This window comes from Apteryx rowi, unplaced genomic scaffold (genome assembly GCF_003343035.1).
Source record: "Apteryx rowi isolate R43461 unplaced genomic scaffold, aptRow1 scaffold_44, whole genome shotgun sequence".
In the NCBI taxonomy this organism is placed as follows: domain Eukaryota; kingdom Metazoa; phylum Chordata; class Aves; order Apterygiformes; family Apterygidae; genus Apteryx; species Apteryx rowi.
Genome location: NW_020450694.1, coordinates 2,411,472 through 2,942,427, shown reverse-complemented (window position 1 = coordinate 2,942,427; position 530,956 = coordinate 2,411,472). Strand labels below are relative to the sequence as shown.

Sequence of the window (530,956 nt, the reverse complement as noted above, 5' to 3'; positions counted from 1 at the left end):
CCTGAGCCTTCTCTTCTGGAGGCTAAACAGTTCCAGCTCTGTTAAGTCTCTCAGTTATTGGGTCTAGGAAGGATCTAAAGAGTGAATGACATACGACGCCTAGAATGAGTTGGTGTATGTGGCCCATGAGAGGAGGAAGAGCAAGCTGCCCAGAGTGTTTGGGATTGAGAGGACTCCAGACTGGGATAAGAATTATATAGGCCATGGAAGTGGCTGGAGAGCAAATGCTGAAGCAAGGAGCTCTGCTGAAGTGTGGGGAGGTAGGAGTACCCGTGATACACTTTTGTTAGCGCAGGGCTGTAGATGCCAAGGGGCAAAATGCTGTGCACTGAAGGCCCCTTAGGGAGACGGGAAGATCTCGAAASGCTGGAAGTAGTTTGTGTATTGTGTGGGAAGTTGGGAAAGAACCAAAAAGCAAACGATTTTTCCTCCATGACTGTACACCTGTTATGGCAAATTCAGAATATATGGGCCCCATGTGAAATATGGACTGCACCTGTGACCTTTCAGATGTGATGGACACTCATTTTCCAAATATTTCAAGTAGGGTTATTAATGCTGCTTCTTGGTAACAAAATATGCGGGAACAGGGATTGCTGCTGTAACAACAAACCAGAGTGAAAACTGGAAGCAGCTAAATGGTCCCTTATTCTTGCAGTAAATGTTTATCTTCCTATTGGAAGAGTGACCAGGAATGTCATTAACACAGAATTAAGGTTCCTCTGTGTTGCTGGAGGCCTTTCAGAATGGAATTTCACTGCCTTTACCTTGGGAGAATGGGAACTGAAAAGTTAAGGTGTTTCAAACAGCAACTTGTGAAGATAAAGATATGCAGAGACATGTGCATGCTAATTCAAGTCAGGCTATTGCTCCTGTATTCCAGTTCATCTGTATTGCTTGTACCGCACATACTTGAGCCCTTTTTCTCTTCATGGTTTATAGTCCCTCAAAACTGGTCRTGGTTTATAGTCTCTCAGAACTGATCGCAAGATCATTGTTGCAGTGTCTCTTCTGACTTCATTACGAAGGCAGAACTGGAGCTGTTTTACCTGTTACAGGCGCAATGTTAAAACTGCTTCTCGGAATAGGCCCTGTAATGAAACTTTATGATGTCTTTATCCCCTTTCGCCTTTCCATCTAAATTGGGATTTTCATTTAACTGTTGTGAAATTCATAAACTCTCAGGTTTCTTCTTGTTATTGGCTGGTTCTTGATCTCTTTGCCTTACTGTTGACACAGGGCTGAAATGAGACACTCATATCTCCATAATGTATGTGTGCTTTTTCCTTTGGTCTAGGTTGACCAAACCTCTGATAGATGCAGGGCCCCTAATCATTTTAAACCACAAAGCACGCTCTGCTGAGCTGCTCCAATAGTTTGTCCCCAATCAGTACAATCACCTAATGCATTTAGTGCTGTTGTGCTCTTGCAGCTCGTTCCTGGTTATTATTGCCTTGTTCCTTAAATCTTTATTTTCTGTCTTGCAGAGGTGCTGCATGAACTAGGATTTTTTTTTTTTTTTTTGTCAAATTAGTGGTCAATACAGGAGTTGGCATGCCAGCAAACTAAATGTTGGTATCAGAGGATCAGTCGTGTTTGTTACATAAAAATATTGAGCCAATTACTGATAGCGTAAATCAAAGGCTATTTAAATACTGTAATGATAATCACAGTGGTCGTAATACTAAAGCTCTACTTTAGGAAGATAAGGAGTAAGATCTGCCCCCCCCCCAGACTGTTTTTTGTCTACCTCCTCCTCCCCCCAATATTATCCAGAATTTTTATTAGAATTTATATAAAGAAGTTAAAATTATGTTTTAAATAATCAAAATTTAAGCTCTGTCTCCTTTAAGGCGCTGTGTAAATAAACGTGAGTATTTTAGATCTGTGACATTACTAAGAGATTTGGATGTATTATCTTGGTAACCTTTATGAGCTGTAACTAGCAGCAGCACAGACTCCTGAAGCGTTATTTGCACAGTCTGGGGGGGTGGGGTGTATTTTTTGCTTTATGAGTGGTGGCAGTGCTAATCTGCTGCCTATTGTTTGCTTTTTCTTTTTCCTGTCTTGGCATCTAGAGGCAGTGGTGTAGGTACTAGGAAAGCAGTTGGCTCTCTGCCAGCTTTGACAGAGTAGATGATTGCGACCATTCTGATGAAGGAAAAGAATGGCAACCTTTTTAAGCAGTCTTGGAATAATATGATAAACAACTCCCTCTAAAATCATTTTTAAATGGTATTGAAATCCAAAGAGTCAGCAATCCGGTTTCTACTGCATAAAAACAATCATATTTCGTACCTGTAGAAAAGAAACATTGGAATTGCCACTTGTGTCTCAGTGCATTCTCTTCTTCATATTTTTCCAGGTATCATCTTAATTGTACATTAACCCATATGCTTCTGGAGCTAGGAATAGCAAAGTTAGCAGAGTCTAACTTTGGTAAAATAGGATTAAAGCTAGAAACGTTGCATTTGCCACAATGATTTATAGCCGTTGCGCATCGTTTTTAGTTTCTTATTTCTAGCTGTGTCCACTATTTGATTTTTCAGAGAAAGACAATGCTCCTTCTAACCAATAAGAAGGTGATGCTTTGGTAAAATAACAGCTCCTTAACCCTGTTTGATCTGCTTCCTCCAAGAGCAGATCTGAACATTATTCTGTACTTTCCTCTGTATATACTATGAAAAAAGATTTGACATTTGTAACTATTCTACTCTGTCAGTGTGTTAAATGCAACCAGTTATTTTGGCTGATGGATCCGCTTATCCTCTAGGAAGGTATAGCTAGCTCTTTGATGTCTAATGAAAGTACTTGCCACTTTCAGTAGTGTTCATCTTCAAAGCACTGTTTAAACAATTTAATACAAAACCCACTAGGGGATGGTAAATGAGTGAAATATGTACAAACTTGCACTTACAGGACTAAAAGGCCTTTCACAGAATTGAGGGAAAGTTAAGCATGCTTTACTAGGCATGTTGCTTATGCCAGCGTAGATTTGTCCCTTGTGGGTAATTTGCAGGTGCATCTTCCCTACTGTCTCCTTCCTTCTCCCTCTAGTCCTGGGCGTTACTTGCAGCCTCTCCTTTTATGCTTGATATATAATGCCAAACCTATTCCCACATCAAATAGGATATTCTGGGAAGGAAGCTTCTTAGCCTGTAAACTGCCAGCCAAACCAAGCAAAAGCCAGACCTCCAACTTCAGCATTTCAGTGCAGATCTCATATCTGACTTCAGTGTTCTGGGTGACTGTTGTCTTTTATGTGACAGAACCAAGGTTTCTGGCTCACGACGCTTATGTTTGCCGTCATGTTGAAGCAATCTAGTGAAAGGCCTTGGAAGGAGTCTGTGACTTAATTCCAGTGGTTCCCTAGTGCAGAGCGAATACTTTTTTCAGAGGGTCTTAGAAGCGCGTGCAAGTCCGGATGCTTGTAACAATGGAGAGGTTTGATTCAGTGAAATCAGTGAGGGCTACAGCCTGCCATTAGTGAATTAGGAAGAGCTGAGCCGGGCATCTCCTAATGCTCTCCACCCCAACATCAGTGTAGTAAACCACTGTGGCAGATAAGGCTTGCCACCTTACATTAGCTGAGGAAGTTAGAGATGAGACACGTGTAGTAATTTGTGTCTGCAGTTAATGCAGTTAATCATTATGTTTAGGGTAGTACCTTCTAGATCTGGCAGAGATGGTGTTGATCAACACTGTGAGCACAACACTGAACACAACATAGTTACTTCTCTTTTTGCTGGCTTCTCTGATTAAAGTCAGCTTTGTTAGCTTTCTCCTAACGCTGAGCCTGATCTACCCRCAAAAGTGTTTTTATTAAGCTTCCTAGATTGATTGTTGTCTGCCTTCTCTGAGAGCAGCATACAACTACTGCTCTAACCCAAAGGACATAGGGTTTTGGTTATAGCAGGCTTAGGTTTGGCATACTCCATGCTGTGCTAGTACTTAAACACAAGAGTAAGGCTCACTCGGCCAGCAGGGACCCTTGGGGAAGGTGTGTGTGTTTGTTTATAGTACTTCTGTGTTAATCATCACAGACTGAAATGGTGATTTCATCCTTTTTGCTAGTGCTCTCAGTCTGCTACAGTTACTGCCCCTGTGCTGGCAAATTGGAGGATGGTCATTTCTACCCACTAGCATGCTATGTAGAAAAGTGTTGAGCATTGTGGTGTTAGTGAATAAGTTACAAAGCTGAATAAAGCAGAGGCTGACAAATAAGCTCAGTGTGTTGCAAGTGAAACTGCTTAATTTCAGCCAGTTGTGGAGATTAGAAATGGTAAACCAATTTACCCAGAGTCATACCACTGACCACCTTCCAAAGAGTTTGTTTATCTTCACTAATCAAAGATGCTGAGAATGTTTATCCTCCAACATGCAGAATGTCTTTTTGTGCAGTGCTGTCTGCTGTGTTTTATAGCTAATGATTTTGAGGGCTTTTCTCTGCTGTAGCTTCTGGTAAATAGACATCTAGCGACATAATTAGAGATGGGATTCTGTCAAATGAAGTCATTCCTAGCAACCARCGTTTCAGCCTAGATTTCAGCGTAAGCTGACTGTCCAAGAAAGCACCCAGGGTCCTGAGTGAGTTCTGAAACCTCTATCAGTGCGTCTTCACAACTGTCAGTGCTCAAAGGCAGCATGCTCTGCCAACTGCCTTGCAAATTCAGCTCCTGATAACACAGATGTACCTTAAATCAATGAAAGAGGGTCAAAGTAGGCAACTTTGAGCCCACGCTTAATAGACATGATATGTGATAACATATACTTTCTTCTATGTGGCATTTGCCTATTAGTATGTGTTTCCATCCTCCTGAAGGTGTTTGGTCTGATGTGTCTGGTAACGAATAGTGTCTGTTAGTGTTTAGTGTCTGTTTCCTTGCTCCATACTACATACTTTGAATTCCTTATAGGTTTGTTAGTAAAAATTTAACACAAATTACCTTATTAATCTTTCTTTTGTAAATATCCCTGTAAAAGAAGCAAACTTCGTACTCACACATCCTTTCATTATTATGGTAATTAATTTCAATTTATAACTAATTATGCTGTTCTATATCTAACCTGCCCCTTATTAGCAGTAGCAAGTGGGAATCAGTGAGTGTATGATTTGCAGATGCTGGGCTGCATATTGACAGACAAGCTACCTGGCAGCAGCCGCTTTGTAAGGAGGGAGCAGATCTCCCAGTGAGCTGCCACTGAGACTGTCACGTTTCCTGCTTCCACAAACTATGGTGGATATGCTGAGCTTTGAATTGCTTTATGTGGGGATGTCTCACAGTAATTAAAAAAAAAAAAAAAAAAAAAAAGAAAAAGAAAATTAGCAGAGTGATCAGAAATATAAACTGGTCTCATGGAGTGAAGAGATGGGAGGAGGAAATACAGTAATGCTATGCACAGATGCTCTTTGATCTTGGCTATAATTCAGAGCAGCACAGTCCTGCTGCAGGTGGCATTAGATAAGAGGACGTATTCCCTGGATAGATTTTCCTGGCGCTATGAAGCAATTAGCTTTTGCTTGTTTGTAAAGTGAACATAACCAGGTGCTCCCTCCCTCCCCTTCCAAAAAAAGTGTGTTTGAGAGATTCCCATTTCCCAAATGGATTAATTATGGTTTCATCTCCCTCCTGGATCAATTACAGACTTACATGCTCCTGGGTTTGCTGAGGGGTTTTTTGTTCCCTTTCTTTCCTTTCTTACTGAAAGGTGTGCTTGAACTGAAATATCTTTTAATGGGTGTAAAGCAAAAGATTCAGAAGCTCTTTAACATTAAAATGAGACCCAGATATTACGATGGTTTTAGTATAAGGGCCAAAAAGTTCCTTCTAGGCATGCATTGGCATTTTGAAGGTGGGGGAGAAGTGGAGTGAGGTGCAAGAGAGAATACCTTAGGGAAGGAGAACTGTTCTGCAGAGAGCAGAGACACTGCACATGCTGCTTCAGTGATACATTATTATTTTCCAGACCATTTCTGTTGCAGAACAGGAATCTGGGTGCCTGCTTTCCTGGTTTGTCCTTGCTGGTGCTATACAACCCTTGTAAGAAGTAATCAATGCATTGGGAACAGCAGCTGGGCCAATGTTGTAGCAGTGGGAGTGGAAAGCTTCTCTGGCTTTTTCTTTGTAGACTGGGAGGCACGGGTATGACAGTACTCCAAAAGGTAAACCTGTAGCCCTACAAACCTAGACTAAAAACCTCACCTTAATAGGCATTTTCTTGCTTGCGGTCTGCAGATTCCTGACACTGAGCCTTGGAGGTAGATGAGACCTGCCAGGGAGAGGGAGGAGCAATTTGTTGCTGTGTCAGGAGATCAGCTCCTTCCTGCTGCACCTATAAAATGCACATTTTAAATAAATCTCCTTTCTCCTGTGAAGAAATTCACAGGTAAAAAGATGATGTCTCAAGCTGCTTTCTCGTCTAGTCATTATTTGTGTCTTATTCATCACAAAGAAGATCCAAAGATATGTTCAGTAGTGTCCCCCATGGAGTTCTTGATCACATTTTGAGCCGTTGCTTACCCAAGTTCTTACCTCCAGGAATTAGTCTAACAAATCAGCTTTCTCAAGACCCTCAGACATTTGCTGCCTTACAACATAATTGTGTGTGACTGTTTCTCATTAGACAGCAATATTTATCTCTGGGGAATGGGGCTTTTCAGCCTAAAATGAATTAAATGGAAACTTTGGCAAATGTCGTTGCTGTTGTCAGGACTGAAATAAATGAGCTGTCTTTGAGCACATGTAATTTCCAACACCCTGGGTATTGTGTCGCTGGATGCTCTATGCTATCTGAGCATGTATTAGAAGCTTTGACAAAGCTCTTATCCTTAAATCCCACCTTTTTTCCCAAGGAAGAGGAATACAGAGTTCAAGAACAATGTGGGAGTGTGTTATATTGAGTGCATTTGCTTTGCACTGGAGACTAGTAGGCAAGGAAGCCTGTTCCTACCAGTGCTGCTCAGCTTGTCAGATATTATCAGTTGTGTTTTAGGATATACACAACTGTGGTTCTCAGTTGGATCCAAACTAACTGTTAGCTCATTTATACATGAATGCAAGAGGTAAATTCCAGTTTTAAGCCTGAAGGACATAGTTCTCTGCTACCCTCATCTCTGCAGGGGGCAGGATGGAAATTGCCCCTTGTCTAGGGTTTTGGGGGAAAGAGAAAAAGTCTTGCTTTGCTTGCTGCATGGTGCATTATTTTTATTTTATTTTATTTTATTTTTGTTGCCTTCATAAAACTGTGCTCTAGACCCTAGATTCTTACCTCCGGAGTCCAAGCACAACAAGTTAATGAACCATTTGAACTCTGGTAACCACTGATCTCCAGAAGCTGAGTACTGGAGGCTGCAGCTGTCTGTATTCCTGTAATCAGTGCAGATGGGATAGTGATGGGGAAAGGTGACTGAAGGGAAAGGAGGAAAAGTTGAGTTTGTAGAAGCTAACTGGCTTGTTTTTTCAGGAAAGGGTTTCTGTAAATGTACGAGAATGGTACTTTTGGTGCAGCTCCTTGTTGTACATTGCTGCTTGTGGCAGTGATGCAGAGTGGCAGTAGCTGATTCTGGAGAAAAGAGGATATTTTTCTGCAGATGAAGGGGTAATATGAAGCATCTGTAGCTCTTGAGAAAACTTTTATTGTTTAGTGTTTTTTGTTTTCTTTTGTTGTTAGTAGAATCCTTTCTTTAGGGTTGCTATTTTTCATCAAAGTACCAAGAAATAAAAGCAGGTGGGCTATGCTTAGGGTCCTTGCCCCTTCAAAATGAATTTGCTTTTGCTGGGCTTTGAGTGTATTTGTAAGGAGATACAGAATAATCTTGGGGTGCCTGGTGACTGGCTTCAATTTTTTTTTTTTTTTTTTGGTGAAACTCTGGGCCTGTCCCCATGGACAGGTGAAGGATCTGAGTTCCCATTCTTCACACTTGAATACTCCCTGCTCCTTTGGCATGTGAACACTCCTGGAAATTTCTGGTGTTCACATCTTCTGCATTTACTGGTGTGGCAAACAGAATTCAATGCAATCTTACAGTGCAGTAACTTTTTTCAGAGATTACCCCAATTCTCATCTTATTCTCTACTGTTCACTTTTCACTTATTAAATAGTATTTAAATTTTGCCTCATGGACTGTAGATTTTTAAGCATAAAATACAGCAGACGGATATTTTCTTTAGGATATCAGGTTGTTCAGCCTGTGCCAGCAGTAGGGAAAGCACCTAGGTCCCCAATGATCATGGAAGGAAGTCAGATTCAAGAATGGTTAGAGCAAAATCAGTTTTCTTGTCCTGCTCCAAGATGTGTTGATCAGGTGCATGGCTGCTCAGTGGGGACCTTGAACAGCTCTGCTCATGTGATTTGCTTCCCTTAATACTCCTATKTTTCTCCTTTTTCCCCTTTTCTAAGTCTTCCCCTTTACTGCTCTCATCCCTTCCCAGTAAACAACTTGCCTGTTAATACCTTCGCCATTGGCCCTGGTTCTGTTGACTTTATACCCTATTTGTTATTTATGATGTTATTACTTTTYTAATTTCTGTGTTCTGCCAAGCTAAAACCCCCTTTTGTAATCTATAGTGTCCTGCAGTTTCTCAGGTTAGTGGCGTCACAGGTCAGGGTGGGCTGTCTGCATATACATAGTTGTTATCTGTAGCATCCTGCARTTCCTCATGTTGTTGTCTCAACAGAGGTGCCACCAATCAGGATTCACAGTCTCTGTGTATACCTTGACCATTTTTGATTCCTAATTTAGAAACAGTACCTTCTAAACTGTTCTTGCAAAGCAGCCAGGCTGCTGTTGATGGTCTTCCACAGTGTACTCTAGCACGTGCTGCTTCGTCAGTGCTCCTTTGAATGGAAGCTTAAGTGCGGTACAAAAAACTTCAGTTCAATGCAAGTACTTAATCTGGCATAGTTATGAGCTAAATCCATATGGGGACTAGGTCTTTTGTTTAAAAAACATACTGAAGCTAATGGACCTATATCTTTTTAGAACAGCTGAGAGAAGTGAGTCTGATCTTTGAAGAACGCACTAGCTGTTCAAAGAACTGAGCTGATACTTTGCAATGTCTTGGTCAAATTTCTGAGAATAGATAGGGGATATCATGCTTCTGATCTATGGAACGTGAAGAGTGAGGTTCATCTTACTTTTAGATGTCTCTGTTGCAGACAGCTGCATTTCGGGTGAGTTCCTCTCAGCTCTCTCTAGAGCCAGGGGCGATTGGTAGGTCATAAGTGGTTCTCGGATGTGATTCATCTCACCTAGATACATACATGAGGATGAGATGACATTCAGGATAAAAGTGCCAGTCTTTCTTCACAGACTACAGAGAAAGCATAGCTGAGTTGTTCTGATATAGGTGTCTACATAATAAACATTTAAGTTTTAGATGAATCCCACCTGACATGCTTTTTATTCCTCCCTGAAGTTGGTAGGATTTGAAAACATTTGGTTTGATGCAAGGGATGTTCAGGATTCACAAAATTGAGCTTGAAATGCCCACGCGAGATGTGAAAGCCCTTTCACGTTTGTCCTAAACTTCTGTTGACAGCAAATGCATTGTGTTCACCTGTCAGGTGGAAAAGTGATATGATAGTATGATAAACTATGAGAGTAAGAAGAAAAAACCCCCAAACTTTTGGTTTCCACAAGAAAATGTGGAGATTTCAAGTGAACTACTGTCCAGTGACATCTGAGCATAGCACAGCTTAAATGTTGAATATATCCAGATATCCAGACATTTTTTAAAGATCTTAATTTGTTATACTTATTTTGATTCTTTTCTAGGGCAAGATAGTTCATTCTTTTCCTCATGTTTCACGTGGAAAGCATCTGGTTTAAATACAAATTAGTCTGAAAACAATCCTCTTCTACTTTTTTTTTTTTTTTTGAAAGCTTGGATTTAGCTTTTAGGCTCATTAATATTCACAAACACTGCTCAGTTAAGCTTGCTTTAATTTCTCTGTGTGCTTTGTTAACAGGGATTATAGTGGTGTTTGCATTTGCATGCCAGACTTTTAGTATTGTGTAACTTTTGGTTATTGCTATGGAAAAAGGAAAAAAAAAATTATCTCACTCCATCCAGTACTTTCACTCTTGTACTTAACAGCTTTCTGAGAGTGTTTCTTTCCATATTTATTAGGTGGATTTTTCATCTCTGTTTGAAAGATGTTTGTGAGTCTTGGAACCCCAAAAGTGAAGGCAGTGCTCCAGGTATGCCTTTGGCATGCATTATCATCAAGGGAAGATACCCCCTGAAATTTGGAAAGTGAAGCCAGCCTTAGAAGAGTCCCGCAGTTGTTGAATCTTTCACTATTCTGTGACAGTTGTGGGCATTCATTACCAACCTCAGTTATACTGGCCAAATGAGCTGGAAAGCATAGCAGCATTTTCTAATGATGTTCCAGAGCCAAAGGTCTGCTCCCAGCAAAACACCTGTATTTGCAGCTAGTGGCTGGCTGGCTGCAGAGGCTRTTAAGTGTTACAGAAGGATAATCCATAGCTTTGTTTTTCTGTTGAATTCTAAACTTGTCTAGTGTTCTTGAAAAGTGATAGATTAATAACTCTGGAAACTTTAGCCTGCTGTCTATCCTGGGAGAACACATACGCCCCCGTGAACTCCACTGCGCTGGCCCTGTGCGTAACTCTGGTACCGTACTGCAGATCTGCCCTGCTGAAGAAGCTGGGATGAGAGCTCTTCAGTCTATGCATGTGGCTGTTAGTGAGCGCCCAGTCAGCAGGGCACTTGATTTCTACAACTCAGGTTGATGCCACAAGCTCATTTGAGATAGGCTGCGGAGTAACCATTGCTGCTCTTGAGTTCGCATGGTTGGGACAGCCTTTTGAAAGGTGAGAAGATTTGACTGCACTTTCATTTTYTTTCCTGAGTCACAGCGTAAAGGTAAATCCTTTGGTTTTGTTTTTTTGCCTTTGCTTGTTTGTTTGTTTAAGCATATCTCAGAACTTTTCCAAGTCAGATTCATGAATATTATTTCAGTGCTGTTTTAATGTCTAGCTTTTAGATTTGTTTCAGTTCCATAAGCCAAACCTTCCCTTTTGCCAGGTGCCTTTGGCAAGTTGATGCTTTACTGTTGGTGGGAAGGACAGTTCAAAACGGTGGTGGTTTCCAAGGAACTGGAYGGCAGATAACAGTTTGCAACAGAGGCAGAGGCTTTAATTTTCTTGTCTGCCCAGTATTTGTTACGCCTTTCCAGCCTGCTAGATGTGACAATTGAACTGAATGGGGAAAACTCCAGTTTTTCCTTGAAAAAAGAGTTTTTCCCTTGAAATTGGGTCTTTGAGAGTGCTGGAGATCAGTGAGATGGAAGGCGCGCTATGCCGAGGGTGTGGGGTAATGAGGAGGTATGATCTTCAAGGCATGAACTTGCATTTCTAAATCATTTATCTTACAGGGTTCTACTGTGGTGTTTCTTGCATTGCAGAGCAGTTTGTCATTTGCTTCCCCGTCCTATCAACTTGACTTACCTAAGTGCCTTATCGTGGCTTTCATAGTAACTTGCTACCTGTGTCTTGTAAAGAAACACTTTTTGGAACATTCTGCTGTGCCAATTTGGCAGCAGTTTGCCCATAGAGACCTCCACCCGATGTGTTAATGGCACGGAAACTTTCTTGGCCCTGGAGGACCTCGGGTTCTGTTTTTTGTCATACATCTGCCAGCATATTCCACTAGGTATGTGACTAACCCTAATGCAAGCTGCTTAGAGAGCCATAGAGGAAAACGAGTGCCTGACCAGAAGCTGTGTCAGTGTACCAAGGCAAAACTCAAGTTGAACGAATGTGCTCTGCTTTTCAGCTGGGCTTTTCATCTTGGGCTTGGTGCAGGTAACTTTTGGCAAGCACGGAACATGGGGAGAGAAAGAGAGACAGGTTAAGTGGCCGTGCCATCAAGGGAGAGGCAATCTCCCTTGTAGACTGAGTGAGCAGGGTCCGCACTGGTGCCCACGAACGCCCTGAATGAACAGCACAACACTTCAGTGTGTCTAATTCGGGATAACTCCGTGAGAAGAGCAGAGGTTTGCTGAGGTGTACTCTCTTTGAAAGCTACTGATGCTTGTCTGGACCCTAGAGTTGTACGCAGTTGTATGCTCAGAGTGAATATTCCCTTTTCTCTCCTCCTTTTCTCCCTCCCTAAAAATCCTAGAAAAACAAACAAGAAGTCAAATGAGAATTTGTACATTTAGGAACTTTTCATGCAAAGAGGTAGCTAGCTTCCTTTTCTCTGAATGCTTTGAATGCATGCATATTGCACCTTCCTTTTGGCATCTTTGACAACATGTCCCCTGTACTCTGTAATTTCATGCATCCCTGTAATTTATCACTCATACAGTTTTGGCTTATGAAACAGAGATATGCAGCAGAACCTATAAATCAGATAAAATATTATTATGCTTGCATAGTGAGAAGTACCTGTTTTTATCTGATATGTTTTCAAAAAATAGTTCTTGACTTTCTAGAAAAACAAGCACCAAGGTAATTGTCTGGCAGTCAAGTAGCACTTCCTTTTGCATTTGGACCTACCAGGAAATAATTCCAGTAATTCAATATATATTTCAGACCAGCTGTCTGCCTAGTCCAGTTTTCTTCTACTGAGAATGACTATTATGGGGTGTATCACACAAGCATGTAAGAAATGCAGGAGGAAAGTTGGTATTACTCCTGGGGGTGTTTTCTTTCCCTCACTGCAGCTAGAATTTGCTGTTTGTTCCAAAGTGCAGGAGGTTAATATGCTTTTGAACTTCAATAAATAAATCATCTCTGGTGAAATTATGGGTTTTCCATTATCCAGGTCAACATTTAATCTTTTTGTTGAATCAGTACTGGGATGCAGTCTTTGTTCTGATTTTTTTTTTTTTTTCAACTTAATAAACCATGGAAAATGATGGTAGAGGAGTGGTAGTAGTTTCTGTATCTTTCTGCATTAGGGAATGCTTCATCTGAAGTGTAGTTTAACCAGTAATCTGTCCTGCCTCAAAAGAGGTGAGAACCTTGAAGGTGGCCGTTGATGACGACTTCATTGTTTAAAGTCTGAGAGAGAAAGCAAATAATTCCTTTATTACATATATGTACCAGTAAGAACTTAAGTTGCATGATGGTTCCATATGTGGTTTCGGGCATCTTTCCCCATTCATAAAAGATACATAAGTTTTTCTTGCTTCTGTTTATTCAGCTGCTTTATGGAGTCAGTTTATAATGAATGTTATTCTAGAGTGTGGTGTAAGTTTGTGTAATATCCATACAAATGAAGATTGGAGGCTCAGGAAGAGTACTTTGAAAACAATGTTATCAGCTCTTCTCTCTGATAAATTTCTTTGTGAGGATTTACTTTCCTACTTTTATTTTTTATTCCATAAAATAATTGTCAGTTTTCTCACTGGAATTACGGTTGTACCATGCCCCCACACCATGCTGGTCCACAGACTCAGACCGCTGTGTCTCTGCAGAGCCTCGTTGCATGTGTTTGTGCCACACAGGCTTCACACGTGCAGTGGATTTTGGGGTTGGGGTTTGTGTATTAAACAAAATAAACACAGTAAGATGCACAAACTGATTCTTTTATTTTAGTTCAAACCATCAGGACTTGGGGACAATATTGCACTAAGAATCTTTGGTTTTTGGCTTTTGCGTTAGAATTTCTGACTTCCTGATATTGATTGATTTGGAGTTTTTTGTTTGGTTTTATTATTTGCACATGCTCCAACAGAGTGGTCCTTAAAGATCAATGCTGAAAGATGCAAAACACTTGATCCTGTCACACATGCATGCTTCGTGCRAGTCCTGCTGATTTCACATCAGAGCACTTTAGACAACTTAAAAGAATAACAGTATTATTTGAAAGATTTGGGATTAAAATAGTGAAGAATGTCCATATGTCATAATTTACAGACTCTTTAACTCCAAGATAAAGCAAAACTCCCAGAAAAAGAATACCAACGTTTTGAGACTTAGTCTTAAAGATCAGGAAAATAGAAAGACTTGGTAGATCTTCCACAGTTTGCTTTGATGCAGCAAGCATTGCCTTGAAGGCTCTTCAGGCTGCATAAAGACACCCCTCAGATGTGCTTCCTTCTCTCTCATCATGCATCTGTAAAACCTGTTGATATATCTTTGCTCAGTAGAGATTAATCATTAAATAATTGACACAGTAATTCTAGTTATCATTTTTCTAGGACCTTCTAACCTGATTTCATTGTGTAGTGTGTATGGGATGTATCAGTTTTATTGTGGTATTTCAGGGTAAGAGAAACACATGGTAGCGTATAGTCCCACTACTAAGGGATTAATTATTTGAAACTTTACCACTACAAATAATTTCTTTCTGTTGTAAGCATGTGAGTTGTGTCATAGCTTCAAGGTATTACTTGTGGCCATAAAATTTGAGCATGCGGATAACTGAGCCTGAGCGGTATGTTTGTGCTTCTCTGTGAAGCTTGATGTAACCCTGAGAGGCCTGAGAATTCCACTCTTGTATAATGATATGTTCATTTACTGTGGCGAAAGAAAAGAAGGAATATTTAAAAAAAAAAAAAAAAAAAAAGACTAATGATATTGTAAGAGCCTGAAAAACATTAAATTGCATAGATGTGTAAACTGCAAAGCTTAGCCCTGGTAAAGATGAGATTATTGTTTCTGTTTTCATGCTGAAAGCACGCTGAAATAAAGCACTGTTTGCTTCTGAGACAACAATAAGTCCCTTCATACCCTTTCTCATTTTAAGAGATGAAAACTGCTAAGCAACGGAATATTTTAACTGCGTGCTACCAAGATTTTTCTGATTATGTAGGAAGGTAATTACAACACCACTTTTTTGAAAGAACCAACACTAAAACATGCTTCCAAAGCAAAATAATCTTTTTTTTTTTTTTCTACTTTAAAAAATAGTTTCAAAGCATTTGTTGAAATCAACCTAGAATAGTTCTCTCTGGTCAAATCCTTTCATTCATGCTTTTTATATTTTACAATTTATAATTAATTAATTTTTGTATTTTTAAATTTTACACCCCTGAGAAAGGGGTCAGTGTTCCCAGACATATTCTTCTAAGCATTTTCTAACTCTGCTTATGAGTTAGTCTTAAGGAAGGTGGAAAAGCGGGCTGGGTTAGAAATACAAACCTTCAAGGCTGGGTGAATTGGAAACGAGAGTCTTGTCTGGAGGGTGGTGAAATCGGGAGCTGCAAGATTGAAATGGTTAATTTCTTTTCATTTTTTAGTTGAGTAAACTGCTGTATAGAAGACTGAACCGATTAACTAGTTTATTGAATCCTCTTTGCTTTCATGCTTAAGCCATAGCAGCCGCTATTATTTGAAACAAAGGGATGGTTCAAACTCAAGCCATGGTTTATCACACCATGGTAAGAAAATGCTTCTTAAGAACAGTAGTGTTGTGTGATCTAAAGTAAGGCTATTTTTTACATCCTGTGGCTCAGTAGCTTTAAATCTCAAGCTCTTGCCTTAAAAATTGTCTCATAAAATGCACAAGCTCAATAAAATGTATCTTGTTTCAGTTCTCTCAGAAGTGGACCTCCTTCTCTGGCCCACTGAAGGACATTACCATCCTAAGGAAAACCTTGTAAAGTATATTATGGAACATGTTATTTCAAACCTCTAAGCCCTAACATTTCTAAGGGATATCAGTCCCTTAGATAAGCCTATGCTGTTACTTTTTCACTTGTTCGTTTTGGAGAAAACACATTTGTACCTTTCCCTTCCCTGCTCCTTCCTTGGCCTTGGAAGTGCATACTCTTTGAGCTAGTGAGATTTTGCCACTAGTACCCACGTATGGATCTACTCTGAAATAGAAAATAACAACGGAGATGGAGATAACGGAGATAACAACTTTGGTGAGCATGAAAGGCTTTCCTGGATGCATATCTTTGTTAATTGACTGTATTGTTTTGATACTGTATTAACCTTCCAACCCCACCCTTCCAAAGTACCCTTAACTGCATTCCGCCCATAGACCAGCCCCAGAGAGAAGCCTTCAGTAACCCTGTTATTTTTTGTTTTGTTTTCGTTTCTGTTGATCCTTCTGGAAACTTTGAGGTAGCGTGTCCTTTTTGGCAGATTTAACCCTTCATTCAAGGATATAGCTCTTCTTTCCCCATCCGTTTGCATTATTGTTGCTGCTACTTCAGTGATACAATGGAAGGAGCAGAAACAACAGCACAGTAGGAGCAAAATTAATGGGTGTAGGGTGTTTTTTGTTTAGTCTTGCTCTAGAGATAAAGCCCAGCATGTTAACATCTGCAGAATATTAGCATGTTGTCCATATTAATTCCTGCAGTGGTAATAGTTATTTTCAATATTCAGGTTATTATGTTTTCATCAGTGTCTTCATTTTAATCATTTTTTTAAGCTTGATCATTAACTCCTTGGGGTTTGCCTTTTAAATATGTATTTCTTTAACTCAAAGGTTTTTTTCCCTCCCCCTTATACTCATCTTCCAAAGAATTATTAGTCTGTCTCTTGCTCTTTTCTTTTACTGCTTGCCTATTAATTCTGACTGAGCTTCTGTCTTGAATTTTAAAGCTCTTCATCTAACCAATAGACCTCAGTAAATATCTTACTGTATGAGGTTTCCTAACTTAGAGTGGGTACCTTGATTTTTATTGAAACAGTCTTTCCCAGGATGTTTGGCTTCTCTATTATTTTCAGCAAGACAGTGAATTTATTACTTTCATCCAGTCTGCTATTTTTAAACCACGAGGTTTTTTTGTATGATTAAAGGCAGAATCACACAAGGACTTTTGCTCAGCAGATTCTTCTTGTTCTCAAACTTCTGAGCTTTCTATGCCTTAACAGAAATTGTGTGCTCGAATAGCCACTAAAACTCATAGATTCACAGGGATTAGGGACAGGAGGGACCATCTCCTACCACCTCTTCTGTGTTCGGCTTACTCATTTTCACTTACTACCTTTCATTCAGATCCAAGAAACAAATTGTAATCATGATCAAAGCTTAACTGTGACTTGGCATAGGCCTGTCTTTCAGAAAGGCGTCTGTTCTTTAAAGCATCAAGATAGGGAGAACACAGCCCTTCCCTTCGCGTTTTGTCGTAGTGGTTAATCACCCTTACAGTTAAAAATGTGCGCCTTATTTCGAATTTGAAATTGTCTGAAATTCCATAGCACAGCAGCTGTGAATTTGACAGAGCAGTGTTTCATGATCTTTCCCTGAAGTGATCTAATAGTGTTTAGCATCTGTGGACTGCTCCGATTGCCAGGGTTTTTACAAGCCTGCAGTGAGAGAGTTTGCAAATAAAGGACATCCCGGTTTTGTACCATTGTCATATATGGTATTCAGATTTTTTTTTTTCCTGATGAGTTAATGTTTTGGTATCCAGGTTAAGTAAATAGTAGATGCTGTAGAATATCAGTGTTAATGTGTATTTACTGCATTCCTCATCTTTTATCCCTGTTTCCATTCTGACTCAACATTCTCTGTGCTCTCCTAGAAAAAAATATCTTGGATGGAAATAGYAACTAGATTAGGGCCAATGTTGGAAGCTCTTGTTCATTGTAGAACAGTGAAAATTCAAACCTGGAGCATGCATTGGTTAGTGCTGGAACCTCAATCAGGTAAAAATCGCTAGATCTTTTGTTGCTCCACAACAAACTTGTTCGCTTCAAGTATGCGTGTGCTGCTTTAGATTGCCTTTCGTAAAAGAGAGTTTTGGTGATGCTCAAAGAGATTGTTATTCTCTAAGAAACATCTTATTTGGAGGCAGAGTAGAGGATTTGTGCCTGAAGGTTACATATTCTCTCATCCTGGGGTTGTGAGATGCCCCAAAGCCTCTCCGAGGCAAGGCTGTGTGAAGCAGCAAAGCTTCTARAGGAGAGCAGTTCAGTAGCTGTGGGATCATTATCAAAGATGGGAACAGTGGCAGAAACTGTGAGGGGGGAAAATCTGAGTCCTAGAGGACTTCAGCTGCTTGGGGAAAAGTGGGGAAGAGTGAAGAAGGGTGCGAGGGAAAGCAGGTCAGGCAAAACTGAGCAGGCTGTTTGCAATACTTAGCTGTCTAATACTGTGCGTTAACCAATGTGGTGCTTAGTGCTACGTTCCTGAAGTATTAAATACCAAGTTATTTTTTGGTGACGGCACAGATTGCTTTAGAACGCCCTAAAAACTAAGGAAGGACAATGTTACGCTGCAGGGTTATTAGGGCAAGCACAGTGCTCCCTCTTGGCTTGTTTAAAGACTGTTTAAGGTACTGCAGGCGCTTGGGTCTATTTTAACAAGCGCAGTAATAGCCTGGGAAAAGGAAGTAAGAAAAAGGAAGGATCCCAGGCCTGGAATTGTACTGCTTCAGGAATATGGTATTCTTGCTCCTCTTACAGTTTCTACTTTCAAATTATTTTTCTGTTAAGGAAACCTGGCTTGAACATGTGCTGTACCACTTGTGCAGAGTTTTTTGATCAGTGGCACAAAAATTCTGAGCTGAAGCTGGTAGGATTTGCTAAGATACCCTGCCCAAAGCTGCCCCCTGGTGATCGTGTGTGAGACAATTTTTGAGAGAATCCTTGAGAGAATTTTTGCGTTCTTTTACCCTCCTTTGATGCAAGCTGCGTTATAGCYGATCTGCCATGGTTAAGTGTGCACACAAAGATGGTCACTCCAGCACAGCTGATGGATGCCGAGTTGTCGAGTCGTTCTGCTCTGAGCGTGTGTCTAAGCTAGAAGTCAGCACTTACCAGCTCTTGTCTTCTCCAGGCTTAGTGGGAGAAGAACAAAATGACCTGGTGGCAGGTAGACGGTAGCCTGGGGGTCTGGGTATCTCGATTCAGTTCTTTGATGTACCACAGGGCTTTGTGCAACTTGGGTGACGCTTTCAAAGGTGCTAAGGACTCCAGAAATGCACAGGAGCTTCCTGGCAGCTTCAGAAAGGTGTTAAGCAACTAGTTCCCACCGGGTTCAGTAGGAGTTGTGTGTCTGCTTCTTGAAACGTTGCTATTTAATTTCTTACAGCTTTAGGTACATTACTCCCTCTAAAAATGTTGTCCTGCGGTCTTTGTGCCACAGTTTCCCTCTCATGCAAAAGGGATAGCAACATTTCTTCATTTCACAATAATGAAAAGGGTCATAATAAAAAGTTCTTGCTTTTTGTTTGAAAGTTGAGTTTTGTATGAAAACCTAAAGGTTTGTCTGTCCTTATCCTGCCTGTGGACCAGCGCCCCCAGGCTATAAAACACGGAGGTAGAGGGCATTTCAGAGAAACACAACTGAGACAGAGACAATCTAGAGGGGAGGGAACACTTGAATTTATTTCAGCTTGTTCTGCATCACTAAAACCTCCCTGTGCTTGCCGGTGGCTTCAGAAGGGATAGGATTAGAGGAATAGTGATTAAGATTATCCTTTCCCTTTAATACTTGTATTATGTCTATATTGGAATAGTCAGTATGATTATCTGTATACTCTGAGATTGATTTCTTGTTGTCCTGCTAAGATGGAGCAAGAGTCTGGTTTCTATGCAAATATGGTAATGGTCAGACAAACTCAGTATTGGTTAAGAGCTGTGAGGATCTTTATGTCAGCATGCGTGTGAGTTGAAATCTTCCTGTATTTTGTGTTTGCGTGATAGATCTGCCTTTAGCCTGCAACAGAAGTATTTTGGCCATCCCTGCTCTCCATCTTCTGTAATACTTTCTGAAATTGAAGTAATTTTTTTAGACTTGGAAGTGCTGTTTTGGGGATACCAGCCCATAATGCATGTAGCTGGAAATCATGTTATATTAAAGTTGAGTTATCTGTTTTTATTTGAAGTTTTGTTTTCTCTGGTTTTATTTCTGTCAGTCAAACCAACATCCTTCATCTATTTGTCAAGCCATCGTTGTTCTTCTATGTGTTAATGGGAGGCAGAAAAAAGAATTGTTTGCGTAGGTGGCAGTGACTTGATTGGCACACACAGTATGAACAAATGGGAGCAAACAGGGCTTTTTTCTCTTTGTTTTTGTTTTTTTTCAAGTTCTAAGCTTTCCTGTATCGTCTTAAGTTCTCAAAATGATGCTGTTTCCTCTTGCGAAGATCACATCAAGATACAGGTTTTTTGTCAGCTCCCACAGAAAGCTGTTCCCTGGTGAAATCGTTTAGGACCAGTTGCTGCTCCAGGTGTCTGTCTTCCTTATCATCGTAGTTATAGAGACACAGTTGATTTCTTTGACAGCACCTGGATACAAGCTAAARAACCTTCTATGGAAAGGAAAAGATGAATGGGACCAATGGCTTAAATTTTACTGCTGCTTATAAGAAATACTAAGAGAACATCTTTGGTTTTTAAGATGATAAAGTTGTAGAATGTTATAATTGCTCTTTTTCATTCAGTTAAAGCCAAAATACCCCACTGAAACTGGGGTAAAATTGTAACGTAAGTGGTGAATGTCATAGCACATAGTGGAAATATTAGCTGGGGTTAAGATTTTCAAAAATAGGCTCAACGTTGCCCTAATTTGGCTTCCTTTTAGGGTCAATGGTGAAAGTCTGCCTGGTCTTATTTACAACACAAGCAAGCTAATGAAGAACATTTTGCCAATTCCACGCTGTAAAGGTTGGCCAGTTTAAAACTGCAGGCCCTGTTTAAAATCTGTCATCTCTAAAGAGCTTGCGTTCAACCAGCTCTAGAGTCACTTGGTCTTTAATTTTTAGTTTAACATTTTAATTTCTGATTTTAAATTGGCAAGCAGGATGTAGACTCACTTTGCTTTTCTATCTGGTTATTTTTCCAGGTAAAATTTGATTCACGATGAATGGACGATAAATCAGTATGCAGTAAAGTTTAGCACAGGATATATTCTTGAGTTTTTTAGAGCTAGGACTGTATTATAGATATATGCGTTTATTTAAGTAGGTTTATAGATTAATATATATTTATTCTGATTTTTGGTTTTCTATGTTTTTAATCAGTGAATGAATCATGTGAGTTGTTTTCATTAGATCCGATTGTTATTTTTGGTTTGTGTCTATGTATTTGGAAACTGGAATTCAAATTATGGGGGGAGAGAATGGTACTTCAGAAAAATTAACTGCATAAAACAGTCTTAAATATACTAGCTACAGAAGAAGAAAATAAGTTCATAAATGTTTTGCATTTAAAACTGATTTATTAAGCAAAGTATTAATACAAAATTAAATTAGACAAGTATTAAATTAGATGAGTATTTAATATGAGCCACACAGATGCCTTTAGTTTACTTGTCTTGAGTATGATTTAAAAGGAATGGGGGGGGGTTGCTTTTTTGGTTTTGCAGTTTGAATAGGGGCAAAAAGCCAAGGAATCCAGAAATGAACAGGCAGGAGACTCAGGATTCCTCGGCTTGGACCAGTCCTCTGGAACGGGGAAGGATCTTTACAGTGGACTCGGGAGCTTTATCATGCTCTAAGCCCAAGAGTTATTTTCCTTTCAAAATCTTTTTTGTGTTGGTAAGTTTTTCCTAGCAAACCGTAAAACCTTCCTAGTCTTCTTCAAAATGTTCTTTAGGATGAATCCACGCTTCAAATTTCTTAATTTCCACATTTTTACTTTTACTGCCCTCCTGATCATCACAAAACTGCTTTATCCTAGTGAGCTGTGAGTATGGAAAACTTTTTAAAAAATAATGCTCTGTATAAGCACAAGATAATTGTGTTTATCTATTTCATGCAAAACCAGCTTTAACACCACATTAAGTCTGAGAAGTCAAGCATTTAGATATTGCAGTATTAAAGCTGAACAGCAAATCTAAATCCCATTTTTAGTACCACTTCAGAAGTTGGCTCTTGCCAGCTGTCCCTTTACCTTTTCTTTTTTTTCTTTTTTCTTCCCATGGAGTGGGAAGATCAATGGGTGTCTTTGGTTTTTGCTAGCAGAAATCTCTTTCCACTGCTCTGCCTTTTCCCACGCTGCAGAGTAATTTTGTAGTGGAAAAGGCAATGATCTCTCCGTCTAGTTCCTGTCAACCAAGCGGAAACCAGCCGAGGGAAGAGTGCCGATTCTCCCAGCTAGCGGAGGTCCGTCTCCGTGAAGCTTCCTGCGTGGTCAGGGTGAAAACGGACAACTTTTCTTTGCTAGCACTACCCAAGCTAGTTTCTTTTACTTCCAYGTCTGGAAGGTTCAAAAGTGCCTCTTCACACTATATTGTTGATCCACCTGTTTTTAGGCTGAGAAATGGGTCTTGCTAGCACTTGCTAGCATTCCTGTCTTTCCAAATAGGTTTTTCTTTCTGTCTTAGTTGAAGTTTCAGCATTTCATTCATTTTGAATAAGTATGGAGCTTCAGTAGACTTTCAAATAAAACAGAATTCAGGTATTGGTGAGTTCAGCTATTGATCAGCAACAAATTTATTTACTTTTTTAAACACAAGCAGACTTGATGGCTGCCACCATCCCATAAATTTTAAGTGAGGCCGCTGAGGTGGATTATTGTGCACTCTGCAATGCTGCATAGAGTGCAAGTGCTTAATGAGATTGGACCAGCAGAGAAATCTGACAGCAGGTTTATAAAACTGCTTTGTATACTGATTAAAAAAATAATATGTAAAGGCAGACGAACGCAGTTCTCCTGAACCGCTATTGATTTGCAAATACAGGTGCCTTCAGGTTTGGAGATGAATGGCTGGCGCAGGTGTAGCTGTGTGTCAGAGAGCAGAGAATTCTTGCCCTGTCCTTGGCAAGTAGGTAGTTAACAACTTGGACTTGCTGCTATTCCAGAAATCAATCATAAGGCTTTTTACTCAGCTTTGTGGCAATTTTCCTATTCCTTAATAAATGAGACAGCTGTCCTCTAATGCCAGGATTATAAATATGGACGAGCATCCATCTGTAACAGAAGGTGAAGGTTGTTTTCCCCCTGCCCCCTATTGTGGTCATTCGTAGAAGTAAATGCTGCTAGGTGCAGTACAAACGCAGGAGTACAGAGGGTCCGTGGCCTGCAGTGTTTGCGGTGAATCGGGACTGCTTTTGGGTTAGCTTAGAGTGCAAGAGGGCAGAAGCTGGGTTGCCATCAATAGAGAAAGTTATTCTTACCGTCAAACATTGGAACGGCAAACGCAATTCTGTGATGAATTGCCTTCAGCAAATTATGCTGTGTGATGCTGTGCAAGAATTCTCTAAAAATGGTAATATTGCTATGGACTTGGCAAAACTACATGTTTTAGAATTTTTTTTTCCCTGCGATTGTTTTGTAAAGATGTCCTTTAACTGCAGGTGCTTGCTTCTTCAGGTTTACTGCCCTGTTTAAGGTTATAATGAAAATTTCAGTGCTGCTTGTCCGGCTTGAATGTGTCGAGTGCTTGCTGCGTGGGACATACATTTCCATTTGCTGTTGCAAACCTGTACCTTCCTGCTTAATGTATAGTAAAACTTCCGATTTTTACAGTAGCAGGAGGACAGAAAAACAACGCAAAAGGAATTTTTATATATCCAGTATCAAAAGAGCTCTTCCCTGGGGAGGACAGTTGGTCTGTAAATGCGCACTGCTATGTTCTTCGGCTTGCTGTGGCTGCATAAGTGAACTGTTAGTTCACTGGGTGAGTTTGTTGTTCACCTGTTGTCTAAAGAGGGGTATGCTGTGTTGGCTGCATCTAGTGTGATATCAGTTAGAGAGGACTAAAATGGCTTGGACAGAAAATTGTCTTGTCCATATGCTCCTCCTGCTCAGGTCCTCCCGAGAGCTGTTCTTTAACCAGTTTTGTTTTCTGTAAAGTTCAGGGTGCCTGGCTAACCAGCATGTTTGTATATCAAGAAAAGAATGAGTAACAATGCAGCAGTCAGTTACATATTTTTATTTTTTAAAATTTTTTAAAATTAACTGTATGTATGCTTTCTGTATCCCTCTAATAGTTTTTAGCTATACTGGCCAATATAAAGCATTTTAAATTAATCTTAAATTCAGTCAATATGAAAAAGCAGTGGAACTCTTGGAAATAACTGTCAGCACAATTGCTCTGCATTAGTAGCTGGGAGAAGAGAGAGACTGAAATTTGTGGTCAGCTCCAAAAGTGCAGTGTTAGGCRGTTTTGTGTTCTTTGACAGCAGCTGCCTGGCCTGGCAGTACGTACAGAGCTCCAGCCTGGCCCCTGTGCTGCTGTCTCTGCCTGGTACAGATGCCCCTGGGAACAGGACGAGAATTGGAGTTAGTCCAGCCCTTGGGAGCGGGATGGGCAACAAAGAATACAAATCCAGTGAAAAGCAGGTTTTGTGAGAGCCTCTGCATTGCAGCTTGGTTGGCACTGCCTTTGCACACCTTCTGCTCCAAAAGCAGCAATGCCTCAAGATTCACAGCGCTACAAAAGCATCTCTGACAAAGGTGTTTCAGGAACATGGCAGAACAACTTCTCCTGAAATAACCAGCCCAACTCTGAGCCCAGCACTATGAAAGAATGGCAGCTGCTGAAGCAGCCACCAGGGTTGTGCTGCAGGGCTGCACTCAGCTGTGTTTGCCCAGGTCACGTCAGCTGAGACTGTAGCTTTGCATTCTGCTCTGTGTCTCAAGGAGTGTTAAAGATGGTGAGGTATCGATTCTGTAGTGTTTGGGACTGCAGGCAGTAGGGAGGGAGAGGGGATGTCCAACTGGTGTATTGTTTTAGCAGGAAAAAAGCTTTCCTCCTGCTTGTAATGGGCATAGGAGGATTGGTGCTGACAGAACGCTCTGGAGCCAAATCCTGTGCTGAGATGCATTACAGATGCAGTACAGATGTAGAGTCACTGCTTAAAAAAATAAATAAATGAAGACATCTGGATTTGCACTGCTGTAGCAAAACAATGTTGTCTTTTGGGTATACTTTCTGTGTATTGAACACATAGCGGCTTAAACATTTTAAGTACTGAAATTTTATGATTTTTTTTTTCCAAGGCACTCATTTAGCATAAAGTAACCAGAAGCATGGAAGGTAGCAAGTACTTTTTTCATTTGCTTCCAAGGGAGAAAATCCATTCTCATGCAAGGAGAGTGCTTGACAGCTCACCTAGAGACTTAGCATACTACATTAGACGGTTCCTCATATCCCCACTCCCCCTGTGACTGCATTACACAGCTGTGAGAAGAGACTTTCTCTAACGTGGCTGCATTCTTGTCAGTCGTACTCTTTGAGGCCAAGTTCTAGGGACTAAGAGCTCTCTTATGTTGCTCTAGCCTGAAATATTGCCTAGCATTTTAGTTTGATCTGATGCACTTAGTTCTCTTCCCATCACGTTTCCTGTTTTCAGAGGTATACAGATAAGTAGAGCAGAGTTTGCGTAAGTGTTCTTTGTTCTGCTACCGTTTGATTTATTGGAATCCATAATCATAAATTGTGTACTAAAAATAACGATAAATGTTGACACAGCCTCTCCCTTTTAATTTCCTGCATTTTCCCGGCAACCTCAGCATCAAACCGGTGCCACACTAGACTTGAATTGAATTTTCCATGCAATGTTCTCTTGATTCTGCAAAGCCAGGATTTTCTAAATTTGTATTCTCTACGTACCCCACTTTCCAATGTCCTTTTCCTTTATTAGACCTCACTGTGTCCTGCCTCCTTGGATAGGCAGAATATTTGCCTCCCTGGGGCGTAATCAAGATTGCMGTGAGACTCATCTACCAGGAGGTGCCATCAAAGTGATTGTTTTACTTGTGCAGAATCAAGGTGGATATTTGTACAAGCTTTTAAAATCAGTTTAATTAGAAGTATCATCCTGCACTAAGTCAGTCGTCTTCCATTTAATTGCATGGCTCATTTCTTTGCCATTGGAGAATTGTCCTATTTGTCAGTGCACGCTTTCCAGGTCTACTCTGTGATACAACTCTCTTGGCCGTGTCGGAGTAATTTAGAAGTATGGTGCAGCACCTTTTGTCAGCTTTTCACAACTTTTATTTTTGTGGCGYTCCCCATGTGTTCTCCTATCATGAAGCCGTTCTGAGGATCAGCCTCTTCTAGGTCTTGTTTTATTTTGCGGGAAACAAAAAAGAGCAGGAAAACAAGGGAGAGACCAGTGGATAGTGGAACTATGATCATGAAATTCTTCCTCCCTGTGTCCTGGTCATCGGTCACAACTCTCTGCTTCCCAATGTAAAGTTAGTAAGAAGTAAATTAAGTAAATAGTTGATTTTAATGCTGTTTCAATTGCAAATCTGAGACTAGAGGAGACTTAAGTTTCATTCTTAAACTCGTCCTCGCTGTTGGCCACCTTTGGGCTCTCACGCAGTGTAATGCTGCAAGTCTGTTCTTCATGTGCTCTGTGCATCTCCTTTCAATTCCCCACTGTCCTTGCTTCCAAATGGCGTACTGTCTCATTAAGCAGGTCCTGTCATTTTAAATGGTTCCTTATCGGGATGCTAAGAACAAACTTCCATCTTCACTGGAATACTTCATTAAAAATGGTTTCATCAGGCACATCTTGTATCATGTGTCCTAGGCATGATAATCCGTTGGGTTTCTTCTTTGTCTCAGGCATGCAAGAGATTCTCTGCTATTTTCCAAAATCCTAGTATCCTCCTGGTGATGTGTTGTATGCTTGCTCTGATAGCTAAGTTTGTTTCTTCCATTTTTATTAAGGAAGTCGGGGTAGTCTTCACGTTCTTTGGTTTTCTCTGCCTTTCTTTCTTTTGGCTATATGTATCTTTAAAAGTGAAGGGCCAACATAACATGAACTGATTAACTTGTCATTTCTGTCCTGATTTGTCATCTGCAGCAAAGGTCTTTCACATTAGGAAATGCAGGAGCTCAATGCTTTGAGGAAAAACAAAATACCCTTGCATCTTACAGACTCTCCACAGTGCTGAGATGTCTGGTGGCTTTAAACTGGGATTTATACAGCCAATAAAAAAGAGCATCAGTATCCTAACTGCAAGCTACTGCTAATCTAGACATATGGACGACTGATTCATGAATGATGTCATCAGTTTAGCTTTCTGTGACTAGTTATTATGTGAACAGTGTAAACTCACTGGATATATTTTTCTTCCAGTAAGTGCAAGAGACTTTTTTTTTGTTTTTTTTTTTTTCCCCCTTTTGAAAATTTTGAACCTCTGCTCTGTATGAATCACCTTAATGTGTTACTTTGCCTCGGAATACAGCAGACTCTTTGGTAGCTACTGGGCCATATTTAAATGAATACTTATTGGCTTCAGTAACTTTATAAGGTTCCCCCCCCCCTTTACCCAACAGAAATACTGACTGACTTTTTCAGTCTATTTTGCCTAAAACAGAAAATCTATTAAGTGATTCAGTTTAGAAATAGAAGCTTGAATAATAATGTAACCATTTAGAATTGCTTTGATTAACCACATCACCTTTTTGCAGTTTTGGATAAAATAGAAAAAAGAAATTCTAGTCTCTATTTGTAATGGTAATTTTAATTATTTCTGTGTCTTTGGGGCAATAGTGAAATGGAGATTTTCCTGCTGTGTCACATTAGGGAGTTGGAGGAGTTTCTGAGGGGATGCCTTTCCCCTGCTTCTTCCTCCTTCACTTCTACCCCTAAACATTCAGCTGATCCCTCTTTTAAATGAGCTTTCCTAGAATGAAGTATTTGTTCTACTTCTGAATACCCTACAAAAACATGTACAACCAAAGGTGACATTTCCACACTAAATTGCAGGTACGTCTTTCTTGAGTATTGGCACTCACATGACAGAGTGAGGGAGGAAGAGTTAATTTTTGAACTTTGCAACAAAGTTTGGAACAGGATTTAAATTTTAAAAATGCAAAATATGATGATCAAGAATAAATGTGTTGGGAGCTCGATGTTGTGTACCACTATTTTGCAAAAGTAGATTTGCAGTTAAAAACGCATGAACGTCGTGTTGGGTTGCAGGTTGCTTGACTCCCTGATTTTAATGCATAGATGATATTAAAGGTGAAAATGAACTCATAGATATTCTTGAATGCTTTTTATCCAAAAGCAGGCTAAAATGAATGATTAAAGCTGTGCTTTGTGTTTTAAAGAGAATTTCTGTTATTCCTTTTGAAAGATTCGATATTAATTTGAACTAATCAAGGTGAAAATTCCAGCTGCAAAAAACTAAGGCATTTCGTATCTTGTTTGCAGGCACCAAGGCCTTTCCTCCCATGGTAGCTGGAGGTGCTAGCTGCTAAGACTGGAAAAGATTACAGTCACTAGGTGGATGCTTTCATACTTGTTGAAATGTGGCTAAGATGAGAGAAGTTCTTGCTATATGAATCAGGCTGGTTGCTATATTGTATATGTAGTTTGTGATGTCCAGAACTTGGGCTGCTTTGTTTCCTCTCTTGCGCTTCTCAGCCTGTGTTGGTATGTCTATAGGTAAATCTGGTTTGGTTAAGTTTGTTTGTCTTGTTGGTTATGTTTCAAATCTTGTGTAAGTTTGAAACATGGTTATGTTGGAAATGCTTTCGGTTACAGGCCGGAATCTTTGGCTTTAGCAAGAGCTACTCTTTCCAAAGCACAGCTGTTCAGAGAGGACCCATGTAGTCACAGGTGTATAGGATTTCTGTCTGCTGACATGGGGTTGGGATCAGGTAACAGGCTACATACATACAACAGATACATGCTAGAGGCAAAAAAGGTTGTATTATTAYCACTAACCAGAGAAGAGCTTTTTTTTGTTTGTTTGTTTTTTTGCTTTGAGCTTATTATCTTTGTCCTGCCTGGACCTTTTCTTGCCATCCTTCTATTCTAAACTATTTATATTAGAAATTCTGTATGTTTAAGAACTCGGAGGAGTCTTTATTTCATAGAGATATCCATACTGTATATAGTTTGTATTGCTCTTACGGTTCTTTTCCCTCACTCGAGTCATGGACATTAGTTACAGGCATAAACTACAGCAATAGACTGTCTTCTCCATCCTGAGCCAGTGTGGGGACTGTTTGTGGATTCTTCAGTGCTGAGTTTTAATTAACTTGAGCAATGGGGCTTCTAAAGTGTTTTTTAGATGGTTTCATGTGATATATACCTCATTCTCCTTCTTTAGCTCTCCAGCTCTTTCATGACGCTAGTATATAAACAAAACACTCTTCTGCACACAAAACTGTCTCCCCAAGGAGAAGATGAGAGACCAAAGCTCAACTGACAGATGTTAATCACAATACTTAATGCTCTGTTGGCCACCACAGTGATGAGGACTGGGTAAGAACCCACATACAAAGAAACTGCTGATTCTCCCCTTTGCAGGTAGGGATGAATATCATTGTAATGTACTTGATGTCAGTGGAATGCTTCTTGATTTACAGCATTGTAACTGAGTAGGAAAAAATCATGCCCTCGATTGCGTTAAGTCTGGCAAACTGAACTGAAAACTTTTCTCGCTGCTGATTGCAATTGCAGCATTAAAATAGAAYCATGAAGCTTTATTACCCCGTCCTTCTTACTTGCCCCTTCCTTTAGGGACCTGAGAGGGCCCCCTTCATCTGCTAATTGAGGTAAAGAGGGATTCTTTTTCTGCTGAATTCCTTGTTTTTGCTGGCTTAAAAGCTTCTCCTTCAGGCAAAAGTCTGTGCAACACTCCATTAACACCAAGTGGCAGGGTTTTTATCCCCCCCTTCGCTTGGGAGAAATCAGAGAAAAAGGAAAATTAGCTTCTTCTGTAAAACTCTGGAAGCAGATGATGACTTCTCACTATTCACCTAAGCATAGTAAGTATGTATGAATTTCAGAAGGGAAGTTGATGTTTCTTCCTTAAGTTACAGAGCATGTAATGTAGGAGAAAATACTTAGGAGAGACTAAGTTAAACCGATTCTTTAATCTTAGTGGATGTACTACTGAGTCCTCTTAAGTTCCTTTGGAAATCTTCCCTATAATCTTTGGGATTTACATAGCTTGGAAGGAATGCACAATGCGCTCAATAGTCTCTTCTAGATAAATTGGTTTCTTCTGAAATCTTTGCTGTTCTGTGAAAGGCTGCTGTATTTGCTGATGGGGTGTAAATACACTCTAATGTAGAACAACTCAATCTGTGTGTGAGATTCAACTAGATTTTTTTTGACTATAAAAAAACCTTTGTAAGGACAAATTCACAATATTAAAATGGAAGATGGGCTTTCTCCCCCTTGTCTTCCCCCCTCCCCCCCCCTTTTTTTTGATTGAAGTGGTAATTCAAGGAAACAGTGGAGACTAGGATCTGTTCTCCAAGGTGGTGATTGAAAGTGATGCCAATTTTGCTGATTTTTGAAAGGGTTGAACCATTATGGAACCCTCCATAAAATTTCCTGCTATAATTTATAGTAGTTTTTTAGCAGATAGCTTGAGCCAGCTTCAACCTTGAAACTCATCTGTCTCACCTGAAAGTAGTACAGTCCTGTTCAGTCAATGTCTGGGAAGACTTGGCTATATACAACTAGATACTATAAATATACCTAAACCTGTGTTTAGGAATTGATGCTAGATAATTTATTGGCTAAAATCTATATGTTTTTATAGAGATAAGCGTCTGGCCCATCTTGCACCTACCTAATGCCTGTGTTGATGTAACCCTGGACCATCAACAATTAGAAAAGAAAATTTTGCCCTTCCTACATGCTGTGTCTTCCAAAGCAAACCCTCCTGCTCCGCTCGGGCAAATGCATGATCGAGGATAAGCCTTGACGTGTGCTGTCAGTGCAACAGTGCTTAAGGAAAGTTAATTTTGGAGCTTGGGGCTTTTGCCAGGGAATATGTTGCCTTGTGCCCTCGCGTATACATCTGTTTCTCTAGGATGCCATGTCTCAGGGCATTAGCAGAGAAGCCCAGCAATTTTAGCTATCCCCAGGAGATATCTTTAGTTTTCTTTTTAGCAGACAAAATGCCTTTTTTTTTTTCCTTCCATAAAACCCTGGAGTATTGCAGGCTTTAATTTACAGAAATTAGTTTCTTAAATTAATTTAAAGCCATGAATTTTGGAGAACTTAAGACAACTATAGCTATTCGCGCGTATGCAAAGCAACAGTGTTGAGTTGAAAGGGGCTGCGCTCAGGACCAGAGAGCAGGTTTGCTGCAGAACTGTTTGGGGCTGGTCTTTCTCAGACAGAATAATTTTGCAGCACGATGCATTCATGTTCAAAGTGCCTTACGTGCTTTCCAAGCTGATCCTTGCCAACCCCCTTTGCAATACTTGAGGAAAGTGAGAACAAGTCTTCCAAATTTATAGGTGGGGGAATTGAGTTGCAAAGTGATTTCCTTAAAGCCACAAGGAGCATCTGTACCAGAGATGGGATTAGGATTTGAGAATTCCTTGGGCTTTGCTTGGATTTCCTGAAACCAAGTGCTAGCAGAAGAGGCTCCATATCCTGATTTGAAGTTTGTTGCAAATACTGTTGTTGATGTCAGTGGATTTTGGTTTGTGAAATACAATGCATTGTATTTACATTGCTTGTTTTGTTGTGTGTGTGTGTGTGTGKTTTTTTTTTTAACTTTTGTTTTTGAAGATGCATGAGTTATTTACATCTGTCTGTAAAGGAATTTTAATATGTAAGGTGGTCTTGGATGCTACTTCAGGTCTGGCTAGTCATATTAAGAAACAGCTTGGTTTTGCATTGCTAATTTTGAAAGCTGTCTGTGCATTTTCTAGCTATTTTAAATGCCTTAAACGTACCAACCCTATTTATAAAGGAAAGAAAGATGTAAGAGAAAAAATTTGTATGCCAAGCCTGGTAAAGTAGTAATGAAAAATGTATGTAGTTACAGCAAGTGTCACTGTTCCCCATTTTTGTGAAATAGCCTTGGCTTGTAAATGTGAATTAGTGACCTTTTCTAATTTATAGCCTTTAACTGTTTAATGAAAAGTAAAACAGTAAGTGCAGAGTATATAATGTGAACGCTCTGTTGTTTGCTGTTGCGGTGGCACGGGCTTCACTGCAACCTGCCCGTTCCCTTGCGCTCAAGGGAGCGAGGCCACGTCGCTGCCGATGCAAATGGGGCCGTGCTCTGCGGTATGGGGAGTTCTGGCTAGCCGTGAAGAGCTCTGCAGCAAGAAGGGGACTTCCCAGAGGACGCTACCTCTGTTCCCACTTCCCTTTGTTCCCTATTCCTCCTTTAAATTAAATGGATGTTCCGAGGGCTTTTTTTTTTTTTTTTTTTTTGAGTTCTAGTTTTCAGGAAAATCTCCCTTGATCTTTTGCAACTGGAAAGTACTGGTTAGTTCTTCACCACCTGGGGGTGTTCCTGTTAAAGCTACTCAAATCTCCTGCTAATTCTTTACGGTAACTTTGCGAAGCAGTTTCGTCAAGGAGGTGAACTCACCTTAAAAACAAGGGTCTGCCGTGCATCGATAGGACGCTTTCTCATTTTTTCTCCTGTGTGTCTAATAATATCTTTGGAAGATAAACATAGCGATGGGAGACTATCCCTGTGATGAGCATCCTTTTCTGTTTTCTGGTTACAGTAAAGCAAACTAAAGTAAACGTAATTAGAAAAGCAAACAGTGGGAGAGGTCACTGGATGAGGCCGGGGTCTGAGTGCCATGGAGATGTGCAYGGATCAGGCCTCAGACATTCAGCGTTTGTGGCTTGTTTACTGGTGGGTAGAATTAGGGAATAAGCCAGGATGGATACTTTTAATGGATATTATTGTGGCAGTAGGTGGTGTGTGTCCATGTCTTCCCCCTCCCCCCTGTCTCCTGAGTGATGGAAGATCTTGTCATTTTGGGTGTTTTCCTCTACTCTCGGTGGCGGTGGTGCCTTTTGCGTAATGCTGACTTCCGGTTGCGTTTGTCTCTCGGCTCTGCGTGCAGCCTGTTCCGATTGTTCCCACCAGTCTGATTTGGTTGATCTTCTGTGTAAGATCCTTCGTGGTTGCACTAATATCTTCATTATCAAACTGAAGATTTCCAGTTGTCTACCTCTGATTGATATGATTGTATGCATTTGTTCTGCTGCTCATCATCTTTGGATCCCACCCTCGGGGGGGACGGGATGGGACTTCTTCCTGATGTCTCCTTGTCCTACAAATCCTTTCATGAACCAGTAACTAAGTGTCCTCTTCTACCGCATTCAGTCCTCTTCAGTCTTCCTTCACACCAGCTTCCCTGCCCACATCCCCTTGCTTCTCTGGTTTACCAACATCCTCTCTAATCTAGCTCTTTTTTCAAACCAATTTCTTTTGTGCCTTTTTTTGCCCGCTGTGCAGTTACATTGATTAATCCAGAATAAAAATACAAATCAATGATGCTTATTTTTTGTTTTGCGTATCTTGCTTACAATGTGCAGCAGTCCTTCAGATGGAATGCAGCATCTGGGCAATATTTAGTTCTTCGTTAGCTGCTCTTCGCGGCTCTTGTAATGTAGGAGCAAAGGGGTATCCAAAAAAATGTGAAAGGTAGTGCATTTAAAACTGATAAAAAGAGCACACGTTTTACTTGTGCCATCATCTATCTTAAAGCATTTCAGGAAAATAACTTAGGCTTGAGAAAAGATGAGACCTTTGCTTGAAAATCCACAATTAAATTGTGTAGGATGAAGGTCTAGAAAAGAAAAAGCYTCCTGCTTCAGGCCATCAGCCAGCCTTTCGTTGCCTGGGGTTAGGAACTAGCTTTCTCCCTGTGAGCCTCGTTACTGCGTAAAGCTGTTTTGCTGGGTTGCTTATACCTTTCTCTGCAGCCGGCTCCTCCTGGAGACTGAGCATTGGACAAGCTGCTCCGTTGTTTTAATCCAATATGCTCCTCTTACTTTAGTTTACCTAAGTACACTAATTAATTGCTCATAAAGTTGTTCAGGCTTTTCATTAATAGGGAACATGAGTGATTTATAACCCATGGGAATTCTGTATCAGATGAACTGTGGAGTTTGGTCTAGCAGCTTTCTGAAAGACTCTCTGTATGGGAATGCCGCCTGCATAGTAAAGAGCTGCTCCGTAGCCGTTGGTATTCAAGGAGCACTGCCCAAAGGGAATTTTTAAAGATAATTATGACGTTTTATCCTTTTCTTCGCCTCTTTCCTCAGAGCTTTGCCTCCGTGTTGATTTTGATGGAGACATACGTGGCGCACGTCCTTCCTCCCCCCCTTCTCAATATACGGAGCCGTATTGCCGCTGTAGCGAAGGGAGGCTGTTGCTATGAAAGGGAAGAAGGTTCCTAGATCACAGCGCTCATAAATATCAGATGAAACCAGCAGGAAGGAATTTAAGTTGGGAGTAAATGACACCAAGCCCTGTGTTGGTTTTACACGTGTGGGGGGAAGCCTAAACAATCAATCTTTCCGTGCTGACAATCGAATATATATATATTTTTTCCATTTGCTTTACTATGGTATTCCTGTTTCTATGGAAACCAGGGTTTTTTGCAGGCTGGCAAAAACTGTTCCAAAGCAAATACAGGGAAATGGGTGTTAGCCATAGCTTTAGTTTTGCCTGGGATTCTCCCGCTGGGGGTATGCGGGGGGGGATTTGGCCCTGCTCCCTGAGCYGCCCCTTGCGAGCGAGGCCCCGCTGCTGCGTGGGCTGTGGCCAGCGTGGCAGGGCCGCGTGGCCCGCCGGTGCCAGTGGCTCGTCGTGCGCTGTCTAGCAAGGGTGCAGGTTGAAACTGGAACGAGCTAATTAGAACTTCAGGTTCAGGTATTAATTAAGCATATAGAAGGGATGCCTTATCTTTTGTGCACACAGTTTTGTGCTGTTGGTTATGATATTTTAAGAAGTTAGTATTTCTCTTTCCTAGTAACTGAGTCACTATGGGTGCAAACTTGGGTGCTGGTCATCTCGTTTCTTTATGTCCTCCAGACAGTTTCCTTGGTCCACATTGTTTCTGATAACCCGCAGTAATACCCAGTGCACACTAACTTTGTCTTTGGATGCTAAGCAGTATAAAAATTAGTTAGGCCTAATAATTTAGATCCATGTTTTGCTACTGGAATAAACACAGTCCACGTGAGTAAAGTGAGAACAGTGCTATTCTATTTTTTTATGTCCTCTGTTATGGAAGGAAGAGAACTGCGAGTTTTTCTTAATACCAGCCAGTGAGATGTATTGCTGACGATCTGTACGACTTTGTGAGCCTGTGGAGTGGATATAACAGTCCTCCCGGCAGATCTGGGCTGACGGCGCTGAGATGTGTTGTCAGGTTGTTTTTCTCTTTTGCATCTCCCCCTGGTGGTCTTAGCATCACGTCCGTGTCTTGACAGTTGCTTTTACTGGGAGACTGGACAAAAGGGAGCAATTCTTAGGCTATAAAGTCTGGCCTGTGAAATTGTATCACAAAATGAACTTGTGGCTTTGTTATTTATGCGTCGAGAAGGGCTTGCATATTGGTAAAGTACTGTATAGCAGCTATGAGGGTAAGAGGGGAAAAAATTTGTCTCGTTAAGTTTSTCTCTGTGTTTCATTGGTAGCAATGAACAAAGCATGGAATAGAATCATTAAAGAAAAAGTTCTTTTAAAATAAGACAATATGCCCTATTTTCTTGCTGAGAAGATGAGATAAAATAAAACAACCTAAGAGATTAAATTGAACTGTTTTTCTCCCTGCAGTACGTTCAATAATACGAAGACGCGAACTGTAATATATGAACTTCAGGAAGAGCTGGCTACTTGGCAATGGCACGGACTTGCCTCCTCCTGTATGTCGTCTAGTCTGGTGTGGTTTTGTGAGTGACAGGCAAAATTACGAAATCTCTATTCTTAGCTAAGCACTCAAATTTCTAAAGTGTACCCAAGTCTCTTCAAGGTTGGACTAGGAGTGTCACTGAATATCAGACTTCCAAACTGTGTCAGGATTGAAAATGTTCTGAACACCCTAATTGGTGAATTTGAACATRTCTGTTTCTGCTCCCAGCTAGATTCTGAAAGCCCAGAGCCCAACGCAGGAAAAATAATTGGAGCTTTAAGGTGCTTGGTAGCAGCTTAGATATGAGTGTTCTGCTCTGTTCAGATCTGATTCACAAAAAGATCATAATCTTAGAGGTCTCAGACTACCCAAATATGAATGTGCTTTCACAGACAAGCATGTATAACTTTTTTTTTTTTTTTTTTTGATTCAGTCCCTCTAGTGTCTCTGGTTGAATAGTTTGTACGTTCTGCAGGTTGCAGCCAGAAAAGTATCCATCTGCAAATAACTCCTTTAACTCGGTGCATCTGTCTATTCGCTGAATGCTGCTGAAGCAGTATTTATTTCTCCTAGACCTGGAGGGTGCCTTTGGGTGAAGTGGCAGAGTGGAAAACATGGTGTTGGGAACTCAGTTCTCTCGAGCAGTGATGATTTGATTATGATCCTTCTGTATGTTCTCACTCTGCCCGTGCCATTGAGACAAGGGTGAGAACTGATGGGCTGGACGTAGTACCTGTCTGAAACAAGCTTTCAGCTAAGTCCCCGTGCTGGTTGAACAAATCGGGAGGGCCTTCAACTTCTTCACACTGAGGAGAAAAGAGCTGGATTCAGGGACAGTGCCAGCTACTCACCCTCTTCTTCCGGTCACAGACGCAAAACGTCTTCTGCTGCTCCCTGTTCTCTTGCAGAGATTAAAGGCCCTGAGAATTAACCCAGTCTGTGTGTTCAGAGTTGCAGGCAGATTCAGTGCTCTTTTTTGCTGACAGTCTYGAACTAATCATGTAATCGCTTGTATACTGTAGCCATCTGTACAGGGGAGTTATTTATTGGCATTTATAAAACACTTCCAAGCGGTCAGAAAATTAAARCTTGAAAGTCAGCAGGGTATTTGGTCTGTCCCTCTCCCAGCACAGGATTAATTGTGTTTAATTTTCACAGGACCAGACAATTCTTAAGCATAAAGAAACTGCCCAGTGCTGGAGACCCTGCAACCTTTCCAGACAAACTGCTCCCATTGCTTAGCTGCTATCACTCCTAACTGGGGATTTGTAAACATCTCCTTCCCCTCTACTGGGGTACCGCTATCAGTTATGACAGTGGAAGCTCCCAACTTTGTGCTAGGCTGAATTTTATTTTAGTGTCTGATGCTGCATTAGTAATTTCTGATTTATTGTTAGAGAACTACTGTATTTAGGAAAAAAAATGGGCTTCTCTGAAGCAAACAAATTTCAGAAATAAGGTTTAGAAGTCTCTTCTATGAGACAGTGCCGAAAGCTCTGCTAGAGTCTAGATATCTAAATTCTGTTCCTCTTTTATCCTTTATCCACAAAGCCTGCTACAGTGCTAYAGAAAGAAATTAGATTGATTCTTGACAAATCTGTGTTGGCTGTTACTTCCTTATCTTCTAAATGCCTATAAGTGGTTTGTCTACCAATATGTTCTATCACTTTGAGGGGGAATTTAACTTAAGCCAACTGGTTTATAATTAGTTGGCGCTTTCTTTTTTTTCTTCTTCTTTTTTTTTTAAAGATAGGTACTATTTTTGCCTTTGTGCATCTTCTAGAATCTCATCCATCCTCTAAGTTCTTCAAAGAAAATCTTTAGTAAAACCTCTGGTTCTAAGAATTGCATCAGGCCCAGCCAAACTGTAAGCATTTGGGGTCTGTAGATATACTCAACCATATACGTATTTTCCCCTTCTTCTACCTCTTTTTTCATAGTACAGTATTTTCTTACTTGCTTCTATGGTGTTACCTCTTTATCATAGTATGCTGTTTTTTTTAATAGCTTTCTTATCCTGTGTTTAATGAGTTTTGTGCAGTGGCCTTTCTGATACTGATCTTCATATGCTCCTGCTGTATTTTTAAACTCACTCAAACAATATGGTCCAGTTTTCACTTTCTTTTTAGAGTGCTTCTTGCACTCACGATCACTGAAGAACTTGCTTTCAGTTTTTTTATTCATTTTTTTAGTTTCTTACCAACTGCTATCCATTCTCTGTGCTGCGATAGTCGTCTTTAAAGAACTGCGAGCTTTCCAGGACTGTTGCTACCTTCTGGCAGCTTCACATGGCACTTCACCAATCATTTGAACCTCTTCGTCTGCTTTTTAAAAAAAAACACTGATTTTTATGTTCTCTGTTTTCCCGTAAACTCTGCTGCTTCATGGTTTCCATTGTTCAAGTTGCTCTCAGTTTTCATATTCTCAACCACTTYCTTTGGTTGAGTTAAATCTAAAGATCCTCCTCCTTGTTGGCTGCTTTTTATTTATTTTTATTTTTTTAAGCAGTTGGGCACCACCTATGTTACTTTCCCAACAGACTGATGTTCTTGGCACCATTGCAGTTATCCAAGTGTTGATCACGATTCTGTCATCTAGGCTACCAATATTTCTGCAAGTTTGATCTCGGTCAACATCTAAGAACCTTTAAAAGACTAAGAGCAGCATGTGTGCGCAAGAAAGAGTCAGCAGAGCTGTAGCAGGCACCGTTTAATCAGGTTTGCCCTCTTCTTCCCTTCTTTCCACAGCTGTGGAAATGGTGGGTGTTTTCCCCCAAGCTGCAAAGCCTCTGAATGAAGGATATTGTCAAGTGCTGAACTTTGGGAAAACCTCCCTCCTGCAGCTAAAATCCAGCCCCCATTTACCCTGCAAAGAGCAAGTATCTGAGAAACAAACCTCAAACAGCACAAGCATGGAGGTGGTTGTACAGTATGCCGTACTCATGTACAGTTTAAAATAAGGCAGTTTAGCTCCAAGCAGCAATAAGTGAGGATTGAATGACGGATCAGCTTTGCTTGCTATTACCTGGGTCTGAGTTTCCAAAAGAGAAGAGAGAGTCTCAACTAAATATGAATGAGAGGGGGAAAATACTAGGGGCCAGGAAATATCTCATCTTTTCCAGCACCAGCACAGGTTTCATTAATAAATATTTCTCTTCTACAGTTTAATTGTTCCAATTGCAGATTAATTTTTTTGGGTTCCTTCCAAAAGGATCTTGTGCTTCTGTCTCTCTCCATCTCCTCCTCACAGGGGAGAGAGCACCTTATTCGATTCCATGTATCAACCTAGGAACAACCTCTGGTTTTGGCTGCTGCTTTGCAAAACCACAGTGTGAGAGGAGAGGGGGAGATGACGATAAGAACGGTGACATTACAACTTTGAAATGAAGAGAAGAACTGGGAACGTGTTAGCCTTTTCTAATTACTGCAGCATCACTTAGGATCTTAGGCGTTTCCAGGGGCACACGGTAGCCAGCTAGCTATAGTGAGTATTCAGGGCTTTGAGTTAAGGTTAAAGATGAGCATCTTATTCTCAAGAGCACAGCGTTAGCACAGTTGCACAGAAGGGATGGCTGCAGAAAATTTGGAGTTAGACGAAGAATACCCAAAATCTTGTGAAAGAGAGTGAAGTATTGACTGCTGTTTTCACCTTTTCTTTCACGCAATAGTCCTCGCGTGCTCTGCGATCCTCGGGCAGCCAGGAAGGCCACCCATTGCTGCCTGGTAGAAGTGACATGTTACTGGAATTGCAGGAACTCCGGTTCAGTTCTGGCCTGTCTGAGAAATAATGAACAGCGAGTTTGGGGAAAAGCTGACTAATAAGAGACCTTAAGCAGTGTGGGCAGGTTTTTAAAGCTGTGTTATGTACCTTTAATCTTTCTGAAGATTATAGGGTGACAGGATATTTTAGAAATGGGCTGGATTGTAAAAACAGTGTGTTGGAGATCAGCTGTGAAATGACTGCTTTTATCATAACCTCTCAAAGAGCCCTCTCTTTATGCTGTTGGGAGATAAGCGTAGGTTGTACCTGGGAAGTTATAATAAATGCTAATTGAGTTTAAGAATTACTTTAAAAACTGCTGCTTTTTCTATTTCTAGAGGGGAAAAAAGGGGGGGAGAGAGGAGATTTGTGACTCCTTTGAATGGCGATTGAACTAATTAACAAAACATGAGACTGTGAGTAAAAAAATATATATATTTTTTGTGCTTTGTAATAGATCCCTCTAGTTTACACAAAGATGCTTTGTTTAGAAACAGCTGTGACTGCATGGAAACTTGCTTCAGCCGTCTTCATGGCTGAAAAAACAAATATTTCAAGAATGAGGGAAAGATGTCACCATTCTTCAGCAGCTTTTATAATACCCACTGAGTGCGTGTATCCACTGAGTGCGTGTTCCCGCTGCCTGCAGCAGATAGCAAAAAGCAAACGAGTGTCCTGCTGTCACCCAGTATGCACCAGTAGTCCTGGTTACGTAGTGAGTGACACTGCTCTGGCCTTGGATTGAGAAGCGACAAGCCTGCAAGTTTGCCTCTCTCTAATGGTGGAAGTGCACAATTTTGCTGCTTTTTAATTTGGGCCACGGTTAACACCTGTGAGTGCTCTGGCAGCCCAGTTTGAGGTTGGCGCCTGTAGCTTTGTCCTCTTTGTATGTAGGATATGCAGACAGCCTTTTAAAAATGGCACTAGAAAGAACAAAAGGTTGGCTTACATAGTGGAGGCGATCAAGGATTAAAAAATGGCCTGTACACCAATCCGCCTGTCTAAAAGCCCACTAGACGGTAGCCTGGCAGACTAGCCAAGCTGAGCTGCTTTGTCTCAGCCTGATGTCTTGAACCAGACTTGCCAACGGAGTCCCTTTGCTCTCCAGAGAAACATTCACTGTTCCTTTCAGCTTAAATTCTTAGCTGTAAAATAAATCTTTACTTTGCCAGAGCTGTGGTAGGTTTGCCCTTCCTAACCAGCAACCGAGTCTGCTGTGACTTTGTGACCCTTAGGTATTTCATTGGAGGTGTCRTCTTTTCATTCTCGTTTCCTGTATGTTCTAATTAATTCTAATAAAAAGGAGATACTATTAGATGCCACAACAGGGCATTCAAAACATAGATAATGTTAAGGTATTGGAAAATTGGCCCTCATCCTCTGTGCTTTTCAGTTCTAGACAGGTGTCATTGCCAGGAACTCTGCAACATCTTCCCCTTGGATTTGGTGGCTGTCGCAGGAGCAGGTTCTATGTCTGCGGGCTCCTGTCCTGAAGCCTACTTTTTGATGCGAGGAGCAGTGCCCAAGATACTTAAATATTCCCTGTGGGCATTTACAGCTGTCAGGCTTAGGGTTAGTGTTTTTCCTTGTGTCAATTCTTTGCAGAGCATGTGTGTTATAAACAGCCACTCCTGCTTCCATCCCTGCCTTGTGCCACCACGCTGTCCTAAGAACTCAGCGAGGCTCAAGCTGTAGGAGTAATCAGGAGGCTGAGAGGCACGTGGCTGTGGGTTTCCCCGTAGGTGCAATGAGCCACAGCAGTAGTAAAGGAGAGAGCTGCCTATTGAGCTACTTGAGTATTTGATGGTTTATATGGACTTATATTGGAACTTATATTGGATCTTTTACTCCAGGTTGCCCTTAATTGACGCCTTTACTGCAACCATTGAGTAACTGCCCCTAACCTGTCTGCAGGTCTCTGTCTCTCTCCAGTAGCCTGCTCGGATCAGAGTTGGTGCCTGGCTTTGACCTACTTCTGAAACTTGTGTGTATAAATCCATCCCATAGTATTCATCCCCCTGGAGCAGACTTCAAGTAGAACGTCATTATGCATAAAACAGCTACTGGAGAAGGGAGAGAATACTGAATAGCTGATATTAATGCGTGATGCAAGGTGCCATGTGCCACAGACATTCAAGTATTGCGTGCGGCTGGGGGGGACTGAACTTTGCACCGCCAGGCATAGTGGCAGCGCAAGTTGGATGAGGGTGGATTAGTCTGTAGAAGATAAATTCAAACCTACACAGGTAGAGTAGTAACTAAGAAGCAAAAGCTGCTGGTATTAGCAAAGGTTACAGACTCCTGCTAGCGGGGGAAACTTGTATGGAGTTTCAGAAAGCCACAGCGCTTTTATGTCTTGTGGGAATGAAGAACGAACCTCTGAATCCAACGTCATTGAGCAAACAGACCAGCGTGGAAGAAGAGTAAAACTCCTGGTCACTTCTGAGGAAGAATGAACCTTACGATTTTAAGATGGCTTAAAACTGCACCTTTTGAATTTGTGTTAGGTAAAAGTGAGAAGGATATCTGAAATCCTGTGTCAGTAAATATGACCGTCATTGGTCTGTATACAGCGATGTTGTTTTGATGTGGTCTTTTTGCAGTTATACCTAGTGATCATTAGCAACATCAATAACTTATTAATATGATATCAAAAGTTTTTGCACTTTTAAAACCATGAAAACCTTAATTATTAAGCACTATATGTTGCAATTTGCAAGTTCTTTGGTGCAGGCAGGTTCCTTTTGGTGTTTCTTCTGACGGTTAAGAACTTAGTTAAGAACTCCCCAAAAACGACAGGAGAAAAGTTTCAATCATGTAGCATAATGAAACAGTTATGTTTTAACTGTTTTCCCAGTGCAAACTGCCATGAAAATTTTAGGTTGTTCATAAGGTATAATAAACCTCCTCTTGATTCACTAAGTTAGAGAGGTTCTTTTTATAGAACTTTTTATGTCATTATAGTGGAAATCCTGATCAGACATTTCTGTGACAGGAATCTACTCATTACAAGAAGGAAAGTGTGTGTGTGTGTATATACACACACACACACACACACACACACACACACACAGAGTATTTTCTTTCAGATGTTGAGGAAGAGATTTCTGTGGTTTGCAGGGAATCTGAAGACCAGGCAGTCTAGTGGAGAAGCAGTTAGGGAGATCTGGTATTCAAAACCTTCTATCTGGTCACTTAAAAACAATACTTCCCTATTTTCTTTTCTCCTTGTTCATCTGAAGATAACAGAGGAATATTCTCCAGATGCAGTTTTGCTATGAAATTCTAGGAGGATGCATGTGCTCCACTATTGACAGGACAATGGAAAAAAATGTTTACTATAAACCACAGAAAAGGAGCAGAATTATATGTGCTTTCAGGATTATAAACTTATAAGCTATACATAGAAATTATTTGCAATTTCATACTTTAAAATTCCACACATTTCAAATCGTAAGACAGTGAGAACCATGTCTATATTTTGTGCTTATAGCAAATGTGGGCAATCCAAGTGAGTCCACTCTAGGACAGGCAGAGAAACTAGGGACCTGTGTGATGCCCCAGTCATCTATGGTACGTGGTCAACTCCTGAACGAGTAGGAACAGGTTCTTTCTTACCTCCATGAGTAGTAGCATGTGGTCTGTACTCAGAGCTGTTGCTGGAACTTGGCTGATAGTAATAATATTTTAGCCTGAGGTCAAGCTAAAAAGGATTTTTAGCCTGAGACTTCTGAACTTCACTTCCATATGTAAGTCACCTTTGTTGCTGTTGCCCTGTCCCTTTTTCTTGATACTTTATGAAGCCATTTACCAGTTGCAGCCTATCTCAAGTAGGAATTAATCTTGGGTAAATATTTGAACACAGGGCACTATATAGGGAAGAGAAAAACTATCTGGAATTTGGCTTTTACCTGTTCTGTTCCAGCTAGCTCAGACTAGCTGGTCTCTACTCTGAGGGGATAGGGAGGTGCTGTGATAGAGTCACGCGAATAGACAGATAAGAGATGTAATAAGCGGATGAAGGAGCCAACACTGTAGAATACCTGTTTCTGCTGCATATCAAATCATGTTTTTGATGGTGGTTAGTTTCTGTTGTTGACCTGTTTTAAAGATGCTATGAATTCATTAGGACACTTAACTCCAGACTGCTTTATTACTTCTAACAGCCCGTTCACTTCAACACTTGGAGAAGCTATCTCCTGGTTCAACAGCTGCAGGTGTGTGGCGGTGCTGCGTGTTTACACATGAAGAAGCGGAAGGTATTTGCTCTGTTCTGGTTTGCGGTTTTACATGGCAAACGCTTCCTTGCCGACAAAAGGCTAAGTCTAGCTTTGAAACCATATTAGTGTTTCCCTTCAAAGTAGCTCTGTGTAAGTGCTAAGTTGCTCCACAGTAAAAATTCAAATGTTTGACTTGAACTGTGGAGAGGGTTTGAACAGATACTTATCCTCAGGAGGACTTTTACACAGCTGCTCCAAAAGGAGTTCATTTTGGTTAGAACACTTCAGGTTCAAGTTGGTGGTTGTGAGCGTGTGGAACTGATAATTTATAACTGAAGGGCTTTTGAAGCCTTCCCAAGGGTGAAGACCTCTAGCCTCTCTCTGGCTTGCTGACGAAGCGGTGCTTGTCTTGAGGTTTCATTCCTCATTTAAGGTCCTGATCCAGAACCCATCAAAGCTAATAGGATGGCTGAACCTTTCATGCCTGCTGTTTCTCTGAAGTCCGGTTGGCTCACCTGAGTATCTGGCCTGGAGAGGGAGGGAGAGAGTAAAAAARGACTGGTGACTTCTACAACCTGCTTTAGGTTGTGCTGTGCTTTTCAACTGAAGTTAAAGACAGCACTAGGGGTGTTGATACAAATTTTTGCACTAGCTTAGTTAAGCTGAGGATTGGATAGTAGAAACGGGGAATACGGCTGCAAAAGGATGGGGATTTTTTGCTTTTTCTGGTGAGAACAGAACAGGTTTTATCTGTTCTTCTTTGGATGTTTGTTCTTTTGTATCTCTCCCTGTTATATGCAGGACAGCTATTGCTGCTCTGTTTCTGAGCTATGGCTCAACAGGTCTCCTAGTTCTTTCTGTATAAGGCTCTACCATCATCATCTGGTTATTTAAAAAAATAAAATAATAATTCCCTCACCCCGCTGGAAACTGTTATCGGGGATTCTCACTGTGCCATGTTCTCCCTAGCCTTTCACCTGAGCATTTTTCAAGTGCTCGTGGCTGAAGCGACATTTAAATGAGAAGAGCAGAGCTCTGGCTTGACAGCCATATGCTCTGGAACAAATCTAGTTGATTAATTTTGCCTTTTTTTCTGGAGTTGTCTGCAGATGGATCACAATACTCAATATTTGTGCTTTGAGATATATTTTTCTGTTTAGCTAGAAATTGTTACTGTACATATATTTCAAAGTTTGCGCTTATTTGCAATCCCAGATTTGTGTGCAGTTCATTATTTCCATATTATTTCCCACCTGAATGAAAACCAGCTTAGGCAGTATTGTGGATTCCATTTTTATTGCAAGCATGTGTGCATCTGGAAATATATTTTCAGTGAATATTTGTATATTAGAGTTTAACATTTTCTTTTTGTGAGAGTGTGTGCCAGAAATGACTGTGTTCAACAGTTCTACACCTGRTATCAATGCAATTAGAAGCAATATTGCTTCCCAATTTCAGAAGGAGTTTTTGCTGTTTGCTAACTTGTTGCCATGGTGGCACTAGTTCTGTTTTTGTAAATTTAGACCTCGCTGCCTTAGTTGTTAAAGCCCTGCAAGTACAATATCAGCTGTTTGTACAGATTGCTTGAGTTCTCATTGTTTAAATAGGCAAATCTGGAGATGTTGTAAACAGAATAAGCAGATATGTGTTTAAATGGCTTGCCAGAAGATTGCTATAGCTGTATTCACAAAAGTCCAGAGTTTTCAGTTGTTGGCTCCAAGTTGCATTCTTTCCGACTAACTTTCTAGCTTGCTTTGAACACGTAAGGGTAGCAACGAACATGTAAGGTCTTGACATCCTCCGATACCAGACAGCTGGCTGCAAGCCCCCCTCTTACTCTGGGCAAGTGGTAGGCATTAAAGATGGTAGTATTTCCATCTCTTCTGTCCTCCTCATTTGAGGAGCTGGACCATTTGCCTGAAATAGGGAATCTGTTTCAGGGGCTAAATATTCTTCTCGAAGTGATGGGGCAAGTGAGAAATATTTGGGAGGACCTGGACAGCGTTGGAATCACAGTAGTATTAAGCAAACCTGCACGTATGCTACTTAGCCCTGTGATAACATGTTTAGGCAGTTGAATTTTTAACCATGTATGAAGAATGGAGGAGTTTGGTTTTCTGTAAATACTTAAAATGATGAGTGCTAATTTCAGCTTCATCTTAGACACGCGGTAACAGCAGCAGTGCGTTTGCTCTGTCCTGCTGCCAGGTGAGTCTGGAAACGAAGGGTTCTTTGGGTTCCCTGTATTTCCTGCAGCGTTGGAAAAAGGTTTCTTCTTCAAGCTACCTAATGGCTGTGCCTCAGGGACYGTTCAGGTCTACACAGCCTGAAGATTTGGGGTTTGGTTTGCTGTTTGCAAAACAGATTAGGAAAACAGCTGATGATTTCTATGTGTGGTTGTTGTACTGAATGAATAGAAAGCCTGATATTTTTAATGAGACCTCCTGTCCTGTGGAGGATATTCAAACAATGCAGTTCATGTGGAAAATAAACTAATTTCCCTCATTTGATTGAGGTTGTTTCTTTTTCTTCTGTTTGTCTAAATGCAGAATGTTAAACAGGGAAAAAGAGAGAAATCTGAAGCAACAATTTAAGATTTCCTGAGCTGCTGAGAGTGCTTGGCACTTGCAGTAAGTGGCACTTTCTGAAATTGTCAGAGCACTTTTCTAATACTAGTGCTTGCGACACCTGTTTTGTGGATGAGAGAGGAAGGCACAAAAATCTCAAATGACACAAGCGTGAGAAAGTTCTTTCTTTCCCGGAATTAATCCTGGCTAATAGCAAATACATGTGGTTTGCTTTGAGATTTAAGAGAAACTTTAGATCTCTCGTGTGATTTATCGTGTTTCCGTTGTCACGTTCGTTCAACTCCTGCACCCTCCGCATCTGAACCAGCCCATGCCGAGCAGTGGGGTGAGCCTGTGCTTCCCTTGTGCTTGGTTTGCTTTTACTTGCGGCTGCAGGAGATTTGAATGACAATTTTCTGAATATTGACAAATTCTGTAAGCCTTTTGGGGAGGGAAACAATAGATTTTGTGACTCTTGAGTTTGGCAAAGCTTTGCTGGCTTTAAGCCTTCATAACGATCACTTAGAATTGGGATTTATATCCATGCTTCAGTACGTGGCATTTGTAGGGTCGCATTTGTAAGTACAGGATTAGCAATGAAAGTTCAACGTGTAAAAACTCGGAGCGATCCACAGTGTTTRTTTACTGTTCACTGGTGGTTTCCCTCTTGCATCCTTGGTGCTTCACGTGTAAAACCTTGTCGCTGGCAATCCTAGTGAATGGAAAAGGAATTAAACCTGGAACGGGTTAAATTCTGACAGTGTTTGCCACCTGTGTGCTAAGGGGCTTTCAGGGCCTGGAGCTGCAGAGTGTCTCTGTGCTCCGGGCACTGGCTCTCCGCGCTGCCCCCTGCTACTTCTGGCTGCTTGCAGGCTGCGAAGGGTGTCTGCTGCCCCTAGGCCCTGGAGGGCCGCACCGTGCACATACCGGAGCCTGTTTCTTACCYGCGGGAGAGCGGAGAAATGCGTCTGCAGAACGCATGTTGTACCGCTTTGCTCTGAGAGACAATGACGCCTCCTTGCAATGTGTTGGGATGCAGATAGATAGCCTAAAGCAGAATTTACGTATCCTAAAAACTTAAGTGATTTGGCCAGGACCTTATGAGCCCGCAGAAGCAGGCTTGCTCTTTTAGGGATGGAACATAACATCATACTTCAAAATGCTGATGCTTTGATCTGTGGGAAGCGTGAGAAAAACAGAGAATTTCTCACTTTCCACATTATTTGGGGAATTTTTCTGTTAGGCCTGGGAGATGTTGACTGTAGCAGTCATCCTCTGTGATGTAAAGCAGCTCCTTTTCTTCACCTCTTGGGGGGACTGATACTGTTTAATTTGAAAGACAGTTAGTATAAAGTCACTTGTTTTCCTCTAGAACAACCAAATCCTCCTCCAAGGAGTTCTTGAATTACAAGATCAAGTCATTATTTGAGTGCGCTACGCAGGAGGATAGTTCTCGTGAAGCAACAGCTCCCCGTATTCCTGCACGGTGCGAGGGTGGAAGAAAGCTTGGCTTCCCTGCTTGCTGCTCAGATAACAGGGGAGAGCTGCTCTGCATTCCCGATTGCCACAGCTTTTCRTCGCTTGCGGTGGCAGGGAATAGTGCAGCAGGTGGGAACGGCTGTGGTTATTTCCCCCCATCGCTTGCTTTTCCAGATGATGCTGAAAGCTGCAGGTGGTGGTGGCATGCAGTAAGCTCCTCTGGAAGCTGCAGCAAACCGAATGAATGTTTTACTGTCACGCTGTTTCTTTTCCTCCCGGTACCACATGATGGTCTGTCTCCAGAGTGCTTCTTGCTAAYGCCAGCTGCTGGTTGAAATTTTTATCAGGCCTTTGGTAATTAAAACTCAAGAATCTTCAGATATTTGAGGTCTGTAAAAAATGAAGTGCCAGATGTTGAGTGTGGGGTGGGTTAGGGAGAAAAGCGCATAGGAATTGTAAGGGAGCTAATGTTGCATATGGAGCAGAGGGTGGCTCCATCTGAGACAGCAGTATGAGGCATCTTCAGGAAATTCATATTTCTGTATGTTGTGTTCTCATGTAGCCCTAAATCTCTCTCTGTCTCTAGTCAGCCACTCCTTAAATGCACAGAAAATAAGTCTTTATGGGATAACTGTGTTCCTAGCAGCTGCTTTGCACTTAAGTTGCTGCTGAGTAGGGTTAATGTAAGCTGTCGTGGACATATGCGCACGCAAAAGCTTTTTGAGTCCCTTCAGATTTTTGAACTAAAATCAAAAATTGCACCCATGTGAACAAATACTGTTGGTGCAACTGTATGTCAGAATCCCTAAGGTGGCAAAATGCCGAGAGATTGGGCAACACTGACAGAACAGACTCAAACCGAGGTTGGCGCCTCTGGGTTCTGTTTGATGTTGTTGGCAATGGTGTCTAAAATCTTACTCTCCCAGAAAGAAAAAAATTCTGGGAAGACCTTCATACTTCTTAACAATTCCTTTTTTAAAGCAATGTGTGAAGGGTATTAAGTGACATTAATCTTATTTCACAAACAGAAGAAGGCAGGGACTTACAGGAACCCTTGTGCAATGCCACAATAAATACTGGTTTCAAGGCCAACATCCTATCCACTCTACTGTATGACAGGAGTTGGAAGCAGGATTTTCTTACACAGTCAGGAAAAAAATCACTTTTTTTAAGGATTTTTATCATCCTTTGGGATTCAGGGTTTTGCTGGTCAGAATGGAAATATAAGGGAAGGATTTGCACAAAAAAGAGCAGAAATTCAGCTTTTAGTTCCATGCTCCATGCCTGTATAAACACTGGAATGAAACAGCAGTGTAGGTGGGAAGGAAGTTAATGCTGGTCAGAGCTCTGGGATGCTGTGATATGAGCACGTAGGAAGGGAGCAAGAAGGAAGCTCACACCTTAGTGTATATTTAGCTTTTTAATACCAATCCTCCTTTTCACAGCCCTGGAAGTTTTATCAAGTTCACTCCCCTCTTTCCCCACGCATAGTTTTAATGTTTCCACTTGTACTGGAGAAAAATGCAATTAAACTCTTGCTTTTATTAGGACATTTGCACAGGGAGAACATTTGTTTGTTTACAGTGGTGACGAAGCCACGGGCTTCTTTCTTCAGTCTAATTTTTCTTTATTCCTGTTTTTATAGTTGAGTTTTAAACTGAACCTTTCAGCTCTGTAAATTAAATTTATGGTTGTGATTTTCCAGCCTAGCAATGTCAGTGAAAAGGGAGAGGAAAAAAATAAAGCACAAATCCATTGCTGTCATCTCGCAACTTGAATTCTGTGCGACACAGTTAGTATCTGAAAAAACGTGAAAGAGGGTGGAAAGTGCTACAGAAGGTGAAACCTAATGCTGATGCTGCTGGAGACAGGTTGAAAGCAGGGGAGATCCAAGTTGTGGTCAGTCTGGTGTAGCAGAGAAGGAAAAGAGAGACACTACAGTTATTTCAGCAGTAGGTAATCCTTTCAACAGTATTAACTGAACTCAGAGTCCAATTAATAGAATAATAGAAAATCATATTAAAGTCATTCTTCTTCAGGAAATACACCATCAGAGTAAAATGCTAGCGGCCGGTTCTGCCACCTTTCCCTAAGGAGGTCTTCCTCGTCTTCCTTGGTTATTCCTTTCTTCTCCATGCAGCAGGTCCAGCTCCTGATCTCCTTGGCCATTTTTTTTCATTTCTTTCACTAACTTACTCTTCCTGGTATGTAGAGCTAGGGAGGTCTGCAAACAAGCACAAATTAAAAGTCTTATCAGTATTTAGCAATTTTTCAGAGTTAAGTGGAAAGCTTTAGCACTGTGTTTATTGCAGCATTATCCTTAATGTCAGATAATTCTATGAACAGGTATAAAAAGTAACACTTTAAAAGCCTTTTTTCACGTAATCTAAACTGATGACAAGTATTTACCAAAAACATTGACTTTTCCAGAAATACTGCTTTTCCCTTTGGAAGAAAAATACAGCTATTCTTCCCTTCAGGCTTCTTTTCTAGGACAGAATTTGAAGGAGAAGTGATTCTGCCACCTCTGAAGTGGGTAACCTTGYTAAATGATAGTTCTTCTTCTTGATTTTAATGTAGTTACCCAAGGACGTGTTTGAATTGTCTGTCGACATGTCTGTCCCGGGGTTCTACAGCATGAAAGCGTCTCCAACACCGTGCACCTTTTCAGGGATTTTTAACCTAAATTGTAAGCGAAAGCTTTATGATCACGAGTGCTAAAAGTTTGCTCACTCATAAAAGTGAACATGACATTAGGATATGCATATGAATACACTCTCATTTCAGAAAATAAAATGCCACATTTTGCAGTTATGCTTCAGTGCCTATTATGTGTGAGCAAAAAGTTGTATCTTCTGCAAAATGAAAGGCTTCTCGCCTGCCTTGCTGCTAAGCTGTCAAACAACAGGAGCATCAAGCAAGATTATTTGTTTGGTGCATTAATTGCTGGAGTGCTTTAGATGAGCTTGAAAAAACCCAGAAACGTACAAGTGAACCCCCTGCAGATGAAAATCTGTGCTTTCTTCTATAGTGCAGATGTCCTCAGAAAAAGTAGATGAATGATACGCGATCATAGCATTTAATTTATTTGAACACAGTGTTTTGTACCTCAAAAAGAAAAAACCCAGAAGCAATAACCTTTTCTTCAAAAGCAATATTTATCTTGAAAATGCCTGGTTGCTGTTGTATGGTGAACATTTTGGACCTCAAGGGATAGTGTATCCATTACTTTCTAGTTTTCCAGGAGTAGCAGCACTGAAAGTAGAACATCACTCTTGTAAGCTGTCTCTCTGAATCGGTGGGTAGATATGGATGGTGATACTGCGAGCTTTGGTGGCAGATGAGCTTGTTCTGAGCCTTCTACGTTCTTCACACCGAGCGAGTGCGTGTTTTACTTGAGTGAGAACAATTTCATGRCTGTTTTGAAGAGAAATTAAAAATACTTAATGACTTAAATTAGGTAAAATCTGTATAGATGTAGTGGCAAAAGGAGAGACACAAGTCTTAAGACTTGAAGGTTTTGTTTTGTTTTAATCTAGAGCTGTCAGTCAGTCTGCTTCCGCCTCAGCCATCTCATGGTACAAGGAGGTGAGCTGTAATCAGGGCAAACACTTGGAGCCTGGCATTTAAGAAACYGTAACAAATTCCTGGCGGAGATTGACTTGCTGGTGGGAGGTCAAAGATAAGGTTGGGTGTATCAATGCTGACAGCTTTTTCCTTGTCTAGGTAGCAGTAGGTACTAATTTGTTGGGTGCGTGTTCTAAAATGTGGAGTTAATGCATCAGCCAGGGACTTTGTTACAAGGATAGTGTGCGTTACTCATGAAAATGTATTTCACCAATTTAAATATTGCATGAATTTATTATCATAATACAGCAACTCTAGGGGGCCACTCTTGAGGATGTAATTGCAGAGAAGAGCTGCTCTAACATTTGCATGTAATGGCTCGCTGGTGATTAGAGGTCTCTGGCATCATGACGCCATGGTGCTGCCTGTAGCCCCGGCACAGGAATGTCAATATTGCTGTGGCTAGATTTTTTTTATTTTGTTTTTTTCCCTGTCTATCTTGTCCTGCATGTGCTTTTTAAATAATACAGCCTAATTATTATTAGAAACGTAAAGGCAGCTTCCCTTTTGAAAAGGGACAACTTTGAGTATACAGGGTATATACAATTCTGAAAGTGGAAGAGCAAATTTGTTTAGGGGATGGTGTTAGTTAAAGCAATGTTGCCGCAATTCTAAGAATTTCTCCGTTGTAAAACTTCTTTGAAGAGTATTCTATGTAAAGATGTTAGAAAAAGCGAGAAAGATCATGAAGACCAGTCTTGTACTAAATGGTCGTTAGATTAGGTCTTTAATGGATAAATTCAGTTGGCCATAAGGGAGATGACCATAACTGCACAAAAACTGCAGACAGTTCCTGGGAGATCTAGGTGGAAACTGTTCAGTCCCAGAAGTCTAGCAGAGAACATGTAACTGAAGAGGGAGGCAAAAGATAACGTCAAATGATTTGGGCACCATTTTTGGCTTGTGTAGCTTCCAAACCATGTTTTATACACCAATGGTGGGATGATCTGTAATCCTTCACCTTTCCTCTTCCAGGCAAGCCCTTCTCACTAGGGCTTCCTGTAGTGGCCTTCTGGTCCAGCCTATGGAAAACCCAAGTTCAGGCAGGTAAATCAGTGCCACGCTAGTAACAAATCTTAGACTAGTATTTAGACTCCTAGTATTAATCCTAAACTCTCAGCCTCGCAGTGCCTTGCCAATACAAAATTTTCATCCACCTAGGGAATCCATTACTGCTTCTCTGTGTGGACTTTATAGTGCACAGTGTATTGCAGATTCTAAAGAAATGAAAGGTTTTAGCACAATAACATGAATTTGTTCAGATCCTGGCCATCACGTAGGTCTCCTGGGTGCTATGATAATACAAGTACACGGAGAGTTGCATATTCAGCTGGGTATAGTTTTTATCTCTGGCAAAATGGAAAAGGATGAATATCCATTTCGAGAGAAGTTTTTTGAAAAAAACTGATTGATATCTTAGTCAAAAAGATTAAGACTTTTGGAAAACACATTATGCTCACCCAAAAATGCTGCTGATGAAAGGCAGCAATTTTAACAATTCAAAACATAATAAGATTATAAATAATATCTTTTTTAATGTGTTTTACATGCCTGTGTTCTGCAGTGTTTCAGGCAGATCATGCTTCTTCAGAAGTCACGCAGAAAAGAAACATGACCTAATACAAAAACCTTAATAATAAAAAAGGTAAAGAATGGGTAGTTCAGTAATCTGTTTTATGTATCTCTTGGCACCCTTTTTAACATATCACACATTTGACAGCGGTTAGTATGTATAAGAGTTTAAGAGTTCATGAAGGCCACAAAGCTCATTAAAATCAGGTGAAGTCTTTTTGGTCTAGAAAATGACATGCTGATAAGTAGAATTCAGTGACCTTTGCAAGAGCCTAGAAGTATGCTAAGCTAAATGAAAAATGATACGATATGCCAAACAAACTCCCCTGCCAGACATGCTTATTTTCCAGTATGCAAGTCTTTCTTTTTGAGAAAATTTTAAATTGCTAATGGTAAATTGTATGTTTATGGTAATTTAAAACCTTTCCCGCCTCCATCGGAGTCTAACAAATGTTTAGGAATTTACTATCCAGAGTTACAGCTCTGCCTCTCAAGTGTAAATGCAGTGTGGACCAAAAGATATGGGAAACGATAACAAATCRTGCTTTTACTTCTGATACATGACTGTTGAAGTAAAAGTAAGTATTTGAAGGTTTACTTGCACTAGTATAGCTGAATGATAGGAAGAAGCTTGCAGTGCTTTAATAATAACGAAGAAAAGATTGTACTTTGAGGCAGAAGACTTAATTTTCATAGCACGTTTCCCCGGTGATAAGTACCCTCCTTAGCCTTTCTGTTTCAAGAATTTAAGTATAACCAGTTTAGTTAACTTACGTGATCTATAATCAAGGTTTTGGGGGAGTGAAGGGTTAGAGAGGATGATGATAGGTGCAGTTTGTTGAGATTCAGTAACAGCCTTAAATAGGAGTTCAGTTGTTTTGCTGTGCTTTTTCCAGGTCCCTTAAAGCATATTTTAAAGATYCTGTAGTACCAAGTTATTGCCTTATAAAACAAGGTGTGTACCTAATGTTTTCAGCAAAAGCCTCTGGGACTTGCCTGCCTCCCAAGCAGGCCCTGAGCCTTCTCATCCTCTGTCTGCAGGAGGAGTGACCTGTTGTCCACCTTGCACAGAAAACGGATCTCCATAACCACTGTTTGCGTACGGGTCTCTTCCACCTGGGAAGGTGGCACAATAGTTGCTGCCAGTCCAAATTAATAATGCAAATCATGAGTAAGCTTCCTGAATTTTACACTTAGCAGAAATTTAAGGTACCAGAAGCATCAAAGAGGATACGATCACTTTCTTATATATACACACACACACATGTGAATCTATATACATACATATAAAAATGTTATATATACTTATAAATAAAAATACAAAAAAGTATGTGTGTGTGTGTGTATATATATATATATATATATACAGTCTTTTTTTTTTCAAGCCAGGATAAGAATCAGCAAGATTTATAAACATAATGCATATCAACAATATCGTGAAATTCTCCCAAGACTCAGTGAGAGGAAAAAGTAAGCTTGCACTAACTCATAAGTACTTTCACTATTAAGTATAATTTCTAAATCCTCTATGTTTTGTGTCAAAATGGTAATTTCAAATCTGAGAAAGTCAAATGGCAACTTGTTAAAGGAAGGGTTTTAAAGTCAATATACTCAATCATATCTTTCTCATTATCACTTTCCTGTCTATTAAATGCTGTATCAAATTGACAGTATTGGAAATCAGATTCTATTAAATGATTGTCCAATTTAAGCAGTTCTAGCATTATATTCCACTGACTTTAATGTATGAAATCAAATAGCCCTTTTAATATCATAAACTGTATGGAACTGGATGGATAAAGGATGAAATTTGTACCAAGCTGGTACAAATTCTTGCCTTCGCTACTGAATCTTGTTAATTGTTAAGGCTGCATAGAGGTTTAAATTAAAGTGTAGATGTTTTAAAACACACTCACATAGATCCTAAGAGATAGACTACGAAGAAATTAGCACATGGACATACTATTTAACAAGATATTACTAAAAATTATTTGAAGATTTTGAGATACAATACTAGGGATGGACTCTGCATGAAGAGGTAAGGTAGATCTAACTCAGGTTTCATAACATCCTACTACATGAGAAATCAGTCAAGTGGGTGAGTCTAGGGCTAATCTGGGYGTTATTAACTTTTAGTGTTACCTTTCCACTGCATCAGGTAGAAGGGAGGTCAACTAAAGTTCAAGGATAATTCTTGAGGTCCAACTTAATTTTTTCACTGATGCCCCAACATAAAGACTAGGCATGTGCTAATACAGGTATTCAATGGCACAGAGTCGGAGGTTAGAATAATCCGACCAGAATTAAGACTTTGAAGCATGGTAAAATAGAAATGAGGTGTAATTTAGTATTACGGAGTGCAAGGTCATGCGTCTAGGGGCTAATTATTTTTTTTGCTTTAAGATGGGAAATGAATTGCATGTGACAAGAAAGCTGTTGGAGCCTTAATAAGAGGCGATTGAGATCAGTTTGTGAGATCTGCTCATGAAGAAGGGAAACTGCTCCTGTAAGGAGAGATGGTGAAATAAGAATGCTATTATATAGACCAAAAATAATCTCATCTGGAATATTCTGTACAACTCAGGTAATCTTTTAGAGGAAGGATTAATTCAGCCCCTGACAGATGCAAAGAAGGGCTATGAGAATTATTGACAAAATTGAGAACTTTTTCTATGAGGAGACCRCGAGAGTGTGGCTTGTTTAATCTAGCGAAATGAACGTTAGGAGTTTGCGCCTTATGCATCTACCTAGAGAGGGAGAAAAGGAAAGCTCAGATGGCTCTAACCACACCAAATTTGAAAAACAGTGAATGAGCCAGCTACTAATCACCAAGTTATATCTTTACTCACTGGTCCAGAAATCTCCTCTTAGAACCTGCTGACCGGTGTTTCACCTCCGCAATACTCTGTCCACCCCATTGCCGTTCTTCCCGCCAGCATGAGAGTGCCGTGACAAGATGATCCCTGATGATAGTCCCAAGAAAACAGGATGTTACGTAGGGATCTCGCGTTGCTGGTCACAGCGCTATCAAGCATGCCTAGCTATTTTCTTTCTCATTCAGTGTAGGTGAAGCTAATCAGATAACATAGCTGGATTATCTGTTGATAAATGTTATAATTTTTATTTGTGGCATGCAGCTCAAACAAGAGCATCTTCTCATAGTCCTTCACAACCTGCTGTCATCTTTAGTACAGTGTTCCTAGTGGCTGCTGTCAGCTCCAAGGAAGGAGAAGGTCACTTTGTAATAGCTTGTATTTTCATTTTCTTGTTTTCAGAGTTGAGTGTAATCAAATTCTGTGTTCTTGGTATCTCTCACTCCGTTAAAGTGTTGTGGCAGTTAGCTCTATGTGCATGAGACATCTCACCGCAGAGACCGGACTGAGCCGCAAAGACTTGGAGAGGAGTGGGATCACTGAAGGGTAACAGTGTTTCAGAAGTTAGTGGTGTAACTAAAAGTCAGATCAAATATGTATAGTAAGTCAGTATTCACACTTGTCCCACATTTGAGTGCAGATGATTTGTGGATGCATAATATCTCCTTTTCTTAGAAAAACTGGAGTGGAAAGGGGAAAGATTTCAATAAAACAAAACCTGACCTATACAACTCTGTCTGGTATAAACATAATATTCAAAACCATCTCCCCACGCCTTGATTCTTTTTATTCTTTATGCTAATAAAGTCATAAGTGCTAGCTAAATATTGCTTTTCCTGAGACCACATTAATTGTAGTCACAGTTCTGGGAAATTATATTAGTTTTTATCACAGATGAGTGTTTTCAGATGCAGTTAAATTACATCCTTATTCCAGCTGGGGCGTCCTCCTCAGACTTTTATTCATTATCTAATCTTAAAATAATCTGAAATTGCTACGGTATAGTCATATATACCACAATTGTTTCCCTGTGAGACAGTGCCTTAGAAGGACAAAGTGCTGGAGGCTGATAGCCTGGTGAGAAGTGTGTCTTGCCCAAAGCGCAGAATGTCGTTTAAGGCACGTATGCCTCCTGGATACAGCCCGGCAAGCACTGCCCCTTACCTGGGAAAGCTGTATGCCATACTCCCCTTCTCATCGCAGGAGCGTCAGTTCTGCACAGGTAGCAGATCCCGTCTCTGTACCTATAGTGCCGTTGTCCCTTGCTTGTTTGGCCTTGTGCCTGGGCAGAAATACCCTCTGTGTTGCTAGCTGTCCCCAGGAGAGAAGTAGCCAGAAGCTGTCGGAGGGGCTGAGCTGCGGAAGTCGTCGTCTCAAGAGGTTACCGGTTCCAGAAGCATGTGTAGATGCGGGAAAAGGTTGGACAGCTTCGAAGCAAAGAGCGGTCAGTGCAGCAGAGGCACAGGGATACCACCTTGGGTAGCAGAGTGGGGACTGTTTGACGCTAGGAAGGTATTTCGGGAAAGATGCACTGTATGCTTGTCCTGTTCTTGCATCTTTTTTAGGCTCTATCTGCTACAGTAGCCTGACCTTTGATGTGACATGCCTCAGTCATCCATATATTTTCAAGCTGGCTGCGTGAAGCATCTCCGCAATCCCAGTGATGTGCTGGTCAGGTGTCAGCAGGGAGACCCTGGGAGAGGAAATGAGGGCTGATGCCATCATTCTTCTAATAGCCTACAAAGTGTGTGGATAGTAAGCGGGGGACACCTGATTAGTTTGTTTTATTTGTGCTATTAGTATCTTTTATGCAGTGTGCTAAAGCTTGTGCCTGAAGGTTTTGAAGGTTTTAGGTTCCCTCAGATTAAGAGAAGGACGATAGGGCAAACACTAAAGGAGAGTAATGCTTTCTTGGTCTTATATTTTTGGCTGTAATGCCAATGTGTGGTTGTTAACTGAAGTATCAATGTAATTGAAGCATGGCTGTAATTGGATAAGTATATTTAATGCTAATTCAGTTGATCAGAAACTGAATCTAATTTCTGAATTAATATGATCATGATCTTCTAAAGTATTTAATGAATCAGATTCTTGCATAGACATTTTAAAATTACAATGACCTGTGTAAAATTGTTATTAAAGAACACTGAGTTTATTAGAAATTTTATACTCAGCTTTAACTGAGTAGTTTATTAGAAATTTTATACTGAGCTTTAACAGAGTATAAAATTTCTAATGCCTTTCTCATGGCTGAAATGTTTAGGAGAACACTTTTTTTTACAATCTCTGCACCTGAGGATCTGCGCCTTCACCTACAGGCACTGGGCATGCATTACCAGCAACAGCATTTTACTGGTGAAGTTTCCTGTGCCATTAAATAGTGTGCACAGCTACACATAAATGTATTTACAGGTGCAGAAACTGAGTGGAGATGCATCTTGCAGGGCTTTATGAGGATGTGGGTAAAACAACCTCATGCACAAGGTCTAATCTACACAGAATGTGTCATTCAACTTCTTACTGTTAAGTGAAATCTTTTAAGCAAAGACAGTTATGTTGTAAATTGCTGTTGAGAGCTTATTCTCAGAAGCGGATTTCTAGCAAATGAGTTTTTTGTGCGTTTGAATTGCACCTATGAGCCCAGATCATTTCAGTTTTAGGAATAGCAATATGAAGTTTGTTGACAGAACTTCTAGAGAGTGTTTTATTTTGCAGTATTATATCAAAGGCGTTACAGTAGCTGTACAGGCTACTGTAAGGGCAGGTTAATATTGACATGTTGTCAATTAAAAACAGTTTCAAACCATTTTTCAAATGGAGGCTTTTAGAATTGGCCCTTTACTGGGCTGTCATGGCTGTTTGTCACGGGTTATACCTGTGTGTGCTTGGGCCAAAGAGCTCGGGGTCCCTGCTTTGGGCGTCTCAGGGAATCGAAGATCAAGTTATGACTGCGACTGTGGGTTTATATGACAGAGAAGGGTTTCTTATGGCAACTTCATCAGGCAGTGTTCTCTAAAGTGATTGCATTTAATTTTTTTAATTCCTTCACGTTGTGCCCTTCTAGTCTTAGAAATAAGGATCTTCCCAGCAAAATTCAAACCTGATACTATTTTGAAGGAATAAGAACCAGCAAGTTCAGTAAATCTGTTTTTAAATAATATTTTTTATTTGAAATGTAGTATTGTAAGTTTTAGTTTCAAAATGGACTAGAGATAGGAAAAAGGCCTTGGATGAGGGAGTTGGATGAGGAATTTTTTTTGCTATACTTTTGCTCCCAGTCAAATTGTGTAATGTGGATCATACAGTCTTAATCTGTTTCTAAATGAAGTGTGTAATGACCATAAAATATTGAAAATTAGAATTTTAGAATTGCTTCCTGTAAAATCAAGAACCTGAGCAGATAATGTGGAATAGTTTGCAACCTGTTAATTGCAGGTAATCATTTGCCCACATCGGGGGATGGAGGCAAGCTACTTGGGACTGGCTAAGCAGGACTGTCTCAGGGAAACACGGCCGATACGATGATCACGTTTAGGTTGCCCACGAGTTGTCACTGGCTGCAGCTGGCTGAGGATGCTCCAAAAGAATACACGGAGCAGAGAGATGTGCTGCAAGGGATGGAGTTCAGGAAGCTGCTTCTTTTTAATAGCGTTTGCTTTTAAAGACTAAGAAGTGTAAATGGGAGAACTGGAAGGAAAGAGAATAGCAGAAACATTTTTGGTTTGTTCTCAACTTTATCATGATTTAGCAGACAGGCCCGTGACAAATTATTATTATTGTTATTGTTGTCAAACTACTGGACAGGACCTCTTTTAAAAGGAAATCTGAACTCTCTTTAGAGATAACTGCATTTGTGTTAATGCTATCCTAAATTTTCTCTCCTTTCACCTGCTATCCTTATTTAATACAGAGTTTAGAACCCAGCAGTTTGGGCTCTCCTAAGTGCATGCTGTGGGTCACGTATTTTAAGTGGAAGATTCATAGCTGTAATTAGGCACTACTTCATGTATGCTTGCATACTGTAGAAGGAAGGCTGGTTAACCAGAAAAGGTGCTATACGTATTTTCAAGAACTCGTATGTGCTGTTAGGCAGAGATCTGTTTATTCTTGGCACACGTTTACTGTATGTTTCGCTCTTTGGGCAAAGAATTTACACCGAGGAGACTGGAGGCTAAAAGTAAGCAAATTTTCCCATCATTTCCGTGTTTACAGTGTGCTATAGAGGAGAGCAAGGCTTCCAGTGCTCTCTGTTTGCCCCACTTCCACTGTGATTCTGCAAAGCATCCTGGATATTGCAATGCAAATGGTATGCCTAGGAATATCAAGGGAGAAAATGCATATGAAAAATGCCTCAAAAGTAATGGATATCAGAATCTGACTGTAGCTGGTTGTTAGTGCCTCAGCCATCGTTCACCTGACCAAAGTTTACAAGGTCTTCTCAGAGCRTAGCCTTTGCCCTCCTGCCTGCAGTCTGACTCCAGGGCACCTGAAAACAAAACAGCTCATTAACCACTGCCATTTCAGGGATCGACTTGCTCTTTGCACATTGAGTGAAGATCATGGTTTAACTGAAAACAGTTTAAGATGCATGTTTCTAAGTATCCTAGACATGGTATCTTATATGTAATTTGAAACAGTAGGTGCCGGCAACAAGTAAGAGCATATTTTGTGAACCTCAATTGGAGAAATGCACAAACTTGGAGCCATTACACTTGTTAGACCTCAATAAAAGTTATTTATATGGCCACCAGCTGGAAATGGCTTCCAATAACCACACTATTAAATTTTACAAGATACGCCAATTGCAACACTCATTGCAAGTTATTACCATTGTATTAGCCAATTAGATTTTATTTACTGATTCTCAGTAATGGATATGTCTATCTTTTTAGATATATTTCTGATATTCAACCAGTATACAGTTGAGCTGTTGCATATTAAGTGTGCTACCTGAAATATCAAGGATTAGTCTTTGGAGAGCTGCACAATGCTGGAGCCTTAGTTGCCTGTATTCTTCTGAACCGATTTAAACAAAAATTGAGTATTACTCACTAAGGATCAAATTGCCACATTAAAGTCTCCCACAGGAAAGCATTTGAATTCCTGGAATTTCCTTTTGGAAGCAGAACAGGAACCACCTAGGTCGTGGGTGGATGGATGGAGTGTGTGTGTGTGGACTTCATTTGAGAAGAGAGTTGAGCTAATGGAACACTTTTGAAATTGCCAGCCTGCAAAGCACTTAATTTCTTCTCTGAAATAGATAAAAATATATTCTAGTTGCCTCCAATTCCAACCAAATAGTATTTAATTTCATGCCGTGTTCACTGGAGGTGCAATAAACCAAGTTTCCTACACTCATTTAAGCTACCATCTTCATGTTTTCTGACCAGGAAGTCTTCAGAGGAAACATCTCAAACACAGAGAGGTTCTCCTCCAAACCAATAGCCCCAGCAGTGCTGCAGGAACAGTTGTTCAAAAAAAGGGAAAAGATAAAAGCAGATTTTTAGATCGGCTTGGAATTCCTGAAATTGTACTTCTGAGATGCTATTTTATTCATCATCAAAGATAATATGAATCAGTCAATGACAGCTTCTTACTTAAAGTTCAAATACATTACTTTGAAGTTTGTATAAAAGCTTATTAAGAAAAAGATAGGCTTATTTATGGAATATATAATAAGTGATAACAGCTATCTCCAAACAATTTTTTTTCTTTTTTTTGCTGCCTTGGTGGATGTGAGAAGTTAAATATGTGATTTAAGTGACTGTACAATGCAAATAAGCTATTCCATGTGACGTGACAAAATGCTGAAATGAAGTCAATAGAGAGGAGTGACTGATCAAGATTCCAGTGCAGTAGATGATGTAGAATTTGGTCAAAATGCACTGTAAATACAATGTTTGATAATTCTGTCAAGGAATACTGAACAATTAGACCCAGGAGACTTCAGATGCTTGAAGGATGGAAAAAATAACGGTACTTTTTTGTCAGAACAATGATTGCCCACAAATGATTGTGATTTGATAAGTATGGCTAAACGCAACTTCAGCAAACATGGCAAATCTTTTAAGCTGGATTTTGGAATACAAACTAGCATTATTTTAAGGGAAAAAAAAAAGGTCTTGTAACTCAAGAAGCAGAAATTTAAGCAAAGTAAGGCATATCTTATGTTTAGACTATAAGAATAAAGGCAAGTGCGTGCTGTGAATTTGTATTTTAAAAACAGGGGGGTTCTCTTCATCATATTCTGAATATGGGAGGAGCCTGTTTCAGGACTGGAAAGGTATCCAGCTACTGTATTAAAAAGATTTGATTAGGTGGAAGTGTTAAAAAAAGCAAATGAGGAATGTCAGTTTAATAATATTCTATGTTTTCTAAAACCTCTGTTAATTTTACAAATTCCATTACATGGGGATAGGCAAGTAAGAAAATTCTTCGCATAAAGGAAATATGTTTCAGCAGCCTTAAACTAAACTTAATATGGAAAGTTAGTATTCTTTGGAAAGGTATGGTGTATAAACTGACTTGGTTCTATAGCTGGAAAAAATCCACTGAGATTACGGATTTGTATAGATACATACACTTTAATAGAGCAATAAAATGCTATTATTGAGCTACTGAAATAGTGACAGCTAAGCAGTCAGAAGAAAGAAGATATTCTTGGTATTAGATAAAGGACATGCGTTCTGGCAAATGGAGTTAGATGAGTCACCCTTGGTTTGGACATATGAATTTAAACAAATGACATTTAGTGTTAGTTGTACTCCTAGGATGCTTCAAAGTGATTTCACTGATCCTTGCTGGATTATGAGGTGCAGAATTAGTAGTGTATATATGTCAAAGTGAGATGCATCTGGGCAAGCTTTTGCAAAGAGAGAAACCTACAATAATGTATTTAAGAATTAAAACTTAGTTTAACCTGACAAATTGAGGAAATAGAGCTTAAATACCTCTCCGCTATATAACTGGAGTCTAAATATGATGCCTGTTCTGCAGCAAAGTGATTCCATGGAAATAGGAGGATAACTGATAAACTTTGGCAGACTCTATTCCACCTTTAGCACCAAAGCGTCTTCAGAGAAGTGCTGAAAGAAAACCCTGCTGGTGCTGGCAAGGCARAGTAGGTGTTTTGTAGACTGTGCTAGGTGCTATTCAATCTGCTGCTTTCATAGTATTAAACTAAGCTAAGTATGTTATTAATGAGGTTCATCATGAAAGAACCTAGATGGTCCCTTATGCAGTCCCAGCAATATTTTGAATATAGCAAGATTCCTATGCAAGGAACGTACAACCAGTGGTTATATCCATGCACATATGTACATATGTATGTGGAACTATGATCAAAAGCTACACACAGTTTGTGCGGAGGAAATGGATGTGTAATATTAAACTTGTAAAGACAGCAATGTCTTTGAAATATAAATTTGGAAAAGGCTTCCAAAAATGTATACCCTTAGTACAATAGTCTTCCTTAATAGGTTGATAGCACTTGAAAGCATCGTAATGCAAAATATCCAATGTCTAGTCTACTTTGGGGCCATTGCAGTTTGCAGTTGAAATGAGCTCTTCTGAGCTGCATTCAGTTTTTTCAAGGATTAAAAAATTAAAACAAAAAACAAAAACAAGCTAGCAGAGCGATACGTGATCCACATCTGTTTTGGAGCCTGGTATTTGTTAGCAATATCTCAGAGAACTAGCACCTTTCAGAGTAGATAAAACCTTGCCTCTAAATCTAATAATRCTGTTTAAAAGTAACATGGAAAGAAAAGCAAATGGAACCATCCTGTGGCAGATGCACCATCCCTGGACTGCGAGTTGAGTACTAATATTTGCAGCAGAGAACCAACAAAAGTCATCGTACTTGCAGCAGAACCAACATCCCAGGCAGGAATGTGTTGGAGGCACAGAGTCATCACTGATGCATTGATGCTGCCTTCTAAAACTCAGAACATGGGGATGCCTTGAGAGAAGCACTTCTGTGAGCACCAGAAGTAGGAACGCCTGATTTTTAGTGGATTTGTGTTTCATGGTTGAGTGACTTAGCTGAATTTGTTAGGTCTGAATTCAATTCTTAGAGAATTCACATAAGAAAAAGATGTTACGAATGCTTAAGTTGGAGTTTATACCTTATTATACACTAGAGAATCTATTCTTCAGTTTCTCCCCAGTGTAGATCCTCCGGTGACTAATGAGGCACAAAACCTGATCAAAGATGTTTCCTGCCGTTTGGACAGCTATAACATCTTTCTCTTCCTCGTGGAGTCTGAGTTTTAATATGCAGCAAGCACGTGTGGCGCTCTTTGTCTCAATAATGATCTTTCTTATGGCAGCCACCTTTTTCCTGGGAAATATGGGAATATAAAATAAATAGAGTAATAAAATGCTAAAGTATCGATTGAAGTTGGTCAATTATAACAGCAGATTGATAACACAGTGATGGCAGAAGGATGATTTCCTGAAAAATGAAATACCCAGTTACTGTTGGCCTTTCTGAAACTTCCCAACTTGTACTGTGCAGAGAGCAAAGGCTACGCAAAACATATTGCTGCTTAGATGTTGCACTTAAAACTAATGATATCCTAAGTGACAAGTGCCCTCTTCCAGTCCCTTCCTACTTGTCCATCTCTTCAGCATGATGTTGGAGACCTGAGTTTGTTGGACAGTAGTAATTAGAGCGTCATGTAAACGTGAGTGTCATTGTAAAAGAGGAGAATGAAGGCTCAGAAATGGTGGTGGTCTAACCACCTCCTGACCACGGTGGTCAGGAGTTTTTATAGTTCCTAAGCACAACCTCTTTACTATAGCATTTCTTTCTTCTTCTGCTCTCTTCATATTTTGTGAGGCTAAAAAGGTCTAAGCTAAAGGACTAAATCTCAGCTCTTGTGAGAGAATTTCAAAAGCGATGTTCCAGGAAAAAAAAAGTTGGAATTTGTACATGCTTTTATAATTTCCACTTAAAACCAAAACAAAACTCTGTGTGCGTGTGTGTAACTAAGTACTTGCTCTGTACAGAAGAAAGGCCTGGAGTGGGAGGAGTGAGATTGCTGAGGTTCTCGCTCTCTTCCCCTTCTTCCTCGCCTTGGGGGTGCTGGAGATGTTTCATCAAATTATGCCTGATGCTGTGTTGTTTTCTGTGGATACTAAAAAACACAGGATAAGGAATGAGCTTTCTCACATCAGTACGTTCCTTTATCTCTTTTTAGAAGTATTGTTTTTATGTAGCAAGATCCGCGAGAGTTTGACATTGGATGACTTTATAAAACATTCCCCTAATTGGATTTGTTAAAATAAATAAATCAGATGCTAATTGGAATGTGCCCTGCCATTATTTTTGCTCACTGAATTAGATATAATGGCGTGAAGTCCTTTTTATCATATTTGTGCACTTATTTAAACACCCCCCTGGCACACACTTCTGCAAATTCAATTATATATTCAAAGGAGGCATTCAATTTATGCAAGGCTGGTTTACATTTAATCCGGGGGCAAGACTCGGTAACTGATGATAGGTCTGCTCAAGATTAATTAGCATCACTCAGATGAGCGGTGGCATTGTTACGAGCCTGCAGTGTGAAACAAGGGACGTTTTATCCTTCCTGTGGGAGCTGTTATTTGCTTCAGGACGACCCTTTCGAGGCAGGGAAGGATTTCTTTCTTGTTTGGGTTTCATTTGGTGAAAAGGAAGGGTCAGCAGCACACGCATTATCTGACACCATCAAAGTCGTCGTCATTTCCTTCCCTTTTTGCCCCATTTTAGCAACTCCATTTTACCCTATGAGTTTTTAGCTGATTGATAGATTCCAAGATTCCCCTTTGCTTGCTAAGATCCCCCCCCCCCTTGTTAACAACTAATGAAGATACAGAATCCYGTTCAGGTTATTGTGTGAACGTTCTTTTTTTCTTCAAAGCTCCTTTGTGATCCTGTGGCTAAAACTGTAACATTCAAACTGGGTATCTCAGTTCATCGTATAGTATCTTTTTCTCTCAATTTGTGATTTTTTTTTTTCTGTTTGCTAATGAATAGCCCTGTTCTGCTGCCAAGCAGTTACATTTCAGTGGTGGATGATTATGCATTAAGAAGGACCTTACCCTTTTTTCCCTCTTTATTCCAGCATATTTAGATGTAGCTCACGTTTAGGTATCCATACAGGTGACATGTTGTCCTAAGAGACTATGAGTAGTAAGCTTGCACTGACAGTGAAAATAATACGTCTGCTGCTTTTAGCCGGCCTTCCCATTTTGGAGTTACTATTCCTACTTAAGTGGGCATTAAAATCTATTAATGCCTTTGCAGATTAACCTGAAATTCATTAGTGGGGACAAACTGAATTTCCGAGGATCTTGCCACTAGATAACTGCGTAGCATACAAGGTGGATCACGCAAGGTCGTGGCGTTAGCACCAAGAGTACCTGCGCAAGGAGAATCGCACTGCTCTTAACTGGGCATCAAATGTACCTTTATCCTGTGGTTCCTTATTGGCTTACTTATGCGCTTACTTTTCTGAACATCCACGTGAACTAAAGAGCACTTTATCTACTGGGACAACAAAATTCCCCAGAAAAGGCATTATGGTATGTTTGGTTTTTTTCCCTCAAATTCTTCCCCTTCATACCCCTAAGTTATCTTCCTTAAATCTAAGCTAGAGCTTTTAGAGTTTGGTCCTCTTCAGAGTGGTCCATCTGAGAAGGCTTTATCAGAGCTGCTCCCTGTGCACTTCCCGGCTGTGCCTGCCGGCGAGCTGCCACGCTGCAGGGCAGAGTGAGCTGACCTGTTTGGTTGGAGACAGTGCGGTGGCAGAGCTGTCACTGAGACGTGATCTGATCGCGGAGGTGTTGTAAGGGCGCAGCTGAGCATTGCTTAGCCTGCTGGATTTTTAGTTCAGGAAATAGTATGGGAAATAGGGTCTAACTTGACTCTGAGGCTGGGTTGCTGGTTAGGAATAGACATTTGCATTTTTGAAAAGCACAGTGGATGCTGAATTCCTGAGCTGAAGATGGCAGAGGATTTTTAAGGCTGGGTTTCTGAACGTGGCACAGTGACCTGCAATTGCAGCTGTAATGTCATGTCTGTCTCTCTTTGCAAAAAAGCTAGGACCTGAGACCACCCGCAGTATGTTTGTTCTGCGGATACAAAGAACGCTGTTAATGTTGCCCAAAACTCTGCGATATTCCTGATGATGTGATTCATTCCTTGTGCTTTCTGAAGTTTCTTTCCTGTTACCTAATGTAGTGTATGCTGTATTAGACAGTGCTGACAGAAGGGTTGCAGGCTTTTCAGCTCGCAATGAGTATGGCTTGCATCGGGAGCCTTTACTTTTAGTTTTGCTCGCTTTTGACCCACACGGTAGCAAGACATGGACAAAGGCTTTCTTCCTTTTGAGATCCCAGATCCAACCTTTCCGTGCTCCCTGTGCAGCCAGTATGCTTGCCCACGCCCTTAAATTTGGCTCGCGCTTTTTCTCCCCATCCTCGTTTCCTGCAAATTTGCCTCTCTAAATTCCTGTTCTGTTGCTTCTGGTAAATTAGTCCTAGTTTATTGCCTTGTCGCTCTGCGTTTGCAGGTTCCTCCAGTAACCTTTCTTTCTAGAAACACAGGCATCTTGCTGCTACTTTCAAGGCTCTTCGCAGTGTATCCTTACCTTTCTTAGCCAGTCCCAGTATCTTACTGCAGGGTCAGCCTTGACTTTCAGACATGGCACTTTTAAGCTTCCTCAGGTATCGCATCTTTTTGGGGAAAACTCCCTGATAATTTCCAGAAGTTCTCGCTGTATTCCCTTCTCAGCTTCTCCTCCTACTTCGTCTACTTCATCATGTATGAAATAACCTGCTACCTGATGATGGCAAGATAGCAGCAATTACTTTCTCTCTTAARTAAGGACTGCACCCCATATTTTGTTACCTTCTCCTAGTTGGTCTTCTGGGACTTCATAGCAGAACCTGTAATTTTCTCTACGTACATGAGGCTTTGTACATTTGCCTGGCTTGATCACAGTATTTGTTTACAGTTTCTCTTTCACCTAAATGGTATAAAAAATTAGGGAAACGGCTAATGTGTAATCCAGCTCATTTCAGCAGCCATGAAAGTTTAACAAGTACAGCAAATATAAAGGAAGATTATCAAAATTTGTAGAAGTAATGAAGCTTCATAAATACTTGGAGGGAACTCTGCTCAGACAGAGACAGCCAAGGTTGTAAGAGTCATAAAATCTGCTATAGTCAGATCTATAAAATATATACGATCTATCAAAATTATATATCAAAATTGAATTGCTATTAATATTTTAGAACAAGCTTCAACTTAAACTTTTCTTTAGCAACACCATATTTTTGGGTGTCAGGTGCTTTATCCTACAAATCCCTCTAGTAAATACTTGATTAAGTTTAAGAAATAAGTTATTTGTGTTAAGTTTTGTAGAATTTACTGGAAAACTAGTTGCAGTTAGAGTGCACATAAAGTCCTGTAATATAATAAGGATTTAATGAAGATAATGATTTGAAGTATACTTGGGTTTGTTATTTATTAAGCATTCCAGAGGAACTGAGACAAGTTTGGGCTAGAGAATAAGAAAATAGAAGTGAACACTGAAGAAGACCCTAAAAGTCCCCTGTGCGGGGTGACTCTCCTTGCAAAGGAGCCACAGATCACTTGCATTCCAGCTGTTTATTGTGGATGTTCAGACAACGCAGCCTGTGGGAAGGAGTGAAGCGTCAGGGACATCTCTGTGCATCTAATTCTCCAATTAGTGTCAAAAGCAATTGGCAGTTTGGCTGGCAGAACAAGTTAACGTAGCCCTGAGCGCTGCTGAGTCCTTTCAACTCCAGAAGCGTTAGATGTGTCCAGTTGACTGTGGAGGACTAATATCTACGCAGAAAAGTTATCCTTGCTTCTCTGAGAGAGAAAACCACAGCAGTGCAGAGCTCTCGTTGGCATGGGTAAGGTCTGGACTCAAGGACCTAGGCTGCCTTTTCTAAAGGACAGTCCGCCTTGGGCAGAGGTGAAGAGGAATGTGCCTGAGGCAGTGTAATGGGCACCAGCATGGGACTGATTGGTCTGCCAGAGACTAATCCCAACTAGCTTGATTTGTCTGCATGACACAAGGTTTTAAAATCTGTGCTGTAATACAAAATTTCGTTCCGTTGTTTGTGGGTTTCTCTTGGTTCACAAATGCTCGGACAGCTGCCGGATTATTTGTGATGTTTAAACACTTCCAAGTATAGCGGGAATTGCAGTAGGAAAGATCACTTAGTCAACAGCTTGGGCTGTGTGGAATTGCCATCCCCTTGTTATTCTCTCATTATAAACGGAAGGCTTCCACCCCAAAGTACTGTAGACCTTGAGGATAAGTCATTGCCACGTGAAGCTTCACGTTATGTGTGACAGATGATTGAAAGGAAAGTTGGACTTTACAGTAGTTATAACCCAACCTTGCGTAATTCCAAGGTTTAAAAGTGAAATGAAGTGAGGATTTTGCTGTGCAAACAGTGGAGCTGTGATTGTGTGTTCACCATGTGGGTTACTTCTCCCTCCTTTTTGAATATCTGACTTGAAGGTTTCTGTACTTAGGTACCAGTCACTGAGACCCAAACTGAAATATTCATGCAGACGCTCATTGTGCATAACTGTGCTGTAAAATTTTAAAGCAATAGGTTGAATTAAGCTAACTGGTTTAAGGAACAGCAGCATGGAGGGAAGAAAACAAAGGCTCCTAAAGGATTCRAACGGCAGAAGATTAAAAAAATATTTTTCAGATAGCTTCAAGGCAATTCTTCCCTGCTGCCTGAAATCTAATATGCTGGAAAATGATTTTTTTATTATTATTATTTTTTACTCTTGGAAACTTGGATACAAAACACTGATGTGAATGAACTAAGAGACAGAAATAATTAATAGAAGAATGTATTCATTTTTCTTGTCTTTAGGTGGATGTTCATTTGATGAGCACTACAGTAACTGTGGTTATAGTGTGGCTTTGGGGACCAATGGATTTACCTGGGAGCAGATCAATACCTGGGAAAAGCCAACAATGGATCCTGCCGTTCCAACTGGTAAGTAGGAAGCCTCAACAACAGGGCAGAATTTTTAACAATATTATCATTTGCGAGAATCAACTATTAGCTCATATGAGATAGTGTTTTATTCAGTGCTATGAAACTGATTTTTGTGTTCAAAATAATCTGTCAACAGAATTCATAAATGTGAGATGACTTTTTACAATATCTGTCGCTTAATGTCCTTACTAAATCATTTTATCCCTTATTCCTATTTTATTTCCACATTCAAGAGAGAGAAAATGATTGTTTTGGAGAATGCACTCCAAGGTTTGGCCAGCTTTTGCATGTTTCAGGATCAGGGTCACAGAGCTCTCTTACCTGGAGAGGCGAGTGTTCAGGAGGTCAGAAAAAGTAAAGCTTTGAGACCTCCAGGAACACTGGACCCTCCAGTTAGCATTCAGCTCTTAATTGACTGCTTTAAGTTCTAATTCTGACAAAGACAATTTAGTCACCGATGTCTTATTATACTGGGATTTCAGATTCTGAAGTTTTCCTATGCAAGAAAAATATTTCCCACAGAGGGAGTTACCAGAGTATCTAAGTTGCTAACATATTTTGAGAACATCCAGCAATATCATCGTCTTCCACGAGATACTTGAAATATTCTCTGGAGAGCTCCAAGTAATGATTTTTTTCTGGAAGTTTTGTTTCTCGTTGGAAATTAACATTATGTTGTGGTGTGTATGGAATAAATTCTCTATTCTTTCTAAAATGCTGTGGAATGCTCTGTTCACATTGGAAAAGAACTTGTTTTTTAGAAAGTACACTAAGATTTTCTAAAAATCATAGTTCACCTGCCATTTTTGCCACCTACAATAACAGAGCGAGCCCTGTTAAAGCCATTTGTATAATGGCAAGCAGAACAGACCAGGCGGTTAAGATTTTGATTTCGGTTCTAAGAAAGATGGATTTGTTTCCAGTTAGTGCCTTGCGCTCTGACAAGCGTGAGCTAAGTTGCAGAATCAACGTGTGTAGTGCTCAGGAGGTATTTTTACACCTGTAATTCCTGGGGTAAGAGAAATTGCTAAGTGCCTGTTAAGGACACCATGTCTATCTGATAGAACAACATCTCCCTGCTGTAGCCGTTGGTGGAGAGCCCAGTCTTCCCCCCTGTATTAAAGCTGTCGATAGAAAGCTAGCATGCAAGGTGCCAGGCTCACTGCAGTTTCTCCGTCACCGGTGGTCAGTTAAGCTTTTTTATTACAGCTTTGACTGGAAAGTGTTCAGAGCAAGATCTTTCGAATTGTGTAACACTTAGTATCAGTCGATTTGGCCCTGCTATCCTAAAGGAAGCTAATTATGAAAGTTAATAACTACCGTTTTCTGGTCTCAACTGTATTCGTTCCAGATGTGCTGCCTTCTTAATGAGGGCGTTTTTGTCTCTACAGTTCCTTAGCATCCTCCCTTCTGTGTCGCACTCCCTTTCACTAGTACACCTAGCTAGAGAGACAAGACAGATCTTTGAATTAACTGATCCCAGAATGATCTGAAGGAACAAGAACATGCACGACTTTGAGGCAAATTGGACTGGAGGAGTTTAATGTCAACTCTAAATGTTAATGTAAGCCTGTCTTCAGACACCTGGGGACCATATGAGAGTGTATTATTGTCCTAAGCTCGCTGGAACCATGGAAAAATAACACAGACAAACAACAGTCTAGCTAGAATGGCATGTTTAAAAAAAAAACACAGAAAAGAAAACCAAAAAACCCACAAACAGTACAATGTATTTTTTCACAAGACTTTCAGAATTATTCCTCCTAAAACTAAGAAAATAGTGAGTTATGTGGTCTTCCTCTTAGTACTTTCATTCCATTGTATCCTATAGCACTAAAAATTAAATGCATAGTGGTCTCAGAGCAGCTGTGAATTTAATAACATTGGACCTACAATAAGGAGTGCAGAAAGTTTTTTTGTGTACTTAGAAAGATGCAACAGGTGAAGCTGCCAACCACCTGGCATATGCTGATAAAGAAATATTACCTAAAGAGACTTTAAGGAGTATGAGGGGAAATGACTCAGTTCCTCACGTTAGCAGGACTGTTCAYGTAGAGCAAAAGACAAAATCGGTAGGTAGAAAAAGGAGAGAAGATTGACCGCAGCCAGTATGTACAGATGGCTCCAGTAGCAAACATGCTTTCAAGAGCTGTCCACATTGCACTAACCTTGAAGTAAATTATCGTGGTCAATTAGACTGCCTCAAGCTAGCAGAGACTCTAGAGCTATTATTGAGAATCTGTATTGCTGAACGGAATTTTAATGCGTTTTATTTGTATTGGTTACTCACTGAAAATCTGTTCCGTAAGGATAAAGACTGTTTACCTAAAACTCATCTAGTGGTAAAGCCAGCTGAATAAACTGATGAACAGCACATTCTGCTCCTACAAGCAGGGACATCTTTAAAACTAGAGTACTAGACCAATGGGTGATTGACTTTCCATTCCATTTAATTTCTCCGCAGCAGCTGAAAGCAGCAGGGTGTACATCCACGGAGCTGCAGGGTGTAAGAGGCGGTAACAAAGAGGTGCTGGTGAACTAACCATCTTCTGGTGGCCAGCCTTAGCCAAGAAAGCTCCTTAGCATGCTTAGCGTGGAGAGTAGTGACGAGAGTGCCAGGCTGCGTAGGGTTCTGAGGAGGTGAGCAGTAATGCAAATGTTCTTTATCAGAATGGTATTTCAGACAGTACCTTACTTTTCTAGGAGGGAATATAACGAAATAATATGTGGTGGAATCCTTAGTGTGGAAATGGTTTAAAAAAAAAAAAAAAAAAAGTAAGTGAGGGGGACCTTAGATTGGTTCAATGATACTAAATAAGTCTGTAGCGCAACCTGCTGGGAGCTGTTGGCAAAAAGCAGGGCCTCCCTCCGCCCTGGTCAGCCTACATTAACATTTCCGTCAGAGCTATTTTCTTCTGTAAATGTGTCGGCTTTCATAAGCACCAGCAGGCCCCTTTGAATTCAACCAARCCACAAAATTCTGTCCTCCTGAATACTAATGATAATATCTCACACTTCTTACAGTACTTTTCATCGTTAGATCTCAAAGTGCTCTTCAAAGGAGGTCAGTACCATGAATGAGAGCCTGAGTCTATAGTGCTGTGTAATTGTCTACAGACACACTGCTGTAAAGGTCTCTGCCCAGGGAMAACTTTKGTTCTTGATTTTTTTAAAWTTTTTTTTGAATTAAAATGCCCCCAAAAGAGCAATTAAAATGCTCCATTAGCAATGGCTAGTTTGTAGACAATTTGTTTTACACCATTGCTAGCAAACAAACTGTTTTCCATGAATTCTGTGATTTATTCCTCAGGGCTGGAAACAATGTTAATTGGGGGATTAATAACCAAAATGTTTGTTGTTTTGAATAAATACTTCAAAAAATCATAAGGAGATGAAAGGTGAGTAACCAGTCTCCTGACTTTGAGACTCTCATTCCATCTCTTTACATAGTAGCAGGAGACATTATAACAGAATATTCTTTAACAGATGGGTGTTTATTTGAGCCTGAATAGCCTCAGTGATGAGTATTCTGCAACTTCTCAGCTGCTTGTTCCAGTAACCATTTGAGTTATTAAAGTTTCTCAGCCTCCATTTTCCCTTTCATGACTTCATCTCATTTACTTTTTGCTCCATCTTTGACTAAGGAGAATAATCAATTGCTGCCCTCTTTATAATCTCTTCTACATAGCTGTAGATTGTTAGGTCTGTGAGGGTACTGTGAGGGTTACAGAGCACTGGAACAAGTTGCCCAGAGAGGTTGTGGAGTCTTCTTCCTTGGAGATATTCAGAAGCTGTCAGGACACAGTCCTGGGCAATGTGCTGTAGGTGACCCTGCTTGAGCAGGGGGGCTGGACTAGATGATCTGCAGAGGTTCCTCCCAACCTCAACCATTCTGTGATTCTGTGAAGTCTTAGTTTCTCAGGACTGAACGTGACCCAGTCCTTTATCCTTTCTTGACACACAATGTCCCATTTCCTTCTCTCTACCCCATGCCTTCAGTCGTCATTTTTACTTGTCATCTTTGGGTATTTGTCCAAACTGTATTAGCAAATAGGGATTCAACACTGCATGACAGTATTGACAGGGCAGAAGATTGTAATTCTGTTGTAGAAGTTTAAGCTACAGCAAACAGGTCTTCTCTTGCTCCTCTCTTATTTACAACTTGCAGCTTTCATTCCCTTTTTCTGAAAATATTCAATCTTTATGTGCCAGCATTAGATAATGTGAGATGGATGTGGTGCTTTACTTTGTATTGGATCACAGAAGGTATTTTCTTGGTGGCAAGTATAAAGGGCCTGAGCATTTCTTTTTTAGAGGCAAATACCTGGTTAGCACGACAAGCAAATGTGTTGAGTTAAAATGTTAAAGCCAGCCAGCCAGAAATACTGGCTGCTTCCCTCCCTGCCCCCCCCCCCCCCTTCTTCATGTTACAACATTGCAGCACTCCAAGCACTGTGGACCTGTCTGCCCTTGCAGCAGTTGTAAGAATAATGTTCATAATGAAAGTATTTAACATTTGCATGTTCAAAGCATTTTACCAGCATTTGCTAATTAACTCCAATGGAGACCTAACCAGGGCTGACTAGATTGGAGTAATTACTTTAATTGTATTAAATATGATTCCGCTCTGAATACCGAGCCGTTATGCCACGTGCCTTTTTGCAGCAGTGTTCCTCAGTGTTAGATTTACTGTTAACCTCATGAAAAATGTCACTAAGTAGTTTTACAGTTTTTGTGCATTTATTTCTATGACATTTTTCAGTAGCGGACAACTAATGTTGCACCACTGGCTCTGAAGTCTGCTGGCACACATAATGTGTTTGTGCTTCTTCTGGTTACAGTTGAGCTAAAGGATTTGAACTGTTTTATGTTGTTTCAGAAGACTATGGTAGGTTAGTACCAAATGGATACCAACTACACTATTACTGTGTGTGAAGTCCTCATGGCAGCTGCAGCACTGAGAGGTCAGGTTCATCCTTCAAAGAAGCAGTCAGCATTTGCTCCATAGTCTTCCCTYATGTGAACTTGGAGAAGGAATCTGTACTCAATCCTGTTAATGGTGGACATTTTGAGATAGTAGTTGGCAAGGTTAAGGCACAAATGGGTTACTTCTATGTCTGTACTACATGGTGCGGCGAAGTGAACACAGCTCAAGAGTTGGAGAGTGTGTGTAGCTCCTTGCTTTCCTTCAATACATTGCAGTACCTCCCTGAGAATTTACGGCAGAAGTTTTCTCCTCTGTTGTTGCAGAGGTGAGGGCGGGGGACTCTTCCCTTATCTAACTGGGTATGTTTGTTGGTTCTAGTGGCTGGAGGGCTCTCTGAACTTGCTGAAAGGAAGAACAGAAGGGTTATCATCATTAGTGTTGCTTCGTGAACTACCCATTTAGCAGGCGAATGTCATAGGCATGATGTATATATGAGAACCAGATGGCTAAATTCTACTTGGACTCCACTGAACTGAGTGAAGTTTTGTGTTAGTCTAATGGATCAAATGCTTTCCTGTGTCACCTTCCTCTCTATGGTAAGTGACAACTCCTTGAGGAAGGTGAGTGATAGCCTTCCATCCATGCCCGCAGGATTCTTTAACTTCATTCAGAAGGTCACTGATGTGAAATTAGTGTTAACTTTTACAAAGAACAGAGAACCTCTGTGCACAGATCAAATATTTGTTGTCTTTTTTCCTTCAGGCTGGAATAAATGCCAACAGGAGTTAGACGCAACATTTATAAATTTGAAAGGCAATGCAATAAAATTAACATTTTCTTCTGTCTGAGTGTATTAATTCTTGCTTACAAGAAAATACACCAACAAACTTGTTAAAGGACTAAATTAAAACCCAACTGTGTATATGATGAATCATGATTCAATTTTGTCTGAGATGGAGAAAGAAATTTGGCTCAGCTGTGTATAATACTTTTCCAAAAACAAGAAAAAAAAAACCCAAAACACACAAAAAAAACAGGGGAAATTACTAAGGATGTGGCAAATATGTTTCTCCCCAGTCTTTCACTTCCATACAAGTAAATAGATTAGTCTGCGGTTAGTCAGTGAACTAAAAGTCATTTCTCAGCTTTCAAGTTCTAAGCAGAATGGGATCTCTGGATACTTTCCAGTGCTCTTTGATTTTGGTCTTTACTGTGCAGCTTCATGTCTGTGTTTGGGGGTTGCTTTTTATAGTTGCAGTTGGAAATAATTTTTCCTGCTTTTCTGGAATTTTATCCCTGATTTACACTAACTTGAGTTTTGGGGGTTGATCTCTTACTTTCCCTGTTTCGTTTTAGTGGACGTGCATAGGAATGTTTTGACTATTGGGAAAGTGTACTGTTTTGGCCTATTTACGAATGTAGATTTGGGAGAGATGTATCTTTGCAAGCAACTAGAGAAGACTTTTCCTGCACTGTGGGGCCTTCAGTTGCTCTCACTTACTCTATCCAGTAAGATCCCTAAAAGCCATTATTACAACTGATTCTGTAATTGCTGCTAGAAACCCAGCATTTGGATTTAGTTGTCTTTCAGAAGACTGAATTGCTATCCATATTTTTTGACTATCTTTTATCAGATCCGGGTTATCTGTAACTAAATCATAGCTGTGTTAGAATGCAGTCAGCTTCCTCATGCTGGGAAGACCAGCAGCGAAAACCACTAACAGTTGTTACTTCTGTTGCACAGAACTGCTTTCAGAAAGGAAACTTAGTGGGATTAGTCTTAAGGGCTGTTCATATCAAACATTTGCTTATGGTCTCGTGTTCCTGTGTTATAACACAGAGTAGTGCATTTGCTCTGTGAGTAGGCCTGTTGATTTTAAATGGACTATATGAATAGTGATGTGCTATTTGACATAAGTGCATGTGAAGTAAGGAACCTGCAAATTGATAAAAGCGAGGCAGAACTCTTCTGTGATGTAAAATGCAAGATATTGACTGCTAATTGAGTGCATTTACCCCTGYAGAGGCTTTCTGCTGAAGGGAAATTCCATCTCAGTTTTTAATATTTTGTCATTCACATTTGAATGTAAAATAGAATTTCTTCTCGTGCACCAAGGAGAGAGGTCAGCAGAAGCATGTAGCCATGTAGATGATACTTTGGTACTGAAATCAAACTTACCAAGGATGCTTAGCCTTCTCTGAACATGCATGGTATAAAAAAAGTTACAAAAGGAGTCTGAAAGGATGACTTCTAGAAAGACCTTTAATGACCCTGAAGGGATTGCTGTCGGTAGGGAATACATGTAGTTACTGCACCTTGATGTGTTAAACGGTGCATTTGAACTGTTGTCAGTCTATTTCTGATCCTTTTCTGTGAAAGCTGTCAGAAACGGAGCTGTTTGTGAATGTCGGGACCTTTCCATTACTGCCATTAGTGAGACCATAACACTTCCAAAGTGCTGCTGTTACGTCAGCCAGTTTTGCAGTGGGAGGATGGACAAGAAAGCCGTCGACATAAGCCCTCTTCCTCTGTGGCCCCAGTACTGAAGCATGTGAATTTTTCTCAGCACCCGTTGACTCAAACGGAAAGTGAGGACACTCGGCATCTTAGGACATATTCTACTTTTTTCTTAATCTGTTAGTTTGAGTTCTATTAGGGCCCGTTGTCCAGATGCCAAAGGTATTAAAACTGGTTCTTGTTTGAGAGCCAAGTTACGGCATTATGTAGCCACGCTAACGGAAAAACATTTCTCCTTAAAAAGTTGAAAAGCTTCAAGATTTGGGGGATAGAAGAAAAAGAGGCTTCTTTTCATGTAAGGAACTTGATTCAAGTATCTTCTAAGTAGATGACTTTTTTTTTAATCATTAAACTAGTTTAAATTCTACAGAAGTAAATATGGTTGCATTGAAATAAGGCTACTGTATAGAACAAGCTTTGAGACTAAGATATTCTGTTTCAAATGCTTATTTTTGTGGAATTTCTTTCTATAATAAGGCGATGGTTGATAGTATAATACTCTTTCACTCGTATTAGAAAATTCACAATGGGAAAAGAAGYGTGTTGAAGGAAGAGCAGAAGTAAGCAAGATGCCTAGGTGTAGAACGAAGGATTGGGTGTGTGGGGGGTTGTCTTCCTGGTGAAGMTGACATCCTGAATACTCGTAGAGCTGAAGGAACAAAGGGAAAGTGATGACTAAGGTAGGAACAGGTGTTTTAGGAGAAGGGAGAGGTAGACTCCGATACAGAAGAAATCGATTGGAGTAGGGAATACTGCAGGTCTGGTCAGAGCTGAGGCGTTTCTCAGGACCCTTCAAGTCTGAATTTTAGCTCCGCAGAATTTAAAATTTTGTTTTTCAAACTGTAAGCTTCTCCGTTGATTTCCCCTCCGCCCTTCCCCTGGAAGGTTGGTTAGCAAGTTAGGGATGGGAAGCCTAACTGATAGGAAGACCAAGAGAGGAATGATCTGAGCAATCTGCATGGGGCAACAAGATGGTTATGAATGAGTAGGGAGACATTGAAAGATTTTTGAAAGGATTTACAAAAGGAAACACTGAGGAAGCAGTAGGCAAAATTAGTCCTCAGAAGTGGTCCGAGTGAAGAGTCTTAAATAAGCATTCAAAGCTGAGACTGGCAGAATACAGTAAAGGCAAAAAGTATCACAAAGCTTGCGACTCAGTCCCTCATGTACTTAGAGCCTCGCCAAGTGTGTTGGTATGAATTTTCAGCTTTTCCCAGGTCCTTAGCATTGAGTCAGTTATGCATTATTTACTCAATACTAATTCTTTACCATAGTGAATACACTTATTCAGTGTTCACTGAGATAACTGGAAATCTTTCCACCAGCTTCAAAATAAATGGATGGGGTTTTGTAACAGGCTGTGGGCACAGCCTAGATTTTCAAATACTTCAATATTTAATTAAAAAGATGCAGGTTGTCTGGATGGAATAGTATTAACAATCTCTGTTCACTGGTTCCACTGAGAATTGTGGCTACTTAGAATCCCTGGGAAAAAGCAGGTCATTTCTTATGCTTGGGAAATATTAGCATTTACTATTCCCAGTATCAGCTACTTAGTGCATGTAATTTGGCACATGAAAAATACTTGCTTTCAATATGTATATTTTCCAAAAGTTATTTGTATATATACAAAAAGAAGCTGATAGCAACAATACTCAGATATTCTCATGGGGAAAAATAATGTATGCATCTCCTGCATTAGGCAATCCAACCTCCTCCGTATCATCCACCTCTTTTCGAAGGCGGTGGAAACTGTTGTGGTTGTATTCCTTTAGGATAGAAGTTGTAATATTACAAATTATCGCTTGTTTTAAGTATTGACTGGGAAAATAAATGCAATTATGTTTATGAATGTTGAAAATTAAGCAAGATAAAGCAATTGAATGTGTTTGAGAATCTTTTCAAATGAAAAGCTGTATTCACTGAATTCTCATCGGCTCTTTTTCTCACTGTCGTGTTTCACGAYGTGAGCTCTGAATTGAATGAACAGCTGCAGTAAAATGGCACCGCCAAGTTGCAGGAAATCCACAGGGAACTGAGACGTTTCATGCTCTAACACAAGCCCTGTTGAACCCTCATTTACCTTGAGAAATGGTTGATTTATGGAGATTATGCTAATTAAAAAAATTACAGTTCACACAACAGAGGGGTGTCCGGCCCTTGATTGTGGTACTTGCACTGGGGTAGGACTTGTACAGACCGAACAAAGACTCTCTCTGCCACCAGAGGGTTTTCCATTTCTAGTCATGGAAAGGGACTTTTCTTCTAGTCTTCCACTTTAAATTTACTTACAGTGTGAGCCTGAGGGTAATATGAAGGGAATGGCAGTGTTGAGCTGCAGGATATCCCAAGGAAAGTTGGATAGGAAACCTTCAGCTTGTAACTAGGGCATCTAAGAGCCTCCCTGGTCCATCCAATTCGTCTAAAACAAGAATATTGTTGACTCTAAAGATCTGGCCAAATCCCTTTGATCTTTGAAAATACCACCTATTGCCTTGTTATGGATGTTGTCCGCGTCAGGCTGTAATCTCAACTGGTGTTTTATCCAGTTTTCCCGCTGTACCTCTGTTGTGGACACRGCAGCAGTGGGCAGAAACGAGCTAAAAGAACAAACTTAGAGGGAACGTAAGTGGTCTGCCTTCTTCAGGATCTTGAAATAGCAGGTCCATTTCTTTCAGTTCAGGAATCTTAATATGCTTTAGAACAAATGTTTTATGCACTGAAAGTTTATGCAGTACCTCTATTTTTTAATTTGCTTTTATACCACATTTGTCTCCGTARCACCTGAGTTACTAACTCCTTGAGCAGTGTGGTTAACATTTTCATAGGATAATTGTTAGTCACACCTCCTTATAAGCCAGTCTGCCTCATAAACTCACTTATCTATTTGCCATTCAGATTCTCTGAAACTCTAAACTTTTGAAAAGTTCCTTTTCACTCCATCCCTCTTTGTGCTTAACATGTATGAGAATTATTTTATTATTTTTTCCACTACCATCTTCATCTTCTAATCTGCCTTACTGAAGATCCGAATGTGAAGAATCTTGGCAGTAAAACCCAACTCACCTTCTCCCTCACTCCTAGCTAAACCACAGTATAGTCAAGTTGTTTTAAAAAATACTGTAAGTCAGATTAACTTCTTGCTAAACTTGATGCAGTCTAGGATGACTGAGTGAAGATGGACCAGAGATGACATTGTGCATTCTCGTGRCCAGTTTTACTTCTCCATCTGTCCACAGCAGACAAATGTCTTTCCCCCTTTCAGTTTTATAGGTTTAAGTTGTTTAGCAGTACAGTTATGGGAATATTCAAAAGAGGAATCACAACCAGAAAAAGTGTTTAGCTTAGTTCTCATTAGCTGTTCATCTAGAACAGATTGCATAGGATGATCTTCTGGAGTGTGTCTAATTGCTGCAGCATGGTAGTTTAATGGGGACACATTTTTATAAGCTTGTTTAAGTGCGTCTGTGCCAACTGACCTCACAGCTTGGTGTGCAGTGATTCAGCTCTAGAAACTAGAGTTTAAATATAGGATCTCGTTTGTATGGCCCCTTTTGAACTCAATTCACTGTTATACACTTGTTTGATTTTTATATGGCATCTGGCATCATTGTGATACTCGAGCTCTTCACCCTCCATCCCATTCACCACTCCCCAATATTTGTTGTTCTTCCATCTGACTTTCAAGCCTGGACAGTCTTTTCCTCTCCGTTTTCGCTTTTCTGTTTTCTTACACTGCAAGCTTTTCTTTTATTGAACATTTGTGTTCCTTATCTTATTTTGTTTAGGAACTAAGTTTTCCTCTTTTCCTTAGACATGTTTTTACCTATCAACAAACCAAGAGGCTATCACAACTCAGCACTTCAGCAGGTCCTACTGGAAACCACACCATTCTTGTACTTCTTTTCTCAAGACCTGGTGTCCATTTCTCCCTCATTTGCTCTGTGGCTTTATCCCTCGAGATTCCCTGTTGCTCACAGCCACAAGGCCAGTGGGACGTAGATCTGTAAAACTGCGTTTCCTTGAGATTTCTAAGAAAACAGGACATGCACACTGTGTTGCAACTCTATTAAATTGGTACAGAAAGCATCCCTCCACCTTGTACCCTTTAAGTGAGAAACAGGATTTCCAAAGCTAATCTGCTTGTTTTCATAGCATGATCTTAATTCTACAAGGGAGAGAGGATGAGCTCATCTAATTTAATTCTGCTCTTTGAGAAGAAGGGAGATCACTTGGCCAGCTGCTGCTCTGAGCAAACAAGGAGCACGCAGGCTACAAGATAAGCTTTGAACTTTATCAAGTCTCTTGGCAGTATATGCTAATGAGCGCGGTTGGGAGATTTCTGAAACTTTTGGCTCTGATTGTATTAGTGTGCTGCTCCAAACCAGCAAAGCAGACTGAGSTGTAACTCACTGTAAAATAACTGCTGTTACACACAGGGCTTCCTCTGTCCCCGATACTGTTGGGCAGGATGGACTGTAAGGATACGTATTTGACCTGATCTGTGAAATCACAGGACTTTTGTCTAATTGATTAGTTTTTAAAACTTTTAGCATGTTTTAGCACTTCAATCTTGTCTCTTCAAGCTGTCCATTTGTTAGAAGAGGGAAAAGCGTATGCTTCAGTTCTGCATTTGACAGGAAGCCTTTTTCTCCCCAGATATTTGAACTTCTAACACATAAGGTAAGAAGCATCTCAAAGCTTTGAGATGTCATACCAGATTTCTCTCTATAGTGCACTTGGTTTTCGAAGGGGCTTGTCACAGTCTAAATTAGTGCCTCAGGATTCTTAAGCTAATCTTCCTCCAAAGTGGATTCGCTGTGCTCTTAAACTAGGGGTTTTCAGGCAGAGTTAGATTGCCAGTACTGGCTCTTAAGACACAGTTGCATATCTGACATTTTTAAAGAGCCAGCCACCTCTTTCCTGTAGGCAATGCCTCAGAACCTCCAAACCTTCAATTATTAGAGTTTTTCATTTCTGCTTCCATCCCTACTCTGCAGCCCCAGTGTGAGAGCTGGCTTGTCATGAAATCTAGAGATCTTACAAGAAAATAAGGTGCACAGTGTTGGCCAAGACATTTTTTAGCCACGTATAGTTTAAAAAAATATAATTCATATTTGAAAAATTTGGGACTTTTTTAATGATTGCCCTGCTTTCTTCATTTTTTTTCTGAGATTCCCACGTTAAGCTAGCATCCTTGGAATAAGCAGTCYGCCCTTCCTTACTGCTTTTGCTTGATCATATTCAATGTGGTAGTGGTACAGACTGTTTGACAGACATGCCTGTCTTCTGAAAAATAAAACCAGCCAGGACTTTGGTTACAGGAATGCTGTTCTCCCGTGTTCTTAGATCCATGGCAGGAGTCCATGACCATACCAAGAGAAGAGTCAGTTGTTACAGTGCTTGGGAGGTTTCATTGCAGCCCTGTACTGCACCCTGAGTAGGGCATGGGGTGAGAATCAATAATCCATGATATAATACAGAGTGGAGGGCACGGTGTACAGTACGCTAAAGCTACTTACCGGATTGGGGGTTATGACTGTATCAATTTGAGAACTTCAGTTTATCTCACTCCCTGCATTCCAGACTCTCTTCTGTCTTCATACCCATCTTTGTAGATACTCTGTTAGGGGAAAAGCTTAACTGTTCTTTATTTCATCTTTAAGACACTTTTTTTTTGTATATACAAGCACGCATGGTCTAAATTAAATAACTGACTTCCTCATCATCTGTTGTAAGATCCTGGCAAGCATAGGTCCAGACTACAGCTTTGTATCTGTTCTGGCCTATTGCTAAACCTGACGTATCACACGCCTGTAGTTTAGGTTTTAGGTTACGTTTAGCCCTTCTCAGACATGTCCCTAAGCAAGGGGATCAAAATGTTTAGCTAAAATCCTGGTATTGGTATAATGGCAGGTCTGCACTGCTCAGAAATCATCTCATTTGGATCCAAACACTGATCCATGAGAGCTTTTCCAACATAGGTAATACACTGAGAATTATTTTGGCTTTCGTGTTCTATCTGCTACCTCTTCGGCTTTCCATTTCCTTTTGCATGAGAAAGATTTAAAAAACAGATGAATCGCCAACATCCTCCTTCTGAAATAGGGATCATAGCGTTCATAGCAAAAACAAAGTATTGCATCAAATCCTCTGAAGGACTCCACCTAATCTTCATTTATGGAAGAAAACAAGCTACTAATGTTTCTAAATGCTTCACCTGAAATTTGCTGTTTCTTCAAGTTGAAATCTGTTAAATGATTTTCCCCTACTACTTTAACTAAAGGAATGTGGCCAGCGCTAGGTTTTCTTAGTCACTGCAGAGCTCTGTGCTCACTCCCCCCCCCTTCAGATACCAAATCCAATCCTCCCATCTGCTTTTCCAGAATACTTTTTATTGCTCCAAAAGTAGAGGCAATAAGTAATATCTCACTCGATGATGAATATATATAAAACATTCTTAAACTCAATTCAGAAATGAAATCTGAGCGGGATGCCTCAGGGTCATAACCGTACAACGTAATAGCCCATGCAGAACTCAGCCGGCTATGGCAAATTGTTTCCCTGAGCACGAAAGCTATGCTGTGTCTTTATGTATGTACTCCCATACATCTGCTTGAAGTAGAGAAAGTGATAAAAACTTATCAACCTTAGAGTCGATTCAATACTTTATTTAATAGGTGTTCTTAGGACATTGATTAAGCCTTTCTAGCTTACCTACGTTTACTCCTGGMAATTCATTGACTGTGTAGGTGTCTCACTGCTTGAGTTAAGAAAAGTTGCTCTTTCCTTTTGTACCTCTGTTGGTTGTGAAACTTGGGCCACAGCTGAGCCTTCTTGTGCAGCTACGGTAGAAAAGTAATTYTGCAGTTGAATGGTTAGAGTTGTAGAATTTATACCCAAATTTGCAATTTTTTTTTCTGTCTTTATCTCATGCTTCAGCTTGAGATCCAAACATAAATGTACTATTTTCCTTGCTATTTACATGACCACAATGATAATGTTTTTACAAACCAATTATGTTTTCAAAAATAAATGCATAATCACTGTGGCCTTCAGGTTGCCATCTCTAATTGAAAGTTTGCTACAAAATCTCTGTTGCCCAGGACAGCGTAAGCATTTCTGTTGTAATTATTTGCTTTTAACCTAAATTGCTAAGGCAATACGACACTACTGTGTGGCCGTCGTTATACTGCTATGAAAGTAAAATCAAGAAGTCCCTATACACCTATAATAACCTATGCAATCGATTCRTGCCTATAAAACTGCTGCTGCACTGAGAGAGGGCAAGTGTTTAGGTACGCAAATGATAGAATATGTAATTTTATGCAGACATCTTTAGTGATCAGTTCAGCTCTGTAAGGGAGAGAATTCAACTAATTTTTGATCATCTGGACGTGCAGGGCTAACAGTGAATGAGTTCGGTGCAGAAGCAAAGAAAATGGTTCCAGCTTCAGTAAACACACAATAAACTAACTTTTGCATAATCATTTAAACTGCAACTTTACTTCAGAAAACTTAGCAGTTCAAAGTACTTAGCTCTAAAAATCCCTAGACGAACATTAAAAATTTTTTTTCAGGATGCTAGTGTAACCGCAGCACCAGTCAATCAACATAACAGTAATCTTATTGAATCTCTGCCAGGAATGTAAATGAGAAGCCGTTCTGTTTTAAAAGCTTCAGCTAATATAATTAATTGCATTCATTTTAGAGGTGATGTCTTGCTTGTTTGTGAAAATGTGCAATAGGGGATGGAAAAGAAACCACTGGAAATTTCATCAGTGATTACAAAAGAGATAGYGATTTACTAATTGCCTTTTGCTGTTTCCTGACAGTCTGCATCTCTTACCAGCAAAACAGTCTGCCTCAAGTCGCTGAAAACATTCGCGTGTTGAGAAATTAGGACAAATATCCTACAAGTAATTGCTTAGTTGTAAATTTGTCCTTTTTCTTTCCTGGGGACCCAGGTTTGTCTCCTGTGTTCTGTACTAAGCACAGCCATTCAGACAGCACAGCCGTAGGTTAGGACATGTACTTGAGACTTGGTGTGAGAGTCCYGTAAAACAGAATGTGGTTGAGAGAAAACCTGTGTTGCTGGCTGTGGTGGAATGGAGCCACGTCAGCCTCTCTGCTCTTAAGGTTTCAGCTCCCGGAAACGTTAAAAAGCGATGGTTAACATCAGTYGAACAAAGGGACTCCAGGCTGCTACAGATTGTGCGTGTGTTCCCCTATTGCTCTCTTACCAAAATGCAGCCCCCCACAAACTAAATGACCAGAATTTGACTTAACCCTTGCATCCAACTGCTTGATCTTTAGTAGGGCAGCAGCTCACCCGGTAGGATGACTTCTGGTTCCTTTATTTCTTTGCTGGCATGGGATTTTGTTGTGCAGTCGGCTGCCCTGCAGACAATATATGATCTGTTCACAGGTGTATAGGCTAAGACTGCATAGAAGCAGATGTTTCTTTTGAAATCAAGGATCCTAGAGTGTTGAGGGCAACACTCCTTTTATGAACTTGTATACAGTTGGGTTTTCCTCCCAACACACACACTTTTCAGCCCAAGTCTATGAACCTAGCTCAAGCTTTACAAGACATTTTAAAAAGCAAAAGCTTCTTCAGCATCAGAGAACCATGAAAACGCATGTGATAGGACATTCAAGGACCTTTTTAAAGCTATTTAGAACTTGGATGCAAAATACGTTTGTATTTTTGACAGTTATACTTATTACTCTTACATTTAAATGTTACGCMTTCCACATCCATAGGACTACCTGAGATACGGTTCAGTATGTCCTGCCTGCCACCCGCACAGCTAATGAACAAGAGTTAGTTTTTAATCCCAGCATCTACATTACAAAAGGCATTCCTTTGTGCACATACTTTGTACGATGTGATCCAGGATCTGGKTATCCCCCAATTCTACATCAAGACAAGACGGGGCACCCTCATCCATGTCTTCATTTCTAGAGGAAGGAAGCTTGAGACCAAGAGCAAGCCATGGCATCTCCAGCAGATCCTCCGCAGGGGAAGCAGAACTGGGAAGTCCTTGTCTAGAGGAGCAGAACTGCCCGGCGCACTCAGAGGCTTACCTGCCTGTCAGTAGAAGCAGAGCTGCTGGGACCAAATATTTAATAACAATACTACTAATTATCTGCCCCCTTATTCTGCAGTAGGAATTTAGAAAGTTTCTCAGATGGAAAAGTAACAAAAAGCTGCAACAAAACGCCTTCATCCAGGACACTCTCAGTAGCATCGCTTGGACTCTTAATTAGTGTCTTCAGTGTTGAGTGAGAATGAGAAGTTGTGTTGAAAGGCAGTTTTCCCAAGCTTTTTGCTTTTATTTTTTTGTCAGTTATTCTGAAAGCAAATTCATGTGAGCTAAAGAGAGAAGCAACTTTTGAGGGTTTTGGCATGGTAGGAGGACTTGCTAATGCTTCAGCCTTAATAATTAAGAGGGATAAACTTATTTACTAAAAATGTGTTTTCTCCTTTTTTTTTTTTCTTTCAAGTGCTCAGTTTTCAGTGAAGGCGACTAAGTTAGCTGTTGGAACGTAGGAGGGCAGAAATCCATTTTTAGATGTTAAGGGACTGGATTAGATTTGATTAATTAAAAGTTAGGTTTTTGGAAGAACTTTTATTTAAAGCTGTTCAATTATGGGTATAGGAAATGACTGTTGTAGTTGTTTTCCTGTATATCCCCTATGTCAAAAATTGTAAATATAGTTTTAAAAAATAAGAGAAGAAGCTTGCTGACCCTGGCTGATAGTGGCTGAGAGACGTTCTGCAGAGGATATTTAGCTATAGTTAAATTACTCTAATTTCTAGCAGGTAAGCGTTGTTATTGCAGTATGGCTTTTAAATGGTGACAGGAGGAAGTGGGTAAACAGAAAGATAAGGTTCTTGCTTTGGCCATGACTTCTGTGGTTTAGCAGAGTATTTTATTTTCCAAGACTGTTATTTCAACATCTCTCACTAGTTTATAAGAGACTATTAAAGACGTTGACTCTGAAGAAATACCAATTAGTTTTATGACCGCCTTTAATATGAGACCTTTTCCGTGTTATCAGTCATTGCTCCCCATCACAATCTTTTAATAGGCAAAAGGRTTTTTTGGTTTTGGAGAAGTGGCTTTTTTGTTCTCTTACAAATGAAACAAAGTTTACTCTGGAAGCAAAAGGGTAGTGTTTTGTTTTTTTTAACCTGGTGCTAGTTGCAAAGCACYGTAATTTCTCTCTGATGTTCAATAAATGCTGGACAAGGTGATCCCCTACCTGAAGACTTGGAAGCATTTATAGTGCTACTCACCAGCCAAGCTTAAGGTCATAAAAAGCCTTTATAAAAGTMTGACTTCATATAAAGCAATTTGTTATAGTTCTTTCTTTTTGGTAAAGTCCACATCTGACTTTATAAGATTGTCACAAATGCCTTTGGTCAGTAGGAGAAATTCTGAGACCTCAGTGTTTTCACCAGTTATTTGGGGTGTTTTTCTGGCCTTTTTCTGCAGTAGGCTTGATGCAAAGACTATTTGGAAAGCGTCACAGTTCATTGTCAATGGCGAATGCAAGGAGAATTGCACATGAGATASGAAGGTTGCTGCTTCGGAGTATAATGCGAAGCTACTGAGGTAATGGGGAACTCGCTCCCACCCCTGAACTCGGAGAGGTCCCCACATGGTGTCTGGCGAGGCGGGTGGGTGGAGGTCTTGGCCATCTCTCAGTGTCGGAGACATTGGACTCTGTGGACGTTCTGGATTATCCACTGTGGAAGCACGTGCAAGTCTGATCAGCGTTTAAACTTTGTAAAGGTTAAGATGTGGTAATAATACTTTGTTCTTCTTTGTTCTTTTTCCTTTGTAACCCATATGAGAGGATATCAGGGATTTACAAACAAACATAACTAGGGTAAAATAATTGTAGGTATATAGGCCTATATACATCAAAGCACTTGAGGTGCTGTGCAGTAAGGATAAGAAACTATTCCAGAGCACYGTATCTTCATCTAAAATAAGTCATAAACTGGCAAAATATTTAGCTGCTCTTTTAAGTACAGAAAGTTAACAGATGGGGAGTGACACGCAGAGGAAGAGCTATGGTAGTGGAGGGAATAAAAGGTTAGGAAGATGTCTTTAGTTTATCTGAAGAAGTTTTTGAGAGCCAGGAATCAGCTCCACACTTAAAAGCACATTGCTAATGTAGGCAAATTCAAAGCAAACAAGCAATTTACATTGTCGCTGTTGTGGCTGGTGACTGAAGTAAGAAATAGAATAATTTGCCTTTTGCAACTCTTTGGTGTCCCTGATGAGAATTGTGTGAGAATCAGGGGCAGAACCTACTTCTCTTACTGAAGCTTTACCACCAAATGCTTCTTCCTAACATCCTGAGAGCAAAAGCTAAAAAGCTGAAGCTTCTTTTTTTTCTTTTTTTTTAATTTTACAAGGATATTATTGACTTTCATAGGTTGTAAGCCTGGAGTATCAGTGTACCATCTGCAAGGCATAAGCAAGTATTAAAGAAAAAGGAAACAGTATATGTGACAAGAATCTAATCCACTGTATGTGCGTGCAACTGAAATCACAGTCTGTGTGATGATGGGCCTTTTGTCCCAGAGCCCTGCTTGTCCTGAGCTGGGAGCGGGGAGAGGAGGATATTCAGTTCTGCAGCCAYGTCACGTGAGCAGGAGCTGCTCCAGGGCTGTAGTCCCTGTAATTGTCCTTCTCCGCACTCTGGTATAGCCTTGCTCCAGCATRTGGACAACTTGTTGAATTGATCCATAGGATGAGAGCTGTTTAATTCTGTAGAAACGCATATGAAGTGTGGATCAAATCATAGAAGCGAAGGCTCAGACAAGTCTCTGACGTGTATGGGTTCCTTCAGGCTTTTCCAGGTTTTGCGCACAAATGGAGAAGGTTTGCGACCCGAGGGAATGGCAGCTTTGGAGCCACAAGCTGGTGGAGTCAGGGAGACGGAGACCCTGCTGATGCCAGCACTAACCCAATTCCAGGGTGCTTAAAAAAACACAACAGAAGCCTCTAAGAAACACCAGTAGATAAGCAGCAAGTCTCAGAAGCTGAATAGAAAATGATTGCACTGTGYGTGGAAGAAGATCACAAACTATATTTGCTGGTTAGGTGAGGCTTAAATCATTTTCCTGTAGCCAGTTCCATTTGGGAATAAGTAAATACTTTGTACTGCAGGACTGGTTGCTTTTCTAGTAGAAACATGTTCACAGTTTTCTTTCCTGAAACATATRTTTTTAATTAAAATCAATACAAAACATCAGACAAGCCTAGAAATGACTAGGTGTTAAATGAAGTTGCCCTGGATAAGTGTAACCTGTGTGTCAGGTTTCTGTGCTTTTGAAATTATCCCGCAATACTTTTCAATCTGCACAATAAAACATCGCTGAGCACTGTTAAACAGCAGGTCCACACAGCAACCATGTGACATGGTCAGATGTGATTAATTCTGTGAGGAAGCCTAAGTCTTTTAAGGAACAGCTTTTGGTAGATAGAAGAAAGTCTTTACGTGCAGCGTGTGGATGTTCTCATGCATGGAGCAGAGAGAGGGTCAGTACCTGGAAGGACGCTGGGAGCAGTGGTTGGATGCTGGCGTGTGGCTTGAACCTGCTCTGCCGATGGTGCTCACTAGGTTGCAGCCCCAAAATAGGGCTTCTCAGAAAAGTCAGGCTGTGCTGTCCCTGAACTAAAGGGATGTCTTAAGGGAAACATCCTCTGTTAGAAATTTGTTCATTGGTGCTTGGTTCCTCTGCTCCTCTTCTTGAGAGGAAAATGGAGGCATGAAGGAATAAAATGGAATTAGTACTCCTGGTTCTTGTTCCCGTCCTTTTCCCCTCCATTACAAGCTTGTGCATTACCCATGTCATGTTAAGTGGTGGCATTTGTGTAAGAAATCTAGAACCTCTTAGGATATCCACTGAACTCTGAATTCAGTACTTGTGGTGTTTTTTTTTTTTTTTTTTTTTTAAATCTAAGCAGTTGCTACTAGCATTTAAAGCCCCTGAGCACAGTTGAGTTAACGGTTGTGACTGTCACCCAGTTGTTTTTCTTTCTGGCCCAAGTGAGATGTCTCCCCTGAAAATAACAGGAGTCTCAGATGCAGGAAGCACAGCTTTCAAATGTTAAACCAGATGGCAATTATCCTGAATTAGTCTCTTGTTTGCAATACTTCTATTTTTTAGAGGTCGTTTTTTTTGTTTTTAAAGCACTCGTGATTACCGTGCTTTGGCATTTAAGGACTTGTTTGCTTTTGACTGGCTGCAGAAGTCATGTACTGTTTCTCCTCTGCTGGAAAGGCGGTAGAATCCTTACAGGGACGGCATTTGCGTGACAGGAGATTCGGTGGCATAGATACGCAGGAGGGACCGGGTTTGTTTCTCATCTGTATGCATCATTAGCCATCCAGTACATAACAGGAGAATACACGACCTGCTTTCCCATTCAAACAATGTACAGTATTTCTGTCTAAATGCCACATTTGTTATATACCRTACTACTTTGGGTTTGGAGCTTTTGTTTATTTTTAATTGCTTTTAGAGCTATAACATAGAACACAAGTCAGAAGGTGGGAGACTTCTTGCTGCTTAATTAATTTATTTGGACTGAAGATGGACTGTGGAGGCTGTAGGCTCTGGAAGTGTCTGTCAGAAGGCTTTGATCTCTCTCCTTCAGACAGGAGGTGCTATTACTSCTAGTAAATTTGAAGACTTGGAACAATCTTACTTTCATTTTATAGTGTTTTAAAACAAGAATCTCTTTTTGAGCAATGAGAACAACAATATGGATGTTTTTAAATGTGAACACTGATTTTTCAAAAACAGAAAAAAAATTTGAGGTACTCTTGTATATTTYCTCTGCAACAGAGGAAGGCAGCTCAACTGGACCAGGAAAGCAGGGAAGGAAGTTGCTGCCTCCACAGTATCGTTCTCCCTTTGCTGGTTGCTCTGTGATCACTCTTGGGTTTGGACTGCAAAGTGAAAAACAAGTGATGAGGATAGTTTCATCCCAACACCTTTAGCATTATTTCCCCAGTTTGTGAAACTCAAGCAGCTATTTCCACATAGATTCCTGTTTTATAAGCTCCTTTACTTTACTTTTCATGTCCTGGCACACGACCCCTGAGAAGGTGTTTGAAGCGTAGTGTGATATTGGATGATCTTGATTAGAAAGCAGTTTGAGAAAGTGAGGGTTCGACTGCACAGACCCGGGCTTGCTGTTCAGGTGAATCTGTGCCTTTGTATCTTCTTAAGAAAAGCTTCTATTATTTCCATATTGATTTCTRTAGGTAAACACGCTGAGTCTCTTGTTCTGTACAAGGAAATAAGCCCTGAAAATACTGGGCCCCATRTCTGCCGAGGAAACACTTAAAGTGAGCATTGGGTTTTATTATTCAAGAAGATCAGCAGTTCTCAGCTTCCTTTCAGTTTCTTGCTAAAAGAGAAAAGAAGAAAAAAGAGAAAAAAAAGAAAAAAATGTGGTTCCTGAAACAGGAGAACAGTCTGCATAGTTCACCTATTCTTGTTCCTTTTGAGGACTAGCAAAACGCTTATTGGCTGAAGTAACTGGAAGATCAAGCCATAATTTTTGTAACTACCACTCCAGAGAGAGCTTATTAGCTCTGGGATACGTGTGATCAATCAGGGTTATCAAATATATTTCTTCTTTGTCTAGCAAAGTCCACCCTATTGGCAAAATTTTATACATTTGAAAAAGAAATCTTGAATAAAAGACCCTGTTTCTACCTTCCACCCTTTATTATTTCTCTAAAAGATAGATTCAGAGTTTTCTTCTACTCATTGTGAGGAAGAGGAGGAAGGAAATAGGACTGAGTAAGTTCAGCTGATCTAGATACCCATCTCATATATCAGGATTTACTTTTTTTGAAAACCTGTGTAGTTTTGTTTAATGCTTTGATGCAGTTAGAATTTTTTTCATAGACTTAATCTCATAATAGAAATTTGAAGAAATTCTTGCAGCAAGTGCTCAAAAGGTTCAAGTACTTAAATCCCTTAATGAAGTATAACTTCGAGTATAAGTCCTCTTAGTGTACTTTTCTTTATCTCTTAGCTACTTTGGGGAATGTTACCTATGAAGTATTTATGTGTAGCCATAGACTGTTCTAAGTACACGCAGTAAGATACTGCGTGCTTCTAATATCAATTCTAATTGTATGGTAAGAGCCCAATGACAGGTTTCCGGTATCACAACCAATGAGTTGATATCAGGATCAAAATGTTCAAAGATAAAGGATCAAAGTATTAAAATAGGAAGGTGGAAGCTGTGAAAAGATTCTACTTTCTTCTTCCAAATTTGGTCCTTCCTCTCTGGATGTAAAGTGAGAAACTAAATGTCAGAGTAAACTAGCTGTTGAGTTTAGTCTTGAATGTAGCTGAGTTGATCAGGCAACACCAACAGAAAGTGGAACAGTTCTTGTGCAAGGGTGATGAGAAGAGGTAAAAGAGTAATGACCATTGTCTAAAGCAGGGAGAGGAGTTGCATTGTTGTCTGGAATGAGGAGTGGTATCTGTGTGCACTGAAGAAACTAATTAAAAATATTCATGAAAGAATCTACAGACAGTCTTAAATTGGCTGATCTGTCAAATAAACCTGTACCATAAAAAAATGGTTGCCAGGAGAGTTAAAGGATTGCCTTTGATAATTTAATCTGGCCTTATGTCTGTGTTATAGCACTTTGATATATAGGAAATTGTCACAGTGATAACTCCTAGGACTGGTCTGTAGAATTTTTTACTGGGATGTGAGTGAGAGAAATCTGTAAAAAGATCCTGAAAATACAAACCTAAGGCTTTATGAAAATGATGATTATAATCAAAGGAAGGGTGGGGCAGAACTTGTCCCAGCCATAAGGTGAAGGCAGTAAATGATTTGGGAGTTCCAGATATATGTAAGGTAACAAAGCYGTAAAAGCTGAAAAGGAAGGGAATATAAATAATTGTATAGTGAAAAAAAAACAGTAATAGAAAAAGGGTTATAGAAGATAAAACCGATGCCTTTAATGCATTGCTCAGCAGCATTAAAAGCACAATAAAAAGCAAACAATTTTGGTAATGAATAAGTAGAACTAGTGAAAGTTGTAGCTGTATCTGCAGGGCTGCTGGGGTCACCGTATTCCGTTGAGTTCACCCTATTATAGAAAGGCTGTTAGAGGAGAGAGAGCAAAGGTCAAACTGGGAATGATCAGGGGTTCTGAGGATCTAAATGCATTAAGGGAGGTTGGAAAAATATACTTCTAATAGCCTTTAGAAAGTAGAGGGGAAAAAAGCAATTAACAGGGGGCCTCATTGAAGTATAAAGATGTTCTGCAGGGAATAAAATGGACAGATGCTACRGGAACATCTGAGCTGGTGATGCATTTAAGAACAAGGCATTATGAACCAGAAGTGAGAGGGCTGCGCACGTTAATCAGAATTCAGTAGTGTAAAGAGAAATACATCAAACGGAGACTTTCAAGAAGAGGAGTGTAGGGTAAATACTCCAAGTACTTTTAAAACATTAGCTAAGCACTAACTTTCAGAGTGTGGGGAAGAAGAGAAAAGCAGCATTCACCACCATTTATTCCCCCATGAAATTTTTCTAGACTTCCTTCACAAAATAATTCTAAGAAAAAGCCGAGCATGTGATCTAAACTCCTTGGTTAAGGTTTCTGTGGCCACTGAAACTGTTAATGAATATCCAGGCTAAAGAGAGGAAGAAGAGAGAAGAAAGACTCTCAAGTTACACTAAAGCATGACCATCATGCCAGCCTTGCTGTTAGGCTGGACCTTCCATCCAAAGTCTCTGTGGTGTGGCTGTTTTAGAGGTGTAGCTTTCTTTACTTTTTCTCAGTAGAAGTTCTTCAGAAGACACAGGCATCCCACCCAAAAAAGTGCTTCTGCAAATATAACTTAGTAGATGCTACAGATAATGTTTGAGCTTTGCTCAAAATCTACAGTACCGAGTGCTGGGCTTTGGTAGCGACAGTACAGACTCCATCCAAAAGGCCATAGAAGGATTCATTCTCCAGTAGAGTAAAAATTTCTGGAGAACTGCATTCCTTTCAAGTTAAGATGAATGAGGTCAAAACTGAAATGTTATTATGTGAAATTAATTTATGGCTRTCCTGCTCATCTGTCTCAGCTCTTTAGTGATTATGGCCTCGCTCCCTTGCTACAGTGCTCCAGTATGTGCTTTAGTCCTGTTGTTTTACTCAGCCTTCCCCAGCTGCAGAACTTAATCTGGTTTGTTTTTGTGTGTCTTTATTAGGGAAGTACGATATGYAATGCTGTACTAGTGACCAAATAGTACACGGTAGGGCCAAAGGCAAAGGACCCAAGCTATACTTCCTCTTCTACACGTTTACTCGTTTCAGTATGTGTGTCATATACACATACAATTATTTTTTTTTCTCTTCTGTACTTGTTAATTGGTTTAATCGTACACTAAGCATCCATTTAGACTGCAGTCATAATCAAGCCCATGTGTTCAGTTCATTCTGTCTGTCCTTAAATATTATATATGGCCAGGCTGTATGTTCTCACTGAACAGTAATACAGGAGTCTTTCATGGATTTTTGTTGATAGTTAGACTAAGGATCTGCTCATTAGCTTGTTGAGATGCTTGTTGGTTACCTGTCAAATTTTTCAACACTTAACTCATACAGATCGCGTTTTCAAGGCTGTGAAGATATTGCTTTGTCCTGAAGTGATGATATTTGTCTTGGTCAGTAAGAATTAACGCGTGTATCCTGATAAATAGTAAATAGAACAAAGTCATAGGTATTGATTCTTGCATAAAAAAAACTTTTTTTTTTGCCATGCTTCCAAAGTATCTTATTTTGCAGTTAAAAATGAARCGTTTATATATAATTTTGTTCATGAAACTATCAGTTTTCCTAAAACGTGTGTTTCCGATTCATGAGCTGTTTTTTGACACCTGCTCCTGGGTTGCATCAAGAATGCAATTACTGCACCATAAAATTGTCTGGTAATACTTGGGAGCACAGAAAAGACAAGTACTTTCTATGACCTTGTTCTTTGTTGGACACTAGCGATGGGAACATTCCTTCTTTCATCTGGTTGTCCTTCCTCCCCTGTATGTCCGAGTTTTTTATCCAGTCCCTCTGAAACGATTAGAGTGGCAACTATTCCATCATTTCTCCTTGGTGACTCGTTCACTGATTAAATCGACCTTGCTCTGAGAAAACATTGTCTGATATCCAGCGTAATGTTTCTTTGTTTGCTTGTATCTCTTTGGAGGATTGATCCACTGTAGGAAAAAATTTTAAATTTCCTTCCAGGGGAATTTTTTGTAATAACTTGACAAATATGAGGGATGGGTAGCATTATCTAGAGCTGTGTGGTTATCATAAAGTAATTCCCCAATAAGTAGTTGTGCTGATGCTCCTCAGCCCTGACCGACGGACGCTGTGCTGTTCACCAGCACAGTAACAGCGATGCGCCGTATGTCTCTTCTGAAAGAGATGTTGGCTCACTGTGGTCCTGCCTACCATAAAATGAAAGTGCATGCTTTTTCCCAGTATTTTTATTTTTAAAAAGTTTTCTCAGTTTGATAGTGTCTTTCAGTGGATTTTCATCTTGCCTCCAAAAGTATATCCTGTATGTTTTTGTGAGGAATAATTTGCGGATTGGTTAACAGTGGTCCGTTTCCTCCTCCCATAGAAGTGCTGTTAGGAGAGGTGAAGGGGCTCATTCAGAAACTCTCAGGCAGCAGTGGTCTACTGACTTTGGGCTTTTGGTGAGACCCAGGGTGAAAGTGCGTCTTCAGAGTAATTTTTAGGGGACAAATGGGTTGTTCACTGCCACAGGGCAGTTCTTATCACAAAATTTGCTGCGTCTCCTTGCCATTAGAGGTCTAAAACCGAGGATGAGGTTTGAACTTTYGCCCTCAAGCAAAGGATATGCTTGGGAATTGCTGAAGATGCTTTRTGAGGGCCAGGGAATACGATCTTCGCAAATAACAAAGGCAGCATTGTATCCCTTTCTGCTTAACTAACAGGCCACATTTTCACATGAGGTTTTCAGTGTATCTCTGTTGGCTTCTTGGAGCCTGGCCAGTTTGCATCAGCTGAGGATTTAATCTTTCTTGAAGAGCATGCCTCTATCAGCTGCAGTTGTTTTCCCAAGAAAAGAGCAGTCATTCTTCCTCTTCTGCAACCTGCCTTCCAATTCATGTTGCTTTTCAAAGGTTGTAATGTCTTAGCACATTCTGAATGTCACAAAGGATTTGAATAACTACTACTTCAGCATRTGGTACCTATCATCAATGAACTCTGCTACAGCTACTGATAGCTGAAGCAAATGGTATGAAGGAGTCTAGGCAGAAAGTAAGATGGAAAATACTAAGAATGTGAAATTAGTGAAACGGTGAGATAAATTAATAAATCCATTTAAAATATTTATGGATACAATAAGTTGCTTGAAACGCCCAGGAGAAATTACTGGCTYGTGTTCAGTCTGTGTCCCACATTTACCACATTTATTTAATTTTGCATCTTCTGCCTGTTTGTAATGTGGCTTTTTCTAAATTTAATAACTGTGCATACTTGAGTTAATCTGAATAATGACAGAAATGGATACTTGTAATTTAAAAGTAATTGTTTTTCTTAGTTAACAGCCAGAAGACCAGCCAAGATAAATTTGCTTGTGGTCAGAGAAGGTCTGTAGAAAACCAGAGATGGAAGGAGCATTTCCTTTCGTGTCCCCAGGAAACCCTGTCTAAACATTATTTATCAAGAGCACGTAGGTCAAGAGAGTTACTTAGTCTGGCTAAGTGGTATTTTGTGGAATTTGTTGCTTTTCGTTGTGGTTATTTCCCGCAGTTGAAACGGTCTATTATGGGTGAGTGAACTTTGGCTATACGTAGAAGCCTTTTTCTGCAGAGGAGAAATGGAATGGCTAGGAATATATGGGGACTTCTGAACTTCTGCATAGGCTGTACTGAATCCTGGCTCTTTTGCCGGGATTTGCTGGCTCTTCCAGCATGGGAATGTCTCACTCTCCTTTCCTGACCTGTGCTGCTGGAATCGGAGTGCAGGAACCCACCGTGGCACACTTAGGGGTGCACTGGTGCTCCTCAGTCTGTCTCTCTGCAAATAGCTGAATGCCTTTTTATAGTTGGCAAGGAGATTGTTCTGAAAACTTGCCTGTATTTTGAAAAATGAAGAAATATCTCAGTTCTCTTGGAATGGCATTGAAACTACTTGTGGAGGTAAATGAGTAACCTGTAAGAGGCCAGTTCTTTTCTACTTGCAACCTATTCTGCATGCCTAGTTGAGAAATTAATGCTTTAATTTACTGTGCCGCCTGGTCTCTCTGCATGGATTCAGTGGAAAAATATTGCATTATTTGGGGCTTTGTTATCGCATTGTGTATTTTCTGGTGCATCAGCTCATGGAGCAAAGATAACGGTAGGGAGGTGTTGTACTGGATTTTTATATTCCAGTGAAAATGCTTTTCTTTAACTTGTGATTTTCTATCACTGCAGTCTGAGCAATGTTCACTTGTTCAGTTTTGCACAAAAGGTGGAAATGCAGCGTGTGGTTTCCCTTAATCACCTCAGTCATTGAATTCAGCCCATTCAAGCAGACCGTCGGCGGCTAAATTCCATTTGCAGCAGCAGAAATTAAGGCTCTTCAGAGGGTTACAATTTATCACATGCAAGTACAATATATCTTGCTTCACTCAAACTGGACTTTCATAGATTTAATTTAACTGCGTTGCCATTGGGGATTTTTGCTGCTGTTTGGTCTCACTTTATTGGGAATGCAAACTGTAGTTGTTAGAAAGCAAAATTAAAGCTGAGCGGAAAACAAAACTGCAGAAGAACAAAGTGTTACAGGAGGTAGATATCCCTATATGTTTTTCAGAAGTAGGACTTAAGTTGCCAGAGGTGTTGTTTGTGACTTTATAGATGAAGCTGAAGTCTGTAAACCATGTTTGAAGCTGAGAAATGACATGGTTTAATGCAAGATTTAAAGATGTAGACAAGCACAGAGCTGTTTGTCTTGTCCCTAAGCATCGAGAGAACCTGTGTTATTTTAGGAAGAAACAACCTTGGATGAATGACAAACATAATTCTAGTATACTAATCTTTTTACTGGTACTCAGCTGTGTTCTCTGCTGAGGTTCAGGCTACATCAGTCCTTAAGATTAAAAAATAAACATGTTTAGAAGGTTATTACAGTTTCTTAATACATTTTTAAATTATGTGTTTGAAACCAGCATCTGCCATACTGGGCAATGCTTGTTTTCAAACAACTGTCATGGAAAAATTCTATGTGTATTTCCACACTTTGTTGTTGTTTTGTGAGGTTTCTGTGCTGAGAACATAAAAGCTTTTCATGTCACTGAGATGGTGATGGTGGAGATACTTGCAACGTAACCATGCTGTTGTCCCAAATCCCCAAGGACCGGAGGACATAACTACTTGTGATTGTCCCYGTTAGAGCCGTCAGAAATGCAAATACCTGTTTTGGTGGCTTGTAAGTGTATTGGTGTAGGATCTGAGCTTATGTTACAGGGCATTAAGCAAGCTTTTTTTTCTTAGTTCTTCCAGCAGTGGCATCAGTGGACATCTTCATATCCAACAAGTGGCAAAAACATGTCTCCTGTGGGGGGGGGGGGGAGCAAAGGCCTTAGCACTTAGGACACTTGTGCGCCTTTGAATGATGACATGTGTTGCATTGGTGCAAAAGGGTCAAAAGAGAATGAAAAGGTAAAAGAGCAGTTGAGAGCAGCAGCATGCTGAGCAGCATGCTTGAGACCAGCAGCAAAAATGCTCCTTAAAATAAATTTGGCATCAGGCACTAAAGATTTGCTGTCAGTATTTCAGATCCGAATTCCTTGAAATGCAAATACTTTTAAGGTGAATGAGAATGTGTCTTCCAAATGTAAAAGACTAAAAAGCAAAATAAGCATTAATGTTATTAATATATTTTTTGATTAAAATTCTTCAAAGGCAAAGCAGTTTATATAGTATATTAGGAGTGTGGTTGCTCTATCTTTTCTCCCCATGGATCAGTGGTTATATACTTTCTCCAGATTGGCGCTCTCACTAAGATATGACTGATGTATCTTTCTGCAACTAAAGAAAAGGGTTGGTTCAGGAGCTGGAAATAAAGCTCTTTTCCCAAATACTGCTCCAGCTCCCAAACCTGCAGTACAGTCAAACTGTGCTTGCATGCTGTGTCTGGCACACAGGGGTCACAGCCTGTGTGCCCTGGGTTGATGATTCTCATATGTTTCTAGGGATGTTCATCTTATTTTCTTGATCATGGCCAAATTAAAGGTAAATTGGAAGTAAGAGAAATATTGGGAAGATATTCACAATGTGAGAGGGCTTGGTTTTTCTGGGTGTGGGAAGCCTAGAAATTTGGGGGAATGTCTGTTCTTGAGAATTCCAGTGCCTACCTGAAAGCATCTATGTGATATTTGCTCTTTGTTGCAGAAGCACTTGTTCCTTGCTCATAAGAGGGTCAGTGATCCAACCCATGGACAGAAGCGATGTTTTGTTGCTTAAAGACACATATTGTGAGGAGGCGAAATGAAGAGCAAATAACCCGTTGGTTGAAAAAATGCCACATATAGGATTCAGACTATTACAAACCCTAGAGAAATTCATAAGTGTCAAACTAGGTTGGTGAACAATTTGAAAATAAAAAAGGTCCATGTTACTAGGTAAAACACTCATATACAATAGGCTCTGCCCAGCCCCTTCCCACATTAGTGACTCATAAGCTTATTCAAAACAACCTTTTTTTGTTTCATTTAACTACATAGCCATGTCAGGAATTCAACTGGCATCCATAGCCCTCTGCCAAAATTTTGCAAGGAACTGAAATACAATCTGTGGTCTTCTGTTCAACAGATGGCCTAACAGGGGATGAAAGGAATCTCGTTATGCCAGGAGAGCCGTTTACTTTGGTTTCCCAAGATCCTGCCACCATATGTGCAGCAACAGAGGAATGCAAAGCGTTTGCTATCGTATTCATTACAAGGGTCGGCAGAGCAATATGGTATGGAAAGCCGATCTGGCACGGAGAGCTGGTGTGAAGGGCTGGGTTTCTAATGCATAAACATTTTTCTGTGGAAGCTTTTTGTCTTTGAGAGATACTTTAGACCGGGGAAATGCAAGAGTACCAAAGACTTATTCATTTTGCCAAGCATGGGATCACCCTTGCTGGGATTAAATCTGGCAGTGCCTTGGTTTCCTGTTTGCTTGTTTTTGTTGCTGCTGCATAAACAGAAGACTCTGGCCTTGTGGGGCCAGGAAGGCAGCTGGCATTGGAAGGAGGGACCAGCTGAACTATTCAGATGCTTGAATCGTTTCTGATGTGGTATCACCTGCTTTTTCATTATTGTATTTGAGTTCATTAAAGAGACTTGGTTCTTTGAAGTGATTGACGCTGTTCACCCCAGTCTTATGCCTAGGTCCTTGATCTGGCTTGCATTGTAACGGGAGCAGTCCTAAGTCTGAYGCTTGGTTTTGAAACCCTCTGCATCCTCTGGCAGCATGTCAGTAGTGTGGGGTAAGCTTGTGCTTGGATTTCTAATGGGTGCGGATGAGTCGCAAGTCCTCCTTGAACTGGGTAAACAGTGCTGATAAAACATCGCAGTGCCTAGGGAAGAGGCATATAAGCTCAGAATTTAGAGCGCAGGGATCACTGTGTATTTGCTCATTTCCGAAGGAATCTCTGGGACGTTCTTTCAGCAAGCACAGATTAGCATGGTCCAACAGCTGCTGTAATTAATACTAGCGGCTACTATGAATGAAGGTTCAAGTGAGGCATAAAGGCATTCTGGAGCTTTTTTTTTTTTCTATTTTGTTATTCAACATACGATATCAGTGTATGTGTGTATACTGCCTGTGCTAACTAGGTGTTATTTGCAGCATCTGGTGCCTTGTGAGGCAAAAGCCCAAAGAAGCTCCAAAATAAGACACAAGAATTAGTATGTTGAGATTGAACTATATCAGCCTTGAAATGCCTTGTTATGAATATAAATAACAGGACTCGGCTGTTGCTATCCCTAATGACTTACTCAGCAAATGGAAGAAAATCTATATGGGCAAAAGAAGATAAACTTGCGTTCTTTCACAAACGTATGCATCAGCACATACTTCAGCAAGCACTATAAAAATATGTGTTCTTTCCTAAGACTGTCATAAAGCACTAAATTATGCTTCTGCACTGTGCGGCGAGGTAATATATTTGAGCAATCCTGACTTTTGGACCATAGCCACGTGTGTCTCCATTAATTAGGGAGCAGCGGCGTTCTGTCTCATCTGCTTTTGGTCAGGGAAACTGCATTGATTGGGCACTTCGAGGTGGAAGGACGACTTGTTTTTCTCACAAGCATTTTATATGTGTTTGCTTTCTGTCTTGGGACATTTACTGGAGGGTAAAAAAAAGGGCAAATCTCCAATTAAGTGAGGTATCAGGTCAATGAAACATCAGGAAAGTGTCTCCAACTGAATTGTGGAGGAAAGGAAATTCTGAATTTTATGGGATTGGAGGTGGCCTTCAGACCCTTAGCTCATTTAAAACTTGTCTTAACAACAAATTCTCTGGTAGTGCATCTTTAAGAAGTAGCAAATCTGCTGTGATTTTCAGTAGCTGAATAGAATTTATTTTTGTTGTGATTTTTCCCTCTGTAATAAGCCTGAAAGCTTTTAAATTTCAAGGTTTATAACTAATTACCGAGCCTGAGAAGAGTTTCTGTAAAAGATGTTATTCTGTAACTGTCAGTATAAGATTTCTTGTATTTTACTTTTTGGAGAATATTACAGGTTAGCTGATTTTAAAGAGAAAACAGTGGACTAATTAGTTGCTTATCTAATGTGATCTGTCAATTCCAATGTTCCTTATTGGAACTAAAACCTGCAGTCACACACCGGTGAGATCTAAACTACTAGAACTAATTGCAGGTTGACCTTAATGTTCACTCAGTCTTTGCTTTGAAGGAAAAATTGTTCCTAATTACTTATATTTATTAGGAAAGCGTTGAGTTTGAACGAGTTGGCAGGAGGTTGGTGCGAGGAGGCACTAACGGCATTTCTTTCATTGCTTCTCTCCTGGTCCTCGACTAACAGGAGGCTGCAGCGGAGGAGGTTTTGGCTTGAGACCAAAACCAAAATGTGGTTTCTTCTGTGGCCGCCTTGGTATTTTGTCAGTCGAAGGGCTCGGCGGGGTGTTGGGTACCTGTCCCACGGCTCCGGCGGTCCCTCGGCCCTGCGCGGGCCCTGCTTGTCCTCCTTTGGACGTTGCCGTGTCCTACCACGCGTCACGCACAACTGCACCACGCAGAGAAGGGAAAACCGCAGAGTAGAGGGTTAGCTGCAAGCTGTATYGCCTGCCTCCGATAACCTTGGTTTCACATTAGATACGGAGGGAAGGGTCAGCTCTCTCTAATACTTCGTGTCAGAAATATGAGAACTCTGTAATACGCTTTTCAGAGTTTGTGTTTGCATAATTTTTGCAATGTATAATCTTTCTTTCAGTGTTCTCCCGGTTTCTTTAATTTTTTTGATCTCTYGGGTCAGCTTTTCTTTATACTTCAGTGACTTCCATTGCTAGACGTGCAACAGTGCTTTTGCTAAGTTTTTGGAAAGCCTTTACATCCCTGTTATGCTTGTGGCTTGACTTAACGTATCTTAGATAGCAAAATGCTAATGATAACATCTTCAAGAGCTTAATGAGTAATTAAAAATGTGCACTTATTTCAGAGTTGCAAATGTGCAGCTATAGCAGGGCTGTACATTTTAGTGCATACTCTAAAAATACAGCTTTTGCTGTTACAATTGCRTGGTTGAATAGGTGTAATCCTAGGCGCAGCAAAGGTACACAGGTGCTTTGAAAATTGTCCCTGTAGAACTGAATGTGCTTTAAAGGGGTCTGAAGATTGCCGAGAATGTGGATGACATATTTAGAAAGAATTAGCGTTTTGGTTGCGTTGGCGTTGTTAGAAGTTTTGGTCAGTGTCCTCAGTTTTGAGTACTATCGTGGCATTGGTCTGAACACTCAGAAACATCTGTGCTGGGGCTAATGCATTCAGTAATGTGATAGTTTAGCCGTTTCTGACTTTTATTTTACATTTATGGGGGAAAAAAAWTCATGACTTGGTGTTATGTGAAATTTTGGGTGCTTCTGGGTGTTGGATTTCCAGCATCAAGGGGACACAATAGATTTGCTACATAGTTTTCAAACTAACGGGTGGTTAAAACAATCTTTTACACTGATGCATAATGGAAATATGTTGGAAAAAATAAGCATGCTAATGACCCAGAGAATTCCACGAAGATTAAGGATATACCCGTTAGTGGAAACAAGGCTTTTAGAAAGCCGTTTGATAGGCAAACTGTTGCGTGCTGAGGCTAACCAGTTCTTTCACCAGGAAGAAATTCCTCTCTGCTGTTCCTCCAAATTAGTCCCCTTGATAGAGGCTGCGTGAATACAAAACAGAAGCTGATCTAAATGGGGGAAATGATCTTAATTCTTGTTTATCTTTTTAAGCACAGCCATGAATACACTGACTAAAAAAAAAAACAACAAAAAACCTCTTGAACTGTTCAAAATCAAAGTGCTCTAATACAGGATCCAATACTTTACAATAAAAGATAATCAGGATAGGAGCCACAAAGATTTTTTGGGGAAGGATTACACTTTAATTTGTGGTGTCAACAGCACTATAAAATCAAAATGTCACAAGGGTATCTATGTTGAAAATGGAAACCTAGGGCACGTAACCAGCTTTTAGTGGAATATGCTGATAAGCCTTTGCATTGCCAGGGTGGAGCGTAATTGCATGTCCTCAAAGCACAAGCTGCAAGTGGTATACGTTCCAAATGGAAAGATGTGGTTTAAATGGACTGCCTGTTGGCTTGGAGATTGGATCCTTCCTTACAGTCTGAGAAGGCCAACTTGCAAAGCAAACTGTCAAATGGGAGGACTGCTCAAATTCCCTTCCTCTGCTGGCTCGCATCATGGTGCGCCACATACCAAAAGTAATAGAGAAGACTAAACAAATGGAAAAGAGCTTTGTTTCTTAATGGCAGTTTTCGCATTTATTTCACAATCAGCAGTGGTCCATCTCTGGGAAATTTCTTACCTAACCACTGAAAATGGTACGTTTATAGAGCCCTTCAGAGCAGAGCATCAACAGGGGCTATGTTTTAAGGTATTAACATTTTTACTGCGTAAAACAAAACATTTGTTTGAATGTAGTACACTCTTCTCTGTGCCTTACAGTCCAGGGTCAGGAGGGGAATAGCTCTGTGTGCAGAACATCACTGGGCTCTTCACGTTTAGTTCCAGTACCTGCTCTCCTGTGAAGTATCGTAGGCCCCTGACATAAGTGAGATGCCACACTGGAAGGATTAATGACAAAAACAGTATTTTGGTTCTGCATTCCAGTATATCTCAGTGCTTCATCAAAGCAGTGTAAAAAAAAATTATTTTTTGGCGAGGGGAAGTGTTGATAGCTCGAGAAATACTCCAGCTCTCCAAACACAGGATACTGTTGTTCTTGACAAGTTGATCATCCTGGCAATACAGCGGGCTACCTGAACATACACTCTCATTTAAAACGAAAAATGATGGGTATGATTTGATGAGGCATCACAGCGAATCTACTGTGGCAGTATCCGTTATGAGYGACCGAGTCCTGAGCAATCTATGCAGGTTATCCCCATCAAGCGTCAATAAGAGCTCCAAACTAACAGTATCCATTGCATATTGCTCGCCAACGGTACGATTATTTCATTAATTGTTTTAAATTTCCTAACGTGTGTGTTATTAGCCTTCGCCTGTGGATGGAAGGGCTTATCCAGTACGTGTGGACACGGTGCTGACCCTGCCCTAGCCTACGCCGAGGTTCRCTGGTAGTGGTCAGCCAAAGAGAAAGTGGCCCCTAGAAGGAGGGAAGTTATATAAGAGCCATCAGATGTTTTTTACTCTTAACGTTGCTACAAGTTTGTTTATGCAACTGCTTTTTTTTTTTTTTTATCATGTTGCTAGCTTTAGTAATGTTAAAGATAAGTTTGTTTTTTTTTTTAATAGATCCATTTGATGTCATATACAACTGCTGGAGGAAACAATCTTATTTGATTATGCATTTGGAGACATTTTCTTATTTCTCCTGTGATTTTGCCTCTAAGGCTGTCTGGATACATGTAGTCTGGAAAACAAAAGCAGCACTTCGTTTTCTTTCCAAGTGCTTTTTTTATGYGGAGATGGTTTAGGTTAAAGTAACCTGCTGATTCTTATGCTGTCTTCTGTGGAGAGCAGAAAATACTTCTGAACAGTTATTTGACAAAATGCTTTAAAGATTTGGGGGATTTGTCTGCGTTTTTCTGAGTAGTTTTCTTACATGAAGACATCTAAAAACTTTAATCACTTTAGGGAAATATCAGCAAATCTATCTGTATGACATATGCGCAGACATACATTTTTCAAGAAGCTGTGCTGAATTACTTTCTTACAAGCTGGGCATCTGTTTAATGCTTAGTTTGATATTCTGAAGACAACTGAAGGGATAAGGGAGTCGGTGACACCAAGCAGCATTTCTAATAGCAGTAAAAGTACAATATGAATGTCTTTCACACAGCGTCTGATGTTGGTAAAACTAATATACATCTGGAATTACTCCATTAATGTCAATGGATTAAAAATTCTTTTTATATCCAGAGCTGGACAGGAAACCTTGAGGGAGGACAAAAAAAATCCAAATTCTCTCTACTCCTTCTTCAACTCCTGGCTAGAATTCATGAGTAAAAAGTCAAATAAAACCCATTGCAATTTGCCAGAAACTCAACTGGCCATTTAAATTGGGTTCTTAAAATAGGTGTGGATGCTAGAGAGAGAAATCACAGCCACAATATCTAGGTCAGAATGGTTTTGACTCTTGGAGCCATCTACAACACAAATAGCTCCTGCTCAAAGAACAGAATTTGATATATTTAACCAGGAGGAGTTGAAATACGAATCCTGGACTAGATCTCTGTAATAGAGATTAATGGGAAAGCTGAAAGCTTAATTGCGTCCACATGCTTGGAAGGTTAGTCTGTTTGCATGAATTCGTGAAGATTTTAGCTAGCTCGATGTAAACCCTGTATAAACTGCTCATTTGTTTGCAAGGCTATGAAGAGCAATTATTTTTCAAAGATGGATAATCCTGCTGAGAGAATGTGTGTTAATAATTTGGCACTGATCCTGATCATGCTGTGTTCAGGAGAGAGGTTCTTTTTTCTGCTTTATTTACAACAGGATCAGAACCTGAGAAATCTGCTCGCGCATAATTTTAGCTCACTCTACTCAAGATATTTCAACCTGTTTCAACTGCAAACTCTTGGAATAATGAGGAGGGGCCTTGCCTCTGGAAAAACCTTGGTTCCTTTTTGAATCTGTGCTGATACTGGAAACGTCATTCGTATTCTGAAAATGCGACTGAAGTTTTCGCTTTACCTCTTGGCTATCTTAAATGTCCTGCTCTAATTGCCTGATGCTCCAACTCTCAAAACTTTGCATTGTTCCTAGGTCTCTCACTTAGAATTTTTATTTTTATTTCGATCTATACAGGGAGTATTCATTATCCCGTAACAATTAAAATGTGTCCAATCCCCAAAAGAGATTCCATACCTGCTTAAATGACAACAATTTTAAGAAAAAAAAAATGAGTGAATTAAGAGTATGTCAAARATCTGCCCTTCTGCTGAAGTTCATGCATATCTTGTCATTGGCTTCAGCCGAAGAATCAAGAGCAGACGATAGACCACAGAGGAAACTAGTATAATTTGTACTTCAGGCTAGGAAGTGTTCTTTGGATATTGGTGCAAATTGTTCAACCACTGGTGTGTTTTAGAGTCTTTTAAAACACTTACTCTGTTATGTTTGGCAGCGTCATTGAAGACTCAAAGTACCAACTGGGGGAGACTGCAGGGACTGTGATGAGTAGCAAGTAAGAGCGCTTTGAAGATAAAAATGGCTTTCTCCTTAGGAAAAAAAATGAAAAAAAGCCAATTAAGAATAATTCTGAACTGTAGTATAGACAATTGAAACTGGGTTGAAGAGATGATTTCAGAATAAGCTAACATGAGATATGAGGTTTATTTAAATCTCCTAGTTGTAGGAAATGAGAACTGGTGAGTCAGCTAGAGTATCAGTAATTAGCTGCTGCTTCACTTGGGAAAAATGTACACTTCAGATGATCTAAATGATTACTTTGCGATAGTCTTAATTCTAGAAATTATCATGTCTTGTTTGGGACCTCTCTGCAAGGATGTTAGGCGAAGGTGCCTTTGGGCAAATGACCARTCGTGGCCTTGGTAGGAGACAACAAGTCCTTGTGATAGTCTGAGGAAATTTTTAAGTGAAGTCATTGATTTGTTAATGTTTTTTCACATCTCTTTAATTGGCTACTAAAAAGAGTGCTGAGAGTTTTTTCTTTGAAGAAAAGAAAAAGGGATGATCCTAGAAAGCGCAAGGTAATGAATATTCTTTGGCGAGGTAAAATGGTTGAAACGATAAAGAAGTAGATGAATCTACCCAGATGAATCCAGTATGAAAGACTAATCAGCAGAGCATTTGCAAAGGAAAACTTTGACTTTCTAATATACTGAAATTACTTATATGTTAGTGTAATGATGGATAAAAACTGGATTTACCAGGGATTTCAAAGCTTTTGAAATACCTCCTGAGAATTTATTAAATAGAGTAATCCTCCTGGGGGAGCAAAATTCTATTTGGGATTTGAAGACTGGCTGAGACAGAAAATAGTCAAACAGGACAGGAGGTTAACAACCAACAGCCCAAATTTCTTTCCTAATAATATATTAAGCTGCATTCTGTAAGAGGAAAAAAGCAATTAAATAACTAATGTGGCACCAACTGAAAAATTTGCTGAGAGCTCTGAGGAACTTGAGACAAACCAGCAGCTGGCATACTTGCGATAGTTTAGGGCTGTGTCTTATGTTTAACTCACAGTTTCTGGTGAGCGTTATGAACTCTGTGTATTTTGCAAACTAAAATCTCTGTTCTTGTAAGCTCAGTCTGTACTGTCTATCATTTTTAATTCCATCCATTTAACCAAAGTGCCAAGGGACCTGGTGCAATGCTTGTCGTGTGTTTGTTAATTACTGTCTTTTATTTAAATGATCCTCCCAGTCAGGTCAATGCATTTGCGACTAAGCTGGTCATTTTGAGTGGCAGCTACTAGATGTTACCTAGTGGGGAAAAAGGTGAGTTTAGATTGGACCATGGAAGTCTCCAGGTGGAATATTGAAAGTCTTCTGAAAGTTTCCATCCAAGAAATGGTATCAGGTCAATCTGTGAAACTCAGTTGATGTGTCCTAGTAAGCGGGGAAAAAACTCAACCAAAAGATGTGATAGGAGTGGTCAGTACATTATATTAATTTCTGATCAAAATTTAGCGTGTATATAACACTATCAGTTTCTAAATGAACTGCAGTCTGGGGAGGTGGAGGGATCTGTATGTATCTTTGAACAACTTACTGAAAAATATTTGCTCGAGAATGCAGTTGGGCTCAAAACCCCTGCTAAAATAATAGCCTCTTTAGATACTGATAATCCTGTTGTTACTTAACATCAAAAAGACCAAGAAGCCAGTCATGATAAAATACTCTAATTTATGTGTGCACTAAGCGTACTGTGTATATTTACTTGATTAAAATGCAAGACCATATCCGGTGGCTCAAAGGCAACATCTTTCAAGCTAGCCAGAGAAAATGCTTTGTTGTTGAATACAACTGTCAAGTTATTTAAGTAAAAATATTTGACAGGTTTCAATAACTATCATGTTTGCTAAGATAATGCTTAGACTTTTGTGTAGTGATGAATCCAGATTAATAATCCTCAATTACAACTACATGGTTTGGGAATTTGTGTGTTTTTTTTTTTTTTTTTTTTAAGTACAACTGTTTTGTGTAAGGACATGAGTTAATCACCAAATTCTTCATATTGTGAAGAAATTTCTTCTGTTTGGATTTAATTAGTTCATCATCAAGACTTTTCACCTTCTTTTGAGGGCTAATACTAGCCCCTGTTGGCAACGGAGCTGCTTCAAACGAGCGTTTTCTGTTCTTTTCTTGAAAACCAAATCAGTAGCATTTAGTCAGAAACAGAAGCGACCATCCTAACAGGCTTCTGAAAAAGAAGAGGCTCATACTGACTCCCATTTTCAGGTTAGTGCAATTATAAACAGGAGTCTTCACTCCTGTGAAGATGGATATTGCCGTTTTAAAAGAAAAATGTAGTCTAATTTTAGTTCTCATGGGAATGGGCAAACGCTAAATATCACAACTGGTAAAGAAGTGGGCGGGAATGACTGAGGCTCCTTTCTCCTATGCCAATACGCCTCCACAGTGGCCTGCATCAGTCTCTGCTTTTGCAGTTTTGAGCTGCTCCTTTTGAGAAATTCCTTGCTGTGCCATACTGTGTGATGGCTTATGAGATGGTCTTAATTATTTTCTGAATTCCCTGTGCCAAATTCCATCCTTGGCTATCCTGCAGTAAGCCCAAAATAGCAACATTAACTTCAAGAACAACTAACACTTTCTATTAAAACTGAGCTCAGCAAAGTTGAAAACTTGATTCAAAAATAGCATATTCTGAGTTTAGAGTTGTAGTGCTGATTTGTTAAATGTGCAAATAAATGACCATATGGTTAGAACGCAGTTATGTAAAAACAAACTGTTTAAGAAACAGTTCCTCTTCCGACATCATTTGCTATAGTTGCCTTTTGGCATTAAGTTTAATATGTGTTTTCTGTCACAAATACAAGCGGTAATTCACCACAGTTTCCTAGAAAATACTACATGTAGAAGATAGATATGGAAATTTTACACAAGTTACAGGGGCTGTAGATGTAGGCTAGCGATGTAGCTGCATACCAACTAATAAAATATCTTTTTCCAGCTGACATGTAAAACTGTCATAATACTGTGGAAGCTTATCATTAAAATTTATTCAGCCATTTATCTTTAATGATTAAGCAAACAAAGAGTCCAATATATTGAAAATAAGTCTGTACTTGAACTACTTGGAGCCCAATATACTTTCTAGTAGAGTGAGATTTTCCCCAGACTGCTTCTGGCAGATGTCCTGTTGATGTTAAGGGTGATTCTGGAGTGTCTTTCTGAAAGTCCAGAGTAGTTCAACCTTTAGGTCCAACTGGCTGTGCAATTTAGATTTTATGTAAGTTTTAATTAAATGCAAGAACAAGAGGATAAGCAGTATTTCCTAAACTTAGCAAGAGCAGGAGGGTATGAACACCCAGCTTTCTCAGCTGATGATCTAATGTGGCATTTGAGAGACACGCTCTGTAGACTGACCAGTGTCTGAGAACCTTGAGCTACGCTAGGGTAACCAGGTGGTTATAGTAAAACTCAGTGGTATTAGAGTATCCAAACTGAGAAACAAAGCTGGAACTTCATTATGAACCTTGAGGCATCCATCCACGCCCCCCTCACAAAAGAAGGGGCACCCAACAGGTATGATGTGGCATCCTTGAAAGGGGAGAGTAAGGAGAAATGGAGATTGCGACCTGTATACTTCATCTTTTAAACTGTGCATAGAGGAGAGAAGGTAGGCAACGGTGAGAATGTGTTCAGAATTGGAACAGATGAACAGAAAATAAAAGTAGAGAACAAAAAGTACCATGGAAATGGACCATTGTTAAGTCTTAATTGATCGACCATTGTATCTGGATGATACAGAATAGATAGCTAGACTGTGAAGATAATCGTGTGTTATTAGTCATTTCATGCCTGTTGACCATTACCCATATATCAAACATTCATGGGAAACACAACTTTTAAAACCAAAAAGAAAGTTTAATCCTAACTTTGTGCATGTCGTCCATGTTTAGGCATATCACAACATGTTTCAGTTCAGTGATTTGATATCAAGAGATGTCAGACCTTTGACATCTGTAATGTCTTGCTGCCTCCTTCTTCCTAGTAGAGTTGATGTTGCTGTGGATGTAATTAAATGTTATAATTCTTTAATTGCTTGTAATCACCAACTTAAATCATGATTTTCTTGAACCTGTATCTGCGTGGTTGGAGAGATTTTTATTTTTAGCCATGGTGTTTTAACAAGATATGAAATTCAGTTTTTAAAATCGGTAACATATTTGAAAACAAATCTATGGAACACACATAATAGCATTTACTTYTTCAGAAAAGTCTTTACTAGCCACTGCTTCTGAACTCATTTCTTCTTAGCAATTTCTTGTGAGAGAGTTTTTTAGCATCTGTTAATATATTATGGTCATTGAACAATTAGTTGTATGGCTTGAACTAAAAAAATTCAGTCAGTTTTATTGGAGGGTGTATACAGAGGCTACTTACAGAAATACTGCCATTTCTGTGAGAGAAAAATGACATTTGGCAGCAGTTTCATGCCACAGGTTAGAGCAGACAAGGAGGTTACTCAGCATCATTCTGCTGAATCTAGAGCATTCAGGTGGTGCCTGTAAAAGTTAGTAGGTCATGGAACTGTGTTTGCAAGAGGCTTTGAAAGGAGGCTTGCTGCTGGTCCTGCATCTCATTTCTGTTGGCCTTCTCTTTCAAGGCTCAGCTATAATAAAGCTCTGGCATGCTAAGAACAAGATTTGTGATGTCTTTAGACAAAGATGCTGTGTTGAATTGTGACCATTCCCTCTATTTTGTTTATTTGCTTGTTTAGTAACCTAAGCTTTAATAAAGTCTACTGTTTACTAAAGCATTAAGATAATGATTGACAGGACAGATAGTTGTCAGGCTACTGGAACTGAAAAGCAACAGAAGCTGTTCACAATTTTCAGGGTTTAGTGTATGTTTTCACCCATCTTAAAAGTTTAGCACTACCAAGTGATTTATACTATATGTATAAATACGGAATAAAGGTAGTCTCAAAGTATACTACAGCAGTGACCTTTGCAGCACTGAGTGCTGGCAGTGAATCCATTAAAAAGATTTTCATTGCTGAGGTTTACGGAATTGTTTCTGATTCGACAGCACACCACCATTTTTTGTTTCTCAGCAAACCTAGGCTTAAGGCTGTGGCAGTCGCTGTTTTATTAAAGAAGCATTTATGAGACATGGGAAGAAAATTCTAGAAATAACTGTAGAGCCTAGAGATAAGCAGGAGATATGCAGAGGAGTGGCCAGATAGCTGTGTCTTGGAAGCAATGGCTGTCCTGTGAGATTTGATGAACAAGGTTTCTGCTTTGCAAATCAGAACCTGAGTTTGATGAGGGAGAGAAGGTGATTTGCCCACTGATGCTATTCCGGCAAATACCAGACTCAAATGTTCTTTGGCTGATTTCCAAGGAGAGAAGGATGGTGCTCTGCATGCCCTTAGTCAGGCCCATTTAGGGATGTAGGTGGAAAGCAAAGCTGCCGTATTAACCTTGTACCGCTGAAGTGAGAAATTTTGTTATGTGTCTTCATGATAATCTGTGTCGTCCCTACTTTAGTCCAGAACTGTTACATGTGAACGCTCTCAGGAATCTCCTGAACCATGGTCTGGAATAAGCTCTTCTGGAGTCAGAAGTGTAGTTACGCTTTGCTGCTGTTTTCACATTCTATGCAGATGTTAATTAACCTTTACATGCTGATTTTCCACACTGAACCTAACAGTATTTTGGGTACAGGTACCCATATTGGGTACAGGCTATTAGAAAACACTCAGGGCTGTAGCTGGGGCTGGAAACTAGCTATGGAGAGAAGTCTCTATTTTTTTCTGACTAGTCATTGATGTAGTATTGCAATCAGTTCCTTGCCAGTTGGCTTTCAGCACCAGGATTTCTGCCTCAATGACCATGCCTACACGAGCAATTGAGATGAAGAGAAGTTCCTCCTGTGCTTAAAAATTTCCTCTTGCCTCTGCTGTGTTGGGTGCTATCACTCTCCCAAGGGCTTGTTCTCATTATTATTTTTCTAAGAGTTCTGCCTTCATATTTCAGTTTAATTTTCTTTGGACCAATGGAAAATATCCCTGTTTATCACTGAGAAAATTAGGAAGCTGCAATCCGAATCCTGCAYGCTAGCTTTACATTGCAGATATACCAACCTCTCTAATCGGTTGTCCTAGGTAAATATTATTGAGTAGTGTGAACAAGAGCTATACCTACACGTTACATTATAAGAAGAAAAATGCTTATAACAAACAGTAAGATGGCTAGTTTCACTTGATGATTTAAGTGTTTCTTATTAAGGTTAAAAAAATCATTCCTTTAACATATAGGTTCCCTTCCCAGGTACGATGGGGAAAAAAACAGCGTTATTATAGAGGTAAGAAAAACGAGCAAACACATTTTGGGTAGATTGCCCTTTGTATCACTGGTGCAGAATATCTTACAACCTAGAATGGACCACAAGCTTCTGGACTTTGAAACCTTTCTTTTATGAGACCATCTTTCTGTCCCTAAGAGAGCTGGGGTTTTGAAACTTCTGGCAAAATATTTCATCTGCAAACCATTCCTTCAGAGCCTCTTGCAGAAACCCAGCATCCATATTACTGCCTTTGGCTAATGTAGACCCTTCTGGGCTTTGCAGTCACTTGATCTCTTCCCATCTTGATTTCTTAGTTGAAGACGGTTTGTTGACTTGGATCTGCCAGTGTGTAAAGAGGCAGGACGCTAAAACACGTAAACATTTTTTTTTTTCTTTTGGGTTCCAATAGAAGTCCTTCTTTCTTCTGTCAAGGGTAGTTCAGTGATCCGCATTTTGGAGGTTAAACCCATGTTTAGATGTCACTCACTTCAGCACTTACTTCAGGACTGAATAAAGGGAAGTGGTTATTTAGCTGGAGGCCACTGCCAGGTTATTGGCATCTTTCAATGTCTGTGGGTCACCATAATTCAACCCTTGAAAGACATTTGTAAAAAGAATATAGTTTGGTAATACCTGTGATTTACTGGTAACAGTGTCTTGGATGCCACTGAAAATGCCTGTAGTCATTATGGCTCAATCAGTGGAATTGATGAAAAAGTCTACAGTTTGCAATTATGAAACTGTGGGGAACCTGGTTTCCCTATTTCGGAGTATTGTGCCTTGTAATTACTTGGTTTTATTATAAAATGAGAGCTGCAARCATCCCTCCTCCCAAGGACACTGTGAAAGGTGCAAGCCAGAACCACATTTGTTACACACCTAGTATTTCAGGGAGGGTATTTATGGCACAATCCTCTCTTTCTTTAAGTAATTACAGCAAATATTTGCAGTCACTAAAGTCATACGGGATAAGTCCTGTTCCCAGAGAAGATTTTCTTACAAAGAAAAACACAATTCTTTTCATGGCATAGATTTTCAGGAGAAAAACTCTTTACAAATAAAAAAAGACGATATCTTTAAAAAATGTCATCTTATCGTCTGACAGTCTCCCAAGTGAATGAATTGTCATCGTGAATTTTACTGAATTCAACTTGCAGCTCATATTCATATTTATCTGCGGATCAAGCTTTTTTTATTTCACTGGTAGATTAATTCTGTATGGCCCACATTTGAGAAATAAAACCCATGGGCCCGATTTTGTACAAATATTTGAAAAAGGGATAGCAACTGTGAGATATGCCTTGTTTAATTTTGAGTTTGTGCAAGCACTGCTGTCTGTGGTATATCAGTCAGAGGAAGAGATTGTGGCTTGCTCAGTTATACGTGAGTATGAAGAGTAGGGATATAAAAATGTGAAAAGTGTGAAGCAGGTGGGTAATCATAACTTTTCATAAAATAAGAATACGAATTAGGTGGCAGCAGCTTAAGCAAGTGCATGGAAATACTGTTTTTTTCCAAAGCGGTGCATAATTACACTGTAGAACCGATTGACACAAGGTATTATTCAAAACAGAAAGATAAAGTGACTCAAAAAAATTCTGGAAGGAAGATCCATTTGTGGCTGGTCAATGGAAGGGGTTGCTGCAGCTGTTGACTTAGAAAATCCCAAGAATGCCTGTCAGAAGCTGAAGTGGTATATTCCACTCCAAAGTGTCCTGTTCCTTGCGTTCTTTTGAAAATAGCCACTCTGTCGCTACCGGAAACCACATGTAGAGGTAGATGGACTTTTTTTCTTACATTATCCTTAAACATTTTCTTTCATACTTAGTGTAGATACTTTGCATTATCTGTTCTATGGCATTAAGATTCACTGAGAATATTATAAATATGTGCCTTTCAAAATATGCGTGAAAAAAGTCATATTTGGGAAGCTTACAAGAGAAGGCATGAGCTTGCTTAACTCACTAGAGGAGGTGCGTACTTTTTTGAACCCTCCTCCTGTAAAAATGTCCTATGATAAAGGACTTATTTTGTGCCATTCCTTCTGACTTCCTGGTCATTATACAAGGACTGGTACTGACCCTAATCCTAACCCATGGTGAAATACCAGGAAAGAGTCAAAGCACTCTTATGTAAGGAAGTGATATCTCACAAATCTATTGGATTAGTTTGATGAAGTAGAAGGAATGCAAGTAAAGCGTCTGTTATTAGATTTGACTTTCAAAGACAATGCAAAGGATTTCCAAAAGGCATTCAAGAGGACTTTTCTTTAAAGGCTTGAGGCTGCTGTAGAAGAAACAAGGTGCTTAGAAGATCCACAGGTAAGAAGCAAAGACTAGGAGTTAACACTTGCTCTCTCAGTGGTCGAGGCTGGAGCACTTGCCATGTGAGGGGGGCTGAGGGACCAGGGCTTCTTCAGCTGGGGAAGGGAAGGCCACGGGGGACCTAATAGTAGCCCCCCAGTGCCTGCAAAGAGGTTATCAAGAAGACCGAGCCAGCAGCACGTGCTTTACAGCAGCCTGTGGCTGGACGATTAGAGACAAAGGGCATGAACTGAAACGAGACGTTCAGTGTGGATATAAGGCAAAACCATGAGGACAGTAAAACATTGGAACAGGTTGCCCTAAGAGTTTGTGCAGTCTCTGTCCTTTCAAGACGTAACTGGATAAAGCCCTGAACAACCTGGTCTGACCTTGTGGCTGACCCTGTTTTGAGCAGGAGGTTGGACTAGAGACCTCCTGAGGTCCCTTCCAACCAGAGCGATCCTCCAGTTCTTTGTTCTGCCAGAACAATGTCAGGTGTCAGATGTTTAATTTCTTGAAGAAAGGTTTCTTCTTTGGAAATAAATGAGCAAAACCGGTGTCTAAAAAACATGTTCATGCATCTGATGGAGCTGGTGGAAAGCCCACTATTGTAATATTGGAAGGAGTTTGTTATTTAAAAGGACAGTCTGTACCTGATTTTGATTTTTTGGGTTTCAGAAGTCTCTTTTTGCAGTCAAGCATTTTGACAGCATTCTTTTCAAGTTTACATTCGGTCTTTAATGGTTGCTATAATTTCACTTTTAAACAGCACAGTTCTTCAAAGCCAGCAGTGAAACAGCATCAACTGAGGTCTGTCTGGTGATCACGAGGGGTTCTCAGTGGCTCATTTCTTCAGCTGTCATTTGTCAGAACACACTCATGTAATCTTAATGAACAATGTGCAAAGCCATTAAAAACTCAATTATGGCTTTCTTTTTACTGCAGACGTGAGAAAATGCAATCATAAAGTGCTGATGTGTAAACACAATAGCCACCATCTGCTACAGAGTAGCATTTCAGCTCCAAAAAGAGGATATATGTTGCAGATGCATCAATAATAGGAGGCTTATCAAGGCATCATTATGCACCAAGCAGGGGAAAAATTGAAATTTATGGCCAGCTAGAGAGCACTTCATGGTTTAATTCCCCAATTTTCAGTGGTATGTTTAATAACTAGGAGAGAGTGCCGTTTTATGTTCCCTGTCGTTTGAACGGATTTTTAAAAATGAATTTATTTACAATCTTCCCTTCCTCCTTGTTTCTGACTGATCTGAACATAACAGGTTTATTTTGGGTTCTTCAGGAAGCTGGCAAAACCAGCAGGATATTAATTAATCTAACCTGTTGATCCAAGAGCACTAAATTAAATTGACCTGATATTCAGTCTGCTTTAACGAGCATATACTTCTGTGTCCAATAAATCTGAAGACCAGATTTTACACAACATAGGTAACTTTTTCTCCCCCAGGCTCTTTTTTTTCAGTTCAGTGTCTATTTTATGACATTTGAACTTTCCAGATGAAGGAAAGCAAAAGAACAAGGCTAATGATTTTTATTACTGTTATTTTTCAAAATCGAATATGCAGTGGTCTAAATAAAAGAGTTTGTCCAAGGTAACCTTTTGCAGATTCCTGCCTGGAGTCATTTAAGAGGCTTTCAGTCATGCATTGATCAATAATTTCCATTTGTGACATGTTAATTCATTCCCTAGTTCTTTATATGGGAGCGGAAAATGTGACAAGTGGTTTGTTGGTGCCAGACCAGATTGCACCTCTTTTATTTGCACATACAGGCCTATAAATTGAGAATAACTCTCATCAGCTTCAATTTTGCATTCAGCCTAAAGAAGGCTGTCAAACTCTGAATCACAATATGCCAGTTTTTTGTTAAAGATAATAAGGAAAAAACGCTCAGGTCCTTAAAAGGCAGCTTTGGAATTTATTTTTTTCTGGTGAGAACAAGGTTTATGATCTCAGACCTACCACTGAGTGCTGCATCCTGCCTGAACAAGCCTCACTGTGCATGGGCATTTGTAAGAGGCCGGTGGAGCCCAGCTGTGGGTCTTGGTTGTGCATCTCGGAGCATGCAGGGCAACCTTTTGACCATCCTAGTGGACGAGGGAAGGGATCTCCAGCTGAGTTCATGCTGGGAAAAGAAAAATGAAAAGCTTGTCCAACTGGGTCTATTTTGGAAGCCTGTGTGTTGTATACAGGGTATAATTTATTCACAACAACTACATTTTGTAGACAGGCATATTCTTTTATCCTTTATTGACTATAGTCTTTAAACCTATACGTTTACACCCACTGCTAATGCTGGCCTCGAGGGCGCTGTGTCTTGACTGGCCAGGGAAGGCATTTTGGGGGGGGGAAGCTGCCGTATGAAGCCTCTGTAGAAGTGAGGAATGTGGTACAGACCGAAGATGACAAACTGATTTAACCATGGTGTTGAGTGCCTTTCTCCACTGGATATGGCACTGTAAGTGGAAATTTCTCATGTTTTCCTCTGTTGCATAAAATAATCCATTTTACCAGGATTTAACTGGAGACAGTTAAATCTCTGGGCTTACTCTGTAAAAAAAAAAAAATAATAATAATAATAATAAAAAAAAAAGAAACTATGTATAATCTGAATAGGGCAATTAACAAGTTTGTAAGGTTATTCTTTCAGTAAAATAAGACTGTAGTGTAATTATTTTGTGAAGTGGTTTTTGGCGCACAGATATTTTACGTGCTCCTGTTGTGCCAGTCGCTGGAAGCTGGCTCCATACTCCTCCTAGATACTCAGCAGTTGCACAAAAGGCCATTGTCATACCACGAATAGCTTGTGATTCATTTTGTTGTGGGTGGCAAAAAATAAAAATGTAATTATTGCTTTGAACTTTATATAAAGCTGATGTTTTTCTCCCAGAGGAAAACTCATTATTTTTATACATGAATCTGGAAAAGTGAAATACTCCCTAACTTTTTCTGTCATTGAAACACTTGTCTACCCCAGTGCGGTTCAAGACCCAATTGTGTTAGACACAGTACAGCTTCAGAGTAACTTTAGGGTAGGAATCCTTTTATAATCTAAATATGAAAGAGAGGTGAAGGACACCCAGAAGCGATATGACTTGCCCATGATTCAGTYGGCAATGGAGCAGAAACCAGTTTTCTTGAGTTCCTACCCACCGTTGCAGTCACTTGGTCAAAAACCCGTGGGATGCATAAAAGCTCTGCTTTTCTTTATTGAGTAATTTAATTGGCTGTGTCATCATCCTTGAATCTGAGATCTGGCAAATGTACAAGTTGTCTTCATCCTGTATTGTGCAACTTCTCTACATGACATTAAAATGCTGCAGGCAGTGCATTTCACAGCAACTACTGTACTCCTCCATGGGAAAAATCTGCTGCTGTTACTCAGCATTTGTATAGTGCCTTTCCTCCCAGATCCTTAGTARGAGAGTAGTATCATTCTTTCTTCATTTATAAAGGTAAATGAGGCAGACTACGTGTACTGTCAAAGATCATGGAAGTGTGGAATATTTAGTCTGGGAAACCAGGCCATCCAGCCTGCTGCCTTAGCCACTGGGCCATGCTGCCTCTTCCAGCCCGTTGGCAGCTGTGCTTTCTGGTGCTAAGTTATCCTGGCCCATAGAAACTGAATCCAAATCTCAGTTTCTCAAAATTTGGTTTATTTGGGTGGATTTTTTTTAAAAAAAGTATGTATACAGTACTCTGTTAAAGCTTCCCTCATTTAATTGAAGGAGGGGGTTTTATGGTTGCCTGGGAGCAGAATTAGGTCAACAGGGAGCATTTAACCAAACCCTATCTTTTGGACTTTGATTGTTAGAGAGAAATTGCAAAGTTTGGATTCCGCTGTTAAGTTTCTCAAAGTCCTCGCTGAGTTTCTTGATTTGGGGCTGTTTTGATTTTCAGCATATCGAGATGAAAGATAGAATTACCCGAGAGCGTCTTGCCCGTAGCTTTTCGTCCTGCTTAGTAAAGCCTCTTCCCCAGCTGGGCTTGCATTGTGCTTGAATTTTCTGAGGTCTCTGGAGTGTCTGATTTCTTTATGAAAGATTGACTTTCTTCTGCATCCATGCATCTCAGTCCTTTACAAAATGCCTATATATCATATAAACACAGGAAAAAAAGCAAACAGTTTTGTGGGAGAAAGTTGCTGGTGTCTATTGATACAAGTTTAGAATATATGGCTTTTCACTGCACAGAATTGATCAGAATTTTTATCTGGCTCACCTGAGTGTCTGCCACACTACTACAGCATGGGATAGGGAAAGTCAATAGGTTAGAAGCGGGGCAAGCCTTTTCCAACTCAATCTTCTGTGAACTGCAAGAAGCCAGCAGAGAAATACGTTTGAAGCATGACTTGGCAGCAGCATGAGAACTGAGAAGTGTCAAGAGGGCTACATTTGATTAAAAATTATCATGCCTGGCTGCTGACACACAGATTTTTTTACTCCCCATTCCTCTGTATTTCCTTCAGCTTTTTCTGTGTGTGTCTGCACACACATAAAGCAGTTCCTTTAAACAGAAGTGAATCAAATAACTCTCATAATGTTTTTCCTTATTGCTAACATTTGTCACCTTGATGTATCTGTGAAGAGATGAGTCAAGACACAATGTGCTGCAAAATAACTGCCTGATGAATCCAGACATGAGTTCAACATCCAGTGCCGTGGTTAATATGATGCAAGCTTCAGGGTTAACAAACTCATCAGTTGCTTCAGTGTGTATTTCCCTCCCTAAATTCAGCCTGTCCTTCCCTCCCAGAAGCGCAATTGTCCTTGTTGCATTATTTCTACTTGAGATGTTGCTAACAAGTCTAATCCAACTGGACCCTGAAAACTGGGATTTTGTTAACACATTGCACCCTCCGAAAGCTGATAGAGCCAAGATGCAGGGTTAGCAAATATAGATTGGCTTGAAGTGGATAAGTGCCATGTAGACTTCCACCAGCTGAGGGTTTGGTCCGTTGTTGTAGTCTTCTGTTCTCAATGTGCCTTTGGGAAGGGAGGTACGTGGGTATGCGCTAGGAGAGCTGTGCTGCTGCTTTGACTGTGGATGTGCTTTTGTTTAGAGTGACTTTTATTATAAGGTTATAAAATAATACAAGCAAAACAGATTTTTTTATTTGTTTTTTAAATTATATAATTATGGCAGTGGTAGTTGGCCCTGAATCTGTTTATCTCTACCCTGTAATTTTAATATCCTTTCTTTTTGTTACCTAACTTCTAACATAAAATAGCTAGTTTGAGTTCTCCAGACGAATGTTTCGCTTTCTGGCTTTTGAAGAATTGCGTACGTCTTTGATGGAACTGCTGTTGTTGAAAGAGCCAAACAAAAACCCCTTTTTCTTCTCTTTCCATTTTCCCTTTGCTGTCTATAGGCTCCTTCATGATGGTAAACAGCTCTGGACGGGCATCTGGGCAGAAAGCTCACTTGCTTTTGCCTACATTGAAGGAAAATGACACACATTGCATCGACTTCCACTATTACTTATCCAGCAGAGACCGTTCCAGTCCTGGCTCTCTGAATGTCTATGTGAAGGTGAACGGTGGACCGCAGGGCAATCCCATATGGAATGTGTCAGGGATTGTTACGGAAGGCTGGGTGAAGGCGGAACTTGCCATCAGTACGTTCTGGCCACATTTTTATCAGGTATGAATTTGTAATACTTTCTGCTCTTACTCCTTTGGAAGTTTGGCTAGGTATGAGCCAGGCTAGGCTGTGGTTAGCAATAGGTATTCTGCAAGTTTAATTCTGTTTTTTTTTTTTACAAGTTTATTTCTGATTTTTCCCCCCCTTTTTGTGTCAGAGTGAGTTTACATATAGCAGTTTTATAAGAAGAGGTGATTTAGACATCTTTACATGTTTCTTCCCTCTTCAGCCTTTTTCTTGGGAAGCTGCTAGGTCACAGAGTGAAGGACTGCTAGAGTCAGATTATTGGAAAGTTAACACCCACTTATGTCTTGAAGTTGGCGCATAAACAGATTTGTACTGGCACTTTCCATGATGCTTTGCAAATGTAAATTTGCAAGTGGCTGTCTAGATGTTTAACTGGCTTTCTCCGCATAAGCTTGCTTGACCTGTTTTTGGACCTTGGTTGATTCCATGTGAGTGAATGCTTAACATTTGCTCATTCGGCTTTGCATCTGGGTTCCTGCTGCCCATATAAGGGGCATAGGTACATAAGGTACTAATAAAAGCTTGTACCATGTTTACAAAATGAGCAGACTTCACCCAATCCTTCTTTTATCTCCCTTCCTTTGTTTTTTAATTTTTTTTTTAAAGCCTTGCTTGTACCATAGTTTTGCTTGTTCTCTTAGGAGATTTTTTCCATGAGTTGTTAAAGCAGTCATTTCCATGGTTTCCTGAGGTTTCACCCATGCCCAAGTGTAGGAAGTAGTCAGACATGACCTGTACTGGGAGTCTTTCAGTTCTGCCAGGATTAATGATCCCGGCAACTCGAGAGCTCGGGTGTCTTTGCCTGGAGGAAGGATGAATGGAAGTTGTGTAGAACTTCCGTTCTGTTGGTGGCAACTTCTGTGATCATCTGCGTGCGAGTCTGTGTTCGTCTTAAGAAAGATCCAAGCTACTTGTTTCATTCTGTGAAGTCTTGATTCCTTGAGTAGATACAAAAGCTGACTCTCTTTCTTTGACTATAGGGGCTTGAACAAATATATCATGAAAGACTGTTCACGTGCTTAGAACGTGGCTGGTAAAAAGTTCTCTGTGATAGTACTAAATTTAATGGTACCCGTGACCTGGCTTACAAAGCAGACTGCTGGTGTTGCAGCTGTATCTACACGTGTTCCTGTTGTAAGGAGTAACTGTACCATCGTGAAATGGTAAAAGTGCTTCAGTTGTTAAAGGTCCCTAAAACCTGTTTGATTAGGAGTACGGTGTCAAAGTGTGTAGCGTGTGTGTGACTTCTGAGTGACCACACTCACTCAAGAGCCATCTCGCTGGACCTTGCTGCCTGTTGCCAGTACCTGACTGTATTTAAAGCTATGGAGAGATGTGGCACAATCCACCATAGCTTCTGTATCTGATACGAGCAGCTCACCTCCAAGTGCTATTTAGGAGGTTGATGCAGTCAATAGCTTTAGTGATGTTTAGGGTTAGAGAAGCTGCCTGAGCCCAAATGTGTGGGGCGCACATCATGGCTGCTGCCTCCTCAAGGCTGCTTTCTCAAAGGCCGCCTGGAACTAAGCTGTCTCTACGAAGAGGGTTTCTTTAGGTGGTGGCTTTGTTTTTGTTTTAATACTTGTTTGCCTTGCTTTCGGGCAGTGAGGTGCTTGAGGACAGAGAGGGTTGCCATTTGGGGCGGCAGGGAGTAGATTTGCAGTTAACTTCAGGGGTTTAGCCAGGGAAAAACTCACAATCAGACTGATTTTCCCTAGAGAAACTTACTGCTTCCTCATTTTAAACAAGCACAAAATTGAGTATTTTAGTGTGCAAGTTTTTTCTTTTCTTCTCTCTTTTTTTTTTTTGATTGCATAAATTTTCTAGCTACTAGAAAATTTAGTTGTCCAACTCACAGGGGAGGACTTGAAAATTCATGGTGCAACTTTCCGTTGTTTTAGTTTTAATGAGAGACGGTGGCACATAATGGACTCACGTACTTCTCATTAAGTGTTGGGGCACCAAGACAAAAAGCTGGGGAAGTAATTGCATCCCACACCTTGCAGGAAAAGGAGATGCACATATGAGACTACTGAATGACAGGAGTGAAATGGGAATTTAGTACAGAGAAAGGTCTGAAGAGGTAGAGAATATTTTGTGGATAGACAACAGCAGGTAGAAAAGCTTTTTTTTTTTTTTTTTTTGGTCTTTTTTTTAATAACTGGGTAGGAGGTCTTTAAAATTCTGAGCTAAAGTAGAAAGCTTTAATATTCCGCCTTTGAAAGAGTTGGGGATATCAGCAAAGCCCAAAGCTGTGCACTGAGCCGGGGGGCAGGAAGGGACAGGGAGGTGGAAAGGGGGATTTTGAGGGCTGAGCACGATTTGGCACGTGTTCTGAAATCATATTAAAATTCTTGATACTGAGTTCATATTAACGTGAACCTGGTTATGACCCCAAATCTGCTTCATAGCGGATGCTCTAAAGAACTAAAGAAAAGATGATCTTTCACCATGATAATCAGTGCTTGAGAAGCCTGGAAAAGATAGTCTGATCTCCTGCTAAGAGATATCCTACTCTTAGATATACCCATCCTAGGCTTCCTGAGCATTAGTTACTTCTCTTGCAAGTCCTTTTGCAGGTCAAGTTTGTTTTTTCTGAATAAAAGTCCTTTAAATCAAACAAGAACAGTTTGAAAGCCAGCAGTAACTGGCTGGGAGTAGCTCCTTCCCGGAAAACACAGATTCTTTTTTTTTCCCCTTTTTTTCTTAAAAAAAAAATTTTTTTTGATAGGTAGAGGTTGACGTTTCAGTCTGCTTATATTTGTATTCTTAATCCTTAAATGTGGCTTTAAAAAACTTTTTTGAGATCTATCCCACTCTTTCATCAGGCCCTAATTTTATCAACCATCCTTTGTGGACAGCCTGCAATCTAATGGATTTCTACATTTAATCAAGGTGAAAAAGGAAGAAAAAAATTTAAGCTCACAAAAGCGAAGAGGGAAAACATCATCAAGGACTTTTGCAAAATTATTGTTGGTTGACAGCCTAATGGCACGCTGCAAGCTAAAGGAGGCCGACAGTGGCAGGATGACAAAAGCTGGGCTGTCCTGATGCCTGGGGAGTATCTCTCTTCACACTCACCATCTCACATACGCCATAGGAGTCTTATGTGTCAGCTTTAAATCAGAATTGCGTGCCTGGAGAACTCTGCGCACAAGAGCCCTGAGAGCATGTTCCCTATTTGAAAGGCACTAGATAACGCAGCAAAAATTGCCTTTCTCCTAAATAATGAAACCGGTGTCAGGGAAAATGTGGTGGCTTCTCTCAACACATGGAAACCACACCGTCGCGAATCACGACATGCATCGAAATATCTGTCATGAGAAATTGGAAGCCRGCTGCCTTGTGGCCGAGGCTTTGGCAAGTGCTCTGGGCTTTGGAGATGGGGCTAGCGCAAGACGAGCGACCCAGCCCGATGCCATGCTTTTAGGCCTGACGCTCCTGCGCGAAGGCCGTGTGAGTCAACCAGATCCAAAAGCACTCTGCTGAGATATGAACGTGGTGGAGATTTATAATGTCTACCCTAGAGTTAGGCATACTTGGATTCCCAGCCTGCATGTGTTTTTAGTGTAGCAAACATAGCCATAAGAGTACTTGGAGAAAGTTAATGTGTGTAATTCTGAATTATTGCTTGCCATAAGGAGGAACTGAGTCCCAGAATGCACCAAGGGCAGCGTTGTCTGCGGGAAGAGGCCTTTTGATGTATAGCGAGGAACGTTATTGATCCGTGCCTGAAGAATACTTGTATCACAACAGATGAGCCAGGCTACTTTGCTAACACAGACGTTGCTGGTATATAGCAGCTGTGAAATGTAGGGTTGTTTATTGGTAAGGAAACATGAAATGGCTTGGTTTTTGCAGTTCTCAGGGGCATTTAAAAATGCTTTTTAACAGTAAAGCTTTGCATTTTGTCAGCTGTATTGTGTTCTGAGAAGTTCCTTAAATATAAAACACTGTTAAAAGCCTGTATCTCAACCCTTACATTACTTTTCCCATTGAGGTTAAAAGGACATGAGAGACGTTCAGCGTTGAGTTTGCAGCAACGGACCTTGTATGTGCATGGGTTTCTGCCTCCTCCTCTTCACCGGGTCCCAGTTCTCTGTCTCCGGGGATGCCTGTGTGCTCCCATGCTCTGGCTTTGATAGGGCTGAGATGCTGCACAGTGCAAAACAGGCCAGCGATGTGGATGTTTGAACTGAGAAGTAAAGAGAAGATTTGAGCGTGGAGCAGGACAGATAATAAAACGCTCTGTTAAAACAATATTGTATGAATTGAGAGGAATCCTCCACTCTTTTCAGTGGATTCTGCACCAGTGTGGAGATTAAATGCATGGGCTTTCTGTCACCTGAAGCAGTGACRCCAGTGGCTTGGGTTATATTGCACGATATTAAAGGCTCTGTACAGGTCAGTAATTAACAGAGCACCGTTCTCCGTTTAGTGGTGCTTACTTTTGCTACCTGCTCATAGCTGATGCCAGCACTTTGGAGAGCTTTTTGTTCCCAGTCCCAGCACTCCGAGGAAGTAGGTTTGAGGGAAATTGGGGATGGAGTTTAGCATGGCTTAGAGCTTCTCACAAATGCTAAAATAAGTTTTAGTAACTGTGAAGTTGCCATTAGTAATCTTGTGTTTGAAGGAAGCTGCAGTAGTTCCTTAGGTGACCTTCCCAGGAGGTACAATTTGTATCATGAATGACATCTCATTTTACAAAATTAATCATAATTTCCATATTATGGATATACACTGCACTATTAGTCTTTAGAGTTCCTAGAAAATCTATCAAGGACCTTTCATCACTCAGAGCACTTGTTAATTTTTTTCGATCATTATTTTCTCTTCCAGAGATTTGCTTCCTTCTTCTACCTTTCAGACAGTCTATTTTTTTCCACCCTCCTCTGGTGTAGAATTCTCTTTTTACATTTTGTTAGCAGCTGAGCTTTTCTGAATTTATTTTTGTATTCCACCTGGTTTTATCATGCCTTTTTTCTAAAGAGACTTTGAGGAGATCTCCTGTTTGGCTGTGTTTGGAATTGGAGGAACAGATTTCAGGTAGTCTTGGGAGCATGAGCAGAAACTAAGTTCTGGAAGCTCAAATGCAAAGCTGAATGATTAACAAAATATTTGTACCTATGAAGTACACACTGCTCTACTTTAATAGCCTGGGCATTCAGTGATAACCATTTGGACTGTTGAATATTTTACTATATTTAGTCTTCTGATGGAGGAGATGAAAAAGAGGCTAAGTAGTGACAAACAGGGCCTATCAACTTCTGTTTAGACTGGAAATTAACAGTGTTAAAAGCTGGCTTGAAGCGGTTAACAGACTTTGTGTATACCATATTTGATACTAATTGTTCCTGAATTTTAGTTAGCTTATTTGGCAGTAGTTATTTTAGTTTTAATAATTTCTTTATTAGTCTTTTAGCTTTTTTCTGAACTCTTTTCAAGTAGTCTGTATATTTTTAGTAACTTGATGCTCCAAATTAAGACAGGTTTCCAGGTGCGTTCTCAGAGTCATAGAAAAGAGTTATGTTTTTGTTTGCCTGTAATATTTGTGTATTCAGCCCCAAATTAGTGGAACATTTTCATTGTCCAGATACATAAACAAAATAAGCCTAATTAGTGTAACATTAACGTAGAGAAATATTACGTATGAGCTTTTTAAGCTAATTCATTCTCAAAGCATATTAGTTTCATCCAGAGAAAGGCAGAGAAACTACTTTATTTTTAGTATTTTGGGGAGAATCTTATTTCAGTGCAGTAGCTGGAACCCAGGGTCATCCATTGCTCATAGTTTGCTCGCTGGCCCTGCGATGGCTTACGCGCCAAACCAAGGTTTCCTGCATAGGAATCCATGCAGGGTTATTGATTCGGTTAGGTAATTTTGTTTCGTGAACAGCATTCTCCAACTTTCAGAAGCATACTAAGAACAAGATGTCAAATGACTACCCACGAGCTGTTGCACTGGTGCTTAAATTAAATACGTTTGTGTGTATCCATGGAATGGTTTTTTTGCTCCTCCAAATGAAAGAAGCGCATAACTCTCTAATTGTAATAAATGTTACTGTAACTTTTTGTTTCCTATATCGGACAGACTTTCAGTCTTTAATATGCACATGCATGCTGAATTGCATCTGTATCCCATCACTGTTAATGATGAAATGCCTTGAGTGGTTCCGACACTGGAACAAGAGTGGAATGGGGTGACTGGCCAAATGGCTAGGGCAGCTATTCCTTTGTAAGAAAACCTTTTCTTATTTTGTATTTCAGGTGATATTTGAATCYGTCTCCTTGAAAGGACATCCAGGGTACATCGCTGTGGATGAAGTCAGAGTTCTTGCCCATCCATGCAGTGAGCATTCTTTGGTCTTTTCTTTTTAACCWTGTTAATGTGTTATATAACAGGTTTTGCAGTCTAGATGAGTGACTTACCCAGTTCAGTCAACTCTAAAATGTCTTCTTGAGTCCCTCTGAGAGAATCGGCCTTGCATAAGTACGTAACTTTGCAAGTTGTGCAAAAGGCAAAGCTGCTCTGGATCTATAGCTAGTGCCAGAATGTCTGTGGAAATCTCTCGTCCTCTCTTGTTAAGACAACATAAAACTCTGATTGTTTTGTTGTTTCTGAATCACACCCCTGAAGAAAAAGATCCAAAAAGCTTCTGATAGTATCCTATGCAGTTAACTTAAAAAAATCTAAAAAAATAAAAATAAAAAATCAGTATTTCCTTCATTAAAGGATGGATCCAAGAGGTATCTCTTGAAACAAAAGTTAAGCTCACTCAGCACCTCCATGCAGATTTAAAACRTCTTATTCAGCCAATACACTTGCACAGGAGTGGAGACTAATGCAGGTTCGTTACGCCATTCAAAATTACTAGTACTGTGTTTTTTCTATCCTGGTCACAATACATCCAGTCTAGATTTTTGTACTTAAAAAAGCCCTAAATCTCAGCCTTTGGGTCTGAGCTGCTTTGGTTTTTGTGTCCACAGTTTGGTTTGAGGACTTTTGTATGTGTGTATTGTATATGTAGTATAGAGTCTCTTCTGAAGATTTTAAGAGCCTTCATGTTCTTTAATGAGTTTAGATATGCTTTGTGATTTTCTTCTTCAAATATTTTAATGTCCTTATGAGTAATCTGTAATGACCCCATGCCTTTTAATGCTTAAGTTATTAGATGTTTGGTATTCAAATGCAGTTTTGGATGATACCCTGATTTTATTCCTCATTTGATGCTGCAAATTCAGCGAGCCTGGTGTCATTTGGAAAGGCAGCACCAACCCCTTCCAGAGTTTTACCGCCTGTCTCGCTAGTTTGTGGTTTCAGTAAGGCGGTGGCAGCTGCTGTGCACAAGCGAATCGCATGGGTCCTGTCTGGGGGGTGAGATCAGCTGGTTTCCTTGCAATACAAAATTTCAAAGAATAGCTGCCATTCAGTGCGACAGCCATGGTGCTGCTCAAGCTTAACAGGACGTTTCTGATAACTGCAATATGGATAATTGCTGTTTAACTAAATTATATTTATCATGTGCTCATTTCTGAGGCCTTTGGGTGCATTTACTTCATTAAGAAAAACGTGCAATCAGTATTAACCAGCTGCTGCTGCTAACTGGCAGCGTCCAAACAAATCCCCCCCCATGGCGTGCTCGCTCCGCAGCGCGTTGGGTGCTGGCTGATCCCTGTCCTGGCGGGGAGGCTGATAAAGCCAAGCGAAACCTGGACAAGAAAGTTAGGTGATTTAAAAAGGAGAAAGGATGCAGCGTTAGACCCCCGCTTATTGAAGTATTTAAACTGCTGTTTAAGTCCATTTCTCCAAGTAAATGAAGGGGTCTCTGCAAAATTATGTATGATCTTAATGTTCATTTAGTGAATAAGAGTGCTTTTTTGAATTGAAGTCTCTATGAAAATATATAACATTTATGCATATAGAGACAACACAGTTGTCAGCACGTTCGTTCAGTGATAAAAAGTCATGCGTTCAGCAGCTGATCTTTGAATCGTGCTCTTCCAGTTCATTGAGAATTGCTGCGTAGCTTTGAAAATACGGGCAGGGAGTTTTGATGTCGACTGAACTGCCTTTTAGCCTTTCACACAGAGTCTGTGTGCATTGCTTAAAAAGATCAACTGAAGCGCTTCACGTCCTTGCTAATTTTAGAAAGAAGCGTGCATCGTTCCCAGTCAGGTCATTTCTGAATGTGTCAGCTGCCTTTTTCCTGGTAGAGTGGCTGGTAGAGCGAATAGAGGTTTCACAACTGTGTTGTTATTAACAGACAAATCGTCCAGAAAACTCGGAGATCATCCTTCAAAAAACCATTAATGTTACTGGTGGAGCTGCTTACTTTATAATTGAGCTAGTGCTTAGGTTTCAAAAGACTCAAAACTAAAATGATGCGAACTGTAACTACTCTGTTGCCCATCAGTTTGCCACTCGCAGCCTACAGTGTTGCCTGCAAATAAATTCTTCAGACTTGCACAATAAGTTTGAAGGTACAAGTTTGAAATAAGTTTGAAGTGAGTTTGAATACACAGTATTCCCCCCATAGGTTCTTGGCAGTCTTTTAAATGCTTCTCCCTGCTGATTCCTGGGGTTGCATTTGTCCTTCAGCAGTGGCAGCCACCCTGGGTAGATGTCAGCAAAGTGTTCCCTTGACTTGCGCAGGTTTTGCCCCTCATACTGGTTTACAGTTATTGTAACTCAAACCACTGAACCATGAAGCTCCTGGAGATGACTGAAATTACTGTATTTTTTGACTTTTTTTTCACCCCTCATTTCCGTTTCACCTTCCTAGATCATGGCATAGCAGACAAGCCTAAATATCAGGTCGGGAGCTGGCTTATGTCTGCCCCGCTTAGACTGCGGGCAGAAATTATTCCTATTAGCCTGCAAATATCACATAGTGGATTCCTCGTCATGTGTCTGGAAAATGTGCTTGCCCATGTGCGGGCATGAAAGTAGCAGCTAACAAGCTATATATCAAAGCTATATATGAAGCCTTGTGCACACACAGACACAGATGCCCGCGTCCTTTTGAAGCTATTTAATTCTAGTGGAGAAGTATGGGTGGATACGTGCTCGGAAATTATGCATGCTGTTGGTGCCTAATCGTAGTAATGCACAGTCCTTTCCTGTGAAAGGTGAACATGAATTTGAAAAAGTCTGACCTTTAGAGTCTCACGGGACTTCTGTGCGCCCTACTAAAGGTATTTAAATGGTTCCTAAACTTAGTTCTGAAGCCCAGCGCAGAACTGATTTCATTTGAAAGGGTCAGATTCACTGCTGTAAAATTCTTTTTATTTTCCTAAGTTTACTTACAGAGGTGAATGAGTCCATGGTTTAGTTGAAAAACAGCGCTCTGATCTCATTCCTGTGTGAACCAGAGGATTATTTAATATCAGGGATGTCAGTGTTTTAGTATCAGTAATCTAAAATTTAATTAGTACTAAATTTAAAATCAGTGACACACTGATATCAGTAATTAATAAACTGATACAGTGCTATGCTAATGTTGGTGATATTAATATTTAATATAGTGGTTTGATATCAAAGTTATATAAATATTCAAAAGCCCTAGGATTTATTTGACAATCAAGAAAATAAAAAGGAAAAAAAGAATCCTATGAGAATTGGTTTTGGGTCGGTCACACTTGACAAACCCCAAAGCATTTGATTTTTTTGACCTTTTTAGAAACACAATTTTCTAAAGAAAAGAAATTACTCAATTACTCTTCATAGCAAGCAGCAAGAACTGGTGCTGATGACTGTGATCTTGCATTGTGATCTGATAGTAAATGTGTGTTTTTGGATGTGCCAGTGCTTTATGTGATCCCTTGGGTCATCCTCTGCAAGATCATCCACTCGGCTCCGCACTGAACCATGAAAGCTGAAGGACAGCTTTATTTTGCTAAATCGCTTTGTCAAGGATAGGCCTGCCGTTGCCCTAATAATTTGCTGAGTATGTGTATCTCTGCGTAACGTAGCCGGTTCCTGCCTTGCTCTACCCTGGCAACACTTTGCATTTTCTGATAGGGAAGGCTCCTCATTTCCTCCGGCTGCAGAACGTGGAGGTTAACGTGGGGCAGAACGCGACCTTCCAGTGCATCGCCGGCGGCAAGTGGTCGCAGCACGACAAGCTCTGGCTCCAGGTAAAGCAGTGGTATTTTTTCAAGCACAAATAAGTAGGTGGGGAAGGACTGGGTGGTGGGGCAAAGTGCCTTCATCAGGATCCTTTTTGAACTGTTTTAAGCTGATGAGTGTTCAAGCTGACAAAATACGATACAGAAGATGGAAAAATGGCCAGTGACAGTAAAACTGTGGTTTCAGTCAAATGCCCATGTGCCTGTAAACACCAGGCAGTAAAACAGAAAAGATGGAATAAATGGAGTATTTTCTCCCTTCTGCTTAATATGCAGTCATCTTTTTTTCTCCTTCTCCCCAAATGTCACCTACTCTGGACTGCGGACAATGCATTAAGGTGAAACCTAGGCCAACAGGAAGGGTCTAGGAGGACTACCTGGATGGTGCAAAACAGGCAAAGCCAATTTGTACCCACTGTGTTTCTTCCTCCCAGCTTCCCTTGATTGGGTTAATGTCGGACTGTTCCTTCTAATCGCTCACTGAAAGACTTTGAGACACGAGAAGCAAAATCTTCCACCTCTTTTTGTCTGTATTTTTGCCCTCTTGGTTGGACTTGAAAGACTGGCTCATGCTGTTCATGTGGGTATGGTAACAACTTTTAAGAAGGGATTTTCAGTTCTTGTTAGAAACGGAAAAATTAGGAAAACTGAAGAGTGAAGCGCTTGCTTCCCAGTGAAGGGCAAAGTGATTTTTTCAGCCCTTTGAAGTGCTTGGAAATGTGGAATCTTAACATTACCCTGTTCTACACGCAGAGCTGTCCTAGAAGCTTTTAAAATAGAAGAACTCTTCTTCTTCTAAACTTCTGTGCTGTTAAACTGCTGACATCCCAAGCAAGAAGCCTCTGTTATTCTATGTACTATGCATGCACGCAGGGCCAACAGCAGACTTCAAACTTCAGAAAGTTTAATTAACCTCAGAAAGTTTAAGCAAATCAACAGTTTTTATTCACAGCTCAGACTAATGTGGCTGAGGCCCTGGTTGGGCAGACATGTGCTTAGAGCTCTTTGAATACAGCAGAATTTAAACATGTATCTTTTCTTGAATTAATGCCCTGAGGACAGAATTCAGTTTCTTTATTTTGGCATCTATAAAAAGTTCTATTTGCAGCATCTTCTGAGGTAGGGAAGAGTGACCCTTGCCATAATTGCTATGGCATTTATTCAAATAACTAATGGATTTTTTCATTTTTTAAATTTATTTTAGAAATGTTGATGAACTTTAGAAATAACAATTTCAAACTGAACCTAAATATTAGGACACAAATTAGCAAAGGTGAAAATTAGTACTGGGAAAAAAATAATTGAGTTGGTGAGAAATACATTTGGCATTATGCAAAATGACTTGACAGTTGCTTTAACTGTACTGTTATCACAGCTGTTATCCTAACAATTCTATTTTTATCTGAAATTTCTTAACCTGTGTTGTACTTTTAACATCCACTGAGATGCATTTTGGCTTATTCTTTATCTTTTTTGAGTTCTTCTGTGAAATCCTTCCACAGTTATGACTAGATGTTTGTAAAACACTTCTGACCTGAAGCAGTATGAACCTTTTCCCATGAGAAGCAGGGGTTTGAGAGAAAATCATTATTGTTGCTGGTGGAAACTTGTTTTCCGTTCTTTAAAATTGAAGCATTTAATGAAAATAGCCTTGGAAATACCGCCAAAAAATTGATTACTGGAAATTGGCAAAACAGTATATATATATTTTTGCAACTCCTAACAAACTAGCCCAACTGAGCAAGTTCAGGTGTTTATGCTTTGTAGAACATCACTTTCTGGCTAGTTCTTCATCTGTCTGATTTCCAATTATGAAAATGTAGTGTGGCATTGGTAGAGAGAGGCTTTTTGAGCTGTGTTGGGCATGTAAGCATGTCTGTGCGTCCAACTAATTTATTTAAGTTGGTCCTGAAATAAAATTTTACACCTGCAAATGCCAGGTGTACAAAATCTGTTCATTTGTATTTTCCAGGTGTACAAAATCTGTTTATTTGTGGTATTTTCCTATGCTAGCTAAACTTCTAAATATATCGTGAACAAATACATAGTTGGAACTGTCACTCTCCAGCCTTTTCAGTATGTTTAAACACACCAAATGTCCAAATATATTTCAAAAATTGAAGAGACAGGAAAACCTAAATAATCCTAAATATATATGCAAGAATATTTATACCCATTAGATCATACAGTCCAGAGCCCATGTCAGCTTTGTAGGGGTATGGTTAGCAATCTTTTATGGAGAATTTGTACTGTATGAAGTCTAACCTAGCAATGTGAACCTGACGGTCTAACCAGTGTTGAGAAGCATAACAAAGACTGAATTATCCATGGATAAACAATCTGTACGTCCTCATAACTTGCATTATTTTTGTCTGCTTTTACAGCAGTGGAATGGAAGGGACACGGCATTAATGGTGACTAGAGTGGTCAACCATAGACGTTTTTCTGCTACTGTGAGCGTAGCTGACACTTCGCAGCGCAGTATCAGCAAGTACCGATGCGTCATTCGTTCCGATGGTGGATCTGGAGTTTCAAATTATGCAGAATTAATAGTGAAAGGTAGGTTGTATTAAAGCAGCAAGTTTGTCTGATGAATATTTCCTCCTAGGTGGCAGCTATGTGTAAAAATTAACATCCTATTGGACCTTCTCCTTTATTCGTTGTATTTTAAGCAAGAAAAAAGGGTTGTGAAGTGGCATGAATTTCAATCATTTTTCTTAAAACAAATATTTGAATCATGGAAACAAACTTTGGATGCAGCCCTGTTTGCAAGCTCTTGTAATAATGCATGGTCGCTGTGGATCCTTTTCATGTGGATAGCTGAACAGTTTGGGCGTCAGTCAGCTTCATCAGCCTGCCTTTAGTGTCTTAGCAGGCATAAATAATCCTGTGATGGAGTACTGTATGTCAGATTAATCTGTCTGCTCAGGGCGGCTGGGGGTAAATGATGGGACTGGTTCTTCTCCTGTCCTGAAGTAAACAGTAGAGACAGCGGTAGTTCTTGAAGGGAGCTCGGGTTTTTGGCCTGTGTTGTTTACCATGATTTAAGAGCTGACACTGTACCTGACACGTGTGAGACGGTGCTTGTTGAAGAGCATGGAACTGGACTGGGTTAATTAAGGAGAGAGTACCCATGAGGCATGGAGTAAAGTGCTGCCTTCCTTAAACTCTTCCTCAGCTACACCACAAGGACACTCATTGCCTCTTAAAAGGGTTGTTCAGGAGGTGACTGAGTCACTCCTGAGCCTGCTTCATCCCGCGTCCCATCTTCCACGGACATTGGGTGGAAGGAATTTGAAGTATAGGGATGCTCATAGATTATAATTTTATTGATCTAAGTGTTTGATGGAGGGTGGCTGTAGAAACAAGATCGCTTTACTCCACTGCAGTGCTTTCTACCAGATTCCTATGGCATTCGACAATCAGCATGCCGATGCCTTTGCAAGGTCTCAAATAGCGAGTGTTGTAGGTATTCAAACTACACAGATCATGAAGAGAATGTGCCAATGAGATGCCAAGAGCTTTTAACTTCCACAGAAGGACCTTGCATCTGTCTTGTTCACCTCTGGAGGAGCTGATTCATGATTGAAGTGGAATTGAGTTGCCAGTAGTGGCATATCTAATACTGCATCGTAACTAAATAGAAGGAAGGCAACCTTCCAGAGGAATGAATACCAGAACGTGCAGAGCAGGGTATGTGCCTGACGTTTTCTTGTGCAACAATTGGAGAAAGAAAAAAATAGAAGAATAAATTACAAACACAAGAGGTTGGACTTCCAACAGGAGAACATTGATATATTCATTGCTGGATTATTCAGGCAGACAGACACCTACCTAGAAGAAATTAAGGGATTATGTTGAAGGAACGTTCCTCTACTCCTTGTTCCTACTTAGTAGGCAGGTCAAGTTAAGTCGTTCATTTGAGGTTAGTTTGCAGCAGCACTGGGAGTGCATGGATCAGTGCTTCCAAAAAAATCTGACTAATTTTGGTGTGGATAATATCAAATTTGTAATGCATGCGCACAGGCTGAAATGAAAGCAAACTGGAATTGTTTAATTCTGAAGAGATGTTAGAGATGTTTATTGAATTGCAATAATGTACTTGGGTATACATTAAATTTGTCTGTAATTGAAGTTTTGCTCAATTGACAGTCCTGCCCTTAAACACACTAAATCCAACCTAATGCTCTGCCTCTCATGTTCTTTCTCTCAGTCAGTTAAACATAAAACTATATGGGATTGTTTCAACAAAGGTCAAGGTTTAAGAGTCTTTGTGTGTCTTTTGCCTGTAAAGATCTCAGTTTGCTTCCCTAGAAATAAGATTTTTTTTTTCTTCACAGTATTGAAATAGGAAAGAGTAACTCACATTTCTTGACATTGCATGATTATTATTTGATAAATATGGTAAGAGAGATTTTGCTTTGAAATACACCTGCTACACCTACGCTTTACACTGAAGCAGTAGCTAATCTATTTCACAGAACAATTTGATCAGTGAAATTAAACCTAAACAGAGCAACCCTCCCTGCCACAGGTCCTCCCCTTCCTCATCTACATGGATGTAAGTGCTTAACTAAGCTAAAAAAGGAGATTATCGCAAAGTAATTACTGGAAATCTTGCACAAAAGACCATAACGTTATTAGTTTCAAATTGTTGCAGTGCGTTTAGAGGTAGGTAATACCTTCACAGTACTGAGAAGAAGCTTTTCTGTAGAGCCAGTCACTGTTTATGCTAATACTTTTCTGTCTTCTGACTCGGTTGATACAAGGCTTGTATAATTGACGATACATTTATTCTTCTTTTTGCACTCTAGAAACGTAATAGTCAAGCAAGAGAAACCTGTCATTTCCATCTGTGCACCTTACCATCCTATGCTGCCCCAGTGGAAATAGCTCTTCTCAATTTCTTATCTCTCACTGTTGCACATATAGTAATTTAATACAATTTTGTCCAGGGCAGTTTTCAAAAAACCCGGAGATTCTGCATCTTTCTATACTGATGGCATACGAATGAAATGCTTCTTGTCTGTAATTTTAAGTTAACTGCACGGCAGTTACTCATATTCTGAACTGCAAGCGGGGTTTGCTTGTGTGAAGATTGTTTAAATGACACACGTCCCCTAGAGGCTTGTTTGGCAGTTCTTTTTGTTCTGATCCCTTTCAGATATTCCGGGTGCCTAAATTAATTACTTTAACCGGTGGTAGAAATCTCTTGAGAGCTGATCAGAAGGGAGTATTACAGAATCTATAACTTACTTTTCATGAACGATTTTTTTCTCTGGCTTTTGCTCTCCAGAAGGTCCCTCCAAATTATTTTGGTGCTATCAGAGGCGAGTTCTTCCAAGGCGTACGTGGCGATCCCTGATCCATGCCCTGTTACAGGAGAGCTGCCTGCCGCCTCGGAGATGCTCTGCTTCTCTTCAGTTTTCTCTTAGTTGCTTTTCAAAGCGTTCGGTTAGTCAACACGGATGAAAACAGTCTGTCCCTTAACCAAGTGGCTTTCTGTCATCGTTGTGATATTTGGGACAGCTTGGCTTTTATCTGTCAGTTTTTTCTTGAAGTTTTTAGACATGAGAAGCTGATGCCTTGAGTGACACCAGAGGGAGAGGTGGCTCCTTTACTAGAGTTTTGATTGCTGGTTTTTCTCTCCTTCTTTTCAGCAATGATGCTGGTTACTGTAATTGCGTTGTCTGTTCATTAACTCACCAGGTACGCAGCAGAGATGGCTCCAGTGATCTGAGTCATTGCCTTATAGCGCACGTTGGAATTAAACAAAACAAAACAAAAAAAGCCCTGTCCACTCCTCAGAGTCAAGATATTCTAAGGTGAAAAGCACGCTAAGTAAGATGATGTTAAAAAAAAAATCTGTATTGTTAAGAAGCTCCTGTGTTAAGTATACTGCACAAATTCAGGATTATCGTTTAAGAAGGCAGACTTAACAAGAAGCCTGTACAGATATTCTGCCTATCTCAGGGTTTATAGTAGGAGCTGTGTACAAATAGTTTCAATTAATTATTAAACAGCCGGAAGACCTATTAGGAGAAAGAGCATCCTGGAGCTTAAAAAAAATCAAAAATGAGAAGATCTCTGTTCTGCAGCTGAGCCTTTGACTTGGGCTGGATTTGGCCCTAGAAACGTCCTTTCTGGCCCTCCAGAGGTTTCCATGAGTGACACAAGTGGAATATAGGTATGAAAAAATATAACACAGCATTATACATGTACCCTAGAGTAGAGCTTCTGTCAGTGTGGGGCAAGTGTGCATCACAAAGATGAAAATAAAATTGTGTGCAACGTGCCTGCTTAAAATGTCCACAAACTCCTAGGTCTTTCATTGCATATAAAGCAATTATTAAGAGAGGTAGTGGATAGGAAAAGGATTCTTCCACGTTTTTAAATTTTCATTCTTAGTGAATGGGTAGTTCTGCATCCTAGGATATTCGTGACAAAAGTACTTGTTAAAGCTGACAATATCCTTGTCATCATGGGGTAATAAAGCAACTCTTGCTAAGGTGGTGCTCAAGGCCCCGTATCTCAGTGACGACATTGGTGGCAGTGAATTGGAAAGTACCAGTGTGTTGCAGCACTCTTCTTGTGCCCATGAGGATAGCTGGAGGATCGAATCCAGTCCCTCACTTGAAGCTGTTTAGGAGAGGAGCACAGCTGTGGTCAGTAATACATGCATTTTAGATTTCAGTGTTAAAAATATATTTTCTGGCATGCATAATAAAGTTCAGTTAAGTGGCTGAAACGCATGAGAATTTCTATCTGACTCACCCAGATGGCAAAAGTTGCTGTGTAGATTTGAATTTGCCTGCTTGACTAAAGCACATTAATCAAGATCCTCAAAGTTATCACCTTGTGAACGGGAAAATGTCTCTCTTGCTGGTTCTACCAACAGTATCAGTGAAGCTGTGATAATAAGGCTTTCCCTCAAGGCTGGCTGCTCGTTCGCTCTCTCTCGCTCTCTCTCTGTTTTACGAGTTTACAGAAGTGGATTAAGTCTGCAGAATTTGCATGTACTGTACCTAGAGAAGTTAAGCGTAGGTTTGCTAAGGTCTGTAATGACGTTGTTCTTCTGAACCCTACACCGACACACCACGGTGTGCGTGCGCATGCATGTGGGCCGTTTATGAAGGCTGTGCTGCCTCTGAAATTACTGAGCAAGTGCGAACAGCTCTGGGGTTGTAAGGCACCTGGAAAGCCGCTTAGGTTCCTTCATTTCTTTGTAGTTATGCTGGCGTAGGAACGGTAATATTCCTTTCCTTAGTGTTTGCAACTGGCGGCAATTACTCGAGCTCCTCGTTGTTGCGTTCAAATTGTCTAGTTGAACATTGTCAACAGCGGTTGGTCCAGCTCAGTTTTAATCATTAAGTGGGTGTGTGGTGAGAAGAGGGGGAGGCAAGAGATTTCAAATGCTGCTTTTGACCAAGTGCTTTACCTTTGCTTTCTCTTCTTTCAGTCCAGTCCAACGTATCTTTCTGGGAAGTGGATGGGGGAGCTGTGAGGGGAAGGCCGTTGTTTTGTAGAAATTGGCGGTTAGGAGGAATGATAAGTGTTCTTGCAAGAAGAAGCGTTTCCTCCTTCTTCCGTTTAACCCCAGAATAGAACTGGGAAATGAATCCCTTTCCTCGCCATCTGATTGACACATCCTTTACACACAGGAGCCAATTTTCAAAATTGCACAGTGCCAAATAGACTTGCAGTCATGTTCGGATGTGCGTATTCATCATTTCTCACATTCACGTTAGTCATGGAGATATAAATTAGAATCATTGTGTCCAGAAAGAATACAAGACCCCAGCTGGGATACAAGGAAAGTTCATAAACTCAAGGCTTATTGCCAATTCAATTTTTATTCTTCCCCAACTTTCTGTATCTCTTTCTTCACTAGCCCTTCTATTTCTACAGTAGGGAGTACTGTGTAAAGGTTCATCTTTATTGTAGCCACCGGTGAAATTAATATGATCTTTCTTATCACATCACAGAACTGAGTTTCAAGAATTCCTTGCAAGACTAATGGTGTGCATATTAAAAACCGTTTTTATTTCTGAGGCAAATGCAAATCAAAAATCTTGTTTTTAATTCTGATTCTAATTTCACTGGAGATTGGTAGAGAGGTAGGCATGTGATGAGGTTTCTTGAGCTTATTTTTAATGTATGGTTTACTAAATATGACTGTTGCTGCTGATGTATAAAGCTCTTGATGAAATGCAAGGGATAAATCCAATAATAAAAGGAGGAAGATAAAAAATGAATTGTCCAGTTTGAAGAAAAGACAGATTGCATTTCCCACGTAATCTTAATGCTGTCAGTCAAGAAAATGGAGAGATTTGTAGGAAAAGATTTCAGGATAAAAGAGAGAAGTACTTTAAGATGTACTAAACATGCCCCAAAACAAAGGTGAAGCAGAAGCTCAATCAAGTATCCTTCCATTCTCCAAGGACAAAGGAGCATTATGGCCAGTTGTGGTTTTCTACCTTGTTTGTGGGGTTGTCTCCAGCCCCGTGACCAGGGCAGTGGCTCATGCTGCGGTTCTGGAGACGGCTCGCGGCACCGGAGGCTGTGCAGCCTGGGAGCCGGAGGGACACACTCCTGGCGGCTCCGAGATGCACACAGCTCCCACCGCGTGTGGTAGCAAGGAGGCATCTCCCAGCGTTATTTTCTCCTCTTTATCAAGACTCTAACAAGTAGTTTTTCCATGTGTGAAGGTGTGGTTAACTTGATAAAAGGCTTTTTTTTTAATTTATCTTTCCTCCCAACTTGAACTGAGTGTAACTGCAAGAGTCCCTGTGGGCAGAAGGGACTTTCTCCCTGCTTTGAGGTAGAATAACATTGTGACTGGGTGAAAGCAGCAGTTGGGAACTGTCTTTCTTACTTTATCTGTGTTGCGTTCCTTCTTGCTCCCCATTCAAAAGGAACAGAAAGAATCTCCGAAGCAGAAAAATAATGAAAGCAAAAGCATCATGGGGGTGAAAGACCTTCTTTTCTCTCTAGATCCCCTATGCTTTCCTTGGCTTTCAATGAATCAGTCTTGTAGGGGAAACCTCTGAAGAGAAGAGGATAAGCTTTGTGCTCTCGTCTGCACGAGATGTGTCTTCCCCCATCAGAAAGTAGAAGGGGGGAAAACGGTCGTCAAACAAAGTCTAAATAAATTAGCTGTCTTGTCATGCTTTAGCAGACACCTTTTTGCCTGATGTCATGGTGTCATTGATCCTAAAATGTTAAAAATGTCTGAATATATTATGTAAAATTTTGGTCTGCAGATAAAAGATGCGATCCAAAAATTAGTGGAAATGAAATGTTATTTATTGGCGAGTCTTCCAATAAACAATACCTATTTATTAACTTTAAATATAGCTCCTAACAAACCGAAGTAGGGATGCTGGCAAACACAACTGTACGTTTCAGCCTGCCTAGGATGCTGGTCAGGTTTGCCCCTAAGTCTGGGCAAGGTGATATCACATATTTCATGCTGCCTTGCGTTTTGCAGACAGATACCAGTAATGTGGCCTTCCAGTATGTTGCCTCTAGAGTGTAAAGAGTATTAACTATTAACTCAGGCTGTTGGGTTTTCAGTGCTGGAGGCTCCCATTTTCTGTAATTTCCATTTGTCAGTCTGCAGGGTCTTGCAAGCACCAGTTCTTATTTATTTTTAAAGGAAAGGTTGGAATAGCAGTTACTTTGCCAATATACTTTTCCTCCCATTAGCTTTCTAGCATGCTTGCCAAGCGTAGTCAGAAGAGAGAATTACCACTTTATATCACTTTTTCTCCAACCTATGCTTCCGTTTCTAGTAGGTGTGATCCTGCCGGATGATGCCTATGTTTTCCGTCCGTCAGAGCTCTCAGCCCTCTCAGTGTCTAGTTAAACTTATCTGGAAGGTTTAAAGCAACTGCGTAGGATTTAATTCAGGACTGTTGGTTCTCAGGCAAGAGCATCAAATGCTGGGATGGGTTCCAAACCCCAGTCCTTTTGCTAACTGGGAACTTCAGTGGAGCGGATGGCTTGGCAACTCGGAGCAGCAGATGTGTGCCATTGTAAAATGTGCCTGATGGCTTTGCATTGTTGTGTCTTTTTAATGTACCTTTTTTTTTTTTTTTTCATACGGTGAGTTGATGGCTCCTGATGCTCGTGTGACATTACGATTCAAAATGGCATTCATTTTTTTATATTGGTTATGCCTTAGCTGAAAGACTTAGTGTGAAAATTGAGTCATGTACATTGTTAACTCTTTCTTTAGCTCATCTCTCCTACTTCTGCCTGCTTAATTTCAGGGACAATATTAATGGACTTCCAAGTCTTCTGAGAAATACAGACTAGAACTGTTCTTAAATTGTCTGCCCCATGGTTTCAATCCTGTTAAATGCTGATAATTCAAGAGAAGACCCATAAAGTATCATCTGTTGTTATACTGAATATTGGTGAAGAGTCTGCTATGATTTAGGCTAACTTTGACACTTGTGAGATATAATTGGCAGGTAATTAATGGGTATGAGCTGTTATCTCAGCAGGAAGGATACCTTTTTCCCATCAAAATATTACTTTTGTAGCTGAGAAAAAATGCAACCTACAAAAATAGTGCTTCGGTTAATAACAAAGTGTGGGCAAGGATGCATCGGATTCTCTTGAGGTGTGCAAGGATGAAAACTAGTGTGAGAGCCTTGCGTAAGAATAAACCAGGTAAACAAAGTATGTTTACAGTGCAGTGAGCCCAATAGATCCCGTCTGCGTAGCAAAACCAAATGAAATTCCAATGCAGTGAGTAGACTGTTTTCATGAATACAATGCCTCTGACCAACATGAATATTGGAGCTCTTGAATTTTGCAGTACTAGGCACCTGGGGTGAAGAAGTGTAGTTGCTGATCTCTTTCAGATGTACAGGAGTTACTGCAGCTAGTAGGCTTTCTCCGAAAGTGTTATATTCAGTGTAGGACAACTGAACTAAGAAGTTCCAAATCAGCTGTGAAAGGTGGATGGTTTCTTGTCCTGAACAAGGTGATAATGAATTTCCCAGCTATCTTTGACCTGACTTAGTCTTTAGTTTCCTTCGTAGCACAGTGTAAAGCTGCTTGGGTTTCTTGGGATGAAGGAAGTGTTTGCCCAGCTTTTTATTATTATTATTATTATTATTTTTATTATTATTGTTTTAATTAAAGAATACACGTTGCAAACCAAAATACAGAACACTTTAAAGCAATGTATCAGTTCCTAGAAATTTGTGCTAAAGATCATTCCTTAAAAGTTTTTATATAGTCTTTTCTCCTTTGTGCATCTTGAGCCACCTTGGAACCACTGTCTTAATCTCTCTTCACATGCATATTCCGCCTTCCTAGTGACTTCCAGGTCTGTCATCAGTGAGCCTAAATATGTAGTACAGACCCTTCTGTCTCCTTTGCTTTTGGCATCCTACCACAAAAGTTGCTACAGACCTACTGTGTGAGCACTTTTAAAACTGCTTTATTGGCTTTGGAGGTGAGTATTTACAAGCTGAAGGGGTAGTTCTAAGCGAAAGAAGAAGCTTGCAAGTTTGGGATGAAGGAATGATGGAGCCTGTAAACACTAGTAGGTAGCTGAGTTCACAACTAAGGAGATTAGCATTACAGCAGCTCCAGAATGCCATTAGCTTCAAAGCTGGGAGTTGACAAAAGTCTTTTGGAGCCTATTAGCTGTGCTGAACAGAGGCCATTCAGCAAGCTTGTGTTAGGTGTTCAGGTAAATGGGGTTTTTAAAGTTTGCATAGCATTTACCTCTGAACGATGGAGCTGAAAGGGTTTGCTTGTCTTAACTCCAGGGGGAAGCTGGGTGCTGCAGAGTTGGTGGTGTTTGCATTTGTCCTATCTGAGTGGACAGATTAAAGAACAAGTTTCTGTGTTAGAAGGAGAATGATTGCTTTGAAGTTAGTTCCCCGCTCAACTGTGAGATTATCTGAGACAAGAAAAGAGCCAAAGTTGCAGTCTGAATTGAGATTTTGCAGCCCTGCTTCGCCACCTCTGTCCAACTGAAGCATCTTTCATTCTTCTGAGCAAATAATTTCCCAGCACCTATTCCAGCTGTCAGGTGATGAAATCTGGTTTCCCCAGAACCACTGCCCCAAAATCTGCTGTGCCGTTTCTTAACTTTCATCTGTTCCGTTAATCATTCTGCCATGTTAGATGCCACCAGTTGTTCCCCTCACTTGCCAGTGCTGGGACACCAGTTCAGATTACATCCTTAATGTTACCTTGCCTTGCTGGGACTCCTTTCACAGGAGGCTTTAGATCTAAGAGCAAAAAAAACAGCTGAGCAGCAGTTGAATAGTGTGATTACTGCAGGCCCTGTCACTATTGTAATCATTAGCCTGTGGATTCGAGAAGTGTAACACGAAGTTTCCTAGCTCTCTACAGTCCCTGTAGCCTTCTGAGCAGTTATAGCATGGTAGCTTCAAAGTGGACCTTGGAACATCCTGGGTTCTTCGTAGACCTCTCCTAGTCTTGCTGATTTTCTCTGACTTTCCTTTTATTATAAACAATTTCAGTTGCATCATTGTGTATTGACTATCATTTGCAGCCCAGTGCTATGCCGCACAAACATGTGAAAACCCCTGTCTCGAGTTATTACAGTCCTCTCTCTCTTTTTCACCAAGGCTTCTCTCCACTGTATCTCTTGCTTGTCTCTCTTTCTCAGCAGGAAGCTTCCATCAGTGTGTGTCTGTATGTGAGGAAGATGCAAATAGCTGCAAGACTTAAGCTATCTGTCTTTGGATCCTATAACTCAGTCTTTGCATGTGTTTTACTGTCCTATTTATTAGCCTGCAGCTAATACTGAATTACACGACAGACTACAGCTTACAAATTGTTTGTTCCTCAGCAGGATACAGACACAAATTAAAATTGAAGAGGTTTGGCTTGCTTATTTCCTTAATTTTCTCTTTTTCTTCTTATGGCAAATGCAAAAAAAATTACCCTCTCTTGTGGCTGCTGCTGCTTCTGACTTGTGGATTGACTCTTGTGAACGGTGCTGACGATATCATATTGCCTTTCAAAAGGCTGCTATAGTATTATTTAGTCTTCTAACCCAGGCTGCTTACTGCGTAGTGATTAGTCAGTATTTTCCATGATCGTAAGGTTGAAACTCTAAGTATAAACATCTCTGTCCTTGCTCTTATATTGTTCTATTCCACCTCCCTTCTGCTTAGCTCCACCTCTGTCACATAGCCTTGCTCTGCTTGATGAGTTTTGCAAATCATTTGCTTTTGTTTGCCTTGCGTCAAGAATACGGTACTTCGAGGACAACGAGGAGTTCTGGTACCTTGGTTTCGTTACATGCTAGTGAGGGCATTCAGAGCGTGCAGCAGTCACTGCGCTTGCGCAGTGCTGTTCGATGATTGTCATGGTCACAAACCCATATGCTCTTGAGAAGGGAAATCTCATTGCAGGCAAAAATTTTGTAGAAATTTCTAGGTAGCTAACTATGAAAAGTCCTAAACCAGTATGCTATTTGATTTCTTTTTTAAGATTTAAAACTGGGAATGTTCACATGATGCTAGCTTTAAATATGTCTGCAGAGCTCTGAGGGCACCAGTCTTGATTTTGCATATGACCTCTGCCAACTGAGTGCCATGTTCATTCTCTACTCTCTACTAATAAAGGACAAGACTACATTAAAAACTATATGGATCAGATGACAAGTGTTGAAGGCACACAAGGCTTAACTTCACTATCTATAATTGAATTACACACTGAGAATAATTAGGGGAAATACATTCTGTCTCTCTGGGATGTAACGTCTTTACCATATGTATGGTCCTCTCTGAAGCTCTGCTAGTTGGATATTATTTAGCATTAGTTAACGCTGCATTTAGCCAGGGTGTCTGAGGAAACTTACTCTGTTACAGAATAATCTTCAAATTTGTCATCATTTCCTTTTCTGTCTCCTCCCTGGAATCATGGTGCAGATACAGTCTTTGCAGTTGGATTGTTGGTATTTGCTGGGCAAAAAGCAAAATTTGATGCTCCTCATTAAAACTGTGATAGTTTTATTAGGAACTAGACTATTCCCTCTTCTAAGGATTGCTTTCAGATAGAGGATCAGAATTTCTGCATGCCTCAGCCCCAGCTATAGCGGCTCCATACTCATAAGGAAATTTGTTCATTGTTTCTCATGTAATGAGTCTCACTTACAGATATACTGTCAGACTGAAAAATGGTTTAATCTAATTTGACCTTCTTCAATATGCAAGCCATAGAACTTACTAGTCATTTTTGCTCACATGCAATAACATATGGGTAAAATAGAATAGTTTTAGAGGCTGATTGATTTAAAGTTTTTAAGTGATGCAGCATCTGTAACAACCTTAGGTAAGCGCTTTGAGTACTAAATTATTTTCACTGTTTATCTGCACCTGATTTCTAGTCAAATATCTCTAGCTTCTGCATCTAGCCATCAGATCCCAAGTCTTTCTGCTAACTTTAATAAATCTTCAAGTATTGAATATTTTGTCCTTGTACAAGTACAGGAACTTGTATTGACTGTGATCTTGGCTTTGTTTGATTATCTCATGCAAGTGCCTTAAGTTTCTCTGCAAGATCTCTTGTTCTGTTGGAGCACTGCTTTCAGTTCTGGGGAAGGCATCTCAAACTGGACTTGCACACTTGTTCCACTTGTCTGTGGAACATTTGCTTTTGTTTCTGCAATGAATAGATTTGCTTAACATGTTCTCTTTCTTGCTATGAAATGGGAAACTTCTAAGCACAAGTAGATAAACTTTTCAGTTTCGATGCAAGCCCTCTCCAGCAGGTGCAAAGAAAGGAACTATAATATGTACTGTATGCCGAAGAAGCAGCACTTTTTCACACAGAACTTTTCAGAGAATTTCATGTGGCAGGAGACTGTCTTTGCCTATGTGATAATCTTTGGGACTCAATACAGTATCAGAACAAATGTATTAAAATTTAGTGAAAGAACTGTAAGAAAGTGTGTTGGATGCCTCAAGCAATGGCTTTAAGGGGGCTTTTTCTGCTAAAGTTGTTCATTTTAAGTTCAGATATGTAACTTAAAAATTATTTTTCATCAGACAACCTTTTAGTGTCTGTCACAAAGAAAATGAGTGTCTTGATTTCCCCCCCCCCCCCAAAAAAAAAAGCATTTCTGTGTCACAGGAAAGCCTTCATAATTGGAACACCCAGGTGTTTTTCACATGGACTTGCATAAAATTGTAACAGTATCTGTGTATGATGAAGGCTGAACTCTTTGCATGTTATCAGATATGTTCCCTGGCCTGTCAGATATGAGATATTTTGAGGCAGTGTTGGATGCATCTCGCGCACGTCCTGTCCCTAGCCTTTGGATCAATGCAGGTGTGTCCCTGGAACCATGTGCTGTTTTACCAACGTTGAACTGGCTAGCAAAAATGTGGGCAAAAGAATAAATGAAGTGATATTGCCTGTGGCCATCTTACTCTCTGATAGCTGTGACTCTTCCACTGTCATCTCTGTTTCCCAGCTCCATAGCATCTGCGGTGGAGATGGGTATCTCATCTGGGAGGTAAAGCCTCTGGATAGTTAGGATGTCAGGGAAGTTTTTTAGTGTTCCTTGCACTTCTCTTGGCACTTGTGCACCCTAAGGCCTATAGGAGTAAAGTACAGAAAGTATTTTATGAGCATTTGGCACCCGCTCTGTCATCAGCAACAGGGTGAACTGGTAGTTAGACTGGCCTTAATGGAAAGCAATGAAATGCTTTATGCTTCTGGAATAAATCAGACGAGAATCTTATTTGGTGCTGGCTCTGCCATCCTTTTCCTTTATGCAGGAGTTTTGTGTGGTAGTTTCAATCTTTCCCGCTTTCTTGCAGGCTCTAGAATGCTATTTGTGAAAATACCAAGACCTATCACCCATCATTACGGCTATCATAGTGAACAGCACACCGTGAAGCATATTGGAATTTCTACCATTTATTACTGCTTCAAAATGCATTTTGTGAGAAAAGAGAAAAAAAATTGATCTTTCAGTGTAATACTTAGGAGTCTCTCACAGGGAGCAGTGTAAATCAAGAAGCACGGTGCAGAGCTGAGCTTTAAACTGAAAATAAGCATGTGTCCAGCTCAGGTGACAGATGAAAAGAGTGTTGTGATCTGCAGTATATTCTGAACATGATGTATAATAAAAGACAAAAATGACAAGATAAGTATGGAGTGGAAAAGAAAGATTTGCCTAGTTTTCAGATGCCTTGAGCCGGCCAGCAGACCCTTGAGGCTAGCTTAGAGGGTGCCTGGTGGTAATGCTGTTGTCGCGCTTGGGGAGAGGTGGGGGGAGACCTGGTAAGATTTTTGGCACATACATCCTGCAGCTTGTTTCAGCATCGTTTAGGGGTGCTTTGGGTGGGAAGGGAGAGGAAGGGCTTCCAGCCAAAGTGTCATGCCATCCTGGATAGCACCGACATCGCGAGGAGGCACTGCCGCTTTGACGGAGCGGTCAGACCAGTGGAGTGCAGGTGGTACAGTTATGGTTCACCTTACCGAAAGCAATACAAGGTGGATGGCTGGGACACAAACATGCAAGGAAAGCCTTGATTAAGGTTAACAGTAAGATTAAAGGGCTTCTGTTGTTAATCTCTTAGATTAACACTGAGCTATAAGACAGAATTCAACTTTGGGTTATTCTTGGAAAACTCTGTTGGGTTCAGATGAACGTTTAAGACACTTGCTCACTATTGCAGTTACTGGCTACATTTTTGGCATGCAAAGCTTACTGGTGCGTAGTGGAAGCTGTGTCCTTATCAATTAATTTTATTCTAACTCCTCAAGTCTCAATTGGTTGTTACTTAGCTGTCTTTTTCTTTCAAATTTGACTTGAAATTTTCAGACAATGAGACCTGAAAACTGACCTTAAATATTAAATGCTGTTTTCTGTGGCTTATGGTGCTCCTTGCTGTTAGATGAGGTAGAATGCTTCCAGCTGTAATGTCTACAAGTTAGTCAAATGGAGCAAAAACAGGGGGAAAGCACTGAACAGATGTATTTATTGAAAAATACGGCTTAGTGCTCCCTATCCAAGCTGGCTTACCCACTGAGTGGCTTGAATTTTCTATGGAAACAGCATATGAATTGGCATATGCATAACTTGTAATGTCTGTGACCCCTGAAGTAAAGGCATGCAAAACATTCCACAATATTTTAATATGATTTCCTTATATGATTTGCTTAGCTCTCCAAAGCTTTAGCAGCCTTAGCACCATCTTAACCCAGTGACAACTGAACTTTCTTTAAGAGCCTGCGCCTGTAGCTCCTGGGCCTTCAGAGCTGGGGGTCGGTCCTGAGTTTTGGCAGAGGAAGGAGCACTCTTGAAAAAATTCCTCCCATTAAAGTCATCCTGGATTGGATCTCTGCTTCGAAAGCACTGCAGCAGAAAGACACGGCCCTGATAGATCAGATTTCTCTTAAGATACCAGCAGGACCAAAAAAATAGTTTCGAGGCAAATACTTCGGCAATGGATTAGGTACTTACCTGGGTAAGAGCTTCCGCAACAACACTGCCAGGAACTAGAGGGAAATAAATCCTCCCGCTCAAAGCATGATCTGAAGGTCATATCAGAGCATGAAGAAATACCCTTCTGAAGTTTACTGTTGTAAAGTTGGTGAGGTGCTCTAAATGGATAGAAAAGAAGCAAATTATTTCAACTGGGCTGCGTACACTAAATTAGCAACCTTCAATATTTACAGCATTCACTGGTGTATGCTGTAGCACCTGTTTAAAAGGAAAAAAAAGGTTTCTGCCTTAGATAAACCCATTGTACGTTTTTGTGTCAGTTCTTACATTTTTTTATGTATCCATTACTTCTCTTCCTCATTAGCTGCTCTCTAGAGCAGCAACTCGAGTAACAGGCCATAATGTTATCCACTCCTTGACATGTCTGTCCACATCAAAATGTTCTGCTGCAGGTAAGGTGATAATTTTCCTTACATCAGTCAAAATGTTGTCAGTAGGATCAGACAAATGGCCCTCTGGTTTCTGCAAGGCATATTTATCTTGTTTTCAATGTGAACAAACAAAAATATGGTAGGTAATTCTGGTGGAACTGAATGGAGAAAATAACTAATAATTGGCAAGTAGGACATTTGGGTTGCTAGGGTTACTCCAAAATAGTAGAGGTTTATTTGCAATTGCAGCAGTGCAGTTCCTTGTGTGGGGACCACACTACTGACGTCCGTTGCTTCAGATGTGTTTCTGTAAAAAGCAGAGTAGGAAATCCAGTTTATTTCAAAACAATTAATGAGACTATTGTACACAAAATGCTGCTCTTTTATTTGTGTTCCTCCAGTAAATCAGAATTGCTTGGGCATTGCTAAGCCCAAAGAATTTGGTGCCAGATATTTATAGGTTAGTCTCTAATGTGTATTTTTTTCTTACTGTTTGTGTCTCTTGAACAAACTAATGTCCCGGGCAGTTGTAGCATAAATTGAGAGTAAAAAGTTCAGCTTGTTACTGGATATGTGAGATACTATGTGTGTATCCATGGGGAGGAATGAGGGAACTCCTAGGATTGAACTGTGATTCGAAGGTGCTTTGCATCAGAATGTCTTTGCAGCAAAATGTCTTTGAGTAACAAAAAATTGAAACAAAACCCGAACAATATATCTGTAGAAAACATTAAAGAATTTAAGTTATAGCATAACTGTTGATACCTCCATGTGTTCTTCTTGACCTATCCTTGTTGCAAACTGCATCGAGATTTTCTCAGCTTAGCAGTTCAGTTAGAAGCAATTTTTTTGGGGGAAAAGCCATCTACACTTGCCAAATCTGGTATACAGATTTTTCAGTGGCGCTACAGATCTCAAGGAGCAGAATACCTAATTTTCTTCTATTTTTTTTCTCCCATTATATTACCTAGTGGCTATTTGGAAAAGTCACGTAATATCCAGATACGTTTCTTAAAAAGTATATTTTTTTCCCAGACTTAGCATTCTCTGTTCTGGTTGGACTAGATGATCTCCAGAGGTCCCTTCCAACCTCAACCATTCTGTGATTCTGCCTGCATGGCAGCTCTGATTACAGGTGTTGATGTCCCCAGTAGTATACGCACCACACTTGGAGGACCTTCGGTGCTTTCATTAGAGAAGTTCATTATCCCTCCACAGTAGTGTACCAAACTCTTGTATGGGTATTTGCTAGACCTCTATAAACAGATGGAGAGAGGAGACAAGCTTTCAGCAAACTCTCTCCGAGGCAGTAATTCTGGTGGTGTTCGTAATTCTCGGAAGCTTTCAGGCAGAAATGTGGTTGTTGTTGACTGTAGCTGGAGTCCAGTCTGTCGGAGCTGAGAGCCTGGCTGGAGCTGGCCAGATGTCCTTCTGGGGAGCTTCAGAGGTGTGTGCTTTTCACAGGTGACTGTACCAGCAACTGAGGCACTTGCTCTTGGAGGCCATTTCATTAGGCCTCTCAAATGTAGAGTCAAGATGGATGTACTAGGTGCGTGATGTGTGTGTTATTTCTAAAGCAGTTGTATGCCGCAGCAAGCCTAGAATAGTCTCTCGTTAGGGCAGTAGATGCTGTCACCCAGGAGTGCAAGCATATGTACGGATCTTGCCATGCATGAAAGTAAGCAGTTACTCTGCTGCAAGTCTAAGCCTGTGTTTGTTAATGTTCATGAAAAACTGAACCCGGGGGGACCTTAAGATGATGTTGAACTAAATGACTATGCTTGGGGCCCTGGGGCTAATGGCATAAAATGTGGTAGTGCATTAGGATCACTTACCTGAAATAACACCTCAAACAATTTATATGTTAAATGAGTTGTCACATATCTTGCTAGGTTGTGCAGCCTGCTTTTCACTGTATGCATTATTATATTCCTATCTGGAGGCCTCTCTTAAAAAAAAAAAAAAAAAAAAAAGCATTTGGTAAAACCCTGCTGGGTTCAGTTTTCAGGAAAATTAACAAATGTAAACTTATTTAGAGTAATAGAATTGGGAAGGATGGGGCGTGGTTAATATTGCATGAAACACAGATCCAAGAAGGAAAGGAAAACAAAATTTTTCAGGGATGTATATTTCTATCCTCAGGTCCTAGCAAGTGTGCTGTTTGAATCTGTGCTGCTTGCTCTTTGATCCTAGAGGTTAATCCAGTCTAGCAGGCATACGCACTTACTTTTTGTTTGAGTACAGTGCTTTGGAACCGCCCCTTATAAATGAATGACATCCAGTGACAGTGAAAAATGCCGCTTTTACTGAGCAGTTACCTAGAAGTTCGTCTCAAACTTCCATTTTTTTCATTTACTTGTATCCAGTTCGTTTTCACGGAGAGCTGTTTTGGGGCAAGATCCAGATGGACGTTAGAGGATTTGGCCAGGCATTCTTAAACTCACTTGACAGTGGACGGCTTCCACCATCTGTTGGAGTGTTGGCCGTTCCTAGCTCTGTCCTGGGCTATATGTGCACATAAATCCATCCTTTCTTGACATGTTCTTCCTTTGCATGACCTCCAGAGCTCACATTCCTAACCTGAGCTGTCCACGTTTCCTCTCTCTCTCCTCTCAAACCATATGCTGTCTCACCATTTCTTCCTGCCTGTTTTGGTCCTGTTCCTTCATCCTGTCCAGGAAACCAGGTCTCTAATGGGCTTTCTGGAGTAGATGGCTGAGATTTGGAGCTGGGAGTTGCTGATGCCTTTAGGAAGGAATGATGGCTGTGCAGATATTTGTGTAGTCACACTGCAAACTGTTTCAGGGAAGATTAACCTCCTCTCCTGCCCCCAGCCACAACTCTTGAGAAAGTAAGCCATTATTTTTTTTTTACTTTAATCAGTTCCATCACACAGTTTGCATAAAAAAGAGGCGGTGTGAATGTGTGGAGTGGGAGAGCTAAGAGGAGAGATTTCCGAAGTTACTATTGATGCTTGTTGAAGCCCAAACAACTGGACTGAAAGAATGTTTGGACCCTCTAATCTTTCCAAGTGCAAGGCAAGCAGACCATCAGCGCAGTGCCCGAGATATCTCTGTTTGCATCAGTTATGCCAATTAGCGTTCTATTTTCCAATTGAAAAGGAGATTGCAAATTTAATTAGTCAACAAAAGCATTTCTTGTTCTTTAAAGACAGCCTTAGGGAGTACTGGTTTTACTCAGGTTAAATTTAGTTCATTTTTAACAAGGTCAGCTTGAATGTTGTAGCAAGTTTATTTTGGTGCAAGACGCTTCACTGTTGGTTGGTTTAAAAAAAAAAACTTATTGAAAACATAGCTTTTTTGTGGGGATTTTCAGAGGGGAAAAAATCACAGTAAATACCACTGCCATCTGTTTCGTATGGCAAATTTTGGGCTGCGAATGTCCTTATAAAAGCCCATCCAGATTTTTTTAGTAGTTAAAAATGAAGTAATTTGTAGAATTTTTGTTTAATTTTTCATTGATTTAATTGCATGGAACCAGATGTTGTTTTTTTTCCCCTCAAAGTCTGCACCAAATCAGCATGTGTGTGCGTGTGATACGTGCACTGAGAAAACACAGGGCTAGCAGATTCTGAGAGCATGATCTGGAGGCTTGAAGATGCACAGTATCCAGTATTTTTCTGAACACTTAAGTATGGAAATAGCTGCAAACCTGCTACATTGCCTACCAATGAATGAGCTTATATAGCCAAACAGATTTTCTATGTATAATGCAGTTTTTTGCATCTGTCCACTCCCCTCCCTAGTGTATTCACTGTGGACATAAAATAACTTTGATTCCAGACTTTTTCTTTTTAAGGTAATGTTCGTCACTATTATGTGCCACAGGAATGGAAGTGCAGGCAGTGTATGGACTAGAATAAGCGAAACTTCTGCATTGGTTGGAAATTGCAGATATAATCATGAATGCTTTTATGTATCTGGAAGCAGCGTGTTCCTCTAAAAGCTTGCTAATTTTATTTTAAAAAGGGAACATAAATATCTGAGTCATTCTCTCATACGTCTGCTGTACCTCTATAGAAAATGCCATCTCTTCAGTATTCAAGGCATCTAACAATACTTATTCATATGCCACTTGTCTTTATAATAACTAAATAGGAATTTCTGAATAAGCATCATTGAACAAATTAGTGCAGAGCATAAACATCTATTGCATTGTCCCTGATAAAGAAAGACCTTGTATATCCTCTCTCTGATTCAACCCTTTCTTTTATTGATAAATGTCTTCCGAGGAGTCTGTGCTGGCAGATCTGCTTTACCTCTCATATCCTCTGCACTGAACTGTTTGACTTGTAGAACTTCCTTGTAAAAGGGTTCTAGTTCTTACTCTGTGGGGTGGGTTGAATAAGCATCACTGTGTTTCTAAGTACCTTTCAGGAGTTTTGTCTCAGTGAACCTTAAACATCTTGTATCTCTGCCGAGATTGCAGTTTCCACTGGTGCTGCTAGGTTGGGACCTGAATTCTCCCAGCTGGAGCCTCCTAGAAGCAGTCTTCAGTGACTGTGCACTGACTTCGGTTCGTATTCATGGTGTATCTCCAGGCATGGCTCCTCTGAGCAGCATCTGCCGGCCCTCTGGAGGCCTTGTACAAGGTGTTTGGCTTTGTGTTCCCTCTACAATTCATCTGATTTGGCTCCTTGACCTCACTCCTGCGTTTGTTTCTTGTCACCAGCTGGCTCCTGAAGTTCATCCCTCTCCCTCCGAGCCTCTTGCCCCTTGTTAGTGTGTCTGTGGGTGGGCCTGAGTTCCCCACGGCTTTACAGTAGATGAGACCTATTAAACAGTTACTGAATAAAGGAGATCTTTTAGCTGGGCTGCAGTAAAGATGATTCTGCTCATTCTGTGACCTTAATTTCTGGGGCCAGGAGAGCAGGCAGCACCTGCAGTCGCTGCCGAAGCCTGTGGCTGTCGTTCTAAGCCTGGTTCCTGATTTGGGTTGGTACCTTGGCTCCAGTTTCTCAGCTTCCATCTACTAAGCTCTGGTAAGACCCTAGTGCTGCCCATTGGGCACGGCTGCCTGTGATCTGGTCCCTGTGGTTGTGCTCAGTGTCACCACCCTGCCTGGTGGGAGTTGCTGGTGATGCAGTCATATTAATTCATATGTGGCATCTGAGGCTGTAAGATACATACAGAAAGCCATTTTTTTTCTACTAATGCTATATATATTAGTATTTAATGCGTATAAAGTAATGAAGTTTCCTGTCCTATCTGTTAGGTAGTTTTACCTAAGCATTGTTAGACGTGCTTCTGAGTGCATTAATAAGGAAAGCACTGGGGTATAGAATAGTTTTCCTCAATTATCCCAGTGGCAGGGCAATTAGTGCATCTCCACTGGCCACTGACTTTGAATCATGCATGCTTTTATTCGCAAGCTGTCGCTATTACTCTCTAATCTATCTAGTTCACAGACAAATAAAATATGCCATCTTTCAGGATTGCATTATGGAATGGAAATAAAAGAAGGTTTAGTAAAAAAAGTAATGCCTAAACAGTAGCCTAATTCTTCCGGGAGAAAATAAAATACCTGCTGACAGCTCTTACCTTAATGATGTTCTTGCTTCTGTCAAAACATCAGACGCCCCATCATTTCCATTGGCATTTGCAAGGCTCTTTAAAGAGATGCATAGGAAAGCAGAATATTTTGATGGGTGCTTTCTTTAGTCATAATCCCTTTCCATACCCACTGTTTTGCTTGAAAAGGATCCTTTTCCATCTGTCCCCTCTCAGAACAGCCATGAGTTTGATTAGAGAAGGGTTTGGGAGCAAGAGGAGATGAAGAGTAGTTCAGAGATGTAAAATTTACTAAAGTCATGAGTTTTTCTCCTGTAATATAATTAGCCTGTACAAACTGCTTCTACAGAATACCACTGTGATGATTAAAAAAAGAGATATTTATAACCTGGACAAGCTGGCAATGGGGAGCTGGGATACAATACCAATCCCAGCCACGCAGGTGTCTGTGTGTGTATTTATAAGATACCGAAAACTCTCCTTTGGAGAAGTGTAAGGTAAAGTGGGGGAGGTAAGAATGCCCACTTTGAGATAAATATTAGTTTTTCAGCATTCAGGCCTAAACTCCTCTTGACCACTTCTGGCACTCTTTACCAAGTATGCAGGGTGTATATAACCCCTTCTGGTATCTACAGCTACCCTGAGAGACGTAGACTGGAGCTTTCCTTTGTGCATCACAGCGTAGCCATCGGTACGCGGCCCGTCCCCCGGGTACTTGTGTTGGAAAGCTACCATGAGGCTGAGCTGCCAGCCTCACCCTAGGAGGAGGTTCTTGTCCTCAAATAAGGCAAAATCTAAATCCGTCTGGATTGACACGGGAGATGGGAGAGGGGGTGTCTGACTGGGATTGGGAGTCTGAGCGCAAGTGTTTGCCTGGCCTGTTGGCAAAAGAGGCAGAAGCTCATTGCCTGTCTGGGGGAAGAAACCCTCCAAAAGCTGCTACCTGGGGCGTTTTGGATCCTAAATTAATTCAAGCTCACGGAGGCAGTCAGTGAATTCAGTAGTCTTCGAATTTCATAGCTGCCTCTCATGACCTTAGCAATTGTCACCTCTTCTCTTAAAAGTCAGTAAGTAATGATGTGCTTGAGAATCTTTTATTTAGAGATAAGGCTGCTGCGCTGACAGAGGAGTCTGAAAATACAAAGAGTGCTGTCCCTGAAAATTGAATTCAGAGTCTACGAGAACTCGCACAGGGCTATAAAAACAGAAGGAACAAGGGGACCGGGCATAAATTGCAGAATTTAAGTACCCGGGGGCTGCTGGGTGCCCTGCGTGGGAGGAGCCTTGGAGCTGCCCCGGACCAGCGCCGTGGCTCCGGCTGGCTCCAAGGCCACGGTGGAAACCCTGGCGATGCAGAAAAAACCGGTGAGCCCAGAGCAGCGTAAAGAAGCTATTTGGCACAACCCCAACTGCTGCCACCCATCAGCGCACCGAAGGAATTGAGAGGGCTGCACGTACCCGTGGCAAAAGCAAGAGAAGGGGAGGCGAGGAAGCAGGATACCACGTTCGACACGCGGCTCTCTGTTATAGCTGGACACTTACTGCTCTGTGCGCCTAGCGCAGGGGGAAAGAGTGGCAGATTCAAACACAGAGTGTATTAAGTAGTAACGTGTTTTACTTCATATACTCTTTATCAATAGCAAACCCCCTAGGATACCAATCTTGTTTGTCCATGTCTGCTTGCAAGGCAGAGAGAGGATGAAAGTACAGAGAAATAGGCATCGTGGAGCCTAAGCAGCAGAAACGAGAAAGTGGTTCCCCGTCCAATTGCCCGCTATCCACCCGGCTGTTGTTTGCAATCGCTCCGTCGGGCTGTGTCGCGCTGGCTGCCGGGGAGGTGCGGGCAGGGTGAGGAGGGGGACTCCATCGCCGAGGCGCTGCGTTTCTCCCCTGCAATCTACCCGCAGCGATGAGGTAGCATTGCTTCGCCCAAAGGTGAATCAGCCTGTTTGTTCTCACTTGCGGTTTCTTTCCGTGCTCCCTCTAGCATTGTGGTATTTATTTTGTCTCCTGCTGCCCCTCGCTATCCTCGCGACAGAATTCAGGAACTGGAAACACTTAAAATAGATGTGCCATCAGAAGCAGACATGTTTTTAGCTGACACAGAGGGGAACTCGAATCCTGATTTTGGTTCTTGTCCTGACTTGTGCTGCTTCCCACAGGTAGTATTTATTTATTTATTTATTTATTTATTTATTTTTGTCTATCTCTTAGGACTTAGGAATCTATTCTGCACAATTCTGGACTGTAGTGCCCCGGAAAGTTAAGAGGCTTGCAGTATTCACATTTCTTGCAAGGACCAGGCTCTTACTGTAAAAATGATCTGCTTCTCTCCTCTTAGGCCAGTTTTCTTTACTGTAGGGTTTGTACAGGGATGTGGAGATCAAATAGTTTGATACCTTCGCTGGTGATATATGGTATGATGCAAGACATGACTCTGGCTCCCTGAAAGTTTTCACTTAAACAAAATAGTGCTTTATGAAAGGTGTTTCTTACCTTAAACTCTCTCTTACTTTCTTCATGTATCTTACTTTCCTGATCAGATTGAGCAGAATTCAATTACAGTCAGCGCTACATTTGTTCTAAGGTGGCTTTTAAAGAAGTAGCAGGTCGTGGGAAGTTGCTTTGTTCCTTCCTCACCTCAAGAAGAGGTTTAGATTGCCCCATCACAACTGCTACTGCCTGTCCTTGGAGTGCTTCCGTAGGAGCTTTGGTTTCTGTTTTGTACCTCCACAGTGCAGAAGTTACCTATATGTTTTTTTCTGTGTTTTTAACAAGAAAAATGAGTAGTGTTGTTGGTATTTTAGAACATATATGCTTGTAAAATGCACTTGTGAGGCTACTCTGTAGCTGTCTAAAATGTAAATCCTTTTAACACACTTTTCCTTCTCGCTGTCATCATGGAATAATTTTCAATAGCTGCCCCTTTACTGCAAATTTGCAAGACTTTGAAACCTATCTTAAAGGTTAAAAGTTTGGATCCCTCAGGCCAGTGCTCGTGAAAATATTTATGTAATAAATGGTGTCATGATTGTAGCCACAAACGTGGAATCTGTCATGCTATTAAACACTAAAAATGAGCTGTTGCCACCATGTCAAATGAATGTTACTGCTGCTCCTCACTGGTTTATCTGTTCGGTATCTGTTTATCTCATTATTCAGGGAAATAAGGCAAGCAGTCCTGGCTTTCTGTAGATAACACTGTATATGAGGGACATTGCACTCTGGCAAACAACCTACTGAACAAGCTGCCCCTAAAACTGCCTATTACAGACATAAATCCTGGAGTGTTCCTGTCAGTCTCTAACTCAACATGTTGAAGGCAAGAAGAAAGCCATGTTCTTTAGCTGTGGTGGGCCTATATAGCTTTTCATCGATGCACTCGAGGTTCACGTACCAGGTCTCCTTTGGTGACTGAAAGTGTCTTGTATGATGAACATCATCTGCATTACGCAGTGGTTGTGTGGCTGCTTACGTGGTGAGAAATGTCTAAACTTTGGTCGTGATATTTGTGCCGCTAGTTGTGAAGTGAGCAGGCAGATGGAGGGGAATCTGCAAGTCCTTTGGGAAGAAGGTAGCTGGTGGCTGGATAGTTCATATGGCCCCAAGACTGATTCCCTGTCCAGTTTGAGAATCTTGTAGAAAATAAGGGAAAAACGTGATTTGTACAGGGAGGATGGATTATTTGGTAAGGTTGGATCCACTTAGTTGACTGTAAATTGGAAACTCTGACTTGGGTTAGTCAGAAACTGTAAAGACCAGCTAACTGGGAATGGCAGAATACAGGTCTTACCTGTTGTATCTTTTAGGCCACAGCACCTCACAAGATTTGCCATTGACGGAGTGTGTTTATATGTGCATTGCAGTGTATTGTCCAATCATGATGGTGGAAAAAGAAGGAATTTTAAGTGTTGCATATTCTGTTTGCAATTCTTAACTGTTGCTAGAGTGGTTTGTCATTTGAGCAATCATAAATGATCCATGATCGCATTTTCTACTGCTGTTTCCTGCAACTGGAGCAATACTTGTGTATACTGTAAGTCCTATAATACAGATAATCCTGGGATAAAGGTAATGAGAAGGTATGTTTTTCCCCAGGTATAAACCATACTGCAGTTCTTCTGTCGTCTTTGCATCAAATTATATTTCTGCCTTGCCTAGCTAAGACTGTATTCAACTGTTGTGTTTGTACATCCTTCCTCTAGATTCTTGGGGGATTTTTTTTGTTTGTTTTTTAATAGATGGGACTTTTAAAGTTTGTTTTAAAATTGTCTCTGTATAGGAGAGTTGTGGTGTCTATTTAAGTGCTAGTTTGAGTCATTGCCTTTACCCTCTGTTTTACACTGGTCTATATTTAATTCTACTGAATAAGGTGTGGCTACATTCTGAAAGATGTTTTTTAACAAAGAATGCAAGAATCCCAGGATTGCCAATTGATTCCTCATTGTATGCAGCTACTAAGCATTTTTAATGTTTGCATACAAGATAATGGTGCCTTTCGATTTATTTCACAATTGTGTGAGAGATGCAGACGCCATTATTATCCACATAAAATACCTCTCAGCAAAAAATCTTGTGTATAAACATAACTGAGTTTAGTGTCTGGGCACTTTTAACTGAAGGACAATGAATGACTAATTCCCTGTAAGCTGACATTGCGTTGGGATATCTTTCTTTCTCTCTTAATTCCAATGGATTTGGAAGCAAGACAGGCTGCCCAGAGACAAGTGAGCTGATAATGCTGCTGCTCTTCTACCTTAGCTCATTTTCAGGAGCTTGTTGTCCTGAGAAGGTATTAAGTTGTATACGTGTTCATCGCTGGGTCTTTGATGTCTGATTAATATGACTCATTTGGATAATGTTGATGCACAAGCTTAGCATCATAAGTCTGCAGTGTAATTTCTTAGGAAAAGAACGGAGTACAATTCAGTGGTAAATTAATCTAGCCAAGTAATTAGTTGTATTAGATGAAATTTTTAAAACCACAACTTTCATGTGGCTTTATTCCTTTCATGTGACTACTGTAGGTTTCTTGAAGGATTTCACTGACAGAAGAGCCAGATACTGCTGTTACTAAGCATTTGAAGGAGGCATTGAACTTAATGAATCAAAGAAATGAAGGGGTTTGTAACATACAATTCAAGTAAAATGCACTTAAAAGATGCTTGAAAAGGCCATGTGGGTCAAGTTAGCTAATTGTGAATATTAACTTGTGGATTGTGTTCTGGCTAAATAATACCGGCACAGCTTTGGATACCTGTGGGAGTGTGCCATGGGAACACTATATGTGCGTTTTTCTTCATGGTCCGTTGTCTGCAGTCTTTATACAATTAAGGTTTAGTGAAAGCTTTTCTGTACCATACATTGATAAGATAAACTGTGCACCACAGACTAGTTTTAATTCCTCTCTAATTGTTTGCTTGCTTGCATTGAATGGTGTAAAGAAATAGAGTGGTTTTTCTTTTTTTTTTTCCTTTTTTTTTTTTTAATCTTACCTTTTCAAGAAGCTTGGAGACCTTGGTTTTTGCAAGTTCTTCTTACCAAGTTACAGGTGGATGTCCAGAACTTTAAAAGTCAAAATCCTTGCTTATGCCTGCAGTAGAAACAGGCTTAAACACAAAAGTGTAAATTATAGCAGTAATTATGATAAATGCATACACAAAGCTGTCATGAAAATTCTGGCTTTCTGATGAAGAAATTCTTTAGCATATGAGAATTGATAGCCTGTTTGTGGGACCACAATCAAATAGCTACAATTGATTTGAACCCTCTGTGGCTTCACTAGGTACAGTGTTCTTCCCTAGTCCTGAACTGTAGCCTACTGCTGATATTTTGTGTCATATGTGTCACTCTGTGATCCAGGTGTGCACTGCAGAACCTAACATCCGATTCCAGCAGTTGTATGTTGTCGATGGTAATAACTGGACAAGCAGCTTTTTCTCCAGTTAATGTAGTCTGAAAACTAATCTCCTTTATTGCTCCTGTTGCACCAAGATTGTGCTTCCGCTTCCTTAGAGCCAAGGGAATGCTAATGCAAGGAGAAGGTCTGGTCAGTAGGATCTGTGGCTTTGCTAGCATATAATAGAAGACAGGTCTATGCAGGTCTGATGACAGAAAAGTTGGATCTGCTTTCAGACCGCTGGCTGAGTGACGATAGTGAGCAAATCTAATTATGTTTGAATCTTTGTATTATGGTCTCTGATGAGTGCCTGTAGCTCCTATCAAGTTGATGATAAAAGTCAGTTATGTGAAGTACCTCAAGCTGCCGTAGTATTTGACATGTAAACTGCTTAAGACATTTTTACAGGGGAAAGGCAGCAAATACTACATAAATACAGTGAACACGCTCCACATACTGAGATACTGGATCTCCAATTCATAGCTGTCCCCAAAGTCTTTGAAATTACAGACTCGCACAGAATGACAGGATAGTTGAGGTTGGAAGAGACCTCTGGAGACCATTGAGTCCACCTCCCTGCTCAAAGCAGGGTCAGCTAGAGACAGTTGCTCAGGACCTTGGGTTTTGAATGTCTTCATGGATGGAGACTCCACAACCTATCTGGGCAGCTCGTTCCAGTGTTCCATTATGTTTACAGTAAAAAGATGTTTTTTTCTTATGTTTAAATGGTATCTCCGGTATTTCAGTTTGTGCCCATTGCCTCTTGTTCTGTCAGTAGGCACCACTGAGAAGAGTCTGGCTACTCCCTCCCATCAGTTATTTATAGGCATTGATAAGTGGCCTCCTGAGACTTGACTTCTTGAGGCTAAACCGTCCCAGCCCTCTCGGCTTTCCTCCTGTGTCAGATGCTCCAATCCCTCAGTCATCTTTGTGTCCATTCAGTGGACTTCATCCAGTATATCCATGTCTTTCTGGTGCTAGGGAGCCCAGAACTGGACACAGCACTCCAGATGTGGTCTCACCAGTGCTGAGCAGATGGGAAGTATCACATTCCTTGACCTGCTGGCAACCTTTTTCCTAATCCAGCCCAGAAAGCCCTTGGCCTTCTTTGTCTCAAGGGAATGTTGCTGGCTCACGGGCAACTTGTTGTCCACCAGGACCCTCAGATCCTTTTCTGCAAAGCTGCTTTCTAGCCAGCTCGTCCCCAGGCTGTACTGAGGCATGGGGTTATTCCTCCGTAGGTGCAGGTCATGTCTGTTTTCTTTGTCCTCAGGATTAYTGAGAGTGACCTCACAGTGACATCAGTTCTCTCCCTCAGCACTTGTGGGTGCATCCCATCAGGTGCTTGTGCATGTCCAGTTTGTTTAAATATTCCCTAACCTGATCCTTTTCCCTTGAGGATAAGTCTTCCTTTCTCCAGACTTCCTAACTGGTCTCAGGGTCCTGGGATTCATGAAGGCAAGTCTTAACCAGCAAAGACTGAGGTGAAGACATTGGTACCTTACCTCAGCTTTCTCCATGTTCTTTGTTGTGAGGCCTCCTAGCAGGCCTGCATTTTCTGTAGTCTTCCTTTTGCTGGTCATGAACCTAAAATGCCCTTTTTCTTGTCCTTCACGTTCCTTGCCAAATTTATCCCCAGACAGGCTGTGGCTTTTGTCACAACACCCCTACATGCTCGTACAGTGTCTCTGTATTCCTCCTTGACTACCTGTCCCTGCTTCCACCTCTTGTATGCTTCTTTTTTATGTCTGAGTTTTGTCAGAAGGTCCTTGTGCATCCATGCAGGCCTCCTGCCACCATTGCTTCATTCCTGTTCACTATTCTTGAGCTTGGAGGAGGTGATCCTTGAAAATCAACCAGCTTTCCTAGACCCCTCATCTCTCCAGGATGCATGAGATTTTTCCAAGTAGATCTTTGAACAGGTCAAAATCTGCTCTCCTGAAGTCCAGGTTATGATCCTGGTTAATGCCTTGTTCCCTCCGCTCAGGACCCTGAATGCCACCGTCTCATGGTCACTGCAGCCAAGGCTGCCACCAACCTTCACAGCCCTCACCAGTTCTTCCTTGTTTGTAAGTATGATGTCCAGCAGAGCACCTCACCTCATTGGTTCCTTCATCACCTGTGTCAAGAAGTTGCCATCAATGCACTCCAAAAACGTCCTGGACTGCTTGCACCCTTTTGTGTTGCCTGTCCAGCAGATACTGGGGTGATTAAAGTCCCCTGTCAGGACTAGGGCTTTGGAACATGAGCCTTTTTCCAATTTTCTGAAGAAGGCCTCATCCACTGCTTCTTCCTAGTAAAGCTATCTATAGCAGACACCCACCACAGCACTGCTGATGTTGGTCTACCCTCTGCTCCTGACCCATAAGCTCTCAGCTGGCGCATCCCCTGTCCCAAGGCAGAGCTCTGTGCATTCCCGCTGCTTCCTCACATGCCCGGCAATTCCCCCTCCTCACTGTCCTGGTCTGTCTGTCCTAAAGAGCCTGTGTCCATCCATTGCAGCACTCCAAGACTGCTTTACCAGCCAGACTACTGGAGAGTGTCCAGTTCCTCCTACAGCTCTGATAAATACATTGTGCTGAATTTTCCAGCAGAAGATATGCTGCTTTCTGTAGCAGGGGTGGCAGAAGGCAATGTGTGCCTAACCCTTCAGTTGCTCTAGCGCACACGGAAATATTAGGCTTCGTTAGTTGTTTCAGGCAATGAGATGGAAGAGGCAGCAGTGACTTTGTTCCTACTCTTACCTATTGTGGTAAGAGTCCTGGTATACAGAAAGCACCTTAAACTATTTCTGTTAAATCCAACAGCTGTCTGTGAAAGCCATTTTGGTATGGAAATCCTTCTTTGCTATGGAATGGAGCCTGCTTGCAGCTTCCTGTGTGTTCTTGTTCCCATTAGAAAACATTGGGCAATGTTCCATTAGAAGTGCACCTTTATTTAGAAGAGGGTATCAAATGTTAATACCGTGATTTCCACAGGATAACAAGATAGTCTAAATAGTAAGCAATGGGCTGTAAGGACTAGAAATCAAAATTGATGCCACAGGCAGTTAGGAGTTGTAAGTTAAAATTGCAAGGGATTGTGTAATGGATTGGCAGCTAACACAGCACTTGAAATTCATTTGGCATTTACATGCACGGTAAATTCCAAATGAGCTCCTAAGAACCCAATAAAAAGAAAAAAAAAAGCGTGCATGTGTGTGGACTGCTTGTTTCTCCCAGTAACTTATATCCTCTTAGTTCTGCAATATAATTTGCCTTTGTATCATTGGGAGTCTTTTAATGTGTATAAAGAGGTGATTTACATTCTTAGATAAAGCGCAGGAATTTCAGACAAGGTATCAGGATAAGCGGACCATTGTTATCGTCGCAGCTGAAGCTTGTGCATCCCGTGTGAATTCGCCTCAATTTTACTGTCCGTGTTTCAGGGCAGCTAGCTTTTATTCAATGAATATTGGTATATCCCCAGAAAATACAGCCTCATATTTTATTAACAGGGAAGTGAATGCCTACCAATTGCATGGCAGATCACGTTCAAACTGGCAGTTTATGACAGATGTGTGTGTAATTCACATTCAGTGTATTCCATATTTTACTCAAACAACTTTCAATAACAGTTACACAAATAAATTAAAGTGCAGCTGTCAAGGAGATCACCAACGGGAGCTGAAGACATAGACATAATATATTAAAGAGCTGATGCCTCCTGGAAATCTTTGAAATCTGTTTTGCTAGATGAAAGCAGCAGATTTGTTTCCACCGTTTATTTTTCTTCTCTCACTTTTAATAATCAAGAATGCTTGTAATTCCAGAGGATTTTGTTACAGTTTTGGGACTAGTTCTGTATTTGTTTCATTAGTCTCAATGTACCCTTTTCTGGCTGTTCCATCACTTTTAGCTCCCCTGGAAATGCCATGCTGTAATGCTTTGCTTCACCTATGTAATCCCTGTACGTGAACCGTCATTGCTCAGAAGGTCCAGGTGGGTTTGGCAGCTGGAATTCTTTCCTTTTATGAAATTATTGCACACGTTTTAAAATCAGGGTTTTGGGTGATCTTAAAAATCTCCACAGACAATTCTGTCTAAACCCCTATGGTTTGGTGGTGGTGCCCGGAGAGACCCCTGTTGTCAGTTTGTCCAGCTGCCCAGCAAGTCCTTTTGTCTCCAGTCACGTTGGAGCCAGCTGGCCTTGCTCACTCGGGCTGGAAGCTGTCGGCTCTGCTCCTGCCAGGATTTGTTAGGGAGTCAAGCCCGGCACCAGAGGCAGCGGTTCCCCACCGCCCCGCAACCACTGCGTTTGCCGGGTAGCATCCTTTCTGCATGCACTCTCTCATCGTCTCCTGATTCCTGATACCGCAGGATTTAATCAAATAATCACATTGTGGTAAAAAGCGTTGGCAGCCAGGCAGTGGTTTCTTTTTCCTGTTCCCCACTTTTCCCTCCTGATCCTTGCAGAGTTTTTGGCAGCCGTCAGTTAGCAGAATGAAGATGCCTGGAATTTGTCTGCACCCGGGTCGATAGAGCTATTGTTGTTTAAACATCTCTAGAAAGCATTAAATATTTCTCTCTAGCAAATAGTGTTTTTCTTTTCCCTCCAGCCTGGCTATAGCCACCTGTTCAATAGACTAAATTCATCAAGTCGTTTTTAATCATGTTCGTTGGGCTGTGGAGCTGTGCCAGGGTCCTGCAAAGCAACAAATGGGTTCAGAGCAGGCGCAGCTCAGATTCTGCTAGAAAATAGTTCCCTTTGGCACTGGGTTTTATCAGCTGGCCTGGGAAGGTTAAGAAATCATCAGCATTTCAGATTACTTGGGGACAGAAGAGGAGAATCGTGGCTTATTTGCTTCACAGTGGTAACTCCATTTATTCTGGATTTGTACCAGCGTAAACTAGAGAAGAATTAGGAACAGAGCCAAATAATCTCTGTATTTCTTAAATAATTAACCAAATCTACAGGGAGCTAAGTGCATGAACGGTGAACAAATAAGAGTGAAATGATCAAACGCTATTCATTAAAGCCGAGTATTATATCATCATCTTTATATGCCTGTTCTCAATTTGAGAGATGTTCAACTATTTTTAAGGATCCCTTGAAATGAGGAGCTCTGTATGAGCAAAGCAAAAAGAATTTGGTTTAAATAGCCTTACAAAGCAATAGATTTCCCTGGTGCAAGTTTTGTGGGTAAAATTTGACCTGTAGTATTTTTCTCTGGCTCTTTTAAAGGGCATGATTATCTGTAACAATTCACTTCTAGTGATTTTTACTTGCGCTCCAAGGAGGGAATGTAAATTTACAAGTTTGAGAAATAAATGGTTTTCTGTGGCACTGAAGAAAGACCTCATCAGGCATTAACTGGTGTTTATTTGGAGAGCGTAGAGTTCTGCTTGTGAAGCCGGAAAATAAATAGAAATAAAATTCAGGGACTGAATACTTGACTGTATATAATCAGGTCAGGTCCTTTTAGATAATCAGGCAAGACTATTCTTCTAGATGTTTTGTGTTGCCGTTCTTCCCTATAGCTTCTGTGCTTCAGTGAAACACTGCAGCACTGTTTCATGTTGAGAAGTATTTGAAGTCTGGCTGTTTCGGCAGGTACGTGACAGGTATTACTGACAGTACGAAAGGTGAATTTTGACCCCATGCCTGATAATTATGTAGCAGTAGAATCACTTAACTTTTTTTGCACAGATGTACATGACTATAAAAATGACAGGCTATACAGTGACTTCTCTACTTTCAAATTGCCATCGATCTACATCAGCAGGAGAGCCACACGTACAAAGTAAAAGAAAAATAATCCCTTATGTGTCGTAACTCCAGTTTGTGTATGTAGCAAATGCAATAATCAACATATCGCCTTTGATGTTTTGTTTCAGTGAGAAGGGGATAGCCTTAAGGATCAAAAGTTAAATTTCCAAACTCTGGCATTTCTTTACTGAACTTGTTTATCCATCAGCGCTTCGAACCACAGCGTAATGAGCTCGAACGTGATGCCTGCTCTTGAGTTAAGAAGCAGAATCCTCGTGCAAAGCGATGATCATCCCTTCCAGGGGAGAAAAATAATTTTGCAAATTTTAATGCGAAACTTCAATGGAGGAAGAAAACTTCTTGTGCTCAAGAGTGCAGGAGGATACGTTGCTCAGGCTGCGGCTAATTGTGCTATTCTGTTAATTGACAGCTCTCAGTTTTGTTGTTAGGACTACCAAGTGCTTGCTAACAGGCTGATAATGCGTTGCAGCTACTCCTGCCTCGCTGGCGAGGATTGTCGCTGTTTCCTTGCCTGTGCTGAGCTACAAGCAGTTGAGTGTAGAGGCTGTTTGTACAGTGCTTATCACCATGATGTTAGAGACATTATGGTAATACAAATATTTGCAGGTGTGTATGTGTATAAACATAGATAACCCACTTCTCTCAACTAGTAGTAGACTCACATCCCACTCTGCAGTAGTGTAGTGTTTAATCAGAGTTTATGCCTTAGGTTAAGGCATTTCAATGGTCTCCCGTTTCAGCCAGAGAACGTGGGTGAATTCCTGTTTCCTGGTGATTCTTGGCCTCTTTGATCGCGATACTTAAGGATACTGGTATTAGAAATAGGCGGCTTGTAGATCAAACCAGTGCACATTGTCCTGCAAGGACAACCTATCAGTATGACTTGAATCCTTTGTGCTGCTCTTCAGACTGCTAAATAAAGAAAGAAATGAATGTTTCCTCCATGTCTTGGGGAAAACCAGGATGGGAAGTCTCCATGCTTAGCCTTTGCAGCACATGGTGGCTCTCAGAAAGTTAGCATGCTTCTATGCGACCGTTTAGGAAACTCTCAGCCTATTCAATCAGTAAATATAAATTGAATCTGAACCTATTCAGAAAAACCCAGGCCCAATTTGCATCCGTAGGAGGAGTAATAATAAACTCTGTGCAGAAACCTTTGGGCAGAAAAGTGTGCTTCAGTGAAGAAACTGCTAATCACCACCTTAGTCATATATGCAGATGATGCTTTGACACCTGCAGGTTCCATTTTGGGAAGATTTGGAGCAAAGTAAATATTCTCCCCGTTAGCTGCTCTGTAAAACTTTATAACCTATCATTTCTGCCACTGGTGGAACAGATATTTTTATAGTAGTTTTTTTTTCTCTGGAGGAAAATGGTTTCAGATTTTGCTGGAAATGCAGAAACTTGGTACAATGGGAACCTAGCCTAGCTTCTTCTCCAGATGAACAGGTTTCTATTGCATAAAATGCAAGATCCTGTCTAGTCAGGACCCAGGTTGTCTTAACACTCACTGAACACTCGTATTGAGTTGCAGGACCTGTATTTAACGCTTAGTTCTCATAGCCTAAACCCCAAAGGCAATGCCAGGGCTCTCCCAAAGCCTGAAGAGGCTCTTGAATTTGTCTGACTGAGATCTTGTTTGTAATTAACTGCCTCAGGGACAACATAGCCAGGAGCAAGGAAAATGTACCCAAGGGATTTCTTGACTAACCACAGACGTTCTTGGGAATACTGGCAAATGATACGCGTACGAAAAAGCAGTAGAACAATAACATCTCATTCTGGGATCTCAGATCTCCTGTCTACCTTTGCCTAGTCTGGCTATTAGATTTGTTGGGGCGGCCTGGTCTCTTGGTTAAAGAATTGCTCACCATGCTTGGACAGTCTTCTGTCTTCTTGTGCTGCAGCTGGGGCAATTACCAGCTCTCCCTTCCCATCCCCCTATTATTTTTCTGCTGCTGGTCACTCACTCAAGGACAGCTTTAAGAATAGATTAGTAGAATTGGTACAACTGTCATTCGTGTTCACCGCTGTAGGGTGAACTGTCTTGGGTCCTCAATCTTTTTTTCTTTAGTGGCTACAAAATAGGTTCTTTCATGCACAAAATAGATTTTGAAATATCTCTTTTATGCTGTTTTGTGGGGAAGGTTGTGATACATGGTGAGACTCTTGAAATAAAATGGGGATATCAAACATGTAGCCCACAACTTCAGCAGGCAGGTCCTCTCATCTGTGTGCACGTGTAGTGCACCATTAAAACTGTGCGCTGTATGGGTTCAGTGTGCGTGGGTTCCCATGTCCCAAAGCAAGCCAGGCTTCAGGAGATTCGCTTCTTTTTTTGTAGGAATGTGATTAATGTAAGTAGAAAAAAAAGAGAAGAAATACAGAAAACAACTTGGTTTTAGTTTGCATTGGTTTTGAAGTACTAAGGCTTTTGGAGCCATCCAGGTAATGTTAGATATTTTTGAACTGTAATGTTGTAGTAGGGGTAATATCACAGTCTGCAGCCCTGTTCAGCTTATGCTGAGGTAAAATAGCATAGGCAAAGAAGGTATTTTTTAAAAAAATTCCTCCTACTGTCGGAGCATATTTTGGGTTAATAGGGTTGATCCTCTAGTGTTCTTTGTTACGTTTAGAAGTGTAAAGTTTGTCTCTGTTCGTTCTTTTGGAAAAAAAAGTAATTTGAGTTTATAATTACCTATGTAAACTTTCCGTTTGGGGAGTAGCTTGGTGTCTCTGTGTCACAGGGAACCTTATTTCTTTTTTTGAATATTTTACGCTAGCCAGAGAGATTGGCATAGGACTTAAGGGTGGGGGGAAGGATCCCTTTATATTCTGGAAATTGCTATGGAGCTTCAAGGCGCTCTTCCTAATGTGTATCTTGCTAGACAGCATGATTCTTCTTGCCACCAGAAGCAATGATCCTTGCCATACTGTTACTGTGTTTTTATAAAAGATTAGATTACTCACGTAGCTGTATAAACACTATGATCTTAGTGGCAGCAGAATAGTTACTGGCAGCTACTTGGTTGTTTTTCAGACTTCATTACATATTTGTTATGAGTAAAAGTGGAAGCGTAATTAATCTTAGTGATGAAACTCTTGAATGAAGAGTGCTACCTTCAGTGCAAACCATAGTGCAGCTAATGTAGGTGTTATTAGTGTAAATGTTTTGAAATATGTAGAAGGAATATTAAATGTCATTGATCTCCAGCTATTCTGGAGCTGCTTTAGGCTTCCTAGGGTTTGCATCCCTGCTTACTTCCAGCAAGAGAAGAGAGAAATTTTAAGAGTGGAATGAAGCATAGCTGCGATAACGGCAAAGCCTGTTCTTCCCTTGTGCTAACCACATTCCTCACAGCCTGCCGAAGCATAAATGTCATTTCAGGCAGTTCCTCCAGACGTGCAGAGTGACTGCCTGAAGTGAGCGCTCAGCGTAGCTCCTATCAGAACAAGTCCATTCTGATTCATCCGAGCTTCCTATGAATACCGTGGTCTCAGCTGTGGTCCTGCTCAGATTAACATCAGGAAGGCATGCCTGCAGGTGCCCATCCACTCGGAGGCTCGGCTAGCCGGATAGGTTGCTGGCAGCAGCTTGACCTGGTTCAGGTGCGTTGGTTTAAAAGGTCCTACGGAGCTGTTCGGGATGCGCCTGCAGCACGCGGCTCGCAGAGCTTCTTGGTGGCAGCGACCGCTCTGCAGTACTGCAGTGTGGGCTCTGAGGAGGCTGTGTCAGATTTTACTTGCCTCCTAAAGGGAAAATGTGGTTAGTGTTTTTCACAGATCTGTCGCAGGAAAATAAATACTTCGATGAGAACATTTTATTTTATGGATCGGAAGAGCCTGAATTTGTATGTCTTCTCTGGCATACTCTTCTTTGTTGGGGGTCACGGTGTCCGTTGGCTGGAACACAGCACTGCATTCATTCTCGGGCCCTGTCACCATCTATTCATAGTTATTTCCACAATTATGAAACAGCATTTGAACACTTCCTTCAGCAAGTATGAGGAGTAGCAGTGAGTATAGAGTTCTTTGAAATGCACTGTGGTGCACACCCTGGTCTCCTCGCTTGAAGCTGACCTGCCTCTGGGGTGTGCAATGTGTGAACAAGAAGACAGGTTGGCATCGGTGCTGAAAGAGCAGAACGGACACTGGTGAGTCAGAAGTCTCCCCGCAGTAGTGGTCTCCTGTTTAAACTCCAGTATGGCTTGTGCTTCAGTTCTTCTTGCTGCTCCTCAGCTCTTCTGCACATCTTTAGGTGGTGGGCAGGGCGGTAAAGGGCAGCGGTTGTTAATTCCCCACTTTGCCTTAAATGAAATGAAAAATCCTGCCTCAGGCTTTTCCTGCAAACGTAGCAGGTTGCTATGGATTAAGCTACTTAATCAATCCGGACAAGCCATTCCATGCTGCTCATCGTAGTCAATACCTCCAGTCACTTGCCATTTCAGCAGCTTCGACACTAACGATCCTTCATTCTGCAGACAAAGATGTGCTAGAAAGCAAAAGTTGCTAAATAGCCTCTATAGGCAAAGCTATAAAATCTCGTCGCCTTCATCCCTTCCCGCCATCATATGCTGGTAGCATAGCAACTGATGAAGCTGCTTGAACTTGAGTTGACCTGAAATTACATGTTTCACGGTTTGTGTGTTTACTCCTGCCTTTCTACCTTTTTTTTTTTTTTGGTGCTTGTTGAGTTTACATTCCCAGTCCCTATGGGAGATTAGCAGCTTGTTCATGCAGAGAGCTGGAATAGATTTAATAACACATGATGTATGAGCTTAAATAGCCTATGGAGTTAGAAACATGAGAACAGAGCTGAAGCTGGCCCTGACTAGTGATGGGTGGAGAGGATCTCCTTTTTGATAGGATGCGAATGCAGTTTTCAGTGTTTTATTGCAGACTTGGTGCAGCCATAAGGGCAGGCTCCCACAGATGGATGTTGCAAGTTGTAGCATTACAGAGTTGGCTGTTACGGAAAGTAATGTAGAATGTAAATATGCAGAGATTATAATAACCTCTGGGGTTCTCACATGGGGGAAAGGCAGCGAATGCAGAGGGACTGGTTCAAAACCAACCAGCAGCAAGCCACTTGGGTGACTGTTGGCACCTGCATAGTTGCAGCAGTTTCTGGTGGAGAAATGGCTATGTTTTCACAAGGATTTCTAGGATGCTCCAGTCTTTTATTGTCCTTTGTCAAAGGAGAGCTGATGCTCGCTTCCGATGCTTTGTGATAGTTTCATAATTGCCATGTGTCTCGTGTTAAATGCTAGCTTGGCTTTCTTCCTAGGTCATTTCAAGACTAACATGAAATTTTAGCATGCATATCTCTGACACATCTGTCATCAAGGGCAAGATTCAAGTAATGAAGGAGGCAGGAGAACAAATGACTAGTTGTGAGAGAGACTGTATCATGGATGAGTCCAGAGAAAAGGACTTTGTTAAACAACCCAGGACTTGGTCAACAAGGAGCAGTTAAATGCTGGTTAGAGAAAGTCATGGTCCTTTTTTGTTGTTGTTATGGTCAAATTTAACCTGAACTTTTTTCTGTGTGTATGTGATCCAGCTTGAACAGATGGGACTGAAATGCTCCTGCCTCCAAACAGTCTTAATGAGAGAAAGAAATTCCTCCTTTGACAAGAATTTTAGCCATTGAATTATTAAATCAAAGGGCATCACTGTCACCAGTGCATGTTCTGGCTGCATTTATAAAAGGAAAGAGTGAGTTGTGCTCATCTTTTCCAGAGAAAAGCATAATTATTAACCTTAATAGGATGGTTTTGGACTGCAGCAGCTGAGTTCTGCTGCCCTCAAATGTGAGGGCATTCAGAGAGCCCACTGGTGCTCAGTATTACTTCTTGCTGAGCAGTTTTATTGCACAGCTTGCTGACTTTGTGGCTTCCACCTCTATCGACTGACTGTTCTGATACCTCGCTGTTTCAGGCTGAAGGCCAGGCGCTGAGAACACAAGTGTAGAGAGGTGGAGTGCATCTCGCCTAAATTTGAATAGCGGTCAGAGAAAGGGACAGTTTCAGGAAGCAATTCATTTTATCTGTCTTAAATATGCACCTTAAGATGAGTTGTACAGTTCTCTGAAATTGTCCATTTCTCTCCATTGACTATAAAGGGAACCTGAGATCGCTAGTATGGACTTGTATAGCAGCTGCACATTGAAAGGCAGGATAGTTGTAACCCACTCACGGGTGCCTAAATTCATAGCGCACAAAACTCTTATTTTGTTGGGCCCCACACAGTTCATGAAAGATCTCTGAAAACGGAATGATACCGTGACAATGTAATTCCATAAGCCACAGGGATTCTTGTTCATAGTGTCATTTAGTAGCTATTTTGCAGCTAAAAACATCAAAAAATTGCATGCACTTTAGAAATGAGAGCCAGTCGTTCATTCTCCCCAACCCTGGGGGCTGGTTGCTCTTAGAGGCTATCAGGGGCCGCCTGCGCATTGCGTAGGGTAGCACTTCTATCCATGCGAAGGAGGGTTGTCTTGTAGCACTCCCAGTGTGCGAGTTTTACAAATGTGTTTTGCTCCAGTACTGGAGATTCCTGCATATCAGTATCGAGCCATTAGGGAGCCATGGGAGAGTCTCCAATCGTCGTCTTTTTCCCCCCTCTTTTACAGTACAAATGATGACTCAAAGAGAAGCATTCAGTTCTAATCTCTGTGAGTTCTTGTAATAAGCTTTACAATTAGAGCACAGAGTCTTCCATCTAATTCACTTAATTTACGCGGGGAAATGAGATACTGTTCGACTAATCCGATGCTATTTTCTTCTTTATTAAAGAATGAAAGCATCCTCTGAGGCTCTGGTGGGATTCAGGCTAAAGCTTCTGAGAGACAAATAGTATGAAAGGCTAATGAAATAGAATAGTACGGTAATTCCCGCTTGATATCTGGTGCCCCTCTCCTTTAACCTATAACACAATTACAAGAAGAGTTGGTAGGAGGTAATTGGCCTGTATCAACTCTTTCTGGTCTCAGGGTGGATTTGTAAATTTTTGTTTAATAAGATGACATGAATAGAGATAAAATTTCTTCTTCCAGGGTTTGTTGCGTGTGTCTTGCATGGAGTGCTTTCAGGAATGAGTTACAAGGTTTTCTGGTGCTTTATAGTAACTCCTGTAAGAATTACTGTTTTTTCCTCTTAAGCCCAGACTGCCAGTTGCTTAATTTAGAACATACTCCTTGGTGATTTGAAATATGTATTTCCACCACTTCTTAAGGGGAAAATACATAGAGAAGATGTATTCTGCATCTACATCAGGCTGCAGCAAGTTCTCCCTTAGTACATATGTAGGTATTTGATGTGCAAGTACACTGCTGTGAGGTGTAAAGGGAGTGTTCTGTAGTCTTTGAATTTTGGGATCTTTGGGAATGCCGGAAGACTAACATCTTGTCAAATGATGGGTCTCTTGCTCTGTTGCCTTTCTTTGATGTTGATTGCCATCCCCGAGATTTGCTCTCCTCTTGCTTTTCGTTGCTGTTGTGCTGGTTCTCTGATCACTTTGCTTCGTTCTTTCTCATGTTTCTGGATCATTTTTCTTTTGTCCCCTGCTTCTTGTACGTACACCGCTGGCCTTTCTTTACCTTTTCTCTTGTTCTCTAGGTGATTTCCTGTGCTTGTGTCATTTCCACCATCTCCTCTGTCTTTTTCTTCTCAGACCACTTCTCTCTCAAGGTCTTGCTGTGAACTTGTGATTCTGTCAACACAGAATCGCTTGACTTCCCACCTTTCCCCGCTGTAAATGTAAGCAATCCGCAAGCCATCCACAGGTTAAACTTTGCATTGGCAGTCATGGGTTTCTTTTGCTCCACGAAACTGCAGGCATTTGCCAGCTCAGCCTGTGTTATACAGACCTGCGTCTTAATGCTGTTCCCTTCCCATGATACCAGTACTTAGGACTGAATCATTTACAGCTTCATTTTTCTTTAGGGAAGAAATTCCTACTTCTTGAGGCACTAGTTTAAAGATAATATGCATAGACAACTTTTTGTTTTAAGGTAGGGGAGGGCTGATTAAATCATAAAACATGGCAAATCCCTTGGAGACAGAAGCATTAACTATGAAGAGAAAAGCTAGAAGATAAAAGCAAATGATCTGCTGTGGCATACGAGTATTCTGTATCTTAGAATTATTAATGTTACTTATCGTTGTGTTGGTAAATTCTGTGTTGGGAAGGAGGATCGGATGGAGCGTACTGACGCTAAATTTGTTAATCCATAGAACAATATAGCAGTGCCTCAGCGCAAACCTCCCTTACTGCTCCCATGTCCTAGATCTTTAGCTTAATACCAACCTGTCAAGGGATGAAAGGGTAAACTGCCATTTTGTCTTTTAGGCTTTGGTCATTAAGCACATAAACATCCTCTGTCTGATGATTCATGAGGATTAACGCAGTGTGGATCTCAGTAGGGGCAGGAGGAGCCCTGCATGTCCACAGCTCCATAGTAGGGGAGTACTGATGGAGGAGGAGAGGTTAGACTTTGCTCTGTAAGGGTGATGTTGGCCTGGTGGGACTGGCCTGTTTCACAGACGATGCTAAACGAGCTTCCCGCAGTAATGGCTTTTGCACCTGTAAAATGTCTAAACCTGTAAAACCATTGCCTCTTGTTCTGCAGAGTATAGAAAGCCCAGGTCTTCCCCTTTGCTTGCTTTCCTAGATTTTGGCTTTAATTAAATATTTAGAATCGTTGGTTTCAGAATTGGTTCTGGGCACTTTTCCTTGGGAGAAGCCTTGTGTTCCCAGGCTACTGGAATTTAGCAACCCGGGTGAGTTAATGATGCACTTCATTAATGCAGCTGGCCCTCTCTTCCAGCACAGTTGACATGTGTCACTGCGTTCAGCCTATTACTTTACTCTGAGACAGGTTTGAAAGTCTCTCTTTGAGACAAAAAAACCTCTCGGTACAGTGCCGGTCATGGCCGTGAAATACTCTCGTGCTAAATATTTTAAAATCCTTGTGCCAGTTTTTTGGGCAATAAATGGAACCTAGAAGTTCAGACAATCACCGAAAACCAAAATTCAGCTGCTGCATTTATAACAGATAGTGTGGAGTGTGCTAATAAATAATGCCCATATAAATACTGTCATTCAAAGGTCAGGCTGCTTATTGCTGACGTGTAAAGCTAGCAAAGAGTAGCTTATGCGAATGCTGTTCAGAGAGTAAAATGAATCTCTGAAAGCCAGCAATAATCATAATAAATGTACACAAAACAGTTCTGAGAAGATGGCAAATTCTGCTTAAAGGATGGAGGTGCAAAAAATCAGAACATAGGCACTTTAGCATGGTTCCATTTTTTTCTTGAGAAAGCTGCTTCTGCCTTCTTAAATGCAAATTTAAGTACCTATGTTCTCAGCAGCTCTTAAATTGTAAGAGTCTATGGCTATTGTGAGGAAAACTCTACAAATGCGCTTTTCTCTGTATTGTTTGTAAAAACCCTCTGAGAAGCTTGAAATTCGACTTTCTTACCTTCCAGTCCCATTCTTATCTGTTTGGCAAGCATAATTTCCACAGCTGCACATTGAGGATGCTGTGAGAAAAGCTTACAATCCCCATTGGCAAGGGAATAATAAATATCAGGTTTGGAAACACAGAATCCTGCTTCTTGGGCAAATGTCTTTTATAGCAGCCCCTCCTGCAAGCCCCAAAGAATATATAATATTGTCTGCCGATCTTATTTTTGGAGCCCGTGTTGTATGTCGTATGCATGCATGGAAACAAAATAGGGCTGCCTGTGTACGTGTTGCAACTGTCTTCCTGCTGCTCTGGAGTTTTGGCTACATATGGTATTTGCACGGCTAATATTTTGGAAAGACTGCAGGCTCATCTTGATGCTTGTGAGAGTTGTATTAACAATTTGACTTGTTGGCATGATTACGGCGTGCTTAATAACAAAATAAGGGTAAACTTAGCACTGCTGAACTTGCCATATGCTAGTGTTTTGTAGCATCAGTGGTTCTTTTTATCTAATACCATCCGTAGGCGAACACAAAGGCAAGTGAGAGTTTATGGTCTCTTTGGTTGTACGTTTTACCAGCTGAACTTATTATCAACAAAGAATGAATTTTTGAAAGAACCAAAGTTTTATTCACATAAAACCCATAGCTTAAGAGTTTTATCCAGTTATTTCAAGATTCATTTTTCTTTAATGTCTTTTTCTTATGGATTATTTCACAGAAGACAGTGAAACCAGTTGCTGGGTATTTTTCTTTCATGTTTCAGTCTTCACAGTCGCAGCTGAAGGATAAGAAGTTACATGAAACTGGAAAAAAAAAGTTTCAGATATCTGAATTTCTAACCTCAGTTACTCTAGTTATTTATTTTTTTGAAGTGTCAAGTGCATTCTTCATGCAGCAGGTAGCTGACCTGTGAAATTCCTTGCCAAGTGATGACACAGGTGTTAAAAGATTACTTTAGGAAATTCAGGAAGTCCTTAAGCTGGAAATAATTAGGATATTATGTAGAAATTTATTGTGTAATTGCCCTGTTCTTGCACTCTTCCCTAGATGTAGACTTATGGCTGCTACTTGAGAGATGATAGTGGGCTTGATGAACCTTTAGTCTCACCAGGTACAGCTGCTGTTACATTCTTACATACTCTGTTTCTATGAAACAATTCATCCTACCTTAATAAAACAGTACAAGATGAGAAAATGTAATATATCCAATAGTTACACTAACTGGCCCTAAAAGACTCAGCTGGTTTCCTTTTGTTTTTTCTCTTAGAAGGGCAGCCTCCTCTTTCTTCTTTAGAAAGAAGTAAAAATTCATGTCTTCAGTTCTTTAATTTTGAATCTCAGAATGATTGAGGTTGGAAGGGACCTTTAGAAATCATCTGGTTCAACCCCCCGCTCAAACAGGGTCACCTGCAGCAGGTTGCCCAGGACCCCATCCAGATGGCTTTTGAAAATCTCCAAGGATGGAGACTCCACAACCTCTCTGAGCAACCTATTCTGAATTTTAACAATTGCTAGAAATTGCTCACACAAGCAGTTCTTCCTCTTGCCCTGATGTGCTTTTGTGAAATTTCAAAACAAACAAAACCCCCCACATATAGCAATTTGACGCATAACATTTTCCACCACATTATGGAAATCAGAGATATTGGTAGAAAAAAATATGTTTCCAAGACTCATTTTCATATCTTGGATATTCACTGGTTTTGAGACAATTTCACTGACAGTTCATTTTTGACCTCCCAGACACCTCTGGAATATTTCTAGAGGCGCTTGGGAATGACCTGGTTCTTCTTCTAACCAGCTGTGTTGGTGGGACTTCAGTCTCCTTTCACAAAGGATTGATAAAGCAGTCTCTCAGCTGTGCTCCTTTCCAGCTTCATAATCAGGCATTTTTCTTAGTTTGGAGTTCATTGCTTTAAATCTCTCATAGTAATATTTTTAAAAAGGCATTTGGATCGGGTTTGCTTGGGAATTTGCACTAGGTGAAATTTTCACTTCCCTCGTCTTTTTAAGGTCATATTGACTAGACCCTGAAGTATGTGTTTCTTCGTATCTTATATTTAAAGTAAAACTAAACACAAACGTAAGAGGAGTTAGGTTTTTAACACTGGAAAGTTTAGGATATGTCTGCTCTGCATACTGGGACAAGGTAGAAGTAGTTGAGATAGCACTAAATCAGGTAGCTCTAGTACTAGTATGACATGAAGCTCCAGTTTATCTACTTCATGTTGCCTAGTTCAGACGTACCCCTCAGTCTCAGTCAGTGTTTGCACTGACATTGCATCATCTGTTGCAATAACAATAAAAAAAAACCCGCACATGTGAGAAAGTTAAATAAACCCTCCAATTTGAGCCTAAAAAAAGGAGGGGTGTAGACTTTCCACAGTCTTGTAAGAATGGATCACCATATCACACTATGTTGGAAAATGAAAAGCAAGGACTGAAATTACTGTTAGTATCATAATAAAACTTGTAATTTTAGCCAAGATCAGGACCTGGCTGTGAGAGTCACTGTGCTGATCCATACCAGGTCAATAAAAGAATAATATTTCCATTCTACAGATGAAGACTGTGTTTTGCTTTCCAAATTTGTGGCTGACCTTGGAACTTCCAGAGCAGCCATGAATCATAGGTTGTCTACCCACAAAAGTAATCTTCAGTAGAAAGAAATCATCACTAAGGCAATAATATAAGTATTGAGTGAATCTGAATGGTAGCTGGGTGTTTTATTCAAGCATTTGGTTCTCTTCTCTCCTTGCTCTCCTCTATATTAGTTCCTTAGCCCTTTTCATCTTCCAGTGAAACTTGTCATTTTGGTGAATATTTAGAAGTTCACCATCTGAAAAGATGGTACAGTTTCTAACTAATTATATATGAGCAGTATTCATCTAAAAAATATATAAACTTTTCAGACTAACACAACTTTAGGAACAAAATTAATACGAGTGACATTGACTGAAACATTTAAATACCTCTTTAATTGTCCCAGTGGATGTTATCTCTAAGTATCTCCTTACAGAACCTAAGCAAAGGGTCTCTGTGTTTCATACTTGATAGTGAAATTCATACATTTAAATTTCTGGTTAAATTAGGACTGAATATGTTTCTTGCAACTGTATTTTCAAGTATTTTTCACCATGCCTGCTTCTTCATCATATGCTGTTGCCCAAAGGGAAATTCATCCTTAGTTCTACAACTTTAGCTTCTGAGCAATCACAGTCTGCTAAGTATTCAGCAATCTCGTCTCGCTCTTTCAGACAGGAGTTTTAAATGTAAGCAGGTGAGTTGGATGAAAGTTGACAAAAAGAATTCATAAAAAGTAGTACTCAGGAAAATAATCTTAATGTGCCCCTGGGTGCATTTCCAGGATGAAACTCTCTGCTGAATGAGGAATATTTGTCACACAGCTGGGAGGGAAACTTCCTGCATGCCGTTCACTTGGTTAGTAGTCAATCTATTACATTTCTTAGTTGCTTAGACATCTAAGATCTACTGATATCTTTCACAGGATTTCCCAGCACCTCATAAAGAGATGATTGCAGTTGCCTTCTCGGTAGTAGCCAAAATCTACGTGACATTTTGTATTTTTCTCAGGAGCTCTGTGGTTCCAAACAGCTGTGAGGCCACCACTGAGGACTGACAGACCAGCTGCGTCCTGTCATGTTTCTAATGGGCTCGCTGGTTTTCTCCAGCATACCATTTTCTTGCATCATCTGCATCATCTTTATGGGGGAAAAAAGTAATGCAGAGAACATGACACAAATAATTCATCTTCCATAACGTCTTTTCCTTCTTGCCAGTTTCCAACTATCAGAGTTTAGCAGACTTCTATTGTCTTTCTCTTTTTTGGCCACTTCCCTGCTGGTATTTTACCACAGAATTACAGATCTCTGGAAAACTAAATGTAGAAAATAACCTCTGTTCTCACATCCATTTCACCCATGCTTTGTCCAGGGTTTGGTCACTGAGCGCTCTGTCCTTCTTTTTGGAGCCTAGTCTTCTTCCATGCTGTAACAGTTGTCCCATTGCTTAGAAAATTGCATGTAGAAGTAATCCAGTAGGAGAGCAGAAGCATTCAGAAACAGTTGCCCAAGAGTAAAAAATGTCTTTCACAGCAGTCAAAGTATTTCATCTTTCCTTGTCCTTCATAGTGGTTTTGTGTTCTCATGTTGTCTGCACTATTGGCCTGTTGGTGTCCAGTTAAAGCTCTAACACTGTTCTGCCTTCACAGCTGTGGACCACAGCTGTATTTCCTCTTCCAATGGGAGAAGGTGGCCATACGCTGAATTCTGTTCCTGACTGCCTAGCTGCACCTGCTTTGCACGTACGATAAAATCTACTTATGTTCAATAATCTTTCTTTGACCTTGTAGTATATAGATCCTTCTAGTCTACTAGTTTCTCTTCTGTGACTGGAGGAAGAGGAGGAGAGGCTGAAAGGGAGCAATTGGCTAGATGAAGCTTGCAATACACTGTCTGGATTGCAAATACTGTCTGGATTAAATGGGGCTTAAAATATGAGCGATTGCAATTACATATGTACAACCCCAATCTGTCACCGTGTTTATTTAATCAAGATCACATAGAGATTTTAATCAAAATAGTGAGCTCATAACATCAGGCTGGTCATCTGTAACTGACAAGTGTATTTCATTACAGAGGCCAAAAAATGGTCCCTGTATATGTGCTGGTTTTGCTAAATAATGAGGAGTTTGTTTAAAGCACTTGCAGCAATTTGGCACAGATTGATATTAAAGTCTTGCTCCCTGTCCAGTTTTTGCTAATAAAAAGGAGCCCTCTGTTTTCAGTGATGCAGGATTGAGGAGACACCTGTTTCTCTTATTATACTTAAAAGGACAGAAATACACGGGGAAAGAAAAATAAGGGGAAACTACTCTCGCTTTTGACAAAATTTGGCTTAGATACGGCCAAAAAAGAAAGAAGTCAACAATGTTGGTTGTCTCCTTAATCTAAATCAGTTTCTAAACTTGCTTAAAAGTTACTCAAAAGACAAGGCTATTGTGTATATTTCGTGAGACAAACTGCTCTATTAATTTAGCTCAATCCCATAAATCTCTTCTAACTTGCAACCAAATCCCAAAGTAATCTGAATCGTGTTGCTATTGAAGCATCTAAAACCCAGGAGTATGGGGCTTAGTATTTCATTTGTTGCATATGTTCGGATATGATGTGACTTGTAAGATGTCATTTTTTGCGCTGGGAATAAAAATCGCTTAAGTCTGTCTTCTAATTGTCTTGCAAGTAATAAATTGTTTGTGATATATAATGATCAGGTTTTAATGAAAATGCATCTACCTGCGTTTCTTGAAAACAGCTTTCTTGGAAAAATAGGCTTGGTAAGTCAAAACATAATCAGCCTGACATTTCATATCAGAAAATAATTCTGCCTAGAGCAATGGGAACAGTGCAGAATAAAAGCAGAAACAATTTTCCCCAAAACCTTAGCTCGTGACACAGCTTTGCTCATGTTGGATATCTGACTTTTTTTCCACGGTTAACAGTACACAACTGCTGTAATCAAACTCTATGAGATAGCATGGCTCAGAGTGCAAGCAGTTAGCCAGAGAAAATAAGATTAACTAACATTTCAGTTGATCATTTTGTCTAATAATGGTTTCCTACTGTTGCTTTCCTCCATAGAGCAGATGCTAACCTGCAAGACCACTTTTGGGGGGAAAGCCCCTGTTCCTCTCATCTGTGGTGCTCAAACTCATTTCCTCCATGTTTCTGTGTGTCCTGGGTTCTTCCAGCTTTCTGGGCTCTTTGAGAAATCACCTGGGGGCATGGGATAAGTCCTGTAGCACTCTAAAATTTGTATCATGTTGTAACATTTACAACATTTATAGGATGCTTCTGCAAGAAATGTGTCCTTTCTTGTTGCCTTAATATCACAAGAGAAGAGAATTTGCGTGTCCTCTGGGCAGAGGGCGAACCAAATTAGTGTGTGATGGAGGGAAAGCTAGATGAGATTAAAGAAATTGCTCATAATCTTGCATGGTTCAGTTCAGGTTTTCAAAACCAAAAGGCATACGATATTCATGTGGCTTCCAATATGCAAGTGTTATTTATACGCTGACTTTAAAAACAAAGCAAAGCAAGCAGACATAATCCAGAAAACCAAAAATCAAGCAGGCAGCCAGACCCCGTAGACTTTTTGTAGATATTCTCCAACGGTGTAGCTGAGATATCTTTTATTAGCTTGCTTTTGTTTTTATCACAGAAGTAATATTCAGCGATCTGGTTTCTGTCTCCTGATGATGCTTCTCCGACTTTTTCCGGGCAGTCTTCAAGTCTCACGCAGACTTTGCTGCGGTACCTTTGCCTATGAAGTTAAGCAGACTTTTTGCAATTGGACATGGCACGATATGTTGCTTCAGGCATGTCTTCGACTTTTTCCTTAGTTGTGAGCTACCAAGAGTCCAAGTTAGAGTCAGTTTTAGCAGCCTCCTACCTCTGATAGCACTGACCATGTGAAGATCCCCAGCGTTCAAATTTACCGATATCTTTTCAGACATGTAGCCAGTGGTTTGATTTAAAAATATATCCTGTCTTTAACCTATATTTTGTTGGGTAAAAATTGCAAAATGAGCAAGTGATTTCAGTTTCCCACATGTTGCTAATTGTGTTAAGTATCACGCTTCTTTTGGCTGAACCACAACACCATGATTGATGATTGTGATATTCTTCCCCATTGGGTCTCATGGCAGGGAAGGGTTGTTATGCCGGAGCCTTTTTGTACCTGGGATCTGCTAAGCGCACTCAGTCTTTATTTGCAAATTCTTTCATCCCTTACCCCCCCAATATTGTATTGACTGTCGTCGTTCATATTCTTGGGGAAGGAAATAAGTGTTAACTCTCTGACCTTTGCAATGTGACTGCTGTGTCTTATTTTAGGCAGAGGTTGCTCTGTGGGTACTGTATTTTGCAGTCTGTGTTTCTGAATTGGTAATGCTTTTTTCTCCCTCTACCCCCACTGCGAGGGCGTTGAACTTTTAGCACAAATATAAGAAGCCAAATTCTTTTCAGTAATGCATTAAACTGTTATGAAAGATTTGGTAAATGACAGTGGAAACTGTCTCTCTGTAACAGAAGATTTTGGCACAGCCTTGCTACGGGTACATAAGAGAAATTTGATCCTTTTGACAAAATTCGCTCAAGCCTCTTGTGATTTCTTTATGTCTACAGAACCCCCAACTCCTATTGCCCCTCCTGAGCTGCTGGCTGTCGGAGCCACCTACCTGTGGATCAAACCCAATGCCAACTCCATCATCGGAGATGGGCCCATCATCCTGAAAGAGGTGGAATATCGGACGACCACTGGGAATTGGGCGGAAACACACATTGTAGACTCCCCAAATTACAAACTGTGGCATTTGGATCCTGATGTGGAGTATGAGATCCGAGTGCTGCTCACGCGCCCCGGAGAAGGAGGCACAGGGCCCCCGGGACCACCGCTCACAACAAGAACAAAATGCGCAGGTAGGGTTTCTCCTGCTTTATACTCTGTAATGAGGTTTTGGCTCGCTTACTAATCCATTAACCAACAGTACTTCACCCCTCCTTATTGTGGGTGTGTTTCTATAAAGATTTAAATTTACAGTAAGAACTGTGATGTGTCCTGGGGTGTTTTACTTGTCTTTTTTTTTCCATAGGCAACTGTTTGAGACTGTTGTTTTTGTGCATGTAGTATATTTGCTTGTCAGACTTTTGGCTACAGTATTTTACTGCTTTCTGTTGCAATGGGCAAGCCAGCAAAAATGTTTCAGCCAATTCTCTAGGAGGCAAATTGATCCTAAGACTACCTACTGTCAAATTTTTGCTCTGTAAGAGCATAACAGGATATACGTTGTTCTTGGGTAATCATTCAGTGTTCTGTATTAACAAATCGACAGTGCTGTTAAGTGTGTTGAAGTGGCAAGTGTGAAGTTGTTAAAATACATTTTTGTATCTGTTTGGTTCTGATTCTTCTCGTGTCTGACAAAGAAAACTGAACGCTGTGCAATGTCTTCCCTTTGTTTTTTATATTGGAGCAGATCGATTTTGATCAAGGGACAGAAAAAGTCTATTTTTCGAAACCACATTTGCCTTTCCTGGAAAAACTAAAGGATCGTGTTCCCTCATTTTTCAAATATGTTGGCTATTCATGCTGTTTTCATAGAATAATCTTTAGGCATTAAGGGAAATCAAGCTCCTTGCATTGCTAGAGAATGAACTAAGCAATTTACTACCTAGCGTTTTCTTCCACCAAACAACTGTCTTCTCAAGGTTTGCACTTTTGTAGTTTTTGCAAGATCGTTATTGACAGAGACTGAAAGATTGCTCTCCCCCTTCATCTCCTCCCCACAAATAAGGGGTTTACAGCAAGTGGATTTAAGTAGCGGAGAACTTATACAAAAGCACACTCGTTCCAAGTACTCTTTCTGAACAAACAGCAAGTCTGAATTGTGATAGTGCCTTAGAATGCACCAAAACCAGCCCAACGCCTTCCCGGAATGGGATTTAGTGCTACATCAGCAATCTTCACATGCTGGCATAACATGGGAACCCCACCAGCACCCTCTTCCCCTGCAAAGAAGGGAAGTCTAGCAAGTAAAGAGTGCTCCGAGTGGGGGAAGAAAAGTCATTATTGCTTTCCCTTTTTGGTGCAGGTTATTAAGCAGTGAATATCTGGTGTCTTTTTGAGAAGAATTGGTTAAAAAAAAAAATTCTCATGAGGATCTGGCACGTGTTTGTTGTGTTCAGCACTTGCCCATTGGTACAGACAGATGTTTGGAGGCTTTCCTGCAGATAGTCTGAAAGCATGCAATGACACTTCTGTCCTGACCTATTTGGGAATTTGGCCCGAGCTCCTCTACTCATCTTTTGGCTGTCTCCTCGTCCACTTAGCACTCGAGTTGTGGTCTCTAAACTTCAGTGGAAATAACTACATGAGAGCCTGGGGACTAAGGGCACTACAGCAAGAAAGAAGAGGTTTGAGTTTGGGCCCTGTGCTAGTCTTGAAAAACATTATTCCTTTCTGCTCGAAAATGAACACTCACAACCTCATGAAGTCTTGAAGTTGCACCAAGAGATGCATGGTTTTGCAGACTCTTTGACAGAGCAGCAGGGTTGTACATTGTATACAAGATTTTAGAAGGGCAGAGCATAATGTCCTATATCCTGCCAGTTGCCTGTAGTTACTGTTGCACTCACTGCCTTGGAAAGTAGCAGTTTCTTTACATTATAATGGAGATTCATTTGTGTTTGGACATGGCTTGGCCTGTCACTATATGTTTGCATGTGCAAAGTGGATATGCTGAGATACGGTCTGTTCATGCACTGTGGGTGTGCAGGCACACTTGCGGCAGCAGCCAAACCTGTCCATCTTACCTGTAAAGGTCCATAAAACTTGCTTTAGAGTCTTTAGTTGAATTCAGGTGTCAAAGAGAAGATGTTGGCTCGGTGCTTAATGATGTCTTGTAGTGCATCCCAAATTGCTGAGTTTTCCTGCTCTGCCTGGGTATTGACTGACATCGTGAAGGATGATGTAGATAATCTGGCCAATTTGGCTAAGCAGTGCCACTCACTGTTTTTCATCCTGATTTACTAATGATAATCTAACCGGGGGAGGTCATCATACAGAGCTTGTCGAGATTGATGGTGACAGCATTTGTGCTTTGTTTAGGGCATTGGGTGGGAGAAACTGTAATGATCTTGATCTAAATATGGTCTCGAAGGAAGGCAGGAAGGAAGAGGCTTACCCAATCTCTAAAGGTGCACAGCTTCCTCATAATGCCCACAAAATGATAGACAAGAAAATGTAAATCATTATTCCAATTTTCATGTGTGGTGGTAGAACTCCTTCAAAATATTCTATTCCCAGGATAATTACATGAAACTTTCACAGTAAAGATTTTCAAAAATGTGGTGAGTTAACAGAGCAGCACTGCTTCCTTCATTTTCCTTAGAGTACCTAATGAAGAACGTCAATTTAAATTGAGTTTGTTTTTTTGGTTTTTTTTTTTAATAGTTTCTGGTGAGTGATGCTGCTTTTTCTTAAAGTGCGTTTTTTGTGGGTTTTTTTTTCTTGTTTTTTTTAGCAAAGGGGTAAATATCAAACTCCTACACATTAGTGTGCAGTCGGTAGATGCTGAAGTAGTCCTGCTTTATAGTGCTGGTATGACTCAGGGCCCACTAATGCAGATGGCAAAACTGAATGCTGAAATGGTAATGAAGAGCATCACCTATACTGGAAAAGAAGTATTTGCTTAGTTATTTCATTTACAAGAAATTGCTGCAACCATAAACCGAAGGTGTCTGCCACTTTCTGACGATGAGAAGTCGATGTCCCGTTTACTAAATAATCGCCTCTGTGCCTTTTCTCCTGGACATTATGTCCTTCTGTGGCCTGGAGTCTGAATAACTCGTGGGCTAGACTTTAATCTAGGCAGACCTTACAATGCAGTTCTTATTCTCAGCTCTGAATTAGGACAGGATTTGAGAGGGACCGTGCTTCTCTTCTGCGTCCCTGCAAGCTGCAGAGGCTCCTGTAGGGAGCTGCGGTTGTCTGCGGTGAGGTGGTTCTTCACGCTCCGCATGAGTTTGGGAAGTCATTACACCACGACATAACTGTTATCAAGATCATCTGTGATCTTCAGATTTTTTGAGCGGAGTGAAGGCAAGGTGTTTCCATGACTTCAAAAAGTTTTGATTAAATAAAAACTCAAAAACAAATTATGAAATGTCTTGCTCTAAATGGCCACAGAGAAGTTTTATTAAACTGGATGATATCTAAATTTTTACAAACACTGTGTACCTGTGCATCCATTATCCCACTGGGGATGCTTCTGGCTTTCTGCAGGACAGCATTACAACACTTTGTTTATATTTGATCTTTAGAAATGATACTGAAAATTAAGTCCCAGCTTGCCTTCTTGCTGAGAAAAGCCAGAAAACGTGGCAAAACCTGCCTTTGCAAAGGAGTGACCTTCATAGAAGGTGACTTGGGGCAAGAAAAGATTAAATGACCTTAAGGCCCAGAGTAGTAACCTGTCAGTCAGGGTGAAGAGTTGCCCAACAGGGAATGGGGAGAAGAGAGAACGACTGTCCGAGGTTAAGACCAGAGACAGGTTTAAGGGCAGTTAAAAATAAAGGAAGATACAAAATTCTAGGTTTTACCCCCAAAATAATAGGTTGGGGGAGATGACAGGATCAGGGTAATATGTTTGTACCCAGTTCCTAGCCATGCTCTGTACAGCATGGTCTTCTGGGTGTGGGTTTTTCAGCTTCGTTCAACAGATCGTTCTTTGGGAAGCTGTGATTTGGGAAGGCTGGGCCTTGCTTTTCTTCTCTGTGCTTCTTTCCTCTTTCCCTGTGTGCTTTTTTTCCCTCCCCCCTCCTTTTCGGTTGCCACAGAGCAGGAGAATAGGAAAAGTCTCTTTGTCCTGTGGCGGATGGAAAGAGAAGAGACGACTTGGCAAATGAGGCCGCTACTGTGAAAAATTGCCTCATCTGAAAAGTGTTTACCTTCAAGCTGGAAGAACCTGCGTGAAAAGCAAGGCCAAAGAGTAACATTTAAATGAATATTAATAATGGGACAGAGATAAAAATTTTATTTAAAAATAATACTTAGACCTGGTTAAAATAATAGCTGAAAAGATTATCATGAGCAATAGCCACTTGGCTTCTTCTGGCTCTGGCAGCAGGAGATGGAGAAGGTTTAGCGACCCAGAGGCTCACACGGAGGAAACCTGCTGTCTGTTATAATGATCTAGCTTAGGGAAGATAGAAGTTTTGTCCTGATACGAACATGTTCACCCGGCTCCTTTTCTGGCTGCCTTTGGAGCTACGCGGTTAGAGAAGGGGTTATTCAGCAGGAGGGTGTGATCAAGCTCCTGGAGAAAGGAGCGGTTGTACAGATCAATACTCAATTTTTGTTCTTAGTCCAGGGAAATAAAAGTTAGTCTTGAACAATGTGATTGAAATACTTCTTTTAAAAGCAGTCTGGATAAAGCAACCGAGATAAATGCAAAGAAGCTGGGCTTTCCAGGTTTGAGCAGATGTTGCAAAATAGCTTTTCCTCTTAGGAAGAGGTACTCTGTTGCCACAAAATCTTGTTACGTTTATAAATAATAAGCAACTTTTGCTGATTTTGGGGGGGGGGTTCGAGACTACATTTTCTTATTTTAGTGGAATGTTTTTCTGTCTTGGTTGCTCTGTTACAAATGTTAGAAAAATGAGTACAGTGAGACCATGGAGGTAGTTGTCCGCTGTGTTACGAAACGCGCAAACAACAACCCGAAGGTTGTTTTGCTGTGATCCGAGTTAGTATGAGTTGCTATAACAAAAGGGTCAAAAATAGTTCTCGCTGATTTAGTTTTAAGGTGATATAGCTCGTTCACATGTTGATGTGGGAAAATAAGGTTCAGGGTTGCTATGCTGATACCCTCATTTTTCAAGCTTACAAAAACTCTAGAAACAAACAAAAAAAAGGAAAATGGCTTCCTAAAACCATTTAAATGTTAGTGAAAGCACTACAGAAGTGGCAGATGAAGTGCTTTGAGAGAGGCTGTACAGCCGAGGCATAGCTATGCTAGAATCGCACATTCGTTTCACCTTCACTTCACTCTGAGCCTTCTCCTGAAACACCGTTTTATAATTAAGATTAATAAGGAAGTCAGTGTAACTCTTAAATCCACTGTCTTCTGTACCTTTAAACGTGCACAGCTGGGAACACAGGTGCTTCTTTAGCAGAAATGCATATTTGCGAAAGACACTTTGGAAAGTCTTAGCGGTGAATGCAGACCTTACCTGGGTGTCTTGCTTTCTGTTTTTAGTGGGAAACGCTGCGAGGGCCTTGCTTTTCTCAGCTAAACCGAACCTAGCCCCTGCAGCGCCTGCTCCGTCTGCGTTAGGTTTTGCCCTTTGGGTAAATTCCCCGACACGGCGCTTGTGTGCGGCCGGGAAGCGCGGTAGTTCTTCTCCGGACGGCGTCAATCCCAAGCGACGCGGCGCGGGAGCTCTCGAGGCTGGCACCATCCGGTGGCACGGTTTGATGTGAGCATGCCGCAAAGCCTTTGCGACCGGGAGCCATTTTTTAGTAACTTTGTCCGTTACCTTTAGCATCTGGTTGATGATTGAAACTCTGCTTTCATTCCCCCTCCGTAGCCTTTGGCATGTCAGCTAGAGAGATAAGACTCCTGAGTTAGAAAAATATGATATTCCTTCTTTTTGATCCTTGATCCCCAATTTGTGCCTGGAAATACAGCCTATGTTGAAAGATAGGGGCTTCATCTATATCTATAATATATCTATATAATATATCTATATATTATAATATATTCTATATATTATCCTAGGGGCTTAAGTCCCTTTACGTATGAGAACTTTCCTTGTCACACTGATTAAATAGATAACAGATGTGTCCTGATTTTCCGCTTCATCTGTGGCTCCTCCCCACTTCTCTCTTTTTTTGGGAGCAGAAGGGCAGCACCTACCCTTCAGGTAACAGCTTAAAGAAAAGGTGGAGTATTTTGTGGCCCTGAGCACGCGGGATTGGCACGCTTTTCTTGTCTCGCTGTGTCAGGTTTTAACTTCTGTCAGCCCATAATGTACCTTCAGAGCTCCTGGGACAACCCAGGCACGGCTTTGCCCTCAGCTGCAGAGCTCCGTGGGAAGTAACGTATTCTTCTGGGTTCCCTTCAAGTTGGGGAGATGCAGTTGGTTACCCCGTATGGGTGCATGCCGGGAAAAAGCCATCTCTTGGAGGACCTATAGCTTTGAAAACAGAGGACAGATTATATTTAACTGTGAATAGAAGGTGGTGGAAAAGGATTGAAGCAAGAAGCAGCTACTTTGTCTGGGATGTAATAACAGTGATGACCTATATGAAACGGAAGGAATTTGGGAGCAGACAGGGGGCTAATTAAATGGGGAAGCTGGAAGCAAGGTGTTTTGGTGCACTATGGGTGACTGACCAAATACAGGACTCGCGAAAGGCAAATCGTTGGGAGCTGGCGAGATGCTGAGTTTGAGCTGAGAGCTCGGTACATCCGAAGTTCAGGCACTAAATTCAGTGTGTTGGAGGCACTGCTGCGCAGAGGAAAGGCTGAGATTTACTACCGAAGCGCATCGGCATGCCGTAAATCTGATATTTGTTTCCAGCAGTGGCCGATGCCTGATAATTCCCGAGCCTAGCAAAGCCTGCCCGCGTTGCTTCTAACCAGCTGAGTGCCAAGGTGCATGTGGCGAGGAAATTTCTTTATCCCGACCCCTGCAGGAGCTCGGCTTTTGTCCTCAGGCATGAGGGTTGATTGCCCTTATCTTAGTCTGCATAAACACAGTTACTAATATAGAGGCAGTCATAATAGTGCTTTGGTCTGGATTTTTTTTTCCAGAGGGATTTTGCTCATGATGGATTTAAATTCTCAAGATGTATTTATATATATATTTATTTTCATCTGTAAAGGCAGTTTGCTATCCGCAAYGTTTTTTATTTTTATTTATCGGTATGAAGTCTAGTTATTCATTTCCACATCAAACTCTGTGGTGGTGGTGTTTAATTTAATAGCTTTCTGTAATGCGGTTTGAATATAGCATTATTTTCCGAGTGGGCAAGCTGGTCAGTACGAGGAGAGCTTTCATAAAGGCCTTAGGCTTTCATGCCGAGAAGGTGAATTGTTGCTAATGATGGGACCTTGTGACTTCTTCTGAGAGCAGTGAACCCATCTAGTACCTACTTTGATGCCAGCTGAATAGTCCACTGTCTTGTGTGGTATTTCTTGGCCTCTGAGTTCAGTGGTTGCAGTCCAAAGAGCCTTGCGTAGTCCTAATCTGAAGAGGCCAAAAAATAAAAGAAGAAAAAGGCAAACTGGTTGCTATAGGAAGGTAGGAGTCTGTTAGCACGTTAGCGTGTCTTCGTGCTGTGTTTACCCACAGTAGATTAGAGTTAGAGTTCGGGAGCGGGGGGAAACCACGTACATATGTGACAGTACTTAAGCTCTGGAACAGGTTACCTACAGAAGATTTGGAGTTGCTGTCATTGGACATTTTTAGGAGGCTTTAGACCTGTCAGGAATGATTGAGATATAGCTGATCCGTCTTCTGGACAGCAGGGCGGACTAAATGTCCTTCCAAGTCTGCCCTCCCCTCCCACACACTATTTGCGTGAATATAAGCGTATTCAGTGTCGGGTAAAGCCTGCAGGAGGGTAGTGGCCAAGAAGACCCCCTTCCGTTGCACTGCGTTTCTCTCCGGACCTTAAAAGTTTCTCAGTAATTCCTTTAAAAAAAACCCACACTCTATTTTGTTGGACTCAAATAAATCCCCGAGCACCAGTTGATTTAGTGGCATTGCAGATCTGAAGCAGCTAAGAATCGGGGGTGTGAGGAGCGCTTCTCAAAGCGAAACTGGTTTTGAGTGGAATATTAACTGAATGCAAAGCCAGTTTGATTTTTCTCTTGTTGCAGGTTTTCCAGGTTGCATTGCCGCTTGAAATACCCTTAGCACACTTGAAGGCTGTGTCCAAGCAGGCCCCTGGCTAGAAAGGCAGACCCACCTCAGTAGTTTCAGATCTTCTGTACTAGAGCCCGGGCAAAAGCGGACCGAGAACTTAAAATTGCATTAAATTCAGTGTTAACAAGCAGCCCAGTTACCAAGGAAGCTGAGTCYTCATCGTTGTGTGTAATACAGCAGACGTTGTTTGAATTTTCTTGTATGCATTCGGCTAACCACTTGCGTGATTCTTCTTTTTCAGCTCACTTAAACTTGGAAGGAGGGGGGACGGGGACAAAATAAGCAGATATTTGACATGTTAATAGCTGCTTTTCTCTTTGCTTAGTCGCCTTCATTTTAACAATCTCAATTTGAGGGTCTCTCCACCGTGGTCCTAAAAGTTTGGCTTCGTAAGGCGCTATCCTCAGCTTGTGTAAAGCGGCCTTTGCTCTGCTGAAGTCAGCATTTTACACCCATTGAGAATCTGCCCCACCATTTGCAGCGATGGGCCAGGCGCTTTTCTCATGATTGTCACTCAGTCCCCTGCTAAAAGCGATTTATTTAAATTGCACGGTGTCTTTTAGCCTTCAGTTAAGTGGCATCTTTCATAAAATTCCATCCCTTATTACCRTATTATTACTGCTTCTGTTAGGGTTTTTGAGGGTGCGATGAGATGATAGTTTGCAGATGTCGCTTTATACTGGCGTGAAAAGCCCCGCTAGCGGGAGGATAATGCTCCGTGCGTCGTCTTGCCGCGCATGTGTTAAGCATTGAACTTCGCTGAGGAGCAACCAAAGGGAGGTTTCTGTTTTCTTGCTGTGTGTAACATGTACCGTAACTCATGCGGGGAGTGAAGAGACAGGCCCAGTCTTGCAAAGCGTTGAAGCTCGGGGGATTTACATAGGCAGGATCCTGTCTTTGTCCTGGGACAAACACAGCTCGCTGCTTCCTGCTTACGGTCCTCTTCTTGCTTTTCCAAAGACAGCTGAAATCTAAATGCCTTTCGTTTCCAAATGCGTTTTTAATGTACACAACTCTGCGCTAAGAAGCACTCAAATAATAAGAGGTATTTAGAGTTTACACGCTCAGAGTGCCCAATTTTAAGCGTTTCGAAGACTAAAGTGCACTTTAATTGGCTTTCTTGGAAGCTCTAATGTGCAATAGAAAAAGCAAGGCAAGAGCCGAATGGAGAAGGACGTTACAATTTTTAATCCCGTGTTATGTTTTTAACCCTGAGATATTTGTAAGACATATAGGAACGGTTTCTCTCCTTACGTGTTTAGTCGTTTTACATTTTGTCATGAATATTTTACCCTTTTATTTTCCCCCAATGGTCCCTGCAATATTGAAGTGAACAGGACTTCTCGTTTACTGCTCGCCTACTTCCCTGTGTCTCCAGGGGTGTTGTGCAGCTTAGAAAAAACAGCACTGAGGTCTTGAATACTGTTGCAGAACCAGCAGATGGAGTCGGGGAGTGCAAAACCCATCTCTGTGCTGGGGGGCCGTGTGTGCGTGCATAGGTGCAACGCAGGCTTCAGTACCTTTAGCAGCTCTGATCCTTTTTTTTTTCCTTTTTTTTTTTGTTGCAATCCTCCTGTCAGCCTTTTAAAATTTTAAAAACCAGGAGTCGCTATGTATTTTAAGCATGTTGTGTTTCTAAGCGAGTTTATGCTGCCGGAGGCGTGCTGGAACGCGGCCGTTGCCCCGGCAGGGCAGCGTTCCCGTAGCTGGAYGCGGGGAGGCGAGGTGCTTGTTTGCCCTCGCGCGTCTCCTCTAAAGCAGCCTCTGTCTCAGCAGAGAGATCCCTGGCTGACGAGGCATCAGGCTTATTTGTAGAGAGAGGAAGTTTTGTATCCTTGTACGATTTCCCTGTTTCACCCGCACCGATCCTTATGCAAAGGTGTATCACTTGCTAAAAGGGCTTGYGTGGTTTGGTTTGGTTTTCATACTGGCTGAGCTTGAAAATGTTTCTTTTACCACCTGTTTTATTCATGGACGTTTCCGTCACCCGTTGTGTTATAGCATCCGGACCTGACAAAACCAAGAGTGAACCAGATCTCTGAGTCCCCCTTGGGTGGGGGGGATCCCCATGGACCTCAGTTCACATGGAGCCCCCTGAGCTCCTGCACCCTGGAGCGTGACCCAAAYGATTGCGCAGTCGTTTGACCGGGCAGGGGTATAAACGAAGCCACCATCTTAATTCTTTGTTATTCCACTGACTGCAMAGAGAGAAAAGGAAATGCTCCCAACTCCCTTACGTTGCTTTTTCCTATTTCATTTTGTAATCTTAAAGTGGAAATTTGAATTTAGGGCTTTTCCCGTGAAGAAAACTTTTCTAGCATGGGTGTTTTTCTTTAATCACTAAAACAAAAGGGCATCATTGCCATCTCTGCTTAAAAATACAAAGCAGTGCAAGTGTGGAATATTTTGTGACTTTAGAAGTTGTATTCAAGTAGACCATAGCTATGACCATATCAAAGTACTCAGTCATTGCTAGAGAGACTTACAGACCTGAACATCAAAATCAGACCAACACTTGTTATTAAAATGTGGTTCGCTCTCAAGCCACAAATCCCCCTTCTAGCTGCCAATAATCCTTCAAATGATAGGACTAACGTCTTGGTGCAGAGACCACTGGAAAGGGTGTACAGAGAGACCACAAGTCACACGATAACAAAGTCTGCACGCCTGGACATCACCCTTTCCTCCCTGTAGCACTTCCAAAGGTTTTCCCGCATCTGTTGAAGATGGGAAAAAGCAGCAGGAAGGAAGCAGAACTTGTAAATATATCCAAACCTCCAGAAGCTGATTTTTTCAGTTAATGAAGGTTGATGAAATACTCTGTGAGATTGAAAGACTAAATGATATAGCAAGGAAGTTCATCACTTTGAACACAAAACCTTAAAGTGATAGAATTTTTCAACCTGGAATTCTTAAAATACGTTTATTTTACTAATGTTTTTAATCAGAAGATAAATTGTTGACATTAAGTTGCCTTTTTTTAACAAAGGAGTTTAGGATGTCAAGCTCAAGAGAAGGAATATTGTACCTAAGGCAATCTTATGTATGAGCTACAGTATGTATAGGAATGAAATTATACCTATTAATAACCATTTCTTTCCAACTGGTTTTGTTTTCCTCAGATGGATTATCTATTAACCTAGTATAGAAGTAAATCTTTCCGTCTGTTGTTTTATAGGCCACTTTACTATAGCGTTTATTTTTACATTCATAACGCATTCCTCTGCAAAAAGGTGCATGTGATTCTTTTTTCTGGGCAGAATCCCATTGTAACTAGCAGAACGGTGCCTGGAAGCAAGTCTAGGGTTGGGATTTCTTTTTTTTATTCCCTTTCATATAGAATTAAAAGCATGGTATGCCAATTCAGACAAGGCAGATACCCTTGCTACTCTAAGAGGACCCAAATCCCATCAGGTTGCTGTCTGACACACATGATGGATTAAAATCCTGATATAATGTCTACTCCAATTGCGGTGTTGCATGTTTCCTTCTATAATTTGCTTTGTGTTGACTGCGAGGTTTTGGGTGATAGCCATCAAGTTTCTTGTGCTCAGAGATTCCCTCAGCGTGTGTATTGTGGCCTTTATTCTTCTAAATGAGTCCACAAATGCACTCMTTTTAGTTTCAGTCATAAAACTTTTTTTTCCCCCACATCAAAGCTCTTTAGTCTAATCTCTCTCCCACCCTTCTAAAGAAATCAAGAGCCAGAGAGCCGAGAGATGAACTTTGCTGTATCCGGCATAAACCACATAAGTAGGAATTTGTTTGGTATCTAGTGTTTGCGTTCTCATTTGTGTTGTGGAGCTGTTTTCGATAGGCGTTGGCTCCAGTTAGTGTTGTGCACCTGAACTCCACCTTCTCCCTACCTTMTGCCAGCCCGCTCTCCTGGCCTCGGAAGGGCTTCCACAGGCAATTTATGGCTTTCTCCTGGTCCAGCTGGCACAGAAGAGCAAATGGGTTCTTCTTTTCACGCRGAAGCAAATAGCTCGGTGTGTGAGAGCTGGAATCGCATCCTGCACAAGCAGGTGCCTTGTGTAACGCCCGTATGTTATGCTGCAAGTTGGTGAGGACTTCGGAGTGCTTCTTCCAAGCCTGTTACGCCGGGGGTGATGGAGCTCGCCCCAGGCTGCCAGCGCTTCCAGAGGGATCACGCTGGGTTCCCTGCTATCGGTGACTGTTTCTCCGTCCTTATATGTCTCTRGGTATGTCTCAATGTTAAAGGTACTCTTGCTTGTAAGAGTAAGATCACTAAGATCTGAGAAGTGCTCTCCAAAGCTGATCATGGTGGCCTGTGCTAAAAGGGATATGACCTTGTTAAGCTACTCGTTAGGCTAAAGCAATGTACCTGCATGCCGATGGCGTGATCCATAGCTTGTTATTCCTGCCTTTTCCCTGTGAATACAGTGTCCCTGGGTGGCAAAGCGCTGAGATGATTTAAAAGTAACTGCTGTTGATAAAGGGGACAGCAGAGCATTGCCTGTGATGCAGATGCCTTAAGCGAAGGTAACGCTGACAAAAGTGCAACSTAAGAACCTAAAAAGAAAGGAGTGAGGGGATATTTTTACCCTACTTTTACCCTACTCCAAAATATTCCAAAAAATGTTTCCAATAACATGCTCATTGCTGGGATGTGTTTCCTGTTCTGAATTGCTCCAGTGCCATTAAATTTCTTTGTACGGGAAAAGGGATTTTTTTCTGCTTCGAAAAATTTTATATCTGCTTGATGAAAGCTAAGGTGGTGAAGTGCGCTCCTCCTGACGAGGATAACTAAAAATGCTGGGACCTTCACTCATAGGTCAGTTCTTAAGCCACAGGATGGGTGTTCTCAGTTTCCTTGCCTGGCTCCTCCTGTTTGCAAGACCCAGCTCTAAAATGTTCACCCTGTGTCTTATCTGCTAAGCTTGTTGGGGTAGAGTGTCTGCTGGTACGGGTCTGTACGGTGCCTAGCACAGCAGATCTTTTTTTATCCTTATCGGCGGGCACAAGCTCATCTTCCATTTTTCATGAATAAATAAGCCAAGTCTTTTATTGCTAAGCTAAGTGTTCATCATCCAAAGCTGTACTGCAGCATTTGTTTCATATAGAAGCTGATTCTAGAATATGTTTAACACCAGCAACAAGATACCATATTTTTTCCAAGCCTCTAATGTGAGAAAGGGGAAGTAGGAGGAGTTGTATAAACTCAGAACATACCTGAATCTCAATTTTAGATAATAAAGATGGTAGTGTAATGAATTAATATAAAATCAATCTGCATACGTTCTGTGAAGCATAGGGTTTGTCTAGCAAAAATAACTGTGAGTGCTATTTGACCTGGTATTTGCACTGCCATCCTGGGCATTTGTGTATGTGCAAAAGTTGGAAATTCATGCTCAAAAGTCCTTTGCTTAAGACCGGCACTGGCTGAGRTTGGTGCAAATGGGACGGATCTTCATTTATGTATTAGACAGAGTACTTAAATGTAGGCTTCATAAATAGAAATAGCCATTCGAAAATATTTTAAGGAATGGCTAGTGAGTTTTGCTTTTTTCAAGTGTACTTCCCTCATTCATAGTATGAAAAGGGACCTTGCATGTAATTCTGCATTTGTTGCCCGTAATTGCTGCAGCGTGTCCACGATTAGCTAATTTTATATCTGGCCAGTGCTAGTGTCTGCAGAAGTGCTTATGAAACCATAGTTTAAATTAGTGAAATGAAAGTACTTATGAGGTGCTATGCTGTTCWTTTTATAGAAACGTTACAAATTTTCCTTGTAAGGAGTAGGGGGAAGAATAATGTTAGGGCAATAGGATGCCGCAACCCAGCAAGAGGAGGCCCGCTAGGTTTCTGCCCTTGTGTCCCAGGTGTGGAATCACATACTGGTTTTCTGAACCAAAGAAACAACCCGGTTTCTTCCCTTGGCGTAGGGAAACGAGGCCTYGCAGCCACGGGGCAGGCGCTTTCTGTGTTACTGCTGCGTGGAAAGAGGACCTGGGGCTCGCGGTAACGCTGCCCTCCCCGTTGTGATTTAAGTGTACGGTTTCGCAGGGTGCTGAACTGGGGGAACTCCGGGTTGATAGTTTACACTTTYGGCATGAATTAGTCAAACACATATGACAGGGTTTCTGAACAAAATTGCATATGATAGCTGCTGTAAGCGGCAGGAAGGTTTAGGTACCCATATACATTTTTTTTATGCCTCCATCTCTTCTTCGTTCTTCAACCGGTTTTGCATGGGACGCTGTGAGCTGCAGCCCGTTCTGCTCTCCTTCTCCTGTGAATCGTGTTTTCTCTCCTTTCTCAGCTCTGAAATCAGCGTCCGCGTTTCCTCCTACACGACTAACAGATCTTTCTTTTGTAACCTCCAGTCGCTGTTAAACAGCTCGGCCACACTGAGTCGTGAGTTTGTTTCCCTGTCGAGCCTGCCCTGCTCGCCATCCCGCGTGGCAGTCGGCTTTATCGGTCTGACCGTTTCCAGTTGGATTGCGTCGTCTGACCTGGGCGGTTGTCGGTGAATCCTAGCAGTCYTTCTCTTAACCCAGACGTGCCTACCTGGACGTGCGCATTTGTCTGCTGGCCACSTATTTCCCACTGCAAGTAAATAACCCTGGGAAGAGGATAGCTCTGGAGGTTAGGAAAAGAAAGCAGGCCAAGATAAAACTGATGCCTGAGTTACAGACTTCCAAATCGTCATGCAGAAATCTCCTTTGTTTGCCACAGAAGGACAAAAAGTACTACATGGTGCAAAATACTTGAAATACAGGAATAATACAGGAATCATGAAACAGCATTGTGGCAGATAGTATACTTGAATGTGTTGAAAGAGGAGAGGAATGCTTTTAAACCCAAATACCTTCAAGAGTTCATGAAACAAATCCTACCTTTGGTTGTCCCCTGGGTTAAGGACCAGGGTGCAGGCGCTATATCACCTTCATGATTTTCTTTAAATTTGCCTTCCTCAAAGGAGAGTCGGACTGCAATAGCAAACCGTGGCCTGCAGCCCTCCAGCTTTGGAGAGCACGAGGACGGCGTGAGATGCTCTGAGCACCCGTCTCCGTGCTGCTGCAGGTTGCGAGTTGTGTATTCAGAGCGCAGAAGTAACAACAACGTGGTCAGGCTCTGGGTGGCAAAGCGGAGTGATTTCCAGATGGTGTTGACAGGTCTATCCTTAAAACCTCTTTCTGCTCTGCTTTTGTGATATTTATGACAGTTACAGTACTGTTGGTCCAAAGAACTCAACAATCCTGAGTCAGAAGCCAACTGTCTCTTCCCCCCCGGCATAACCTCCCTAAATTTGGTCTGCTTTTCGTTTATTTTTAAACCTTCCTTTGTGCCAGTCACTCACTGAACGTTCAATCTCTGTACAGAAACGCAGGCCTTGGCCTCCCCTGCTTGCAGGCTGCCACCTATATTCCTGCTCAGAGGCGACCTGGGGAACACACTGTCTCTCCGCTGCAAGAGTGAAAACCTTTCCAGAGTGACAAAAATGGCAACTTTGCCTGTGATGACCCAGGGGATATGTGGCGGAGAAAAGTGGAAGTCCGTTTCAGTTGCGTGGTGGCTGCATGTCTAGTTCAGTGGACACGGAGGGTAGACAGGGGATGGGTTCCTAAAACCAATTTATCTGAGCTGCGGTCTGTTTGCCCTCTCCCCATGTCCAGACAGCCCCAAGGGAGTCAACGGGCGGTGRGATGTGGTGCTGGAGTTCTGCATCCCGGCTTAGAGCATTGCAGGAGGTGCCGTTCCCCAACCTCAAAAGTCTGCTGAAAAAGCAAGATTCTTTCAATTTCTATATTTATTCCTTTTGCTGTACCCGCGGGACAATGGCAGAACGTCCTTTGCCTGCTCCACATCTGTTTCCAGGGAGCACCAGGGCTGTCCTTGCTGCTGCCTCAGTCAYAGCACTGTGGCCTCTAGTAATAAGCTCCACTAATTCCTTTGAGCTTTCTGAATTTCTTGCAAAGGTATCCACCAAATTACATAGCTTGCACTAATTTTAGCATTAAAAATAATATCTTGGACTGTGTTGGGAGCCTTGTGGAGAATGTTRTCTGTTTGCAGGGGAGACTGGGAGCCTCAGGAATTGTGCCAATCGGAGGATCTGAAAAGCTTTACGTTTCCTGCATTGCTGAGACAACATATGGGTGTCAAGATGTACCACACTGGAGAGACATTTATAAGGGCAGATTTGACATGAAGTTTCAGAACCGCGCAGCTTCTTGGCAGCCTTCATGTTGCATTGTACCAGCCTTTTTTATATAAAGCTATTATGGTATTAATATGCAGTGCTCAGCTTCGGGGGAGGAACGGTGGATGTCGCGAGTGCTGTTGAGTTTGCCGTGGATACAGCAAGGCTGGGTTGAGTGCTGTTCAACTTTTACATTATCATCTGTCACTTCTGTTTCCTTTATTTTCTTCAAATTTTATTATCTCTTTTTCTTCTAGTGAAAAAGAAGTATTTGAATTTCGGAGCCGAGCGGGTGCTTCATTCTCGGGGGAATAAGAGCTCAGCTTCTCCTCCCTCAAAGYGTGGTCTCAGATCTCTGTTTCCTTTAAGTGCCGCGCCAGCTTTCAGCTCTTGAGTGCCTGCTCGCTTTAGCTGGTGTGTTAGGTGGGTTGGGAGTCCTGCCACCTTCAGATCCTGCCTACTGTCCTAGGAGGCTCAGGCATCGCTGAGCAAGGTTTTTCATCCTGCAGGTTGTGTAGTTGGGAGACCTTTGGGTTATAATTAAGCATCTTCTAGCTTGCGTGTTCTGGTGTACAAAGTGTTTTCAAATACTAGTTCAACCATTATGACATTCCTTAGATATGATTAAATAACACAGGGACAAATTGCCTGAAAATCTGAACTTTAAAAAATTGTGTGTATGTAGGGAGGGGGAAATAACCTCTGAATAAAATGTATGACAATTAAATATCTAAGCAATGTCACTTGCTTGGTAGCAGCTGTGGGGAAGATCTCATTATCTGATAGTATGTAATGTATTCTTTATGATAACGGAAGTTGGAGACATTTTGTTTCTGCAGTATATCCCATAGAGAAGCYGATGCCTCGCCTGTGTGCGAGCGCATACGTATGTTAGTGCTCAGCAGAAGCCGCAGTCTTGGCGTTTATGCTTGGGAACCTGATCTTTATCCGAGGCTCATAAAAGCTGAAACAATACTAATAAATATGGCAAGAGGCATAAAATGCAGTGAGAGCATCAGTACATCTTCGTGTCACAGCTTGGCGACTCGGTGAATGTACTTTGCCCTTTTGCATTCTGCATGTGCGTACGTACGCAGCCAGGCACCCGTCCGCCCCGGTGAAAAACGGAGCGGGTCCAACCGCCGGCTGTTACGACTCACTTTAAGCAGTGACGTTTCTCCCTCTCGCTTCCTCTGATAATCAGTTTTATTCATTACGTTACTGTATTCATTTATATAGTAAGACTGTAGTCTAAAATTAAGAAAGAAGTCTAAGATTTTTATTGTTTTCATTATAGCTGAGTTTGAGGGAACAGATGAAAGAGGAAAAACCTCCTAATCACTGCCTACTTCTAGGCATTGCCTGTTTTATCCAGTGCTATTCCCAAGTGCCTTGATGCCCTCCTCAAGTTCTGTGTTACGCTGATACGCTCAGGTTCCCCTTCAGTCCAAAGTTTGTTCCTTGGGTTCTTCCGTGGGGCTGTTCTACTTGTGAGGATATTTGGCGACCAAGTGAAAAGAAGAGCCAGGAGACTGGTGTTAAATATATTGGTGTTCAAATATGAACTGTTAGTGGAATAATTAAAATGGAGGAGCTGCAATGAAATTTTTCTGTTGCAGGAATGTTAAGCTTAAAGTGTGACGGGGAAATAACGAAACTTTTCTGTTTAGCCTTCTGTGCGAATCAGTGCTGAAGAGCTGTTTTCTTTATGATAACGTCTTCAAGTATCAATAACATGCACGTGTTGGTTGTATGTTACAGTACTTCATTTTAATTGAACTCCATTAGAAATAGTTAAGGAGCTGATGGGGACGGATATTGCAGCAGTAAATATTATGGCACGTTTAGAAATGGAAAAGGCAAGAGCGTGTTGACTTCGGTGTTCGCTGTAACTAACCCTGTGCGCTCTGGGACACACTTGTCACTGCTTTTGACTGCAGAAACTTGGTGATATATCACAGCTCGATTTGGTAAATCTTCCTTTGGGGACCAGTTTGTCACTGAAACACGCTGGTGAGGCAGATGCAACCAGCCTCACCTGCATTAACCAGCCTTTGCTGGGACACACTGGTGCATACGGGATCTGAGTGTGGCCCCTCGGCCAGAAACAGAAGGTACCTGGTTAGATCTGGGCCCAGGACCAGGCCGCAAGCGGTGGGGCTGGGGCGCCTCGGGGCTCGGCAGCCCATGCCAGCCTTTCGGTGAATAACTGGACTTTCTTCCAGAACGACTCGTTGAAGTGCAGAGCGCCTCGGCAGGCAGTTGGGGGCGGAGGAATATTTCTGCCCATCCTGCGTAGCTGTTTCTTCTCAAGATGATAAAGCACAGATGGAGTTAGGATAGGTAAAAGGAAAGATAAGGGTGCACAATAAATAACTTCCCCAATCATTCGATCCCAGGCTCTGGTAGCGGTGGGAATTGCATTTGCCTTTATTTGTCTCCTTATTTATTTATTTGTCTATCTGTTTTTGGCACGTAGCCCATTCAGTGAGTCTTTAGTTCTTTGCATTGGCCTTTCTTGAAATCAGAGACCTTTTCCTCGCTTTTTGGATGTACTCCCTGCAGGTGTCGCCAGGCTGTAACCTTCTCACTCTCAGAACAGACCCCTGACTCTAAAGCCCCCTTAGAAAACCGAGCAGCCTCCGTCTTATCCCTGCATGTGGGGGGAAAAGGTTGCGGCTGTATTAAGTAGCCTGCAGTAGGTTCTACACAACGTGGCAAATGTGGGTTTAAAAGTGTGGATCTAAATCCGACTCCTGGCCCAAGCAGTAACTGTTCCCATTTAAAATGCAGTGCAGGTTCCATCCGGATTCGTAGTTACTGGCTGTGCCATCCTGAGATGAGACAAAATGAGGTGTCGTCTTACATAGTAGGTGGCAGTTTGAAGCATTAACGGCTGTGGAAGAAGAAGATTTGAAAGGCAATTTCCCTTCTCAATTTTCTTTTAAGTCATTAAAATTCATCTTTGGTTCTTGAAACATCCAAATTTGTGTTCTGCTTAGATATCTGGATTGGAGATCTTGCAATTGTTCACTGCACTGAATATCCCTTAAATTTAGAGCAAACTGTTTGACACCATTTTACAAATTGTCCATGATTCTACAGATTTATCTTTAGAAGTTTAATTTTTTTCCCCTACCAAATCGAAGCTATTCTCACTATGAACTGAGTTTAAATCTATTTAAACTTGAATCTACTTCTTTGCTTTTTACTTATTCTCGTTCTGCGGTGTTAAGTCACTTTCTTCTTACTTAGCTTATTTCAAGTTGGACATACTCTGACTCCTTAATCCTTTGGTTTAATAAATTGCTTTATGGTACTAATCACTCTATCGTCAGTAAAGTGCCTGAAGCGAGGGACTTGACGTGTTCTGTTTACTCATCCATGCCTTAAAAGCATCTATTGGGGAAGCAAAGAGACTCTAAGTTTGTCTTAGAAGCGCAGAGGAGCATAAAAATAGCTTAATAACTGTGCCAGCTTATTTGACTTGAAAATAGCTCTTCTTTTTTAATTCATAAAAGTCCCTGGCAGGAGTTGTCAGGCTCTGGGTGTCAGAGGGGGGACAAATTTGCGTGGGAGTGCGAAGGCTGTGAGAGCACGCGGGACCTTCTGTGCATCTTGCCCTTAGGAAGCTTGGCAGAAGGAATAACCTTTTGCCATACTTGTGTCATGTTTTATTTTGGTTTAAGACGGATGAGAAGGGAGAAATCTGGCTGTCAGGAGCAGCCTGTCTCCTCTTGCCTCTCTTTTTATTCCTCTGATCTCCAGTCTCCACCGCTCTGTGCGGTGTGGAAGAAGCGAAGCTCTAGTTCATGCAAGCAGAAACATCTGGGGGCTTTTCTAGTGCTACCTGCCCTTGCTTGTGCCACAGGCTTTTAACTAATGCAGTGTTATACTCTGGTCTCATACCCTTAATATCAGCTCTGAGCCACACTTGTTTGTTACTAGTTACATTTAATTCTACAACTGTTGGAAGTATGGGTGTCGTGCAATGCATTAATTCATCGGGGAGCTGTGTGTGGTTTGTCTGTCTAGACAATAACCCCAGTAAATGATCATTTCAAAAATTTGGGGTTAATCACAGCACTCTCTGCTACAAAAACACATTACTAGGAAGTGAAACATGGCTATACACAGTACTTATTTATATCCTAGCTATGACACTTCTCAGTCCTGCAGGAGATTGCTGGCGACTCTACAATGTCTATCAAGTGCAGAAGATAGAGTATATGAGGGGGTTCATCTTGTTCTCTGAAGTTATATTGTGTTTAAAGGCAGACACTAAAAGAGAAGGTTAAATGAATGGTGAGAACCTCTCCTTTTTTTTTCATTTTTCTCTTCAATTGTGCCTATAATTGTATGCTGCTCATTAAGTAGCCAAAGGCCTTTTGAAAACTCTTCTCATTTGAGAAAGATGCCAGACAAAGCTGCTTGTGAAATAATTACAGAAAATGAGTGTTGATGCATGTTTTGACTCTGCTGCAGAAGTAATTCTGTCTTCTCTAGTTGAAGTAATTACATTTGTTTCTAAATAGAGGAAAAGAAATGGTAATTGTCAAAAAAAAGAAAAAGCGTAGATCCAACTTCTACATTTATGTAGTGGCAGATAGATGGGAAGCAGAAACTAATTATTATATTAGTGTAGTCATTATTGTGTGTTACTCATTCAAGTGAAACACCGTCATTAAACACATTGAGTCGTGAAAGATCCGTGGGATTTACAGAGTCGTTTGCGTGACGGTTACTTTCTTTAGTAGTGTGGAGTCCAAATATGTTTACAGTATGCCTGGGTAATGCTGGATTTGGTGCAGATCTGTGCAGAGATTCACCAGCCATGTATTACTTTTTTTTTTTTTAGTTTTTCCTAAAGGAAAGTCTTCTGTCATTGTAAACTAGACTGCTCACGCAGGCAAGGAATTAGACTACCACTTATACCGCTTATAGATCAGATGGCAAGACTGTGAGTTGTTGTCATCCTGGGCGAACGCCACCGGGCAGCGTGGCCTTGAAAGCCCCCGTCAGTCGCTTCCCATTTCCCTGCCCAGCTGTGCCAAAAGGAAGAGGAGGAATAAGCTTTGCATGACCAACCATAATGTAGCTGTTTTCGTTGTGGTATCCTACGAGGCAAGAGTTTATTGCCGTCAGTGAAGACAGGGTTAAGTATTGGGAGGGGGATTCGAAAACACCGCATGGGAAAGTCTGGGTTGTAACTTCACTGCTCGAACGCGCTGATGTTGGCACTGTTAAGGTTTTGGGTCATGAGCATGGGCCTTGCAGAAAGCACCTGTATTCTTGCTTTTCAAGATATGCTGAAATTCCTTGCCCTCATAGAAACACAGATGAACCTACCGTGGGCTTGCCAGCAGCCCTGGCAGCAGAAACCCTTGCTGGAGAATACTGCTCTTTCTAGATGAAAACAATAAAACTGGGTCCATCAAAATGCAATTGCCAAAGAAATCATGTTATTGTGCATGTCGTAGGTAGCACTATGGGAGATCCGCATGTCCTTGTAATAACCAGCTGGAACAGGCAATTACCTGTAAATAAATGATGGCCACATGGCAGCAGTAATTTTTCCCATGCTGGCTCTCCTAAAAGTCATTATGCCCCTGCCAACCGCAGTGGTTAGCCAGGCCTTGATGAGTTCAGAGCTGCTGATGGTTTAACGTGCTGGACACTGAATTCAGGCTTTGCAGTAGTGCTTCATCTTCTTGATTTCACCTTTATCTTTCATAGTCTGGAGTTGTAGGCCACAAATCTGGTCTTCTGACCCCTGTGATTCTGGTGACTGTGGCTGCCCAAGACGCGAGGGAGTTGGAGGGGGTCAGAAGATGTCCAAATAGCAGTCTGCGTTCCCCTGTGCTTATTAACGATACTCTTCTCCCTGTCGTTACCTGGGACTCATCTCTGACAGCCCTTGAAGCGCAGGCTCTGTGTAATAACTGCAAGCTAACACACAGGCGGTTTAGAGAAAAGAGATAGGAAAATCCTCTTAACGCTCCGAACAATAATCTCACCATTTTCTGTGTCATCTGTTTTCCTCTTGCAAAGTCTCCCTGCCCTCCATTGAATAACAGAAGCCTTTCCCGAAGTGTAGGCCAGGGAGGCCAGCTTTTTGATGAATGGAAAAATGAGTGTGTTGCTAAAGCCAGGCCTTTGCAAGACCAGATCTGACCATCGCCCCTGGAGCAGGAGCTGCAAATACTTACGCTTGCACCTTCCTCCGTGGTGCCTGTTTGTATGGACGGGCTGTTCCCGTGAGTCTGCCTTTGCATCGTGCAGTTGCGTGCCCAAGCTGGGAGATGGTCTTTGGGCACAGGACTGCAGCAGCCCTAGCTGTGTGTGCATAGGAAGATACAGGTCTGCGTATTTGAGGAGCTTCCATTTCAGCTTGCCCGTAAGTTTTACAAATTTTGCTAGTTATTTCTGGAGGAACCTGGTCACAAAGGCCATTTTATAAAGGAATAGTGTTTGTTTTGCTTGACTTTCTGGTGCTCTTGGCGTGTAAAAGATGAGTTGGTTAGTCAAAAATAATTCTCTTCAATTTAATTTTTCCACTAACTTGTCCACTCTTATTGATGTTAGGTGCCACTCTTTTTTTTTCTGAAAAATCAACTGCCATGCCAGAACTGAGAAAATGTCCTTAACTGGAAATAGGGATTGAATTTTTTAGAATAGACCAATTCCTTTGGTTAAATTTTGCCCTGATACACTAAACTTGTATCAGTACATATCTGAGAGCAGAATGAGGTATCTCAAATACAGATTGCACGCTCTTGTGAACTGTTTAATGATAGAATTTTAATTGTTTAGTATATTGTTAAGTATAGAAGTTAAAGAAATTTAGTGGAACGTTGCTCTAAATTCGTGATGAGACACCTGATTTCTGTTCTATATTAGTGGACTTTCTTGTTTTATGGAGAGGCTTCTTAACCCATCTGTATTCCTAATGCTTTTATTGAGCTGGCAGGAACTGCATTTCCAGGATCTGATAGCACCTAGTTAGCAGGTGTACATCAGCGAATGGCCGTATATCGATAATGGGTCTGACCTAGCACCTTTTGTGTTTCTGAGATCTGATGATTGGGAAAATTCTGCATCACCCAGCTGCTCACAGATCATGGGAAACGTGTCCACATAAAATAACTTAGCGCGGTTCCAGGATGAATGTGCTGGCTCTGTGTTTCAGCACATTTTCCAAAGAGCACAGCATTCGGTTGCCAACTGTTCTTTGCATGGTGAACTGAGCAGCAAAGTAGGCAACAAACCTCTCTCCTCCAGACTACTAGGAAGACGCACATGAGCTTTTAAACAAAAATTAAACTCTCGCTGTTCATTTCAGTGGCCTTTTTTCATCTTCTGTTTGCAAGGGGACTCTTCCTTCCATTCTGTGCCTTTTCTTAAAGGAAGAGCTGCAAAAAATGAGCCTACTTTCTGAGAAACCAGAAGGTCACAGGTCAATTAGTCACAGAGTTTTGGTTCAGCATCAAATTTGGATGAGTTAACCAAACCGTTGTGCAGACTAGCATACAAATCATCCCTTAGTGTGTCATGAAATAATACTCAGTTTCCTTTTTTTTTTTTTTCCTTGCTTGTTCTAGGAAGCTTTGGAAGACGCACGATGCTGTCAAGCCTGTCAAAACTTCATGTAGTCGATTTCAACTGTAAAAAAATAAAAATCCGATGTGACTAGGAAGAGGGAGAAATTGGCAAGTGATCCCTGAGCTCAAGGAATGAGGAAGGCCTTGAGAGCTTCCCCCTGTCCAGGATCGTAGGGAAAATAGGTTCATCTTGTTTGTTTTGGGGCAGGGATGAGCCACCTTTTTTTCTCTAGATTTCCGAGCTTGTGGAAGACAAGTGTGCTTAATATGTGCTAAATTTTTGTGTTACCATAGTTTTAGCAGGGAGGAACTTCTTGCTGTGTAAGTGGCTCCAGTTCATAGTGGTAACACAGCTGTGAACTCACAGGACTCATGTGATGTCTCTTTAAGAAGTCTTCTGGAAGTCTGTGGATTACTTGGTCTTCTTGGAAATATTGTTCTTGTGAGGGGCTTTAACTGCCCCAATGCTTGCTGGAAGGGCAGCATGGCAGGACACAAGCAATCCAAGAGGTTTTTGGAGTGCAGCAAAGGTAACTTTTTGATGCAAATGCTGGATGAGCCAACTGGAGGAGGTCCTCTGTTGAACCTGCTTTTGAATAACAACAGTTTGGGACTGTGAAGGTCAGTGGCAACCTTTGTTGTTGTGACCATAAGATGATGGAATTTAAGGTCCGTGAGGCAGGTAAGTGGCAAAAGAATGGCCCTGGGCTGTGGAGCATGGACCTTGGATGACGAGGAAACTTCCAGATGGGATATTGTGGGAGTCTGCCCTGAAGGGCCAGAGGGCCTCGGAGGGTTGGTAAATCTTCAAGGACAACTTCCTCAAAGTGTAGAAACAGTCCATTCTACTGTGCAGGAAGTGAAGCGTAGCTGGTGTGGCCGGAGGAGAGCTCATCTGAGCTCAAATACAAAAGGAGGTATCCAGGAGGTGAAAGCAAGGATGGGATGTGCTTACCCAGGAGGAACACAGAAAGATTGTCTCGGCATGCAGGGAGAGAACCAAGATCCCTTGTAGCAATGAAGCGTAAGAGCATGCTGGACTGCATTAGTAAGAGTGCAGCCAGCAGGCCAAGGGAAGTGGTTAATCCACTCTGTTGGCACTTGTGAGACAGCATCTGGAGTTTTATGTCCCCTTTAGGGCTCCCCAGCAGAAGCAAGTCAATGGCAAACTGGAGCGAGCTCAGCAGAGGGCCACCAGAAGGATCATGGCACGTGATGCATAAGGAGATGCTGAGATGGGTTTATTCAGCCTGAGGAGAAGTGGGTGGTAAGGAACAGAAACCAGTTGCTGTCTGTAACTATCTAACAAGTTGTTTTAGAGAAGATGGAGCCAGATCATTCTTGGAGAGATGCCCAGTGAGAGGACCAGAAACCATTGATCAGCTCTAATTTCAAAGCTGAATGTAACTTTGAAGTTAGCCCTGTTTGTTTGTTTGTTTGTTTGGGGGGGGATTTGGACCAGATGACCTGCAAAGGTTCCCTCCAACCTGTATTATTCTGTGATTGAATTTTTTCCTTCTTTATCATAACCTTTAGTGGGGTATGTCACAGTTTCGCTTGCCTCTTCTTTTAGCAGGAATCTCTAATTCAATAAGCCCCTTACGTGACAAATACTGTCTTGACTAGGAGTCTGAGCTCTCATCCTTGATTTTTAATGTTGCAATACAAGCTATTAGTAGTATGTGTTGGGGATGTGAAGATGAGTGAGGAAGTTGCAGACTATATAAAAGGACCTGAGTATTTTGTGTCAAGGGTTGAGGAAGACTGGGGAAGGAAACAGGACTTCATGTTTATTCACTTAAGGGATTGTCATTTCTACTCCAGCCAGACCAAAACCAGTCGTTCTCCCATGGGTGTTACGAATGAAGAGGGCCTTGTTGCGTAAAGAACTGTCGTAGAGACTTTCGTGCAATTATCTTCCCTATGCTGTTGTTCTTCATAAAACTTTACTGTGTGTTTTTAAACTCTGAGGGAACAGTGTTTTATATTAACTCCATACACTCTATTAAGTGACCTTTACAAATTGCCTGAGCTACCAGATGAATCACAAACCCAAGTGCAGCTATATGAGGAGTGCAGTGATTTTACTGAATGGAGAGTTGCGTGCACTGGACTTTAAAAGATTCCATTTAGGGGAAAAAAGAGATTTTCAAAGCTGGCATTTTTCAAGTAAATAATTCTCTAGCTTTGATATGTCTGTTTTATGCTGTCTTGTCAGTCTAGAGGGAAGATGTACCTTAAATCAAAGTGGACAACTAAGACTGAAAGCAAATAAAAGATTACAATAAAAGAAGAGAATCACTGTCACCAAAAAAAATGCAAGATGTGGTTTTATATCCATTGCAGCAAGCATCCATAGGAGTGAATAGCTACTGTACAGTCTGGACTGAGATGCTTTTGGTGAACTTTTATCATGTATTTAAAGCTCTGCAGGGTGATATGAAAAATAATAATGGAAAAAAATCTCCAACCAGAGTTTTTCCATCACCTTGCAGAATTTCGTAATGTTATCATTATGAAAGAAAAATTTCTAATGGGCTGATAATAGTTTTGCTGAGCAGGCAGGTACATAGCCTGCATAAGCGCATGGACTAGGATTCATTAGCCTCATATTTTATAGTGGAAATCAACTTGATTAATATTTAAGCAGAGCAGTAGGCCACTGACCTTGAGCAGTCCTGTGAAGGCCATCATTGCAGACCAGTCATGGAGGAGGCAATAGTGTTTTATTAGAATTGAGCTTTTTTTTCTTTCTTTTTTTTTTTTTTTTGGCATAAACCTTTAAAAAATTGTATTCAAGTTCCTGGAAATGTTTGTTTTAACCAGTAATCACTGTTGAAAATAGATTAAACCAGCCAGGAGTTTTGTCCTCTTTCTCCAAGTACTTGGAAATTGCTGCTGGTTTGGGATAGATAGGTGTTGAGCTCATTTCTAAGGCAAAGTCAGCAGTATGGCACAGTGGTGCACGTACGTTGAGGTAATCCCAAGGCAGAATCTGTCGTGTTTTAGTGTAATGGCGTGACCCAGTGATCACCCTTAAAGTTTCTGATTTTCTGCTACAGCCTAGGAACGGAGAGAGCAAAGGGAATTTTTGGGATGTGTCTGTTAAAGGACGTGGGACAAAAGTGGAGAAACAAATCTGCCCTTGCTGTAAAAGTGTAAGATATGTAACAAATATCATGGTGACATGAGGTACAAGAACAGGATGAACACGTCTATCTAAACCTGCTTTTGAAACCTTGCAGTGTCAGGAGAACATTTCAGACTGTTTTACCTGTCCTGGGACTACTTCCATGTGCTCTCTCTCACTCATCGACTAGAAGAAGGGGCAGAGCAGGTGACTCCTTCCCATTTGTGCCTCTGTGTTCCTTTTGCTTCTGACAACTTCTGAAAATGGTTGTCCATGCCGGACCATAATGCTGGTGCTTCCATGTGAATGTTCGCGCACGTTAAAGCCCTAGTCCCTGTCTGTGTTAAAGACTGTGTCCATGAGCAGTGGTTAGGAGGCTATTGTTGAATGGCTAAAGGTTATAATACCAGCTTAGGACCTGAGACGCTCAACTTTCACTTCCTTCTTTGGCCCAGGACTTCTGCAGGGCTTCAGGCAAGATAGTTTTGCTTTAATTTCACAGTTGTTTTAGACTGGCCTAAGGCTATATCCCTGCTGAAAGAACTATTAGAGCGAAGGGGAGGGGATGAGGAGGAAAAGAAAGGATTAACAAATCTTCTGTTTCTTTGTATGGTRAGAATGACAATGCTAAGATTTATTATGTTTTAGCTACTGCAGTTGTAGACAGCGTGCAATAGCTGTAGCACTTGCCATCCTCTCTGCTTTGGTGTGGTAAATAGCAACAATAAGTAATTGCAGGGACCGTGGTGCACCACCTCCGCATTTCCGCAGTATGCTTGCACGGGGTACTCTTGGTGTTTGTCCCCTTCCTGATTTGTGTAATACTGTTGCACAAAGGATGTTGAGGCAGGCGCGCACGCACAAAGATTTAGTAGTGGAGCCTGTAGCTGGTGCTGTACATCAGCTCTAACAATGCAAGTTAAAAGATGAAAGTGAAAATGGCAAAAAAAGCAGGGAAAGAGAGAAGGGAAATGGAAAATTCTTCCCAGTGGCCACATAGGAAGGGAAGCAACTGAGGTCCCCCCCGGGCGCCTCCCCAGTGAAGCCGCATAATACTTTTGCATTAGTAACTATGTGATTTTCATCAGGACCTGCTCAAACGCCCTGTTGGTGGTGACCACTTGAGATACAGTTTGTGCTGGCTCGAGCCTGCTTTTGGGCAGGGGCAGGTGTTGCACACTCACTGGTGTTAAGTCCAATGGAAGGCTGTTGGCATTACACAGGTTGAAGCACTGGAGATACTGCATAAAATAGGATAGGCCCCTTGTAACTATGGATTTTCCCCACCATCTGCCTTCCTCACCACTAATCCGGTAGGAGAAGATGGCAGTGTGGAAAATCCCTTCTTCCAGGTAAGCCTCTTTGAGACTTCCCAGATAAAACGATACATCGCAGTTTGGAAGCAGAAGCGCACGCGATGCAAAGGGTAGGTTCGGCTGCCCCTCAGACTTTGTCAATAGTTTAATCTTCCGTAGGCAAGGCTTGGCGGTGGGTCTGTATTGCTCCTGACACACTTGGGCCCTGCGACAAGTGGACTCTGCAAAAGTCACAGTATCAGTAGATCCCCCTCCCACTCATGTCGTGCTGTTAGTCCTCAGCCAGGAAACCCATCCTTCCAGCGTGGAAAATTGTCAAAGATTTCCAGAGCATTTTGAGCTGGATTGCAACAAAACCGTATTGCACAGTCCTGTGAATGTTATAATGGTTCATTTTGGTTTTACCATCAATGTCGAATGAATGAATAATGGTTTGCCCCTTACTGCAAATAGCACCCTACATCCTCTGTGTAACGGTGCGGATCCTGCGGTACATCATGGCTTAGGCTTAGGCCATGGGTGGGACTGTAGGCCCACCAGAGCTGATTCTCTAGAGACATGTGGTAGGTTGGTAGAAACGCGTGTGTGTGGTTTTAGGTATTGCGTATCTGGGAGCATTTCTTGGAGGAGCTGTTTTTCACTTCCTTTCTTTTTGTGGTCTATCCTACTGCATTTGAAATATCTACAGTCGAGTGATCAAACTGTGTTTGTTAGAGACTCAGTTCTCCTGGAAAAGAAAAAAAAAAGATTAGAATTTAATGGGTGAGTGAGTATCAAATAGGAGCTAGTTATCACTGGATGGTAAAGGAGTGGATGGGGAGACGTACAAGAGGGGACAGCTCCATTAAGTTAGAAATACAAACAAATGCAATATACCCTGTGTAAAATGTAGTATTTCGTATCAAATATTACTGTTCCTGTGTGTTAATCTTTGAATTAGATCCATACGAGTGGAGTCTTTGGCTTGTACAGAGTTGTGCAGAGCCGATGGAGCTGTGCTGGAGTCGGGTTTACATTGCCAGATTGCGCTGAAGTTTGAGTTGCAAATCATCGGCGATGGCACTTATAAAATTCGGGGGCGTTGCATGCGTAATCTCAAGACATAATACGTGATGGATGATGCTCATTAACATGCTGTAAAGCAGCGGACTGAAACTACCCAATATAAAATGTCTCAGGAGAAATAAACTTYGTCCATGTTGCACCTCACCAATCATACATGGTGCGTTAAAGCAGTCAGGAAAAAGCTATTCTATGCTAATATGCCGGGCTAGAGGAACAGCCTGTTTGAGCTAGATGGATAGCAGCTAGTGCTAGTTAAAGGTGCCTTCATCAAGAGCGAGTCACCGGCTCCGGTGTTGTCCTTTGAGAGCAATGATTCACTGGTAAGGTCTGCTGCGAACCCTCGTTGGGAATCACTGCGGATAACCTGTCACTGAGATTGCCTCAAGCACTCTCTAATGCTTTCACCTGGATTTGCAATGCATRAAGGTTTATTTTGAGACAAGGGATAATTTTAGTGACAATTTAGATTTGTTGTGTGGCCCAGTATTTTTAGAATATGTTGTTCTCAGCCTTTAACTGTCTTAAACCAAAATATATGCAGTCCTGCAGTGTGCTGTGTACAGTGATGTACTAAGAACTGTGTAGGCTGGGAAGTATTTGTAAATGTTAATTTTAGAAATAGCATGTAGTAGAGAAGACAAATAAGGAAACAGAGGTTGAAGCAGCTGTAATAGTCAAATACTTTTATAGTGAACTGAGAAGTTTAAATGTCAAGGCCAAAATAGTAATTAATTCAAAATGCTTAATTATCATTTTCTATCCAAATTTGCTCTCCATGATGCAAAGCCAAATATAACCTAAATTGCCTGCCACTGAGATGTGGCCACCTCTAAGAGAAGACACAGTAGGCATGTTGCTTGAGCAACATTATGTAGCAACAAACAATTTCAGCTAAAAGGAGGTGGGAACATCTCTTAGCTCTCTGTTTTAATTCACATGAAGGAAATGTCTTGGTATGTCTCACATAACTGTCTTTTTTTTATCAGCCAGAATGGGTCGGGAGTTACCTCCAAATGCTAGATGCTGCACTAGGGATGAATTTTTGTGGTTCAGTACATTTACAAAGGCATGCAAAAGCTTCCCGGCCCTGGGCTTTATGGTGTGTGTTTTGAAGGAGAGAGTTTGTCGGCAAACAACGGAGCATATTCCAAGAGAGCGGGAGAAGCAATGATCTTCCCTGGCACCCTCGGTTCGAAAAGCGGCACTGTTGTGGGGCAGGGAACTAATTGCTCCATCTGTTGCTTTGGGCCTCTCGGAGGATGGAAAGGTCTGTGCACTGCGCGGTCTGGTGCCCAACGCGCCGGACGGGAGAGAGCGATCCGGGCAGGCTCCGATGCGGAAGTGGGCAAGAGCAGGTTCTCACTGGAGGCTTTAAGTGCAATTTCACTAGTGTTGCATCGACTTTATTATAACCTTAATGATTTCCAGGGCATGGTTGCAGTAGCCAGTTTTTTTTCTTTGTGTGTGTTATCTGTCAGCCTGGAATCAGTGCGGTCCCATGTTTTCGATAAGAACTTGCTGGGTACGTTTTTGTGGCTTTCAGTTCAGTGCGATCTTGAACAAAGCTGAGCTTTCTGTGTGTGCAAACTCTGCTCTGCTAACACGCATTTTGGCATCTGCACACGTTTCCATGGCCCAATATCACAGCTACGTTTGCAAAAAGTTACTAAGTTGATATCAATTTGTATTTATGGTTTATTTTACTTTGTGGTAAAAAGCCCATTGGCTTTTCCCTCTTGTCCTACTGTGTGTGTGTGTGTGTGTGTGTGTCCTTCTTCATATATAAGTTGTTCTGAAATGCATTAACACTGTTTTGTAATCATGCTTATGAACTGCTTTGGGATTCTTGAATGGTAATTGCAAAATATTTAGGAGTTACAGATATGGATCAGGCTGTTCACTGGTGTACACTTTATGCTACTGTGTTCACACAAACAACTTAAGCTGTAAAAAGTCCTTAATGCCTCCCATTAAGGGGTTCTCTAGATTGCTTGCAGCTTGAGACTGGAGCTTCAGCTTTCATCCAGTAGGAACAACAGATCAGCACTCCAAACCAGGACTTCAGCAGCCTGTGATATACTATCAGGTAGCTTAAAAAAATAAAATAATAAGGACAGAATCCAAGCCCTGAGAGGGACAATTTGGATGATTTGGGGTTTGCATTAAAATTAGTTAATAGCTTTTGCTGATCAGCTTCTTCTGTTATTTGAAGTTCACCAGAACATCAGGCTAGTAGACTGTGAGATCGCTAAAGTGGTGAGTGAAAGGTCTTGAAAAAACTCAGTTTTATACCATTTGAGCCATCTTCCTCAACAGCACGGCATAGTGTTCTCGTTCCTTTCTGGAAGCTTGTTGGTTTAATATAGATTGTAAAACACAGATTTATGTTGTTTGGAAATGGCTGCTGGCAAGATTTGTCAGTCATTTGCAGAGCAGACAGAGAAGGGAAGGGAAGGAAGTTATTAATACTAGATTATCATCTGCTGTCTGGATGGCCTTAACAGACATGGCACGTGAGCTGTGGTTACACGTTTCGGGACATGTAGCCTGGTCACGTTCGGTTAAAGACGTAGCTATGTAGATACGTCCGCAAGCTCTCAGTGAGATGGCAGTGGGATTTCTGTCTCAAAGGAAGAATGTCCTTCTATGCCTGTATCCATGAATACCAGCAGTGACGTTGTTAGGGCAGCTTGGTTAGGGAATGTGGTTGAAGGTGAGATCTCAGAAGCATTATGACCATGGCAAAGGGGTGTGGGAGAGAGTTCCTTACTCTGCCTTCCCCTTGATCAGTGAGGAAGACAAGTCCATGAAGGCAGAAACAGCAGTTATTTATGATAGGTATAATAATTTTGAAATAACTAGAGATGGAAGAGCCCTGAAAGGGCTACACTGCTTCTGACGGTGCAATCTTGTTTTGTGTAAGATGCTGTACTCGAGTTTTGTGTCCAATCTGGTCTTAAATTACTGAAATGATGGGGTTGTCACCAGGTGCTTGTACAGCTYGGCTTTTTAGTTGCCTTTTGCTTTTGTTGCCTGCATTATGCATACCTCCGAAACTTGAGTAAGCTCTGCTGATTAGCTCATCAAATATATGAACTCTTCAGCACCGAACTTGGAGTAATCTTTGCTGATTTAGAGATTTAAATGATAAATCAAGACTGATTTTTTTGCTGTCGAGGAGGTAGAAATAAAAAGCATGAATTTAAAGAGCCCAGGAAGTTTCCTTGTAGTCTAAAATTGTATTTATGATATTTTATTTTACATCATGCTCTTGTTCAAGTCTCCCTCTAAATAGCGTCATTAGCCTTCCAACCAAAGACACAACGATGCCCCTTTTTCTCAGCACTCAGGCTGCTGGGTATATAGAGAAAGCACAAAACTGAAGCTCTGCCTTGGAGCTGGGATCTTTCTACCTGCCTGGCCCAGGAGATCCAAGGGAATGGTCCTGCCTTCCCGGCTAGTTAAGGGATACAGGATGGGCTGTGCTGGGAGCCACCACTGCACTTGTTCTTCGTGGTTCCACAGCTTCTCAGCCCCTCTGCGGTGGTCGCGGCCCCAATTCAGAGAGCGAAGATTGCATAGCTCTGCCTGAAAGGGTGCTAATTACTGCTGTCAGCGGGAGGAAGCAGCTAAGGCGCAAGGAACTATTATGGCCAGGTCCCATTTGCTGCGTCCTCGACTACGGTGGCGTCTGCTGTCCCCGGAAGAGGTTGAGAGTGTTGGGGCACAATGAAAAGGTTAATTTGACTTAGGGATTTCCTGAGCTTTTAGGTGGACACTGAAATTTTCAACTGAAACTGTTAAAATACACAAGACCCCCACTTTAGAATGGGAGGGGGGTGTCTCAGTTTGAAGTTAAAGATGACTGAACTGGCTGCAGGAGAAAAATAAAACCAGGTTTGCATATAAAAGTGATTTATTAAGCAGAAGAGTGGCTGTAATAAGTAATACTGATTTATTTTTGGAGATTCAAGGTTCAGAATGAGTACTTTTCATCTTCTTGTGCCTTGTTTTACGGTTACACAAAGGAAAACTGAGAAAGAAAAATTTTCCTCCTCTTCTCAATACCCAGTTGCATAACTAAAAAACAAAAACAAACAAAAAAAAACCTGTCTGCTCAACTAAGTGGCATGGCTGCAACATCATCTTGGCACCTGCAAAAATGGCTATAGCAAATTCTGTTTTAATATTTCAACCAAGTATGTTTCCAAGTACCTGATGACTTCTTTCAGGTCAGGGATTTGACTTGCTTAGAATATAACAAATGTGTGCTGCTTGAAATATTGAATGTCCTGTAAGAAAATGTGTTTAAAATGAAAACAAACAAAAACCCCAACAAAATTAAAATACTTAGAAAACTGAAGTTTGTAGATACTGAAAAATAGTCCTCTTGCATTTTCTCCTACATGAAATGAGTTCTGTGATCTCCAGGCTGTTTTTGAAGTAAGACGTCTGTGTAAAACATGGCTTACAGAGGGAATGAGGCAGAAATATGCACAGACAGGCTTACATTTGCATGCATTCGCATGAACTTTCTTAGGTTATGCATTTTATATACATGAAAATAAAGTACATGTAGTAAATGTGGCTTGACACTCTTTAGCTAACATCATGATTTGGTAGTGTTCTACATTCTAAAATTTCAAACGGTTGCTCCAAAGACATTTTGGAATAGAAATGGTCATGGCAGAGTTCACTTGACTCAAAGAGTATTGTGAACCTAGTGATGAGAAGAGCTGCATAAAGGCAAAGGTTCAGTTCCTGCTAGAAACTTGGATAATATAAAGGTACAGATAACTTGGCGTTTGCTTATTTTGAGATTTGATTCATTTCTGTAGCTATAGATGTTCAGTTGGTGGAACTGCACTTGTGTAATCTACGTGGCAAGCTATAGAGAGGACCTCATTGACTTTGAAAGCATTTAGGAAAACAGGAATGTGCACAAAGAGTGCATAAATAGGCAACTCTAGTGGTGAGCAGATGGGACACTTGGCTCTTCTTCTCTGCCACAGCCATCTCCTGCTAGTCTTCATGGGATGGGGACTCTTTCCCCTTGTTTTCCAGCACTTGCACATGTGTTCTGGGAATGGCACTTGCCCACAACATTAAAGACTTGGGTCAAAGATTTTTTGCTCACTCTTATTTATGTTACTGTCAAAACTGGTTATGTGAAATCACCAGTCTCTGCTTGGACTGGGCATTAGATGGAGACTTTCAGATGAAGAAACCTTATTCAAAGCTCCAAGCTTCTTATATTGACTGCTTTTGCCCCTTTCAGAGCTGGGGCAGCAAACTATTGCCCAAGAATGAACAGCAGTCATGAGACTGAAAGGCAAATTGAGAGATGCTCAAAGCACATCCCCACAATCAAGGCCATGTATTTTTGCTGTGCATGGTAGTAGGTAAGAGCTAAGGACCAGGTAGGAGGAGGCACTGGACCAGCAGGCTGCCCTTGAAAATGGGATGCAGATTACAGTAAGTGGGGAGAAGGGGAAACGGCATCTTCAGGAATGTCCTTCGGTTGGAGTTGGGTTAGTATCCTGTAACTCCGTTGCCAGGTGGTGCCCTGCACGCAGCCGGCTACTTTGACTTTTGTGTAGGACAGACCTTTGGGACCCGTTTGCATATAGCTTGAAGAACTAGGCCATATTTGCTTCTCTGAGATCATCACAAGGAAACAGAGAAGAATATAAAGATCCTTTTAATAGAAATATTTTATCTGTTTTGTCATAACCAGACACAGATCCTCCCTTTTCCTCTTTTTGAAAAGAAAACCCTGAATGACTCTGGATGAGTGACCCAGATCCATGGTTACTCCTTAAAGCTCAGGGTGAGATTTAAATAGGAAACAAATATGGTGCTAGATGATACGCAGATAGATGGAAGAGGAAAAAGAACAGCAGAAGGGATAAATAGATTGAATATATCAGTGCAGGCAAGTGTACAGCACTGCAGCATTAATATAGCGTGGTGATGGAGCTATCGGTAGTGGGAATGCTCAGGAAAACAAGGCTAGGAGCAGCAGAGTACTTTTTCCCTATCAAGCCCRTAAACCTTGAGGCTACTTCCTATTAGGGGCATGCAATGAAACCTTCTCGGCTGTTTCCAGAGTGCATTTTGTGGAAGTGACCACAGCAATATAGTAAAAATATGGGCTGCATTTTATAGAGGCTTCTGGAAGCCTGAGATACTTGAAAAATATATTGGCGAAATGCTTGAAAAATGCTTAGGGTGTGCCCTGAGGCCACTGCTTTAATGTGGCGGATGCTTGCTGCGCTCCTGCGTTGTTAATCTTTCCTTTTCCTGCGTGCTTGGTTCCATGCCAGTCCTGCGGGACAGAAAATCAAAGGGCCCTTGGTGGCAAAGATGACGGGAAGGTGAATCACGTTGACGGGGAGCTAGGTGGCGACTACCCTGTCCCTGAAACTGAAGAACATTAATRAAATAAAATTCAGTGTTAGTTTTCCTAGCTTGTGAGTGTGGCAGAAGTTGACTGTGTTTGATGAAGACGCCCAACTGAATTGCACCGACTTTTTCTTTTAAAATACTCTGCTGGAGTCAGCGGTCATTGAATTGCCCTTGCAGGTCAGCGTAAGCGGCTGATTTTCCTTTCCATCCCTGGAAGTCCGTGGAGTTTGAAGCAAGGTTTTCCTTTCCCTTGCGCATGTGGCATATTAAGTTGTGCAACCAGCTGTGGTCTGGTTCTGCCCCCGTTTTGTCTTTCTCCTAGCAGTCACGTGCCAGACTGTATTCGGATGAGAAGGGCACATCCGTCCTTTCCAAAGGAATTATTGTTGGGTGGGAAGAGGATTCGGTGCAAGTTCATAGCAGTTTGAGCCCTTACTTGTTGACCTGAAAATATGCACCTTTTTTGTTGCTGTCCTTGTAGGGTATCTCACTGCCTAAATAGAAACACGGTGCTTAATGTATTTAAATGTTTGGAAATCCAGTGGTGTAAAACTTGTGGTTTTTTTAAGTGCTGTAATTTAGTCCATTCAAAAACCCACCTGTTTTACTTTGGCCACAATAGTATTTGTTTAAAACTGTTATTCGTCATGCTGGCTAGCCCCTTGTAATCGTAGTACACATAAAGTACAAAACATAAGATGACAAATACAGTTTCACAGTGGAACCAAAAAGGATACAGCTCAATACATTGCAAAAGAAAATAAATGTTTCTGAATATGCGCTCACAGGAATTACTTCAAAAAACAGTAGAAATTAATAATTATGTCTCCTGTAAAAGATTCTTAAGACCACCCTATCAATTCTATAGCGGGAATAAAATTAAGGATTGAGTTCTCTRCAATGATGTGAAAACACATACAGAATGTAACAGAAAATTAAATATTTTGTAAGGTACTTCTTGTAAGGGTTATCTAAAGATCCCTAGTCTGCCTGGGCCTTTAATTAATACTAAATTTGATTTGCGAATGAATAAAAGGAGTAACAATTTTTTCTGCGAAAAAAAATCAGAATATTTGGTTCGAAAGTATAGCAGTCAGCAGCAGAAAGCTATAGGGAAAAACGTCCCCTGAATTGTATTTGCACACCAGGAAAGAGCTGTCCTCCGAGTACTCCTGTGCTTCACGGGGAGAGTGAAGACATCAAGAATATGAAATGTAAAACGAAGGAAGAGCAGCCTCGCAGATCACTCGTACCAAATAAGAAGGGATTTCTTTTTCTCCCCCCCCCCCCTTTGGTGTTTTTTATTCGGATGCCACACAATAACTAGTATTCCCCCTGGGTGCACCCAGGTGGACCCTAGGATGGAGAATAATTCAAAGCACCAGAAACTGAGAGGCGGATGAGGTAAAACAAATTGTAAACGCACCATTATTCTTTGGGGAGAAGAGTATCGATTGGTTATTATCTGACGGCTACTGGTCACAAACCTGCCTTGTTCCCGTTTCCTTCTGTGAGGTTTTATTTTGCCTTTAATTGTGTGAAACCTAGAAATTGTATTATAAGCCATGTTGCAAGTTCATGAGCTGTGCTATTGCGGAGGAATTGCATTTTCAGTCATCCTTACTGAGAAGATCTAGTTCCCTCAAAGATTTACCAACACAGAGTTTAGGTTTCTTTAGCTTTTTTAGTGGAAATGATCAAAATCTTTCTACTAGTTCAAAAGATTTAGTCGTTCTAGGGGCGTTTGCTATTTAGTACAAAAAGCATTCTTCAGAGGGTCAAACTTCTTCGGCTCTGCTTACTATAGATGCAATTAATACTCGAGAGTCTTCACAGTTATGGTATTTAAGAAATGTCAATAGCATGTTCGAGCTGATACAATGCTACAAAAGGGTCATGGATATATAAAAGGAAAAAATAAAAGAGAGAAAATAGGCAATTACATAGGAAAGTGCGTACTTGTAGAAGTGCCCCTTATCTGTACGTGCCATTGCAGCACGCGCCTATCGGGAGGTTCGATTTGCTGTTTTGTTTGTATACCATCATGAGCGTGGCAGACGAGATGTACCTTGGTCCAAGATTTCTCTGAGATCACTTGATCCCTTTGTAAAAGCTAATTTTTAAAGATTGTGTGTGTTGAAATATGACAAAGATGTGCTCTCGCAAGGGTTCTCAAATGCCTTTATAGCACTGACCATGTCTTACTCATATCTCACGGTCACCTCGCATCGCACTGGTTACATAAATCACTTCTTCAGCCCCCCCGGCCTTCTCCTGCGTTAGAGATGAGATTGCTGTAGCACCTGCAGAACTTCTTTCCTTGGAAAAAGAAAGCCCTAGCACTCACTGGCTGGCATTTTAAGTGGAGCTAGTGGCATCGTTTCAAATAATTATTTGAGTTTGAGATTTAAAATAATTTCTGAGTAAAATGCACTTTATGTAATGTTTAGACCAGTAGTATGAACTATAGAAAATGGCAAAAAAACCCTCCTTATTCATAGGGCCAAGAGTGTAGCTGTAAATATTTTACACAAATGTGGCCAGCGGACAAATAAATATTCAGTCTGTCCATTTTGACTTAATTAAGAGATGTCTGAGCTTTCTTATTGCTGCAGAGCTTTCAGACACAAATGGCTAGTAGGGTAGCAAATATTCCTTATTGGCGTATAGTGTTTTATGTTTTTACCTTTATGCTGTACTGTAGCAGACAGCATTAGATGCCTGTCTACTCGAGCAGAAATCTAATTGGGCTTCCTGATCTAGCATCTCGTTCTAACAATGTTAGAACAGATGGACTAAAACTTCATTATTGCCCTATCTATATTTATTTAGAAGTAAAGGAAAAAAAAAAGTGGGCAGCATCTATCTATTTTATAGCTGTAGCCTTTGGCAAGAGCACTGTGTGCTTCTATAAATTCTGTTTGATATTGTTGGATCTTTTATGTGACAGCAATGTTGAAATGAAAGAGTATTACAGCAGAGAGTCCAAGCATGAGTAACATGACAGCCTAGTGGGGTTCAGATATGGAAAAGTGGCCACAAGTTTGAAAGCAAGCTACTCTCTTTATTTTTCTCTCTCCCTCCTGGAAGGCAATAAATGAGAATGCTGCACATGTGCAGCAGGTAGCCTGGATATTTGCACAACCTATGTTGTCTTTTTGCCTTTCCCTATGAATAAATTGCTGGAGGAAAATTTGGCTGGAGAAAATGCTTTTAGATGTCTTTGAAGATGTAAAAACAGCAAATGAAACTTGCGGTGGTGTAAACATCAAAGATCAGCCCAAGAAAAATCAAAGGATTTCCCGGAGTATGTCAGCTTGCCCATAAACTGAAATGCTGCAGCTGCTGTATCCTCTGCACTGAATCCCTTATTACTGATTTTGATGCCACCCGAACATGAAGGGACTGTGCAGTACTTACCTGTTTTCCTGCAGAATTCTACATCTCAATCCTGTGATGTAGTTCTGCCAAACTGTGCTAAATTTTCTTCCTTAAATCCCCCATTTTGATAAGTTTGGGGATTCAACCAGCAACCCTTTATACTCAAAACTGAGAAGAAACCAGTCTGCGTTGTCCCAGAACTGGCAGTGGGTATTGCTAGAAACCTTTGACTCTCATAGCAGTTTGGCTAGTTGCATTACTATTAGTAGTAGTACTAAGGTAGCTTATTAAATATTCTAGTTTATATGTCACTATGTTTATATAGAGAATATATTTTGCATGATGTATGATTTACCTAGTTAAATATTTATAGGTGAATATTTATAGGTAAATGCATCGTTAGTAGTATTTATTAGGCAGGTAATTCTTCTGGGCTCCTAGTTTTTCTTAATTTGTGGGAGGAGAGATGTGTGCACGTGTTTGCTGAGCAGGAAGGAGGAGGGAAGAATGTCTCTCCGTACATTGAAAGCGGAGGTCACAGGCGGTGTAGATGGCCAATAGCACAGAAAACCGCTGTTAGCTCCTGCATCCCCATCTTTTCTTTGTCTCCTGCAAGCTTACTCCTGTGTCAGAGCGGTTTAGGCTTAGTATTAATGCTAATAGGACACACACATTTCATTTTTTTAATCTTATTTTGAATATCTTCCCCTGTCTTGCTTTTCAGACCGAAACAAGAAATCGAGCTCTGTGATGACCTTCCGTTAGTCACTGTCATAGTCCCTCAAGCACTGAGTCCCTCTGTTTTGGGGACAGTAATCTTGCAGTGCCAATTCCTTCTCAGCAGAATGCAGAGAGTGAATCCCTGGTATTGATCTGGAGGTGTTAACAGAGCAGGCATTTCTTCATGGAAGAGTGAAATACTATTTTGACAAGAGTTTCCAGGTAGTGGTTGTCTTTGGATGTGTTCTGCTGGGTACTGGAAGAGGAGTTTTATGTTCTTTTTTTTTTTTTCTTTTAAACAAAGGCAACTTTTGTGAGTTAAGGATATTTTAGATAATAGCCATTTATTGATATTGTGGCTGTTTTATTTTAGTAAAATTCTGCTTTGTAAGAACTGAGAACTAATGATAAATACAAAGAGCATAAGAACTAATTTATTGGTTAAACTGTGTTTCTGAAAGTTTTAAACCTAAGAGAGGCATTATGATCTGTTAGAGAAGAGGAGGAGAGTCAAAATGCTTGAAGAGCAGCCAAGGGAAATGATTTTCCAAGTATTCGCTGAACAACAAAATGAGGTATTTCCTGGGGAATTTTTTTGTTTGAGATCCATGACTAGGAGATCTGGAGAGGCTCTCGGTTTGATTTGTCCATCTAGGGCTGTGGCTCTGCTGCACAGCTGACATGTGCTCCTCATCCTGGACCACAGGGAGTGCTCTGGGCATCAGTGCCTCCTGGCAGGCTTGCCCCGGGGGGCCAGGAAGCCTTCTGCTGCAGCCCAGCCGTGCACTTAGGAGAATCTCACCATGAGCAAGATGTTCTAAAGGAAAAATGGTTGTATGAGCCTTGGGTATTTTCTGTTGAAACTTTTTTTTCTTGGGATAATTTTCAAAGTGCTTTAGTCTCTGTGCCTATTGCTCAAGTTTCTCTGCCTGCAGCACCACATAGGCGATGTCAAGGGGAAGTTGTTGACGTTAAACTGATAAAAGAGTGAAAAGAAGGGAAGGAACAGCTTTGACAACTTGACAGTAAAATACCATTTTAATAGCAGTATCCTCTAAAGCTGTGCTACTGGCTTTAGGGTATTGTCCCTCCCAGCTTGGCCTACAGAGGCAATGAGCAGTGTGATCCGCTCGTTTTATTTCCTCTATAAATGAGAAAATGCTGCTCAATCCGTTTAACACTTCTCGTTTGCCATTAATGGAGTTAGGAAGGTGTGATAAATGGAAAGCATAGTTTAATTCCTTTCTGCTCTCGCACTCAGCCAGGCCTGGCCCATTACTGTGACTCCCTTTGCCTGGCATTCATGTGAACGCTGAAAGACTGTTAGACGCTTGATCTAGTTATGTTTCTCACCGCCTGGACTGGAAACCTTATTTCCTTTCCCCTGACTCACCCGAGAAGCTTTTCTTTTGTCCTCTGAAGGTTTTTTATTGCTTTCAAACACTGAAAAGTAATATCCTTGACCACGAGGTCAGAGGTACGTGGGAGTATTTACAAGTGACTGGTCTGGGAGAAAGAGAAAAGATTGCTCAAGATTGGTTCCTTCTGCCAGACTAGATTAGTTGGAAGTGGCTTTCCAAATGAGCAGGTGCATGTGGAGCATTGCTTTATTCCCTCTGCTGTCCAGTATTGCACTTGTTCTATTTTACAAGCTTTTCGGTACCTTTCTGAGAATTGGCAAAAAATATTCTGTTATCAGCTGATGCCCATATAAGCAGATTCTTTAGATGAAAGAACAAAGAAGCTACCTGCTGGTTTGAAGTATTTCTGTTACACAGAGCTCAAGGTGGAGCACCAAACTGAGGTCCTCTCTGCAAAAGGATACGGCCAAAATGCTGTAGCGATGGAGAACATCCTTATTACTTCCATACCAGGATTTCAGGGGAGAGAAGGGGAGTATGAATTTCCTGCCATCAGACTCCACACAGGATTCAGTTTGGTTTAGTTAGTTGGGTTTCTATGTATATAACCCTCCATGTGCAGCAAGTCCTTTTTGTTAGTTCTTTTGTGGCCTAATTTTTATCTGTCCTCCTAAACTTGTTTGATACAGAGACTGTCTCACTAAAACTAGAGGCAAAGGACAATGAGGCAGCTTTGAAATGCCTTCTGCTTCTGAGGTGCTGTGCACTTGTCTTCTCTTATGTCTTATTTGCCCTAGAAGAACTGTAGGTATATAACAAATCTGAGGAACGTCTGTATTTGACATTATGAAAGATATGATTTTTATATTTGACATTATGAAAGACATGATTTTTAGGGTTATTTTGCTGTTTATGCAAGACAAAAGTGCAACTTTGAAAGTAGCAGAACTATTCAGACCATATCTTGAGAAGCGTCATCATTCATAGTAGGTTATTGTATTATTGGTTTTGTATGTCAGAAGTTTCTTCACTCCTTGTGGGATAGAAAGCTGATACAATTATCTGGGTATGTAAACAGAGTTTGGGACAAGTCACCTCTTTCCATACCATGGTTTGCTAGAAAAAAATGCATAYGGGGTTTTGTTTTGGTGCAAGAAATAAAACAGGCAAGTGAGAGGTCTTAAAAAAGAGAGCCTTGAGCCAGGGTGGTGGACTTGAACACAGCGTAGAACTAAAATTTGTCCTGGTACCTCCAGGAGCCTGTGGTGAAGGATACAGACAGTTTAATAAGTTAACATGATGTGTCAAGTGCTTTTTTTTAATTATTATTATTTAATGATTTCTCCAAAGTGCTTTTGTCCTACTGGAATGGTACTTTGCTTTGTCACTTTGTACTTTAGTACTTTGCTTTGCTGAGCAGTCACTGGGACGCTAAATCAGAGTCAGCTGCAATAGGGCCAGTGGCAGTGAAGTGGAAGGAGCTTCCAGCTCTGCTTTATAAGAGGGAAGGATGCGAGTACCCACCAGTGGTGAACAGGGCCAGGAGGTGAACACGAGAACRCAAGAATGCCCAAGTTGTGGTTGCCTCTGAAACTGTGACAATAATTACATTTTGAGGATGATGTTTTCATCGTAAATGGCATGATAGATTTGTATGATTCTAAAAGGTTGACGGTGATGTTTAGTTTAAGATGCTGGTATGACATGAAGGCCATGAATCAAATCTTAGGTRGCATGCAGTGCTAAGGAGAATTTTTTTAATAATGCACAGGCRCAAAGTCCTAATCACTGCAATTCTAATCTAACTGTACAAGCATTCAGAGTCTCTGAGTTTTATGGTTAATTAAAACTTCTCTACAACTTCACTGTAAGGATCTATTCTGCTTTTCTGTGCCTGGATGGAYGGGAAAAGTTGGTGTCAGACGACATGAATGTTATGCTATGTTTAAGTACTTCAAGACTCATCTTTTGCACCCCATGACGTGGAGTGTTTGGGGAAGATGAGTTCATTAGAACAGACCAAAAGCTTTGACTTCCTGTTGCTCATGAAGGAGTCAGCAGCCTCTATGCAGGAGAGGACTCTGCTGCTTCTGCAATCAGGAGAAAGAGAGCAGGACCAGTAGAAAGTTGGTTTTTTTGTTTGTTTTTTTTAATGTTCCTGCATTTTCTCTCTGCCCTGGAGGAGACTACTTATTTATCACCTCTTTTTATTCTTCTTCTCATGTCTGAATGGCCAGGAAGGTGCTTTTACAAGTGAAACTGTATTATCTACATAAAAATGGAGTGCCTATGCCTGTTAATACTCACAACAATGCTGAACCTAATTCAGGTACTTCTTGGAGAAAAGGCATGGCTTATTCAAGTGCTGTTTCAAAGAAGCCCACTGGGTCATAAACAGTGGATCACATCCTACAGCAGTGTCAGGATTACATGCATAATTGCTKAAAGATCAAACTTGCTGTCCTGCCTGACAAAGTAAAGCATCTGAGCTGTTCGAAGAATGTTTTTTTGTTTGTTTGTGCTGCCTTCAGTGCCTTGAATGAAAATCTTTAAAAAAAAAAATGTTTCCCAAGATTATATTTTTCCATTGGTGTTTTTTAAAAACAGGTGTGCATTGTGTGCCTCTGGAAGAGAGGGCTAGAGCTAGGAAGGAGACTGGTGTTTTAAATGTTTTTGTTGGCCATTTTTCACTTGTTCCTGCTTCAATGCAACAATATTCTCTCTTCTTCTAAGCAGTGAGTCCCAACCTGTGTCATAAGCACAAAAGGCAAAATGCATTTTATTTGCAATTCAGGAGATGCTGTAGTTGAACCTCGTCCCAAAGATTTGGAGCGTACATCTGAATCGCTGGCAGGTCTGTGCTGGTAATCTTGCAGCTAAGAATGATGTATAAAAGTGTCAAGAGGTCCCTGAAATTCATTCTCAGGGGCATGTYGAAGAGCTTTTGCATGTCAACAAAGCTATTTTAAGAAACATATCCTTCAGAAGGAATGCAAAAACAGCCATTTTAGAAAACGTTAAGAAACTGAACTGCATGAAAGAGCCCGGGATGGTAGAGTGTGCTGAAGTTCAGTGGTTTGTCTGCTGTGCCTTCACACTGCTTTTGTCATCTACTTCAGCCATTAGCCTGCAGTGTAGGGTGTTCAGAAGCACCTGAGATACTTGTACTTTAGGCAGAGACGATACACTTGGGTCTAGGGACTGTTTCTGACTTCTGAGGGAAGTTCAGTAAGATGTTTTATATAAAATGGGTTGCTGTTCTCTTGCTGGTAGTCACATGTTTAATGAATAAAAAAGAGAGTACTGATTTTCTTTCAGACACAAGTGTGATAGCTCTTGATGCAATCACTGTAGCCAAAAAAAAACAAAGCCCCAAAGCCCACAAACTGAAACTGCAAATCTACAGGTGGCACACTGCAGTACCTGCTTTGAGATGAACGTTACTGCCTCCAAAGTAACAGCCTCATTTGCAGCTCTGTAATTGAGCTTTATCAGAAGCTTTGAAGAGTACATGGCTTTTTCTCCTTGGTAAGAACTGTGGGTCCTGGTTCCTCTGTGCTGCAGGCAGTTCAGTTCCATCCCAGTTTGGGAGCTTGGAGGGTAGATGGGGAAGGTTGTCCCGATTGTCCCTTCGTGCCACCTCCAGCTGGCTGCTTGATGGCTAGATGTGATGCAAGGAAATGGGTGAAAATGAGAAGTCGGGCACCAGAGAAAAAGGTTGGAGGGGTGACCTCAGGTCATCCTAGGGTGGCCTGTTGGGTGGCAGTGGCATCAGATTATGCCTAACCTGGAACTGCCCCCTTGCGGTTTGCTCTAGCAAAGAGAAGTGGTAACTTGGACAAGAGGAAAACTCTGTTTTCTTGCGTTAGTTGTACCGGGTGTGAAAAGAGAGGAAGGGACAGCCCAGAATAGCTGCACTGATGTTAGGGATAGATCAAGAGCTTCCTGCACTGGTGAGGTAAACCCACCATGATTTATCTCCTCTTTCCTTAAAGTGTTCTTGCTTGGTCTCCTATAGCATGTGAAAATACGGCTTGCGGTTGTTTCCCCTCACACGATACTACGGGATCCTGGTTTTCTTCCTTCCAGTTTTGTCAGCTTCCAGTATTCTTGAGCAATAAAACATTTGTCTCTCTTTGTACGTTACAAAGAATTCTCTGCACCTTTTCGGCTAAATATATCTTGAATCTAGAAAGTATGCTAGAATGGCTCATTAGTATTTTAGCAGCTGGAGCCTATGAGGGCTGAAGCTCTACTTTCTCCTTGCTTTCCTGATAATCTAGAAAAACGATGACTCCTCCTGACTCACTTTGGTGTTGCAGGACTGTCTTGCTCTTGTCTTTGGTTAAATATATTAATGAGACATTCACTAAATAATACAAACTTTATTTCTGTGCTGTGTTGCCTGGGCAGATACGTCCCTGGAATATGTTCACTCTTACTCATACCTTAAAATCCAAAATGATAAATCTGAACTCTCTCTCAGGAGCATGAGCTGGTATCTAGGAAGGAAGAAAATAATCACACGGTGAAAAGCCCCAAAGCAAGTACTCAGCAACCAGTGGCTGCAGTTCTGGCAGTGTGTGTTTTGCTGCGGGCTTCTTACAGCAAAGGTCTTTGTCCTCTTCCAGCAGACTTCCTCTCTCCTGCCTCTTGACGTGACTTCTTGCGTAATGCTTCAAGCAGATCCTAAAGAGATGATAGCGCAACTCAGTGTTAGTCCAGTCTTTTAAGTGCAATGTAAAAATACTCCTTCTGTGAAAAACCTGGCCTGCAGGTGTTTTGGGTACAACACAAAATTACTAAGAATTGAATAAGTATTCCCCCTCAGCTTTCTGTATATCACTTCTACTGTCAGCTGTCGCTTCTAGGCAGACTTTAGACTCCGCAATCGTTATTTCTGAGGCAAACAGCCTGTGGAAATCTTGTGGCGTGTGCATCTGATGAATCGCTAACTTTGAGGTTAAGTTGGAAGAGGAACTCTTGACTCTGTGACCCTTTTTTTCCCAATTAAAAAAGTTTAGCCTGCTGCCCTAGGAGCAGGACTGTATGAACAGCTACAAGGTATTTATATGCTAACCTTGATTATTCTGCCCTCAGACAAGGGCCGTTTTCTCTCTGGGGCACAAAGCTGTTGAGCAGAGTGTCTCTCACCTTTGCTATCCCCTTTCTGGATTAAGGCATTAATAAGGCTTGAACTGAAGAAGCAAACCCAGTTTTGGGCACTGCGAAGTCAGATGTGCAAAGCAACCGAAAGAGCCCAAAGGAAAGCAGTGAGAATAGTCAGAGGTCTGGAAGGGAAGATTTAATCAATTAAGAGAGTTTAGTCTGGAGGAGAGCTGATAAAGAACATAATATTCTTCAAGAATGTAAAAGGAAATGAGAGAGTAATCTCTTTTCCATGTCTGTAGTGGATAGGACGAGAAGTAATGGGCTTAAATAGCAGCAAGAAAGATTCAGCTTAGGCTTTTTAGGGAAAGACTTTTTAACAGTAAGGCTGGCAGAGCAGCGGACTGGGTTGTGTGAGGAGATGGTAGAGCAATCACATCAGTGAAGAAGGAGAATTTAGCCTGCCCCTGTCAGGAACGGCGTGGATGGAGATGATTATGGTGTGGGGCAGAGGAAGGGAGTACAAAGCCTTGCAAGGTTCTTTCCTGTCTTATTTTTCTATACATCTTCTCACACGGTGCCTTAGAGAGGCAGCCGATGCCTGCTGATTAATGAAATGATTTGCATAACAGGTACTTTTATAGATGCTGATAAATCTAGGTGGAAAAGGCTTTGGAGGGCAATTCTCCACCCACTTGAAGCAGGTGTGCAGACCCACAACTCTCCATGTCAGGTCACAGTAACATTTGGATCCCTAGAGTACTTATAATTTGGAAGCCACTGAATAAATTACTTCTGTCAGTATAACCAAGATGTCCCAGGACAGCCAGGTTGGAGGAAGGGGTTCATTTCTTGCACCCTAAGAACTTTGGGTTTGATTCATATAACTGGGAGAGGTTGTGATAACTGCTTTAAGTATGAGTTGACCCCACAGGAAAGCTAGTTAAGGGCCTTGCAGTTTGACCCGACACTAATATGTGAAAGCAAAGCTTGATGTATGTTTTCTTCTTCAAGATTCACATGGCAAAGTTAGCAACTATACTGCAAAGTAGAATTTAATACCATGCAAGAATGGAATAACAAAAAAAGATCAGTGATATTACTTAGCTAAGTGAACTTTTTTGTTGGCAATGCTTAGAAATGTGTGTGTTTATGATTAAATGCTTAATTAAGCATGAGCATCTCACCTTGATAATTATGCAATAAAGACACATCAGGCAATGCATTTCTCGGTGATTATAATCTGCCTTGGGTGGTACTATAAGGAATGAGGGCAAAGATTAAGGGGCTTAAACCACCTGAGAAATTCATTAATACCTAGAAATTTGCTGCCTGCTGTGTTTTGTTGCTGAGGACTAGATTCATACCTAAAATCAAGGAAACCAGGTCCGGTTAGTGGGAAATCTAGGCGGCATGGCAAAGGCGTGGGTGAAGGCCGCAGTGTGCTCACCGCAGCAGGTATATCCAGTGCTATAAGAGGATCGTTCCAGGATCTATATTCCCTTTATTGTACTGGTTTGGGAGGATATTCTAATGCTGTTGCTAAGGGTCCAAAAGATGGCCATAAAGCAGAGCATTCATTAGTACAATACTGAAACCCCCCAGTAGGACTGGTTTTTCTCCCCTCCATCTTGCTCCTGTTGATTCTCACAATCATGCATATATATTTCACCTCAAAATGTAATAAGAAAATGCACGTGAATGCATATGCATCTTGCTTGCAATTTCTGCCTTTAACTCTTTCTCTGTTGTGAGATAGCCACTGTGACTCCTGAGCTCCRTACACGTAACAGCACGCTAACCGTGACCGGATCCTTGATGTGCCGCTTTGGGATAAGCTTTAAGCAATGAAACCTGTTGTGGTTGGTGTTAAGCAAAGAAGAATGCTGGAGGTTTAATGGCTTTGTGAATCTACGCATTTGTGCCGTAAAACAGCCTACATCGGATTCTTCTCTCTTGCATTCAGCTTTCCACCAGAGCACTAATGTTAATGGACTGGGGGGTTTACAGGCATGTAGGAAATCTGAAGTTTCAAGCTATTGTAGTATATCTTGGCAAACCATAATAAATTTTGATGTTGGGTTTTTTAGTTTGTTGTTCTGTTCAAGGTCGATTTTCTCAGTTTCGCCCTGCTCCCCTGCCCATCCCCAGACATGTTAAACATGTTAAAGTTTTGATTTCTGATTGTTCCAGTGTAATGCGTTCCTTATCTAGCACAAATACCCATGTACAATTTTGTGTCAGTGGGGACTTGACGAGAGCTATACAGATACAGATGATAGTTTTGCCTGTCATCGAAGATGTGATGCCCGTCTGTTTATTTTTGGTTGGATGAAATATAATTGCTCTTCTGGTTGACATTGATAAATGGCGTTGACTGGAGTGTGTTCCTCTGATTTGCCTCAATGAATGACTTGTACCACGTGCTGATTTTTAACGGTTAGACAAACATCTCCTTGGAAGAATGTAGATGATTAACCTCTAGCAATGGAATGGTAATTAGAGACTAGGAAAATGGAAGAAAACGAGGGTCTGATGCCCCTTGGTGTTTAGCAAGGATGAAGTTTCACAAAGTTCTTGTGTAAGATCAGCAGAAAACAAGCAGCAGTGAGCTCCTGCCCTGGGACAGGATACATACTGGCCTTCAATGATAAAGTAGGATGAACAGAAAATAGAGAAAGAAATGAAATCAGTATATTATGTACAATACCACAGGAACTTTTGACTTGATTTTATTCAGAATCCAGTGTTTTGATGAACTTCTTTTTTTTTTCTTTGATGTAAAACTGGCATATCTCAGAACAGATGTAATTGCTGCTTCAAAATTAGAACTTACATTTGGGTTGTATTAAATGTCTTTGTTTACATTTTGACCCAAGTTCTGCTTCATTTGAATAGGGAGCTTTGGAAGGGTTTGGGGGTAAGTGATTGAAAGGGAGAGATTAGAATTTCTCCCCCGTTTCCACTAAAATATCTTTCAAGCTCTGTTTGTTTCCTCCTAGAGAGTTTGAATATTGCCCTTTCTCTTGTGGCCCTGCAAATGTTCTGCCTAGCTCTCATCTCATCTCTGTATTTGTTTTCTCAATTAATTTTCTCATAGTTTATCTGTAATATGTTTCTATGCTTACTCTTATTCCTAAAATAATGCCTAAATTTGTTCATTAAAATTCCTCAAATATGTTTTTCCACAGTATTTTGTGAGACTTGGTTCAAATTGTGGGTAAAAAGAGGTCCATAGGACACACAAATGCACGTTTYCCAACCTGAATGGAGTACCTGCTAGTTCAAAAACCTTCCTCGCATGCCCACCTCCCATGTGCTAGAATTTCCTGAAAGACAGCATAAACTCTGCTTGATAAGGACTGACTCCTCCGTTGCTCATTTAACCTCACTTAAATTGTTTTCTGACTTTTCTTAAGCCCGAAGATTTCATTTGTTGCATTCATTTTCCTTTGCAGGCAGAGCACTTAGGAAATGCTGCAGATCCTGACAGAGCTAAATTGCTGGTAATCAGCAAGAGTGTTTATTTTGCCAGCTGATTTTTTTCTTGTCTTTTCTTGTGCCACTTGCATTTAGAATGTTTTTTCACGTTCACTCACATGACATTTCAGATATGACTTGTGGACCTACTGCTCTTGTGAGTTAGCAGACATGTCTAATGCTCTGGTTCAAAGCGTGAAGTAAGGTGGAGGGGAGAKGCTGGGTTCTTCAGCATGTTATTATAATCAGTAGCTGACTTCAAGATGCTGAAAAAATGGAAAGATTTAAAATAATAGCACTCAAAATGCTCAGGGAACTGGGAAGAGATATTACAGACTGTAAAGAGCTAATTAGGCGTACATATTGTGTCTTGATTGAGCAGAAGGTACAAAAAATCATTTAGGCATTTGTAAGCACTTAGGGGGAAGAAGAGTTTAGGGTGATACCAAAAACATGTCTATGAAAAATAGAATGGAAATTAAGAAAGAAAAAAACAGATAAATTCTATCAAACCTCAGTCTTTGGGAATTCCTTAGAATCAGTACCCTCTTTGCCTGGGGCATTTAAACTTAGCGTGAAAATTGCAAAGCCAGATCATTTCCTCCAGGATGCTTTACAGAGACAGAGGTGATTATCTTAATGATCTGTGTCCTAAGATGTTTCCAAGTTAAACTTCTTTGTTCATGTAATCCTTGTGTTTTGGAAAAGAGGAATTTTTACATTTTTGTMTGTCACCGTGTCTGATCTTTGATGTCCAAGACTCAATAGCAATATGGGCATTTTGTGCTGGCAGGTTAGAAGGATATCATGTCAAACCTTGTTCTATTGAATATGGTGATCGTGATACTGAACCCTTTATATAGAAACATGATGGATATGGCATATAATTTGAGCAAAGTCTGACAGTACATGCCTTTGCTCGTTAGGTAAGAGTACCCCACACTTGAGTTTGTTTGGTTTACAGCAGTTTTTAACATGAAAAGGCTTTGGGTAACACATGGCCAAAAAAAAAAATCTGAGAAAAAATTATGTTTAAAAGTATATAAGCTGTAACACATGGTTTGAGGTTCTCTGATCATGGTATGTAATTGATCTCATTGGTACCTTTGCCAAGAATTTCCATCTTTAATCTTACCCTCTCTGGTCCTATCTATGCTATTGATCGCACATTGAAGGCCCATCGCAGGCCAGCAGCTACTAATTTACAAATGCCATTTCAGGCTGCAGAACTCTTTAAACTCATTTGGATGCATTAGACATCGATCAAATCTGGAGTGCCTTTAGTTTGATTCCAGCAGAGAAATAGCCGAGGCATCATCCGGGGACCACGGGAATGGAGACGTGTCGGGGTGTCAGTTAACCCTTGCTTACATTACTGCTTGCATGTACAGTTTAATTTTAAGGCCTCTGATGAATAATGGTTTTAAAAGTCTTCCTTCCTAACACTGTGGCTTTTGGTCTCTTCGGACATATTTCTAAAGTAATGATCTTGGTACTCTGTGTAGAGTGTACATCTGGGCTGCAGTTTTCTATTCCCTTGAGGGAAAAGTGAGGACTGTAAGACCTGTTTCTTGTTTCAGTTGCTCARTGTATTCAAGCCCACGCCTCATTTATATTGTTTAGTCTGTAGCRTAATGTACATACAAGTTCCGATAATTTGAATGCAAAGTAACTTGTGAAAGTAGATGGAAATAAATGTGTTCAGTTTGTATTCAGATGCAAACGGAAAACTATTCAAGACAAATACCATCCTACAAATTGCATACAAGCAAACCAATCCATTCCTGTTTGCTAAGGGAGATTTCAGCGCTTTTGTAACACTGCCTGCCATAGCAGGGCAATTACACCGCAGCTAACAGCCCACCCTTGGGTTCCCATTCTGTGAGCCTAAGCATGTAATTGAAAAAGCCACAAGTATGTTGAAGAGCCACCTGTTTCCTCTTAGGATTATATAAGGATGTAAATATCTCACTTCAGAAAGTCTTAAGAACAAATGCAAGTATTTGCTGATTCACGAACAATTTATCTCCAAGGTTACCTATCCTGGAAAAAAAATGCGTGGCACTCGTACTAAAACACAACCCGAAACATTCTGTAAGCGGTGTGGAAACCTCGGAAACTTGACAGCGGCTCTCGCTTTGGTGCTTACCTTAGGCTCCATCTCCAGCACGGGCATTTCCTTCCCCAGGTTTTGCTGCCCTGCTCTTCCATATTGCATACGGAGGGCGATAAAGACTGAAGACAGCTCAGGGTACGTGCAAATGTGAGCAACGGTCAGTGGCGGCCTCTGGTGCTGAGGGCAACCGCTTGCAGTTCTCCTTGAACAGGCCAAAGCGAAATGGCAATGGGTGTTTTCCATGTCTGCAGGAATAATCTGAAGAGAGCAGCTATTTTGGAAGGAGCCTGGAGACTATTTTAATGTACCAAGTCTGTGCTAAAGGGTGAACTTGTACTTTGAATGACCATTATATGTCCAATAATACTTTGGAGAAGTGCTTTTTCAAAAACTTCCCATTCTTCTGAAATCGTTTGAGATTATAAATAGTGAATATAAAGACACAAACATCTATGGTTATTAGGTGACAAAAGCCTTGCCTGCTGTGGACAAAATGTCTGTGCGTGAAGTTCAGTCTTTCCTGTTAAAAATGATGAAAAACGACCAAAGCCAAACTTTGCTAAAAGTTCAAAGGCAACAAAAATTCATATGGAAATGTTAAACTAAAAGACTTCCACTATATTAATAAAATGGACATTCTGGCCTGTTGGAAGTCTTTTTTCAGAATTGAATGTCAAAGGTGGGAATTGGCCTGCACGAGCCCAGCCAAGCYGGACCGGTGGCGGTCATCGGGGCCCGCCGGCAGGCGGGATTGCCAGCGAGTCCACAGTGGCAGGTCCAAGGCCAAGCCAGAAAGTCACGTTGGGTCCAGGCTGGTGAGGTGCGTGGCCGGGACCAGCCGAGCCGCCGCGTAGGCCAAGCCACGGACGAAGGGAAAAGGCACAAACTTGAATTCGGCATCCCCGCATAGGTGATTACCGCTGCACTGGCTCCGGGCCAGCCTCGGGCACAGGCACCGAACCTCCGACAAGGCCTTCGCAGAAATGAAGCAGCACCTCCGCTTCCCGGGCAGGATTTCGTTCATAAAAATAACCCTGACGCTGACACAAACCACCAAGCAGCTCGTAGCATCGGTGGCTTTAATGCTTACATGCCTTGCCTACGCGAGGGCTTCAGCTGCCTTTCATCAGCGCGGCGTACTCATCAGAGAAAAGCTCTTATTGCCATTTGATTAGTATCGCAGTTTTAGATGAGGAAGAGAAAGTTTTGAGATAAAAGCAGACGTTCGCTAATGAACGAGGGCGACTTCCCTCTGACTTTGTTCAGCTAAAGGTGGATCGCTGTGAGCGCTGATGCTCAAGTGGCAGGTTTCAGGTATGGGCCAAACCTGTGACTCTATGCTCCCAAATACGGCTTTGGGGGCAGGTCTTCTGCAGTGGCTCCTTCTCCGTAGGGGCTGCATCATTCCTGCTGTCGCAGCGTAGCCTCCCATTTTACTACCGTTCGCAAACGGACCCCAGAGCTTGTATGGTTACAGCCATGGTTGCTCCAGGAGGCCAAATCCTCAGCTCATCTATGGTTCAGGGCCCACGAAGGGGAGCAAATCCCCCCAGATAACCAGGGTGTATTCCTATTGCTTCTGATTGAGCCGCAGGATTTTCCCAAACTGGCTGACCTTTTGTAACAACTTCAGATGAAACGGAAATATCATCAAGTTACAGCAGTCTTGGTGTCGGGGTAAGCTGGAAGCTTCCACGCGTGAAGTAGAATGGCTGTCTCTAATGTCATGGTCTTGGATTCCTTCATCTATATATTTACTGTATCGTCGGACCAAGCCTTTTTTTCTGCCTAACTTCAAGAATTTTTTTTCCTACTGGATATAGGTAGAAATTGAAACATGAGGCCAACTGGATGTTCCCTTTTTGCATGTCATGTTCACATAGGGCTACTGACAAATACTGGACTTAAGATATTTTAGTGTTTTCCAGTGTCCTTTTTAAAAATTACAGTAAAAAAACAGGAAAAGGTTTTTTACCTTGCCTGCTATGTGCAAGAATGAAATTTGTTTTTCAGAGTATCAGCCCCTGACCACACAACCAACATCTTTGACTCCCTTTGTACTGCTACTTCATTGCTTCCTTTTTCMTTTCCTTTGAAGAATTAGACATAAAACACATCAAAAAGGCAGTTATGGACATTTTATCAAGTATCTTAGATCTTACATACCTCCATGCAAAGTACAGACATGGAAATTCACAGTCCTTTTCACCGCAGACTCAGGGTATCGTAGGCAAAAACACATAGGTCTGCTTTTTTCAGGGTACAATTGCAATCTGATCTGAAATACTACCGTTATCCTCCCAGGAAAGCTGTGTCATATTAATATATTTAATGGTGATGTGGTCATCCCCATTGCTTTCTACCTGAATTCTGTAGATCTGTATGCCTGCATAATGCCTACTCACATACGAAAATCCATAGCAATCTTGGATCAGGCCTTAAKTGCTGAGCAATCCAATCTGCTTCACGATCATCAGCTCTTTATTATTGACGTGCTGAGTTGTGGAATTAGATTGATCAGTGCGACAGACGCCCCAGAAGTCTGCCTTTTTCAAACTTGGTGCTCTTTGTGCCGCCCAGCTTCTCACATGGTGACAAATCCTCCCCAGCCCGCACGGTCGCAGCAGCCCGGCATTCTCCAGCGTCTCGTCATTTCCGAGTGCGCGCAGGCAGATGCAAGCGCCGCTTCCCGGGCTCCCACCCTTCCTGATTAGCACACCAGGATTAGCTGACAAGGCTGGCTTTTTATCACAATGAAGCCTAAGATTAGAAATGCCAAAAATGTTTTCTTATGTAAAGGCTGGTATTTCAGCTGATGAGCTAAGTAAGACTGATTTATGGTTATTTCTACCTGGGTATTAATTTCCGCTTATAATAGAAGCAGCAGACGCGCTGTGGCCACTGCTGCTGAATGCAGCTTTATTTCGCGCAGCAAAGCCATCTCCTAGGAAGCTGGATTTGTCACATCTCGGATAGGAGGATTATCTTCACAAGAATATTAACCCCGTGGCTGAGAATTTCTGGTTGTTGTTACTTCTCATACATTACTTATCTTCTGTCTGTTTGACTCTGCATTTACAACAGACCCTGTCTTTTCTTGCTCTGTCATGTATGGTGGATCTGCCTGGCAGTGCCTCTGGTTTTGTGGAGGCAAGCCTAAGCTAAACTTAAACCGCCTGGTGGTACCATGGCCCAGAAGAGGATGGGATCCAGCAGGAGTTAACTGCCCAGTGTTTAATGAGTTTCTTCAGTAGGTTTTGCAGCTTATATAGAGTTGCAGTGACTAAAATGCTAATGATACTCCATCCATTCATTTTAAAGCTAGGTTGGATATATTTATATTAGCAGGTGTGTAAGCATGCTTAATAGGTGACAAGCATGTTGCTTGGTCCTCTTATTCGTGCAGATCCCAACGTCCTTCTTGTAGGAAGGAACAGAAAGACTCGGTCTTTCTTAGTATGGTCTCAGGCGAGCGCATACCGTGAGCAAGGCTTTGCATCGATGGTGTGGTAGGTATGACGTGAGAGGCAATTCTTCCTCGCTGTGAAGCTTTCCCGGATTATCACAGAAGACTTGCAGCGTCGGTGCTTCCTTTTCATGCCACTTTGATTTCGATACGAATTGATTAAGCAATAACATTAATTGAAATGTTCTGCGCAGGGCATGTAAAAGAGAATTTCACACGTAGCGGCAGTATTTCTTGTATCTCATCTGGCACGATGATCTCTTCAGCTTGCGGTGTTGCAGCTTTATCTTTTGGCGCTCGGTAGTTACTAGTTTAATTTAGGCTGAGGCCTAGAGGGCCTGAAGCCCCGAACGTGGATAGCTTGAGGGCATTTAGCTAGATGGAAGACCCTGCAAAGTGACAAGGTTATTGCTTTCCTGTCTGTCCTCGTGCTGACGTCCTGGGAGCTCTGGCTGGGTGCGTTGCCTCCGTAACGAGACGGTTTGCAAGCGGATGTGTTGTTCAGACTGACCCTGATGAATTTATTCCCATCAGCTGCAAGTCTTGCCGCGGTAACGCTTTTGACAAAAATTGAAAACTCAGACTTGAAGGATTGTTATGAATTGCTGTAGGAATTTCCTTGTAATGCCACCTGCATAATAACCTGTAACTTTTCTTTTGATGCACTTTCATAGTTGCTATGGAAGTATATAGAGAGATTAGTGCTGTTTGGGTAATCTGTAACTTAAACTGTTCTGAGGATTTTTTAGTCTCATTCATTAACCTGTATGTGAGCAGTTGTCACATGTGCACTGCTGGAATCATCTTTACCACCAGCAGGTGATGTACTTTTTGGTACAAAGYATAGCACGAGGATAAGAAACGTTCAGAAAGATATTCAACACAACTGAAATGGTGGTTCAGTGCTTCTATCAACAGCAATATATTYTTTCTTCATCTTAATATATATTTTCTTAAATTGACAAACCCACGATAGTTAGTGTGCGAGAGAGCACTCTTTTTTCAGATAGTTGCTGCCTGGTGCGGTTGTTTAAAAGAAACCCAGCCTGAGCCTCTTCTGTGTCGCTGTATGGCAACAGTCCTCTTCTGAGCAACGTAGATTAATCTCAGCTCCCATTTAAATGACTCTCCCAGGTCAAATGGTTTCGTCGTTGAGGTATGTGGGGCTTGGCAGCCTCCATGTTTCACTTTGGAGTTCTGCAGTGAAACCCCGTGGATTTGAGCCAGCGTTATCACAAATCACTGCAAACAAAAAATGTAGTGTTCTGATGTGAAACAAGGGGGAAGAAAAAGAGCCTCAGAAAGCCTGAGTTGTGTCTGATGGGTCTGCTGTGAATTGTGACTTATTTCAAGGTGTTTTCTCGGTTTTTGTTAATGTTTTCAGTGTAACTCTCATAACTGGAAAGGGCCTTTTAGGCTATCAAGTCTCATTCCCTCATATTGCTTCCATTCATGAGGTAAAACCTTTTTTTCACACATCTACTAAGGTCTGTTTTAAAACCTGATAGATTTTGTAGCTCCACTTTAGTCAGAAGGCTATTCCAAAATTTTGTGTGAGCTAAAGCTAATTAGTGTCTATATTCAATCTTGAAGTGTGCTAAAAAGCATTCCAGGGTATTAATAATATCACCTAATTACCAACACTGCTGAAGAGCTTCCAGAATTTAGCTTACCTTGATAAACTGTTTTTTATCAAACTGTTTCAGGTAGTCTTGCAGCAAGTGGAAATGTCTCTGTGGCTTTGCAGAATGCCACCGCGTATAATAGCCACCAGCTGATGCCCGTGTAGATATTTGGTTGTGGTATCTCAGCGTCACCCCCTGTTCCAGATACGCTCCCTGCCTGGATAATCTGGGTTGAGTGATTTTAAAGTTCTTGATCTCTTCTGCACTGAAATCCTCTTTGGAGAATCCAGATCCTTTCAGACTATGTTATTCRCAACCAATGTTATACCCATTTCGGCAACTTTTAGCTCTTTTTGCTCTGTGGTGTTTACTGCCCTGCATGTTTATGGACTAAAATATTCTCTCAGCCTTCATTTTTGTTGAGCAAGCCAAGGTCTTTCAGTCCTCCTTGTGTAAAGCAGAACCACGTTCTACTGATCATTTTGAGAAGTGTCCTTCCTACTCTTCCAATGCTGAATTAATCCGTTTCATGACCGTGGTCACTCAGGTTTGTGCAGAACTCCAGGTGAAGTTTCAAAATGTGCTATGTAACAATATTTCCACTTTCCATGTGATTTACTCCTGTTTAGTTTTTGTACTGTGTCCTRGCAATTTTCTTCTAAATACTCATTTGTGTTGGTCAGTTCAGAATTTTGAGTAATGTTTGACTTKGTGAGTTACAATATTTTCATTAAAACTGTGGCTCCAAATCAGAAATTATAACTGTTTTAAACCAAAAGGAGGGCGAGAGCACTTTATATAGTTGTTCTTCTCCTGGAATGAACTTCCTGCAGTGTACGGACAAGCCATTTTGTACTTTCATTTTGCAGATGTCAGAAAAACATTTTATCTTTCAGAGTGGTAAAAAAAGAGAGCGGATTGTGTGGCGGATTGTACTGAATGCTGTCAAGACTCCTTTCTCTTGGCATCTGGAGAGTGTATTTTTTTTTAATATTGTGTTGGTTACTCCTGGCCCCTTCATTTTTCAGAGGAAATATGAAAATACAGGTAGATGACTCTTTCTCCATCCTTCAGCTATATCCCCCGTCACTGAGGATCGGGTCACCAGATTATTTTGTCGTCTTTGTGTTGAGACAAGGTGCTTCACCAGCAGTGGTGGGTCTGGGTCGACGGCCGCTTGGGGCAGCCCAAATTGTGAGAGGCCTGCGGGGAAAAAAATAAGCGGCTCTTCACTACGATTGATCTTATAGACTGTCCTTTTGCACAGAAGGTGCCACCGCGACTCCCTGGCTATGGGAGGGGGGGAAAAAGTCTTTCTTTGACCTGAATACAGTTGCTGGAGGGTAAAACAAGCGGAAGAAAAATAACACAAATGCCATACTGGAGTTGGAGGGCAGGATGATTCATGGTGAATTGTGGGAGATATCCTGCTGAATTCATTCCCTCGCGTATCTGAAAGCCATGAATGCTGTAGGCCAGGACTTGCAAACTATTCACGCACATGCTAGTCTTYTTTTAAATAAGTTAAATATACTTTATTGGGATAACGCAGCGTTAGCCAGGACGGACGTCTTTGCAGCCTCGGCATTTAGGAGAGGCTCTGCCACGTGGTCGGCGTGAGTCAGACGGGCGCAGGGGGGTACTCGGGGGCAGAATTTCTAACTGAAGAAACTTGCTCTGCCTATTTCGCAAAGCGAATGCAGGCATGTTTTTGAAAACTGAGTGGAGAATGAGCACGACGTCAAAGCCGCAGATGCAAACGACACCGGTAGACAAACCGCAGCCGGCAAGCGCCGTGCTTGCTCGTACCCAGGGCGTACCTAGCTAGCGAGCCGGCGTTCGGGCGCCCGGTGCTGCGCGCGCATGCCTGCAGGCTCCCCAGCCGCTGTTCGTGGTGCAAATCAAWCATTAAAATCCCAAACCTTGTTCTACTACCAAAACCACAAAAATGTTCTGCAGCTCATCATCCCATGAGGCAGATGCATACAGTGTGTTGCTTCTTACTTCTCCAAAAAGCCTATTTAGTTGCTTAAGTTACAGTGTAAAGTTATTTTACATTTTACTGTTTTCTGCTACTTTCTCTTCACATAATTTCTGAGTAAAATAATTCCCTTTGGCTGATTGATTTGAGGAATTTGGCTGTCACGTTCGAAGCATGACATTTGAAAACGCATACTAATGGGCTTTAAATGCGCTGCTGCAAGTTTTCAAGTGATTTTTTTAAATGTTGAGGTGGAGCACTAATATCTCTTTGGGTAAAATCTGTTGCCCCTAGAACCAATATTTTGAAGTTCGGTAATATTCATTACTATGTACCCCTTGCACTTGTATCACTAAGAGAAAACCAGTGTGCTTTGCAGTCCAGCCTTGTCCGAAATAGCTTTTGCAAAGAGCCGATTTTACAACAGCCTGTTGGAAAAGGTAAAAATAGTGCCAGAGCAGGTGAATAGCTCAAATGCAGTAAAAACTGAGCTGCAGCGGTCTGGAAGTCCTCCAGGGTTTCATTTAATTCTGGCCTTAAAGTGGCTTCTTGGTCTAGTCCATAGCTAAAGCTCATTGCACTGTGAATTCGGAGAGCAGCGTTGCTCACGTTTCTGTAGGCCAACATATAGTCTACCATAAGAGACCACAGCCAGGAGCTATAAAGAGCCTTACTTGAGCTGTTTGTTTAACAAAATGGGTAGCTCTTCTTAGAGATGAGGAAACAGATATTTGTCAAACATGCAAATTGGGAAATGCAAGTATTTCTTCAGACTGCGCCTCCAGCTTTAACGATACTCACGTTAGTGCTGTCAGTGGATATGTGGCTGCCGCTGCTCTGATGAGGTTTAAAATGGAGGGTTGTGAGCACCATTTGCAAGTCGAACTGTAGTTTGAATGCCCATGCCATTATAAAACACTATTTTCCTAATGAACTCTTCATTAGAACATCATCCTCGTGGAGTTGTAACTTCAGTTTCATGTTAGGTGTGCTTCACAGACGAGACGGCCAGATCCTGACTGCAGGTGCTGCCTTGATCACGGTGTGTGCATCCAAAAGCAACTGATGTGCTTCCATGTCTCACAATGAAAACAGAGGGTTTGCAATTAAAAAAATTAAAAAAAAGTATTTTTGTTTTGTGAGCCAGCAGAGCATGAAAACCTTTTAGTGAAGAACAAATGCAGACCAGCAAAATGGCATTTTCATGGTCTCTTGACCACCGCCATACTTGAAGCTCTTTAATGGTGCTCCAAGTTAGCAGTGGAAATTATATGCTGTGTTTGTATTTATAAGTGGTGATAAATTGCTAATCATATCAACGATTAGCAGGCAGCTCACCTGATGAAAGGAGATGTCATCAAATGGCTTCTGCAGGCTGTCATTTGCTCAAGAACAAATATGTGCTTTACAGGAAAGATGCTAGCTTCAGCCAGAATAATTAGAGAAAATGTAGATGAGAGCTGTATGTCTGATGGAGTTACCCTCCGCTGTCGCTCTCAGAGGGCTCTCTTGAAAATCGGATCTGTAATGGATATTATGCAGATTTGAAAGAAAAATTGAAACATGCAACTTTTTTTTTTTATCTGCTTTTGATGTTACATTTGGCTTCTTTCTTCTCAGAGGATAAAAGTAATTGAACAATAATCCCAAAGAGAGTCAAATATACAAATCAATAAACTGCTCCCACAGGAGAGAATTTTATTTTGATGAGTATACTGGTACCTAACACTTTCCCAAGCTGTTAGGTTTTCATTAGGTGGCCTTGTACTATTTAATGCAGCCAGTGCTGTCTGGATTAGAGAAAGCAGACAGTGAATAAGGCTGTGCTCTCTGAATATCACAAAACGAGAACAGCTCTTTACCTCTCTTGATTGRCATCCTAAATTTTAATTGGGTTCTGAGAGCCAGTTGCTGTCTTTCTGTTTCTGTGTTCTGCTGGGAATGTGCGGTGTAATGAAAGCAAAGGGCTAGTGCTGCCCTTAGAGGCAGTGAGAACGCAGGCAGGTGCTAGGCAGGCTTCCTCTGCTGAGTGTTTGCCTAGCTTGACGGGGACATGCAGAGGATTTGGGGTCCTTTGTAGTCCTTTTTGCTGCAGTGTTTTCCAGTGAGCTTGGATCTTATATTATTTTCTATTTATTATTCTTGTGTGCGTTTTTTTGTTTTTGTTGGGGTTTTTTTTTTTTTTTTACATGCCCAATTTCATGTGTGTGCTCTGATCAATATTGTGACATCGCCTCAGGCCATTTCTTTGCACGCAGAAAAAGGGAATCCGTGTCTGCGCGCCAGGAGTTTATAGTCTAAATATGGTAACAAATAGAGCATTGCTCCCTGAAGCACAATTTTGATGAGAGTTGACTGTATGGGAAGTTTGCCTCATAACCTACTTTTAACCCCATGCCATAACTCTGAGAATGAGATGCAAAGAGAGAACACCAGGAGGGGTTGGAGGTGGAGCAGGTGGTGCTGTCTGCAGGAGTGAACTGAAGCTTCCTAGGTAAGGACCTTCTCTTTATGGCCTGTCAGACTTCGTTATGTGGGCTGAAATGTTAAATATGAGCAACCTCCAGAATGCTTTGGAAATCTCCAGCCATTTCCAGGAAGAGGAAATGCACCAGTACAGGCTGGGGGCTGACCTGCTGGAAAGCAGCTCTGCAGAGAAGGACCTTGAGCAGGGGGTCGACTAGATGATCTCCAGAGGTCCCTTTCAACCTCAGTCCTTCTGTGATTCTGTGGCAGCTGGGGATGGAGAAGTGGAGGGGAACAACTGGAGATGGAGACTGGGATGTTTTTTGAGGATGAAGGAGGAACATATAAGCAAAGTTTGCGATTGAGACCTAGTGACTGTCAGGGATCAGGAGCCTGTCTGATGGGGAGCTGCAGTCCCTGAAAGAGGGTGGATTGGGATGGGCTGGCAAATCAGACTGGAATAAGAAGTCCTAGGAGCAGATGAATCTGAGGAAATGGAGAATGGAGTGAGGAGTGGAGTGGACAAAAGATTGCGTTGAGGTAGGCAGAAGGAACCTTGATAGTGGGAGGGTATATGGAGCAAGGAGGAGTGAAGGAGTGAAAGAACTAGGTGGTTGGTAGAGCTTGTTCTCAACCATAAACACAATTCAAGTCTCGTGGTGGTTCTGCTGRCAATAAATGTCTTTGCCCCCTGCACAGTGTACAAATCAGTGCTGAAGACAGGAATAACTACAGTCTGCTGCTATCTGCTAGTCAGTCCATTGAACTGACCAGCTGTTTTAACTCTTGCATCCAATTTACAGAGGAATAAAGATCTATCTTTTGTACTTGTGAGAGGAAGTGCTACTGTGGGAAAAACATTACTTCATTATAATAGTCCATGGGCAAGAGGCACGGAGATACTTGGGCATTGTAATGATCAGGCCTGAACATATGTTTTGTACCTACCCTTTTACCTTTACGGGAAGGCTTAGGCTGCCTTAATATACTAGCACACCAAAGGGGTTGGATGGGCTCTTTCGGAGTCCCCTGATACTGTAGATACTTAAAACTCTCTGAAGGACCTTGAGTGATCACAATGCATAGGCACAAATAAGTCGAAATTCACATTGCATGCACAACCCTAATTCTAACTTGTCCTGACATTTAAGTGCTTTACTTTGTAACTCTAATGCTCTTGGGGGATAGGCTTCAGAGAGGGTTTTTGGAAACTGAGAAGGAGGAGAAAGTGTGCCTGTAAGTCTTGAGAGAATGGAGCTGAGAGGATGCCATATTTGTAGAGATTGGCATTTCCAATCTTCTACTTCTTTAGATAAATTATGACCATCTAGGGAGCAAATCTAGCACATCTCTGATAGGAGTATTGCTATTTTGATAGCAAAGTAGTAGCTATTTCTTTTCTGCCCTTCTCTATTGCCCTCTGCTCCGAACAGAAGGAAATCATTAGCAGCTAGAGGACAATCAGCCATCAAACTGACTCTCAGCACTTGTTCTAGAAATACTAGAGGGAAAAAAAGTAGGAATGCAGTATTTTCTTTATATTAATTCAACGGTATATCAAGTGAACGAAGAGAGTGTCTCACCATAAATGCTGTTGCAACTTSCAGACTGGTGATGCCAAGCTGTGGTAGCAGTCAGTGAACAAGTCGAGTGACATATTATCATTCCTCAGAAACTCTTAGCTTACCTCAGCACACTTTCAGCAAATGGATTTGGATTTCTGGTGAGAATCTACATCCTTTCCCTTTTTTCCATTTCAAAACAAACTCTTTCAGGGCACAGTGGTGCATTTGTGTGAAAATGGCTTTGTTGAGAAATTGAAAGGCAGGATCTGGATCAGTTCCCTACACGAGCTTTGCAATATCCCTGAAAAGTGTCATGATCTGTATTTGGCGCCCAGAGCATTGCTTAAGCTAGCGAGGGGAAAACTAATCTCTTGCGCTTTCATTGGCAGCCCTGTCTCATAGACTGATCCTAATGGGGTGGAAATGAGCTCAGCTGCCTGATTCTGTTAAAAACGTAGGCTTTTTTTTGCACATGAATGCTCATCTACTTCCTTCTAGCCTTGTTGTTAAAGCCATGGCAGCAAAGAATCAAGCCATAGTTGCCGAAAACAAAACAAACTGCTTTTTTTTTCCACTTCAGTTCTTTTTTTTCTTTTTTTTAATATATGCAGCAAGAAATGGCCAGTGCCAGAGGCTTTATTCGCCCAGAAAAGCTTTCTAAGGTACAAAGATCTTGATGTGGGCAAATGAGCCTTACCCTGACTTTTAGGGCATGACTAAGTTGCTCATTAGCACTGTAATTTTAAGTTATGCTGTAAACATTGATTCACATTCCATGTTTCCAAACCCAAACACGAAGGCACTGTACCCCCAGCACCCAATACGGCTCCTTGCGCTCCAGCTTTGCCTCAGCTGTGATCCACAGGCAGGCTCATGGCCTTTCCAGGATCTTCCACTAGCAGATGTGGAGCTGGAGGGAAGCACACGCTGCCTCTGTTCCGTGCTAGTCATTGGTCTCAGTAACACGCAGCATTTTGTTTGCTACGAAGCTAATTTCCTAGCTAGAGAAAGACCAAATCCCTGGCACCACCCATGAGATATGAAGAAAATCAGCAGAGCTGCAAATCCCCCTCTGCATTTCCACATGCCCATAAATGAGGACCCCACCTATTCCACTGCCACGTCTGGACCTTTAGGTCAATTAGGAGTGACCTTTCTGTCCTCGTTAAAACCAGGGCTCAGGTTTTTAGTTCCAAGATAAATAAGCGTATCCGTGTAGGACTCTGTATGAAAGCTTACCAACTGAGTACCGACATGCTTTGCATTGCTGTCAGTCTTCCGGGCATCCTTCATCTTCTTCTCTCCTGAAGACTGCAGAAAGTTTCCTCCTGGCAGGCTCTAGTTTCATGCTCCGAGCAAGCTATAGTCTGGTTACCATTCCCCTACGTAGAGTTGGTGGGTGGAGGGTGTGTGCGCGTGTGCGTGTGCATGTGTGCAAAGCCTCCCCTTTGCTTCACCTTCAATGGCTATGAATTAAACTGTGTTAATACTCTTGTAAAACTGTAGTTGGCTGCTAATCGCTTACTTTGCGGTGCAGATGAGCTGAGTGGTGCTTTGAAGGATGTGTCCAGGCCTGCACAGCAAATAGGGGTTGAGGAACGGGAAGGTGCAGCTTTCTGTTATCAGATAGTATTGGGCAAAAGAAAACAATAATTTGATATTCTTAGCAAATAGCAATGCTATTTCTTGTTTCATTTTTTAAACCGTAAAACCGAAAGTCCGTCAAAGTTTATGAAACAGATGAAAATCTCTCTCCTGAGAGATTATCCTGCATGAAATTGGCTCTACGCTGAACCTAGAGAGAGTTCACCGAGCCGTTAGCCTGCCGGTGGGAGCCGTACCTGATGAGCGTGGCCAGACTATTGCAGATTCATGCCTCTTGCTTTGCAGAACATTACACAGTGAAGAAACCCCGAGTTGGTCTGATAATAGAAACCTATAGTAGTACAGTGGTGCCACGTGACGGGAGAAAGATTACAGGTATTAGGAGCAATTTAGGATCATTTAGAATTGAGTCATTTTCTGAGCAGGCAATTAATCCAGTTGCATTTAAAAAAAAGAAGGCTGCTGAGTTTAAAAAGATACACTTGGGCTAAAAGAAAGACTTGGAATTAAACAAGACTTAAAGAAGCGTGTGTTGGGAGTATTAACAAGGCTGCTGTAATCCTGACACCGCGGCCTGTGCGTTCAGGTTGCACAAAGAGTGCTGGCTCTTCGGAGCTACGTTCTCCTCGTAGGCTTGAGAGCGTCGCTGAAGAGCTGGTTTATCTGTGTTTTCTCGTGCGTGATGTCTGTGGTGAAATTCATTAAGAATATTTGCTTAGCGGCTTGCCGGTTAGGTGTAAATGGTCACCGCGTGAAGCAGCGCTGCTCCTGTCCTGGCCCTCGTAGCCCTTTCCCCTCGGATCCACCCTGCACTCCTTCCTCCTTCATGATGGGTCTGTTGGTTTGGAGGGTTTTTTTGCTTTTCTTTCCCTTTAACGACTGACCGGTCCTCTCCCTGATGCCGAGAAAGGGTAGGGGCAGATCCCTGGGCCGCCCAAGGGCCGTGGCGCCTTTGAGCTGCGGCTGAGGCGTTGGTGGAGAAAGCCTCGAGGCAAGAACTGGAAGGGTCCTGTTCGGAAACGCCTGCCCAGCGGCTTTGGCAGGCCCGTGGCGCTGGCGGTTCCCGGAGAGGTCCCATAGTGGTGGCACTGCCTAGTGGCACGTGCACATGGTTGGACACAGCTGGTTGAAGCGTGTAGAGCTTCTCTGGCGGCAGGTGGAGACGTGCGCGTTGTCCGTAGCTCAGTGCGGGGTGGCGGGCGCCTACGGGAGGGCGCCGGAGAGGCTCGGCCTCCGGTGGGACCAGACAAGCTAAGGGGGAAGTTCTGCTACTTTCTTTTTGTTTGAGTTAAAAGTGCAACCATACCCTGGGGAAAGGGCAATTACAGGACTAAACACAGCGCATCGATCCTGTCCAGAGCAAACTTTTGTCTGTCTTCCATCCCAAAGGGCGTCTATAGCATTTTGAGATGAACGTTTATTCAGATATGTACATTTGCATCATATTTAACCATCCGTGGCATTAATGGCGTTGCGCTGCTGACTTCAACACTCTCGTGGAAGGCAGACATGAGCGTGGAATCAGAATTAAACAGCTGATCACAAATTGTATTTATAGCCTTCCTAAAAATAAGTCCCTGAAATACTTTGCAACCAGTACTTGCTCGCAGGGATTCGAAAGCCTCCATCTAGGTAAGGGAAATGCTGGGGGGAAAAAAGCTGAGTTGACACAGGTTTAGCGTCTCCGTCCTCTTTTCCATTAGCTGAATTTCCAGCTGCCCATTTTCTCCCGTTGGTCCTATGGGCTCGTTCCCGTGCATTTTCCTCCTGAGCGCTTGTCCCTCGTTTGTCTAACCTTATTTATGTGGCTGTGACTGCTTTGCCCCAAGTAATTATCTGCTCTTAGCATTCCTAGCAATTGAAACCCCCCCCCCTTTTTTTTTCCCTTTAGCCAATATGGCATGGTGTAGAGAGAAAATCCCTTTTGATGTTACCAAATACAGGGAAACAGCTAGTCCTTAGTGTATTTGGATTTCTCACATAGGACCAATGGTACCTGGTGCGAAAGGGAACTGCGGCTCCTTCTGGATCCTGAGAAAAACAGGCAAGCCTCAAGTGGTTAAAGTATTTTAAACCACTTAATTTAATGGTTAAATTAAGTTAAAGCATTTCGGTAGCTCCCAGAAAGCCAGTGCTTCCTCAACTGATAGCTCCTTCTAAGAGATCTACTAGTAGACTGGAAAACCATCTTTTACGTTTTGTAATTTGTTTTTGCGAGGCAGATTTCCAGAATAACCTAAAGAATTTTTCTTCTTGCAGACCGCACAGACATAAAGAGAAACTGGAGTTCTAAATGAGAGAAAGCCTATCTTACGAGAGCAGCACTTTTCTCTCCAGTGTTGCTCAGAATGATTCAACAGACCCATGACTGTGTAGAGGAAGCTTCAGTTAAACATTTGCATAGCTACTGTTTTGATTACCTTATTTATTTTTATGGAGATCATTCTTCTTTTGACAGAAGCTAGTTTATATATTGTTCTAATCATTTCCACTTGAAGAAAACAGCAGTTAACATGCACAGGAAAAGGTAATAAAAATACGTGCACATGCGTAATAATGAAATAAATAGTCAAAATAAATAGTTTATTTATGCATAATAAAATTAACAAATTTGTTTAAAAAGTTTCTTTTTTTTTTTGCCAAAACCCAAGACATCTACCTGCTTTATAATCCCACTTTCATTAGCATATTTAATCATGCTTTTGTATTTAATCATCCAAAAGCTCAGTGAAGTATGTTTTGTTCTCAGCCATGGAATACCGCCGTTATACGAATCCATGATAGATGTTTTTAATAAAACCAGTAATTACCCTTTATTGTTGTCTTAAATTATTATTTTTAAGTTTGTTAAGGAACCAATAGTTTTAGGTGTAAGAGGAAGAAAGGTTTCTTTTTACCATTTAATAATATAATGGGGGAAAAAAACGTTTCAACAGATGTTAATAAACAAACCTTTTTGCAAAAGCAGTGCTTCATTACCTTGTAGTTGTTTACCAGCAGAGATCTGGCGGCTGGGCTCCGGCTGTGTGTTAGAGGGAAGGGGGTTTGGCAGCCCGCGCTGCTGGGCTGCGTCCCCATCCCTGCCCCAGGCTCGGCTTTGGGCACGACGGTGGCACATGCCACCGCGGGAACTTGTAACGAATGGGGATTTCGCGGGGAATTTTGTAACATGGGAATTTTATAACGAATGGCAAGGTTTGCTGAAGTTTCTAAACATTGGATAGATGTGGACCCAGTCGAAGGCAGTTTGGGTTGACTTACAGGTTTTGTTGTTTAACAAGGTTTGAGTAAGAGAGCAGAGGAGGTTTAATAGTTTTGTAATGTGTCAGATATTTCCCCCCCTTTTTTTTTTCAGTGCAGAATTCAAAGTTATATTTGCAATGGAAACAAAACCAGATCAGTCAAAAACTGGAGAAAATATGCTGTGAGAGCTAAAGTGAAATGATCATGTCAAGCATTTGGAGAGCTCAGTCCCTGGCTTATCTAAGCACCTACTCCATTACCTAACTTATTTCATCTTTCTTTTATAATAGATTCAGCTACATGCCAGGGCGGCTCTTCATTTCTCAGAGAATGCCACAAAAAGGCCTATTTTAGTTCATCAGCTGTAATGACACCGGTTTCTTTGTGTATGACTTGGGCTTCAGTTGATTGTAGGTATCTCAACAAACCGGCTGCTTGTTCTGCGGTGATTTTATTGCGTTAGACCCATTCTTCTCTTCTCTTTCGCTTTTCTCCGTGCAAGTCTTTTCTCAACGCATGCTTCTCTATATAATTACCTGCCTGCAGCTCTGTCCGTGCTCTGCCTTTAGCCCAGTGATGCTTAAACTGGTTAAAAAACATAATTTAGTTCTAAATGTTAGGGAAATGTTCTTTATGCAGAAAAGGGCAAAGCCAAGAGACTTTTCCGGTACTGGAAGACTAGTGCGCTCTATTTAATCAGTGTTTTTATCTGTCATGCCTAAAAAGCTGTTTATGCCACATTCATGCTAGGAAAGCTTTGAAATAGGATGGGCAGCATCTGTAGGAGTTGTGGTGCTCAACCAAGAAACTCTCTCAGCAGAAGATGGGCTGCACTCCTGGGCCAGAGGGAGCTGGCTGTCTCTCTGCAACGTCCATGCCGATAAGGAGGGAGCTGATAGAAAAAACTCACCAGCGGTGTTTCTTTGAAGAGCACACRCTGCAGAGTTGGCTGTTTTACCCTGGATTGTATGTTAAGGCATACCACTGCAATGCTTTGGCCTTGTTTGTCTTGCTGTGGATTTTTCTTGATAATAGGTTTGCTTCCTTAGGCTTGTTTCATCCTAAGCAAGTTTAAAGTGAGGAGAAGGAAGCAGAGAGGGAAGGCAACACAGAGAAGGCTTCAGCTCCAGTCTGATCCCTGGAGTCAAATTGTTGTTGGATAAATCACTTTGCCTTTTGGTTTTCCATCTGCAGCACATGAGCGGGGTCTTTGTAAAACACGTAGGAATCTTCAGAGGAAGCATGCTCTCACTGCCGAGTCACCTTCATTACAGATTTTGGTGTTGTCACATGAAAATTAGCCACTGTCTCTATGGTGGGAGTGGAATATTTTGTGATGTTTTCAAATCCAGCAAGTGCCATTCTGTGATGCTACCAAATCAGTATTTTGTAAACAGAAATGAATTTAAGTATTTTCTGGGCTATGCAGAGAGTTTGTACCAAGCTGGTAGCTGGGAGAGCACAGTTTTTGGTCTTACTGGCAATGTGTGCAGGCATCTCCTTGCCTTTAAGACAGATCTCTGAATGGGCACCCAACCCTAGAGTTTTCAAATTTGTTTGGACTGCTCCTTCCCTGTCTACCTTCAAAGCAGATAAAGCAAACAGCCCAACGCTCCTTGAACTCTTATATGCATCTAGAAGCCTTTTGGTGTCCTAACACTTGTATTCTGTAGGACTTCTTCAGCAGGAACACATATCAAGAAGGGAAAACTGYACATATCATTAGATACCCTGATAAAAATTGATGGCTCTAAGCTGCAGGCTTTCATTGGCTTTGCAAGTGAATTCCAGGAAGTGCAACCACTGGCATTAAACTGCGCGGCTCAGTCTGCATACAGGATGAGAAATAAATGGACTAATTTTAAAACAGTAAATTTTCCATCTCTTTAGTAGCTACTAGTTGCAGAAATCTCTCTGCCACACTGAAAATGTCTCTGTAACAACAGAATTTTTAGCAACTGTCTCTGTCGACTTTACCATTAAGAGTGAGCAGGACAGATACATTCTAATTTGCTCCGGCAGCAATAACGTACAGAGTGGCATTATTCTCAGTGTTCGTCTGAAAAGGCTGAAGTTACAATCTGGGAGAGATTCACGAAGAGATCAGGCTCTTTCTGATGAGCGGGCTGCATTAACGTTTACCTCTGGAGACTCTGATTCACTTGCAGGTAGAAAAGAGTTACCGCGAAGGAAGGCAGTGCAGGTGTGCGGGAGGGCTCCCTGCATGTGCCTGAAATCTGCAGCATCAGCCTCTGCTAGCAGTAAAATTCTTTTCTGGAGGTTTAATAGAGACGTATCCTGAAATGGGCTGCACAGTTCTAATAGCCTTACAAATAATGGAAAAACGTGTCCACTTTCTTTCCCAGCTGGAGAAAATGACAAGGTATTTCTTGCTAAAAATTTGGTATTATTTGTTACAGTCTGCCTAGGGAAAAGGGCCGTGGACCTTGCTGGGGTGCCCGGATACTAGTTGGCCAGCTTTGGCCTATAAGCTCTGATGCGTGCGTGTGTTGAGGGGAAGGCAGGAATCAGGCTCGCACACATTTTCATTCTTTATCGGAAAGCATCAGTTTAGGACTTGTGGAAAGCTACTGCACCTGTCATGCTCATTTTTCTTCCCTTTGAGCATTCTCCACCTCTGTAACCTACTGCTGGGAGACAGGATTTAATCAGTGGACACCTGCACCGTTGATAAACTCTGCCTCAGGCTCTCTCTTGGGTCAGAAGACATGGGCAACGGAGCCTCCAAGCAATACGGACATCTTCTGCTCAATGCCGTGTCTTTACTGACAGCAACAATTTCTTGCAATTAGGCTCCTGCAGCAAGTAGTTAACCTGAAGGGCATCAACTGATTGTCTCTATTTAACTTTTCTGCTCAACTTTAGCTTCGTATTCAAACCCCAGTGCTTTGCCATTACTTCCTTTCCCCTATCTTCTTCCCAGGATGGAGGGGTATAAAGCAGAGACAACTGTTGTTAATAATCTAAATCAGCCTTTGCCTTTCTGTGTCTCACCTTGAGCCAGAAGACTACAGTAAACAAAATGAGATCTGTAACACTCAATAAGGAAAGAACAAAACCAGCCGCAAAAGTGGACTTTCTGTAAAATGATGATAGCTGGAGATGCAGCCCCTGAACACTGCAGGTCCCTGAGTCAAAAGCGTCTGCTTACATGGACCTAAGGACTGAGACCGTAGCTGAAGCCCTGTGGGTCACGTTGTTTCCCTTCTGACCACTTGTCCATCACAACTACTTCAGACAGGTTCCTGGCTTGCTAAGCGTTTGCAGCAGCCTGCCAAAGCAATGATAGATATTGAAGCGCTGGTGGGAGATATTGTGTTATTCAATCCTTGATTATGATGTGAACTTTAAAAATGTATCTAAGAGTTCAACCAGGCTGAAATAAAAATACAGCATTTGCACAGTGAAATCCCAGAGACTGTGATGTTGTTTGCATGGGTTCAAGGCTAGCTGCAGTAGGTCAGTGGCGGCTGTTTCATTGTTGCTGCCTGTTAAGGATTTCCTTCGTTTTTTTCCCCAAGGTCCCAGGACACTTGGAAATTTCAGTTTTATGCAGGCTGCATGGACATCTTAAAATATGCAATCCCTAAGCATTAAAATTGAGTCAAACTGTTTCTGTCTTGCTTTGGTAGGGTTTTTTTTTTTTGTACAACTGAAGTTGAGATATACATTAGAAGTTTTTCTTACGCAGCCAAGTGTAAGGTTAATAATTTCCAGGATTCTCATTGCTTCATTTGGAAGCTATAATTCCAAGAGTAGAGAAATGGAGCAGTTTTTCCAGTCTGCAAATATTTACCATTAGCAGAGGCTTATAGCTCAATTATAAACATTTTTATTTTTCTTGTTTGTTTTGGGGAAAATAAGTCATTACCACATTATGAAAAATAAGCAATGTGATGCAGTAGAATCCCGGGGTAGGTATTAACACCTTCTGAGACTAAGATTGAAACAGAAGGATGCATACTTAGAAGGCTAAAATGCACAGGGAATTAAATGGACAAAATGGTAGGACCACTATCCTTTAAAAACAGCAATACAAAATCTCATCTTTGACGGCAAGTAAAAATGGCTCATGCTGCAGAGGAAATCAGAGTGGAAAACGCATTCAAAATTATATGGTCTCAATTTTCAGCAGAAGGAGATTGCAACTGTGAGAAGGGAGCAAGAGAGAATATAAAACTCCCCAGGCCCTGCTTCAATTCATTGATTTAGTTCCAGTCTGGTTTCTTCTTTTCTGAAGCTAAAGTTGAAATAGTTTTTATTTATGTATTTATTTATTCCCCCTTTGCTCAAGAAACTAGAAGGCCATTTGATGTCAAATCAAGTTCTTCCCCCCATCTGCACCTATTCCTGGAGACTCTTCAGGCTACAGGCATATCTGAATCCTGCTTCCCATTGCTGCTTTCGCTGTGAACTACTGCATCATAAACACTTTTTTCAGGACTGAAAAATCTCACATTTTAAGACTACCAGCCTGAGAACAGATAGTTCTTGGAGAACGTTGTATTTTCAGTGATACAGACTTGTAGTGTAGCAGGTTTGCTATTTTAGCTTCTCGCTTTGTGACTCAAACCCATCTGCGGTTAATAGGCAGGTTATTCTAATGAGAAGACTCAACAGTTGAAAAACCAAAGAAAGGCCTCAGGCGATATCTGAGAGAATTTACAGTAAAATTTTGAATTATAATTAGAAACTGGTTTAGAGATACGACACAAGCCAGCTTCTGAGACTTCTTGTTGCAGGTAAGAAAGAGAAAGGCAAATGTGGACAACAAGATGACACAGAAAGCTAAAAAATGCAAGTAATCTTGTGTAGACTTTTTTGTCTGGGTTTTGGACATTATGTCTTGATGAGGTTGATGCTGAATCAGAATCATTCCTTGCCCACCAATGAAGTCAGCACATCTGACATCAATAAACCAAGCACCCTCTAATTACCCGTTCTTCCATAACATGACTGACTTAAAGAAAATAACTGTAATTTAAAAAACACCATAACGTTAACATGGGGGTTAATTGCCATCTTCAGCTGCAGAGTTGTCTTAGCATGGACGTTTGTGCCGTCTCCCAGCCACGTTCCCGTTGGGGTCTGGAGCTGATTACTTGGCGTAGTGGAGAGCGTGCTGAAGGACAAGCCTTCTGCATCTTTTCTTTCTTTTTTTTGGGGGGGGGGGGCATTCTCTCTTTTTGATGCGTCTTGGAAGGAGGCTTGTGCTTACCTTTGTGGTTTCGGAGGCTGAAAGTTTTCACAGAACCGTTCTTTTGTTCACCTTAATTACCCACACGAGTCATCTGCAGAACTGTTCTTTCAACGGTTTTACAGGAGATGAATGATTATCGCTTATGCTAAGTAAATATATGTATCCATATATTCTGTAATTTTTGAATTTATGATTTTTTGGCACACACAGCCCTAAAGAATCTCATTGAAGAGATGTTTGCTGGATGCTGGGGGAATGACATGGCTTATTTGGAATTCTAGATGAGTCACGAGCTTTAATATCCCGTTTGAAAGTGTGTTCACAGGTGTGTGTAGCAATACAAATATTTACAGTGGTGTTCATCTCATAGCTATTTTCCCATTGTCAGTTATAAGAGTTTTTTGGAAGTAATATGAAATACTCTGGTTATTATAGTGTGTTTTCTGCTGATGCATTAGTTGAAGTCAGTGTGGATGGTGGGTGCTTTACTTTCAAGAATTACTAGAAGGCTTTTTCTCCACATTAGTTCTCTTTCAAAAATGCATAGCTAGTGTTTGGGAGTCTTTGTGAGTTCTTTTTTTTCGTTTCCATTAAAATGTTCTGTTCTTTTCATAGGTTGAAATTGTGAGCAAATATGAGAAGTGGGTGAAATACTTTAAATTGTTATTTAAATCAAGAAACTCTCTTGTGAAATTACATGCTTTCTAATCATATTGCATAGATATATATTGAAGAAAAAAGCAAACTACACAAGTTGAAGAAATGTCAGATAAACAAACTGTGGCATGTGTGGTATTACTGCCATCTGACATATTTCAGACACTTACTGATTTTGCTCCCTCATTCATTTATATCAGCAYGTCTAGCAGGGTGTGCATTTATATTTTATGTAAAGGGCAGAGTCTGCAGTCAGAGCATTTGAGTTATGCTGTTAAAAATAAATTAAGGAACAGCAGGTGAAAATGATTCCTACACATGAATATTCAAACTTTACCTCCGTCAGATCCTGTAGAAAGAATAAAGAGTGATAAAACTTCGTTGGGGCCAAGACATTGATACGATGTGACGTAAAAGCTTTATTGGCACGTGGCTGAGATGACTCAGAAAACTTGCTCAAAGAGTGGTATAGTCTGCTTATATGCCCCATTGCTAAAACAGCCAAGAGTGTCTTCCGAGAGTTTAAAAATTGAAGGGACAGTAGTACTGGGAGGGCAGAAAGATTACAGCCATGCTCTTCATCTTCATTCTTATATTCGTATTCTTTGGTCTCTGAGCTGAATGAGTTTGGGTTGGCAGGAGGCTCTAAGAGTTATGAAGCTGAATTAAAAGTTGAGGGACTTCTGTTCATTCCTCTGTCAGTGGTTTCCTATATAATTGCATCACTTAGGGCTGAACTCACCAAGGTATTTAGGCACTTCAGGTAGACAATACGTTTTTTGTTTTTGTTTCTTTTTTTGGTAAGAAGGAAGAAAGTGCAACTTCCACATGATGGGAATCATGCTCCCATCATTGGATTCCAGGACCTTGCGCGGGAACCAGGAGCCTGGCCTCTGTTCAGGGCCCTGTGATAGGGGCTTTTCAATGAAAATTCAGGTTACATTTGTGGATGTGATTGAATTTCCTCATGTCTTTGTTCCTCTCTCTARAAGGTGAAAAATATCACTGGATTCCTTTACATCAGTGAGAACATTTAGGACCATGAGGTACTCAGATYTCCGGTCATGTGGCAGGAGGCATATTAGTGGAGGATTGCCTTCTTTTAAGTTTTTTTTTTTTTTCATCTGCTTGCTTCACAGATCCAGTCCACGGACCGCAGAATGTAGAAGTTGTGGATATCCGCTCCCGGCAGCTGACCTTGCAGTGGGAGCCCTTTGGGTACGCGGTGACCCGCTGCCACAGCTACAATCTCACGGTCCAGTACCAGTATGTGTTTAACCAGCAAAAATTTGAAGCGGAGGAGCTCATCCAAACCTCTTCCCACTACACCTTGCGAGGCCTTCGGCCCTTCATGACCATCAGTCTGAGGTTAGCCCTCTCTAACCCCGAGGGCAAAATGGAGAGCGAGGAGTTGGTTGTGCAGACTGAGGAGGACGGTAAGTTGTGGTGGTTTGCTTGTTTTTGCGACAGATGCCGGGCAGGGTAGTTACAGGACAGCAGTGGGTTTAATTCTATAGGAGTCACGTTCTGTACTCCCAGAGCGGCGTCCTTTCTCCTACGGGCAAATGTAATTCTGGCATTTGGTGATTTTCTTTTTGCTTCACTTTACTACCCCAAAAAGCTGTATAATGTCTTCCTTTTCAGCGTGTATCTCTTCTTAATGCCGGGCTTCCGGATGTAGCATTTGATACTAATTCATTGGGTGCTAACTCTTCCATTCGTGATACAAAAGAGTAGTTTTCAGGAAGTACTGATGAAAAGCTCTAAAGTGTTATTTTTCCCATTTGCTAGCTCAGACCAAGGACTCTTGTAGCCTGCAAKCCTCCGTTCTGTCCAATGTGTTAAAAAAGAAGCACTCTTCCGCWGCCAGAGCTGTTAGGAGGTGCTGCCCAAAGTTTCGCTCAGCTGAAAGCGGCTCTAGCGTTCCAGTATATCATAAAGGGGACGTGAGAAGATGGCAAATCTTTCAGAAAAATGACCAGGGTTTTTCATCAGACCGGCTTGGGGGAGTGCGTTTAGTTATCTTTYGCAGCATTAAAATTTTGCTTGGGTAGACGGATTTTCAGCTGACCTTGTAGCCATAATGAAATATAAATCTTACGTTGTTACTCTACTAAGGAAATCAACCTTTCATATTGATAAAGGGGCGCAGGCCAACAGCATCTTTACGYCAAGGTGCAATCTAGCTGTTTATATAGGTGGAGTTTTATTGTTGTGTGTGTGAAGAAGGACACATTAAATTCCCTACTGAATGTAGCTATCCTGTGGCATCGCAACCAGAATGTGAGATAATTCTGTACTCAAAGCCTCTCCATTCGCTATATCTGATAGCAGGTTGGTAAATGCACAAGTCTGCTTGTGAGCAAAATGCAAATACCCAATGCCTCAGTCTTATGAGCTAGGAGAACACGTGGCTTTAAAGGAGGGCRTCGGTCCCATCCTGGGTGCCCCTTTGTGTAACGCCTGGAGGTGTTACGTGTACATCCCATCTCTGAAGTTCCCAGGTGGAGGGCATGAACTGAGATGGTAGTCATGGAAAGCACTGGTAAATGAAGGTAGAAGAGCTGGAATTRCTCATTGAAACTAATTTCTGAAGGAGGCTATGCTGTCTAGATTTTTACAGACCTCCACAGGTGTCTTTTTGTTAAAAGGACACATCCTGCTTCCTGGTGGGTGTAGTATTCTGCTCAGTGCGTGGGAGCAGTGTTTTGTGTCTGAGGGAGAGTGGTAGGTTTGTCGAAGCCATAGAGTTGTTGACTATTTCCTGGAGGTAGCACAGCTCTACTGGAAATCTTTCTGGGTTGCTCCAGAAGGTTTTTGAGGACAGGAAAGGGATTAAAGCAAGATTTGCTCTAACTTCACTCGYCATTCCTGTAGCTACTGTAGGCATTTCTGTAATTTCAGGGTGCTAATGGAATGGCTTGGCCTAGCTACCKCGTGCTACCTAAGGGGCCCCTGTCTTGGCCTCCGGAAGTTTAGCCAGACACTCAAAGAGAGAATTTAGGAGTCGACGCAGGTATGTTTATTTGGTGGCTGAGCCATAACTTGTCCTAATGAGTGGCCAGATCTGTAATTGGAAGTTCCTGGGCTGCACATGTATGATACAGTGAATGTGAAGGAATCTAGCTCAGGACAGAGTACAGACGATGAGGCATTTAAATGATGAGAAGGTCATACTGAAGCTAGGAGTAAATAGTGTGCAATGCCATCACTCCTTTCCATTGCAGAGACAATCCTAGGTTATGTTCCCAGTTCTCTGACTGACCAGACTTTTGGAAAAATAGTGCAGACCAGTTTAGGTGTAGCTTTGCCAAATGGGTCAATGAATGTTACTGGAGATCTAGTTTGTCCAAAATTAGCTAAGTTGTCTCTGCATCTTACTGCATTTTGCTGTTTGGACATACTCTGAACAAATTTCCAGTAGTATAACAACCTGTGGAAGCAGGACTGGCATCTTCACGCGTTGGGACTTTTCTTTGAGAAGTGCAAATAATACTTCTTAAATCACCTTCTGTTCACAAATCTTTGTCTGCAAAATGTTAATTACTATTATTTGCCCTCGTGTAAATAGCTATATTTGAGGCTATTATAAATTGGGCTCATTTGTTGAAGTTTGTGTTTGAAAGGCACAATTTTTAGCAGTTTAGTATTTAAATGGAAGGGAAAATTAGAAAAAATGCATATAGCAATGGAATATTGATGTTTGGAAGTAATAAGATCAATGCATAACTTGGCATAAAATTAAGCAATTATTGTGTGCTGTTATATGGGATCAGGAAACAAATTTATGTGTTTATGCGAGGAAAGCGCTTTCTGGTGATTGACTAGATAAACTCTTGTAAATTCACTTTCTGTAGTCTTTGATTCTGTGTTAGGTGCTCAGTGATCTATTGCTGCTGTGCTGTGCTGGAATAAGGGCATATTGACGATAACATCATTTCTTCATGGATTATGATTTTATTTATGACCTAGCGGCTGCATTATGGTTTTCTTATTTGAACCAAAGGTTGAGAATAGCCCAATGGTAGTGCCTTGGGGGGGTGGAGGGTTTTTTTCCCCTCAGCTCTGAACGTGCAGTTGGGTGGACTCTTGGTGTCTTCTCATGTGTGTGGCAGCTGGAGCTGGTGRTTGGTAAATGGTGGTAGCTTCTAACACAGGTTTTTTATTTATGTAGTTCCTGGACCCATTCCCTTGGAATCCATCCAGGGAGGACCTTTCGAAGAGAAGATCTATGTTCAGTGGAAGCCTCCAAATGAGACAAATGGCRTCATTACGCTCTATGAGGTAAGGAGACCAGATTGCTGTCAAGGAATACGTGCCACGGGGCCTTTTTCATATGTGTTTAAGCCAATCCTGAGCTCTGAGAGATTTCAGCAGGTGCTAAAAGAAGTCTGATTAAAATAGATGAGAATCTTCAAGGTAGTCTGATGCTGTCATTGAAAACGTTTTCCAGTTTGAAAAAGAAAAAAAATCTTTATCTGTATTTATGGTAAAACGAGAGCCATACATTCCTCCACGTCTCAGGTGTTTAAATGCTGCCTTTTTTTCTTCTGTGACATTTGCAAGCTCTTTTCCTTCCTTTCTGTTTCTTGAGGTATACTTCTGTTAGGTTTTATACCATCTTAGAATACTGCAACTAACTGCTTTCTGGCTTCCCAGCAGTCATAGCACCTTCCAGCCATTCTCAACAGAATACAGCCATTAGGTGTTATCTTATATTTGTTGCTCTGAATACATATGTTCTTCTTGAATCTTTCTATAATATGTATTTCTATCAGCAACCCCCCAAACAAAACATAAAGTTGGCTATAGGATGACTGTAGGCCATCCTATACAGGATGAAAAAGATCAAACATGATCCTAGGGTGCATCAGAAGAGATGTTTCTAGTTGAGATATGGGAGCGTTAATGTCATTGTATGTGATTCTGGGGAGACTGTCACATATGCCTGCAAGTGAGAAAAAAGAATTTTAAAAAAAGGACTGCTTAGGGGATCATGGGAAATGAGAAAGAGTCCAACAAAAGAAGATAAAGGCACATTTATTAAACAGTGGAGAGTGGTGCAGATGGTCTGAACCAGTGCTGACTACTGAGCATGCTTCAGTTAATAGGTTCAGTGTCTACCACAGTATGCTTAAAAAAAAAAAAAGGAAATCTTGCTTTTATGGTGATGTACAAATCCTTGCTGTGGCGTCATGCAGAATGGTGTGATAAGGAGGGGCAAGAGCCACTTGCCTGCTTTCTCTTTTATGCTGCAGAATGCACAAGCTTTATTTTGGAAGAGGTGTGGGTATGAGAAGAGAACTCTGACACTGCCAACAAGATTCTGGGCGCACTTTCCTCCACCCGATCAGCTTCTCCTCGGCTTTGGAACAGCACGTCATCGTACCATATGTCCCTTCTAGGTCTGCTTGCTCACACTGGGTCACGCTGGGTGTGTCTAACACGGTGATTGTCCAGTGGAACAAATCAACTAAGTTTAACATCAGTCGACTCTTACACTACAGCACAAGCAAGAGATTGGAGTTTTCTCCTGGACTTAAATGTAGCTGCACTTTTAGGTCCTCTATCCAACTGTCTTGCAGAAGGGTACATTGAATTTGATACAGTAACACTAAATAAATAGAAGTTCCTCGTGCTAATTTTGCGTCATTTCAGCCAGGAAAAGTCTTTGACTGAAGTAAGCAGTCATGTTTTGTTGGTCGCTGCTGAGACACTTGTTAAAATCTGTGTAGGTTGCATATCACCTGTCTGCTATGCTGGAACTAGAGCTAACCCTCCAATTCCATGTTTTTTATAGGTATACCACAGGCTATTCTGTGTATTTGTGTAAGGAATTATGCAATAAAGCTCTCTGTATTTTTTAAGGAATTGGTTTGAATAGAATCAGTTGCGAATTCATTATTGTTCTGGCAACATCAGTGACCTATAATAGAACATGTTTAGAAATATTCTGAGTCAAATGATGCAAAAATAACTCCTTTTAATTTTTAAAGAGGCAGTTTCCTGCTAAAATATTGCCTTGGGCTCAGCTCATTGAGAGGACTTCAGCAATCTGAGTAGCTTTTCTGGCTGAGCAGCTGCACAGAGTTACTTTAATGCCTGCAGGGTAGTGATGCATCATGACAGTGCCTTTGCCCCTCAAGTCACAGCGTTGTTCGAGTCTCAGTGGAGGCGCACACAAAATATTCCATTCCTGATAGTGACTCTACACATGTATGACAGCTGAAGCCAAAGAGAAGTCAAGGTGAATTCCAGCTCTTTTTCCTTTTCCTCCTCCCCCTCATCTCCAGAAAGATGAAAATCCAAGCGTTAAAAACATCAGGAGAACTGAAGTGCCTGAAGGTTGACATGAACAGAAGCGCTTCCCTCTCCTCTCTCTTCTTGCACAGGGATATTCACAAAGAACAATCCCATGCTCTGAGACAAGTGTTCATCAGTTGGAGATGAAAGTACAGCTGACCACTTATGTACAGCTTGGGGAGATGGCCAGAGCACTCTCAAGGTAGTTGTCAGGCTGTTCAAGTCCCTATCACAAGCGATAGTATGAGTGCCTATTCCTGATATCAGGAGATCCTGTTTTTGATACTCCTCAGTAAATAAAACACAGGTCTTTTTGCACAGAAGCATCTTAACCTGCTACCTGCAATTGAAGTGTAATCTTCCTAAAAATACTGAGAAACTTCTTGTATTGCCCAGGTAATGGATAGATACTTAATACCTGCAAGTTTGTGCTGGTATTATTTTAAGATTTCATGCCATGTGTATAGGACTGAAGTAATTCCTCAGCAGTAATGACCTCCAAAGTGTTATTTGAGACAGGGTTCAGGCATTATTCAGTATCACCATGATCTTGTACTGCTTTAACAGAGTTCAGCTGGCCTATTGGTTAAAGAGGAAGAAAAAACTAGTAGTTAGTTGGTGATAAGTTTTCAGTTCTTTCAGATATCAGTGGTCTGCAATACTGATACAGGTAGGAATAGAAGCCTTTAACAACAACAACAAAAAGGTCAAAACTACAGCCCTAAACTATGAACCTGCGTAGCACTATTTAATGAGCTATCTGTAGGGAACACTGTTTCTGTAAACAACACCTGCAGTGCCGATCTATCACCAATAAGAGCTGGGGGACTCGGTGATGTGCTAGCAAATTTGCAGCTCTCTAGAAACTTCACAACTGCTGTGTTGTCTTTAGAGAGAAAAAAAGCCCAAACACCTACCAAAATTTAAGGAAAAATCCCTTCCAAAGTACAGATCAAGAAACATCATTTTATGAATGTGGGTTAGTGGGAAAGTAACTGGCTAGATTGACATAGAAGTATCCTGCAGGTAACTGTCTCTCAAACTCCCTTAGGCACAAACCCTCCTAAGAAAGCCTCCCCCTTTGCCCAGCTAAGTAATACTTCCTTACTTACCATCACCAGCCAGCGTTCTTGTATCTAGGTACTGTATTTTCTCTCTAGTTCTGTTAAAGTTGGTGTCTCTAAGCTTCCAAATAAACATACTGCCTATTCCACTTACATCCCACTTGCTTTTCTTTGGGACAGATTTTCCCCTCAGATCTCCAATTATTCTTGCAGCTCCTTGGCAGACAGACTTTCCTATCGCACAAATTGCCATTGCAGTTTGTGTGTGCCCTAGTTACACGCCAACTGGGCTGAAATTCAGTAGCACAATCTTCAGCAAGTAGTTTGGCAGCCAGCATCACTAAGTTCATAACAGCTGAATACTTCTAAAGAGCCTAAACAAAATGAAAGGACCTTAATGAACCTTTTTGACTTACGCAGATCCTCTCTGATGGACATTTATCCTTCATGCTGCTCTTGTAGTCTTGTAAAAAAACATAGCTACAACCTTGCATTTAAGGCTGGCTAAACCTCCCCCTGCGTTCAGCTGAAGAATTGTCTCACTGGATACAGCCACAGCTGGATTTTGAAAGAAATAAATCTTCTAGATCACCAGATCAGAAGGTAATTGCTGTCTGTTTCTAGGGAGCAGAAACCTCTTGTTCAAGTGAACTTGGAAAGCCCTGAGAATTGAAAGTCTGTTAGTCAGCCTGCTGGAAAGCTTCGGATAGGAGCTGTGTAGAAAGTGAGCGATGGTTAGGGGAGCAGAGCAAAGCAGTGAGCGTGTGCCGAGTCAGTAGCCGTCAGTTTATCTGTCCAGTCAGGTAAGTCGTTAGGGAGCTACGCAGACTGCTGGTGCGAGTACACCGTGCAATGGAGATAAAGCTTAAGAGTTCTAGCTATAGGCAAGTCGCCAGGTAGGTTCAAAGTACATAAGTACTTGCACAAGGCAGGTGGATCAAGCTGTGTTCAAAACCACAGCTAAACAATGATGATGGGTTTTGTTTTCCAGTACATTGGTTTGGTTAGACTGCCCTATATAGATATTTTTGCACGTGACATTCATGGAAGAGGCCTTATTACAGCTGCCTCTCCGAGCTAGCTGTGAGTGGCAGAATCTACTAATACCAGAAGAAATCCTGTCCCCCATTCTCTCTCCTGGCAGACCGAAAGCACCACAACTTCTTACATGGTTTTTACCCATCGTGTAGAAGCTGCTATGCTTTAAAATCCCTAATAATCAAGCAAGGCTTAGTGTGCTTATACCATGTGGGAGTTCAGCTGCAAAGCCAGTGTGTACAAAGATGGGCGAGTATTTCTTTTCATCCCAAGTGTGCGTAAACTCAGTCCAGCATCAAACAGTAGAAAGACCTATGTTGCTGTTAACATGYGGTCTAATTCAGGGTCACCGATCAGCTTTTGCAATTAAGTTCTCCTGCTTTTAGATCAGATGAGGTTGTCTCAGACCCTTGTTCCCTAATCCGGATTGAAGTGCTTCATATGTGGACCCAGGTATTTTGTGCAACCTTGTACTTAATTTGGAAAATGTAAATAAAAATAATTGTGTATATATATTTTGTTGTCCATTTTTGGCAGTGACTACAGTTTTTTCAGCTCCTTGGCTAGAAAAATGACTCGCAGATTGGTGAAGTCCTTTCAATGAGCCATGCCTAAAGGCAATGTTTAAACAGCAGACTTTTTAAACATTGCAAGGTGTATTCTTGTAGTCACTTATGAAGTCCCATGTGGGTTGTACATGGGTCTTGGGAAAAAAAAGGACTCATTTGCAGCTTTTAACTAGCTAGTTTTCTCTGTTACCGTTTCTGAAATGCTGTAAATCTGTGTTTAGATGCCAGGAATAATAATATAAGGGACTTTCACACACAATTTCAACTCTTTAATGGGATGGTTGGAGCCTAGTTCCCCTAATCCCRGTGGATTTGAGTTTAAATTGCACTTCAGAGGTTACAGATCCTCTTAGTTGCCATGTAAAATTGCAGTCTGCCCTTCATCATCTCTCCGCTTGCCAATACGCCATTTCTCCTCCATCGCTTCACTCAGTTTTTCTCTGCAGGAGAGGTCGTTACATGGAAACGGTCTCTTAGAGGGTCATGCATAAGGTCAACCTTTGTGGGATGCACTGCCTGCATTTATTATAGAGTGGAAACAAATTTCTTCTAGCTTTGACCTTTGAAAGTGCATAGTTATTATAACACAAAGCATGATTGTCTGGTACGATAGCTATCCGCTGCAGGGTTATGGTTGCATTTCTGTTCATAGCCCTTTTTTTAAGCTATTTGTGAAACCTGAAATTTTTAGGATAAAATCTTCCCTGCTGAAAGGTGCAGGAAATAAAATTTTCCTGGAAGAGCTGAGAGAGGTGGGAGCTGAACTTGGCTTAGTCGTTTGTTTGTTTATTTAAGGGCTTTTTCTTGGTTAAGAGCAGTGAAAAATGGCTCCCACAAGAAGGAAAGCAACAACCACAAAATCTTGCAACCAATTTATATAAAGTTCTGCAGTCAAAATAGTAGAAAGATGACAATTCTTGGAAATTGCCTTCAGTGAGAAGTGGCTTTGAATGTTCCCATGAAAATCAATCATGTTGCAGCTTCTCTATTGCATTTGKTGGATGCACGATACTCTTGGGATGAAGCTTTCTCACTAAGCTCATTGAGCGTGCACTGAAGGAAGTCCATGCTACACACAGCTGGCTACTGCATTTAGCTGAACATTAAGAGAGCATTAAGGAGACACTGTTAAGTGCTCAAAACCCAGAAAATGGTCAATTTAAGATTATATATATATAGCCATAGCTCTGTCACTCTTCTGTAAGGATATAGGACAATGCAGTCTGCATACAATTGGATGCTACTGCTCTGTTCATCTACAATACTAATGTGTTTTTCCTTTGACCCTGGATTTATGTGGTGTCTTGTTCAGCAGTATATTGTTTGTCCAGAGTCCATGAAAGTCAATTACCCGAAGAATAAGTGTTATATTGCATCTGCACTATGTTGGATCAGAATCCTTTAATAACCTAAACTAGCACAAAACTGTGCAACTATGTATAATCTGTTTAAATTTGAAGCTCTGTCAGCTCTAGTTGACTGCTGCATCCTCTCCATTACACATAAGGAAAGCTGTGCATATACACACAGCTAAATTCATTTTGTAGTTAATAGCTTTTTGTGCAAAATTGCAGTGGAAGAGGGCTGGACTGGCTGGAAATGAATTGTTCGCTCTACGGTTGCTGACTGTAGTGTTTACTGAGCATGTAGTGAGCAAATTGGTTGGCCACTGCCACTATTGTGGACCCATCCTAATCAGGATTTGGGCTGGATTTGGAAAAGGAATGGTGCTGCTGGCACTGATGTATTATCTGTTCTTGGCAGTCAACAAGGGCTATAAATCTATGCATTTCTGGCTTTCTTATCAGGTTTAGATGCCATGTCAGCCATAGACCCTGTTGTCCTCTCTGTGGGACAAGGCAGAGGTTAATGAGGCAGCTTTCTGGGTGCAGTTGGAGAGGAGCGCTTGGTCACAGGAAATACCTGTTCTTTCAGCTCAGTATTCTTCAGCAGAATCCCATGGAAAGCCCTCTTTTTCACATTAACCTAGTAATGTAGCTTAAAAGCTCCCTATCAGTCCTAGGATTCTCATATCTATGTAAGTGGCCCCTTTGCCAGGCACGGGGCACTTTGGSTAACTTCTCCATCGTGTCCCAGTTGGTTTAAAACCAGCACTCACAGCTCTGAAACACAGATGCATAGCCATAAACATAGCTCTTGTGTTCCTATAAACTGAGCATGGACCCAGGGGGACCTGCTCTGTTAAAGGCAGAATGATTTACTTCTGGTTTTTATTGCTTTAGACCTCTGTTAAGAAAAGCTCTTAAGCACATCTTTAATCGTAAGTACTTGTTTCTTCTCAAGTGCTGTYCTGAGCAGGTATGGACTTTGAGGAAGCTAGGTGTGTGCCTAAGTCCCATTAACTGCAGTGGTATTAATGCATCCTTAAAATGAAGCAAATGTTTAAATGATTTCCTAATTAGTAATGCTTCTCTGAATAGGCACCTTGAAGAGCTTTTGAACAAACTTCCTCAAATTACAGGGAATTCTTAATCAYGCTCTATTCGCTTGCTGTTACTTGAAGACATCCTTAACTTGGAAGCATTTGTTGATGATGCTCTTTTAAATCCTGTGGCTTCCAGTAACATCATGATCAGAATATGAGAGGCTATTTTGAGAAACTTACTCAAATAGCATTTTTTTTAATGTATGACAACTTCCAGGTAAATAGCATACTCGGGTTATAAATAATATGAATCAACTGTTAAGAAAAAATTGCTTGATCAGGCTTTCCGGAAATAAAAACATAATCCAGTCCCCTGAGCACAACAGTTTCTTTGATTACCTTTTTATTGTTCTTTTGAAGCCAATAGACTTACAGAAATATAAATCCAATGCAAATGAGAGAAAATATTTGGCAACAATGAAACCTATTTTTTAAAAAAAGGAAGGACCTGAATTATTTTAATGTATGCGTTAGGCTGTTCTAAACCAAACTTAAATAAGGAGAACTGAGAAATCACTTATTCTTTTATATAATAGGTCCAAATAAAAAAATCCAAAAACCTTTTGTAGGTTTGTGTGCAGCATCTTTTCTTTCTGCCTTCCAGTGTTTTCTTTTCTATTCTAGAAAAAATAGTTTTGGTCTATACTCATTCTTCTTTCAAACATGCTGTTTCTCTTTATTACTCATCCAGGAAAACAGCTGATCCTTAATCCCGTATCTTCTGTCTAATCTTCTCAAGTGCCAGTCTACCTGTGCTGTTATGGTAATATAGATAAAGCTCTTCAGMAGCTCCATGTTCAGATCTTACAATATCTTGCTTTCCCCAATAAATTAACTTGAAAGCGCACTACAGATACAGAGTTGTACTTCCTTTCTAGATATTTATTTCCCTTTCATCTTGAGGTTTGCTTAATTTAGCAAGTGGATAGCATTGAAAAACTCAGAAGTGGTGGCTTTATCCTGTGAATGGGTGTAACTGAGGGACTGTGGAAAGGAGGAAAAGGCAGTTGATGTCCTCCTCCAAGGGGAGGAGATGACAGCATTACAGTTCCTTATGGAAACTGGATCGTACTGCTGCCCTTGTGCATATATCTTAGATCCCGTCTTTAAGTATGATCATGCCATCCAGTGTGCAGTCTTGGGTTTAGTTTCCTGTGCCCCAGTTTCTATTCCCAATGTGCACGTCACTTTGAGTCCTTTCCCTCCCTATTTCCCYCCCCTTTTTATCACTGTTTATTCCTGAYTTCTACTCTCCCTGCCGTTCAGGTGAGACCGCTGGCAGCAAGGGTGGGATGCGTTTCAGAAGGACACTGGCAGCTGCTGGATTTTAGCAAGGGAGAGAGAGACACTTGACTTAGAAAAGAGCCCCAAGCAGACGGTTTAAGATTTAAGCGACTAAAAATGTGGTCTTATAATCATCAGCTAACTACAATAATAGTTAGGGCTGATGGTAGATCTATAAACGTGACAAAAACATCCCATGCGTACGTGGGTCTCTGCTCCGTTACTTTATGGCACGTGGCAAACAGAAGAGCTGTAAATGGAGATTGTTAGCGTTCCACTGCGTTGCTTTGGGTCTCTTTTTGTTGCTCACAGCTTTCACTACACCAAGTGTAACATGGTGAACCAGCTATGAGAATTTATTAAGCAGAGCTTTCAGCCTCAAGTACTAACTGAGGAATGAGCACAGAGATTGAATAACCCCACCAATGCTGCGTCCTATCAAAGCAATTTCTATAGTTGTCATTTTGTGCTATTAAACTGAACAATGAGGCTCTCCAATAAAATCATATGAAATAACAGCTCATTAAAAGCTCTCCTTAATATATAGCATGCTAATTAATGTCAGTGGGGTGCAAGTTTGAATGGCAGAATAGACTATAATGTTTAGAAAGTAGGTAAAATAAAAGAAGATATTTTATCATTAATGACCTTTTAGTAAACCTAATGAAATCCTTAATGGCCTGAATACATTACAGAGGCGCTCCCAATTGCTTTGTTACCTCCACCATTCTTCCTTCCTTTCTCACAGACATTAAATTTAGTTTTATTTATAGAAAACAAAAAAACAATAAAGTCCCAGGGAGGCATGAACAGGAAGAGGAGTCTGAGCAAGAAGGAGAACGGGTGAGACTTCTCAGGCCTGATTCCCGTTTCTGGTCAAGAGAAAGGCTGGGTATGGGGCCATGTTACAGCCTGTCTATAGGTGTGTTGGCGGTGTCTGTAAGGTTTAATTGGCTCTGTTTATATTGTGTGACTCACAGTAAATATGCTAGAGAGCAAATGGACCTCTCTCGTTTGCAAGGTCTTACTGGGTTAACTTCCATATTCATTCCTGGAACAGCGCTGGGGCTTCTTTATACGGTTGCTAACCATGCTGTGCTTGCGCTGTGCTGAAATTAAAGGACTTTATTCTTCAGGGCTTTCAGTCTGTCACCTGTTGCCAGCCTTAAATATAACTTGCAAAAATGCCGTTTAACTCTCCCTTAACCTTCTCCCAAAGAAATAGTACAAGAATGCAAGAACAAAAGGTGCTTGCTTGCTTCTTCTTATTTCATGGATGAAATTTATTGGGCTGGGGAGGGACATCAGTAGCAATAAATGTCGGGCTAACACTGAATTTTAGCAGAGCAAATGCTCCTGATCTCCTGGTTCTCTTCTGTTCTGAAGTCCAGCACTGGAGGAAGGTTGTTCACTAACTTACTCTTTCCTGTTCATTAGAAGATACCTTTTTCCAAATTACTCCTTTTGTGTAACCCTTGGTACAATTAACTTTAGTCTCGTACCCCAAAATGTCTGAAATTTCCTGATAAGATTGAAACTAATGTCCATCCCAGCTGCAGTCCGAATTCACCTGCAAAAGWAATTGTTCCTAAGAAGCACAGGCAGTCAGCGAGTTTTAGAAAAAAGAGCCCATGGTTTGCTGTGTAATCATGTTTCAATCAGCTTTATAGAATTGTGAARTTGATTGTCCCCCTGACGTTCCCCACGCTTCGGAGCAGATCCCGTGCTAGGCTGGTTAATTCTGTATTTGGCTCCAAGCACACAAAATAAGAGAGCTTTCTGCTTCCCCTCCCATTCTCACAAACCAAGGAGGAAGGGAGCACAAACCACCTTGAAATCACAATTTGAGAGCATAGCAGCATCAGCCAGCTTTGTTTTGTTTTCCTAATAATCCAGTGAAGGTCATGGTGATTTAGTAGAAAGATGCCCAGCCTGTTGGCTGCATATAAGGGAGCTTGGATGAATGACAAAAAACAGTGGAGATGATGACCAGGTAATCAGAGAGCTTACAGGAATCAGAAAAATCTGACAGAAAGGAGAGTTGACCAGATGTCTCATTAATATGATATCCTTTTTGATATTGGAGACAACTTCTCTGTTCTTCTGGAGCTGAAAAAGAGGTGCTGTGAAGGTAAAGCCTTGAGACAAAGAAGAAATTCTGCTTCAGATACCTGCAAAGAAGGTCTGGTCTAGTCTTCATTGAATTTAACTCCTGTTTCATCTCCCTCATTTGGGGAATATTTTGATCTGATCAACTGAAATGAAAAGCCTTTCAGAATAATTCCAAACTTAAACTCACCCATAAAAAATTCTGGGAGTTCCTTGTTAACCTGACTGTTGTCCCTGGAATATTTAACATCTCCAAGGGTTTTGTATTTTGTGTTCCAAGCGTTCCCATTCTGGGTCACAGTTCTGTCTGAAATGCTGTTTCTACTGGAAGAGGTCCTTTAGTCCCTGAGTATTCATGGACTAACTCTAAAGTTCAGAAAAAGGAGTTCAGAAGAGCAACCTGTTTCTGTCATCCTTAAAATCCTTCTACAAGGCCAGCATCTCTAATGGAAACTCTGGAGAAAAACATGAACTAGAAAAGATAGAAAACTGCTGAGAAAGCTGCTTCTCTCCAGATTTATGTCATCTTTTAGAATCAAAGATCTTTATCTAAGGTTTGCTTCAACTTTTCCAGAGTCAGAAGTGTGCTCCACTGAACCGCTGCTCAAGCTCAGACCTTCTCTTCTCCATAAGTTCCTGCAGAGAAGTGCTCAAAAGCCTGAATGTTGGTCTGTTCCAGCCTGTACTATCAGCGAGAGCAGGATTAATTGATTGTCGTTTGCTGTGGGTGTCCCAAAATGCGTATGCCACCCAGACTTCTTCCTGTAGCTAGAATATGGGCAGCAGAATAGTGTAGTGTAGTGGGTTTCTTGTTTTGTTTTGCACAGACCACGAGGGAGTTGTCACTTTAAAATGATTGTTGGTTTACTTAGTGGGGATGGGAATTACGAACACAACTCAGGAATGCAGAACTCCGTAGTTTTACCTTCTAGGACGTTGTTCCTTTAGTGCTTGAGAATGTTGCCTTCTCCGTGAGCTCAAAAGCTTTTTCTAAGCTATTTAATTTTCTCTGTCTTTGTGTCAGTGTAATACTCATAGTAAATTTGAAGGAGAACACAATAATGTGTATACAGCATTATTAAACTACCATTTTCTTATTTAGGATACAGCTAAGAATTGGAAGTTATCCAAGTTACAAAGGTTATTCAGACAAAAGTTCACATCCTTACCTAGCTAGCACTCTTATTAAGGATGAACCTTGTGATCCTCTCCGTGCTGTTGTTGAGCAAACAGTGCTGCTTAGTAGATATAAGTCAGTCCTTCTCCAGGATACTGTAATCTTCCCCTCTTCCTGTTGCTTTTAAAAAATATGTCTTGCACCACTCCACTTTGCAGAAGCATTCTCTCTCCTTTCCAAACTTCTGTATACAATAGACCAGCTTTCCAGCTAAATAAAATTGTGGTTGCCGCTTTAGGAGGAGTGCCAGCAAGAGATAAGTCTGTTGCTTGACTGACACTGGCCTTCTGACAACCTCGGCTGGGCAGGAATAATGAGACATAGCCTGGGGCTATAAATTGCATTGACTTGGGAATGCTGGGAATTCCTTCTGCTTTGCCTGAGGCAAAGGTCTGCCAGTTCAGTTTCTTAGGCGCTCAGTTCCTCTGTCATGGTAGCCGAGCACCAAGAAAGCTGCTTATGAAAGGGTTTTGAGGGAGTCCCTTGTTACCTGCTACTAGTTTAACTTGTGTGATCTCAGCAGCAGCGACAGAACCACAGCACCAGGAAAGGTGCGGCCGTTTCTAGCTGCTTTACTGAGAGATTCGAATAAAGACAGGGGGACGTTGTGGATCTTCACAACAGCCTTGCTGGACCATGAGAGATTCCCTACAGCTACAGCGGTTTGCTAACAGTTGTCATATGAAGCAATGGTACTGAAGAGCTGCAGTTCTGCCTGCTGAATGGAGATCTCAGGGTTTTCCTTTGTTACTCTGAGCTCCTTGGTGGCAAAAGGGAAAAAAAAGATGTCTGGTTGACCTTTCTCATAGGGGAAGCTTGGTACCAATGCCACTTTCTTCAAACGACATCTGAGATAAAGAGGAAGCCCTAGTGAAATTTTTGTGCCTGGGAAGAATCAAGATACGCAGTTTATCCACCATTTTTTCATGTCATTGCATTGTTGTTTTAGCAGCTTTGCTCCTAAAGGGATCCATGCATGTCTCCGTGACCGCATTATTTGCTGGGATTTGACACAGTGCTGTCCTAACAGAGGATCTGCAAACGTGCCCCACAGCGATACGCTGGGGGCACACGCTGCTTGGGGAAGCCTTGCTTGTGATTAGTCAGTTCATAATGAGATAAGACCACCAGTGATTCCTCTAGTTTGGTAGACAGTTTTGAAACACGATGAAGCTGAACATACGTCTGTACCTGTTCACAGTTTCATATAGGATTTTTAGGGTTGTCGCAAATTGGATAAGCACAGAAATAAAATATTCTGCCAATTATTGCTATGTGCAACAGGTCCTTTAAGACTGACAATGCCTGTTTTTTGGAGAAAGCTTCCGTGGTTGTAGCAACAGTTGTATTTATRCCATAGACCAGGACAGCCATGATTTTACAGTCTTGTCAAATAGGCTGTGTGTAGGTCTATGCACAGGTGAGTAGAGAGAATGTGTTTTGTGTTTGCCAATGTGTGTTACTTGGGCTGTTGGTGAGTCGAATCCCCGATAAGATTGGCTGACGTGCGATCTGGTCGAGAGATTYGCAGCCTTTTCACAGGTCTCTTGGAGGTCTTGTCTGAATTTGCATGCTATGTCAGTTCAGATGGGAAAACCGACAGGAACTCTGAACCAATAAAATGTTACTGGTGTAATATATTGCTCTCGTTAGGAGATCTGGTGGCCTCATGCCTTTACAGCGAAGCATTGCAATGTTGTCCCCAGGCACTCAAGTGTTTGCATCGTGTTCAACAGAGGTCTCTTCCCCCCTCCCCAAATAAGCAGAGTGAAATAAAATAGCTGCAAAAGCAATTAACAGCTTTGAATTAATTTTCATGCTCCACATAAGCAAGGTGGACATTCAGGAGGTGGAGATGCGGTTTTTTTATTTAGTTACCTTCAGAAAATTTGGGAGGTCTAGCCAATAATGTTGCTGGGACTTCATACTAAAGCAAGAACATAATCAGTGTATGGGAAGATCACTTTCCCCAGTATCCTCTTCTCACCTAAAGGATGTAGCATTTCAGCAGTGTACTGCGTGATATGTTTAGCACAGCTTTTAACAACATGTCACCCTCTGAATTTACTGCTTATAAATATTTCTGCTTATAAACCTTACTGATTATAAATATTGCCAGCAGCTAAATGCATTGCAATCTGGTACAACCCATTCAGCCTCGGCTGCCCCTCAGAGAGCTATCATTTTGTTAAAGAAGGTAACAGATGAGGTGACAGAGCTCTTCTCTGAGGTGGCGCTTGTTTTTTCTACTACTTGCCATTGCAAGCAGACATGTCCCTGGATTCAAATGTAGCGGAAGATATATTGCCTTCTGTTCAACAGCATTTCCTTCTCACATTAAAGTCCCTGGAGTGAACTATGCTTCCGTGGATGGGACTGTTCTTAGGTATTATTGCGATGGTCTCCTATTAAATAGAGTTTAACATCAGTGCCAAGAATCTACTACATTAAGGAACCAATGTCATGCATCTGAGGAAGGGACAAGATACAACGACCTAAGAGGTGACAGGTCTCTGCCTTGCATTAAAAAGTTTGAAAACTCTGTTGTTGGATAGATCCAGACTTGCAGCCCAACAATGTGAATCTCTTTGTAGATGTCTATGTGAAATCCTAAGAAAGTCAGACTTGAATGAGGCTTCTAGAGGGATTTTTGAGGTCATCACCATCATTCAGAGCAGATACAGTGTAAGAACAGACTTGGCTATGGTGGTGYATCTGCTTCCAAGTTATGACTAAGTGAACGGGAAAGAGGCAAGGCAGAGAAGTACAAAAAAGCTGGTCRAAGTATTTTCAGTAAGTGTGTAGAAAAGAAGCATGACGGTTAGCGTGGGGTTACTGAGGGCTTGGCTTCAGGTTTGGGCTCCACTGCAGTTTACTTGTGACCTCAGTTACTCTCTTTCATTTCTAACATGAGAATATTAATACTTTTCTACATCGCATTGCTTTGAGGACAAAATACAAGAGGTGTTCGTGAATTATGATGATAGACCCATAGGCTTATCTAACAGCAGTAGACTTGAAGTTTGATCATTAGTTTTGCTTGGCTCTTCTCTTAACGCAAACTGGTTGTTCTTTCCTCATTTCCTGGTTTCCAGCTATGGTCCCTGGCCAGTACCGCTCCTTGGAAATGTTACCACTTCTTTAGCATCTCTTGAGCATTGCAGACACTGCAGACCAGTACCTTCTCTTGGCATCCTAGTGTTTCTAGTGACTGTGATCTCAGGTCATGGATTTTCGTCGATATTGTAGTCAAAACAAAAATGACTGTGTTTGAGAGTGAGAAAAGGGGGAAGAGAAAGCCCCCACACCTCACAGGATCTGGAGCTAAGCAGCTCCTCATTGCCGTACGAGAGGAAGGAGTGCTCTCTCTACAGATGAATTTTGTGAGCAGCAGGTCATGCAGGCATCTGAGACCAAAAAATAATGATTTAATGTCAGCATGTAGTTTGTGCTCTTGTACTTAGATTRCTTCTTTTTCCACTTACAGAGTACTCATTGTACTGTACTTCTAATACGATAAACATATCTGTAATAGGAACGCTTAGCTATACCCTAATTACAGGAGCTCTGTTTCTTATTTTGGGAGGTATCCTGAGGTTATGATGACATGCTGAATGAATGCAAAGTGGTACCTTGGTAAAGAGTTTGCAAAGAGCAATTCCGGCTTGCCTTACATCTGTTAGCGTTGTCGCTGTTTTGGGGTCAGCGTGAGTCCTGGAGGGGTACTTTTTCCCATTGCATCTGAACGTGTACAGTGCTGCTCTGAGGCACGCTGTGGCTGGCACCGTCTCACTGGTCTTATTCGAATAGTCCTGAATGGTTGGACTTGCAGAGTGCAGGTTATGAATAGCAGGTCTCTCTACATCGACTAGTGGCAGTGTGGTGTGACTCAGCCCTCACGTAACAGATGGACGTCATCTGGGAATGTAGAGGCAGTCGTGAGGAATGACTGTAAAATAATACTTCTGCAGGGAGGTGGTCTGTCTTCTTCATGGGTGTTTTAGCTACCTGCTTTTGTGGCGGGGAGTGAAAACTTAATGTTTTTAGCCTTGCAGAACAAGTGCTCTACATCAGCGTCCTTCCTGCGCTGCTGTGGCTTGTTGTGATGTACCAGTCAATTAAAAGCAGTAGGGTTTGAACAACACCTCGCAGGTCAGATTTGGCCTGCAGAGCAATTATTAATGAGACAGGAGAAGGAACGGACCCAGACTGGCACTTAGAGGGAAAGGTGAATTTGTAAGACTGGCAGCCGGAGAGAATGGGGCTTCTGTAAAAAGACCAGCTGATGCCATGGCTTAACTCCACTGACTGCAGCTTCAATAAGGTGCTCCCGTTCATATCAGCTGACAATTTGGTTTAGTATTTTGTCAGCCAGAATTTTTTATTATTATTATTAAATTCAAGCCATTAAGTCTGGAAGTCTGCAATGCATTTTTAATTTTTTAAAATTGCTTAAAATAGAATCATAATTGGATCAGCAGGAGGCAATTTTTTCAGATTTATTGCATCGTGAAAACTAATAGTAACTTGATGCAATAATCAAAGTACTTAGGTCTGTTTCAAGTTATGCTAGTTTTCTCCAGAAATGGCCCGTAAAAAATTATATTATTTTTAGGGCTTTAATTAGCTAAGTATGTAAATTTAAATAAATTTGAGTGTTGGAGACTTTCAGAGGAGGAGAAGAGACAATATAAATGTTTATTCCGGTTCTTACTTACTTGGAGAGTAATTACTTCCTTTGATGCCCTTTTCCTCATTTGATCTGTGGACTCTCTGTCTGCTAAGAGAACTTTGGATTTTTATTCCCAACACTTTTGCCCTGTCATCCAGCTTTATTAAACTGGCAATTTGTTTTAATGTTTCAGTTATTCATTAACTTTTACATTTTTTCTAGCTGTATTAATCATTGCTTTTTACATACTGGGAATGTAAATTATCCCTGTGCTGTCTACGCTGTCCCTGTGATAATTTGCCTTTGCAAGTGGCTCCCCAGCACTTCATGCAATTTTTTTCCCTTCAGTGTAAGATTCACGTTGGATCCTGCTTTTTGCTATTGTTTTCCTCAGACGACTCCTCCCCAAAATCAGATTTTCGTAGCGCTGTCTTGCATTTCTGTTTACGTGCTTCTCTGGCATTAAAGTTTGCATATGCAGATGACAAATTCAAACTTTTAAGCCTGTTCAAATGAGGCCCTCTCTGTCTCCCTGAGAGTAATTGCTTCTATCAGATCCTTGGGTGTTCAGAGCATGTAGACCCAAATGGAAACTGCTGTAAGCCCCTTGGGAAAATTCAGCTTATTGAGATCAGTGACTTGCGTGCCTGGCCAGCATGCTGCACAAATGGTCTGTTCAGAGGGACGAAGCTTTAGATACGCTTGTCTGTGGTCCGACAGCCAGGGGACGTGTGGTGAAGGTAGGTAAGTGTGACGTGCCCTTCTTTTGGTATTTTCAACCAATTCTGTTCACACCGGATTTTCTGGGAAATGTAAATGCTCAGCAGTGAAGTGCTCCAGAAGAAACGGGTTGTGGATTCAAGCGCCGGTGAGGTACGCCAGTGCAGCATGTTCACCAGAGATGATGATGGTGATGGGAGGAGCAGCTGGGAATCTTGCTCCTTGGCACAGCTGGGGGCAGGGAGGAAGAGGAGAGAAACACAGTTCCTGAYCTCCAGTGCGATGCCCGCCTGGTGCTACTGGCACACCAGTGGCACCCTGGGGTTTGTAGCCTACAGTGGTGTTCCTGCAGCTCTAGCTGTGGGCAACCTGGAACTGCAAGGGAGACAGAGCTTTTAGGTTAGAAAATGTTGGCAGGCTAATGTATTGAGGGGCACAGGAGAGCCCCAGAGATTCTCCAAGACTGCTGTAAGCTCTCTGGTGTTACAATTTGTCATTTTGTTTGTCATTGAAGATCTAGATGCAAGTCTGGGAGATTTGAGCTTCCACATGAAGATAGGCTTCTGTTGGCAAGTGGTTTTTCTGTGGAAGATAGCAGTGCTTCTGGGACAGAGATCTTCACTCAAATGTCCTCTGCGGTAACCTGAACTCACTGAGAATAGTTCAGATTTGCTCTCCATTTCCCCGGGCTAAGAGGTGTCCAGGAAAGGCACCCCAGATTTCCTTTAAGGCCAAGGACAGCTGACGAGAGGAACTGTGGTTCACCCTGGGACAATTAGGTTTCGTTGCTCAGGAGGGACACAAGAGACAATAAGAATAACCAGGTTGCTCCTGAGAGATTAAAAGACAGGAGAGGCTTCTCTTGAGGTGCCTAAGACTTGATTTACCTGAGGACAGAGTCTTGCGACTGATTTGTTTTATCTTGCTGGTCARTCTGCAAGTCACACTAGTGGATTCACTTAGCAGACTAAGTTATACCAAGCAGTCTACATGTGTATGTATATGCGTAAAATATATCAAAACCCGCTTAGACTGCTGTGTCTTTAGGCAACGTCTTTCTTGTGAATCATGTCTTTTTTTCAATAAATTAGCCTTAATTTGAATCAATAAAAAAATCTGCCTTTCCATTACTGTGTGATGACTCTCTCCAGTTCCCTAGTGAATTCATAAATCTATTTCACTTTCAAGCCTCCAAATTATTTTAATAAGAAACAAGGAGAAGCAGTATAAACGAAGTTTTCTGCATGATTTTTCAGGACCAGGTGTTTGCACTCCAATTTGCCACATTTTAATGCTAACCTACTCATGGCTTATACTTAATGCCTAAGCTGAGCAACATTCAAGTTCACGTTCTCATTACTACTATTCAGTGTCTTAATGCTTGTTGGTAAAAGGCAAGAATATTGCATTAAGTCATGGTGCAGCTGCTAAGCCTATTTAAATTTTATCTTCTAACAAGCTCAAGATGTCAGTGTAGGAGTCTTTTCCTTCTCTAAAATGCCCATGATGATCTTTTTTCAGGGTAAATTTAGGCAGCACCCAGCTGATGGTATTTTAGTACMTTTTAGGTATGGTAAACAAAATGTTTCTTAAGGAAAACTGGGAAGCTGTTGCTGAGTTTTCTGTTTAGACCTGCTGCTGTTTTTCAGCTGATGCATGAGATTTGGAGAGTTCAGAAGGGTTCTATGAAATCTCAAAATCAGGCTAAATAAAACCAGCACAAAATACTGTGTTTGCATTCTTAGCTTTGGTAAGTCCAATAAGAAGTGATTCTTGCTACTTTGTTTGGGGCTGAACCAATACAGACTTTGAGGTGGAAACCATGAATCACTTGAGGCTATCAGAAAATTTAGGCCTAAACTAACCAAGAGCTAAGGGTTTGTATTGAAAATCCAGCAGCTCAGCTTCGAGCATGAGTAGATGTAGCTTTACTACTGCTGTTGTTCAGAGTCTTGAAGCCTTTTTTGTGAGTCCCGCAGGAATGTGTGCGTACTCTACGGCAGTGTCTTTCAGCCCTTTTTGGCTTTGTGGAAATCCCCAGCCTGCCGCCTTCCTCCCCAAAATGCCCATGGAGGCACACAGCACATTGAACTACCCTGACTGGCTTGGTTTTCTTATGTATCTTTAAAATAACCTACAGAGAGTCAAGCATGCAGAGATACAAAAAGCTGTCGCTGGGATTTGGGAAGCGTGTTTTGGATGAGGCCAGGGGTTGGCGGTGGAGCTCTTCCTGCGAGGCCCTGGCGTTGAATGTCCTCTACGTCCTTGCACGTCCTAGCAAAAGGCTGGATTGACAGTCTTGGGTWCATCCTGCCTTGTTTTCCCTTTGCCCTGCCAAAGCCATCTTGCAGTGTAGAAGGGATGGCTTAAGCATTAGGGTCATGTTTTTTGGAAATATGGGTCGGTGGAGGAGAGAGGACTAAAAGAAACAGCTTGAAGCGGGAGAAAATATTTTCATCCTCAGTGGAGAAAGTATCCACCATGTTTCTCAATTTCTCGTCCTCTGGTCTTGCTTTGCAGTTGAAACCTAATGAAGTACTTTTTAAAAATTGCCTGAACCTTTCAAGATTAGTTGGATTCTGTGATTCCCAGCATGCAAAGCTTAAGTCTACATCCACAACAATTAACCCTATTAACCCTGTTTACCTCCTCGCCGTGAGAAGTTAAAACCAGTTGGCTTCCTCTGGTCGCTTGCCACGGTGCCTCTGCCTCCGTGCCACCCGCTCTTGCCCCATGTCCAGACGCCGACACAGCAGTGCTGTTGGCAACATGGCTTTTGCCAGCACGGTGTGAGAGTGTCGCCGGAAACCAATCTGTTTTCTTCCATTTCTGCCCCCCGAAATGGTTCAAGAGTTGAGGGTAGGAGACAGAAGGAGATAACGGCCTTGAATTAGCAGAGCCTTCATGGATCTTCCTGCTGGTGCTATTAGAGGCCAGGGAAGATGCTTGGTGAGGTGGAAGATTTGAACACGGTGGGCCGAGGAATCAAGGTTCAATATTTATAAAGGTTTTGCTTCTTATTCATAAAACTGGGAGGGAGCTAGCCAGGCTCATCTGGCAGCTTTGTGCATGATTTTCCAGCTCATTAGCAAAAGGGAAAGGAGAAACAGAGCTAGATTATCCCAAAGGGGAATTAGAAGAATAAATTGGACTATTTTAAGCTCTTCTTCTTTTGTCCAGAATACAAGAGTTTGGAGTACAGCAATTGTGTTAGAGCAAAAATTTTGCAAAATATTTAAAAGATTTTAAGAGTGCAAAGTGTTATCATGTGGATTGAAAGTTGATTACAGGACCATAAAAACAGAATTGGAGTTGAGAGGTACCTAGAGATCTGCACAGTTCATGCTTTATTCATGTAAGTGCTCACAATGTGCTAGGAAAACAAAATAATAAAGGTGCAAAAAATCTTACAATATAAAATATACAGTAATATAGACAACATAGTCATTTCTGTTCTAGTCAATGTTTGAACAAACTCCTATATTTTCCCAAATTTAATTAAAAAAAAAATTAAACATAACAGGGAGAAAGCTCTAACGCTGGCTTTAGAGCTTTGGAGTTTGTCCTTACACAGACAAAGCAAATCAGCCCCTGTTGGGAGCGCTCTGCGCAAAGGCCTTCAGCGATGCACTTCTCAGGCTTGCCCGTTTAGATATGTATCCCTGCATTTTGACCAGGCAGTTATATTTGGGGAAAGCAGGATTTCAGGGTGTGAGAAAACAAATTGCTTTTGCATTCCCTCTGCTCAGATTTCTCACTGGAGCTGTGCACCTTGTGCAGCTGCAAACAGTGGCTGCAGCATGCTTCGAAACATATAAGGAACCCTAAATTTCATAATTCAGAGTAGATGAGCAAGATGACAGCATGCAGAAGAGCCAGGATGGTACCTGGGATGGGAAAGAGAGTTTTCAGACCTTGTATGATGGTTTTGCTTTTGACTATTTGGTGGGAATGAAGAGTCAGAGGGAACTGAGAAGTTTCTGCCTAGAGAAAGCAGCTACAAATGAAGCATCTCAGGGAGAGGTCCATCATGGTTCAATGTTTTTCATACTCTTTTAGTGAGGTCATATGCTAGTGGGCACTTGCTTTTTAAGACCCATATCCTATGAACAAGCCAACTCTTTCCAGTGTGATGGCCACAGGGTAAGCGAGATTCCCCCGCCAATACTGCAGCTCCGTTAGGAGTCAGCATTAGGTAGGAATATTTACTGAATTGCCTTCCTTCCCCATTTTATTGGAGCCTTGACTTGGAGACCTGCAGTTCCCTCCTGGTTAACAACAGATTTTCATTATATTATTTTCTTGCTTCATTCCTCACGTGACCATAATTTCTGAACATGTTCACCTTCTTCCTCCAGCCTGGTGTAGGCTAAGAGGTTGAAGCAGACCATCCTCTTGTCCTTCAGATTTTGCACCCTAGTTCCTAGTCGTGCAGATTGCTCAGGTGGCACCAGATTCACCTGTATCTTATATAGCTCTCTTGTCTAAAATTTTGCTTAAAATTCTGTGGAAATCCTGTGCTGGTTGGTTTTATGGTGTAACCAAATGTGGTTTTCCAAAAATGGTTTGAAACCTATTCTGTAGCAAAGCGGTACCTTGTTAACCGTCTTCATGGTAGTTTGTTCTTCAGAGTGTATAATAGAAGAGGCAAAGCAGGAGCCTATGGGCCAGGAGGCCAAACAAAACAAAACACCTGTACAGCAGAGAGCTTAGACACTGGTAAAGAATACCAGCAGGCAAGGAAGGCCCTGCTTTGATTTGTAGTATGAAATCGCTGTATTCAGACGTGAGCGTCAAAGGAAAAAATGTTGCTTCAGTCAACATAAGACCTTTGAACGCGTTTTCTTTGCTTAGAAGTCTACTACGAGGTTTTTCCCTCTGCAAAGAATATTTCGTTGTTAGGAGATGTTTCTCAGCTAGTGGATATCTCAGAGACACCTTTGCGCAGAAAGTTGCTTAAAAACATGGAAACATTGATTTTCTAGTGGAAGGTTTTAACTTCCTACGTACGCCATGTATTTGACAGCCTGTGGCTTGAATGAAAATACAGTTCAGGTGAATAACCCAGAAAACTTCCCGCAGCTAACCTGACTGGAGAAGACCTCTTCTGCCGTAGTGGTAGGATTTTATTCATGTAGTACCTAATATACCTGCAAAATGTATCCCAGGTGTTTGCTCTAAAGCAGTTATGTCTGGAGGAATGAAAGATGATGTTTTTCTGAGGTGCTGGAGCATTTCTAGCTCTCTTTGGACTTTTCACTCTCCCCAGGACATTGGAAAATGAGGCCTAGAATATATTCAAAAGGAAACCAGCAACAGTGATTTTATTCACCGAGAGTCCTGAGCGGTGTGCGCGCCCCGGACGAAAGCCCTCTGGGTCTAAACGCTGCCGGGGCGCTCTAAAGGCCTGCGTATTTCAGGCACAAAATTGGTTCTCTCTGATGCAATGTTCTGATCAGCATGAAAAGCAAAATCCAAGTGTAAAGCCATATATGCGTTCCCAGTACTGGTGCCACCAGCTGCTGCCCTTCCCACCTCCCATCCCCCAAATCYGCGCCTGGAAGATGGACCCGGGTTCTTATATTTTAGGGCGCTGTCGTAGCAAGATTGGGCTGGCAGCTCTATTCTTATTCAAACTGAAGCAGCACGAACAGCTAAATAATATTCATAACTTCAACCTCCTCTACCTTTGCGCAGCAGCTCAGGAAAATATGTTCCGTCTTGCTATAAATACTAATGTGCAGGACAGCATCTTAACTGCTAAATCCCGAGCAAATATTTTGCATATAAAAATTTATTTTGCTTCACTCCATATTATCTAGCTGACAAAGCTGACCGTTTTTCTGCTAGAATATTGCAGAAGTCACTTGACTTTTTTGCTGGCTGAAGCAGTTCAGTTGGATTTATTTGCTATCGCTTAGAACGTTAAAACAGGGATTTTTTTAACTGGCTTCAGAAAGAAGTCTTAACTTCTTATTTATGACAGGTGTGCATTTATGGGGGAGGTGAGTTGTCTTCCCCTCTATTTCTTAAGGCTGAATTTAGCAAATTGACTTGCAGTTTTCAAAGATCTTTGTAACTGGCCAGCCTGTATTTTAGGGAATTATGCTAGACAGGAACTGTACAGGTATTAATTTAAAAAAAATAGAAAAATGGGTTTGGAAATTGCACAGCCTATTTCCATCCTTCACTTTCTCTGTACAGCTTCTTTTCATCTTTCTGGTGAGGAAAATCTATATGTGGGACAGCTTGATGGCATAACTTGAGAGACAGCTATATAAACTGCAGTCGGAGTCATTGCCTGTAATAGGCGATGCCAGAAAATGATCCAACCTTCCTTTTTCAGGTGTTCTGCCATCCTGTCATGCTATGGCAAGCTCAGCTTCAAAATCAATAGTGTATGAAGAGCATGGAGAGGTACAACAAGCAGGTTATTGGATCATTAGCCAAGCACAACAGCTCTTCTGCGTTTTAGTCTTGAGTGTTTGGTGGTTGAGTTGCTGGTGCTTCCAGTTCTGCTCTAAGTCGGGAAATGGAAAGGTCCAGACAACAAGGGAAGGACCAAAAAAATGAACCTGTGAAAATGAAGCTTGAATTACAGATGCTGATATGAAGGAGGCAACACAACCCAAAGGTTGGGGTCCTGGATTGCATCAGAACTGATTTTGAAGGGAGTTCTGATTCTTCATGCTGTGTGAGTCCTTCTTTTAAAATCAATTTTGACTTTTTTGTATGGGTTTTCGCAGGCTGATCTTTTTTACCTGGGAATGCAGCTTCGGGCCCTATTTGCTCATCCCTTCCTTTTGAGATGAGCATGTAGACCTGCACTTAGGTTCCCGGGACACTGAAGGAAGCTTAAATGTGTGTTTGAGTGGTATGCTGGGCTCAAAACCTTGCTTGGCTGCTTTGAGTTGGTGTCTCATGCAAAGTATTCTTCCTGGCGGTCGGTGAGCTACTGCTGGTGTATATGCAGAAGTGTAACCAGGCTTGCTACCATTCGTGTTCATTATGAATATGAAGACCTTTGTGAAATGTTTCACGTGCCACAGATGAGGGTTTAAGCCATAATCTGCCCAAACTATGCTGCTTTGTCTTTTAATTGTGTTCTGTCTGCTGTGGAGCTGATTGCCATGTAAAGGCTGTTTGTGGGTATGTACCTTACATTTATATATCATTGGAATTAGCTGACTTGACACCTGCTTGGGTTTTCTTCCCCTGTGTGATAGCTTATTTCGGTAAGGTGATGGAGGGGAGGAGAACTACTTGTTTTAATTTGCTTTATGGAATGGATTGAGGTTTTACCGGTCATTACTGTCCCTAAGCTGTGAAACAAGTGTGTTCCCCAGCATCGCCGGGTTGCACAGGGCTCGCCTGCTCATGTGCCTCAGTTCCTGCTGCAGCATGGGTGACCAGGATGCAGCCAGGTTGCATGCCTAAAACCATGACCGGGGAAACACTCCTGCTTTCCCCAGTCTGCTTCCAGAAAGATTTATCTCCCTGTAACGTCTGTAGGTTTCTGCACAATTCACCTCTGGTAACGTATGAACCCTCCTTGGGTTCTTCTTGCCTTGCCCTTCGCACCCAAGCGAGACAGGCTTGCACTGCTGCGTGCGCGTGGAGGTGAGCTAGAGAAAATATATGTGCGCTCTGGAAAAAATGCAGAGCTGAGTCCCCCACCTTTGCCACTCTCAGTCTTGAACTTTAAAGCAAATGCGTAGCCCACATCCAGGGTCCTGCTTGTTTATGATCTGCGCTCTGCTTGGTATCAACCTGGGAAATGTAAGCGGCAAGTGTTATCAGAGAGAGCCCTTGTATGCGCGAGTGGGGAGCGCGTCGGTGTTAATGTCCCTGGGAACCTGAAGCAGAGTCTCTGTAGCAGGGAGAAGCAGCTACTTACAACTATACAAAATAACAATATAAAATATGTTTCACTTCGATCTATAGTGTGCACACATGCGTTTGTACGCTTTGGAAAGTGGAAGAGATCTTTAACTGTTTGCTGAAACTGCTGCTTTGTCAAGATTAAATATCGAATTAATAACTGAAGATAAAGAATTTATAGAAAAGTCAGAAACACAAAAGTTTGGGCTCTGGCTCGTTCTTTTGTAACCGTTGTTGTTGGGTTACAGCTGACGTGGCTGCTGCTTTGCATCCCTAAATCTGTTTTTTTTTCACTCCCTGTCTTGCATTAGCTTCTTAAAGTGTTTGGCAGCTGCCTGTGCCGGGGTGCTTTCCCATGGAAGCGTGGCTCTGAGAATGACCCAAGAGACAGTCTAGAAGCAGAGAGCTGATTTTCATTCTTAAGTACTTTTCAGGCTGGGTTAAGGTGTTGGGTCGTAAGGTTTGAATTCTGTTTTACTTATGATACAAGCAGTGGCGAGTCATTCTTTTCCTTACTGTGCTTCAGCCCCGGTCCTAGGAGGTGTCGCTGAGGAAGAGGGGACGGTTAAACCTTCGTAGTTTGACCTGTTGTGCTGCGAGTGGGGAAGAGCCAGATCGTGGTCAGTGGTGGCGTTTGCCCTGCAGACCCTGGCAGAAAGGGCTGGTCTGCGCGAGTGATACGTCCAATTTAAGGAGTATCTCTGCAAGCCTCTTGTTGTCAGGTCCAGCTTGAAGGCAGACAGGTRAAGCTGTGCTTTGGGGAATGGCTGTTTCTTGTGGCTGTTTGCCATGAAGTCTGAAGCTGCTTTTTGTATTAGGTATCTTATGAACGTTGCACAGCCACTTAGGTTCAGAAAGAAGCGTTTCAGGAGCTCAGTATTAACCACGTGAAAGTAAAGCAGATGCGGTATGAACTGAGGAAGAGCCTTGCAAATCTTTTGGTCTTTCTGAGGTCAGTGATGTCTGAACTGAAGCGAGATGCTCGGTAAAACACCTCTTTACCTTGTGCACCCTTTGGGCACGCTGAATTCAAAGCAAAAAGTTTAGAAGACCCCGTGAACTGAAGCTAGCATCCTTTCACCCTAGAAAAGTCATTTGCACAGTTAAATTATATTGCACATGACTTGTTAGCACCTGGCTTGGGGAGCGCCGCTTCCCTGAGGCAGTGGCTCAGGAAATGAAGGAAACGTTCTGATAGCTTCAAGTTCAAGGATATTTCTGTCAGACTCCTATGCATCAGTTTGTTTGTGTTTATTTGGGGGAGAGATGGGAAAAATGAAGTTTGCCTGGTGGCTTTATTAGAGCATGGCGTACCATATGTAAAGCAAGATTAAAAACTAAATAGCCTATTGTTTCCCAAGGAGTTTTCAATCATGAAGGTTTTCAGTTGGTTCCCCCTCTCCTCAGTCCGTGACACTGAGGCCAGTGAACGCATCCGGCTCTCTCCGCCGATCCCCGACTCCCCCATCTCTGCCCTCTTATGCCCTGCATAACAACTTCTCACCTTGCAAGATCACACTTTGGCTGTGACAAACTTTTTTTCTCACTTGTTTGTCAAGTTTTGTGCTCACCCTGTTAGGAGATGAAATTGCAGCAAGCGGTGTTGGAGAGCACTGAGGGGCAGTTACCACTTTGGGGCACCTCCGAGCTAACCTGCTACCCCAGCTGGATGGAAAAGCCGCCCTCTTCTCACCTCCTGCTAGTTGAACAGYAGTGGAAAAGCTGAAACCCATGACCATCATCAAGGACCCTTCCTTCCACTGCCACTTCTATGGGAAGGCCACCCCATACCTTCTCCCCCTGTGCCCCTGCGTGTTGCATGATATGATAAGACCCAATGAATAAAAAAGTCCTGATTCCACGTCTTGTCTCGCAAGACGGGAGTGATTTCAAAAAGCAGCTATAACTCCGGAAAAACTGCATTTTCTTCCAGCTTAATGAAGTGAAAGAACTAGTCAGGTTGTCTGTGGAGCCCCAGGTTCTCATCCTGGCAAGRTCATAAGTATAGTGATTTTGGTGTGTTCCTAGTCCTGGCTCCTCTGTTGACCATAGCACAGGATGGTTTCAGTCTTGGGACATTACTGGCACCCCCCCCCCCCCGAAGTATCCCCAGAAGTAAAGGATTGTGTGTTGTATTAGCGAGAATGGCGAGGCTTAATGGCCTGTTTTATAAAGACAGGGGCATAAAACGTCAGTGGGCACACAGGGGGTAATGTAAATGGATTTATGGGTTTCAGATGCCTTCCCCAAACTGCTGTGCAGGCTGTCGCTAAAATGGAAAATAGATAGAAAGTTGCATAAAGTACCTCCAAAGTAGTGTTTGATGTAGCAGCGGCACTTGCCATTTGCATTCCAACAGGCTGCAATTGCTGGAATCAGAGGGGAGGCTTAAAGCCCTGGTGTTGGCTGGTGAATATGGTTGTGGAGAGCAAAATTCTGCTCACCACAGTTGATTAATTCTACATGACAAAAGAGATGAGATAAAGCGGTGTTTGTACTGGGATCGGTTGTTGTGGAAAGAAACACATGAGCATGTTTTTTGCCTTGACTGGCAAGCTCTCAGTCTGGAGACATTTGAGTTTGCTGCCCTCAGTTTTAAGGTTATGAGCACATGAAATCCTGGCAGTTCAGTTACTCATCAGTGGGAAAGCTAACAGGAATGCACCGAATGCATGGGATGACTACATGGATTTATCAGCCGTGATTTGAGCAGGTTATTTGTTCTTGTTAATTAATTAATTAATTTAAGAGGATTAAAGACCCTCCAAAAAAGCCATCCAGCGATTCCAAAAGGATTTTACTGCATAGCGTTGGAGGGCAAGAAGGGCCGTGAATGAAATGGTAAGATCTAAATTGCAGTTTGGTCTTGTATTAAGTTTAGGACCTCATGGTTGAACACTAATTCCTTTGAAAGGAATATCTAAACATGAAGGGTAACTCATCACATCTCTTGACTGTCTGTTTCACTGTTTAATTACCACATTCTTAACACTATATACCCTTTTTCTCTATGCTTTTTTTTTTAATCTCCAATTTCCAGCTACATTTGCTATTACTTTTTTTTATTAAAAAAAAAAAAAAAACAGGACAAGGCCCACACTGCCTGCACACATGAAGCTGGAATAAAATCCACCAGACTGGGTTATTGTCTTTATTTGCTAAGCATGGTATAGAGCTGCAGAGATAACCTGGGCGCTGGACACAGCGTCGCTGCGACGGCGGAGGCCTAACCGCTAGTGTTAATTCAGCTTCCCGTGCCCCGTTCTGCCCTCTGGTCTGTGCCTGGTTCTCGGACTGAACAGGCAGAGGCAAGATCTGCCTGCTGAGCCCCTGTAATAATGCATCCCCGCATCTCCATCTCCTTTTGCACGTGTGAACACACTTGCCCGAACATCTGCAAGCTGGGTGAAAACTAAGGGGATTAAGATTTTTATTTGCTTGCTTCTTGAAGAAATATTTGCAATGAAAAAGAGCCTCCTCGTTCAGTTAATGCTTTCTGCTGTGGTCTTGCCCTTCACAGTGGAAGGTTTTTTGGTTTTTTTTTTAAGTCTTGTGCTGTAATAGAAGTTTTACAGTCACAAATGATGATCGCGAGTAAAGCGTTCACATTTCCCTGGAGCGTTGTGTTAAATTAGGCTCTGCGAAGGAGAGAAGAGCTGCCTTTAATGCTCTCAATATTACATCTTGATCTTGGCGGTTGTTAATGTAGTGCTTACTTGGTGATTGCAAGGAGTTAATACTCTCAACTTTTAAAATGAATGGAAAACAAAGGGGAAAGTGGAATAAAATGGTCTGGTTAATGGGGAGTGAGAGGGCACTGGAGTAGACAGAAAAAATTTCCAGGACGTCTGCTGAGCTAATAACAAGGAGTGAACTTGCTAACCATCACATTTCTTACACTCATCTGTTCTCATTTTATTCTCTGTAATCTAACACAGCAGTTACGTGTCACTGAACATTCGGAAATTAAATATATGATGCCCTTTTGGCGGTTTCCAATAGCCTTGCACTTGTACAGCTGACCTGCTTTAAATTTTGTTCATGACAAATTTGGACTGATGTAGCCAAATTTTGCACAATTCAGATGGGAGCTAAACTGACCGGAGACTCGAATTGTCATCTCCCTCTGCCTCCTGAATAAATCATTCCTCCTCAGGTGGATAAGTACTTAGATCCGAGTTTCATCCCTCCTGTTGTGGTGGGAAAGYGGCTATTATTTATCTTTCCAAATTCCTGTGCTGTCTGACTTTTTGAATTTCYGGTTACTTCACATCTACTGGTGCTGTTGCTTCAGTTTAATACCCTTTTCCTTAGCTCAATGAAAGAGAGCCCAAGGAAGCTTTCGATTTTGGTTGTGTGTATTCCTTGGTTCTGCTGTTTTGTAGCCCGGTCTGGTGTTTGCCGTGATGAGAACCATAGCAGTGGCCATGAATTTTTTTCCCTGAGACCATCAAGTTGCAGTGGAGCCAATACGCAAATGCTAAACTGCATATGCAAACTCCAGACAACCATCCCAGTCTGTGGAGGTGAGGCACAACTTTGTCCATCACAGCAGTCTGCTGGACGGGGGAGAGTAGGTAATAGCTGGTTAAAAACACAGATTCTCGGTTTTGTGAGAAATTCCCTCATCTTTGTACTTGCATTTATTCTAAATCAGAATCAAAACAAATATTTTCAATATTTTCAGCAAACTGGAATCTGTAAAATATATTTTTGAATATTTTCTTGTTTGCTTTTTTGTCTAGTTTTTTAAACGTCTAATTTTATTTCATTTTTTTCAGAATATAGGAGTATCATGTGGCATGACTTGTCATTAAAAATAGCATATGTTAATTTAGAACAGCTGCTATCTACTAATCGAGTCATCTAATTTTCTAGATCAAAATCTCTTGTTTGTTCTGTAGTGAAACGGTTTGTCCCTGGGAACAAGAAATGAGGATAAATACTCAGCATATCAACTAGAAGAGTAGGTGCTTTTTTCTGACATCCTTCTTGTTCAAGGCAGGTGGCATCTCTCTTCTCCAGACATGTTTCGGGGCATTTATAAATGACTTCAGAGTTGGAAGTTTCCATAGTTTCTTCTTGAAAACTTTTCCATGGTCTGATTCCCTGAAATTTCTCTTGCTTCAGAACGTTAACTTAAATTAAGGAGAAAAAAGGCAACATCTTAGTGTCGCCATTTCATCATAATTTGGTAAATTATGGATTGATTCACAGACACTTTTTGTGCCGTCCTGGCTAAAATATAATAGTGCAGCTCCTGCTCTGTCATTGCCATGGCAAAAACTCCAGATCCAGGATGGAAATAAATACATGGTGTTTCCTTTCTTCCTGAGGGAAGGACCCGGAGAGGAGAAAGGGGTGGGAGGACACAGTCGCTCACTGCGGGAGCTTTCCCATGAACACAGTCAGTCTGCTGGGCTACACTGGAGTCTTAAGAAAAATAGTGGCRTTGTACGTACTTGTACAGCTTGCCAAAATAAAAAAATATGTGTTTATATGTATTTCTACGTGAAAACTAGTCCGTCAAAGTGATGCATTGCAGCATCTTCTCTTTCTCTAAGGAGAATGCCCCTGAGGCAGACACACGCGTGCACCCACAGACAGATCTGGTGCGACGTGCTTYGATATCCAGGAGAGGAAATACCTCCACCTGCGATAAGCGGCGACGGTTCACACTGTGCGAAATGCTGCCGGGACGGATGGCAGTACGGGTGTGCGCCGGCACAGCCGGCCCGGCAAGAGCAGTTGGAACAGGGGGGTCGGAGAGCAGCAGTCCGTCGTGGCCAGATGGCAGCGGGCGGCAGAGCTGGGGGGCAGAGCTCTCTCAAATATTTCTGCTTACGGGCTGGACCACRCGCACGCCAGGAGTTTTGCCCTGCTGCCTTCTTGGTTTCTACTTTAGTTGCGTCCACTTATTGTGCCTGCGTTAAAATGAAATGGTGCGTTTTAGGGACAAGGATTGTTTTCTCCGAATGGTTTTACCCATTTGGATAGAGCTTCTGCTGTAGTAACGATAATCTGGCATTCTTGAGGATGTCTCACAGTTTAGATATGCCGTGAAGGTCTCTTTACTATAGCTTATATCTTTCAAAATCTTTGAGGAAGTAATGGAGTCTGATTTCAGTGACCGGTCCTTTTGAAAATTGCCCCAAACTTCAATCTCCAACCTCAGACATACTTCCCCTCGAGTATCTTTTGCACCTTCCCTACTTTTAGTGAGTTTTGAATCCAGGTTGTTTGAAGGTCCCTCGTGCTCCTCTTCGGTGCTATAGTGAGGAGCAAAAACCAGCCCGATTTTGTAAATCCTAGGGGCTTTCCTCGTTTTGTCCTCTWGAAAGTGCTTCCAGTTCTGCTTGCCTTAAGGCCAGTTTTTTTAAATGAAGAAAGATAACTCATTTTATAGTAAATTCAGAACTGGTGAARGTAGCTGAGTTCTTTTATTTATATGCAGATCAAGGACAAGTGCATCTTCCACTTATGTTGACAGCCTTCTGTATAATGTCTTTGAAAGCAAGGGCCACTGGTTTCACGTAGGCTACTGACTGGCCTGGCCTAGTGGTAGGAAACTCCCCATCTCACCCCCAAAYTCCTAATTTGTTCATCCCCCCTGGAACTTTATAGAATTGGGATTTCCCTAGCAGTTGAGTTGCAGATAGYGCGTATGGGTTTTATGAGTTCGTTCCCAGCTAACACTAAATAAACGTATTTTTCCTTCTGGAATTTGCTGTGGCAGTGACTGAGTCATGTGTCTAAGGTAYGTGATCCTCATGCAAATTCCAGGGGTGTTTTTCCATAGGTTCCCTTGCTGCCTCCAAGTGCCTTGGTGCAATAAGAGCTGTCATAGTATTGTCCCCTGTCACGCGGCATGGCACRTGCCTCACCTTACCTAAGGAAAAGGAGTAGGCGTGAAGATCTCTCCTGCCCATTTTAATTTGTTTGTTTTAATGACCATGCTGCTTCTGACTCTTTCTCAGGTTTCTGGGAAGTAGTAAAAATTAAAAAAATTTTGCTGCTCTGTTGGTCCGGCTGTGATTCACCGCCCCTCTTGGTTACGTTGTTCAGTCTTGGCTATCAGCGCTGTCTATGTTGTTCTGCGCTGCCCAAATAATAGTGTTCGTACACCCACACCCTTCCCTGTCCATTTGATGTCAGTAGGATCAGCCTCTTTCTCTTTTCTATCCTGCTATTAAGCTCCCTCTTTTTAAACCTTGCACATTTATTTTTCCTCCAAATGCAACACTTTCCTCCTCTCGTAAAACCAGGGGCTTAAATTTTTTCAGACTCTTTCAGCAAAGCTGGGAATCAGGTTCTCGTGGAGTCCTTCATAAAAAATTGAAGCCTTGCTATATTAACATACATTGATTTATTCATGGTGTTTCATTACAAATAAGCGAGGATCCCATAATATCAGGAAAGGTTAGGAGAGCAGCGGAGCACGCTATATTATATTGACAGCTCAGTTGAAATTGAGCTGCCTTTGGATTGAATTTGGAACGTAGGGAAGGAATTGGCTGGTAAATAAGTCATGAGTTTTACTTCCAAGTGTCTGTATATCACCGGGGTTGCCGCCGGTAAGCGTAACGCAACGCGAGCCGAATTTCAAAGGTGTGCTTTCAGGCCGGGCTCCTCCGAAGGTGCGTTAGCACCAGCCGTGTATGTATTCACGAATAGTTCTCCAGGTCTGTAACCCGGCTGGCTTATTCTCTCGGGTGAAAACCAGGCACGGCATTACACATAAACCTGCCAAGCCAGGCTAAGAAGCCGGGGGGGGGGGGAGGAAATTATAGCAGCAACTGTCTCAGAAACTCGGGCGAGAAGAGAAGGTCTTGTGTCTGAAGACTTGATGGTATTTATTTCATCTAATCGTATCGTTTCATTTCAACATTTCATTTCAGCGTACTCTCGTTAGGGCGGGAAAAGAATTCCGAAGACGTTGAAGTCAGGAAAAGGCTCCCGTTGTTTTCAGTGGGCTTTGGAGAAGACCGTTTGCCAGAAGCAAAAAAATACTTGATGGAAAACATGTCCTAGTCTTGCACCGAAAGTTTTCATATGCTATGGGGAATTACATGGGAAAATCTCGTGAAGTTTCTGCTGCTCGTGCGGTGCCTTCTAGGTTGGCTGCAGAAGGTCTGACATCTGTAACAAAAAGCAAATCTTTGCACCTTTTGTTGTAAATCAGCACACGCTCAGGTTTTAGCAGAGGGAAGAAGTTAGTTTCTTACTAAGTAAAGGCTTGGAAAAATTGTCATGTTTGCTTGCCAGCATCCAAATGCAGATCTGTTCACTGGAGATGCTGAAATAATATCTCTCCTTTAATTTTCGATCTCTAGTCTGCAGCGATGATGCAGTAGGGGAGCAGAGAAAGGGCAGGTGCAGAAGGCCCCTTATCACCTTACTGTCCTTGTTCTTCATTTGCAGATTACATACAAGGCCGTTGGGTCTCTGGATCCCAGTGCTGACCTGTCCAGCCAAAGAGGGAAAGTCTTCAAGCTAAGGAATGAAACACATCACCTCTTTGTAGGATTATATCCAGGGACTACGTATTCATTCACCATCAAAGCGAGCACAGTCAAGGGCTTTGGGCCACCCATCACAACACGGATTGCAACTAAGATTTCAGGTACTGCTTTGGAGAAGAAGGAACCTGATAGGACTTTGTTCTTTAGATCCACAGCTAACAGACAGATTAAACAATACAAAAGTGTTTAACTTAGTGTCTCCTATATGTTCTTCATAGGCCAGATTTTTAAAGGGGCCACAATCCAGTGTCTGTGTTCATTTGGATTACAAATGCRGTGGTTAGAGTTGACCTGAGGATCATTTTAATGAGAACCTCCATTAGTTCTACAGCTGAATTGTCCCTGTAATAGATTRTTGATATATGTTTAGTCTGGTAGGCACCTTCAACAATGTGGCTTTTATCTTCAGAATGCACCCAACATGGAAGTGATGAAGTAGTTGAATTAATATTAGAAAGAGATTAAAAAAAAGGGGAAAGCAGTTTTTGTGGRTTTTCTTCTGAATAAGGGCAGAGGAAGGGTTTGAGGTAGGCAGACAAGCATATGAAAGACGCTAAAATCAGGCACTGTTGCAGGGAGAAGGCTCCCGTGTCCTTGGGGAAAAAAAAGAGGGAACTTGTGCTAGCTAGACAAAAAAGAAGAAAGAAAAAAGATGGATAAGGGGATGGTGGAGAAAATATGGGACAGATATATGCAGRTTTTAATTTTAGGATTTAACTGATAGTACTAAAATGGGTTCTCTACCAGAGTTTAAAACTGCCTTTTTTTGGACTGTCTTTATCTGTTTTCTCAGTAAAGCCAAAACAAATGTTCATTTTAGAAGCCTAATGTACTGATTCCTTGGGAAGCACTTGTAATGCTTGAAATTATGGCTGGTGGMGTAGAAAAGTGTGTGCAGCAATGCATATTTTCCTTTGCCCTTGTTCAAAACTGGTTAATAAAAATAAGTTGTTAGCTGCAAGTGACAGTGTAAATTTTTAGGAAGCAAAATATATCCATTCCCTCTCCGAACCATCAGCAGGGTTTGTACCYGTGGCGTTTAGTGCAAAAGCCCATGTGCCAGCACTTGACACAGTAAAGCCATTCGCCGTCAGGAACAGCTCCACGGACTGCTGTGGTTTATGCAGCCCTGCACTTAAGGAGAGTCATGGCATGCACTCTCATCACTTGTGTCCACAACAGAASAACAAAATAGCACCATAGAGGCAGTGCTTTTCCCCTCTGATTCGGTTTCTTTTCATTTTATTATTCAGTGAGTGCTCAAATCATGTTAGGAGCCTGCATGATTATTAACTGTATGCACATTGAACTCTGGTTATCTTCTCTTTTCTGTCTTCCAAACATCTGGTTCGCAGTAGGCAGGCACAGACTCCATGCAGGCACTAGGATAGTCTCTGACATTAGATTATCCCGTTGYATGGTCAGTTCTATACATGTAATTTGAAAATTTCTGCTAAACTTGCTCTGAGATGCAGTCCCAAAGGCAGCAGGGAGAAAAATTATTTTTGCAATGGCTTATATTTTCACTTACTGAAATGTCCCTATAAGACTTTCTGGCAAAGCATATTTTTTAAAAGGAAAAGGCATCTATGTTGTAGGAGTGTGTGAGTATATATATTTGTATAGGTGCACATTAATTTAGTTCTTTATCATGATTAAATGGCAGAATTCCTAAGGAATCTTAGAAGATCAACATTAAATCAATGAGCAGTGCTTGTCTTTTTAGAGAGGTCACTGCTAACTCTCATTTTACTGAGGTGCTACATAAATATTCCCTGTGGAGTATATAAGAAAGCTGCTATATCTGATTACAGTCTTTTGACTATTACAGACAGTGATCACTGAATTACACTCCATACCATTAGCTAGCCCTGCCAAGACCTAGGTGTCTTTCACCATCTACTTAACTCTATGTGGTCTGAAGGCAAGACTGTAATTTTGCTGTGTCCGGTGCAAAGGTTTATACAAAAGATTAAAGATTAAACAGGTCTTGTGCACAGCCAGAAGGAGACACTTGAGCTCGTTCACATCTCAGAAGCAATTTTGTTGTGTGAGCACGGTGCTCCAGCTAGGCTCATAGAAGCTGCTTCAAAGCAGAATTAYGGAGTCGAGAAAGTGAGTTTCCAGCCTGTTTCTGGTGGCCAAGCTGGAGCCTTTTGGGGCACTGCATTGAGCTGCAGAAACATCCCCTCTGGCTGAAGCAGGTGCTGAACAATTTTTATTTTGGCATCTCTAGAACGTGCTGTGATATCTGGTAGAGAAGACTACTGGTGAGGAAGTGCTGTGATACCTAGTGTAGAAGACAGCTGGTGACGTGCATCATCTTTAAACGACTGGTACTGCTTTCCCTGGATGCAGAGCACCTTTTTCACAGAAATCCTTGTAAAGGCATTAATTAGCATTCGTTCTGAACTCACTGCCAGCTTATTGATGGGGAAGTTGGTAGCTGAGCTGATAATAGCAACCACCATTCTTGACAGTTTGGGGGCTTTTAAATAAAATTCCTGATTGTAAGCAGGATTACAGTGGAAATCGCTGTGAGAGGATTAAGCGTGGAACCCCTGCAATGCAGTTTGCCCTTGCGAGTCGCAGTTGAACTGAGGGGGACTACACTCTTCATTTAAATTCTTCTATTTGCTTTATCCTTAAAGATGTTTCGACAAAACTCACATCTTTGGGATAAATCYGATGCCACGCTCACTTGTGATCTCATTGTTTCATCCACAGTAAAGATATGTCCCAAACAGATGTCTGCTATTGGGGAAGGAAGAAGTAACATATTAAGCAAAATATTAATGTCTAAGGAAACATATCCTACTTTCATGAAATGACCCTAATACAAAATAACAAAGCAGAAATAGTCTCGGRAGTTAGACTTGTTAGGCTAAGTGTGAATATTTTGCTGTTTTCCATATTGTTTTGGGGAAGATCCTCAGTGAAACGATGGACACCATGGGTGGTTACTGCTCTGATACAACTGTTGGAAGCCTTGCAGCTGCCTATTGCTTTTAGTGTTCAAAATCACTAAAGCACTGGGGTAAAATACTACCGATTTGAGTGCTGAAATAACCTGGCTAATTTGTGCTCTTCTCTTTTCATGCTTTCCTGCTTCATAACACGCCCTCCAGCTAATCAAGGAGACACGCAACTTAAGCCTGTCTATTAAAAACTACACCTAAGATGTGGGAGGTCTAATCTAGGGACAAGACCAGAGAACAGGAGCCAGGCTTCCTGCCTTCTTTTCTTAGCTCTGCCACTGATTCGCTGGTCCTAAGTGGTATCCTTTAACATCAGTGCAGGCTTTTTTCTTGTAAAATTGAAGAAATGATCCCATCTCAAAGGATTACTAAGTCTTAAAAAATTCGAGACAGGATTTTCAAAGCCAGCTGGAAGACTTGRGTGTCCAGTTCCTATTTAATTTTAGTGGAAACGGACATACAAATTTTTTAATGGTGTTGACAATTTTGGTCGTAACACTTGCAGAGTAGTTTGATGTTTCATTTAAGCAATGTTAAATAGTCCCCAAGAAATGTTAATATTATGTTGCCATCACTCCCAAAAGCAGTAAGTGGTATATACCTAACGCACTGCTTTTTGTTCTGCCGTAGCACCGTCGATGCCCGAATACGACACAGACTCCCCCTTAAATGAGACCGACACTACCATCACAGTCCTGCTGAAGCCTGCTCAGTCGCGGGGAGCGCCTGTCAGGTAGGAGTTTGGTCTTTTTTCTCAGTTTTCTCTCTTTTTTTCCCCAAGTTTCACTCAAGCCTCTATCATTCTCATGTGATAATGCAGCTGCTGAAAGCGTATGCAGGCTAAAAGGCCAACTCTGCTGTTGATTCTGCCTTTCACAAGCTCCTTTTATAAATGCCTCAGTCTGCTTGCCTCCTGCTGTTAACCTCCGGGAAGGATTGCTGATAGCATTGCACGGGGTTATTGCCCTTTCAGCGTCACTTCGGATGCCTGTGCAATGCTGGCACTTCAATACGTGGAAGTCTGTGTACGGCAATGTTGTAAGTTTAGTATTTCCACGGAAAGATGAAGGAGGCTTCAGGTCTCCATCCTTTGCCCTCTCTTCTGTAACGGATAAGGCCTTTCTTTGTAACCGAAGCAGGAATGCCCAAACTATCTTGGGTAACAGAGCACTGGAACAAGTTGCCCAGAGAGGCTGTGTAGTCTCCATCCTTGGAGATGTTCAAAAGGCATCTGGACAGGGTCCTGGGCGATGTGCTCTAGGTGATCCTGCTTGAACAGGGGGGTTGGACTGGATGATCTCCAGAGGTCCCTTCCAACCTCAACCATTCTGTGATTCTGTGACCTTGACAGTTTTGTGGATGCGTTTGTTCGGGTTGTGGATCCAATGGGACTCCTCACACTTTGTGTTACGGTCTAGCTGTTGCTCCCACACTGTATGGAGGACGAAGCAGGAGCTAAGGCAGAGGAGAGGAGCTCTGGGTTTGACCGGACTCTGCAGTCAGTCTGGGAGTGAGGCTTTGTTGGCTGCTCTGGGCAAGCAGTCTGCAGAGTAGAGGATTTAAGGGCAGGAAACTGCACACCTACCCTTGGAGTAAAATGATGACCACGTAGAAAATACTCCTAGCTCTCCCTGAGTTGGGTCCATTCTTACTGGTGAGATGTCCAGTACTGGAATGGGACACTCGATGACAGATTGCTCCCTGACTGTGGAAATACGACTTGCAGAGTCCTGTACTTCATTGCTGTCTTTTGTCTAGGTGAATTTGTATGCCGTGAAAGATATCGGCACAGAAAAATGAACTTCCTGAGAGAGCCAGCGTTGACAGCTGCCCTTATCTGTCCCCGGCAGAAATTCCAGTTAGTCGTTCGTGCTGCCAGTCTCTTCAGCTGAGCATAGGAATTGGTGTTGCTTATGATAAAACCTGTTGACGTTTACCTAGGGAGATCTGGGCTGCTTTGCAGAAATATCCAGCAATCATTAGCTTCCCATAGTCTCTTCAGACTTTTAGCTTGAGTTTTTAGAAGAAACTCTTGAGATGTTTTCTGTGGGCGATACTTTAAAAACATGTAGCTCCTTCTTTCAAAAGTGATTTGGGTCTGTACATCCCATTGACACTTAAGTGCTTTTGAAAGATGTCCCACTAAGTATTTAGGAGCAGACTAGTTACATGTAAACCTACTTGGTTTAATGAAATATGCTGTGTCAGTTAGTGGTCCAACATAAACCACAGCTTTCCCCCAAATTGCTTTGATATTTTCAAGCAGAAAATCTGTTCTTTAAAACTTCGAACCATTCTGTTTCTAGTTTGTTCTGCTTTAAAGTTTTACTTTAATCTTTGGTACTCCGTATGAACAAATTTAGGAGCCTATTCTCTAAGTCCTGTAGYGATGTTGTTCTGCCAGAAAAGAGCAGTAAAATCACGCATTTCTGTTTTGTTTCATTTCTTTATATAGGGGAACATTCCTCTATCTTGTTTTACCACCTGCTGTCTGARGAGTTGTAGCTATTTTGTCTTTTTATTGAAAAGTCTTGCAATTTTTCTCAATTTACTACACTTTAACCACATTCAGTGAATAATGTCTTTTCCAGCAAATAAGTCAATTATAAAAGAAAACCTGTAAGCACTTTTATAAATTTCCAGTCTGGTTTCTTTAATTGCATTGTAGTCTATTATATACACATTCGCAGAGACGGCAATATTTAATTCCGCATCCAAGTGATCAGGTTACTGCTGTAATGAGCCCATTTCGTTGACTTGCAGAGGAGCGTATGAAAAATGGAATGGAAGTTGGAGGCGGGGGGGTGTCTCGGGCAGATTTTTAGCTTTGTATTAACTACGACGGCCTGGCAATGTGTGAATACCTTTACCGTATAGCCAAGCACACTTCTCCCTTCAGTCTGTTCTTGGTCTAAACTTGGCAAATTCAGTTCTTTCACCTTTAGGTCAGATTTTCCCAACCTCCTTCACGTTCTGTCAGTCTCCTATGCGCACTCTCCGATTTGTCTAAATCCTCTTGAAATACAATATCTGAGCGCAGGTGGTGCCCCATTGGAGGCCCCAACAGCACCGGGCAGGGTAGGATAACCCCGTACCTTGAACTGCTTGTGATGCTCTTAAAGCACAATGAGGTGGGTTTTTGCCCATTGGTTTTTGCATTTTCAAGCTGAGATCCAATATATCCTCTGTGTTGCTGCCTGGTTAGTTGTTCTATCTTATATCTGTGCGGGTTTTATTTCTCCTTCACAAGTATAGTAGTTTGCATTCATCCCAAMCAAGTATCATCAAATTGATTTTCAAAATTACTTTGAATGCTGATACTGACTGAAAGGACCTACAGCCCCTCTTAGCCTGATGCCATCCTCTGCTCAGTTATCCAAGGCGTTTAGTGAAAATACAGAAGCAGGTTCGAGACAAAATGCCGGTGAGGAATCTCCATGCTCAGCAGTGAGGTTGTTTCGAAGTAGCTGGTGGAGATCCTGCCTGCAGGATGCTCATGGGTTGTCCATTCACCCATGCTCCCAGGCCGACACCACCATGCTTTCCTAGGTCCACTCCCTTTTGCACGCTGGCCTTTCTGATCCCAGCCTGCCTGAGCGGCCTCTAAAAAGGTGCTTGAAAGAAGTCTGAAGTAGATTTTCTGACACCTTCCTGGAACAGGTCTGACATGGAGAGCTTTCGCAGGAATAGCTAGGCCACTCGTCTGAGCAGCCTGGCAAAGTCCCCAGGCAGCCGGCGGCTTCTCTGCAGTGTCACAGGTTTTTATTATGCTTCCAAACTGCAGGGAGGAAGAGCACCGGCTGCAGAGTAATTCTTAATATTTCTTAAGATTCCTAATATTTCTCTTATATGCTAGTGGTGGTGAGTTGGAGGACGTGGGAGGGTGAAACTGTAAACTCGCAGCCGTACGTAAAACGGTTGCGTGACTTTGTCTTGTGTCATTTCGTTCTGCTGTAGTTTAAGCAGGACACAGATGACGTGTAGTCTGCGAGATCATTTTTAGAGTAGTGTTGTACAATATTCCAAATAAGAGTCATTGCATTTCCATTCATCTGAAGTGCGGGTACACCACATACACAGTCACTTTCAACATTAAGACGTTTCTAACGTTTCCTGGTGCTCATCATAAGTAACTTAACTGCATTTGTTTATAAAACTTATGGTCAGGAACTTGACATTTTTAACAATCTGTAGATAGCAGTGAAGAAGAAACTTTGATATGAATTAATAGGAATAATACAAACTTAGATATTCTTTTATCTATTTTGTCCCATTGCCAAAAGAAGGACGAAGCATCAACAAGCGTAAATGTTCTCCCTTGTGGCCTTTCTTTTTCTCACCCTTATTTTTCATGGTACAACCCCCAGGGCTTGACTTCACATTGCCCTTTAAAAATAACTTCTAGGTGTTCTTATATCAATCTAAAGCCCCTGAATGGTGTTATGATTGATTTGCTGAAGACAGCCATTCATCTATAATGGCTTCAGAAGAAGAAAGRAGAATGAAAGACTTCCCAATCTTTTTTCTTCAACTCTTTCCTGAAAAAATTCCAGTGTGATTGTTTAGGACAATTCTGCCTTTGAATCTGTTATTGTCAGGAGGGCTGAGTCAGTAATTCGTAGATCATTCACATATGACATCTTTAGACCTCTGTTTGAGAATTTATATCCCATTCGCTACTTGAAAATACTGCTATGAGGGATTTTATCTACATGACATATCCWCTGAGCATTTTGCTATGTGTTTGATATTTGAAAGTCCAGCTGGTTTATTAACATGTGGTTGGTTGTATCAATCTATCTAGACCACTAGAATGGAGAGGAAAATATGAAATCAAATTTCCAGTGCATGCATTAGTTTTGAGAATTTCAGAGTTTAAATAAATGTTCACTTCAAATTTGATTACCTTGTAGGTATGCAGCTTGGGATATTGGAGTTGTTTTTTTCTGGACACTGCAGAAGAGGTTTGRGAAGACTCTGTAATTATATCTTGGGGTTTCAACTTGATTTATATAGATTGTGGAGGACTTGTATCTTCTCACAGCTCTGTGATGTGTAAATAACCTGTGATGTTCTTGTTTGACTTGACCACCATGACCAGGGTGTTATTCAGGTACCTGACTTCTGTACCGTGTTAAAAAATAGTATTTTTAAAACATAGGTATGCAAACTTTGCACGTGGCCTCATGCACACATATATGCCATGTAAGGAATAGGCCTAAGTGGTCCTGGAGAAACATATTCAGATAAGAGTCATTTATTTTGCATGTGTGCAGAGGCTGGATACATGTAATCACTTTGGTGGTGAGGAAGGATGGGTTATTGTATTAACAGATGTCTTCAAATACTGCATTTTGTTTAAGAAATCTAAACAGGAGAAGGTGATTTTAAATATTTTGAATTTTCTGAATGTTAATATTTGGAAGCACTGGGCAAAAGTAAAGCAAATATTTTTGTGTCAAGATCAGACAGTAGGAGAAATTACTTCACAGAGACCAAGCCCATGTTACTCTTGAATATTATCTTTTGTTTCTTGGTCTCCCAAGCATCAAATAATGGAAATATTTTTGGTAGCTATGATGCCAAACAAATCAAGAGAAAATAAAGTTGTGGTGTTATTTAACRGAACAACTAGGAAGAAGGACAGTATTCTTTTCTACTTTTGTGTTCAAGTCTTCAGCTATTCCCCAAGTAAACAGTCCAGTACAATGCATCTGTGTACTTATATTCCTACATATAGTAGCAAGTGAAGACTTCCTGTAATGTAGGGATGTTTCCATGATGAGTGGTATTGCTTTCATTTTATATTAGAGAACTTAGAGTTTGAGTAGATGAAACATGCCTACCATCTCAGTCTGCAACAAAGTGGAAATTTTGAATCTCCAGAGTCATCAGCTAGAACTTTAATCTCCAGATAATTCTTCTGCCTCTTGTGATTTCAGGCAATATCTGTTCCTCCTGTGTTCACCTTTCTCACATCCCTCTCGCTGGCATCTTTATTTTGATCTTGTTTGTAGTGCACGGTCCTTCTCTCCGTTCTTATGCAGCAGCGGTTTGTAAGCCTGATGGACTTGATGCTGTGGTGGAGGAGGAATGGGGTGAACAGCCAAGAAGCTGTCAACTGGCAAACTTTGCTCGGGTTTTTGTTGGTTTTACAGATGGTGGCTTTGGTGTATGCCATCTAGTAGCTACGCGGCGAGCGATGCCATGCAGCACGTTGCTTTGGAACATCTTAGTGGGATTTTATTGCCATTGGATGAGTTTGTCTCAGGACTTTATGTTGCTAATTAATTCATTAACGTCAGGAAAGGGTAGCAATTTCCTCTTCTTAAACCTCCCACACRGCATACCTTGTGCTTGAAAATAAAGACCGGAGTCAAAGATCAGTGAAACAATAAAAAAGGTTCTCATGTTGAAAGCTGTGGGGAGCATAAAAGATGATTGWGCCCTTGGTAATTTGGAAAGTTCAGTTTCATTGACAGGCATGTTATAAATATCTAGAAATAAAAAAATGAGCAGGAGTTACTTTCTGCCTAAAGATGAAGCAGGGTTGCTTTTTCTTTAACAGTGCATGAATTTAAGAGAGAAAAAGACCTGGGGTGAAAGGTGCTTATTACACCAAATACAACCGAATGCGGTTGCGCAGGAACCCTTTGGAGGCTTTGCAGAGGGACCTCATCAGCGTGTCCTAGCCCTGGTGACCTGAGCCAAGCACACAGGTCCGCTGCAGCGAGCGTCGTTGAACGGTGGGTTTAGATCACACGCGATGACTTCTGTGGTCAGCGATACTTGGAGTTAGTCTGGATCTTAGATGGGCTTTGCCTACTGTATCACGAAAGAGGCATCGTGGAGAGACAGGGACGCATCAGGGTACAAGATGGCAGCTGTAAGTATCCGGAAGGAATACAGAGTCTTTTATCTAGCATGGCTTAATTATTGAACGGATGTTTCAAGAGGTTTTTTTAGGTGTTGGCCCTAAAAAGTCAGGATACGTGCTGTTTGGGGTCCACCCTCTGATCTGGTACAGCAAATGTGTTTTCTTACTGCATCAGCATGCTGTTTGTCTGAGCATACTGTCCCTTAAAATGTCACAAAACTGCCGTTGCCCACCTACCAGCTGTCAGAAACGTAGCCGCTGTCTGYGTTTGGGTGACCTGCTGTGTCTCGCTGACTATTCCAAGGAGGGCTTTGGTGGTAGCTAGAAATGGGAGAGGAAAGCCATAAAATTAGCATGTGATTTAATTATAATATTTAACAATCAAATAACACATGGAGACAATTCCTTTGTGTCAAGCAGCATTTTATTAGCTCACAGTGATGCTTTTGCTAGCATTTTTTAGTGTGTTTTATGAAGGCTTGAGGATATTGAGAGTGGGGGAGTGAGTTTTTTTGCATAAATCTTATACATTGTCCATGTGAGCTGTCAGATTAAATTCCAGCAATGAAAAGGTTAATGAAGTCTGAACTTTAAGCGGAGAATCACAAATTGATGGCCRTTTTCCCACATCAAGTTGTCAATTGGTAAGACAAGGAGGGAGCGGGAGAAAATAGCCGTGGTTGCCGGTTTGAGAACTTCTTTATTTGCTTCACAGCTTCTAAAGCCTATATGCCCCTTCCTTGTTATCCCRGAATAAAAGGATAATAGCAAGCTGTTTAGGACATATTAAGAATTAGAAACTCTGAATTTCTTGAGACTTACTGCCAAGCATCCTTTTGCCTTTGGATCAGACCCTTAGGTGGGTTGAACTGGGCCCAACCATGGCTACCCATGGTCTGAGCTGCTCACAAGGAGGAGCTTGGCTCTCTTGAGGGACATGGACCACAGAGGAAGTTTTACCAAATTGAAGCATCTCCTTTGGGTACTTAAAATGAGATGGGGATGAGTGTGGGCACTAGTSCCCAGCAAATGTCCCCGGCTGGGAAGCAGTGCACAAGCTTTCTCCAGCGAGCAGCCTCTACCAGGAGTAGGACTGATTAGTTCAGAGGGCAAGTGGCTCTTTTCTGTTGCACGTGGCAAGCAGTGTTTACACTAGCAGGTGCCCCTCAATGGGTATATAATAACACAGAAATGCAATAAAAGGGAAGATGAGTAAGCTGCGCTTTGCTGTTGCAGACTAAGGCATTTCAGGATTTAATTATACTACAGGTATATAAATTCCGGAAACATGTTAATGCTCCCGTGATTAAAATTATAGAGGGCCTAATTGAAAAAGCATAAACTGAATTGAAGAATTCCTAATTATAGTTTGCTTTGAGGTGTTAATTTCCTCCATAATGAATGCATAATTTCTTGGAGCTCAAAGAGGGGGCCGCTGCAGCAGCGTGTGGGCTGCAGATGGAACGAAGGGATTATCATAAACGGAGTCAGACAATTCCAAAGAGGAAACCTCTGCAGCCATGCTGCTATTTTGCCTCTCTATAATTTCAGTTCTCCTTGCACAGCGCTTTTCCAAAGCAAAAGGCAGAGCGAGGAGATGGTGAGAGATGTGCTTACTGTGCATAAGGAAGGGGAAATAGGACGGGTTTAATTAAAAGTAGTCGTGGTGTGAAAGTGGAAGGCGAGAGGCAGAGAAAGTATTTCTACTGGAAAGGTCAAACTGGAAAGCGGAAAGAGAAGAAGGCAATTCTGCCCTCCCTCGGTGCCCACCTTGGCAGGCTCCTTAGTAACTCCAGGAGCTGATGTTGATGCAGGTTGATTTTTTTTCTTCCCAAAGGGCATACTCTATACCTCATGTTTTCTCTTGCATCAAAAACATGCTTAGCCTTGAAAGGAGTTGACAAAGCACAGGATTACTGGGTACAACCTCCTGATCTGCCCCATTCCCAGCACAGTGGAAGTAAGAGCTGTTTATGAGCAATGACAGAGTAGACTGGATGCAGAGAAGATGCTGTGCCTTGCCCTCAGAATGTTTCTTCTCCCCTTTCTCCAGCCTCAATCACTTGTGTTTCTGGGCAGGAGATGTTGTAGGAAAAGAGCTATTGACCCACTCAAGACCTCTCCCTGGTGACAGAAGCATGATCACTTTGCACTTTCAGAAAACCGTGAGGTGCCCTGAGCAGGAGGAAAGAACCTGGCTGATATTCCTGCAGCCTCAGGTGCTCAAAATCTGTATTCTCTCTCAAGACAGCTCATCTTTCCCATTGAACATTGATGATRTAACTGTGAGGAGAGTGTTATCTGACCATATTGGCCCTATCCAGGAATGAAGGTTCTTCTGAGGTTAGAAACAGAGCCGGTTCCCCCATATTTAAGTCTTGTGCTTTTTGTAGCCTTTTAGTTAAAAAAATATTTTTCTAGTGTTCTCTTCTAAAAAAGACGGATTCTTGCGTATGGGCTTCCCCTCCACAATCTAGTAGCTATGGTTCTGTGAAGTGAAGAGGAAACATTAGAATACAAACTTAGATTGCTTCTACATGCAAATTGGCCTGCTTTAGTGGAAGCCAGTGGAAATAGCTAAATTTATCCTGATGGAGAATATATCCTAGTATACTCATGCCCTTGTCCAAGGCACCACTTTTGTGAAGGGCATGGCCGAACTCCTTGCAGCTCTGCTCTCTCCTGATCCTGCAGCTTGCTGAAGAATCGCTTTAGCTCTTCTTGYCCTTGAAACTTTCCTTTGGTCTTAAAACAAACCTGTGACCACTGAGGATGACAACAAGACCTCGGTCAACGATGCCTGTTTAATGCTAAGCGACATTAACACAAAAGGTTTTTTTTTCTTTTTCTTTTTGTAGATCAAACAGATGGCAGGTGGTTCAGGAGGGAAAAAACACCTCCAAAGCCACTAACATTAGCTCCTGTTGCTGTGAAAGCCATATCTGTCTGCACTCATTATCTTTAATCTGCCAGCGCAAAATAACATCGAACTGGAGAGATAGGGACTGGGCCTATTCCGCTGGGGAACAGCAGCTATTATGTCTAATCTGTGTTGCAAGCCAGGTCAGGCTTATGGAGATGGTTGAGATAATGGAGCGTAGAGCTTTGAAATGCCCTCTGGTTCTTTTTTTCCCCCCTTTTTTCTTTTTTCATTTCTAAGAAGATTAAACAGAGAGAATTTAAGACATTTAAAGGAATGATGCATATATAATGCAGGTAAATAGGAGCCGTGGTAGTGTTCAGATGGTGAGAGGATGTAAAGAAGGCAATACTGGGAGCACAGATAACACTTTCTGTTAGACCGAATCATAGAGCTGGAAAAAACAGGCTTTTAAGTACCCAAATCCCTCTTTTGGATGGCAAATACTGCCTCCCAATTCAGTTGATTTTTTTGGCAGCTTCTTACATTTTCTGGATGTTGCCACATTTCTGTTTGCTTTGCACAGACACTGCAGCRATTACTAGATTTTCTCAGAACTATATGGAGATGGTTGCATTTCTGGATTTCTTTAAATATCTGTCCTTCCTTGAGGCATGATCATTAGTCACTCTAACAAGTAGTAGTGAGTGAAACATGATGAGGCTGGGAGGATGGATTTGAGCATGTGTGTGTGTATATGTATACATGTGTGTGTTTGTGCATACATATACACACACACGCACATAGCTGTTTATTTATACTACTGCTATTCCAAAAGAGGCAGAAAATGCCTTGAAGGGGCCAAGCGGGTTATTTGTGCGGTTTCTCCACATGTACCACTTTCACTGGACTAGACACAGGCTTCCCTGGAGTGGTTTGCTCTAGATGGCATCAACTTGTCTGAGCTGGCCTGACAGAGAGCTTGCAAGGCCACGTGGCTGGAAGGCAGCTTGGAGCTTGCAAAACAGAAGACACATACATACATACCTACATACATATATATATAAAAAAATATATTGTGCTTGATCCAAACCCATCCTATAAAGCACAGAACATATAATATTCCTTCAGGCTTTAGAAGCTCAGCTTCCCCAGATGATCACACTTCACAGGGCAGATCTGAGATCCATTTCCAGGCATGAAGGGTCCAAAGCAGCTACCTTTATACCTTATTTACACCATGTTGTTAATGRTGTTTTAGGAACTTTAACAAGCAGCTCTGACTTTTGTCTGGTACGGTTTTAAGAAAGAGACCATCACTTGGCTTATTTTAACCTGAAATTTAGAAAGTTCTCCCTGAAGTAGCCACTGCTGGTGTTTTCCCCAGTTTATCAGGGAGCTGCTTTCATGGTGGTGAATGAGCGGATCATCAGCACACTATTCCAGATCGTGCTGGAGAGGACGTGTTGCCTGCTGGTGATATTGTCCGGCAGGAATATTGGACAAAAATACGGGGTTTGTTTCCATACAACTGATGCTGTGTGATATTGGACAAATCACTCCTCGTAGCTTCTCTGTGTGGCTGTTTACCCATCTGTGATATTGGGGTAATTATGGATTGTACCTTGTAGGTCTGTCAAAATGTGATAGAAATCTTAGACCTTGTAGGTTAATGTTATATTTAAAGCAAAGTTTCACTTCTCTTAAAAAAAAAGAAAAAAAGAAAAGAAAGAARATAAAACTTTCTAATAGACTTTCCATTTTTTCAGTCAGTCATGGGAATTTTATAGGATGCTGCAGTGTGACTGCAAGGAACTTTCAGACAAAGTGTTCTGGCCAAAGATAGCATTAGACATAGTAATGCTGGCAGGATGCTTTTCTGGTTAAAGTTAAATACAAACTTTTTATTTTTWTTTTTTTTTTCCAAGTTTGACACAACGCACAATTCCTTAGGCCAGCTGTCCCCACAGGCGGCTCATCACGTTTTGGGATAGCCACTGGGGACAACATCCCCTTTCTCTAGAGGGAACAGTCCCTGCACCGTGGGGTGGCACCAGTGGTGATGTCCTGCTTCTTCCTGAAGAAATGTTGAAGGGGAGATGGAAGGATTTTAGTCCGCTTCCCGTATCTGTGGCCGGGATAGGATCAGTCTTTAGACTTCCTTACATTTTCTAGTGCCCCTTTCAATCATCATAGAAGTTTAGCAAAGCTTGACATTTTAGAGATAAGAGGATGCCCGTAAGAAAACTGTGGTTCAAAATAGTATTGTCCAAATGTGAAATCACTACCCTTTATTTCACAGATTTCAGGGTAAAGCACGCCTCAGTAGGCCAGTGAATCTGGACGACTGAGTTGGAGACTGGAAGAAAATGTGAAGGGACTCTCTTATCAGCCTTCTGAATTAAACGGATCACATTAGTACTGGCAGATTTTTCATAGCAATGACAGTAATAACCATGTCTTCTTTCTGTGCAGTTTTTACAAATTTGGCTGAATTGGGGTATTTTCTTGGTATTCTTCAACCTCAGTGAATACAGTAGAAGAGCTGTTTGGTTTAAAAGAATGTTAAAAGAACCCACAGAAATGAAGGAGCTGCTTCACAATGAGGGAGCTGGCRTGAATAACTTTGTAAAATGAGAGAGTATTTCCTTGGGTAACATCACTATTCGAAGCCTTATTTTTGTAAATGTCCTGCAAATGGGAAGAAGCTGATTTCTTTTGGTGATGTCACTGATGACAGCGCTGCCCCGTATTCAGCATGGGCTAGTTTTTGAATCTTTGAAATAGCCAAGCATATTCCAGAAGATGACACTGCAGAACAATCTTTCTTTTTTTTATATATTTTCTGCATAAAAATGTTTATTGAGGGCTAACCTTAATTCCAGCATATTGCATTCTGCGTGGCTCTGTTCCAAAGCTTTATGGGGGTTATGACAATCTTTAATTGAGTTTAAATAGGTTTAAAATCGGTCCCTAAATAGAGAGAAAATTGCAGAACAGCGTGTTGGGTCCTGTATGTACATCTTTGGTGGCTGTGAAACTCAGTTCATTATGTTTTGTAGATTAGTTTCAGAACTTCTGATCAAAGGTGCTGCAGAAGGTAATAAGGGTGAAGGTTTAGGACATACAAAATAGCTCACTCACTTGGCAGGAATGTATTGCAGCCTGTTTGAACCCAGAAACCTTTATGAACCTAGAAACCATCTGCGGAGTCGCTTCTGAACGCTTGAACATTCAATTGCTGGATTGCAGGAGGAACCTGGTGTGGAAACGTCTCACCAGATCCAAAGCAGATCCAAAGGAGAGAGGTGCAGTAGACACAGTGGGCACTCCGAGTCTCCGCATTAGGCTTTATGACTGTTATACATTTAGTTCTTGCAAATTTTAATAGAAAAACGTTTATGTTCTATAAATCATTTTTAAAGTTTTGTTTGTTTTTACCATCCTAGCGCATTTATTACAAAATCCCTTCTATGGAAGTTTATGGGAGGGCTGGAGGCACACTGTAAGAAGCATCTCATTTTACTATTTAATTCTACATTTTTTTAAAGTAATCTCTGTAGAGTACCAATAAATTTTTATAGAATATTTTTTGCTTCCATCCCTATTATATTTCATCAGATCTTCCATGAGGAGAAAACATATGTGTTACCAGCTCACAGAAGGCATCCATTGCCTGGACCCCACAGTGTCCTCAGCACCTCTGTTGTTTTGCCTGGAATCTCTATGAGATTCACTTCTTGTGGGTGGTATTGCTTTGGTTTTTATTGCCTAGGTGGCAGAAGTCAGGTGTTCAATTAGATACCTTTAAGAGACAGAAAATAAAGATGTTGCTGTTACTCTTCTGTCTCAGTCTGCGTCACTGAAATCAGCTTAGCCATAAAACAAGCATATGCACATTCAGCAGCTAATTTGAATTCTAAATTTGAGTACGAGACAACACATCAAACTCTCTCCCCTTCCAGTATCCTGGGAGATGGTCCCGTGTTGCCAGAATAAAGGCAGTGAACCTACATGGATATATACACATACATTGAAAGTGGTTCAACCAAATTTAACGGGGTCACAAGTTAAGTGGAAGAGCAGGGAGGGGGGAAAAAAAACACTGTATCTGTAGCCTGGATTCTTTGATTTTTTCTGTCATCTTGAAAAGTGGGCGCTAAAAGAGAAGCTGGACTGTTTGGGATCCGAATTGCCGTGTTTCGGTAACATGCAGGGAGACTGATCTGCAGGTGCATTTGCAGTGAGCAGGCCTGGCATCTGGTGGCTGAACTTGCATCTGATTTTTGCCATTTGTTACAGCAGGGAATCAGCACTTGGTGTCTGGAGTTTCTTGGTGCTGCATGGTGGGGATAGGAATGCATATTCTCAGAATATTCCCGTGGTCTTAAGAGCATGCGTCTCCAATATTTTTGCACCCTGAAGAAGAGGAAAAAAGCTGAATTGGTTGTTTGCCCTTCTAATTAACATGCCTTTAACTTTCTGCACAGGCACTTGATGCCCGTCATTTATCTCTGGGCAGCATTAACTCTTCTGCATTGGTTAGCTAGTGTTTGATTTGGGGTTTTGTGCTTTGGGACAGCATTTTCAGAAGTGTTGCATGCGTGAATGCCGCAGAACAGATGCAGCAAGGGAGATGCAGTGCCCAACTCCGTGTTGGCTGCAGCTTTCCACATGCCTTCGGTCCGAGAGGGCACAACTATAAGGGCAGAGGAGCCCTGCACCTGCTTGCTTCATTGCCCTTCTCCTTCCTCTTTGAAATAAGATAACTAATAACAAGGAAACTGCTACCCCTTAATACCATCTTATTTCCTGAAGCCTGACAAACAGTTATCCTGAAGGTAATTTCAACCAGAAGTGAGAAGATCCTGTTCTSTAAGGGTGGGCTCCAAAACCTGCTCACAACAGGCTAGTCAAATCATGCACTGCAAGATCAGGCTCTGCTAATTGCCACTTATTTTTCTTCCACAAGGGGAAAATATTATTGGAAATAATAAACATCTGATAATATATTGATGTATTAAATATTAAAATTAAATGGAAGTCTATTAAATCTTAAATGGATACGGTACATTCAAGAAATTCTAGACACCAAAATGGGTCAAGTGGGAATACTAAACTGCTGAAGGATTGTTTCTTTTAAGCTTTAATAAGTCAGGTAAGGAGATCAGCGGAAGGCCAGGAAGAAATTATATTCCTTTTCACAGCCTGTCATTATCAGGGATATAGTGCAGATTTCACCTTGTTGGGAAGTGTCATGTCAGGATGCCAAAGTGTGCCGATGAGCCATCAGATGCACTACGGAAAGCTCTGACATAGCTTTCCCTCTCCACATTCATGCCCAGCCTATACCCAAAACTTGAGTCTGGCCTAAATATGTGGCTGGATTTCTGGATAGTTGCTTCCTCAGCTCGTCCTCCCGTCGTGCTGCAAAATCAAGAGCATCCGGGAAGGAGAAGTCGGAGAGAGCTCAGGGATCTCTCGCTAGCAGGGACACAGGGCTGTGATTTGAAATGTTGATTATCCACACTTGTGCTTCCACACTGAATAGAGAACTCATAATTTATAAGATTACCTTGCAGATGATGATAAGAGCACATTTTCTTCCGCGGCAGACAACATTTATGCTGTGGCGACCATTACAGCTGGTGCTTTTATCAGTGATTTAGAATGGAGATGTCAAAAACTTTAAATAGCTTCTATTAAAGTAATGGGGTTTTATCTGTAGGACACCAGTGACATTTATCAAGGAGTCCAGTTTGGGCCTCCTTTGATACGAGTGTGCAGCTGCACAACGGGGCCGTGAGCGTCCCAGCCTTCTAGGAAGTCGGCCATTGGACCAGCAGCCCCCCTTTGCGAATGCCCCGGGAGCTCCGTCTGGAGAGCACAGCTTCTCCGTGTTAGGAAACCGGCCCATCTTGGTGCTCCCGCCAGCAGCAAGGTGCTGCCTGCTTCGCCTGCCCACGGCTGTGTCTGGCCACCAGGATCATCGATGAGGCTACGTGTTGGCACTGGCGTTGAAGCTATCAGTCTGCTGTGTCTTCTTTCCATTTGTTGGTACTGAGGTCACTACCTGGTATCACTAGCTTTAATGCGTTGCTTTTGTTGTCTCTCTTAATATAATTTCTGTGCATGCCATTGAAACTTTCTTTTATCCAGCTGGRCGTTTTCAGCTGGTGTATTGATTCCTGCTGTGCAAGCAGTGTTGGCTGGTGCTGGCTGCAAGCGGTAGCTTTGAAGCTGAGAGGAGGAGATCCCCAGGAGATCCTTGCTGCTGCCTACCTGGTAGCCAGAATAAAAGCTACTAAAATACTTGGGATCTCTCTTCTGTATTTCCCCCTGCGCCCTTTCTTTCCTTCCCTCTAGCACTTCTTTTTGGAAACGGACTCCTCTTTTCCTTAGTTGTAATCACACTGCTTCATACTTTCAAAAGGTTGACCCTGCTCAACGTTGGAGTGGAAATGTGTCTGCAGCTGAGGTGCTTTTGCAGGCTCATAGGGCCCGTCATATTCCCTGTGCCCAACCACAGGCTTTGGGGGTCATGATGCATCAAGAAAAGTTGTCTTCTGACAGAGTTAAGTTGCGTTTACTCTTGAGAATTGTTGTAGTCATCCAGATGTTCTGGCCAAACTTTAGGGTGGGTAATTGTATGCTTGCTACTCAAAAATCTCACAAAAATTTCATTTTGGAGCAGGATCATTGCCTTTCTATCTATCCCAGTGAAGAGGCACACATTTATGAGAGTGTTAATGCTGGCAATAGTAGGTGTGGAAGCACTTACTGTGCCTAGCAATACTTGATGGTTTAAAGTGAAGAAGTTGATACCTGAAAATGACCTAAAGGCAGTTCAAGAACATCTTGCTCCCTGGTAAAAAGAAAACATGAGGAAAAAACATAACCTGAAAAATAAAGATATCGCAGGGAAAAAAAAAAAAGGAAGCGAGACTGTTAGAGTTTGTGTACTAGCTAGAAATGAACTGTGAATCCTGCTCTTTTGGGGGAACCGGACAGACTGGACTCTGGATCAAAATATCAGAGGACAAGATGCAGAATAATCATTTGATGAGGCAACAATTTCCCAGAGTGATAAGCTTCAGGCCAGAATAATCTTTGTCAGTGGCCACTCTGTTGGCCCCTTGACCGCTACCTTTGAGCGGCACTTGACCACCACCAAATAAGTGAGATGCTAAGAAAGAAGGGAGGTGAGGAGTGAAGGTCACTGAGTCAAGCAGGTAAAGCAAAGAGATGCGTGTGCTGTAGCCGTCGCTGTGAGCTAGGACAGTGCCAGGCATAAAGGAAAGACGGCGAAGAAAGGCAAGCAGTCACCCATTCCGAGTTTCAGCAAGGAGTGCGTTCTTTAGAAAGAGGGAACAATGACAGCGCTGCCATCTCAGATGTTTGTTTCACAGGAAAGAGAGACCATACTCRAGCAGGACATTATAATAGAGTTTTAACTTGAACACAAACGGGACATCTATTACATTTCAGTTGAATGCTCATGAACTCATTGCGCTTCCAGAAGCACCTCGAGTTATTCCAAAAGAAGAAACATCAAAAGTAACGAGTAAAATTTCCTGACATTAAAACGGTGAGTTATCCTCATGAAAGGAAGAGTATGAGTTCAAAGCTAAGCAGGAAAGCTGAAATGTGAAAGAGTACAAATAAAAGAGTATCTGCTATTGCATTAAGTATGTATCAAAGCTCTTGCTCATCGTAAAAAAGGGTGCATATATTGGAGGAGCAGGTGATCAAAACAGTCCAGGAAGACTCTGAGAATGTCTTCAAAGATGATAACTTCTCTGAGTATGGAAAGAATTCATTTATCTATCTGGCAATTCATGTCCCTGGGAACATCCCCTTTCTTCTTAAAAGTATATGGGTCATTGCTTACAAGTGAGATACCAAAGAAATGAGGTTACCCTTGGGACACTATGGGGATGGGAAGATGGGAAGCAGGAACTCCTTGCTTCTGCGTAAGTTGGAAGAAGTTATATGTATATAAAAAGGAAATATCTTCTGCTGTCAACAAAGGGAGGCATTTGTGAGGGAATAAAACTGAAACCAAGCATTTTTTCATTTAGAAGGCATGTGGCCAATGCCCTTAGAAATGTCAGCAACAAGTCTGCGCATTGATTGAAAGGCTGCTGTTGTTTGTCCAGGTAGTTGCTGGGTTGTTGCTGTTCAGAGCTTGCACTTTCTTTGGAATTCATTGTAAATTTTTATTTGTTTTTGAGGATATGGAGTATACTAGTTATGCCATAGTGGGCATTTTGATCAGAATAAAACAGGAGAGAAACGTGACCAGGCCTTTGGCAGGTTCGGAAAGAGCAGGCACTGATTCCATGTCCTTGAACATTTATCTAGAAAAGAAGGGACTGTGAACTTTGTCCCTTCTCCTGAAGAAGGCTTCCTGTGAGTGGTGACCTRTGTAATTTAGGTGAACAAACCTGCAACAGAGAATGAAGTTGTGCAAGTGGGCGTAGGATGCAAATCTTGAGATGTTTGGGGAATTAACTTGAGGGATTGAAGTGGCTCCGGTTCTGAGATACTGTCAAAGAAACATCATCATCCAAACTGTCTAAAAGGAGTGGGAATATATTTCCTATAAAGCACGGTGGTTAAAATGAGAGATCAGTTCAATCTGCAGTAACAAAACTGAATATTGGTATACTCAAATATAGAAGAAGGCTATCACTTTTTTTGTCCACAGGTATAAAAAGTCCTGCCTTCCTGAAAGCCTACCATTTGATAGAAAAAGGCCCACATACGTGTGGTATGTTCTGCCAGGTGTTCTCACAAATGCTCTTCCTGCACAAGCTCACCGAAAACCACCTTCTCACTTAAAACCCTGTGATTTGCAGGTGAATGCTGACTCGCGAGAAGTTTTGTGGTTGCAGATATTCTTTTCATCATTTGATAAATTTGTAGGAAAGGAAACTCCAAACGAAAATGCACGTTATTTTGCTTTTAACAAAATAAATAAAATCCATATTCTATTTCAAGCAATATTGATTATTGCCAGAGTGAAGGGTCAGAATAAGAATCTGTGGAGGGTCTCAGTAAACAGCGGCTGGAARGGCAAACTACAAGTTTCCCTTGCCATACTGGGAGGAGCATTCAGGTTAGATGAGATTTTGTTTATAGATAATTCTGAAAATGTTGCTGGGAAACTTGTTAATCTTTTTAGAAATCAAAAAAAAAAGGAGAAGGTTTAAAAAATTCTATTAAAACTGCCAGTGAGCTGTAGGACTGAGGAAAGTTGTCAGATATGTTAATGGGATGTCTTTGAAGGCTACAGTCACTACATCTGGTGGGTGCGCCTCGCTGCATTGGCAAATGCTGGTAGCAGCCTGAATAAGGACACTTTCAGTACTGAGCAACTCATAAATTGATTGTATTTGTAAAGATATTTGCTTTCATGTCTAGCAGTAGAAGTCTCCCTTGCCAGTAGTTTGCCAAACGATTCACTGACCGCTTCCTTGTTAACAGTGAGTGCACCAGATACCCACAGACGTAAAATAATAATTAATTCAAAAACATGACCTAGTTTTTTTATACTGCTGCTTGTTTAAGCTGCCATGGCTTTGCTTCCCCCAGAAGCATCAATGAGCCGTTGCAATGCTAGAAATTCTTCTAACCAATCTTTCTGCAACAAGGAGCCGGTGCAAGCAGGGAGAATGATACGCTGCTGGAGGTTTGCTATCCGTTAATCGATCTCCCCGGTCTAACTAAACCAAAGACCAGCCTTGCACAGGCAGGTGAGGGCAGCGTATGTGAATGCCCTGCCAAAAAGTGAAATGACTGCAGTGGTGTCTATCTTTGTCAGATGGGTAAGTGGTGATGCGCAGGCAGTATATCTGCCTCAGCTGTAGCAGCCCTGAACTTAAAGGCTTTTTAACTGTCTGAGAAACATAGCAAAGTGCATGTGGGTGCCTTGCAACCTTCTTGAACCTGAAAAGGTAAGCTACAAATAGCAAGAATCACCATTATATATCATGGAGGCCCAAAACTTAGCAGGATTGCGAGAGGATTAACGTTTCATACAGCTGGAAAGAGTATGAAGAGTTGTTGTTTGCTGAAACAAAAGTGAATTGGAAGAGAGAAAAAAGGCAGCTGCTCAGTATATAAGTCAACCTTTTAGTATTAGAGGTTAGGAGGAGATATGCCATCAGAATTAGTGTTAGAGAACTCTTTATCCCAGGATATGACCCAAAAGTGATGTGAGAAGGAGCCGTTCTTGGAAGTTAWAAGATCTTTTTTGTATTTTGAAACTGGTTCTTGTTTGTTCTTGTCCTTGTCCCTGAAACTGTTTCAAAAGGGATCTGACACCGTTGCCAGCTATTGATGCCTTCCTCTACCGCAATCACCTTCTGGCCTGAGTGAACAATTCATAATTTGGTAGCTAAAAGAGAAAGCAATCGCTTTCCTATCTTCACTAAATTAAAAATTCATTATAGGTTGGATATTTTATTCGATACCTCCTTTTCCCAAAGCGTGCCATCATTGAAATCTATTTGGACTTTCACAAAGGTGTATCTTGACTAACTCAACTGAATCAACAGAGTAAGGGATCAACGTCTTGCCCACATAGTATCACTCAGTTGTCACTGCTACTGCAGTGCTCCGGGAACGGTATTTGCTGTGATGCCCTGGAAGTGTTTTTATTACTTTGCCTTTTGCTTTTGTCTTTGGAAAGTTTCTTGATGTTTAAGGCTCTTGAGATTCTGACCTTATCTTTCTCTCTACCTCCTCTCCCTCCTAGTGTCTATCAACTCRTCGTCAAGGAGGAGAAGCCGCAGAAAGCACGGAGAGCTGCAGACATCGTTGAGTGCTTCTCCGTTCCAGTGAGCTACAAGAACGCTTCCAGCCTGGACTCGCCCCACTACTTTGCAGCTGAGCTGAAGCCTGTCAACCTGCCTGTCACGCAGCCGTTCACGGTGGGCGACAACAAAACCTACAACGGCTACTGGAATGCTCCCCTTTCGCCCCTGAAAAGCTACAGCATATACTTCCAGGCTCTTAGCAAAGCGAATGGAGTAAGTGCAGAGAAAATTAAGCTGGATCTGTACATCTGACCACCTCTGTCTGTCCTCCCCACCTTTCTCTTTCCATCTCCATCAGATGCCAGTTTATCTCCTCCTCATTATTACCCTCTTGCAGAAATTTGGTGAAAATTAAGCATGCCACTACTTGTCCTTCACTCAAGTCTCTCCCTGATACTTAGATCCAATGAGAAACCCAGGGAGGGGCCAGATGATGTAAAGGCACATGTTGGGTTACTGGCATGTTGTTTACAAAGTAGATTGCTTAGAATTTGCTTCTTTATTCTGCTACTTTTCCTTGCAGTTGCATTAAAATYGGAGTAGAAACTATTGTCCTTTTAAAAGACAGAGCTGCTACATCCTGGCAGTCACCAATTCCAGTGCTTGTCATTTTGGAGGAGACATTATGAGATGAGAACTGCCCAAACGCTATGAAGTTGGTTTACCTTCCAGCTTGCATTTGGTCACATCATAATTTACCGATTATGGTTGGGATATTCAGTTTGAGCAAAGTGCAAGTTAGGCTATAGAGGGGACAATGTGCATATCTTTCTTGCTCCTTTTGGGTATCCTGGACKATATTTTTATAAATATTTTCTCTGTGCTACTAAGTTTAAAATAGAGACAGAAAACTTAGTCTGCCCCATTCGCAGATTCAGATGACATACATGTCATGCCCTGACAGATCCAGTCATAGGAAAAGTGAAGACCTCTTCCCTCTTCCATTTTTTCTTTCCAACCTAAAATTGTGTGTGACATTCTTTTAACTTGGCCATTGCAGTCCTGTTCAGCTAACAGTGAACAGGCGAGATCCAGCCTGAGCAGTGATTCACCTTACTCCCTCCCTTACCTTTGACTCCCCTAATTGTTTTTCATTATCATATAACGTGATACGATTTGACATTCAGGCCTCATGAAAAATCTTAGAGCATTAATACGCAGTCAAGAGGTTGGGCAGTTGTGTGTATTCTTAGCACCTTTGCCAGTGCTTTCATGAATCCAACTTTTACTTGGCTAAATTCTTCAAGACATCACCTCTGAAAGAGCAAAATTAGAAAAATCAGTCAAAGGTAAAAGGCATTGTAGACGTTGGTCTCCGCTTGGAATGGAGTCTTCTACACCCAAAAGACATCACAGTACACGACAGGGGACTGCACGTTGTTTAGCAGGCTAGCAATGCCAATGAATGTCCACAACGTATCTTACCGGCTTAGTGCCTCCATTCATCACCGTTCTCCTGCAGAGTATCTGCTGTGTGGCTGACAAACACAAATCTCCTCAGTACGGTGCTGTTTTTCACCTTAGTTCCTGTGCTAGTCGATACAGACTCCTTCCAGCGCTACTCAGTTAATTCAATTTTAGATTTGCCTTTATAAGGTAAATTGTGAAATATATGTATATGTCTCTCTGTGTCTAGTTAATTCCCCCTCGTGTGCTAGTTAGTTGCTACTGAATGGATCCCCAGGGAAGGAAAAACTTTATTTGCTCAAGTACAATATAGTGTGCCGTAAATAAGTAATATAAATGGAATTGCAGGCTCCAGCTGGCATTCTGGATTAAGGCAGCATTAATGTGTGGTTCCTGCTTTTTCTGGACCTCTGTAGCTGGCAAGTTGCATCGTACTCTGTATATACAATGTCACAGGGACTCGGAAAGGTCTGACCTTGGCTGTTTTAATAGGATCATAGACTGAAAAGGACCACTTGAGACACTGAAATTGGACACCTGCAGTCACTGACATTATACACAGCACATCCGGAGGGTCAACCGAACACCTGTTCCCCGTGTTCTGGAAACAAAACTTGCTTTGCAAATACTTACAAACAATTTCAGACCAATTAGTAAAAGCATATAAGGCAGTTAAGACTGTATTGTGGGAGAGGTCCAGGTCGTTGCCAACGTCCAGAGACCCTGCAGTAGCAGAGAACTCATATAAATTCCCAGATTACCACTGGATATGGACTATGCTCCATCTGCTACAGATAAAGGCAAACCGCACATGAGAAACCTAGCAGTCCCTGCCAGTCTGAGCTGGAAAAATTGTGGTTTTGCATCAACTGGACTATTCCATAATTTTCAATTACAAGCAGAAATACGGGAATTTTTTGCTTACAGAATCTGGACTTGCAAGCGTAAATAATCCAAAGAGCCTGCATGCAACAATATGCAGTTTGTGAGTACAGGTAAAAGAAATACCCTGCCAGGCGAAACAAATTCCTATTTGAGCAAGCAGTTGCCTCTTGTGTTAATAATTTGTGTAGGTGCAGCATATGCTTATGTATCCTTAAAGTGCAGTTTAGCTGATAAGTGCAGGAAAAAACATAGAGAAAATATAACAGGATACCATCTGCTGGGTGCAGGTCCAAGAGTGGAATTTGGCTCTTCAGCTGAATAACCATGATACTTTTTGTTTCATGATGAAATCCTTAAGTCCTGCATTTCAAACATTAGGGTCTGATTTGCATCCAGTCTTTTACAGCTGTAAATAATGAGTTTTGCTTTGTTCCCAGAATTGTTTGCAGGTATAATTTGTATTTAGAGCTCTGGGGAGACACTCGGATCTACAAATTGAGCAGTTTTGACTGTGGTCCTCATAGAGCCTGCAAACACGGCTGCAGTGTGGCGTTTCCGATAATGCATGTCTGCAGAAATTCTGAAACACTAYCATTTAGCAGGATTAAAATACAACCTTGTGTTCCCTTGCACATTAAAACCTTTTTAATAGACTATTGCCACTCCTATTTTAACTAGGCTATTCTGCAGTTGCATTAATCATTGGCAGGTTTGGAAAGATGAAGCTTCTTTCCACGCCTGGAACCTGCAATGAGAAACCTTCGTGCAGTGAACCATAACACCTTCCTTTGGAAATGTAGGACTCCAGAGTGGGGGGGTTGATTTGAAGAACCGTTCTGTGTTTGGTCAAAAAGCTTGATGAAGAGGAGGTGGCTGTGGTTTAGGAGTTTCCGCATTGTTTCGGCGCCTCTGTACGCGGAGGGTTGTGCTCATTTGGCGTTCTTGTCTGCTCTGTAACCATTAGCCGTGATTGTTGCATTGAAAGGAACATAATTAACAGCTGGGTGCAGAACAAGTGTGGCAAATTGCTGCAAAACCAGATTGCGAGCTTCCCTGCCTTCTCGCGGCAACGCTGTGTTTGTTGTTTGCGAGTCTGAATAAGATAGCTGTCGCTCGCTGAATCCTTTTCTCTGGACCGTCGCGTGAAATCTGGTCAACGTGGTGTTGCTTCCAGAGACGGGTCTAAATAGCACGTGTGCGCGGCAGCATCRTTCTCAGCTCTGTTGTGCAAAACCCTTCCAAATCGTGTGCCTCTCCCTCCTAGGGATTGTCGAAAGCCAGATGCTGAACAGAAATGTGTCAAGAGTTTGAAGTAAGAGGGGGGAGAAAATTAAACAGGAAAAAAGAGAAGGAAACAGAAGCTGCAGGTTTTGTGTGGGTGAGAAGCACAATTAGTGACTGTTTATTTGTTAGAAGGAGGTGGTACGAGACGTGACACAAAAAGCAGCATAGGCAATGGCTTCTCTAGGTGCTCTGGCAAAATCTCCGTGCGTGCCACCACCATTTGGGTAATTACCTGGGATTTGCCATTTCTCCCGGTGCCACCGGCAATGTCGGCTGTCTGACAGAGCGGGAAGTTTCCCCTGTCCGAAAACCCTCCCTGTGCTCAGCCCCTTCCCAGCACCAGTCCTTGCAATGTCCTTCTCCTTCTGAAAGCTGAGCCTGGTGCAAGATGACAACATCACGTTACTCCTCACCCGCTCTTGTCGTTGTACTGGCTTAATAATCAAAGTTAAATGTTGCAGGTTTTATTGCTCCCAAGTTCTTTCTCTGGGTCATCGTAGGTGCCAGTCTCTGGTTAGTGATCCAGCAAACACATTCAGCCGGGGAAGATTCTTCAGTTGCTGTGAAACCTGCCTGAATTTTAAGTAGCCCAGAAACCAGAGCTTCCTAGAAATCCTTCCTGCAGTTGTTGAATTTTACTCCTCTGAGTTAAAATGAAATCTGCAGCAGCGCAGTTGCAATCAATAATTCTTGGCCGTTTTTCCTCTAAGTGGGAAATGAGGCAGGAGCCTTCGTAGCRCAGCTGGAGATGATGTGGAAGGTGCCGCCAGCTGTTTCTGCAGCCTGGTGGTCCAACAGGTGAGTGATGTTTTCAGGCCAGCAGCGTGCAAGTAGCACCACAGTAATCAATGGGAATATTATTTTTGAAGGAATGATAGACTCTCCAGAGTTTCTCATTGATTTTTTTTTCTCTCTAATGACTTGTACTACATGCACAATTGTGCAGTTCATTATTAGCAGGGGACTTCAGGCTGGATTTCTAGAYGCCGACAGGTCTCATCACAATACAGAACATCCTTCTAGGAGATTTTGGAGGTATGGTTAGAGCTGCCAGCGTTTAAGGTGAGATTCATCCCTGTGGGAGATGGYCCACAGAAAGCTGGCGGGGTGCTTTAATTCAGCATGAGCCCCGTTCTGAGAACTTGAGTAGTACCTASGTACATTGCTTCTGCAAACAGTTAAAGAGCTTTGAGGAGCTCTGTATTCATCAGGTTTTCAGATGTACAGTTTTGTCCACTGATGCTTATTCTTCTAAGCTACATGTTGGAGCTTCTGGGGCAACAGTACAGCAGTTCTGGAAACACTGTGCTCTTTGTAAGCCCTTGTTCGCACATCTGGCTGGCCATCCTGGGCCAGAATGTGTGGGCCTGAGTGTGTTCATGATGGTTCTATTATTCACTTAAATAATACCCTCTCGTTTAACTTCAGGGTTTGGGAGGTTGGGAGATGTGAGTAATAAATGATTAACTATATATCATTCAAGTAACTTTTTATTTTAGATAATAAAATAAAAGCCCACAACACTAAAACAGACACCAAAAATAGCTGGTATTGGAAAGGCGTTATAAAGGTTTGGCTTAGTCCTCTTGGAGAATTARCAGTTTTCTTAAACTGGCAATAGAAATTATAGGGGAGCCCACGGATCCTGCAAAGCCACRCGCATGATTAATTTTAAACACAGCAAACAGTTGCCTTCAGTGAGATAGCAAAGACGTGGCCTAGAGCTCCCCCAAATTTGGGCAAAATTTGCTAAGAACCGAAAAAGTAATTCCTTAGGGCGCTCAGGTAATGGGGCCGTGGTTCGGCTCCTATGGGAAACAGGTTGCCTACAAGCACGTTCAGCATAGCTCTGGGGCACAGGGTACTAAAGGTGATGTTTGAAGCCAAGCAGGAGATTGGTAATTCCTTGTCTGCATCATCGGGGCAGCAGCAGAAGTGCAAATTGCCTGTGCCCAGTTTGAGCTCCTTGATGAAACTGCCCGTTGCGGGACAGCCTTGAAGAGCAAGCACAGGGACCGCGGTCCTCGCCCTGCTGCTGCTGCCGTGCTCTTGGGACGGCGAACGCGCCGCTTCGCTAACGCAGCTGCGTGATAATGGTAAAGGAAGGAAGAAAATTGTGGGTGCGAAAACAGATGGATGGAAGAGCCTGCTTGTTTTATTGTTCATCGTCTGGAAGCAGCAAGCTGTCATTTTAAAAGAGGAAAAAAAAAAATCATTCGCCCTTTTGGGTTGTGAAGATGCAGCTGTCACATAAACATATGTCCTGCTGCCCTCGTAGCCCCTTTCTGCGGAAAATTGTTTCCRTCCAAACACTACAGCGATGGAGGCAGAACTTGTCAGCATCCAGCGCACTTCAGTGAAACGTGCTTTTAGGAACCTAAATGAGTAGTAGGTAGGATCAGCTCCCTTTCTTTGGAAGGAAGCAAACTATATTCAGAGAATGCTAGAACATCACAGTTGAAATGGTAGAAGATTCAGAGGTCCACGCTCCAGGAGGAGCCCGTCAGGGTACGTCACAACCATGGGGTGCGCAGGGGAGCTGGGTCCAGAGACCCAACTCCCATAACCACGTGCACGTTGGCAAAGGAAAGTCGGATCAAGAGCTGTAGCATGGGTCACGCAGATGGAAACCGCAATGTTGTCGTGCTCCTGGGGTTCGGGATAAAATATACCTATATTGTTCTGTTACTGCCTGAATACGAAGTGTCTGTGGTACCATAACCTGGCCATGCTGTACGGCCAAAGTAGCAGTGGGCCTGGGATCTCAATTTGAGTAATTCCTGTGACTAGCCGTAATACAAAACTGGTATCTTATCCTAAATATGTAAGCTCTTGGGTAACACCGTGAAGATTGTTGCAGATATAAGGCCTCTTAAATCTTCTGTGGCCTCATGAAATGACCCACTTGAAAGAACATGCAGGGACAATCAGGGGACTGAAATCTGGGGATAGTACTTTTGTTTTTCTAAAACTTTTTTTTAATCCCTTTATTTCACGATTTTTCTTACAATTGCCTTAAGCCACCTGGATGGATATTTGAGAATTAACTATATTATTTATTCCTGTTCTACTGTTGCCTAAACAGAAGCATCTTATTTTACCGTGAACAAGTAAACACTCTGCCTGAATCAAGACTAGTATTTTTCAGAAAACAGGTGTGGTTGTCTGATAATCATTTTACTGTTTGGAGGGGAAAAAATCTGTATTTATTTATTCTGTTTGTTGGCAGAAAAGTACAGGCAAACTCAAACAAAGATGCAGTAAATATGAAAAAAAAAATTGTTTATGAGACGTCAAAGAGAGAAGCACTGGGTTGATCAATGAGACGATCAATGGAAATCAAAGGAATAATCAGCCCTAATGAGGAATATGGACTGAGCTCCCTTCTTTAGGCTTTAGCATCCCCAGTAGCTGTACGTCCGGTGTCCTTTCAAGTTGCTTTCAAGTTCTTCTTCTCAGAAGATGCAATGTGAACTGAAGGCCTGAGGACTTGTTCCTCAAGCGATGGATTGCTCTTCCTTTTGGCAATACCCGATCACTGTCTTTTGCTAAGGATGACTGTCTGGGCTAAATGCAGCAATTAGGAGATGTAAATGCAAACAGAGCGCACTGTATCCTGTCTTCTCAAATTACCCTGTGGGAGGGTAATGTGCAGGAATATGTACATGCTCAAATGAGATCAGTTACAGCTTCATTAACAAGATTCCATTTTTTGTTTTCTCACCTATTCTTTTCTCGGCATTGACTAATTTCTCCAGCTTTCTGTTGCACTTTGGAGCTAGTACGAAGCAGTAGCTACCAAAAAGAAAAAAATTTCCATGACAAAATCCGTGCAAGTCCCCAGCTACTTTTGGACTGCAAAAATGCTATCTTGATATTCAAGGTTTATTTTTCATTGCTGATTTTCTGGGTCACCTTTCCTTAGATTATAAACTACATCAGGATTGGTTGTTATTATTATTTCCATCGTTACATGCTGAGGCCAGGCTCTGAAAGTAAAGCTGTGTTCTTCCCGCTTCATATATCATCACTGGTAATAAAGATTTGGGATTTCTGGACTAGCTGGCAATTGGAGCTGCTTTTGCGGGAGGCAGAAGGCAGTGCAGAGCTCCGTCGGGCGGCTTGGTTGACTTGCCGGCGCTGACAGTTGTACAAGCTGTGCAGAGGGGTCGTTTCTGCGGGATGGAAGGAGTCAGTGCACAAAGAGATATGGCTCTGGTTTACTGGGACAAACGGCACTTTGGTCGCATGCTGAGGACAGTGTGCCTGGGTAGGGCTGGCTGTGATGGACACCATGTGTCCAGTGATCCAGGAGCTCCTTAAGAGTGTTTCAAGGCAAGGTGAGAAGGAGAGGTTGTCCTTCTGAATACCCTTTTCTTTCCGGAATACACATGGGGTTGCTTTTATCCAACCAGCACGGCCAATTTGTACCTTGAGGAGCACGTGGAGAGGGATCAGAAGGATTCGCTATCGTACGTCCCAGAGCATGGATCCCATGGATCCTGCTGTCCTTCCTGCATGCAACCGCGTGCAAGGAGGGAGGCGCGGTGCGGCCATGCGTTTCTGCTGGGGCCAAGGAGGCTCTGCCCCAGGTGCAACAGATTGTCTCCAAGAGCAAATCCAGCCTTTTACCATGTTCCTATTATTGCTGGAGGGTGGAATGAGCTGCTGCTCAGCAGTGCATCTGCCAGGCTGTTGTTTCCAGAGCACACGCCGCATCCATATTAATGTAGCATTGTTACATGCAGTAATTTATGCAGTATTCATTACACCTGAGACACGTACAAGAGCGTGTAAAGACATAAAGTGCTCAGAAACCCCTGCAGCAGATTACTGACTGACAAAGTCACTTTTCTAACTGAAGCAACGCATTAGGATTTGGATGGCGATCATGTATAGAGCAGAAGTAATCCGTGCCAATAATGGCTGCAGAATGAGGACTTTGGGATACCAGAAAGGATGTGTTTTCAATGGAGATGGCCTGAGAAGACTGCCGAATTTGGGGGTTTTTAGTTAAGCCAAATACAACAATGTTGTTCACATCCAAATTACTGTTTATGCAGATCTGTGGACTCTGAGGTGGATGGAACAAAGGTGTTGGGTTTTTTCCCAGCTCCGTGATGAAAAACCTGCGGTGGTTTGGGTCGTGTTTGAATAGCGTGTTTGGCAGGGCTAGCCGTACGACATGCTGCTTTGCTTCCCATACATTTCAGATAGCTGCAGTATTCAAATGACTGCTTAGGTGTCTCTGTGCCATGTGTTTAAATAAATACCCAATTTGCAAAATTTGTAGTAATGGTGCATGAAAATTAGATGTGCAGTTGCATGTACTTTTGACCCAAGGCTTCTCTGCATATTACAGATCAGGTCATTTAACTGGTAATTCCTATTAGTTAATCAACCCGTTATGTGGGACCCATCACTCACACATCTAGTGTGGAAAAACATATTGTCACTCTAATTTCCAGCAGTTAGCAAAGCAGCTGTGTGCAGGTCCATTAGTATGGAGTGTCTTATGGAAGTGTTGGAGGTGTTTTCAGAAATGAAGTGTAAGAAAAATGCTAATTTTATTTTAGTGCTTGTTTTTAAGGGATGTGTGTTTATTGCAGATGGGCAAATTACACACCTTGATGTTTTCCTATCCTTTTATATTTTTCAGGAAACAAAAATCAACTGTGTCCGGCTGGCAACCAAAGGTATGTGAGTCTCCTTTTCCTGTAAAGCACGAGGCCAGTAATGTAAAAGCTACAGTGGTGACACAACTTGATTACATTTACTATTCAAAGGACAAGTCTCCTTTTCAAAGGGCAAGCCTCTGTTTGTTTGTTTGTTTGTTTTTAAGGAGTTTTTAAAGATGGTAAAGGCAGAACAGCAATTTCCAGAACCCCTTTACTGGATATGTGGACTCTGTTATTTCTTAAGACAGGGTATCCCTCTCTCTCTGTGGTTCCTCCTTTCCCGTATTCTGTCTTCAGCTTTCCTGTGCTGACGGCTGTCCTTGCTGTTGGCAGAATGTGACTGAAAACGCTTCCTATTAACTTCATTCTCTCTGCAACTGTCTGAAGTAGATAAGTAAGACATCTCCCGTAAGCCTGACTTTCAATGGATTTTGAAAACCCTAACCTTGAACGCAGCAGGGCACAAGTCTTCTATCTCACCATTTTCTTGGTTTAATTCAGCAAACTGGTTGAATTATAAGATAAATAAGAAAAACAAAATTTCTCCTTTTCGTTGGGGGAAGTTCAGGGTAGACCACGCATTAGCGCTGAGCAAGCCCGATATAAACGATTTGGCGGTATATTGTTAAGATGCAGTGCTCTGACCCCCAGGTCTGCTTCACAAGGTGTAGCTCTTGAGGGACCAGTGATAACAATGTCTTGGTTACTTTCTGGATTTTAGAGTTGCTTTTAACAACTCTCCTAAGGACTTCAGCATCACCCCAGGGGCTACTTTGCCAGCAAAGGTGTCGGTAAAGCAATTTACTCGTGACACAAACAGAGGAGTAGCTGCAAAAAGACTTCCTCAACACATATCTAGTTTCAAAATGAGCTGTAAGGAAATGATAGGTAATTGCCGTGGGCCGTGTTACAGGTAGATTTCCGTTTTCAAAACTCGAGGCTGCATCTTGTGTTTTTGCTGCTTTATTTTAACATGGAATATCTCCATTACTGCCTGTGGAGTCTTTCCAGAGCTGAATAAAATTGGCAGGAATCCATGACCCTCTTTTGTGAAGAGGCACCGTCCCGTTCTTTTCCATCCTTTCACTCCTTTCTCTCTTGTAGCAGTAACAGAAGCTAATTACTTTTAGGTGTTTTCTTCTGACTGATTCTGCTTCTGCACTTAGAGAGGAGTTGGGAGGCATCAAAGAAGTCCCAGCTAGCCGTTGTCTGGCAGCAGCAGAGGTCTTTTTCCTTGCCATGAGACATCCCTGGATGTGTTACGCGCAGTGCTGTACACTGGGACAGCATTGCATGGAGTCACCACCTGGGTGACTCTAATCACCGTTTAGACCTGATACTGGGAACTGCTGGTGCTGTAAGCAGTTGTGTCACCACTGAAAGCTGAGGAGGATGAGCTGTTTCTGCCCTGTTTCCTTTCTGTCTGTGGCTGTGGTGGTCCTCATAAGCTCTTGTTGCTTTTCTCTTTAAAAAAAATCCTCATAAAATCTTCATTTAATTCATATCTCCAGGTTAGAAACATTTTGTTTGTCTCAATCTCCTCTCCTTCCCCCTCGGTATTTCCAATCTATGAGTGACATCACCATTGCAGATAACCTAATTTTGGCTTTCTGGTGGTAGAAAGAGAAAGAGTAGGCTTGGACAGAACAAGTCTGGGTGAAATGAGCCTCCCAAGGGTTTCCCAGAATGTGGCTGCAGGTCATGATCTCTTCATGAGATCAGAGAAACTGGATTCATACATTTTTGGAAACCTGTAGTTTCTTCCATTTCAGTGATTCCTGTTTTTGGAGTTGGTAGAAGAATGCTGTCATGCTAACAGAAAAGATACTTATTCTATGACTATTGTTCAGATTTAAAAAAATCCAAACTCAACGTAGCTTGAAAAATCCTATTCTTACATGATCTTTTGATTTGCACAGTCTGATTGGGGTAATTCAGAAAAGATTCACGTAAGTGTTTTAGTTGGCTTCTGCAAGCTGATTTAATTGTCATTAACCTGCTAGGTCACAAAGAAGAGTCAACAAGCTCCCCTCGTTCTGTCATTTCTGAATGTTAGCTCTTTTTAAAAAGTGATTTCTTAGTAATATTAATCTAATAAGAGGAATGAAAGAGATGGGTAGAACGTGAGGATGCCTAGAGCCACTGCTTTCTGATAATCTTACTCTAGCATTTTTCTTGATTCACATAAATGGAAAAGGGCAAGAGATTATGGTAGTGCTAGTGTTTATTCTCACTGTCTCAATGGATATAACTTTTGATTTATGGGCAGAAATCTTTCTTTATACATGGAGTGTGGAAATTTCTGTGGAATACTTTTTTTTCTGTAGGTGGTGATTTTTTGTTTTTTCTTTTCCTTGCTCTGTGATTTGCTGTTTTGCAGTTTTCAATGCCTGACCATTAGCAAGGACACTGGAAATATGCACATCTGTGGCTAATTTTATGCCCGTTTTGGCTTTTTAAAGGTACCGTATTGGCTGCAGCACACAGGGAAAGTAGCACCACAAGCGAATCTGTCGTCTTGATAATGTACCGTTATCTTCCATTACTGGCACTTCTAAAGAGTCTTGTGAAGTATGTGCAGCTGAGCAATAGCTAAATAAGGTGGTTCTGTGCTTTGGAGCTTTTTCTTCATTTAAGATTCTCATGTGTCTTAAGGCTGAACTCTCTCCTTGCTTATGAGTAGGAGGACGTAGCCACGCTCCATCCAAGCCCCTGAAAAGGGGGTTCATATCTGCCCCATCTCTACTGGGTAGCGAGAGACAGAGACACTCAGGAAACTGTAATTACACTGTGTCTGATCAAAGAATGACTGGGATGTTCTAGCTGACCAGCTGTGTCTGCGCCCTCTTCTCTCCACTCATTATATTGATCATATTTAATGGCATTGCCCTGTAGTTGCCGCAATGTTGTCTTTCTGAGGCTAGAATGAGCGAGTCTGTAATCTGCCTTGAACAAATTCATCAGAGCTGCTGGCAAAGATATGACTGTGGTGTCTTTGCTTGTAGTATTGGCAAGAGACAGAAAGACTAAACTTGGGAGTCTAGGCTAGGCTCAACATCGCCAGTCCTAAAGCTCCATTTTAAGTTCGTACCAGAGAATGAGCATATTTTGGTTTGCAAATTGACACAAGAGAATAAATGTGTGCTACCGGTGTCAGCTTAAAGATTCATTTCTGGCTGTTGGCCTGATTTTTTCATTAGACATTTGGCACTCCCATAACTCTGTTAACATTAGTGAAATGAGTTCTGATTTCCACCAGTAAAACAGGGATTAGAATCAAGGTACGTGTAAGCAAGGCAAGTATTCTCTTGAAGTGCTGGATTAACAAGGGCAGTAAACATGAATGTGGGAATAATTAAGCGATAAAATGTGTCAGGCAATGTGTTACTGGGGGATTATAACACATCTTGGGTGTTGCTGCAAGGCACCAGTTCAGAAGCCGAGTAGCTTTAATTACTTGCGAGGTTCACGAGGTTCTTCCATCATTACTACTTCGGCAGGCTGCAAGGCAGCGCGCTTTTTGCCTCGAAAACAATAAAATTGAAGTAGACATCTCTTCAAAAATATTCTAGACCATTAAAAAGAATTTTGGATACTTCCCCGTTTTCCCTCCTCCCCCTTAGTGTCACTGAGATCTCAATTTTAGCATTTAGACCTAGACCGGTCGGGTTGAGCCCTTTCCCTTGCAGCTCAGCTCCATCCAGGGCTGCTTGCCATCCTTCACGGGGTGCCCTCTGCGGCGTGCCTTCCCTGCGTGCTGCTCCTCTTTGGAGGAACTTGATCCTCGTGGTCCCGGGGAAGGTCTCGCAAATCTTTGTGTGCTGGCTGAGATGTCAGGGTCGCTCCAGCGTTTCAGCGCACTAGGTCTTGACAGCAGCAGCACATCCTCCAAAGCGCGGTTGGTGGGTACCAGCAGGGCGAGCACGCCTGTGGAGCACATCTCCTTCCCTCCAGCATCTCAGTGTAGGAGCTGGCTGATGCCAATGAAAAGGGCCAGGGGCAGCGACTTGTCAGCTTTTGCTGCGGTGACATTTGACAGCCCACCAGAAAGCTCTCTGCGTTTGTCCAGTCTGTGCGGCCATTTCACATCTTGTCAGCATGTCTGAAGTCCGCGAGCGTTATTAACCTCTCGTATCTGTGCATGTATTTATTTTCAGAGTCGCTGGTCTCAGATTTCTTACTGCTTCCAGCCATAAACATATCTCCTCAGATGGACAGCTACTCTTTTTTAATTAGTGATGTCTTTCATGGTATCGGTCACTTGGATGCCTATCATTAGCATAAAATATACTTTAAAATAAGTTTGTAATGAAGCCGCAGTTTACCAGCTCTCCACCATACAATTTTCATTCAGCTAATATATTTATTAGTTTTACCATTTGGCTTCCTTGATGGCATTTATTTTAATATGTCCAATTCTTTCTGAATTGACTGACTTGTTCTCCCTGTCTTAAAGCAACATATTTATATTGATACTTTATTAGAGAAAATTGCAACCTCTTACCAAAAGAGAGCGATTACCTCTTGTATCCTTAGAGTGCATTAAATTAATTTCACAGTGCAATTGAAACCAAGGCAGAGGGTTCATTAATGGTTCCTTATCTCTTGATACTCATTTCTTCTTTCTTCTAAATGTGAGTTCTTGCAAATTAAAAAAAAAAAATGGAAGTTTATCATTATGAGGTACATTTTTATTTTCTTTTCCTTTTTGTTTTCTTGTGCATGCTGCCTGGGAACGATTTTCCTTGTTCTTAGCAGTAATAGGCAGGTAACCACCCGAAACCCGCCCAGCCTCTTGAGCACAGGTGATTATCAGTTCAGGAAAGGGAAGATTGTTACAACTTCTGGAAGTCTGAGCTGCTTTATGACCTCTTGTTTCATGTTTTGTCTGCATGGGAAGATAATTTTTAAATTATTCTAACTATAATGAAAAAGGAGGCTTTCTCTTACATGGCCCTTCTTTTGCACTGAGGTGAATGTATGCCTGTACAGAAGGTCACTTGGAGGCCCAAACAACACTTAAGTCTTCACAAGAGCGTTCAAGCGTGACTTAGGCAGCACATGGATTCCTTGTTGGCCCTCTACAGAGGCTGAAAATCTCCCTGAGCATGCATGGAGATGATTTTTCATTTGTTATTTGTGTATTTAAGAAGCTATTGCATTTTCTGGGGCTGGTTATTACACTGGCATTTGGACTTCTGGGTCCTGCTGTTGGAGAAATGATGATGGAAAAATGAAGACTTAATTCTCCAAGCCCTCTGTTTGCACACTCCTGTGGGCATCAGAGGCACTGCAGAATCAAACCCTCACTAGCCTGGCGTTAGGCTCTTTCACAAATCACGAATGGAGAAGTTCAAAACGTTTTAAGTGTTTTGGAGATTTCCATCAGAACGTATCTGAAGGTCTGTGTGTCATAAGAGTGCATTGTAGTATGTAACACTGTAGCCCATACTGTCTTCATGCTCCAGAAAATTTAAAAATAGAAAAGAAATCGTGCCAGCTTGTGGAAATACTTTCTTCTACTTTAGCTAGATGGGCATAGGATCGGGACATGACAGTTATGCGTAATGTCATAAGAAAGGAGGGGGAAAAGCAGGATGGTTTTTCAGTTTTGGGATGGATTAAATTTTTGTAGGAATGTTCCTCTTCTGGGACTGCGTGGTTGTTCCTATATAGGTATGACTTCCTCACACTTCAATTATTTTAACTACACATAAGGGCAGCTTGGTGAAACTGGAATAGAAAAGAACCGAGATTACTGTGGAGTTCAAATGCCTTTAAAATCGAGAGAAATGGTCCTGCGCTTCTGTAGTGCATCAGCAACCAGGAGGAGCGTTGTCACCGAGCCAAGGGGCCTGCCTGGAAGATGAGCACGTAACAAGCTTGAGACCTCAAAAGTGAACCCAGGTCCAAAAAGTGACCAATGAAATCATGCCAAAAAAAAAGAACCCAAACCCCTTCAACAAAATCAATGTAAAAAATAATTGAAAATCAGGAGAAACCCCCCCCCCCACTGTTCACATGGTTTGCTGCATATGAAAACTGTTCCTTTAATGGGTCCTGTTCCCTCAAATTCATTTAAGAAGGCTCCATTATCTTCTGAAATATATTCTGGTTTTGAAGACAGATAAAGCATTTTTAAAACAGATCTTGTCCCACTTCAAATCTGTTTGTTACTGCATTTTGTCTTTTGATACACTGGAATGTTATTCCTTTGACAGGTTTATTCTGTTTTGTGCTATTTATTTCAGAAGACTTCATTGCATTTTTTAAGTTGGATGCATGAAAATGTTGTTTTTTTTCTTGAACAAGTCTCTGCCTTCTAAAAGTTATTTTTGAGCACAGGTTCATGTATCACCATAATTAAATGTTAATAACAGGCACACTTATGTTGCTCTTACAGAAAAATATTCCCACTGGGAAGACAAATCAAACTTCCTGGCATTTGAATGCCCATCTAACTAGTGAGCATCTTCATTTTCATCAAATTTAGTATCCAGACTTGTGTAGAGGGATTTAAAATGTCTGTTCTAGGGGTTTCCTTAACCCAATGAGCTAATGAACCAGCTCTGAATTATTGGAGTACTTGGTGCAGAGCTGGATGAGGCTACAGGTGAACTGAGTTTGCTGACCTCAGCCCAGTATCTAGAGGACATCTGCCTGTTCCAGAGCTCTGCTACAGTCTAGGGCTCCCCAGTTAGCAGAACCAGATGGAAGGGAGAGGCCAAAGTTTTAAGGTAAGATTTAGGATAGATATTTTCTCAGTCTGCTGTAGCTAATCACTTCAGAGCAGCCACTGGCATGCTCCAGGTCGCTTCGGAAAAGACAGGTTTTTAGAGCAGGATAGGATGGATTGTTTTTGTGTGAGCCAAGCTCCAGGAATCAGAGTAGGCAGGGATTTCCCCAGCGTGCTCTGGAGGATGTTGTCCCCATCCAGCAGGAGTGCCTGGTGTGAAAGGATGCTGTGGTCGGGGCTGGTGGGTTGGACAGACGCCCTTGTTTGCAGCAGAACCAGCAGCCAGCCACATGAGGAAAATACAGCAGTAGCTGGGCATCAAAGCCAGAAGATAGTTACATTTTAGAAGACAGTAGAGTTGCATGTTCCTAACCCTCATGTTTTCCCATCAAGGTACTGGATAGTCAATATTTCTTCACTGTTTCCCTATATGTGATATACTCTTAGGTGTATCAGCCATCGTTCGTCTACTGTGGATCCCTTGAAAAGGTTTTGCTGAACAGATGATCGTTGTCAACATCCTTACATAGCACTTCCAAAGGCATGACAAACCCTAGACTAATACTTTCTGCCTCTGTTTCCTTAAATAGATTTCTCGACACACCCCCATTCAGAAACAGGCAGGGTTATTATTAATGCATTAGGTTCTCAATTTCTTTTGGGAACTGGACATCGAAAAACTCTATAGTAGCATTAGAATGCGTGACAGGAGAGGTAGGTGTGGGCTAGGCCATTTCTTAATAACGCTGTAGAGCAAAGCAAGGTTTCCTCCGAGACCTGTGGGGAAATGCTGCTTCAGCTTGCCAGAACATTTCCCCCTGTTTTATGCAGAGCTTGGAGTGTGTGTATACACAGGCTCGCTAGTGCGTTGGCCATATGCGTCCCTTTTTACGGAAGGGTGGTGGGTGTCCTCTGCTGCATGCTGGTCTTTCAGCTCGAATGTGAAGACTTACTGGACCCGGTTTTTTTAGGCCACCATGGCGTTAAGAGCAGCTTTGAGCAGCTGGACTGGAAAGGTGGCCTTATTTCGGTATTCATATTATAGCCGCCTCCAGACTTTGCTGACTGGTTTTGTAATTTTGCAGCTGGTCTGGTTGTGGGTTTTTAATGATAACCATGACGAAAGCAAAATTAGTGCTTATAGAGAGCTGGCCTTGTGCAAACGTTAATTAATCGTGCCCTGTAATGTTTTTGCCTTTATCATTGAAAAGATTCACCTCCCTGTTTCTATTTAAAACCATACAAAAATTAAGTCGTATCTGTAAATTCGGCCTTGTGATAACGGGAACTTTACTTTTTCTCCAGTTTTATAATTTAAAGCTAGTCTCTAGCTAGCTCTGCACAAGTGGAGAGTTACAATGGAAATGTGCCATCACCTTCTGAACCATCCCATCGCTCGTAGACATCATGACAGCTGCTCTTCATCTGAGCTCCTCTTTCAAGAAAATGTAATAACCCTTCTCATTCTTGGGGACCATATATCTGCCTGTAGCACAAATTAAGTGGCTCTATTCTAAAGAGAGAGAAAGAAGAACAGAAAGAGAGAAGAAAAGCCTTTGTGTGATGGGTTTTGACTGAAATCTCCAGAATCAATTATTTTCTTAGAGCTATTTTTTTTAATTCTCATTCAGTTTAGTAACACTAATCTTGATTCCTTGCTGCGTGTTTACCCTCATCCTCCTACAGATTCAACCTGGCTGCCTGCTAATCCCTCGTATAAATTTTGGTCTTCCGTTCTCGCCAAGGCTGCTCAGCCTTGCTGCTTCTCTCCACTTAGAATACGCTTGAAAGCTTTTGGCTCTCGTAATTGCTTCCATTCCTTTTAAGCTTTTTTTGAAAAATGGGAATGTCGCATTGTAATCTTCAGCCTGCAAGTGGAAGCCTTTGCTTTTGCAAGCTTCAGTACCCGGAGACGGAAAATTAGTATTGTGCCGTTACATGTAGCGATAGTGTTGGTGGTGGTTCTTTTTTTTTTTTTTTAAGGAATTGCAACAGTCAAGGCAATGGCCAGAGCGACAGCTGTCTTTCGGATCAGATCAAAGGTTTCACTTTGTTCCCTGAGGATGTAAAGAAACGCCGGCGTCGCGTCCCCGGCGCTGGTGCTCTGGCACCTCGCAGCAAGGTGCAAACCGGCCCGGCTTGCACAGCCCCCCAGCGCGGGGCAGCCAAAACGGAGGGTCTTTGCTGCTCCGTGGGCTCGCYACCAGCTCAGGATAGCAAACGATGCCATTCCACCGCTATCTTTATGTTATCTAGTTACGCATAACTGTCTACGTACCCTTGTGTTTGGGTCTCGGAGACGATGTTGTTGGAGGTGCAGGTATAACCAGGATCTGAACATACAAGGGAAAATATTTCTACAGTTAGAGATGCTTTAATCATTTGTAGGCCACTAACATAGAAAACAGCATTAAAAAAAAAAGAAAAGGAATCCATGTTTACAAGTGATTTGAGAATAACTCTCTTTTGAAAATAAGCCTCTAGGTCTATTAGGAAATTCTACGTTCTGCATGCTGCCTAGCTAGCGTGCGCTGCAAAGAAATTACGCTGATCAATTGAGTAGCTCATTTTAACTCGTAATGATTTTTTAACCCATTATTTTTCATTAATTCTTCTGGGTTAAATACTGTTGTGAAGTCATTTTTCTGAGTAGTTTTTGTTTCAAGAGTGACATTCTACCTGAGGAAGAAGTATTCTTAGGTGCTATAAATTTAAGACCAAACCTTGTCTTCGCCAGACTCACTTTTCCCCTTTCTGGGTCTCCCTGTCACCCAGCCGTGGTTGAAACTCCCATCACATGTTTGCTTCTCTGACTTTGACCCTCCGTTATTCACTCTTGCATGGCGCTTTTTCCCCAGGGTGTCTAGCCCAGCAATCCCTATAGCCATTTTGGTTTTGTCCTCCTCTCCTCCCCTTGTGGGATCCAATGCTTCTCTCTCCAATGCAGCAACACTGCTGCCAGTTGTGGTACCACCTCCACTGCAGGACTAACCATCTTTTTTCTTTATGCCTCCCCACTTGGAAATCTCACTTAAATACCTGTCTTTTCCTCCCGCCTATGGAGGAGGAATATGCCTGTGGCTCTTTTGATTTTTTTTTCTTTCCTGCCAGTTACATTTTTTATGAAATATTGTAATTGCTGCTTTAAATAGGAATGCTTCAATTAGGGTTTGTGTAACAGAATTTATGGAAGAAACTCATATCATCAGTCCTGCTTAGCTGCGTGCACTCAATAATCATTCTTTCATGGATGTTCTTCAGTATGTCAACTCCTCAGAGAAGGTAACTTTGGTTTGCAAATCATGTGGCTGTCCATAAATGGCTGGGTGGAAGATTGCCATGGTGTCTTCTTTCACTTAGCTGCCAGTTCTGTTTCTCCATGACTTTTTCCTGTCTGTGCGATGCTCTATCATCTGATGCAGTCACTGCAGGGCATCAGTTGGGAAACATCAGTCCTCAGCTCTGCTGTTGAGTAGCTACAGCGCCAAAGGCATATCCTTGATTCTGTCCAGGTCTGTAAAGTAGATAGGATAATTTATTATGTACTTTGCATGAGCATAAAGATCATTTAAAGAACATATGAATCACTCTAGATAGGCATAGCACTACATATGAACTCCTGCTGGTAAGTGGATGGTCTTTCAATTTCTTAATATTTTGAGAGAGGCATGTTCTCCTCTTTGATAACGGCTGGTAAAAACCTGAGGTTTGGCTGTCGGACTTACCTGCAAAACCATCTTCCAGGAGGTGAAGCAGCTAAACACGCCAGATCTTCCTCCTTGTGGACAGAAACACTTTCAGATGAAAGAAACCTTCCAAAAGATTTAACTCTGGAATGCAGATGGCAGCCCTTTGTAGTGAAATTCATTTGGGATTTCAAAATTCCCGTTCCTAAGAAGTGGATTACTAACTTTCGGCCACTGCTCTGCCAGCTTTGACCATGATATAAAGCAAGGAGGAATTTAAAGGCTTGAAAGCCCCAAGGAGCTGTAGAAAACTAACTTTCTGGCACAACAGAAAACCATTTTTCCGGTAGTTGCACATTACTGAAATAGTCTGGTATTTAGGTGCCTGTGAATTACAGGCTCAGTAACAGGATACCTGGATTAGGCTTTGGGTACCTGTGAGTGCATTACTAAAACAGGCACTGCTTGATGATCCATAAATCTGACTTCTTGCAGGCTGATTAGTTAGCAGCTTTGCAAAAGAGCCCATTTCCCCCTGCTTTGTGCTTTTTGCATCTCTGCGATGTGCTGAGAATTSTATCTCCCATGAATGTGTCGCTTGCACCGCGCTCTGCGTAGCAGCAAGATGCCAGATCTCTGTGTTTGGCGATCTTGGAAGGGATTGAAAAAAACAGAATTGGGTCTGTGGGAGAGGATTAAAATCTTCARATAGCTGTGGATGTAAGATAGGGCTGGGTGAATGACGGTGCCTATGAAAGTCAGATTCTGGTCAAGCTTCTGGGCCTGTGCAGTCCCAGTACATAAATATATACATCTCTGAAAGAAGTAGCTTGGTCTAGTGGATAATGCACAGACAGGGAGACAAGGGACCTGGGTTCTTCATTTCTCTGGCTCTGTCTTTTCTGTCACTTGCCTACCTTATTAAGAAAGMAAGCTTAGGGCAGAAGATTGTCCTACTTCGTGCTAGTACAATGTAATGGGGTCCTGACCTTAACAGGGGCCTCTGGGTGCCCCTGAAACGCACGCAGTAATAGCAGTGGTGATCTATCCTATATCCTATTATTCCAGTATCCAGCTTCAGGTACGAGAAACAATTTATCCCAAGAAATGTGGTGGAAATCACCACCAGAAACTAGGGTGATAGTTTATTTGCTTTCCCTTTTGATCTCAGCAGTATAGAAACATTGCTTTTCAGAAAGAAAAGGTTGGCCCCTAAAGCACAGTAGTGCAGAGCTTTCCAAGGCTTTTTAAAGACATTTGTGTGAAATGGCCGTCTGAGCAGTTTTTATGGRCTTTTTGCTTGCAGATTTTTAGATCTTTATGCATGCATGTAAAGGAGAGAAGCAAAACTTAATTCCAAAAAAGTGTTGAAGGCAAGGAGATACGTAAAATGGCAGCGAAAAGGAACACTGGAGAGCAGCAGAAGTGATCTTCTGCAACTGCAGCAAGGGCTCACAGACCTCCCACTGCTAGAATAGAAATGTTCTCGGGTACCAACAGCTGGTGCCATGCAGGTGGCAGAGCAGCTAACCATGGGAGATGTAGGCATCTACCAGGAAAATAATCCCGCAGAATAGCAGGAAAGCAATGGGCTCCTTCAGAGGACTGTTTGATTGCAGAGCTTTAAGAATGCTGAGGCTCGGGAATTTATTGGCACTGTCATATTATCAGTTCCCAGACACTATTAGCAGAGACAACTTACAAATGGTTGGACTAGTAGCCTAAAGGAATTGTTGGCCTTTGCCAAGATAGAGAGTTATGTAGGAGTCTCAAGTGAATCCGTCGCCACAGCATGTAGGTGTCAGGATGGATAATCAGCCTTTATTCYCTTTCTAACAGTGCAGTAGCCTACAATGGGAAGGAAAAAAACCCACGGACTCCTCATTGTCTGTAGTGAAAAGCAACAGCCTGGCAGAATCAAACCAATCTAGTGAATTAGAGGATGGAGCTGACAGYATATTTTGGCTTTTTTTAACGTGGTTCACAATACATGAGGACATTCAGATGGTACAAAAATGGGGCATCTGACTGTGCTAGAAAACCATTCTCCAATACCTATCGCTTATGGTCATAGGAGTAACTGGGACTCAAGTGGAGGATAATTTGGATACCTCTGAGTTTCAGGTCAAACAAGTATAGTTTTAGCCATTTGCAGGATAAAATTTGTACTTCTATCATTTATTTTGTTGTGTGGCAATGTCAGAGTTACCTGTCTGGATGAGATATAGCTCACCTCTTGGACAGATTTGCTCCAAAATTGTAAGATATGTTGCCAAACATAGATGGTGATATGCAGTTGGTACGGTATGGAGTCCCATTAATGCTTTTCAGACGTGTGCGCACAAAAGTTTACCAGTGAGCTCTAATTGAATGGCAAAGCTGTTGGACATAACACATAGCAGATCGGTAGAGTGGTAAGGGACAGAAAGCTGGAAATTACACAAGCTCTTCAAACGGCAAAGAAAATTTTTGCTTGGTTAAATACTGTGTTTTGCTGTGGTAAACTAGATCAGCAGCTCAGCTTTAGGGAAAATGAAATCGTATCGTCATCATTGAAAGCGGTTAGTTTTCTTGTCTTGCATTTATGTTTCATTGTTTTATATTTACTCTTCAAGAYACAATTGAGAGGAGAATATTCTACTTTGTTCAGGATCAGATCCTCATCCCACTGCAGTCCGTCAGCTCAGGCCCTGTCGAGGRCATATTAGGAAGCCCTATATTCTCTTCCTTGATTTGATCAGGGTAACCATTGGGAGTCATCTTTGCAGACAGAGATCTTCTGAAACACATGCAGATTAACAAGTGGCAAATGGTCACAAGAATAACCCCWTGAGGCTTTCTGTTGTCTCACCAAAACCTTGGCTAAGTTGAATATCATGTCCCCAAACACCTGACCTCGTGAACAGAAATGATTGAGCTTTTCCTGAGCTTCTAACCAGAGTGATTAGAAGAGCAAAACATGATAATTTTCTGATGACAACTCTCTGTTTTCACCTTTGATTCCCTTTTCCTACCATGTTCAAACTGTAGAGGAAGATTTGGCTGAATTCAACAGTCAAGGTAAAGCCCAAGATAAGATTGTGATCTCACGTAACATGAATTCTTGTAACTCCATCAAATTCAATAGCAATGTTTTTTGCAGGAGTTAAGTATATTAGGAATATAATAAAAAATAAGGTCATTTAGTTTTTAGAATAGCCATGACTCAAATCTTGTGGGCCTTTCTAAATCAAACTCAGTGCTTTAAGCTATATCTGGAAAAAATTCTGTACAGCAAGTAACAAAGTCAGCAGACCCAAGGTATATAATAAGCTCTGTATGAGTGGTCCCAGCAGCAGGGAGGAGGGTCACGTTCTGCACTTATTGGAGGGGTAACAGAACCTTGAGGTCAGATCATGACAAGTAAGTAAAAGAGGAAATGCTTTACAAATAAGTTTCTAAAAATGTTTTATTTTTAGGTGTGTAGGCTGTACTCTTYTTTTTTATTTTTTTTTTAAGAGGTAGAAATCATGTTGTCTTGCCTAGGCTGGAGAAGATCTCATGCATGGAATACATTAGACGGTGTGGAGGATGCTCTGTGGGTTGAATTAACACTTGTAACATGCATAATTGTAATTGCATGTTTACAAAAGCCAAGACTCTAATACAGTGAGAAATACCAATGCATCCTGATTTTAAAAGTAAAAAAAAAAATGTTTCTGCAAAACTATTATGGGATATATCACTGCAAACTTTTACATTCACTATTTCAATGAGTAAGGATTGCACCTCCASTTAAACTACTTGAGATGATAATTGTAACTGCTGCTGGTCCTCCCACTTCTGGGTATGCTGAATGCATCAGAAGAATAAATACCCCACTGCAGTACAATATTGTAAAATATTACTGTCAATTGCATTACACTGGGATTTTGCACTTTGCTTTGAAATATCTGGTACTAGCCATTATTGAAGGCAAAGGATTAGGTTAGATGGATGTTTGGTCTATTGCAATTAGATTGCAAGTATRCTGTTAGGCTTTCAAATGAATGTTAAAACTGGATCATTTCAGGATTTTTCTACAAGTTCTCTTTTTATCTCTTCCTTCCTCTCCCTCCATCTTTTAAGGAGCTTCCACCCAGAATTCCAATGCAGTGGAACCAGAAAAGCAAGTTGACAGCACAGTGAAAATGGCCGGAGTTATAGCTGGTCTTCTGATGTTTGTTATTATCCTCTTAGGAGCAATGCTTACCATCAAGAGAAGGTAAGTTTCTGCTTTGCTTCCATCTTGGACCTCCTGGCTGGAGTGCTGTTACTTCAATAAGAAGAATAAATTTGATAGAGATAAAATACTCCATTTGGGTTGCAGGGGGCAGCTGTTAATATTTATGCACATAACAGTACCACTAAGAAGTCGTAGTCACAGAAGAGAAGCCTATTTTGCCAGATACTGTGTGAATAACACAGGACTAGTGGTTACTCCTGAGAGTTAATGATTTAAGAGAAGGAACAGCAGGTGAAGGTGAATAGGGAGATACAAAGAGAAAACGAGGCAATGGAAGTCAGCGTGTTAGTGCGTGCACTCAGCGCAAGTGTGGTCTAGCAGAAGATGATTTCTTTTTTAACAGCAGAGGAAAGCCAGGTTTTGTCTTAAAATAATGTGATATATTTACAGTCATCTACAGAAAACTCGAGCGTAAAGTGAAAGCACAGGAGAAAGCTCAAATGCCTGCTGCAARCTCATGGTGATGAGAGCTCGCAGCCAATAGAGACAAGAATAGTATCTTCTRAAGTGATAGGGAAGGGATGAGGCATCAAGACCCTTGAAAAGGAGGGTAAGCAGCCATGTTGAAAGTCATAAGAAGGTGGAGATAGCGTAGGAATGCGGTAAAGGAGGGAGAGAGAATAATGCGGTCAAAGCTGTTCAACATCCAGATTAGATGCAAGCAGGATAAGTTGGGTTTTGTTTAAGGGGGGGTCGGGAGTTGTGGTAACTGAAAGAAGACAGTGAGAGTTGAAAACTGGACAGACTKGAGCACATTTGTTCTGTGAACTGAATAAAACCAGAGAAGTAAGGAATTAGAGATGAGAACCRAGAGGATGAGTGAGATTGCGGAATGACTTAAAGGTACTGGAGAAGAGAGCAAGACAGTGGAGGGGACAGAAGATGAAGGAAGCACTGCTGAGGTTGTCCACTCTGGGCCCAGGACTATAGCAGTAAAGCTGCTTGCAGCATCTAGGTTGCTATTTGGATGCAGAGTAGCCACTAGGGACTGAAATACAAGGCTTAGAAATAAGACTTTGCGGCACTGGGTCAGAATTTGCCAGAATAACTTCATAGTATGAAGCAGGTCCTTTTATCCCACTGCAAAAACAAAACTAAAGAGTGAAAAATACCTCCAAGAAAGGTGRTGAGGTTTTATAAAGCAATCTCAGACCTTCAGATAACCACGCGTGTRTGTGTGTGAGCATATGTGAAAAGTGGGCATAAAATGGAAATTGAGCTGCTTAGCGGTATGGAGTCTCTCTGTATTTTGCACACTTCTTCAACTTGTTTATTTTTTACTTAAAATTTGTTGGTTTTATATATATTGTTTATATTTATTCATTTGCATTCTGGCTCGAAGGAGTAATGCAGCTTTGCAGGTGCTCTGCGTTCCCATGAAAATTGCCTAATGACTAGTTACAAAAGGCAGTAAAAGAGGGCTGAGGAAAATTTCTTTCTATTTTATTATTTTGTTCTTTAATCAAAAGCCTGTGTTCATGCCTAGAACAGGATCTTGTTCCCAAGTGAGTCTTGATGGCACATATTTTCACACAGCAATTTATTTGCAAGCAGTGTTCAGCGGGGTTATTGCATCTTGCTGAGAGTTAGCAGTCTTTCTGAGAGTTMGTTTTAGTTTATTGGGGGATGAAACTTTCTACAATCACATAYGGAAGTGAAATTTGTTCAAGCAGTTCATTTTGTGTGATTTTCTTTGGACCGTTTGCACTTGCACTTTGATGTAGTCCATTGGTAGCTGCTACTATTTGAAGAGCTCCATGTTTGCTGTTTAATACGCTATGATTCAGAAAACCATTTAGGCAAGAGATTTTCTTAAGGATGTATTTTGTATTTATTTTTACCAGTCGTATTTCTAAAGTGAACCCAACTTTTCAACATTAATTTGCTTCTAAATAAAACCTGAGCTAGCTAGCCAGGTAGCCCCTAGCCTAGGGTGCGGGTAGTATGACATGTGAGTAATCTTGATGACTTTACTGGGTCTGCTGCAAGGAGTGAGGCTTGGCAAAGTAAAGCCCTGTTCCCTTGAAATCTCTTATTCTATGACAAACAGTCCCACATTTTCCAAAAAGGCAACAGCAGTTAAATCAATATATGATCTCTTGTATATTTGTCCAGTTCACATATGCAAACAGAGTAACTTTATGCCTTAGATGCTGGAGTGCAGGGCTGCTACTCAGAGGGACCTTGACAGGCTGGAGAAATGGGCTGATGGGAACCTCGTGAAGTTTAACAAAGTCAAATGCAAAGTCTTGCCTCTGGGATGGATTAACCATATGCAGCAGTACGYGCTGGGGGTGACTAGAAAGCAGGTTTGCAGAAAAGGACCTGGAGATCTTGGACATGTTGAACACAAGTCAACAAAGAAGGCAACTGCATCCTGGGCTATGTTAGCACTAATGTGGCCAGCAGGTTGAGGGAAGTGATTATTTCCCTCTGTTCAGCATTGGTGAGCTTGCTTCTGGCATACTGGGTCCGGTTTTGAGATCCTCAGTACAAAAATGACCCTGACATACTGGAGAAAGACCAGAGGAGCGTTACCTGGGTGGCTGTGGGRTGGAGAACCTCCATTCTTGGAGATGCTGAAAACTCTCCTGGACGAGGCCCTGAGCAAYTTTTTGTAACTGAACCTGCTTTGAACAGGGGAGCAGACTAGTTGACCTGTGGAGGTCCTTTCTGGCCGATATGGTTCTGCAAAACCGATAGTCAATCACATAGGCACTGAATACTGAATGCCTATTGCATGAGATGAGTTGTGGGTAATCTCGATTGTGAACATTTAACTCTCAATTTTAGTTGTGTGCAAATATTTCAGARTTTGTGGACAAATGAAACTAGGTACACATTTCATAGTCATGTTTACAGCACTTTTGTTCATTATTCAGCCCAAACACCACAGATGTTTCTGTTCCAGCTTCCCAGGAGCTTTTCGGTTCATAAACAGAGAAAAAAAATCAGATGCCCCCAGTGAAAAATGGAAGAAAGTTTTCAGGAAAAATGGAGCTGGGTTTCTTGTTTTTGTRTAATGCCCACCCCTCCTTCATTCCTGTTACCTTCTGGAAATACTCTTTAAGAAAAGCTTTTATTTTCAGCTTGAAAGGTAAAACTTGTAATGAAAGCAGTCCTGATGTACAGAATGATGCCACAACCAACYATCCTTGTGTGTTTTGCAGATTTTGGGGTTGATAACATCCTTCATTACTTTCACACTATGCACTGCTGTTCTAAATCATGTATATTCCTGAGCAGAAAACAAACARTGATTTTTCATGGTGATCAAGAGTCCATTATTTGGGCATAATTTTTCTCTGGTGTGGCATGCAAAGAGCTCAGACAGAGAATTAATACTCTATACTCTAAAATATATACTCTAGATATACTAAAGATACTCTAAAGAGGCGATACACTTTAAATACTAAGGCGATAATATTCATTTGCTTCAAGGGAATTTTCTCCAATATGGAGTTAAAAGTATAAAACAGGAGGAACCAGAAGAGCGGACATAATTTGTCAGTGTATGTATACTTGTAAATGCTTCAGTGGCAATAAAGGGAGACATTAAAACACATGAAGATTGTTCCCGTATAAGAGGTGTCTGCAATATCTTCTGATCAGGAAGGAAATCCAAAAGCCACATCTTCATTGCACTAGACGATGGATTCATTTTCGGGATTTTCAGAAATAAAGCTGGCCGTCTAGCTGCAAGTACAGGACAGAAACTCAGTGATGATGGGGTTTTTTTTTCCAAGCCTTTTTTTTAAGCCAGTCATATGTTCAGTACAGTATCTCCCTTAGTTGTTCACCAAAGGCCATTTTTTCCTGTCATCAGATTTCACATAAAACTCATCTTTCCAAACTGTCTACCACATCTGTAAAAATGTTAACGTGAGACTCTTGCTGCTAGACAGAGTGATTGCTGCCAATCTATTTTTTGTRTAAGTTTGAAAATAGTTAGGGAATTTCTCAGAAGTAGAATTACGGGCAATTAATTTTCTCCAARCACCCTGGAGGAGATCTTTATCATTCTGGTTCTGATGAATGCATCGATGTGGAAATATCTTGATGCGTACCCATGATTCATCATCTCTTAATCATGTGTCTTCCACTGGAAACYGGAGAACCAGCAAAAAGCCAGGTTGCCAATAAGTAAGAATCCTTCAAAGCAAAAGTAAAAGTTCACAGCTGATTTAGATTAAAAGGGTTTTGGTTTTTTAAATGGACTATACRTGTTTGCTGTGTAATGCAGCAAACCTTCATTACGGGTCAGGAGGAAACCTAGAGACCATATTATATAGTTTTGTTAGCAAGTTTATAAAATAACTGGATTTTTCCTGTAATTTTTTCTGATGCACATTTAACTCAGGTGAGTAAATGATGGGCAGATCTATCAAAATCCAGGTTTTTCCAACACCTGATTCTCACCATGTTTCAGCTATATGAGTGGTGCAGTGCAAATTGCTATTTTACACAAATAGGCAAAGCAAACAAACCCAGAATGGAAATACTTAGGATGCAGGACGAGTTCTTGGGGCTGGCGCCTGGGGACCCTTTTGCACCRTACAGCGGAGCTTGACATAAACGCTCCCCGGAGCTGGTCCCTGCTACTCTGCACGCGTTGCCCTGGGGACCTCTTCCAGCAGCAGCAGTGGTGAGTGATTTGGGGTGTGATGTCCCACGGAGAAAAGTTAGCTCTGCCTGGCTCATCGACTTCAAAATCCTTTCCCATTTAGAAGCTCCGGCGGTGCCCAGAGAGGCTGCGGGGGCCGGACTTCGCCGGGTCTGCCTGGCGTCCCTCGAGAAACCTGCTGGCTGCCGGTGGCACTTGAGGTTCCTCTTGAGCAGACCCCACCAGTCACAGCACATGGAGGCTTGGAAGCGCGTATGGACAACGTTCCCTGAAGATGAACTTCAGCCTGCCAGGCTCGTTTTGTTTGTAAACTAATGCAGACAGGGGCCAGATTTTATAAAAGGGAAGGCTGCTTTGGACCATGGGCTGCTTTGAACTTCCGGAGGAGCGTGACTGGGAGCTCACGCTCGTCTGAGCAAACAGTTGAACAACAAAGCTGTTCTGTTCCACGAACAGAAATGCTAGGAGCTTAACCTCCTGGCTTCAATTTCAGTATTAACCTTGCTTTAAAACGAGATCCTCTTTTCAGTGCGCAGAGGCATTAGCATGAGACAGTTTTGCCTTGCAAGGCAACAATGCAGAAAAGTAATTTAATTAGACAAACTTGAGGCATTTCCTTCAAATGGAGCTGGAAAATATCAGAGTGGCATTTGTTCATGGTCCAGGGCATTATAGCTCCTCAGTAATGGACACAATCCATTTGATTTTCCTGAATGAAGCACTTTGTTAGCCCGCGCACAGAGCGAAGGAAGGAGAGCAAGTAGAAGAGGGGGAAGCACTAAGAGAAGAAGGAAACTGGTTTGAGATTAGGATTAGAGAGATCATCAGAAGTTACTTTTTGCTTTTGGGAGACACCTGAAATATGTATACTTTTTTGAATCGTACATATGTAAGGCCTGGCCAAGAATTGGCTCGTATTTCAATAGATCGTACTTAAAATTTTTTGCAACTGGCAAATTTTGGGGGCCTGCCAGCTGTTTTATGGAGTTCAGTCAGATATGTGAGGTTGAATTAAGCTAGCTGGAATTTTTATGCAGTTGAAAAATTGGGTTTGATTCTGTGTTATCTAAAATATTTTAGTTCAACCCTGGGGGTCACCTAAAGCCTGCTAGCATGTTTGTGTGTGTATGTGTACATCTATGTAAAAAAATGTGTGTTCGTGTATAATAAATTCCTGCTTTAAATATGACTAAGTGTCATATGGTATTTAAACTCAAAGCAGTTAACACAATTTGTTTTCCCGGTTTTGGAGCCCCACTAGCTATATGAGTTGCATATTTACAGCTCTGATATCAACATCTGGATGTGGACACGCAAATTGCTGCAGAATAATTGAGCCTGTTAATTTACAGCATGCGAGTTGGTGATCAGTGCCCACATGGGTGCAATTACCCACCTAACTCAAGGCAGCGCAGCCTTTTTTCATTAATAGATACGTACCTTGAAATACCTCCTATTTATTGTATCAAGGCATTGCTAATGCTCTAAGGAGCTTGTTTGTTTGTCCTTAGTATTAGTTAAATATTTTTGTGTAATAGAGAATAAATGACTGCTTAGGAAAACCATGGCGAAACAAAGAAAAAAAAGGCATTTGTAAACTTTTTTCCTGGAGGAAATACCCATTGACTTTGCCCCCCAACAGGATTAGAYGCTGGTCAGTTCTGATCCCATCTGGCCAGTTTTGACTCCTCCGTCACTGCGACTCGCGTTTCCCTGGAGTGAGGGATGTGACACTTCTCAGACTGGCGCCTTTGCGAGGACGGAGCCTCTAGTGACCCCTTGAAGTATAAGACTGAATAAATAGGATCAGACAGCCTGTCACGGGTCTACTGCAAATAACTTCTTTAAACTGCTGYTGGTAGAGATTTGGGGCTGTGTAGGGTCTCGGATTAGTTCCGTCTATGAAAAAGTCAGCTCCTTATTCTGGATTAGGATTTAGGTTGTTGCCTAAAACTAATTAAATAAAACCCAACAGCTTCTTAAGCAGAACATACCTGAGTTATAGGGCAGAATTACTGGAGAGGTATTTGCACGTTCAGTGACCCCTATCGCTTTTGTGTCCTTTTTTAAGAAGGACGTTCTGTCCGTATGATGGGCAGGGTTTGCAGGTTGCCTGGTGCGTTTTAGGGGCAAGGCATGTTTTCAGTGGTCTGTAACTCTGACCAATTTTAACACTGAGTTTTGAAATATTGCTTAGTAAGCACATGTCTTAGGCAGTATATTTGGGGAGAATTTGAGCCAAAATGGCCTGGCCGTTTCCAAAATACGATCCTCCTTTTGTTCGCTGCCTTTTATTTTCCATCCTTAGGGAGTTCGTCTTTGCGAGCTTCCTTCTGCTGCCTTGAGGGATAGGCAGTTTTTTAATGAGAAGTGAGAGGCTCRTGCGAGCACATATGTCCAGTGGCTGAGACATGAGAAAAGCAGAAAATACTGCAAGATGTTCAACAGCAGGATTACAGTCGGCAGTGCTGCGTGAAACATGATGCTGGCGTATCAGAGGGGCTTAATGGGATATTTCCGGGGCCGGTTCCGCTGCGTTGGTTCTCATTTTGCACATCCTGGTGCTTTCGCCTTTGCTTAGAGGTTCAGAGGAACTCAGAATTTCACGGCGAAGCTCAGTGGCAATCGCAGCTTTTTAATTGAGGTGTTGCCGTCTCATGCAGAATTTCTGAGTTTCACGGGATTCTACTGTTACGCCATAAATATTTGGTGGCGTTCCCGGGACTCAGAGTCACGCAAATAGCGTGGGATAGGTCAGGTGTCCAGCCTGAATTTCGGTTTATAGCGAGAGCCCCAACCAGGCAAAACAGACGTCATTGCAGCGTGACCTTTTAGGGCATTTGTAGTCAGCTGTCTTTTCCCAGGAGAAACCCCTTCCCAGGGCAACAGATTAAATATATGAGGAAATGGGGCGGGAGGTGTTTCGAACGCGAGGAGGTAGGACGAGGCAGCTGTGCAGATGGCCATAAGCGCAGTATGCGCCCGGCAGCGCGGGTGGCTGTGCGCGGAGCGCCCCGGTGGTGCGCTGCGTCCCCTTCCCGCGCGTCCTCGTGGCAGCTGTGCCCAGAGCGATCRCTGAAGTGACCCCCTGTATCCCGCGCCTGCACTTTGTAAGTGCTTCCTGATATTTTATTGTTTTATCATTAATAATATGGGCAGTGTCTGTAGCAAAACAGCCTTTTCAGAGAAGCTCTTTTCTGGCTCTGAAAGGGAAGACATCCCCTCTTAACCTGTAACTCTGTGCCAGGGCTCATTTTGTGATGCTGCTCTGTATCAAAAAGGTTCTGACGCTTATTGTAGAAAAACTGGAAAAGGAAACGTTTCATCGCAGTGACACAGAAAGCTGRTGCAGAGCCAGCGATCAGCTATAAATATGTAATGCTCCTTGAATTGTTGATAAACTATTTGCAGTTCAGGGTTTGATGAGCCTTGGGTTGTCAGTACACAGTTTGTTCGTTATCTGAATATTCCAAAATTGTGGCATTGTTCAGTGCCGCTTTCCTATTTGTTGTTATTTATATTAATAGCTTTTACATAATGCTTTCCGTTCCAAAAATGTTAAAGCACTTTACAAACAAAGGTAAGTCTCATTATACGTGAAATTGAGGCAGAAAGAGAGGAAGTGACATTTTTGTAGTGACACAAGAAATCAGTAGCAGAAGTGGAAACAGAACCATATTTCCTGTCTCCAGTTCAGTATCCGTTCCTCAAGCACATACAGCTGCTGGAAAAAAGTGTAGGAGACAAATAACTCAGTACAAATGGCAGCACAAGTATTTTGTACACTGAAAAAAAGCTAAGAGTTCATATAAATCTAATTATGTATTTTTTCTTTTTTTCCTTTTGGACATTTTCTTCATCTGACTGGCTGTCAACATTTAGAAGAAATGCATATTCCTACTCCTATTACTTGTAAGTACCTAGCTGGAGATGATGTTTCCTGAGCATGCTCGCTGTTGTAATTTGTGCTTTCTTGTATGCTTTTCTTTTACCACTTTTTTTTTAACCATTCCACGTATCCTTGTCTTTCTAGCAGCTTGCATTTTATTTTCTCATTTCACACTTATTATATTTTCCCTGTTTCCCCATTGCACCTACAACTTGTGCCTGCAAACACCTGTGCAAACGGGCATAGATATGTCAGTTAACATTTATAGTTCTTCACATGCTAATGGACAAATGCAGAGTACATTCGTTGTMCACCATACTTAGCCAGGGACTGCAGGGAAATTCACTCCTAAAAGCTGTTGTCAGGAATTTCTCAGCCTTGGATATAAGCTTTTTTAAAAACAGAAGGTTTCTGAATAGGCTTGATGTTCTTTTTGTTAGCCAGGAACTAGGACTCTGTTTTCTCAGCAAGTGTCTCTGTTCCTAGAGCTGCRAGGTCCGGAGTCTCCGTTTAGACCCCTGGATGTTCAGTTGGCTCAGATTTTCAGACCTAAATCACCTCTCCAGTCCTAATGACGGTGCTGCATAATTAGGGCAGTTGTTAAGGCGCATGAAAATGCTTTACGTATAATACCTCCAGAGCCAGCCATTGCCTGAAGATCGAGGAGGTGTTTCTGCCACGATGGTAGTTGTCAGAGGATCAGGAGGAGAGGAAAACTGGAGCAATCATCTGAAGAAAGAGTCCTGGAGGGTTGAGTTGGATACCTTTGCTGCCGTCTGACAGCAGGGACGGATGGAGAAAGCAACTRCTGCTTTTGAGAGGATCAGGTCCGTATCACACACCTAAACCTTTCCCTCAAAAGCAGCAACCTGCCTGACTTTCTGGGCCTCTGGCATAGACAAAGTTGTCCAAAGGACAACGTCTGTCCCGCTCGTCCCTGGAGTCTGTCAGCCCTGGCAACCTCCTCCTTTGCCTGTTCCTACGTGTACCTGCATCGGGACCTCATAGCGTTGTCCTGTGGCACGTCTGTAAGGTGTTCAGCCCGTCAGCACAAGGAGGGCACTGACATTCGGCCATTTTCGTGGAAGTTGACTTCTTTTCCATGTGAGTTGGTTTAAGTCTTAAGAACAGGGTGAAGGACTTAAGTATTAGGCTCCCTATGTACCTGTTGGAGTGTTTTTACTTCTCGAAGTGACAGATCAGAAAATAATTGAAAGAGGAACCTCTTCCATTTGTTACCTACGTAGAGAGCCTAAACGTGCAGCGTTTGAAACCCACACGAATGAGACCTGACTCTGCTCAGTTGCRTAATAGTAAATGCAGAATAACTCCCTTTTCTCTAGACTTCACACCACTTCTCCAAGAATAGCATTTGACTGYAAAAAATCAGAATGATTTCAATAAAAGTTAAACTGCGTGTTAAACTCGGGGACAGTTTTAACATATAAGTGCTTTTCATGCTACTGCCTCTTCTGCACATTTCCCATGGATGTCAGAATAGTGCTATCTGTGCTCTTACACTGTTTTCGTTTCCTTATGAACAATCAGCGCCATTGCCTGTAAAATTCAGTCCCCGGTCTTCCRTTACAATTTTGTCTTCTCCCTGCAGGCAGTATGTGGTCAGGCTGTTCGCTGCTTTATTATATTTTGAGTTCCATGTATTTAAGAACCATGAATCAAATTCTGAGCCCTGTCTGACCCCTTTTTACAACTGAGCCACAGCATTGCTTTAAGTAGTCAGCTGAGGATTACTCTGCTACAGAGAAAGTAAGGACATCATGAAGCCGTCTCTTTGCTGTCTTGCAGTGGCTTCGATGGATCACATACGTTAGAACTTTTTTTCAGGGATCAGGAGAGTGACTCAAGAAAAGTGAAGAAATAAGCCTCTGGAGATCRCCCAAGCATGAGGTTGCACTGAGTTTCAGCAGCTGCAGAAGCAAGTAGTGATGAGCTGTAAAGATTTAATAAGGTAGATGTGCATCGTGCAGCGTATCGCAGTGGAGGGAAGTCAGAGGTGCCTCCAGGCAGGCTTAGGTGTTTGTAGCACCCGCTGAAGCATTGAATGGAGCTTGGAACTCAGGCTGCAGAAACCATGTAACTGTATTTCCCCAACACGGCACTCCAGACTTTCTGCAGAGAGATCATTATTAGTTCTGTGCTCGTGGTGTCCCAGGTATCCCACCTAGCACAAGCTCTGCCAGCTGGGACATCACTACAGTAGAGGTGACGCCTAAATAGTCATCAGACGATACATACTTCCGGCGGCGTCAAGCTGTGCGTATCAGCRTTTCATTTCTGACCAAAGCTTGGCCTGATCCCTGATCTGGCAAAACCAAGGTCTCWTTTTTTTCCTAAACAATTGGTATGAAGGACACTAGTGAAGGAAGAAAGCAGGAGACTCCATCAAGGAGCACATGATTAAATTTTATTTAGTTTCAYGTTTCAGGTTCCACATGAAATGGGGTGTTTTATTGTGATTGCAGATGAAAATCTTAAATTGCTAAGGATTGCTATCTTAGGCGAAGCTGACAGAAATTGCCAGAGCCTCTTATGAACAGAAAGAGGTCTGATTTAAGTTTATTTGAAGTGTTACGAAAATAAGAGCAGCAATATGTATATTGAGAGATTTTTGTAATAGAATTGGTTTCCRTGCTATGACCTCAGATGAATGTTTTAGTCCTGAAGCAAATTTGAATTGAATGGGTTATCAGTATTGAAAAGCAGGTTSTCAAATAGATCTGCTGGCAGACCTTTAAATACAGCCATATGGACTGCATTGCTTTATTTTTCRTTTCAATTTCTGGACTTCAAACTTGTGCTGCTTGGAGTAATTCTTTTCTGCTTTCAGATAATTCCTCTTAACCCTTTCTCACCTGCTTTGCTGTCATTTCTTCTTGTTAGGGACCAAAATCACTTGCATTCTGTTGCTCTCCAGGACTCGGATTCTGTAAGATGGTAGAGTACCTGTAACTTCAGAGAAACCACTCAAAAATGCCTATTCGTTTATAAGAGAAGCTCCTCTTCATGCTAGTTTGTGCTTATTGAGTAAATAGCTATGGGATTTTTGCATGGCAGCACTTCATAAAAAACTGCCTACAACGTAGGGGAAGGGATATTATTGTGGCTGAAAGAGAAGGCTGTAAAGATCTTTAGCACAGATTAAGTGGAAATACAAACCCAGGAGGCCTCTTTTTCTAACTTGGTAGGCGTGCGGGGTCGACATCATTTTGCGTACCTCAGTTTACCCATCATTAAAAGTTAGTTGCAGGCGCTTTGACATCCGCGGACAGAACTTGCTCTACCAGTGCAGGGCACGCCAGTTAAATCCTCCTCGCTTTGCGAGGGAAGAGAAAGACGGAGAGCTCTGAGCTCCGGTCCTGATGCACTGATAATATCACTGTCACCGGGATGAGGCTGGAAACTGTTCAAAGGAGTTACTCTGCATTTAGGCTGAGAACAAATTTTACCTGAGATTTCTACAGAATTGCTAGTTCTTTCACGCTACACATAAGTTTAATACATTGTAAGATACAGTTCAATGTTGTGCTGTTAAAATTATAGGCCGTAACATTGCAGCAGCTGCAGTATGACCTAGCAGTGCCTGAGAGTTTTTCTTTCTTTGCCTAGGTGAAACTGTAAAACGTAGACAGCATTATATCTACTTTAAAGCAGGTTTTGCATTTAATGACAGACACCTCATTTACAACATATTTTTAGTAATTTTCATTGCAGGGCCCTTATGAATGCTTTATTATTTCCTCCCAAGGGTAAGGAATGGAAATGTTGATGTTGTTTTCTTTTCTATGTTTTTTTTTCTTTTCTTTCTGCTGATCATACGTACTGTGTTACAGAATGACATTTGATCGAGAGTGGTATCAGTCCAGAGTAGAAATCTTTCTGGAAGTAGATGGACTCGTGTATGTGTTACAAGCACTGAGTTTAATGTTGTTTGGGAGAAAAGGACTCTCAATGGCAAATAAGTTGCTTTCCGTTATCCCTGCTCTGGCAGGAGTGCTGAGGACCCTATTGCAATGCTGGGAGCACCTGCAACTCCCACTGTAATTTCATACAAATTGTAACTGTTGCAGAAGTTTGAGCCAGGAGTTTCTCTTAATGGGAGAGATTCTGTCAAAGGCATTAGGCTAAATTTATACCTGCATTTTTTTGAAATAACAGAATTTATGTGCTGAATTTATTTCCAGCTTCTGTGAGGGCATTTGAAAAGAAATAAAACATCAATTTCGTTTACAGGTGTAATTCTGCATAAACACATGCATGCATAAATATCCGTATATATTTCCATAGAAAGTGGGATCTGCTTGTGCAGGTCAGCTTGTTAAATCAAAATTTTAGGAGGAAACTGATTTTTCATTAGCTGCTGGAGGAACAGAATAATGAATCAGTGGTTATGCCAGGCTAACGAAGGCAAAAAATAAAAAAGATCCAGGCGGTAGGTGAGATTTTATTTAGAACGTGTCCTCCTGGTAGCTGTTAGCCTAAGCTCTGAAGAGGGATGTGCTTGGTGAGTCTGTTTATACAAGTATGTTCTTCTGCTGTATGTCTCTTACCTGCTCCTGACTATTCCAGTGTTGGTACCGTTGTGGGTAAACGTCCCCCACAAATACAGGGATTAATTTGCCCAAGGAAGCGTTAGAGAGTCCCCTCCTACACTCGCAGACCCTCTAAGAACCGTTCCTGCGCTGAGTTTGGCGTCACTGTGGCAGGCACTAAGAAAGTACGAGCACAGCTGTCTCGACGCTCAGCGGCGAGCGGAGGCTTTGCCCTTGTACGGGCGGCGCGAAGCAGTAACCTGCCTGTGTGCTTAGGCCGGAGGGTGGCCCTCAGCCCCGCTGGTGACAGGCGAGGAGACGCGAGGACCTGCGGTTCCCAGCACGAGCGCGGCCGCGTAGGAGCGGGGAGGAGGTCCCCGCCGCYGCCGTCGTGCTGCCCCTCTCTCCTGCTCTGCTCCTGTCATGCTCTGTGTGAAGGCCTCCAGTGACCTACCTACCTACGCGGTCTACTTGAGTGAAGGGTCTTTGCTGCATGAAGGTTTTCCAAAGTCTAAAATGAACGACCCTTCCCATAGTTGAGCCCCATCGCTCTTTCCCGAGCCACTGTGGACCGGGAGAGCACCTTCCCTGTGGTCGTGGTACCCTTGCATGTATTTGAAGACCACCTGTAGGGCGTGTTTTCTAGATTTACCTGTCTCGTTGGTCTCCTCTTGACCGTCTCCCTTTGGTACACGTGTGATTTGAAGTGCGGTGTTGCAGAAGTGGGCACAGTACTACCACAGAGACCTTACCGATCCCAAATTAGAGCAAAAGGATTACTCTGCGCCCTGCAGCGCGTGGCGCTGTGTTTAATTACTACCTTTTATTACACCAACGTGAAACTGTTCATCCGAGTGGAGCTTGTGATCTAGCACTGAGGCAGGGGAGAGGCGGCTCCTCTTTGGTAAAACCGCTATTTAACCAGTGCTCCCCGTTGTGCGTTTGCATGGCCTTCCTTGAATTTGTGCAGATTCCACAATAAAYGGCGCGCGACCTCCTGGCAGGCTGCTCTGCACAAATATCTGGTAGGAATTGTACTGTGTAGCCTTCTTAAATTGCTTATTGGAAATCATGGCACTAAGCAATTTTTGTCTGTAGGAGGAAATTTCATGTTTAACTTAGGTGATCTATACCTAATGTCTAAATTACCTGTGCATGCAAATCCACATTATAGTATATATAATCCATCCTTGCGAGACATCTAAAATTAAATCTGTCAACGTACACGTACAAGAGCTCTTTAGGAGTGGCAGTTACAGATTTAACATTCACGCTTGTAAAATCAATACAAAAAGTTAGAAAGTGTTTGAAGCTGCTTTTAAAATATAATTCCTGCAGTTTATCCAGACCACTACAAAACTGGAATCTGATCCTGCAAACACTTAAAAAGGAAAAATTGCTTGAACTTTCTGATTTATAGCYGTAGTAGCAAATGCTTTCTAGTTGATACAGTCCTTGACTGTTGCACTGGAAATCCTGCAGTTTCTATGTGATGTTTCAGCAGTCTGCATTTATTCTCTAGGAAGAGAAGTTTCAAAAATGACTAGATCAAATCTCCATCGTTTTTTTCAAAATTGACACTTAGTTTAGGTCCACTGTTAATAGTTCCTGTCCTTGCTTTAGCGTAATCAGCTCCAACTCCCTGATCATACAGCTAGTTGCATTTTTTATTCATCGCTGCTGTGTGTATGGTGCCCATATGCATCATCTTCTCTTCATTTATGAGCCCTCTTTATTGCGCTGCAAAGGGCAACCCAGGAAACTCCATCCACGGGTTCGTGTTGTCTTTTTGGCACGTTTGCCTTACACTTAAATGTAAAGCAGCCATTGATTTCACCTTATTGACATGTTGACATTTCAGTCTCGTCATCGTGTGTTGATTGTATCAGCCTGTATTTCTTCCCCTTTTCGACTGCATAATGCATGAGACGGAAAGCGTCTTCTCCACGGCCGGTGACAGCCTCCGCCGGGCGCACGCTGCGGCCGGCCGGCGAGCGCTCAGCCCGTGATTGACACCGAGGCGCCGCCGGCCGTTTCGGCTGGAGGTCGGGGTGCCGGGCGGCGAGGAGCGCGGGGGCCGTGTCCCTGGCGCCGCTCGTCAGCGCTGCGCGGCGAGCTCTTGAAACGCCCTGGTTTCGGAAACGGACCTTTTCAGATCAACGCTTTGCCAGTTCCAAAGACGTTTTGACGGGCCGGCAAATAAAGCTCTACCTAGCTGTGGGTTTAAGCTCTATCCCGAACAGTCTAGCAAGTGCTAGTCATTTGATTTGATAATCCTTTCTGTGAATTATAACGATGGTAAGGAGCAGATAGGCTTAGCGCTGTGCTGCCACTCTATCCAGACACGTAAGCGTGGCAGAAAAGTCACGTTGAGAAACCGCGAGGCCCTTGACGTGCCTGCCAAGCTTAGCTCGGAAATCCTCAAAAGAGAGCTGCCTTCCTCTAAATTTAGATGAGGAATTTTCGCGTGCTCGGGTGCCAGCGGGAGAGAGGCGGAAGCGGACGGCGCGCTGCTGACGGAGGCGCGTAGCGCTGGCGGCTGCCGAGCAGCTTCCCGCGGGGCTTCTTCGGGCGCCTGGGCTGCCCCTCGCGAGCTCGGGCAGCCAGCGGTGAGCGGCGGCGGCGGTTGCGAGTCAGGTTGAGAACTTTAAACTCATGTCACCTTTTCTTTTTAGGCATTCAAGCCAATGTTTTAGGGGCCTCTCTGTCTTCTACAGGACCAGGTAGAACTGCTTTGCACAGCAGGCCTTTGGGGAGCAGCGGGCTTGGGTTTTGGGGGATTTTTTTCTGCATAGGCCGTGCAGGACGTGTTACTGCTCACTCACTGGAAGGGAAAATGAGTTTGCTGGTTCTGGCTCTTTGTAGCTTTTTGGCGTTTCTGAAAAGATCCTGAGCATTGGGGCTTGCAGGTAATTATTGCCACAAATAATTTAATCTGGATTTACTGAGGAGGTCTCTCTTCTTGGCTCACTGTTTTTAAACCTCAGTAGTGGTAAGCTGTAGTCGCTCACCCCAGCAGTCTGGAGTGCTTCTTATGAAGGACTTCGGCGTTTCGGATTAGTGTTCCCCACTGAGAAATTTTAATTCCTGTTGCCCAAGAAGCCACGTAGCCATGTATGATTAGCAAATCTGAAGGATTAAAATAAGTGCAGACCAGAGTTAATACACTCTTAAGGCTGTTGTTGTTGCCTCAGGTACCACCGCACGCAAAGTAGTGGGCTCGCATGGCTGTATCTCATAGTTAATGAATCTAACTGTGCTAGCATTGCTGTATATCGAAATTAAGGCTTTTAACATTGTTAAATGCCGGCTTTCTGCTTCATCATGCAAGCCCTGTTCCACCGTTTGCATCTTCATCTGCAGAAGTGGGTACATCATGGAGATCTGTGAGGTCTAAGCATGCAAACAGCTCTGTAATTACGCCCCTGATTTGAGTCGCCGTGGGTTTGAATTCAGACCGCTAAAGGCTGATCCTCACCTGCCTGAGCAGATGAGATGGATGCATTTGTTCAGCAGTTTGCAGCAGAYGGTGGAAGTTCTCCCAAAACCTGTGCTATCCTGGTCTGGGTCATGCAGCTTGCCTTAAATAGTAGTTTCCCGCAGATACAGCCACAAATTTTGGTGCTCTTTGACCTTTCCTTGCAAATGAATGCAGCTGGCCCAGCCGCCCCAGCTCACGAAGGCTTGTGCTCAGCTGCGTGCTTGAGCTTGCTCATAAACGCCGCTCTGGCATCTGCTGTGAGCAAATAAAGCTTGTTGAACGATGTTGCAAGGAATATCCTTTTAAGAATCTAATGAAGTTCAAAAGATGGGTAGTACTTACCATAAGCATGTCATTTTAGTGAAGAAAAACCTCTTTGCAAAATGATTTAGTTGTTAGGATTTTTTTTTTCCTTTGAGTTAGGGGGGAAAAGAGAACTAAAGCTCCTACTTATAGTAATCTGTTTTTCTCCCTTTTATTTTGTTTTATTTTCTTATCCGCGGAAGCCATGTAAGCAAAGTTCTTTGCCAGTGCTAGGGATTTGTGTGATATTTTTTCAAGGTGCGGGTTGGAGAATGTCACACATTCATTTTTAAACAGTTTTGCTCTCTGAAACAAATGAAGCACAGGGCAGTCAAATGTCAATGGAAGCTTAGCAGCTCACTTTTTCTGCTTCTCTCCATTTTCTTATTATTAGCTGTGTTTGCAAAAGAGAAGCCGCTTATATTCTTAGCTTTGTTAGTGTTTTCGGAGCTGGCAGTGTTTCTGCTCTTGCCAATGTTTTTTGGTGTCTCCTCAGAATAAGAAGACACATTCTCCCAAAATAGGCCTATCTGAACATAGTCATTTTTAAAGTGGCTTCAGCCTTTAATTTGCCCTGCTCTTTCCTGACTCTGGTTCTCAGTGCGGTTTGGGTGTTTGGGAAAACCTAGTGGAGGCTGCTGTCCTCATCCCTCTGCTTGGGGACAGGACAAAAGTCCTGCTCCAAGTCTCCGGTTCCAGCATCAGGTCGCACACTTCACTGGAGCATTGAGCCAAAATCCCAGACCGAGCGTAGGTGTCCTTGCGGGACGGGTGCCGACATCCTGTTTGCCTTCTAATGAGCAGCTCTAATCACTGTCCTCATCCAGTGCCTGCTGGACGTCCTGGAGCGGCTTCCAGACATGTGCCCGCGTCGCCCTCCCCGGGGACGTTGTAGCACGCGTGCTGCTGGGGTGACGCAGGCTTGTGTGAGGTGCGTTGCTGGGAGGGACAGCTAAGCTCAGGGGCACAGGCTTCCACCACGATGTTTACGGCACTCCACAGCAATTAGAGGATAGAGCCATGGGTTTTCTTCTCGTGCTGTTTGCCACATGCCCTGCATGTCAGTCCAAGTGGGATAACTGTGATTTTTTTTTTGGTATTTTCTTTTTTTGTTTTGTTGTTAACGAGGGAACTGACCTTGCTTTCTCCCCTCTTCAAAATGCCCTAAAGGAAGCTAGCCAAGAAGCAGAAGGAGACTCAGACCAGCACGCAGAGGGAGATGGGTCCCGTGGCTACTTCAGACAAGACCTCTACCAAACTCAGTGCTGTTCACAATGAAGAAGCTTTTTCTTCCAGCTGCCAAGATGTTAATGGATTCAGTAAGTTTAACTTGCTTGCAATGGATATGTCCCCTTTAGGGAGCTCCAGGTTCTTAAAAGAACCTATTCCTATGGGCACGATATTGAAGAGTTAGGAAAGACAGTGGTAGAGTTTGTTGCAGAAGCTCGCTAGAAATCCATCTGAAATTTCTCTGACACTGCCCCTGTTTTAACTGTTAGATAGGTGGAGAGCATTCCTGCTGATTCTGAATCTACTGAGAATAGTTTATAAAGTCTGTTTTAGTAATTATATCAGACAGTCAGAAGGGCACATGTTTGTTCCTCAAAGTCAAATCAAATCACTTAGCTGACTTCTAGGATGAAGCAACATTTTCTGTATGAAATTGTTGTGAAAGAAAGCACGGTCTCATGGCTAGAGAACTGAAATGGAAATAAGAAAGGACAGCATTTCTTCTTCTGTGTCATCAGTTTATTCTGCGCAGGAGTTCAGTAAAACGAGTCCTAGTTAATTTGCAAACCCCTCAGACCTCTGCAGATGAAAGAGTATTGTGGGCAAAGCAGCACAAAGATATACTCTAGTCATCCTAGTCCCAGATTGAGAGCCTGGTGGATTGCATGGTGGATTTGTAAACTTCTTCGTATTAAATAAATTTTAACTTAGACATGATGGTAATGTCACTCCTTCTTTTAACACTTAGCCTGTTAGTTTGAAGAGGGACTGGGTCAGAAACACAAGTATGTACCAAAACTCTCTTGTCATTCTTACACATCTTAGTGAAGTGTTTTTCCTCTAAATACTAATGAAGAAGTGCTTGTGATAAAAATGTTATTTTTTATCATTGAAACCTTTCTTTGTAATCTCAGATGGAGTGGGACAGGTTGAGTGAGTCCTCCTTATACATCTGTCTGTAGGTCACGCCAAATTCCATCTGCATAGATTGCTACTGTCACTCTGTGTAGCCTACCTGCAAGATGGATAAATAGGTGTTTGGGACCTTCAAGGCTAGCAGTGAAGACTTGTCTCTGATATTAAATTGACTTGAGTCAAGATCTAATTTTCACAGGTGCTGAGTAGCTGTATCTCCTAAAGAAGACAGCAAGAGTTGTCAGGGGTTCATATCTTTGAAAGACAAGATAGAAGAAGACAGCGTTGTAACAGACATCCTAGAAATAGCAGAAGGTAGCTTGCGTTAAAAGTATGGGGATTTGAAGTTTTTAGCACGTCCTTCAGACTCTGCATTTTTAAAACTTCCTTCCAACCAGAAAATAAAAATCATAAGAGATGAGCCTATAATATGCCTTCATCTTATTTTTTGGTATTTTGAGGGACTAATTAAAACAGCTGAGTCATTTACTTGAAATGGCAGCTACAGAAAATATGTTGTAACTAATTTTGCAAAAAGCATCCCGCCAGGTTTTTTATCAGTTAGTTCTTTGCTTGTTTGACATCATTGCAGATTTTGCCAGTACCTCCCTCTGTGACACAGCCTGGTGTAAATCACAGGCTGTTTTTTTATATATATATATATATATCCATGAGAAATAATTACCAGTAAGCCTTCATGATTTCTCCACATTTTTTTTCTGCCAAGTCCAGGATGCTGAGGTGTTGGAGGTAAGTTCTGTTCTGTGCAGCAGTGTGCACATGCTGATACAGGAATTTTATGGGTTTGGCACTGATGATATAGAAAGAAAGGGAAAAAGCCTTTCTTTTCAAAAAATTGCCTTAATGGAATTTAATACTTAAGGATTTCTGTAGGAACCTATTTTAACTTTTGAATAGCCAAAGTAGGATTACTTTGTCACCTTTCTGCTAACTAATATGATTTTACAGTGATAAATCAACTCTCTCTCCTAAGAGACAGTCAAGTTCCTTCTTAAATTTTCCTCTTTTGCCTCACAATAAAAAACATATCGCATGGTAGATAGTCATCCTCTCCATCCTGAGCTCAGTTATGGGAGCCTGAGATAGCTGGAGCTGTGACATGGAAATACCCCTTCCTTTCTTGAAGGAAGTCCACCAAGAGGTACTGAGTGCCTGCAATCCTAAGATTACTTTTATTAGGTCACAAAAGCAAAATAGAGCAAAGGCAACTTTTTAAGTAGGAAAACGCGTAGCTGTTGAATTAAATAAAAGACTTGCAGACATATTCATCTCCTGATAACAGTGTCCTTGCAGCGCACGTGTCCTTTCCTCCAGTTTTTCCTTCCTGTCCCCCGATTTTAATGACTTTTGAGACAGAACAAATTCCAAGAGTCCCTCTAGAGGCCTTTTCCTTCCTGTCATCTCTYCAGCTTGGCCACTGCTCTGCTCCTGCTGCAGGAGGACATTTGCGGTTCTTGGGCGATTCCTGGTCCGCCCTCCTGCTATAGACTCCCTGTTTATGGAGAAGTCTGCTCGAAAGGAAGGAGCAGTGGTCTTCTCGTGATAGAGGGTCCTGCCAGTGCAGGGCATCCCAAGGATGCCAGAAGAGAGCAGCTCCCTTTCTGCTTCTCAGCCCCATCTTTTTGGAGAAAATGTAAAACTGGCTGCTCTTATACACTTGACTCTGGAAAAAATATGCAGTGCAGGAATGGTAATTCTTTTGCCATTGAGAGTTACCGTCCTCTTGCCTCTATGTTTAGTAAAAACATTTATTTCTTTACCTGCTCCATCTCAGTGCTTTTAATTTTTTCACTATAAACTGATGCAAATGGTATCATCCATAAAATCAGGTTTTCTGGGTGAAATGGGGTCCTCTGTAGAGGGCCACTGCACTGCATCAGGAGCACGCAGTCCTCTTGGCCATTTGCACGGGATTGAATTTGATCATTTGGCAGAGGTGTTTGTTATCAAATGTAATTACGTTCCAGGAAGATCTGTAACCTCTGGGCTGGAACAGGGAGCTCAGGTTTTGCAGAAAATTACAACAGAAATGGACATTTATCTTTCTTGGCCCAAAGCAAGGCTCCTTACCCCTTTTTTCTTCCCGCATTAATAGTCCTTGTTCAGGCAGAATTCGTACTGATGCTTATCGAGGTTGTGACTGGAGAGGTTTTATGGAATTGACCTATGTCTCTGACACCGTATGGCACCCGGAATAAATATTTGCTGAAGGATGAGTTATGCCAGCATTATTCCAGTTTGTCGAGTTTTATCTACAGATTATGTGGAGATGAAGCAGGCTCATCCTAGTCTATTTATTTTCCCAAATATTTTTGTGGGATTTTTTTTTATACAATAATGATATAAACCCAATAAAGGTAAAGGGTGATATCTGCAGTATTTGAGACTGCTCCTCAGTTTGCAAGAACGTTTGGAAAATGCTGTCATTTTCTTCAGTGTGGCACAGTCACATATAGGCATGGACTCAGTGCAGAGTTATTATGAAACAAGGTGACAAATACGTGACAAGGTGGGCCTAAATTGTCCGCACGCATCTGTGCTTTGACCACAAGAGTGTGCAAGGGGTTGTTATTGCCCGTAAATTTTGTGTAACTTGGCAGCCCGTCGGTGTGATGGGAGAAGCAGTAGTATATCATCTCCCCAATGATGCCCTAATGATATGTCCTGCACAGAGGGACCGCTCTTCCAGCGTTGCAATGATAAAATACCACAGATAGGGCTATAGATAATACAGGCCAGGCAAGGCTTGTCCAAGGAGAATGCTGCATCACCAGCAGAGCCATCTCGACATCCCTGTGGGCTTGCTGGCAGGAACTGTCTGATTGCCAGGATTTGATCTCTTAAAAATGCAGCCATTTTTGCTAGCAACTGATGTATTAGTGCATACTTAACTTTTGTGACATCTTAGCTGGGGAGAAGACTTTCTTCCAGACTGCTGAAGGGGTGGGATTAATACAGATTAGATCGGAAACCTTAATGGTACAGGTAGAAGCCCAGTACGAAGGCAGCGTGGAGGAAGCTTTAGGGAGCCCAGGTAGACGTTAATGAGCAGTTACTGTGGGCAGTTACTGTGCTCTGACTAGCAACAACTACAAGATAAGAGGAAAATACGGGTAAATGCCACTCAGGGTGGTAAGGATCATCTTTATCAAGAACCATCTAAACTCCCACCTTTCCATACCCCACATGCTTTTGTAATGAATGAAATGCAGAAGTCTTGCTGTAATTGGAAACTGTTGCATTAAGATCTAATTCCTATTCAAACCGCATGGATAATATTCACTCTCAGGATGCCTGCTAAATACAGCCCAAGGACTAGGATCATGACCATGAGATGTTTTCATTAGTGAAAAAAAAATCTAAAATATATAAATAATTATAAAACCAAATGTCATCAAATGTGTAGAAGGAAAGAAAGGTGTGGTTTCTCTAAGTCAAAATACAAGAGCACCTTTATTGATTTTCACGGTGGTTTAGGGTTTTTTTTGGGGGGGGGAGGTGGTTTGTGTGTTTACAAAATCTTACAAAAGTTAGGAGAGATTCATCTTCAAGATAGGAGTGGACCTCCACCATGCTGTATGACTAGAGGGACCTGTATGGCCTCACCTGCCACTCCAGTGAGTGCAGAGCCAATTTTAGACGAAGTAAAGGTCCCTGCCYGGGACTGGAGTTCAGTCAGCACGTGTTTCCTGCGATACACACGTGCATGGAAGACCCTCTGGTTAGACGACTGCGCTGTGAACACAGTGCTCTGCTTATACAAGCCCCTACCTGATGAGTTTTGAAAACAAGCTCCTCAAAAGTCTTGGGCAACTTGCTTTTCCTCACCCCCTTTTGAAGAAATAATCTAGAAATCACCTAGAATTCACCTCCCTGTCTTGCAAGTATGGCCCATTTCAAAAACCTCAGTAATTTTTTTTAGTCAGACTGGCTGAAGTAAGTAAGATTTTTATCTTTAGATGCCTAAGTAATTTCTAATTTATAATGATTAGTTCCTGGAAAGGCAGTGTGGCCCAGTGAGTTCTTTTATAGTCCCAGATTTCAGAAAACGCGGGTACTGCTCCAAGCTCTGACTGTTGAGTGCTCTGTGAGCCCGGGCAAACAAATGGCTCTTTTTAGACCTTATCTTACACATCTGTAAAAGTGGCCAGGCTCCAAGTATAGTAAGGGAAGGGTCTGATTTAGGCTGAAGCACACAGGAGAGAGAGGATAGGAGGCCCCATGTGAGAGACGCTGGCTTGAAGGCAGCTGGTGCAGAAGTCCAGCAGACTAGGCTATGAGGCAGCTGACGATCTTAATGGGATTTCAAATGGTGTACGTCTGAAAATATGGCAGGAAAATACAGCRTTAGAGTGAGTTTGTTTCCTGGATGAGTACAAACTGCTTAGGAGGGGACTCTGCAGACTTCGTGAAACTCCCCGGACTAGTGACTAGTTCACCCCATAGAATAACTTGAAATTTGTAAGTGATGTTTACTTTAGAGATGCAAAAACAGCTTCTGAAATTGCTTTGTATGCTGAGTTTTGTCTACTTCTGTTGGATTACGGAATAGTTATTCCTGTGTTATCTATTGTCATCTTTCTGATGTGCTGAGATTTTGTATTAGCTTGTTTCCCATCATTTTGAGGAGGAGATGAAAAGTGTCTGTAACTCTAAGAATGAACACAGATGGACAACAAAGGAACATGATTTCAGGAACAACAGATTACCATAAAAATGTGCACATATGCTATTCTATATATAAACCAACTTCATAAATTTATTGTCAAGAAAAGAATGTACCATATAGAGTTGATCCCTGCCTCCTTTGCATATACATTTGAGTAATATGGAAACTATTTGTGGATTCTTGTCCAGAGAAAGCTAATGCTTTAAATAGGAGAGAGCAGGAATGCTTGTCCTGCTCGAAGAACCCATCTCACAGGGGAGAGAATTGTAGGAATCACTATGGACAGTTTTCTGTTGAAGAACAATTCCCTTGTTATCTTGGGTTTAAGAAAAAAATATGCTACTCTACCTGTATATTTCTAAAGAACTGCAAAATATGCATCTAAAACATTTGCGTGATTAACTAGTGCACATTGTGTTTGAGCAGGCTTACTTTACTGTTAATACTGCATTTGCTTCTTTGTAGTTTGTATTTTGGGGGTTGTTTTTAAGGATCTTTCTCCCAGAGACAAAAACATAAGTTTACTCATTTGGTTAAAAAAATGGATATATAGAATATAGTCCTACCCATTGATTTACAATAACTATAATACAGTGTTTGGGGTGTGGAATGCTTATATTAAAGGAAATCCATCATGATGACATTGTAATAAATGTAATATGCATGTTGAGATGAAAAATATAATTCATTGTTATAAGCTTTATATATCCCATATTACTGTGTTCTTTGAGGAACATTCTCCCTGTTCTTTCTCTCTCTTAATATATGTCTAAAGTCTTTTCCTTATGTCTTTCCTACCTAGCATCACCCTCTCCTTGTTCATTTTCTGTCCAAAGCAAAACCCTTCAGAGCAAATCTTTGTTGAATTCCTACTACTCAGGTACTAGTGCCAGACTTTTATTTCATTCCTTAATTTTCTTTGCTTTTGTGCATTTCCCAATATGACATATAGACTGAATCTTCCGAGTGTTAGATACCGCTAACCTTGTTTTCATTTTTTGTAACTTTTTTCCTATTGATCTTCTGTTGATTTCCATTGATCCGTGTCGTGTGGGTGAACGGAATTTCATCTCAAAGTATCATCAGACACTGTTCCATCGACCACGCTGCTAGGTAAGAAGACAGGTATGGTGCACTGCACTTCATTGGAGAGCAAACACACTTATTGCGCCTCGAAAATGACTCAGAGAACACAGTTGACTGGCTGGGCTCCAAAGTCATTATCTATCCCGTGGTCAAGTATGGTATTAATTCAAAAGCCTTTTGTAGTTTTTTTTATTCCAGCTTTATCGTTATTATTATGATGGTGATGATTATATGTTTTGTTTTGTTGTTTTTTTTAGGAAAGAACGGTTCAGTGTTATTTCTTTTTGTGAATGGGATTTGACCTTCTGGGCTAAATTCCCGCGTGCTTTCTTGCCTTTTGCTTAGTTTTGGCTCATGGCAGTGGTGGTGCCTGGGCGTTGCTGAGTCGGTGCGTGAAGCTCAGCTCTGTGTGCCTCAGGGCTTGCAAATGGGAGTGAGGATTTGCATGTCAAAGCAGGTGGGGAGTTTACTTCTTTTGGACTCCCATTGCAAATAGAAAGATTATATGGAGAAATCAGAGGCTGAGTTTGAGCAAGTGACCCCACCTCATTTTGTGTATTAAATTAAATGCTGAATATTCAAGCAATCAAGCATAGGTTTGAGAGGCGAATAAAAATGCTAGCTCTGAGAGATGCAGGCTGTTCTGTGGCTGCCGGTAACTTTAAAGGGAGATGTTAGTGTTCAGCATTTCTGAAAATTAGCTCCTTTTGTTCAGGTGGCGAAGTAAAGCATCCAGCRCGCAGCATTTAGCTTTCGGAGTTTTAAAAATAATGTGGTGTTGCGGTGAGTTAGCAGAGACGGCAAAACTGGCAGAAACTGTAAGTCGATAAAAGAAGTTATTCAGAAACTTAGCYGCCACGGTGTGCCCTTGAAGGTGAGTAATAACCGCGTGCGGCTGGAGGCTCTCCCTGGGGGACGTGACGCCGCCTGTCCGGGGAGTTTGCAGGCGGCAATTCCTCCGCAATGCCTCCGGAGGATGATGGGTGGCTGATCAGAGTCTAACCTAGGGGGGGTTTAGCAGACCTGTCATTTCGGATTATCTACTGTAACTGTTCACTTCCAGACACACTAATCTCCCGGGCCTGCTTTAAGCATTGCTCGGCGCGTGTTGAAGGCCCATGGTTAGAGCAGGAAGAAATTACRACCGATCGCTCCGGTGCCTTGCCTTACGTCCGTAGCAGTCGGGGCAGAGACAGGCTTGAAGGCACTGCCACAGTACAGACATTTATCCAGCTATCTATCAAAATGCCGGCCGCAATAAATGAGCCCTTTTTCAAGGAAGCGAGAGGGAGTCCTTTTCCCCGAAGGTTTGCTCTTACTTTCCCAGAGTCTCGGTGTTGTCAAGAGAAAAGTCTAAAGGTAGATTGATATTTTGGTTATAGCCCCTTTAGAAGTAAGGCTCAGACCTGCAATTTGCTGGAAGGTGTCCAGCCCCTCTTAACCTGGTGCTCAGCATCTGTGAAAATGGGGCCCTCATTTACTGAAGCTCTTTTCATACCTGTGTCCAGATAGTGAGAATAGCTGTGTTTTGACTTTTGTTAGGGCAGCTAAATTACAGYGTGATCTGCATGCTCCTTACTTGGAGGGTCAAGGATCTGGAGAGTCAACCTGTGCCTCCCACAGCGGAAAGCAAAACCCAAAAAAGTCCATARAGCTTTCAAAATTGCAAATTTTAGAGGGAAAAAAGAGGAATTTGGAATTAAAGTAGTCTTGTACTTAGGGATTCAAAACTCTTTCAAACTTAACACCTGCTAACCACCGTCTCTGAGGTGTGTAAGGATTAATATCCCTRTTTTACACATGGGCAGTCAAGCACAGAGCACTTTTAAGACATGACTTACACAGACAGGTCATTTCCCCAGTTCCACCTGAACCGAACAGCCAGAGGTGCTATGGAGCAGCCCTTAGCTTTGAATAAATTTCTGTCCTGTGACTTGGACAAATGAGAGCTGGGAACCGATGTTCTGGCTTGTCAGACAGGTTCACAAGACATTGGAAGATGCTGTTTAATAAACAAAATCAGCAAATAAGCAAAATAAGGTTATTTTTCAAAGTTTATTAATAATCGTTCCTGGGAAGTAAAAAGAGATGTTAAAAAGGGCCTCAGTCATCCCACCACCATTATCGGGCTCTGCCTGCAGTTCGGCGCTGTTTGTTCCCCTCTGTTATGCCTTCTGCTGATAAATGTTCTGTGTTTGCAATGGCAGATGACTCTCAAGACTTGGCTGCRGCATGATTTGTTGATAGTAAGATATAGGGGGTGGTTTTTTGCCTCTGCGCCATCCTCTGCTTGATTAATACTCTTCTATGTAATGCATGTTTTTAGCTGTGTAATTTTGTTGACAACTCTGGAYTTAAATGTTTTGCACAAGCGTCTTTGCTAGGGAAGCGAATACTTAGTACTAACAAAGGAAGTCGATTTCTCTGCTTTTAATATTTCAGTAAGGCCCATGTCGTACAAGTAATGTAAAGCCTGAATAGGAGGTAGTGCAGACTTTAGAGGCTGTTCTTGGAGAAAATGTGCACAGCCAGGAGCTGTAGATGATGTTGGACGAATGTTATCAGGCAGGCTTTTTGGAGGAAGCAGTATGTCCTTCCCTTGCATCCATTAACAYCTTCTGTCAGTCTGTGAGGGCATTTCCCCTTGCCATTTCGCCTGCTCAGAATGCTCCCAGCAGCGAAAGTCCCTGCCCTCCGGAGAGCCCAAGGGCTCGGTTGCTTCAGAGTTCCTTGCACACAGCTCACTGTCATGAGGTCCCACACACAACCTGGCTTGCACTTGGAAACACATGGAAATTTGCCCTGGATTTCTCCCTTCCATAAATAGGATGGGCTTTTGCCCATGCCCAACCAATCTGCTGGGGGTTTATCTACAACCATGTGGTTGAAGAACTAGAAAGGGATTTAGAAACTGATATTGCTGCATTAGTGAGTCTCACCATCACTGACTTTTTTAATTGAAGGATGAGTTATTTTTAAGCAATGGACATTTAAAAATCCACGGCTTGATCTGTTTGATAGTATCTGTAGGCTCCCAGGCCATGCCAACCTCTAAGGAGCTGTGGGAGAGGCTTTTGCATCAGTTCAGTGTGCTAACGTTGACCTRCAGCAGAACGAGCAGCTGAGGAGCGTGCCATTGCCAAACACAAGGGCTGTTACCTGAGCTGAGCTGCTCTTAAAATGTTCCTGAGAGGCTGCGTATGACCAGATAGCTCAGGAAAACTTTACCTTCCAGTCTTCAGTGGCTGCTGGTTTGTGTGCTGTTTTGAAGTTGTCAGTTTTTAACTAACGACTTCATTGACCTAGTGCTCTCTGAGGTAGATAGATCTGACAACTCCTCCTCACCTTGGAGGCAAGGAGAGATTTGGCTTGGTGAGGTCCACGCGTTTGATGAGCTGCAGTTACGCGTGYGCCCATCAATCCCAAGGCTTGCCCACATCACCAAAGCGTCTTCCTTACACCTTTAAGGGGGTTTCTTCTTTGCTATCTGATGAAAAAAATGTACGTAATCGGTGTTTTTTGTAAGATTGGAGTACACATCTGTAAGGTGATTACCAAGTGACTCTTTAAAACCTCTTAAAAATCTAGAGAAAATAAATTTCTCCAGCGTTGTTTTTTTTTAATCATGCACATGCAGCTTCTTCAGAGCTTTTGAAATGAAAGGTGCATCTTCCACTTTCTGTCAAACTTGATGTCAGAAGGCTTTTTGCTAAGGAACATGCCTTGTGTTGCTAAATTGATATTACAGTATTAGACAAGTGATGGTTTGACTCTGGTTTGCCATACCACTGTTTGTATTGTGTGTACCATATTACCTTAGAGCTGGGTATTTATCATACAATAACGCCTTGATGCGCACATAAAAGCAAATTAATCTTACCAAGTACCACTGTATCCCTAGTGTAATGGGAAGAGATATTAGCCATGCTGTAGCCATCCTTGGAAGATGTCAAATAATTGACAACCCTTGCTCTAGTAGAGAGAGATTGGATATGTGTGTAATTAAATCCATCACAAACACCACTCAAAATATAATTTATTTTGTGCAAAGGATGTCTTATCGTGTTACACACTTGCCAAGGCTAAGGGAATAAAAATATAAACAGAGATGATAGGCCTGTCATTGCAGAAACGCAACAGGTTGGTGGATATTGAAGCAAAAGTTTTGAAAGAAACTTCTCTGTGTATTCAAGCTCATGCATCAGTGCAGCATCGCTTTAGTTGTTCGAGGCATAGGGGTTTTTTGTTGTTTCTTTTTCTAAAGACAACATCAAAATGTGTGTATGTGTGTAGATATCTGTCTCTCAGACTAACAAAGCTATGTTTATGAAACGAGATAATGTGTATGAAAGGATCTAAAGTTTCAATCCCAAAAGCTGCTCGGGGTGAACAGGTCCCTTCCCAGCAGCCTTACGGGAACATTGCATAGTGGTATGGCCATACACAGCAAATGCAGGCCTGCAAATCTAATTTCTCGGCTGTTTTTCATCATTTCCATGACATCTGTGGAGGAGTTTATCAGCTTTTCTCTGGAGGCAGATGCATGTATTTTGCTTGTCCGAGTAGCAAGGGAAGTATATAACAGAAGGTGGTGTAGCAGCAGGCAGGCAATAATATCCCACCCTCAGGTTACTCATCAAAGGATAGATGCCATCTATCCATCCTTGGCTGGAGCTTTTTTCAGTGCATGCTGCTCTGCTGTGTTTCTCCTGGCAGAGCTGGACCTCATGGTTTGCTTCAGCAAGTTTATCATTATTTCTCCAGCAAAGAAGAGAGTCATAGAAGTACAATTTCATAAACAGGGAGAGCTTGTAGAAAATAAAAGTGTAGCCAATGTTTTTTTGAATTTGATTATCTACATTTGCCCCCCTAAACCAATAAGCTGAGATGCCTGAAGGGTTCCACAATCAGGCTAGTTTAGGGAAGCCAGTGAGTGTTTTTTAATATGCCTTAAACAGAACTTGAGGACATTCTGTGAACTACTAGGCTCATAATTATAAATGCCGGCTTCCAGAAATCAAAAAATCTGCATTGGCAATGGACATCTTGGTATGGGAAGCAAGAGTGTGGCACCAAAAGCGTTACCAAACAAGCTGACAAAATATTTTACTGTTGCAGCCTCTAATACTAGAAGTAATCCTACTGTAAACAGCATGTTTCCAGCAACATACCAAATATCTGTTTTATTTACAGCTGCACAAGAAGAACTTTGGAAAATTGGAGATGGTTTTAGGAAGGAACTGGAGCTCTGAACAGTTTGCCCCAGTGAGACTTCAGAAGCTCTCAGTTGATTTACTTTATCAAAGAAAAACTGAAGAAGTGATTTGATCAGTACCTGCATGGGTCAAGATTTCAAATACTCAGGGGGCTCCTTAATCCAGCTGAGAGAAGAYAGAATAAGATTCAGTGCTTGGAAGTTGAAGCTAAACAGAGTCAACTTGCAATTAAGACATGTTCAGACAGCACAAGATTTGAGGTTGGGATGGAATCACCATCTTTGGAAATGTTTAAATTTGGGGGTGTTTCTCAAAACTGTGTTCTGCCTTTGGTATTCGGCAGAATTTCGTGCTTGGTGTTCCTATCAACAGAACAAGCCCATATGACTAAAAATAAGGCGTGCGTATGAAATCTAATCCAAAAAATCTGATGCATGGTTTTGTATGTTTACTAGTGGCTGAGCGTAATTGTGAATTATTTCCAAAAATACCTGTTTTCTTGATTGGTCCTTCTCACTGGAAACTCAAGGCACGGTTTCTTAGTACTATCAAAACTGTAGGCTGGTTTGGCGTACAGACTCATCCGTATTTGTAAGAAAATGGGGGGATGTTTGCGAGAAGGGGGATGGAGAGGAGGGCTTATGGAAAATTAGCTGTGACTCACCCTAAGTGCAACAATTAAACCAGAAGTCTGATTTTGCTGCAGGGCTGCTATTTTTGTTGCCTTTCCAGTAATGACAGTGCCAGAAGAAGCAAAATGTGTTTTATTGCTGCAAGCTTCAGGAAGAGCGAAGCCAGTTTGTAAGCCCTCCAAAGACTCTCTTGGTTGATTGTCCCGGTGAGAGATCAGTTTGCTGCTACCTCTCCTCCTACCCTGCATTTTGAATTGTTCACAAAATTGCCATAAACAGCCCATCTCGAGTGACGGTGCGGTGCCTTGCTTGAGTGCCTCCTTAACCATGCTTAGGTTCATGCGTACAGAGCGATCAGACGGAGATGGAACAATACGCTTCTTGCATTGGTTTTTATTAGCAGAACATACGAGCGCGAGGCTCACCTCGTACATAGCCATTTGTCTCCATGAAAGCCCTCTGACTTTTCCTTGGCCCAGATAAAAAGCTTGCGGCAAGACTTGACAGCCATCCTGAGTTAGTGCAAATGCTGAGCTTGGGTTTTCTTTTGGGGAGTGCGCAGGGGCCAGTCGGGACGCGTTGGTCATGGAAATCCAGAGGAGGTGATCATCTTGGTTTCGACTCTCAGTGTGTCCTGGGGTTGAGCATAGGATGACCTAGATCGCATGATGCTTTTTTTTTTTTCTTTTTTTTTAAGCAGAAACACTTAGCTAGGAAGCAAAGTGAAGGAAGCTATTCTGCAAGGGGGGAAGAGGGATGCGCTTCTGCCTTTCACCTCTCCCTGCGAAACCGTTGAAGGACAAGAGCCAAATAGACCAGAATTAAAGGATCTGATGAAGAGAGGAATTAATAATTGCCTGTGAAGGAGCTGACTGATCTGAGCTACGTTTTACAAGTAGCCTGTGCTCTGTGTGTGCCCTTACTGTATTAGTGCTAGAACCGTACATTAGTTTTAAGACTCCCTCTCGAATAGGAATATCATAATGTTTTTTAATTGGGGCTGATAAAAAATGTGGCATTACATGTAGGTTCCTCAGAGAAGCCAGTTGTGAAATTGGGTTTGTATTAAACCTAATGATGGAAAATTAAGCATAGTACGTCTGTCGGAAATGGTCCGCAATAAAAATCTTCTCTTTTCCATTACAGGAGGTTAATAGGGAATAGGGGAGGAAAGATGCACTGGGAAAGCGAATCCAACTAGGGGAATTAATAAGCCTTGAAATTCCCTCTGTTCAGAATTCTCACACTGTCATTAGTCGGAGCATTAGGGATGATTATACAAATGCTTTGAACGTTACTCTTCCTTAAATTCCAAATTTATTCACATTTTGTATGCGAGAGTTGCTTTGCTAGAGCCATAATTCTCTAAACCTTTGAGCGTCCCAGGAATGCGAGCGTGTTTATGAGAAGCTGGGCTTCAAAAATCTATTTATTCTTTATCCCTTCTAAGACATGACTGTAGAGTTGCTGACATGAGATGGTGTTTAGGCTCTTGCCTTTTTCGGTAAACCTGCTGTAAGGATTGAGCCATCCATATGCAATCTTCAAATTTTTTGAAAAATTGGAAGAAGATATCTTTTGTGTTTGCTAACATGTTGTTATTCACTAAGACCAGAAAGAACTGATGCAGAAGGCCTGTATCTGCCGAGGTGTCCRTGCATCTTAGATACCTGTAATCGTATGAAAAAGCAATGGTTCATTTGGCCAACCATTGAAATTTGGGCAACTGGGGTAGCTAAGAAACTAAATTTTGCATTTAATCCGAGTTTCTCTTGTTAAAAATAAATATTGTGACAGTCAATTGCTTGTTGATTTAAGTTCTTTTCTATTAGTCAGTCCTCCAGGGATATTTTGATATGTATTTAGAATTTTGCTGGGGATATAGGAAGCTGCAATTTCCATCTATATAGTGATAGAGCTTTTTAAATCCATTTCTGTGGAAAAGGAACTTTTACTGTTAAGTTTACAGATCTGAAATTTAAGTTTCTGCATGCAAGGTAACTGTATTTCTGTGCTATTTTATTCTTGCTGCTAATGCTACATCTTCGAAATTGATGTACAAATTTTAGGCCTGAACTTGCCAAGCGGTTTCATTTGCCTAACGTGCTGTGTGCCTTGTTTGAAATGCTAGTAATTTGTTCTCTGTTAAATGGGCCCCTCTCAGTTACCTCCCGTTGTACGCCCCGAATCCTGCTCGAGTATCTTGCTCATCCGTCCGTACTGCTCAGTCATGTTCTTTGCAGGTTTGTGGCGAAAGGTGTGTAACTGGAGCGGAGTCCTTCTGCAGAGCTCTCACTCAAAATACCTGCTCTTTCGCTCTGTGGGCTGTATCATCGTTATACCTGATGGGCTGTTTGCTCTGTTGCCATCTCTTTTGGCACAAAATGACATTTTGAGCATGACGTAGTCTTTCTAGGCAGCCGTAGGCGCGTGTATTTATCTCTTTACTTTCTCTTGCCTGCACCGGCCTATGGGGTGGTGGGAAAAAAAAAAAAACGGAGCGAGAATGAGAGTGGAAATAAGATAGGTGAAAGCTTGTTTTGCCTCCCTGTCTTTAAAACAGACAGTAGCCACGGAGAGATGACCCAGCCAACTCTGACTATCCAGACCCATCCGTACCGGAGCTGCGAGCCGGTGGAAATGTCCTACCCCCGGGGGCAGTTCCAGCCAGCCATCCGCGTGGCCGACCTGCTGCAGCACATCACCCAGATGAAGCGAGGCCAGGGCTATGGATTTAAAGAGGAGTACGAGGTGAGAGGAACGCTCGCTCCGCCGCTACGAGACACGTTGCGCTCACAACTAAGGCTAGATGCTTGGGAGGGGAGGATAACTATTTTTCCTTGATTCATTTACCTTCTTCATTCTTCCTTCATCTTATTTCTAAGGCTGGGATTTCATAGCAGTAGCAATCTCCGGCGGCCTTCTGTTTCCTGGGTCYGAAGAAAAGGTGTTTACTGTAGCAGTAGGAGACCAACATCGTGTTCATCCATTAGCGTGTGCCCTCTCTCCTGTAAAGGGCAGGTAGTAAATATTCAGCAGATGCTGAACTCAGTGAAGGGTTTGGAGTCCCCTAGTCCCATTCTTAGCTACAACAGTGCGAACCAGGCTCTAGGAAAAGGAAGGTTTTTTTGCTTTCTCTCTGTTCTAGCCCCAAATACTCTGCAGCAATTCATCACAATAAACCACAGCTTAATTGCCTGCATGCTGGATTGTAAAACCAAAGCCAGGAACCTTGTGTAGCTGCAATGATGGTGGAGTTGTCCCCCTACGTTCAAACCTCAAACTCGGAATATGTTCGAATGACCTACTCTTCCAGCTCCAATGTGAAGAGAGGCAACAAGCAAACTGCAAAAAAAAAGAAGAAAAAAAGCCCCAAAAGCTGGAGTTATCAAGAACTTAACCTGAAAGTGAAGACAAGAAGAAACATGACATTGGGGAGGAGTTGAAAGAGTATACATTTAGAGGGGGAGAGAACAGAAGAGGGAAATAGTATCAAACATTTGGGAGACTTAGCTCTAGCAAGCGATAATTATAATGAGTGAAGTAAGCTTGTGGGAAGGCAATAAGTAATAATATGCATGGTGGCATTAAAACTATTTAAAAATAACATAACAGCTGTGAAAAATATGTAATTTAATGAAAACGGCTCGCTTTTCAACCCTGCATGTGAGAACCCATGGGATTTGTCTCCCTGGCGCCGGTTTATGCTGTTACTGAGAGGCAATCTTTTCCTGGGTGTCGCCTGGGAGTCTTTTTTGATCAGATGGCATCAAAAACTGCCATAAATTTTTCTGGTAACTGTATGTTACCAGGGTCTAGTCACTCATGCCCCACAATCAAGCATACTAATTAAACTATCAGTACAAAGAGCTGTGTTTAATAATGAAAAAGGTAGTAATTCTCATGGAAGATTTGCCCAGCTCCCCTCCTTAGCCACCACTTCCATGAATAGCACCCAAAACTGCACGCAGCTCACTTACAGATGCCATAAGATCTAGTTCTTGATGTTCAAGAAGAAAGCAGGTGCTGGCATATATGTAATTTTCTGGCTCTGGCATTGGTAATTATCAAAATAACACATTAGCATGAAAAATGTCAATGCAACTTTCGGCTCTACAAGTTCTGCCTTTTGCAGAAAGTGCTATCCACATATGTATATAATGAGGATGACATTATATAGATTTGCATAATTCCTTTCTTTACAAGAAATAGCCTGGAGAATTCCACAGGCTCTGAAATCGTACGCGACAGTCTCCCCTTCAATCAGAGGTAATTATCTTAAATGGCAGTCATTTTAGGTGGTGGAGTGTGGCTTGCAGAACATGGGATGCAGGTAGCACTTCAGCTCCAATTTTCGACCACAAATAGCAATACCGCAAATTTAGGGAGGATGCTGAGGAATGTTAGAAGTTGTGGAAGGTAGGAGGGGTAGTTTTAAGTTGGCAGAAAGCAGCATCTCAGACTGGAATCCGGAAGAGCAGAAAACCTGTTTTGCAAAACGTTTGGTAAGATCTTTAATAAGAAATGGCCTGAAACTTTGCTTTATGTCTCTCTTAAAATGTATTTTCATAAACCAATATCAGTGTGAGCTCCAGATACATTTTTCTTTTAAGGAGCTGGTTTTCTTCTTCCTTCGCAAACTGCTAGCATAAATTACAGCTTGTTTGGTGACATGTTGCCAAAGAGACTGTCACACGTGGCAGTCTCGTATCTCTGTCCATTCCCACCTCCGCTTGGCTACCGAGGAACTGCATTTCATGCATATGTATACCTTCCCCTCCGTAACGTTAGAGCAAAGGTAACATATTTTACCAAGGGTACGTGGGCCTCCCTGGGGGCGTTATTTGGGGTGGGCCTGCCATACCTGTGGCCAAAAGGTGACAAAGAGTGGCCTGGGTGCAAACCTTTAAGCAGGACTGGCTCACATGTCACCRGTTCATTTTCCAGCGCCTATCGGCTCTGATTTGTTGCGAGCTACTAGACTAGTCCTAGATTTACTGCGAGCACTGATTACCTGCTACGGGGATAATAAGCTTAAGCCTCCAAACTCATTTTCGAATATGATTTAGGATGTCATCAAAGTGCATTCCTCTTGCCACGTAGCTGAGATCRTTTAGTTACCTGGGATTTTGCAGCTCCTTCCTCCAGCGTTTTAGCATTGACAGTCTGCAGCGTATGGAAGGGAACCTCTAGATTTTAACCCTTTCCCTTCTGAGTGGCTGCACGTCCTCTGCCTGGTCTGAAGACTAGGTCCTGCAGTCCAGGCTCGGACACGAGGCCGCGCAGAGTTTGGCAGCAGGGTCTTGCTGCTGCCGTGGACTACGCTGGCTTAAAGCTCTGTGTGCCCTTGCTGTGAACCAGAGCGGGGAGCTGAACTGGCTGAAATATTTCTGTTCAGCTTCTTTTTTTAGCCAAAGCAGCTTTTTTGCCCAGTCGCGGGAGCGGTTGTGCCGCCGCTGTTGTGCAGGTGGCGGGTGAGGAGGACGAGGGCTGCGTGGCAGGGCCGGAGCGGAGCAGCAACGCTTGTAGTCGCTACCATCGCCAAAGGCTTTATGTAGTCACGCTGCGGCGCTGGGGCGGACGAGTGCAAATGAAGGACTCGAGTCATCTTCCGTAAATGAAAAACAAACAGCAAACTCGCCAGATGCATCCAGTGGAAATTTAAATTGGCTTGCGCTAAGCCTCAATTTGACACGAGCGCTTTGGTTGCATTTGGGCCGCGATGCTTAAAAGCTTGATTGAGATGAAGCTGACTTCTTTTAGACATCCCGCCCTGTAATTTCAGATRAAAATTAGATATGCTTAGTCCAAAAGCATCATTATAACATACATTCCACAATTGGGAAGATAATATAAATTTTACAAAACTTCTCTAGAAGAGTAAAAGTAAGAAAAGCTTAAGAACTGAGCCCAWACTTTTGAACACTGAAACGTTGCAGTTTACAAATCAAACAAAGAAAAAAAAGGCAGAGTATTTACTGCAGAAAGATTAAAAACATGAAATAAGGAGCAAAGAAAAAATATCTGGATGATCCATGGTGGTTTGCCACTGCTGATAATGCAGAGAGAAACAGAAATATCACCCCTTTTTGAGCGCGTAGAAATATTTATTGTGCAAACCAAGACTCAAGGGACAAAACTTTAGGTGTGCCACCCCCTTTTTCTGGATGCAGCTGAATTTTACGCGATATTCTTGCCTTTGTATTTCTGCTGCAGTTTCAGGTCTTAGTGCTGCATTTTTAGCGCTCTCACTGAAGAACTGCTTGTGCCGTACCGCCCGTGCACGTGCAGCCACTCCAGTTTGTTCACCCGCTGTGTAGGAAAGTGGTGGARTAAGCTACCCTCTTGCAAAGGGAGCGTGTGTTCCTCACCCATCAGAAATATGCCCTAGCTCTTCCAAAAGAAACAGATAGTTTGGTGCAAAGTAGGGATTTTGGTGTTTCTTGAGATGAACAGTCCCAGACTTTTTGTTAAACTTTGRAGGCTATATCAGGCAAATCAATCAAAACACTAATTTCAGGGGAGAATTTCATGTTCAAGTCACGTGTCAGGACAGATTTAGTGGATATAGGATTTATTGGGCCTGAATGGATTTTCTTTGGCCAAGATAGCCTTCCCCATGTGTGGAAGTGATGAGAGAGAACTTTTCTTTTCACATGGCTGTGATTAGATGTCCAATGACTGCTGCCATTCACTGGTCAATCTGCTGCAACTCGATATGAGTAGAAGAAAAAATAAGGCACCTTTTTCCTCAGTCTTTGAAGATGAAAATGAACCTACTTCACCCCTTTTCTTTTATTCAGGGATTTTTTTGTTGTTGTCGTGTGTGGGTTTGTATTTTTTTGTCYGGGAGATGAGATGCTATTTGGAAACAGCTGTGTGTGAAAGGAAATATATGTGTGATCAAAGCCCTCACCAATTACGGAGTTATAACTCTTTCTCCTAAGCTTTTGAATAGGAACTCGCTGTCCCTGGCTTTTGTCGGCGATACTCAGGGCAGCGCTGCGGTGCCTGACATTTTCCAGCCTCGAACCCCTTTGGGGGAGATTCACCATGATCTGCTCTGCCAGAGCATTGCTYGTATTAAGTTTAATTGTAATAGTGTCAGCGTTGTAGGTCCTAAGAATTGTGTCTCTCTGCTATTGCATTCAGGCACTGTAATAGACCTGGATGGCTTGTGAAGATGCAGATAAATTCATTTTCCAGTAGAGCTGTGTTACACTACCTGCTGCTGCCTAAGGATGATATGATTCTGCAGTGATTGCATTATAAAAAACCATTATTCCTTAGGGATTATAAATAATACAATTTGTGGTGTTGCGGTTGTTTTTAGCAAGATGGGATCACTTTAGGGAGTAGATTTTGGAAGAGGCAGATCAGAAAAAAATTGGTGGAAGCTGTTCTTTTTCTCACCTACGTTTGCAACGCAAATCGATGTTCAGGTTGGCTACAGTGAATGACAGCTGTCTTCCAACTGTGACTTTCCCTTCCGTCACAACTGGAGCAGGATCCAGCAGCTCCAGCTGCTTTGAGCTGCCTGTGCTGACATCCCCTGACAATCCTGAGAGATCCTGCAAGAGGGATCATCCTGTTCATGGCCACGTTCCAAGGAAGATGAGACCATCCTCCGGCTAGGTCCCATGACAGCTGCCTTTTTCCTGGCTCTGGCATTAAGATCCTTCCTTGACATGTCTCAAGGGGAAAGTGGCTCATTGGTTGTGTTCAGAATAGTTACAGGACCAAGCTGGAAAAGCCTTGTTTGCTACCAGAGTTTCCTTGCCCCATCCTTTCTCCCCTAAAAGGGCAGATTTTAGGAAAATGGCTATTTATCATCACAGTCTGTATGTTTTACCTCCATTTGCCTCCCTTCCTTAGACATGATCCAAAACACTGCCGCTTTTTTTTTTCCCTCAAAGAAAAACAGCCAGTGGTTTGTGTTGTGTGATTATTGAAGACTCACATCACCCTGTTATTAATACAGAAATAGGTGAAACCACTATATCTATTTTCAACTTAAATATCAGAGACTGAGCCCTGTGGGTTTTCCCATGTGGGTTTTCATCGAGGTATGTGTGTGAAATCTCCGCGGATCCAATTCTGCAGGGGAAATGCAGCTTGACCTGGGACTGTGCAGCCAGAACGAATTTCCCTGCTTCTTTTAAGTCTGAAGTTGCAGGAGGGAAACATTTCTTAGCCAGCAAAAGCCCAAAGATGCAAATGGTCTGCACCAAGCTCTGCTTTTTGCGTTATTAGATGTGGCCTTTCTTCAAGAGCAGTGGTTGCTTGGGTGACTACTGAATTATGCAGTGCCTTGACTTCTGCTCTGCTCTGTYGTGTTAATCCACCTGAAGGCATTGGCCAGATTTTTATAAACCTACTGTTGTTTATTTTGCAGGCACTACCTGAGGGGCAGACGGCATCCTGGGATACAGCCAARGAAGACGAAAACCGCAATAAGAATCGATACGGAAACATAATCTCCTGTAGGTGTAAATTCCCATTGAATTGAGCTTCCTGTATGAGTTTATAAGCAACTTGTGGAAAAGGGTGTCTTTGAGAACCTCGCTAAAAACTGGCATACAGTGTCATGCCTTCGCTATTTGTTACAGGCTATGTTCCTTTCTGTGGTTTTTTGTTTGTTTTACATTTTTTCATTGGTTTTCATTTGTTTTACATGACTTTACAGTTACATATTTATGAGCCCTGTTAATTTAGGTTTAAYGTTTGCAATTTGAGGGCTAAATCCTTTTGTCGGGTTTCCGCGATGGATCGTGATGCCCATTATCTGGGTGTCATTACTACATAGCACAGAGCTTTCCGTGCCCCGAATGGGAGCAGGGCAAAGGGAGATGAGGATGTATCACGTTTTTAGATACGGCTCAGAGACAGGATTTTCTCTTTGCTCGAGGATCGGTAACCAGTAGAGCGCTTGCTGTTTGTCTGCAGAGAGCTGGTGGGTTTTGTGGGGCGAGCTTTGTTTCTGCTTCAGAATCACAGTAAGTCTGTTGAAAATGCACTAAATTCTCCTCTTTTCCTTCTTTCAATAAGCRATTACTGTTGTAGTTACAGGGACATGGATACATGGTAGAATGGAAGGACTCCATAAAAACATTTAGGTCAGTATTATTCTCCAAATCAGGAYTAGCTCCACCACTGTCATTTTTATCACATGTTTGTGAAGCCTCTAGCTGAAGATCTCCAAAGTTGAGCTTTCCCCAAGCTCTTCAGGCAGCTTATCCCAGTGTGTTGCTATTCCCCATGATGACTGGGGAGGGGAGGTATTAGAAATCATTCTTTTTAGGGGCTGCTGAGCAGCTGCAAATTGAATAACTGAGGCTGGAGAATGAGAGATAGGAACCTAAACGAATGTCTGTAGGTTTACAGGACGGTATAGATCTATGGAAACCTATTCTAAATAAGAGCAAAATTAAGTCACACAGAGTGATGTATTTTGTACTGTATTTTTCCCCCGGTTAAAAATATATTCCCTGTAGAGCAAACAGACTTTACTAAAGGGGTAAAATGGGAGGGGMCAGAGTCAGTGTGGTGGCATTAGGAATATTTCTGCACAAAGAAAGATGCTCTCACACATTTCTTAACTTTCCTCTCTGTTTCTTTTATGATCTGAAAGAAGTGATTTCATGTTTTGAGGGCATGGAATAGAGCAAATCGGTTCAGAGACCTCRTAGTAAAGGTGAATAATTCTGGAAATGAAGGTCAGAAATTTAGCATCTCTGATCTGATCTCATTTCTTCTGCTGGCTTTCTGCACCGCTTATGAGCTGGTTGCTAGCACCTTCTGTCTTTGTTTCTTCATGTGAAAAATGGAACTAATAATACTGGAGTATTACTGTTAGTGTGAAAATATGTCCCTTATCTGTCTAAAAGCTTGGCCTCTCTGTAAGCTTCCTTTGTGTCAGTGGCACAGAGAGGTACCGCTAAGCAGTGGTTCAACCTAGCTGTCTCGACGATTAGCTTAGATTAGGTTAGTCTAAGTGAGATGTATCGTCCATCTAACAACTACATGTTGTTTTGAAGAAGGAAGTGCTTTAGTATGATATAAGGAAGACCACAGGAAAGAGTCTTTGTTTCTTTGCATGACTTTGAAGAAGAAGTTGGCGTAATGTAACAGTGGAGGTAAAAAGAGACAAGATTGTGTACAATAGTCGCCATCTAATTTAGGTCGAAAGTGGTCGCAAAAATTGAACTCCAAGTGAAACGCATGAGAAGGAATTAAGGAAGGAAAATCAAGCAAGATAAATGGGATATGACCCAGATGGAAGGTGTTCACAAAGATGAATTGTTGTCTAACAAAGAGTGATGCTTGCCTTTTAGCTATAAATATAAATACAGCGGGAATACAGATAGGAGGTGATGTGCTTGAAAAAGGAAAGGCAGAATGTAATCAAAGCTAAGAAAGCGGTGTCTGCACACTATAAAGCATGAGAATAGAAGCTCGAGTCGGAGGGCTGTTTGGAAAAGTTTCAGAATGAGGTAGAGAGGGTGGAAAGGCATAGATAAGAAAAGCAAAGGTTGTGAAAGAGAGGAAGGATGCATAAGAGTTTAAGTTAAATAACAAGGTTGGATGGGTTTTATTCCCTTCAAATATATGTGAAATAAAGAGCTTGAGGAGRAGACAGTAGCTCTTCTAAAAGACAGCAAGGAGAATTTAGTAACGCGTAATAAAGTGCGATGAAGTGAAATGGAAAGGAATCATCTCTTCGCTTGGATGAGACTGGGGAGAAGGGAGACAGGATGCCTAAGAAAAGGGGGGATGCCATGGGCTATGTTTTGAGCTCAGTCCTACGTTCATGTCTCCTGTGTGCGGAGCACACCTGACATGGAGCAAGCACATTTCCATCTGGACAAACATAGTAGCACCCTTACACAATTTCCAGCTTCAGCTGTGGAACCAGCTTGAGCCATTTGATCCTGACAGAAAAGGAATTTGAATTCAGGTATTAAAAAGTATCTGTTAAGGCTGATGGATACTGAGCAGCCATGCTGAGAAAGTTGTCTACCAGCAGCTGCAGTGGATGGACCCTGTGCAGGATTTGCAGCACGTACCAGAAGTTAACGGTGCCACAAACGATTCTAACTGCAATATCTTTTATTTTTTTACTCTGGATTTTCTGCTGCTGTAGAAAATGAATAGCTCCCATTAAAGTCTCTGGGAGGTTCCCGTGTACTGTGATAAAGAAGATCAGGTATTTAGAAGGGAGAAAAGGGGAGTTCAATGCTTATGGTTTTTCTCCTCTTCCCCTTAGCTCTGCTACCGATGGGTTAAATTGGGCAACTTGCCTGAGTAAAGGCAACAGCAGGATCCAGAATAGAGGATATTTAGCAGAGCTGAAAATAGAAAGCAGGAGACTGGCTCCCTCTGGGCAGGTTGTGAAAATGAATTGTGCTCAGTGGGTACAAACTGTGCAAAACCCTGAGCAGGGGAGAGAAGGTGGAAAACCGTTATACCCTTATCTTACTGCTTTGTTACGCTAGAACTGCAATTGCTGTAGAAACCAGAGCCTGCACTGATTACTCTTACCATTTTATTTGGTAAAAGGCTGCTGATGGCGATTAACCTTATTTATTTAACCACAGTTGCCGTTTCATCACTCCTGGAACAAGAACTCACAAATCCCTTTTGGGGAATGAATTGAAAAGTCAGGTTTTGATCTAACTTTTGTAACTGCTTCAGAGAATTGTGTTGAAATGTGGGTTTGTAAGCTCTTGCAATAAGTAGCATTGCTCAGTGAATCACAGCAGATTAGATCTTGTCTTTATGCTCTCTTGGGTAACAGTACACTAACAGGACTGTTTTACTCGGCTCATCGCTTTCCTAATGCTGTATTAACACCATGCCTCTATGAAAACCTAGATCTTGCTGCCAACCCCAACATCTGCCGTTCCTGCATTTGCAAACCCAAACTGCAGATGAGGCTTAGCTGCTCGTGGAGAGGAGATGCAGGAGAGCTCTAAGCTCCTCCATGTTGCTAAACCAGGCTTCTCAGGGTTCCCTTCACTCTGCAGTGCTGGTGTGCTTTTTAGAGAGAAGGGAAAACTGAGGAGTGGATTGGTGTATGTATGACACAGAGATTCACTGCTGATGCTGGTAGGATGGTTTCTGTCTGCTGACTCTAATTGCACAGATTTCCCCAAGCTTGAAGGAACTGCCCTACTAGTATTTCTTGTTATGTTGGCAGGGCCCATGGGCTGTGCTCCTGGGCTTTGGGTATAAAAATTGCAAATACCACAGGGTTGTGGAGATGCAAGATTTTTCTTTGGAGACGAGTTTAGGGGACCAGGGTAGGTAGTGGATCCATTCATGTGCTGAAGCTAAATTACATTTGCTTTAGGACCTAGATTTTGAGACCTTCAAAGTGCATCGGCAAGTATTCGCTAGGAAAAGGATATTGAGCTTGTGGGTTTAGGTGACCCCGTGATACAGAAAACATCCACAAGTTATTTGGGACCTTTGATGTTCAGTTCCATCACATTTCTCTTCATCTTCTCCAAATTTAGAACCATTACATCTAAGTGTGAAAACTCTCAACTGAGAGCTGAGGAAATAGGGACATCGGACTTTGTTTTGCTTTGACTTACAGGAGAGCACTTGACTTTCCCTTTCTATTGTCCTTTTGATGAACACAGTATTTCAGGAGGAGCCTCAGTTCAGCTCTCACAGGGGTGCTGGTACTGGTGCTCCATCAGACACAATTCTCCCACCTACGGTGGACCCTGACCATCTTCCCAGTTATGCCATGATTTTAAAGTCATGTAATGGTCCATTAAAAACTACTGAGTTGATGACAAAGAACAATAGAGAAACTTGCTTCATTTTCTTCATGCTCTGACTAACATGTGCTTTAGGTTGGAAGATCACGAATTAATCTCAAAATTTTGTGGTGGAAGAGACAGACATCAGAGAGGTTACCAGAGCTCTCGGCTGAAACACAGGTTGAGTGCGATCCTCATCTGCAGAAAAGGATAATGCGTAAAAACAAAAAAAAAGATGTCAGTATGGGATTTAGAATAAAATCTTAGTTTCTCTTCCAAGCATTCTGATTTCATGTTTTCTTGTGTAGTGCCTTGACCCTTGCTTATCTCTGCAACGTCCATGTTGCATCGTCCCAGGAGGGTGGGATTTATCACGCCTAGGTGTTGCCTGGTTCTCAAGGCATCGTCAAGAATCAGTGGGGACAGAGAGGGGAGGAGAGCATGCCTGGGGGGGCACCTCATCCTTTCCCACCACAGCTGCCTTGATGTCTGCCATTTCAGGTATCTGTGTTTCTCCACTGACTGCGATGTCGGGAGCCTTGACAGCCAGCCTAGACTAGCTGCATAATATTTAGATGGCTAAAGTTGTGGGAGCTGAATCCAGTGCTGGTGCCAGAATGAGATGTGGCAAAATTGCACTGAAATTTAAAATGATCGCTAATGGGAATTTTGACAGAAGTTTGAAACAAGAGCATTTTTGTGCTAAAAAATGCGATGCTTTTCAGTGAGACTCTTGTCATTTTTGAAATCTGTTTTAAGACCAATTTTTAGTCAAAGTACTCTTCCTTTCCATAAAAATTTAGTTTTGCTAACTTGCGTATGGACTATAGTAAATAGGGAGAAGTAAAATAATATAAAAGTTTGTGTTCCATTTCTCTACAGTCCTGACTATTACAGACATGAATTTTTTCTTCTATTTTCCTGCRTATTTTTAAGCAGTTTCTCATCATCCATCTGTAATGCATGGTGATTTTGTGAGGTCTGATGAATTTTCAGATGAGTTGAACTACACTTTCCATTCAGTGTGCCAAAGATGTAGTCTCCTTGGGTAGCCGAGTCCACTGGAAAGGGTGCAGAATCAGGAATACTTTCTAACCATTGGTAGAAGATGTAATGAAGGTATTTGCTGTTTTTTAAAAGGCCTTTGAAATCTAAAGATAAAAAAACAAAATTAGTGAATTAGTGAAAGGTCTCCCCTCAGTCATTAGCTCTAGGGATCTTTTTTCTTTTTTTTCTTTTTTCTTTTTTTCTTTTTTTTTCTTTTTTTTTCTTTTTCTTTTTTTTGTTCTGCGTGATTCTTAACTAGCTTGGTTTCCAGCCTTGAATTGCAAGTGTGAAACTGTGTACAGGAGATGTTATGTATTTTATATATGTCCAGTTTAATCAGCTCTCTGTCTGTCTTTGAGAATTGCTCTAAGAATAATTCTTCTGTTGTCTGTCTAGCCACCTGATTTACTGAAATTCGTAGTATGATTGCCTTGGGCACAGGTAATCATCTAGAGCTGGGAACAAGATCAGCACTTTGAGAAATACACCTGCTCTCAATGCGTTTACAAAAGTTGTATTTATTGATACAAATATAAYGGAGCCTATGACGGATTCACCTGTGTAATCATTTTTGAATGCAAGTGTGGCATTTGATGAAATATAACAATGTGGTGGTAATTTTTGGTGTGAAAACCTCACCCAAAGAATGAACAGCGTATGAGAATCATTGTTTTATGTGAGCAAATGAATATTTAATACATTCAGATCTTGGTTTTCAGAACTGTGTGCACATCAGCCYTCACAATTCTTATCTGATTATACATTTATTTAAGTCATTATTAAAACCCTTTCTGACCTAGTTATGGCAGAATCAGACCACACGTTTTTGTGTTGCCTTGCTATGATTCCTTTTAATTGAATGTAAATCATGCCAAGGTCCGTATTTTATAAAGCGCTTCTAAACGTTAATGTTTTACTGACTGGGAGCTGCGTTATACATAACTAGCACAGAGAGTAAAAGTAAAATCAATGAAATCTGTGTTACAGTTCTGAAAAAAATCCTTTGAAAAGGAACCCGGAGTGCCCAGCACTGGCCTAGCAGCCTTTACCAGCAATTGCTCCTTAGATAATAGCTGTGCAATTAGTTGTGTGCCAGTGCTGGAACTGCCGGACCACGTCGGATCGCCAGCGCAGCTAGCCGAGCGTCCTCTTTGACAGACCCCGGCACCGGCTGTGCCAGGGATGGATCAAAATAGTCCCTTGGTGGAAAATTATGCCAGAACCTGCCCCGAGGTAGTTTCTTTCTAGGTCTGAACTGTAGAGCATGCTGGGTGATGAAAAGATTGATACCTGTTATTTCATTGCTTTATCTAAAGTAACTTTGAACATCCTCAAAAACRTGAACGGTTCTAACTTTTTTCTTTCTTTTTGCGCCTCTGTGCCGTTCTGCTGCAGTGAGTTCTGCACRTTGTATAAAAGAGCTTTGCTTCGATTTGCTTTGGTATTTCCTGTTTTTTTTCTGGGCTGCCTCATTTGGTATTTGCAGGATTTTATTTGCCATTTTATCCTGTTTAATCTTTTATATGTCTTCATGACCTACTTTATTTTGAGCCTGATCTTGACTGTTCTAGCTCTTGCCTCAGTTTCCTTAGCTCTGAGCAAGCCAGGGAGATGGTTATTTCCAGGTRTGAAGATGGCTTTTTGGCTTTTGTGGTGGAGACGCTTCCCTACAGAGATCCGTCCTGAGACCCCAAAACCAAGCAATATTTGTGGGCTGTGTAAAAGCTCTTACAATAGATTACAGTGCCAGCAGCGTATAGTGAACACTGAATATGAAAGAACAGTAACCTAAAGGTCTAAACATGGCATCTTAAACCCAAAAGGAAGGRCAGGTAGAATAGGAATAGCGCTGTTATTCTCTCCTCTTATTGTAAGTAGTCAGTTAACCACTTGCAAGAATCAGCAGATAAAGTGAAGCACCTACAAACTCCTTTTTATTATTACTGTTGATATTTTTCTTTCCTTCTTTCAGATGATCATTCAAGGGTGCGATTGCAGCTGCTGGATGGGGACCCTCACTCTGACTACATAAACGCCAACTACATAGACGTAAGGCTCGTGGACGCTCCCTGTATGGCAAAGGCTCCTGCTGACAAGTCCCCTTACAGATTTGGGGCATCTTAGATAGGGACTGACTGTTGATCTGATATGAATGACAGACGAACATTATACAAATGTCGTGTTGTGGCAGAGGGAGAAGGTTCTTGGTCTCCAGTGTATTCTTTCTGACTGATCTAGATACATGGAGATTTCCTGTGCTTGACAGATCCACAAACATAAGTGGAATGTGGGATAAATGCACAACGGATGTGGAAATCAATATCAGCCCCTCACAATGACATGAATAGGTATCTGAGATTTATTGGCTGCATACAAAGGTGCAGCGCAGCAGGCGTGTAAATGGATGGGTATATACTTTATTCACATGTTGCAAAGTAACAGTGAAAAAGCCTTCCTCATACATGCAGGGTGGTCAAATGAACGTGCATTATTTTGTACACATTTCCTAATGCTTAGCAACATAACATCATTTTGAAGAGCTGCTTTAATGGAGGAAACTGAGAAATACACTTAATAAAGCTGCATAGCTTTGACATTCATCATTTCCATACAGATGCAAACGCTCGCCTTACATGTTTTTCAGACTAGTAGATGCAAATTTGCATGTTCTTTTTCAGAGTTGCCCACGGGTTAGTTATAGGACTTTAAGGAAACAGTGAAAACTGTCTCGTTTCTGTTTTCTCTTTGATGTAATGAAATCTTCCAGTTTCGTGGGTTTTTTTAAATATTCAGCCTAAGCAAGATACCATTGCTTATAATCCCAATGTGTAACGCAGGTGCTTATCTTCACCCGTTCAATTGCCGGTGTTAGTACACTGTTAAGTGCACAAGAGTTGTTGGAAAGTAGAACATGCATGCTGTTGTGCTTTTTCTGAACTGTGTGCTCGCAAACCTTCATCTATTTTCCTTTTTTTCCAGGGATACCACCGGCCTCGTCACTACATTGCAACTCAAGGCAAGTTCATTCTTGTATGTCTAAATGCTCGTTAAAACCACTGCTGTTTTAAACTGATGACAGAGCAGTTCCATAGCATGGCATCTTCTGTTCTGGGCAATGCCTGGAAACTTAGGGTGGTACAGGGGTACAAAAAGGAAGGGTGTAGGATGTTCAGAGAGATTTAAAGCATTTGAACGTAAAACCTCAGCTACAGATGTTCCTTAAACTAGGATGATATTTTCCTCCATCACTAGGCAAACTTGGGCCATGACCCCTTCCCCTGCCATTATTTGTCCTCACCTTGATGCATCCCTTCCCCGCAAATGTGGCTTTCACATAAGTGACCCAGTGCTTAAATTCTGCTTCATGACTTCCTCTCTGACTTGTCTCAGTCCAAAAAGAAAAGTAACTTATTAGAGTAAAATTGGGAGTCAGAGGATATAAGGGTACAGGGAACGCAGCTGGACAGAGAAGAGGGAGGGTGGAACATGGGCAGAAGGGGAGAAGGGATCCGTGGGAGGATTTTGTCTACGGTGGCGAAGAGAGGAAGGAAACAAGGTCCGAGAGAAGCTCTAGTCCAATAAACCTCCTGCAAGCACTGGCTGTTGGGCTGTTGGAGCCTGAAAACTTTCTCTCTGGGGGAACTTCAGAAACAGCCTCCTTTCTGCATTTTTCCTCTGCCAGAATTTGTAAATATTAAAGTGTGAAATGGAGGGATTTGAGTCCTGCTGCAAGTACAAATCTCAGCAGAGCCCTAATTACAGAGTCACTAGGGTGCATCCATGTCCCATCGTTTGTACAGGATTACCTAGTGGAGCTGTCTCCGCTATTTACGATACAGCCAGCATCTCTGTTTCCAGCATGCTAGAACCTTAAAATCCCCATGCCAGGAAGGATGAGGTGTCTGATTTCTTAAAGACCCCAATGCCGTTGCCTCTCTGTAACCCTGAAGCACAGAGGGATACTCCAAAGGGAGGAGTGGGACTTCATGGGAACACGGCAATGGATGGAAAACAACTGAAACGGATTGCTGGCATTCGATACACTCTCTTAACATGTCCTTTGGTCTTTTCTCCTGGCCCAGGGCCGATGCAAGAGACGGTGAAGGATTTCTGGAGAATGATTTGGCAAGAGAACTCTGCAAGTGTTGTCATGGTCACCAACTTAGTGGAAGTCGGCAGGGTAAGGATGCCGTTTTCCCAACAGGTAAAGCCAAACCAGCGCTGGGCATGTTCCAGGCATGCGCAGGGAGGGAAGCGCCTCTTGTTTGCTGTAGTTTGTGGAGCGAGGGAATGAATTATGCCACGCGGGGTTCTTCTGTGAAATGCCAGATTTTGTAATACTTAGCTACTTCCCTTCCAGACTAATAAGGATCTTGTTCGTGCTGTAAGTCTGGACTTCAGTAGAGTTATACAAATTTATGCTAGCTGAGGAGCTGTTTCCTTTTTCACTACACAGAGAAAAATGTACTTCTGTAATAATTATTCTTTACCGGTATAATCTTAATACTTCTCTACCCACAAAATTCCAGAGGGACAAGGACATGTGACTTGTGTTGAACCTGATCAAAAGAGCTCTTTGCATGACACTTCAAAGCCTAGAGCTTCTGAAAATTTCAGAGGATCACTATCCCAGGGTAGAATGAGACCATGTGCAGCTGGCACCTGGGGCCACCCGGCAGGGTTGGGTGGCTACCCCAGCACCCACAGCTTCGCTGTCTGTGATTCGGGTGAAATAAGAAAAAATGCTTCTCCCAGCATATTCTCCCCAGTCCTGGTAGTCTTCAGGTTAGGAGCATTCTCAGCCGGAGACTGGAGCGCTTTGAAATTTTGCCGTGAAGTTTGTCACCTCCTATTCCTTTGGTATGAAGACAAATTTAGGTGATGGATTACTCGCAGCCATTAGTAATTCAGCAGTTTTGTATGTGCTTGCCTTCAGATCTCGTGGTTAAATGCCACCTGGTCCTGTTGATTTGTTGTTATTTATTCTGTGTATTTTATCTTCTGCTGACATCTCAGTTCAGGATAAACTCCTCTCTCTAAAAAGAATTTATGAGGTTAATCATTATTTTTATATTTATTAAAACCTTTCTGATTATGACTGGGACTGGAATATGAAGCTTACCTTTCAGTAGCTAATTGGCTTAGCTTTTAGGTGCTGTTCCAGTCTTTTGTGCTACAGCAGTTAATAACTTGGTAGTTTTTGTAAGCTTAAATAGCCCTGCTAGAGCTTCATAGCCCTGACTTGAATTTCTACTATTAGTTTTGCACGTGACTTCTAAAAGTAGCTAAGCTTGGGATGTATTTCCACGATCACGAGATTTCTTTCTTGAGCCTCAGCTTGGGCACGTCACAGCTGGTAAAATGTCAAATTTGTGTCCACATCCGATAAGGAAAGCTTAGAGTCAAACAAACATAACGTATCAACAAGTATCACATAGTCCCTGTGAACTGAAATTCTGTAGCTAAACAGAGTTCAGAATTACAGTAGTATTTAGAAAAAGCATTTATTTGAGCTAGAAGGATGACTGCCAGGTATTCTGTAAACCTGATATATATATATATTATATTCTGTATATTTTGTAAACCTGATATAAACTATATATATATATATACACACATACATATATAAGGCAATTTAAGGAAGATGAGATCAAAGAAGAAAAGCTGAATGAATCCTTTGCATTGATATTCACTGCAGAGGAAGCTGAATAAATGTCCTCCCTGTAGTTTCTCTCTATGGTAGAGGAGTTTTGAGCTAACTTATGTACTAGTTTTTTACATGGTCTGAACACCAGGGGAAAGTCCAATTTGTGTTGAGCTTCAGCTTGAAAGTGGAGTACAAGGTAGGTCAGYGCTGACTCAACTTGAGCTATTTCCTCTCAATATTTTCTTTGTGTCCCCAGGTAAAATGTGTTCGGTACTGGCCAGATGACACAGAAGTGTATGGAGATATTAAAGTCACATTAATTGAGACAGAACCATTGGCAGAGTATGTCATACGCACATTTACTGTACAAAAGGTAAGGAAATCTCCAGTCAGCTGAAATCCTGATACAGCACTTCATTTATCATCTGAAATGTGGACTCTGGGAAACATATCCCGAATCCTCTTGGAGGTGGAGCTGTTAATATTTGGATAGGTTTCACTCCAAAAACCTAAACTTCTGATGTAGCTTCCAGTTTTGTACAAATGATTTCGCATGAACATCTAGATGTAGGCACAAAGGTAGAATCCATAGTGCATAAAGTCTAAATGCATCCAAAAGCCAGCAGGTAGTTGACAACATGCCATGAATAATAACTGCTGTTTTACAGCGGCGAATTACAGATGATAAAAGGTACCTATTAAACTAGATGCAAGGGAGGGTCCCTTTCTGACAGGAAAAAAAAWTATTATAAAGGCTTGACTATAAGGCTTATTCCCACATCTGCAGGATTTGGAAGATTTTTGTTATGTTTCATTAGAAATTGGAAGTCTAAATGACAGAGTATTCTAGGTCTGTCCACATCAAAGTGCAAACATTCAGTGAGTTGGTTTAAAGCTTTTCAAAAATTCTCACTGAGTGAACTTCAGCTGAGCCACACTGGGAATATTGTTCCAGGTTTCTAATACACCAGCTCTGTATTTCGTTGAACCACTGAGAAACTTGGTAAGAAATGCTAATGTCAAAGGACGTGTTAATGTCAAAGGACATGCTAATGTCAAAATGCTAATGTCAGAGGACTTGACATTCGTCTCCCCCTGACACTGGATTCCACGTACATTTTCTATATGGTAAAATGCTGTAGCTAACTGACACCTCGTTGTTACCCTTTATGTGTCATATACCCGTGGTGTAGCAATAACCTGGTCTCACCAGAAAGGCCAAGAGATGGGTCCGGGTACCAGTTTTGGCCCATTTCACCACTCGCTGTAATCTCAAGCTGAGATTTTTTGACAGTAGGTGTCAGAAAATCTGCTGTTGCCCGGGACATACCTACTCTGTAAGTTTTAATTCCCCAGTCTGTTGCTTCAGCACCTTTTGATTAACATTAATACTCACTTCATTGAAAAGGATTTGAGAGAGTGACTTGACAGTGGTTTTGGAAATATCGCCAAAGGAGACTGTGAATAAGCGCAGCCCTGCTATGCTGGGACTAAAGTCACCTTGTAAAGTTCCTAATCAGCTCGTATTGAACTCTAGGACAAGTTTGACTAGGGAGCTGGCGTTCACCTTCGTGGTCCTCAGCTGTGTTACCCCCTTCATTTGTAATTGGAGATGCCGTCTCTTGCTCTTTCACCTTGAAGTCGCTCGGAGTGAAAAGCAGTATATGACACGTTCCTGCACATAATTAGATCTAACTGCCTGTTCAGCCCTCGGCGCCAGGGAAAGGGAGCAGGGGTCAAAATAGGCTGGTTGCAACCTGACGGAGGAAAAACAGTGGCTGTGTTGTCTCCTCAGAAAGGCTACCATGAGATCCGGGAGATTCGGCAGTTCCACTTCACCAGCTGGCCGGACCACGGCGTTCCCTGCTACGCCACGGGTCTCTTGGGCTTCGTTCGACAAGTGAAGTTTCTCAATCCCCCCGAAGCAGGACCTATCGTTGTGCACTGCAGGTACGCAAGCGGTTTGTCTTACCTTTCACTCCATCAGCTTTTTAAGCCTTTTTCCTTTCTCTTCTAGCCCCTCAACAGTCAACTACGTCTTGCTTGTTTAAGAGTACAGTTTGTCTCACAAGGAAACAGAGTGGAACCAGGTTCTCAGTTCCAAAGTGGCAGCTCTGGAGCTTAAATGGCATGAACTGGAGGTGATATAAGTAGCTCGGTGAGGGCTATTAGATTGTAGAAAATTTTCGGGTGGCCTGTACACTCTTAGATGCTCGTAGCAGAGCTAGGAAAATGGTGAATAGCTGGGACAGCCATTTGGGTTATTATTTGCAACAAACCTCCCATGGCAGAAGGGACAACGGCTACCAAAAAAGCAGGGCTGCAGACAGGGAGCTTTAAAGCAACTTTGCCTTGCTGTGTCCATGAACACTGCACTGTTGCTTTGTACCTGGGTCAACGGTCTCATCTGCAACGTAGCTCTGTCTTCCTGGGGGTGGATGCCATCCACTGTGCATCTTCGCTTCCTCCAAGCCCAGGATCTGGAAGGGGAAATTCAGCCTGAAAATCTGCTCAGTGCCTCCCAGCTAGGAAATGAAAGGCAGATGCCTGAGGAAAACTGCTTTTTTTTTTTAACAACTGTGAAAATTGAGACTGTTGAATTGCACACTCGCTAACGCAGGCTGCTGCTGTTACTGTTGTGGGCTCCTCTGCGCTGCCTTTTCCCAGCTGAACTTAAAGCCCTGCTGTGCAAGGCACTTTATAAATATGTAGGAAAGTGTCCCTGACGTGAAGAGCTAAGTCTGAAATGCAATCAGACATGCTAATGATGGGAGAGCAGGGAGACGCGCACAGACTGGCGTCAGAGCCGGGAAGGGAGCGCAGGTCTCCCGACTCGGACTGTCCTAATAATTACCAGGTTTCTGCACCAATTTGCAGCATAAAAAAGTTTGGGGGAGGGGTTCTGCTGGATTGGATCAGGGGATTATATGATCTGTTATGGGGATGATATACTGAATTGGAAGATGGTAACAGACGTCAGAAAAAACTTAGCGTTGGATGTGCATAAACATCCTTTTCTCAGCCTCACAGTGAAAACAGTTGCTTTTGTAACCCATCAGTGAAGTATACGCTTATTATTTTACGATCTCAAATGCCAAGAAAGACTGGTGCCACAGCAGAGTTGGAGTTTGTAGCAGCTACTTCTGCAGTGCTGTGACCACAGCTAAGTGCACCGGACCTATAGAGGAGATGGGGGTGCAGCACGAGCCTCGAGAGCAGAGCTAGCTGTCCCAAAATCTCACCCCAGATCAATCCACCAGCAGTTACCTTGTAGCACCAGGCTGTGGGATCAAGAGGAGAGAGAGAATACATCCCAAAACCACTTTAGAAAGGAAAATCTAGTAAATCTTACCTTTTTTTTAGTCTCTTTTTTCAGCAAGCAGTGAATCAGATTTATAATAAAATACAGCTAAGCCCCAGGAGCTGGCAGAAGGGAATTCTTCCACAGCTTAGGGCTTGAATTTACTTCCTTGGAGCTGTGACATGGGTCTGGCCTTGGAAAGATTCATCGTCACCCACAAAGCAAGGAGAAAATTTTCATCCTTCACATTTTAATGAATAAATGCCATTTCCTCTCTGTTATTTATCTGCTTTCGAATTTTAATGACTTGCTTTAAGTAGTAATTACCAAATTCTCCCTACCGATGCCTTGCTGGATAATGCTACTGTTCGATATTTATGAAGTGCCAGGGTCCTCTAAATATAGAAATGTTATAACTATTTGTTAAAATTCTGAAAAGCTGAGAGATAAAGGGAGAGGAAATGCCGCTTATTCATTAAAATTCTGCAAATGAAAAATATCTTCTCTCTATTCAGCAGTTGATTAATCTGGTCCATTAATTTATGGTCATTCATATCTCTTTGCTCTCAGCTCTGCTGGAATTTCATGCAACTGAAGTTTCCCTGATTCTAGCTGAGTTTTCCTTCTTCCTCCAGAGTAGCATGAAGACTTCCTCCTCTCTCTGTCCTTCCCACCTAAACGGCTTGGATGATTTCCCAGGAGGGAAGGGGGGCACAATGACAACACAGTGGAGATGACAACATAGTAGGAGATGACCCAGTTCTCACAAACAGCAGGAGGTTCTAAAATGAAGTTTTTTAGTAGCCTTGAGCTCCTTTTTCTACAACTTTACAACCCACCCCTCAAAATCACCCTGTTCTGGACCCAAAAGCTCTCTGATGCAAAAGGGAAAGGAGATGTTTGAGGTGGAGGACTGAGCATCTTTCATCAGGCCCACCTGGGTAAATGTGCGTGCTTTCTAAAAAGCCCATGAAGAAAAAAGAAAAGAAAAAAAAAGCTTTGAAAAGCTTTTTTTCTGGAATTGTATCTRTTTGCGACCTGGAGGTTGCTCTCCTGTGTCCTTTGTGCTGACAGATGTACAGCTACACAGGCCTGTAAAGTCATGATGAATACTTTCTTCGAATAATTTTTCTGTTAATGTTCAAGAAAACAAAGCTATTTTTTTTCTCCTGCTGCCTGGGTCCTTTCCCCTTGGAAGAAATTTTTCACCTCCTTCTCTTAAATGCTAGGCTGATTTAGCCACACACCAAAATCAACCCATTAGAGAGAGAGGAGCAGCTTCCAAGAGAAGACAGCTGTGTCTGTGCTACAGTTATTTTCTCCTCCTCAAAGCCCTGCCTCTCCACGGTCCGTTGATCATGCAGGCTTTAATTGTTTTTTTTTCTTCTTCTTCTTTTTTTAGTGCTGGGGCCGGGAGAACAGGGTGCTTTATTGCCATTGACATCATGCTTGACATGGCGGAGAACGAAGGCGTGGTAGATATATTTAACTGTGTGCGAGAGCTGCGCTCCCAAAGGGTCAATTTGGTACAGACGGAGGTAGGTGCCAGCACATCTCCTCTTACAACGTACCGCTTTCCTGTCAGCTCCCCGGCTCGCCAGGAGCCCAGCAATTCATTAAGTCGAGGCTGGCTTCCACTGTGCTGTGATGCTACAGGACTGTCTCCGGCTAACCATGGCCAGCTGTGCCCTCAATCGCATTCACGGGCATCTCCTAAACGCCTCCAAGACAGGAGGGCAAATCTTGAAGTTCAGGCCTTGGCGAGGCTGTTTAATTCTGTTCTCGCTTTATAAAAAAACTCGCTCATGAATCCTCTCCTGTCTCCTTCATAGGTATAGTGCAGACTCGGGTAGTACCCATTTTATATCAATGACAAGCTTAAGAAATGAGTGAAACATCCTCAATTTCAGCTTTGAGGTCCTGATTAAGCAAGCTGCTCCATCACATACCTTTCGTAGCTGCACAGACTTCCAGGGAGCTGCTATCATACTACAGAAGTTTTACATATGTGCTTTAATACCTTCCCTTCTTGAGGGTCAAGGCAATAGTCTGGAACAGAGCAGGACTTTTAACTCAGCTGGGCTTCATATCGCATGTGTAGTTCAGGAAAGAGCTTTATGCGCAATACCAGGCATCTCCGAAAGTCAATTAGAGAAGATAGATGGAGCAGACCTGCTAGTACAGTTGTTAGTGTTGCAGGTGGTGTAATACGCCCTAGCCACAGTCCATCCGTGACGGCAAAGGGAGCGTTGCCTCGTGCTTGCGAACAGAAAAGCTTCGCACGCCGATTTCCTACTGGGCCCTCTCCCATTTTGTCCAGGCATTCAGAGATTGGTGACTTCGCATCATGCTTTTAAATTTGAAAGGAATACRAGGCTTCATGTTCAATGATGGGTGAAATATGCTCCGAAAGCTGTCACATTGCACACTGTGTAATTTGCACGTGAAACAGAGCCASATATGCATATCGGGCATAAAGGAAAAAAAGACAACCTAGATTATTTAACTTGACTGTGATATTTCACGATCTGTGTTGAAAATATGATTTTAAYGTCTTGTCCCCTGCACTGTCCAGGAGCAGTATGTGTTTGTCCACGATGCCATTTTGGAGGCATGTCTCTGTGGCAACACGGCCATTCCAGTCTGTGAGTTCAGATCCATATATTACAACATCAGCAGACTAGATCCGCAGACCAACTCCAGCCAGATAAAAGATGAATTTCAGGTAATTCCTTACGCCTGTCTCAGTCGTTGCAGTTGGTGTATTAAATGTGTGTTTAATCGATTTCTTTTTACTGTTTGACAATTTCCAACAGAGCAGAGAAGGGGGACACTGAGCCAGGGGCTGATTTCAGGTGATTTTTGTTGGGTTACTGCTGGATCAGGTTGAGGTTCGTGTTTAAGCGTAGGCTTTTCAGCCTTCGGCAAAGAAAAATTTCCCCATCTCTTTGAAAGAGCAAGGGTATTAATTTTCACAGATAACGTTGGACTTTCTCATTCCAACAAATATATTGTTGTTCATTTAGTTCTGTAATTTATGCAGAAACATTTATGCCTCAAGGTCCCTTATTAACTGGCTCTTGGCTTATATGCTGTTCCCGAGTCCTGACTAGTCGTTCAACTTGCTAACGTCCTTTCATACAAACGAGAAAGTGAGCAGTGAACATTATTTTTTCTAGTACTAATTTTCAGCAGACTGAAACCCTTAGTTCACTGTGCACTTTCTCACAAATACCTGGTGGCCAGAACTGAAGTGACATGTCATAAAACTCACAACTAGTGGAGTAGTGAGGTTTGCCTGGGGCAAGCGATGAAACAGGGGCCGCTCTGTCTTCTGCTAACGTCATTGCTCATCCCATCCTAATAAACCGAGACTTAGGACCCAGTGGCCGTGAGCCAGTTGTACCTCTTGCACAGGAAAGGACTCTCTCTCCAGAACAGTGAACTGAACTTGCCACTCTTATTCCTGAGATATTTGTAAATTCTTTCAGGATTTTCAACCAGCTCCAGTGTGTGTGTGTGGAAAAACATRATATTTTGACAAATTTGGGGCAAGGTGCTGTTTGTTAAGGTCGTTCTTAATCAATGGTAAAAAGATGGAGAACCCTCTAACTGTAGATGTCCCTCATCCCCCAGCAAAGTGTCTTCTGTAGCAGTAGAATAACTTCTGGAAGCCTCAGTGTGGGTCAGATGCCTCTGCTGCTCCACAGCTTTTTCTCCTTCTCTACACAAAGGGATAATTTGTTTTTTGTTTGAAACCTTACAGACGAACATCAGGGTTAGTACAGTGAGATAAAAATTGTGGATCCCAGCTGATGGCAGTTCAAGTAAAAAATCTGGTTTTATCCTGTGATATCAGATCTGTAAAAATGTTTCTGGTTCTGGATGCCTGGCATGAAGGAACCAAAGCCTAACTTTATCAAATTCTGTTGTGCTATTAAAAAAAAAAAAAAAAAGACACCGCTCGCTGTGCTTATTTTGTCATGATATGAGACAAGATTTGTCGCTCGTGTGCTTGTTCTTTTGAGCTGCCAGGGGCTGGCAGCTCCTATGGGAAGGAAAAGCTTGTCTGTACTTTGCATAAGAGGTTTGTTCTCTGTCTACTTGTAGAATGCTATTTTTACAGGATTTTAGCTTAGAGCGTTCTTCAGCCCTAAATGCCTGGTTTCAATGCGGAGCACGTTATCTCATGCTACAATCTTTATGAACCAGTCGATCTAACTATAGATCTGTTAGTAGTCTGTATTATGTTGGTCCCACTGCTCCTCAGGTAAGACTGGATGGTTTTCTCACGTAGTACACGTTGCCCGAACATACAGCAGCTCCGCTCAGAAAGCTTTCAGAATCCAACTAAGCACAAAAACAAGGGAGAGAGGGGAAGGACTTGAAGTAGAGGGGTAAATCGCTAACACATCGCCTGCCTACTCATTTGCACTGTCAGAGGTTTGCGATTTCATGTGGCTCCCTCTTCCCGGCTGCCTGCTTTCCACTTCTGGGCAAAGGAACTTCTACGTGCAGCCTACATAATGTAGAGTAGCAATATTATTTCAAGTTCTATACTTTATGCTTTCTTGCGTATTAGATTGTTTGACCTTCCTCATTTTTCCATTCATAACCTCTCTGTGGCAGAAGTCAAGCTCTGTGTAAGAATTTTTGGCCCCTAAATTTTTGTGTGTTCATCTGATGGTTGCAAAGGAGTTCACTCTATTAATACATGGAGTTGATTCAGGAAAGGGCACATGACAGTTAAAAGTAGAATGGCATCAAATCGCCTCTGATCTACCAAGGCTAAAGAGACTGTTAAAAATGCATTCGCTTTGATTTGCTGTTCCCGACCCCTGCTAAGCTCCCTGGACTGGTTTGTCAGGAGGCCCCCACAATGGTTAACACAAAAGAAAACTAGATTTAAAGAAACACATTCCATCACACTAAAGAAACACCATCCATCATGATAAAAGACTGACAGCCAGCCCCCGGAGATGTGGTATGACTAGGTAAGGGAAGCGTCCTATGCATCTCTCCAAAAGGAAAACAGCGATCTAAATAATATAGGCAACAACTTATCTTTCTCATGTTAAAATATATATATATATATATATATATATACATATTTTTATATCTATTGTTAAGATAAATCACCTGGGAACCACCAGAGGGTTTCAACCTGGCCTTGCCTGCTGGGTAGGCCAGGTCATTACTCACCGTACTTCTGCACAGGATCCCACCAAAGAGGGAGAAGGATGTGTGATTCCACGCTAGAGATGGTATAAACACAAGGAAGTTTCACTCAGTGACAGGGACAAAGCTGCAATTTGTAGCTGTGACAGCTGTTTCCTATCTCGAGGAAGGAACAGAAACGTTATCTAACTGCTGTAGGATTTTAGAGCTGGGAATTGTCAAAACTTCTGTAGATGAAATCCCTAAGGGGAAAAAAAAAAAAGATCTTAGAAGGTGTTTAGTGCCCTTAATTTATGCTAGACTTAGGGTGTTTGGAAGAGCCCCTCAGGAGCACATGCAAAACTTCCTGTATTATAGCAGCAACAAGCTCCTCGGTGCTTATTCTTTTCCATATTCTCTGGGATCCCAAAGATCTGCTATTCTAAATAGCTTTAAAATAAGCTAACTGTGTAGAGGACGTCTTTTTTAGAGGTGATTCAAAGATACTCAGCCTGCATCTGTCTGTCTTTCCCTTCTCCCCTCCCCTTTTTGCAGACTCTCAATATTGTGACGCCACGTGTTCGGCCAGAAGACTGCAGCATCGGGCTTCTGCCAAGGAACCACGACAAGAACCGCTGCATGGATGTGTTGCCCTTGGACCGGTGCCTGCCTTTCCTCATCTCTGTGGATGGTGAATCAAGTAACTACATCAATGCTGCACTCATGGATGTAAGCAGCGCTGTAGAGTCCACGCTGGTCCTAGTTTGCTTTGAGTCTGTTCATTCTGTCTCTCTCTCTTTTTTTTTTTTTTCCCTGGGAGAAGTGGATCCAAAGCAAAAGGTATTTTTTTTCCTGCGTTTTTTTGGGCTGAAGTCTCAAAACCAGAGCAAAGCCACATGAATTTTGTCACCTTCACAGAAATGCAAAAATGGGTCACGTAGACTCTGGTTTATCACAATACTTTGTAGTTTTGTGTGGAAATAGTGTGGAAAATTTTTGACTAAGAAGCCCATCAGTGTGCAGTCTGGGGTTACACCTTAGAAAGGCAGATGGACAAAGAAGTGGTAGGGCAACTCTTCCCTTGCACTGATTGATATGTAAGTTGGAAGAGAAATGTTCACCAGGAGGAACTGCCAGGTCAGCTTTTTGTAAAGAATAGTTTGCGGTGTGGAGAGAGTGATTTATTTGAGCCTATGTGGTTAGGACTATGGGAGTGCAGGGATCAGATGTGCAAAAAACTTCAGGGCTGAAGGATATGAGTTAAGCTGATGTGAATCTGTCTGAAGGCATTTTCCCTTGCTGTGTTTATAGGCTAGAGTCTAGCAGGGCAGGTCATTTGTGTATGGTGAATTATGTTGATGGTTTCTTTTTTACTAAGATACCTAACTGCCTTTGGACACAGATGCCTATAAAAGACCCTAATTATTGCAGTTGGAGTATGTGTAAATATGATCTAGGGTGAAGTGTCATCATTTTTTTTCAAGTAATGTTGAATATGATCAGTCTTTTTAAATTTTGTTCAGTCCCTCATTCTTTGGGGAACAGTGATACTCCTGTATTTAAGAGGTTAAGTCAAATGGTCGTGGAATGGACCTTAGATATTTTTTGGAAAGGTTTTGATGTTTCCATTGCAAATGTGCCTGAGGAAACAGTTTTTCTTTTGTTTTTTTTTTTCTTTTTAATGTGTTTTGTGCTTTGGCAAATCTGCCGAAGCACAATCCATTCTCCTCTGATTTCTCAGGGCTTGTGAATGTGCACATTTCAGCCTGCATTACTTCAAACTTGCATTTCCCTTCCCTACAAAATTCCTGCCAATTAATATTTTTTGTGTAAGGAGATGTTTCACCTGTCATTGATATTCAGCCACCTATGATGTCCTCTGACACTCATTTATCCTTTCATAGAGGAATCAGTAGCTCTTGACATAGTCACGTAACAGCCTAAATCCCAGATCCTCCTGGGCTGTTCCTGCTGGGGACAGACCTTGCAATTCTTTGTTTTCCAGTTGCTTAACATCTGCAGTTTTGTACTGAGCATGGACTCTGCAAGAGACCGTCTATCCCACCTAGCCTTGAAGTAGCATTTGTTCTTCCCTTGTGTGAAGACTGGCATGTCCTGGGGAACACTTGGCCACATGGACCCCCAATGCTGATCATTTTATTTACCACTCCCTTACAGGTTTCTCATGTTTATCTTTTTTTCACTTCTCTCCCGATTCTTTCTTGAGTTGCAGGATGCCCTGCATTTTACATGAAGGTTGTGATGGAAGAAGTAGTAGAGCAGGAAGGGTAATGGTGCACCTAGAATGGTTACCATTGGGTTTCCAAAGGGTTTGGAAGCATAAATCTCCAGCTGTTGTCTCAGGAAAACAGTCTGGCAGGCTGCTCAGGACTGTGTTCACCAAAATTAGTCTTAGACACAGAAGGCCATTTGGACCTGCTTCCAGAGCCATTGAGGCTCTGGAGGAGAGAGGATCCCTCAGAAGGTGAAGCACTTCATCTGGACTTCCAGTTCGAGCCGTGCTGAAGACTGTCTCAGTCTGTTAGCTGCAGAGCCCTAAGAAACTGGCCTCTTGTGCCTTGAGTTAGCTTTTGGGAATACCCATACCAGTTAGCTCCCAAGAATACCAGTTAGGGACCTGTACCGACCACCACCCAGTCCAGGCACTCAGCTCCATCCTTTTGTTGTTCATTTGAAGAATGAGGATAAGGATGAATGAACCAACTCAATTGAAAGAAAAAGTATTAGCCTACACGCTTTCTGGATTTGAGCAAAACCTTCTCTGAGAGCAGGGCCAAAGGGCTGCTGCTGTCCGCAGAGGACAGAAATTCTACCCAGGAGATTTCAAGACTCCCGGCCTTTTCTCTTCACATCCTCTGTCCCTTTCAAGTCAACAGACCTTGGGGTCTTTGCTGTGACAACCATTCAGTGTCACGTTTGCGTCAGCAAAATGCCTTGTTACGAAGAAAGGTGAAAGGCCGTCCCTCTCCCTCCCCTAAAGCAGTTGAACATGCTTCTTAAGCAAAGGGGCTGTACCCACGTGTCTGATTCATGCCATACAGAAGTGCTAGTAGGTTTGTATTTAACTCACGTCTTGGAGAAAGATGGAAGTATTTTCTTTCCAAGATCGTACCAATGCTCTCTTACATGCCTAATTAAGATCTCCGTGTGTCAGCTTCCTTCCCTTTAAAACAGGACAGGGAGGCTGACTCCTCGCTTAGAGCAAAGAAACAGGTGGGCTGTGTTTCTTTTTTCTCCTACTGGCAAAACCCACAAACGGATAATACCTTCAACCGACTGTTCAGCCAATTATGCAATCTGCTATATCGGTGCATAATGAAATAAATTAGCAGAAACGTTACCGTGTTCTTAACTCTAGGGTTTGCTTTTGGAGGGGAGGATGAAGGCAATAAGTTTCTCCATTTTATGTACTGCTCTGTTGCCTGTCTTGATCTGTACAACATAGCTTTAAATCCATATTGGTGCTCCTACGTTTGAAATGCAGAGTAGGAAGAAAGAGGAAAATCTGTTGCAGACTGGTGGTTTCCCAACAGTTTTCCTTTCCCATCTCTTTACTTCATTCCCCATCACCCTCCTCGCCCGTGTGCGCTCAGAAGCATGTTGCAGCCACCCTGTGAACTTGTTAGAAAGGTGCAGAACGTGCGCGGCACCCTCTCCCATCCCCAAAATAGTCTGCTTGGCACTTCCACCCACAACTGGCTCCTGTGGAGGAGAAACTGCAAACCCTAACAACTGTCATCTTAATACTTTGGGTATTTCTTTCTTTCTGTGTTGTAAAACCAAAATCTTAATTTGTCTTTTACCAAGCGTTATTGTTCCTTTTGATTCAAGTCTGCTTCGCGGTCGTACGGCACAGAGGGTCGTGCAGGTTGTGGGCTCACCCGGGCGTTGCCCGCCGCAGCGGGAAGGCGATAACGCTCGGAGCCGGTCCCCGTTGCTCCGCGATGTCGGCGTGCCTTGYGGAGATGCCCGAACGTGGCCCCGTGGAGCCTGGGCGCACCGTTCCCCTCCCTTTGCGGCCCGGGAGGCTGGAGGGCTTCCTCRAGGAGGAGGAATAGCGGCAGCCGTCGAATGCCGGTCTGCCAGACTCTGAATACTGCCCCACGTGCTCTTAGGGGATGTCTGTAAATCCAGACGAGCCGTTTCTGTGGCACTGTGCCACCAGGGAGCTATAGCAGACGGGGGACTAATCCCTTCTGTAGTTCCTAGAGGCCCCAGCAGCAGAAAGGATAACATTTTGCTTCCAGCTATTTTCTTGCTAATTATTAATATTACTAGTAGTAGTAGTAGTAGTAGTAGTAGTAAGAGTAGAATTAGAATTATTTGCTGAGTCTCAAAATATAAATAATTGATTTGGGTAATCTCTGCTCTTGTGACACTCCTTTAATGAAATGTCTTCATTGGGAGCAAAAGAATCCCATTATGAGACATTCATTCATTGCACGGCGATAACAAGGAGAAGGATATGTGATTTGTATAATCTGGTTAAATGGCTCAGATTGCCTAGCCATAGCCTCCTGGGTATAATATTCGTCTGAATAAAAGTTGATTGAATTTTTTTTTTAACTAATCTTATTCTTTTGTTAGAGCCACAAGCAACCTGCTGCCTTTATTGTAACCCAGCACCCTCTGCCCAACACCATAGCAGACTTCTGGAGGCTGGTGTTTGATTATAACTGCTCCTCCATCGTGATGCTGAATGAGATGGACACAGCACAGGTAAGTGATTTGTTTGTCATTTCTGTTGTGTGACTTTCTCCTCAAATCCAAAAGATTTTGAGGGGAATCTCTGCTGCCATTTTCTTGTGGTTAAAAAAAAAAAAAATACAAAAGGGGAACTGGAAAGGAATAAATAAGGTTTTAGGGTACAATGAAGGATAAAGGCCAGATCCACAAAGATATTAAGGTGCCTGGCTCCTGCTAAAGCGGCTCATTCTCATTGCAGTTAGCAGGGATTAGCTGTCTAAGTACATTGTATTTGCAGGCCTGTGACTCCCTCCCAAACCTGCTTTCTTCTCTTTCTTATTTTCCTTTTCCTTTGGTTCAGAAAAATGTAATTCCCTACCCAGAACCTCAGTGTCTTCCTGCTTGCCCATCACTTTCTGAGATCCCAACTAGAACTGCAAGAGTGCAGTCAGCAAGCCTGTTCCCATGGCATTCCAGAAGAATGGAAGCAAGAGAGATGCTGAAATTATACTGAAGGAGCTTAAGAGCCTTTTCCCTGAGATTCCCAATGAAATTCTATAGGGTAGAGAAGTGTAGTTAGTCGATGTAGCTTCTGGAGAAGCATATGATGCTATGTATTTTTTTTTTTCCTTTCCGGAGTCGTGTGCGAGTTGATTTCTTACCGAACGTAACGTTATTTCAGAAGTAGGTCTCGCTGGGTGAGGAGTAGTTCCCGTTCCTTCTGTACGAGAATTTCCAGCCACCTTGCTGATGAGTGGCAGAAGATAACAGCTTTCAAAAAAGGGTAATCATGCAATTTGTATAAAGAGTGCATTTGGCATTGCTAATTCATCCATTACAGCACTCGTTAAACAAGAGGAGAAGAACCCTCAAGTACTAGGTACTTTATGGCTTAATTTTTCATTTGTCTCTTCGCTGCCTTCAGAATCTTGCCACACTCAAAGACAGCGAGATTATTGGGCCCTTTTTTTGATGGTAATGGAGAAACCAATCACACTTTCGCTGAGGGGATCTCCCTTCAGGGTGAGCGCTGTGGGATTTCGTTTCGATGCGCAGCCGGAGCGCTGCGTTCCAGCCTTTCTGCCGCGGGCTCTCCAGGCGGCCAGTGCCCGAGTCCTGACGCTCCGTGCGAGGAACCCGGGACCCTGTGCGTTTCATACCGTCGATCAGGTTCTCCCAGCCTGCTTCTGAGTCTTGGCGTTGGATCCGTACACGGATTTCATCTTTTTCTTTTTTCCTGCTGGAAACTAGACACACTTTCTCATGCTTTGTTTTCGGAAAACAGGAAATTATCAGCCTCAGACCAGTGTTGTTCTTGTTGACTATCTCTGTGCACAAGACTTTACCTGCCTTGTTTTTCATCTTGGCAATTTCAGTTTTTAACAGAGAATTTGTAGGCACAGAAAAGGAGATTCGGCAATGCACAAAGCCCGTTTGACAGTTACCTAGCACGGGGTCAACTAGCTCAGGTTTGCAGCCAACGCCAAAAACATACTCCTCGCCCTGGAAGTAAAGGATGGTTGTAAAGTTTATATGAGCTCTCAAGGCATGGTGTGGAAGTTCGATACCAGTTGTGAAGTGAGGTTTCTGAAAAGGAAACTCGGCTGTCTTACGCTGTAGTGCTTGCGCTGTCATCGTATGACAACATCATCGTCATCTCACTGTTCATCATTACCTAATCTGAGCCCTATACCATAACTATTACCAAATTGCTGGTCTGCAGTTGCATGCAAATACCATACTAGTGCACTTGAATGGGGTGTGCTCTGCTCRTGGGGATGCAGACAGCTGGCTTGAAAACACAAACACAGGAATCGCTTACGTAAAAGCTGTGGCTGGAATGAAGAGAAGAGTTAAAATAAATAGAGAAGTAAACCTGTAGTCCACTCTGCAGTAAAAAAAATGCAAATAAAACCATTTAGAGTTCAGAGAACATAGCAGACCATTTTAAGCACTGTGTAAAAGTATGCATATGGGTAGATGGCCATTCACAGGCCTGCTTTGTGGAAAGCAGATTTGTAATATTAGGACAGATCTTTCTCTTCTCTGTCCGATGCACTTCGAGGTGGTTTCCTAAAGCATCTGTGCAGCTCAGATCTCCTTACCTATCGGACAAGTGCTTTGAGAGGAGATCGGTAGGCTGCTTGACAGTCTGAATGAGGAGTAAAGACAGCCTTCAAAGGAGGACTTGTTTATGTGCTCTTGGCTTACTTTTTAATCTTGCAAAACTACCAAGGGCAAGGATGCATAAGATTGCATGACTATCCCACCCAAATTTAATCCCATATGATCAAGGGAATAATGGGAATGCAGAATTAATGCAGTGGCATGCACACACTTGACGTCATTACTGAGTATGATTGAACTTGAATAGTTCGAGATCAAGTTCAGATGAGCATCTGGGGGTTTCAAAACTTCTCAAAAATTACACTTGAAAATAGGAGGAAGAAAGCACAAAGAAATACAATCTCAGCAGGAACTGCTAATGAGATCTCATACAAAATATTTTTTTGCCACAATCTATTTCCAGATGGATTTCACATACTTAGATTAAAATCTGTGTGGTTAGGATTTTTTTATACTTTCAATTCAGTAACATCAGCATGAGCAAAGATTGTGCATTTAAAAAAAAAAAAAAGAATTCCAGGATTGGTTACAGATTTGAACTGGATATAAATTTGAATGGAAAGAAGACTTACCATAAGGTTCCTTGTTAATAGTTAACATGCTTTCTGTTTCTTGTGGTGTTTTCACTAGCTCTGCATGCAGTACTGGCCGGAGAAGACATCCTGCTGTTATGGCCCCATTCAAGTAGAGTTTGTTTCAGCAGACATTGATGAAGATATCATCAACCGGATATTCCGGATCTGCAACATGGCCAGGGTAAGATAGTGAAATACGAGTTTGCTCATTTATTCTGTGAAATATATTTTAGCTTGAGGAAGAGCCGGAACTAAGAGTTGTGGTTTAGAGATGCTGAATCTCTCACCTAGGAACAGGTTTCCAGTGCAAAATTTAGTAGCTACTTCCTTTAATTAACATTTAGTTACATCAGTCTACATTAGTAAGATGCTCTTGGCCGAGAGCAGCAAGCGGATGATACGAGCTGGAAACCTGCGTTTAATGGAATGCATTTTCTGTGTGTATTTGAGAACAATTAATCACCTAGTAGCCAACGTAAAACCATCAATATTGTAGGAAATAAACTAGGATAATGTCAACTGCTCTCCGTCTGTCAGCCACTATGCAGGACATTTACAGTAGCTTTGTCTCTGAAGACAGATGCAGTGTTTACTGGCTGGACTGGCATTCCCAGTTGCCGCTGTTTCCCATAAATAAGCAACTGCCATTTCTGCAAGCAGCTTCTTGTCTGCCTCCTGCAGCCCCAGGGTGGCTGAAATGGTACTGACAAAGTTTATCTGCGCGCTGGACCCAAGCGATGCAACTTAAGGGCTGCASTGGCCTTGATTTCAGCAGATGATTTTTCACTCAGTAATTGTTTCCCAGATTGATTATACCTCTATTTTTTTTCTTTTTTTTAATCAGAAACGGAAACAGGTTCCAGAAATTACATTTCCTTCCTATTTAACGCATCAGTCTCTGATTGTGCGGTAGACTCTATGCAGCAATTCAGTTATGCCGTTACAGATTGAACSCTGTGGTCCATTTACATGAGTGGATAAATCAGATACATATTCACCTTGCCAATATCCCAAGGCAGCTGCCTGTGAACTGGGGACAGCCCTGACAATAGGTAGCTAATAACACTAAGCCTCTGTGGCTCCCACACTGCAAACTAGCGAGCAAATGCAGAGCTTTCAGGGTGGCTGCTGTAAATTCATGGCTCTCTGCGCCCATCTGTATTCAACAACAGCTTTGCTAAAATCTATATGAGGCTCCTTTCCTTCTGTGGTCCCCAGAGATATTCTGAGGGTGCTCAAGTGGCACAGCTAACCTCCAGCGCAGGCTTCCAGGAAAGACATATCTGATCTCTCCTTCCAGTTTGATGAGACTTGATTCTCTATTGTAAACAGCACCTCGTTTTTGCCCAGCTCTGTAGTATCTGAGATCACCATTATTTCCAGGCTTTTGCAAAGTCCTTGTTCCCCACTGTGTCGGGTATCCAGAGTGAAGGTTGCTGACACTGATGACGCCAAATTCGGAGGGACAGTGCTTCATCACCAGTGCACCCTGCTTTACCCTCTCTCTGCTTTTTGACCCATTTCATTTGTCATCTTGAAAATGCTATTTATTTTAGCCCCAGGATGGATACCGTATCGTTCAGCACCTGCAGTACATTGGCTGGCCGGCATACAGGGACACCCCTCCTTCCAAACGCTCCCTCCTGAAGGTGGTCAGACGGTTGGAGAAGTGGCAGGAGCAGTACGACGGGAGGGAYGGACGCACTGTCGTCCACTGCCTGTAAGTCGGACTGGAAAATGCTTGCGACCTTGCGTGTGCTGTCTGACGAGCGCTGATTATAGATCTGGAGATCTGGTGGGCTGCCAGGCTTCCGCTGGGGAAAATGAAGTTAAATTACATTTGCAATACAATTCAAGTTGAATATTGTGCTACAGCCTAGCATCCTGGCCCAGAGGCTTACCAAGCGTAATGAGGAGTCGCTGAAAAGGCTCTGCTGCTTTGTGTCGTGTAAATGGGGATTTAGGTAGACCTCATGATTGCAGCCCAGACCCCCAGAAGCAGCAGTGCCAAGTGTCCAGCCCTGGTCACGGCAGGGCTTCTCCTGTTGCGTGGCCAGGTCAGCGGGAGCAGCGCTGGGGTCCTGGGGCTGTCTGCCGCCGCCGGGGATCGACTTGGTCCTTCCACCCCATCTCRCACTGCGCTGCTGCCGTCCGTTATTTCCACTGCTTAGGCCCTGGCTAGCTTTACCTRTTGCCTCTTTCCTTCTGCACCTAGGAACGGCGGGGGACGCAGTGGCACCTTCTGTGCCATCTGCAGCGTGTGTGAAATGATCCAACAGCAAAATATCATCGATGTGTTCCACATAGTGAAAACGTTGCGGAATAACAAATCCAACATGGTGGAGTCGCTGGTAAGCTCGGTTCCTGCGCCTCGCCCACCCAGCGTAGGCAGGGGCACGTCAGGGTAGCTAAAGAGCTGCCTGGCTTAGCTTGGTGAAYCAAAACCAGTCTTCGTTTAACGCCATCAGAATTAAAGCCAGTCCCGTTGTTAGCACATRCGATGAATCGGCGGGTTCTCCTCCTTCTCTCCCCGAGACGAGGGGGAGCGATGAGTAGTGCTTCCCRCATCCAGCTGCCCCCAGGAGCTTAAAGCCCCAAGCCGTGTCCCCGCGGCTGCGGGGCRGGCTGGGAGTCCTCCTCCTGCGCACACGCAGCGCCCAGAGCTAGGCATGCCTCGAAACCGGGAAGGGAGAGCAGCCCCACCCCAGGGCCTTGCTGCCTGCAGCTGAAGAGATTAAACTGTCCTGAATTCAAGCATCTCAACTGATCAAACCGAGCTCTTGCCTCCAAGGCGGTGCCTGCGATGAGGGCATGGAGGAAATAACGAATAGCCTGTGTCCTGCCTGCCTCTTCGGGTATTTCTCCCTCCCGTTGACTATAACATCTCTTAGTAACATGCATTCAGCATCCCGTAGAAATGCAATTAATGTTTGCCTGCTCCTGCCAAACGGTATAAGTAAGGGAGAGGGGGGTGGTTCTCGTCAGCRTGTGGAACGAGGCTCTGGAAGAGTTCACCTGTGTCCTTCTGCCACCGCTTTCTGCTCTCTCTTTCAGGAACAGTATAAATTTGTATACGAGGTTGCACTGGAATACTTGAGTTCCTTTTAGCCGAGCGGAGGGAGGGGAGTCCCCCAAAAGCCAGAGCCCCGTCTCTGGCAGACRCTCTCTTCCCCTCTCCCACACTGGAAGACAGTAACAAGTGTGGGAAGGAAAAACTCTCCTTCCCGGAGCCAGAGACTGCGACTGCACAGACCTCAGCGCCGCTGGGAGGGCGAGACGATGCCTGTGTTTGCTGCTGCCTGCTTTCTATCGGAGCCTCTACTGCTTCTCAAATAACCTACCGGACCGATTCGCAGAACGGGAGACAGGCTGCAAGACTGGACGTTCTGATCCCGTCTGACTTCTCCTCTCCTCTTTTGGATTGTATTTTTGCTCTCCTCGCTACGGAGTGGAGAAAGAATGAAACCCCGAGGAAATTCTATCTTTTAAATGTCTCCTTTTTAATTTGTGATTTTGCTCTCAAACCCCAGTCTTGAAATTTTGAATTTCATGCAGCAGTCATTTGGGAAAAATGAGATATAGCCATAGGGGATACAGGAAACTTTTTGTTACAGTTTGTCTACCTTCTCTGTTTGGGTTTTTTTTGTTCTTTGTTTTGTTTTGTTTTTTTCCAAATGTAAAGGCCAACACCAAAAAAAAAAAATAATGCTGGAGTTCTCTTCCCATATCCAGTTCCTTTTAGCATGCAGATAGACAGCGGAAATGAGAAGCTGTTCGTGTATTCACTGCCTCGGCTTCTGCACAAATGTTTCCTCCCAGTTTCTGCTGGACTCCCAAGGCTGTGCCCAAGCCGGTTACATCTCCCTGGTCCATGTTCGTTTCAGGGCTGATGAAGCAATATCATTAAAGARTTTCAYAGCCGCTTAACCCTTAAAATTAAACACTTACATCAAGCAAATTGCATTTGTCTCGCAACTTTGGTAACTTTGTTACCRTATTTTTGAAGAATTTGCTGGGGTGCAGTGGGTCTTTAAAAAACAAGGTATAAAGTCAGTACTTATTGGTTATATATTATGTRTTATTATTTTTTATTTATTATTTGTATTGCTGTAGCACTTAGGAGCCCTAGTCACGACAGGACCCAATTGAACTAGGCACTGTGCAAACARAGAACAAAAAAGGTTCCTGGTCACAGAGCTTAAAAATCTGGAGGTAATCTTAAAGTTGTGTTTGATCAAGATTTCCTCACTATTTCCAACCTGTTGTACTGTCAGATGTAACTGAGCAATTTATCCAGATTTCCAGRCCCTGCAAACTTAAGAGTGGTAACCCATCCAAGCTGTAGGAAAAGCGATGTACCTACACAGAAATCTATAGTGACGTGCGTTAAGAAATGCATTAGACCAGCACAGCAACTTTCCATCTTAAGCAAAACAGCTTYTGTTTTGTGCTGCAGAAATGCCTGTGCAACTCTATTTCTTTGAAGCAAACGGCAGATGTGTTTTGCCACGGTTCTGGATCTTACTCTGACTTCTTTGCAGCTAAGAAATTGCTTTTCCAAAAGAGTATAAGTAAGTAGTTAATCATTGAGGTCTGCAGGGTAATCTCAGAGAAAAAAAGAAAATGTAAATGAACAAGACCTTACAATATTCAGTATTTCAGTTTAGTCATTTATTTATATAGAGGTACGGGAATATGAGATTGCTCTCTATGTAAATCAGATCCTGGGAGAGGTAGGTTTCTTCAGATACAGACTTTCTAAAAGCTAGACTGAAGGTGAGAGTTTAAGAAAATTCCACTTTCTGACCACCCCGTAGTTTTCTGCTCTCRGGTAAATACTCAGAGACTGTGCCATGAGCTCTGTCATGTCAATGTCTGACATAGAGAATGCCAGAAGTTCAGAAAATGGTGGTAATTCCATACGTGAATCCAAAAGACCTCTCTGATTCCTTGTCGTTCTTTTTTTAATAGTCATACCTCTGCCTTGACAGTGAAGGAAGAGAATTATTAAAATTGATGAAAACAACTCTCAACTTAAACACACCTGTACCTAACTGAACAGTTACCATCTCTGCCAGGACCTGCAAAAATCTAAGAGAAGATGCTGGGTATTTGCAAACAGAACAGGAAAATAAAAGGCAAGCAACACTGTGATGTAAAAAAGARCAGGAAGGCAAAACAGTAGTGTTTTGATTAGAGGTGTCTTGCTGCAGCAGTGTAGGTCAGTAGTCGGGTGCCAGTTGCAGAGAAGAGGGGAGTGAGCACTGATCCTAGGGCAGGATTTTTCAACAGCTGCCTAAGCAGAAAGAAGCTACAAGTCAGCAAGGTGTTTCTGAGTTCCTTCAGTCCAGAAAGCCAGAGGGAATCAGCCCGTTTTCCAGTCCCTAACGCCTCTAAAGAAAAGGTGCTGTGTGCTTCAACACAGTTGTCATGGCCAGGCTGTCTCTTCTTTGAGTTATTTCTGGACTATTTGCTTTTCGGTTATGTTCTCAGCTTTTTTTATAACATGAGTCATCCTAAGTGTCATTCAGTGTTGTCAAAGTGTACCCAGAGATGACCAAAGTTAGTTGGATGCTATGAAAATATTAATTAGTATTTAGCTTTCTGTTAATTTTACACGGAAGCTAACAATCCAGTGGAAAAAGAGGTTCCTCTCATGAATTATTGAAAGACTAGCTAAAGCAGTGAGGTATAATAGCAGGGATAAAAAGAATGTAGAGGTAGAAGAAATGATAATATGACTGAAATGTGAGGTGTAGGAGGTAGTTCCAGGCTTAAGAGTAGCATGAAAGAAAGTGGATTAAAACACCAGAGGAGAATGCGTGGAGCGAATGTGCATGGAGAGAAGCAAGTGTCAGAAGAACAGAGCAGAATAGCGCTGCAGTGGAGTTGTTTAAGGCTTTGATRTAGGTTTCAGTGTATTTTCATGGTATGAAAAATGCTGCTAAAGAGTCAGGCCCSTGTATCAGCTGCCCCACAGCAGTTTGCCGTGGGCATGCTTTGAGCCCTCTGCAAATACAAAGCTATGTTAGCATGAACTTCAGTGAAAGATGGTTAAGCAAAGTTCTACCTTGTGTTTGTAATGGATGAGTAACACAGATGTTGCCAGTTAGCACAGCCCAGCTGATGGACAGAACTTCCTACATGGTAACTCAGTTGTGTGTCTTGACCTTCTTCTGATTTTCTGCCTACAGTCAGTGTGGGAAGATGCTGAGCAAATGCCACAGGTTGTGTTGTCCGTAGACCCACGCTGTTGTGTTGGCATGGAGTTGGCTGCTTCTGGGGGCCTGGCTCTGCTCTGTGTTGGCTGAGGGATCTTTATGCTGTTCGTCCCTGCACAGTGCGTGTATGCTCTGCCTGAAATARTGATGAAAGGAATTGTGTGGAAAAAGAAAAGAACCACCTCAGTTTAAATAACCTTACCACCATGAGGTTATTTAAACCATAGAGAACAGCGTATAGCGCAAAAAGTAATGTGTTTGAAGCAAGGTTATGGGTGTTGGATTTGTTTTCACTGGGAGAGAGATGTGAGTTGAGATAAAGGAGACTTGTCTCACTCCTGAAAGGATTAATAGTCAGTGGGGAGTAGAGTTGGTCGAAAAGATAGAGAAGATTGAATTTAAAACGGGGAAAATAACGATATTGACAATATCTTATTGGTCATAATGAAGACAGATTTACTCCTGTTCAGATATCTCCAGGGTCAATGGACCATTGTTTATTAATAGSACAGTATTGGTCTAAATTCTAATCTAAAATTCAGGGAGCTAGAAATAATTGAAGAAGGGTGGCAGGGAACTATCTCATACAAAGGATAACTAACATCTTAAATTGTTAAGGGATGTAACTGAAGCAAGGAATTCCAGAAATATCTAGAGTGGCTGCTGGAGAAGGAAGACCCTGAGTTGTCTGCAGGAGAGAGATAGAGACCAAAAGCCCTAAAAGGTACAGTAGGCTTGACAATTGTTTCAATTTTATTTTTATTCTTTTAGTTAAGAACTCCTCAGGAGCTGTGTCATATGCTGGCACCTTTTTTTTTTTTTCCTTTCCTCCAAATGATCTGTAAGGAGAAGGTGTCTGACCTCTCCTGTATAGGGACTTGAGGTACTGGCTCATGCTCTCCCTCAACCCATGCCTGCGTACAGTCTGGGAGAGCACTGGATGGCAAAGCACAAGATACGGACAAGCTGACAGTTCCGCAGTATAGATTATTGCATGCCAAGTTTTGTTTATTAATACAGAAAAGAAACCTTGCAAGGGAGCACAGTGTATATATGAAAGTAGCTGAACTGRGACCTTTGGTAGCAAGCAAGCAAATGGGAATTGGTAATTTTGGTCATGTCTACAGCTTGACATAACTGGTGGGTTTTGACCAGGAAAGTCTCTGGACTATGTTAGTAGGAGGCRCTTTGGTGACTGAAGTTCTGTAGCAAAGTTGCATAGAGTTGCATGAAACTTCATGTCTGCCTTTGCCATGCTTAGCTCCAACCAGTTTTATTAATGCACTGTTAGGTCCCACTTACTTTATTCATATTTTAGCCATTTATATTAGCTAGAGTTGTCCACCTTAGTCTGCGTGCAACAGGCATTTAGCAACGAAAGCTTTCAACATGCCTAGAAGAGCTGTAGACTTCGTGGCCTTTTGGCCCTGAACCAAGCCGCTGTTCCTAGATCCCATCACTCCTGGCCAGCCCCCTGCCCACATGCACACACACTTGAAGAGAATGTCCAGGTAACTCCCCAAAGTAGACAGAGATTTGGGGAAATGCCTGTGACCCCTAATTGGTCTGGTCCATGTAGCTCTGTGGGGCAGGGAAGGAGATCGCAAGGTGTAATTTCTGCCTAGTGAAGCACGTGTTTGTGTGTCAGGAGCTTCCAAGCTTTTATCTGGGATCTGTAAACTTTCTATAAAAAATGCCTAGTGGCAATGTAGACCCACAATAGCAGATTTAAGCCTGCAGATGGTAGACTTTTCTTTTTCTATTTACTTTTCACAGGCCCTTTAGAAGTAGTTTGTGGGATTTCCCCTAGGAATCCACAGACCATGKATTGCTGGTCACTGCTCTTGATGTCCTGTAGAGTCAGGCAAGGAGACAGGCTCCTCCAGAAAGTGCTTCAGAAGGCAGTTATACTAATTGCCATGTGGAAGAGAAGGGAAGGAGAAGAAATCTCCTTTGGGAGAAAAGCAAACACTGGAGGAGAAGGCAGATTAAATGGAGTCCCGAAACAGGTAGGAAACTTGCACCTTGTTCCGTCTCTCATTCTTGAACAGAGCTACTTTATATCTCTTATTTTTCTGAGTTCATGCCAAGACCATAAAAACAGGTAATACCACATTTCACCCTGTGGAGCTCTCTAGAGACCAAACAGTCAGTGTAACAGAGGGAATAAATCCTGAGGGACAAACATAAAAGAAGACTTGCTTGAGAGAGGAATCTTCAAATACAAGGTGTCTTTACCAGTCACACTTGCAGAATTTGTAACAAGTCATCACAGAGCAATGCAAAGTCCTGATGTATTCCCATACAAGCAATATGAGGGAAACATAGCCCTCAGAAAGCTTCACTGTCCTGTAATGAATTTAAATAATCTAGTGTATTACATTTTAGCACAGTTAAGTTCAATAATATATCTGGCCATTGCAAGRGGCATCTCAAGAGCTTGATGTGAGCTTGCCATGTTTTCATCTGGGATTCATTCAGTTGTTTTGAGTTTACRAATTTCTATGAATTCCAGTTTGTTAGAAACATAAATGGGGCCACATGACAAAAGTTGTTCAGCATGACCACTGCCTGTGGGTCCAAAATTCAAGGTATTTCTTAGAAGACTGTAAAAGAGTAGAACAAATTACTGCATTTTTCCTGCACAGACCTTTTCAGGAGTAGAAACTGGGAGAGCCAGCTAATCAAAATTTGGCACACGGAAGTGAGTATAAGAATTCTGTTAATCCTCCTGTGTTCATATTTTAGATCTAAATGTTCTATAGCCATACATGGACGATGCATATTTTAAAAATGCAGGTGCCCTTCCCTTCCCTGTTTCCAAAAATGCCTACAGCTCTTCCTTCAACAAGGACCAGTAAATAACATATCAAGCAAAGCCCATCTTCTGCAGTTTTGGGGAGGGCCACTAGGAAAATCTATCGTGTATTATCTGTTAATTAGCTTGGAAAAGGTATCAGTCGTCTCACTCCTAATATATATACTTGAAGAATGTACAATTTGCTATAAGAGTCGAGATAAATCATAATTTTTCATACATCAGGACCAAATCCTGCTGGCACTGAATTTGATGGAGAAAAACAACAACAAAAAAAACCTTGCTGACTTCCAGTGGCCTCTAGTCTATAATCTTTATTTGCTGCATTAAAAGAATTTAAAAGCCTCCCTTGTACACAATAAACTGTACATGGCRTATTCTACAGTTTCGTGTCAGACTGGCATAATTGTGAAATACTTAGCAGTTTTTTCAGTTTGTAAAAGCCCCAGASATCTAAATTAATCTTTCCATCCCTGTCCTTGTCCCAAAACGTCAAGCAGATTTTTCATCCCTTTTCATCCCTTTTCTCTGTTTTGTCTGTTTCCAACCTGAGCCTTAAGAAACAAAACAATGCAGCAAGCTGAATGACAGGTGCCGGTGTTCCCATAGTGTTTCCTGGTGGGGGGGAAAAAAAATAATGAAACGAGAAAAGAACAAACTAAAATGCTTTCCTTCCAAGTCGATTCAGCATGAGCTGTTTCTGAGCAGTATGGACATGGGCTAGCCCACACCAGTTTGTCTGGAGCCAGGATTTGCTTGTTGCAAGGTTGCAGTGTAGATGTTCCCTTTGGGACGAGTCCTGATCTCTTGTATATAGGTTTCCAACGATGTAGCGGTTACTTCAGTGGAGTTACTTGTTGCAGAGTGACAGAATTTCAATGGCGATGGTGTTTTTGGGGAAATCTGATGTCCTAGARCAGGACTGTGTTTGGGGGAATTTGTGACGTACCTCAAGAGCATCGCACTATGGAGACATCCTTGTGTGAGTACCTCATCTTTCAGTGGAGACCTCTAGGGATCATATTTATGTGAAGTTATGGAAGGGAGTAGATTTGCAGAGAAGTAAGAGGGAGTGTGGCCAGCACTTTACAAACTGAATGAACTTAGCTACTCTAAGACTCCCCAGGAGAAATGATGATCGGTTGTTTGGATTGCTGAAAGTCTCACCAGACTTCCTGTGCTGGACTTCATGTACCTGGAGCAGAACTGGCATTACCCCATCATCACCCCTGTAGCCCTTTCTTACTTCTCCAACACTTACACTGCACTTCTATGCCAAAAGCTTCACCTGTGTCCTTTACACATTTAACTCATACAGACTAACCATGTTAACAAAATTCACTCCCATATTGATTTAATCTCCTTCACCTCCTTCCCCCTCTGCACCGATCCTGCTGAAATTAAAACGTACTAGCATCACTTGTTGCCAGCCTTGTTACTCCATCACACGGCAATGCTGTGGCTGCCTCTGGATCAGCAGTATCCTATTTCCGCTCCCTGAATGCAACCGTTCGGCCAGCAGGGACGAGTGCTGCATGAGAGCTAATCTCTTTGCTGTTGCGATTTCCCCACTGCCCCCTCCTTGGCCCTTATGGATTACTGGTGAAACTCACTTGTACAGTTTGGATGTTTGATAGATAAAGCACGTATAAAAAAAAAGGAAAAAAAATATAAATACAGAAATCTCAACACTGTGCATTCAGTGTCTTTTCTTTCTAGCTTAAAAGAAGGAAGGTAAATAATGTCAAGTCAATGAATATCAGATATATTTTTTGACTGTACATTACAGTGAAGTGTAATCTTTTTTTTACAACTGCGAGTCCATCTTATTTATTCTTGTAAATGTTCCCAGACAATGTTTGTAATATGGGCTGTGTTGCAAATCCATAAAATAAATCTGTGATCTGAGATTAATGTTTTACTAAGAGACTCTTGTACTTGTGCCTTTTCTTTGCACCTGGAGGGGACAATTTATTGCAAGTAATACCATCAGAAATGGTGGAGTGATTGCATGGAAGAACCAAGACCAGCCTCTTGTCACATCGATGGGCAGATAGCTTTACTTGATTCTAATTCAGAAGTAGCTCAACAGCAGCAAAGAGAATTCACTGGACAGTTCAATCCAGCTGAAAATTTTGAGTCTGTCCTCTTAGATAACCTAAGTATGTGAGCTAAGTATTTTTAAAAATACTGGTCTTAACTGCATGAGAGCCAAGCATATTTTTGCAAAGCTTTCTTACTAATAGGTTTTAGTGCATTATTTCCTTGCTTATTCAAGTGCTGAAAGACATTGCTAATAGGATAGTGAGATTTTTCCAGTGTTTTCTATAGGTAGATGCACACATGCCAAACTTGAATTTAGGATTTGTGTGTCAGTAGTCAATAGTTCCACACATTTACCAGCAGGCTGCCATCTTCTGGCCTTCCAGCCTTGTTTATCAGCACGTACATATGATGGCACCTTGCCATCTGATTGAGTTAGTACAAAGTAGTAGACAGGAAAGTAGACAGGACTCACGTATTTGGAAGACAACTTTTTTTTCCCGAAATACAAGCACAAGAGTGCATTGAGATTCACAGCTTGAAGCAGGAGCATCATGTCTTGCTACACTCTAGCTTCAGTAATACAACCCCAATGATAGGAGCTAATCTCTTTTGCATTGGTAATTAACCTTACTAAAAAAAAAAAAAGCATCTGAACAAGAATGATATCGCTCCTATTTTTCTTAAAGTGTGATGAAGTTACCTTGGAAGCATATTTTCTCTTTCTTTTGTGCATATCTTAGCTATTTTCTTTTGAAAATATTTCTTTTAATTAGTTCTTGATTGATGTGAACAAAACTCTGTAACTGTACTAGATATGTTTAGCTCAAATGTTGCTGTTTCTTCATCAGCCTGATGCAGCAAATTCTTGCATCTTAATTATGGTTGAACATTCAGATATAACAACAATTTATTCAAAGGGTTCAGGTTAGACTGTATAAAACTCCCTGCAACTACACAGAGCTATTGGCACACTAGGGAGTCAGTTAGAAGGAAGAAGTTACTAACAAAGAAATTTCCTTGACGCGGTGTTAGTTTGAGAGGAAACTTTGCCAGAACAGTCCTAACTGTTTAATAGAGACAGTTATATATTCATAATGATTAATTACAGTTTGCCTTGCCATAGGACGCTTCATCCAGGTTTGCAAAATGTTTTACTGACACTGGATGTTAAGACTGGTTTGCATTTATGGAAGGTAGACAGCAGATAAAGCTCTGCAAGATTCCAGGCAGTCGTAGTCCTACAATGATACATGCTGAAGTGCCAGATTTTGGAAACAAATACTCATTCACATTTCTCTTGTTGTCTACCCAGCATTGTTCACCCAAAGATATCAGTGGGTTAAAGGTGGTGTTGGACCACAGGTATAGAAGTCTGAAACCCCAGGGGTTCAAAGTGCTTTGCCTCCTGTTCCTCAATATTGCTGCTACCGACACAAGCTGAGAGGTGTGAATGCAGTAGAGGTTTTACCAACATCAGTCACTGTCTTAAAACATCAGCTTCTACTTTTCTATCCATCCCCATGATAACCAGTATCTTCCTACTGATACTACTTCAAGTTCGGTCAAGTTTGACAGGTTCTCTTCACCTAAGCTGAAGATCTCAGTTTCACAAATTAAACCTTCAAATTCTRTATATCATACTGAGCTGAATATGCAGCTGTTGTTTAATAGCAGATGTTAAAAATGGGGTTTATCTCATTCAGGCATGGCTATCTACRTGTTAGCTGTCCAACTCTAGAGACGGAACATAGATGATTAGCTTGACAGTGAGAAAAAGGCCTCTCCAGAGGGTTTCATCATCRATAAAGCCATGGTAAGACAACTGGACTGGATTGTCCTCTGGATGTGCCCATTTTGCTCCATTGATTATGAGTTAACTTGGTGACCAATATCAACTCGGAGAACCAGTTCTGAGATGTCTGAAATTAGATGGGATTGTTCACCCCATTAGTAGATATCTGCAAAGATATAAAGAGAAAGGGAGAAGGAAAAGGCRGGCAAACAGAGTTAATATTGCTTGTTTATTCTGGGAAATTCTTCCTCTGAACAATCTAGCTTGACCATTTCAGGTGCTCTCTGTCTTTTGACAGATTTCTACATTTGAATAATAAAGAAAAGCAATTTAAAAAAAATTGTGTTCTGTGTTAATTATACTTCTAAGGTGCAATTTTACAGGAACTAAACCAAACAAAAGGACTTGTGCTCTTTCTTGAAATGATTGTTTTCTGTGACCTTTCCATGTGTATTTGGGAGGACGTAACATTTGTACTAAGAGGCTATTTGTAAGTGTCTTGTAAAAGTTTATCCATAAAGTGTTAATATAWGGTGTGAATCAATAGTGGCATAGCATTTATACTACAGGTCAATAGGGTTACTTRAAAGTGGAACATTTACTGATGTGTTTCTAAACACCTATAATATACTCTTTCTATCAGAAGCAATATAACATTTATTACTCCTTTATTAACACCTTGTAAATGATACACTGTTAGGATAAAGCTTAATCTGGTAAATTTTTCAGTGAAGTGGTGAAKTAGGTTTTCTTTGAATGTATAAATGGTTCCCTCCAAAATGTCTGTGAGAAAAGCCTGGCTTGCATAAACAATTCAATAAAATATGTACGACCTTACTCTTGGGGATCGGTTGGGCCAGGAGTTCCTTGCAATAATGTCCTCAGTATGCTCACATCTAGGATGAATGTTTCTTTCAAATTTCTGATGATGTTCCTGGGAGTATCCCTTGACTTAAGCTTCATGACTGAGTGCACTGAGAAGGAAGRAGAGCTTATCAGTTATTGCATGAGTTTATTACTTAGAAAACATGGAGCGCTCTGTTCCACCATGGATTTTCCRTCTGTTATTAGGAAAGTTATTTTGTGTTCCTCCAGCTGTATGAAGCAACGTATGGACGCCTGTAGGAGACCAGACCAGAGATCCCAGCAGCTGCACAGCCTATCTCTGATAATGGCACCCTGTGGATTCCAAGGAAAAACACRAACAACAGTAAGTTTTTAATGACCTTCTCTGATATAATGCCTGATTGTGGGACGTCACAAGTGAAAGGTGGTATCTTGATGGAGCTTTCTTCTGGTAATGCGCTGAGTTGCGTTTGAACCCACACAAGCTTTCTCCATCGATAGGATCCGTGCAGGGATTCTGACCCAACAGCAGAGCATGCCAAGAGCGCGTGCAGCAAGAATTGCCCCGAGGATGAGACGGTCCAGTTTTGTGGATCACTCTTGACAATGAACCTGCCCCATCAGTGAAGCAGGGAAATGATTGGGCATGCAACTCTGTGCACGTGTCTGTGTGCATGTATCTTCTGCCACCTCCTCCTTCTAAAAGTTGAGTGCAAATGTACTTCTAAAACATGAGTTACCGGAAGGCTTTGTTGGCAATGTTTMTACAATCCAGAGCACTGACAATGAAAGAACAGGTTGTCTAGGATAATGCTGGTGACGTGCAAAAAACCAAAATTATTGTTTATTCTGGTGCCATAGGAACTATCTTGCAGGGAAAAATAGGCTTTAGCAAAGGAGGTAATGAGCAACCCCAATTCTCTTAGCGCCGATGTGCTCACATTGCAGGAGGGTCAGGACTGAGATGCGATTCTGTGGCTAGGCGCAAGCTCAGAGCTGGGAAATGAGAAGCAAGTGTGTTTGGGGAGGAGGGGGGAAACAACCAAATATCGCCTCTACCACAGTGCCAGAGGAGGCTGCTCCTGCACTCTTCCCAACCTTCAGTGCTTTTTGGGATTACAACAAATTTCATACAGTCTTTCTTTTCATCACTTGCTCTTCCGAGATATTTTCCAGCAGTGGGGTCTCCTGGAGCCTGTCTCCCTACAGTCTGGGAATCATCCCTCCGCCCCTGCTCAGACAAATTCCCCCAGCCTTGCCGCCTCATCACACCCGTTGTGGAAGAATAGCTGCAATAACATTCAGCAAGTAGYGAACAAATAATTAAGTCCAAGCTCAGTGTTAGCAGTAAACAAGCCAGTAGTTCTCACTGACAAACTCCTGCTGCTGCTGTTGCTCACATGAATCAGATTTGCACGTTTGGAAACTAATTTTGCAAATTGTAGCTTGGAAATTATAAGAGCAGGCTAAAAAGACCCTCTAACACAGTGGAAATATAAAGCGCTTACTGGGTTACTAGAAAAGAATAAACCTCTGTCAATACCAGACATTGTAACAGCTTTTGGTCTGAAGCATGTTGAATAATGTCAGAATTTTGTATGCATTAGTCGGTGGAAAACAGTGCTATTTTTTCAATGCCACTTGGATTTTTTTTTTTTTAACTTCTGCTTTTCAAATAATTCTCCATACTGCATGGAACTGGGTGAGTAGTAGTGAGTTTATGCAAGCAGAGGACCACAAGGAGATCAGAGAGGAACGTTTATTCCTGGGAATCTAATCATATTTTTAGGGAGATAATTCCATCATTTCAGGATGCAATTACTTGCAGTTTGCTTCTCTTTCTTGCTCTCTGACAGACTTTTGAAAAAGGGTAGGCTTAGAAGTTATCGGTCTGAAAGCATGCTCTGAGGGATTGATAAGGACATGCTATACCTTTTGAACCTGAGGGGCAACCTCAAAAAAAAAATTGCAGACAGATTTAACTGCTTTTTGTAAGTGAAGTCACATGTAGTGGAGAGATCAAAATGAAATGTTTTCACAGGATCACAGAATAGTTGGGATTGGAAGGGACTTCTGGAGGTCTCCTGGTCCAACCCCCTGCTCAAGCAGGGTCAGCTAGAGCTGATTGCCCAGGACTGTGTCCGGTTGGGTTTTGAATATCTCCAAGGATGGAAACTCCACAGACTCTCTGGGCAACCAGTTCCGTGTTTTGCTAACATGTTCCATCCAGCATGAAATGACCAAGTATTGAAATCACTTTCTGTAGCTTTTTTCTTACCCTGTTTCTCCAGGTCTACCTGTCTTCGTTGGAGAGTACTTTTCGTTGGTTATCACTTCCTCGTGCAAAGCTGGCCCAAACCTGCCCCCCCTGGCTCAGTGGCTGGGTGAGGTAATACCACTGCTCCAGCAGCTTGGGACTCTGGAAAGGGAGACTCAGGTTCATTTGRATTAATTATCATTTTGATCTTATTGGCATTTTGCACATTCACTTCTGGGAGAAATCCAGGGTTACTTTTTCTCAGAAGTTTAACTTCTGTAACTACTGTATGTTGTGTCAGGACACATGTATGTAAATAGCTTATATGTGCTGCTTTTTGGGGGGTTATCTAGCAAGCTTGAGGCTGTATCTGTTAACTGGGGAAGGTGTTAGCTTGGGGGAATGTGTACTGCAGTGATACCTGTTGGAAGAGGTGTGTGGTGGTGGTCTTCATCACAAGACCCGCATTTTGATGTCCTGGGAATTTTCTCCCAGCTCTTTCTAAACTTTGCTGCTTCTTTTGACATCCCTCAACATGACGGTGCCGTTGCCTTTGGCAAGCTCTGCAAAGACACGGCTAATCAGACCGACAATCATTTAGTTTTGCTTACAATCTGACTCTTCGGTCGGGGAGATTATACAGGCCTAAACCCCTTTCCTAGTTCTGCTCTATGCGGTGCCCACCACCCTGAGCATTTCCCTTGAGCTGAATCGAGTTAGGACTTCACCTTAATTTATATCATTCCTTTTGAGGAATCCTTGTGCACGAGGACGGGGCTGTGTTTGTTCGTCAGCATGGTAGGAACCGTGTGCTGCGGAGCAGAGGCGGCTACTGGTGGTAAACAGAGAATTTAAATTTCCAAAAGCTTTCTTAAACCTGTTCAAATCTCTGTGCAGTATAGATAAGGCCAAGCTGTTGTATGAGCTGACACAGTGGGAACAAACTCCTGGCGTATGCACAGCAGTTACAGCATTAGAATTGTAAAGACCCTTTTTTTCTTTCTTTCTTTCTTTCTTTTTATTCAAGGTAGGAGGAAGTTTGAAAGGATGATTTGTGTTGTGTATTTTCAGTTACAAACAGAAGAAGTCGAGGGGGTTTGGAAGGGAGGCAAGGTGTCCAAGCAAACACTGACAGCCTGATCTAATCAACCTCGTTACCTCAAATGTCATCACTGCTTTCCCTCAAATACTTTTTAGGCTCAGGACCTTACAGATTTTTGTGTCCTTTAGATGAACAAAAGGAAAAACCCTCTTCCCTGGTGCAGTCTTCCTTCTGTGAAATACTAACCTAAAATCTGGGCCTGAACTGACTTTTGCCATTATCTTGGAGACAAAAATGTACAATAATCTGGAAGCCAGTGGATTTGTGTTTCTGGTTAGAGACTCGTTTGATTTGCTATGGATGGGCAACAGCAGGCAACGTGGGGTTCTGCCAGACTTTGGCACCCGTGGGTTTAGAGGCTTTGGACTTTTGGCCCCATAGCCAAGTGAGAATCTAGCAGACTTAAAAACTTTGGAAATGTCTTCCATCCAAAACAGAACCTGAGAGTATTTTAAAGGTGCARCTTTTTAGGTCTAAAACATTGTGCAACATACACGAAGCAAATATCACCAAATCATATACGCATGCTCAGCAAACACCTCCTAGCAAACTTGCGCTCTCTTTCTCTCAGTTTTCCTGCTTCCCTGCTCACTCCAAGGCAGACTAATAGCAAAGATCTGAGCTATATTTAAAGCACTGCCTTTAAAATTTGAGTGCTACATTATAGCCTTGGTTACTGTAATGCTGCAGGAAAGGTTTGTATTTTCTGATTGCAAAAGTGCTACCTTAACCTGAAACTCAGGTATTAGCCATGATTCTTGAGAAATCTGAGTAAGAATTTCGTGTTAAGATGCTATAAAAAAACACTTGAAAGATTTAAGCAAAAGACTGTATGTATAAAGTCAAGTGCCTTGCTCTGTGCCTGTATTCTTGAAACAAAATACTGGGATATTCCCAGCAGGGAATATATATCTATATATATAGAGAGAGGGGCATATATATCTATGTATATATGGATACTTTAAAGCACAATTATACAACATGTAATTAGACAGAAGGCACCAGAGTACCACAGTCCATGCGGCTCAGCAACCTGCCCTGCGTGCGTGTCTGGGGCTCCTACGGCCCCTGTCACTGACTGCCCTATATGTGCTATCCAGCCCCTTAATATGGAGAGACTCTTGGTTGTAGGGATGGACCTCTTAGCTCTAGTCTTGGGGAGAAATCCGGAAACTAAATAACGGAGAGAAGAAGATGCCGATGGCTTCTTTTGTCCCACAGCTCAGAAATCAAAACAGACATTAAAAATGAAATAATGAGCGTAATTAAAACAACAAAACTGCTTGCTCCAGGCAAAATTTTACTAACTTCAGTTTTCCTCTCTTTCAGCTCAGTATATAGATTAAACTGTGACCAAAGCAGAAAATGTCATAGTTTTATTTTTACAGAATTTGAACAATAGTATTTTATAAAGGCAACAGTTTCCTTTTGTCCAGAAGGAATGAAGATTTTGGCTTCCTCCTTGAGATGCGATTGCCAAGAGCTGTCCAACTACCATCTCAGCCTTACATTCCCCACAGCATATATGCTTAAGAAATATAATTCTTCTACTATTATCTGCCTGCTTTCTTTTTTGAATACACTTGCAATTGTCGGCATAAAAAACAATTGGAGATGGGAACAATTGTTGGCTTTAAAACTTGCTGGATGACAGCTCAGCCTGACTTCTAGCCCAAGTGATCAAGGGAAGAGCTGATTCTGCCACATGTGGAAATGACTTTTCCTGTATGTGGAAATGACTTTTCTCCTGGTGTTAGCTTACTCTGCTTTGTTAGAAATATTAGACTTTGGACAAACTTGCTTTTCTTTTGTCGCCCATTGCTCTAGCTCTCTCCTAAATACAAAAGGGCTCTTGGGAAGAACATGCGGTTGTGCTGTCGCTTTGAACAGTCTCTGGATCCAGCTTATAATGATGGGAACTGCAGTGTTATATGGCCTCGGTGGGTAAGTAAGAATGACTCTTCTTGAATGATTCTTTGCTTTGAAGGCCTGGAAAGCTTCTGAAATGCCTGCTTTCAAAATCATGGCTGCCTTTTAAAATATTGGTGTTTGGTGTTGTCTGTGTATGTGCATTGGAAGGGAAAAATACTGGTGAAAATCAATTTCAAAAATCAAACAAAGGTTTCTCCCTTTCTCCCGGCTGAAAACCCAGGCTGTTTTCTCTCTATTAATTCTCCTTGGAGTCTATAGCTACCTATTACCTTGGACTGCAATACCTTCAATGGAATTTTATAAACCTTTGCCCCTGTCGCTATAAAAAGCTTCCATGTTTTTGCCAAATCTCCCTCAGAAAGATTACTTTTGCTTTGAAGATGCCAATAAAGGAAATTGCTTTCACAAGGAAGGAGGGAGGAAGACAACCCTAGACCCTTCATTTGGATTTCTTCCAATCTTAAATTTATTGGAACTCCAGAGCAATCCGAAACCTATTATAAACCCCACTGTGGGCTGAACAGCAAGGTCCCCCTGGGCAGAGCTCAGGTGTGTTTTAGTGCCCCGGCGCCTTCTTCAGCTTCTGAGCAAAAGCTGCGAGGGGGGAAAAAAAGCAACCGGCCAAGCTGTGAACCGTTTGGCAGAGGGCTGCAGCTGGCAGCGGGGTGGTGACAAGCCATCCCACCGCATGGCACGGCCTCGCTGTCAGCTGCTTGCAGGGCTGAAAAGTCCCAGATGGCAAGTAGCAAACCTGGAGCTCATCTCTGTGCCCAGGTGGCCTCGTGCCATTCTCCGCTGTCTCTGGAGGGAATTTTCCTTCCTTATATATCCACAGTTTTGGGGGGTTTTTTTGGTTTGGGTTTTTTTTCCCCCCCAAATCCCTTTTGTGTAACCTTGAGAGTAGCACATTTCTCCTGACCACCTGGAGAGTGTGTATCATGGCATAAACCCAAAAAGATGAGGCAGAGAAAGGGCTGTATTCTTTATCCATGATGAGACATGCGGGAACAACACTAGGAATCTGGTTTAAATTGAAATGTAGAAATAGCCTGTTTCTCCCTTTCTTTCCTTCTCTCCCTGCTGACCCTAGGGCAGCTGCTGTTGGAGGAGGCTGCCTGGTGCACATAGCCTAGTAGACTCATGTTGAGAGCAGCACGAGTATCTTCCCAGTCCTGGGGTTTCAGATCTGAGGAAGGGGCTGCTGGAAAACTTGGGCATGAAGCAGCAGGCTGTAGTTTAAGGTAGGATGCTGGGAGCTTGCTGGGAGTGTGAGTTCCTTCCTAAGTGACTTCTCCATCTGAATTGATCAGATTTTACCAGGTGATTGGATATCCTCTGCACTATTTAGAAAAAGCTGTGGTTATCTAAATATGTGCAAGGGATATGTTCTTTCCTTTCATCTTTCCAGAGCAGATCAGAGAATAGTTTAGGTTGGAAGGGACCTCTGGAGATCTCTAATCCAAGCTAAGTCTCCCGATTAAAGCAGGGCTAATTTCAAAGTTAGATCAGGTTTCTCCAGGCCTTGTCCAGTCAAGTTTTGAACTTCTCCACAGATGGAGGTTTCACACACTTTTGGGGCACAAATTCCAGTGCTTCCCCCCTCTTGTGAATAATTTTTACGTGGGGTCAATGAGAATTTCTCTTGCTGCAACTTGTGACCGGTGCCTCTTGTCCTTTCACTGTGCATCTCAGAGAATAACCTGTCTCCATCTTCTCATTAAACTCCCTTTAGATTCCCTATAACCTCTAAATGAATCTCCCTATAAATAAATTGTTTTCTTGGGGAGCTGACTCAGTGTTTTGATATTTGGCTCTTATTCTTCTTACCTTGTCATCTTCAAAATATGTTCTTGTTACAAATTGTTATGTCAAAGCTGACTTAATGATTGGACATCCAAAAATATATGCACCCACTCAACTTCTCTAATCTGTAATTACCTGCTCAGTGAAGTTCCGTGGAACTGCATGGCTCTGCCTTCAGGGAGCTCCTTCCAGAAGTGCTCCCTTAGGTGGTAAATTCATCAGATCTTTTGTCTTTCTGGTGTGGGATATAGTCACCCTCTTTGGAGGGTGATTGAATCAAATCACTAGTATTCAAGATTTCAGAACAAAACAGACATAACAGGGACCCAGTTGTCTCCTGATAACTTATTCTTCAATGATAATGGTGATGTCTTGGTTTTACTTGTAGTTATCAAGACACCTTTCTTCTTCATAAGCATCAAAGCAGTAGTAATTTAACTTGTCTTCCCTGAGTAATGATTTTGTCTCATACTTTTTTCAGTTACATTTATCTTCAAGGCATTGATTTCCTTCCTTTTAAAATTTTTTAAAGTTCTTTCTGCTCACACTTATTTTGAAGTGATTCTGAATGAATTATACCAGCTTTGTAATTATTTTAAATAGACACTACTTCTACATGTAGTACCAAAAAAGGTAAAAACCCTTGGCTAAACTATTCTAAATATAACTTCCCCTGCACCCTCAGCAGGTTTTTCAAAATAGTGGTTTGTTAATAGTTTCACTGAATATATTAGTTACAGTAATCGACTGCTTCCTTGTTCTGTGAAAACAGTGTTTGGTGGCTATTGAATTTAGTGATATTTAAGAGGGTGTAATGTAAAAGGATTCTCTGATTTGTCAAGAAACTTGTGCAAAACCCCGCCTAAGAAGCCCCAAGTCTAGAGGCAGTGTTTGCAGAGGTGTTTGCAGTGCATAACTTTCTGCTGTCCTCAGTCTCCCTCTATAGTGCGYGGGGTGGTGGGCCCCTTCAGGAAGAAATTCCTGCCTCCCGCCAGGCTAGACCCGTACCGCGTCAAGTCACTGGGCTCTGTGCGTAGCAGAGGTGATGGGAAACCCTGAACATTGCGTTTGGCCAAGGACCTGGCCCCCTCTGGTGCCCACAGTATTTCTGAGGGCACCACGGAGATGGTTTGGTGCATGGCTGGGGAGACTCCCCCAAAAGTAGACCTTTTTCTTAAAGACTTGATCAGGGCTAACTCCTTTGGAGACAGGGCAATAGTGCTAGCTCCTAACCTTCCTACATCGCTTGGAGTCTTGGACATGGGGATGGGGTGCCCTCGCTGGCCACAGGCACTGTGGTGGCTCGGGGCGATGCCACGTGGACCTCTGCTCCGGCCCCTCGGCCCCAGCTTGCCACTGTGCAGGCAGCGTGTGGCATCTGCGGGCTCAGAGACAGCGCGTGCATACCAGAGTCTTACTGTAGATCAGATAGTCTGATTTAATTTTCCTGGATTTCTGGGTGGAGGATTGAACCAGCAATTTACTTTACTAAATCCCTGGAAATTGCACACTGCTGCTAATCAAGGCCTGGCAGAAGAGTTGCAAAGAGGGGAAGGTGGCGGCGGCGGCTCTGCCCGCACGGATCCGCTGTGCAGCTGTTGAGCTTGCCGATGAGTCTTCCCAACAGTGAATCTGCATTCATAGCATACAACCGACTGTGCATTAAGTCAGTCCCTGCAATCAGTGGAATAATTTATTTACATAAGTTTGGTTTCCAGGACTGTGTAGCAATGTGAATGTAGCCAGATTAGATGATCTAACTTGGGACTGGAGTTCTGGCTGCTTACGGCCGGCATGCTGTGGAGTGTCAGGATTATTAGCTTGGCTATCCCATGTCACTGGAAGTCTAGACCCCACCTCGGGGACTCGGAGCTCAAGTGACCTAGAGGCTACATGTGGGTTGAATGGTCCTAGTAGAGCTTGAGAGTGGCCCAGGCCAGCTACGCAGCTACAGCAAAGATCCTCATTACATGCTGTAGGAGAAATAAGAATTGCTGTGTGAGGGTACTGGCTGCACCGAAGGGTGTCCCCAAGTCCTTTTTTGCCTCCTTCATTGCTTTGGGGTTTTTTTCATCTCTTTTAGGTTTTTTGTATTCATTCTAAATGTTTCATGGTTAATTCTGTTCAAACAGAATTTTACACGGCACAACCAGATGACCACAAAATCCCATCATTTGCAATGTAATATTCATGGTAATAATAGCTACATCGTGTAGCTTGTGCCAGTGATGGTCCTAGCTGTCATCTTAGGAGAGGCACAGAGATGTGACAGGCACTGGGTTTTTATTCTGGTAAAAGCTATCAAAAATTTGTGTCGTGAATTCACAGCCAGTGGAGTAATTTCACAGAATTACCCGTGCGAAAACTAACCCATTCAAACCTAGAAATGAGGTATTTATAGTAAAACACAATTTGACACTTCAAGACACCTACGTAGCCCTCAGAGATTCTAAAATACCAATGTCCGATTCTTAAGTGTAGGTATCTGATGTGCAAGAAGGGCCCTGATTATGGAAAAAACTTCCAGAGAAAAATGGGCAAATTCAGAGTCTGACCAATTTGAGAAATTGCTGCAGATCCTTTCTCTTATCCAGCGCTGCGGAAAAATGAAATTTTTTTTCACCTTCACAGAAAACAAACACTCTTGTACTTACCTGACAGGGGATTCTGCATAAGCCAAAAATGACAAAGAACCAGAAACCCCGCAAGGACTTAGTGTTTGCTAATCTACTTTCTATTTCATATGTTCTGATACCATGGTGATGGGCAACAGTAGAAAGCCCTAAAAAAGAGTATAAGTGTTTTCAACAGCTTTCTCTTACTAAGTGCACTTCATGCTATCACGAGAAAGTCCTCTTGATTTTTTTTTCCTCTTTCTCCCACTTCAGATAAATTGTCTAGTACCTAAAAGGTCATTTTGAAGAACCTTGCTTTTCTGTAATTTACTGGATTTTGTAAAAACACTGAATATAAGTGACAATCTCTTGACTGTCTGTATTTAGCATCTTACTTTTAGGCTCATAAAAGAGAGCCTTTAACCATTCTCTTAAAAGGGATGGGTCGAGGGAGAGAAAGGGAGGGAGAGAATGTTGTACTGCTTTTCCTTCTGTATTTTCCATTTTCTTCCTTGAAGAAGAAAGTAAAAAAAAAAAAAAAAACAGAATAATTAGAGTAATGATAATAAACAAGGCTGTGAAAAGCCTTATCTTCTAAAAAATGTGTGTTGTTTCTCTCTGCAAAGAGCGTTGTAAATGAAATCCAGTGCGTCGTGTGTGAAGCTTTTCAATGGAATTGCTTTTGAATAGAGGGTGGCAAGTTTTGCCGGATTGCACTGATCTTTTCTCCCCCTCTCTTCTGAAATTAATCTTATGTCTGACCTGAGTAATTTTGGAGGTATTGGATATTTGGACATTACTTAATGGGGTTCCATTTGTTAGTACTTTTGTCTATTTAAATCCACTGCATGATCCCACTCATGACAAACTTGCAACCACAATGACTGCAGATAATTGAGAAGCGACATGCAGCACATGCAGGGCTGGCTCTCCACCTGCTCTATATAGTGGCTCCTCTGTACAGAACAGGGTTTTTCAAAGGCTAAATTTAAAATAAAAATATCACTTTCTGTTAAAGAAGCATTGTGTGTGTGCAGGATGTGCTAAGCCTCTTGCAGGAGCAAGTCTCCTACCTTGAAATTTTCCCTTTATTTTGCAATTTTCCTCTTGTGCTCTAGATACTTTCCCTTCCTTTGGTGCTGCTGTGATGCTCAATGGCCCATTCTAATGCAATATTTATGTGCCTCCTGGCTGTGGTTTAAAAGTTTCCTTAAGATCTCTGCACTAAAGTGGATTTTTCTTATAGTCCAACAATTCTCAGTTCTGCAGCTCCTTAGGCTTGCGTAGGTAAAAATTCCAGAGCTGTACCAAAACCAGAGATCTCAATGGGTCATATCCCATTTTCAGCATCAGGTATTTGTTTGCTGTCTTTTTGCATCATTCAGTGTTGCCGGTTCCTTCTTATTTTTCAAGTGCTCAGTGGCGTGAGGAGGAGGCTGAGCATTTTTAGACTACTTGCCATGTTACTTTTTTGCGTATGTAAAGGAGCGTTATGAGACCCAGACTGAGGGTGAGGCAGGCATTGAAACCTGTGCCGGGAAGAGGAGTTGGAAAGACTGAGAAAGCAGGAAGATGGTTTCTTTAGCTCGTGTTTAACATGTGACAAATCTCCTTGGTTTTCCAGCTCTCCTACGGAGGTCCAGGAAGGCGTACAACGAGAGCTCTTAATTCCTACTCAAGATTATTCTATTTCAGATCTTCCTGAAGCACCCTATAAATTGCTTCTAAGAAAGCATGGGATCACTTGACCTTTTTGACGTTCACAATGACTGCTCCATCATCTGCTCTTCGTTATAATACCGTCTTCGATGGTTTGGTGCTTGTAGCATAATCTGCTGCTCCAGCACTCGGGGTAGCGCTCGGCTTGCTTTTAGGCCTGTCAGTGTTGGCAGGCCTGGGGAATTCTCGGGGGAAATATTGAAGATTAGACTTTAATAGACTAATCCGCACTGCAATGAAACCTTTTCATTGATTTGCAGGGACTCTGCTTTGGGCCTTCGCGTGATGCAGTTTGTGATTTGAGCAAGAGGGAATCTGTATGAATTGCAATTTGCATTTCGTCCTCACCCGCACCCGTACGCGTGCCGAGTCCCATAACCATGGCAACAAAGCGCCAGTTATGGATTTATCCATGCCAAACCGTGCAATGTGGGGATATATCAATAACCCATTTTTACAGAAAAGGAGGTGAGAAACAGAGAGATTAAATGATTTCCCCTGATCAACACACGCAGCGTAAAGCACGGGCTGAAAGAGGCAGCTCAGCCGATGTAACGGCTCGCGGCTGCCGAAAGGTGTGGTCCCTCGCCGGCCTTTCTCCGCTTCTGGCTACACACCAGCTGCGTGGCCAAGCCCTCGCCGAGCCGATGGAGGTTTCTGAGCTGGCAGAGCCCCGTTGTTTTTCCTCAGTTAGTTTTATGCCATGTAGGGAGCTGCAGGACGTAACCACTTTTCCCAGCGGCAGCGAGCGGGCAGATGGCAGTGAGGTCCACCTGGGTGGGCCAGGCCAGCATCAGGAGCTGAACTGTCTTCCCCCACCCCTGTCTTCTCCAGGATTTGGACAGAAAGAGGTTTTTCTTTCCAAAAAGCATCCAGCCAGAGTAGAGAAACAGGTCAATACTGAGGCCCGGCTCTTTCACCCTCTTTGGCATCCTTCGATATGCAAAGTCTCATGCGAAAGCCTCGTAAGCCAACGTCTTGACTTAGTCCTTGCGTTACGGCGTTGCCCTGCAGAGTAATTGCTACTTACTGCTAGCGGCGCAGATCCTCTCTCGGAGCTGCCGTTGCCTCCATCGCTTGAAGCCACTCCGTCGAGGYGGCGTCAAGAAGGAGCACCTGTAACTTGAGCGCGCCGATGCCCGCGGACTCGCCCCAGGCCGGCTCCTGCGAGCACGGCTCACCTGCGCTCAGCCGTGGCGGCAAGAGGAAAACCAGTGCGTGCTCGCTGCCCCCGCACCTCCTCTCCCCTCGTTCCCCCGGGGGCGAGATGGCTCATCCTGCTGGCAGTGTCTTTCATGAGATGGCATATTTGTAATCGATTAATTCTGCTCCGGGAGCACACCCATCATTCCTGGCACCATATGGCAACTAATCTGTCCTTAAGCAGTTAATTAGGCACCATTTGTATGCACACGTCGCCCCTCGCGCGCTGAAGCGGCTGCGGTTCCTGCAGGAAGCTGTTTGTTTTGCTCTGCCTTTCTTCTGCCTTTGTGTGCAAAAAAAAATGAGATGTTTCGTACTCATTTTGTCGTGCGCGTGCTTTTTCGAGAACARAAGTAATGAGGTGCTCACTGAGGTGCAATGCTGGGATAGAAGATAAAAGTCCCGAAAGCACTGGGCTTGGATTTAGCAGACCGGGGGGCCAGGTTCTTCACTCGACATGTGATTACGGGGGTAATAGTTAATTTGGTAGGGTTGGGCCTCCCTGTGTACCAAGGTGGCGAAAGAGTGAGGTGCCTTGAGAGAACTGATGAGGCAAACGTGTCCAGCAAGCACTTGCGTCTTAAATGCAATTTAGTAGYGAGTGTCATTAATTTCTAAGTCTAAAAGCACTTATTGTATTTAAATCTTTAAAGATTTTAGTGCTTGGTCTTTTAAAAAAAACACATGCTATGTGTGCATTTTGGTACCCACATGTGTTTCACTGATGCTTCCAGTTCTCACTAATTATTAGTTTACTGCTCGCAGAGCTGAGCCTGATCCAGTGTACCATGTGAAGCCATTTTCTGGAGGGGGGAATGGGTCTTGTTGCAGACCACAAGTGTCGGAAAAACTTTCCAAAAAAAGAGAGAAAGAAACCCACAGATCCATCCCAGACAGGAGGCAGAATGCACGATACAGAAATTACAATACTCTTGATCTATCATTTTTTATTTATAGCTTTGCATTAGCCATTTCTGCAGTCCCCAAACCAGATGATTGCTCTATTATATCAGGCGCTTTCCAGACCATGCCATAGACATCGTCCTTACTTCGCGGTGCTCCTAATCTACATCAAAGTCCAGGGAAGTTTGAGACTGGAGTTGTTCTTGTGCTTTTGTTACGAGTGGGGAGGTACAGCAAGGTTAAATGACATGACATAGGTCATTGGCTCCAGAGGTAAAAATTGCGTCTGGGTTCTGGACTCTGCTCTCACAGGCGGCTGTGCCTGATGTCTGGATGGGAGTCTACCAATTTCAGAGAAAGAATTGCATAATGGACAATCAATACCCCGCTGGGGAAATTTTCTCCTAACTGAATGGTAGAATCAGGGAGTGAAAAGGCATGAGAAGACATTTCCGAGTTGTTCATCAGTTATCACTGCTGTTTAGTGTCCTGAAACTGAAATGGAAAATCCAGTGTCTGAGTTGGTTTGAAGACAGAAGCAGCATGTTGTTCCATTGCCTCCAACTTTGGTAAATTCCTTGTAAGTCTATGACAAATTACTAATCTGTCTGCAATTTTTCATACCTGTCTTGTATTCTATTTTGCTGTGCCTTGGTGTGATTACTGCATATTCTATCTCACAGCATCTTGTAAATGATATATCAGCCTTATTGAACGTGGTGGTACCTCCTGCATTTGATGAGCTAAGTCCATCCTTGGATACTTGCATGCGGCGATTTGTGAGCTGAGGGCAGCTGAGCGTGTGAATGCGAGGGCTGTGTTTCCTCTGCGGAGAGGGGGGCTCCTTCGGCGCAGGAGCCAGATGCTGAAGTCAGGCCCATAACTGAAATGCTCTGAATTTCCTCCAGTAAGCTGGACCTTCTCCCATACATAATGAGAGCGGTTAGGTTAGCATTTCAAATGGTTTCAGACTTTCCTCTAGTGTTTATTGTCTTCTGTTAAATTTAACGTTCTTTTTCTTTTGAAGCAAGTATACACGTACTAGCTACAAATAACGCATAGGAAAAGCAACATTGTAGTATGACTGGTTTGCTTAACCTGTCTTTGAGTTAGACTTTCCCCCAACCCCAGTCTCGTTAATCCATCTAATTTTTGTTCCCCTCCCACTGTGATTGCTTTTTTTGTGGCACGCAGTTGATAAAGGGCGTTCTGGCAATTTAACATATCACACAATTCTGTATAAATTCTTCAGCACCCTTCCAAGAAAGCCCGACCTTGTTGGCCTTAGCGTAGTGAGGAACAATATTGCCGGAGGTGGGGAGGTTCAGGCAGAAAGTGTCAAAGATTTGGTACCCAGGTAGGAATGAAAGCCAGCTGCCTACTTCAGGTTCTGCTTGGTGAGACCCAAAGCGCAGCAAGAGCAGGGGGAGCTGTGAGGGGGCTTCCCCTGAGTGTCGCTCCGCCGCTGCTCCAGAGCTCCACCTGGGTCCGGGTGCTGTTGAACCAGGTGCAGGACACATGTAGGGAGGCATTGCCCCCTTCCTCGCAGTCTTTACAGGCTGAGTAGACGAGAGAGCTAAGGAGTAGGGAGAGATGAATTGACGGGAAAATCTGCCAAGGCCAATTACTTTGAAGTTTCTAGAAGAGTGAGTTACGAATAATAGTGAGAGAAAGAACTGCAAGCTACAAACTCACGTTACAAGGTGCCTTCATGTACTAGGGACAGATAAATGAGATAGAAAGCATTTTTTACAGCTCTCATTGGAAACGTCTCCTGGCTGCTGAGAGAGCAGCCTCAGTTCGAGGATGGGCCAGGATTGCTGCCCCTTAGAGGTGCTGCGCACGCAGGCATCGCCCCGTGGCTGCCCAGCGCAGGGGACTCCCTGCTCTCCGTCGCTTTGGCCATCCCAGAGCACAGAGGTCCTCTGTGGAACGAACGGATGATGCTGACTGCCAGCAGTTAGCTGCTCCGGCTGACTTCCCCTTGGGAGTCTGAAGGGATGGGACCATTGTAATGTTGGCTATGGAGATAAAGCCATAAACTGTGGAAGGTGGCAAAAAGCCCTGCGTTCAAGGAGCAGAAATTTCTTGAGGCCGAGGAGGACAGCGCAAAACCAAGAAACCCTCTGTTCTGGTAGGAGACACTGTACGAAGGAGACGTGAGTGATGAAATAAGTCTTGTTTGCCGCGCTACTGCAGGGAGGAAGGAGGGAGTTAGAAGGGTTTTTTGAAGTAAATCCTTCTTCTGCCAAAAGGAAGAAGGTCACCAAGYGGAGGAAACAGTCAGATGAGATTAACATAATAACAGCTGTTTGTATACCATAGTGACATGAAGGTGAAACGGAAAGACCCGAGGCTCAAAAAAAGAAGTGGAATTTGAGTGTCAATTAGGAAAAAAGGAAAAGTGAGAAAGAAGAAAAGGGAAAGAGGTGGCTGGGGGGAGGGAGCTGAGAGGCTGCTGCAACTTGAAAAAGACTTTTGAAGTACTACTGCATTAAATGAAGGAGGGCAACAAGGGGGAATATTTCACTTTGTCAGAACTTCTGAAGAACTGCGCTAATAAAGCAAGGTGAGCAGCATGGTCAAGGAGGCCAGGATGAGCAAAGAAACTGCTTTACAGTTCTGACAGATACGTGGCTCTCCACCTGCGGCGGCCCAGATGTGGGACAAAGACCTGAAATAAGAGGCAGAAGATAAGTGGTAACACAGGAAGGCTTTAAATTAAAAGGGATCAATTTCTCTGGCATAAATAAAAGTTTCTTATAACCTCAGTTCCCTGTGATTTAGCATTTCTGACCGTAAATAACTTACAAAAGTCAAAGAGATATTAGAGACATGATTGCAAGAAATGAAGGTAAATTTAAGAAAATCGATCATTGACTGGGAAGGATGGAATAAGATGATGTAACAGTTCTGTAGCTGAACAGGACTATATAGTGTATAGCCTGTGTGCAGGGCAAAATTTAGAGCACGTTGTTCCCAAAATTATGGTTCCAAGTTTCCTGAGTTCAAAGAGTCTCTGTTCACTCTATTTCTGTTAAAGGTAATATCCATTTTGTGCCAGGCTCCAAAGGGGCTGGACTTCCCCAGACTCAAATAGATCAACTCTCCTGTGCTGAAGGGTAGAACGATGACACGTATTAACCCGTGAGCTCGGCATGAGCAGGGATTGACCTCCGCTGTGCTACCACTTAAGTTAACCAATTTTATCTCATTTGCACATATAATTTGCTGCCAAGGTGACATTATCAAGCGTTCGTGATAAGGACATGCTGTTATAAAAAGAATAAACACAGGCTGGAAATCTGAGCTGCAGATAAGGTTGTTTGAAGGGACAATAAAACAGAAGACATAAAGATGGCTGTAGAGTAGGGCTTGGCTCTCTGATTGAGATGTCTGTAGCTCTTGTATCCATGTTGTTCAAACTGCTAGTACAATTCCAATAACTATTTTTAGAAACTTTGCTTGAGGTTTGGTTTTTTGTTTTTTGGGTTTTTTTTTTTTGGGGGGGGGGGAATTGCCTTGTAGTTTTAAAGTTTTTTGCTCTATTTTTCCTTACTTGTTTTTATTCTTCAGATCTAGCAAAGGACCAACAGAGCTCTTGCAAGGCAGTCACTGGCTCAGGACCACATCAGACTGAGAGCGTAATCATTTTTTTAATTCTTGTACAGTAAGTTTTTTTTTAATTTAATTTTGCAACTGTAAAGGCCCTCACTATTTTGGATGAATCTTTCATACCACCAACTTTCTTATCTTTGCACTTCTTATACATCCCACCATATTCTGGGAGCTGATTTGGAAATGCTTTCGGTAGCAGTCCTGGTCTCCTCTGCTTAGATGGCTCTAGGGAGCTGCAGCTTCAGACATCCAAGTGCGGCTGATGTGGCAGCATAGAGTATTGAACAAGAATCATGCTCAGATGTATCCTAGCTCGAGGATGCCTGAAGCGTGAGCTGCTACATAACCAGTGTGTCTCCGTCCCTAAAGCACTGGTTGTGACTAAAGCTCTTTGGGCTTGCCTAAGTGAGGAAGGAATGAGCACGCTGTTTCAGCCATTTGAATTATAAAACGTAACACATTACCAGTTGTCAGCCAAGCTCTGGTAACCAGCCATATCCACATTCCTAGCCAGATGTTATTGCAAAGTAAAACGTGTTTACTTTAGCTCACTCTATATGCGTTTATTTTAAAGGCCACATTTTCTTGTTGATAGTGTTGCAAAGATATATATTTTTAATAGCCTTCAGAAACCAAGCACATCTTCCAGCAGCCTCCAGGGTCCCAAATGACAGAAAGCTTCAGAGGAATTTATGCACTCTGCTCGTATTATCCCTGTGTTGTCGTGATTGGGAATGGCGTAAGGTCAAGACAAACGAACGGGAAGGCGCAGCTCCCAGGAGCTGCCAGCCTCGAACCTCCCTGAGCTGTCGCAAGGTCAGAAATCACAGCTGCTCGCTCACAACTCGTGCTCACAACAGTGGTAAGGCCCAGGCGTTCCTTCAAGGCAAATCATCCCCTGGAAGAGGGGAAAGAGAGAGGACAAGGACTAGAAAGGATAAGACTGGCCTGCCATTCTTGTATCCCTTCGAAGTATAAAAATGAATGGGGAAAAAAAATGCCTTTTTTTTTAAATGCTGAAATAAGCCCCACTAATTTTGTATTTCCCCCTCATTTACAGCATTAGCTGTGAGTACTTTTAATGAGTCTTTTTATGAAAACCTCCTTTGGTGTGGGGGAAAGTTATTAAGCTTCCTACAAAGGGACTTTATGGTTTTAATTATAAACAGGTAATGGAGTCTGTGTAAAAATTACCTTTTGATTTTGCAATAAAAACCCATTTTCCCCCAAGGTAAGAACTCCATAAAGGGAGAATTATGTGGCAGGGCAACGGAGAAGTCAGCACTGAACTCAAAAGATGCCGGTACAACAGCAGCTTTCAAGGAGCCCTAGGGATCCATCGACCTTAGTCCGTGGTATCAGTCTGCTTTTTCCAGGCCAAGGGAACTGCAGAGGGTAACGTAAAGCTCTCATGGGTGCTAGGTTGCCCCGACTGTCTCACCATGTTGTGTTAGAGCAGCCTCCAGGCTGCTTTAGCTTTGGTTGTTAATAGTCACCTTAAGGACTCCCCCAAAAAATCCCAGCTGTATACTGGTGCATAATGTAGGATGTAGTGTCTCTGCTTATTTCCTTGGAGCTGTGCTGTGATCTGCCATGGCTTGAGAAGATTCCCTTTTTTCTGGTTAGTCTTCCTCAAGTTACTTATACTGGCTTCCTCGCTGGGCTTTGTCCACACTGCAGCAGAAATCACCTGTGCCCCAACCATGGATAAGGCGCTATTGGAAAAGCTTTCTCTTCCAATGTCTTCTTCCCTTCCTCTTGCCGAAGGACCTGCTGGCTCAATACCAAGCTGTCTTCGGAGCCCCACGCTACCTGTGAAACCCCTGCAAGAGCTGGTTGATTACTGGTAAAATGAATCATTGCTACGGTAACTTGCCCTTCATATGCCCAACATATTTGCCTTCTTTGTGACCCCTTTCCTCTCCATCCTTGCCATGGCTTTGACCCTGTTGCACTCAGCGGTGCTCTGGAGAGCCTCTGTGTTTGAAACACCTGGAGAAAGGAAGGAAGAAAGAGCTGCCCTAAAATATCTTTAGGGAATGAGGCTTCTCCTCTTCAGACACAGTGCCCCGCAGGAGACGGGGAAGTGTATTCTTCTCCTGCGTTATTCCTAGTGCAGTATTAGAGTATAAAATTTCTTCTACTCCAGTTGTTCTGCTGGAGGCAGAGGCCACCACAAAGGAAGGACTTTTCCGTCAGCGCTGGTGCTGGGGAGGTCGATCAATGTTTGAGCGGCAAGTGCAGCCGAGACCCGTAGCCGCAGCCTCCCTTCTGTTCCTTATCTTGAACGGAAAATGCTGGCTTGCCTCCCGAGGTGGAGTGCATGCTGCTTCTGATTTTTAGAGGGAAAATTTTCTTGGCAGTAAGACCTCAGCTGGTGTTCAGCTCTGAACTCAGCCGTGCCCATGCTGCAGATCTCTGAGGGGACCTTGAGCGAGTCGCTTAATTTTGCTTTGCCTCTCCGTTCGCCCATCTTCCTTCCTTCTGCTCTTCCTTCCTGCCCGCGAGGTGGGAAATTCCGTGATGAACAGGTTGTCTTTTAGCCTAAGGTCAAATGATCGAGAGGGACTGAGATCCTGTGACTTAGTGAGTTAATAATGTCACTCGTCCATCAGCAAGAACTGACTGAAGGCGCACTTGGCTTGCTCATGCGAAGAAGTAAAGTATATTATTTTAAAGCACCATAAACAGCGTCACTGCAGCCAGATGGCTACTCTGCTTGACATAAGGGACGGAGGAGGACTGAAGACCAGCAGTTCCCTGATGAACCAGCCAGGCAGCTGGAAACGGGCCACAGGGTGACCCTTACGGGGAGACCTGCCAGCGCCGCGCGAGCCGTGGCCTTCAACCCCGCTGCTGGCACGTGTGGCAGCATCACGAGGCCTCRGGCTCCTCCCTGGCCTCCGGGTGTTACCGTGACCCTCGCCCACATCGGCCGCCTGCTCCATCCCCTGGAATAGCTGGTTATTTGACTAAGTTAATATACAGTCGGTCACTATAAGTTTCAGTTGGCCTCTTTGAGCTGCGAGATTGAGAGAGAGAAATAAGTGAGGAGGGGAAAAAGCAGCCGAACGTTACAGCCTGTAATTTGTTGTCTTTTTGTTCTCCCTGTATATCATTTGTAACGATATATAGACTGTAATGGCTCATCTGTATTCCTCTAATCATTAATGAGGTGCCTTTTCATGCCCTAAAGTTAATGTCATAAAAGTAAAGTGTGTTTTCTACTGCGGGTCCATTCGAGTTCTTTATACAAATGTCGTAGTGCCCTTCCTAATGTATTTGCTATAAATCTTGACAGCATTATTTGTTTTGTTTTTCTATCTAAATGCACTGTTGAGTGAAAACAGCCTCATTATCTCTCTATTTTTAAAGAGAGTTCAGTGTCTTTGAAAGGTGCTATATTAACAGCCCTGGAGATAGAAGTCCCTATACATACAGAAGAGGYGCAGCACGAGCAGACAAATTGACCCTCCTCCTTCCTCCTTGCTGTTGTACTTTAAGTGATAAGTGGTGCCTTACTTATCTGTCCCGGACTCCTAAAGAGTAGCCTTACTTGCACCTTGGCTTTTCACTTGCTAATAGCAATGCCAGATGAAAGATTTTATGAAATCTAGGGAGCCACAAATTTGCTTTTTGCAAACTTATTTGCCTCTTGTCTGACTGAGAGAGTTCACTTGTAGCAAGCTGAGCCTTGTACTGTCATTTGTAATAATCATATTCGTCACAGTATTATCTAACAGTTAATTGAGTCTGGATCCCCGCTGTACTAGACTCCCTTCTAGGTTTTTTGAGGTTTTACTCCCACAGTATTTCTCTACATGTCTCTAATGCTTCCTTGCTTTCCCGCATTTTGCTGTTACAGTCTGCAGCAAGCTACAGTCCCACCAGTCACTATCCATAACCTTACTGCAACTTGCAGGAAATTCTTCGGGTCACATTCTTCAGTGTGTGCACAAGGCAGCCCGAGTGGCTGTGATACAGATAGTGCTTCAGTCAGCTGAAGTTTCACTGCAACTGTCTTGAATGAGGTTGTACAATTTGGTTTCATGGAGGTTTAACTCAGCTCATGGAAGTATTTTAAATCGTACCAGGAAAGTAAGGTGGGTTACACCAAATTTATTCTAAGATCTAGCCCAGAATTTAAGTGCCAAACTCAGTGTATACAATTTGTTGACTCTAGAAATCAAGAGAAATGTCCATTTTTATTTAGACCTTATCCAGAAGTAATTCACAGCCTTAAGTAAGCTGCTTACAATTGCAGATAATAGGATGCTTGGGAGGAGAAAGGAAAGCACTGATTTATTAGTTGTATTGCTGCTTCAGTGGCTGGTAGCCCTACTCAGAGATCAGGAGTCTTAGCTTATAGGAACTGTACAAAGAGAACAAGAAGATGTTCCCCTTCCAAAGGCCTTGTATTCTGGTGAGAATATAGGAGGCTGCAGATGGATACAGGCAAACAGAAGGAGAGATACAGGACAGGGACAGCAGTCTCAGCACTGCGATGTCAGGAGAGTGTTAAGAAGGGAGCTGAGAAGGAAACAGCGGGTCTTTTTGAAGGGTGTTCCAAGAGTTTCCAAGGAAACCACGGCAGAGCAAGGAGATGCCAGAGGTCTAGCCTGTGCCTCCTTCTGACTAGCGGACTCCTCTGCTCTTTCGGAGGGATATTGTTTGGGAGGAGGTGGCCTCAGTTGTGGCATGCTGATGAATGCCACCTTTTTGGTGACTTCTTCACTCAGGTGATTAGATTTTTGACATAACAAACACAAAACACATCACAGTCAAGTTCAGAGCTGTAACCTTCTGCACTGCCTTTCCTTCCTTTCGAGAAGCCTCTTGGAGTTTTGACTAGGTTGGAAAGAAAAGCAGCAATGCACCCCTGTTCGCTCCCCCTGTCCTCACCCCATGTTGTTGCATGAGATAACAGGGCACTTCGCTGAGAAAATCCATTGGGAAATAGGTGGATATGCAGTTGCTTTTCATATCTGGGAGTTCTTCATAAGAACCTTTATTTCCTAGTGAGAAAAGGAATGCACCACACAAAAGAGAGAAAATGGGAAAGCAGAGAGTATTAAGAAAATGGAGTTTAAGGAGGGAGACCATTTAACTGTGCCTTTCTCCCTTGCTAAAATCTGCTATTTTCAAAGATAGAAATAACTATCTCGGCCCTGCTGCATCTTCTTGGAATGATAAGGATTGCTTTAAGCCCCTGAGCTTCCATGAGGCCTTTCCAGAATTGCTTATGGTTGTCTATTTAGATGGAATTGATAGCTAATCTCATTCCTACACATACCCACACGCACACACACATCCCCCCTTTCATCGCCCTCCCTTTCTTCAGAGACTCTTCATAAGCACATTTTAGGTTGTCATTCAAAGTCCTTTGAAATCAAGGAGGGTCGTTCTTTTGGTTCTAGTGGGCTTTGGCTGTGGGTCTTATCCTTATTTTAGAGCAATCTTATTTTCTTATTAAGAAATTCCTCTGAAGATTCTCAGAGGAGGTTAAAGAAATGATATTTATGCCTCCGACCTCTGCCTGGGAGGTATGATACTATCATGTATCAGTACTAGTTCCACGTTGCAGATGCTTAAAGAGTTAGAAAGTGGTAAATGATTTTCCTAAAAAGTCTTGTAACAAAGTCCAGTTCAACAAACCGCTTACGAATATATTAAAGTCTTGTTAGTCACATTGGGAATCTGCTATGTGTTTTGCTGAATCCCAGCCAAAACACAATCCTCCTGATTCCCACTTAACTATTTGAAAAAGTTGGATTTATTTTCTCTTCCAACACATTTACCAAAGGTTTTTAAAACTTACCACTAAGTTGTAGGTGTGCAAGGTCTTGGGAATTTGTGTCACAGAGTCATGTAGTTGGAATCCGATTTTAGAAGAGCTCTCTCTCTTACATGTAGTATATTAAAATCAATAGATGCACTCTGTGCTTTGTACTCCTACTTTTTTTTCTTCTTCTTTTCAGTCATCTTTTCTGGTCTGCAAAAGCATTAGCCCTGCCGATCCTCTTTGCACAGTTACTTTGGTTCAAAGAAATGCAGATTGGATAGTTGCTTCACTTCAAAGGTAAGCAGGCAGGAGGGAAGGCACTTCACCTTCCTCCCAAGGAATTGTTTGTACCATAAGAAAGTGCTTCAGAAGCTCCGAAAACATTTTGCACCGGAGAATATTTCTGTCACCAAAATATACTTACCCATTTTGATCTTGGCAATTAAGCATCACAAAAGTTTTGTGTATGTACCGTTTGAAAAATGCAACTTGCTAGGAAAAATGTTTTGATGATGAATGTTTTCCTTTGTCCTCCCCCTGCCAGTTTTCCTGCTGACGGCACTCCAGCTCTTCCAGAATCCCATCTTTACAGAACATGAGATCCCAGAGATCCTGGTAATATGCAAATCTATGCAAATCTTTTTTATTCAGAAATATGCTCTCTTTCCCTTTCTCTTTCTTATTGTAAGTGAAGCTAACCATGCACATAGAAATGAAGTAACTAGTTTATCTATTCAGACTTCTTCTATCCAGGTAGATCCCAAGAGAGATTTTGCTTGTCAGAGGAAAGGAAGTTGAGTTCTAGGCTCCTTTCTTAATCTCATCCCTACCTTTCAAATCACCTGACATCCACAGCTCTATGTGTCTTGCATAAAAATTGGTGTTTACGACTAATTTTTTTAAAATACAGCAACTGTCAGGCACTGCTGAAAGGTGCATCAGATTCTGAAGGTTTTCACTGCTTTGGAGCTAATTAGTTGTAGATATTAGCAAATACTGACTTTTAAAATTACAGCTGCTGTAGTTCAAAAGAGACAGATGGTTTTATTTATGAAAAGGGATTTTAGGACTGCACACAGAAGACTCCACAGAAAAACAATGTGTTATAAGAAACCCTATATCATAAACTGTGATTTTTAAAACAGTTCAAATTTGAATTCCCATTTCCTTTTTGTCAGCCAAATCTGATGCAGCTGCTTTTTTAAACCCAGGAATATATGTGCCTTAATTTTCCATAAACAAATACAAACAAACAAATAAAAACAGAAACTCCAAGTTTTCCTCAGAGCTGGATGTATTGCAGAATTTACCTCCAGCCTGATTTGAAACCCTTTGAACTCACTTCTGTTAATGCCAGTGTTCTCCTCTGTCTTATTATCGCTTTCATTCACTGCATCATATCAAACTTCGGAGTCTGAAATTTAGCGATTAACCCTTTGACTTGTTTTAAGGTTGTTCTTGTGCCATATTTAAAGTAGCTGGAACAGAGCACTCCTTTTCAGAGTGGCTGTGATGTTGATTTGCATATCACGTGCCAGTGTTGTACCTAGGCATCACTTCAAAATACGTGTTTGATCCCAGGCGTAGATGGCTCGGTGTTCCTGCGACTGCAGTCGCTGCTTTGCAGCAGAACTCGGAGCAGTGGCGGGTAACGGCCTCTCTCTCTGTGTGCGGCTGGGAGGAGAGGAGGAGAAAAGTCATTCTTGTTCAGAAGAAGCTGGCCAATGACATGTCCTGCAGGAGAGATCAGAAGATATTACAGAAGGACGTAGACAGTGACAACAACTTTTTCATCCTTCAACAAAAAAGAGCTGCCCCAAGCTGGACAGAATCCAATGGGAACGGGTTCCCATGGAGTCCACTGGAGACTTTGCCATGAAAACTGTTTCTATGCAGAGAGATAGGAGATGAGCGCAGTGTCGGGCAGTAGTATAAAACTTGTGCTTGATTTCAAATGAAGAACAAATCTTATCCTAGAAAAGTACCTACCTCTTAATGTTCTAAGGGAAAGAACTCCTCTTAGAGGAAGATATTCCTCTTCTGCTGTGATTTTCTTTTCCAGGTTTAAGAACAACTCTAACAATCTCTTTCCTGTCAGCACAGCATATGTCTCCTCTGCTAGGGTGTTCTGAACAGAATACAAAATGGAAGCTATTTCCAGAAAGCACAGCAAATATTAAGACATGCAGAAGTGCAGGGCACAGGAAAAAAAAATCACAGCAGTTGTCTGGCTCTCCTGCATACGGTGTGGCTGCCCAAATATTCAGGAAGAGTCCAGACCGTTCCAAACAATGAGACAAATTCTGAACCTTAGTTATATGAGGTGAGTCATTTATATGTTTTGGAACATTCCTATGTCAGTGTTACTTTTACATTTGTTTGTTTTGGTGCCTACGACTCCTGAGAAGTTGGACAGCCTGTACGATCTTGTCCACTCATCAGTCTCTGGCACTCAAGCTGCTCTTTGTGGCTATTTGAATGACAAAGATCATTTGTGTAAATTGTCTTTCGTTCTCTGGAGTACGTGTCCCAGCACAAGAAAGACTGATGTCATGGAGAGGGTACAGCAGAGTCCACCAAGCTAGCTGGAGGGCTTGAGCACATGGCATACGACACAGGCAGAGAGCTGGGTTGCTAATCCTGAAGAATAAATGGTGAAAATGAGATCTTATTGCTGTCTAAAACTACCAAATGCAAGAAGATGGAGCCAGACTCTTCTCAGAAGTGCATGTTGGAAAGGTGAGAGGCAAAGGGCGCAAGCTGCAAAAGGAGGAATTCCAATCAACTGTTGGGAAAAAAGACTCTCATGAAGAGGGTAGTCACATTGCAACTGGGCACAGAGAAGTTTTGAAGTCTTCATCCTTTGAGACATTCAGAACCCAGCAGGTCTCTGAGCACTATGAACTAATTTGACCTGCTTTGAATATGGGACTGGATCAGAGACCTCCAGAGCTCCTTCCAACCAATGTGCTTTTGTAACATGCAGCATATGTGAGTGGCAGAGTTTTTGCCAGCTCACTCTGCTGAATATCGTACAACACTAACACAAAAAAACAAGCCCCCGGAGTTCTGCTGATACCCTATTTTAGATAGGAAAGAGTGATTTTATCACACCCTAATCCAATGTATTCCTCTCAGCCAAGTGCAGACCTAGATTAAACCAACATTTTTCTATTTCATCACTGAAACAATGTAATCGCGGACCTTTACAATGCTACTTCTCCTACATTGCCTGGCAGATGTGTCTTGAAGGCATCTTTGGAGTAGAGATTGAAGCTTCTGTGCCATTTTCACCCTCAGTCTCCTAAGAGCAAAGGAGCTATTCAGTGTCCTGGTGGTGACATCTGTGCACGCGGAAGGAGACAGAGGCCACCACTGCACATTCACACAGAACCTTGAGCACCCATTGCGTGACCATTGTTTGCGATTGCATATTCTTCAGGCTGCAGCTGGAGCTGGAGCCACCATCCACAGGCAGTACCCAAGGCTAAACGAAAAGCTGGTTCCTATTTTAAAAGAGTTCATTTTCATAGGCTCTCTAGCAGATCTAATAAGATTTGCATTTGTGGCTTTGAGGTGGAAGACCTTCATTCTCAAACTGCTGTTTTCCATCTAGTTAGCGTGATGTTATGTTTAGGGGGGTAGAGTCATCTTAGGGTGAGGACAGACATACCTGTAGTGTCTGCTGCCAGTTAAAGAGGATTTAGAAAGTACTTGATTGAAGGATTGTTATTCTGTAAGAAAGCAGAGTCTACACATGGGTCTCCCTATTGCAAAACAAGACTCTGCACCATAAGGACAGAGAACAAGCTGCGAACTACTGTGAAAGGAAGACTCTGTTGTGTTTGGTGTTCTGTAATCTTTAAATAAAGCATAATTTAGTTGTTAAATATGAGCTCTCACTGCTTTAACATTAAGACCAATATGACTCCTGGCACTAAATGTGACCTAGGGATAAAGGCAATAAGGAAATGCAGGAGAATAGTGTGACACAGTTTTATTTCCAGCAAAACTGGGGGGTGCGGGAAGGAATCTATTTATTTTAGGATTATGAAATTGCAGTGCTTTTTGTTTTGTTTTGTTTTTTTTAAAACATCAGAAGAGGATAAATGAAGATAAGTGGCTGACTCAGGCGTTCTGAAATTTGTGCTGAAGCTTTCTGTTGTAGCCTGTCATTACTCTGCGGACTTGTGAAGCAAGAAAATATGGAAGTATTAAGTGAAGATGCCATTGAAACAAACTGTTCAGTTATAAGGGCTGAAAAAACAGCTTGTTTTTATTGGCCCTTACACATTTTTATTTTGCTACTCGCTTCTCGTTATACATGGCATAGCTCTCCAGAGAGAGAAAACAGACATATGGAGAGCCTACCGACCTGTGCCTAGTACTTAGACTCTGTACGTGCATTACTGTGCTACGTGGATTTATTATACACTAATAAATAATATAATATCTTATGTTCATATAGCACCTTTCTATTCCCAAAGATTCCAAAGCACTTTGAAAACAGCAGGATTTAATTGTCTTCTCACTTTGCTTTTATGCACCCTTGGCATCAGGGGGATTACTCTTGATTTACATTAAAAATATACAAGAATTACTATCTTCCCTCTGGAGCACAGCTAAGAGGAACCATAGCAATTATGAAAGATCACTTTGAAACACAAGAAGCCATTTATGACAGAGAACGAAAATGAACTTTTTTGGCTTAACAGACAACAGAATGCTGTAGAAAAGCAGAATACCACAAGCCACAACCGGAATTTGGTTGGGAGTCCACAGGTCAGAAACATTTTGCTCAAAGCGCGTCTTAGAGTCTCAAGTGGCCGACCTTGGCTTAACATTTCACAGGAAAGAGGGCACTTTTGTAACAGTGCTGGAATATCAGTTTGGTGCTTACAGTTGTTCACAGCCAACTTATTCACAGGGATTTCACCAAAATCGTCCCTCCTCCGTGGGTAATGCCTACGTGAGGGGTAGGCTTGGCGTGTGTACGGTTCATTTCTAGCAAAAGATAAGKCCCTGTAAAACAGCCTTTGAAAACAATGTTCTGATTTTTCTTTGACTTGTGAAGGATGTATGATCTAAAATGTATAGTAGTGAGAGCGGTGTCCTGTAAAGAGTACGGTACATGGTGCAGTACTGAGATCAGCGTCCCCAGTTGGACTCTACTGGTGAGTGAACATTTTTGATCAAAACATTAAAAGAAAAGCAGATTTTCATTTTCACAAAAGCCAATGCTTCAAAAGTCCATGCCAAACTATTCAGTCCATGCAGAATTATTCATTAGAGAAGAAATCAGAATATTCTGATGTTTTAAAATGCTTTACTGTTTTGAAATTTTCTTTAAAGTAATTTGGGGAGGAGGGAGGTTCACTTGATATTTTAAAAGGCACAGTGAAAACAGCATTCAACCAAAACAGGAAAAAAAATTCTAATTGCACCTTCTTTTTTTTTTTTTAGGTTTTTCAGGCCACTTAAAAATCAAATACTTTCACTATGATTAGAAACATTTTCATTTTTTAATTCCTCGTGAACTAAAAAAAAATCCATAATTGCCTATCTTTAATGCTGAAATATTATTTATATTATTCTGTTTGGATGTTTGACTGCCAGAGCCTGAAGGAACTAATTTCTTTTTCTTTCTACCAACTCAGCTTTGGCCGAGGCACAAGAGGAATGGAGAATTAGTTATAGCCGACGGCTCTGTGGACGGAGCCCATTGCTTTGCTTCTGTGCTTTGCAGCTGGGCTCTGCCTTCTGCATCCTGGGTACTTACATCTGGGATAAGAAAAGAGTGAGGATCAGACAGAAGGTTCAAGGTCTACTGTTGGCTTCCAGATTGTCTTTCCCATCGCCTCCGTTCTGCTGTGCAGCTTTGGGGGTTTTCTTTTTGTTTCCTGAACATGGAAACGCAGGCAGCGTGACACCAATAATTAAAAACGGATAGAGCTGCTAAGGGCAAATGGGGTGACAGCATTCCTGTGGGATGGTCTTGCATTTCCCAGCTTGTGCAGTTTGGGGTTGGAGCGATATTTGTCCCTGAGAGTTATATTCAATCATCAGCTTAGTTTAGTGCAGGTGCAAGCTCGAGAAAAGCTATTATTCTGCTATTAATAAAGGGCATGGATGTTTTTGCAGGACCTGCCGTCTCCCCCGTGGAGGGCTGGTAGCAATGGGTGGATGAGCAAATCTGTTCAGTGGGGCTGCGCTGACCGCGGCACGGGCCACCTCGTGTCCCTGGGCGCAGGGAGTCCTCGCTTCAGCTAAGGCAGCGTCTGTGTTTTGGGCAGCGCCGGTGTCTTGCCCTGTATCAGAAGAAGATGACTTGAGGCCAGCTGCTCTCAGGTGCAGGGTGGGTAAAATTCACCGAGGTTACTGGGGGGTACTGGAAACAAAAATTCGAATTGCAGACACAAAACAGGGAATAGACTGAGGGAACTACAGCTGCCCGGAGTGGAGAGGGGAGGGCATGCGATGGGGAATCATGAGCATGTGGCACATCCCCTTGGATGGCAGTAAACGAAGTAAATGCCCCATCCCATGAAAAAGTCGTTGGCTTTGTCCAAGATGATGCTGGGGGAGGCATCTTACATTTCCTGAACACATGCACCCACGCACGTAGCGCCCTCTGCTTTCGCTGCAAGGCCTCAGGATTTGAAGCGATTCTGTCCAGGCAGCCATAATTCCAGTGAAGATACAGAAAGGATTTGAAAGCAGGGGTTACAACTTCTCAGGGGAAATTACTACAGCCCTGCAGAGTTTACCACGTGACAGTTGAGAGCAACTGGGCGAGGGCAAATTGCGCTGGCTGTTTTAAAAATGTCCATGTTTGTTCTAAAGGTGGGAGTAGTGCTTCAAGAGAGAAATAAAGCAAGGATGAGGAAGCAGCAATCAACCAGGCCTGTTGTGCAAGCAAGCAGTTGCCTTCCCAAGGGAACCTCCCTTGATGTGCGAGGCGCTCCCCATCGCTCACTGCTACCTGGGCTGCTACTGCAATAAAAGTGTCCTTGCGATGGCTGGATGGGAAGCCCAGGAGCTCCTGGCTGGGGTACTGCCTCCATTCCCTCAGTCCTCCTGGGAGAGGTTTCACCTGGAACCTGGTAGGGTTTTGGTCTAAATCAGTGTCTTTCTGCTTGTTGTTTATAGATTTCCAAGGAGAAGACTTTATTCTGGGCATTAAGGGTTGCTTCTCACTGCCAGCTATCCAAATGGCTCAAGAACTTGAAAAGTGATGATTCTTCACATGGAAAGGGATGCTCTTCTCAACTGAATAMGTCTTGAACCTATAGAGCTGCACATTTTATGGCACATGTGTGCACAATATTCAGAGGTAAGTTCTTATAAATGGCCTGGGAACCAAATAGGATGCAATAGCATCCTTGAAAACAAATTCAACTTAGAGGTACTAAATACAAGCTTAACTTGCTCTCAGAAGGCCTTTATATGAGAAATGTGGCCGCATTTGTTTCAAGGTGCAATAAAGAGACTGATCTCTTTCTGTGCTGAGTGTCAGTGTTAAAAGAAATGGTTAGAAATAAATAGGTTAAAATGCTGCTTCTCCTGAACATATCTGTTTTCAGTGGATTTCAAATCAAACTGGCTTGCTCCAGCCTCCCATGTATTCCCCATAGCTGGGGAAGGTAAATGTGGGGTACTCTTGCCCAGAGCTCTTATTTTCTCATCTTTGTCACAGGAGTGACCTAGAACGGGAAGGAAATCTGCCTGCCAGAGCCTCCATGAGAGATGGCTGGAAACCCCAGGTCAGCCCTGGTCGGGCATCTTCTTCAAGCTGGTTCTCTGATGCTGCGAGAGCAGGACGATGTGCAGGTAGATGTGCCTCTGTCTTTCCCCGTTAATTGCTGAAGGAGCCTAGGTGACTTGTGCAAGCTGTTTAAGTGGCTAGCGTTATGTTAGATGAATCTGGACCCTGGGGAGCTCTTCATGGCTTTCCTGGGCTTTTGGCCAACCTCTTGGAAAATAAGTATAACATCCTGGCATGACACTTTCACAATTGCTTTTTGCTGACAATAGCAATCATCTGCCTTTTGTGCATAAGGAAAAAATGTTTCCCTATTCTCCCTACAACGCTGAGCTGAAATCCTGTCTTTTAACGCTTGTAATGTTACAGAACGTTGCCTCCAGACCTGAACGTGTTAGCTCAATCTGTCTTTAGGTGCGAGGTCRCACTGTAGAGAGACATCCAGAAATGCCCTTGAGCATTGCTCTAAAAAGAAGGAAATTTTTACCTTTTCTTCTAATTTAGCAATATGTTGGCATCCTACAATAACACCAGCAGACAGTTACAGCGATGTTTCCATTTAACTTCTCATATGGCCTTTATCACTATAGCCTTTGAACAGCTCATAAACTTCTTAGCTATCCTTGGGATACCACTGCAAAGAGAAACTGCATCGCAGTGAGCCTGAGTGACTCGCCTCAAATTGTATGAGGATTTCTGAGAGAGCTGGAAATCAGTGTCGAGTCCTGCTGGAGTTCCCGAACCACTGAATCCCCTTCCTATAGCATTTTGGGACAAGGCTATAGAACACGGCATGCTTCCTAATAGAAGTTCCCTTGCAGTCAAGGGAATAGAAGTTCCCTTGCAAGTCATGTCACCCTACCTCTCTTGCAGAGTGCTCCCCTTGGAGGCTCTTTGGCTGGAATTCAAAGATAAGATTTGCAGAAGCGACTACTAAGTTTTGGTCCCTTGCAATTAAAAAAAAAAAAAATCCAAGAAGCAGCAAACCTAAATCTTTCTCTCCCCCAAAAGGACAGAACAGTACCTTTTTCACAAGTTTCTGTTCATCATCACTGCTAAAAACATTATCAAACAAACAACCGGGAGGTCCCGTGTTGTTTGTTCCCTCTAGCTTGCACCCAGGTTGTACAGGGCACGAATGGAACATCTCCTGTTTACTGTTTGAGCCTGTCGAGAATTAAACAAATTTTTTGAGCAAGTGCATTTGTATTATAGGAAAGATAATATCCTTCCTAAAATAATAATATAAGCATAATTAAAAGAACTCCCAGAAGAAGAGATTCAGCAGTTTTGGAAAAAAAATCAGCCTTATGTTAACTATAATATGAAAGGGCAGAGCAGAGACTTCTGAATGCTTCATTTTGTGTTGTCTCTGTAGTATTTCTGTGTTTAGAAAAAGATTCTGTAAAACATTGCCCCTCCATGTGGATGCCTCACAACTCTGCTTTAAATAGTTKAGTATTTAACAGAAAATTGAAGGAGAAATCATTCTGTCTCATGCAGACATGGTTAGGATCATCATATTTCTGCATTGCCTTAGGGAGATGCAACCATCTCTCTGTGCCTGCTTGCTGCTGGGAAAAAAGGTGTGTGCACTGTGCTTGCAGCAACTGGTTATAGCAACTGGACAGGGCTCATTATATCGGGCAAGAAGACAGCTTTCATCTGTTTCCTCTCCTTTCCCACCATCTACTTCAGATGCTCACTTATTCGTGTATCCAGATAGTTCACAAATAGCTCACAAACAGCTCCAGAGGATGTTCTTGTGCATCTCAGGTGATGCAGACCCTATGCCAAGCCTTCATGATACTGCTGCCCRCTTGCTTTGGGCAAGTGTGTGCTACCCTGAAATGTTTTTAAAAAACCTTTATTTATTTATTTTTTTAATGTTTTTATTAACTGAAAGCAAAAATGCATGCTGCAGTAGGGTTTCTTGTCTATGTCCTGAGATATCATACTAGTTTCATATAAACAATCATATTTTTACCCCATCAGATGGATAAGAGATGAAAGCTGCTTTTTTTCTAGGGAAACATCTGTGACTTAAACTTGGGATCAGCGAATCCCTCACAGAAAAGAAGTTCGCTCAGTCCCCATTCACCTACGTCAAAGTGATATAATGTCTCTGCCAATTTATTTGCGCATCCTAGACTTTGCTAATGTGCTTCGATTTATAGGCTTTCTCATATCACAGGATAACTGTACTTTTATTTTTTCCCCTCTGCAATCCCTAGCGTGCACAGGTCCTGCTGGGCCTTCACATATGAATCTTTGATAACATTTCCTTGCGTCTTGCACGAGCAGAGAGCATCATGACATTGGTTGTGCTCCAGCTTTCTGCCTTTCCCTTTTCTCTCCCTGCCCCATAGCATTTACCCGTGGATATGCACGTCTTCCTCCTAGCCGTTGCTCACGGCGCTGTGTCTGCAGTGCACAACGTTGCAGGGGAGCGTGATGAGAGTGCACGGTGGTGCTGCGTGATGTAACGCCGCAGTGAGATGGCAGCAGGTCTTCCCACTCGGGAGCAGAACAATTTAAGTGACTGTAGCCAACCTCAGAAATGATCTTAAACGGGGCTCCCATTAAGAGAGGCATCATGTAAGCCTACCCGTCTGTGGTTGGAAGACCCGGCCTTAACCTCCTAGGGCCCTATGCAGAGAATAGCATTGACTGTGATGTTTTGTGATTTTTTGCATGTCCCAAACTCCCTATTTGTTTAAACTTGTGTGTCCAGAGCTTAGATAAAGAGCGATGTATTTTTAGAGGACATTGAAAGGAATTGGAGCTTCACTGGGATGCTAAGGATAGCTTTTAGATTTAGAGAGGAAAAAGCTAGATTTAATTGTGTCTTTTTGCTTGTACAGAAATTCAGAGAATGATAATATCTAGGAATTTGGCCTTTCCACACCTTTTTGGTTTTTTGGTTGTTATTCTTTTCAAAGACTTTGATAGTTATACGTGAATATGACTTCCTAAAGCAGGTAATGGCCATTGGCAGCTTTCATTATGGATATCCTAGGGGTGGAGGAGGCATGTATAACAGCAGCAATAGAGGCTCTAACTTTATCAACCCTGTTTGAAAGCTGGGCTCACAAAATGGTTTAATGGAAGGATTTGGATGCTGGGTAACTTTTTCCCAACACTTTTAGGTACACTAACTGAGAGAGGGATAATCAAATTTAAGTGACTCTGCTTAATTCACTGGAAACCGTACGATCCACCACTGCGACAGCTCTTCTAAATGGCCTGCTCCATTATCACAAACAGTTTGGGACCCCTGGTGTACAGACTAGCACAGAGTCTAGGCAGCAAAAGCCAGCAAGACATTTTCCCAAAGCTGCTGGAATTTTTATGATTGCTGTATTTTAAACTACTTACAAACATACTGTTAATCTGCTCCCAAATACACCTATGTTTTAGGATCAAGATAAGTGCATTTGAATGCAAATGTGGGTAATGCGATGCAAATTGCTTTAATGAAAACAAGGCTGCCTCTTTAAAAGCATTGGCATTTCCAAAAGAATACAGGCTCATATAACTTCCTGGAATACACAGCATCATGAGTTTGCTTTCAGAACGAGACACTCACCAAGGAAGGCACATACAATACATAAAAAAGAGGAAAGTACAATGAACAGGGAATAAGGCTGAGATGAAAGGAAAGAGGGGGAGAGAGCAAAGTGAGAGGGAAAGAGGATGTTACAATAATCAACAGAAGATGAAACTTGTATCTGGTCACAAAAGAAGAAGAAACTCGTTGGTGCCCTTTTTTGTTTCCATTCAGACTGGCTGACACTGGGGAGGCCGCGCAGAACAGGATGGCGTGTACAGAAAACCTGGAAACATTTTAAATGCCCACAGCCCCTTATTCATGGGGCCGCTGGGAGATGTGCCCGACCCTGCAGAGCCGGGGCCCTTGAGCAAGGCAGTGATGGCAGGAATTTCCTGGGCTGCTCAGGTCAATGGGCCGCTACCACAAACACTTTGAGCGTCCCAACCTGGGGTCAGCTGTGTGATTCTCCATGGTCAACGTTGGGTGTCAGTCTGGCCGGCTCAGTGCAGTATAGAGCTACTGCGCCCCCGGTCTCTGGAGGGAGCTTAGTTAATATACTGAGAATTGCATAAGATCTCATGGTTCTGCTGACCATGTCTGCACTTCAGAAGCACGCGATATTGCCTTCATCCCCGAGTCTTGGCCCGCTGCATCCCAAACACCGTGTAAAGGAGGAACAGAGACAGGAAGAAGCAGCCTTATTTTCTCTAAGGTCCTCACTGGAGCTCTCATCCCCGTTCCGAAGAAGCACCTAAGCTCCTGAGTCATCCCACTGACTTCAGTGAAAGGGATGCTCCAGATGTTTTCCTCCTCCTGCCATTTGATTTCTGTTCTTCCTAAGGGCTGCAAGTTAATCTTCTATGGTAGAGGTAACAAAAATGAGTGGCAGCTGTTCTCAGCAGCTCTCTGTACAACCCCCAGGGAATGTAATGCCAGAGCAGACCTGGAGAAAGAGGCCTGCTCACATGTCTGTATTGTATCAACTGTGACATTTTGATTTATTGATACTTGCGTTACATCTCTTTCTTTGAGTGAAAGGGCCTGTCTTTGCCAGCTGGGACAGAGAGGCAGAGGCAAGGACAATTGCAAGAAGTGCGGCGTCATTGTGTGGAGTGACATTTTGCTTTATAGCTACATGGAGTTGTGCTGCAGCAAACAAAGGGTTGGGCTGCAGCAGGGTTGACTCAGGAAAATAGCGCACACGACTAAAACTGCGAATAGGTGCCCTTTTGCCCTTCAGAAGTCAAGTTGGGAAGAGGCTGAAATCTCTTTTCAGTCTTGCACAATGTGGACATTAATTATCCAGTCACTATAATGCTGCGCAAGCAGCATTAGAGGAGATAACATTTTTTCCACTGTCTGTTCTGGTCGGGTATCAGGGTGGTGAGCACGGTAAGAATCAAGACTGTGATAGGTTTGCTGCCTCTTCTTTTGCCTTCCTTTGCCATGTGACAGAGGAGGTCTCTGGCTGTCAGCTGGGCACTTTGATGGACACCCTGCCCACCAAGAGCTCCCCGTGGCGATGGTGCCCTTGGTCTCTTGTTCTGCCTCTTTGAGGTCCACCACAAGTTCTTGAGGCTTTTGGCTTTTCATACTAGAAGCAACAGCCTAACATACAGCACTGAGGTTGAGGTGTAGGAGCAAAGTGGATGCTTAGTGGACCGGACTTAAATGATTGATTACATGAATGCCAGTGATTGCTAAGGATGGACTTGAAGRCTCAGGTGCTAATTTTCTGGCCTGTGTTCACTGATTACTATTTCCCCCACCAAGCAGTTTTCTCGTTCATGTCTTCAGTATGATTCAGTGTTGTTCCATATAAAATGGGTATAAAGTAGCCTGGTGAAGAACAATCCCATGGCTCCTGCACTTGATGGGGCTACCCACAAAYGCATGTTCTGTTCTCAAATGATTTGTGTAGATAAAATCAAATAACTTTCTCCCTCTCTGTCTCAGTGTGCACACGTGTAACTGAGGGCTATGAGGCAGGCTTCATTTCTCCATAACACGCTGATAGATTCCCCAGCTGAGAAGCTCTGTAACGTTCAAGGAAGTATAACTGTCCTTATATAGTTTCTTGTCTAATAAACTGTCTTTGAGCCCAGGCTGGTATAAAACACATTTGTATGAGTCCGGTACCAGATCACCATTTAAAGTTAGATGGTCTCCTGGACTGGTGCACTGCAAGCTGAGCAGAGGACAGTGCTGGGTCCCAGTGCTTAACGGTTAGCGTTAGTATCAGCAATATTTTATGTCTTCCCACAGCTTCCAGAGTGATGTATTTCAAGGATTTTTTTTGCTTTGTGTGTCTGTAAAGGGAGCATGTATGGGAGTAACAGAAATGTGCATTCCTGTCCTTTGTGTCTGACCAGGAGAAGGAAGGTGTGGGGTTGAAAGTGGGGAGTGCCTGCTCCCTYCAGGTAGAAGGACAGCTGGTTTTCCTTCTTCTCTTTGTACTTTGTCCACTCGGACAGTAGGGCAAGACAGGGCAGTAGGTTGTTATAGCTACCAGCTTGCAGAATTATTCTTAAGATAAATAGCAGTAAGCAAAAGGACCAGATTAGATCGTGGCTGACAAATAAACAGCTATTGCAATGCTGAAGTCGATATACGTAGACAGATTGGCTGAACACTGCTCTGGGCACTTCAGTGATGATTTGCTTAAAGAAGTCTCAGCAGTCGATGTATGAAGAAACCTCACTGAACTACCACCACCGAAGACCAGAGCCACCCTGTAACTGCTGAACCAGCCCTGCACGAGGACCTTGCAGTGTTTCTCTGACTCCAGACTAGACTGATTCTGCTCCCTCAGGTTGAAAGGAGACAAATCGAGACTCTTCTGCCTTTGGAGGAGGCTTGTTACAATCCTGGTCCTTGCGTTTTCAGTGCCAGCTTAGTGGCAAAGCACTGTTAGAGGATTACACTGACTTAATAAATGCAATTGCATTTCCTTCAGCTACGAGGCTGCAACTCAGTTATTGAGAGCAACTTCTCTAGCTCAGGGTGGAGATACATTTTACTGGCGCTGGGGGTCACAGACTTAGTCCCTGCTATCATTCATCCTGGACTTGTCGAGCAAGCCAAGGATGCACTTTAACAACTGTCAGCCAGTGCAGCAGTGAGACTCACGCAAACAGATGCTCTGGCCTAGGGTCCTAGACTCCGTGCTTCGCTCTGCTTGGTATCGCACGCACCAGGAGCAGTGAGCGAGCGCCCCAGCACCATCCTTCAAATGCCAGTGCCAGGCAACAGATGCTCTGTCTGCAGTAAAACATTGAGCCCACCTTCAGGCCTCTCAGTCAGCTCGGGGAGTAATGACATTTACAGCCCCTTTCGTTCAATGTTTTTTTTCCCTAAAGGTGAGTATGCAGAGGAAGTTCGTGACAACGGCAAGAACAGAGCTGGCTGTCCCGCTGCCAAGATATGCTGCCCCTTCCAACACTGAATTACCGRTAAACTGCTTGACAAAGGGCGACTGCACCCAGCTTGTTCTCTTCTCGAGGGGGTTATCGTAAAATGCTGATTACTGGACAGTAAAACTGCACAGATTCCTGCTCATTTCTTTCCAGGCCCTTTACTGCCAAGAGGACACAGCTGAAAGAAGTGGGAGTCTGGAACACGGGGCTCACGGTAATGTTGTGGACTATTAAGTGCAGCAGGTTAGTGGAGATGGGAACAAGAGCTCCAACTCTCCTTTCCACTCTTGCCAACAGTGTGTGTGCCACCGCTATGGCCTGTATGGTGCTTGAGCTGTGCAAATYGAAAGCTGAGCTCTCGAGCTGTTGAAGTGAATCAGCTCTTGCAGGCTCAGAAGTCCGTAAGTGAGATAATCTAGGCTGACTTCAGTTTTCTGCTCCGTTGATTTTCYGTGTAAACCCCTTACCCAGGTTTGAGACAGAGGGTTTCCTATATAAACCTTATTCTGAGACAAATTCCCCATCCATGCTGAGATGCTGATTTCTGGGTCTAACCCTCCCTGCTTTCCAGATGTCCCGAAGACATTAAAAACAATGTGGGGAGAGCAGGAGGAGGGWTGAAACTCTGTCTCCTTTTGTTTTTCTTGTTGATGCCAATTAAACTGGATTTATGGCTTATTTCTCTGTTCTGTAATTACCCCCTAGGATTTATATCAGATAGTTCAAGAAACCAATATAGCTCCAGAACTTTCTGCCTGCTCAGAGAGTTATTGCTGTAGGTTCTGATTGTCTAGGAGAAAAAACAACTCCATTACTTGTTCTACTTTACTGAAGCAGAAGAGGAAGGTATCCACTGTAATTTTGTTCCCTTTCAGGAGAGTACATAACACATGGCCCTGGGCACGTCAGGTACAGTGATGCTCTAGGACAAATTTAATCACAGATCACCGACAGTATTAATTAACCCCTGCGCACGTGACGCAGTGAGAGCTCCCCTGTGCTAACCTGCAGAGCTAGACTGTGAAGCAGCCCAGTTTTCATCAATAACGAGTGAAGGCCAAGCTGCGGTTTGTGATGAAATACTCACTAATGATGGGCTGATGCTATACTATTTTTATTTTATGTGCATTTCAATAACAAAAATGAGATCTTTTATTTTTATATTTATGCTTTAAAGCATGTAATCAACTGGCATTTTAAGAGGAGATGTAGCTGGTTGATTTTTTGAAAGCTAAGGAGTGGGGAAGGGATTTGTTTGCCTTTTGACAAAAAAGTGGGAGAAATATTGACATAATTTATGTAACACTCACTGTAAACAAGTTGCTGATTTTTTCCTGTCATAATTTACATCCATTCCTCTGCAGAGCACAGGTTGTGCATTTCTCCTCATCTGAAACAAAGCCAATCCTTCTGACTTGCAGGGTTCCTCGCACATATTTCTGCCATGTTTGCCCTGAACTTCGAGTTTGATGAAAGCCCACATCAAGTCAAACTTAGCTGAAATCACCAAGAGCTTAACACAAGATAACGAATTGCCTTGTTTTATTCATATGTAGCTTTGCTCCACACCGCTCAGTCTGAGTTTATGAACAGCTTTGCTTCCAGCACATTGATTTGGGATTCCAGGTTAGCTCCAGGTTGTGCAGGTCTCCTGTTGGAGAAGTCCGCACGTGCCAGAAAAACATGCACTGGGAATGGGGAGCTTCTCCCTACAAATGCAGACCTGTGATTCTGCATCCAGCCATCCCACCTGCAAATGGCTGGATGATCATTAATGGAAATGTTTAGATCATCACTTGAAGTCAGGCCAGCCAGGCATAAAAGCAGCTCRCAGTGCTCCTGGACACTTGGGCTTGCCCAGTGGGACACTTAGGCCTCAGCACTTTGGACCTGATCTAGTTTGGATGTGTTAATTCTCCCCACCCCTTAAACAGCAGACAGCTATGTTGGTCCCAAGGTGGGACTGGCATGTATACTTCTTACTATTGGTGCTGCACAAGACTATGAGGAGCATCCTTGGAAGGGGTAGTAGAACAAATTGCCTTGCTCCCGTCTTCAGATGCAATGTATGCCTGCTCAGGAGAACAAGTTCTCGTGTCAAAGGCAGCTTGCGCAGCATCGCTGTGCCTATAAAACCTCCTCTGCTTGCCAGCAGTCATAAATTATAATGCATCTCATTTCTCAAGGTGCTTTGGAATGACTTGGGTATGAAAAGCAGAGTGTAAAACCAAATTAGTTCTTTTTCTAAAGAGTGGCTTTCTAAAATGATCAGACCCTAAATGGGTCCTCTCCGATGGCTGTCTACCCAGACTAATTTCAAGATGTCATGAGTCCCTCAGGGTTGCACTGAGTATTCCCCATGATAAGCACCACTATTTGCCTTTCTATTTCTCRGTTATTCTTTCTCTTCTTCTGTATCAGTCCCACATTCTCCTCTCCTTACATCTCTCTGTTGTTATGTTCTTCCATGTTTTGGAAAACCATTGTCATCTCTCAGAGGGCAGAGAAAAATGTAGATGGCTGCGAAGGAAGGAGCTTTACCTTTGCTGGTGCGTGGGGAGGGTTATAGAGGCGAAGGAGGGCTCTGTTCTGGTCTGAGGCTTTGCAGTCATTGCAAACTCCGATGGAGGGAATCCTTCCCATCATTTCTGCTGTCTCTGTTTGTTTCCATCAGATGAGTAGCTCTAATAGGAAGTTAGCAAGCTGACTCGCTCTTTCTGCCTCCAGAAATCCAGCCCAGTGCTGCAAAGGTTATTCTTGCCATTAAAAAATGTGAGAAATCAGACCAATTGTGGCTAAACTTTCCCGCTAATTATTGCAGAAGAAGATGCTCATATATCTATGCCATTCTGCACAAGGTTCTATTTAGAACTTCTTGTAACAAAAAGTACTGTTTGTTTATTAAATATAACTGGCTGGCTTGAAAAGTACCTGGGAGCAGCCAGGGAGAGAACAAACATCGTTTTTTTGATTTCCAGGTACCAATGAAAGGTCCACATCAGAGCTCTGACATGTATTTGTTGAAGTCTTCATAAACAGTGCTCCGCACCACAATTCAAATTGCAAACACCACATCTGCRAGAGCCGCCTTCTGTCACTGCTGCGGTATTTGTAATGTTAATGCCTGCTTCTGAAAGTGCTTTTGCTGAGGAGCTTTCAGGCATATTTACATGTAGCTATTTCCCTAGTAGTGTCAACAAGGTAATAAGTTCTTCTGGTATTTCATCCTTCTCTTTTAAATTTATTTATAAGTAACCATCATTCATTCTGGAAAAATTCCATTAGTACTTTCATCTAAACAAATGAATAATATTCTGGCAGTTTTTGGATTCACTTGTAAGCCACTGTCTTATGCCTTCTTTCATATGAGTAGTTGTGAGCCAAATTCAACAGGGTCAAGAGCTTTGTGCAACGAAACGGTGCAATTGGGCTTGCAAGCGAGGTGGGCCTGCCTGTCGTCCAGCCGCTGCTCCTCGCTGGGGCCGCGAAGGCCGGCTCCTGGCTGAGCACGCCGCCGTAGTCCAGCCACCCCGGCACCGTCCCGCCCGCACCCCTGGGGTCTCCTGCTGCTCTCCCACCTTTCCTTCCCGGTTCTCACTCAGGGTCGCAGGGAGGCGTGTGGCCCCCGAGCTTCTAAAACAGTGGTAGCACTTCTCAAAACGTAGCAGGCTGCTGGCACCTTAGGGAAAATCACACGCGGGCTTTCTTCCCCGTGCCTTTGGGTTGAGCCAGCATTTGAGGCAAGCGGTCCTTCCTTACCTCCGCGTCCCATGGACTCTGTTGCTGCTGTTGATGTTTCTCCTGGCGGTAGGTGATCACTGAAACTGGAGCAAACCCTGCACCTGATCTCCTCTGCCCCAGCTTGAGTTCATTTGCTTCCGACGCCGGTTGGGCAATCGGTGGAAAAGGTGCAGCATCAGCAGGAAAAGCTGTTAGATCCGGACTCATGGTCCCCTCTGGTTGTGCTGCAGTAAAAGCTGTGGGGAGACCCTTTGGTGGGCAAGACAAGATGGGTGTCGTGTCAGCCTCACCTGGAGGAACTCCTGGTCTGCCTCTAACATCTTGTGGTGTCACGGCTGTGTATTCAAAGTGGTGGTTACACTGCCAGTTGGAAGCTGTAACAGTTTCCAGTCACATTAAGTCACTGACCTCCCAGTTAAAATGCAAAAGTTCTTCCTCTTCAGGGTTAAACCTCCAAATCTGTGCCTTGAACAAACCCGAGTGTCTCTCTGTGCAGCATAAACCCAGCAAGGTGTATCCTACCCGCACTCTGTACGGCAAGAAAATGTGCTTGCGTGGGCTCGTGTGAGGCTAGTCTTCCTCAAGTCTCCTTGTTCGCAGGTAATTACAAGCTGCTTTTGAATCTTCCCAGATTCCCTGCTTCTGCCACCCACATTTCGCTTGGACAACAGGATTTCTCAGGCTCAGCTGTGCTCAGCTCCCACATTGCACATTGTCAAGTGACTACTCAAGAAGTTAAAAAAAGTACAAAATCTCTGTAGCATTTAAAATTATTTATTGTTAGCAGGTAACTGCAAATTAGACTACGTGTAGGTAGGAAAGTTAACGCTTTGCAGATTGACATAAAAAAAAGGCTGGCGGTGTACAAAGGAGTGTAAACATTCAGAAAAGCGTTGTAACCTAAAAATCCATCAGTCCTTCTCTGCTTTCGATCTGAGGCCTTTCCCCAAAGCCTGCTGGTTGCTTCCGTCTCTTCTCACCCCTCTGCTCCTCCTTCCCCTCTTTCCCATCGGCTGCTTAGCGCTGACTTAAGTAAGTTAAAACTGTCAGGGAACAGGGTGAGTAAGTGAACACAAAGTGATTTTGTAAGAGCACAAACGATATTTTGCAATTTCTTGCAAATCCCTAAGGACATACCTTTAGGAGGTCTGCAGAGCCCAGGAGCTCTGCTGGAACCAGAAGATCTAAGCTCATAATGCCACTGCCCTTAGAAAACGCCCAGCGCAGTGGACCTCCCCGGACGCTGCTCTGGCTTGCGTATATATGACCATATTTAACTTGATAAACCAAGCGGAGACCTATAGCAATTTGTCAGAAGAGCAGCGCTGGGTAGCGACCGTGTGGCTGGATGGCTAGACAGAGCCGACCCGGGAAGGCGCGCATGAGACCCGGGTGCTGCCGCACAGGCGAGCCAGCGCGGGTTCGGCAGCCGTGAGAAACACCCGTGACTGTTCCCCTCCTGAAACCGGGCGAGTTTCCAGCTCGCCTTGAACGCAGCGCTGGGCAGTGAGTGACAGCACAGGCTCTGGGCTGCAGAAAACTTCATTTTAACTGATCGGCCCCAGAGGCGAACCTGGAAAGCGTTCCTTTCCTACAGCTGAGCTCCAGCTAAGCCACCGTGCTGCGAATATTTGCAGCCTTTCCTTTTTCTCGCAGTCCTTCGCTTTACCTATTTGCCTGCATATTTATTAGGATCCCTCAGCGCTAGAGAGCTTTTTCGCTGCATAGCCTTCACCACGTTTGGATGGAGCCTGGTGCGTCTGACGTGCCACCAAGCGTGCGAGGTTTCCCACAGCACCGCGCCAGGCAGTCCAAACTGCTTGGGGGGGCCTCAGGTGGGTTTAATAAAATGCTTAAATATTTTTGAGTAACACACAAATCTGAGAATTTGGTGACCTGTTCGTAGACAATTTATAGGTGGTGAAAGGTGAAACTAATAGGTCTGTCTGCAGTGAATGATCAATTCTACGTCCCTTTTTTCCTTCCTCTCGACTGTGGTCAACCAAACAATCAAAAAATCCCCATAAGAGTGCCAGCTGCCGGGACTGACGTCAAGGCTGAGATGTCCATCTCCTCCTCCTGAGATTTAATGACCCCAGCTCCAGGAGGTCCCACCAGACAGCAAATCCACAGGACTACGGACAGCTTTGCCTTCTACCACCCTGCGAGAAGGTCGGGCGGCACCAGGATGTCCCACGCAGCCGGGGCAGGAGTGGGTGCTCACCTCCAGGTTTTCAGCTTCAGCTTCGCAGGGAGCATATGGCTAGCYGAACCCTGAAACATAGTCCACCCCTTCGGCATGGGAAGGAGGGATTTGTTCGCAGAGACAAGTGAAATATTAATACAATTTCCAAGAGCTAACCTCAGTGAATCACCCACACGGCTGCTTCTTCCCGTCTGCAGTGCTGCAGCTGTGGCAAGGTTAATACGGAGCATCCATCATTTCCATTAATGGACGGCAGTGCCGCGTAGATCCCCTGTGTTGTCTGCCTTTAATTATTCGGTAAGGTGGCCTCTATGTTCCTTCGCAGGGAAGGCTGAAGTGGAGGAAGGAGGTCAGGCCTGTGGCCTGACTGATTAAAACTGCCCATCGCACCTTCCCTACGGGGATCTTTCCAATGCAAATGCTGACTTGTAGCAGAAGAAATAGCCAGGAAAAATGTGCTGGTGCAGCCTGTACATGTGAGGAAGCAGATCTTGGATAGATACTTTTTCCTGATAGTGGGGAAAACCAGAGTGGTTTTTTTTTCCCCTCCAAAATGCGGAGGGAATASAGAGTTGTCTTTCCTGACTCCGACTCCTCGGTGCACCGAGGGAGGAAAGCGCAGCACTTCTCTGCRTATGCCTTGTTACCACCCTTTGAGCAGCCAGGCCTGCTCTCAATATTTCAATTTAGCAACAGTACTTATAATGCACGTTATATTTTAAAAGGGCTSTRTATTACCTGACAATGATTCTATAYGCAAAAAATCTCRGTTCTCTTCATCTGTCCTCTCCTCTGAGCATCGAATTGGTGGTTTATACCCCACCTGAGACATGGAGAGGAACTGGGGTTTATCAGGTTATCACATCACACTGTATGGATTTCCCAGTAATTTGAACATACCGTAGTCCGCCCAGAATAACCATTTCTCTGCTTTTGTGCTGCACTAGCCATGAGGGCAATAGTTCATGCAAGGCCTATGTGCATATAGGAACATGTGAAAGGGCAAAAATGAATATTCAAAATAGCAGCCCAATAATTTTACCRTACATGGAAAAACATTATGAATAGCATATGGAGAATGGTAGCAGGAGCAGGACCCTGGCCTAGACAGGCAGAGAAAGGATTTGAGTCCAGGGAAAAAACTGAAGGTCGAACTCAAGTTTTTGTGATGAGTAGCTAAATAACCTCTGTTGTCATCATCTTTCAGCCTCTTCTGTGTTTACCCTTACAGTGCTTGGTAAGGAGGACTGGACCTGCTCTCGTACAAACGATGGATGTGCCCGGCCTGAAAACCAGCGAGTGGCTTCAGATTTATTCTTGACTCGCATCCTCTGGCACCCAGGACACCAGAGAGCGTTTGCGCTTGTGTTCATGAATGTACATCTGCTACTCATCCACGGGCCGAGTCTGCACCTCCGCTCTGGGCTGTAAGTATTTGTTCATCATGTTCTGAAAAGCAGCGAGCCTGGGGCGTACATGAGGACATCCATACGCACATATGTGTATATAGAGAGAGAGAAGAAATACTTTCTGACAGAAATATGCCACTGATTGATAGATATTTTGTGAGAAGTGGTATATACTCTTACCACGTGAGGTGTTAAAACGTAATCCCTTACACTGAAGAGCTTTGGGAGCTCCTTAAGCTTTTATGGCTGGACCTCTAGTTACTGTGTGGTGTGTTTTAGTTGTTGCAAATTAGGGGGTCGTGAGATACGGAGAAAACTTGCTTGTGGAGTACGTATCCGATCCGCTGTCCTGATCATCCCAACTCATTGGCTACTTATATGCTGCTAAATAAGAACCGACCTCAAATGAACATGAGCTGCTGAGGGATCATTAAAATTCCTTTCCGGTCCTGATCATTAAACAAACCACACGAGAGGCAGACTCCATACCTGGAGAAAGTGGTATGTTAATGGAGATGCACCCAGCATAATTGCTGTCATCCATCACCCCTGCCCCACTGGTATTGACAAAGTGCAGCTAAATATTTAAATAAGCTGTTTTTCTTCAGAAGCCGAAGGATTAGATGCAGCCAAATTTCCCAGTCTAGTCAGCAAACGATACAAATCCAGGGATTAAACAGGATTTGCTGGAGTGAGGGAGAGCTGCTTCTGCATTATGCTTTATGAAAAATTATCCTTTGCTGCCAAGACTGTTGCTTGGGGCTAGAAGGGGAGGAGAGACGATTCTTTTTCTTATTGAAGGCAAGCAAAATAGAATTAGTTCCTTTTTACTCGACACTCCTGATTTACTTTGAGGGTGTAGTTGAAGGAAAATGTGGCCTTCCCAAGCCCCATTAGACACATACAGTGTTTTTCTCTAAAAACAATGCATTTGAAATGAAGATGTAGGGGTTAGAAGGCTGCGTACAGTTACATCTATTTCACTTAAGAGTAAGCTTCTTGGAAGGCATGCCAGGTTACTTTCAGTAAAATAGAAAGAAATGTTCGCTGAAGTCATTTTTACTTGGATGCATGTTTGCAGGCTGTACTTCTTTCACTTTTGGTGATGGGTATATTGAATTTTGTTGGGAAACATAAGAGGTTCTCATTGCACAGCAGGCACTTACTGAGGCAGACAAACACAGGAAGAAATATTTGTTGGGGCTGGTAAGGAGTATTTTGAACAAAAGATCTTTTTCTTTAGGATATGTCAATTCATTAAAGGTAAATGAAGTCATTCACAGGAAAAAATGGTGTTGATTTTTTTAATAATTCAAGTGTTAATTTCTAGGCTTTGGTTATTACTTTTTTCCCAGCACAAAAATAATCTGTTGTTTTTAACCATAATTATATTATGGTTAAAAAAGCCAAAACAACAGAGGAACAGAGTGAACTGAGCTAACTCGAATTAAATTGATCTGAAATATTTAAATTGGCCCAAACCAAAAGAAGTTTCCCTTGAAATCTTGAATTTTCAAAACTGGTTTGAGCTTTGAAGCTTTTTGCTGGTCTGAACAGGAGACCTTGCTTTTCTGGTGATGGTAGGGGACGGAAGAGGAGGTTTGTCCCTGTGGTGGTTGTAAAAGCATTTGCATGTCTTAGTATTTTTTAGGTAGTGTCCTGGATCTGTTCATTGTCTGACTGATCTGGAAGCTGGGCAAATGTCCTGTCCGTTCCCCTTAGTCAAGGTATGATTTTCGAGACGAATTGCAATAAATGACTAGGCCAGAATGGTTTAATTTATGTAGTATTTGGAAAGACTGTTTCTCCCAGTACTCTGGTTTTCTTTGCATATTTGTAATAATTTCCTGAAGAATCTGAACTCAGATGAGATCTGAAAAGAACTCTGTTCAAGACTTAAAATATTACCTCCTCTCAGTGGTACATCTGTCCAAGGCTTGCATGTGTGCATCTTGTCGGATCAAATGTTACGCACTTTTTCCCCTTGAATCAATCAATGTCAGGAAACCAAAACTCATGCCCATCTCTAGGGGAAGACACCAACATTTATAAATCATGGAGAAAAAATGAAAATGGTAAGATAAATGTTTTTCAGCTCAGGCTTGCAAGGCACTATAGAATGAATATTTTCCCCTAAATGATGAGATGTAAARTTGTTCTACCCTTAATTATAGAAAGCAGGTTTTGGTGGAAATAAAGTAGATTATTCCTCATGACTTTATTGAAATTCTGCTAAAATATGTAAAAATGCATGAGCCTGTTGCTTTACAGACGGTTCTGTGCATTTAATCTTTGTGAACTGATAGTGAWACATAAATGTCAGCTTTATTGAACATGTCTCCACTGTCTGGCTATCCAAACAGTATTAATTAACTCCCAAAGTCCTGTTCCAGCATGCGTTTGGACTCATTTAAAAACCTGCGCTAGAGCAGTTGCTAGACAAATGTGGCCTAGAAATATGGTGCACATTTTTTAGTGAGAGTAATTAACCACTGAAATAAATTACCCAGCGGCAAGGTGGATTCTCCATCATTTGAAGTCCTTAGCCCGAGGCTAAATGTCTTTGTGAAAGATATGTCATAGCTCCAACAGAAGTTATAAGCTTGAGGATGCRCACTCTGTAGAACACAATTATGTATTTACAGCTTCGTTAAGCAGGGTCTGTAGAAGAGTTATTCACGTTCTGCACTCTAGTTACAGGAATTACTGGTGGGATATAGCTACCCACATTGAAATGAGTTGGCCAAAGCCTGAGCTCCCTTTTTTTCTCTGTATTCCTTACCAGAGCTGAGCAGAACAGTCAAATCTGTTATATGTCACCAAAATAGAAAACATTTCAGAAATGTTTTAAGCAGAGTTTTTTCCTATTCTGTGAGCTCTAATTTTGTTCCAAGGAAGCCTGGCAAACCTCAGCGGGGGTTAGCCTAGGAAGCTGTAAATCAGGGAAAATAACTAAGTTCTTTGGATTGTGCCTTCAGGAAGGAATGGGACTCCACCTAAAAATTATGATAAAATGATGTTTTATAGTTCCTCATACAAATGTACCACCACTCTTTGTGTCTTTAGTTACTTAATTGCATTACAAAATAGACAAAGAAATGCTTACTTGGAAAAATTTATGGTAGACCAGACTGTGATCTGAATTATACCTGTGCAATTCCATTGACTTCACTAGAGTTGTTTCTTATTTATGCTGGTATAGTTTGCTCAAAATTGGGCCTGTTAGCTTCATATTTTTATGCAATACATCTGGAGCCAAAGTCAAGTGAAACTAGGGTGTAGAGAACAGAGCAAAGTTATGCTTTACAAAAAAAAATCAGGGAGATTTAGAAAAGCTGGTCCAAGTGGTATGAGATACAGAGAATTCTTTCACCGGTGAYGGCAGGAATAGGGAATGAGAGGAGACGGCACAGCAAGGAATGTTGGGAGTGGAAAGTCTCTGGAGCAGGAGGTGGCATCTGGCCTCTTTTGGGAAGTTGTGTTCCTCTCTAACATGCTGACATCCCCCTGGCGAGTAGGAGCAGAGGATGCCTCTTCCAACCGTGTGTCGCAGGGAAGCTTTTCTCAAAATAAGCCACTGCTTATGTATCCTTACACAAGAACCAGATACTTCCCCCACCCCCAATTTATTCAAGATTCAGCACTGCTTAACATTTTATGGAATTTTATGATGAAAGAAAGCCGGCTTCCTTCCCCACATCCCTGTTCAGCTTAGCACCATCCACTGAAGCTCTTACCGGACTGAACTACATCTGAAAATGGAGGCTTCCCTCCTGTTGGTGTGGGCAGCCGTCTTCCAAAAAAAGAGACCTCCGGGAATACAGGAGAAGGTATTGGCTGGAGGTGGTAAATTGCATTTCCCTGTGTTTGGTCCAAAATACAGTGCCTTGAGCAATGTTAGGCAACAGACATACTTAAAAGCCTTCTGAAATCTGAATACATCTGTCAGAAAACTGATCAGAAATCTTCTATTGGCACCATGGTTATGGTGGGATGACTGATAAGTGTAGCCCCTGGTTCAGAGGACAGTCTCTCAAAAGTCAGGCACTAGAAAAGTGCTTTCTCTCTGGGTATGTTTGGTTTTGTTCATCTTGTTCTGTAGCAAATGATTCTGACCACTGATAGATCCCCAACAAGAGTGCCCACTAGTCTGAGCTACTACAGCGGTGGCTATCTTCTTACGCGCTGGCGCATTGTGTCCGTCCAGACATTTGGAATTGCTCCTGCATGTACGATAGCTATCATGGGTAGAATGGTACCCATCATGTGCAAAATTCATGGCTGAGGGCCCAAAATTATGTGATTTTGTTAAAAACAAATCAAACAGTCAACCAACCAAAGCTGAATGCATGAGGGGTGCAAGGTAGCTGATGTGTGCTCAGGTCCAATGAGGTCTGGAGAGGGATCAGAAACTCCTTTCTGTGCAATAGTTGTTTGCAGCTGCCCTCTTTCTACCCAGCTGGGTGAAAAGGGTGGCCACAGAGGCCGGCCACCCAGAAGGAAGGGAACAGACAGGTAAAACACAGCAGCCAGGTGAGCTGTAAAGCACATGGTGCAGCCTTCAGATGTTCAGCCTCCCCTGGAGCCTGCAGAATCATCCTGAAATAAAGCACTTGGAGTCAGGCTGCTCCGTATGATCCCCAGCGCAGGTCAGTGTCAGATAAACTTGTCTCAGCCTGGTTGAAGGCTGGCGGATAATGTGATTAAGCAGTAAGCATTTTGTCACAGTAAGGAATACTGTCATCCGTCTTCTGATACGATTAAACTAGTCTGGAGACAAATTCCTCATTTCTGACCCTAGGTCAGCGCACAAGTTTGCGGCCTGTTTTTTGTTTGGATAGTTAGTTAAGGAAGGTGCCACCAGCAGTAACGAGGTCACTCAGAATTAATTTCTTCCTTGGTAAATGGCAGGGAGCACTGAGCGCTTGTGTTTGCTCAGCTGCAAATGTTGACGATTCTTTCCCTAGGAAAATGGTGGCCGCCTCCTTGCTCCGCAGCGGGCATTCAGCTGCACGCGCGCGCAGAAATAAATAAGTTGTTCCCCTTTGCTCGRCATTCTTCAGCTCCAGTCATTAATAATGTTATGCAAAGCCCAGTATGACTTGCTGCACAGGATTATGCCATAAGGCGTGCAGAAAGCTGTTAAAAGGCCATATAATTATTGTCATTGATGAAAAGTCCCTTTCAYGGCAGTTCTGGTTCTTGCACGTTAGAGAAGGCTTTGCAAATACACCATCAACAATTCACAATTAACTTGGTTATTGATGACACTCCATAAATGTTTAAAAACACTGAAGGAGAAGTAATAAATGGTTGATTTGTTTTCTTGACTGCAGCTGCTGCAAGCTTGCACTGTTTGTGTATAAGTCTTTATTCCACTTAAAACCAGTGGATATATCTTCTCTTACCTCCCCACCTTAAACAAGGCTAATGAGATATCTTCTGTATTTACTGCAGGCTAAAAGGAGCTGACTGCAGTTCAGCACTGATAAAAAATCCAGCAAGCCTGCACAGAACTGCAGGTCTTTGCTTCTCGGGGATTTAAGGGATTACTCAGATTGCACCTGTGGAAACGTGGACATGTTTCCCATCTCCCAGCACATCATTTTTACAAACAGTGCTTTAGCCCAGAAGTTTGTACCATCTCCTGAAATCCGTCATCAGGTTTTCCCAGACACTGTGCTTCGTTTGAGAATCTGGAGTGACAAACGGAAACTATTTGCAGAGTGCCTGGCATGCCTTTTCATTAACTAGGGCGCACGTATGTACAGGCACCTCCCCAGATACCCTGTAAATTCAAAAGTCATCTGGCCTTTTCAGTTGGTATAATCTAGCTCTTCCTTTCATCCATCATTAAGATCTGCAGAGGCAATTGGCACTCGGAAACTGATCCAAGTCTCCAGAGTTTAAAGGCCAACGCATGAATCTCTGTCGCAAACTAGGGTTTTCTTTCCCTTTGGTAGCCACTGTAGTGAATCACAGGGCACAGATTACAAGCTTGGTCACGGCTTTGGACAGAGGAAAAAGTAACTGCGTGGTCAACAAGCAATTATAACTTTGGTGCTGTGGAATCAGCAGGCAACACTGCTGCATAGCTTAAAAATAGCTATACTTACTCCATGTCCTTTTGCACTTGCAGCAATAGTTTTTAGACTCTCCTAATCACTCCGTTTGCTTTCCTGTGGGTTGGCAGGGGCATCAGGTACCGTAACAAATAGTCCATCCAGTGTAATATATCTCCTCAGGAGGACAATATTGTTCTTTTTTCTTCAAAAAAAAATCTGTGGAAAAGTTTGCTTAAATTCTCAGCAGAGTTACTGGATGCTTGACTGTGTTTGTATTGTCCTACAGGGAGCTCTTCTCTTCCCCCAGTCCTCGGGGCGTTAAAGGCCCTATAAACTAGAGGCCCCCCTTATCAAGAAGAAATCCAGTAAAACCCTGAAGCTCTCTGCTTGCAATTTCCATGCACATCCAGGCATGAAGCTGAACTCTTCGTTGTACATTCAGTACCAGGAAAACCATGGCCCCTTGCGCTCTCGGGGCCCGGGACCACGAGCTGGGGAGGCTTAGCCTGCGACACCTGCAACCGTTCCAGCCCCTGGCTGTCTGCACCTTTCCCAGGGCTGCTTGCTGCACTCTGTGAATGGCTCAGCTATTTGGGGAGTAAATCACTGAAATGCCACAATCCGCATTTGAAATAACTTCAGACCAGTTCTGGTTCACCTAAATAGTCCGGCTTGTAAATTGTGGTGGTTCCTCATCTGCTAGCCACGCACACGCACACGGAGCAGCGCGGAGAGAGAGAGCGCGATCAGCAGCCGCAGAGGCAGCAGTGCACACTCCTGTGGTTTAATACTGCTGGATTTCGGCTGGTGCGCCTGGGAAGGAAAACTGCTGGAGGGACCTACACAATGGGGGATTTTGTCTTGGAAGATGGTGACTCCAAGATGGGTTTAGGGGGCATTGTGGATAATAGCTGCAACGTGAGCTCTCAGCGCTTCAGCAAATGAGCCACGTTCAACCTTGGACGTACATGAAAAGAGAGTATCAAATGGAATTAGGGGAGTAACCTCATTTCTGTCCTCAGGACTGGGATGATCGCTGCTGGAGAACTGCTCCAGTTCTGATATTGCCTCTTCAGGAGAGACGTGAAGATCTTAGAGAGACCTCAAAGGAAGGCTATGAAAATGATTCAGGAGGTGGGAAACAAGTTATGACCTGAGGCATAGGTTTCTCTATTCATGAGCTTATTAGAAGATTGAAAGGAGACCTTACTGTTCATTATAAGAACGTGTACATGGAGATAGGTCTTGAGAGTCAAGGGTCTTTTGACCTTGCAAAATGGAGCCTAATGAGAAGTCTGGAAAATGAGTGTGGAGAAATTCAACCTTGAAATAAGACAGCATTTCCGAGCAGCCAGACTGAGCAGAGCTGGCTGTGGACTTGCAAGCGGATTGTGTGTAATGAGATTTGATATCTTAAAAAAAAATAAAAAAAAATCCATCCAGTCTTTGTGAGAACCTCTTTTCCATGTCTGCTAGCGTGCAGGGGAAGCCAGGATTGCCAGCACACTCGCACTGCCATCGCAGTCTCTGAACTGCAGCCCCTCAGTACCATCCCTATTCTGCTATGCTGCCGGTTACGCTCGCACATCCTTCCTCCCTGGGGTGAAGAGCAAAGCTTGTGCCAGTGTGCTGTCAAATGCATGAAGGGTCCAGAAGATTTGAACTGTGCCTTCTTGGCTTTGCTGGATGTTTTTGAACTTTAATTGAGGTACAGTCCTGGGCTTTTCAAACAAATTCAGTCCTCTCCCTATGTGGTACCAGGAACCGGGCACAAGAAACCAGGCAACTGTGCTACCCTTTGGAGCCAATTTTTTCCGTCTAATTCAGTGGAGGCATGAATGGAGGCACCAGTCGTGAATTTAACCCTTTTCCTAGAAGGGCTTTGGTAGATAGCACTGGCAGGTAGGAAATGCCTTATCTGCAAGCGTCTCACTGCAAAACACAATTATCAGGTACTGGACTTTTTTTTTGGTGCCACTTTACTTGCCCAGCAGCTAAGGTCTAAACAAAGTGTCAGCACCATCCCATTGAGTTACGCTGGGGACCCATCTGACCCACTTATTTTTAAGTGCTCACGCTCCCTTTTAGGTATCTGCCCCAACGTGTGCTATAAAAAAGCTTCATTAAAGCAAAAGGTATTTGATCCAGTCAGCCTAGACCTGTGTGTCTACGTCTAAAAGAACATTTTGGGAGCTAATGGTGGATTTCAGGGGACTCGGCTGTACCGGTGATAATTGAAACAAACAGACCTCAGCGACTTGAACTGCTTCAGCGGAGCTATATTCCTCTTCCTTTTATATTATACGTTCAGGAGATTAGTGCTCCCCAGTTCCCCACTGGCATTAAGAGACACTTACAGCTGTTCTCGACTCCCTAATAACAGCGCTCCGTAGAGTTAATGTTGGACTCTGAGGGCCTGAGGAAGCGATGTGGAGCTTTGAGGACGCCAGCCGGGGGACTTGCCGTATGCACAGGGAATTTCACCCCTGTTCGGCTGCAGTTCGGCTGGAGCTCCCAAGGTGAAATCCCATTTAGGTCAGTGCGTTTCTGCTCGAACAATTAGAGTTCTGCGCTGAGCACTTTCTTTTATTTCTGTTGTGCTGGCGGCTGTTGAGCGTAACCAGATATCTGCTGCCTTCACCCCTGCCGCCGTGACCCCAATTGCAGAAGAAGAAAGGGAATTGAGATTTCAGTGGGGAAAACATTGGTTAAAACATAAATAAATAAAGTGCAAGAACTGTCAGAGGCTTCCCATGCTGACTTTCGCTGCTGCTGCGCTCAGAGAACAATGAGAAGATTAAAGTATTAGACTTTCCTGTCTGATACACTCGTATCAGTCTCAGATAACCTGATGGAGGACAGTGGATTTATTCTGGTTTTATAGCAAATGTACCAGAAAGCTGCATTTGCTTTGGGCATTGTCATTACTAAGCATGAGCAACAGTGGTCAAATGAATGAGGACGTCTCTGTGGGAGATGGAGAACCAGTGGCTTACGTGATAACTTTTATGACTATTTCTGTACAGTCGTGCATGGGGGGCTATGGCGCAGTGGGCTCCGTGGTCCAGCTGCCTCCTGTGCGCTCGGGTCCTTTGGGCTGGACCGTGGGCCTTTGCTGCTGCCTCCCCGCTTGAGGCTGCGCAGGTGGAGTCCCCCCAAAAAATTGCCATTCAGCGCAGTATTGCTGAAGTGCTCTGCAGAGATTTCTTACAGACCGGTTATCTTTTTGAGTTTTCCTTCGTGGGCATGGAACTAGAAACTTAATATATTCATTTGCTTGGGCTCCTTATTTGTTGTTTTGCTAATTGCTTTGTGATTTGAAGCACAAGGAAGCTCAGGTCTGGATGTAATTACATAAATCCCAGTTATCCACAGTTACTTGTGCCCTTAATGAAGCTCTGGATATTGTGAAATATTCTACCGTAACCCCTAAGTACCTATTAGTGCATCAAATTTAATTTAGAAGAGTTTCTTATTCTACAAAAAAAAAGAACTTCTGTGTTTGTTTGTTTATTTATAGGTGCTTCTCTTGTGCACTCCTGGTGGGTTGTGTTGGAGGAATTGCATTAAGGGCTGGCTAAATTTGGGGCCAAAGGGGCCCTTCCTGGCTGCGCTCTGTTGCCCTGCATCAGGGACGAATCCCCCTTGTGCCAGACCTCCCCCTTGCTCCATCCGACGTCCCACGGAGGGCACAGGACACCCGGGGCCAGCAGCCGGGACAGCGTGAGGAGGAGGAAGGAAGCTTCGCCCAGGTAATGCCCCCCTGCATCGTCGGTGCTCTGCAGAGAGCCGTCAGGCTGGTCCGGCTTCGCGGCCGGCGGGAGCCCTGGCTCTCGTGACGTGCCGGCTGCCGGAGCGCCTGCGCAGAGCCAGGGTAGGTGGTTTCGCAGGTGACCATGGAGAAGGACATGCATCTTTAGCCCTTAATGGGCTTCATCAGCAGGCTTCAGGTGCCCCCGGGATTGCATGTTGTACAGGAACATTGAGTCTGTCGGTACCATCTACATCTAGCTGCGGCCGGTATGACAGTTACAAACCTGAACCCATTTATTTAGGTTTTAGCACCTTTCAAATGTGGTGCAATATGCAGATACTGTGAGCATGGAAACTTGTCTCTGACCTTTTGAAACTGTAACTTCTGTCAGTCATGTCACCTCCTAATTGCTGCTGCGGTTCATGGCCCGGGGTGGAAGGAAAAGCGTTACAAAACTGCCCTTGCAAAATATAAATTATTTTAATTATAGTCAACATTCACTTGGTGTGAAACGCAGTAGATTAAGTTTCCAGCCGGCTTTTTAACTGTGTCTATAAAATGCACAAGCATATCTTGGCTGTGCAAAGGATGGGTGTGCTTGTGTGGGGGTTTGCTAAAACACGGGTTGGTGAGCTCTCTAACGCACGTATGTGTTCTTCGATTTTGCATGCCTCGGGGAGGATCATCCTGGCACAGAGCAGAGAGGCTTGCGGTGTTCGCGGATGCAGTTAGGGAAGCCTGCTAAAACATAATCCAATATTTAGGTATGTTGCTTTCCTCAATATTTCTTTTGCATTGAGGGGATGGGTATTAATGTCAAATATTTTTCAGCTGAGATACTGCAGCCAGGTAATGAAATTTCCTGCAGGCTTGAGCTAAGTCTAGCTTCATACCACAGGTACCTTTTTTTCTGATATAATTACTTTCCTCTGTAGCAAGTTTCATCAGGAAAGGTGCAGGTGCTGACCTAAAGTAGCTGCTAAAGCCCTGGCTTGTAGTTCATTCCTATTAAGCAAAGCAGTTAAGCATGTTTCTTTACTGAAAGCCTAAGACCTACTTCAGTCTTCACTGAATAGCGATTGATTTAAAATTGTGCTTAAATACCTTGTGGAACTGAGGTCTATATAAAGAAATATGCAGCTGGGGTTTCTCTTCTTTTGCACTGATATAAATCAGGCATAAATGCACTGAAACCAATGCTAAATGTGGGAAAAGAATAAGGTCCCAGGTGTATTAGAAAATAGCTGTGAATATTTCAGTTGTCTTACAAACGAAGCCATATTTTCAGGAAGCTAGGATTATCAGCCATAGCTCTCCTTTAAAAATCAACCACCCCAGCAGCCAAAACATGACCCGTTAGCTATTCCATTAGCCCATATCTCCTTTCCAAAAAGATGTATTTGAATGTTCATGCAATCAAGCTATCATGTTAGCTAAGCATCCTTCAGAGCTTTCTAACACACAATAATACAGCTATCGCTTTGTGCCTAATGTTTCATAAAAATGCCATACATAATGCTACCTTCTTGGCTTCCTATCTKCTTTAATGAAAGGTTGCAGGAGTTTCATTTCCAAATGGTTACTCTATGAATCATAAGAAAAGAAAAAAAAAAAAGAAAAAAGCTAGGAAGCTGTAGTAAAATGCTCTGTAATTGTGGTGCTGGGGAGGGATGGGGGCTTCCTGTTCCCTGCAGCACTCAGAAGCGGGAACATAATGAATGTGTTATCAGCTACTGTAACAGTTATGTCTCATTTGTGCAATTACATATTATATTTGTGTCTATGCTCAGCGTTTCTACCTCTTACGTCTCCCATGTATGGCTGTACGAGAGWTGCTGGGCTTTGGAAAGTCGCGCGCTGAGCCATTGACTTTGGCGACGTTCCTCCCAAGGACTAATGTATGTGACAGAAATATATGGACTTGCAGAAATTGATACCAACAGGTTCTTGAGCAGCAGCCAGGTGTGAGGTTTGCACCTTATATTACCTAGCTGGCCATTAATGTGTCCCTACACATTCAGAGGGAATTTCTCATGAGCAATTACTTCTCTGTGCTGAGTCTCCTGCAGTTCTCGGAAACAAGCTGAACTCCGGTTTCTGAAAAATAGGCTTGTGGGAGACTCATTTCCCCCCCGCCCCAATCGTTTCTGAACCCTGCCTCCCTTTTCATAGGCTGGGAAACACTACACCGTCATTTATACTCTAACTTTTTCTAGTCAAACATCTTTGGTACCTGACTTTGCCCATCTCCAGTAAACGGGCGTTCATCTGAAGGGCTGCTCAACATTCCTGCGGGTTCATTGACATTTTGAAAATGTGCTTCTTTTTATCATCGCTAAAATGACTTTACCTACAAACATCATACTTAGAACGATTTATTAGCCTTCCTGGAGGTTTCTACTTCTTAATGCCTGCTGAAAATTTTTCCAGGAGACTTCAAAGATGTAAAAATTTTGCGATGGGATGCATACATGCATACATAGATACGTACATACACATGTATATAATCACACTTGGCTAAAATCAGAATAGATTAATCCAGACCTACAAAGAAAAGAAATATGAAAAAAAGACAGGGGCAAAGAAATGACAAGAAAAAAATCATAAGGTCTGCAAAGAGGAATGATTTGGAAATAAATCTTGTTTATGTAGAACAGGAAACATCCTTACTTTCACATCTCTGTCGACACGCTTTATGATAGAGTCTGACTTTTCAGACTCAAGTGTGACTAAAACACTGATACTTTTGGGGCTGAATTTCTTATACAAGGCTCCTAGGCAGCTGAATCAAGGCAGCACAGTGCTGCCCAGCAAAGGCCTTTGGTCTCCCAACAGGGACTGCAAATTCTTCCTTGACATAGAGGAGCTCTGTCTCTCCATCAGTAGAGTATCGATCCAAAATCCCATTTCACCCAATAGGGAAGGACAAATGCAGTTCACACCGTGAGCCAAGCATACTGCTGTTGAAAATTCAGATGCATATCTGTCAATGTCGGAAATTTAAAAAATAGCGACTCCCATATGCCTCTCCAGATTTCTCCCCAGTTTCCCAGATGGAAGTGCAGATGCTGTGCTGCATTTGCAGAGTTAGCCCATCGTATCCAGAAAGATCTGTAGATACCTGAATATCTCTGAAAGTATTTGTGTGCGTTGTCACGAGACGTGTTGGATTCGCCGCACGTGCACCCTGCCTGTTTGTCTAGAATGGACAGATTGGTCAAGCCAGGCTTTGGCTACCTGGAAAAGCCAGACCAGTGGCTAGAAAAGCAGAACGGAAGACAATGACATGTGAAAAGAGTACTGTGCCAGCAAAGGAAGAAATGTGGCACATGAGCTCAAGAGAGGAGATTTCAGTGAGTTTCCATTACAATATCTACCTTCGCCCTCAAAGACGGGGCCGGATTTAACAATTCACCATGATAGCTTAGGCTGTTGGGGGTGACACAAAGAGCCAGAGTACGATGGTACATTTGTTCCCTTCCCACGCTGCTTCTGAAGTCCAAAAATAATTCTCTGCATCCCAGCTCACTTCTCCAAACCCCACTAGCTTTCTTTAACCTTAATAGTATTTTGAAAGACTTGAAGCTGTGTGGCGGTCTCCCTCTTGAATCCTTTTGGAGATAGTCAGTGATGCGTTAATCACATTTGTGCTGTATTTAAAAATAGTGGGATAAAAACTGAAAAGTGCTGAGCACGAGCAACTGCTGTTCACCTGCAGCTTGTTTATGAGCAAAGAGGAAAGAAAAAAAGGTGGATGGACCGCACGGCACATGGGGGTGTCCAGATGCTTTGCATTTGGATTAGAGAAGAAAATAGCCCAAACCCTGATTATTCCCTGGCTTGAGCTTCCTTTGCTATGGTGGAGGGTGGGCAGAGGCRAACGGTTGTCTCGGCTCGATCGTGTCTGAGGATAAACACCCCTGGCTCATCCTTCCGCAGCCCTGCGAGCCGTCTCCRATCTGCAGGATTTATGCTACACATGATTAGGGATGAAATGGACAGGAAGTTTATTGCAGAACGCTTGGCGTGGACTCRGGAAGTAAATTGATAAAGACGACATGTACATTGTCAACTCGGCTGTTCTTAATTTATAGAAACCCTGAGAGCCATTACTCAGTTCCACCCTGTGCAGTTCTCCCTGCCAAATCGTACTGTATTTATAGGAATAGAAAGGAAGAACTGGTTCAAGATGAAGAAGCCACTAAACAAACACACGGTCATACAAAATACTCATTCTTTGAGGTCTCGCAGAGTCTTTGAAGAGAGCTCTTATACCAAAAACTAGCCATTGGAGAGGCCTGAAAAATGATTTTATTCTCTAATGTTTTTCATTCAGAGGTTCCTTGGATRTAATATAAGTCACTCGCACCAGTCCCACAACTGGGTGCAAAAGCAGAAGGAAGAAAGCATTCCACTTAACATTTCCTAGAGCCCTTAGAACAGATCACATCCTAAAATGATACCACCCTTGACCTCAGATAGTRCCTGCTCCCAAATGGGTTAAATCTGTTCCTCTGACTCACAAGTTGATTTTAAACTGTTAGGAGAATAGGCTCATCGGCGGTTCCCCTTCGGCCATCCTGGCTCCGTGTGGGTGCACCAAACGAAAAGGCTCCTGCRCTCTGCAGCACATCACGGTGTCCCGCAGCCTCCTTCCCTGCACTCGGAGCGTCCTTAGCCCCTGAGGCAGCAGTAGCTCGGGGGATGTCGTCGCGTGAGCCGGAGATGAGGGCACTGCACAGGACAGGGAGGATGTTGGGGCAATTGGCTCAACTGCCCTGAGCCCCGCTGCGGCAATGGCTCAAGTCAGGGGAGCCTCAGACACATCCCTTGGTGAGAAGACACTGTCCATGTTAGTTTTGGATGTCACTGTTAATGAGTATGATTATTCTCCGGCTCACATGTCTCTTCCCATTAATCGTGGCACACAGCTGCCTGACACCCTGAACATGTTCTCTTTCTACTTTGCATCGTGCAGCCTGCTGCGTAAATGGCAATACAAACGTTTCCTTGATAATTTTGTCACACCAAATCTAATCAAATTTATTCAATCTCATGCACACACACACACACACACACACTCAAAGATATTTGCCCTAAGGCACTAAAGCCAAATTCTGCTCTCTCGGTTCAGCTCTGTTGAAGAGACCCAGCAGGCTGTGGTCCAGAGTGCTTGTGTATTGAAGTGACCTTTTTTAATCGGTTTTGTGGGCTGGCTGAGCTTCACAGTACAAAAGGAAGATAGAGTGGTAGTGCTCTTGGAAAACAGTGTTGTCTAGTTGTGCACAGGGAATGAATTCAAGGGACCAGCCTTAGCTGTAGCCTTGCATAAATCACTTTGCTGTTCTGTGCCTTGATTTGATAAACCTTACCTATAAGTTTATTTACCGGAGGCTTAATTAATCCATTTGCCATGTGCTGTTAGATGGGCTGTGCTCAAGCAGTGTCAAGACAACAGTGAAAAGAGTCACCTCTTAGTTAAAGAGCATCAGCAGCCATTTCTCAAACTTGCGCTTCCTAATTCAAGTTCTAACCCATGGATTCCTTGAGCAAACGAGGCAGGACTTGGATTACATCAGCTGTCGGGCTGAGCGATGCTGGACTTGGTGGTGTGACTGCCTTAGTCTAATTCCTTCCCTATGCTTCACTTTTGAACAGAGATCCCCAAAGACGTCTCCCTTTTTGAAGCACAGAGCTGTTTCAGACCTTTAGAGATGAAAGCCAGTCTGAGCTAAGTTTTGAGAAGGAGCTATCACGATTTGAGCTCAACTGCCAGCATCTCCTTCTGACATCAAAGCCCATCTATTCTCATTTGCAAYAGCCTCCATATTTCAAAGGGTGACTAATTCCCCTTTCTCTATCCTCTTGAGATAAGTAGTTTGTTTCCACTCTTTTGATGGTTTGATTTCATATGTACTGCTAGAGAAATAGGTGAACCAGCCAGTCATGCCTGGAGACCATTGGCAATGTCCAGCTTCATTCAGCCATTGGCCCCCACCTAGAAAACTGTGAAGTGAAATCAGAAGAAATAAAGTATCATTTGGAAAAGCACAAAAAAAATGGTTTGGCTTCCCATGATASTGTGAACAAAATCTGTGTCTTTTTATGTGTAGAAACAAAAGAAGAGAAAAAAGCATTCCCTGCTAGCAAGTGATTATTTTTTCATGCTTTTAACAGCAGATTTAAGATTGAATTCCTCTGCAATGTGAGCCCAAGCTCTAGGACTCTTTGAAAGCCCAGCAGCTGGAGCTGATATGAGCAAGGGTTTGGATGAGGCCTCACCCTACACTGTGCTGTTCAATCAAGYGTGGCAGCAGTGATGCTGCAGATAAGCACTGCCCTCCACTCCACAGCCAGTGCACAAGCAAAACAGAGCATTAGCAGCTGCTCAGTGCATTGCATCTTTATTTCCAAAGCATTTTATGTAAAAAATTAAACATTAGCAGCTGTTTGCAAGTGAATRTGTAGCAATTCCTCATTTGGCATAATAGCCCTGAAGGACTAGTAAAACTTTTATCTGCTCCACTTGGTGACATTATCAGGCTGACACAGATCTGAACAAGGACAAGAAAGAGAACATTATAATTAGGGGCTTATTGATTGCCTTAAAAAATTAAATAAAAGGTTTTATGCAGTGGAAATATGGCCTTCTTCTTAGCCATTAGATGAGTCAGCCTAACACAGGGTTCGTGATTCTTGGGCCTGGAAGAGCCTTGGTGCTGCATTAAGGAAGGAAACAACAGAGTGCTGCAGAAAAGAATATTTTAGGTGTGAATCCCAGAATTTTTCTGGGCCACCTTGCATTCTCTTCCCTTCCTTGCCAGCACAGCTGGGGGTAGGTGACAGCTTGGGACGGTGCATTTTGGACTGGAGGACTAGCAGTCTGTGCATTCAGTGCTGCACATAGTTTCTTGTGTGCCCAGTGTTTCAAAGGGAACTGATTTGGGGCAGCAGGAGAAGGTGCAGGGGATGGCCAGCTCTGGGGAAGGGCRGATAGCTTTGGTGGTTGGACAAGGGTAGCGGCAGCATTCGATGCCTGCAGCAGTGCGAGACTGCACAGCCATGAGGGACCTAATGTCTGGTGGTAGGGAGGGGAGTGCACCGTCTCTCTGCTCCCTCTCTTAGCCTGAGACGTGGATGACTGTGATATGACCTGGCAAGGAAGACAGTTAAGCTGCATGTTTCCACCTCAGCCTRTTTTGACAGGAGCTATCTGCAGCAAAACATTTAAAGTATCTTCATGAGCCTTTAGGGCCAAGAGTTTCCTACAGGGGAAGAAGCTCGTTCATGCTTCTCAGAGCTACTGCTTGGCTCTTAGTGGGCCCCAAGCGACGTTGCTGTCTTGGTGGCATGCTGGTCACGTTTTAAGGGTTTTCCTTGTGTCCGTGGGGACTAGTAACAGTCAAATCTTTCAAGCCTTTCTAGATCTCCTACCTCTCCTGAGTCTGCAAAATGTTATTTGCTGACTCTGCACTGACATCRGTCCCTGGGTAGCCGTCTTCCCCTGCTGCACAGAGGATTTCCCTCTCTCCCCTGAGAGTTGTGTCCATTTGCATGAAGCTCAYGTTGTTAGTAGGGCTTGTTTTTCTCTCGCTGGTGGATACATTGGTGAATGTAAACATGCCTGCCACCGAATCTTTCCTCTTTCTGTCTCCTTTATGCCCGTCCTTGGGAAATGACATCTCTTTTCTCCTTTCCTTCCTGCCTTTGGATGGCAGGGTTCAGGGAATGATCTCGCTCTCTCTCTCTAGGTGCAGCCCCAAGTTACTGTGTTCATTGACTTATCTGTGTCTCTCTTACAAGACCTCTGCCTCTCTCCAGGATTTCCCTTTTTGTGCTGGATGTGTGTATTATTTATATAGTGAAGACTTTTTCCTGACCAGGCTTCTGCTGRCAGATCTCCTGGGGAAGGTGGAGCTAAATGGCTTGTAGATTCCCCCATACCTTCCAACAGGACCATCCTCAGTGGCAGTAGRCCTTTTTCCAGGCAGGAACCTGCACCAATAACATCCTCATCTCCTTACCCCCAACAAAAACCCAACTGTCAGTGGCTGTCTCAACCCTTCCTCCCCCATCCATATTCCACCTGGCACAAGTCCTGACCACCTGGATCTTTTGCTCTTGACTAGCCTTGTGTAAGGACCTCTGTAGCTACTCAGTCTTGTGATCGCTGCTCTGCTGTCTGATCATTCCTTTTAGCCGTACCGCACTGTGAAGGAAAGAGGAGTCTTCAGTAGGCTCCATCCCCTGGCTCCATCCCTATGTCATCTCTTGGGTACCAATATCCAGTGACTTCTGGGTGGATTTTATTAACAAGGGAAGTTCAGAAATGTTCTTAGATCCTGGGTATTTCTAGAGAATGGACACTGAAAACAGAAGAATCAAACAGGAGACAGTTCCTTTGCTGATCCTCTTTCTGGTCTTTACTTGGTCGTGCTACAAGCATTTCAGTGCTACAAACATTTCATTTCCTAGCTACTTTCTGWGTTCTTTCACCAGTACATACCTGGGTTAAATACATCCCTGACAACTTTGTTAGTGGTTTGAGGCCAGAGAAATCTCATGGACCCTTAACTGAGCTGCCCCCTAGATCGCRTGCAGTTGTGTGCTTGGAGGGTGGCTTGCTTTCTTTTGTGTCCTTGCAGGGTGGTTTTCTGTTTTTGGAGGGTGGCTTTCAATTCTGGAGCTTCGAAGAGTCAGTTTACTTTAATGTTTTAGTTCTATTATACCTGAATTCCTCCTCATCCCCAGAGTATTTAAGCACTGGCAGAACTGGTAATTCTCTGTCAGATCCTAATATGTGTATATAGTGACAGACATCCAGCTGATGTAAATCAATATCCTCCAATGAAGTCAAAATTAGGAGCCAGCCAAGTGTTGCATAAATCTGTGTTAGGCCATTTATTTTTATATAATTATTTTTTGGAGGCGAATCCTACATAATCCCCTCTAGAGCCCAGGAGCCCCTCCATTTCCCGCTTTTCCCTGCTTTACCTTGCCAGGGCAGAGCCAGGCAGTGAGAGGGCAGGTTCCCAGGGTCTCTGGCCCAGCAAAGCCGAGGAGCAGGTGCCCAGGGGCTTAGTGCGCTGGGGACCCACTCAAAGGTGGGCGCAGCAAAGCTCCACTGGTAAAAACAGTGATGGTGCACAGTGTGATCTGCACAGCTGCTTTGGGAGATCAGGACTGGAATGGGTGGTAAAGCATGTCCCCTTACTGGTTGTCCTTGCTAATCCCATTTCCCATTCTGTGCCTTCTTTATATACCCATAGTATATAAATTGTTGCCGTTCGTATCCCCATGGAGCTGTCAATATGGAACATGCATTTCTGGACTAACTGAAATCCTCTGAATTATGTAAAGTTCTCCAAGCTGTCTCAACAGGCCTTTTAAGTGGGCTTTTGCTCCTTGATCTGATCAGCTGGTGCACAGTGTTGGCAGAGCTCAGATGAGCACAAGCTGCTCGGGTCCCAGTTTTACCTGGCATTTCCACAGCCAGGCAATGAAATGAGAATGCAAATGCCCCGTCTGAACTCCTGTGGGCTCCTGGGCCAGTCTGGCAGTCGTTTTAGGGGAGCATGGGGTCACATCAGGTCAGAGTCTGCCAGCAGTGGAACGGGGAATTAATGAAAACGAACATCAAAAGATCGCTGCATCAAAGTGTAATAATTGCCAGAACAGGAGAGATTTTAAATGTATGATAGCTCATTTATGAGATTAACAGTTATCAGAATGGGGRAAAAAAAAAGCGGAATTAACAAGCTCATGTGCAGAAAATTAGAAAAAGGAATGGAAATGGCAACATGGCATTTTGCATTCTGTTCTCAAAAGTAGAGCAACAATGAGTATATGGGTAGAGACAAAGCCAGAACTGAAGCTGTAATATAGACATTAGCAATCTTTCTAAACTGGGAAAAAGTCAAGTGTTTGCACATCTGATGCAAGGATCATTCACTTGATATCTATGCTATTATGAGGACACGATCCTGGCATTAAAACTGGTATCATCCTCATCCGTCGTAGTATTTCTGTTGRTATGAGCAGATGGGAGCTGTTTCATGGCTGGAGACGGTGCACAGTCCTTGTGCACAGTTACGGCATGGGAGGCGACACAGAGCTGGAATACTTCGCTAGGGAATAAATCCTCAGAGGGAAGATACAGATACTTAGTGAAACTAGGCAACGCTTTCAATCCATTTATCAAAAAAAATGCAGTTCTCATTTCAAGGCAGGTGAGGCATTGATGATAACTTCCGAGTGCAGAAACTTAATCTATGTCCAGAACATTTTTAATTAATGTTCTGCAACTACCAAAGGCAAAAATCAGCAGACTTATAAATTTGATGTTGGTTCTGTTATCAGGCTACCGGACTTTTTTCTATGGGTTATTGGTTATTTCACTTGCCTTGACCATTCTGTCAAGCGGTTCTGTGCAAAGCTAATGGATGTAACAGAAGTGAAACTGCTGTGTGATTTTGCAGGCACAAATGTTTTTCCCTTTCAAGGTAAGGAGGCAAAAGTATATAGTAAGAATTACAGTCTTTTTATTTCACTACTGTTTGGTCTGCTCCACTGCCGTATCAAGTGCTAAACTTCAACTTTTGTGACTGAAGGAATGGCAGTGAGCACRTAATTGCCAAATTTACAAAAAAAGGGGAAAAAAAGAAAGGGGGGAGGAATGGGGAAATATTAAATGATCTCATCCTCCCAAGCCTTAATGGAAATGAATCGAGGCTGCTAGATAGCTCAAGAAGGCAATTACAGGGAAATAATCTGCGGTGGTTAGTGAAGCGGTGATGTGGTGCATGCTGAACATGATGGATCTGGCAGCTATTTCCAGTTAATAATAATACACTTTTAAAAAAGGCGGTGCTGCACATGTTTGTGCTTTTGTGTCTCATCATATACTAGAGGAGCCAGCCAAATCTTTTTTCTTTTTTTTCCCCCTGCACTGGGAATTGCCTTGAACCCAGTGATTAGAGTGGCTGTAGCAGTGCAAGTTCCCCCTTAAGGCAAAGCCCCTATAAGGCAGTATTTGCTTTTGGGAAGATCTTGGCCCTCTTTCCAGCAGTCCAGCTGCTGGAAAATTGTGGCTTAGGGAGTCGTTGTGCTCTTTGAGAGTTGGTATGTGCCCTGGTTGATGGTCATCTTTGGCTGAAATCCCTGGTATAGGCCAGAACTAGTTGTTAAAATAAGAAGTGTCTGTGCTTAGAAAAGCTTATTAATAGAATCAAGCAGGGAAAGACTTTTCCTCTTGTTAAATCTTAGGTGCTCCTTTTTGCTGCAGGGCTCGACTGACAGCTGAACAAGGCCTTCTTTTCAYTCTTCTATCTCCTTTTGCTGTAGGTCCTAAATCCAATCTGATGATTCCTTTCAACGCCACTTGGCATCAAGCAACCGAGCGCAACCGCTGTGCATTACTAATTTACTCTGCGTTTAGGCTGTGGGCTCTGTCAAGCTGTTTGAGATGCCAAAATCCTCAGTCTCATTTCCAGGCCAAACATATTAGGATAAGCCCAGAGAAGAGCAATAAAGACAAACCCCTTTAAATATTTATCTGAAATAACTGAATGAAACTGCCAAACGCCTGAGAGTCGCCTGTTGCTAATGATTTGCTAATAAGTCAGTCTGATGCAGGCTGACAAGAAGACGCTTTTCCCAACATGGGGGCCTGTGCTTCTGTCTCATACTGATTACTCTGGGAAAGTCTTCTTTCTTATCACTGGTAGATACCTGCAAATCAGTTGAGAAGGGAAAAAAGGCATTAAAATACGATGCCATGAGAGCCTTTCCAAATGATGCTTGCAGAAGAGTAAATAGAATGCATGTTTTTATTGTCCAGAAGATTAATTCATGAATAACATTTCATAAACTCTCCATCTCACTCCAGATCTTAAAGAACTAAAGTGAAAATTAGAGGGAAGAGAATTATGTACAAAATAGGCTTCAGTTCAGTGTATACTTTTGGTGGGAGGGAAAAAAGCCAAGAGGGGAGTTTTGAGACTGTCAGTACTTTTCTTTTTGACATTGCAGAATAGAACTTTGCAACCTCTATGTTTTAAAATAGCAACTTATTAAAAATTAACCTTCATTGTGAATATTTAAAAAAAAAAGAAAAAGACCTGGCAGAAATTTCTGTTTGGTTTTATTTCATCAAATACAACCCAATAGAAAATGCACCCATTTTTATTTTTTTCATTTCTGCCTTGGCAGCAAATTGTGAAGCCCATTGTCCACCCAGCTCTAATAAGAAATCAGAGGTTTGAAAGAGGAAGGTGGCACTTAATTGGTTCTGTAGCATCTATACTTGTTTCTTCTGTTTTGCAAGTATTAAGGTTAAAAGAATTCATCATTGAGCTGGATATGCTTCTGCAGAGATTCATTTCACAACTCAAAAGGAAGGGAAAAGGCAGTTATGCTAAAGGAGTCCTGAGCCACTGATGGACAAGGATATCCGAGAAGATGGGTGTGAAGCTGTTGAGCACAGTGCCCAGAGTGGGAAAAGAGACCTTCTCCGTGTCCTGGATGTAGGTACGGAAGAGAGGGCGGCAGTGCAGTAATGACGCATCAGAGAGGGAGCAGAAAGCAGGTGAGGACGTAAGATGAGAAGGAAAAACTGGCAGCACAATTAAGTGTGTTCAGAACAAACTACCCCAGCTCTGTGTTCAATCCAGCCAGAAAAACCAGATATCCTAAAAATATTGCCTTCTCTGTGGCCCCAGAGCACGGCATGTGACGGGGAAGGAAAGCGGCCAGAAGGTAGTTCCCAGCAGGACGGCAGCCGCTCCGATTAAACGTGGGTGAGCGGTGCTGAAGCCGGAGCGAAACAGATGGGGTGGGGGGAGGCTGGGTGAAAATAAAAATTACATCAACTTGGATTCCCATCTCAATTCCTCTAGATTTGCCTTTCAGTTTCCAATTAGTCCCTCGATCCGCAGGTTCTGTCATCAACACCTGCTTTCCGAGCGCATTTGACATTCCGAAAAAAGAGCTGCCTGGTGCGAGGCCGAGGGTACTAGCATTTCCTGGAGCCAGTTATACGTTTCACATTGTTTGCAGTGTGCATTTCTGAATCATTACTCGGTGGTACAAGAGTGCGTGTCTGCGTGCGGAGGGGGGAATAATTGTGCCATTAATGATTGCTRTTTTGATTACAGGATGCAATTGTCACTGCAGTTGGAAGCCAATCAACGCGTTGTGAGTGGGAGCCCGCTGGTACTTTCCAATGGTCCTTGATTAAAAAGGAAGCTCTTGGCTATCTTCAAGCAGCAGGAGAGGAAACAGCACGGGTGAAGGTGAGGCAAGTGCCAGACTTTCACTCCCGATGGATCAGAGCTCGTTTTCACCGCAGTTCAGTCACACAGGCTGCTTTTTTCTCAACTCAGAGGCCTTCTTCCCCCTTTGCTCCTGACCAGACAACGTCTAGAAGGGGCTCTTCTTTTCRGTGGGAAAGAACTGGGTGATTAGCTCTTTTTTGCTGGAGCATTTCCTTTTAAGTATGCTGTTTGCCTTCAGAATCCATCAATCAGCAGACCCTTATTCAGTCAATGCAGCTGCAGATAGCCGAGTGTGTAACTGGAATCCAAGGTAAAACTAGTGACGCCTTCCAGACGCACTACTGTAATACAACAGCAGGGCTTGTTAATAAGTGACGGCTGAAGGTGAAAATGCCCAGATTTCCGGATGTGTTACAATAGTGGAATGGCTTAAATTTTGGAAATTCACCAGAGTCAGATATGCCAGATCTTTTCCTGAGAAGGAAAATACATATATTAAAAAGAAGCTTTTGTTCTTCTGTTTGTTTTTTAGAAACAAACAAGCAAAAAAGAGGACCAAACTCACCTGAACTTCAAGAATATTTTAACTTGGTAGGGCTGTTTTATCTCATTCGAGTCACTTAACCAATAACTCACCTTAGAGTAATTTGGGGACAGGAAAGGGTGGGAGGAAATTTGCACTGAAATTGTTACAAGTGCTCAAAATTAACATCTGCTCAGTCCTATCAGCTGGAAATGAGACACCTGAAGTATCACCTCACCTTTGAACGTTGTGAATGCACAAAATTCTCATTACTTCCAGCAATAGCTGTTGGTGAACAGCACCTCTGAAAATCGGACTGTTCTGGCAAGCATGCCTACGCATTTCTGTAGGTCTTTGGTCTGTCTCAAGAAACAGGAGATGCATAAGGTAAAAAAGAAAGGCATGGGTTCATCCTTGGGTTCATCCTTTTTYACGCTGCATGAAACCTTCTCTGATGTTTACAAGTCTCAGTGAACGTTGTGGTGTGAACTTTGCAATCCCCAATGAACTCCAGTTATGGGATGCAGAGATGAAGCTTAAAGCTTTRATTAGCTCTCTCCCCTGTAAATAGACACATGGAGTAGTATTCCCTCTATTGTGGAAATCACTGATATGTTTAATGTGCATTTGTATGTCAACATTGATGTCTTCTTTCTGATAGTTCCTGGCAGAGAAGTTGGCTCTCGCGCCAGCCCACAGTGAGGATTTCAATTATCTTGTGGGAAACCCATGGCTTCTGGAGCCTGGGATATTCTCGTCTGGCTTGAGAATGAGCTGAGCTCCTGTTATGCCATGGCAACATGMAAGTGGTGCTGTATTTGGACTTAAATGTGTATGGTTTTGCTCAAGCTGCATAAGAGGGGCCATATCAGAACGCAGCCTTGTGCCATGTTGGATTTGTTGTGTGGCATCCAGCACTGAGAAAAAAATATGGGATGAAAATAAACTTAAACAGTCACTCAGGCAAACTGCAAGCGTCTGTAGCCCGTGCTTTCAGAAAGGTTCATGTAGCAGCAAAGGGTCCTGGAAACTCTATTACACTCTTTTCCCCTTAGAAACCCTGCTAATGCATCCATCTTTTTAGCTTGTTAAATTAGGGATAGGGTAAAAGGTAAACACTCAGATACAATTGTCATAGCACCAATAATAAAAATATCCAACTTACAAGCTCTCTTGATATCAGAAATAATTACATGTCTCCAGTACTGGGTCTCAGGCTGTTTTCTATACCCTTTCATTACCCAACCAACGTGACAAGGCAACCCACACACTCCTAAATAACTCTGAAAAAGCAGACTCTTATGGGAGGGAGCTGATAGCTAGCATGAAAAGAGATGGYATCTTTCTTCATTAATAATGTACAAGTGATAACTCTCAGGGGATTGGTTTTCAGCAGATAACTCATAGAAATATGTAGAAGCTTTGAAGAAATGGTCTGAGTTTAATCAGTTTAACTGTGCTGGAGGGATGATGGGGAGATGGGTGTCAGCGTGCAGATTCAGCACAAGAACTAACCCAGGGTCAGCGAGTTGCAAACAATTCTTGTCTTTGGGATATGGGCAGCTACTTTGGCTCAATAACTAGAGTTGAGAAAGAGAGCATAGTACTGCTCTCCAACWGTTATCTTCCATGGGTTATCTTTTCTGGGGACTGAACCCCAAACAGAAGATGTTGTGGAAAGACACTCTTTGACTYCAGTGATATTTGAATGGGAGTAAGAGAAGAATGTTTTCTGGATGCCCTTCACAGCCCAAAAACCTTCCAAGAAACTCCTAATCCTCTTACAGCAGCAGGAAAGGAAAAGCTAGAACCGAGATAAGGCAGATATCATGCTCATGGTCCTGGTGAACAGTGTCTCTCACCCTGAATTTACTGCGTAGACCCCATGTCTCCCCCTAAAGATAACCATCTCCAGTTTTCCACACTCTTTGACCCTACCACAGTCTCCTCCTTTCACCTAAGAACAGCTAGTTAGCCAGCAGCTCACAACAACAGTTCTATTAAGATGAGGAGAACATGGTTTTTTTATATTTAGGTAGGCAATCTTTTATTAACTTGGAGTTCTTGACCATTTTCTGTATGATGTTATGGCATATCATTACAAATAAATGAATGCAAGGCTGGTATAATGCAAGATATATTGAAGGTATAATGAAGCATAATGACTGCAATACAAGGTATAAACAGTTATTAAATCCAGAATTGTTTTAGTCCTTCTCCCTCCGTTCGAAACTGGCTATAGTCCAGCTCCCTTTCAGGCAGTCTGTTTGCCCAGCAGGCAGATTCTGGGGGTGGCTGTGGTGAAAATGGAAGAATTACTATACARGGTTGGATCAAAGGCCCACCTAACTCTCTGTCCTGTTCCTGACAGAGGCCAATAGTAGGCTAACTGGCAAGGAATCTATAAGAAAACAGGTAATTATAATTTGATCTTTCGCCCAGCTTCTGGAGTTAGCACTTTGTGGATTTGATGATGTACTCAACAACTAAGAGTAATAACAACTTATCTCAATGAATCTTTTCCAATCTGTTCATGGTTTCACYCTCTGAAATATCCTTTGACAATGAGTGCCCCAAAGTAATTCTTCACCTTGTACTAAAAATATTTATTTTTGTTTATTTTAACCCTGTTTCCAATAACTTTCATTAGGTACTGTCTTATTTTYCTATTTTAAGAAACAGGGAATAATCACTCCATGTTCATCTTCTCTACACAATTTATAGTTTTATAGGTTTATCTAATCTTTATCTTTTTTCATCGACCCCAGTTGAATAATCCTAGTCTATTTAACCTAGTCCAGAGTTYCATAGTTTATTGAGTTCATAGATATCCCACCCACTGGATTTCTTCTACCATTTTTATCACGCAGTGTCATGGGAGCCTTTCGCACTTCTTGGCAATGAACTTCAATTTTACTTATTGCRAATACCTTTGTATCATCAKCAGCTTGTCATATCCCTGTTTGTYCCCATTTTGAGGTTACATAGAGTTGTTGAATAAAAGAAGTTCTAGCAGAGATCCTTTTAAGGCCTTACTGGTAACCTCCCTTGATAGTGAAAATTATCCTTACCTTTTATGTCCTGTTTTATAACCAGCCRCTAATCTGCAAAATGAGCAGCTCTCTTATCCCATGGTGGTTTCACTTCTTTAAGACCCTTAGTGAGGAACTTTAATGAAAGCTTTTTAGAAATCCAGCTGTACTATGTTGACCAGCCCATCTTATTCACAAACTAACTCATTAACGCCTTCAGAGAACTCCAGTAGATTTCTGATCACAATCTGACTCAACAAAAGCTATGCTGACTCCTACTATTTATTCACATATCTACCAAATTTTTTCTTATAAAAAWTTGTCTGGTACAGACTTTTTCTTATTAGAAGAGAAAGAATGGGAGAGATAAGTCATCATCCTTTAAATTTAAGGACGAGTGATGTCTTCAKAAGAGCACCTCCTGATTTAATGCTCACTTTCCTGCCTCTCCAGGAGTAGGAAGAAGAAAGGACCAACTAGGACTCCCTTATAAGCAAAAAAAAAAGATCATAATACAGTTACTTGCGCTGCACATCATGGAGATAGAGTTTGGGGGGAAAGGGATGTGRAAGGGAAGGATGGCACCTTAAAGTCAGCTGACTAGGTTCTGCAGGCCTAGGCTGAAGATAAGTCCTTTTGAGGATTTTGTGTGTGGTGCTCTGGGGGAGATGATCATGGTAAAATCAAAGTTCCTCTGATGTGAAAATGCTTGTTTTCCATTTAACTTTTCTGTAACAGTATATTTATTTCCYGGGTTTAGTTTGCCACCTGCAGACAAAGTGTAAATGAGAGAGCTGTAGCACATAGCTATATGTCATGGSTTTTTATAGGTGACATGTTTTGCAAGAAGAGTGGCTACTGAACTTGAATTTTATTTTCAACTTTCCATCYGGAAAGCAAACCTAACAATGAATGCTATGAGCCTGAAGTTCTTTAACTGCTGTTGAATGAATCTGTAATGTCCTAATAGGACAGGAGAAAGCTTAAATTAGTGTGAAAATTTTGATTTGATGGTTACCCAGGAATATTTACTGCTACAGCCACGGAGACAGGGTGGCAAAGTGCTTRCTCCTATTATGTAAGAGAATGCACATAAGCAACATGTCTTTGGCAGCCCATAGGCTTTCACCCGGGAGTAGTATCTGCTACAAAACTGGTGCTGTACAACTAATAATAAATCAAAAGCTCAGAGTGATCATCTGGAGCATATTCCTTTTAAGCTAGGTCCAGTTCTATTCCTATTAAAGTCAGTGACCATTCTGTGTCCTGTTTTTTTTGTCATTGATGCAGAAAATGGACTTTCTCAGCCTTCAGAGATGACTTGGTATCCACATTGCTAGATATATTTTCAGAGCTGTATTTTATTCAGCCTGGCTGGCTGACATACTGTCCTTAAAAATGAAGGCTATGCAATTTTGTCAGTGGGAGGAATGCTGTCTCAGCACCTTCTGCTACAGATTCTTCTGGAAAAAAGTTCATGTTTTGAGTGTTCTGAGCTCCCAAGAATGAGATGCTAATATTAGTGGCCAAAGTTCAAGAACAGAAAAACACAGAGAAAAGTCATTTTAGAAGGAGAAAATGTCTGCTAAGTAGTTTTGATATGTGCTGCCTTTATGCCAGGGACTTGCAGATGCGAAAGCATAGTCGTATGCTGGAGCTTTAACTGTGTGCTATTAGCAATTYTGCCATGTTCATGGATGTTTTCCTGCCACATGAAACCAACAGGATGCCAGAAACCAGTTCACAACTCAAGAAGTACAAAATTCTCAAGAGTCCCTTTTGATTATTTGTGACATAAGAGGATTCGCATGGACCTGAACCCCCATTTTGAATTTTAAGTTCAAACATGATGCGAGCAAAACAATATGAAAACAACAAATTTTACTTGTTTTACCCTAAAACAAGGCAAAATAGTAAATTCCCTGTGCTTCAAAAGCATCTTGTAGCAAGAAGCTCCRTAGACAAGTTATGCATGAGCAGAAAGGGTAAGATCTGAGTGGGCCATCCAGGCTGAACGACCAAAAGTCATCTTTTCCCCTTAGGAACAGGTACTTACATTGGCAGGACAAAACAGGAAGCTCGTGTCATTTCAAGCAACCTGCAGCACCCAAATACTCCATTACAACCCAGAAGATGACTCAGATGTCTGGGCTATTGGCCCTTTCTTCTAAACAGGAGAATAAGTTCTGCTGAAGCTGAGAGTGTATTTAGTAGGAACTGAGAGTCTCTTGGGAACACCCTGGGAACAGCCAGCATTTGTGAATAAACCGAGGGAGACATTTAATTTTTTAACTCTGGTATTTATCTTATATTACATTTAAACCCCAGGAAGTAGTTGCATTTGAAGCACAACTATGAAATTATGGTGTGACTAAAGGTAATTGGAGTTCGATGCTGACCTGAGCAGAGTCARTATTTCTCCCTCTCATGTGTGAACATGTTTTGTTTGCATAAAGGRTGAACTTGGACACCATTGTGGTGGGAGAGCTTGTAAAAGAATAGAAAAAGAATGAAACATTTTTATAGCCGATGTCAGGAAAAGAGATAACCTCTACAATAGTGCCTGGGCCTCCAGGGCATGAATGTGACACTTTCCACCTGCACAAAATTCACTGGAAACATAAAATCCAACAAGGAGAAATGAATCTTTTGTGTTGATAGTCTGCGACAGAGATTCTGCTGGAGAATTTTTCCTCCCATGCCCGTCTTCCTCCCAAAGCAGGACAGCTTCTAGTGTCCCCATCCAGAAAGACTCAAAGACTGGTTAATCAGAGTCCATCTTCACACTGCTGGATTATCCTCTTGTCTCCCCATTTAGATGCAAGGAACTGGTTCCTCTTCTGGGGTGGAATGAATCCAGATTTACGTAGATGTGAAGAGCAGCCAGATTCAAAGATGATCATTAAAATATCCAGAATTGTAATTGTTAATCACAAGGGGTGCATTCAAATGTGTTATGGGTCTTTAATTGTTCTTTTTTAGACTTATGTTCTAGTACACTGAGGATTTGTTAAATTATTTTCCTGGGTGGCAGTATTTTGCATTTCCCTATGAGGCTTCTTGTGTCAACCGTTGCCTGAGATAGGACACCAAGTGAAATGGTCATTGGGTCTTATTCACGCTGGCAATATTAATGTTCACCTGAAAGATTTTGAATCACAGTGTGAGAAAAAATGGTCATAACATTGACCCACCAACTGTCCTGTCCCAGTCTGACTTCACAGTGTTACTGAAAGGAGCCTGAGCACAAATGAGTTGTGCTGCCCTGCCCTATGTCTCCCAACAAAGAGCTGAAATACAGCTCTTCTTTAAAAATTTTTCTCTCTCTGTGTTTGAAGACAAAATGAAATGAAAGGCTGAAAGAAGAAAGCGGAAGGTTACCAGAAAAGAAATCATACTTTAATAAGAAAAAGAGAAAATGTCTCTGTTCTGGAAAATACCCACACTGCTGTACCAATTTCTTTTTGCACTACACTTGCAGGCTCAGACAGAGCCACAAACGGTAGGAAAACTCCTTCTGCCTCATTTTCTCACTGCGATTTCAGGACTGCCTTTCTTACTTCTGTTTATCATTAGCAGCTGTGCACTGATTAGTAGTCCATTAACTCATTCCTAAAGCTCTACAAGGAGAACCTTCTTGATCATTTTGGTACACTTATATGATGGAGATTTGCCTGACAAACCTAATCTCCTAAACACTTTTGGCCACCTTGCCTGCACTCTGTAACCCCTTTTCACTTGGAATTACTTCTGACAGCTGTGTGTTGCTGTAGCTTTTTAAGATCCACCACTTGTTTAAAGAGCTAACCTTCCTCAAAGGAGATTTGGTCTTTATGCTTCCAAAAAAGGGGGCTTCCATGCTCATCTCCCCCTGCACGCCCAAATTAGCCTACTCCACAATAAGTATAGTTCCCTCTTCTAAGAGATAGCAAAGCATTTCTGAGTGGAGGACATGTCAACGTTGTGGTGGTCTGGTTAGGAAAATACAACTGGTGAACTTACAGCCACTCTTGAACAGAGACGGTTTTCAGCAGCAAGCACTTCTAATCTTTCAGGAATCTCTGTCCAAATGCGAGGATTTGGTTCTCAGGGAGCAACCTGGCCCTTCCACTTTGCTGTAGTTTGAGAGAATTCAACAAAAGGGATGGGCTTTTCCTACAACAGGCTGCACCGTAGAAGTAACACTAGGGCAGCCTTTCTTCAAATACAGCAAAACTGTCATCGTAAAGAAACCAGAACCCAGTGGAGATGGCAAACAAATACACTCAGAACTGTATGAGGTGATTTTTAATGCTTATCAAACAACAAATGTGTATTTTTGCTACTCAGAGGCTGCCATGGTCAAACTGAATGGTCTCTGAGCCCCTGGTATTATCTGTGAAGGGGGATATATAGAGATATGTGTATTATATATATGTATGTATATATGAATTTAAGAAAAACTCTATACGATTTCTAAGCATTTCTACAGTGTATTGTCGAAAAAAATAAGAATACGGTTGGGAATATTTTTAACTGAAAAATTGGATGTTTTTGGTTGCCACTGTCTCCCATCACCCCCCCGCACCAGCCAAAGACACAAACAGAAATTGACTGTCAGGGCAATAGATTTTTTTCATCTTCTCAGGAAATCATTTTCCATTTATTGTTCATTCCAGTATTTGTAATGAGTATTGGATGTGTGTTTATTACACGTTTGTCTGAAAATACCGAAGGTTTTGATACTAACCCTTAAAAAGGATGATGGCAACATTAAGGCACCCAAACGAAATTCCGTTCCTGGCTGTGACGCAGATTTCCCCTGGGGCTGTGGGACACGGTAGCTTGTACAGTTTTGCAGTGTGCAGAGATTCACGAATCGGTGGAAGAAGTCAGCACATCTACGCTCTGTGGTCTTCTTGGTTTGTGTCTAGAAGTGAACAGGGATAGAAGTAGGTCATACAAGTGTCTCATGCAGCACTTCAGAGTTTCGGTACTCAATGTGCCTTTAATGTCTCTGTACTTCAGTTTAACCTTGGCAAACTCAAAATGATAATTCATTTCTCCTCCTCCTGTCTGTTTGTCCTCCATATATAGACTGCAAGTTTATGGTGAACAGACATTCTCGTACTGGGATAGATCTGCATATGTGTGTGTGTGTGTGTGTGTGTGTGTGTGTTTAACAGATTAAGTTAAAAACAATCTTTATCGCTTCATTTAACTAAAGCATTTTTCCAGACAAGTTCCTCTGCTCGAATGTTCCTTCTAATTATCATTTTCCCTTTACAATATGTTGTGTCATGCTGCTTAGAAGAAAGCTCATAGCGAGAGAGAGCACTGGGGTTGCAAAGGAAATATGTCCCAGCTATTAGAAAGTTCAATGAAGCGCTGACTTTTATATCATCATATAGGGATGGGTGAAACGGTCTAGAAAAAAATGCCCCCAGCTGAGCAGCAATGTGAGGCTTAACAAACTGAGTTTCACAATGTTTTTTTAAGGTTTCTCCATCAGTTGCAAGATGATTTTTTTGCCCTTTAACTGTTTTTATCCAAACTGCTTGGTCTCAGAGGTGGAGGTTGTGTTGGCATGTGGAATGATAGTCTCTGCAGCAGCATGTTCCAGGTGATTGCTTTGCACCCCAAGCACTGGTGGTTCTTCTGTCTGGGTTGTACAGGGGTCTGCTTTGCTCAGAAGAAGTGGGTTTGGATTCACGTTCATTTGCTTTCATTCCAATTCCATGAGCTGTTTGCAGCTGTTAATTTAACAGTTTAGTGCTTCCATCTTCCACAGGCAGGAGCAACTGCTCCAGTGCCTTAGACACTGTAACTGCATTTCTGGTAACAGGACTTGGAGGACTGGGAGCAGGAAGAAAAATGCTTTTGCTCCAGTGAACAGGGACAGCTTGGTGGCCACATAAGTCAACGGAGAGATGCTTTGTAAAATGAGCCTCTCTAAGCTACAGCTCGGCAGGGGTGAAACGAGAAGAGCCATGAAAGCAAGGCCATCTTGGGAGAATTTTTCTAGGGCACAGTGTCGCAGCAGTGCCAAAGGGAGCGCAATTAGCACAAACAGCTGAAACAGTAATGCTAAAGAGTCTCTGTTAATACAGGCTGGTACACATCCATAAATACTTAAGAATTCAGGATTTTTCTCTATGGGAACATAACAAGCTGAAGCTAGGCTGGACTCTTTTCTCTAGTAGTAGGTAGACCAAGGTGYTGTAGAAGAAAGACTAAAGCTGCTATATGGCATCTGTTTATGGAAGAAAATGGCTTACTGTTTAATGTCTTCTGAAGGACAGATAAATCTTATGATCATGAAGCTACATCCCAAAGTTTTTAACCCAAAGATTGTTCATGAGGCGGTGTCACTGAAGTCAATAAGAAACTCTTCAGTGATTTCAAAATGCAGTCTGCCCGCTTCCCCCCCCCGAAAAAAACAGGTTTTCTTTTTTTTCCAACCCCTGTGTTAACTTGTCAGATGGATTGTCAGGCTGCAGTAGAAGCTGAAAGCTTAATCATCATGCTTATTATTTTTATTTTGAATTGTATTTATTTACTCTTTGTTTCACTCAGTCTTTTGTCTTGCAAAGAGGAATTCATCCTCCAACAAGGTTGCAAACTGCTTTCTTAAGTCCAAATTTTCCATTTCAAACACTTACACTTGCCAGGAGAAGTTCTCCCTTTTAGCACATCCGTTATGCTGCTCTGTCACCCTCCTGCTCTATTTTGAATTCTAGTACCAGTAAGAAAGAAACCTTTACGCAGGGTTTCAGTATTAATCGTGACTTTTTATTTTGCTTCAGTGCTAAGCCATTCTACAGTACTTAAACAATATTTCGTGCAGTGAATTTTTAGCAGTGTCAGCTATCAAAAAACAGTAGCAGTTTGAAAGATTGTGTAATTTGTGTTGGATACAGTTCAAGGTTTTTTACACAGCACTGGAAATCATGCTAATCTTCCTGTTCTAGGGCACTTTGCAGGGCACTTGTAGCACACAACTTTAGACATCTAATTTAATCAATTAAGTTAGCTAGCTGATGTCCTCTAGTTCCCTCTATAATCAATGGGGGGCAGGGAGAGCTCCTCTGGGGTCTGACCTAGARCAGCTAAATTAGGTTCCTGCTTTGAAATGCTCCTTCAGAGCTGTCTGAACTTCTCTTTTAATTGGAGAGAGAGTCAAATTAGACTAGTTAGTCATCTCAAACTAGGTGGTGTGAATTCCTGCCTTTGTATACTTAACCTGTAGCATCCAAATGAGAAAAGACTGCAACTGTTAAGTCCTTCTTCCACAAATACATGCTAGCGTCCTCTGCAGCTTGCTATGTCATTAATCCTGAGCATATGATGTTGTGAAAAGCCTCTGCTTAACAGTGAAATTTCTTTCAAAAAACCATTGCACAGCTCAGTCCTGAGAACATGCTGGTAGGTCTCCATGGTTGTCCAGACCCTTGCAGTCCTAAGCCCAGCCTTCCAAACATAGAAGTAACTTGGTCTTTCCCACTCTAACATCCACACTTAGGCAACACTGAGCTGCAAACCCCTGAATTTTTGGTAATTCAGCCATAGGCCTATATTCAGTTCCTGCCCTATCCTATGCTGAAGGCTGCCAGCTCAGCATGCATCTACATTACTTTGAAGCTGAACAAGCATTTCATGTGCTTCAGCTCCTGGCTTTATCTCGTCTTTCTGCATTCATGTATGTATGATGATTTTGCAGCCTGTTCATTAAGAAATCCCCATGTCCTTTTCAGAGTCATTGGAAAATATAGTTCTGTCCCCTCAGGGGTGATGCTGCCAGGATTGTTTCGGATCTTAATGATAGAAATATTGGTTTTCTCTCTGCTATGATTGGTAGGTCTCCATGTACTTTGTATCAATGTATGATTTATTGGCAATTCCTTATGCGTCTATAATTCATCTTTGAATGGTCATTTGCTGGCCAGCATTTAAGTCCTGAGATCAGTGATTTTTCTTATGGCCCATAAAATAAGAAAAACCTATACTAATGCCATTCCATGCTTTATTTCTGTCTGGTGGAAATCCATGTATAGGAGAGGGGAGTGGGCCCACAATTCATTGACAGGCACTAGGGAATTTATTTTGTACAAAATCAAACTGGAAGATGTTTTGCATAAATAAGTGTGCACATTTTTAAAGAATTCTTGTGATCTGTAGGGTCTTCTAGGTAAATAATCCAAAAATATAGAAATCTAGTAACTTTATGAATATTGTAAGTTGCCCGGTTAGAGTGTTACAATTATTATATGAGCAGTGATGCGCCAAGGCAATTCCTCTATAACTTTATTGATCTGTCTTGTTTTAGAGTAGTAAAATATTTGTAATATTTCACTGATGCTCAGATTCGGTGGAATTCAAGTATGAAGCTAAACAGCTTCTCAGATATTATCTTTTAACCCATATGCTTGACAGACAACAGATAACCTTCCAGATTCAAGGATCTGTATTTGTCTTTTAACACAGCTAAGCAGTAAGTAGCAAGCGTATTTTTGCTGAAGTGGGGGACCTGGAGGTCAGGGGAACACTCAGCATCTAAAAGCCTCTTCCAGCAAAAGGAGAAGGTCGGGTGCCAGAAGACCTGCAGAGAGATGGGCTGTCACAGAGAGAGGCTGAAGGACCCAGATGAAGGTAAACCATGCTGAGCAGCAGCCTTATTGTTTTTAAGGTAACTTTTAGATCATCCGTTAGGATAAAAGCTTTTCAGAGAAAATACTGTAAGACGACTGCTTAGCCAGGAAAGAAGGTGCAGGCGTAGGTGGGTGGTGACTGCCTTCCACATGGAGGAAGAGCCCAAAGCCTTAGGTCTGGGTAGGAAAGTGCCTGGGAGACCTGCAGGGCCAGGGCTGCTGCTGCAATGGGAACTAGGGTACTTGGGCATATCTCCCTTTTAGTTTACCTAGGATAATTCTGGCCACTGGGATGACTCTTTGACATGCTCTTGGGAAAAAGGACAGTTTAGAAAAATATTCCTAGAAAAAGAATGTTGAAATTGAAATCAAGGAGATTTGCTGCAGGAACCTGTTCGTAAGGACTCCGCTCGTCCCAGCAGATGGCAATGATCCCAGGTGATCTTCGCACCTTATTGAACCAGAGCAAGTGCTGAGCAGCCTCAGTGAACTGCTTGCTGGCAATCTATCAAGGAAGAATTGTTTACTGAAGTTATTCAGCAAATAATTTATATAGTGAATAAATACAACAAAATCACCATCTGCCTGTGGATAATTGGAGAACAGAACAAGAGGCCAAATTCACAGAGCAGATTATTCATCCAGCTCTGTTGGGAATGCTGATTGGGACCCGCTTATGCTATTCTTTGATCTAGATCATCTAATCTTTTGCTTCCATGAATGCTAAATTCACTCATAAGCACCTGAAAAGATTACAGAGAAACAAAACTGTGTTCTTAAGCTAACCAATGTGTTAATGCACACATTCAGGTTTTAGTTCATGGTCTATGGAAAAATATATTGTAACAGTCAGTGCTGTTTCGTATTCCATGATTGTAATCCTCAACTGGTGCAAAGATGGTAACAAGGTAGATGTGCCAATTAGGTGATTATCAATTAAGCAGCTAGTTTCTTAATTTAAGTGTTTAAAGTTAGGTTGCTGGCTGAAAAGCCCAAGAAATGCATTGAAAATTAAAACAAAACTTCAAAAATTGACTCTGGCAAATATCTGTGGAAATTTTGGGGCAACATGCAGTACTTCTTCCACCCACCTCTTACAGAAGCAAACCCAAGGAGCAGCTACACCTGGTGCTGTGATGGGGAACGCGAAGATAGGGCTGGAGTCAGTAGGCAYGGATGCTCTGGGTGTTCGGACAAGCACTAGAGACTGTAAGTGGAGATAATCAGCTCTGGGTCGATTGAGCTGTAGGTGCCCCAACTACAGCTGAATTAGGCCTGCAATACTAGTAAGTCCAAGTGTGCAGGTGCAGTTTTGCAATCTGTGAAACTAGCCTCAAGCCTGGAAGTCCCAGCTCTGCATGATCCTGCCTCTACCTTTGTGCCAGCTTTGGGATTTGTATAGCAGGTCTGTATAGCTGTCCCTGTGCCCTTTTCAGCACTGGTTTTGATTTTGAGACTTCTTCTGGTGTTGAAACTGCATGCTTCATTCTGTGTGCGGAGTAATCTTGACCCAAAGCCTCGTAACATCAAAAGAAAAATCTAATTTGAGTGGGCTTTGAATTAAAGCTCGTAATTTTACTAAAGTGAATGGACTTTGTGAGTACAACCATGATTCAAGACTCCCTAAAAGCATGGGTTTCACATCAAATGATGGGACTCCTTTAAGGAACRTTCTGAGATTTTTCATTGCATCTTTTGGTATTTTAACCTATGAAATTTACATTTTTTTAAAGCATTTTCTCTTACATATGGGTCCAGGTTACAGTCTTGATTATTTTTATAGAAGAACAGTGATTCTTCTTTCAATCACAAGACTTCGGAAACTGGGCCTTTCAGGGAAAAATTCAAAGCTCTCAGTCTGATAAGGGAAACCAAGTATGTATTTGACAATATAGGACTGAAGTCAGAAGTCTCTTGTCCATCAGAAACCATCTTAAAATTATTTTGATTTGAAATATTTTCCCCCGTAAGGTGAAAAATCCAGCCACTAAATTATACTCTGATATCAGGAGCGATGTTACATGGCTAGGACTAGTACCTTTGGCCCTGTTTGGGTTTTTTTTTTTCTTTTTTTAATCATTGCTATCATATAATCCATGTTTGTATGGCTGTTCTGTAGTTGCTGTTTAAACATAAAAATGAAATAATAGTTTAATAGTGTCTTCAGATATAGAGACCATATTATATTTTTCATGGATTATGCTCTTAATATTCTGACTAAGATAAAAAAAGGTTACTGGTCAAAAGGATCTTAGGGTRTCAAAGGTTTCCATATCTAGAGGAATGTTACAATCTGGTGCAGCATAAACTGGGTATTCTTAGAAAAAAATTATTAGGATATATAAGGCATTTTGTCAGATTGCCAGAAAAGAATTGCTACACRTTTCAGTACTCTGGAAAATGAGGCTGCTTTTCATGAGGTTGGAATTAAAGGCTATGAAAAAAGCTCCTCCACTTAATTTTATTTTTTTTTCCAATGCTTATTCAAGTTGATCGCAACAGTGGTGGTAATAAATGGAAAGGTAAACATCCATTTTGGCAGCCAGATGATCAGCCATAAGGGTTATTTCATATGATTATTTGTTCTAGTATTTAAGCAAAGAGAAAGCTTTTTCCTTTGTCTGTTGTTTCCTTTAACAGTAGCTCTGTTTTGTTTTTGTTTTTCCCTTTTTCCTGAATGATGATATTAAAAAAAATACAGTAAGAGGTTTCAAGGGTTACATTTTACATTAAAAACATAGATCTTCATTTGTTTGTCTTATTTTCTCTTCGCTTCCTTTCATTGCCACGAATTGGAAGGTGACAAATGACTTTGTGAACAGATGAGAGAAAGAGCTTCCACAGTGACATTTAAATTGGAACCCATGTTTGATGGCATGCAGATGATTTAAATACATGTCACCAATGCAAAGCTATAAAGGCTGATTTTAAAAATGCTTTTGCTTCCTTTATTGCTGCTTTAACATGTGCCTGGAGAGTGCTGTGATCCAATGGAGCCATTGTAAATAAGCTGCAATAGTTGTCTTTCAAAGCCTTTTCTTCACTTGCATTCCTCAGGTGAGCTGCATTGTGGGGGCTATAAATAAAGATTACAATCTTAATGCTTGCTATGCAGATAGAATTGACGGTGTTAAAGTCACACATCACGGTTAAGCACTCCTGACCCTGTTTCTAGGTCTACTATTCAACAGGGGGTCATAGCATGTCAAATTCCCATAATTCAGTACTCAAAATCTACTGCCAGCAAACATATTCATCCTTTCTCTAAACTTATGCAGGGGGCAGAGCTGGGATCATCGTCACTAGAGAGAAGTAAATTATCCACTGCAATCAGCACATGCCTGATACATGTGCTTGAGCTCTAGTAGTTGTCAGAAAGGTCTCCATCCTCCTCCAAAGAGAGTGCTTTACTGTCCCCATCTAAATCCAAGAGCGTTCCTTTAATATCCTCTTTCTTTCATGTTAGGAGTAGGTTGAATTAAATCCAAGTCTACAGGCACCACTGACTTTTGGGAAAATCTGGATCCCTACCTGAATGTGATGGCTTGGCCCCTACTTGACTTACTGATGAAGCAGAGGATCCCTGTTGAGCGTGTGCACGTTAGTGCTGTTATTCACTAGCAGCATAGCCAAAACCCAACTTCATCTTGGAATATGAGAGAAGACTTCCAAACCTAGGGCTATCAATGCTTAATTGGCATGAGAAATCACAAGGTTTTTTGTGGTTTGTTACATGCTGAAAGGATGTAATTTTAGTAGATTCACAAACTCTATTAAATAAAAAAAAAAGCAGAGTTTACCACGCATGAACTTACTGAGAGCAAAATCTGAATACTTCCCATGAAATGTCTGATACGGAGGCATCTTATATGGTGGTGTGTAAAAAGGAAGTTTAACGCTTTTTTAATTCTAGCTTCTTTCCTTTAGGGAAATGGAAGATAAAGGGGCAATGCCAATAGTGAATCAAGAGGAACGCGTCAGAGATCCATGCATTTCTGCTCTCCATCATATGCTGCTGTGCTCCGGTTGTGCTACATGGTGCCCTTGACCACTGCCTGATAAATCAATGCCTGGAAAGCAAAGAATCTTTAAGACCTTTTTGTGAATTTAGGGTCAGCTTTGCTGATTGCATGTACGTAGCAGTCTCATCTTGGCATCTTATTACCCTTCTCTTGTTTCTCACCTGATCCTGACCTGTCAAACAGCACGATTGTCTTAGTGGCTGGGATGGACTCTGATTGTTCCTTATCGCACCGGAGCTGTTCTGGAAAGGCATGCACTTCTTTCTGGGATGTTTTTATYCTTTTGTTTTCKCAGTGGAATATCTACCTATCTCTCTATACATACATATATATTTAAACTGAAACTTACCACTCAGGAACTTGACTCACATCYATCCTTTCCCTCTGTTCCCAGTGTGAAAAAGCTTGTGAGCCACAAGATCATCTCCTGTCTTCATCTGAGGAGAATTTGCCTGTTCAGTCCTTTTGATTTTTTTCACCTCTTCCTCTGCTTCCAGATCATCGCTTCTGTCTTTATTTTCCTTTACCAGCACCACCCCTGAATATGTCATTGGGTTCATAGCTTCTTATACTTGTTTAGCTCGGTCTCGTCTCCAGCGTAGACCTTTTCAAATCTCTGCTGTTCTTCCTATTTCTAGTCTTCGTATTTCATAGCCCCTTTATTCTCTTATTCCCTTGATCTCTTCACTCTTGGCATTATATCTTGGGTCAGGCTTGCTTTGAACACATTCCTTTCCTTTTCACCAGGCAGCCTCTTCTCTCCTCCGTCAAATACATCTTTCTATGCATTCCTTCCAGGAAGCCTTTCCACCTCTTTCCCATTAACCAGGTTTCCCCCCACCTTCCAGCACTCATCTATTATGTACTGTGCCAGTTTGGCTTGTCTGGCTTAGCTGGAAACTCTACTGGGCATGGAGTCAATCTTATTTCAGATTATTAATGGGGCTGGGAACCCCTGATGAGAGGATGAATTTCAGATTTCTAGGACTGCATAGCAGAAGTACAGCACCACCACTTGAAGCTTGTGTCTTCTATTGAATGAGACTACTTTTTGGATACATTTCGTTGGTCTTGATTTTCACATACAGCAGAAAAGATAGGAGAATGGGAGGCCTGCTGGTGTCCTTTCATAAGAGAGTTATTTATTCTGGACATGACTGCACTATTGCATTGCAGAGCTGACTGGAGCCAGCAAAAGCAATTTGGACYGAGTTTGACTCAAAATCTGCCAGATTCACATGAGACAGGAATATCGAATCTTTGGGCATCTGCGGCCAGGGGTGGAGAGAAGACTTGGCTCAGCCAGGAATCAAGCAGAGCAACATGTGGTGCAGCAACAAACAGGTAATTGGGACTAGTTGGCAGCTGGCCAGCCTCATTGCATTATGGAAAAATACTGGTTAACTGGAAGGCAGGAGGAGCACAAAATGAAATTGGAAGAGATAAAGGTGGCAGCTGGGAGGAAGAGCTGTTTTTACATTTACAGAGCTTGAGATGGCCACCCTGCTTCTCATCTACTCAGGAACATGCTGGTCACCAATTTTCTGCAGCACATCAGGTGTATTGCAAGGTCTGAAGGCTCAGATCCTCCAAGGGCTTCAGTAGCAGCTGAGCAGGGAGAGATACACTTATGATATCAATGAGGAGGGGCTGAGCCCCACATGTAGCAGTGATAAGCACCTGCCCTGTGTCACCAGACTGGGGCAATCGAAGCCCAGAGTCCCTAGGCTTGCTCATTGCTACAGGTTTTCTGGCTTCCAGTATCTGGGCAGGGGGACTTCGAGTGAACCCTCTGTGCTGGAGCAAAGAACTGGAGCAGGTGAGTGAGATTTTGTGGAGGTGCTAAAACTCCTTTATTTCCCCATGAAAATCCATACTGGGTGCTAGACTTCCGAACACCATTGAGAGTCTGGACCCAAGCATATAACACAGAGAAGGACAATTAGGGGACAACCGCAAAACACTCAGGAGAAGGATTCATAGATTTGAGGGCAAAAAGGGACTATTATCATCATCTAGTCTGACTTCCTGCATAATACAGCTCAGGAAACCTCAGCTAATAATTTCTGCATCAAGCCCATAACTTCTGTTTGAGTTATAGCATCAATTTTCAAAAGACATCCAGTCTTGATTTAGAGAGGATAAACTTTGGGTTCTTTTTATCTGTCTTCTAGTGTCTGAGCCTTGAGGGTGTACTCACATCTGGTTTTGAGCTTTTCTCTGCAAACATAGAGGCTCAAAACTAACTCGTGAAAAAAAATTAAGTGAAAACTGATTTTTTCACGGTGTCTTTTGCATCTATGACTTGGGGCTTTAAACAGTACACCCCAAAAGTGTGACTCTTCTGATAACATCCCAACTTCAGGCAAAACGGTTTTCTCCTTTCCAAYCAGCTTAATAGTTTAGCTTCACAAGGCAGCCTCTTAAGACTGCCATCCAAAAGTAGRTGACCCAACAGGCAATGCTTGCCCAGTTAAACATCTTAACTTTGCTATGGCAAAACACAGCTCCGCCATCCTTTTTGAGATCTGACCAGCTCTTGTTCCAAAGCCCCCAGAGCCACAGACTAAAAAGACATAAAAGGGACTGAATAAAACGAAGGTTAATAGATGCTGATGTGGGAGTAACTGGGGCTGTCAGAGAGCGATTAAGCTGCCGAATAATCTTCCACCTGGAGCTGTCAGGCCAGTGTCTAATGTTTCATTCAAAGGAGGAGCTCTACATTCCTGATGAGTAAATGACAGAGAAGATTTCAATTAGAGCTGCCTCTGTGCCTCAAATCCTGACATATCCTGACGGTTTACTTGCAGTCCTCCTGCTGTTCTCTGAGGGATGCCAACCCATTAATAACACACTTTAAGATGTAGATCAGGGGGGCACTTCTGCAGTTTATTAGCAGGTAGCCATCAGTGGGTGAGGAGGGTGCACCTTTCTAGAGCTGTGAATTACCTTCATTTTAGGTATTTGGATGGGCCAGGAAAGGAGTTTAAAACTGCTAATTTGAGGGAGCTAGTCGTGTTATAACCATGCAGAGGGAAGACAGGCCCTCTGCAACAGGTTACCTGCAGCTATATTAATGCATCTCTAGCCTACCTTCCAAAGAGGTTGTGGGGATAGGGGACGTTCTGCTTAGAGTAACATTTCCCTTCACCTTTCCAAATAGTTCAAAGGCAAACCGAAATTATTTGGTGCAGAGTTCCCAGAGAGGGGAAAAAAAATTATTTAGGTAAAGCCAAAACATTTTTCTTGACAATATTTTTTGTTTTGAATTTGCCATGAATTAAGAAATGGTTGAGTGCCATGAAAACAAAATGAAAGCTTTCATTTTGGCCGAACAGGATATTTCGGTTGATTGAAAGTGAATTTTTGTGCCTTTTCTCTCATTATAGTGGAAAAAATTGTTTCAGGTCAACACAGAACAGCTCTGTTTTGTTTTCCAAATGAACTGAAAAATCCATTACACTCACAGCTGTACCTGCAATATTTCTGCTACTCTTGTCCTGAGGTCCCCTATGGTGCTGTCAGCAAAACACAAGATAGAAGACAGATTAAATAGTATTTTTTTGTTTCTCGCTCTTGTGGAGATGAATGTGCGCCTCACCTCCCGGACCCGAACCTCCATTTGGATCCCAGGAGCTTAGGAATTTTAGAAATATGGCTCTTACTCTGGCCCTTATCTTCAGAAAGGGTTAAGCCAAGGTCAGGAATTCACCCCCCCACCTCACACATGTATTTTTTGGTGTAAAATACCACTTGAAGGGACCTAGCTTCATCCCAGGTACTGCAGGCAACCATGGAATAAACAGAAGAGTCCACAGAGCGTTTACTGTTCCCTCCCCGTCTGCCTCTGAGTCGCTCCTCCTATTTGTCCTTCGATGCACCTTCCTGCGCCCAGCAGCCCTTGCATCACCGTGCTGCGCCTTGGACCTCTCCGACTGTCAAACCCCTGTCAATACCAAAGAGCCTCCAAACTCCAGGTATGGTGACTGGATTTTCATGCTGGGAGACTTGGGATTGCTTTCATACCTTGGTGAGAMAGGCTCGTGTTAGGAAGCCCTGGTGAAGAGAAGACAATATTAGTCTGCCTCGAGGGGGGCTGGGTGTGAAGAAAGCAGCATTCAGTGTAGCTAGCCAAGAAGATGAGTATGTCATGAGCATCTGGATATCCCTTTGGTCTATGCATGTGTTGGTGGGGACTTTGGCATGGGCTGAGGATGTATAAACCATTGCGTTTGTTAAGTTGGAGAGTGGCTGTAGGGGAAAAAAGGTAACTTAGTAAAGTAACTCAAGTCATGTAAGCCACTGCATCAGAGAAGGAGAGAAAGGTAGTTCCCACAAGTCCGTCTCTCTCTGCATTTTAGTGGCTCCTCTGTATCTGCCTGCTCTCCCCTGTGTGTATTGGGGATCCTTCAGGCTGCAAAGGAGTCAGAGAACAGYGGGCACTTTACAGCCGTATTGCACCTACTGAGACTTTGTTTCTCATGCTAATGTGTGGCGACATACTCCTGCATTTGCTGCACAGCAGCACTGCCGTTGCACTCTGCGTAGCTGTATTGCCTTGTGCCAGCTTCTGCTTAATCGCTCTCCTGCTGAGAGGACTGCCTTGGGGTCTGGTTTGGCTGCAAGAGCTCTCCAGCAGAGGCAATGACTGATGGTCCTGTAAACTCATTGCAAGTTAGGTGAAAGYCATTTCCCCACTCTGTTAAACTTGAGAAAAATGGGCTTGAAACTGTTTTGTTTCTTAGGACACATTTGAGTGTGTTTCTACCATGTTCCCATTCACCTCAGCACAAAGTGACGGGAAAGCGGTTGGAAATTGCTGCCAGATGCAAACCTTCAGATGAAGCCAATGAATGTGAAAACCAATTTTTTTCCCTTTGGGCTGGTGATAGCCCAACCTGTAGTCTTTTCTGTGTGATGCTTCTGGGCTGCCTCTGAGCCTCAAGAAATGTTGTTGGGAGAGAGTATGAGAGGATGCTTCTGACTTGCTCTTTCTCTAGCTCTGGAGGCTCCGGCATGGCTTTCTGCCTTGTCCTCGCCCTTACCAACTGGGCTTCACTTTAATGAGTGCTTGGAGGGTCATTCAGCTGCTATTCTGCTGCGTAAGGGGGCACAACGCCAGTTTAATATTTAAGACCAGAGCCCTCCTGCTGCAAGGCTCCTCCATGCCCCTGGGTAGCGCTTACATATAAACCCCATGAGGAACGATAATGTATTTTTGGTAGCTTGTAATGATGCTGTGCATGTAGGACCAAAACTGTTCTGTGAGTTTTTAAGTTATATCAGCCTGGATTCATCAGTGGAGAGTAAAATTTGGAGCGAATGTGCTGTGGAGTTTGCCTTGCACCTGCTGAGCCTAATCAGCGGCAGCTATATAACCCGGACCAGTGACTGCTGTTTGATCTGCTCATCCAGAGCACAGAAACGGGGGAGAGTTGGTCTGGGGTCTGGCTGACATCTAGTAAATGCCTCTTGTCTACATCAGCATTTGAATGACAATAAATATCAAGTAATTCTAGTGATAATTGCTGGGTTCTGGTATTTTTAGAAAACTATTTGTAGAAGCAGAGACAGAACTGAGAAGTTCTTTCCCACAGGCTCCTAGAGACTGTTTTCCTGCAGCAGGAAATGCTTTGTAAGCTTTTTCTTCTTTCTTTCTTTCTTTCTTTTTTCTCTTTCCACAGGTCTGCTCATGGTACCTTTGTCTTGACCTTGGTAAGGGCTTCCATGTATTTGGTTTTTTAGTTATCAAATGCATCATGTCCTGCTTTTCTAGTCTAGGGTTGTATCTGACCTATTGAGCTATGAGCTCTAAGACAGAAGTCCACTATGCTTCCTGCTATTTGCGATACAAGTCCAAAACCAAACGAACTGGTGGGAAAAGCTAGTGCATTTACCATGAGCAGCCTAGGGTTTTTAGGTACCCTGCTGTGCCTTTACCAAAGGCCTGCTCCCCTCCTGGAGAGCGAGTGCATTTCCAGCATGCTCATCACGTGCTCCTACAACAGTGGTAAATGGGATCCGTTGCCTCTGGCATGATACTTTTCTTATAACCACTCTCTGATGAAAAGTCTCCATCCCTTCTCTTGCAGCAGAGAGGCTATGCCTGAGATGTGACACCGTGGCTGGGACACTACAAGACCCGCTAGACATCCGTGGCAGCTCGTTTCAGGTTTGTGTGGCGATTTTCAAATCTCATTTTTTGTCCTCTAGCATGGGGGAGAAGAGGGGGCTTTGAAGCTGGGCTGACAGCCGTTCAGTAAAGCCAGGACTGGTTATTTCAGCAGTGCTGTTCTGCTCCACGTACACATCCTGTATTGATGAGGCCTTGGACAGTGGTGTCCAAGAGATATATTATCGATGGCAGAAGCCTCCCTTCCAGGTACAAGATGTTGCCGGTGTTGTTTTCGCTGTGCGGCTCCCTCACACATACCCATTAATGGCTTCAGTCCCAGGGATGTGCTCATGATTTTTGGAAGGGGAAGAGAAGCATCGCACAGCCTCCAGGAGTGCCTTCCCCCTGCGTCCGTGAATGACGGGTCCCATTGTACCTGGGAGGCGAGCACCGTATTAGACATGATGAGGGTTTGTTACAGCCAGCTATTTCGTCCTGTCACTCCGTCTCGTTTTCTTTTTGTCGGTGTCAGCAAAGCAAAGGATTCATAGTAGCTTCTCGCTGCTTCCAATACCTGCCCGTGCAGCTGGAGGCTTTGCTCCTGCATTCAATACCACACAGAGCATCAGTTTAGCAGGAGCTGTTACACAGGCTCTAAGTGATGTAACTTCACTAAATGGAGCCTATTTTTAATAAACTTGAGAATAAAGTGTGAGAGAGAAAGGAACGAGAGGTGGGCGAGGGAGAGAAGGAGCAAGAGGAAGTGAATTCCCAGTGATCATTAGCTGGCGGACTCTCTTTGACATGCAGGTCTCAGCGAATGCGCTTGTTGAAAGTTTAGTGGTGGAGACGGTACACCTAATGGGATCTCGGGGGAGGCATCCTCTCRCCTGTGGATAACAGGCTGTGAGACAAAGCTGTCAGCCTGTTCTGATTTACTACTCTCTTGCAGCGGGGAGATAAAAGTTCACACTTCTCGTAGCAAAGTAGGCAACGTGGCTTCTCATGGCAACACTACATCAAAACCCCAAAAGGTACAAGTGACTTGAGCCAAGCAGGATGGGGAAGGAGAGGAAAATAAACAAACTAAAATAGCCCTGTGTTTTGCATGCGGAAATTGCCCAGTGCATCAGATCCATTTACTGGGAAGTGCCTCCAATAACTCTCCAGCTCAGGGAATACAGGAATGACTACCAAAACAGGGGCTCTTCACAGGGAGATCGCCGTATAAAAAGATTATGTGCTATATGAATATTTCTTTATGTTTCCAAATGACAAGTTTAGATTTTCTTACCCTGAATATGGCATGGTAATATAAGTGCCAAAGTCAGACTTTGACGACTTAAGTTCAAATTTAAGTTCTGCTTCGCATTTCCTGTGCATCCTTGGTCAAATTAGTCAGCCTCTCCTTGCTGCTCACCTCCCCCCTGTAAAGCAGGTGCTATGGCACGTTTCCAGCTAGCAAGGCTGTTGGAGATGTTCGTTAGAGCCTGAGGGACAAACAAGCGCTACGTTAACGGAGACAACAGAGTAACTCAGGAAGAGTTACAGGCTTGCAAGGGTAGCAAACTATAAAGTGAGACCGCAGCTCCAAATACGTTATGATCCAGGAAAGAAGCACCGTGCTTTTAATCTTGCTGATAGTAGTTGCTAGCAGGGCTGAAAGGGCCAGAAGTGGGGCCAGCTTGAGAGCTGTATTGCTGCTGTAGGCCTGGGCTTGGACAGAGATAAATTTCGCTCTGTAGCGGATATTAAGAGCCAAGGTTGGACCAAGGTCAATGTTTTATACGTGCTTGTGCTTCCCCTACCGGTAAGTTAGGGCCTGGTGCCTTGATGGTCAGCGCATGTCTTCCACTGCGTGCTCTCGCGCAGGTGGGAGCAGTACTCGAGCAAGAGCAAGGCCCCTCACTCGCACGTTTCTGATCTGCAGAGCCCTTCRCCAAAGCATACGGGGCACTGGTGGTTACCGAATACATGAGCCACGTCGGTCTCGAAAAAATCCCTCAGCAGAAAGGAGGCTGAGGTTAGAGGAGGTACTGGGGGCAGCGTGCGGGGCTGGACGGATGCTTGGTCCAAACCTCTGTGGCTGCTCTTACCTCCCGAGAAAGACATTTGTGGGAGTGCTGGAGAGCTACGGCAAAATCAGAGGCCAGAGAGGGAAAACAAGAGGCCAAAGGGGAGGGGACATCCTTCTGTCCTCATCCCTCATCTTCCCCCACAGCGTGGGGAAAAGACAGGACGAGTATAGTCATCTGCGAGTGGGAAGTGCGGGGGTGATTTCTTCTGGGGGCAGGGAGGGAGGTCATTGAAATAAATATCTCCGTGTAGGTTCCCAGGTTGGCCCCCCCGAGACCATCCGGTGTCATTGCTCAAGACTGCTGAACCTCCCCTAACCTCAGGCTTCGGTGATTTATTTCATTTTTATTTTATTTTAGAATGGTGGCAAGAAGKGAATGGTGTACAAATGACTGTGGAGTGGAAGCAGTGTGCATAAACAAACAGGGAGATGGGAGGCATTTTTCTCCTTAATGTCGTCTTGAGTYGTTCTGGAGCTGCCTATTTATCGCCAGTCTGTAGGTCCACAAGGTGATGAGCCGGATAAAATGGGATGATAAGCTTGCACGAGAAACCAAACTATCAACAGTCCTATTGATTTATAACCCTTCTCAACTCAGGTGGATTTAGCATGGGGGGAGGATAAATCTTCTCCCCACTTTTTTTTTTTTTTGCCGCTTTTAGGTAACCATTATCTCTCTGTGGACCATGRCTTTCATTTCCTGTAAGATTTGAATTGCTTAGTCTGGGACTGAGCTGAAAGGTTAATTTAAAGAGGCAAAAGGAAGAGATGGGGTGGGGTGGGGGAGACCTGATCTCTTTTTTAATTCTAAATGTGACTGGCTTAAATTATGCCCTTTATCAGGGCTAGAATCAGATGTGCTGGTGGGGAATGCTGCCACGGGCAAGGGGTGATACAGAGCTTGCCCAGGGTGAGCAGTGCAAAGACAGGCAAGGAATTGCGGACCAGTCCTGCAAAGAAACTCTGGGGACCAAAAAATTTCAGTGGAGGTAGAATCAGCATTACTTTTGGGWTAAGGACTTTGATACGTAAGGCCATATAACAAACAGATGAGTAGTACACAGCTTTCTGTGTGTAACTGCRTGGTGACCAGTGAGCTTCCTCAACCACTTTTATCTAAGGTTACAAGCATCATAAACCCTTAAACCAAGAGGATTTAGGAATGTTTTTGATCCTTCTATCAAATTCCTTCACCTTGAAATAATATTTAAAGACAGAAGCATAATGACCATTTCGCTTGGAAGAAGCAATGGCTCTATGCCTAGTGTATCCCCTCTAACAAACCTCCCTCCAAACTCCAACGGCGGTCCGATGGGCTGCTTGGTGCTCCAGGCTGGTTCCCGCACCCCTGCCGTCATCGGCAGGCATTCACGCAGGGAGCTCAAACTCCACAGAATCTGCCAGTTTTCACTTCCATTCTCACTGGGGCCTTTTCTCCATGAACAAACCCCAAATTCTGTTACTCTCTGACATCCTAAGAACTTTGCCCAGGAGGGAATCCATGGCAAACGTTTAATTGGGGTAACTGCCCCCTGGGAGAGAAGGTAGTAAGATGTTTAACTTGTTCTCCTTTTACTGTTTGTTTTCCCCACTTTACAGTAGATTTCCTTTTTCTGGGTTGTTTCTGGTGCAAAAGAAAAAAAAAACACGAAAAGTTCAGGAATTGTATAGTTTTGCAGCCTTAGAAACTAACTGCACAAACACAACTGCCTGGAGGCTGGCATTCCTGACCGTGCGGGTGGGAGAGAGCGAATCCCGGCTGGAAGTGGTGGCTCTAGGTCAAAAATGTGGAGAGGGCACTAGAACTTAATGTAGCTCATCATGTTCATAATGGTTACAGCGCACATTAGAAAGTGCCCTCGGTGTTTAGCGGCTCATGGATCGCTCAGGGAAATTGTGCGGATACTTTGCTGTGGATACTTTGCATGCACCTACTGCTGACCACTTTTCCCTTCCCTTTCCCGTTCCCCTTTCCCTTCCCTTTCCTCTTCCCCTTCCCCTTTCCTTTTTTTCCCTTTTGCAATTAGGAGAGAAAAGATTAAATTCACKTTAATTAAAAACTAATTGATGACAAGATGACAATACTAATATAACAGGCCACGTCGCTAAACAACAACAGGCTGCTAAATAATGCCAGTCCAATTTAACAAAGACTGCATCAGTGCCACCTAATACCTAGAAAAATGTTCTCGCTAATTGTGGAAAATGATTAAAAAGTCCGCGCTGGTTGTTATCGCAGTGTGGGATGCCCCGTGCATGTTGCACACTAAGAGGAATCGGGCCTCTCCGAACCCYGGCACCACGTGGGGGGCTGGTGAGAGTCGGAGAGACCAGCACCGTGTCTGTGCCGCGCGCGTCTCCGCAGCGTGGGCAAAGCCGAGGCGTGCGGGGAGGGCTGCGGCTGGGGGTGTCCCCGCCGCCCCGTGCGCCCGTCCCTAACCCGCCGGCACAGCAGCAGGAGCCAGCCGGGCTTTTGCGGGCTCCGGCCCAGGCGCGCAGCAGCGAGTCCAGGCCGTTTTCGCTGCCCTTGGCGGTCCGCCGCCCCTGGCACCGCCGTCTCTTGCCCGAGCGGGCAGCTGGCTCTGCCCGCGGGCCGGATCCGTACGTGGGGAAGGGAGGTGAAACCGGAGGAACGCGCACCGTTTGTCAGAGCGGCTTTGGCCGAGCGCTCTCGGAGAGCCAACCTGGCACGCCGGCCTCGGACGGGAGGCCAGGACAGCCTGCGCCACTCGTCGCACGCCGCGCTTTCCCGCTCGCCTTCGCCAGGCAGGAGGGGATGCGAGGCTCAGCCGCGGGCTGCGCACCCGCGCGCTCGTACCGCTTTGTGCACGGCGAAGGACGGGGTGGAAGCCGCGTGGCAGACCCTGCCGCCTTGTCCGCTCGCGCGCTGTTCCCCACCGGCAGAAGCAGGCAGCTGGGTGAGGGATCTGAGTCATTTTGTCCTCAGCACGATGTGCAAGCTCCTCCCGGAGCGGAGGCGTTTTGGAGCGCGGCTCGTTGTTCGGCGGTGCCTGCCAGGCTCACCGGGGTGGCCCTGCCGGCGCTTTGGGAGCGCCTTGCTAGGGGACGCGCGCGACTGGGGTCCCAGCTAGCACAGCAGAGCGGCTCCCCGGCATCGCTTCCTCATAGCAAAGAGCCGTTACATGAAGTTAACAGCTGTGAAGGATGGAGAGAGTTGAGATAAAGAAGAATTAATTATACGCTGTCTTTTTCTTTTTTTTCTTTTTCTTTCGGAATATGCATTTGTATGCATTCTCTGAGTGGAGTATCCCCCACTGGTAGCTCTTTCAGCAACTTAACGAGACACACAAGAGTTATCAGGAAGGGAGGAGGGTAAATAAAATACGGGGAGGAAAGCAGGGGAGTCAGTGGTCATAGTCAGTTTGGATGACAAATCTGCTCAGCTGCCATTCGAGGAAGCAGAGTGTGAGACCTGAGTGATTATGCCAGAAGAACTCTGTAAATAAAATCAAAGCAGAGGACAGATGAAATGTGCTGTGGGTAAGACAGATTTGGTTTCAGCAAGCTTTCATGTTTCCTCTGAGTCAAAAATGCGAGCTCACTGAGACTCCTGTGCCTTTCCTGGGGGTCTCCTCAAGCTTTCCCCCCAAAAAGAACGATTATAAAACCACAAGAAACACCTATTTCAGTAGTTTTGCCTCTCTGCAGAAGAGCCATTCCAGCTTATGGAATAACTGAGACATTCATAAACTCGACCCTGAGACCGGAGAAGAAACCCAGGCCAGAACAAGATCTACAGAGCCACGGAGCTGCAATCTGACGGCCTCACTAAGGAGAGCACGCAGGTATTCAGCAGTCTCGGCTTTCTGTGACAAAATGTCACTGAGGCAGACGTACAACATGAGAAGCTTTAACCATCGGCAAGGCCTCGTCGGTCGCTAAGCTCTGGACTTTTCAGACGGACTCACAGATGAGAAGGAAGCCCGTCTTCCCCGGAGTTCAGTGGAGACTAACAGTGCTGGAGGATGCTGCCAGGGGAAATCAGCTCCTGTTCAAACACAAGGTGAAAGAGGGGCTGCACACCTCTTCGTTGTTCCCAAGGCTCGGCACCTCGTGTCAGGAACTGGGAGGGCGCAGAGGGTGAGGATGTCTGAGTTGTGGCTGTAGCTCCACCAGTAGTATTACGTGACGCTGAGCACGTTCTTTGGTTTGGCCGTTCCCCACTCCTGTAGCTTACAGTGACTCGTGGGAATTCGTACACATTGCTTTGGCATCCAGCAATGGTACCACACCTTCTACATAAATGTCAAATAGTCGTATTTTTTTATAACATTCTTCACACCCAGGCTTAAAAGTGGTTTCAGACTCATTCCCCAAGGGTTTTGGTCACTGTCCTACAGCCGGGAAAATAACTGGTGGATTGGGATTTCATCATGCCCTGGCAGCACCCATGGGACTCTCAAATCATTCTGATCTAACCCTGATGAAGTCTGACCCTTCATTTCGAATGAAGACTAATCCATCACACCCTGATTGTGAAAAACATTAGCTGTTGACAAATGTGGTGTTTACAGTGGCAATAACAGGCTGATGGATGGCTGGGGCTGGGGAACTGCAGCTGGCAGCTCTCCTGCTAGCGAGCGCGATGGGCAGGGGGGCAGCCGGCTGTGCAGAGCTTTTCCAGTCTTGGTGGGGAAACTGGTGGGGAATAAAGGAGTTTCTTTGGCACTTCCCTGCACAATCTAGCATTTTTGGCAGGTCTGTGCCAGTGTCCTGCACTCCCAGTACTGCTGTAGGAAAGAGGAGTAGCCAGATGGGGCTGCCTTTTGCTGCTGAGGTCCAAACTCTGTTGCATTTAGCTTCTTCAACAAAAATAAAAAAACTCCTAGCTTTTTCTATCATGTAAATCATGCAAGAAAAAGCATTCACTGACCTGTTCTGCTATAAAGTATGAGTGGTCATGAAGACCATGAAGATGGACAACCTTTTAAAATGCTAGACAGATGTATTGTATGCTCTGTTGAGTTTTTCATTAGGATTTTTCTCTCTCCCTGTCTGTGTCTTTTTTCACACTCACTGGATTATTCATTTACATGCATTATAACGAGAACAACCACAATCATGACAGATAGATTTTTTTTTTTAATCTTAATGTAAAAATATTATGGGGCATGAGCAAATTGTCAAAGTTAGAAGGAAATGTCCCATTTCTGTTCATGCATTTTCAGGTTTCTTTTGGAGTGAGTGAGGCCTTCATGTCTAGATTCTGCAGGAAGTTACAGTTGACACCATATGCTGAGGGTGCCACGTGAGCTGAACATAAACATGAATTAAACCCGGCAAATGTAAAGGAACCAGGGCAGTTCAAAAACTAGCAGTAAAATTGTAAAGGTAAACCCTAAAACTCTGGATTGGAAGCAGACTTAATTGCCTCAATAAAGGGGTAACATGAAAATTATGGGCATCGGGGAAGATTAAATGTACCTCAGAAATCTGAATAGATTGTTAATGTGTGATGGATGAACGGCAGAAGCTTGACAGAAGGCTGTTACTCTGACACAGTTACATGGAAAATGTCAGGAGCTCTTGCTGGGATTCCGCTGGGGTCTTTGAGTCATGGTGTGATCTTGAACCGAATCTTCCTCTGCTTTTGGGCCTATTTGGACCGCAGTGGAGCCCTGCTCCTGCTTGGACGCTGGAAGCTGTGTACCGTTGTTCTCGTAGCTGGACAGACTAACATATTCTTTGAAAAACAGGCTGTATTAATTTGGACAGAGCACAGTGTTAATGTGCCTAACAGTTGGTAACTGAGACAGTTTGAGTGTCTCCACACTGCACTACATGTACTCACGCGGTTGGGACAGGAGGTAGCTCACCTCATTTTAGATATCTACATCTGCGCTTATCGTTCAGGTTCCCTCTGCAGTCAATGGGGAGAAAAACCAGCCACTTCTAGACTTCAGTTCAGCTCACCCCTTTTAGACCTAAGCGCTGCAGTAAGACAAGGAGCAGCTGAGGAACGACTGCCTGGGATTCCCCAGAACGTGCAGGAATAAACACAGCAGGGCACGTGGTGGAGGCATCAACGTTAACATATGTGGGGTTATGCCAGTGTTGTGAGAAGGCCAATAGCTAGACTTAATTCAGCTATGGTTAGGTCAGAGCAGGCTGCTAGTGCCTGCTTACAGAAATACTGTTCTACTTGCGCCGTAAATGATGTCTTGCCGACTGAGAAAATTGCTTGTGTGAGCGCTGAATGCAGATATTTAGACAAACCTCTTCAGTGTTACAAAAGAGCTACCATGACTATGTGGCTCCTGTGGTCCATCTGCGGGTAAAGGACGCTTGTCACCAGTGTCTCTGCAATGACTGCAGCCTGGCTATGGCATTGAGTCAATAGGAAGTGTCAGAGGCTCCCCAAACTGATTAAGTGTCACTGGGTTGGCAGGCAGAGGAAGATAAATGAAAGGCTTTGAAACAAAATGCAGTTGCCAAATCATTAACAATTTTTCTAATAAGGTTGTGGCCAGAAGCAGGAGCATCAGAAAAGACTTCTGCTACTCATAAAGAGTTTTCGCGCTATCTCCCATTTCCAGAAACTGATCACTGTGGCCAGCGCCCGTTTTCCAGGAAAAAAGAGAACCCAGCAAAACAAGAAAACCGCATCTGTTAAAAATAGGGATTTCTGACTATGCATGAGTGGCCTTAGAAACAAACGGTGGTGTGGTGGGGAGGTCATCGCATCTTACCACCATAACACTTTTATGGATGTATATCAAAACTTGCAGGCCCTGAAAGCAGCGGGTGCTGCGCTTGTGTTTGCCACAACCTCATGGTTTGACCTCAGCCAAATTATTTAAGTCATGAGTGTCCTGGGCTACCTTGGACAAAGAATATACATGCACTTTTTTTCCCACCATTCGAGGGAGCTGCAGGACTTAATTAATCAGTGTTTAGGAAACATCTGGGTAATGGCAAGATCTAAAAATGATGCCATGTAAGTGCAAAAATTTATTCTGATTAAATTTACTGTACAACTGCTCCCTGACACTACCAAACCAAAGGCTCCCAGGGGAGACAGCATTACAGGCTGCTGGTTTTCATAATCCAAACACAAAAGCTCTTTCGGTGCACAGCAGGTCTGTGAGTTATCAAAGGTTTGGATCTAGCCTAACCTCATGAAAAGTGAGACTGTCCGAGAGCCAAGGTGTCTGCTCTGTGAACAACGTCAGATGAGGAAAGATGGTGTCAAGTGCACTAGATGACGAGCAGGCAAACAACTTTAACCACGGCAACACCGCAAAGGCTGAAGCCTTTTTATGCTGCAGGTGGATCTGCTGTGGCCTTGTTGGCAGCCCTCAGGAGGCTGAGCCTCCCAGCTCCCTTTGGAGTGGACTCCTGTGAGACATCTTCGTGGAAGGGCAGACCATGACACACTTCTGCATGTTGACTCGTGGGAGTAGGTCCCAAAACCGTCCTCTTGAAGGGTTTTCATGTAGTATCAGGCTGTAGGACTTCAAAAAAGTTATCTTAATCTCAGTCTCCCAAAATTCCTTTCTGAAACTGTAGGAAGTGGCATGTAAACATGAGGAGATACATGTATGCCCTGGCTGAATAACTCCCCTAAAGTCTATCCTTTTCTCTCATGTGTGTATCTCATTCTCTTCGACTTTGGGGAAATCTTTTTATCTTTGCCGACTTGTTTCCCCCATTATTTGTGCCATTCCTGACTCCACCTGACCTGCAGGAGGCTATAATTTGGGAAGTTTTCAGAGCTGCTTGCAGCTTTTTTATCTGCTGCCATGCCTGATGCCTTGAACTGATGGAATTATTCATTGGAAATAAAGCATTTGAGGAATATAGTTATTGATTATTATGAATGATTTATGTATTGTTTATATTGCTGTAACTTCTAATGACTCCTTATGGATTGAGGCTCTCGCTGTGTTAAGCTTTGCACATAACTGCACTAACACAGTGTGTTTAGTCAAGGGTAAGATATCAGACAGGTATGGTAGAGCCTGGGAACACAAGGTAACTGAAACAGTTATCACTGGTGTGGCAAGTGACTGTCACAGCACAACTTGCCATGCTCTCAGCAAGTATTTTGTAGGCATCTTTTCATAGGTCAATTTTAATGAGCTATTCAGAGGAGATTGATAGACTTTTACATTCCTCCCGTGGGCAGCACAGTAATATGCAAAAAAAAGAAAAGAAAAGAAAAAGAAAAGAAAAAGAAAAAGAAAAGAAAAGAAAAGAAAAGAAAAGAAAAGAAAAGAAAAGAAAAGAAAAGAAAAGAAAAAGCTTTTCGGAAAATATAACTGCTGGGCAATGAGAGCTGGCATTATTGACAGAGCAGAAGGTGGCCTTGATATTTTTACACTATCTGCGAACAGGTTGTCTTTGTTGTCGAGCTGCTCGTTTCTCACAGTTGCCTGTTAGATGCTGCAGTCCATCTGCACTCTCTCACACACATTTTAGCCTAGAGGTTGGCTTGCAAAATCAGGCTTATACATATTAGCGGCTGGTTATTCAACCCGTGGGATAAGGTCCCTGCATCTCGTGGCATTGTTTCTGCTCCCTGATTGCTTGCTGGATCACCTGCTTTATCCTGTCTTGTCTGTTTATGAACAACTCGACCAGGATTGATCCTATTAGCTGTTTTGAGATTAATGAAGTGAACTTTTAAGGATGACAGGTAGGATCCTTACTCTGCGTACTCCTGAGTCCAGTGAAAACAACTCAGCAGCCAGGTATCACAGAGCTAAATGGCACTAAGCCCATGCCAGGCAGTAAAGCAGACCTGAAAGGAATTAAAGATAAATGGCAATATCAGCAAAYTGGTGCATTTGGTTTAAGTAATATTAAGGAATAGTTTCTTTCATGCCTCATTACCCCTGCCCAGGTGACAAGCCTGTTTTGTTTCACAGGTTGCTCCCGTATAACAAGTCATGCTTTGAGTTAATGCCAAACAACAATATTTTGGATACATAGCAAAGCCTCCTGCAACTTTCTGGATGTTCAGAATTTTCACTGAATTTCATCTCTGGGGATGCTCATATGACAGTTACTTCTTTCCCCCACTAAACTTTGCTGCTTTTCTTTTCAGGCCAGGAAATTTCACTGCCTTGGCAGGCACTTTAGCTAAGACATTTTTATTTAGATTGTTATTATTGCTTCTGTCTTCCTTCAGTCATCCATCTGGCTGGGCAGTCACGAAAGCATTAATCATAGGGGTGTCTAGACACCCAATCTAGAATGAGAAATTCAGAATTTCAGTGCAAGAAGAGTTTACATCAAATTTCACTGCTTCAAAATGCTATTGATTTTGCTTGAAAAAGAGGATTGGACATTTTGAATGTTATAATAACTTCAGCCTTTCGTTTTTGTACCTCTATTCTTGTGACTGTCTGGAAACTTTGGTCATTTCAGACAGATTTTTAGTCAGAAAATAACCTAATCATCCTTATTGTGCACAAAACACAAAGCTTAAGCATGAGTTTAACAATAAACATATGGCAGTTAATCTACTTCAACAAGGAAAAAGAGTTTACAGTTAAAAAAGTGTTCCTTGGGCTGTTGTCTGGTTTAGGAATGGATGTGAACTTCTGCAGGCTGAATGCTTGCCAGAATTAGAATCTATATGCTGAAACTCCCAGCTACCTAGTCTTTGCCTTTTTTACCCCTTGAATTCATTGAGTTGTAGTTTAGCTATCAGCTTTTATTATATGTTTTTACTTTAGTCTATGTGCACTTTCTAAATTGTAGCTACTATTGAAAGCAATATGACATAACTGAAAAGGGATAATACACCAGAGTTGCATGTATTTAATGAATACCTAAAGGCCATGAAGAAATAATTTTGACCCAGCCATGCCCCTGAATATTGAGTTTTGCCTGGGAGAGAAGATCGGTTTGAAACAGTTCTGTAGGATCTGTTCTGCTGCTCTCCAGCAACAAGACAAATAGGCTTTTTTAAAAAACAAAACCAAAGCTGAATTGTTTGAAGGCAGAGGAGTGGGAGAGGGAGAGGAGGCAGCTATTTGAGCACAGCTTCCAGACTGCAGACCCTATGGCAGGCCTACGGTTGCTGCTTATCAAGGATGGAAGAGACCTTCTGAACAGACATGTTTTGAAGCTGTGAACAAAAGGTGTGTGTGTGGGGGGGGGTGGTTTCTGTTTTGAAGTGTTTGGGAAATCCAGTGTTGTTGATAGGCAGCAGACTGTGAGAATACCTCCCAGGAATCAAGGTGTGAAAGCTCAAGGATGCCATTTTTGAGTGGTACCATCCTTTTTGTTTGGGAAATGGAAAATAAATGAGCCAAGTGAGATCCCCATTCACGGAGAACTGCAACATTGTATATTTACAGACCTAATATAGAATCTGTTCATAAAGAGAAAAATCCATGTTTTACAGGAATGAGTTAAAAAAAAGGAAAGGAATCATATGAAAACCTCAGGGCCTAAGGCAGTTTCTGACTACAGAAGAGCAAGATGGGCCATGTGCTGTTGGAGTGTCATCTCACTTCTCTCAACAGTGGAAATGACTCAAAACAATATAGGTCTGGAGACAGTTTCCTAAGTCATCAGAGCCTGTCCTCTCAAAATGCAAGCAATGTCTTGTAACTCTGTGGTCTCCTCTGGAACCCCAGGTTCTCATCAATCTTAGTTTGCTGAATTTAAGGTTATGAGGTCTAACCCAATATAGAAATTCCTCTGTCTGCAGTTAATCACCATATGGAAAGCTGTTTCCATGTCTGTCTTTTGCTGTAGAGCAGATTCCTTGCAATCAGACCACTTTTGGAATAAATCAGATCATAAGCCTCTTCTGTTGAAAGAAAATACATTGCTTTCACTCGCAATCATCAGGTTTTCTACATTTGTTTTTTTTCTAGACACCATGAGAAGTCCCTGCTTTCTCAAGTGACCACACAAGGTGGAAGTAGGTGAGTCACTCTTCTTCTCACCAAGTTGATAAGTTGTCAACATCCCGTGAAAATGTAGGATATTTCCTTTGCTTATTCAACCTACCTGTACCTCTGGATCTAACATTTTAGACCTTGCTCTTTAAAATGCAACTATAAAGTATATGAAGTTATATATAATATACATATAGTTATAATATATAGGTTTTTTTAGAGCAATGAAAGCAGGTATTGCATTTTCTCCCTGTTCCCAATATACCCAGTAAGGGTTAGAAATCAACTGATTTATGCACTTGGCTCATGGACCTCACTGAAGCACAGCTCATTTTTCAGATGCACTGAACTGTGGTTTGCCCTATATGTCAATGTGAAGTTACTATTGTATCTATTTAGTAGTTTTTAACACTCCGAGAAGGAAAGCATAAATATATAAAGGACGCAAAACCAAATCCTTCACATCCGGACGGCTGCTGTGTTCTCACTGGTTGGAAATTTCTATCCTCTGTCCTCAAGGAGTGTTCCCAGTCAACCTTTTAGGGTGATTAACAATTTTCAGTTGCGTTTTTTTTTTTAGTGATTAAGTGAAGTTTTTTGAGAAAAGAATCCGATTTCTGTAGAAAAATTAGGTTTTAAAAAATGAACCTCCTCTCAGAGACTGCATGGAGAACGAGTGCTCAATATCCACATGGAGTGGACCAGCAGCTGCTGCTTAAACATAGGTTTCTATCCATTTGCACCTCAGTACTAGCTTCACAGGCTAGATTCTGGTGCAAGGCACACAGTAATGCTATGATTTTCATTATGCACGACTACCCTTAGAAGGAGAGGAGACGATGGTGCAGCCTGGAAACACAGCATAACAAGACAGTCCTGTCAGTAAGGCAAATTAGGAGCATGAAGCAATTATCTTCTTTGGGGCATTCTGATAGGATTCCATGGTCTAAGTACTTCTGAACAAAAAAGTTAAAAAAAAAAAAAAACACAGGAGAAAAAGCATTTTCTGATCAGCTTTAGTGCCTATCTAGCTCCAGCTCAGACAAATATTAGGAAGTCCCAGAGAGACTAATATAGACTGTCAGCTCAGGGGTTTAGGGTACTACAAGGGTTTGCAGATCTAACAGGGTCAAACAGAGCACTCAGCTTTGCCTCACACCCAGAACTCCCAAATCAGTCTGTAACCCCAATATCACCCTATGCATTAAATCCTCTTGTTGAGTTAGGCATTGCCACACAGATCCCCAAAAGGATTGCATTAGCTTATCCATAATGTCTTCTTTTACTTCCTAAATATATGTTAGTTCAACACTTTCCCTTAAACTAGAGCAAAACCCTCTGTGTAATTAGACATAAGAATGATGAGTTCATTAAGAGGTGTTGGATGAATTAAGTCATGCACAAGGCATGGTGTTATAAGACAGAGTTAAACAACCTATTGTATTACTATAATTGGAGTTGCAGGAATTATAGTAAAGGAGCACCAAAAGGTAATTTCCAATTTGGCTAAAGCCTTCCGTGATTCCCTGTGGCCACAAATTATCATATTTCTTCTCTGAATCAGATCTCCCCTATATTTTCAAGCTGCTGTAAGCTCAATGCTGATATAATAAACTCTAATCCTTATAGAGAGCACTGAAGTTCTCATTTTTTCTCTTTACTCAAGCTCATCTGTGAGATACTTACTGCTGAGAACCAGATCTGTGCTTCAGCTCAGGTGATAAATAGGCATAGAAAGACTTTTGGAGTAGAAAGACAAATAAACATTTGAAACTGATTAAGCTAAAAGAAGGTTCAATCAAATAATGTTTCAGGGTTGATTTAAACATGCAAAGCCAAGAAATGGCAGAGAGAAAGTGAATACAGCAATCTCTTGGCTCTGAGTGCTGCAGACTCTTATACATGTGACATGTGAGATCACCTGCTGTCCCAAGATGTTCTCACGAGGTGGGAAAAGGTTGACCTAAACTTCCCTGGCTGGCGTAAACTGGCACAGCTATACTGAGCCAAAGTCGATGGAGCAAATGTGAAGTCTACCAGAGATCTGCCCCTGATCAGTATATTTTGCTGTTCCTTCTTGTTATCCCAAATATATTCTACAAATTTATATTGTGACAGTTGGCCGTGAGACAAAAAATAACATATGTGGTGAGAAGAACCTGCCTTTAATACAAGATAGATATACATTCCAGCACCTAAACTGAGCTTCCACTGAATGTGCAAAGCAGCTAACCGCATCTGCAGATGCACTTGGTGGGGAAAAAAAGTGGGTGTGCAAATAGCATGTATGATTCAGTGCCCAAACTAGGAAACAAGTCAGCATGATCTATCACTGATGCTTGTGCTTTATGCTGGTCTTACAGTGAGTGGAAAGTTTCCAAATACCTGACATACAGGGTTTTCTGTTTTTTTTAATGGATACTCCTTATTCCAGAATAATAGTGACATATGCAGCTAGTGTTCCTATAGCTTTGCATTTCCCTTTGAGGGAGGCAAATAAGCCTTAGCAACTTTCTCCTCTGTTTCTTGAAGAATCCCTTAACACATGCTACAGTCATCCTGAAATGCATTCAGTAAATCATCTCTGATTACACGGTGAAAGAGCAGTATTCTATATTGGTCATTTAAAACATCTTCAAGGCTTTCATTGATGAAGGTTTTTCCAAAAGGAAAGAGATAACAGGAAAGATCTATTGAATTTTGAGTCACTGTATGCTGGGAGGTACATTAGAACTTAAATCAGATCCAGCATTTCACAAGGAAAAGAAAACAGAAAAGTCAAGTGAGATAAAGGGCTGTTTATCCATAGGAGGACGTGATATGTGTAAAAAGAACCGCCTTACAAAAGGGTTAGCTGTTCAAAATGCCCCCTTAAAGAAGACACAATTAGAGCTTAATCGTTTGTCTCTTCAGTTCAAAGCTCCCACATCTAAGTTAATGAACACATATGCCAAGTCAGCCCTATTTGTACCTTGCTTATCTTGACCATTTAAACAAGCTAGTTCTTCGCTAACATTGCTGTCTTTAGAGATTGCACATCTCTGTGTGAGATCATTGTTCCTTTTCGCAGACTGGCTTTTCCTCCATGCGGAGTGCTGAGGATCAGATGTAATTTCTTCCTTCTAAAGAAGTCTTAACAATTACTTTACAAATAAGTTGATAAAGAGCTATTAGATGCTAAATTAACCACAGGAGGGCTCCTGCTCTGTTCCCTGAGCAGCAGGAACATGGTGGGAAATTACAAGAAAAAAAATCAATAAAAAAAGGAAGTTGGAGTCCGTAAAGTTCAAGCAAGGTACCATTGTTACTTGACACCAGCATCTACTTGCATAGCAAATTAGCTTATTAAGGTGTACAATGCAGTGCTCTGTCTTTGAGATTCTTGTAGTCTCTTATGGTGAGGCTGGAATAGAGAGTCAAGTTCTCAAAAGCCGTGTCTATACTGGCAAATTAAATATACCTGGTATTATTCCCTAACACTGACACTTACAGGCTCATGTCCATACTCTAGGACTCTCCTGCCCTTTAGCATAGTCTGCTGTTTGCAAGATACTTGTTGAAATGGCCCCTAACCTGTTAAATCCCAAATCCTGCCTGGGAATTGTCTGGAAGTGTGTTTGTTGGCCTGGACCAAAACAGGAGTTTGTTGAAACAATTTCTGTCAGCAGGGCAGCTGCTAACAGAGCACGAGGAGGACAGTGAGGAGGCAGCGGTAACACACTCTGCGGAGCCCGGCAGGGAAGCAGCATAGGCTTCTCAGTAGAAGGAGTTGAGCATCGTTGCATCCATGGGGTTTCTAGGCTCTTTGTGGCCCACTGGCCTCATCCACTTTGACGTGTGCTGCCATTGGTAATCCAGTTTTGCTTGGCACCTACAGATAACTAAGAACTTTCCTCTCTGATACGCACATACAAGACTTGTATACAAATAAACACCCCCGCGCACATACATTGAAGCTGTGGGCTCTCAATCAGTTCTAGATCTAAAAGTGCACACTGGTGTTACTAGACACCTCCTCAAAGCTAACTGATCACGTTGCTCTAGTTATGTTTTTACTGTCATTTAAACTGTTAGCCTTTCGTATGGTCGTATTCACGGGATCGTGTTCTGTGCGTGTTGAAATGGTTAATTCTCATGTTAGTGTGCCTTTGCCATTTGCCAGCACATTGGCATGCGGTGGAGTGCTGGTCCAACAGTACAGGAGGATCCAGGGTCCCCGTGTATGTCAGTTCAACGGTTAGTTACAAATTGTTGCTCATCACACCTTGTCAAATGTGTTGTTACAGAGCCCAGGAGCTGCTCGTTCATCCTGCAGCCCAAAGTACCAATAACACCTGCAGCACCCAAGGCCTCTCGAAAGTGGTGAAATCCAATCCCCAGAGCCTCGTAGTTGTGATGAACAGAAAACCACAGCAGCCAGAGTTGGAAAAATAGGAATTCAGCTAAGGCAACAGTACCTTGACAACACTTGGCACTGCAAACATCACTTAACTTGACAAACAACCAGTAATAGCTAGAGTGAAAATAAAGGGTTAGGCAGGTAGAGAGATAAAGTATGAAGAACATGCTGAGCAAATAACAGCCTTTTGAGAATCAACATTAGCATAATTACTAAACATAGGTAATTGCTGAAATAGCATTTGCTGGCAGCGTTTATATTTCTAAATGCAACGCTTTCTCTCATCCCTACATAATCTTCTACTAGGACTACAGAGTGTGCTTACACTCTGTTTTTAGCTGAGAGAGCTGGTACAGAAATTGGCACCATCTGAAAGCCGAGGGCATAGTGAGGAACAAACACATTTAACACCTTGAAGTCCAACCATCCTTTTTAAAAAAGGTTGTCATACTTGGGGCTACATGTCTTGTTAAAATCTGTATGTTATACCATCAGCTCAGCGTTTGTCCCAGCGCCCCACTCGATACTTGATAAGATTGGACGTTCTCAAATCAATTCATATTGATTTCTCGCTGCTGAAATAGGATAAGCATGTGACAGACACAATGAGCATTTAGTACAGCACATCAAGCCATTCCAGCACTAGAAAACAACTTGGCTGTTAAAAAACAGATACAAATGCAGTAACATGCAGCGCATAAGCAGAGGCCCTGGCTACAATCAAAAACATGAGCTGGTTCTTCTTAAAAAGGCATTTGGCCACAGTTTTGTTAGAAGAGTGTGTAGAAATTAAAAAGAAAGAAAGGAAGAAAAAAGAGGTTACATCTGTGAAGGATGTAGGACTGATCTGCAATTATTTATGAGCACCGTATGTGGCCTAGTTATTGAGATCACTCTGTACTGGCTTACTAGAATTCTTATTGTCTGAGTATGCTGCTTCGCAGGGCAAATAGGAAGCTCTCAGAGGCAATAGCTGGCCTCTACCTACATAAATTATCTGC

General features: G+C 42.2%; 1 protein-coding gene across 1 annotated transcript; it reads left to right on the top strand.

The window, feature by feature from the left end:
• The first annotated feature begins 66,602 nt into the window (after nt 1–66,602).
• Nucleotides 66,603–411,551, top strand: PTPRT (protein tyrosine phosphatase, receptor type T). Its single transcript, XM_026076804.1, has 35 exons — nt 66,603–66,654; nt 66,834–66,863; nt 69,465–69,590; nt 121,038–121,309; nt 127,604–127,685; nt 131,358–131,473; nt 133,849–134,023; nt 183,241–183,534; nt 258,370–258,666; nt 261,405–261,514; nt 294,915–295,116; nt 298,624–298,726; nt 318,493–318,766; nt 327,789–327,825; nt 342,337–342,472; nt 351,000–351,029; nt 358,232–358,279; nt 360,511–360,659; nt 366,978–367,055; nt 367,253–367,288; nt 375,673–375,860; nt 381,505–381,592; nt 388,902–388,978; nt 389,909–389,945; nt 391,012–391,109; nt 392,833–392,949; nt 394,372–394,526; nt 397,280–397,415; nt 398,453–398,602; nt 401,590–401,763; nt 405,643–405,774; nt 408,499–408,624; nt 410,000–410,163; nt 410,659–410,794; nt 411,498–411,551. Exons 1-35 carry the CDS (start codon nt 66,603–66,605, stop codon nt 411,549–411,551), a joined length of 4,479 nt encoding a protein of 1,492 aa, XP_025932589.1.
• The last annotated feature ends 119,405 nt before the right edge of the window (nt 411,552–530,956 follow it).